Here is a 487,587-nt window from a genome sequence, read left to right on the forward strand (position 1 = left end):
GTGGGTGCTAGTACAGAGGCAGCGCAAGTGAGGACCGGGGGCGTACCTGGTGTCACCCCGCACCCCGGTCGCAACGCCACTGATTCCATGTGTGGTGTGACTAGTGATTTGTAGAATTATTTCCTTGTCATGGGCATCTATGCCCCTATTGATGCACCCCATGATTTTATTTGCCTTGACAGCAGCTGCTAGACACTGGTTAATACAGCTAAATTTACTAATAACTAAGGCTCCTAAATTCTTTTTCCATGTCAGTCGTTCCAAGTGTTCTCCTATTTAATACATAATCTCAGCCCGGGTTTTTCTTTCCCATGTGCATTACCTTACATTTATCAGTGTTGAACCTCCTGTGCCACTTCCCAGCCCAAACCTCCAACCTATCCAGATCCATTTGTAACAGTTCACTCCGCTTTACAGAGTTTAGTATAATCTGCAAAGATTGCTACTTTACTATTCAACCCCTCTACCAGGTCATTAATAAATCCATTAAATAGAACAGGACCCACCAAGACTGACTCCTGTGGTACCCCACTAGTAACAGTCACCCAATCAGAATAAGTACCATTAATAACCACCCTCTGTTTCCTATTACTGAACCAGTTACCCACTTACACACATTCTCCCCCAGCCCAAACCTTCTCATTTTATGCACCAACCTTTTATGAGGCACCATATCAAATGCTTTTGAAAAATCCAGATATATGACATCCAGCAATTGCCCCTGGTCCAGTCTGGAGCTCACCTCCTCATAAAAGCTGATACTGCCCATATGTGATGTCCCTAAGCCAACTAGGATAATGGGCACTATCATAACTCAAAAAACTATTCACATCAACTTGTTTAACCCGTTAACGACCTTGGACGTCTATGCTCGTCCATGTGCCATTAACGGGGTATGACGCGGGCTTCTGACTCGAGCCCGCGTCATACCGGCCGGTCCCCAGCTGACTCCTGTAGCTGGGGGCGGGCATTAATAGCTATCATGCGGCTATCAAAGCTGACAGCGGCATCTAGAGGTGCCTTTATCGCATCCCTGGTGGTCCATTACCTGTTTAGAGATAAAAAAAAAAAAAGAGAGAACGACCGACACCTCGTGTATAACCCAAGGATATGTACGAGAGGAGATGTGTCGGGGGGGGGGGGGGGGATACCCCATGGGGCTTATAGATGGCCGCTCACCTCAAGGTAGAAAATAGAATGCATATAACCCCAGTGCTAATGGGGTACCATCAGATGCGAGTCACTGACAAGCCAATGGGTTGCAGGAATCGACTGTGGTCATCCTGTATAAGTGGAGGAGGTAGAAAAAAAAAGGACCCTTAGAACATGGTGCTGCAACTCTTTAGATGGAAGAAACAAAGTCCAGGTAATAGTTGAAAGGTCCTCAGCAGGACCATTTATTGGTTAAAAAAAAAATAAAACAAGTGATTATGCGTTTCGGGGGGAGCCCTCCCTTCCTCAAATCAGGGCACAGTAACAGTGACAAACAGGGTTTATATTAGGCCCAAAATGGGTGCCAATGTCAAGGGGAGTGGTTTACAGGTGTTTGCAAAATGTGTACTTCCATTCAAAAGAACACTATTTAAGACATGTGTATGTATAGACGTTCACAATCCATAAAGATGAGCAGAGTAATACATAGAAATATATAATGCATAAATAAACCTAATACAATGAATGCTGTTCTCAACACTGCTGGAGTCCCGGAAATGGACTGCAACGATGTTTACAAAACATCCCCACATGATGCATTGGCCGCGCTAGGCGTGATGCAATCGCGCTCATCAGAGGTAACTGACAGGACGTGATTGCACATGTTAGATACTGTGCACAGAGCGTTCCCGCTTGGTAACCGGGGACGCGTGGCTGTGCGCACTGATCACGTGTAACAAGCAGAGAGCAAGCCGCATAGACTCCTTGCTCGCTTCTACAGGCTGCGATCCCTGTAAATGGAAACTAGATGCGCATTATGCGATCAGGGGCAAGTATATTCTAGCGATAAATACTGCATTGGGTAAGTAGGTGGCCATTGGTAGGACAAAATATTAATGCCATAATAGGTGGATCCAGGATGGCTAAATCACAGGATATGCTGTATATATGGGGCAGCACAATGTAATATTGAACCATAAAGAGTGAGATACAAATATATGTAGTAGTATAGACACTTATAAAACCAAAAGGGCGGAGGGTATGATATAAAAGTACACACAGGCTAAATAAAATCACTATTGCCAGTATTTAAATATATATAAAAAAAAATCACTATGTATGATAAAGTATTATAGCCCACAGAAACCACACATAGATAATCGTTAATAAGTATCGCATAGCTATGCTAAAAATCATTAAAAAGCAATAAAGGCATGAACAGACAATTATAATGAACATTCAATTATTTCGTTTAAACCAGGTGGGACTGACGTATGTAATTTATAAATCCAATAATTTTCACGTCTGTAGAGGGTATTAAACCTCTGTGGATCTTCTCTGGGTACACTTTCAATGGGGGTTACAGAAATACATCCAAAATCATTGATAAGGTGCTGGGTGATGTGTCGAGACACACTATGTAATAAGAAACCGTTAGCAGAGTTGTTTCTGTGTTTAGTAATCCTTTCACGGAGACACCTGATCGTTCTACCCACAAATTGGACCCCGCACTCACATTCACGTAAATATACCACATATTGGGTAGAACAATTGAGCGGCATCTTAAAGGGAAAGGTGTATCCTGTGGAATTGGAAGTGATCATTTGGCCCGATGTATAATGTTGGCACAACATTTACATCTAGGATGCCCACACTTGAAGGACACAGTAGTGGAGAGGAAATTCTCAATAGTGGGTTTCTTTGTTGTTTTAAGCCGACACAGGGCAGTAATGTTTCGAAGGTTTCTGCCCCATCTGAAAGTAACTCCTGGTGTCTTGGGGAGGGTGTTACGTAAGAAAGGGTCATTCATAAGAATGGGCCAATGTTTACATAAAATATTCTTGATGTGTCTGTGTTCTCTAGTGAAGGTGGTAATAAAATTAATGGACCAATCCCTCTTAGTGTTAGCACTGACCATATGTTTGGTTAGACATTCAGCTTGTGATAGTGTTCGCCCTCTTAATATGTTTAAATTGGCTCTTCTGGCACATTAATGAACCATTAAATCATTCAGCAGGCATCCCGTGCAAATGCCCAGGGGGGTCATCAGACCCCCCCATGTCGGCGATTGCGGCAAATCTCAAGTGAATTCACACTTGCGATTTGCGCGATTCGGGATCATTACGGGTCTATAGTGACCCGGTGACCCGGAATAAAAGGGGGATCGCAGGTGTCTAAGACACCCAGGATCCCCCTGAAGCAATAGGAGTGAGGTGGCAGCGGTGCCACCCCTCCTATCCCTGCTATTGGTGGTCTAGACGCGACCACCAATAGCAGATCGGGGGGTTAACTTTCGTTTTCCCCGTCCTGCCCACCCACAATAGGCGGGACAGGACGGGGAAACGACGGGGACCGGCGCCGAAGATCCACTTACTGATCCGGGCGGGCGACGGAGGCTGCGGGCGATTGAGATCGGCGGGCGGCGATGACGTGCGGCTGGATCCGACGGAAGCCGGTGAGTTGCCTAGCAACATCTGCAGGGTACAGTTTGAGACCATTATACAGTGGTCTCTAACTGTAGCCCTCCAGATGTTGCAAAACTACAACTCCCAGCATGCCCAGACAGCTGTTTGGGCATGCTGGAATATGTAGTTTTGCAACAGCTGGAGGGCTACAGTTTGAGACCACTATATAGTGGTCCCTAAACTGTAGCCCTCCAGATCTTGCAAAAATACAGCTCCTAGCATGCCCAAACAACTGTTTGCTGTCTGGGCATACTGGGAATTGTAGTTTTGCAACAGCTGGAGTTTTGCAGTGTTCTCTATTTAATTTAATTTTTCATTTGCACAGCCCACTGTTCCAAAGATCTGTCAAACCCCAGTGGGGTATAAATACTCACTGCACCCCTTATTAAATTATGTGAGGGGTGTAGTTTCCAAAATAGGGTAACATGTGGGGGGGTCCACTGTTCTGGCACCACAGGGGGCCCCTGACTTCCATTCCAAACTATTTTTTTCCCAAAAGCTCAATGGCGCTCCTTCTCTTCTGAGCATTGTAGTGCGCCAGCAGAGCACTTGATGTCCACACATGGGGTATTTCCATACTCAGAAGAGATGGGGTTACACATTTTGGGGGTCTTTTCTGCTATTAACCCCTGCAAAAATGTGAAATTTGGGGGGAAACACACATGAAAACAATTTTTTTTTTTTACATATGCAAAAGTCGTGAAACCCCTGTGGAGTATTAATGCTCACTTTATTCCTTGTTATGTTCCTCAAGGGGTCTAGTTTCCAAAATGGTATGCCATGTGTGTTTTTTTTTTTTTTGCTGTCTTGGCACCATAGGGGCTTCCTAAATGCGACATGCCCCCCGAGCAAAATTTGCTCTCAAAAAGCCAAATATGACTCCTTCTCTTCTGAGCATTGTAGTTCGCCCGTAGTGCACTTCAGGTCAACTTATGGGGTACTTCCATACTCAGAAGAGATCGGGTTACAAATTTTGGGGGGTATTTTCTGCTATTAACCCTTGCAAAAATGTGAAATTTGGGGGGGAAACACACATTTTTTTTTACATATGCAAAAGTCGTGAAACCTGTGGCGTATTAAGGCTCACTTAATTCCTTGTTACGTTCCTCAAGGGGTCTAGTTTCCAAAATGGTATGGCAGAGTTTTTTTTTTTTTTTTTTTGCTGTTCTGGCACCATAGGGGCTTCCTAAATGCAACATGCCCCCAAAAAACCATTTCAGAAAAACGTACTCTCCAAAATCCCCTTGTCGCTCCTTTGTTTCTGAGCCCTCTACTGCACCCGCTGAACAATTTACATAGACATATGAGGTATGTGCTTACTCGAGAGAAATTGGGCTACAAATATAAGTATAAATTTTCTCCTTTTACCCCTTGTAAAAATTCAAAAATTGGGTCTACAAGAACATGCGAGTGTAAAAAATGAAATTTGTGAATTTTCTCCTTCACTTTGCTGCTATTCCTGTGAAACACCTAAAGGGTTAAAACGCTGACTGAATGTCATTTTGAATACTTTGGGGGGTGTAGTTTTTATAATGGGGTCATTTGTGGGAAATTTCTAAGATGAAGACCCTTCAAATCCACTTCAAACCTGAACTGGTCCCTGAAAAATAGTGAGTTTGAAAATTATGTGAAAAATTGGAAAATTGCTGCTGAACTTTGAAGCCCTCTGGTGTCTTCCAAAAGTAAAAACATGTCAATTTTATGATGCAAACATAAAGTAGACATATTGTATATGTGAATCAAAAAAATTTTTTGGGGGAATATCCATTTTCCTTACAAGCAGAAAGCTTCAAAGTTAGAAAAATGCAAAATTTTAAAATTTTTCATAAAATTTTGGGATTTTTCACCAAGAAAGGATGCAAGTTACCACAAAATTTTACCACTATGTTAAAGTAGAATATGTCACGAAAAAACAATCTCGGAATCAGAATGATAACTAAAAGCATTCCAGAGTTATTAATGTTTAAAGTGACAGTGGTCAGATGTGCCAAAAACGCTCTGGTCCTAAGGTGTAAAATGGCCTGGTCCTTAAGGGGTTGAGATATGATAAAATTTCCTCCAGTAAAACAGTGGTACCCTTCCAGATAAAAAAATATGTCATTGATAAAATGCTTATAAAAAGCACAGTTTTGAAAGAAATTATGAGGGTAAATGACGGTCTCTTCAAAAAGGCCTACAAACAGGTTTGCAAAAATGGATGCCACTCGAGAACCAATAGCGGTATTCATATAGGTTTTGGGTCCGTATGTATAGGGGATGGTCCACTGGAGGGAAAAGGGGGGGGGGACGGATTAATCATAGTTGTCTGGGGCACACTCTCCATCCTGCTCCCCTTTTAAACTAAAAAACCTCTTAACGGTCAGTTTCCTGATAAAATTGTTAATGTCCAAAAAAAGATTAAAACTGTCAGAGCTGCCAGTTGGGCAAAAATAAAGGCCTCTTTTCAGTATACTGGTTTCAATGTCATCTAAAGTATATGTAGAGAGGTTAACAAATGTTTACATTCTCTATATCTGTGTGTCTTTGTGAGTCTTGAATTTTCTCTTTCGTTTGTCTTCCCTCTTTTCTCATCCGACCTCCCCTGCAACCCCATTGTCTCGCTCCACTGTCTCTTTGGTGGTATGAGGTTTCAGTGGTGGGGGTGTTTTGTGTACCCTCTGGGGCAGGTCTAAAAAACCTCTAGAGGGGTGAAGTACTGATGTCCTAGGAAGGGATTACTACCAGACGGTGGTTTGTTCACATGTATAGTGAGAAGAGACTCTTCCAGGATCGAACATTCTTCAGATGCAGAATAGCCTACACTATCTACTACCAAACCCATTTCACCTCTATCCATCTGACCACCTCAACAGCTTATCGACTTTGTTTAAACCAGTCTCAACTCCCCCCATCCCCCCACCTTACATGGGCCTAGTAATCTTTTACTCTCAGGTCGCTATTCTGCATCTGAAGAATGTTTGATCCTGGAAGATTCTCTTCTCACTATACATGTGAACACACCACCCTCTGGTAGTAATCCCATCCTGGAACATCAGTACTTCACCCCTCTAGAGAATCCTCCTCTCAACCATGTTCATACCTCCATTTTATCTGCCCCTATTCTTGACCAGTCAGTCTCCTTTATTAATCACAACTACACATTTTTTTAGACCTGCCCCAGAGGGTACACAAAACACCCCCACCACTGACACCTCATACCACCAAAGAAACAGTGGAAATTCCCCCCCCCCCCCCCCTTAGGGTAAAAAGAAAAGAGCGAGACAACGGGGTTGCAGGGGAGGTTGTAAGAGAGAAGAGGGAATACAAACGAAAGAGAAAATTCAAGACTCACAAAGACACACAGATATAGAAACTGTAAATTTTTTTTACCTCTCTACATATACTTTGGATGACATCGAAACCAGTATACTGAAAAGAGGCCTTTCTTTTTGCCCGACTGGCAGCTCTGACAGTTTTAATCTTTTTTTGAACCTTAACAATTTTATCAGGAAACTGACCGTTAAGAGGTTTTTTAGTTTAAAAGGGGGAGCAGGATAGAGAGTGTGCCCAGACAACTATGATTAATCTGCCCCCCCCCTTTTTCGTCCAGTGGACCACCCCTTATACATATGGACCTAAAACCTAGATCTAAATTTTACCCCTTACAGTCCAGAGGTAATTACCTGGACACTTTTTAGAGCATGTTTGCTGCTGAACATCGGTCGCTGAAAAAGTTGACTAACAATAGGAACATAGTCATATGACCAGCTGATAAAGGGGGTGGGGTAGTGGTCCTAAACACTGATGACTACATCAAGGAGGCCAATCGATAACTATCAGACTCAAAATATTACACCACTCTACTCACTGACCCCACCAAAAAATATTCTGAAGAAATGAAGATTCTGGTAAATGAGGGATTCACATTGGGTGTCCTTAATAATCATGAAAAATACTTTTTGTTGATAGATGAACCTGCTATACCAATATTTTACTACTTACCCAAGTTTCATAAAAATATCACCAATCCACCAGGTCGCCCTATAGTGTCAGGAATAGGCTCGGTTACCTCCAACCTATCTTACTATCTAGATCTGCTTTTACATAAATATATTTTTCATTTAACATCATACCTTAAAGACACCACTGATTTTATTTCTTCTATTTTAAAAGCAGATTGGAAACAAGATTACCTGTTGGTTACTATGGATCATAATTGTACACAGTCATAGACCACAATCTGGAGATCAATGTCATCTCTAATTTTTTCAATATTGATCCTGATATTCCCCCCATACAACGTGATTATATCCTAAAAGGTCTTAGATTTATTTTAACCCACAATTACTTTAAATTTCAAGATCGTATTTACGCCCAGCATACGAGTACCGCTACGGGGTCTCTAGTGTCACCCAGTTTTGCCAACCTGTTTGTAGGCTTTTTTGAAGAGACCGTCATTTACCCTCATCATATCTTTCAAAACTGTGTTTTTTATAAGCATTTTATCGATGACATATTTTTTATCTGGAGGGGTACCACTGATTTACTGGAGGAATGTTTATCATATCTTAATAGTAATAATTGGGGCTGAATTTTACGCAGAACATTTTTTAAGAATAAGCAGGGTTTTTAGACGTTATCGTATTTGACAATGGCCATGATGCACTCAATACCAAGATGTTTTTTTTTTTAAAGTAGATAGTAACAGCTATTTTGATTTTACTAGCTCCCATTACAAAAAATGGCTTATTAATGTACCATATGGCCAATTTAAACGTATTAGACATAATTGTTCTACTGCTAATGATTTTAAAGAACAAAGTTCCATTTTAAAGAAACGTTTTAAAGCTAAAAAAAAAATATTGGAAATTGGATTATTCATACCGCAGCAACAGGTCTTTTAGGCCTGAATGACAAAGTGGATTATGCCCCATGTTTTTAAATTACATTTTCTTTTCTTTTGATTGTTTTTATGATAAGCTGCTTTCTTATGACAGAAGGTATAATGAAGGCGTAATCGATGCTTGTCTTTAAGCTAACGCCTTCACACCAGACGTCACTACAGTTGGGAGGTACTAAGAAATTAGACCTGTGAACCCACCTGTATAAGAACCAGCCCACTATCCCTAGTTGTCCAGGCCAGAAGAAGCTCGAGCACCGAGCGAAACAGAGTCTGTCGCCAGACAGTGAATACCCCCCACTGTGATCCCTCTCTCCCACCTTTTGTATCAGCTTTTTTATATGTGAGTATGCAATAAAGAAATTACCCTGGAAAAGAAGTCTATGGTGAGTCTGCCGACTTTTTCTACTATTCCTCTATGCTTCAAGATTTGTGATTCACTACCAACAGTCAGAGCACCACCAACACTTCGGGGAACACTCCTACACGTCCCATAGTCCAGTAACGTGGGAATATCAGCAGCAGTGCCGGACATTACACTCTTCTTTTGAACATTATACCTCTGTGAACTTTGCATTGTTCTAGAGCACGCTAACATGACTGATACCATGCCACAAAACATGGACACGGACACGGAAGGGATGTTGAAAATGATGGAGGAAATATCACTCACAGGGAGAGAGGATCCGGGGGGGTATTTTATGGAATGCAATCTTAAAGAAGTTATCGAGCTCATTGACATAAAATCATTAGAGCAACGCATTCTGAGCCTATCTGAGAAAGAAATTAATACGTTCTGGACTATAAACTCACTCCAGTCCTATCTGCATAGTGAGCGCTCTCCACGTGGATTACGAGCTTACAAATCACCTGTACAATTCCAAGATGACCTTACATTCGTAAATCTATGGAAGCAGGCACACCATGAACATTCCATTAAATTGTTACAAATTGTGCTTACTAGAAACAGAATAGAGCATGTTAAGATCAATGAAGACCTTACAAGAATTAAATCTGAGTACCGTAAAAGAGCCTCAGATGAACAAATACGTGCATTTTTCCCTAAGCTGCAAAATAGAGCTATTTTCTTACAAGAAGAAGTGAAAAGAAAGAAACGTGAAAAATTCTTAAGGGATAAAACTGATTATGACCAAGACAAGGAGTTCTTGTGGCATTATAAATACACTATACCATCCAATAAGAATTTTCGGCAAGCATGGCGTCCATCACAGTTTAAACCAAGAAACCCCGTAGATACCGCATCCAATGTGAACAAGGAAACTAATATCAAAGGCAACAAACAAGATTCAACTGAAAAAGTCCACCCTTTAGGAAAAGACACACACGGCGAGGACGGAAGAAAAGATCTGAAAGAGCCAAAGAAAAGAAAAACAGAGCTATGAGACAGGACCATAAAAGAATCGATCGGGAGCACCCTCCGTCTAATGTTATCAACCTCACTTCAGAGACATTGAATGAAGCGACAGTCTCATTGTTATCGAGAGGACTGAATTATGGACTGACGGAGCGGTTCGACCCAGTGACATTCGAAATAGACTTGGCTAAGTCGTTACGGGACATTAATCTATTTAAATTTTTTCACAATAAAAATATCACTGAGCAGACTAAATGTGAAGCAGATTCACCAGCAATGATAGATAGTCTGGGTTTCTTTCCAAAAGAATGTACTCTACTAGAACAGGAATGTATAGAAATGCTGGCTAGAGATTTTGGTGAACCTAATTACACAGAAAGGGAGGAACACGATCAGATACCATTTACCAAAGGAAGGAAGTCTAGATTTAACCCTCCGATACCACCCGGAGGGCAGCTAGACTTGTTTCAAAATTCAGTTTTACAAGATGTTCGGTCCATACTATACAGGGAAGTACCAGTTAATTTAACAAAAGCAGAACAGACAGCACTCCATGAGCTTAAAAAGAGAGATGACCTTGTTATAATTAGAGCAGATAAAGGAGGAAGTGTTGTACTTATGTACAAGACCATATACACACAAGAAGCCGAAAGGCAATTAAGTGATAGGTCAACATACACTCCCCTTAAAACTGATCCGACTCCTAAAATCCTTAAAGGCCTAACTACACTCCTACACAAGTTCGTAGAACAAGGAATGCTGTAAAAAAAAGAACGCGGAACGCCTCATACCAGAAACACCCAAACCTGCAACATGGTACCACCTTCCCAAAGTACATAAAGTACAAACCCCACCCCCGGGACGCCCCATCGTCTCGGGAGTGGGGTCTACTACCGAATACCTGTCTCACTATTTAGAATGGCTATTATCCCCCCTACTCCCCTCCATACCAGCCTACATCAAAGATACTTTACATTTACTACAAACAATCCAAACACTGAATTGGGAACCAGGTTGGAACCTATGCTCCATTGACGTGGTCAGTCTCTATACCAGAATTCCCCATGAAGCGGGTATAGGAGCAGTAAAAGAGTTCCTAAAATGGTCCGATAAGTCTGCGGAATTTATTCTGTTTGTAGAGGAGGCACTCACTTTCTTGCTAAGTAACAGTACATTTAAATTTGCTGACCAGTGGTATAGACAGGACACCGGGACCCCGATGGGTACCCCGGTGTCCTGTACATACGCAAATTTGTTCCTAGCAGTCCTAGAAAGTCAAATTATTTTCTCATCTCAGAACCCATACATCTCACAAGTGAAATTGTACATGCGTTATGTAGATGATATCCTCATAGCATGGTCAGGTTCCGAATCCCAGTTCAATGATTTTGTCACCCACCTTAATTTAACAAATACAGTAAATATGTCTTTTACCTCTCACTACGGCGCTACCTCACTTGAATTTCTGGACCTGAGACTATTAGTAACAGGCAACAGACTTACAAGTGAAGGATACAGAAAACCCGTATCCAAGAACACCCTTCTTCACTACAACAGTTCTCACCCTAGCTCAGTGAAGAAGGGAGTTCCATACGGACAGTTCGTAAGATTACGGAGAAACAATGAATCTGATGAGTCTTATCACGCACAAGCAGAAGATTTAACTAAACGCCTGCTAGAACGCTCCTACCCTAGTAAGTTGATAAAAGAAGGAAGAGAGCGAGCAGATAGTTTAAATAGAAAAAATCTTTTAGTGGGCAAAAAGTGGATAAAATCAGAACCAACTAAAAAACGATTCTCTTTCACTTTCCAGAATTCACCCATAAATTACATAATTGAACAGGCGGTCAGAAGGAACTGGCACATTATTGAGGGGGATCCCGACATAAAAGAAGTAGCCAGCCGTAAGCCACTTATTTCATATAGAAAAAATAAATCTTTAGGTGATATTCTGCAAAAAAAAGTCGAAAAACACTTCCTAAGAAAGAGATAACATGGTTAGAGAGTTCTATACCAAAGGGGAATTATGCTTGTAAGTCTTGTAATTTCTGTAAATTCAATGCACAATTGAAAACTATGCGCATGGGCCCAGTAACCCACACTGTTACAGATTTAATAACATGTCGTACCAAACACGTAGTATATGTTATATACTGCCCGTGTGGCTTCTACTACATTGGAAAAACTATACGCCAGTTATGCGCGAGAATACGTGAGCATATGTACTCACTGCGCACATTTAAAGGTGCTCCATGTCTAATATCTCATGTAGTAGAAGTCCACGGGGGAAAACCAGAAGTACTTACCTTTTCCGGAGTGGAGAGAGTTAAATATAGACCAGGAATTGATTTTGATCGCCTCCTGTTGCAGCGAGAAACATATTGGATTATTCATACCGCAGCAACAGGTCCTTTAGGCCTGAATGACAAAGTGGATTAGTCCCCATGTTTTTAAATTACATTTTCTTTTCTTTTGATTGTTTTTATGATAAGCTGCTTTCTTATGACAGAAGGTATAATGAAGGCGTAATCGATGCTTGTCTTTAAGCTAACACCTTCACACCAGATGTCACTACAGTTGGGAGGTACTAAGAAATTAGACCTGTGAACCCACCTGTATAAGAACCAGCCCACTATCCCTAGTTGTCCAGGCCAGAAGAAGCTCGAGCACCGAGCGAAACAGAGTCTGTCGCCAGACAGTGAATACCCCCCACTGTGATCCCTCTCTCCCACCTTTTGTATCAGCTTTTTTATATGTGAGTATGCAATAAAGAAATTACCCTGGAAAAGAAGTCTATGGTGAGTCTGCCGACTTTTTCTACTATTCCTCTATGCTTCAAGATTTGTGATTCACTACCAACAGTCAGAGCACCACCAACACTTTGGGGAACACTCCTACACGTCCCATAGTCCAGTAACGTGGGAATATCAGCAGCAGTGCCGGACATTACACTCTTCTTTTGAACTAAAAAAAAAATACCCCAAGGCCATTTTGGAATCATCCTTTAAGAGGGCGGGCACTCTATCACAAGCTGAATGTCTAACCAAATGTACAGTCAGTGCTGACACTAAGAGGGATTGGTCCATGAATTTTATTACCACCTTCACTAGAGAACACAGACACATCAAGAATATTTTATGTAAACGTTGGCCCATTCTTATGAATGACCCTTTCTTACATAATACCCTCCCCAAGACACCAGGAGTTACATTCAGAAGGGGCAGAACCCTTGGAAACATTATTGCCCCGAGTCGGCTTAAAACAACAAAGAAATCCACTACCGGGTCCTTCAAGTGTGGGCATCCTAGATGTAAATGTTGTGCCAACATGAAACATCGGGCCAAAACGTTCACTTCCAATTCCACAGGAGACACCTTTCCCATTAAGATGCTGCTCAATTGTTCTACCCAACATGTGGTATATCTACTTGAATGTGAGTGCGGGGTCCAATATGTTGGTAGAACGATCAGGTGACTCCATGAAAGGATTACTAAACACAGAAACAACTCTGCTAACGGTTTCTAATTACATAGTGTGTCTCTACACATCACCCAGCACCATAACAATGATTTTGGATGTATTTCTGTAACCCCCATTGAAAGTGTACCCAGAGAAAATCCACAGAGGTTTAATACTCTCTGCAGACATTAGTCCCATCTGGTTTGAATGAAATGATTGAATGTTCATTATAATTGTCTGTCCATGCCTTTATTGCTTTTTAATGATATTTAGTATGCGATATTTATTATCTATGTGTGGTTTCTGTGGGCTATAATACTTTATCATGCATAATGATTTTATTATATATCTATCTATCTATATATATATATATATATTTATATATTGGCTATAGTGATTTTATTTAGCCTGTGTGTACTTTTATATCATACCCTTTATCAGAATTAGGGTTATTTAGTTTAAAAAAAGAAGGCTTAGGGGACACCTAATAACTATGTATAAATATATCAGGGGACAGTACAGTGATCTCTCCCATGATCTATTTATAACCAGGACTGTATCTATAACAAGGGGGCATCCTCTCCGTTTCTACACCAGCACAGACGGGGGCTCCAGCGAGTGCTTGCTCCCGAGCTCTCTGCACCTAGCCCTGCGCAGGCCCACTGAGGAGGACGACGGCGGCGGGAGCGAGCGCTTGCTGGATGACACGCAGCAGTGCGCACGTTACATTAGTTGAAGGGCGCATGCGCTGGGACCTGTGTGTCAATCACACAGCGGTCCCAGCACTGAGATACAAAGTGGGCGTGTGAGTGGGCGTGGCGGCAGCGGGGCATCGCGTACCTCGCACCATGCCTATCCGACAGTCAGTGGCTTTGATTAAAAGCACTTTTTAGCTTCACGAAAGCCTGTAAATATGAGGTAAAATAATTGCTGTATACAACACCTGCACACAGTACAAAGGCTGTGTGCAGGTTATTACACTAAAATTTCATGACAGTTGCACTTTAATATTAGTCCTACCAATGGCCACCTACTTACCCAGTGAAGTATTTATGGCTAGAATATACTTGCCCCTGATCGCATACTGCGCGTCTAGTTCCCATTTACAGGGATCGCAGCCTGTAGCAGCAAGCGAGGAGTCTGTGCGGCTTGCTCTCTGCCTGTTACACACTTGATCAGCGCGCACAGCAACGCGTCCCCGGTTCCCAAGCGGGGATGCTCTGTGCACAGGATCTAACATGCGTGATCGTGTCCTGTCAGTTACCTCTGATGGGCGGGATCGCATCACGCCTAGCACGCCCCCAGCTAGCCACATGTGGGGATGCTTTGTAAACATCGCTGCGGTCCACTTCCGGGACTCCAGCGGTGTTGAGAACAACATTCACTGTATTAGGTTTATTTATGCATTATATTTCTATGTATTACTCTGCTCATCTTTATGGATTGGGAACGTCTACATACACATGTCGTAAATAGTGTTTTTTTGAATGGAAGTACAAATTTAGCAAACACCTGTATGCCACTCCCCTTGACATTGGCACCCATTTTGGGCCTCATATAAACCCTGTTTGTCACTGTTACTGTACCCTGATCTGAGGAAGGGAGGGCTCCTCTCGAAACACGTAATCACTTGTTTTATTGCTTATTACCAATAAATGGTCCTACTGAGGACCTTTCAACTATTACCTGGACTTTGTTTCTTCTATCTAAGGAGTTGCAGCGTCATGTTCTAAGTGTCCTTTTTCCTTCTACCTAGACCCTAGGGGTGGGCGATCCACTGTGGAGGTAGCCGGAAGGCTTATCTTATCTCCTTACCGGCTCCAGAGCTTAGAATGATAGGACCAGGCTTTATCAATCGAGCACAGAACACACATATCAATGTGGTTCTATGGAACCACATTAATCTGTATGAGGAATCAAATGATTTCTCCTAAAAGTCTCCTAAGGGGACTTAAAGTGTAAAAAAAAAAAAAAAAGTTTAAAAACACACACATTTACCCCTTCCTTATTAAAAGTTTAAATCACCCCCCTTTTCCCAAATTCCATATAAAAAGTATATAAACATAATAAAAATAAACATATGTGGTATCGGCGCGTGTGTAAATGTCCAAACTATAAAAATATATAATTAATTAAAGCGCACGGTCAATGGCATACGCACAAAAAAATCCCCAAGTCCAAAATATGGTATTTTTACTGTGCAAAAAATTAGCCCTCATACCACCCCATACGCGGAACAATAAAAAAGTTATAGAGGTCAGAAGAGGACAATTTTAAATGTATTAATTTTCATGCATGAAGTATGACAAAATCAAACCTATATAAGTAGGGTATCATTTTAATCGTATAGACCTACAGAATAAAGATAAAGTGTCATTTTTACCGAAATATGTACGGCGTAGGAACGGAAGCCCCCAATTTTGTTGCACAATTATTTTTTTCCCGTTTGGCCGTAGATTTTTGGGTAAAACGACTGATGTCATTACAAAGTAGAATTGGTGTCGCAAAAAATAAGTCACCATATGGATTTTTTGGTGCAAAATTGAAAGGTTATGATTTTTAAAAGGTAAGGAGGTGTTGCAAAAAATAAGCCACCATATGAATTTTTTGGTGCAAAATAGAAAGGTTATGATTTTTAAAAGGTAAGGAGGAAAAACTTAAGTGCAAAAACAGAAAAATGCTTGGTCCTTAAGGGGTTAAAGAAAGTTTTTCTTACAATCTGTTCAGTTTCTGTTTTGTAAATTTCCAAGTCAAGAAATTGAATGGAAGTGGTAGAAAAATGAAGAGTGAACTGAAAACCCCAATTATTATAATTAAGAGATTTTATAATTTCTTCCGCTTCAGTTTGAGTTGCCAACCAAATAAAAAATAAATCATCAATAAGGCGGTGAAAAAACGCTATATGTGAACTAAAGGACAGGGACTGCGCTATAAACAGGGACTCAAAACACCCCATAAATGTTTGCCTAACTTGGGGCGAATTGAGTCTCCATAGCGCAGCCCCTGGTATGTCTGTAGATAACCTCATTAACCCCTTAACCTCTTAAGGACCCAGCCATTTTACACCTTAGGACCCGGCCATTTTTTGGACATCTGACCACTGTCAATTTAAACATTAATAACTCTGGAATGCTTTTAGTTATCATTCTGATTCTGAGAAAGTTTTTTCGCGACATATTCTACTTTAACATAGTGGTAAAAAATGTTGGTAACTTGCATCCTTTCTTGGTGAAAAATCCCAAAATTTTATGAAAAATTTAAAAATTTTGCATTTTTCTAACTTTGAAGCTCTCTGCTTGTAAGGAAAATGGATATTCAAAATATTTTTTTTTTTATTCACATATACAATATGTCCACTTTATGTTTGCATCATAAAATTGACAAGTTTTTACTTTTGGAAGACACCAGGGGGCTTCAAAGTTCAGCAGCAATTTTCCAAATTTTCACAAAATTTCCAAACTCACTATTTTTCAGGGACCAGTTCAGGTTTGAAGTGGATTTGAAGGGTCTTCATCTTAGAAATACCCCATAAATGACCCCATTATAAAAACTGCACCCCCCAAAGTATTCAAAATGACATTCGGTCAGCCTTTTAACCCTTTAGGTGTTTCACAGGAATAGCAGCAAAGTGAAGGAGAAAATTCACAATCTTCATTTTTTACACTCGCATGTTCTTGTAGACCCAATTTTTTAATTTTTACAAGGGTAAAAGGAGAAAATTTATACTTATATTTGTAGCCCAATTTCTCTCGAGTAAGCACATACCTCATATGTCTATGTAAAGTGTTCGACGAGCGCAGTAGAGGGCTCAGAAGCGAAGGAGCGACAAGGGGATTTTGGAGAGTACGTTTTTCTGAAATGGTTTTTGAGGGGCATGTTGCATTTAGGAAGCCCCTATGGTGCCAGAACAGCAAAAAAAGAACACATGCCATACCATTTTGGAAACAAGACCCCTTGAGGAACGTAACAAGGAATAAAGTGAGCATTAATACCTCACAGGTGTTTCACGACTTTTGCATATGTAAAAAAATAAAAATAAATGTCACTAAAATGTGTTTCCCTCCAAATTTCACATCTTTGCAAGGGTTAATAGCAGAAAATACCCCCCAAAATTTGTAGCCCCATCTCTTCTGAATATGGAGGTACCCCATAAGTTGACCAGAAGTGCACTACGGGCGAACTACAATGCTCAGAAGAGAAGGAGTCATATTTGGCTTTTTGAGAGCAAATTTTACTCGGGGGGCATGTCGCATTTAGGAAGCCCTTATGGTGCCAGGACAGCAAAATAACCCCCTCATGGCATACCATTTTGGAAACTAGAACCCTTGAGGAACATAACAAGGGGTACAGTGAGCATTTACCCCCCACTGATGTCTGTCAGATCTTTGGAACAGTGGGCTGTACAACATTTTTAATTTGCACAGCCCACTGTTCCAAAGATCTGTCAGACACCAGAGGGGGGTAAATTCTCACTGCACCCCTCATTACATTCTGTGAGGGGTGTAGTTTCCGAAATGGGGTCACATGTGTGTGTTGTTTTTTTTTTGCGTTTGTCAAAACCACTGTAACAATCAGCCACCCCTGTGCAAATCACCTCAAATGTACATGGTGCACTCTCCCTTCTGGGCCTTGTTGTGCGCCCCCAGAGCACTTTGCGCCCACATATGGGGTATCTCCGTAGTCGGGAGAAATTGCATTACAAATTTTGGGGGGCTTTTTTCCCCTTTTACCTCTTGTCAAAATGAAAAGTATAGGGCAACACCAGCATGTTAATGTAAACAATTAATTTTTTTACACTAACATGCTGGTGTAGACCCCAACTTCACCTTTTCATAAGGGGTGAAAGGAGAAAAAGCCCCCCAAAATTTGTTAGGTAATTTCTCCCGAGTACGGCGATACCCCATATGTGGCCCTAAACTGTTGCCTTGAAATACGACAGGGCTCCAAAGTGAGAGAGCGCCATGCGCATTTGAGGTCTGAATTAGGGATTTGCATAGGGGTGGACATAGGGGTATTCTACGCCAGCGATTCCCAAACAGGGTGCCTCCAGCTGTTGAAAAACTCCCAGCATGCTTGGACAGTCAACGGCTGTCTGGCAATACTGGGAGTTGTTGTTTTGCAACAGCTGGAGGCTCCATTTTGAAACAGTGGCGTACCAGACATTTTTCATTTTTATTGGGGAGGGGGGCTGTGTAGGGGTATGTGTATGTAGTGTTTTTTTACTTTTTATTTTATTTTGTGTTAGTGTAGTGGAGTGTAGTGTTTTTAGGGTACAATCACACGGGCGGGGGATTACAGCGAGTTTCCCGCTGCGAGTTTGAGCTGCCGCGCAAAATTTGCTGCATCGCAAACTTGCAGCCTGATACTCACTGTAAGCCCCTGCCCATGTGAATGTGCCCTGTACATTCACAGTGGGGGGGGGGGACCTCCAGCTGTTGCAAAACTACAACTCCCAGCATGCACAGTCTATCAGTGCATGCTGGTAGTTATAGTTTTGCAACAGCTGGAGGCACACGGGTTGGGAAACACTGAGTTAGGAAACAGACAATGTTTCCCAACCAATGTGCCTCCAGTTGTTGCAAAACCACAACTCCCAGCATTCTCAGGCATGCTGGGAGTAGTAGTTCGGCAACATCTTTAGAACCAGATGTTGCCGAACTACAACTCCCAGCATGCTTGGAGTTGTAGTTTTGCAACATCTGGAGGACTACAGTTTGCAGACCACTAATACGGTGGTTCCCAATCTGTGCCCTTCCAGATGTTGCAAAACTACAACTCCCAGTATGCCAAAACTGTCCAGGCATGCTGGGAGTTGTAGTCCTGAACATCTGAAGGGCCAGATGTTACAGAACTACAACTCCCAGCATGCCTGGACAGTAAGGGCATGCTGAGGATTTGTAGTTTTGCAACATCTGGAAGGGCACAGTGGTCTCCAAACTGTGGACCTCCAGATGTTGCAAAACTGCAACTCCCAGCATGCCCAGACGCCAAGGGCTGTCTGGGCATGCTGGGAATTGTAGTATACAGGGTCACAATACAGCAATGCATGTCGCTTTACGGCGACGTGCATTGCTGTAAAGGACCCGACCGCGGCTGAAGATCAACTCACCTTTCGCCGCTGCCGCCGTCTCCGTCGCCGGGATCCGGGTCTTCAGGGACGAGGTAAGTACCGGGGCCGGTCCCCAGCACTCCCCCGTCCCCCGCCGTGTCCTCCGGTCTTCCTCCCATCCTCTCCGGACTTCCAGGGGCCGGGCAGGACGGGAGGAAGTAACCGCCCCCCCCCCCCCTTGCGATTGGTCTGTTAGTTAACCGACGGATCGCAAGGGATTGGATTGGCTCTTATACTCCAGCATGGTCCTGGCTGTCTGTGACAGCCGGGATCATGCAAAATTACCGGGCGGTCGGGTCCCAGAGACCCGATTAGCCCGGTATCGCCGCAGATCGCAGGGGCGATTTCCCTTGCGATTTGCGGCGATCGCCGACATGGGGGGCCTACATGTCCCCCCTCGGCGTTTGCCCTGGATGCGAGCTGAAGGATTTCAGCAGGCATCCGGTTCCGATCTCTGCCCGGCGAGCGGCAGAGACTGGAAATACAATAGGACGTTCTCTAACGTCCTTTGGCATTAAAGCCCAGGTAGCGGGGACGTTAGAAAACGTCCTATGTCCTTAAGAGGTTAAAATTTTCATCTTCTGACCCCTATAACTTTTTTATTTTTCCATGTACGGGGCGGTATGAGGGCTCATTTTTTGCGCCGTGATCTAAAGTTTTTAACGGTACTGTTTTTGTATTAATCAGACTTATTTATCGTTTTTTATGAATTTTTTCATGATTTAAAAAGTGACCAAAAATACGCTATTTTGGACTTTGGAATTTTTTTGTGTGTACGCCATTGACCGTGCGCTTTAATAAACAATATATATATATTTTTTTATTTACACAGTTTTTTTTCTTTTTTAAATGGGAAAAGGGGGGGATGATTCAAACTTTTATTAGGGAAGGGGTTAAATGATCTTTATTAACTTTTTTTTTTCACTTATTTTTTGCAATGTTATAGCCCCCTATAGCCTTATGCTTATCCCATGCATGTTTAAACTCCTTCACTTTATTTGCAGCGACCACTTCTGCAGGAAGGCTATTCCATGCATCCACTACTCTCTCAGTAAAGTTATACTTCCTGATATTACTTTTAAACCTTTGCCCCTCTTATTTAAAACTATGTCCTCTTGTGGTAGTTTTTCTTCTTTTAAATATGCTCTCCTCCTTTACCATGTTGATTCCCTTTATGTATTTAAAAGTCTTTATCATATCCCCTCTGTCTCTTCTTTCTTCCAAGCTATACATGTTAAGGTCCTTTAACCTTTCCTGGTAGGTTTTATCCTGCAATCCATGTACTAGTTTAGTAGCTCTTCTTTGAACTCTCTCTAGAGTATCTATATCCTCCAGTACTGCGCACAATACTCCAATTGAGGTCTCACCAGTGTTCTGTACAGCGGCATGAGCACTTCTCTCTTTCTACTGCTTATACCTCTCCCTATACATCCAAGCATTCTGCTAGCGTTTCCTGCTGCTCTATTACATTGTCTTCCTACCTTTAAGTCTTCTGAAATAATTACTCCTAAATCCCTCTCCTCAGATACTGAGGTCAGGGCTGTGTAAAATAATCTATATTCTGCCTGAGGGTTTTTACGCCCCTGGTGCATTATCTTGCACTTATCCACATTAAATTTCAGTTGCCAGAGTTCTGACCATTCTTCTAGTTTGCCTAAATTCTTTTCCATTTGGCGGATCCTCCAGGAACATCAACCCTGTTACATATCTTTGTGTCATCAGCAAAAAGACATACCTTACCATCGAGACCTTCTGTAATATCGCTAATGAAGATATTAAACAATATTGGTCCCAGTACAGATCCCTGAGGTATCCCACTGGTGACAAGACCTTGCTCTGAATATTCTCCATTGACTACAACCCTCTGTTGTCTGTTACTCAGCCACTGCCTAATCCACTCAAGTAGAAGACTGTAGTTTATTGATAAGTCTTCTATGTTGGACAGTGTCAAAAGCCTTACTAAAATCTAGATATGCGATGTCTACTGCCCCTCCGCCATCTATTATTTTAGTCACCCAGTCAAAAAAATCAATAAGATTTGTTTGACATGATCTCCCTGAAGTAAACCCATGTTGTTTTTCATCTTGCAATCCATGGGATTTTAGATGTTCCACAATTCTATACTTTAGTAGGGTTTCCATTAATTTCCCCACTATTGATGTCAGACTTACTGGCCTATAGTTGCTTGATTCCTCCTTACTACCTTTCTTGTGAATGGGCACAACATTTGCTAATTTCCAATCTTCCGGGACAGCTCCTGTTACCATTGATTGGTTAAATAAATCTGCTAACGGTTTTGCTAGCTCACCACTAAACTCTTTTAATAATTTTGGGTGTATCCCATCAGGCCCCTGTGATTTATTTGTCTTCACTTTAGAAAGCAAACATAGAACCTCTTCCTCTGTAAAGACACATGCATCAAACAATTCCTTCGTTTTTCTCTCTAATGGAGGTCCTTTTCCTTCTTTTTCTTCTGTAAAAACTGAACAGAAGTACTCATTAAGGCAGTTGGCTAGCCCCTTATTCTCTTCTACATATCTTCCTTTGTTTGTTTTTAATTCGTATGGGACCCTCCTGCTTTCTTACAGCTGTTCGGGATGCCGCGATTTCACTGCGGCGATCCCGAACAGCCCGTTGAGCTAGCCGGAGCACTTTCTCATAGACTGTTCTATATGTCTTCTGCTTCCTGGAGAACTCTCTCAACTTGGACAAGTAGGAGTGACTTTCCTAGATGTCCCTAGATTTCGCACTGAACCCCTCGTCATGCAAGTAGGAAATTTGCATAAGGAAAAAGTGTGTTCTATGTGCTACCACGTTGTACTTTGGAGCTTCTTCTTGATCTTCCTTGGCTTCAACGTCATTCTCAACAACTTGACTGGACATCTGGTGAAATTACTTGTTGGGGACAATATTGTCAAGATCACTGTCTTGTTCCCCCTGTGATATCTTCTGTGAATGTTAAAATCAGACATAAAGTCTTGAATTGGGGACATTTTTCCTTGCCAGTTGGTCACCTTAGAAGACTCCACAACAGAAGCCTGCAAGTTCCTTACAGCTTTTGCCCATTCCAGAAACCTCTTGCTCTCATGTAGTGGGGAACTCTCTGAATTCCAAAGAAGAGGGGGAGACCAATTGGGAGGGGTACTGTAACTCCTGCTCTCAGTCTGGATCCGCTGTCCGTGAGCGCTCTCTGCTTATGTCCCCGCTGCCAACGTATATTTACGTCTTTGGCCGGCTCCCGCAATATAACGCGGGGTCCAGGGGCGCAGCTAGAAACCATGGGGCCCCATGCGAAAAATTGCCATGGGCCCCCCTACCACCTGACGACCCTCTTCCCCAATCCCGGACGACCCCTTACTCGGCTGCACAAAGATACTGCATGGGACACAGTCAGGAGAATACACAGCTATAGAAGTGACTAACAGGCAGGGCCAGACATACAAAAAAGGCATTGAAGAATAAGAAGCCCATTTTTCTGATGGGGGTCAAACTGCTGGGACCCCCACCAATCACCAATCAGCTGTTATAAAGCTATAACTCCCATCATGTCTGGAAAGCCTCAGGCATTATAGGAGTTGGAGTTTTTCAACAGCTGGAGAGACATAGATTATGGTACAGCATCACCCATCATCACTGCGGAACTGACATGTGACTCCAGCTCTGATGGGACAGTCAGGAGAATACACAATGATATCTGTGACCTGAGTGACGTCTTCTCTGTTGTCTTTTCTTTCCTTCTTCATCTGGTCCAGATGTCAGGACTTCGTCCAGCTCCATCTTCTCTGCAGAGTCTGACACCCGGACATCATAGGTTCTCACTTTGTCAGTAGATCCTCATCCTCTGTATGAAGACAATAATCATTATTATGCTGCTAAATACTGTACCCCCTGAATATAATGCTGCCAACCTCTGTATCCCCTGAATATAAAATTACCATCCACTGTACCCCTTGAATATAATACTGCCTCCTTCTGTTCCCCCTGAATATAATACTGCCTCCTTCTGTACCCCCTGAATATAATATTGCCACCTACTGTCCCCCCTGAAAATAATACTGCGACACACTGTATCCCCTGAATATAAAATGACCATCCACTGTACCCCTTGAATATAATACTGCCACCCACTTTATCCCCTGAATATAAAATTACCATCTACTGTACCCCTTGAAAATAATACTGCCACCCACTCCACCCCCTGAATATAATACTGCCACCTACTGTACCCCCCGAATATAATACTGCCACCTACTGTTCCCCCTGAATATAATACTGCCACCTACTTTTCCCCCTGAATATAATTCTGCCACACACTGTGCCCATGAATATAAACCCTCAAAAATAACCATTTTATATGCTGTACCCTCCCACACATCATACATACATAAATATATCTTGCTTACACACATCTATCATTCATACACACACATCATTCATACACACATCATACATACAGTACATACACCCATCATTCATACACTCATCATACATACAGTACATACACCCATCATTCATACACACATCATACATACAGTACATACACCCATCATTCATACACACACGCCACCTCCGCCCCCCCAACACATGCATAATATATACACACACATCATACGTACACCCACCGCCTCCAGATGCCTCTGCATTATTCATCTCCACACATCATACATACATCCTTTTAGCTTACACACATCTCCACACATCATACATATACATCTTGCTTACACACACATCATGCATACAGTACACATACATCATTCATACAAACACCGCCTCTGGACCCCCCACACATGCATAATACATACACATCATACATACACATACATAAACACATATCAAAATACATGTCCACACATCATACAGATATCCTTCTAGCTTACACACATCATACATACACCTTGATTACACAACATTTATCATTCATACATATGCTTACACACACATCACTCATACACATGCTGCCTCCAGACCCCAAATCCCCCCCCCCTGGACCCCAAATCTCATTTTTCTTCAATTTCATCGCACAATTATTTGTTTTCCGTTTTGCCATAGATTTTTGGGTAAAATTACTGATGTCACTGCAAAGTAAAATTGGTGGCGCAAAAAATAAGCCATCATATGGATTTTTAGGTGCAAAATTGAAAGGGTTATGATTTTTAAAAGGTGAGGAGGAAAAAACGAAAGTGCAAAAACGGAAAAACCTGTGGTCCTTAACCCCTTAAGGACCGGGCGTTTTTCGGTTTTTGCTCTTTCATTTTTTCCTCCTTACCTTTAAAAAATCATAACTCTTAAAATTTTGCACCTAAAAATCTGTATTATGGCTTATTTTTTGCGCCACTAATTCTACCCAAAAATCTACTGCGAAATGGGAAAAAAAATCATTGTGCGACAAAATTGAAAAAATACAGCCATTTTGTAACTTTGGGGGCTTCCGTTTCTACGTAGTACATTTTTCGGTAAAAATGACACCTTATCTTTATTCTCTAGGTCCATACGGTTAAAATGATACTCTACTTGTATAGGTTTGATTTTGTATTGCTTCAGAAAAAAATCATAACTACATGCAGGAAAATGTATACGTTTAAAATTGTCATCTTCTGACCCCTATAACTTTTTTTATTTTTCCGTGTTCAGGGCGCTATTAGGGTTCATTTTTTGCACCGTGATCTGAAGTTTTTGTCGGTACCATTTTTGCATTGATCTGACTTTTTGAGCGCTTTTTATTTATCTTTCCATGATATAAAAAGGGACCAAAAATACGCTATTTTGGACTTTGGAATTTTTTTACGCATACGCCATTGACCGTGCGGTTTAATTAGTGGTATATTTTTTTAAATCGGACATTTCCGCATGCGGCAATACCACATATGTTTATTTTTATTTTTATTTACACTGTTTTTTTTTTATTATTGGAAATGCCGGGTGATTCAAACTTTTATTAGGGGAAGGGATAATTCTAAGGGTTAATGATTTTTTTACACTTTTCTTTTGCAATATTATAGCCCCCATAGGGGGCTATAACATTGCATTTACTGATCTTTAACTGTGTGGTGATCGGACTGCAGGAAGGAAGGTAGGAGACCTTCCTCCTCTAGTACAGCTGTTTGGGATGCCGCGATTTCACCGCGGCGATCCCGAACAGCTCCCTGAGCTAGCCGGGCACTTTTAATTTCACTTTTAGCCGTGTGGCTCAGCTTTGAGCACGCTATTAGAGGCGGGTCCCGGCTTCACTATGACGCCGAGCCCGCCGTGATATGATGCGGGGTCACCATGGGACCCCGCGTTATATCACGGGAGCGGGACCAAGGACGTACTCATACGTCTTTGGTCCTTAAGGGGTTAAGGGGTTAAATATCAGCTCCTCCCTTGGTTCCTTGTCGGATGTTTGGTTGTCTATTACCATTATGAAAGTGTACCTGTTCCTTGCTACCTTACCTACCCTGCACCTGTGTTACCTGACCTACTGCCATCTTGCCATGTCCTGCCAGTATCCTTCTGTTACATAGTTACATAGTTAGTACGGTCGAAAAAAGACATATGTCCATCAAGGTCAACCAGGGAATTGAAGGCTAGGGGTGTGGCGCGATATTGGGGAAGGGATGGGGTTTTATATTTCTTCATAAGCATTAATGTTGTTTTGTTCCAGGAATGTATCTAATCCTATTTTAAAGCTGTTAGTTTTTCCTGCTGTGACCAGTTCCTGAGGTAGACAGTTCCATAAGTTCACAGTTCTGATGGTAAAGAAGGCGTGACGCCCCTTGAGACTAAACCTTTTCTTCTCCAGACGGAGGGAGTGCCCCCTCGTCCTTTGGGGGGGGTTTAACCTGGAACAGTTTTTCTCCATATTTTTTGTGTGGGCCATTAATATACTTATATACGTTTATCATATCCCCCCTTAAACGTCTCTTCTCAAGACTAAACAATTGTGACTCCTTTAATCGCTCCTCATAGCTAAGATGTTCCATGCCCCATATTAGTTTAGTCGCGCGTCTCTGCACCCTTTCCAGCCACGCCACCTCCCAGCTACCTGTGTGGACGAGTCATGCCAGGGGTAGCGACATGGATGACTCCTGCCGCAGCAAGACCATCCCGCTTTGTGGCGACATCTGGTGAAAACCAGCAGCACCTTAGACTCCACTCCCTGGCACAGCTCACGTCATCATCCACACAAGCCCAGAGGATCCACCACCTGCCGTGACCCGTTACAATCAGATGCAGCATGCAGCATATCAGCAGCCAGCCACCCCTGTGATGTCATAGCCCTATTTAATCGGCAGCCATCATGCAGCCAGTCACTTCAGCCTTTTATTGCAGAGAGAGAGAGAGAGGGACAGACAGCAGTGTGTGTTGCACAGAAAAGCATTTATACAGCAGCGATTCACCTTCCAGTCACATCAGCGTTCTGTTACAGAGAGAGACAGAGAGCAGTGTGTTGTACAGAAAAGCTTTTTTTACAGCAGCGATTCACCTCAAGCTCAAATCCAGCCTGAAAGGGTAGGGAGTGAGATTGAGAGAGAGAGTGCAATTTTGGGTGTAGTAACACGGTCTGTGTGCTGCAATACTGGTGTGTACAACAACTGGACAGCTAATAGTAGCCATTTAGGGTGAGCAGAGCACTAAAAGTATATTGTCCTCCCCTCATAAGTGCATACCACATGCGTACATCTAAGTGGTGTACTATTTTGTTCCTGTTAAAGTCTTAAGGGCCTACATACTATGAATGGCCAACCAAAAGTACACACTTGCTGGTGTTATAGACAAATACTGTTTTAAGCCTACTGGAGCGCATTGTCCTACCCACATATGTGCATTCCACATGCGTACATCTAAGTGGTGTACTATTTTGTTCCTGTTAAAGTCTTAAGGGCCTAGATACTGTCAAAGACCAGCCAAAAGTACACACCTGCTGGTGTTGTAGACAAATACTGTTTTAAGCATACTGGAGCGCATTGTCCTCCCCCCATAAGTGCATACCACATACGTACATCTAAGTGACGTACTATTATGTTGCTGTTAAAGTCTTAAGGGCCTAGATACTGTGAAAGGCCGGCCAAAAGTATACACCTGCTGGTGTTGTAGACAAATACTGTTTTAAGCATACTAGCATACTGGAGTGTATTGTACTCCCCTCATATACACACTAAGTATGTCAGGCAGAGGAGTGCCAGGATGTCCACAGAGGAGTGGCAGAGGCCTAAATTCTTCAGGCAGAGGTCGCAGCAGAAGTCGCAGCGAGAGGCCTGAGCTCCCGTTATCAGCTAGCGGTCGTTTCTCAACCAGCAACCCATCTGCCATCATTAATTGGTTAACTCTGTCATCCACTTCATCCCAAGTGACATCTGACACCCCCCATCAACAGTCAGTGGGTTGTACAGCAATTATTTGTTTAAATTATATTAAATATTATTTAAAAATGTACAAGTCACATGCAGATTGCAGGTGTCGCTTTTAGAATCACTGCCACAGAGCGTCAGGATGTGGCAGCAGGGTCGGGAGACCATATGGCGTCACAATTGAAGAGATTTTTTAATTTAATTTCAATTTAATTTTCATTTATTTTAATTTTTTTAACCCTTTTTTGAGGACCCATTGGAGGGCAAGTCTGGTGCCAGCAGCCGTGGTTATTCCGTGGTTATAACATTGCATTAACTGATCTTTTACACTGATTGATGCATCTCCATAGGAATGGATCAATCAGTGTTTTCGGCAATTGAATGCTCAAGCCTGGATCTCAGCGATCGGACAGCGCAGGAGAAGGTAAGAAGACCTCCTCCTGTGCTACAGTTCCCTGAGCTAGCCGGGCACTTTTACTTTTGTTTTTAGCCGCACGGCTCAGCTTTGAGCGCGCTATTAGCGGCGGGTCCCGGCTTCACTATGACGCCGGGCCCACTGCGATATAATGCGGGGTCACCGTGTGACCCCGCGTTATATCGCAGGACCGGGACCCAGGACGTACCCATACGTCTTGGGTCCTTAAGAGGTTAAGGACTCAGGGCGTACAGGTATGCCCTGCGTTTCTCTGCTTCATTCATCAGGCATCCCATGATAATGCCTGGGGGGTCCTGAGACACACACACCCCCCATGTCAATTCAGATCGGCGATTTGCGGCGATTCCGGGCTGATCAGGTCTCTGGTGACCCGATAGCCCAGAAAATAGGGATGATCAGAGACAGCTCCGACCATCCTGAAGGATAGGAGCGAGGTGGCAGGGGTGCCACCTCCTCCTATCCCCTGCCATTGGTCTGTTAGGATTAACCAAACAATGGCAGGAGAGGGGCTGGAGGGTTACATGTCGGGGCAGAGTGGGGAGAAGATGGTACCGGAGTGCAGGAGGAGGCTTTGGGACCGACAATTTCGGGGGGCAGCGGCAGGATCGGCAGCCGAGGCAGCGGTGGAGGCAGCAGTGAAGATCAATGGTAAGTGATCTTCACTGTTGCCTTCTAGGAGTTGCCAAACTACAACTCCCAGCATGCCCAGACAGTGGTGCCCAAGCTGTAGCCCTCCAGATGTTGAAAAACTACAACTCCAAGCATGCCCAGACTGCCCAGGCATGCTGGGAATTGTAGTTCTGTAACATCTGGTCCTTCAGATGTTGCAGAACTACAACTCCCAGCATGCCTGGACAGTCTTGGAGTTGTAGTTTTGCAACATCTGGAAGAGCACAGTTTGGAGACCACTATACAGTGGTGCCCAAACTGTAGCACTCCAGATGTTGCTAAACTACAACTCCAAGCATACCTAGACTGCCCAGGCATGTTGGGAGTTGTAGTTCGGCAACATCTGGCCCTTCAGATGTTGCCAAACTGCAACTCCCAGCATGCCTGGGCAGTCTGAGCATGCTTGGAGTTGTAGTTTTGCAACATCTGGAGGACTACAGTTTGGACATCATTACACAGTGGTCTCCAAACTGTTCTCCTCCAGTTGTTGCATAACTACAACTCCCAACAGGCCCTTTTGCTGTCTGGGCATGCTTGGAGCTGTAGTTTTGCAACAACTGGAGGTACACTGGTTGGGAAACATTGGCCCTGATTTACTAAGAGTGGAGTGTTTTATTCTGGAGTGATTTCAATATTTTTTTTCAAGCTTATTTACTATTGTGTCGCACATTTCGTGTTTTTTTCTGTCGCACGTTTTTTTTGTGTCGCACTAGTCAATTGTGTCGCACAAACTCTGAGCTAAAGAAATTAGTTGTGGGAGTCAAAATGGTTTAGACTTGTTTGTTTAAAAATGTTTTTATGAATCAAAAGTATTCATGTGTTTAACATAATTTTTCAAACATTACAACAATTATCCTTGTTTATCAGCTTGGGTGTTTTTTTAAACCTAATATTGCAAATGGTTAAAAAGAAAAAAAATATATAAACATTAGCTATCACAAAAGCATTCAATATTTTATTCATAAAAGTGTTGAACTGTACAAAATTATTTCAGGTTATAGTTAAAGTTATAGTTCAGGAACAGGAAAAGAAAAACGATCCTTGATAGGCGAAGTTGACAGCAGTGCAGCAGTGCCCCATTGGTTCTCATTTAGATGCTCCAGCAAGGTGTCTACTGATGATGGGGTACCATCCCAGATAAACACCAAATCGTCTATGCAACGACGATATAGGATCAGGTGCTGTGTGATTTCCTGTTTCCCCCAGATGTAACGGGTTTCAAAAGCCCCCATAAATAGATTCGCATAAGCGGGGGCCACTTTGGCCCCCATAGCGGTACCTTTGATTTGTTGGTACACGCCCCCATCATATGTAAAGAAGTTATTCTCTAATATGAATCTCATTCCTTTCAGGATAAAATCCCACTGGAGTTCAGTCATATCATTATCTGCCTCGAGGAATTCCTTCACTGCATCCAAGCCTAGTTGATCTTCAATATTCATATAGAGAGCGGTAACATCACAAGTTACCATCAGGTAGGAAGGTTCCCAAGTTATCTCTAATAGGTGTTGAATGAGAGTAGCCGAGTCTCGAAGATAGTTGGGAAGTTGGATGACATATTTTTGCAAGTAAAGATTCAGATAATGTGCTAAATTGCTGTTGGGAGAGTTTGTACTGGCAATAATGGGGCATCCAGGGGGTCACTAAGGGATTTATGAATCTTAGGAAGAAAGTAAAAATAAGGTCGGTTGAGATGATCCACAGTGAGATACTGTAATTCCTGTTTATTGAGAGTTTGGTTTTGGTATGCTTCCTGAAATAGTTCTTGTAGATTGTTCTTGATCAGGACAAAAGGGTCCCCATTTACTTTTTGGTAGAAAGCTGTTTCCATGGAGGATTCTGTGAGCTTCTTTTTGATATTGTTCATAACTCACAATCACAAGACCCCCGCCTTTATCGGCTGCTCTGAACACTAAATCCTTATTCTTCTGAAGCTTTTTCATAGCCTCCCTTTCTCTGAAGCTCAGATTGGATTTTTGATTTTTACTATGATTCTTTAATGTTTTAAACTCCTGTGATACCATTTCGTGGAACAGATTGATATGATGTCCCTGTGAATGTGTTGGATAGAATGTAGAAGGGGCCTTTACCTCCTGATGTTTCATGGTATCTCCTGGGATATCCTCCATTTTAATGACAGTATCTGATTTATCAATAGATTTTTTCATATTGAAAATTTAGTGTGAGCTTTCTGGTAAACTTGTGAAGATCCAGAAAAAGCTGGAATTGATCCACTCCATTAGTGGGACAGAAGGATAGACCTTTGGTCAGTAATGATACTTCATATTTATTTAATTGGTAGTCAGATAAATTAAATATTTTCACCATAGAGGTTATATCTACAGGTTTATCATTTTTTAAACAAGTTTTCCTCTTTTGGCCCCCTCTGCATCCTCTATTTCTTTTTTGGCTTAGTGGAAGAAAAATGGAGACCACAGGGGGGTTGGTTTTCACATGTACCCCTGGAAAATCCACTGATGTTGCTGCCTCATTATTTTCAATCTCTCCTGTTGTTTCCACCAAAGCTGGTTTTAGAAATGGTACGAGGGTGGATTGCGAACGGGTGTTATCTACAATGGAGATAGGATCTTCAGTGAGATTTAGAACTGGAGCTTCACTTGCTGAGATTTCACACTGATCATGTATAGAAAGGTCTAGAAGGCTTTGTAGTGAACAAGGTGGACTTGCAAGCTTCCCCTTTTTTTAACACCGGGGACCCATTTCTAGATGCGGTGGGGGATTTGTTGATTTTTTGCGTCAAAGCTTCATATTTTTTCTTGAAACTTTGACCTGCCTGCAGTAGTATAACCATTGGTGTGGGCAATTCATCACTAGTATTCGTTGGTAGAATTCTAATGGGAGTATGAGGTGTAATAGGCTCCAATCCTTTTTATCCTCTATTTTGGTTTGATCCTTATTTGGTATCTTCCCAATAGTGTCCTTATTGGTTGAGGTAGTCTGTGTGGAGTTTGTTCTCCTTTTATCGGTATTCTGGTCCTCCTTTTTATTTATATTTTTACTCTTATTCTGATAAGATGTATTGGTATAGTATCTTGAATATCAGCTTTTCGATTTTTCCATTTCCGACCTTTTTCCTTGTGGTTGATTCTTTATTTTGGGATTTGGTTCATCTTGAGCATCTCCTCTATTATTCATTTCCCTATAGTTTTGTTTCTCAGGGAGATTTCCTTTTTCAGAGGGATTTTTGTCATGCCAATGCCAGGGGTTACCTTCTTGGTAATCCCTTCTGTCTCTCATAAGCTTGTGAACTTTTTTCTCGATTACTTCAGACTCAAGTTTAATGAGTCTGCTGGCAATATTCAAATTGATATGATGATAATCAGTATGAGCGACATATTGTTGTAAAGAGAGTATAATATTCTTAATTTGAATATCTGCAGCATTGCATAATTGTAATCTTTTGTCAATCAACATATGCATCATATTACAGGTGTTATGTCACTTAATCACAAAATCTCCCTTGGTACATGTAAAACAAAAAAGAGAAAAGACATGCGCCCCTAGTACAATACTTCAAAATATAATGGTAAGGGAAGGGTAATATTCCACTTACCAGATGGTGTTGCGCTATGGGCTCAACACCTAGATGAGCGTGGGTATATGGTATTATGCTGAACGCAGCCTGGATCCTCCGGTAACAGCTTAGCTGGCCGCCATGTGGTAGTTCAGGAACAGGAAAAGAAAAACGATCCTTGATAGGCGAAGTTGACAGCAGTGCAGACGACATCAATGGTCATAAATATTTCATGTGAGAGTTTATTAGACACACAATAGCAACGCGTTTCTTGCCCGGATCGGGCACTTCCTCAGGCAAATGTGCATATACAAACACTAAAATGACAACAACTTAAATAGACAAAGATACGAAACGATCAAAAGTCAAATCAATTAGGCTATTCAGGAACGTCAGTAGCTGGAGTAGCCGTAGTAGAAAAGAAAAGGAAGTGACATGATACAATAAAAGTGCATAAAATTAGCCAACTCTTTACAAGATATAGATGTATTCTAGGCAGAATTTAAACAGTTACTAAAAGCAAAACATTTGCAACAGTTGATACTATGTTGCATCTCTGCTAGTTAACAAGTGTCCGCTGTTAGCAGGGAGCGCTATATATACCGCGGCGAGGTTGAGAAGGGGCGGATACTTTTTATTCCTCTATTAGGAGGTAGCACTTCACACGGAGCGCTATATATACTGCGTTGGAGTTTAGAGTGGGCGGTAGTTTTGGTTTCACTAAGGCCGGTGATGGAATATTCAGCCTATCATGGACTACGATGATCTCGGACGTCAGAAACTAAACCGGAACCAGTGATTGGGTATTATACCCGTCATCAGCCTCGGACGTCAGTGAGAGGACCGGCATCACATTATACAGATATAGGTACACAGCTGCTATTATTAGGTCCTATATCGCAATTAGTAAAAAAAATATATGCAATAAGTAATAAACAAACTACCAATCAGGTCTCTTCTAGCAAAAATAAAAGCATATTGTTATTATGCTAGGACTTAGCCGGATAGTTATATTCCGGACTAATGGAATTAAGCAGTATATTGCTACTAAATCCAGGTGTCTATCAACCCTAGATAAACCATCGCTCAGATAGGTGTTACATAGTAACAGAGAACCGATTATATATCTAAAAGGTTAGATTATGGATCCAATGCCAGTAGGAATTATAATATGCCAAAGGCCAAAGGTCATAATCACAAAAAAAAAAAAAATGTATTACTGTTTGCTATATTTTATTTCCATTATTAATTCCATAGTTTTATTACTTATTTTTGTGATTATTATCCTTCCCTTACCATTATATTTTGAAGTATTGCACTAGGGGCGCGTGTCTTTTCTCTTTTTTGTCAACTGCGCCTATCATCCAGGATCCAGGCTGCGTTCAGCATAATACCATATACCCACGCTCATCTAGGTGTTGTCCCCATAGCGCAACACCATCTGGTAAGTAGAATATTACCCTTCCCTTACCATTATATTTTGAAGTATTGCACTAGGGGCGCGTGTCTTTTCTCTTTTTTGTCTTATATAGTTAGAGTTATAACATGGCAAACAGTCCCTTGTTAGAAATCACAAAATATTTTGAATTTCCCTCGGCCTCTTGGCTGTCGGTTATTGTTAGAGGCAAACTCACACTTTTTCTAGAGTGATTTTGGAAGTACTCCGAGTATTTTTTGTTTTTTGTCGGGAACACGCCCATTTTTGCATAAAACAGCATGCCCAAGTCCCAGCATGCCCTTAAGCTGTCACTGCATACTAAGAGTTGTAGTTTTTGCAACAGCTTAAGGCACACTGGTGGCGAAACACAGAGTTGTTACCTAATTCAGTGTTTCACAATCAGGGTTCCTCCAGCTGTTGCAAACTACAATTCCCAGCATGCCCTTTGGCTGTCCGTACATGCTGGGAGTTGTACTTTTGCAACAGCTGGAGGCACACTGGTTGCGATACTTTGAGTTAAGTAACAAGCTCAGTGTTTTGCAACCATGTGCCTTCAGCTGTTGCATAACTACAACCCCCAGCATGCACGGACAGCCAAAGGGCATGCTGGGAGTTGTAGTTTTGCAACAGCTGGAGGTTTGTACAGGATACATTTACACGGGAGGGGTGCAGCTCAAACTCCCAGCAGGAAACCCCCGCCCGTATGAATGTACCATAAAAACACTACACTACCCTACACAAAATAAAAAGTAAAACACTACATATACCCCTACACAGTTACCCCCCTCCCCCCCCAATAAGAATGAGAAATGTTTCTAAAAATGAGGCACTGTTTTTAAAACGGAGCCTCCAGATGTTGCAAAACAACAACTCCCAGTGTTGCCGGACTGCCATTGACTGTCCAGGCATGCTGGGAGTTTTGCAACAGCTGGAGGCACCCTGTTTGGGAAACACTGCCGTAGGGTAATTTTGGTATCGGAGGCAAATCCCTAATTTAGGCCTCAAATGCGCATGGCGCTCTCTGACATCGGAGCCCTGTCGTATTTCAAGGCAACAGTTTAGGGCCACATATTGGGTATTTCTGTACCTGGGAGAAATTGCTTAACAAATTTTGGGGGGCTTTTTCTCCTTTTACCCCTTATGAAAAGGTAAAGTTGGGGTCTACTCTAGCATGTTATTGTAAAAAAAAATTATTTTTCACACTAACATGCTAGTTTTGCCCCATACTTTTCATTTTCACCAGAAGTAAAAGGAAAAAAAGACCCCCAAAATTTGTAACCAATTTCTTCTGAGTACGGAAATACCCAATATGTGTACGTAAAATGCTCTGCGGGCGCACAACAAGGCTCAGGATTGAGAGCACCTAGTACATTTGAGGTGATTTGCTCACATAAACGCAAAAAAAAAAAACATGTGACCCCATTTTGGAAAATACACCCTCACGGAACATAACAAGGGGTATAGTGAGCATTAACACCCCACAGGTGTTTGAAGAATTTTTGTTAAATTTGGATGGGAAAATTAAATTTTTTTATTTTTTCTCTAAAATGCTGTTATCCAAAATGTTTCATTTTCACAAGGGGTAATAGGAAAAAAAAGCTCTCCAAAATGTGTAACCCCATTTCTTCTGAGTATGGAAATGCTCCATATGAAGATGTAAAGTGCTCTGCAGGCAAACTACAATGCCCCCCGTGGTGCCAGAACAGTGGACCCCCCCACATGTGACCCCATTTTGGAAACTAAACCCCTCAAGGAATGTAATGAGGGGTGCAGTAAGCATTTACACACCACATGTGTCTGACAGATTTTTTGAACAGTGGTCTGTGAAAATGAAAAATGTAATTTTTCATTTGCACATCCCACTGTTCCAAAGATCTGTCAAATGCCAGTGGGGTGTAAATTCTCACTGCAGCCCTTATTAAGGTCTGTGAGGGGTGTAGTTTTCAAAATGGTCTCACATGTGGGGGGTTTCTGCTGTTCTGGCACCATGGGAGGTTTGTAAATGCACATGGCCCCCGACTTCAATTTCAGCAAAATTCTCTCTCCAAAAGTCCAATGGTGCTCCTTCTGTTCTGAGACCTGTAGTGCGCCAGCAGAGCACTTAATGTCCACATATGAGGCGTTTTCTTAATAGGGAGTAATTGTGCTTAAAATTTTCGGGTTCATTTTCTCCTATTACACCATGTGAAAATGAAAAATTTGGAGTAACACCATCATTTTCGTGTTAAAAATCACATTTTTCACTTTTTCGGCCCACTGTTCAAAAAAACTGTGAGGTGTAAGTACTCACTGTAACCCTTGTTAAGTTCCTGAAAGGGTGTAGTTTCGAAAATTGTGTCACATGTGGGTGTTGTGGCATCATGGGAGGTTTGTAAATGCACATGGCCCCCGACTTCAATTTCACCAAAATTCTCTCTTTAAAAGTCCAATGGCGCTCCTTCTGTTCTGAGACCTGTAGTGCACCAGCAGACCACATATGGGGCGTTTTTGCTTAATCGGGAGAAATTGGGATTCAAATTGTGGGGTCCATTTTCTCCTATTACCCCTTGTGAAGAAAAAAATTGGGGGTAACACCATCATTTTAGTGTTAAAAATCTAATTTTCCATTTTCACATCCAACTTCAACGCAAAATCGTCAAACATCTGTGAGGTGTTAAGGCTTACTATACCCCTTGTTACGTTCCTTGAGGGGTGTAGTTTCCAAAATAGTATGCCATGTGTTTTTTTATTTATTTATTTTTTATTTATTTTTTGCTGTTCTGGCACTCTGGGGACTTGCTAAATGCAACATGCCCCCCAAAAAAACTTTTCAGCCAAATTGTCTTTCAAAAAGCCACATTTTTCTCCTTCTCTTCTAAGCATTGTAGTGCACCAGCAGAGCACTCAATGTCAACATATAGGGCGTTTTCTTAATCTGGAGAAATTGGGCTTCAAATTTTGTTGTGGCATCATGGGAGGTTTGTAAATTCACATGGCCCCGACTTCAATTTCACCAAAATTCTCTCTTTAAAAGTCCAATGGCGCTCCTTCTGTTCTGAGACCTGTAGTGCGCCAGCAGAGCACTTAACGTCCACATATGGAGCATTTTAACTTCATTTATAGTGTTAAAAATCAAATTTTCCATTTTCATGTCCAATTTCAACGCAAAGTCGACAAACACCTGTGAGGTGTTAAGGCTCATTATACCCCTTGTTATGTTCCTTGAAGGGTGTAGTTTCCAAAATAGTATGCCGTGTGGGGGTTATTTTGCTGTTCTGGCACCATGGGAGCTCCCTAAGGGGGCAACATGGCCCCCAAAAACCATGACAGCAAAATTTGTTTTAAAAAATCCCACAGTTTCTCTTTCTCTCTTGAGCCATGTTGCGAGCCCCCAGAGCACTTTATGTTAACATATGAGGTATTTCCTTACTTGAGAGATATTGGGCTACAAATTTTGGGGGGCTTTTTCTCCTTATACCCCTTTTAAAAATGAAAAAAAATGGGGCTACAAGAACATGTTAGTGTAAAAAATGCAGATTTAGATTTTTATCCTCCACTTTGCTGCTATTCTTGTGAAACACCTAAAGTGTTAGCAAACTTTCTGAATGCTATTTTGAATACTTTGGGGGGTGCAGTTTCTATAACGGGGTCATTTATTAGGTATTTCTCACAGAAAGGCCCCTCAAATCCACTTCAAACTTAACTGGTCCCCGAAAAAATTCAGATTTAGAAATGTTCCTGAAAATTTTGAAAATTTATGCTATATTTTGAAGCCCTCTAATGTCTTCAAAAAGTTAAAACATGTCAACTTTCTGATGCCAACATAAAGTAGACATATTGTGTTTGTGAATCAATATATAATTTATGTGGAATATCCATTTTTCTTACAAGCAGAGAGTTTCAAAGATAGAAAAATGCTAAATTTTCTAAATTTTCAGGAAATTTGGGGATTTTTCACCAAGAAAGGATGCAAGTAACGACGAAAATTTACCACTATGTTAAAATAAAATATGTCTCAGAATCAGAATAAACAGTAAAAATCATCCCAGAGTTATGAATGCATAAAGTGACAGTGGTCAGAATTGCAAATAAGGGCTGAGTCCTTAAGGGATTAAACTGCCCCCCTTTTAAATCCACCCTTGATGACCTTGTCACATATAATACTACCTCTTTTTTGTCAGCATTTTTATCACAGATTTTAGTGTTTTTTGAAGTTTGTATTTTTTCCACTTGCATGTTCTGTAATCAGGGCTGTAGCTCAGATGAGGCCAGTGAGGCAATCACCTCAGGTGCACTGTTGCAAGGGACGCAAATGGGGTCCAGCACACATTACACTGAGGCATTGGAAACGAGAGGGGAGAAAAAGGTGCAGGGGGCGCTCCCTGAGAAAAATGTATTCACTGATGTGAACCCTCCACCACACCAACAGTGATATACCGACCTTGGAGGGGCCGCACTGGGACCTGTGCAGCCCTAGTGTTGGATGAGCTGCTGCTCTCCCACCGGCATCGAGCTCCTAAATAAGGAGCCGATATGCAATGTGAGGAGAAAGGGTGAAAAGAAGCCGGTACAGTGGAGGCGCTGCTCGAGTGGTGAAATTACTGAGAAACTCAGACGGTGCAGGATAACGATTTTTATTGAGATTAATTGGGACAACGCGTTTCGGCATCTGCTGATGCCTTCCTCAGGTCCACTTAACAATTCTAAAAATAATAAAAGAAGGTATATCTGTATATCTCAAACTGATTATATACATACATCTTGATCAAAAAACATATGGACGGTGTTAGGTCTGGTATAGAAGATATGTAAAATGTAAAAAGAAACATATAAAAATAGTATAAAAAGAAAAACATTTTCTTGGGGACAGTGAATCTGTAGTTCTCTATGCATGTCTAGGAAATCGCCAACAAGTTCACACACAGAGAAGAACAGGGGGCGAAGGAAATACAGATCAAGAAATAAATAAATAAATACATCCATGTAAATAGATCAGCAGTGTCCCAATGGATGGTCTATGGGCTAACAGATGAGTAGGTAAGTATTTGAATGGAATGACATGCATAAAACATAGATGGTAAGCAGAGTTTTTCAATGTAATAAAAACAATTAAAAGCATGGTCTTATATATATATATATATATATATATATATATATATATATATATATATATATATTTTGTATTATTTGGGAAGTTCCAGGGGGAGAAGGGTTGGAGAAATAAAATGTCAGGATAGTGTCAAAGAGGACTTACCCCATATTCCTATGTTCAATGTGGGGGAGCTGGAGAAGGGAGGCAGAAAGTAGAGAGTTAAGGGTAGGTCTGGGTGGGTGATTGATGTGGTGGGGTAGGGAGGCAAAGCATTTCTAGTCTCTGGGGGGAGGAAAACAGTTACCTGGAAAATTATCCTGTCTGGCGTCTGCACCGCTGCTGGTCTGTGCAGTGTGCTGGGAGCGCGCGCTTATGTACGCTGATACCGGCGTGTCACTTCCGATGGGGGTGTCCGCTGTTAGGGTGAATGGCGGACACAGGGGCCGGTGCCTGGATAATTGGAGCGATGCACTCCTGTCAGCTGTTAAGCTGTCAGGAGGATCGCGGGTGTGTGTCGCAGACCGCTGGCGGTATCCACTGAGCGTGCGAGCGGTGGGCATGGAGGACCGTTATGTGGATCACAGGTTTTCTTTGAGTGCTTTCAGTGCTTTGTGTTCTGCTCTTGACAGATTGTTGTTACAGAGGATCAGAGCAGAACACAAAGCACTGAAAGCACTCAAAGAAAACCTCGACATAGTCATCCGCAGTGCAGACAAAGGAGGAGGTGTTGTCCTTCAGGACCGGGCCGACTACCTGGCAGAAGCAAACCGGATTCTGTCGGACTCATCTTACTACACAAAATTACCCCAAGACCCATCTGAGACATTCCTCAAAGAATACACGGAACTTCTCAACACAGCACATTCCGAAGGGATTCTCAATAAAAATGAGAAAAGCTTCCTTAATGTAACATCTCCCCCTCTTGCTTTTTTTTACCATCTGCCAAAGATTCACAAGAACTTGGAACATCCCCCCGGAAGACCGATCATATCAGGCATCGGGTGCCTGACCAGTCAACTCTCCCACTTTATAGACCTCTATCTACAAGAAATTGTAACAACCCTACCGTCTTATCTGAAAGACTCGGCAAGTCTTATTAGTGACCTCAGGGATATCAAATGGCAACCTGGAGACATCTTTTTGACATTAGACCTAACCTCTTTATATTCCAATATTCAGCATGAACTAGGACTAATGACAACATCCAATTATCTTCATCAGATGGGAAAAATGAAAAATGAACAAATACAGTTTCTAATAAACGGATTACGTTTTATTCTTACACATAATGTGTTCACTCATGAGGGTTCCATATACCATCAACAACGGGGAACAGCCATGGGGACCTGAGTAGCCCCCAGTTATGCAAATCTATTTATGGGGGGTTTTGAGACCACTCACATTTTCGGTTCCACTGAACATTACCCCCATGTCAAGTACTATAAGAGATACATCGATGATCTTTTTCTAATTTGGAGTGGAAGTACCGTACAAGCAGATGAATTCATCACATACCTCAAAAACAACGACTGGGGTTTGGAGTTTTCCCCAAACATCAGCTCCGAGTCAACAGTGTTCCTCGATCTACAAATCAGCCACGAAGAAGGTTCCATCATCACATGCACTCACTTCAAAGAAGTAGACACAAACAGTTTTTTGGACTACAAAAGCGCACACTACAACAGATGGCTCAACAACATCCCGTTCAGCCAATACCGCCGGATCAGAAGAAACTGTATGAATATCAAGGACTACAAATCCCAATCCAAAATTGTACACAAACGTTTTCTACAGAAAAATTACCCAGCACCGATCTTAAGGGACGCATATCACCGGAATCTGATCACCGAACAGAGCACCCTTCTCTCCCCCAAGGACCCCTGCACTAATTCCCCATCCAATTGCAACAGTCCTATACAAAACTCCAAAAAATTCTCCACCAACTTCATCACCACATACAATCAATCTCACAACCGGATCAAAAATATACTCAAAAAACATTGGCACATTCTTTTACATGACCCCATTTTGAAAAGGAAGAAGTGTGCCACATACTCACAGCCTACAATAACTCCAATGAAAATGGGGTCATACAAATGCAGACAAAAAAATTGTCTCTGTTGCAACAATATCAGTCACAATACTACCTCTTTCACTTCAAGGATCACTGCCGCCACCTTTCCCATCAAATCACATCTCAACTGTGGATCTACCTTCGTCATCTACCTAATTGAATGTAACTGTGGCCTCCAATATATAGGGAGGACCACCCAAGCCCTGCGAAAACGGCTCAACGGTCACCGGTACAACTGTTCCATTGGGTTCCAAAAACACAGCGTTTCCCGCCATCTGGCCGAAAAACACAGCAAAGATTTCAACCTAATCAGGATCACTCCGATTGAACAAATTTCACCCGTCACAGAAAATAGGACAGCTACACTGAACAAAAGAGAGGCATTTTGGATCTACAAAATGCACTGCCTCCAGCCAGATGGACTAAATGAGTGCATTGAACTTTAAAAAGCCAGATGAATCCCCTTGATACCATATGACAGTACAACATATCATAATCACACATCACCATCTCTCGCCCATTTTGCCCACCTTACCAAACTATTCACACCCACAGCCCATCCATCCCACATGTATCCATATGGGTTCATCCATATGTATCCATATGTATTCACCCCTATACCCATCCATCACACATGCCTTCATATCCCCATCCCCACCACCACCACCAGACACCCCATCAGCTCCATACATCCCCCCCTCCTCCCCTCCCTCCTTTCACCCCCCCCCCTCCCCCCCAGTGCTCCCTGCACACTGTCACATCACACACCCATCCCCACCCCTGTCACCCACATCTCTCCCAATCACATGCCCCACATCACAGCCCACCCACTAACAAGAGCGCATCGCCCCAGTGATCCACATAACGGTCCTCCATGCCCACCGCTCGCACGCTCAGTGGATACCGCCAGCGGTCCGCGACACACACCCGCGATCCTCCTGACAGCTTAACAGCTGACAGGAGTGCATCGCTCCAATTATCCAGGCACCGGCCCCTGTGTCCGCCGTTCACCCTAACAGCGGACACCCCCATCGGCCCGCAACACACCACTGCGATCCTCCTGTCAGCTCATCAGCTGACAGGCGCACATCGCTCCAGTCCGGCGTCTGTGGTTGCCGAGACAACCCACCGGAAGTGACACGCCGATATCAGCGTACATAAGCGCGCGCTCCCAGCACACTGCACAGACCAGCAGCGGTGCAGACGCCAGACAGGATCATTTTCCAGGTAACTGTTTTCCTCCCCCCAGAGACTAGAAATGCTATCCTGACATTTTATTTCTCCAACCCTTCTCCCCCTGGAACTTCCCAAATAATACAATATATATATATATATATATATATATAAGACCATGCTTTTAATTGTTTTTATTACATTGAAAAACTCTGCTTACCATCTATGTTTTATGCATGTCATTCCATTCAAATACTTACCTACTCATCTGTCAGCCAATAGACCATCCATTGGGACACTGCTGATCTATTTACATGGATGTATTTATTTATTTATTTCTTGATCTGTATTTCCTTCGCCCCCTGTTCTTCTCTGTGTGTGAACTTGTTGGCGATTTCCTAGACATGCATAGAGAACTACAGATTCACTGTCCCCAAGAAAATGTTTTTCTTTTTATACTATTTTTATATGTTTCTTTTTACATTTTACATATCTTCTATACCAGACCTAACACCGTCCATATGTTTTTTGATCAAGATGTATGTATATAATCAGTTTGAGATATACAGATATACCTTCTTTTATTATTTTTAGAATTGTTAAGTGGACCTGAGCGGATGCCGAAACGCGTTGTCCCAATTAATCTCAATAAATAATCGTTATCCTGCACCGCCTGAGTTTCTCAGTAATTTCACCACTTGAGCAGTGCCTCCACTGTACCGGCTTCTTTTCACCCTTTCTCCTTACACTGAGGCATTGATTCCCAACCAGGGTGCCAGGACACTCTGGTGGGAAATATGGCACTAACATTTTTAGATTTTTCTGCCCAGGCCTGTGCACCTGTGAGTCACAGACGTGCAGGCCAGGCAGGAGGGAAGTCTGTGTGCAGTGTGTAGGCAGGTAGTCCCCTCAGACTAGACCCCCCTCCCCCTGTAGGCGGTTAGTCCCCCCAGATTAGCCCCCTCAGTAGGCAGGTAGCACCCCCAGATTAGACACCCCCCCGTAGGCAGGTAGTACCCCCAGATTAACCCGCTCCCCTCCAACCAGTAGACAGGAAGTTCCCCCTGATCAATCCCCCCGAGTAGACAGGTAATACCCCCAGATTAACTCCCCCCCAGTAGGCAGGCAGTACCCCCAGATTAGACCTCCCCAGTAGGCAGGTAGTAGCCCCAGATTAGACCCCCCAGTAGACAGGTAGTATCCCCTGATGAGACACCCCCAGTAGACAGGTAGTACCACCAGATTAACCCCCTTCCCCCCAGTAGACAGGTAGTTCCCCCAAATCAACCCCTCCCCCCCCAGTAGGCAGGTAGTACCCCCAGATTAGACCTCCCAGTAGACAGGTAGTACCCCCAGATTAATCCCCCCAGTAGACAGGTAGTACCCCCAGATTAAACCCACCCAGTAGGCAGGTAGTACCCCCAGATTAACCCCCCCCCCCAGTAGGCAGGTAGTACCCCCAGATTAACCCCCCCAGTAGGCAGGTAGGAGCCCCAGATTAACCCCCCAATAGGCAGATAGTACCCCCAGATTAGAACCCCCCCAGTAGGTAGGTAGTACCGCCAGCCACCACGTCAGCCACACTCTCAAAATACCTAGGGCCAGCGTCAGAACGTAGTGACGCCAGCCCTTGAATTCTGGGAGCGTGACGTGAGCGAGCGTCATTACGCTGCGGCTGGCCGACACGCGTAGCTGTGTTGGCTCTTATTTGGGGGCGGAGCAATTACAGGTGAGCCGTAGAGTACCCGGTGTGCCCAATGGCCAGTCCGGCCGTGGATGGGGGGGGGGTTACTCTGTCATGGCACCCCCTTGTGAGTGGCACCCGGGGCGGGCCGCCCCCCTCCTTGGTACGCCAAGTAGTGGGAGGGTTGGGGTTGGGAGTTGTAAGAGATTTTGTAAATTTGTAGTAAGATCTGTGTCTTTTTTCTATGTATTAATAAAAAGGCAAAATTATTATTTTTTTCGATCTATCTGCGTTCCTATGGAAAATTATGACTGTCTGGTAGCAGCAGAAACCACTGTGCCCTTTTCTTTGTTGTTGCTATTTTCTGTTTTTTCACAAAGAAGAAAGCTGTAGTGCATCTCACGGTATCAGACATGAAGGTCACTGAGGTTAACTATGGATTGCAATAATTACCCTAAGCAATAAAAGGGATGTTGTTCATAAAAGGGATGTTGTGGAGCTGGAAAGGGTACAGAGATACACAACTAAACTAGTAAGGGACATGGAACATCTTAACTGTGAAGGGGATGGATCATACAAATAATATGGGCGACAATTCTTCTTTACCATAAGAACTGTGGGGGAGATTTATCAAAACCTGTGCAGAGGAAAAGTTGACCAATTGCCCATAGCAACTAATCAGCACGCTTTTTTCATTTTTGAAAAGGCCTCTGAAAAAAAAGCAATCTGATTGATTAAAGGAATAGTCTGGTACAGACTATTCTTATTCTATCCTGCCAGGGCTGCAAAAATAGTGAAAATAAACTTTCACTCTCCTTCCTACATTCCCCCGGAGCTCCAGCTGATCGGTAGGCCAGGCTGTCTTCTTCCTTTATTTATTTATGTGATGGACCACACACTGCCAATTTGAATTTTTCCCCATTCTTTCCTTGGAAAACACACCAGCACTTTGGTAGCTATACGCTCCTAGGGAAACGCTTTGGAAGCTATATGCTTGAGAGACTTGTGCCATATTCTACCACTAGGCTAAGAACATATATTTGCCTTCATCCTAATAAGTGCATGCTCACTCCCGTTAGAGATTTGTGCCTGGACCAGGAGACGCACACCCGCTGCTGATGCGGAGATTACAGAAGCCGGACGCGTATCATACAGCTGCTACCCGCCGTGCTACTCCTCCCACTGCAAGCGCGTGACTGCCGTGTATGCAATCACACACGCAGTCACATTGACAAGCTCTCCACACTGCCAGCTCGCTATTGCATATTTGGCCAGCCAGAAGGCTGGAGCCGCGAATCGGAGCATCACACCCGGAGACTGCCGTGCACCACAGTATCTGCATCTTTTGACTTTTAATTCATAAGGATCCTGAATTGCGGAACTTTGTAAGAGCATATCTGGGGGAACTTTCGCTATTTGTAGTGGCCCTAAGTGCTATCATTAGCTTTATTCTAACTTATATTGTTTTTATTTATACTTTTATCATCTATAATTATTGCTTACATTGGAGTCTGCGCAAGGGCCCTGCCCTGGACCCCGATTGTTATATATGTTATTTTATAGTTAATTAATAAATTCACCATCATTAATTTAATCACTGGATCTAATCTTCTTTTCTCTTTGCACCTTTGAGGACTGTTTTTTTATGTATAATTTATTTCTTATATAATTTTATATTTATCCTTTGCATATATATTTTGGCCAATTTTGCGTGTAGGCAACGCCAGTAACCTTGTGTACATATTCTGCCTCAAGTGAGCTACACTAATCCTTTTTCTCTTAAAGGGGTACTCTGGTGGAAAACTTTTTTTTTAACCCCTTAATGACGCAGGATGTAAATGTACATCCTGGTGATGTGGTACTTAATGCACCAGGACGTACATTTACGTCCTGAGCATAGCCGTGGGCATCGGAGCGATGCCGGCATCATGCGCGGCAGGTCCCGGCTGTGGATCGCGCGGATGTCCGCCATTAACCCCTCAGATGCCGTGATCAATACAGATCACGGCATCTGCAGCATCACGTACACTTAACAGGATGATCGAATCGCCCGCAGCGCTGCCGCAGCGATCCGATCATCCTGCACAGCAGACGGAGGTCCCCGCACCTGCCTCCGCTGCCTTCCAGGAGTCTTCTGCTCTGATCTGCCTTCCCGCAGACCAGAGCAGAAGATGACCAATAATGCTGATCAGTGCTGTGTCCTATACATAGCACTGTACAGCATTAGCAATCGAATGGTTGCTATAAATAGTCCCCTATGGGGACTATAAGAGTGTAAAAATAAAAGTTAAAAAAGTTAAAAAAATAAAGTAAAAAAAATGTGAAAAACCCCCTCCCCCAATAAAAGCGTAAATTGTCTCATTTTCCCTATTTTACCCCCAAAAAGTGTAAAAAAAATTATTTTATATACATATTTGGTATCGCTGCGTGCATAAATATCCGAACTATTAAAATAAAATGTAAATGATCCCGTACGGTGAACGGCGTGAACATAAAAAAAAAGTCCAAAATAGCTGCTTTTTTATAACATTTTATTCAAAAATAAATTTATAAAAAATGTAATAAAAGTTTTGTATAAGCAAATATGGTATAAAAAAAAAGCACAGATCACAGTGCAAAAAATTAACCCTCATACCACCGCATATACGGAAAAATTAAAAAGTTATTGGTCTTCAAAATAGGGGGATTTTAAAGTACTAATTTGGTTGAAAAGTTTGCGATTTTTTTTAAGCGCAACAGTAATAGTGTAACAGTGTATAATCATGGGTATCATTTTAATCGTATTGACCCAGAGAATAAAAAAACACATGTCATTTTTACCATAAATTGTACGGCGTGAAAACAAAACCTTCCAAAATTTGCAAAATTGCGGTTTTCTTTTTAATTTCCCCACACAAATAGTATTTTTTTGGTTGCGCCATACATTTTATGGTAAAGTGAGTGATGGCATTACAACGGACAACTGGTCGCGCAAAAAACAAGCCCTCATAATAGTCTGTGGATGAAAATATAAAAGAATTATGATTTTTTGAAGGGAAGGAGGAAAAAACGAAAAAGTAAAAATAAAATTGTCCTTAAGGTCCAAATGTCTTTAAGTCCTTAAGGGGTTAAATGAACTGGTGACAGAATGTTAAACAGATTTGTAAATGACTTCTATTAAAAAATCTTAATCCTTTCAGTACTTTTTAGCAGCTGTTTGCTACAGATGAAAATCTTCATCTTTTAAATTTATTTTTTGTGTTGTCCACAGTGCTCTCTGCTGACACCTGATGCCCGTATCAGGAACTGTCCAGAGCAGGAGAAAATCCCCATAGCAAACCTGCTCCTGACACGGACATAGGTGTCAGCAGAGAGCACTGTGGACAACACAAAAAAGAAATTAAATTATATCTTGTAGCCGGGTTCTGTAAAGAAAGCTAATTCACTGTCTGAATAAATAATTCCTGGATGGTAAATACCAAGTCCAGTATATGTTTATAGGCTCTTTTGTATCACAGCAGTGACGGTGGATAAAAAGTCCATACTACTCCCCGCTTTGGTGGTCCTGATGATGATTATGGTGTGGCCAAGCTCTAGCAATATCTGCAGCCACTGCCTAGAGACAGGCCGTCCGAGTAAGTGAGCCTGGGTCCGTACGAAGTAGATTCCTGTAAAGCAGTGTTTCTCAAGCGCGGTCCTCAAGTACCCCCAATAGGTCATGTTTTCAGGATTTCCTTAGTCTTTCACAGGTGATATAATTGTGGTGATGCCTGGTTCACTGACCATAATTATATCACCTGTGACTGACTAAGGAAATCCAAAAAACATGACCTGTTGGGGTACTTAAAGCGCAACTGTTATGAGGTTTGGGGCATATAACCTAACCACAGTGTGTGTATGTTGTGTAAAATATGTCTGCAGCCTTGCTTTTATCTCTCTTCTTACAGCTTTTATTAGCTCAAAGAACACTTTTATATGCAGCCACTGACAGCCTGTACACCAGCGCTGGGATGGATGTGTGATTGACACACAGATCCCAGCACATGCGCCCCTTATCTTTCATATGTAAGCGCCAACATTTCTTTACAGAGCGCGAGCGCTCACTTCAACTGTCTGACGCCTCTGTGCGCCTTCTCCTCTTACTTCTCCCCGTGCGGGAGACGCACTGGGCTCTTCTGCCTTCAATTAGAGGCAGAGAGCGCTCACTCTCTGCCTCCAGTATTGCCCGGGTGCACGGAGGTGTCAGACAGAGCGCTCACTCTGTAAATGTGGAGAGTGAAAAAATGGGGTTTGTTGAGAGCGCTCCTGGGTGACGACGGCGGTCAAATGAAGAAGAGGTCTAAGCCAGCACTTACGCAGGACTTACTTTTATTGCAAAAAAAAAGTCAAACAGGTAAAACAGGACAACGCGTTTCTGCGCTCACTGGCGCCTTCCTCAGGTCCACAATAGTAGGTATGTGTAGTCCTGGCCAGGGTTCCTGGCCAGCCCGCCTGCAGGAACCCTGGCCAGGACTACACATACATACTATTGTGGACCTGAGGAAGGCGCCAGTGAGCGCCGAAATGCGTTGTCCTGTATTACCTGTTTGACATCTTTTTGCAATAAAAGTTAGTCCTGCTTAAGTGCTGGCTTAGACCTCTGCTTCATTTGACCGCCGTCGTCACACAGGAGCGCTCTCAACAAACCCAATTTTTTCACTCTCCACATTCGCATCATTGTCCGCCTCCCTCGGGAATACGGAAAACAAGGGGTGAGAGCAGCAGACTGTAACCATCTTCCTCTCTTTTTACCCCCCACCATACCTCAGAGGCCCCATACACCTCTGTGCGCAACGTCTCAAGGTCAGTACGTCACCTTGGGTATTGGTGGCGGGTATCTTTTTCTAAGAAATACTACACAGGGAGCGCCCCCTTGTGTTTTTTCCTCATTTTTCCTTCATACTCACTCTGTAAAGAAATGTCTGTCAGCGCTTACATATGAAAGATAAAGGGCGCATGCGCTGGGACCTGTGTGTCAATCACACAGCGGTCCCAGTGCTGGTGTACAGGGGATAGGCGTGGCAGCCACGGGGTATAGTGAACCCATGCCATGCCAGAAACATTGCTGTAAAGGCAGAGGGCATCTTTCATCAGAGACTGCAGTGAGTAGCTCTAAAGTTGCGGAAGAGAGTGGAGTATCGCTCGTGGCTGCTGCCAATTGGGCGATACTCTACTCGAGCAGGTGGAAAGGATAAGAGCTGAAGCTAAGTGGCTCCCTGAGCTGTGCTCTGCTGGTCTCCTGCATCCTCATGGATGATTGAGAGCGCACGCTCCTGGCGCCAAGGTTGAAAGTTCTGGGGAGCTGGGAGCAGTGAAAAACTAGATGGGTTATGAGTGAATTGCAGGTGGATACCTGTGCTCAATAGATGGCTGTGGTCAAAAAGTGTTTCAAGGGTCTAGATGATGGAGAATCCTGATGATGTAGATTCCAAGGTAAGTTGCTTTCAAATTGTGGAGGAGAGTGGAGTAATGTTTTCAGCCATTGTATAAGATTCACATTGAGACATGTGAATAACAGCTACCTATGAAACAAACAAAAAAAAATCATTATTTTATTAGGTAGTTGTGTCAAAACTAGTAAAAAGGAAAGCTGAAGATGTTACCTATAGCAACCAATCAGGAAGCTATTCTCTCCAATTCTGTATAAAGTTAGAGCCGAAATCAAATTGTAACTACTATAGTTTTTCGCACTGATTTTTTGTTGTTGTTATAATGTTGTTAATATGATACAAACTAATTTTCTAAAATTTCTTTCTACCAGATACTGGCAGCAGTACCATATGAATGGCGTGGTATCAACCTGCTCATTTGTTCTAGCATGCGTGTGGTGTTTATTCCACTTTTTATAATGTGCGTGTATCCAAGTGGAAAACCTACTTTTAGTCACCCTGCTTGGCCATGCATCTTTTCCCTGCTTATGGGAATCACAAATGGATATTTTGGCAGTGTTCCTATGATTCTTGCATCAGGGCTAGTTGTACCAGAGCAACGGGAGTTGGCAGGTACGTTCTCAAATTGTCTTTTGTAGATTTTGTAATATGAATTGTTTATTATAGTTATATATCATAGTATTCTAATAATGTTATTGCTGTTATGGCATGAAGTCTATCAGGACAATAACTGCTACACTCCCTCAGCCAGGCAGGTGTGGTCTATCTTTTTCAGCCCTGCTATATGGCCAAAAGCCTGGTCTAAATGAGCATCGATCGAAGAGCCTATTACAAGTCTTGAGTGCCACAAATCGATCGCTGGTTAGTTTGCGCAGACCTCTGCCTCCATCATACCTCAGTTACACATCCCCTGTTGCAGGAGGATGTGCATTCTGGATGCACCACAACATGTAGATCTTTGCAGGGCTGTTGCTAGACTATTTTGCACCCTAGGAAAGACTATCTACTTGCACTGCCCACCTTTTACAGTGCCCATATAGTGATGTTCCCAACTCTACACCGGCGCTGCAGACCGTATAAGCGATTGCAGTGCAGTTACATCCAGTGACTCACTGGAGGCATCATCTTCTTGGAGTTGTTATCTTTCCATTTCTTCTCTGTCTGGCTCAGAAAGCCAAGAAAACTTCTTTTAACACAGATTCTATGAGCACATTTCTCACCTTTTACCTACCATCAGTGCCCCAAAAAATGCCTCCCCTTGTGCCCTGCATGGTATGATTAAGTGGGTAAGTGTGTTGTGGGGGAAGGAAGTAGGTGCCCTCATTAGGTAGGTAATTTCACCCCCATAAGGGAGATGCCCCCAGTAGATAGACAATTTCCCCATTAGGTAGAAGCCCCAAGTAGTTGGTAAGTAATTCTTCCTCCCAATTAGGTAAATGCCCCTGGTAGGACGGTAGATCGATGATTTTACCTAATACTGGCTACTGGAAGTTCAACATGGAACCTTATAGCAAAGGCCTCTCTTAGGATCTTTAAAAAAAAAAGAATTGTTATAAAGATGGCTTGGAGTATAAGAAGATTGCCATGACCCTAAAACTGAAAGTTGCACTGTGAGCAAGACCATAGAGTGGGAATGGTTTCACTCAAGCAGGCAGACATAGTCGACCAAAGAAGTTGAGTGCACATGCTCAACATCATATTCAGAGGTTGTTTTGGGGAAAAAGTGCTGCTGGCATTGCTGCAAAGGCTGAAGGGGTGGTGGGGTCAGCCTGTCGGTGCTTAAACCATATGCTGCACACTACATATGGGGCATGGAACATCTTAGCTATGAGGAGCGATTAAAGGAGTTACAATTGTTTAGTCTTGAGAAGAGACGTTTAAGGGGGGATATGATAAACGTATATAAGTATATAAATGGCCCATACAAAAAATATGGAGAAAAACTGTTCCAGGTTAAACCCCCCCAAAGGACGAGGGGGCACTCCCTCCGTCTGGAGAAGAAAAGGTTTAGTCTAAAGGGGCGGCACGCCTTCTTTACCGTGAGGACTGTGAATTTATGGAACGGTCTACCTCAGGAACTGGTCACAGCAGGAACAATTAACAGCTTTAAAGCAGGGTTAGATACATTCCTGGAACAAAATAACATTAATGCTTATGCAGAATTATAAAACTACATCCCTTTCCCTTATCCCCTTACATCCTTCCCTTCAATCCCCTGGTTGGACTTGATGGACGTATGTCTTTTTTCAACCATACTAACTATGTAACTACATAAAAAATTGGTCTGCATGGCTGTGGTTCCAGAAGGAAGCCTCTTCTTAAGATGTCACGCAAGAAAGTCGCAAACAGTTTGCGGAAGTCAAACAAACTTATTTAAATCTTATTTAAACCTATTTGGTTCAGATGGTGTCAAGCATGTGTCGCAGCAACCAGGTGAGGAGTAAGAAGACAAGTGTGTCTTGCCTACAGTCAAGCATGGTGGTGGAAATGTCATGATCTTGGCCTGAATGAGTGCTGATGGCCCTGGGGAGCTACAGTTCATTGAGGGAGCCATTAATACCAACATGTAATGTGACATACTGATGGAGAGGGGGGTCTGGATATTTTTTTTCAAAAATATAATATTGCAGGTTATGGATACTAGATTTATGGGGATAGAACATTGATCCAGGGATTTATTCTGATCGCCATATTGAAGTTGGAAAGGAACTTTTCCTCTGTCATGGGTAGGGTTGCCACCTTTCCCTCAGAAAAATACCGGTCATGGGTGTGGCTATGTGGGGGTGGAGCTACAAAAGGGGAGGGGCCCGATTGCACAGGAGCTGAGGGATCAGGGGTTTAAGAAATGGCACGGGTGATGGGAGGGGGGTTTAAGAAATGGCATAGGGGATTGGAGGGATACAATATATATGCAGGGGGGAATTTACCTATATCGCACAAAAAATTTACATTTAGAGAATACTTACCAAAACCCTATTTATGCCATCGGCAGCGGTGGTGGTGGTGCGCGACAGCAACGCTGGCTCTCTCTGATGACGAGTGATGTCCCCCTGCGCAACGTCAGATAAACAGGCTAATCAGACAGTATCACACATGACAGATTTAGATGCACAGGCTCAGCAGATAGTATCCCACATGACAGATTTGAATATACAGGCTCAGCAGACAGTATCACACATAACAGGATTAGATACACAGGCTCAGCTCACAGTATCACACATGACAGGATTAGCTACACAGGCTCAGCAGACAGTATCGCACAGGACAGGATTAGATACACAGGCTCATCAGGCAGTTTCGCACATGACAGGATTAGATACACAGGCTCATATCCCACATGACAGATTTGGATATAAAGGCTCAGCAGACAGTATCACACATGACAGGATTAGATACAGAGCGCCGCAGATAGTTTCACACATTAAAACATTAAATCAGTGTTTCCCAACCAGGGTGCCTCCAGCTATTGCAAGACTACAACTCCCAACATGCCCGGACAGCCAAAGGCTGTCTGGGCATGCTGGGAGTAATAGTTTTGCAACAGCTGGAGGCACCCTGGTTGGGAAACACTGCATTAAATACACAATTTTGCAGAGAGGTCTCACCAGTCTCTTGTCTTCACTTTCTCCTTTCCCCGGGCGGCTCCAGGTTAAGGAATGTCCGGGGTTGAGGTGGAATGGGGTGGGCAATTATTTATCCCATGGGGCCACATGAGAAACTAAAAATATTGTGGAGGGCCGGGTAGTTTTTCCCCCAGATTAGGCAGCATAGTTGTCCCCCAGATCAGGTAGCATAGTTGTCCCCCAGATTAGGCAGCATAGTTGTCCCCCAGGTTAGGAGCATAGTTGTCCCCCAGATTAGGCAGCATAATTGTCCCCCAGATTAGGCAGCATAGTTGTCCCCCAGATTAGGCAGCATAGTTGTCCCCCAGATTAGGCAGCATAGTTATCCCCCAGATTAGGAGCATAGTTGTCCCCCACATTAGGAGCATAGTTGTCCCCCAGATTAGGCAGCATAGTTGTCCCCCAGATTAGGCAGCATAGTTGTCCCCCAGATTAGGAGCATAGTCGTCCCCCACATTAGGAGCATAGTTGTCCCCCAGATTAGGCAGCATAGTTGTCCCCCAGATTAGGCAGCATAGTTGTCCCCCAGATTAGGAGCATAGTTGTCCCCCAGATTAGGCAGCATAGTTGTCCCCCAGATTTGGAGCATAGTTGTCCCCCAGATTAGGCAGCATAGTTGTCCCCCAGATTAGGAGCATAGTTGTCCCCCAGATTAGGAGCATAGTTGTCCCCCAGATTAGGCAGAATAGTTGTCCCCCAGATTAGGCAGCATAGTTGTCCCCCAGATTAGGCAGCATAGTTGTCCCCCAAATTAGGCAGCATAGATGTCCCCCAGATTAGGAGCTTAGTTGTCCCCCAGATTAGGAGCATAGTTGTCCCCCAGATTAGGCAGCATAGTTGTCCCCCAGATTAGGCAGCATAGTTGTTCCCCAGATTAGGAGCATAGTTGTCCCCCAGATTAGGCAGCATAGTTGTTCCCCAGATTAGGAGCATAGTTGTCCCCCAGATTAGGCAGCATAGTCGACCCCCAGATTAGGCAGCATAGTTGTCCCCCAGATTAGGAGCATAGTTGTCCCCCAGATGAGGCAGCATAGTTGTCCCCCAGATTAGGAGCATAGTTGTCCCCCAGATTAGGAGCATAGTTGTCCCCCAGATTAGGCAGCATAGCTGTCCCCCAGATTACGAGCATAGTTGTCCCCCAGATCAGTATAGTTGTCCCCCAGATTAGGAGCATAGTTGTCCCCCAGATTAGGAGCATAGTTGTCCCCCAGATTAGGAGCATAGTTGTCCGCCAGATCAGTATAGTTGTCCCCCAGATTAGGAGCATAGTTCCCCCCCCCCCCAGATTAGTATAGTTGCCCCCAGATAAGGCAGCATAGTTGTACCCCAGATTAGGAGCATAGTTGTCCCCCAGATTAGGAGCATAGTTGTCCCCCAGATCAGTATAGTTGTCCCCCAGATTAGGAGCATAGTTGTCCCCCAGATTAGTATAGTTGCCCCCAGATAAGGCAGCATAGTTGTACCCCAGATTAGTTGTCCCCCACATTAGGCAGTTCCCCCCCCCCCCCCCCACACACACACTGACACAGACACATATAAACACAGACACATACACAGACACATATAATCACACACAGACACAGACACATATATACACAGACACATGTAAACACAGACACATACACAGACACATATAATCACATACAGACACATATAAACACAGACACTCACCCGCCCCGCGCAGCAGAGGGAGACAGGATACACGGCATCTCCTCCTCTCCCCTCCCTGCTCTTCCTATGGGGGGTTGTAAGACTGCACAGCAGAGAGAAGGTGGGAGAGGGGAAGACAGGAGGTGCACGCCCCCTCCCCAGAACTGTACAATCTCTTCCTGTCATCGCAGGGAGATCTCCCTGTCACAGGCTGGTGGTGACTCAGACCTGGGCATTGTATGGCCCGACAGTCAGTGCGGGCCGGTCAGAGCCAATCAAAGGGCCATATGTGGCCCGCGGGCCGTACATTGCCCAGGTCTGCTCTAGTTGGTGCGGAGCACATGAGGCATGGACACGTCGGGGGAGGGAGCAGACGTGCGCACGGCACTTCTGTTCCCAGAAAGCATTGCAGGCAGCTTCCCTGCTCCTGATAGAACTTGGGGCCGGGGGATAGGACTTTGTGTCGGGGGCTGAAACTGTAGTGCGGCAGCCTGTAGGTCACAGGCAAAATTTAGTTGCCGGTCATGAAAGAAGTGCTCTTCTGGGGATACTGCTCAGTCTGCCCCTGTCAGTGAATTAAAAATACCGGCCATTGAATGGCCGGAATTTTTCATCCAAACTTACCGGCACAGCCCGGAATCTAGATGAAAATACCGGCTGTGCCGGTAAAATACCGGCAGGGTGGCAACCCTAGTCATGGGGCAATTGGCATCAGCCTCATGGGTGTTTTTTGCCTTCCTCTGGATAAACACAGTTGGGTTTTAGGTTGAACTCAATGGAACTTGCATTGTTTTCAACCTTACAAACTGTTACTATGTATGTTAGAGCATGATCCCATCCCTTTAGAGACTGGGCTACAGGGCAATATTCCAACATGATAACTACTCCAAACATACCTCCAACAAAACCACTGCCTTGCTAAGCTAACAGTAAAGCTAACGGTAAAGGTACTGCACTGACCAAGCATGTCTCCAGACCCAAACCGTATTGAGCACAGGTGGGGCATCCTCATTAAACAGAAGATGGAGGAGCTCAAGGTCAAGGTAACATCAACCAGCTCTGTGATGTCGTTAGGGAGGAGTGGGAGATGAATGCAGTGGCAACCTGTAAAGCTCTGCTGAACTCCATGCCCAAGAGGCTTAAAGGGGTACTCCGGTGGAAAACATTTTCTTTTTAAATCAACTGAGGCCAGAAAGTTAAACAGATTTGTAAATGACTTCTATTTAAAAATCTTAAATCTTCTAGTACTTATCAGCTGCTGTATGCTCCACAAGAAGTTATTTTCTTTTTGAATTTCTTTTCTTTCTGCAGACAGTGCTCTCTGCTGACATCTCTGTCTGTGTCAGGAACTGTCCAGAGCAGGATAGGTTTGCTATGGGGATTTTTTTGCAGCAAGCAGCTGCATTTGAACAGTAATACGCTCTTTTGAAGGCCTCAGTGCGTGCTGTGACAAATTTCCATGGCGTGGAATTGCATAAGCAATTATAGTTACATAGGTCATAAGGTTGAAAAAACTTCTCCGAGTATACATCCTCTACTGTGATACAAAAGGAAGGCAAAAAAAAAACCTTATGAAGCTGATGCCCATAAGAGTAGGGTCACACGTAGCATAAACGCTGCGTTCTTGATGCACGTCCATTTTTCTGTGCTAGCAAAGTCTATGGGAGTTATAATAAAAACCCATATACTTTGCTAGCACTGAAAACGCATGTGGGTCAAAAACGCACATGCGTCAAATACACAGCGTTTACGCCACGTGTGATCCTACTCTAAATTGAACATTACTTCCCGGCCAGGGCCGAACTGGGACCAAAAATAAGCTCTAGCATTTTAGAATAAGCAGGCCATTGTGGCCATGGATGTGGTTATGTGGAGGTGGAGCCACAAATGGGAGTTGCCAAATGTTACACATAGTTGGGTATAATAGGTTACATCACAGAAAATATATAGATATTATAGGCTACGGTCAAACTGTATTTTAGACATATTTCATTGTAAAAAATGCATTGTGTCTGTATCTTCAACATTAATGTGCTTTATGTAAGTCTATGGGAAAGTAGTGGTCTGTGTACACATTATGTTAAAAAAGGACATGACATTTTTTTTAAAGCCAATCCAATCTTTTTTTTTTTTTTATGAAAGAAGAGATCTGATTGGTTGCTATGGGCAACTGGTCAACTTTTCCTTTACACAAGTTTTGATGAATCTCCCTCTGTGTTTGCACAAACAACTACTTTCCCATAGACTCACATAAACAATTATGTTAAAAATCTTGCTGCAACCAAATCCTGTATTACCAATAATACTGTATACAAGGAGAAATTGTATTACCATATATATTACCATCATACTGTTACTGACCAAATCCTGTATACTGGGACCAATATTACCAATAATACCAGTAAACAAGGAGGAATCACCATACATATTACCATCTTACTGTTTAGTCAGTGCAGTCAGTGTATAGCAGCAGTGTCCTGAGCTTCATAGCATTCTACAACAAAGCTACAATTCTGTCTAAGGGTGCGTTCCCACAAGGCGTATACGCAGCGTATTTGACGCTGCGCAAAATGTATGGCAGCAGCGGGAAATACGCTGCGTATACCTTGCTCACTATACACACAGGGCTTTCCGGCGGCAGCCCTATGTGTGTAGTGAGTTTTGTAGGCGGGGCCATGTGCCGGCGTATCTGTGACGCGCGGCTCCGCCTCCAAAACTCACTACACACATAGGGCTGCCGCCGGAAAGCCCTGTGTGTATAGTGAGCAAGGGATACGCAGCGTATTTCCCGCTGCTGCCATACATTTTGCGCAGCGTCAAAAACGCTGCGTATACGCCCTGTGGGAACGCACCCTTATAGTGGTTCTAAATCTAATCTGCACTTGTGGCAGTCTCTCTCACCTTCCTTGTTATGTCAGTGGCAGCTCTGGCAGGCAACGTTCAGCGGAGCACATTGTAACAGCACAGCGGACCACAGTGTAGCTTGGTCTCTGCTTTCTTCCATGGGTACCAACCTAGCCTGGTGATCACTTTGTAGAGCCTGATATGCCTCACACAGGACATTCACTTCTTCTTCCTTGAATGAGATCTGCTTGGCCATACTCTCCAATTCTCTATCCTTGCTGGTCATAAGACCCTGGGAGTGGGACAGTTCATCCTGCAGAGCCGCCCATTCACTTTTGTGGCGCTCCATATCTTTCTGCAGCTGTAGCTTCGCTTCCTGCTCTTTATTCAAGTCTGCAAGCATTTTTTCTTTCTCCTCTGTCAGGTGATGAACTACTTCTTCCTGTTGCAACAATTTAGCAGAAACCATCTGTAAGGTTTCTTCAAAGTTCTGGATCTGCTCCCTTTTTTTTTAACAAGACCATCTCGTTTTTTCTGAGATCTCTTACTTACAGCAGTCTCCTTACTCTCGCTGCTGAACCTTGAGACATTCTCTTGTCCTCTGACAGTCACCTGTCCTTAGCCTGTCTCTTCCTTCAAGCCAACTTGTTCAGACTCTTCTCCATCTTTAGGAGTAGACTCCCCCTTTTCAAGGGTCTTGGCCACTTGGGCTTCAGGGTTGTTCCCGGAAAGTCTCTCTGGACTGTCTCTGTGTTCACTGGCAGACTTCTCTTTCACTTCAACACCGTCTCTCCGCTGCCCAGTAGAAAGGTCTAGGACTCCTGGATCTGCAACAACATCTGGTCTAGTGGTTCGACCTTCCTGGTCACGATCCATCTCTGGTCCAGACGTCACATCTCCTTCACTCAGGACTCTGAGCCCCCAGCTCCACATGTACTTTCTTCAGTACTTCTGCATTATCCACAGACATCTCTGTAGCTTCTTTTCCGGTCACCTCTTCCAGATGACCGCGCAATTTCAACCCCCCTTTTGGCTCATCTTTATTCACAAGGTTCAGCTTAGCTTCCTCTCTGTCTCATTCACTTCTTCCAGGTGACAGCGCAATTCTATCCCCACCTTGGGCTCATCTTCAGCTGGCGGATGGAACCCATGTTCCTGTACCTGATCCATTTCTGGTTTTACTGAAGATTCTGTTTCAGTCAGAGGCATACTTGTCACTTGAATCTCTGGATCCTCTTGGACTTGACTCACGGTCTTGTCTTCAGCTCCCCCAGCAGTCTGGCAGACCCCTATCTGACCTACATCTAGTGACTGCTGACACTCCCCGTCCTCAGCCTCTGCTGAGTAACTCTCCACTAGTGTTTTGTGCAAGTCAAGTGTTGTGAGCCGATCAGGTGTACCTGCTCTAGTCACCTGACAGTCTTCCCATAATTGCTGAAAAAATTGAAAATCCGTCCCCAGTACTACATCATACTCGAAGGAGGGCTCTATTGCAACTCACGATACCATAGGGAGTAGAAATACAGACATTAACCGTTTTATAACCCCAAATACCAGCCTGCAAAGACATTATAGCGGGGTCTTGCTTTCTGCTGCTGGACTTTACCAGACTTATTACACATCTAGGTTCTAACAAAACCATCATCTTTTTACTTTCTATTTCCAGCTCACACAGGTTTTCTTTTGTCCTGTCAGAGGTGGCAACAGTACTCTTTACATCTGAACACATCAACATAGGTTTTTCAACAAAAACATTATCAGATTGCACATGTTCAAAATTTACAGGACAGTTCATAGCACTGTAGAAGAAAAAAATTGTCCAGCGCAAGGCTTGCGGATAAAAGCTTGTTCTTTATTGGAAAATTCACAGAGATCACTCGACAGAGGACAATGTCTTTAAAATTTAAATTAATTTTTTTACACTAACTTGCTGATGTTGTCCTATATTTTTCATTTTCACATGAGGTTAAAGGAAAAAAATCTCCCCAAAATTTGTAACACAATTTCTCCTGTCTGTGTAAATACCCCATATATGGACGTAAAGTGCTCTGAGGGCGCACAACATGGCCCAGGAGTCAGAGCACACCATGCCCATTTGAGGCCTAAATTGGTGATTTGCACAGGGTGGCTGATCGTTGCAGAGGTTCTGACTAGAGATGAGCAAACTTACAGTAAATTCGATTCGTCACGAACTTCTCGGCTCGGCAGTTGATGACTTTTCCTGCGTAAATTAGTTCAGCCTTCAGGTTCTCCGGTGGGCTGGAAAAGGTGGATACATTCATAGGAAAGAGTCTCCTAGGACTGTATCCACCTTTTCCAGCCCACCAGAGCACCTGAAAGCTGAACTAATTTATGCAGGAAAAGTTATCAACTGCCGAGCCGAGAAGTTTGTGATGAATCGAATTTACTGTAAGTCCGCTCATCTCTAGTTCTGACATAAAAGCTGTAAAAAAAAAATTTGACCATTTTGATAACTACACCCCCCAAGGAAAGTAGTAAGGGATGCAGTGAGCATTTGAACACAGGTATATGATAGATTTTGGAACAGTGGGCTGTAAGTATGAAAAATTTAATTTTTCATTTTCATGACCAACTGTTCAAAAATCTGTCAAACACCTGTGGAGTGTAAATGTTTACTGCACCCCTTGTTATGTTCCTTTAGGGGTGGTGTTTCCAAAATGGGGTAACTTTTAGGTTGTTTCCACTGTTCTGGCACCATAGGGGCTTTAAAAAGGCGACATGGCCCCAATATCCATTACAGCCAAATTCTCTCTCCAAAACACCAACAGCACGCCTTTACTTCTGAGCTCTACCGTGCGCCCCCAGAGCACTTTATGTCCACATATGAGGTATTTTTGTAGTCGGGAGAAATTGGGTAACAAAATTTGTGGTGCTTTTTGCAATTTCACCCCTTGTAAAAATAAAAGTTTGGGGCAACACCTACATGTTAGTATAAAAAAACATAATTTTTCATTTTTACGGCCCTGTGTTCCAAAAATTTGTTGGACACCTGTAATGTTCACTACGCCCCTTATTACAAGGATGTAGATTCCAAAATTGTGTCACAGAAGTGGTGGTTTCAACTGCCAAGGTACCAAAGGGGCTTTGTAAATGCCACATGGCCCCCAAAAACTGCCAGAATTTCAGCCAAATTCTCTTTCCAAAAGCCAAATGGTGCTCAATCCCTTCTGAGCTTAGCTGTGTGCATGCACAGAATTTTACGTCCCCATATGGGGTAATTCCGCATTCAGGAGAAATTGGGTCAAAAATTTTGTGGGGCTTTTTCTTCTTTGACACAATTTTGGAACAGTGGGCTGGGAAAATGTAAAACACCTGTGGGGTGTAAATGCTTACTGCACCCCTTATTACATTCCTTGAGAGGTGTTGTTTCCAAAATGGTGTCAATGAGAGGGGGGGGGGTTCACTGTCCTGGCACCATAGGGGATTTAAAAATGCAACTTTTAAAAAGAGAATTTGGCTGGAATAGTTTTTGGGTGCCAAGTCACATTTATAATGCCCGCATGTGCCAGGACAGTGACCCCCCCCCCATCCTCCATGTGACACCATTTTGCAAACTACACTCCTCAAGGAATGTAATAAGAGATGCAGTAAGCATTTACACCCCACAGGGGTTTACACAATTTTTGAACAGTGGGCTGTGAAAATGTAAAAGAAGAAAAATCCCAACAAATTTTGTAACCCAATTTTTCCCGAATATGGAAATACCCCATATGTGAATGTAAAGTGCTCTGCGGGCACACAGCAAAGCTCAGAAGAGAGAGAGCGACACTTGGCTTTTGGAAAGAGAATTTTGAGCTTTGCTGTGCGCCCACAGAGCACTATACATTCACAAATGGGTATTAACATATCGGAAAAATTAGGTTACAAATTTTTTGAGGATTTTTCTCCTTTTACCCCTTGTGAAAATGAAAAATTTGGGGCTACGGCAACATGTTAGTGTAAAAATAGGAGATTTTGACTTTACACCTCCATTTTACTGCTATTCTTGTGAAACACCTAAAGGGTTAACAAACTTTCTCAATGTCATTTTGAATACTTTGAGGGTTGCAGTTTTTATGATGGGGCCATTTATTGGGCTTTCTAACATAAGGGCCCCTCAAAGCCACTTCAAATTCAACTGGTCACTGAAAAATTCAGACTTTGAAATGTTCATGAATTCAAGTATTTTGAGCATTTTAACCCCTTGGGGACGGAGGGTTTTTCCATTTTTGCACTTTTGTTTTTTTCCTCCTTACCTATATAAAAATCATAACCCTTTACATTTTGCACCTACAATCCATGTGATGGCTTATTTTTTGGGCCACCAATTCTACTTTGTAATGACATTAGTCATTTTACCCAAAAATCTATGGCAAAATGGAAAAAAAATCATTGTGCGACAAAATTGAAGAAAAAAACGCCATTTTGTAACTTTTGGGGGCTTCTGTTTCTACGCAGTAAATTTTTCGTTAAAAATGACACCTTATCTTTATTTTGTAGGTCCATATGATTAAAATTATACCCTACTTATATAGGTTTGATTTTGTCTTACTTCTGGAAAAAATCATAACGACAGGAAAATTTATTCTTTTAAAATTGTCAGCTTCTGACCACTATTACTTTTGATTTTTCCGCGTATGGGCTGGTAAGAGGGCTCATATTTTGCGCTGTGATCTGAAGTTCTTAGCGGTACCGTCTTTGTATTGATCGGACTTTTTGATCTCTTTTTATTCATTTTTTTATGATATGAAAAGTCACCAAAAAATACGCAATTTTGGACTTTGGAAATTTTTTGCGCGCACGCCATTGACCATGCAGTTTAATTAACAATATATTTTTATAATTTGGACATTTCCGCACGCGGCCATACCACATACGTTTATTTTTATTTACAGGTTTTTTTTTAAATGGGAAAAGGGGGGGGGTATTCAAACTTTTATTAGGGAAGGGGTTAAATGAACTCACTGCACTCACTGATCTTTTACATTGATCAATGGAACTGCTGCTTGCCTCTTAAAAAGGGTTCTTTTCTTCAGTCCTCTCTCTCCATTACATAAAATGTTGGAATGTTTCACAAAGAAATAATACAATTATTGACAAAAATTTACTACTTGGCAATTTATCCACTTGGCAAAAACCCCAATAAAAACGCCCATTCTGCCGCATGGTGTTTTTTATTTTGTGAAAAAACGCTGCGGCCAAATGTTAGCTGCAAGTCAATAGAGAACTGCAAAATGCCATATCCACTTGGTGTTTTTCAGTTTGGTGTTTTTTTTTTTATCCTTTTGGCGTTTTTTCAGCTATTTTTGGCTCCTTGGCAGTTTTTCAAAAATGACCTCTTGTTGAGACTTTGGCATTTTTTAAGGAAAATCTTGGCATTTTCTATGGGAGTGAAAAAACGCCCCAAAAAAACGCCATGTGGGTTTTAACTTTGGCGTTTTTGCCGGCGTTTTTTTTTCCTTTTTTGGACTTTAGCAATCCAAAAAGTGATGGAGATACCTTTTTTAATAAAATTTCGTAGGGTACTATTAAAAAAATAATAAGAAGAAAGACAATAGTGATGGAATAAATAGTATTTAACAAAATGTATCTTTTTTATAACAAAATTTTTATTAATTTTTAAACAGGGATCAATTTATGTGTGCGGGCAGGGCATTAAAAATGTAGCCTACAATAATGGAAAAAAAAGTAGTGTGTGTGTGTGTTTTTCACTTTTTTACTTTTAATTTGTTTAGTAGTACTACTACTCCCAGCATGGAACACACTGTTCCATGATGGGAGTAGTAGTACCTGTACTAATTTACAGATCGCCCTGGGTCCGTTGCGATCCTTCTGTATCATTTATGGATGCGGCCGGACGCTTTTCTATGGTCCCCTGCACTGCCGTATATATACACCTATTCATATTTCCCGCAGAGAGCTGTGATTGGCCAGAGGGTTCCAGCCAATCACAACTCTCTGTGGGAAATATGAATAGATGTATATATACGTGTATATATATAGTGCAGGGGACCATAGAAGAGCAGCCGCCCGCATCTATACATTATACAGGACGATTGCATCGGGTGTCAGAAGTGACACTTGCTGTGATCTGTCTATTAATGCAGGTACTATAGCTCCCAGCATGGAGCTCCATGTTGAGAGTAGTAGTACCTGTAGTTAAGGACAGATCACAGCGGGTGTCACTCCTGACACCCAATGTGATGGTCTATCTATTGCAGAGATGCGGAGCGGCTCTGTACAGCGCTCGCATCCCTGCACTATACACTGGCCGGCCAGTGATATGAATAGAACATCACTGATTCATATTTCCCACTGAGAGCGGGGATTGGCTGCAACCATCCGGCCAATACCCACTCTGGGCGGAATATATGATTGAGTGAGGTGAATATTTATTCACATCACTGGCCGGCCGGAGTACAGAGCAGAGAAGTGAGCACTGTATAGAGCTAATCTTTCTATTAGTACAGGTATTACAACTTCCATCATGGAATAGTCTGTTCCATGCTGGGAGTAGTAGTACTACCTAAAAAAAAAAGTGAAACACACACTTTATTAAAAATGAATAACATTTTCGCTATAAAAAATAAAAATTTAGTTTCATACATTTTTCCCATCCCTGCTGCATCTTTTTTTTTTTTTTTTTTAATTTATTTTTTTTGTTACCCAACGAATTTAGAAAAAAATGCCAAAGGGGCCAAAAATGCCATTTCCACTCAAAGGCAAAAAAAAATTAAAAAAAATGAATAAATAAAGTGGAAACCTAGCCTAAAAGTAGATGTTAGATGTCATATCTCAGAATCAGATTGATAAGTAAAAATATTTCAGAACATAAAGTGACACAGGTCTGATTTTAAAAAATTTGGCTGTGTCCTTAAGGGGTACTCCGCCCCTAGACATCTTATCCCCTATCCAAAGGATAGGGGATAAGATGTCAGATCGCCGCGGTCCCGCTGCTGGCGAGCCCTGGGATCCCCGCTGCGGCACCCCGCTCTCATTACAGCACAGAGCGTGTTCACTCTGCATGTAATGACGGGCAGTACAGGGGCCGGAGCATCGTTACGTCATGGCTCTGCCCCTTTCAATACAAGTCTATGGGAGGGTGCGTGGCGGTCGTTGCGCCCCCTCCCATAGACTTGCATTAAGGGGACGGGCCGTGATGTCACGAGGGGCGGAGCCATGACGTCACGCTGCTCCGTCCCCCGTATCGCCTGTCATTACGCACAGAGCGAACTTGCTCTGTGCTGTAATGAGAGCGGGGTGCCGCAGCGGGGATCCCAGGGCTCCCCAGCAGCGGGACCGTGGCGATCTGACATTTATCCGCTATCCTTTGGATAGGGGATAAGATGTCTAGGGGCGGAGTACCCCTCTAAGAGGTTAAGGTGTTAGTATGTAATTTATTTATTTATAATAAAATAATTGTCACCTTTATATGCATACATTGAGGGAGGTTGGAGAGGAATTGTAGATTGCACTTGAGGGAGCAAAGCAGTGGACTTGAGCAAGTAAAGCAGTTATTGTCCTGCAGACTGCACACTATAGAGGCATCATATTTCTTAAAGCGCAACTGTCATAATTTTATAACTTATAAGTTATAAAATCATGTTATCCAGTGGTCAGGCACACTCGGATAGGCGTGGCTTGGGGTTCGCAAAGCCCCGCTGCCGCCCCGCCTATCCTCTCTTTCAGCGCTGGGACCGTGTAGTAAGACACAGCTGTCCACAGCGCATGCACCCCTCCCTGATGGCTCTGCCACCATGAATTGACGGAGCATTGCAGAGTGAACTCGCTCTATGCATTTTTTTTTCCATAAATAATTAAATAAATAAAAAAGTGTGTCATTTCCCCTAGTTTTATTCTCAGCCAGATGCCAACAAACAGCAACAGCCTGACGTTACCAGGGTGAGCGAGGACCATTGTTACTGGCCCTTCCCAGCCTAAATAACGCCAGCCTGTTAACACCTAGGCCCAGGAGCACCATTTTTGAAGCTCCAAACCTGTTTGTACCGGCTCTTTGCAGCACCCGTGGTGGTGGGTACCAGGGTAATAATTGGGGACTAGCACTAGCTGTTTTTGGGGCCAACGCTAAGCCTCGTCTTAGTAATGGACTCTGTCTATATGACGGATTCCACTATTAAGCCTGTAAAGTAAATTAAAAAAACACAACACGTTTAAAAAACTTTTATTCCACAAAAAACACTCCCCCCACAAGCCCTCGTTAACCATTTTATTAATATACAACCCAAAAAATTGCTGGTCTTCGTAGTCCACTGAATCCAAAGTATTCCTCTGCATGCACAGATCTAAAATGAAAAGGGAAAAAAAACACAAAAAAAAACATGGGTTATTACATTTAGGGGGGAAAAAAGTGGTAAAAAAATTTAATAAACACATATACATTTTTTTTATTTGCTTATGTGTGCTAAAAAATGGTGTCCCAAAGTGATTGTTTTTTCTTATCTGAGCCAAATTTATCAACCCCCTGGGATAGTATGATAAATATTTCACACATAAGCAAAACCAAAGAGAAAAAAAAAAAAAGATGACTACAGAACTTGCTTACCAAAGCAACAATGATAAATGTCCCCCATTATGTTAATGATCCCGTACGGTGAACGGCGTAAACTTTAAAAAAAAATCTGCTTTTTGGTCACATTACATTGCAAAAAAATTTATAAAAACTGACCAAAAAGTCACATATATGCAAAAAACTGCAGATTGTGGCGCAAAAAATGAGCCCTCATACATCCCTGTATACGGAAAAATTATAAAGTTAGAAGTGGTCAAAATAGGGCAATTTTAAACGTACCATGATTTTTTTTTTAAATCAGTACAATAATAGAAAAGTATTTAACTATGGGTATCATTTTAATCATATTGACCCCCAGAATAAAGAAAATGTGTAATTTTACCGTAAAGTGTACAGCGTGAAAAAATTAGCAAAATTGTGATTTTCATTTAAATTACCTTAAACAAATAAAAACATTTTTGGGGTTTACCATACATTTTAATCTGTGGAGGAGAAAAAATGGAGAGACCGATACCGTCGCCTGGTGTATTACCCTTGGTAAATGTAGCTAAAGTAGTCCAGGGCTGGACTGGAACCATAAGGCTAGGTTTCCACTTTTTTGTACACCTAAAAAAACGCCAGCAAAAACGCCAGAAAAACTGCCACAGGTTTTTCCTGAGTTTTTGCAGTTTTTCTGGCGTTTTTTCTGGCGTTTTCCCTGGTGTGTGGAAATAGCCAGTTTTGTCCCCTGTGGCAGTTTTCTCACTGCCTTCAGAGTACCACTCTGTGGGTCGCATGCTGAGCGCCCGGTCCACAGAGTGTAAGGAGATGAGGAGTGATGTACAGCATCACTACTCATCTCCACGGCTGTATAGTATACAGGGGGGCAGAGTGTACCCATGTATACTATACAGGAGCCGGGAATCCTGTCACCAGACTGACAGGACTCCCTGCTCCTATAGCCCCTTTGGGCGGTATACAGTATATACACCTATCTATAGATAGCTGTATATAGTGTATACAGAACAGGAGGTCCACTTACCTCCCTCGTTTCTGTCACTCCTGATCCGTGTAGCCCCGCCCCTAGTGATGACGTCATTGGGGCGGAGCTACAGACATATTCAGGCTAGTCTGAAGCTCTGTTCACATTATCCGTTTTGGATAATGGGAACAGACCCTTCTGCCAGTGTCTACCCTGACAGGGAGACTCCAGCTGTTGCTAAACTACAACTCCCAGCATGCCCAGACAGCCAAAGGCTGTCTGGGCATGCTGGGAGTTGTAGTTTTGCACCAATTGGAGGCTCACTGTTACGCCTAGCGCTCCGGGTCCCCGCTCCTCCCCGGAGCGCTCACGGCGTCTCTCTCCCCGCAGCGCCCCGGTCAGTCCCGCTGACCGGGAGCGCTGCACTGTCATGGCCGTCGGGGATGCGATTCGCACAGCGGGACGCGCCCGCTCGCGAATCGCATCCCAGGTCACTTACCCGTCCCGGTCCCCTGCTGTCATGTGCTGGCGCGCGCGGCTCCGCTCTCTAGGGCGCGCGCGCGCCAGCTCTCTGCGACTTAAAGGGCCAGCGCACCAATGATTGGTGCCTGGCCCAATTAGCTTAATTGGCTCCCATCTGCTCCCTGCCTTTATCTGACCTCCTCCCATGCACTCCCTTGCCGGATCTTGTTGCCTTGTGCCAGTGAAAGCGTTTAGTGTGTCCAAAGCCTGTGTACCTGAACTTCTGCTACCCATCCTGACTACGAACCTTGCCGCCTGCTCCCGACCTTCTGCTACGTCTGACCTTGCCTCTGCCTAGTCCTTCTGTCCCACGCCTTCTCAGCAGTCAGCGAGGTAGAGCCGTTGCTAGTGGATACGACCTGGTTGCTACTGCCGCAGCAAGACCATCCCGCTTTGCGGCGGGCTCTGGTGAAAACCAGTAGCCTCTTAGAACCGGTCCACTAGCACGGTCCACGCCAATCCCTCGCCGACACAGAGGATCCACTACCTGGAAGCCGAATCGTGACAGTAGATCCGGCCATGGATCCCGCTGAGGTGCCGCTGCCAAGTCTCGCTGATCTTCCCACGGTGGTCGCTCAGCAATCGCAGCAGATTGCCCAACAAGGACAGCAGCTGTCGCAGTTGACCGCCATGTTACAGCAACTTCTGCCTCTGCTACAGCAGCAACCATCTCCTCCGCCAGCTCCTGCACCTCCTCCGCAGCGAGTGGCCGCTCCTAACCTACGCTTGTCCCTGCCGGACAAATTTGATGGGAACTCTAAACTCTGCCGTGGATTTTTGTCTCAGTGTTCCCTGCATATGGAGATGTTGTCGGACTTGTTTCCTACAGAACGGTCTAAGGTGGCGTTCGTAGTAAGCCTTCTTTCAGGAAAGGCCTTGTCTTGGGCCACACCGCTCTGGGACCGCAATGATCCTGCCACAGCCACAGTCCAGTCCTTCTTCGCTGAAGTCCGAAGTGTCTTTGAGGAACCTGCCCGAGCCTCTTCTGCTGAGACTGCCTTGCTGAACCTGGTCCAGGGTAATTCTTCCGTTGGCGAGTACGCCATACAATTCCGTACTCTTGCTTCTGAACTATCCTGGAATAACGAGGCTCTCTGCGCGACCTTTAAAAAAGGCCTATCCAGTCGCATCAAGGATGTGCTGGCCGCACGAGAGATTCCTGCCAACCTCCAAGAACTCATCCATTTGGCTACCCGCATTGACATGCGTTTTTCTGAGCGACACCAAGAGCTCCGCCAGGAAAAAGACTTAGATCTCTGGGCACCTCTCCCACAGCATCCTTTGCAGTCTATGCCTGGGCCTCCCGCCGAGGAGGCCATGCAAGTGGATCGGTCTCGCCTGACCCAGGAAGAGAGGAATCGCCGTAGAGAAGAAAATCTCTGTCTGTACTGTGCCAGTACCGAGCATTTCTTGGTGGATTGCCATATCCGTCCTCCACGCCTGGGAAACGCACGCACGCACCCAGCTCATGTGGGTGTGGCATCTCTTGGTTCTAAGTCTTCTTCTCCACGTCTCACGGTGCCCGTGCGGATTTCTCCTACAGCCAACTCCTCCCTCTCAGCCGTGGCCTGCTTGGACTCTGGTGCCTCCGGGAATTTTATTTTGGAGTCCTTTGTTAATAAATTCAGCATCCCGGTGACCCGTCTCGTCAAACCGCTCTACATTTCCGCGGTCAACGGAGCCAGATTGGACTGCACCGTGCGTTACCGCACAGAACCCCTCCTGATGTCTATCGGACCCCACCACGAAAGGATTGAGTTCTTCATTCTCCCCAACTGTACCTCTGAGGTCCTCCTCGGTCTGCCATGGCTCCGGCTTCATTCCCCCACCCTTGATTGGACCACCGGGGAGATAAAGAACTGGGACTCTGCCTGCCATAGGAAGTGCCTCTCCCCCCCTCCCAGTCCCGTCAGGCAAACCTCTGTGCCTCCTCATGGCCCCCGTCCTGGTGTCACACTGCCCCGTGCCAGGCTTCGCCCTCTGCCCTCCCTCCCCATTCCCACTCCTGCTGTACTGCCTGCCGTTGAGGAAACCCTCCATTCTTTCCCGGTGTCCTCATCCCAGGGGAGGCAGTTACCGGTCAAAGAAAAGGGGAGACCTAAGGGGGGGGTACTGTTACGCCTAGCGCTCCGGGTCCCCGCTCCTCCCCGGAGCGCTCACGGCGTCTCTCTCCCCGCAGCGCCCCGGTCAGTCCCGCTGACCGGGAGCGCTGCACTGTCATGGCCGTCGGGGATGCGATTCGCACAGCGGGACGCGCCCGCTCGCGAATCGCATCCCAGGTCACTTACCCGTCCCGGTCCCCTGCTGTCATGTGCTGGCGCGCGCGGCTCCGCTCTCTAGGGCGCGCGCGCGCCAGCTCTCTGCGACTTAAAGGGCCAGCGCACCAATGATTGGTGTCTGGCCCAATTAGCTTAATTGGCTCCCATCTGCTCCCTGCCTTTATCTGACCTCCTCCCATGCACTCCCTTGCCGGATCTTGTTGCCTTGTGCCAGTGAAAGCGTTTAGTGTGTCCAAAGCCTGTGTACCTGAACTTCTGCTACCCATCCTGACTACGAACCTTGCCGCCTGCCCCCGACCTTCTGCTACGTCTGACCTTGCCTCTGCCTAGTCCTTCTGTCCCACGCCTTCTCAGCAGTCAGTGAGGTAGAGCCGTTGCTAGTGGATACGACCTGGTTGCTACTGCCGCAGCAAGACCATCCCGCTTTGCGGCGGGCTCTGGTGAAAACCAGTAGCCTCTTAGAACCGGTCCACTAGCACGGTCCACGCCAATCCCTCGCCGACACAGAGGATCCACTACCTGGAAGCCGAATCGTGACACTCACTGTTTAGGTAGACATTGCATTATGGGCGCTCTCCCCTGCAGACAGTGCAAAAAATGTCCTAACCTATTTTTTTTTTGTGTTTTTTTTTCTTCTCGTTTCAGATCCGTGTATGCAGAGGATTACGACGGATTCAATGGATTACGACGGATGAACTTTATTTTTTTAATTTTAATAAAATGGTTAACGAGGGCTGTGGTGGAGTGTTTTTTAAAATAAAATATTTTTTCCAATGTGTTGTGTCTTTTTTTAATTGAATATTCAGGCTTAGTTATGGAGGCTGTCTAATAGACGGAATCCATGACTAAGCTTAGTGTTAGCCCCAAAAACAGCTGGCGCCAACCCCCAATTATTACCCTGGTGCACACCGCCACAGGGGTGCCGGGAAGAGCCGGTACCAACAGGCCCGGAGCGTCAAAAGTGGCGCTCCTGGGCCTAGGCGGTAACAGGCAGGCTGGGGAGGGCCAGTAACAATGGTCCTCGCCCACCCTGGTAACGTCAGGCTGTTGCTGCTTTGTTGGTATCGTGCTGATAGTGAATATACAGGGAACCCTATGCGTTTTTTTTTTCATAAATTTAAAAAAAAAAAAAAAAAACAACAAAAAAAACCGCACAGGGTTCCCCCTATTTTCAGTATCAGCCAGATACCAACCAAGCAGCAACAGCCTGACGTTACCAGGGTGGGCGAGGACCATTGTTACTGGCCCTCCCCAGCCTAAATAACGCCAGCCTGTTACCGCCTAGGCCCAGGAGAGCCACTTTTGATGCTCTGGGCCTGTTGGTACCGGCTCTTCCCGGCACCCCTGTGGCGGTGGGTACCAGGGTAATAATTGGGGGTTAGCGCTAGCTGTTTTTGGGGCTAACGCTAAGCCCTGACTTAGTAATGGATTCTGTCTATTAGACAGCCTCCATAACTAAGCCTGAATATTCAATAAAAAAGAAAACACAACACATTAGAAAAATTATTTTATTTTAAAAAACACTCCCCCACAGCCCTCTTTAACCATTTTATTAAAATATAAAAAAAATCCTGTTCATCCGTGGTAATCCATCGAATCCGTCATAATCCTCTGCATACACGGATCTGAAACGAGAAGAAAAAAAACACAAAAAAAATAGGTTAGGACATTTTTTGTGCTCTCTGCAGGTGAGAGCGTCCATAATGCAATGTCTACCTAAACAGTGAGCCTCCAATTGGTGCAAAACTACAACTCCCAGCATGCCCAGACAGCCTTTGGCTGTCTGGGCATGCTGGGAGTTGTAGTTTAGCAACAGCTGGAGTCTCCCTGTCTGGGTAGACACTGGCAGAAGGCTCTGTTCCCATTATCCAATACGGACAATGTTAACAGAGCCTTATACCCTTGCCAGCCTGGATTGCGTCTGTAGCTCCGCCCCCTAATGACATCATCACTAGGGGGCGGAGCTACACAGACTGGACGGAGGTAAGCGGACTTCGTCTTCTGTATGCACTATATACAGCTATCTATAGATAGCTGTATATAGTGTATACCGCCCAAAGGGTTAACCTACACTGTCCAGCAGTGTAAGTTAACTCTTTCCTTGCTGGGCTTGCGCATAGCGCACAGCTCAGCAAGGGGTTAAATGAGCCAGCAATGTGTATACTGTATACACATTGCAGGCTCACTGTAAGTTCTTGCTGGGCAGTAGATATACGATGTATACCTACAGTTTAGGATCAGCTGATCTCCCGGCTCTGTAGCCTTGAGAACAGCTGATCCGGACAGTCAGGAGAAGTGACATCCCTGGGATCTGTCCCTTACTGCAGGTACTAATACTCCCAACATGGAGTACACTCTGCTCCATGCTGGGAGCTATAGTACCTGCATTAATAGACAGATTGCAGCAGGTGTCACTCCTCCTGACACCTGTTGCGATCCTCCTGTATAATGTATAGATGAGGCTGCTCTCCTATGGTCCCCAGCACAGCCGTACATATACACATATTCTTATTTCCCACAGAGTTGTGATTGGCTGGAACCATCTGACCAATCACAGCTCTGCGGGAAATATGAATATGTGTATATACGTGAGTGCAGGGGACCATAGAAGAGCGGCCACATCTATACATTATACAGGAGGATCGCAACGGACCCCAGCGATCTTTTAATTAGTACAGGTAACTACTACTCCTATCATGGAACAGTGTGTTCCATGCTGGGAATAGTAGTACTACCTAAAAAATGTAAAAAAAAAGTGAAACATACACACACACTACATTTTTATTATTGTCGGCTACATTTTTAGTGCCCTACCCGCACACATAAATTGATCCCTGTTTAAAAATGTATAAAAATTTTGTTATAAAAAAGATAAATTTCGTTAAATACAATTTTTTCCATCACTACTGTATCTTTTTTATTATTATTTTTTAATGGTACCCTACTAAATTTTAATAAAAAAGGTATCTCCTACACTTTTTTGGATCGCTAAAGTCCAAAAGAGAATAAAAACCGCCTGAAAAATTGCCAAATTTAAAACCCACATGGCGTTTTTCTTGGCGTTTTCTCAATCCCATAGACTTCTATGGGAGAAAGACGCCAATATTTTCCCGAAAAAACGCCAAAGTCTCGACAAGAGGTCGTTTTTTAAAAACTGCCAAGGAGCCCAAAAACTTCAAAAGGATTAAAAAAACGCCAAACTGAAAAACGCCAAGTGGATTTGGCATTTTGCAGTTTACTACTGACTTGCAGCTAACATCTGGCCGCAGCGTTTTTTCACAAAAAAAACGCCATGCGGCAGAATGGGCGTTTTTATTGGCGTTTTTGTAAAAAAAAAACAAGGGCAAACCTAGCCTAAAGATGGCCGTTCACCTTAGAAAAGATAATACAGGCATATAACCCCAGTGATAATGGGGTACTGAGAGTGTGGAGTCGCTGCCAGGCCTTCTGGGTAGCAGGAAACTGTAACATAGTAACATAGTTCATGAGGTTGAAAAAAGACCAGAGTCCATCAAGTTCAATCTATATCCCTAATAAGTCCCTACTGAATTTAGTAGATCCAGAGGAAGGCAAAAAAAACCTCATACTAGAGGTAAAAATTCCTTCCCAACTCCAAATATGGCAGTCAGAATAAATCCCTGGATCAACGTTCTGTCTCTATAAATCTAGTATACGTAACTAGCGATGTTATTACTCTCCAAGAATGCATCCAGACCCGTTTTGAACTCTTTTACAGAGTTCACCGTGACCACCTCCTCAGGCAGAGAATTCCACAGTCTCACTGCTCTTACAGTAAAGAACCCCCGTCTGTGCTGGTGTAGAAACCTTCTTTCCTCTAAACGTAGAGGATGCCCCCTTGTTATAGATACAGTCCTGGGTATAAATAGATCATGGGAGAGATCTCTGTACTGCCCCCTGATATATTTATACATAATTATTAGGTCTCCCCTAAGCCTTCTTTTTCTAATCTAAATAACCCTAATTCTGATAATCTTTCTGTTTACTGTAGTCCTCCCATTCCCCGTATTACTCTGGTTGCCAGTCTTTGAACCCTCTCCATCTCCACTATATCTTTCTTGTACACTGGTTCCCAGTACTGTACACAGTATTCTATGTGTGGTCTGACTAGTGATTTGTACAGTGGTAGAATTATTTCCTTGTCATGGGCATCTATGCCCCTATTGATGCACCCCATAATTTTATTAGCCTTGGCAGCAGCTGCCCGACACTGGTCACTACAGCTAAATTTACTATTAACTAAGACTCCTAAGTCCTTTTCCATGTCAGTCCCAGCCCAGATTTTTCTTCCCCATGTGCATTACCTTTCCAGATCCATTTGTAACAGTGCCCTGTCCTCTATTGTGTTTACCGCTTTACAGAGTTTAGTATCATCTGCAAAGATTGCTACTTTACTATTCAACCCCTCTACAAGGTCATTAATAAATATATTAAATAGAACAGGACCCAAGACTGACCCCTGTGGTACCCAACTAGTAACAGTCACCCAATCAGAATAAGTACCATTAATAACCACCCTCTGTTTCCAGGACAGTGACACTGTTCTGGATAAATTGCGGAGAAGCTGGAAAAATTACCCTTAGTAGATGGCGCTGCGGCTCCTTCAGAATTATGTAAATAGGACCAAAGCTTAGTATAAGGTCCACAGTGGAACCATTTTTATTAGGTTGCATAAAAATAAAAAAAACATGCGATGACGCGTTTCGGGAGGATCCCTCTCTTCCTCAGATCAGGATACCATACAGTGAACATGCTTACATATAAATACATTTAAAAAAATGCCAAATTACAGGTAGGGGGCAGAGTCAATGACATCATAGCATACCAGAAGGCATTCAAACCTTATTAAACAAAGTATAATCACATTTGCATATGATAATAACATGATACAATGCTCATAGCAGATGTTTAATCCTTATAAATATGTTGTGGGAATAACTTCAAAGCTCCGGAGCTCTCTGTGCTCACTGACAGGCGGCAGCTTCCAGGAGCGCCGTGGCTTCTGTTGCCAGGGAAGCGTTGCCATGCGCTGCGATCACGTGGCCACGCATAGCCAATAGGAACTCACAGTGATCGTATATAGTAAACAATGCGAACTCTGTGAGCACATCGCATCGTATCTCAGCTGCCGCAAACAATGTGAACGCATCGCAGGGGCGCTATCAGCTGCTGCGATGTGAATACTGGAATAGCAGTTAAAGTAAATGTAAACGGGGTAAAGTATTAAAATGCAGGATGAATGTGTGTGTTACGGCAAATGCATGGTGAGAGTGCCCCATAGTGTCGGTGAACAGTAGGGGGATCAGGATCAGTATGTACCGGTTGTTGGGGACACTTATAGGACATACATAGGACCCATATATTATAAGAATTATTAGTGCGTATAGGGCCTATAGTAGAGGTAGAGGGTAAGTAGCATATATGCACATATACATGTAGGGCCTATAGTAGAGGTAGATAGTAGAGATAGATAATAAAGGGTAAGGTACCCTATAATACGGGTAAACAGTATGGGGATCAGGGGCAGTAAGCCATGGTTATGGGAATCATATATAGAACCCATATATTACAAGAAGTGCTAGTGCATATAGGACCTATAGTTGAAGTGAACAGTAGAGGGTAAATATAATTTAGTCACGTTTATGGGAAATATATGCGGGACCCCTATGTTATACAAAGTGTGCTAGAGACCCATGTGTCAGGGTCTTGCACACTATAGCATAGTTAAAAAGATACCACATGAAGGACCAGTAATAAAAGAACCATATAATATGTATATAGCAAGGAACAATTTTTAAATCATTCAGGATGTATATGGCCAACCATACAATGGTATAGGTGGACAGGGACGGCATTCAGTATAAAATACTGTTAAAATCTCTATACGGTATGAAATATGGTTAAAAAAATGTATATATAAAAAGTATATATATTAAAATAAACGTGGATAAAATACACGTTAAAGTGGTACTCCGGCGCTTAGACATCTTATCCCCTATCCAAAGGGGAGAAGATGTCACGCCCCCTCCCATAGGCTTGCATTCAGGGGCGGAGCGTGGATGTCACATGGGGGTGGAGGCGTGACGTCACACGCCGCCGACCCCGTGGTCGCCGGTAATCAGACCCGGAGCGAACATGCTCCGGGGACTGATTTTAACTGGGGTGCTGCGTGCAAGATCACGGGGGTCCCCAGCGGCAGAACCCCCGCAATCAGGCATCTTATCCCCTATCCTTTGGATAGGGGATAAGATGTCTAAGCGCCGGAGTACCCCTTTAAAATGTGCAGTAAAATACATTTTAAAATATGTGCTGGAAATCCATAGTAAAATCCATAATAAAATCCCAGGTTATTCGTAAATAATAAATATAGGTAGTAAGACTCAGTAAAATATCTAAAATATCTATATTAGAATATAAATATAAAAAAAAAAAAATATATATATATATATATAAATGAAAGTCACACAGTATATGTAACTAGGACAAAACTGAGGAGCGACAGACCAGAGGGCTACTGGATCAGAGGGTGCATTCAATGAGTTCGTTCAAGCCTGACGGGAACAGAGTCTGTAAATTGTAGATCCAGTACTTCTCGCATCTGCGCAGAGTTTTAAAACGTTGAGGGTTATCTTTTGGTATACATTCAATTGCGGTTACAGTCATACAAGCCGAAATCCTGTCTGTGGTGTTGCGTGAGGTGCCTAGATACACTATGCAGGGCAAAACCATTTTCAGTATTGTTTCTATGCTTATTTATCCCTTCTCGTTTCTATGCTTATTTATCCTTTCTCGTTGGCACCTGATAGTCCGACCCACATACTGGATCCCACATGTACAGTCAAGGAGGTTGACCACATATTGTGTGGGTTCTATATATGATTCCCATAACCATGGCTTACTGCCCCTGATCCCCATACTGTTTACCCGTATTATAGGGTACCTTACCCTTTATTATCTATCTCTACTATCTACCTCTACTATAGGCCCTACATGTATATGTGCATATATGCTACTTACCCTCTACCTCTACTATAGGCCTTATACGCACTAATAATTCTTATAATATATGGGTTCTATGTATGTCCTATAAGTGTCCCCAACAACTGGTATGTACTGGTCAATTATAGTCAGAGTGGCTGTATTGAAGTCTGACCCAAAAGTTCTGCAAGTCCCAGCAAGCTGCAAGGCCCTGTCCATGTTACTGGTCGACTCTTTGGGATTCTTGCCTAGCTGTAAAGACTTTAACAACTGTCTAACCTCAGCAGAGCTAACGTTAACCCTTACCCGGTCTTGGACTATTATTACCCTGCCTAACCTTGGGATAACGGTGCTACCGTTCGGATGGTTACCGGAAAAAAACACTCTGGCATCACGAACATTAGGGGTTAATAACACCATGCCCCTGGGCTATACCCTCTGCCCCATCCACCTACACCCTTCACACCCTGTGATCACACCACAACTTTGGTGTCACCACAGTTAAATGTTTGTTTTTTCCTCAGCCATGTCTTCTCCTCGGGACTCTGCAGATCCAAGAAAATCTGCCTCCAAAAAGAAACACCTAGGGTGAGATTTATCAAAACCTGTCGTGAGGAAAAGTTATAGCAACCAATCAGATCCCTTCTTAAATTTTTCAGAGACCTTTTCAGAAATAAAAGAAGAAATCTGATTGGTTGCTATGGGCAACCCAGCAACTTTTCCTCTAGACAGGTTATAATAAATCTCCCCCATAGTGTATTACAAGTGTAATCCCCCTCTTGAAGACAACTGTCAGTTCTCTAGATGCAAGAGTTGTAGTCCCAGAGTGAATGCTCCTGGAGAACCATCTATGCAGGAGATATGTGTATGGGTAAAATGCTATGTGGACGCTTCTATTAAGGAAGTTAAAGACCTTATTTCTGTCATACAACCTAGGCCAGTGTTTCCCAACCTTTTTCGGCTCTGGGAACCCTACCGAAGTTGACGAGCAAAAAAAAAAAGGAAAGCCGCAATGCAATTTCACAGCATCAATTTATCTGTGGATCTGTGGGTATGTAGAAACAGGATATCAAAAAAGAAAGAAAAGCTAGCCACTATGGATAGATGCACACCACAATAATAATATGAAAACTGTATGAATCTTTAATAAATCACACAACAAAAGCACAGACATTTAAAACTACTTAAAAACACAAAGAACATGGTGGAGGGTTATAACCCAAATAACCACCAACCCCCCTAGGGATACACAATAAGCATCTGATGGGGGCCCCTTAGAATAAAAACCAAAGTGGAGGAAACCAACCTGCATCAATGAGGCTGATAGTGAATGTGAAGTAATGCCATGTCTCAAATCAGAATCCCAAATATGACTATCACCACCAGCTAATACTGTACCGCCTATCAATAGTATGCATGTATCCCCAATGCTTCCAGGAAGTTCACGGCGCCACGTGTCACATGACAAGGAACCGGAAACTACGTAATTCTCATAGTGCACGTATTGCGCATTCGCATAAAAATTTCCATGCGCATAAAAATTTGAATATGCACTAATTCCGCATGCGCATTCCGTATTCGCACGATTCGGGTAATGCGCATGTTGCGCATACGTGAACCAGAAAGCCCGGTTCAAAATGAGCCAGGCCTGTGTGGAAAAAGCATACCCTACCTGTGGTAGAGAAAGAAAAATGGTGAATTATACTCACCGATAATTCCTTTTCTGGAAGTCTCCACGACAGCACCCATGAGATTATCTCCTCCTCCTGATTGGGACAGGAAAAAACACTGAGAGGTTAAATTCCCCACCCCTTCCTGTCCACACCAGTCCATAAAGAACACCGAAAGGAAAGGAAAAAAGTGTACCAAAACACTACAATAAAAAACCAAAAGGGTGGGATGTATGGGTGCTGTCTTGGAGACTTCCAGAAAAGGAATTATCGGTGAGTATAATTCACCATTTCCCCCCAAGTCTCCACGACAGCACCCATGAGAGATACCAAAGAATTTATTAGGGAGGGACTAAAGCACTGACAACTTTACGTCCAAAGGCCATATCCTCAGAAGACAAGATGTGAATTCTATAATGTCTGGACAAAGTATGAAGGTTTTTCCAAGTGGCAGCTTTGCAAATCTGTTCTACAGAAGCTTCGGCTCTCTCTGCCCATGATGAGGAAATTGCTATAGTAGAATGGGGCTTCAATTGTATAAGAAGGGCTTTACCTCTGGCCACATAAGCCTCTGAAATTGCGGTCTTAATCCATCTGGCTATAGAACTCCTAGAGGCTTTCTTGCCTCTATTAGGGACAGCAACTGAATAAACAGATTGTCATCCTTCCTCCACTGACTAGTTCTTTCAATGTAGATGAGGACAGCTCTTCTAACATCCAAAAGACTATATCATTTTTTTAAGTCATTTTTTGGATCAGAACAGAAGGATGGAACCACAATATCCTGTGATCTATGAAAGGTAGAGACGAAGTTAGGATCAAGCTTAAAAAAGATTTTGTCATCCAAAATTCTGATAAGGCTCTCGGATAGAAAGAGCCTGAATTTCACTTACTCTCCTAGCTGTAGTGATGGTGATTAAAAATATAGTTTTGAGAGTCAAGAATTTTCCAGAAATAGAATCCAGAGGCTCAAAGGGATCCAAAAGGAATAGCCGCTAGAACTGTATTTAAATTCCACTGAGGACAGATATTTAAAGTATTAGGTCTGAGTCTGCTGGACGCTTTAATAAATCTTGAAATCCACATGTTATCAGCCAATTTTACATCATAGAGAGCACTGAGAGCAGAAACCTGTACTTTGAGGGTACTAGGGGAAAGACCTAAATCAAATCCTTGCTCAAGGAAGTCTAGAATCTTAGGAATCACCGGAGTGTTGATAGAAAAAGAATCCCCACACCATGAGATAAATTTCTTCCAGGTTTTAGCATAGATTCTAGAGGTAGTATCTTTACGGCTAGATAGAAGGGTATTTACTACTTTTTCAGAGAAACCTTCCTTCAGCAGAATGGACTTTTCAATTTCCATGCTGTCAAGCTGAGGTTTTTGATCTGACGATGAAAGGATTGTCCCTGGGTCAGTAGATCCTTTTGAGGAGGAAGGCAGATGGGATCCTCTACAGCTAGAGTCTTTAATAGAGAGAACCAGCTCCTCTTTGGCCATTATGGAGCTAGTAGGATTAGAATGCAATGATAGTTCATTAGCTTCTGAAGGACCCGAGATATATTAGCGGCAGGGGAGGAAATGCGTATCCCATACTGAATGTCCAATCCTGAGCTAATGCATCTACTGCTTGCGGAGAGTCCCTTGGATTTAGGGAATAGAATAGATCCACCTTGTGATTTCTCCTGGTTGCAAACATCTATTTGAGGAACCCCCCATCTCTCCGTAATCATCCTGAATGCCCATGGAGCTAGAGACCATTCCCCTGGGTCTAATATGTGTCTGCTCAGGAAGTCCGCCTCCAAGTTCCAGACCCCTTTGAGATGGACTGCAGGGATAGAAAGCACCTTGTTTTCTGCCCAAGAAAATATTTAATGCGAGATTGACTGGACCTTGGACCTCCCTGACACCTTATAAAGGCCACTGCAGTCATGTTGTCCGAGTAAATGAGACTATGGCGATTTTTGCAGATCTCCTCCAACTCTTGGAGTGTCATCCATATTGCCAGTAGCTCCCTGAAGTTGGAAGATTTTCTTGCTGTCTGTGGATCCCACTTACCTTGGACTACTCGAGTCTCTGAGTGAGCACCCCATCCCCCTGCACTGGCATTTGTTGTTATGAGTAACTGGTTTGTTTGAAACCAACTTACTCACTTCTCCAAATTTTCCTTGAACCTCCTCCATCTTAGATGGGTTTTTACTTGAGTGGGAATTATCACTCTTCCGTCTAAAGAATTCTGAGATTGGTCCCAAATGGTTAGGATCCACTTTTGTAGAGGCCTGGAGTGAAACTGAGCCCGAGCTACTGATTGGATGCATGTTGTCATATGACCCAGAGTGGACATTGCTGTCCTGATTGTACAAGAATGGAGGCTTAGAAATCTGGAGACTAATGCCTGCAGTAATATCCTTTTGGAATCCAGAAGAAAAGAGGTCTGGATCCTTGAATCCAAAAGGGTACCTAGGAAAATTTTCCTCTGACTGGGAATAAGATCTGATTTGTCTAGATTTAGGATTCAACCCAACTTCTGGAGAACAAGTATTGTTCTCTGTAAATGAAGTTCCAATTGAGGAACAGAGTCCGTCACTATCAGTATGTCGTCTAGATAAGGGATAATTAGAATAGACTCCTTCCTGAGAAGGGCAACCACCTCTGCTAAGACCTTGAGAAAATTTGAGGCGCAGATGAGAGGCAGAATAGGAGACAGACAAGCTGAAAGTGGCGGACCCTGGACCCCCACTGGATGGCAATCTCAAATATTTTTGGAAATTTTAATGGATGGGAATGTGGTAATATGCATCGCGAAGATCGATAGTCGCCATCACTCTCCCCTCCTTTATCAACTGAACTGCAGACTTCACAGTTTCCATCTTGAATTTTTTGAAAACCACAAATTTGTTCAGGGGTCTTAGGTTTATAATTGTACGGAACTTCCCGTTTGGTTTGGAAACCAAAAACAGGGATGAATAATGACCTAGGCCCCTCTGAAGGAGAGGAACCTCCTGGATAGTAGTGACTCCCAAACTGGGGCAAAACGGGAAAGCCTTGCCCCCACTGGCCTGGCGTCATTGCTTAGGGTTGGAAGAGGACTGACCGTAAAGATATTTCTACCCCTACCTCCCTTCCTGTAAGACCAACGTCCTGTTTTCCTTTGCCCCCTCTGAAAGATTGGTCTGAAAAAAGAGGAAAAGGAGACTTTTTAGGATGGACCTTATCTAAGGGCAATCCTTTTTTATTGTCTGCTGCTTTCTCCAGAATAGAATCCAACTCTTGACCAAACAAAAATTTTCCATGAAAAGGAAGGAAGGGAGCAGAGTTTACTTTTTGAAGTCATGTCTCCCGACCAAGATTTTAACCACAGTACACGCCTAGTGGTATTGTACAAAACAGCAGTACGAGAAGCCAGTTTTACCAATTCTGCAGAGGCATCTGATAAAAAATTAGATGCCATCTTAAGCAGGGGTAAGGATTCCAAAATCTGGTCCTTAGGAGTATCAGACTGGAGGTAGTATTCCAGCTGGTCTAACCAAACTCCTAAAGTCCTGGCTACACAGGTAGATGGATAGACTTAGTCTCCTGAACTTCCTTAAAATTCAAGGTAGTACGGATGGACTTAATTAAGGATTCTATAACATCAGAATTAAAACAAGAATTTTTTCAAAGAGAGGAATCTTCCTCTTCATGAGGATTTTCCACTTCAGAATCCGAAAAAAGATACAGTTTGTCTTTTTTTTACCCCTGAGACATTAACCGAAGTAGTGGATGCCACAAGGGTAACAGGTGCAAAAGAGGCTAATGCAGAGTGCACCTTTGAATGAATCATGGATTTAATTTCTTGCATAAGAGTTGGAGAGTCATCTTTTACTACTGATGCTATACATGATTTACACAGGTTTAGAAGCAGAATCAGGAAACTCCTTTTAGCAAATAACACATTTCTTAGGTTTAGATTTTTTTCGGTTTAACCGAAGAACCTACAGAATCCTTGTCTCTGTGCAAATACAAGGAAGAGAAGGATAAAACACCATGCAATGAAGATAGGCCAGGGCGAACCCATAGGCCCTCAGTACTCACGGATCCTGGGATCACTGGAGGATCTGGAACTTTTGCAGGTGAGCTCATGATGCAGCCTTGTATTATCCAACGCTGGAATCAGGTAGAGCAGCTTCCATCTGGGAGAGGGACTTCCTATAGGTACAAAGCCGGCCTCCAGGTTCAAATTCCCCTCCAGTGCAGCTGGAAGTGACTACAGAGGCCAGCATCCCGGCCGGAAGGAGATCTGCCGGGAGAAAATAAACTAAGAAGCGCTCGCGCGAGGTAAAGAACTCCTCGCTGAAGGCAGAGAATGCAAGGAGACCGTAAGGAGACCGCACAGAGACCCGCACGCTACACGGTGCTCCCGCAGCATTCTTCTGCCTCCAGGCTCCCGGAGCGGACCCACAGAGAGGACCGGACCAAAGGGGAGAAAAAGACAGGGGGTGTGCTATGCCCGCACCCCGAGTCTGCAAGGCCCCGGTAAGGACCTTCAATTTTCTTCATGCAGGAGAGCAAAAAAACCCCTGCACCTCTCAGCTCCTTCCCTGACAGGGACAGGAAAAAACACTGGTGTGGACAGGAAGGGGTGGGGAATTTAATCTCTCAGTGTTTTTTCCTGTCCCAATCAGGAGGAGATAATCTCATGGGTGCTGTCGTGGAGACGTGGGGGGAAAAGGGGGAAGATGGGCAGAGGTGGGGGAAAACAAGGGGGGTGTTAATGTAATTAAATCATCAAGTGTGGCAGGGACCTATAATTGACAAAAGAAATTATCCTAATATGTGTTATATGCTTCTCTGGACTAATATGTGTTATATGCTTCTCTGCGTCTCTGGACTTATCATATAAAAAATGAATAGAAAAAACAAACAAAATGATTAAATAAAATTTAACTACTAATACATGCTGGACCATATCTGTCTAATGCATGTGTCAACACATGTAACCTAAAATTCAAAGAACACTCATGTATATATATATATATATATATATATATATATATAAAGTGACATACATGTCTCAATTGTATAAGCTATACCTATAAATGGGGGAAATACATAACACATTAGGATCCCCATATTGTGACAAGAGTAGAAGTGCAAATAGTGAAAACATTGTGAATCATACTACTGTAAAGAGCCATTGAAAGATGCATCCCTCAGGTGCGTCAAAAAAGAAACAACCTCTTGGGCCCTCACATCGGCTATAGCATAGGACCTATAACCCTTCTAAAAGTGAGGAAATATGTAGATTACAGTGCTGCTTTATACAGCAACTCACACGTGACGTTTTCTAAAATTAGCGTCATTTCCTTTCCATCTGGTCCGCGCCGTCAATTTCTTCCAGCCACAATTCTTCACTGTTAAACCTGCAAAACAAACCTATTAGGCTCCTCACTTTACCAGCATCAGCCTCCAGATTCCCCTTTTCGAAGTGAGGATGAATATAGGGGCGTATAGGTGTAAAGGGTTAACAGAGGGGTGCATAAAGGTGTACATGGGTGACAGGTGTGTAGAGGAGTGTCCATGGGTGACAGAGGGGTGTAGAGAAGTGTATATGGGTGAAAGAGGGGTGTAGAGGAGTGTACATGGGTGACAGAGGGGTGTAGAGGAGTGTACATGGGTGACAGAGGGGTGTAGAGGAGTGTACATGGGTGACGGGGGTGTACAGATGGTTGTAGAAGAGTGTATGGGTGACAGGGGCATAGGGGGTGACAGAGGGGTTTACATGGGTGACAGAGGGGTGTACATGGGTAACAGGGGGGTGTAGAGGAGTGTACATGGGTGACAGAGGGATGTTGGGGGTGTAGAGGAGTGTACATGGGTGACAGAGGGGTGTAGAAGAGTGTACATGGGTGACAGAGGGGTGTAGAAGAGTGTACATGGGTGACAGGGGGTGTAGGGGGAAAAAGAGGGGTGGACAGGAGTGACAAGGTGGTAACAGGGTTGGACAGGGGCGTATGGGGGTGGACAGGGGTGACAAAGGGACAGAGGGGTGAATAGTGGGGGTTGGACATTGGTGATAGGGGGGTAGATTGGGGGTGGTCAGAGGGGTGGTGAACATGGGTGACAGGGTCATACAAGGTGGACATGGATGACAGGAAAGTGGACAAGGGTGAAAGGGGGTAACAGAGGAGTGACAAAGGGGGATGGACAGGGGTGACAGAGGGGAGATGGTGCACTACCTTAATTAAGCTGAGCTGAGCCATCTTTCTGCGGGGGGGCGGGTAACATCAGACTGGCCGGGAACAATCCGGCACACTATCACCATTGCATTCAACCCCTCCTGGCCTGCACGCCTGTGACTCCCTCATGGCACAGCAGGGGGACACTGTGTGCTCAGTGCGCACATACACGCAATGATTCCCTTCCCCCCTGCACCGCAGTGATGCGCAGATGGGGGCGGGAGATTTTTTTTTTAATTGCCTGCTGGAGCCCGCGGAACCCCCGGCAGTTCTCGACGGATCCCCAAGGTTCCGGGGAACCCCTGTTGGAAATCACTGGCCTAGGCACTTTACTGAAGCTTCAAGGCCTCATACTCCTATGAAAGTTTCTACTCCTTTGGAGAGACCTACCATGGTCTCCTTGGTATCATCTTCTGATAAGGAGGAGCTTACTTCTTTATTTTACCCTCTTGATCCCGCCATTAAGAAACCTAGAGTTTCAAAGGTGGATGTGTCATAAGGTCAGAATGGAAGAAACTTGAAAAGGGTCCAGTATTAACTAAAAGATTTAAATCTATGTACCTGAGGGGTAACTCCTGGTTGGAATCATGGGATTCCATTTCCAAGGTGGACATGGCAATTTCTAAATTTTCCAAGTGCATCCTGGTCCCTGCAGACGATAAGTCTAGTCTGCAGTACCCTTTGGATAGAAGATCTTAGTGCGCTTTAAAGGGGCACTCCGCCACTAGGTATCTCATCCCCTATCCAAAGGATAGGGGATAAGATGTCTGATCATGGGGGTCCCACCGCAGGGAGCCCCAGGATTTTTGTGCAGCACCTGGCGTTCGTTTTGTCCCCTCCCATAGACTTGAATGGAGGGGGCAGGGCATGATGTCACAAGGAGGTGTGGCATAATGTCACGACAACTGCTGCGCGGAGATCGCGGGGGTCCCAGCGGCAGGACAGATATCAGACATCTACGATGCCTAGAGGCACAGTACCCCTTTAAGGAGAGGTTACACCGCTACTCCTGCGTCAGCATCTATGGCCATGGCTGCATTAGAGATCTCCACCTTCTTGAGAACCCACCTGAATCAGATTCAGACGTCAAACAGAAGATTTCCCGAGATGACATTCTTGCAGCTTCAAGACTGCTAACCTTGTGATGGATTTTCTCTGTGACACATCTCAGCTTCAGCTGAAATATGCAGGCAAGTCTATGGCCCTTGTTTCAGTGACTCACAGGCCTTTATGGCTTAAAGGGGTACTCCAGCGGAAAACTTTTTTTTTTTAATCAGCTGATGCCAGAAAGTTAAACAGATTTGTAAATTACTTTTTGTAAAAATCTTAATCTCTCTCTTTTTGGAACACAGTGCTCTCTGCTGACATCTATGTCCATCTGTCCAGAGCAGCATATGTTTTCTATGGGGATTTTCTCCTACTCTAGACAGTTCTTACAATGGACAGAGATGTCAGCAGAGAGCACTGTGTTCCAAAAAGAAAATAATTTCCTCTGTAGTATTCAGCAGCTAATAAGTACTGGAAGGATGAAGATTTTTTAATAGAAGTAATTTACAAATATGTTTAACTTTCTAGCACGAGTTAATGTAAAAAAAAATAAGTTTTCCACCGTGGTACCCCTTTAACCCCTTCATGACCCAGCCCATTTTCACCTTCAGGACCTGGGCATTTTTTGAAAATCTGACCACTGTCACTTTAAACATTAATAACTCTGGAATGCTTATCATTCTGATTCCGAGATTGTTTTTTCGTGACATATTCTACTTTATATTATTGGTAAAATTTCAGTGATATTTGCATCCTTTCTTGGTAGAAAATCTAAAAATTTCATGAAAATTTTGAAAATTTTGCATTATTCTAACTTTGAAAGTCTCTGCTTGAAAGGAAAATGGATATTCCAAATAAATTACATATTGATTCACATATACAATATGTCTACTTTGTGTTTGCATAAAAAAATTGAGAAGTTTTTACTTTTGGAAGACACCAGAGGCTTCAAAGTTCCGCAGCAATTTTCCAATTTTTCTCAAGATTTTCAAAATTGTAATTTTTCAGGGCCCAGTTCAGGTTGGAAGTGGATTTTAAGGGTCTTCATATTAGAAATACCTCATAAATGACCTCATTATAAAAACTGCACCCCCCAAAGTATTCAAAATGACATTCAGTAAGTGTTTTAACCCTTTTGGTGTTTCACAGGAATAGCAGCAAAGTGAAGGAGAAAATTCAAAATCTTCATTTTTTACACTCGCATTTTCTTGTGGACCCAATTTTTGAATTTTTACAAGGGGTAAAAGGAGAGAAATCAACCTAAAATTTGTAACCCAATTTCTCTCGAGTAAGGAAATACCTCATATGCGTATTTAAAGTGTTCGGAGGGCGCAGTAGAGGGCTCAGAAGGGAAGGAGCGACAATGGGATTTTGGAGAGTGAGTTTTTCTGAAAGGGTTTTTGGGGGGCATGTCCCATTTAGGAAGCCCCTATGGTGCCAGAACAGTGGACCCCCCCACATGTGACCCCATTTTGGAAACTATACCCCTCATGGAATTTAATAAGGGGTGCAGTGAGCATTTACACCCCACTGACGTTTGACAGATATTTGAAACAGTGGACTGTGCAAATCAAAAATTTATTTTTCATTTTCCCAGACCACTGTTCCAAAAATCTGTCATACACCAGTGGGGTGTAAATGCTCACTGCACCCCTTATTACATTCCGTGAGGGGTGTAGTTTCCAAAATGGGGTCACATATGGATATTTATTGTTTTGCGTTTGTCAGAACTGCTGTAACAATCAGCCACCCCTGTGCAAATCGCCTCAAATGTACATGGTGCACTCTCCCTTCTGGGCCTTGTTGTGCGCCCCCAGAGCACTTTGCGCCCACATATGGGGTATCTCCGTACTCGGGAGAAATTGCATTACAAATTTAGAGGGTGTTTTTTCCATTTTACCTCTTGTGAAAATGAAAAGTATAGGGCAACACCAGCATGTCAGTGTAAAAAATTTATTTTTTTACACTAACATGCTGGTGTAGACCCCAACTTCACCTTTTCATAAGGGGTTAAAGAAGAAAAAGCCCCCCAAAATTTGTAAGTCAATTTCTCCCGAGTACGGCGATACCCCATATGTGTCCCAAAACTGTTGCCCTGAAATACGACAGGGCTCCAAAGTGAGAGAGCACCATGCGCATTTGAGGCCTTAATTAGGGATTTGCATAGGGGTATTCTATGCCAATGATTCCAAAACAGGGTGCCTCCAGCTGTTGCAAAACTCCCAGCATGCCTGGACAGTCAATGGCTGTCCGGCAATACTGGGAGTTATTATTTTGCAACAGCTGGAGGCTCCGTTTTGGAAACAGTAGCGTACCAGACGTTTTTAATTTTTTTGGGGAGGGGGGGCTGTGTAGGGATATGTGTATATGTAGTGTTTTTTACTTTTTATTTTAGGTTAGTGTCAGTGTAGTGTAGTGTTTTTAGGGTACAGTCACATGGGCAGAGGTTCACAGCAAGTTTGCCGCTGGAAGTTTGAGCTGCAGCGCAAAATTTGCGCCATCTCAAACTTGCAGCACTCACTGTAAACCTCCGCCCATGTGAGTGTACCCTGTACATTCACATTGGGGGGAGGGGGCAAACATCCAGCTGTTGCAAACTCCGAGCATGCCCTTTGGCTGTACGTGCATGCTGGGAGTTGTAGTTTTGCAACAGCTGGAGGAACACTGGTTTGGAAACACTAAGTTAAGTAATAAACTTTCAAGTGTTTTGCAACCAAACTTAGTGTTTCCAAACCAGTGTGCCTCCAGCTGTTGCAAAACTACAACTCCCAGCATGCATGGTCTGTCAGTGCATGCTGGGAGTTATAGTTTTGCAACAATTGCAACAGCTGGAGGCACTGAGGTAGAAAACGAACAATGTTTCCCAACTAGTGTGCCTCCAGTTGTTGCAAAACTACAACTCCCAGCATGCCCAGACTGCCCAGGCATGCTGGAAGTTGTAGTTTGGCAATATCTGAAGGATCAGATGTTGCCGAACTACAACTTCCAGCATGCTTGGGCAGTCTGGGCATGCTGGGAGTTGTAGTTTTGCAACATCTGGAGGTCCACAGTTTGGAGACCACTGTATAATGGTCTCCAATCTGTGCTCTTCCAGATGTTAGAGAACTACAACTCCCAGCATGCCTGGACAGACTGAGCATGCTGAGATTTGTAGTTTTGCAACATCTGGAAGAGCACAGATTGGAGACCATTATACAGTGGTCTCCAAACTGAGGACCTTCAGATGTTGCAAAACTACAACTCCCAGCATGCCCAGAAAGCCAAAGGCTGTCTGGGCATGCTGGGAGTTGCAGTTTTGAAACTCCCAGAGGCAGCAGTGAGATCGCTTTACGGCGATCTCACTGCTGCCAATGAAGATGCTGCACTGCTGCCGGAAACTCACCTCCGGGACGCAGCGCCGCGCCGGGACCGCTCGGGACACCGCTCGGACGGGTATGTGACGCCGGGGGACGGGTAAGGGACACTTATCAGAGCGGTGTGTGTCCCGATCCCCGTGATCGGGACTCACACACCGCGCTGCTAAGTATTCTGATAGCGAAACGCTGCTATCAGCTAGTCAGATTTGACCAGCTGATAGCAGCGATCGCTGGGGGGGGGGGGCGGGGGGATGAAACCCCCCGTGGTCGCATGGTAAGATGGCTGGCTATCAGTGATAGCCACCTTCTTTCCGGGCGCTGCGGGATGCCGCGAGTAGCGGCAAAAATGTTTCCGGGCGCTGCGGGATGCCGCGAGTAGCGGCAAAAATGTTCATGACGTACCTGTATGTCATGGGTCGGGAACACCTTGCCACCCATGACGTACAGGTATGTCATAGGTCGGGAAGGGGTTAAGCCGTGGGTCGAAGACAATGCTTCTAAGTTTAATTTATGTAGCCTTCCCTTTGAGCCAGGTCAGCTCTTTAAATCAGAGTTGGACAAAATTATGGATGACCTCTCAGATAAAAAAGTGAAGAGTTTTCCCCAGCAGTTCTTTCTGTGGCAGCACAGGCAGACCCGTGGGGGTAGGTCTTTTCAGCATTCCAGATTTCAAAGGGAGGTGAAAAGGATTCTCCTGCCATTTCTCAATAGAGATTTTTCCAATCCCTTCCTTTCATCTTCCAGTCGGAGGCCATATGCAACACTTCCAGGAAGCATGGCTTCAGAGCATTCCGGATTCCTGGGTTCTAAGAATCAATTCCCAGGGCTATTCAATAGACCTCACATCTTTCCCTATGAACAGATTTGTAAGAACAAGACCACTTTAAGGTCCCAAGCAATCGGTTCTACAGTTCTACATTTCTTTTATTTAAAAAATTAATTTTAGTTCCCAAGGCATTTTGGGATCTCCAAATTATTAGTGATTTGAGATGTTTTCAATCAATTTATAAAGAGAAAGAAGTTTTGGATGGAAAAAATTTGGTCAGTGATTCATGTTCTCAATCCGTGAGATGTAATGGCAACCCTAAACCTCATGATGCTTATCTGCACATTCCAATTCATCCTGGTTCCAGGAAGTATCTCAGGATCGCGGTCCAGGTCTCAGGTGTCTTCAGACATCTTCAGTTTGTTGCCCTGCTTTTTGGCATTTCTTCTACCCCTCACACCTTCGCAAAGGTTTGTGGTCACTGTGGTCACAGCCCTCAGACTTCAAGGCCTGACCATTTTTCCTTACCTGGACAACTGGCTTCTGAAGGCCTCTTTACAAGCAGTCCTTACTCAGCATCTTCCTGTTGTGCTCTCGTTTCTCCTCTGGCTAGGATAGATAATCAACTGCCAGAAGTCTCATGTGAGCCCTTCAAAAGTTGAACTTCCAAAGTTCCTAGGCTTCAACATCAATGTCGCTCCAGTTGACTCCCAAGAGAAGAACCAGGATACAAAACACCAGAGTTTCTGTTTGTAACTTGTCGAGTCTCAATTCGGACTGTCATGAAAATGCTGGGGCTCATTTCAGCTTCTGAGAAAGCAGTGCCTTGGGCTTTGTGGCACCTCTGTCCTCTGCAATCTGAGGTCCTTTCCAAATGGTATGGCAGTCCAGCTGGATTAATTCCCATGTGCTCCCTGTCTTGAAAAACTCGCAACTTCCTCAGGTGGTTGATCCAAATAAGAGACGGGAAGTCTATGATTCAACCATCTTGGATCACATTGACAACAGATGTGTCCCAAGTAGGCTGGGGCACTCCCCTTTTGGAAATGCTGGTAAGCAGACCTTTGACTCCTCAGCAGCAATTTCCGAGAGATGCCAAGCAATCTGGCTAGCCCTCCTGCATTTCACCCCCCCAAATTCAGAGGGGAGTGATAAGAGTTCAGTCAGACAAAAGGACTGCAGTTCTTTACATCAACAAGCAGGGAGGCACAAGATTACTTCCCCTTTTGTCCGAGATTGATGTGATTCTGGATTGGGAGTCGAACCTTGACCACTTATCGGCAATCCACATTTGAGGCTCCCTCAACATGATAGTGGATTGGCTGAGCCGCGTCATACCAACTATGGAATTATACCAAATTCATCAAATGGGGTATGCCAGAGGTGGATCTCATGGCAACAAGGTTTAACGCTACAGTGGAGAGGTTTTGCTCCCTTTACAGAGAGGACATCCCGCTGGCGGTAAATGCTCTTTCAATATTCTGGAGGTTCAGGCTGGCACACATCTTCTCTCCTTTTAATTGATTCCGAGGGTATTGATGAAAATCTGTCAGGATAAGGTCTCGGTAATAGCCATCAAACCGTTTTGGCAGAAGAGATCCTGATTTACCTAGCTCATTCAGATTTGTTGAGGACAATATTGGAGGCTACCCCCTTAACAGACTCTGGTGTCATGGGACACTCACCTCTGCTTAGATCTGCACAGATTCATCGTGACAGCCTGGAGGTTGAACAGTTTCTTCTCAGAGTAGAAGGGCTTTCAGAGTCAGTACTGAGAACTCTGTCTCCTTCCAGAGTGGAATCCACTAAGAAAGCCTACTCTTGAATTATGCGGATCTTCTTATCCCGGTGTTCCTCTAAGAAGGTGACGTCTGCAGATCCACCCCTTCCTGCTATACTTTAATTTTTACAAGACAACCTAGACAAAGGCCTATGTCCATCAACTTGAGAGTTCAAGTTTCAGCCATCTTAACTTGCCTAAACAAACCTATTTCTCAGGACTCCCTCATAAAACAGTTCTTAAAAGGAGCCAAAAGATTGAAGTCTACAATACTCAATCACATTCCACAGTGGGATTTATCAATGGTTCTCAATGAGTTAACATCCCCTCCTTTGAGCCTTTTGTGGAGGTGGAATTTATGTTTGTTGCCTGGAAACTTGCTTTTTTTCCTAGCAATGACATAGAAACATAGAATGTGTCAGCAGATAAGAACCATTTGGCCCATCTAGTCTGCCCAATAATCTGAATACTATGAATAGTCCCGGGCCCTATACTTCTACAGGAAGGCTATTCCATGCATTCACTACTCTCTCAGTAAAATAATACTTCCTGATATTACTTTTAAACCTTTGCCCCTCTAATTTAAAACTATGTCTTCTTGTGGTAGTTTTTCTACTTTTAAATATGCTCTCCTCCTTGACATCGGCAAAAGGGTTTTGAAACTTCAAGTTTTTTCAGTTCATGAGCCCTATACAAAGTTCTTTGAGGATCACATTCTTTTGAGATTCCTTCCATCCTTTCGGCCTAAAGTTCCTTCTTTTCAGAACATCAACCAGGTTATTTCTCTCCCGGATTTAACAGCACCTTATTCTACCTCTTCCCATGTGTTCTTCATCCTTTGGGCGCTTAGAGATGCCTCCGGATAGATCAAAGGAGTTCAAGAAAGATGAAAAATCTACTTACTATATAAGGCCTTAAGGCATCCAAGCCTTCCATCAGTAGATGGATAAAGGAGGCTATCAGGGAATCATTTGTTTCCCAGTCCTTGGACCCTCTGGGGTTTGTGAAGGCCCATTCCACCAGGGCCATTTCTACCTCTTATACTGAGAGAAGTCCTCTCTATGGGGGAAATTTATCAAAGCATTTAGTAATTTTTTTTTTGCTTAAAATTGTCGCAAAATTGTCGCACATGCGCCTAAACTCTTTTCTGCGACTTTTTGCTTGTGCAGTGATCTAAGCAAAAAATAAAAATCTTGCTTACCAAAGCAAAAAGTGATTTTTGACTTGCAGTGGTCAGAGATTTATCAAGTGCGAAAGTCGCAAAAAAGTCGCATGGCATGAAAAAAGCTACTAAATTTACTCCAGCTCATACATGGAGCAGAAAAAGCCACTACCAAAGGAAAAACAGAAAAAGTGCTTACATGAAAGAAATTTATCAACAGGCTGAAAGCAGTTGATAAGTAAGTTGCACATAAGCAAAAAAATTGTAAGAAAAAAATAACTAGAAAAAGGAATACATAAGCAAACATTGATGAATGTCCCCCTATATGATTTGTAATGCTGCCTCGTGGAGCTCGGAATTTACATTTATCTCCCACTATAAGTTGGATGTTAGTCTACCTAAAGGCTGAGTATTAAGGAGCTCTATCCTTAGTTCTGCCAGGTTCTGCTGTTAGGACTAAAGGAAAAAAAGGAAAAAAATATTATCCTTACAAATTAAAGGGGTTATCCAGGAATAGTAAAACAGGGATAATTTCTTTCAAAGACCGCTCCCTGTCTGTCTCCAGGTTGGGTGGGGTTCTGCAGCTCAGTTCCATTGAAGTGAATGGAGCCAAGGAAATTAGATCTGTTTTTCGATTCCTGGATAACACCTTTAACGATTATTTATATAATATATTATAATTTGTTAACCCTTTAAGGACACAGCTCATTTTGGTCTTAAATGGGCACTGTCAGATACAAAAAATTTTGATATGTTGTAAAGCATGCAAAACCAATAGGTTTTGCAATTGCTTTCATTAGAAAATTTTCAGTATTTCATACAGAAAAAGCCAGTCAAACAACTGCCCCCCCTGCCTGCTTGGACACATACTAGTCCTGCTGTGTCCATGCATCGTCACCTATGTCATGGACACACTTCCTTAATTGACAGCTGTGAGCGCAGGGCTCACAGCTGGAGGACAATACAACTCCCAGCTTGTCCTCACTGACAGTAGAGGGACACAAGCTGACAGTGGGAGGATGTTTTGCTAATGCTAGGGGAGATGTGAGCAGATAGCATAATGAGGGAGGGGGTGGAGACCTGCACAGTGAGGCCACGCCCCCTTCCTTCAAGAGGAATTCAGACTAGTGAGCTAAATTAAAAGTGTAATAAAACAACAAATAAAGGTGCTAGACACATACAAATTAGATGTACATGGTCAGGATAAGGTACTGAGTGATATATTGAAAAACATTTTTTTTTGTTGGATCTGACGGGTACGCTTTAACCCCTTAAGGACTCAGCCCATTTTGGCCTTAAAGGGGTACTCCGGTGAAAATCTTTTTTCTTTTAAATCAACTGGTGGCAGAAAGTTAAACATATTTGTAAATTACTTCTATTAAAAAATCTTAATCCTTCCTGTACTTATTAGCTGCTGAATACTACAGAGGAAATTCTTTTCTTTTTGGGATGCTCTCTGATGACATCACGAGCACAGTTCTCTCTGCTGACATTATTATTATAATAACGCTTTATTTATTGTTATCCTTAGTGGGATTTGAACCCAAGTCCCCAGCACTGCAAGGCAGCAGTGCTAACCACTGAGCCACCATGCTTCTCTTAGCATCCATCTGCTATGCATGGTTGCTAAAATGGACAGAGATGTCAGCAGAGAGCACTGTGCTCGTGATGTCATCAGTGTTCCAAAAAGAAAGGAATTTCCTCTGTAGCATTAAGCAGCTAATAAGTACTGGAAGGATTAAGATTTTTTTTATAGAAGTAATTTACAAATATGTTTAACTTTCTGCCACCAGTTGATTTTAAAGAAAAAAGGTTTTCACCGGAGTACCCCTTTAACCCCTTCCCGACCTATGACATACCTGTACTTCATGAGTGGGAAGGTGTTCCCGACCCATGACGTACCAGGTACGTCATGAACATTTTTGCCGCTACTCGCTGCATCCCGCAGCGCCCGGTAAGATGGTGGCTATCACTGATAGCCAGCCATCTTACCATGCGACCACGGGGGGTTTCATCCCCCACACCCCCAAGCGATCGCTGCTATCAGCTAGTCAAATCTGACTAGCTGATAGCAGCGTTTCGCTATCAGAATACGTAGCAGCGCGGTGTGTGAGTCCCGATCACGGGGATCGGGACACACACCGCCCTGCTAAGTGTCCCTTACACGTCCCCCGGCGTCACTTACCCGGCCATGCGGTGTCCCGAGCGGTCCCGGCGCGAGTGGCGTCCTCCAGGCGGTCTGGCGGTGGTGCGTCCCGGCGGTGAGTTTCCGGCAGCAGGGCGGCATCTTCATTGGCAGCAGTGCGATCGCCGTAAGGCAATCTCACCGCTGCCTCTGGGAGTTTCAAAACTGCAACTCCCAGCATGCCCAGACAGCCTTTGGCTTTCTGTGCATGGTGAGAGTTGCAGTTTTGCAACATCTGGAGGTCCACAGTTTGGAGACCACTGTATAATGGTCTCCAATCTATGCTCTTCCAGATGTTGCAAAACTACAAATCTCAGCATGCTCAGTCTGTCCAGGCATGTTGGGAATTGTAGTTCTGTAACATCTAAAAGAGCACAGATTGGAAACCATTATACAGTGGTCTCCAAACTGTAGACCTCCAGATGTTGCAAAACTGGTCTCCAAACTGTGGACCTCCAGATGTTGCAAAACTACAACTCCCAGCATACCAGACTGCCCAAGCATGCTGGAAGTTGTAGTTCGGCAACATCTGATCCTTCAGATATTGCCGAACTACAACTTCCAGCATGCATGGGCAGTCTGGGCATGCTGGGAGTTGTAGTTTTGCAACAACTGGAGGCACACTAGTTGGGAAACATTGTCCGTTTCCTACCTCAGTGCCTCCAGCTGTTGCAATTGTTGCAAAACTATAACTCCCAGCATGCACTGACAGACCATGCATGCTGGGAGTTGTAGTTTTGCAACAGCTAGAGGCACACTGGTTTGGAAACACTAAGTTTGGTTGCAAAACACTTGAAAGTTTATTACTTAACTTAGTGTTTCCAAACCAGTGTGCCTCCAGCTGTTGCAAAACTACAACTCCCAGCATGCACGGACAGCCAAAGGGCATGCCCGGAGTTTGCAACAGCTGGATGTTCCCCCCCCCCTCCCCCCAATGTGAATGTACAGGGTACACTCACATGGGCGGAGGTTTACAGTGAGTGCTGCAAGTTTGAGATGGCGCAAATTTTGCGCTGCAGCTCAAACTCCCAGCGGCAAACTTGCTGTGAACCTCTGCCCGTGTGACTGTACCCTAAAAAAAACTACACTACACTTACACTAACCTAAAATAAAAAGTTAAAAACACTACATATACACATACCCCTACACAGCCCCGCTCCAAAAAAATGAAAAACGTCTGGTACGCTACTGTTTCCAAAACGGAGCCTCCAGCTGTTGCAAAACAACAACTCCCAGTATTGCCGGACAGCCATTGACTGTCCAGGCATGCTGGGAGTTTTGCAACAGCTGGAGGCACCCTGTTTGGGAATCACTGGCGTAGAATACCCCTATGTCCACCTCTATGCAAATCCCTAATTAAGGCCTCAAATGCGCATGGCGCTCTCTCACTTTGGAGCCCTGTCATATTTCAGGGCAACAGTTTTGGGACACATATGGGGTATCTCCATACTCGGGAGAAATTGCCTTACAAATTTTGGGGGGCTTTTTCTTCTTTAACCCCTTATGGAAAGGATGAAGTTGGCGTCTACACCAGCATGTTAGTGTATAAAAATTACATTTTTTACACTGACATGCTGGTGTTGCCCTATACTTTTCATTTTCACAAGAGGTAAAAGGGAAAAAAGACCCTCAAAATTTGTAATGCAATTTCTCCCGACTACGGAGATACTCCATATGTGGGCGCAAAGTGCTCTGGGGGCGCACAACAAGGCTCAGAAGAGAGAGTGCACCATGTACATTTGAGGTGATTTGCACAGGGGTGGCTGATTGTTACAGCAGTTCTGACATAAACGCAAAACAATAAATATCCATATGTGACCCCATTTTGGAAACTACACCCCTCATGGAATTTAATAAGGGGTGCAGTGAGCATTTACACCCCACTGGTGTATGATAGATTTTTGGAACAGTGGTCTGTGAAAATGAAAAATACAATTTTTCATTTGCACAGTCCACTGTTTCAAATATCTGTCAAACGCCATTGGGGTGTAAATGCTCACTGCACCACCTTATTAAATTCCATGAGGGGTGTAGTTTCCAAAATGGGGCCACATGTGGGGGGCTCCACTGTTCTGGCACCATAGGGGCTTCCTAAATGGGACATTCCCCCCAAAAACCCTTTCAGAAAAACTCACTCTCCAAAATCCCTCTGTCGCTCCTTCCTTTCTGAGCCCTCTAGTGCACCCGCCGAACACTTGACATACACATATGAGGTATTTCCTTACTCGAGAGAAATTGGGTTACAAATTTTAGGGTAATTTCTCTCCTTTTACCCCTTGCAAAAATTCAAAAATTGGGTCTACAAGAACATGCGAGTGTAAAAAATGAAGATTTTGAATTTTCTCCTTCACTTTGCTGCTATTCCTGTGAAACACCTAAAGGGTTAAAACACTTACTGAATGTCATTTTGAATACTTTGGGGGGTGCAGTTTTTATAATGGGGTAATTTGTGGGGTATTTCTAATATGAAAACCCTTAAAATCCACTTCCAACCTGAACTGGTCCCTGAAAAAGTACGATTTTGAAAATCTTGAGAAAGATTGGAAAATTGCTGCGGAACTTTGAAGCCCTCTGATGTCTTCCAAAAGTAAAAACTTGTCAATTTTTTGATGCAAACATAAAGTAGACATATTGTATATGTGAATCAATATGTAATTTATTTGGAATATCCATTTTCCTTACAAGCAGAGACTTTCAAAGTTAGAAAAATGCAAAATTTTCTACATTTTCATGAAATTTTTCGATTTTTTTTACCAAGAAAGGATGCAAATATCAGTGAAATTTTACCAATAACATAAAAGTAGAATATGTCATGAAAAAACAGTCTCAGAATCAGAAGGATAAGTAAAAGCATCCCAGAGTTATTAATGTTTAAAGTAACAGTGGTCAGATTTTCAAAAAATGCCCAGGTCCTGAAGGTGAAAATGGGCTGGGTCATGAAGGTCAGGCAATTAAATTTTTACGTTCTCGTTTTTTCCTCCTCGCCTTCTAAAAATCATAACTCTTTTATATTTTCATCGCCAGACTAGTATGAGGGCTTGTTTTTTGCATGACCAGTTGTCCTTTGTAATGACATCACTCATTATATCATAAAATGTATGGCGCAACCAAAAAATACTATTTTTGTGGGGAAATTAAAAAGGAAAACGCAATTTTGCTAATTTTGGAAGGTTTAATTTTCATGCCGTACAATTTATGGTAAAAATGACATGTGTTCTTTATTCTTAGGGTCAATACGATTAAAATGATACCCATTATTACTTACTTTTATATTAATGTTGTGCTTAAAAAAAATCACAAACTTTTTAACCAAATTAGTACGTTTATAATCCCTTTATTTTGATGACCTATAATTTTTAAATTTTTCCATGTAAGCGGCGGTATGAGGACTCATTTTTTGCGCCAAGATCTGTACTTTTTTTGATGCCACATTTGCATATAAAAAACCTTTAATACATTTTTTATAATTTTTTTTAATAAAATGTATTAAAAAAGTAGCAATTTTTGACTTTTTTTTTTACGTTCACGCCATTCACCGTACGGGATCATTAACATTTTATTGTAATAGTTCTGACATTTACGCACGTGGTGATACCAAATATGTCTATACAATTAATTTTTTACGCTTTTTGGGGGTAAAATAGGAAAAAATTGACTTTTTACTTTTTTATTTTAGGGAGGGGATTTTTCACTTTTTTTTTTACTTAAAATTTTACATTTTTTAAACTTTTTTTTTTACACTTGAATAGTCCCCATAGGGGACTATTCATAGCAATACCATGATTGCTAATACTGATCTGTTCTATGTATAGGACATAGAACAGATCAGTGTTATCGGTTATCTTCTGCTCTGGTCTGCTCGATCTCAGACCAGAGCAGAAGACGCCGGGAGCCGGATAGAGGCAGGTGAGGGGACCTCCGTGCGGCTTTCTGAATGATCAGATCCCTGCAGCAGTGCTGCGGGCGATCAGATCACTCATTGAAATCGCGTACTGCCGCAGATGCCGGGATCTGTATTGATCCCGGCATCTGAGGGGTTAATGGCAGATGGCCGTGAGATTGGGGGCGTCGGCCATTGCCGGCGGGTCCCTGGCTGCGATTAGCAGCCGGGATCAGCCGCGCATGACACGGGCACCGCTCCGATGCCCGCGGTTATGTACAGGACGTAAATGTACATCCTGGTGCGTTAAGTACCACCGCACCAGGGTGTACATTTATGTCCTGCGTCCTTAAGGGGTTAAGGACGCAGGATTTTGCATTTTTGTTTTTTCCTCCTCGCCTTCTAAAAAGCATAATTCTTATGTTTCCATCCACAGATACATGTGAGGGCTAGTTTTTTGCATGACCAATTTTACTTTGTAATGGCATCACTCATTTTACTATAAAATGTATGACAAACTCCAAAAAATATTATATGTGTGAGGAAATTGAAAAGAAAACTGAAAGTTTGCATATTTTGGAGGGTTTGGTTTTCACTCTGTACAATGACATGTTTTCTTTATTCTGTGGGTCAATACTATTAAAATGATACCGATGATTACATACTTTCCTATCATTGTACTGCTTTAATCCCTTGGGGATCAAGCCCCTTTTGACCTTAAAGGGGTTATCCAGGAAAAAAAAAATTTTTTATATATCAACTGGCTCCAGAAAGTTAAACAGATTTGTAAATGACTTCTATTAAAAATTCTTAATCCTTTCAGTACTTATGAGCTTCTGAAATTAAAGGGGTACTCCAAAGGATAGGGGATAAGATGCCTGATCGCAAGAGTCCCGCAGCTGGGGACCCCCGTGATTATGCATGCGGCACCCCGTTTGTAATCAATTCCCGGAGCGTGTTCGCTTCGGGACTGATTACCGGCGACCGCAGGGCCGGCGGCGTGTGACGTCACGCTCCGCCCCTCAATGCAAGCCAACGGGAGGGGGCGGAGCGTGATGTCACATGGCGGCGGAGGCGTGACGTCACACCATAATCAGACCCGGAGCGACCATAATCAGACCCGGAGCGAACACGCTCCGGGCACTGATTACAAACGGGGCGCCGCGTGCATGATCACGGGGGTCCCCAGCGGCGGGACACCCGCGATCAGGCATCTTATCCCCTATCCTTTGGATAGGGGATAAGATGTTTAAGCACCGGAGTACCCCTTTAAGGTTGTTATTTTCTGTTTTAGTCCTCTCTGATGACACCTGTCTCGGGAAACGCCCAGTTTAGAAGCAAATCCCCATAGCAAACCTCTTCTAAACTGGGCGTTTCCCGAGACAGGTGTCATCAGAGAGCACTTAGACAGAAAAGAACAACCTTAACTTCAGAAGCTCATATGTACTGAAAGGATTAAGATTTTTTAATAGAAGTAATTTACAAATCTGTTTAACTTTCTGGAGCCAGTTGATATATATAAAAAAGTTTTTTCCTGGAATACCCCTTTAAGAAACAGGCCCTTTTTAGCAAATCTGACCTCTGTCACTTTATGGATTAATAACTCTGGGATGCTTTTACTTATTCATTTGATTGCAAGATTGTTTTTTTGTGACATATTCTACTTTAAGATAGTGGTAAATTTTAATTGAAACTTGCATCATTGCTTCGTTAAAAATTCAACAATTTCTGGAACAAAATTAAAAGTGTAGCATTTTTCAAACTTTGAAACGTTCTGCTTGTAAGGAAAATGGACATGCCAAATAAATTATATATTGACTCACATATAAAATATGTATAATTTATGTTTGCATCATAGATATATATATATATATATATATATATATATATATATACATATACCTTTTTGAAGACATTAGAGGGCTACAAAGTTTAGCAGCAATTTTCAATTTTTTTCACAAAAATTTCAAAATCAGAATTTTTCAGGGACCAGTTCAGTTTTGAAGTGAATTTGAGGGTCTTTATGTTAGAAATCCCCAATAATTGATCCCATTATGGAAATGTCACCCCTCAAAGTATTCAAAATTACATTTAGAAAGTGTGTTTACCCTTTAGGTGTTTCACAGGAATAGCAGCAAAGTGGAGGAGAAAAATGAAAATCTCCATTGTTTACACTAACATGTTCTTGTAGCCCCATTTTTTTTCATTTCTACAAGGGGTAAATGGAGAAAAAGCCCCCATAAATTTGTACCCCAATTTCTCTCAAGTAAGGGAATACCTCATATGTGGATGTTTGTGGGATATGTGGGATTTTGTATGGGTTGGGGGGGGGGGGAGAATGTCGCATTTAGGAAGCCCCCATGGTGACAGATCAGGAAAAAAAAAAACATGGAACACTATTTGGGAAAACTACACCCCTCAAGAAATGTAACAACGGCTATGGTGAGCCCTAACACCCCACAGGTGATTGACGAACTTTTGTTAAAGTGGGACGTGAATATGAAAAGTCTGATCTTTTTCACTAAAATGCTAGTGTTAAAAATTTGTACCGCAATTTCTCTCAAGTAAGGGAATACCTCATATGTGGATGTAAAGTGCTCTGTGGGTGCACTGGAGGGCTCAGAAGGGAAGGAGCGACATTGGGATTTTGGAAAGCGAATTATGCTGAAATGTTTTTTTCTTTTGGGGGGGGGGGGGGGGATGTCGCATTTAGGAAGCCCCATGGTAACAGATCAGCAAAAACAAAACACATGGCACACTATTTGGGAAACTACACCCCTTAAAAACTTTTATATATATACACACATTTATATATATATACACACATATGTATATATATATATATATATATATATATATATATATATTTATTAACTGGCTCCAGAAAGTTAAAGAGATTCGTAAATTACTTCTATAAAAAAAAAATCCTTCCAATAATTATCAGCTGCATAAGTTGAATTGCTCTTTTCTGTCTGGCAACACTGCTCTCTGCTGACATCTCTGCTTCTCTCGGGAACTGCACAGAGTAGAAGAGGTTTGCTATGGGTATAATGTCTCCGCTGTCTAGTTGACACAGCTTCACATCAAGTTTATACCGAATCTCAAGGAAATACAGGCTGGTTGCTTAACTGATGTAATCTTTACTGAGATATAATGAACACGGTAAAACCGTAAAACAAACATATGAAAGACAAACATAAGCATGGCTATTCAAGTGCCTTACATTATGCATATCTAATACATAGATAGGGTCTAACTAACAAAACCTTACTCACAGGCTTTGGTATTTATCAGAGTTGCAGTCTGTGTTAGCTTCAAGAAGTCCTATGGGTCTGTTCACTGCGGTGGCTGAAGCTGAAATGAATGAGACGTGCCGGGGCTAGCTCTAGGCTTTAGAGAGAAGGCCCGCCTCTAGGCTTCAAGAAAATGGAGGGTCTTAAAAGGTACAGACCCTACTGAGTGCCAGCGCATTGCGAAGGCAGCACACTCCCCATCTGGCATACTTTTTGTTATGCCACTAACCCTTGGAGAGAAGTAAAACTACTTCAGAAATTGGCCTTGCATACACTTTGGGAATGCCCTGTCTAACAATTCTAACTTCAACCTTGCCATTTCTTGCGTGGCTGGAGTGTCACCAGGTATTCCTGTCTCCACTTTTCCAGAAAATGTCCGCAAGACTTTGAACTTGTTTCCATTGCTTGGTGTACAAGTCCTTGAGGTCAAAGTCTCCTGTGGGAGCTGTCACTGGTTCCATCTTCTGGGTCAGCAGCATTGCGGGTGTCAAGACTGCCGGCATCTCCGGATCTGTGGACACTGGAACCAAAGGTCTGGCGTTCATAATGGCCATAACTTCAGCCATTAATGTAGTCAAAGCTTCATGTGTGAGGCGAGTAGACCCAATCTTCAGGAGCATGGCATCCAGAATGCGACGAGCTACTCCTATCATCCTCTCCCAGGCTCCTCTCATATGCGATGCGTGAGGAGGATTAAAAGTCCAAGTGCATCCTTGGTCTTGAAGATAGGAACCTGTTTAAGAGTCTGTAGAGAGGATCTTCAACTCCTTGCAAGCCCCAATAAAGTTTGTGCCTCGGTCTGAACGAATCAATTTTGCTGGTCCTCGGATAGAGAATAATCTTCTCATGGCGGGGGCGTGTCTAGCTATGCACGCAGGGAAGACGTGTTCTAGAGGAGCTCCGTGTCCACCCGACGCTAGGAGGACTTATTATCCTGTGCCATGGTACGGAGGACGAAAGGCAGGGGACCCAGGGGTGCAGCAGGCCCCAGAGCATCCCCTACGCCTATCTCTAACTTTTTTGCCCCGCTGATCGGCCTACCGGAGTCCTCGGGGAAGGCCCCCCCTGGGCCGCCGCCATCTTCTGCTCCTTCACTGCAGCGTGAGGCCCCGCCCACCGCAGCTCGCAGCTTAGAGGAGCGGGACGCGTGCAGCACTGATGCCTGGGCACCATCTTCATCTCCGGGAGCAGACCGCGTTAAGCAGCAGCGGAGGAGAGCCGGTGAGTGTGGGGAGGTGGAGCGGGGCCCCTCTTCTCTCCCACTGATTGACTTGCAGGCCGCGGACCTCAGCGCTCTGGTCCTGGCCCGGACACCACCCTGCGTGTCCTCCTTGCTGCCAGGGACGCGCTCCTCAGCAGGCCGGCACGTCTTGCATACCCCGCTCCAGCCCCGGCCGTACACTCCTGTGACCCCCCAATCGAGCCCCCGGCTGGACACAGTTTGGGCAGCAGAGCCCCCACCCTCTCCTCAGGGGGACCCCTTTGTGACTCTGCCTCACCAATCAGTCAGGACTCTCCCTCCTCTGGCGCTGGCCCCCACTGTCATGGCGTCCAGCTCGCCTCCCCAGGGGTCCCCTCTCCTGTATTCTGCAGTGGTGGCCCCCTCACCTCTACCGCAGGTGCCGCCTGAGCCCCCAGCTGTTTCTATGGAGAATCCCCCTGCCTCTCCGAGCCCCTCCTGGTCCTCCTCAGGGGGGAGCCCCTGGCCCCTGCAGGCTGTGGTGGAGGAGCCTGCTGTGCACACTGTTGGAGATCCTTCACACCCATCTCAGGCCTCAGCCACGCGGCCTCTGACTGTAGAGACTCTGACCCTACCTGCCTCTAGCTCTAATGCTGCCCGCATACTACAATCCCATCCGGAACTGCAAGCTCTGCTGTCCTTTTTACCTACAAAACATGATATTTTGGCCCTTAAGGAGGATCTCCGCGCTTCCTGGCGACAAGATATCCAGGTGGTGCAGTCTGAGGTGGATACCCTCTCTGCCAAAGTGGGTGCTCTGGATTCCTTTTGTGTTGTCACCCAGACCTCTATTGCCGAGCTGCGGGACGCTGTAACTAGACAATCAGAAATTGCTACATTCTCACATGGATGATCAGGAAAACCGCAACCGGCGCAATATTATTCGGCTGCGGGGGCTCCCGGAGGCGACAAAAGCGGATGTACTCCTACCCACTATAACGGATATATTCAATTCCATACTAGGCCGTCCAGCCCAATCTCCTATTGCTATTGATAGGGCTCACCGGGCCCTCCGCCCTCCCAGTTCCGATCCGGCTAGGCCACGTGATGTTATTTGCCGCATTCACTATTATTCTGTCAAGGAGGACATTATGCAAAAAGCCCGCCACCTGCGGGACATTGACTTTGATGGAGCTAAACTGCAGTTGTTCCCTGACCTGTCCAGACACACCCTCAGGCTGCGAGCCTCATTGAAGCCCCTTCTACAGGAACTACAATCTCGTCACATTTTATACCGCTTGGGTTTTCCATTTGTGCTCCACGCACACCACCTGGACAAATCGGCTACTCTTCGCACCCCGGAGGACCTTCCCCAGTTCCTTCAGGTGTTTGGACTGCCCTTTCTTACTCTCCTGGGATGGGAGGAATTGTCTGCTGACCCATTCTCCTCATTGAAGCCCCCACCACCTCGGCTGCGTTCATCGCAGCACGATGGACCTTCACCGCGGCCCCAGCGCTCCCGACGCCGCCCTCGAAGTAGATCGGGCTCTGATGAGGGTCCTGGAGGCTCTAGGGACCGTTGAATGTCTTGCCTTGATCTTACATATTGACATATGCAATTGATTTTGTACTCTCACTGTTTTTTTTTATTTTCTTCTTTCTTCCCTCCCTCAGGTTGCTTTTGTCTGGGCTGCTGCTCCCCTCCTGCTTGAGGTGGTTGATAACTTGGCTCCTGCCCTCCTCCTGACTGTTTAGTAGTCCTTCATTATTCTACTATACTCTGCAGAACTGTCCTCCTTGTCTTCTCCTTCTGCCGTGGTTACATCTCACTTTTTCCCCCTTTTTTCTTTCGCCTCCTCCTCTTCGGTGTGTGTCCTCGGAGCCCTCTACCCTTCCATGTTTACTGTTGTGCTACTCCCTTTCTCACTGATTTGTTGTGCTATCCTGTTGCCCCCAATAGGTTGTGGTAGGATTATCCCCTACCTGGTGTTAGCCGTGTCCTAATTATCTTAGTTTGCCTTTGCAGACACTGCTGTAGTCTGCTGGTTTATTTTCTCTTCTTCTTTCCTCTTAGTCTCTCACCTTCCCTTCCCGTTTTCAGTGCTCCCCCCCTTATTTTCCCTCCTTCCATCCTTGTCTTACCGTGCTCCTTCCCGTCTTTCCTAACCCCTTTCCCTACCCACATACTCCTTTCTATAGTGGGGGATAGCGGTGTTACTTGCCTCTTTGCTCTCGTCTTGGATACTGTCCTTAATTGATGGCCTCCCTACGCATTGCGTCCCTGAATGTTCAGGGTTTTAATGTCCCTGAGAAGAGAGCAAAGATATTATATTCCATGCACAAACAGAAGGCGGCGGTGGTTTGTCTCCAGGAGACTAACCTCCTTAAGGACCATGCAACAGTCCTCCGTAATAGATAGATTACCCCACTTGGTTCACTAGTTGTGATCCGTCCCATAAAGTTAAGGGGGTGGCGGTTTTGTTTCACAAATCTCTTGCTGTAGAAGTTTTAGATTCCAAGACTGATAATGAAGGCCGCTACGTTTTTGTCAAATGCTCTATCCTCGGTAGGACTTACACCATAGCTAATATCTATGCTCCAAACCATGGTCAGGTGTCCTTTTTACAAGCGGCCCTGGATGATTTACTGTTATTTTCCCAGGTGGTTATGCTGGTCTCCGGGGATTTTAATGTATCTATGCTTCCTTCCCTAGATTGCTCCTCTGGGACCTCCACCTTGTCCCGCGCGCAACTGAACAAGATCCATCACCTTCCTTTTTCTATGCAATTGGCTGACCCGTGGAGATTAGCACACCCGGATACACGTGACTATACCTTTTATTCCCATGCCCGTCAGGTTTACACACAATTAGACTACATTTTTGTTAGCCATTGCCTTCTCCCACAGGTCCTTTCTACCTCTATAGGCTCTATAATATTTTCTGACCATGCCCCGGTATTCTGTGACCTTTCTCTCCCCAATAGCCAGAGGAGGGACTTTATGTGGAGACTCAATGAATTGCTTCTCTCCGACCCGCTGTGCCTTGCTGATCTGAAAGCAGCGATTTCTAACTTCGTCATAGACCACTCGACTGATTCCACCTCGCCTCAGTGCCAGTGGGAAGCGTTGAAGTGTGTACTGCGTGGAGTCCTGATCCAACATGGGTCCCGCCTGAAGCGAGAAGCGTCCCAAAAACTAAAAGACCTTCTCACACAATTACACATTCTTGAGTCTCAGCATAATGCAACTCTTTCTGAGAGTGTCCTCCGAGACTTGATCAAAGTGCGGAAGGACGTTCAGGTACGCATAGATAAGAAATACAACCGGTACCGTCAGATATGCTCTAGTGTCTCGTTCGAGTGGGGTAACATGGCAGGGAGGTTTTTAGCTAGAGCTCTTAGGGATAAGCGGGTTGCCCTGTACATTCCATCTGTCAAATCCCCTTCTGGTGGCCTTGTGCATCTTACCTCTCATATCTTGGACGCTTTTAGGTCATATTATGCGAATCTTTATAACTTGGACTCCCCCCCCCCCCCTTGGGCCCTCAGTTGAACCTTTCTTTCCATCTCCAATCCACTGCACTGCCTATTCTGTCAGATGAGGACCTGGTTGATCTGGAACGGCCTTTCACGCTCGAAGAGGTGTCGGCAGCTATCTCTGGCTTACCCTCGGGCAAAGCTCCTGGCCCGGATGGCTACACATCCAAATTTTACAAGCTTCTTAGCTCTGATTTGTCTCCGTGCCTGCTCCGGGCGTTTAATGACGTTTCAGAGGCCCCCCCTCTTTTCTCCAAGCGTATATTTCAGTTATTCCTAAAGAAGGGAAGGACCCAAATCTCTGCCAGAGTTATAGGCCAGTTTCTCTGATTAATGTTGACGCCAAGCTGTATGCCAAAATGCTGGCCCTCCGACTTTCCCCCCTGTTGGGGACCCTAGTCCACCCGGACCAGGTTGGATTTGTCCCTGCTAGAGAAGCATGGGATAATACACTTAAGACCTTTTTTCTGATGGATCATGTGCAGTCCGCTGGTGTTCAGTGCATGCTGTTGTCTCTGGATGCCGAAAAGGCGTTTGACCGGGTGGACTGGGGCTTCCTTCGGGGTGTTCTGTCACACCTGGGTCTAGGCCCATTGATGTTACAGCGCATTATGGCTTTATATCACTCGCCCCAAGCTAGAGTACGAATTAATGGGTCTTTGTCTTCCCCATTTGTTATTGGGAACGGGACTAGACAGGGATGCCCCCTTTCACCCCTTTTATATGTACTTGTTATGGAACATTTGTTACAGGCCATCAGATCTTGTGAGGGGATTCGGGGGATTGAGATGAGGGGGACGCAGGTCAAATGTGCGGCTTTTGCCGATGACCTCTTATTGTATATCACAGAACCGTAAGCGAGCTTGCCTGCGCTTCTCTCTCTCCTTGAAGATTATGGTAGATTTAGTAACTTTAAGCTGAATATTACTAAAAGTATAGCTCTTTATGTCTCCTTAGGGCCTCTTAGAGTCTCCTCCCTTCGCCACCGCTTCCCCTTTAAATGGGAATCCTCCTCCTTTCGTTATCTGGGGATCCAGGTCCCGGGTGACCTCTCTCGCATATATGACCTAAATTACCGTCCACTGCTCTCCTCTTTCTCGGCTGATCTGTCTAAATGGGATAGGCGAGATTTCTCCTGGATTGGGCGGGTTAACATTATTAAAATGAACCTTCTTCCTCGCCTCCTGTATCTTTTCCAGACTTTACCCATTCCCCTTCCGAGGTCGTTTTTTCTGTCCCTGGATAGGCTGTTTACTAAATATGTCTGGGGTACTACGGGGCACCGTGTGGCTCGCAAGTCTCTTGTGCGTCCCAAATCTGAAGGAGGGCTTGCCCTCCAGGATTCTCAGCTCTGTTATCTAGCGGCTGTCGCGACGCGGGTGGTGGACTGGTTCCATCAACGGCAGGGGAAACTTTGGGTTCGTTTGGAGGCCCTGCTCTCACCTATCCCGCTGACTTCGCTCCCATGGCTGCGCATGTCGTATTGGTCGACTGCTCGTATGGCGAGCCTCCCTTTGTGGCACGATCTGTGCTCTGGGTGTGCCTTCGCTCCTTTGGTAGAGCGGGTCTCCTGCGCCCCAACAGTCCCCTGACGTCTATTCGTGATAATCCTGATTTCTTTCCGGGTAACTTACCACGCCCATTCCTGGATAGGGTTAAAGGGGAGGTGTTTCTGTTTACCCATGTTCTTCACTCGGGTTCCCTGAAGTCCTTACTGGAGGTTCTCCAGAGTGGTCCCCCCACTCCTGTTCACTCATGGCAGTACACCCAACTTTTACACTTCTACGCTACTTGGAAACAGTCACTGGATCTTCATAGGTCCCCCCTACCTTTTGAGTCTCTGTGCCTTGCTCCGGCGGCTCCTGGACACTTAGTGTCTGTGATCTATTTTACTGTCCGGTGCTGGGGCGCCCTTGCTGGCCCACCGGGGGGGGGGGGGTCGCGGGAGCTGGGCCTCACCTTTGGCGCACAAGACTGGACTAAAATCTATGCACTTTGCCATGGGGTTTATGTCTCTGTGAAATTGCAAGAAACCAACTATAAAATTGTTTCGCGGTGGTACCGTGTGCCTGCATTGCTGCATCGGTGTTTCCCTGCGGTCCCTGAGGTGTGCTGGAGGTGTGGCGTGGCTCCTGGGACGATGTCCCATGTTTGGGTGGATTGCTCCCTTCTTCTCCCTTTCTGGACAGGGGTGCTGCAGGTGATACAGAGGGTGACGGGTCTTGCTATTTCTTGCTCCCCTCAGATAGTATTACTGTCCCTTCTCCCGGGTCGAATTACTCTTACTCGCTGCTGCGCGCCGGGTTATTCCTAGGAGATGGAAGACCCCTCTACCCCCCACGGTGTCTGACTGGATTAAGGAGGTGTTGTACATACAGGGAATGGAAGAGTGTATGGCGGAACTGTCCCCACGCTCTGAGCGCTTTTTATTGCGCTGGCTACTGTGGACAGCTTTTGTGGCATCCCCTGAATTTAGCGCCCTGTTCCTAGGCTCCTGTTCTAACGCCGCTGAGCTCCCTCCGTAGGTCCCGATTTCCCCCCCCTCCCCCTCCCCAATCCTTTACTCTCCTTCCCGGCTGTGTCTGTGGTCCCCCCCCCCCCCTCCTTCCCTTTTTTTTATTTTATTTTTATTTTTTATTTTTTTCTTTCCCCTACCCCTCCCAACTCCTTCTCTGACTCTCTCTTATCCTTTTCTTCATGCTCTGGTTATCTGTTCAGGTTGTTTCTCAGTTTATTCTCCTTTCTGTTTGTTATAATGATTGAGAATGGATGGTATAGCATATCTCCTTGTCCCTGACGGCTCTCTCACCCATGTTCTATCATCGTTAATGTGCGTTACATTGTGCCTTCATGATGTTGCAGCTGAGCGGACGCTTGGTTACTAGACTGCGTACTGGTGACGCTTACTACTTATGTGCCACATTTTAATAGCTGTATTCTCATTCGCATGTACTGTCACTACTCTGATGTATGCGTTGGGGGCCACTGCCCTGTTTTTCTTTTTTTGTCTTCATTTTTATTTACTGATGTACTGTCCGTCTGTTTGTTTTCTGTTTTGTTTCAAAAAATTGTTTTGAAAAAGTAAAAAAGAATCTTCTCAAGGCATTGATGAAACTTGAAGTGGTTAAAGATTCAATCACTTCAATGTGAACTGCTCTGGTACTTAGGCAAGAGAACAGAACAGCCCAACGTTATCTTTCGGCACTGCCTCCTCTGGTCTTGCAAGAAGAGATATTCCAAGGGCCAAAAACGACTAGACCTACGTGAGTGAATGGAGGATCTGAAGAAAGTCTGTCCGCAGGTAAGTTTGACATCTTCTGAACTTCAAGTTTCCCTCTAATCTTCTTGCAGGTCACGCATTTGCTGATCACACTGAAGACTAGCCTCTTACCTCCTATGATCCACAACCCTGCTGACCGTACCGCTCCTTCAGTGAAGTGTTGACCATGATGTGCGCCTTGCTCGTGATAGTGTCTCACTAGAAGAAGAGCAATGTGATGATTTTTGGGTATGATGAAGGGATATCTCTCTTGAATAGTCGTATCAGCTGCCGACAAGCGACCTCCAATTCTTAACACTCCATCTTTGTCGAAGATAGGGTTCAACTTCTTTAGCGAATTGTGTCGAGAAATCTCTTCCTTTTTCATAAGGCTTTGGATTTCTTCTTTAAAGACTTCCTGCTGGATGCATCTGATGATCGTGACGTTGGCTTGTTCAAGGTGGTCGTTGCTATGCTGATCAGTATTGGTAGCTCTGCAGGAGGATCTGGCTAGACAGATAAGTTTTCCGATTGCACGGGTCAGCGACTTTCAGCTGGAAAACCTTTCAAATCTATGGGCGCCCAGACTGTCTCTTGTAACTAAAGTCCTACAAACTGCAACTTGAAGTCTTACCTCTTTGTCTTGATCTGGTTCTACGAGCTGAAAGGTCTCTTCCTGAGTAGTTTCTTTTGTTTCTGTTTTACGAAGAAAAGATGGACCTACGAACCAGTTAGTTTGCTTGAGTACAGCGGCTGGCACTAGTCTTGTCCCATGATCAGCTGGATTTTTGTCAGTGCTGATGTGATGCCACTGTTCTGGACTTGTAGACTTTCTGATACGTGTCACTCTGTTGGCCACGTATGTATAAAATTATCTTGAAGCGTTGTGAATATATCCTAACGCAATCTTGCTGTCTGTATAAAAGTTCACTGCATGGATCTCAATGTCCAGTTCTGTTGTAATCATACCTGCCATCTCTACAGCTAAGACAGCAGCACAAAAGTTCTAGACGTGGGACAGTGTGAGCGGGTCTAGGAGCCAGTTTAGATTTTCCCATGATGAACCCGACATGGCTTTGTCCCTCAGTGTCTATTACCCTAAGGTAGGCGACAGATGCGATAGCCATAATGGAGGCGTCAGAGAATACTCATATTTCTCTTCTCTTTGTAGCAGACAAGGAAACAGATACGTATGGTCAAGGGACGTTGAGTTGTTCAAGCTCTAACAATGAGTCTTTCCACAACTTCCACTGCATTTCCTTCTCTTCAGGTAGAGGTACGTCACAGTCACTTTGTTCTTGCTCAGTAGTGATTTGTCTCAGTAGTGATTTGCCTTGCATGATGATGGGTGCTACGAACCCCAGGAGGTCGTAAAGACTGTTGACTGTAGATAGAACACCTCTTTTTGTGAATGGCTTCTCTTCTCTGGAGACCATGAAGGTGAAACTGTCATTCTTTAGGTCCCAATTAATCCCAAGACTTCTTTGCAAAGGTGGTGATTCTGTTCCTACATCCAAGTTTTTAAGGTCTTTAGCACGGTCTTCCATTGGAAATGCTTCCATGACTCTGTTGCTGTTGGAAGCTACCTTGTTCAGTCTTATGTTGGATTCTGCCAACATTTCTCTTGTACTTTTTAGGACATTGATAGCTTCTTCGTTGCTGGAGAAAGAAGCAAGTCCATCATCTACGTAGAAGTTCTTCATGACGAACTGTGTGGCTTGACCATGTCTTTCACCTTGCTATGCTGCTCATCTCAGGTTGTAGATAGCTACAGCTGGAGAAGGGCTGTTTCCAAACACATGTACCTTTATCCTGTACTCTGTGATGTCTTTGTTAAAGTCATTGTCTGCATACCACAGGAACCTTAAGTAGTCTCTGTGATCTTCACAAACAAGGAAACAGTAGAACATCTGTTGTACGTCTGCTGTCACTGCTACGAGTTCTTTTCTGAACCTGATGAGTACTCCAAGGAGTGTGTTATTCAGGTCAGGTCCGCTGAGAAGAACATCATTTAGTGAGATGCCTTTGTGCTTCGCACTAGAGTCAAATACTACACGTATCTGACCTGGTTTCTGAGGGTTGGTAAGTACCAGTGCTCTTGATTCTCCAGTAGTGGTGGTGCCCTTTCAGCTTGATCATTGTCAAAGATCTTCTGCATGAAGGCTTGGAAGTATTTCTTCATATTTGGCTTTCTTTGTAGCATGTGCTGCAATGAGGTGAAGCGTTTCTCTGCTTGTACCTTGTTGTCAGGAAGGCGATGGCATGGTGACCAGAAGGGTAGAGGGGCTACCCAGCTGCCTGATTTGTCTCTGAAGACTTCTCTGTCCATGATCTCAAGGAAGAGAGTATCTTCCACAGAGGGTGCTGGCTTGTCGTCGTCTCGTGTCCTTTCATACACCTTACAGCCCAGTTCATCTTCATCTCCAGTTGAGGCTGTCGTCTGGTATCTCATCACATTCTATGAGGGTAGGAAGAGTCACCTTTGTCTTTCCATCTAATGACTCGATGATGTAGTTGTTTGCTCTTCTCCCTGTTGTCTCTACAACTCCAGAACAAGTCTTTAGGGTGTATGGAGTTGGACTTCCTTTGTCACCGAAGAGGTCAAAGAACTCTGTTTTTGCCAAAGATCTGTTACTTTGTTCATCCAAGACTGTGTGCATCTTGATTGCCTTTTCTCTGAAACCTGCAGGATACTCCTTGATTAAGCATATCTTGGAGCATGATCTGGGGCGGCCCTGCTCTGTACAGATCTTAGAACACTTTGAGGTTACTGCTGGCGTTGTACTCTCGCCTTGCTCCCCACCATGATCTTCTTGAGTTGCTGGAACTTCTTGTTTCCATGGTGGTGGTCCTGGGTGCAGTGCTGACAGGTGTTTGTCACTGTTGCACTCTGTGCATTTTATTGTTTTTGTACAGTCTTTTGCAAGATGCTGAATTGAAGCGCAAGATATGAAACAAATGTGATTGTCTTTAAGGTAAGCTTTGCACTCTTCTAATGTCTTACTTCTGAAACTGTGACATTTTCTTAGTGGATGAGGCTTGTTGTGTATGAGACATATTTTGTCTAGCTCCTCAACTTTCTTATTTGCATTATCTTCCTGACTGACTGCAGACTCAGGTTGGACTTCTGTCTTCCGTACAGAAACTGTTGCTCTGCGTTCTTTGTAAGGAATTGGATGTTTTTGGTCTACCTTTGGGGATCTTGCAGTTCTCTTATTCAGGAATGCAAAGCTCGGATCATTACGTGTTTCAGCTTGTTCTACGATGAATTCAGCAAGGAAGGCGAACGGTGGAAATGCGACTCAACGTTCTTTCTTGTATCTCGATGCTTGAGTGACCCACCTTTCTTGCAAGTTGAAAGAAAGTTTCTCGATTATGGGATCAACTCCACGTGCTGTATCTAAATATGAGAGACCTGGCAGGTATCCACTAGACTTAGCGGCTTCTATTTCTAAGAGTAGGTCTCCAAACGCTCTCAGCTTTTGATTGTCTTTGTTTGTCATTCTTGGATAGTTTTCTATCCTCTCCAGAAGAACATCTTCGATCACTTCAGGTGACCCATAGCAGTGTTCTAGTCTCCGCCATACCATTGCAAGTCCTGCTGCGTCATGAACATGTACTGATCTGATTCTTTGAGCTTGCTCAGTGGACTCTGGTCCTAGCCATTTGACGAGCAGGTCAAGCTTTTCTCTGTCTGTCAGATCTAAGTCTTGGGTACCGCTTAGGAAAGATGACTTCCAGGCCCAGTAGTTTTCTGGATGGTCGTCGAATTTCATGAGACCAGCGCTCACTATCTCACGGTGCATCAGGAATCTTGCTACCTCCGTAGCTCTTGCTGCATCTGGTGAATACTTCCTGGGTGTAAACTCAGGGTATGGCTGCGGCTGGTAAGGCTGATGAGGCACTTGACTAAGTCCACTTTGTTCTCCTCTGTTGTAAGTCTTTCTGCTATAATCCAGACTTGTATTTGCTTGAGGAGGGAGTAGATCAGCATCCATTTGCACTCTTGTAAGGTTGGCAGATTGGTTTCTGAGCATGCGACCACTTGACTTCCCACCCTGAGGTTCTGATTCAGTCTTGCAGTGTTGCATAGTATCAAAGTTGCTTATTGCTGGTGGAGTCAATGATGGCCTTGGTGTATCATTGAACTGCTGTTCAGTGTACATGGCTGCTTGTGACTGTACGTACTCACGAGTGCGTTGGATTACACTGAGGGGTGACATTCGGGTTTCTGTGCCAGCGAGCTGGGCTTCGGCTGCCCTTGTGAGAACTTCTGCCTCGGCTACGGCTGCTGCAGCATTTTTCTGCTGCTGGGGTAAGTGTAAAGATGCTTGCACTTCTGCTTTTCTTCTAAGCGCTTCAGATTCACTTTTTGCTTTTTCTTTCATCAATTCAGCTTCCTGCTTTGCATAGGAAGCCATTGCACAGGCTGCCTCTGCTTTCGCTCTTGCCTTAGTTGCTATGGCGGATGACAAGCTGGTGGTGCTTGAGTGTCTAGAACTATGGTGTTTAAATCTTGCTGCATCGGCGCTAACCGAAGTTAGATTTGTTTGCCTAGATGCTCTAGACAATGTTGTGCACCTAGATCTACTTCTTGGCAAGGTGCTTTCCTCTTTATAGGAGCATTGAGGGTTAACTGTCAGAGTGCTGTTCTCTGGGTTCTGCATCTTGCTTTAGCTGTCAGCGTAGATAATGATGATGACTGGACACAGCACAGCAGTGTTATAACACGTGAGAGTATTAGTTTCACTTTCTAGTGTTTTGTGCCGTTACTCACAGGCACAGGATTTCTGAGTCCTTTTTACTGCTGCGGACGATTCAAAGCTGATTAACTGCTTCTGATAACGTTTAAAAGCCTTTTTACTATAATGTCTCCACTGTCTAGTTGACACAGCTTCACATCAAGTTTATACCGAATCTCAAGGAAATACACGCTGGTTGCTTAACTGATGTAATCTTTACTGAGATATAATGAACACGGTAAAACTGTAAAACAGACATATGAAAGACAAACATAAGCATGGCTATTCAAGTGCCTTACATTATGCATAGCTAATACATAAATAGAGTCTAACTAACAAAACCTTACTCACAGGCTTTGGTATTTATCAGAGTTGCAGTCTGTGTTAGCTTCACTGCACCCCTTGTTACATTCCTTGAGGGGAAATAGACACCTACATAAGAAACTATACCTCAAAGAGGTAAGTAATGTGCATGATAGAAGCACCACCAAAAATACAGAAAAAATTATGCACAAATAAACAGAGAATAGAAGAAAGTTAACAGAATCTTTATTAAAGTGTATCATTGATTAAAAAACATCTTCCTGAGGAAGCCATTTAGTGGTGAAACGATCATTGGGGTTGGTAGGTAAGGTCTGGCATACTTGTTCCCTCTGGTCCTTGGGTCTGATCCCTTTGTTTATTTTCTCCTTGCCCTCGTGCTTGCGTTCAGCAGCAATTTGGTGCGTCTTCACTTCTGATATTTACTCTTATTTGCCCTTTGACCTCATATTTATATTTATTACCTCTCTATACTTAATTCCAGTCCTCACCTACCCATCTGTAGTCTTTTCCGGTGCCTTGTTTTTATTATGTATCTGTACTATTGTTTTTTAATCAATGATACATTTTAATAAAGATTTTGTTAACTTTCTTCTATTCTCTGTTTATTTGTGCATAATTTTTTCTGTATTTTTCCTTGAGGGGAGTAGTTTCCAAAATGGGGTCACATGTTTTTTCTTTTTCGTTTTTGCTGTAACTACAGCCATTCAAATGCAAATCACCAATTTAGGCCTCAAACGTACATGATGCTCTCTCACTACTGAGCCCTGTTGTGCGCTTGCTCGGCACTGTATTTCCGCATATGAGATATTTCCATACTGTTGAAAGTGTGTTACAAATTTTGTGGGTCTTTTTCTCCTTTTTACTTTTTATGTAAAAGAAAAGTTGGGGCTACACCAGCATGTTAATGTAAAAAATAATTTTTAACACTAACATGCTGATGTTACCCCTTACTTTTCATTTTCACAAGGGGTAAAAGGAGAATAAGCCTCCCAAAATTCCTAACACAGTTTCTCCCGTGTACGGAAATGCCCCATATGTGGCACTGAACTGTTACCTTGAAATACGACAGGGCTCCGAAGTGAGGGAGCGCAATGGACATTTGAGGCCTAAATTAGGGATTTGCATAGGGGTGGACCCGGAGGCACACATGGCACTTGCCTCCTCCACCAAAAATACCCTACAGCAGTGTTTCCCAAACAGGGTGCCTCCAGCTGTTGCAAAACTTCCAGCATGCCTGGACAGTCAATGGCTGTCCGGCAATACTGGGAGTTTTTGTTTTGCAACATCTGGAGGCTCTGTTTCTAAAACACTGCTATACAAGATCTTTTTAATTTCTGTGTGTTTGTGGAGGAGGGGGTGTGGTAACTGTGTACGGGTGTGTGTATATATAGTGTTTTACTCTTTATTTAGTGTAGTGTAGCTGCAGCTCAATCTCGCAGCGGCAAACTCACTGTAAATCCCAGCCGGTGTGAAAGTACCCTGTACTTTTTTTTTTGGGGGGGGGGGGGGATTTGCAAAACTACAACTCCCAGCATGAACTGACAGATCATGCATGCTGGGAGTTGTAGTTTTGCCACAGCTGGAGGCACAATGGTAATGAGACACTGAGTTAGATAACAGTGTTTCCCCACTAGTGTGCTTCCATCTGTTGCAATACTACAACTCCCAGCATGCCTGACTGTTTGGGCATGATGGGAATTGTAGTTTTGCAACATCTGGATTAGCACTGTTTGGAAAATACTGCACTTCCAGATGTTGCAAAACTACATCTACCTGCATTTCCAGACTGTCCAGGCATGCTGGGAAAATTGACTGGCAAATCACAGCGATTGTCGACAAGGGGGGTCTCAGGACCCCCTTAGGCGATGTCCTGGGATGGCTGCTGATATAAATCAGCAGTCATCCCATTCCGATCACTGCCCAGCAAGCAGCAGTGATCGGTAATACCAAGGGCGTACAGGTACGCCCTTGGTCACCAACAAGTGAAAAAACACTCAAACTTTTTTCATAAAATAAATATGTTTTAAGACGCCATATTTAGACCCCCTATAACTTAACTTTCTAATTTTTCCGTACACGGGGCTGTATGAGGGCTAATTCTTTCGCCGTGATCGCCGTACATTTACGTCCAATGTCCTTAAGGGGTTAATTTTCAATGACACCTGACAGCATTTACATGATAATACAGAATCAAAGCATAGAAAACTGTATATTCTAAGAAATATATGAGATGTTGTTATCAGATAAAAGACCTGGCAGATAAGAATCATACACATGATGTAAAATTACTAGCCTATGATATAACCATATTTTTCATGTTAAAATCCTGCTCATAAATTTTTTTTTTTATATAACTAACATACATACATAGTAACATAGTTCATAAGGTTGAAAAAAGACCAGAGTCCATAAAGTTCAAACTATAACCTTAATAAGTCCCTATTGAGTTGAGTTGATCCAGAGGAAGGCAAAAAACCCTCATACTAGAGGTAAAAATTCCTAACTGACTCCAAATATGTCAGTCAGAATAAATCCCTGGATCAACGTTCTGTCCCTATAAATCTAGTATACATAACCTGTAAAGTTATTATTCTCCAAAAATGCATCCAGACCCTTTTTGAACTCTATTACAGAGTTCACAAGACCACCTCCTCCGGGAGAGAATGCCACAGTCTCACTGCTCTTACAGTAAAGAACTCCCATCTGTGCTGGTGTAGGAACTTTCTTTCCTTTAGACGTAGAGGATGCCCCCTTGTTATTGATACAGTCCTGGGTATAAATAGATCATGGGAGAGATCTCTGTACTGTCCCCTGATATATTTAAACATAGTTATTAGGTCTCACCTAAGCCTTCTTTTTTCAAAACTAAATAACCCTAATTTTGATAATCTTTCCGGTTACTGTAGTCCTCCCATTCCCTGTATTACTCTGGTTGCCCGTCTTTGAACCCTCTCCACCTCCACTATATCTTTCTTGTACACTGGTTCCCAGTACTGTACACAGTATTCTATGTGTGGTCTGACTAGTGATTTGTACAGCGGTAGAATTATTTCCTTGTCGTGGGCATCTATGCCCCTATTGATGCACCCCATGATTTTATTTGCCTTGGCAGCAGCTGCCCGATACTGGTCACTACAGCTAAATTTACTGTTAACTAAAACTCCCAAGTCCTTTTCCACGTCAGTCGTCCCTAGTGTGCTCCCATTTAATACATAATCCCAGGCCGGATTTTTCCTCCCCATGTGCATTACCTTACATTTATCAGTGTTGAACCTCATCTGCCACTTCCCAGCCCAAACCTCCAACCTATCCAGATCCATTTGTAACAGTGCACTGTCCTCTATTGTGTTTAACGCTTTACAGAGTTTAGTATCATCTGCAAAGATTGCTACTTCACAATTCAACCCCCCTGCAAGGTCATTAATGAATATGTTAAATAGGACAGGACCCAAGATGGACCCCTGTGGTACCCCACTAGTAACAGTCACCCAATCAGAATAAGTACCATTAATAACCACCCTCTGTTTCCTATCATTGAGCCAGTTACTTAATCACTTGCACACATTCTCCCCCAGCCCAAACCTTCTCATTTTATGCACCAACCTTTTATGTATAACCGTATCAAATGCTTTGGAAAAATCCAGATATACGACATCCAGCGATTGCCCCTGGTCCAGTCTGGAGCTCACCTCCTCATAAAAGCTTATCAGGTTAGTTTGACAGGATCGATCCCTCATAATTCCATGCTGATACGGGGTCATACATTTATTTTTATCAAGATATTCCAAAATAGCATCTCTTAGGAAACCCTCAAACAATTTACATACAACCGAGGTTAAACTAACAGGTCTATAATTCCCAGGGTCACCTTTTGACCCCTTCTTAAATATTGGCACCACATTTGCCATGCGCCAGTCCTGGGGAACAGTCCCTGTCACTATAGAGTCCCTGAATATTAAAAATAGCGGTCTGTCTATTACATTACTTAATTCCTTTAGAACACGCAGGTGAATGCCATCTGGACCTGGTGATTTGTCTATTTTGATTGTTTGTAGGTGGCACTGTACTTCTTCCTGGGTTAGACAGGTGACCTGTACTGGGGAGTTTACCTTATCACACTGTATTTCACCTGGCATTTCATTTTCCCTCAGTGAATACAGTGGAGAAGAATTTGTTTAATATATTTGCTTTTTCCTGATCCCCGTTTATAATTTCTTCCTCATCATTTTTTAAAGGGCCAACACATTCATTTTTGACCTTTTTGTTATTTATATAGTTAATGAACATTTTGGAGTTAGTTTTACTCTCTTTGGCAATGAGTCTTTCTGTATCTATTTTTGCGGCTTTTATCTATTTTTTACATATTTTACATTTTTCTCTATAGCTTTTTAATGCTTCTTCACTGCTGTCCTGTTTTAGTAATTTAAATGCTTTATTTTTGTCATTTATTGCCCCCTTAACATTTTTATTCGTCCATATTGGTATTCTTTTATTTCTGACCCCTTTATTCCCATAAGGTATATACATCTTACAGTGAAAATTTAAGATATTTTTAAAAGTCTCCCATTTTGTGTCAGTATTGTTCTTTTTGAGGACATTATCCCATTTTATATTGTTAAGGGCTTCTCTGAGTTGATCGAACTTTGCCTTCCTAAAGTTCATTGTTTTTGTGGCCCCTCGAGAGATTCCCTTATTGAAGAACAAGTTATAATGTACTATATTATGATCACTATTTCCTAGGTATCCATCTACTTGCACATTAATTACTCTGTCAGGTACGTTGGTTAATATTAAGTCTAGTAGGGCGCCCCCTCTGGTAGGGCCCTGCACCATTTGGGACAGACAATTGTCTTTAGTTATAGTCAGAAACCTGTTTCCTTTATGAGATTCACAGGTCTCAGTCTCCCAGTTTATATCAGGATAGTTAAAGTCCCCGCATTATCATCACATCATTTTGATTTGCTGCCATGTTTATTTGCCTCAATAATTGATCTTCTGGCTCTTCCATTAAGTTTGGTGGCTTATAGCAAACCCCTATCAGAATTTTTAAGTTTTTACCTCCATATATTTCTACCCATAATGACTCCACATTATCGTTTCCCTCCCAAATATCCTTCAGCAGTGCGGCCTTCAAATTGGACTTTACATAAAGACGGACTCCTCCCCCTTTCCATTTTGTCCGATCCTTCCTGAATAGACTATAACCCTGTATGTTGACCGCCCAGCCACAGCTATCGTCCAGCCAAGTCTCTGTTATACTGACTATGTCATAATCCTCCTCAGAAATTTTCAACTCCAGTTCGTCAGTTTTATTGGACAGACTTCTGGCATTAGTCAACATGCACTTCAATGGTGTATGTTTTTATTTCCTATAATGCCTATCCCTATTAACTATTCTAATCCCTCCCTCTGCTCCACCCCCAGGTACATTATTAAGTACATTATCCCCCCCCTCTATCTATACTATCTACACTATCTTCCCCCTCTATGTTGTAGGTTCCCTCCCCCCCCCCCAGTCCCTAGTTTAAACACTCCTCCACCCTTCTAGCCATCTTCTCCCCAAGCACAGCTGCACCCTCCCCATTTAGGTGCAGCCCGTCCCTACGGTAGAGCCAGTAACCGACAGCGAAGTCGGCCCAGTTCTCCATGAACCCAAACCCCTCAATCCTACACCAGCTTCTGAGCCACTTGTTTACCTCCCTAATCTCCCGCTGCCTCTCTGGTGTGGCTCGTGGTACAGGTAATATTTCAGAAAATACTACCTTGGAGGTCCTTGCCTTAAGCTTGCAGCCGAAGTCCCTGAAATCATTTTTAAGGACACTCCACCTACCTCTTACTTTGTCATTGGTGCCAATATGTACCATGACTGCTGGGTCTTCTCCAGCCCCACCCAGCAACCTGTCAACTCGAGCGCCAGGAAGACCACACACTGTTCGGCGATCCTGGTCTTTGTGACAGATCGCCCTGTCTGTCCCCCTAATAATAGAGTCCCCAACTACCAGTACCTGTCTGGCCTGCCCTGCACTCCTCCCTCCCTCCTTACTGGAGCAGACACCCCCCTGGTGGTCAGAGGCAGAGTCCTGCTGCAGTACCGCTAGCTCTGAAATGGCATCCCCCTCATCTGCCAACCAGGCAAACTTGTTGGGGTGTGCCAGTTCAGGACTAGCCTCCCTGACATTTTTCCCTCTACCCCATTTTCTAACTGTAACCCAACCTGACTGTCCTGCACCTCCGTCCCACTATCCTCCCCCACCTCTACCCCAGAGAGTATCTGCTCAGTGAGCAGGAGACTCCTCTCCGGGTTGTCAATGCATCTCAGTGTTGCCAGTTGCTCCTCTAGATCCAGGATCTGGGATTCCAAATGAACAACTCGCACACATTTAGCACAATATGCACCCTCAAACTGCTGTTCAAGGATTGCATACATTGTGCAAGATGCACACTGGACTGCCTTTTCCAACATGGAGGTCATACTAGATTTGGGAATAGCAAAAATTTACAAAAAAATATAAAATAAAATATTTCAATTTAAGCTTCCTGGATTTAAAGTCCCTTAATTTTAAGACCCCTCACTTTCATACTCACTCACTTGTATACTTCACATTCTTGTATAAAGACACACAATCAATAGCTCAGACAATCGCTAGATATACTTGGTTTTATAGTTACCAAACAGCACCTCTTTCTTCACAGCCTGGAAGTGAATGTAAGGGCTAGCTGGCTGCAAACAGTTGCAATTTATCAGCTGCTAATTATTTAGTTACTCCACCCTCTCTCCACCTGTAATTGTCCCAGACAGAGAAAGAGAGGGGAAAAAAACACAGAAATGCACTCAAAATGCTCACAATAATTTACAGTATACCCTTAATTTTAAGTCCCCTCACTTTTATACTCACTCACTTGTATACTTCACACTCTTGTATACAGACACACAATCACTAGCTCAGACAATCGCTAGATATACTTGGTTTTATAGTTACCAAACAGCACCTCTTTCTTCACATCCTGGAAGTGAATGCAAGGGCTAGCTGGCTGCAAACAGCTGCAATTTATCAGCTGCTAATTATTTAGTTACTCCACCCTCTCTCCACCTGTAATCCTCCCAGACAGAGAAAGAGAGGGAAAAAAAACAAAACACAGAAATGCACTCAAAATGCTCACAATACTTTACAGTATACCCTTAATTTTAAGTCCCCTCACTTTTATACTCACTCACTTGTATACTTCACACTCTTGTATACAGACACACAATCGCTAGCTTAGACAATCGCTAGATATACTACGCAAACTGTTTATTTGTAAAGTTTTACATTTTTCCAGTACCATACGAATAGTCATTAGAAAGAATAAAGAAATAAAAAAATATATATAACAGATATAGAGATAAAATAAAAAGAGAAAAAAATATATAAAAGACATTTCAATGGCAATTCCACGGAAGTAGCAACATCACATTTACATCTATGTCATGAAACCTAGGAGGCAAGCCAAGGTGTCGGTCATCAAGCAATCCAAACCTGCTCATAAATTATACTTGGATATGTCCATGTTTTTTGTTATAATCTTTATTTGTATTTAAATGTATTTGTCTATTTATTGTACTTACCTGTAGAAATAAAATATGTTATACCTTTTCTTTCTTGTTCTGCAGGAAACACAATGACTGTATCATATATGACTGGACTTACACTTGGTTCAGCTGTTGCTTATTTTGCCTACAACCTGGCTAGTACATCTCAAAACATTTGCTTCCATCCGGAGATATACAACAGTTCTTTGCCACCAGAGATTTAAACATTATTTTGAAGTTTATAACCTTGCATTTTATGTAATTTTTTTCTCTTACTATATATGTATATTCACAATGTTATAATAATGCTCTCATCAGCCCGTTTAGAACTAATATTCCTTTTCTATTGCAAAATCACAATTTTGTAGCAGATGGCTCGAAAAACATTTCTTGATGTTGATGTTGATATGTGTTCACATCTCAGACATTTATGACATTTCAACAGGATATGCCATAAAAGTCTGACAGATGTGGATCCCACCTAAAGGACCTGCTCTTATCTCAAGAACGAAGGTATTCCAGCCTCATCTGGCCTAGTTGCAGACCAGATCCTTGTGTGGATCACAGAGGTTCTGCAGCCGGGATCCTAATGTTTGTCAAAGGTGGAGCTAGCATCTATGGGACATTCATGGTGTATCCTGTAAACATGTCATAAATGTTTGAGACAGGAATAGACCTTAAGTACCATGTCAAAAGATGATTTAAGACTCCTCTTCAGACCTTAACAGAAACTGTTTAGCACCTACCAGCCTTACTAAACATCCCTTGACTGTTTGTCTGTACCTAAAACAGCACCAGGCATTGTTTTGAAGTTCATTTGCGCCTGAGCAAAAGGGCCCCCACCTACCAAATATTTGACTACACTACTTTGTACCCTTAGTAATACTGGTGTCTTCTTATATGGCACAGGGGCCACCCTATATACCTGGACCAGTATGTGACTGATACCTCTGCAAATTCTATAACAACTCCCCTTGTGCCCCTTACCCTACAAAAGTCTCTGACATTCATAACATTACCGTATACCTTGTGATATACTTTATAGAAAAAATGTGTATGGTTGCAATAGAAAGCAGACTAAAAAGTAGCAAAATATTATTTTTGTTTAAAATATGATTTAAAAAAAACTATTTTAATATGAAAAGGATGAAAAAGTTAGGGCTTAAAGCGCAACTGTCATCATATTTGGACCCCCCAGACCACTATAATGGTGTTCCAGATGATTATAAGGTGACTGCAGCCATACCTTTATTGCTGTTTGTTCTGCTTTTCTTACTAACAAAAACCTTTTATCCAAGAGTCAGGCACAGTCGGATAGGCGGGGCTTGTGGTTGGCCAAGTCCAGCAGCCGCCACGGCTATCCTGCCTTCCAGCGCTGGGACCGCTGTGTCCTACTACACAGTGCATCCACAGCGCATGCGCCCTTCCCGTGACAAAGCGAGCATCTGCCTCTAGTACAGCACATGCACACTGAGCGCACAGACGTTGGGAACGAGTGTTCGCTCTGTCAACTCAGGACGCGGCGGCGCGCGCACGTTAGAGCCGACGGGACGGGTGCATGCGCTGTGGATGCACTGTGTAGTAAAAACACTGTAGACACCAACAGGCTCAGCTAAAATCTACATAAATAAATTTGGGGTGCTGCTGCCTGTACCATATAGCAATACAAAACCAAAGAAAAAAGTAGTACACCAAATAGCGCATACCCAATCCAGTACAAAAAAGTTTATTTAGAATTACATACAATAAGTATAATCACACCAAACTATCCCCCCATAAAAAAACATTTAAAAGGCAAAAAAACTGCCCTCCCACAACAGGGGGAGTCAAAAAGACTCCACCGAGGACACCTATAAGTGTCCTCAGGAAGTCACCAGTAGGTGACGGAACACGTGGGGTTCAGGAGGAAGACACCTATTAGCACAACTTACTTTTTTGCCTCTTAAGCTTGCATTTCTCGGCTTCTTGTCTGTGGGAATATTGATATACAGATTGTATATGGTTTACTCATTGCATATTGATATTTATTGCTACAAGTATATGTACCTGGACAGTATTGGATTGTATACAATTTGGTATATTTATGCATAGAGGCAGCTATTGCATTAGATACACTTATAGGTGTCCTGGGTGGAGTCTATTTGACTCCCCCTGTTGTCGGAGGGCAGTTTTTTTGCCTTTTAAATGTTTTTATGGGGGGATAGTTTGGTCTGATTATACTTATTGTATGTAATTCTAAATAAACTTTTTTGTACTTGATTGGGTGTGCGCTATTTGGTGTACTACTTTTTTCTTTGGTTTTGCACTGTGTAGTAAGACACAGCGGTCCCAGCTCAGGAAGGCAGGATAGGTGTGGCGGCTGCTGGACTTGGCGAACCACAAGCCACGCCTATCCGACTGTGTCTGACTCTTGGATAAAAGGTTTTTATTAGTAAGAAAAGCAGAACAAACCGCAATAAAGGTATGGCTGCAGTCACCTTATAATCATCTGGAACACCATTATAGTGGTCTGGGGGGGGGGGGGGGTCAAAATATGATGACAGTTGTGCTTTAAACACCTAAAGAATGTTACCTGCTGACTCCCTGTTGGTTGCTATAGGATGCAGTGTATGCTAGTCAGTCTGCCTTTTTGGCAGGAATCCATAATTCCTTTCATGTAAATGTGTCATGGAGAAGGCCACATGCATTATTTTTCCTGTAAGTTTAACAATTTTTATGACACATTTTTTATTACCAAATCATGCAGTTCCTAAATGCAGTAAATATGTTTATTGTGCCAAATATGTTTGTAAGATGAGGAAGGAATAATGATACAAAATAAGTACAGTATACTTGATTTGTGTGTCAGATGTTAAAGAGAAATAACTAACAGATGTTTATAGATGAAGTTGTGCCAAACTATGATTACTTCCATAATATGAGCTTTTAATAGTATTATCTATAATGTATGTGATGTTAAAAATAAAGTTATTTGGGCATTGTAACACATGTGCTAGCCTTAGTGATTTTAATATTTAAGATTAAATTAAATTTAGCAAATAAAAAAATTGTAATTAATTAAGAATTTTACACTAAAACTTTCCAGGTTCTTTATTCTCCTGAACAATAGGTATCTCACAAATGTTTGTATTTTTAGTTTTGCAACTTTATGTAGTAGGTAGGGGAAAACCATTTTGAGATTTCAATTCATTCATTTATCTTTAATACTGACATAGCAATAACTTCACACACTATATTGTTCCGTTTTTTAAACATGTTTTATTGAAAAGATAGCTAATTGTACCAATAGGGAAATACAAAATGGAAGATTCTCACAGAGACATAACTATCCATCTCCACTTTTTCAATACAAACATAGGTATATGAGCAGAACATCTTTAACATCATCAGTGTTACGCCGAGCGCTCCGGGTCCCCGCTCCTCCCCGGAGCGCTCGCAACATCCTCGCATTCGGGTCTCTGCAATTTAAAGGGCCACTGCGCCACTGATTGGCGCAGCAGGCTTAATTAGTGTGTTCACCTGTGCACTCCCTACTTATACCTCACTTCCCCTGCACTCCCTCGCCGGATCTTGTTGCCATTGTGCCAGTGAAAGCGTTTCCTTGTGTGTTCCTAGCCTGTGTTCCAGACCTCCTGCCGTTGCCCCTGACTACGATCCTTGCTGCCTGCCCTGACCTTCTGCTACGTCCGACCTTGCTCTTGTCTACTCCCTTGTACCGCGCCCATCTTCAGCAGTCAGAGAGGTTGAGCCGTTGCTGGTGGATACGACCTGGTTGCTACCGCCGCTGCAAGACCATCCCGCTTTGCGGCGGGCTCTGGTGAATACCAGTAGCAACTTAGAACCGGTCCACCAACACGGTCCACGCCAATCCCTCTCTGGCACAGAGGATCCACCTCCAGCCAGCCGAATCGTGACAGTAGATCCGGCCATGGATCCCGCTGAAGTCCCACTGCCAGTTGTCGCTGCCCAGCAGTCGCAACAGATAGCGCAACAAGGCCACCAGCTGTCTCAACTGACGTGATGTTACAGCAGCTATTACCACAACTCCAGCAACAATCTCCTCCGCCAGCTCCTGCACCTCCTCCGCAGCGAGTGGCCGCTTCCGGCCTACGATTATCCTTGCCGGATAAATTTGATGGGGACTCTAAGTTTTGCCGTGACTTTCTTTCGCAATGTTCCCTGCACTTGGAGATGATGTCGGACCAGTTTCCTACTGAAAGGTCTAAGGTGGCTTTCGTAGTCAGCCTTCTGTCTGGGAAAGCTCTGTCATGGGCCACACCGCTCTGGGACCGCAATGACCCTGTCACTGCCTCTGTACACTCCTTCTTCACGGAGATTCGAAGTGTCTTTGAGGAACCTGCCCGAGCCTCTTCTGCTGAGACTGCCCTGCTGAACCTGGTCCAGGGTAATTCTTCTGTTGGCGAGTACGCCATCCAATTCCGTACTCTTGCCTCCGAATTATCCTGGAATAATGAGGCCCTCTGCGCGACCTTTAAAAAAGGCCTATCCAGCAACATTAAAGATGTGCTGGCCGCACGAGAAATTCCTGCTAACCTGCATGAACTTATTCATCTGGCCACCCGCATTGACATGCGTTTTTCCGAAAGGCGTCAGGAGCTCCGCCAGGATATGGACTTTGTTCGCACGAGGCGGTTACTCTCCCCGGCTCCTCTCTCCTCTGGTCCTCTGCAATCCGTTCCTGTGCCTCCCGCCGTGGAGGCTATGCAAGTTGACCGGTCTCGCTTGACACCTCAAGAGAGGACACGACGCCGCATGGAGAATCTGTGCCTGTACTGTGCCGGTACCGAACACTTCTTGAAGGATTGTCCTATCCGTCCTCCCCGCCTGGAAAGACGTACGCTGACTCCGCACAAAGGTGAGACAGTTCTTGATGTCAACTCTGCTTCTCCACGCCTTACTGTGCCTGTGCGGATATCTTCCTCAACCTTCTCCTTCTCTGCTATGGCCTTCTTGGATTCCGGATCTGCAGGAAATTTTATTTTGGCCTCTCTCATCAACAGGTTCAACATCCCGGTGACCAGTCTCGCCAGACCCCTCTACATCAATTCTGTTAACAATGAAAGATTGGACTGTACCGTGCGTTACCGCACGGAACCTCTCCTAATGTGCATCGGACCTCATCACGAAAAAATTGAATTTTTGGTCCTCTCCAACTGCACTTCTGAAATTCTTCTTGGATTACCGTGGCTTCAACGCCATTCCCCAACCCTTGATTGGTCCACAGGAGAAATCAAGAACTGGGGTACTTCTTGTCTCAAGGACTGTCTTAAACCGGTTCCCAGTACTCCCTGCCGTGACCCTGTGGTTCCCCCTGTATCCGGTCTTCCTAAGGCTTATATGGACTATGCTGACGTCTTTTGCAAAAAGCAAGCTGAGACTTTACCTCCTCACAGGCCTTATGACTGTCCTATTGACCTCCTCCCGGGTACTACTCCACCCCGGGGCAGAATCTATCCTCTGTCTGCTCCAGAGACTCTTGCCATGTCAGAGTACATCCAGGAAAATTTTAAAAAGGGGTTTATCCGCAAATCCTCCTCTCCTGCCGGAGCTGGATTTTTTTTTGTGTCCAAAAAAGATGGCTCCCTACGTCCTTGCATTGATTACCGCGGACTTAATAAAATCACGGTAAAAAACCGCTACCCCTTACCTCTTATCTCGGAACTCTTTGATCGCCTACAAGGTGCCCACATCTTTACCAAACTGGACTTAAGAGGGGCTTATAATCTCATCCGCATCAGGGAGGGGGACGAATGGAAGACTGCATTTAACACCAGAGATGGACACTTTGAGTATCTGGTCATGCCCTTTGGCCTGTGCCGTCTTCCAAGACTTTGTTCATGAAATTTTTCGTGATCTCTTATATTCCTGTGTTCTGGTTTATCTGGATGATATTCTGATTTTTTCTGCCAACTTAGAAGAACACCGCCAGCATGTCCGCATGGTTCTTCAGAGACTTCGGGACAATCAACTTTATGCCAAAATGGAGAAATGTCTCTTTGAATGTCAATCTCTTCCTTTCCTAGGATACTTGGTCTCTGGCCAGGGACTACAAATGGACCCAGATAAACTCTCTGCCGTCTTAGATTGGCCACGCCCCTCCGGACTCCATGCTATCCAACGTTTTTTGGGGTTCGCCAATTATTACAGACAATTTATTCCACACTTTTCCACTATTGTGGCTCCTATCGTGGCTTTAACCAAGAAAAATGCCAATCCCAAGTCCTGGTCTACCCAAGCAGAAGACGCATTTAAACATCTCAAGTCTGCCTTTTCTTCTGCTCCCGTGCTCTCCAGACCTGACCCATCTAAACCCTTCCTATTGGAGGTAGATGCCTCCTCAGTGGGAGCTGGAGCTGTCCTTCTACAAAAAAATTCTTCCGGGCATGCTGTTACTTGTGGGTTTTTTTCTAGGACCTTCTCTCCGGCGGAGAGAAACTACTCCATCGGGGATCGAGAACTACTGGCCATTAAATTGGCGCTTGAGGAATGGAGGCATCTGCTGGAGGGATCAAAATTTCCAATTATCATATACACTGATCACAAGAATCTCTCCTATCTCCAGTCTGCCCAACGACTGAACCCTCGCCAGGCCAGGTGGTCGTTGTTCTTTGCCCGTTTTAACTTTGAAATTCATTTTCGCCCTGCCGACAAGAACATTAGGGCCGATGCCCTCTCTCGTTCTTCGGACGCCTCTGAAGTAGAGGTCTCTCCGCAACACATCATTCCTCCTGACTGTCTGATCTCCACTTCTCCAGCCTCCATCAGGCAAACTCCTCCAGGGAAGACCTTGGTTTCTCCACGCCAGCGTCTCGGGATTCTTAAATGGGGACACTCCTCCCACCTCGCAGGCCATGCGGGCATCAAAAAATCCTTGCAACTCATCTCTCGTTTTTATTGGTGGCCGACTCTGGAGACGGATGTTGTTGATTTTGTGCGGGCCTGTACTGTCTGTGCCCGGGATAAGACTCCTCGCCAGAAGCCTGCTGGCCTCCTTCATCCTCTGCCTGTCCCCGAACAGCCTTGGTCACAGATTGGTATGGACTCTATTACAGACTTGCCCTCATCCCGTGGCAACACAGTTGTTTGGGTGGTCGTTGATCGATTTTCCAAGATGGCACATTTTATTCCTCTTCCTGGTCTTCCTTCAGCGCCTCAGTTGGCAAAGCAATTTTTTGTACACATTTTTCGCCTTCACGGTTTGCCCACGCATATCGTCTCGGATAGAGGCGTCCAATTCGTGTCTAAATTCTGGAGGGCCCTCTGTAAACAGCTCAAGATTAAATTAAACTTCTCTTCTTCTTATCATCCCCAAGTAGAAAGAATTAATCAGGTCCTGGGTGACTATTTACGGCATTTTGTTTCCTCCTGCCAGGATGACTGGGCAGATCTTCTACCATGGGCCGAATTCTCATACAACTTCAGAGTCTCCGAATCTTCTGCTAAGTCCCCATTTTTCGTGGTGTACGGCCGTCACCCTCTTCCCCCCCTCCCTACTCCCTTGCCCTCTGGTTTGCCCGCTGTGGATGAAATGACTCGTGGTCTTTCCACCATATGGAAAGAGACCCAAAATTCTCTTTTATAGGCTTCATCCCGGATGAAAAGATTTGCCGATAAGAAAAGAAGAACTCCCCCCATTTTTGCTCCCGGAGACAAGGTATGGCTCTCCGCTAAATATGTCCGCTTTCATGTCCCCAGTTACAAACTGGGACCACGCTATCTTGGTCCTTTCAAAGTCTTGTGCCAGATTAACCCTGTCTCTTACAAACTCCTTCTTCCTCCTTCTCTTCGTATTCCCAATGCCTTCCATGTCTCTCTCCTTAAACCACTCATCATTAACCGCTTCTCTCCCAAACTTGTTTCTCCCACTCCTGTTTCCGGTTCTTCTAACGTCTTCTCCGTGAAGGAGATTCTGGCCTCCAAGACGGTCAGAGGAAAAAAAAATTTTTGGGTGGATTGGGAAGGCTGTGGCCCAGAAGAGAGATCCTGGGAACCTGAGGACAACATCCTAGACAAAAGTCTTATCCTCAGGTTCTCAGGCTCCAAGAAGAGGGGGAGACCCAAGGGGGGGGGGGGTACTGTTACGCCGAGCGCTCCGGGTCCCCGCTCCTCCCCGGAGCGCTCGCAACATCCTCGCATTTGCAGCGCCCCGGTCAGACCTGCTGACCGGGTGCGCTGCAATATCTCTCTCAGCCGGGATGCGATTCGCGATGCGGGAGGAGCCCGCTCGCGATGCGCATCCCGGCTCCCGTACCTGACTCTTTCCCCGTCGGTCTTGTCCCGGCGCGCGCGGCCCCGCTCCTTAGGGCGCGCGCGCGCCGGGTCTCTGCAATTTAAAGGGCCACTGCGCCACTGATTGGCGCAGCAGGCTTAATTAGTGTGTTCACCTGTGCACTCCCTACTTATACCTCACTTCCCCTGCACTCCCTCGCCGGATCTTGTTGCCATTGTGCCAGTGAAAGCGTTTCCTTGTGTGTTCCTAGCCTGTGTTCCAGACCTCCTGCCGTTGCCCCTGACTACGATCCTTGCTGCCTGCCCTGACCTTCTGCTACGTCCGACCTTGCTCTTGTCTACTCCCTTGTACCGCGCCCATCTTCAGCAGTCAGAGAGGTTGAGCCGTTGCTGGTGGATACAACCTGGTTGCTACCGCCGCTGCAAGACCATCCCGCTTTGCGGCGGGCTCTGGTGAATACCAGTAGCAACTTAGAACCGGTCCACCAACACGGTCCACGCCAATCCCTCTCTGGCACAGAGGATCCACCTCCAGCCAGCCGAATCGTGACAATCAGGGTATACAGGTACATGAAAATGAGTCAGGAATAGAACTGTACAGCTGACAATGTATCAAAAACTGATCTCCTACAAGAACCGACTATACTTATTAATAACTAGGAGAAAAATAGTTAGTCATTGTGTAAGCATATCAGTTATGTAAAAATAAACCGGATAACCTGACCTATAAGAATCAGATTTGTTGGATGGAGAGTACACAAAACAAAACAAAATAGGGTGATGTACTACATAAGTATAGAAAATGGTTATTAAGCCCATCAGGTGTGTTTGCCTCAATATGACAAGATGTTCGGATCAGGCAGTGATGACTATAGATAGTAACGTTGCTGAGAGAAAACTCGAAGAGGCGATTGGCTGATAGTATGAGAGATGGGGCTTTCCGTTTAGATTTGTAGTTTCCTTTAAGGACTTCTAAACAGCACCATTCTTTGAAGGTAAAAAGTTTCATAATTTTAGCCCTGTCTGCATTGTCAGGAAAGAAAGTGATGAATCGTTTCCATTTTTTTTTTTTTTTTAAGAATTGTTTTGCTGTTTGCTTCCTATTACTCAATGCTGTAAGCAGTTCAAGATGGAACACATCTCTCATGTTGTTCACCACTTACTTGAGGTACAGGAAGGGGCTGCAACCAGTGTCTGAATAGAATCTTTACCGCTAGTCCAAGATCAGGTAAGTCTGCTTCCCCTTCTGGTAGGCAGTGGAAAATACCTAAGAGGGGATCAAGTGGTCAAATCCTTATGCTTTATCAACTGTATTTGACTGTGAATCTTGGGTCACGCTTCTGCAATTTTAGAGCAGGTCCAGAGGCAATGCCAAAGGTCTGCTTTTGTCGATTGGTACCTGAGGGCTTTGTGTGCATGAGAGAGGGAGAAAGCATTGCCCTGTCAAACTTATGTAGGGCCTTCACAATAGCAAAGGACTGTTCTTATGATCAAAAGGCTGCATGGAGTTGGTGAACTCAAAGAGAATGGTTGTATAGAGGTTGTAATTGTTACGCCGAGCGTTCCGGGTCCCTGCTCCTCCCCAGAGCGCTCGCAGCGTTTTCCTCTCTGCAGCGCCCCGGTCAGACCCGCTGACCGGGAGCGCTGCACTGACACTGACGACGGGGATGCGATTCGCATAGCGGGACGCACCCGCTCGCAAATCGCATCCCAAGCTACTTACCTGCCCCCGGCTGTCACGTTCTGGCGCGCGCGGCTCCACTCTCTAGGGCGCGCGCGCCAGCTCTCTAAAATTTGAAGGGCCAGTGGACCACTGATTGGTGCCTGGCCCAATCACTGTAATTAGCTCCCATCTGCTCCACGCCTATATAACCTCACTTCCCTGTCACGATGCCGGCTGGCAGGAGGTGGATCCTCTGTGCCAGAGAGGGATTGGCGTGGACCGTGCTAGTGGACCGGTTCTAAGTTACTACTGGTGTTCACCAGAGCCCGCCGCAAAGCGGGATGGACTTGCTGCGGCGGTAGTAACCAGGTCGTATCCACTAGCAACGGCTCAACCTCTCTGACTGCTGAAGAAAGGCGCGGTACAAGGGAGTAGACAAAAGCAAGGTCGGACGTAGCAGAAGGTCGGGGCAGGCAGCAAGGATCGTAGTCAGGGGCAACGGCAGGAGGTCTGGAACACAGGCTAGGAACACACAAGGGAACGCTTTCACTAGGCACAAGGGCAACAAGATCCGGCGAGGGAGTGCAGGGGAAGTGAGGTATACATAGGGAGTGCACAGGTGAAGACACTAATTGGAACCACTGCGCCAATCAGTGGCGCGGTGGCCCTTTAAATCGCAGAGACCCGGCGCGCGCGCGCCCTAGGGAGCGGGGCCGCGCGCGCCGGGACAGGACCGAGGGAGAGCGAGTCAGGTACGGAAGCCGGGGTGCGCATCGCGAGCGGGCGCCACCCGCATCGCGAATCGCATCCCGGCTGGAGGCGGTATCGCAGCGCACCCGGTCAGTGGATCTGACCGGGGTGCTGCCGTAGCGAGGATGTTGCGAGCGCTCCGGGGAGGAGCGGGGACCCGGAGCGCTCGGCGTAACAGTACCCCCCCCCTTGGGTCTCCCCCTCTTCTTAGAGCCTGAGAACCTGAGGACCAGACTTTTATCTAGGATATTGTCCTCAGGTTCCCAGGATCTCTCTTCAGGACCACAGCCCTCCCAGTCCACTAAAAAAAAAGTTTTTCCTCTGACCTTTTTGGAGGCCAGTATCTCCTTTACGGAGAAGATGTCTGAAGAACCGGAGACAGGAGTAGGAGAAATAAGTTTGGGAGAGAAACGGTTGATGATGAGTGGTTTAAGAAGAGAGACATGAAAGGCATTAGGAATACGAAGAGAAGGAGGAAGAAGAAGTTTGTAAGAGACAGGATTAATTTGGCACAAGATTTTGAAAGGACCAAGATAGCGTGGTCCCAATTTGTAGCTGGGAACACGGAAGCGGACATATTTAGTGGAGAGCCACCTTGTCTCCGGGAGAAAAAATGGGGGGAGCTCTTCTTTTCTTATCAGCACACTTCTTCATGCGTGATGAAGCCTGTAAGAGAGAATTTTGGGTCTCTTTCCATATGGTGGAAAGATCACGAGTTATTTCATCCACAGCGGGCAAACCAGAGGGCAAGGGAGTAGGGAGGGGGGGAAGAGGGTGACGGCCGTACACCACGAAAAATGGGGATTTGGAAGAAGATTCAGAGACTCTGAAGTTGTACGAGAATTCGGCCCATGGAAGAAGATCTGCCCAGTCATCCTGGCGGGAGGAAACAAAATGCCGTAAATAATCACCCAGGACCTGGTTAATTCTTTCTACTTGCCCATTGGATTGAGGATGATAAGCAGAAGAAAAGTTTAATTTAATCTTGAGTTGTTTACAGAGAGCCCTCCAGAATTTTGACACGAATTGGACGCCTCTATCCGAGACGATCTGTGTGGGCAACCCGTGAAGACGAAAAATGTGTACAAAAAATTGTTTTGCCAACTGAGGCGCTGAAGGAAGACCAGGAAGAGGAATAAAATGTGCCATCTTGGAAAATCGATCAACGACCACCCAAACAACAGTGTTGCCACGGGATGGGGGTAAGTCTGTAATAAAGTCCATACCAATCAGAGACCAAGGCTGTTCGGGGACAGGCAGAGGATGAAGAAGACCAGCAGGCTTCTGGCGAGGAGTCTTATCCCGGGCACAGACAGTGCAGGCCCGCACAAAATCAACAACATCCGTTTCCAGAGTCGGCCACCAATAGAAACGAGAGATGAGTTGCAAGGATTTCTTGATGCCCGCATGGCTTGCGAGATGGGAGGAGTGACCCCATTTGAGGATTCCGAGGCGTTGGCGTGGAGAAACGAAGGTCTTCCCTGGAGGAGTTTGCCTGATGGAGGCTGGAGAAGTGGAGATCAGGCAGTCAGGAGGAATGATGTGTTGCGGAGAGAGTTCTACTTCCGAGGCATCCGAGGAACGAGAGAGAGCATCGGCCCTAATGTTCTTATCGGCAGGGCGAAAGTGAATTTCAAAATTAAACCGGGCAAAGAACAGAGACCACCTGGCCTGGCGAGGGTTCAGCCGTTGGGCAGACTGGAGATAGGAGAGATTCTTGTGATCGGTGTAAATAATAACTGGAAATTTTGATCCCTCCAGCAGATGCCTCCATTCCTCAAGTGCTAATTTAATGGCCAGTAGCTCTCGATCCCCGATGGAGTAGTTCCTCTCCGCCGGAGAGAAGGTCCTAGAAAAAAACCCACAAGTAACAGCATGCCCAGAAGAATTTTTTTGTAGAAGAACCGCTCCAGCTCCTACTGAGGAGGCATCAACCTCCAATAGGAAGGGTTTAGATGGGTCAGGTCTGGAGAGCACGGGAGCAGAAGAAAAGGCAGACTTGAGCTGTTTAAAGGCGTCTTCCGCTTGAGGAGGCCATGACTTAGGATTGGCGTTCTTCTTGGTTAAAGCCACGATAGGAGCCACAATGGTGGAAAAATGTGGAATAAATTGTCTGTAATAATTGGCGAACCCCAAAAAACGTTGGATAGCACGGAGTCCGGAGGGGCGTGGCCAATCTAAGACGGCAGAGAGTTTGTCTGGGTCCATTTGTAGTCCCTGGCCAGAGACCAAGTATCCTAGGAAAGGAAGAGATTGACATTCAAACAGACATTTCTCCATTTTGGCATAAAGTTGATTGTCTCGAAGTCTCTGAAGAACCATGTGGACATGCTGGCGGTGTTCTTCTAGGTTGGCAGAAAAAATCAGAATGTCGTCCAGATACACAACAACACAGGAATATAAGAGATCACGAAAAATTTCATTAACAAAGTCTTGGAAGACGGCAGGGGCGTTGCACAGGCCAAAGGGCATGACCAGATACTCAAAGTGTCCATCTCTAGTGTTAAATGCCGTTTTCCATTCGTCCCCCTCCCTGATGCGGATGAGATTATAAGCACCTCTTAAGTCCAGTTTGGTAAAGATGTGGGCACCTTGGAGGCGATCAAAGAGTTCAGAGATAAGAGGTAGAGGGTAGCGGTTCTTTACCGTGATTTTATTAAGTCCGCGGTAGTCAATGCAAGGACGTAGGGAGCCATCTTTTTTGGACACAAAGAAAAATCCAGCTCCGGCAGGAGAGGAGGATTTGCGGATAAACCCCTTTTTTAAATTTTCCTGGATGTACTCAGACATAGCAAGAGTCTCTGGGGCGGACAGAGGATAAATTCTGCCCCGGGGTGGAGTAGTGCCCGGGAGGAGGTCAATAGGACAGTCATAAGGCCTGTGAGGAGGTAGAGTCTCAGCTTGTTTCTTGCAAAATACGTCAGCATAGTCCATATAGGCCTTAGGGAGACCGGTTACAGGGGGAACCACAGGGTCACGGCAGCGAGTACTGGGAACCGGTTTAAGGCAGTCCTTGAAACAAGAGGTACCCCAGCTCTTGATCTCCCCTGTGGACCAATCCAGGGTTGGGGAATGGCGTTGAAGCCACGGTAGTCCAAGGAGAATTTCGGAAGTGCAATTGGGGAGGACCAAAAACTCAATTTTTTCATGATGAGGTCCGATGCACATTAGGAGGGGCTCCGTGCGGTAACGTATGGTACAGTCCAATCTTTCATTGTTAACACAATTGATGTAGAGGGGTCTGGCGAGACTGGTTACCGGGATGTTGAACCTGTTGATGAGAGAGGCCAAAATAAAGTTTCCTGCAGATCCGGAATCCAAGAAGGCCATAGTAGAGAAGGAGAAGGTAGATGCAGATATCCGCACAGGCACAGTAAGACGTGGAGAAGCAGAGTTGACATCAAGGACTGTCTCACCTTTGTGCGGAGTCAGCGTGCGTCTTTCCAGGCGGGGAGGACGGATAGGACAATCCTTCAGGAAGTGTTCGGTACCGGCACAGTACAGGCAGAGATTCTCCATGCGGCGTCGTGTCCTCTCTTGAGGTGTCAGGCGAGACCGGTCAACTTGCATAGCCTCCACGGCGGGAGGCACAGGAACGGATTGCAGAGGACCAGAGGAGAGAGGAGCCGGGGAGAAAAAACGCCTCGTGCGAACAAAGTCCATATCCTGGCGGAGCTCCTGACGCCTTTCGGAAAAACGCATGTCAATGCGAGTGGCAAGATGAATGAGTTCATGTAGATTAGCAGGAATTTCTCGTGCGGCCAGAACATCTTTAATGTTGCTGGATAGGCCTTTTTTAAAGGTCGCGCAGAGGGCCTCATTATTCCAGGATAGTTCAGAAGCAAGAGTACGGAATTGTATGGCGTACTCGCCAACGGAAGAATTACCCTGGACCAGGTTCAGCAGGGCAGTCTCAGGAGAAGAGGCTCGGGCAGGTTCCTCAAAGACACTACGAATTTCCGAGAAGAAGGAGTGTACAGAGGCAGTGACGGGGTCATTGCGGTCCCAGAGCGGTGTGGCCCATGACAGAGCTTTTCCAGACAGAAGGCTGACTACGAAAGCCACCTTAGACCTTTCAGTAGGAAACTGGTCCGACATCATCTCCAAGTGCAGGGAACATTGTGAAAGAAAGCCACGGCAAAACTTAGAGTCCCCATCAAATTTATCCGGCAAGGATAGTCGTAGGCCTGAAGCGGCCACTCGCTGCGGAGGAGGTGCAGGAGCTGGCGGAGGAGATGATTGCTGAAGCTGTGGTAGTAGCTGTTGTAGCATCACGGTCAGTTGAGACAGCTGGTGGCCTTGTTGCGCTATCTGTTGTGACTGCTGGGCGACCACCGTGGTGAGGTCGGCGACAACTGGCAGAGGTACTTCAGCGGAATCCATGGCCGGATCTACTGTCACGATGCCGGCTGGCAGGAGGTGGATCCTCTGTGCCAGAGAGGGATTGGCGTGGACCGTGCTAGTGGACCGGTTCTAAGTTACTACTGGTGTTCACCAGAGCCCGCCGCAAAGCGGGATGGACTTGCTGCGGCGGTAGTAACCAGGTCGTATCCACTAGCAACGGCTCAACCTTTCTGACTGCTGAAGAAAGGCGCAGTACAAGGGAGTAGACAAAAGCAAGGTCGGACGTAGCAGAAGGTCGGGGCAGGCAGCAAGGATCGTAGTCAGGGGCAACGGCAGGAGGTCTGGAACACAGGCTAGGAACACACAAGGGAACGCTTTCACTAGGCACAAGGGCAACAAGATCCGGCGAGGGAGTGCAGGGGAAGTGAGGTATACATAGGGAGTGCACAGGTGAAGACACTAATTGGAACCACTGCGCCAATCAGTGGCGCAGTGGCCCTTTAAATCGCAGAGACCCGGCGCGCGCGCGCCCTAGGGAGCAGGGCCGCGCGCGCCGGGACAGGACCGAGGGAGAGCGAGTCAGGTACGGAAGCCGGGGTGCGCATCGCGAGCGGGCGCCACCCGCATCGCGAATCGCATCCCGGCTGGAGGCGGTATCGCAGCGCACCCGGTCAGTGGATCTGACCGGGGCGCTGCCGTAGCGAGGATGTTGCGAGCGCTCCGGGGAGGAGCGGGGACCCGGAGCGCTCGGCGTAACATTCCCCTTCCCAGTATTGCCGGATCTTGTTGCCTTGTGCCAGTGAAAGCGTTTTGTGTATCTCCCAAGCCTGTGTTCTAGACCTTCTGCTGTTGCCCCTGACTACGACCCTTGCTGCCTGCCCTGACCTTCTGCTACGTCCGACCTTGCTCTTGCCTTGTCCTTCTGTACCGCGCCTGTCTCAGCAATCAGAGAGGTTGAGCCGTTACCGGTGAATACCAGTAGCAACTTAGAACCGGTCCACCGGTACGGTCCACCCCAAACCCTCTCTGACACAGAGGATCCACCTCCAGCCTGCCGAACCCTGACAGTAGATCCCGCCATGGATCCCGCTGAGGTGCCGCTGCCAAGTCTCGCTGACCTACCCACGGTGGTCGCCCAGCAATCCCAACAAATCGCCCAACAAGGACAGCAGCTGTCGCAGTGGACCGCCATGCTACAGCAACTTCTGCCACAGCTACAGCAGCAACCATCTCCTCTGCCAGCTCCTGCACCTACTCCGCAGCGAGTGCCCGCTCCTAGCCTCCGCTTGTCCCTGCCGGACAAATTTGATGGGGACTCTATACTCTGCCGTGGTTACCTGTCTCAATGTTCCCTACATTTGGAGATGTTGTCGGACCAATTTCCTACAGAACGGTCTAAGGTGGCTTTCGTAATTAGAAGGGCCAGATATTGCAGAACTACATGCCCAGCATCCCTGACTGTCTGGCCATGCTGGGAATTGTAGTCTTGCAATAGCTGTAGGCACACTGGTTGGGAAACACTGAGCTAGAGTCTGTTTCCTAACTCAGTGATTCCAAACCGTGTGCTTCCAGCTGTTGCAAAACTACAACTCCCAGAATGCACTGACAGACCGTACATGCTGGGAGTTGTAGTTTTGCAACAGCTGGAGGCACATTGGTTGGAATCACTGAGCTAGAGTCTGTTTTATAACTCAGTGGTTCCCCACCAGTGTGCCAACAGCTGTTGAAAAACTACAACTCCCAGCATGTACGGTGTGCATTCTGGGAGTTGTCATTTTGCCACAGCTGAAGGTTTGGGGTGCCCTCCCCCCCCCCCCCCCATGTGAATGTACAGGGTACATTCACATGGGCGGGTTTACAGTGGGTTTCCTTCTACAAGCTTGAGCTGCGGCAAATTTTCCGACGCAGTGGAAAACTTACTGCGAACTCCGCCTGTGTGAATGTACCCTAAAAACACTACACTAACAAATAATAAAAGTAAAACACTACATATACACCCCCTTACACCCCCCCCCCCAATAAAAATGAAAAACGTCTCATACGGCAGTGTTTCCTAAACAGAGCCTCCAGCTGTTGCAAAACCACAACTCCCAGTTTTGCCGGACAGCCATAGACTGTCCTGGCAGGCTGGGAGTCTTGCAACAGCTGGAGGCACCCTGTTTGGGAAACACTGCTGTAGGGTTTTACTGTAGGTAACCGGGTCCGCCCCTATTGCAAATTCCTTATCTAGGCCTCAAATGCGCATGGCGCTCTCTCACTTCAGAGCCCTGTCGTATTTCAAGGCAACAGTTTAGTGCCACATATTGGATATTTCCGTAATTGCACTACAAATTTTGGGGTGATTTTTCTCCTTTTACCTCTAATGAAAAGTTAACGTTGGGGGTAAAGTTTTTACACTAACATGCTAGTAGTGTTGCCCCATACTTTTCATTTTCACAAGAGGTAAAAGGAGTACGGAAATACTCCATATGTATACGTAAAATGCTCTGCAGATGAACTACATGGCTCAGAAGTGAGAGAGCGCCATGTACATTTGAGGCCTAAATTGGTGATTTGCACAGGGGTTGCTGATTGTTACAGCGGTTCTGACATGAAAGCAAAAAAAAAAAAAAAAAACCCACATGTGACCCCATTTTGGAAACTACACCCCTCACTGAACGTAACAAGGGGTATAGTGAGCCTTAACACCCTTCAGGTCTTTGACAAATTTTCGTTAAAGTTGGACATGAAAATAAAAAATTAGTTTATTTTTTTCCCTGAAATGCTGGCGTTACCCCAAATTTTTCATTTTTACAAGGGGTAATAGGAAAAAAGCCCCACAAAATTTGTAACCCCATTTCTTATGAGTGTATAAATACCCCATATGTGGAAGTAAAGTGCTCTGTTGGCGAACTACAATGCTCAGAAGAGAAGGAGCGCCATTGGGCTTTTTGAGAGAGAATTAGGCTGGAATTGAAGGCTATGTGTGTTTACAAAGCCCCCATGGTGCCAGAACAGTGGACCCCCTCCCCATGTGACCCCATTTTGGAAACTACACACCTCACGGAATGTAACAAGGGGTACAGTTAGCATTTACGCCCCACAGGTGTCTGACAGATTTTTTGAACAGTCGTCCGTAAAAATGAAAAATTGCATTTTTAATTTGCACAGCCCACACTGTTCCAAAGATCTGTCAAATGCCAGTGGGGTATAAATGCTCACTGCACCCCTTATTAAGTTCTGTGAGGGCAGTAGTTTCCAAAATAGTATGCCATGTGTTTTTTTTATTTTTTTTACTGTTCTGGCATCATGGAGGCTTCCTAAATGCAACATGCCCCCAAAAACCATTTCAGCAAAAATCGCTCTCCAAAAGCCCAATGTTGCTCCTTCCCTTCTGATCCCTCTAGTGTACCCACAGAGCACTTTACATACACATATGAGGTTTTTCCTTACTCGAGAGAAATGGGGTTACAAATTTTGTGGGGCATTTTCTCCTATTACTCCTTGTGAAAATAAAAAGCATGTGGTGGAAAGGGTGGACAAATTACTAAGGGGGGCTGGGGATGACCCAGCTGTCGTGGTCCATGTGGGAACCAACGACAGAATACATGGTAGGTGGAGGTCCTTGAAGGGTAATTACAAGAAACTAGGTGCCAAGCTGAAGGGAAGGACCTCTAAGGTTGTGTTCTCTGGAATACTTCCTGTGCCATGCGCATCGCAGGAAAGACAGCGGGAGCTTAGGGAGTTAAATGCATGGCTTAAGTCGTGGTGTAAGGGGGAAGGGTTTGGGTTTTTAGAGCACTGGGCTGACTTTTCATTGGGGTACAAACTCTATTCTACGGATAATTTGCACCTGAATGGAAGGGGGTCCGCTGTGCTGGGGGAGAGAATCCTGGAAGGGGTGGCTGAGTATTTAAACTAGGTGAGTGGGGGGAGGATAATAAAGCAAAGAAAGCAGGCAGTGGGATGAATAGGTTAGAGAGGGGTCAGGACATAATGGTGGGTGGAGAGGATTCCTGTGGGGGGAGGTTAAGAGCAGTGGATAAGGAGATCCATGGGTTACAAACCAGCCGTAAAAATAAATGTAGCCCGAAAAATTGTAATCCCAATAATTTAAAAAATTCCATTAGGCCCAATAACTCAATAACTACAATAAGCCCCATTAACTCAAAAAATCCCATTAGCCCCAATAACTTAGATAACAACGTTAGACCCAATAACGCAAAAAATCCCATTAGCCCCAATAACTTAAATAATAACGTTAGACCCAATAACTCAAAAATCCCATTAGCCCCAATAACTTAAATAGTACAATTAGCCATTATAACTCAAAAAATAACATTAACCCCAATAACTCTGAAAATCCCATTAGTGAGACTATATGTGTAAAACTTAATGGAAATGTAAAGAGTATGTTCACAAATGCCTTAAGCCTAGCAAATAAAATGGGGGAGCTTGAGGCCTTGATACTGGAGGAACATATTGATATAGTTGGGGTCACTGAGACATGGCTGGACTCCTCGCATGACTGGGCTGTTAATCTGCATGCCCCCTAATATCACTGAAGAGATAGAAGGTCGGCTGCATAAACAAATAGAGAGGGCCGCCCGGGCAGGTACAGTGGTAATAATGGGAGATTTTAACTATCCAGATATAGACTGGAGCTGGGGGCTGGCTAAAACTACAAAGGGGAGAAAATTCCTAAATTTATTGCAGGATAATTTTATGGGCCAGTTTGTGGAGGACCCAACAAGAAGTGATGCCGTGTTACATAGTTACATAGTTACATAGTTAGTACGGTCGAAAAAAGACATATGTCCATCAAGTTCAACCAGGGAATTAAGGGGTAGGGGTGTTGGATCTGATCATTTCCAACAACGCAGAGCTGGTTGGTAATGTAACTGTGCGGGAAAACCTTGGTAATAGCGACCACAATATAGTTACTTTTGACTTAAAATGTAGAAAACAAAGACAGACGGGGAAGGCAAAAACAAATAACTTTAAAAAGGCAAATTTCCCTGGGCTGAGAGCTGCACTACAGGACATAGACTGGGGGGAGGTGTTCTCAAATACTGATACAGAAGGTAAATGGGACATCTTTAAATCAACTCTAAATAACTATACAGCTAAATATATACCAAAGGGGAACAAATTTTAACGATTAAAACTAAATCCTACATGGCTGACAAATGATGTTAAAAGAGCAATAAACAACAACAAAAAATAGCCTTCAAAAAATTCAAATCTGATGGGTCAGCTATAACACTTAAACAGTACAAGTAGCTTAATAAAATCTGTAAAAATGTAATAAAAACAGCAAAAATTCTAAATGAGAGACAGGTGGCCAAAGAAAGCAAAACTAATCCTAAATATATTTTTAGATATATAAATACAAAAAAACCAAGGACAGAGCATGTAGGACCCCTTAATAATGATAATGGGGAGGTTGTCACGGGCGATCAAGAGAAGGCGGAGCTACTGAATGGGTTCTTTAGTTCTGTATACACTATGGAAAAAGGAGCTGACATTGGCCAGTTCAGTGCTGGTAACACATCATGTAATGTACTGAACTGGCTTAATGTAGAGATGGTACAAGGTAAGTTAAGTAAAGTAAATGTAAGCAAATCTCCAGGGCCGGATGGACTACACCCAAGAGTTCTTAGAGAGGTAAGTTCAGTAATATCTGTACCCTTGTTCATGATATTTAGAGATTCTCTGGTGTCTGGTATTGTGCCAAGGGACTGGCGCAAGGCTAATGTGGTACCAATCTTCAAGAAGGGCCCTAGGTCTTCGCCAGGCAATTATAGACCGGTAAGTCTAACGTGCATTGTGGGTAAATTGTTTGAAGGACTTATAAGGCATTACATACAGGAATACATAGGGGATAATAGTATTATAAGTGATAGCCAGCATGGGTTTACTAAGGATAGAAGTTGTCAAACCAATCTAATTTGCTTTTATGAAGAGGTGAGTAGAAGCCTTGACAGAGGAATGGCTGTGAATATAGTGTTTCTGGATTTTGCCAAAGCGTTTGATACTGTCCCTCACAGACGTCTGACAGGTAAGTTAAGGTCTTTGGGCTTGGAAACTTTAGTTTGTAACTGGATTGAACACTGACTCATGGATCGTACCCAGAGAGTGGTGGTCAATGATTCGTACACTGATTGGTTCCCGGTAATTAGTGGTGTAGCCCAAGGTTCTGTACTGGGCCCGCTGTTGTTTAATTTATTTATCAATGATATAGAGGATGGTATTAACAGCTCTGTTTCTATCTTTGCAGATGACACCAAGCTTTGTAGCACGGTACAGTCTATAGAGGATGTGCATAAGTTACAAGATGACTTGGATAGACTAAGTGTCTGGGCATCCACTTGGCAAATGAGGTTCAATGTGGATAAATGTAAAGTTATGCATCTGGGTACTAATAACCTGCTTCCAAGGCCGGCAGGATATTGTCATGTATAAAAAGAGTCATGGACTCAAGGGACAGGGACATAATACTCCCCCTTTATAAAGCATTGGTACGGCCTCACCTGGAATATGCTGTTCAGTTTTGGTCGCCTGTTCATAAAAGGGACACTGCAGAGTTGGAAAGGGTGCAGAGACGCCCGACTAAACTAATATGGGGCATGGAACATCTTAGCTATGAGGAGCGATTAAAGGAGTTACAATTGTTTAGTCTTGAGAAGAGACGTTTAAGGGGGGATATGATAAACGTATATAAGTATATAAATGGCCCATACAAAAAATATGGAGAAAAACTGTTCCAGGTTAAACCCCCCCAAAGCACGAGGGGACACTCCCTCCATCTGGAGAAGAAAAGGTTTAGCCTAAAGGGGTGACACGCCTTCTTTACCGTGAGGACTGTGAATTTATGGAACAGTCTACCTCAGGAACTGGTGACAGTAACTAATATCTAGATTGGATCAGCTTAACTCTACTGCTAACTACAGTTGCATAATAAGAGCCTTCAACCTCCCTCCATTGACCCTCAGTCAGACCCGGTATATCAGCTACCCATTTATGAAAGGCCGGGGAGACAGGGCTAGGCCCCAGTGACTGGAGAAGTGCATAGGACTGAGAAAGAGGTTTGGATAGATCCGTGGTGCCCAGGAGAAGCTCCATCTCCGAAAAAACAGGGGTAAACTTCAGTGAGCCAAACTGTGTCCGATCCGCATGCCGGAGTTGAAAATACCTAAACAATGCATTTCCAGGGATGCAATAATGTTCTCTCATGTCCAAAATGGATAGGAAAACCAGGTCCTCCCGAAAAAAGTGGATCACAAATTTGACACCATGCAATCCCCAAAAACTGGCCTCCTGTAACCCATGTAGGTGAGGTAAATGTACGTTCCCCCACAAGGGTACCATAGGAGATTCCAAGGGCTGCGGAAACTTACTCGACACCACGGACCACACCTTAGCTATAGTTAACAGAGGAATAGGAAGCGAAAAACTAGAGTGATACCTGTAGAGTGTATTGGAAAGAGCATCATAAGACCCCATAAGCAGACCAGCCAGGGTCATCGCCGAATTTGACAGATCCAGGTCGATCCACCACACTGCTTAGACCAACTGTGAGGCAAGAAAATAGTTATAGACATCGGGGCAACCAAGCCACCGTGCCGCTTGGGAGCCTGACCAAGGGCCCGACTGAGTCTGGGAGGCTTCCCCTGCGTATAGAAGGATACCAGAATACCACATAACGCACCAAAATATTTCTTAGGAGGAATGGCTGGGGCCAAGTGAAAAAGATATAGAAATTTAGGAAGGTAAATCATTTTAAAAATATTAATCCTGCTAGCTAGGGAAAGAGGTAGTGCGGACCATGTCTTCAGTCGCTCCACAGTGGAGTGCAGTAATGGCTCCAGGTTCAGAGGAATGTAGTCTAACAGGGACGGAGTTACCTCCACTTCCAAGTAACAAAAACAAGGAACCACCTGCAGCCCAGCCAGAAGAGAGGGAGGGAGAGGGCCCCTAAAGGAGAGTGTCATAAGGGAGGATTTAGCCCAATTAACCTGCAGGCCCAAAATTGCACCAAATCGATCAAGTAGGTCCATAAGGGACAATAGCGAACTTTCAGCATCTGCCATATATACTAGAGTATCATCAGCATAGAGGGAAACCTTCTCAACTATGGACCCCCTAGGAATACCGCAGATACCTGGGTCCCTACGAAGGACTACAGCTAAGGGCTCAATCGCCAGCGCAAATAAGAAGGATTATCATACAGCAGGCGAACCCATGCACAGAACCGGGGACCAAACCCAAACGTCCCCAGCGCCTCCCAAATATAAGGCCACAAGACAGAGTCAAAAGCCTTATAAATATCTAAACTAACAACCACACCCACAGGAAACCCCTCCCCTACCGCCGCTATGTTGAGTTGCAGACGCTTCACATTCACATCAGTGGCTCTACCTGGCAGAAATCCCGTTTGGTCAGGATGAATGACGGTACCAATAGCCCCATACAGATGAAGACTCTAGCCAAAATCTTAATATCAACATTCAGAAGGGAGGTCTATAGGAGCCAGGGAGCACTGGGTCCTTTCTGGGTTTAAAAAGCACTAAAATGAGTGCTTCCCACATAGAGTCTGGAGGAGCATCTGCATCAGCTACAGAATTAAACAAATTGTGAAGAACAGGGGCCAGTCTCTCCTCATTCATCCTTTACCCACCATCCCATCCAAACTGGGAGTCTTCCCATGAGGAAGATCCTGTATAGCCTGGGCCACTTCCTCCACCTTAAGATGGGCATCCAGTGCCTCTGCCTGAGCGCTACTAAGCATGGTAAGGGGTAGGTCCTGTAGGAATGAGAGGATTTCCCCCCTGACAGGACATGCAAGGGGCATCATGCAGGGAAGAGTAAAATTCCCTGAAGACTGAATTAATCATCTGAGGGTCCGCCACTACCACCCCATCACTACCCCTGATACAGGGAATAGAGGCCAGAGGGCGATTATCCCTAGCCAAATAAGCCAGCAATTTACCATTTTTATCCGCAAATTCTAACTGAGCCGCCTCCCTATCCGCCAACCGCAACTGAACCCTATCTTTCTGGACAACCAATAGAGATCTCTGAGCCTTGGCCCATGTCCTTTAATTATCAGGGGATGGATTCCTAACGTACTTAGCCTCCAAAACACCTACCTCCTGCAACAGTTTACTCTCCAAGGCTGACCTAACCTTCCGCTGACCGACAACTCCCGCTATGACGGCATCTCTAATCGTAGCTTTATAGGCATCCCACTGTACTAATGGGTCAGGATACCAGGCATTGTGTTCCCAATAGTTAGTATGGGCAGCCCCCCTAGCACCTCCCCAACTGCCTCAGCTTGTAACCATCCCGGATGCATGCGCCAAATGCGGGAGGGGGACTAGGGCCCAGGTGCAAAACTGCTAATACGGTAGAGTGGTCTGAGATCCCCTAGTAGTGTAGGAGATGTCTCTTACAGCCTGGAGGAGATCCTTAGATGCCAGCGCCAGATCAATGTGAGAAATCGACCTATGGGCCGCAGAGTTAAAGGAGAAGGAGGCCGCTGTAGGGTAATTCCACCTCCAGAGGTCTGTCAAGTTCAACGCCAAATGCCAGGTGTTAAACAAAGCAGAGCCAGGATCAGCAGCAGTGGAGTGGAGTGGATGGATCAGGAACCACATTGAAGTCTCCTATGAAGAGGACAGGGTCAGAGGGAAAAGAAAGCAATTTGTTAGTGATAAGTTCTAGCAACTCAACCTGAAAGGGAGGGGTGCATACACAGAGACAAGAACAAAGGAAACAGTGAACAATGTAAAATAACATTCCAACCAACCACCTTCAACGTCCCCATCCTGACGAGTTATAGTACAGAAGAGCAGGAGAGACAACGTAGGACCAGGGGGGGCCGAGCACCGGGACCACGCACACCCACACATACAACAAAATGACTAGCACACCACAAACAGCACATAGAAACAGACAAACAGACCAACAAGGAAACAAACACAAAAACAGAAAAACCTGCAGTGCAGAACAAACGCATCCCCAACAAAACCATGTCTAACACTATACTGCTGTAGACCTAGACCCTGAAACACTAAACTCACAGAGGTAGCAAGAACTAGCAATCCAACCAAGCCACACCTAACCCCAACTAACTAGACCGGACCTACTCCCTGGAGACCCCGGCAGAGGGTAATTAGTGGAAGTCCAGAGCAGAAGTCCATTGTAGAAAACCAGAGGCAGGACCTAGAGGGAGACTATCCTAAGCCCTAACCCCTAACACTAACTAAGCATTAAAGCAAGAAAAGTCCAGCAACAGCAGGCAATCAGGAACTCAGTCTGGAGGAACCGCATCCGGAGCCACAGGAGCCGCATCCACCCACTGCAAAGCCTCAGACGGAGAAGTGAAGAATCTGGCAGTAATCCCATCCACCACCCTAAGGTGGGCCGTAAACCGCATAGTATATCGGTATCCCTTGGCCCGCAGTCGAAGATGAACTTCAGTGAACTTGTTCCTCCGTTTACGTAGCTCTACCGAAAAATCCGGATAAAAGGCCACCTGACTGTCATTAAAACGCACTTCACCTTTAATATTGACAGCTCTGAGGATTGCATCTCTGTCTCTATAGTGGAGGAGCTTTGCCAAGAACTGTCTAGGCGGGGCCCCCGGAGGGGGGGGGGGCAGAATCCGATGTGCCCTCTCCACTGTAAAGTAAGGTGAGAAGGTGTCAGGTGGCAACAGGTCTTTCAGCCATTTCTCCAGAAAGGCCACAGGATCCGCTCCTTCCACTCTTTCAGGGAGGCCCACCAGGCGGATATTATTGTGCCTGAGTCTATTTTCAAGGTCGTCAGCTCTGTCCAACACAGACTTGATTTGTCGCTGCATAGAGGACAGCTGCGCAGGAATAGGCTGTAGAGTATCTTCAATGGTGGACACCCAACGCTCCACCTCCCCAGTACGTTCACGGAGCTTTTGAGTCTCATGCCGGAGTATCACAAAGTCCTGTCGGAGCTCATCAACTTTGGAAACCATCAGGGTTTGGCAAGAGGTGAACGCTGCCAACAATTGAGTAAACTTCTGATCCACAGAATCCACCGGGCAGGAGAAATGATGAGGAGAATCCCATCTCTCAGAGCCAGGAGAGCCAAAGGACATAGGGGGGAAGGTGCAGGAAACATCGCAACCGCCGCCTCCAGGGGGCGGGCAAACTGGTTGAGGGCCTTAGCGGTCTGTGCAGAGAGCTTAGCGGCCAGCGGAGTAGGCGCACCGGTCTGGTGGAGGTCCCTCATCCGAGGAAACCTCATCCTCTGTAGACTGTCTCACAGCTTCAGCCGCAGGCTCAACTTTCTTGTTGTAACCTTTTGAACCCCCCATAACCAGCAGCACTTAAAGCACCACAAAGTCCAACAATCCAACAGTACGGAGCCCCCAGCAGGATACAGATGTGGATAGCACCCAGGGGGGGGGGGGGGCAGGGGGGGGGAGAAATTGTTAAGAGCTGAAGAGCAAGGATATCACAGATTCTCCCACAGCCACCAGTCAACAGCAGCAGCACCTGAGCACTCTCACAGAGGAGCAGGGGGGGAGGACAGGGTCCAGCACCTCAGCAAGGTCCACAGAGAACTCAAGGGGTTAATACAGACTCACGTCCCTCACTGTAGAGCCACTGTAGTCTCCAGCCACACCAGTGCTTCCCGGGCATGGGAGTCCACAGGGCAACCAGAAGCCCTGCCCACAAACTGCCTCACAATGGCGGCCGGCTCCCCACTCTTCACTGCCTTAGGAGACCACACAGCAAATCATATGGTGGCCCACTAGCAGTTCCCAGCTCTTCCAGCTGTCACCTTCCTTAGCTGCAGCTTCACACCATCACCTCCATGCCTCCTGGCCAGCCACTCCCATAGTCCTCCGTCCTCCTGCAACGCCTCACAGCTCCGGCCGCGGACTCCTCTTCCCGACACATCCGGTGCCCGCAAGCAGCACCGGAGGATGCAGCAGAGACTCCAGAACTTCACTAGGGCCCCCAGGTGAGTCGGAACCGGGTCAGGAGAAAACAGTCAGGATGATTATGAGCTGGGTCAGCGGGAGCACCGAGGTGTGTATCCGCTCAGCTCGCCATGCAGACCACGCCCCCTCCCCGGTTTTTATATTTGACCTGTGCTTGTTCATACGTGACCGCACTGTCTGAACAGTGCGGCCCACGTACTGAAGTCTACAACACAGGTCAAAAGGTAAACAGCATAAGAGCTATCACAGGTGTAATGATTTTTGAGTACCCACCAGTCCACCATTAGCCACCTTGGGAACATCTGATTTAAACATACTCGGTGCTATCATGTTTCTTAAATTGGGAGATCGGCGGAAAGTAATCCCAGGTTGCTGGGGTATTATATTTTTCATGATGGGGTCATCTACCACGATTGGCCCAAATTTATTCAGAATTTTTCTGATATTACCTGCAGCACAATTACAGTCTGTTATGAAATTATATTTATAAGGATTATCATGAACAGAAATTACAGATGCAGTAATGTTTTTTTCTTAACTAGTGTTTCCTGTGATATATTTTTAACTCTATTGTTTGCATGTTTGTTATGCCGAGCGCTCCGGGTCCCCGCTCCTCCCCGGAGCGCTCGCAACATCCTCGCAATTGCAGCGCCCCGGTCAGATCTGCTGACCGGGTGCGCTGCGATACCTCTCCCAGCCGGGATGCGATTCGCGATGCGGGAGGCGCCCGCTCGCGATGCGCATCCCGGCACCCGTACCTGACTCGCTCTCCGTCGGTCTTGTCCCGGCGCGCGCGGCCCCGCTCCTTAGGGCGCGCGCGCGCGCCGGGTCTCTGCAATTTAAAGGGCCACTGCGCCACTGATTGGCGCAGTTGGCTTAATTAGTGTGTTCACCTGTGCACTCCCTATTTATACCTCACTTCCCCTGCACTCCCTCGCCGGATCTTGTTGCCATTGTGCCAGTGAAAGCGTTTCCTTGTGTGTTCCTAGCCTGTGTTCCAGACCTCCCGCCGTTGCCCCTGACTACGATCCTTGCTGCCTGCCCCGACCTTCTGCTATGTCCGACCTTGCTCTTGTCTACTCCCTTGTACCGCGCCTATCTTCAGCAGTCAGAGAGGTTGAGCCGTTGCTGGTGGATACGACCTGGTTGCTACCGCCGCTGCAAGACCATCCCGCTTTGCGGCGGGCTCTGGTGAATACCAGTAGCAACTTAGAACCGGTCCACCAGCACGGTCCACGCCAATCCCTCTCTGGCACAGAGGATCCACCTCCAGCCAGCCGAATCGTGACAATGTTATTACGGAAGCTGTCGCGAAGAATGCCAGATTGTCGGGCAAAATCATGGTCACTTGTACAATTTTAGCAAACATGCAAATACTGCCCATAGGGCACATTTTTTATCCACTTAGGATAGTGTGAACTATTGTAATCAAGTAGACTATTAAAGTTAACCTTTTAAAAAAAAAAAGTCTCAGTAATAATCTTTCCGGAGTTGTCTTTTTTTATGAGTAGATCTAAAAATTCGATCTCACTATGGCTTCAATCAAAAACGAACTCTGAATAGGGTCTAGTGAAGAATCATAAAGAAAAGTATCATGGATGGCTTTTAAGCCTATCTGTGTGGAAATATTTGAGTATAATTTGCAAACATCTAACGTGATAAATGAAAAATAAGGGGGTAAAGTAACATCAAGTCATTCTTTAATGAGCTGTGTAGAGTCCTTTAAGTATGAAGGTAACTGTAACACAAAAGGTTGAAGAAATAAATCAATATAATAGGACAAATTACTAGTGAGGGAACCTACACCAGAAATAGTGGGATGACCAGGGGTATGTGTGATGGATTTGTGAAGTTTCGGTAAATAATAAAAAATAGGTAGTGAACAGTGTTTTACTAACAAAAAATCTTTTTTATTTTTTTGTTTATTAGAGGGAGATCTATAGCTTTTTTTTAATTAGTATTTTATATTCAGACTCATGAATAAACGAGGGATCTCTATCCAGAACCCCATAATAATTGGTGTTGGACAAAATATTCAAAGCGTCCTTGACGTAATCATCCCTATTGAGAACGGCAACCCCCCCTTTATCGGCAGGGTGAACAACGATAGCAGTATTGTTTTGCAGTGATTTAATATCATTATGTTCCTTCTTCGTATGGGTATCACTGTAGCCAGAAAATCTGATTGTCTCTTGTAGGCTACACAGCTCTTTGGATACTAGAGAATAGAATGTTTCCTGTGTCGCAGAGGATAAAAAGAAGAAACTAGTGTGACCTCTTGTTGCGGTTCTAGGGTGATAATCCTGTCTGCAGCTCCACTTATTGTGGAAAATCCTGCATACTACACCAATTGGGATTTTAGAATTAAAGTAAAACAAACATTTCCCTCCCCCGACCATGTGCTCTCTTTGTTAGTCCCCAAAATGGCCACCAACTATATGAAAACAGAAGCAGGAAGTTCAGGCTAAAACTATAGGTCCTAAATATGTTTGCAAAAAGCACCCAGAAACACTGATTACGCTTTGTACAACTATGAAATAATTGTACAAGGTATTTTGGCAGAAACATCTTGTACCAGCAGTGTATCCCACCAAATTAACAATCACTCGGTAACCAGCAAAGTTGATAACATTTAATAAAACATTAATTAGCTAAACCAATTAAGACATACATACAAGCATTAATACAATAGTACATACTCTATGTTTAGCAAACTAGCATGAATCTACCCAAGTGATACATGAAATATTTAGTGTAGAAATGATACAATCAATATACTTATCCATCCCAGGCTTAAGGAGCAGGATGCTCCCCTCTCGAAGGAAGATCCCAAGAGAAAAGAGACCGAGGGCCATCTGATCTCCAGTGAAATCCTCTAATGCCCCACCCCTTTGGTCTAATGTCCGCCTGCTCTCCTCACATAACCTGGAAAAACAGGTTATTTAGCCCCGCCTACTGTGGCTCTTGGTGAAACTAAGCTAAGACCGTTGGGGCAGGGAAATGTATGCTAAATGGGACATTATGGATGTAAAAACACATCATTTCAATGTCCATAACATTCCACCTCTTGCTTTTACACCATAATTTATAAATGTTAGGTGATTCCCTAAATTCCATGTCTGCTAGTTTACCAAACATACATGTATATCTCCATAAAACAAAGAAATACAAAGTAATATATTCCCCCAGTTTCCCCATCCACCCAAATAATCCGGTGTTTGGTGTTCCATGGAGTTTTGATCGCTGTCAGTCTACATTGATCATGGATAATGTTGCCCTCATTGTTCACTATGTAGCTGCAGCAAGAATCTAGGGCTAGGCGATTGTTAGAGCTACAGCCCTTATTTGTAGCTTCTCTTGAGACAGTTTCTTTAAAGCATCCTTGTGGTCACCAAAGCATTTTCCAAAATGTGCTGGAGGGTATTCTTTGGTTCTGGGTTCTCCTGTCTCACGATGTCATCCAAACCCAGTCTTGACAACTTGATCCTTGTCATCTTCCAACCACGGGATGCTGAGGAATGGGTAGCCTTCTTCACTCCATTAGGAGCATTGTTCCTCTGGTCATCTGTTTGTGGTGAGCTTGGATTCTTCTGATTGGAGGTCCATGGGTTGAGCGGGGTTACACTGCTACTAATCTGCTGAATGGAAAATAAACAGGTTTTAGAGTCACTTTTCCAACAATACAATTTTAGTATTTCCAGGCCCATCAGAGATTATCTTCTGCCTGTGCTGATCAGTGAACCTTGGTAAAACCCAACACTTGACACAGTTGAACTCCACTCTGCATATCCATACTCACTTTCCCAGCATTATTCCAACCATTGCTAACTAATTTGTGAGTGTGAGTGTTACCTCAGTCCCTCTAGGCATATTGCCTTCTAGTGGAAAGAACTAGCTTTTGCTAAACCTTCCCCACCTCTTGAAAAAATCAAAATGGTTAGTTAGTTTACTAATTTGTTTCCCCCACAAATATGGAGAGGCTCCTGTAAATGTCAACCTAAACTAACAAAAGTATTGTCATTTTTACATGTAAGCCTATGGTATGGCCCTAGTGGCCAGAAAAGAAAATTTAGCTGCACACAGTCAGTATCTTATGTGCCTCCATTGTTTTTCCTGAAAGATAAAACAAGTGAAACATTATTTACATGCAAAAGGAAGGTGGCAATTTTTACTCGTTAGTCTCCCTTCCCCCGTAAGGTATCTGCATGTTTAGCAAAGTATCCACCTTTACTGGATAGCTTGGGTGACTTTTGCCTGATCAAAGTTTCTGCCTGTAAGAGTATGGCTACTTGTTCACATAACTCCCTAAGCTTACCTTGAACCTGTTGTAGGAACATGTATTTTGTAATGTCATCTTTGATGAGAATAGACAAGTGAGGTTTATTGGGGAAGCTGAGAGATTTCTCTGGAAACTGTTGCTTGGAGGAAGAATGTATATTTCCCTTCCCAGTCTGTCTGGATTTACCTGGTTTCCTCTGCTTCATGTTTCCAGTAGAATAACAACTTGTGGAGATATGGCCACTATGACCACATGTAGTACATTTAGCTGAACAGTATTTAGTTTTGTTACCATGTGCCTTACAATATCTAGCGATATGGCCTGAAACACCACATACAAAACAAGACTTTACCATTTTAGCCGTATTTACTATCTGGGTCTCATTTTTCATAGATGATCTATACCGCTTCACTGCTGAGACACACTTCTAACAACTCTTAAACTGCTCCAATTTGCTTTGTACTTCCCCTTGTTGCTATTCGATTTCTGTTTCTTTCACAATTGAGAACCAACTTCGACAATCTCACTCTTTAGCGCCCCCTTATTTGCACTTGAAACACAAGAAGCCAGACCAGACACCATTTTGGGGAACTCGCTTTTAGCAATTTCATTCCTAAACTCCTGAATCTCAGCATAAGACTGAGACAGTTTTCCATCAGTATCTATACACTGGTTTTCCCATTCCAGTAACTCTGATTCCAAAATGCAAATCTGCTGATCTCTATCACAAATAATCTGTGTTTTTGTCTGCAACTCTTTCTCAAGTACCTCATATCTCTGCACCTCACATTTTAGGGCATGTAAAAGCATCCAACCAACTTCAGCCACAGCTTGGCTCTCATTTTTGGGATAAACCCCTAAATCAAGGTTGAGAGCCATACCTCCTATATCATCTCCTATCTCTGTGTAAACCGGTGCACCATAGCGTACAAGCTCTTCTGCTATAACACTCCATTTTCCCATAGTGGTAGCCCAATGTGGTACAGCCCCAAATTTGGGCCTTCTATCCTCCATCAATGCACAAAACTTCTTCCTAAGGAAACTCATTCTGAACAACAGAATCTCAAGCACAATATCAGATGGCGGGACAATCACACTTGTTTGCAGTAAGCCTTACTAGTATATATTGTACCACTAACACATACACAAACAGGCTACACTGGGGTATCTCGCACAAGCGTGTATGCCCTCTCACACTAGTGAAACACGGAAAATATAGTGTAGAGTTACAGCTCACACAACTAAGGGTACAATCACAATCTAGCAACATGTACAACAGGAGACTTTCAATATGCTTTACAATCTGTGTCTAATAACTATCATGTATGTAATACAACCAACCATTACCTACAAAAGCAATGTTATTGATTACCAGTGACAAATCACTAATGCAATACAAGTTACTCTTAAATAAGGAACACAAAGCAACAGTCTATGAGAATCCTGTATAACTAGTACAGTGCTACACGTAATAACCACATCTAAACATATTAACCTATTGTATCATACAACAAAATCTGTAAGAGCTTCCCCCTGTCCAAGGCACTAATCCTTAGGTAACCGTTCAAGAATAAGTTTCTTGTAGATGTACCAAATTAGAAAAGTAATTAAACTATTATTGTCAATTTGGTTATTAACTGCCAATACTCAATTTAAACACATAATTTCAATGTCCATAACACCTCTACATGACGTACAGTTGAAGAACTAACAGAATCAATATAATTACTCCCATTAAGAGTATTAATAGATACAGGAGAATCACTCATATGTTGTGTGATGTCATCAGTATCACGTTTTTGTACCAGAAAGAAATGTCGCCCCAGAGTACAAAAACGTGATACTGATGACATCACACAACATATGAGTGATACTCCTGTATCTATTAATACTCTTAATGGGAGTAATTATATTGATTCTGTTAGTTCTTAAACTGTATGTCATGTAGAGGTGTTATGGACATTAAAATTATGTGTTTAAATTGAGTATTGGCAGTTAATAACCAAATTGACAATAATAGTTTAATTTCTTTTCTAATTTTGTATATCTTTTTGATAAAATTAGTATATGTTCCCAGTGTAAGTGAGTGAGTCTACAAGAGATTTATTCTTAAACGGTTACCTAAGGATTAGTGCCTTGGACAGGAGGAAGCTCTATTAATACTAGTATCTATTAATACTCTTCGTACATTACCTTCCAGTGGGAGTAATTATATTGATTCTGTTAGTTCTTCAACTGTACATCATGTAGAGGTCACTCCACTTTATTCTTTTTTTGTGCCGTATTTGCGTGTGTGTTTCAAATTGTACAAGCAACCATGATTTTGCTAGACAGTCTGGCATTTTTCTGTAATAAGGGTTATCCTACATCTATTTTGACACATGCATACAATAGAGTTAAAAATATATCACAGGAAAAACTAGTTAAAAAAAAAAAATTCTGCATCTGTAACTTCTGTTCATGATAATCCTTATAAATATAATTTCATAACTGACTATAATTGTGCTGCAGGAAAAATTCAGAATAAATATTGGCCAATCCTGGTAGATGACCCCATCATAAAATTTAATACCCCAGCAACCTGGGATTACTTTCCATTAATCTCCCAATTTAAGAAACATGATAGCACCGAATATGTTTAAATCAAATGTTCCCAAGGTGGCTAATGGTGGACCGGCGGGTACTCCAGGCACGTTCGCTTGTGGACTTGCCCGGTGTATGTGCTGTTCCATGATAGGAGATCCCATTTTTTCCTTTTCGTCTCATGTTACAAAAAAACTTTCACTATCAAAAATCATTACACCTGTGATAGCTCTTTTGCTGTTTACCTTTTGACCTGTGCTTGTGGACTTCAGTACGTGGGCCGCACTGTTCAATGTGCGGTCGCGTATGAACAAGCACAAGTCAAATATAAAAAAATTATTTATGCTTCACAGCATTTCTCGTCATTTATTCACTAAGCATGATAAATGTATGAATAATTTAAAACAATACTTGAAACCATTCCACATTATATCCATAATCTTGTACAAAAATTAAACAATAGAGGAGCTTGTTGGATATTTTCCCTAGTCACATTATTCCAGGACGGATTAAATGAGACATTAGAAAATGGCCATTAGTATTTATAAAAATGGAAGGAATTTTTTATATTTTTTATTCCCATCTTTTGTTTTTTTCTATTTGCTGTGTATGTATATATTTGTATACTGTTTTTATATGAATATTCTCTAGTGTTATTCTTTTGTGTGTAGCAGTCACGTCTTATCATGAGTGACCTGCTTTTTATTATGTATCTATCAGATTGTGTGGTTGTTTGTAAAGGGTTAATCTTTTATCCCATTCAGGGGTTAAGGATTCTCCCTATATAACCTCTGTATTCAGTCTAATCCTACATGCCTGAGGAAGCGGATTCTCCACGAAAAGTGGGTAATAAATATCCCTTGATCCTACCTTGGTCTCAGCCCCTGTTTGAACCAACCGGTTGTTGGAGGATTTATCTGGTTATATCGCAAATGTGTAAAACAAGGCCAGACACCTGTGTATACATCAATGCACTCCCCCCCCCCTCTCTTCTCAGCTCCCTCCAACGATCCACCCCCCCCCCTCCTTACTTCCCATCCAATCTATCCAGTAAGCCAGACTGTCAGCTGTTTTCAATGCTGTGTCCTAATTATTCCTCCACACAAACTTTATCAATACTGTATACACTCTTGTGAATCACATCCCTCCCTCCATCTTTCCATCCCTCCGCCTATCCTTACCTTCCTCCATCCATCCCTCACCCCCTGCCCATTCATCCATTTGATCCATCCATCGAGCAATACTATGACCAGCTGCCTGCTGCTTTGACTGTTGAGTCCAAATGATTTATCATCAATTGTATAAGCACTTGTGAAGGACATCCATCCCTCCCTTCATCTATCCATCCCTCCTTCTCTCAATCGGATACCCTATTCCATCCATTTATCCATCCATCTCTCAATCCATTTATCCATCACCTCCCTCCCTCCCATTCATCCATACGATTCATTCATTGAGCCATACTACGAGCATCTGCCTGCTGCTTTGACTGCTGAGTCCAAATGATTTATCATCATCATCATTAATTGTGAGAACTGTATAAACACTTGTGAATAACATTCATCCCTCACTGCTTTCCACTATCTATCCTTTCCTGCCTCCCTTTCATATAAGGTTGGCCAGTATTTCACCGACTCAGCTGGAGGAGGCATGACGTCACACAGTGCCGGCCCTGCGGTCGACCGTAATCAGACCTGGAGCAAACACGCTCCGGGGACTGATTACAAACGGGGTGCCGCGTGCATGATCCCGGGTGTCCCCAGCTGCGGGACTCCCACGATCAGGCATCTCATCCCCTATCCTTTGGATAGGGGATAAGATGTGTAAGCACCGGAGTACCCCTTTAAACCTTATGGCCTCAATGTGGAATTAAAAACATCTAATAGAATCGTGAATTGTTAAACACTGATTATATTCCCTGGACTCTAGGCATCCTGTTCAGTAATATGTATCTATGCACAATTATGACTGACATAATTGTTTTAGTTTTTTCTGTTTACTTCACAGATCTGTTGATGTGGAGTACATCTTGGACACTCACCAGATGAATTCAAGACACATTTTGTGTTTTTGATTATGTTTATAATAAAGATTTACATTTTAATATTTAATATTCTTGTGAACGTTTATATGTGACAGGAGAAACATTGATACATTTTACAGAGAAATCTCCACTTGGGATATTAGTGGACAGTGAGGTGTGAAACAGTATAATAAGATTTCTTTTGAATACAATATTTTTTAATTATTAATTTTATTATATTTTTTTGTTTATGTAATTTATTTCCATTCATTTTCATTTATTGATGAATGGCCAATGGTTATGATGTGTTTGCAATTTTTCTAATTATGACCGAGAGGGTCTAGTGGTGGGACAGGTGAGCTCAGGAGTACATCCAGCCCCCTAGGATGGTTGGTGGATCCTGCATGCTCCCATGGAGATGTTCCTCGGATGCATTAACATGCATCTGAGGGGCACTCCTTTTCCCATGATGCCACATAGGAAAATAATACTGCTACTTTAAAATATGTGAAACCGTGAATAATTTATTTTTTATTATTTTACTTATTTTTTCTTTCTTTATTTTATTTTTATTCACTTTCATTCCTTTTCATTAATTTACCATATCTTATTTTTTTTAACCCCTTAAGGACCCCGGGGTTTTTCTGTTTTTGCACTTTCGTTTTATTCCTCCTTACCTTTAAAAAATCAAAATTCTTTAAATTTTGCACCTAAACATCCCTATGATGGCTTATTATTTGCACCACCAGTTCTACTTTGTAATGACATTAGTCATTGCGACAAAATTGAAAATTTTTTCTTTTGGGGCTTCCACTTCTACGCAGTAAATTTTTCGGTAAAAATGACACCTTCTCTTTATTCTGTAGGTCCATACGATTAAAATGATACCCTTCTTTTATAGGTTTGATTTTTGTCGTACTTAAAATCGTCATCTTCTGACCCCTATAACTTTTTCATCTTTCTGCGTACGGGGCGGTATGAGGGCTCATTGACTTTGGAGTTTTTTTTGCACATACGTCATTGACCGTGTGGTTTAATTAACAATATTTTTATAATTCGGACATTTCCGCATGTGGCGATACCACTTATGTTTATTTTTATTTACACAGTTTTTTTTATAATGAGAAGCCCCCTTTCAAACTTTTATTAGGGAAGGGGTTAAATGATCTTTATTAACTTTTTTTTTCCACTTCTTTTTTGCAATGTTATAGCCCCCATAGGGGGCTGTAACACTGCACATACTGATCTTTTACATTGATCATTGTTATCCCATAGGATAACATTGATCAACGATTCTGCTGCTTGACTGCTCATGCCTGGATCTCAGGCACTGAGCAGTCATTTGGCGATCGGATAAGCAGGATGAAGGTAAGGGATCCTCCACGTGTCCTCCAGCTGTTCGGAACTCTGCGATTTCACCGAGGCGGTCACGAACAGCCCACTGAGCTAGCCGGGAGTAGTTTACTTTCACTTTAGACACGGCGATCAACTTTGAACACCACATCTAAAGAGTTAATAGTGCGCGGGACCACGATCAGTGCCGCGCGCTATTAGCCACGGGTACCGGCAGTTGTTAGAGGCTGAGCCCAACCCGCTATAATACAGGGGCATGCCGTGGCCCCACATTATAGAAAGGAAGCAGACTCAGGGCATACAGGTACGCCCTGGTTCCTTAAGTGGTTAATCTAGTCAGCCGATTCGGCTATGGGTACTTCCTGTCACAGATAACGCTTCACGCAAAGCGCGCTAACGTGATTATGGAGATTTTATATATACATCTGGTGAGTGTTTTGAATCCCCTCCTCCTGCATAATGAATTTTATTAATTGCATGTGAGTAATTTGATGATGAATTATCTATTGTATATTGGCAGAGTATCTTTTACTCACATTTTACACTGTATTTATTCACTTAAGCACTTTATTATTATAATCATGACACTGTAGTGGATGTTATGAATTATATGCACATTAGGAGTCTTTTATGAATGTATTGTACTTGATTGATTCACAATTGGTACTTGATAGGTACCCTTATATTTATGCTTTGGTCACAATTGTGCACTGCTTGATAATGACCAGCAGAGCTGTTTGAAACATCACTGCTTTGTAACACTTGTTTGCAGTTCACCAATGGACTGCGTGCTGCGGTGAGATCCTTTTGCTGTTATTACACAAGTTGATCGCGGTGCCTAAAATGCGGGTTAACGGTGACGGTTAGCTCAGTGGAGCTGATTGGGAAATCTGCAGCGACATGTCCAAACTATTAAAATATAAGGTTAGTTAAACCGCAGGGTTGATGATGTACACATAAAAAAAACACCAAAGTCCAAAACTGTGCATTTTGATCACTTTATATACCATAAAAATAAATAAATAAATAACATAAAAAAGCGATCAAAAAGTCCCATCAAAATAAAAATGGTACCAATAAAAACTGCACATCACAACGCAAAAAAATTTGCCCTCATATAGCCCCTTATGCATATTTTTTTTTATAGGAGTCAGAAGATGACAATTTTAAATATACATTACATACACATAGCATTTACATTATTTTAACCCCTTAAGGATTCAGTGTTTTTCAGTTTTTGCATTTTTGTTTTTTCCTCCTTACCTTTTAAAAATCATAATCCTTTCAATTTTCCACCTAAATATCCATATTATGGCTTATTATTTGTGCCACCAATTCTACTTTGCAGTGATATTAGTAATTTTACATAAAAATATACGGCGAAACAGAAAAAAATGAACATTGTGCGACAAAATTGAAAATATTTTGTCATTTTGGGGGCTTCCGTTTCTACGCAGTGCATTTTTCGGTAAAAATTACACCTTATCATTATTCTGTCGGTCCATACAATTAAAATGGTACCCTACTGTAGGTTTGATTTTGTCGTACTTCTGGATAAAATCATAACTACGTGCGGGAAAATTTATGCATTAAAACATTTCCTATTCTGACCCCTATAACTATTTAATTTTTCTGCATATGGGGATGCATGAGGGTACATTTTTTGCGCCGTAATCTGAAGTTTTTATCGGTACCATTTTTGTTTTGATCTGCCTTTTTGATCACTTTTTATAAATATTTTTTAATGGTATAAAAAGTGATCAAAAATACGCTATTTTGGACTTTGGAATTTTTTTTTTTACGTGTATGCCATTGACCGTGTGGTTTAATTAACTATATATTTTTATAGTTTGGACATTTACGTACGTGGCGCTACCACATATGTTTATATTTATTTTTATTTACATAGTTTTTTTTATGGGAAAAGGGGGGTGATCCTTACTTTTATTAGGGAAGGGGTTAAATCACATTTATTAACAACATTTTTTTCACTTTTTTTTTTTTTGCAATGTTATAGCCCCCCCAGGCCCGTGCTTGTTTTTCGTCATTAGGCAATTGGACACGCAGGAGGCAGGTAGGGATCCTCCTGGTGTCCTGCAAGCTGTTTGGGACGCCATGATTTCATCGTGGCGGTCCTGAACAGCTCGACTGAGCTGCCGGGATGCTTTCGGTTTCACTTCAGACATGGCGGTCAACTTTGATCGCCACGTCTAAAGGGTTAATAGCGGGCATCACCGCGATCGGTGATGTCCGGTATTAGCCACGGGTCCCAGCCGTTGATGGCTGCCGGGACCGACCCAATATGACGTGGGGTCACAGCGCGGGAGCCAGCGCAGGACGTAAATATACGTCCTGCATCATTAAGGAGTTAAAGTAGTAAAATAAAATAAAACCTACCTAAAATGGGTATCCTTGTGACTGCATGGACGTACAGAATTGAGATAAGGTGTTGTTTTTACCGGAAATTGCACTGTGTAGAAACGGAAGTTACAAAAGTTACAAAATGGCTTTTAAAAAAAAAAAAAAAAAAAAACATGTCAGTGCTTTAACCCCTTAATGACGCAGGATGTATATTTACGTCCTGCGCCAGCGCCCACGATATAACGCGGGGTCGCTAACAATAGCCGGGACCCGTGGCTAATACCGGACATCACCGATCGTGGTGATGCCCGGTATTAACCCTTCAGACACGGCGATCAAAGTTGATCGCCGCGTCTAAAGTGAAAGTAAAACCTTCCTGGCAGCTCAGACGGGCTGATCGGGGCCACCCCAGTTTCAGCTGTTAATACATGAGGAGGGTCCCTACCTGCCTCCTCACTGTCCGATTGTCGATTCACTGCTTCGTGCCAGAGATCCAGGCCGGAGCAGTGGAGCGCTGATAACACTGATCAAGGCAATGCTGTGGCATAGCATTGATCAGTGTCTGCAATCAATGAACTGTATGTCATAGTCCCCTATGGGGACTATGACATTGCAATAAAAAGTGTAAAATATAGTTAATAAATGTGATTTAACCCCTTCCCTAATATAAGTTTGAATCACCCCCCTTTTCCCATTTAAAAAAAAACTGTAAATACAAATAAACATAAGTGGTATCGCCGCGAGCGTAAATGTCCGAATTATAAAAATATATAGTTAATTAAACTGCACGGTCAATGGCATACATGTAAAAAACAAATTCCAAAGTCCAAAATAGCATATATCTGGTCACTTTTTATACCATGGACAAAAAAATGAATAAAAAGTGATCAAAAAGTTCAATCAAAACAGAAATGGTACCGATAAAAACTTCAAATAAAGTTATAGGGGTCAGGAGAGGACGTTTTTAAACATATTATTTTTCGTGCATGTAGTCATGATTTTTTCCAAAAAATCCAGCTCTCATGACCCCAGCTCCCACCTCTTCCATCCACACAAATTCCACATCCAAAGCACCATCACTTGCAACCAAGTAAGTAGGCAATGAAATAAACAATGTTGATATAATACATATGTAGCTATACTGTCCATTTTACTATGTTGGCCATCAATGTATTTTATTTGTATCAAGAAAAACTGATATTGATATAAATAATTTATTATCCTATTCAATGTTTTAAGGAAAGGACCAGTATTTAAGTCTGTTGTTATGTTGTGGTAATAAGGTAATTAAAATATATAAGGACTGATGGATTCCCTGGTATAAACCAACACATATTTTGTTCCCAAATAACAAAATTAGCCTTGTAAGTGTAATATTAGTAATTAGTCCAAGAATGTAGTAAACGAAAAGCCTTCATTTAGTCCACATGGAAATCTAGTTTGGAGGCGATAGATCCACTTGGCCTCCTCTTTCAATAGACTTTTATTTACATCTCCTTTTCTTGTCCCCATTCTAATTTGCCGCAATCCCCAGAATTTAAGTTGGTCCATCTGGTTATTATGTATAAGTCTAATGTGTTTGGCCAGTGGAGTGTCAGTATTGGTCTGTGTCGTACTCAGATGTTTCCTGATTCGTCGTCTTAATTCTTGTGTCGTTTTTCCGACATATAGTTTTGGACATGAGCAACTTGCTATGTAAAGAACATTCTTGCTGCTGCAATTTATAAAGTCCAGTACCTTATAGACTCTTTGATCTGTTGGATTACAGAATTTTTTAGTTTTGGGTAAAACCTTGCAGGTAGAATGATCAAGATACTTAAGTGCTGTTAAGAGATCCAACCAGGGAATATCTGTAGGAATTAAAAGACATATTATTGAAAGCAACATCTAATGGTGCATTATCAGAACATGAACAGAGATATATTTTAAATGAGCACCCCTACATATCAACCTTCTATGTGCTACCCAAAACACATAAAGGTTTGAATCCCATTAAGAGATGACCAATTGTGTCTGGGAATAACAACCTTACTGAAAAAGCCAGTATTTATTTAGACAAAGTTCTCTCACCATTTGTACCTTCCCTCCCTTCTCACTTAAGAGATACAAAAGACACCGTTCTAAAAATTTATGATTTGGTTGTCACTGACACATAGAGTCACTGCACATAACATTCAACACGATTTAGGTGTCACGGCAGTAAACACTTTAGACACTCAAAGTAGTTTGTCACTCAACTTCTAAAATTTGTACTAAAACACAATTACTTTCTTTTTGTATGCAAATTTATTTTTAGGGTGGTAGGAGAGCATGGTTGTTTTTGGTGAAGATTAGATTTTTTACACTCAGCACATTTCATTTTGGTGAAGGTACATTGATGACATTTTAATTTTTTGGGATGGGGAATTACATTTTTAATGACTTTGTTGAGAAACTAAACAATAATACAATTGGTATGAAATTTACTCCAGAAGTAGCGGGCAAATCTACCAACTTTTTGGATCTCAACATTTACATTGATGCTGACAATAAGATTCAAACAGATATCTTCAGAAAACCCACCTCAACCAATAGTCTACTTCATTGGAACAGCTGGCACCCAATGGCCTTGCAGAGAAGCATACCCATTGGAAAATACCTCAGGGCAAGATATAATTGCTCTGAGGATAGTAAATTCATGACAGAAAGTAACAACCTTATGTCCAGATTCTTGGATAGAGGTTATCCAGTGAAACACATGCGGAGAGCCTTTAATAGGGCTCACCGCAGTGATAGGACAAGACTATTGGGTTCCACCAACAGGAATACTTCGGATACATCTATCATTAGATTGGTGGGTACATATGATGCATACTCCTCACAGATTAACAAGATACTTCAAACCTACTGGCCCGTTTTACAAACAGATACAGACCTTGTAGACAAGATTGGTCTCAGACCAAATGTTACATATAGAAGGGGACCCAATTTACAGGAACTGTTAGACCACAGGCACCTAGAAGAAAGATCAGAGTCACATAGTCACATAGTTAGTATGGCTGAAAAAAGACATACGTCCATCAAGTCCAACCAGGGAATTGAAGGGAAGGGTGTAAGGGGATAAGGGGAAGGGATGTAGTTTTATAATTCTGCATAAGCATTAATGTTATTTTGTTCCAGGAATGTATCTAACCCTGTTTTAAAGCTGTTAATTGTTCCTGCTTTGACCAGTTCCTGAGGTAGACCGTTCCATAAATTCACAGTCCTTATGATAAAGAAGGCGTGTCGCCCCTTTAGACTAAACCTTTTCTTCTCAAGACGGAGGGAGTGCCCCCTCGTCCTTTGGGGGGGTTTAACCTGGAACAGTTTTTCTCCATATTTTTTGTATGGGCCATTAATATACTTATATACGTTTATCATATCCCCCCTTAAACGTCTCTTCTCAAGACTAAACAATTGTAACTCCTTTAATCGCTCCTCATAGCTAAGATGTTCCATGCCCCATATTAGTTTAGTAGCACGTCTCTGCACCCTTTCCAGCTCCGCAGTGTCCCTTTTATAAACAGTCGACCAAAACTGAACAGCATATTCCAGGTGAGGCCATACCAATGCTTTATAAAGGGGGAGTATTATGTACCTGTCCCTTGAGTCCATGCCTCTTTTTATACATGACAATATCCTGCTGGCTGTGGAAGCAGCAGCCTGACATTGCATGCTATTCTGAAGTCTGTGATCTACAAGTACACCCAGATCCTTCTCTACCAGTGACTCTGCCAGTTTAATCCCCCCTAAGACATACGATGCATGCATGTTATTAGTACCCAGATGCATAACTTTACATTTATCCACATTGAACCTCATTTGCCAAGTGGATGCCCAGACACTTAGTCTATCCAAGTCATCTTGTAACTTATGCACATCCTCTATAGACTGTACTGTGCTACAAAGCTTGGTGTCATCTGCAAAGATAGAAACAGAGCTGTTAATACCATCCTCTATATCATTGATAAATAAATTAAACAACAGCGGGCCCAGTACAGAACCTTGGGGTACACCACTAACAACCGGGGACCAACCAGAGTACGAATCATTGACCACCACTCTCTGGGTACGATCCATGAGCCAGTGTTCAATCCAGTTACAAACTAAAGTTTCCAAGCCCACCTTAACTTACCTGTCAGACGTCTATGAGGGACAGTATCAAACGCTTTAGCAAAATCCAGAAACACTATATCCACAGCTATTCCTCCATCAAGGCTTCTACTCACCTCTTCATAAAAGCAAATTAGATTGGTTTGACAACTTCTATCCTTAGTAAACCCATGCTGGCTATCACTTATAATACAGTGACCCCTCGACTTATGATGGCCTCGACATATGATCATCTCAACATATGATGGCCTCTCAGGGCCCATCATATGTTGAAGGCAGCATCGACATATGATGCTGCTGTGTGTCGGGGCCATCATACAAACAGCTATCTGACAGCGCTGACAACTTCAGTAACTGACAGATAGTTGTATAATGTGCCCCGTTCTGGCTCCTGTTACTCACATGCTGTCCTGTTAACTCACGCAGGCTTCTACTGTGAGCTCCGTGTAAGCCCCCCCCCCAGTGCCGCCGTAGCCAATAGCCTGCAGCATCTTGCTGCAGGCATCCAATGAGCAGCTGGCTGCCCTCCCCTTCCTTTCCTATAGAGCTGTAGTCGGCAGGATCGTAATGGAGGACATTCTGTCCCCCCTGAAGGTATTTAAAGAACTGTACAGTACTGTATGCTATGTCACACATCACATACAATACATATACACACTATACACCCCATATATCAATGTTTTCCTATCAGTGTGCCTCTAGCTGTTGCAAAACTATAACTCTCAGCATGCCCAGACAGTCAATGGCTGTACATGCATCCTGGGAGTTGTAGTTGTGCAACAGCTGGAGGCACCCTGGTTTGTTAAACAATCCCCATACACTCCACATACAATGGTAATCCCAGAACCAATTAGCAGTTTCCCATAGAGATATGTATTCAACATACAATGGTTCCGAGGCCCCAGGACCAATTACCATTTTTACATAGACATATGTACTCGACATATGATGGTTTCAACATATGATGGTTCTCCTGGAACCAATTAATATCATATGTTGAGGGACCACTGTACAATTATCCCCTATGTATTCCTGTATGTAATCCCGTATAAATCCTTCAAACAATTTACCCACAATGCACGTTAAACTTACCGGTTTATAATTGCCTGGCAAAGTCCTAGAGCCCTTCTTGAAGATTGGCACCACATTCGCCTTGCGCCATTCCCTTGGCACAATGAATTTTTTGAAGGCTATTTTTTTGTTGTTTATTGCTCTTTTAACATCATTTGTCAGCCATGTAGGATTTGTCAGCCATGTAGGATTTAGTTTTAATCGTTTATATTTGTTCCCCTTTGGTACATATTTAGATGTATAGTTATTTAGAGTTGATTTAAACATTTCCCATTTACCTTCTGTATCAGTATTTGACAACACCACCCACAGTCTTTGTCCTGTAGTGCAGCCCTCAGCCCAGGGAAATTTGCCTTTTTAAAGTTATATATTTTTGCCTTCCCTGCCTGTCTTTGTTTTCTACATTTTAAGTCAAAAGTAACTATATTGTGGTCGCTATTACCAAGGTTTTCCCACACAGTTACATTACCAACCAGCTCTGCGTTGTTGGAAATGATCAGATCCAACAAGGCATCACTTCTTGTTGGGTCCCCCACCAACTGGCCCATAAAATTATCCTGCAATAAATTTAGGAATTTTCTCCCCTTTGTGGTTTTAGCCAGCCCCCGACCCCAGTCTATATCTGGATAGTTAAAATCTCCCATTATTACCACTGTACCTGCCCGGGCGGCCCTCTCTATGTGTTTATGCAGCCGACCTTCTATCTCTTCAGTGATATTAGGGGGTCTGTAGATTACACCAAATACAATTTTTTCAATATTTCCCTCCTTTTGTAATTCCACATCCTCAGAATCATCACACACTATGGCATCGTTCACACTGACTTTCATACCACTTCTAACATACAGACAGATTCCACCAGCTTTTCTGTTCTTTCTATCCTTGCAAAACAATGTAAACCCCTGCAGATTGACAGCCCAGTCATGCGAGGAGTCCAGCCATGTCTCAGTGACCCCAACTATATCAATATGTTCCTCCAGTATCAAGGCCTCAAGCTCCCCCATTTTATTTGCTAGGCTTCTGGCATTTATGAACATACACTTTACATTTCCATTAAGTTTTACACATATAGTCTCACTAATGGGATTTTCAGAGTTATTGGGGTTAATGTTATTATTTGAGTTATAAGGACTAATTGTACTATTTAAGTTATTGGGGCTAATGAGATTTTTTGAGTTATTGGGTCTAACGTTATTATTTAAGTTATTGGGGCTAATGGGATTTTTTGCGTTATTGGGTCTAACATTATTATTTAAGTTATTGGGGCTAATGGTATTTTTTGAGTTAATGGGGCTTATTGTAGTTATTGAGTTATTGGGGCTAGTGGAATTTTTTGAATTATTGGGGTTACAATTTTTCGTGCTGCATTTATTTTTACGGCTGGTTTGTAACCCATGGATCTCCTTATCCACTGCTCTTAACCTCCCCCCACAGGACTACTCTCCACCCACCATTGTGTCCTGACCCCTCTCTAACCTATCCATCCCACTGTCTGCTTTCTTTGCTTTATTATCCTCCCCCCACTCACCTAGTTGAAATACTCTGCCACCCCTTCCAGGATTCTCTCCCCCCAGCACAGCGGACCCCCTTCCATTCAGGTGCAAATTATCCGTAGAATAGAGTTTGTACCCCAATGAAAAGTCAGCCCAGTGCTCTAAAAACCCAAACCCTTCCCCCTTACACCACGACTTAAGCCATGCATTTAACTCCCTAAGCTCCCACTGTCTTTCCTGCGATGCGCATGGCACAGGAAGTATTCCAGAGAACACAACCTTAGAGGTCCTTCCCATCAGCTTGGCACCTAGATCCTTGTAATTATTCTTCAAGGACCTCCACCTACCATGTATTCTGTCGTTGGTTCCCACATGGACCACGACAGCTGGGTCATCCCCAGCCCCCCCTAGTAATTTGTCCACCCTTTCCACCACATGCCGAACCCTGGCACCAGGGAGACAGCAAACCATTTGGTTGAGGTGGTCTTGGCGACAAATTATTCTATCCGACTTCCTGATTATAGAATCCCCTACCACAACTAACTGTCTTGGCCTAGCTGCGTTACAATACCCCACACTACTAGATGAGCTGTTCCCCCGTCAAATCCAAGTCAAATCCAAACATATCAAATCCAACATGGCTACCAAATCCACCAGCTGGTTCATACCCCTGTGGACATTGCTCTACCTGCAAGGTTTTACCCCAAACTAAAGAATTCTGTAATCCAATAGATCAAAGAGTCTATAAGATAGTGGACTTTATAAATTGCAGCATGTTCTTTACATAGCAAGTTGCTCATGTCCAAAACTATATGTCGGAAAAACGACACAAGAATTAAGACGAATCAGGAAACATCTGAGTACGATACGGACCAATACTGACACGCCACTGGCCAAACACCTTAGACTTATACATAATAACCAGATGGACCAACTTAAATTCTGGGGATTGCGGCAAATTAGAATGGGGACAAGAAAAGGAGATGTAAATAAAATTATATTGAAAGAGGAGGCCAAGTGGATCTATCGCCTCCAAACTAGAATTCCATGTGGACTAAATGAAGGCTTTTCGTTTACTGCATTCTTGGACTAATTACTAATATTACACTTACAAGGCTAATTTTGTTTTTTGGGAACAAAATATGTGTTGGTTTATATCGGGGAATCCATCAGTCCTTATATATTTTAAATACCTTATTACCACAACATAACAACAGACTTAAATACTGATCCTTTCCTTAAAACATTGAATAGGATAATAAATTATTGACATCGATATCAGTTTTTCTTGAGACAAATAAAATACACTGATGGCCAACATAGTAAAATGGACAGTATATTTACATATACTCAGGGCCTCAGTATCAGAGATGGCAACCCTAGTGGATACTGTTCTCCCTAACAGCCGGGGGAACAGCTCAATAAGTAGTGTGGGGGATGGTAACGCAGGTAGGCCAAGACAGTTAGTTGTGGTAGGGGACTCTATAATCAGGAAGACGGATAGAATAATTTGTCGCCAAGACCACCTCAACCAAATGGTTTGCTGTCTCCCTGGTGCCAGGGTTCGGCATGTGGTGGAAAGGGTGGACAAATTACTAGGGGGGGCTGGGGATGACCCAGCTGTCGTGGTCCATGTGGGAACCAACGACAGAATACATGGTAGGTGGAGGTCCTTGAAGAATAATTACAAGGAACTAGGTGCCAAGCTGAAGGGAAGGACCTCTAAGGTTGTGTTCTCTGGAATACTTCCTGTGCCATGCGCATCGCAGGAAAGACAGCGGGAGCTTAGGGAGTTAAATGCATGGCTTAAGTCGTGGTGTGAGGGGGAAGGGTTTGGGTTTTTAGAGCACTGGGCTGACTTTTCATTGGGGTACAAACTCTATTCTACCGATAATTTGCACCTGAATGGAAGGGGGTCTGCTGTGCTGGGGGAGAGAATCCTGGAAGGGGTGGCTGAGTATTTAAACTAGGTGAGTGGGGGGAGGATAATAAAGCAAAGAAAGCAGACAGTGGGATGGATAGGTTAGAGAGGGGTCAGGACATAATGGCGGGTGGAGAGGAGTCCTGTGGGGGGAGGTTAAGAGCAGTGGATAAGGAGATTCATGCGTTACAAACCAGCTGTAAAAATAAATGTAGCCCGAAAAATTGTAATCCCAATAATTCAAAAAATTCCATTAGCCCCAATAACTCAATAACTACAATAAGCCCCATTAACTCAAAAAATACCGTTAGCCCCAATAACTTAAATAACAACGTTAGACGCAATAACGCAAAAAATCCCATTAGCCCCAATAACTTAAATAATAACGTTAGACCCAATAACTCAAAAAATCCCATTAGCCCCAATAACTTAAATAGTACAATTAGCCCTTATAACTCAAAAAATGACATTAACCCCAATAACTCTGAAAATCCCATTAGTGAGACTATATGTGTAAAACTTAATGGAAATGTAAAGTGTATGTTCACAAATGCCAGAAGCCTAGCAAATAAAATGGGGGAGCTTGAGGCCTTGATACTGGAGGAACATATTGATATAGTTGGGGTCACTGAGACATGGCTGGACTCCTCGCATGACTGGGCCGTTAATCTGCAGGGGTTTACATTGTTTCGCAAGGATAGAATGAACAGAAAAGGTGGTGGAGTCTGTCTGTATGTAAGAAGTGGTATGAAAGTCAGTGTGAACGATGCCATAGTGTGTGATGATTCTGAGGAGGTGGAATCACTGTGGGTAGAATTACAAAAGGAGGGAAATACTGAAAAAATAATAATTGGTGTAATCTACAGACCCCCTAATATCACTGAAGAGATAGAAGGTCGGCTGTATAAACAAATAGAGAGGGCCGCCCGGGCAGGTACAGTGGTAATAATGGGAGATTTTAACTATCCAGATATAGATTGGGGCCGGGGGTTGGCTAAAACTACAAAGGGGAGAAAATTCCTAAATTTATTGCAGGATAATTTTATGGGCCAGTTTGTGGAGGACCCAACAAGAAGTGATGCCTTGTTGGATCTGATCATTTCCAACAACGCAGAGCTGGTTGGTAATGTAACTGTGAGGGAAAACCTTGGTAATAGCGACCACAATATAGTTACTTTTGACTTAAAATGTAGAAAACAAAGACAGACGGGGAAAGCAAAAACATATAACTTTAACCCCTTAAGGACACATGACGTACTGGAACGTCATGTGTCCACTCCCGATCTATAACGCGGGGCCACGGCGTGGCCCCGCGTCATAGCGGTTCGGGCCCGGCCTCTAACAACGGCCGGGACCCGTGGCTAATAGCGCGCGGCATTGATCGCTGTGCCGCGCGCTATTAACCCTTTAGACGCGGCGTTCAAAGTTGAACGCCGCGTCTAAAGTGAAACCGAAAGCATGCCGGCTAGCTCAGTGGGCTGTTCGGGATAGCCGCGGTGAAATCGCGGCATCCCGAACAGCTGACAGGACAGCGGGAGGGCCCCTACCTGCCTCCTCGCTGTCCGATCGCCGAATGACAGCTCAGTGCCTGAGATCCAGGCATGAGCAGTCATGCGGCAGAATCATCGATCACTGGTTTCTTATGAGAAACCAGTGATCAATGTAAAAGATCAGTGTGTGCAGTGTTATAGGTCCCTATGGGACCTATAACACTGCAAAAAAAAAGTGCAAAAAAAAAGTGAATAAACATCATTTAACCCCTTCCCTATTAAAAGTTTGAATCACCCCCCTTTTCCCATAAAAGAAAAAACACAGTGTAAATAAAAATAAAAATAAACATAAATGGTATCGCCGCGTGCGGAAATGTCCGAATTATAAAAATATATCGTTAATTAAACCGCACGGTCAATGGCGTGCGCGCAAAAAAATTCCAAAGTCCAAAATAGTGCATTTTTGGTCACTTTTTATATCATGAAAAAATGAATAAAAAGCGATCAATAAGTCCTATCAATGCAAAAATGGTACAGTTAAAAACTTCAGATCACGGCGCAAAAAATGAGCCCTCATACCGCCCCATACACGGAAAAGAAAAAAGTTATAGGGGTCAGAAGATGACAATTTTAAACGTATAAATTTTTCTGCATGAAGTTATGATTTTTTCCAGAAGTGCGACAAATTCAAACCTGTATAAGTAGGGTATCATTTTAATCATATGGACCTACAGAATAAAGGTAAGGTGTCATTTTTACCGAAAAATGTACTACGTAGAAACGGAAGCCCCCAAAAGTTACAAAATGGCGTTTTTTTTTTCAATTTTGTCTCACAATGATTTTTTTTCCCGTTTCACCGTAGATTTTTGGGCACAATGACTGACGTCATTACAAAGTAGAATTGGTGGTGCAAAAAATAAGCCATCATATGGATTTTTAGGTGCAAAATTGAAAGAGTTATGATTTTTTAAAGGCAAGGAGCAAAAAACGAAAATGCAAAAACGGAAAAAACCCCGGTCCTTAAGGGGTTAAAAAGGCAAATTTCCCTGGGCTGAGATCTGCACTACAGGACATAGACTGGGGGGAGGTGTTCTCAAATACTGATACAGAAGGTAAATGGGACATCTTTAAATCAACTCTAAATAACTATACAGCTAAATATATACCAAAGGGGAACAAATATAAACGATTAAAACTAAATCCTACATGGCTGACAAATGAGGTTAAAAGAGCAATAAACAACAAAAAAATAGCCTTCAAAAAATACAAATCTGATGGGTCAGCTATAACATTTAAACAGTACAAGGAGCTTAATAAAATCTGTAAAAATGTAATAAAAACAGCAAAAATTCAAAATGAGAGACAGGTGGCCGAAGAAAGCAAAACTAATCCTAAATATTTTTTTAGATATATAAATACAAAAAAACCAAGGACAGAGCATGTAGGACCCCTTAATAATGATAATGGGGAGGTTGTCACGGGCGATCAAGAGAAGGCTGAGCTACTGAATGGGTTCTTTAGTTCTGTATATACTATGGAAGAAGGAGCTGACATTGGCCAGGTCAGTGCTGGTAACACATCATGTAATGTACTGAACTGGCTTAATGTAGAGATGGTACAAGGTAAGTTAAGTAAAGTAAATGTAAGCAAATCTCCAGGGCCGGATGGACTACACCCAAGAGTTCTTAGAGAGGTAAGTTCAGTAATATCTGTACCCTTGTTCATGATATTTAGAGATTCTCTGGTGTCTGGTATTGTGCCAAGGGACTGGCGCAAGGCTAATGTGGTACCAATCTTCAAGAAGGGCTCTAGGTCTTCGCCAGGCAATTATAGACCGGTAAGTCTAACGTGCATTGTGGGTAAATTGTTTGAAGGACTTATAAGGGATTACATACAGGAATACATAGGGGATAATAGTATTATAAGTGATAGCCAGCATGGGTTTACTAAGGATAGAAGTTGTCAAACCAATCTAATTTGCTTTTATGAAGAGGTGAGTAGAAGCCTTGACAGAGGAATGGCTGTGGATATAGTGTTTCTGGATTTTGCCAAAGCGTTTGATACTGTCCCTCACAGACATCTGACAGGTAAGTTAAGGTCCTTGGGCTTGGAAACTTTAGTTTTTAACTGGATTGAACACTGGCTCATGGATCGTACCCAGAGAGTGGTGGTAAATGATTCGTACTCTGATTGGTCCCCGGTTATTAGTGGTGTACCCCAAGGTTCAGTACTGGGCCCGCTGCTGTTTCATTTATTTATCAATGATATAGAGGATGGTATTAACAGCTCTGTTTCTATCTTTGCAGATGACACCAAGCTTTGTAGCACGGTACAGTCTATAGAGGATGTGCATAAGTTACAAGATGACTTGGATAGACTAAGTGTCTGGGCATCCACTTGGCAAATGAGGTTCAATGTGGATAAATGTAAAGTTATGCATCTGGGTACTAATAACCTGCATGCGTCGTATGTCTTAGGGGGGATTAAACTGGCAGAGTCACTGGTAGAGAAGGATCTGGGTGTACTTGTAGATCACAGACTACAAAATAGCATGCAATGTCAGGCTGCTGCTTCCAAAGCCAGCAGGATATTGTCATGTATCAAAAGAGGCATGGACTCGAGGGGCAGGGACATAATACTCCCCCTTTATAAAGCATTGGTACGGCCCCACCTGGAATATGCTGTTCAGTTTTGGTCGCCTGTTCATAAAAGGGACACTGCAGAGTTGGAAAGGGTGCAGAGACGCGCGACTAAACTAATATGGGGCATGGAACATCTTAGCTATGAGGAGCGATTAAAGGAGTTACAATTGTTTAGTCTTGAGAAGAGACGTTTAAGGGGGGATATGATAAACGTATATAAGTATATTAATGGCCCATACAAAAAATATGGAGAAAAACTGTTCCAGGTTAAACCCCCCCCAAAGGACGAGGGGGCACTCCCTCCGTCTGGAGAAGAAAAGGTTTAGTCTAAAGGGGCGGCACGCCTTCTTTACCGTGAGGACTGTGAATTTATGGAACGGTCTACCTCAGGAACTGGTCACAGCAGGAACAATTAACAGCTTTAAAACAGGGTTAGATACATTCCTGGAACAAAATAACATTAAAGCTTATGCAGAATTATAAAACTACATCCCTTTCCCTTATCCCCTTACATCCTTCCCTTCAATCCCCTGGTTGGACTTGATGGACGTATGTCTTTTTTCAACCATACTAACTATGTAACTATGTAACTATATCAACATTGTTTATTACATTGCCTACTGACTTGGTTGCAAGTGATGGTGCTTTGGATGTGGAATTTGTGTGGATGGAAGAGGTGGGAACTGGGGTCGTGGCAGAATCGGAAAGCAGGACTGTGGCCCTACTGAAAAACAGATAACAATATTGCAAGAGGGACATTCCCAAAACTGGGACAAGAAAAATATAACACTCATGTTGTTACATATTTAGACCACATAATACTTTACTACTACAAAGCACAAAAATATAATCTACATATGTCATTACTACATGAAGACAACAATAAATCTTGTCATGCTACTTACCTCAATATAACTGGAATCACGGCACCTATAAAACATTATAAAATACAAAAATATTAAATCATATAGCATGATCAATATCAATAAAATTATCATAACAACATAGATTGTCACAATAATAATGGTATCTTTCCCCATGAGAAAAGTATAGTTGGGACACATGTGGGTCCAATTTAAATAAAGATGGCTACTGCCCCTGTGAGATATGGAAGGGTATACAGTCCTATTGCCTCTTAAGCCTATGCATTTTAACCTCATGCATCCACAAAATACATTCCCTAACAATTACAGTATTTATTAGGTTATTATTTATTATTAATTTGAGTACCTCTTTATAAAAATAAAAAATCTTCATATATTTTTTATTTCTAATGTCAAATTTCATAGTATTATCATAACAGTGGTGAGTGCTGCATTGAGTCTGTTTTTATATCCTACTGGGGCTGTGTGGACCGTATCCCTATTTTCTCTACTTGCACCTGTGCTTTAGTACCTTTGGAAAAACTCGACCCCTAAGAGTGTGCTGCTGCCTTCTGTTTTGTACTATACAAAACTCTATGTGTAACGGGGCATGGTGAGGCTCTGTGGAAGATGGCCGTATAATCTCACCGCTCCCGCTCTCAGCGGCCGAATGCTGTAGTTAGCCCGCTACTCCTGGCAGCATTTTATATGGGGAAATCTCCTCCAGACGCCGTCCTCGGTGTGCTGTCCAGCCTGGGCAGCCTTCCAAAGCCTGCAGCATAGCCAGTTACCTCATCAGGTGAGCCGTGGCATCTCTGCCGGACCTCCCGCCCGCCATTGCTCCGGATTTCTCCAGAGCTGATGCCCCCGCAGGGCTGGCTCTAAGATTAAGCTGGACAGAGCACATCAGCTTTGCGCCCTAAGTCCTCAGCTGGTAGCCCTGGGATGTTATCTACTGTGTCTACGACTTCACAGTCAAAGAGGCCATCATGGCAAAAGCTTGCGACCTCCGTAATTTTCAATTTTATGGGGCGCCCCTTCAGCTCTTTCCTTACTTGTCGTGGATTACTCTACAGAAAAGGAGGCTGCTGCAGCCTCTTTTGACTACACTTCAGGACCTTCAAGCTACCTATAGATGGAACTTTTCCTTTGCTCTAACCGCCCGCAGGGATGGCCGCTCTGCAGTTTTGAGGTTGTTTTCGGATTTGCCTTCCTTCTGTTCCACCCTGGATATCCCGGTCCCAGTGATGGCTGATGGGGTCTCCTCCACCACTTCTTCCAGTGTGGCAACCTGCCCGGAAGAGGCTATCTGGGTCCCGTCATGAGCCGACATCCCCAGGAGGGAATGGTCCGCGCTCTCCACCAACCTGAGAGGGCCTTTAGTTTAGGCTTCACTCTAGCTGGTCTCCCCGATATTACCCTTTGTGCTGTTGGAGTTGGGTTACATTGTTTTGCTTCATGGCCGTTGTCGTGCTAATTACAGCTAATTACACCCCAAAAATGAATCACTATGTTTAATATGCTTCATAGCATAAGAGCATGATGTCAGCCATTTTGTGTATGTTCTAAATAAGACCACAATAATTCTAAAGTCTTTACTGCATCTCTAAATGCCAGTCGGGGAGTAGAGATGTCTACTTAGTTTATTTATGGTGTTTAGACAAGAGACTGATAAGGGGTCTGGTTACACCAGACCCAGGGTCTTTAGACATTCACACCTCTGTGAAAGAGACCTACATCAAACTCTTTATCTCTCTAATAAATTTTAAATGTCTAATTGGAGACTCTATGTCTATGAGAATCCAGGGTTTGATTACTTATAGATGTCAAAAGTAAGACCTGTTTGTTAATTATGGCTCCACATTTCAAGTGTGGAATGTTGGTTTAAGACCAATTATTGACATGTTAACCCTTAATGGTAATGATGCTAATTGCTTATGCAATAGCAACCCCTAGTGGATGGGTAGGTGACATTACAACACAGGAAAGGCATTATGGGTGATATGCTCAATGCATTCTGGGTAGTAAAGTGATGTCATAGTCATTACCATATGTACATGCCCAACCTACATTCATTGGGGAATTCCAATTTAGGAGGGTGTGTCTAACTAATTAAAAAGTCTGGTAAACCAGATGTTAGGGACTGAATACTGAGAGCTGATACTGAACTGGAGGCTGAACTGCTCTAACTGAGAACACAACGACAAAGGAAAGAGGTCCACAAGATGGATGCCATGGAAGCCATGTGAGATCCCAGATGCCGGACTGATTACACGGTACCGACCCAATGGCTGTCCCTGACGATGAGATGGACCGTTCAGTGTTCCTCAGAGCAGAAGTAAGGTTCTTACAAAGTTTTGGTAAGAGACACAAAAATGGTATTCCATTTAATTAAGACTAATTGGGATAATGTGGATGGGATTATATCATTTAGATTGGCAAATAAATTAATTAAATAAAATAATTAATTATCTAATATCTAATAATTATCTAATAATATTGAGATTATAGTTTTAGGATATTGTGAGACTTCATTCTATCTGCAGAAGAATCAAGACTCATAATCTATCAAAGCATTAAATAATTGTTCAGACATATTGATAGAATTCCTACTCGCCAAGCTAAGTGTTATAAATATATTTTCCACACAGGAAACTTGTTTCAAGTTCTTCCTCCTAAAATATAGAGCAAGATCCTATATCACTGCTAATTGTCCTAATATCTTACCAAAGTCATGTATAGAATATAGTCCAGAATGGGGGGAAGTATATCATAGTTCTTCCATATTTATATCTTAGATGGATTTCCCCATTCTTAGAGTCAAGTGATTTGTAGTGGTTAGAAGGGGGCGGGGAGTGAATTTAGCATTCCATATTGATGTCTAATGATTAGATATTGCCAATCTGAATATCATGAGGTTCGTTTGAATAGAGTGATATGTAACCTTTTCTTATATGATAAGACAAGTTATTTACTACTCAAATGTATTGTTCTACTAAATGTAGTCAATTAACAATCTTATACTGTTTACTAATATCTAATTGATATTCATTTGCATATACCATTGTTAATTACTCATTTATGTTTATAATCTTATAACCAATAAATCTGCATACTTTATAATATCCGTGTACAGGTAGTACTTACTACATTCCTGGGGCTCAGGGCCGGCATTGCCTATGCACTGCGGCTAAAGCGTCACCGCGGTTTTTCCTGCAGACCAACACCCCCTCTCTCATTGGTCTCACCCTGTGGGCGGAGCTCTGGTTGTCAGTGCTCTGGCTTCCGACTCCATGCACCCCAGGACCCGGCAGAGACACCATGAGGAGCCGCTGCAGCAGTGGGGCCATCCCAGGCATCCTACTGATGCTGGGGACCTGTGTACTGGCAGAGATAAGAGGCAGGTGGGGCTCAGGGCCAGTGGCGAATCCAGGGGGGGGCAACGGGGCAATTGCACCCCCCCCCCCACCCCCCCGAGATTTCTGACCCCCGTATATTACTGCTATGTTAGCATGGTGGAGCGGGAGCTGTCACCTCCCTCTCCACCATTCACTTGTTTGTTTACCTCTATACCGGGCCGGCTCGGCGCAGCCGCGGGGAGTCGGGACTTGATTCACTGCTGACGACAGGCCGGCGCAATGACGTCACATTATCGCGCCGGCGCCAGAAGATCCCGTCCCCTCGGAAAGGAGATTTTCGGCCGGGGAACATAAAATAAGTGTGTATTTTTTTTCTATATGGCACTGGGTTCAGGTGGCAATGTAAAAACTTTAATGTGAGGGGCCTATGACAGGGGACATTATATGTGAAGAGCACATGACAGAGGATCCACTGTCATGTGTCTCTCACATATAATGCCCCCTGTGCTGTGCCCCTCACATATATTGTGCCCATTATGTATAATGCCCCTTTAAGGACTGGACAGGGGGCCTTATATGTGAGAGTCACATCACAAGGGGCATTTTATGTAAGGGCAACAGCACAGGGGGTATAATATGTGAGGGGCACATAATGAGAGTATTATATCAGGGGCACAGGGGGCATTATATGTTAGGGGAGCATGATGGGGGCATTATATGTATGGGGCCCCATAAATAAAATGCCCCCGTCATGCTCCCCTAACATATAATGCCCCCTGTGCTGTGTCCCTTACATATGCTGTCATCATGTGCCCCTCACATATAATGCCCCCTGTGCTGTTGCCCTTACATATAATGCCCCCGTCATGCTCTCCCTGTGCCCCTCATATAATGCTCTCATCATATGCCCTTCACATATAATGCCCCCTGTCCTGTGCCCCAACATATAATGCTCCCTGTAATGTGACCCTCACATATAATGCCCCATGTGCTGTGCCCCTTACATATAATGCTCGCATCATGTTCCCCTCACATATAATGCCCCCTGTGATGTGCCCCATAATGGGGCACAGCACTCGGGGCATTATATGTTAGGGGAGCATGATGGGGGCATTATATGTTAGGGGCACAGCACTGGGGGCATTATATGGGAGGGGAATATGATGGGGGCATTATATGTTAGGGGAGAATGATGGGGGCATTATATGTAAGGGTCACAGCACAGGAGGCATTATATGTTAGGGGAGCATGATGGGGGCATTATATGTGAGTGGCACAGCACAGGAGGCATATGTGAGGATCACAGGACAGAGGGCATTATTATTATCTGGAGGAAACAGGACAGGCATTATTATTATGTGGGGGGTGCAGGACGGGTCATAATTATTATATGTGGGGGACAAGATGGGGCATTATTACTATTTGTGAGGGGCACAGAATGTTTTGCATTTTAGAGGTATGGTGTATATTATGAAGGAATTTCTTGGGTGCTATGATATTTATAGGCCACAATACATTACACTTTTGTATTCAGAGGGCGCTGTGTGTGGTAGTATTATATTCAGAGAGCACAGTGTGTGGTAGTGTTATATTCAGAGGTACAGTGTTTAGCTTTATTATAATAATTATTGTTTTCATATAGAGGACCAGAATTCACTGACAAATTAAGGAGCCATCTGGGCGTCATTTTCTGCAGAAAGAAGATTTAGCTGACAAAGTCACAGTGGTGTGTACCATCTGAATTAGATAATGAAATACTATAGAGAAGAAGTTACATGTGGTCACTGATATCATTGTACATTCTCCTCACTATGTCCCATCAGAGCTGTAGTCACTTGTAAGTTCTACAGTTATGATGAGTGAAACTACAACTCCCAGCATAACCTGCTTAGGTCATACTGGGAGCTGTAGTTTCAAAAGGTAAAACATTCTTCTGCACCTTCCCATTCTGTGACAACTGGTATATTTGATTATCATACTGGAAATTATTTTCTGCAAAGTGCTACACCGCAGGCATCACAACAGGCTAAAAAATTACTTTCAGGGAAGAAGGGGTATGGGATGACACCTTTTTTTGCCACATCGGGTGACACCAACCCTCGAGCGGGGATGGGCTGTGTAGACATGTGGCATCAGAATGGTCACAGAGTGATGGAGCCCAGGCACAGCCTGGCAAAGCAGTGCAAAGGAAGAGGAAGAAACACGGATGCCTTATGATATCTTACTTTCTTTTAAAGAGTGGGAGCCCATGGGGACCCGGAGCAGACTATGAAAAGGTTGGTAATCAATATTATGGGGCACTTTGGGGGCACCATTTATATCAGAGGGGGAAATATGGTTCAATAAGGAAGAAAAGGGGGACCATAGGTACTAGTTGGTGTGAGGGAGCGGGGCAAGGGGAGCATTATTTATATACAGGGGCGTACCTAGAGCATTTGGCAACCAGGGCGGACCCTTTGTTTGGCACCCCCCCTTAATTACACCCCCTCCCTCCCCTCCCCCCAGGGGCTGACAACGATCGGGGCCCCCGGACCAAAAAAAAAGGCAAGGGCCCCTGCTAGTCTATGCAGCTCGTCAATCTTCTGCCATGCTCCTATTCCACCCACATCCCATGCACAATAAACAAAAATGTATACAGTGGTCCCTCAACATACGATGGTAATTTGTTCCAAACGAGCCATCGTTTGTCGAATCCATCGTATGTTGAGGGATTCGTGCAATGTAAAGTATAGGAAGCTGTACTCACCTGTCCCCGCCGCTCGAGATGGTGTCCCCGGGCCTCCGCTGGGCTCTCCGCTGTCTTCTCCGGTCCTCTGCTGTCTTCTCCGGTCCTCTGCTGTCTTCTCCGGTCCTCTGCTGTCTTCTCCGGTCCTCTGCTTTCTTCCGCAAGGCTTTACTGGGCCTGCGTAGCGATGTCATTACGCCGCTGCGTACGCCATTCCTATTGGATGACGTGCGCAGCAGCGTATTGACGTCATCGGAGAGGGCCGAGAAGACACCGGAAGACCAGCGCTGGACCCGGAGGGCACCCCGGAGCATCGTGGAGGGGTAAGTAATACTTACCGCACCACACGGGGAACATTAAGCTGCTATCCGGCAGCAGCTTAAGCATTTGGCGCTGCCGGATAGCACTTAATGCGATGGCCCCGACATAAAAAAGCATCGTATGTCGATGCTGACATCGACATGCGATGGCCTCTGAGAGGCCATGGTATGTCGATTTCATCATATGTCGGGGCCATCGTAGGTCGGGGGGTCACTGTATATGTAAGAAACACTTTAACATAGGTAAATTTCCTTGACCAATAATACTGGTATACAAGGAGTAAATATATACCACCACACAATAACTGGATAATACGGCCATACTGTACTGAATAAAACCACTATACACAGACCATTATACTATACAGGATCTGTACACAATATAAGTGATTATATACAGGACCATATGGCGGTAGATATCAGCTGCACACAGGATGTGTATACCATATAAGTGATTACAGTTACATTTTGGGACTCACAATTACGTCTTTTCTGATCAGCGGCGTCCTCTTTCCTTTTCTTCTCCGTCCGTATAAGACCGCCATGTAGATCTCTTAACATCTGCAGGAAAAACATGTCAGACTCTGCATATATTCAGTGCCCTCCTCTACACAATCTTTCCATCTATAGGCCCACAAACTGTAATGATGCCCTCCTTTGTGTCCTGCACAGTAAAAGGGCAGGTAGGTAGGTAGCCAGGTAACCCCCTCTTTCCCATAGGTAAATGCAGAGTTACACCCCCCCCTCTTTCCCATAGGTATATGCAGAGTTACACCCCCCCCCCTCTTTCTGACAGGTATATGCAGAGTTACACCCCCTCCTCTTTCCCATAGGCATATGCAGAGTTACACCCCTCCTCTTTCCCATAGGTATATGCAGTTACACCCCCCCTCTTTCCCATAGGTATATGCAGAGTTACACCCCCTCCTCTTTCCCATAGGCATATGCAGAGTTACACCCCCCCTCTTTCCCATAGGAATATGCAGTTACACCCCCCTCTTTCCCATAGGCACATGCAGAGTTACACCCCCTTTCCTTCCCATAGGCATATGCAGAGTTACACCCCCCCCCCTCTTTCCCATAGGAAAATGCAGTTACACCCCCCCTCTTTTCCATAGGAATATGCAGAGTTACACCCCCCCCCCCTCTTTCCCATAGGAATATGCAGAGTTACCCCCCCTCTTTCCCATGGGTATATGCAGAGCTAGACCCCCCTCCCTCCCTTCCCCATAGGTATATGCAGACCTACACCCCCCTCCCTCCCTTCTCCATAGGTATATTCAGACCTACACCCCCCCTACCTTCCGCCTAGGTGTATGCCGATCTACATCCCCCCTCCTTCCCCTCCCCATAGGTATATGCAGACCTACACCCCGCTCCCCTCCCCATAGGTATATGCAGACATACACCCCCTCCCCTCCCCATAGGTATATGCAGACCTACACCCCCCTGACCTCCCCATAGGTATATGCAGACCTACACCCCCCCTCCCCTCCCCATAGGTATATGCAGACCTACACCCCCCCTCCCCTCCCCATAGGTATATGCAGACCTACACCCCCCCTCCCCTCCCCATAGGTATATGCAGACCTACACCCCCCTCCCCTCCCCATAGGTATATGCAGACCTACACCCCCCCTCCCCTCCCCATAGGTATATGCAGACCTACACCCCCCCTCCCCTCCCCATAGGTATATGCAGACCTACACCCCCCCTCCTCTCCCCATATGTATATGCAGACCTACACCCCCCCCTCCTTAGGTATATGCAAGGTTAAAAATAAAATAAAAAAGGATGCTCACCTGATATCCCACGCAGCAATCTCCTCAGCAGGGTCCAGCGTCTTCTACCCTCCACAGTACAGGCGTCGGATGAGTGACATCACCGGCGCCTGTACTGCGTGCTGCGTGGGGGCGGAGGTCACATCTCCTCTGTGTAGCTGCAGATGCGGCTCACACAGAGTGGACACCTTCTCCTGTATGTGTGTGTATCGCGCATACAGGAGAAGGCAGCACTGTCTGCTGGGGATCTGGGACGAGTGACCCAGATCCCCAGTAGTGGTGGTGGCAGGTCAGTCCGCCCCTGGCACCCCCCTCGTGAATGGCACCCGGGGCGGGCTGCCCCTCCCCCCCCCCCCCTTGGTACGCCACTGTTTATATATACACTTTTCAAGGTGTATTCTTTTATCGTAAAGTTTATATGGGACAGTTTGAGAAAAATTATTTTATATAGTAGTACATTATTTTATATGGGGCATTGTGGGGGCACTAAATGTGTTGCATTATTATATATATGGGAATACAGGATATACAACTTTTTCTGTCCACCAACACAAAATACTCTGATAGTGCCCCTCCCGAGACTAGGCTCTGGATCGGCCCCTGCTCAGGGCTCCTCTGTACCGTTTACATTATCATATTAATCCTTCTCCTGTGGCCGTGCTATATCTCCTCACCATCCAGGCCTGGCTACATCAGCACTAGCTCTCCAGCTATCACCCCAGCCTGCCCCGCCATTCATCACCCTCCCCTGCCTGTGTCCATCTCATTCACCCTGGGTTACCCTCTGCATTGATCCTCCTCTAAACCAGTGTTTTCCAAACAGTGTGCCTCCAGCAGTAGCAAAACTACAACTCCCAGCATGCCCAGATAGCCAGAGGGCATGCTGAAGGTTGTAGTTTTGTAACAGCTTAAGGTACATTGGTTGGGGAACACTGCTTTAGAAGTTACAGACGGAGTAAAGATGGAAGGGAGGAGATGCAGATACACCCTGGTGTGTAAAGTACCATGTACCTGTACCTCCTAACCACCATCTTTACTCCATCTGTAACTTCTAAGACAGTGTTCCCCAACCAGGGTGCCAGAAGAAGCAAAACTACAACTCTCAACATGCCCAGAGGCCCAAAGACTGTCTGGGCATGCTGAGAGTTGTAGTTTTGCAACAGCTGGAGGCACCCTAGTTGGCGAATACTGGTATACAGTGTAGACACTAATGTAAATCCATGTACATACAGGGTAAGTAATGTAATTTCATACAGTGACCCCAACAGCAGAACAATGAGTGCAACTCTGGAGCTGTACTCATTATTCTCCTGGCAAGGTCACTGTGTTCATACATTACATTACTTATCCTGTACTGATCCTGAGTTATATCCTGTATTTTATGGCAAGACAAGAGACTCATATTATATGCCATTCTTCCTTTACTAGCTCAGAATAGCAGCAAACAAATGGTTAATAAATAGAAAGAAAAAACATCACAGGTGATAACAGGTGTGCTAATGCATGAAGCACCAATCAGACAGCAGGGCAGATGATATAAGGCAGTAAAGGTCTTCCATATTCCTCTTTCTTTGCTGCTCAGCACTAAGATAAGTATACGTATTAATTCTCTGCAATTTTTACATATTTCATATTCAGTCTTCAGTTATATACTTTGCTGTCTCGCTGCGTTTGGTTACACGGTTCTCCCCGTGTTTATTCACTCACAGTGAGTCACGTTTCTATGAACCGGGGCCTCTGGGACCCGCACTCTTTCCCCCCAGTGTAGCGCTGGTATCGCGCTCATTTAAATATAAATATTTAGTTATATATTCACCCCTTTTACCTACCTGCAGCCTTGTACCCTTCTCCGGGATCGTAAGGGTCCCGGTCCGCGCCTCTGCTCAGGGACAGTGCGGCGCATGCGCTCCCTGTCACTGGGCAGAATAACCTCGTGCCTGACGCGATCTCGTCAAGCATCGCGGGGTTACGCGCGCGGCTTCAGATTTCTCTCAGTAGCGCTCAAGACCTATTACCTCATACTGCGAATATCTCCTCAGTGAATATTTCCACATTTTCATATTGTCGCCACATAGTATTGAGGAATATAGTCATTTTTGACTGGTCTTATATATTTTATATATTTTTTCCTCTATTCATACTTTTTTCCATACCTACTGTATTATGGCCAATGAGGATAAAATTATGCAGTCTCCCCCTCTTACCTCTCCTATGGAGGATAGAGACTACCAACACGCCCTGGAAGACCACATTAAAAATCTAGTGGACGATTCTGTGGCCAGGTCAGTGAGTACAGCGGTTCAGTCCGTCATGGGATCTATGCAGGAATCCCTTACCAGGTCAGTGGTCATGGCCTTAACCCTATCCTCATCAGTTTCTAAAAAGAATTTACCCAATACCCCGTCTGATATATTTCTATCAGCGGAGGAATCCCCTTCTGGTCTAGCAAAAGGCTACAAAAGAGCTGGAAAATGTTCTAAGAAGAGACGTTTTTCCCTGACCGATCCGCCTTCAGGTAAAAACCTGCGTTACATCAGGAGGATCAGGTAACAGTTTCTGATGCACCTAAAAAGGGTAGCACTAATAAAGGTGGTCATGACAGACACCCCAAACCCTCGTCCCGCGAGGAGATAAAAGACAAGCGGGTTACCAAAGCCTCTAATAGGCTTAAGCCAGACTCTTATAATACCTCATCTAGCCATAGCTCCGCAGAGGAGTCCGAGACCCATTCCCAATCCGATTCTGAATACGAAGACGTATCAGATCAGGAGGAGGACCCCCAGACATCTTCTGAGAAGTCTGGTCCGGCCATTCTGGACAGCAAGGGTCAACCATTTTTTCACCCCGATAGCATCAGGCACCCCCGTTCCGGGGAATGGGTCCCTAATCCACAAGTCGCAGAATTTTTATGTGCATGGCTCAGGAAGCCGTTGGAGAAGTCAGATAGAAACAAAATGAGGGCTGAATGCCCCAGACCCACCTTGCCGAGAAAGTTCTCCCAGACTCCAGAATTGGATCCCATTATTGCCAAATACCTCCAGAAGTCTGGTAGTAACCCCAAAAAAGGGGTAGACCGCTCCTTTCGGTTTTGTCAGGATAAGTTCCTGGACTTGTTGGGACCAATCACAAAAATCCTGGACTTGTCCGAAGAGGCGGCAGCTTCCGGACGTCCAATTGATGTGGAAACTATGCGAGGTTGGGCACAAAGACTTGCCTGCATGTATGGCAATGTTAATGCAGCTTTCTGCAGTGAGAGGCGCAGAGCAATCCTGTTAAAAATGGATCCGCAGCTGATGCATTTAGCCAATTCAGAGCCAGACACCCAGTCGGAAGGCTTACTTTTTGGTGATGCGTTCATCAAAGAAATCTCAAAATATCTGGGACTGTTCTCTTCGCTTGATAAAGCGCAAACATCCATTAAAAAAGTTTTTCAAAGAAAAATTTTGGGAAAGGCCGGGAAAGGAAGGGGCCGCTTCCCCGGCGGTTCGTACCAGGATAGACAATCCTACAAGGGTCCCTCCAACTCCGACAGGACCAATTATGGATCCACATTATACCAGCCATCACCCTTCTTCCCTGCAAGAGCCAGGCCCTGGAGAGCACGGGCACATCGAGGATACTCCAAATCCAGACCGTCTTCAGGTAAGTCACAATCTTCCATCTTCTTCCCAAGTGCCCCTCGGAGGCAGACTCAAATATTTTTTCCAAGCTTGGAATATGATTACATCAGATGCTTGGGTTCTGAACACCATAAACGGTTATCAGATAGATTTTTGGGGCCTTCCGACCCAAGAGTTTCTCCCTCAGCCCATTCATTTTTCTCAGGAGGATTTCCTCTTGGTAAGCTCCAAAGTAAAGGAACTCTACCTCAAAGGCGCTATTACCCCAGTCGCCACCCAGACACCAGGTTTCCTCAGCAACCTCTTTTTGGTAAAAAAGAAGGACGGCTCTTACAGGCCGGTAATAAACCTAAGGGAATTGAATTATTATGTCAAATACCAACATTTCAAGATGGAGGGTATCCATCTTCTAAGGGATTTACTGGTCAAAAACGACTGGTTGGTCAAGATAGACCTAAAGGATGCGTACCTAACTGTACCCATTCACCAGTCACATCAAGCATACCTTCAATTCCTATGGGACGGTCAGAAATGGCAGTTTACAAGCCTCCCATTTGGTCTGTCATCAGCTCAATGGTGTTTTACAAAGCTCCTAAAACCAGTAGTAGCTGTCCTGCGGAGCAGGGGGGTACGTCTCATAATATATTTAGACAATATCCTCATCATGGCCCAATCGCTCCACCTCATCAAACTTCACGCTCATTGGACACTATCTCTTTTGTCCAGCCTGGGTTTTCTTGTCAACGTCAAAAAATCCATTTTGACCCCTGCAAAGGAGTTAGAATTTCTGGGCTTCACGATAGACACCCAGTTAGCCACACTGAGTCTTCCGTCCAGGAAATTGACTCTGATTCGGAAGGAAATCAGGGCGATCCTAAAAAAGGAACTCATATCTCTCAGGAGCATTGCCCGTATAGTGGGGCTGCTGTCTGCCTCTATTCAGGCAATTTTTCCGGCCCCTCTCCACTACAGGGCGCTGCAACGTCTCAAAGCTCAACACCTGAGAGAAGGATTAGCCTACTCAGACGAAGTAACCTTGACCCCAGAAACCAGAGAAGAGCTTCTTTGGTGGCTGGACCACATTCAAGAATGGAACGGGAAAGCTATTTTCAATTCCATTCCAGACCTTATTCTGGAATCAGATGCCAGCCTACAGGGCTGGGGTGCTCGTTGTGGTCAGCTGTCCACTGGAGGCAAATGGTCAGAAGACGAAAATCTTCTTCACATCAACTGTCTGGAGCTACTGGCGGGCTTCTTTGCCCTCAGAAGCTTTGGAAGAGACAAGTCTCACTGTTGTATCCTACTAAGGATGGACAATATCTCAGCGGTACAATATATAAATCGACATGGAGGTACCAAATCGAAACTCCTGGCGGACATCGCCAAGGACATCTGGCAATTCTGTCTGGACAAGAACATCGTCCTCAAAGCGGAATATCTCCCTGGACTGTCCAACACTGTAGCGGATTGGAATTCTCGCTACCTAGTGGACAACAGCGATTGGAAACTCAATCGTTGTTTTTTCCAACAAATCAATTCCCTGTGGGGTCCCTTCAGCATAGATCTGTTTGCCTCCCGTTCGTCAGCTGGCGCCCGGACCCCGAAGCATTAGCAACGGATGCTTTCCTCCAATCATGGCCTCCAACGACCCTCTATGCCTTTCCCCCCTTCGCTCTCATTCCGAGAGTTCTTCTTCAAGCTTGCATCCAACAAGTGACTATGGTCATAATAACTCCTTGGTGGCCAACCCAAGCTTGGTTTCCCCAAATCCTGGGAATGACAATAGACATCCCTCGCATCATCCCCTCTTGCCCAGAAGTCCTTTCAGACCCCGACGGGAATGCTCATCCACTAGTGACTTCGGACCTTCTCACTCTGGTGGCATGGTTGGTCTCAGGTCAACAAACATTAGTGCACAATTTTCACAGATCCCTCAAGACATCTTGTCAGAAGCCTGGGCCCCCGGTACCAAATCGGCTTACAGATCGGCCTGGAAGCTTTGGGTACATTGGTGCATGCAACGGGACCTGGATCCCCTTCATGCATCTATAGCCGACATCTTGAACTATTTGTCCTTTTCTTTCGAATCTGGTAAGGCTTACCGTACCATCAATGTATATAGATCGGCTCTATCGTTTTACCTCCCTCCATTGGAAAACTTTCCAGTAGGTAAACACCCTCTGGTCTGTAGACTAATGAAGGGCATTAAAGTTAAAAGACCTCCTCGTCCCAGATACCTCTTTACATGGGATGTTAATTTAATCTTCAATTTATTCAAATCTTGGGAAGACAACGATCTTCTTCCTCTTAAGCTTCTCTCCTTTGCCTCATTTCCATGAAACGAATCTCTGATGTTCGGGCTCTGGACATCTCTCGTAGATCTTTTTCCCCACAGGGAGTTAGCTTCTCCGTGGTCAGACGCACAAAAACCAACCTGCAATTGTTTTTTTACCCGGCTCTTCCTCAACAAGAAAAACTGTGCGTGGTTCGTTGCCTCAAAGCTTATGAGGCAAAAACTCTCCCTTTCAGGTCCCCCAACTCATCTCAACTACTCATATCATACTGTAAACCTTTTCTCCCTATATCTTCGCCCTCTTTGGCTAGATGGGTCAAAAATACCATGCAACTTGCGGGTATTGATATTTCTCAATTCGGTTAGAGGAGCTATGTCTTCTAAGGCTTATCAAGCGGGAGTTTCTCTTTCTGACATTCTGAAAACCGCTGATTGGTCTTCAGAATCTACCTTTAGAACCTTTTATTTTCGTCCTGAATTTCATATAGCCAGTAGTGTCGTTATGTAAATATATGTTTATTATGCAGTTTATTATCTTGTATTGTAAGCTTTAAACTGGCATATAATATGAGCCTCTTGTCTTGCCATAAAATTTGAGATTTTCCTAGTGTTATGACGGAAAATATGGATTTTATTAAAGACAAGAGGCGAGTATTATCCCTCCCTGCAGGACCCACCCTGTTATGATTTTTCTGTTTGTGTTTCTCCTTAGTTTCGTAGAAGGATCTTCGCGGGATCTTCACCCTAAGAACAGTTCGTCTGCAGTTTTCCTGTTCCCAGTTGAGATCACTTACCGGTTAAGATTGTTACCCTGTTTCAGAATCACTTCGGCACAGCGGGAAAGACCTCTCATTTCCTGGTCAAATCCGCATCAAAGAAAGAGGGATTGGTGCTTCGTGCATTAGCACACCTGTTATCACCTGTGATGTTTTTTCTTTCTATTTATTAACCATTTGTATAATACTCGCCTCTTGTCTTTAATAAAATCCATATTTTCCATCATAACACTAGGAAAATCTCAAATTATACCCCAGAGCTGTACTCAATATTCTGCTGGTGAGGTCACTGGGGGAGATGTATCAATGTTGTTATTGGTAGACGTTTTTTGTAGATCATTTTGGTTGGTCTAAATTTGGAGCAAATTCTCCAAATTTATCAAACTTGTGCAAGCCCCATGATAAATTTCGTGCAATGGTCTAAATCTCCACAAAGTTCTATTTGTAGACCTGTTCTACACCTCACAGGAAAAGTGATGTATCCTGGACGCTGGGATTTTGTTCTATTGTTTTTCAGGATTCCACTGAGGTTTTTTTTTGTCCACCAGCAAAAACGCCTGAAAAACGGTCCCAGCTTTTCCTGCATTTTGGTAATTTTTCTTGGGGGAGATTTATCAAAAACTGTACAGAGGAAGAGTAGTGCAGTTGCCCATGGCAACCAATCAGATTGCTTCTTTACAAAAATGAAAGGAGCAATCTGATAGGTTGCTATCGGCAACTGCACCGCTCTTCCTCTACATAGGTTTTGATTAATCTCTCCCCTTGTGTTTTTTCTTGCATTTTTGCTGGTGTGAGGAAACAAACATTTTTATACCCTGTGTGCATTTTTTTCACTGCAGGTACTACTCCATGGGTCGGATGCAGAGTGCCCCCCCCCCCCCCCCCCCCCCCCACGGAGTGTAAGGCGGTAAGGAGTGATGTATAGCATATACATATACAGGGTGCAGAGCATCACCACTTACCTCCGCCCACTGTATAGTATACAGGGGGCATAGTGTATCCATGTATACTATACAGGAGCCCAGCAAGGAAAGAGTTAACCCACACTGCAGCTCTGAGTTAAATCTTTGTGCGCTCTCCTGTATATACAGCCATCTATAGATGACTGTGTATACAGGATACAGTAGGCAGACAAGAACAATTGGAGGCTCCCTGTTACACACTGCAGTATGGGCGCACTCACCAGGTGAGATCACAAATGATGTCCTAACCTTTTTTTTTTTTCTCATTTCAGATACGTGAATGGGGAGGACTACGTCAGATTCAGTGTATTGCGATGATGACCAGCTTTTTTTTAATGTCAATAAAAGGTTTAATGAGGGCTGTGTGGGGAGTGTTTTTTTTTTTTTTTTTATACATTTTTTTTCAATGCCGGGCTTAGCGTTAGACACAAAAACAGCTAGCGCTAACCCCCAATTATTACCACGTTACCCACCGCCACAGGGTTGCCGGGAAGAGCCAGTACCAACAGGCCTGGAGTGTCAAAAATAGCGCTCCTGGCTGGGGTTATTTAGGTTGGGGAGAGCCAGTAACAATGGTCCTCGCCCACCCTGGTAACGTCAGGCTGTTGCTGATTGGTTGGTATCTGACTGACACTGAAAATATGGGGAACCACACACTTTTTGTTTATTACAAAAAAAAAAACAACACATAGGCTTCCCCATATTTTCAGTGTCAATCAGACACCAACCAATCAGCAACAGCCTGACATTACAAGGATGGGCGAGGACCATTGTTACTGGCCCTCCCCAGCCTAAATAACCCCAGCCTGTTACTGCCTAGGCCAAGGAGCGCTATTTTTGATGCTCCGGGCCTGTTGGTATCGGCTCTTCCCGGCACCCCTGTGGCGGTGAGTACCGGGGTAATAATTGGGGGTTAGCGCTAGCTGTTTTCGGGGCTAACGCTAAGCCCAGCTTAGTAATAGATTTCGTCTACAAGACAGCTTCCACTACTAAGCCTGAAATTTCAATTATAAAAAACACAACACATGAAATAAAAAATGTATTTAAAATAACACTCCCCCACAGCCCTCGTTAACCCTTATTGACATTAAAAAATGCTAGTCATCGTCACACTCCACCGAATCTCAGGTAGTCCTCTGCATTCCCTTATCTGAAATGACAAGAAAATAAAAACACGAAAAATGGGTCAGTACATTTTTGGCGCTCTTCCCTGGGGAGAGCGCACATAATGTAGTGTGTTCCTAAAGAGGGAGCCTCCAATTGTTGCTAAACTACAACTCCCATCATGGGGGCTTTAGGTAAACAACAGCTGGAGTATCTCCCTGTTTGGGAACACACTGCCAAAAAGGCTCTGTTACCATTATGCAAAACGCATAATGAGAACAGAGCCATACTTACCACCCTGGCTTCAGGCCTGGACTGTGAAGCTCCGCCCCCTAATGATGTCATCACTAGGGGGAAGGGGCGGAGAAGTTGCAAGGGGTCTCAAGAGTGAGACCCCTGAGATCCGTCAGTCTGCCCTTGGACTACTACTCCCATCATGGGAAATTTTGTGTCCCATGATGGGTGTAGTTGTAGTACCGCAGTGCTGAGGGATGGCTCTTACACATCCCCCAGTTGTGAAACTGTATTGTGACTGTTAGGACTACTACTCCCATCATGGACAGACTCTGTCCATGATGGGAGTTGTAGTCCTCGGGCTGAAGGACAGATCGCAGCAGGTCATTCTCCAGAGACCCGCTGCGATCTGCATTTATTAACTTAAAAAGACGGCGGCAACACTGCACTCCCCGCCGCCTCCTGTATACAGATGTCACGATTCATAATCCCCGCCGCTGGGAAACCGGAGCTCTGATTGGTGGAAAGCTATTCACCACTATACACCAATCAGAGCTCCTGTCTTCTGGTGGGGATTATGAATTGTGACAGGTCTATACAGGGGATCGTGTGGAGCCGCTTCTACACTATATAATTGTTATGTGTATTTCCCCATCACAGACTAATACTGACCCCCTGTAAAGTGAGCGCTGGGACCGCTGTATGATTCACAGGTCCCCAGCGCAAGTGTCCGGCCCCACTGACCTTTACATGTTGTAAATCTTCATGATACACACTGCCCGTCCTCCTCTTCATTCTTCTGATGCCGGAGACGAGCGGCTTCTGTATCATAGTCTATAGACAGAGCGCCCCCTCCCTGCCTCCACACTGCACAGGGCTGGGGCCAGACAACGGCAGGGGGCGCTCTGACTATAGTGAAAGCAGAAGCCGCGCGACTCCGGTATCAGAAGAATGAAAAGGAGGACGGGCAATGTGTATCATAAAGATTTATAACATATAAAGGTCAGTGGGGCCGGACACTTGCGCTGGGGACCTGTCAATCACACAGCGGTCCCAGCGCTCACTATAGAAGGGGTCAGTATTCAGGGCCGGACTGGCTTAGCGGGATACCGGGAAAATTCCAGGTGGGCCGCTCACCCTGGGGCCGGCAATATATAAAAACGGGTCAGTCTGATGGTGCCTGAGCAATTCAGGCACCATCAGACTGACCCGTTTTTATATATTCAGCGCGGCTGCAGCGCAGTGCGGTCGAGCCGCGTCGGCCGCCCATGCACACTACACTAGCATACAAGTAGATACTAGATACTAGTATCAGGCCCTTGTATGCAGAGCAGCAGCGGCCGCATAGTAAAGGAGCTATAAGCTTCGGCTAGCATGGTGGAGCGGGAGCTGTCAGCTGTCCCGCTCCACCACTCCGTCACCTTTCTCACGCTGCAGGCTGCGGCTGCTCCGTTCTTGAAGTGTCAGTGACAGCCGCAGTGGCGCCATCCACGGCAGGCCGGCGCGATGACATCACACCATCGCGCCGGCGCCCGGAAATCATGTCCCCCCGCGGCTGTTACTGACACTTGACGGGTGTGAGAAGGGGGGAAGCAAATGATAAGTGAGGGGCATTATATATGAGGGGCACATGGAAGAAGGGCATTATATGTGGGGGCAAATGACAGGACCCCCCCTGTCATGTGCCCATATAATGCCCCCCTGTCCTGTGCCCCTCACATATAATGCCCCCCTCTCATGTGCCCCTCAGGGGCATTATATCTGAGGGGCACAGGACAGAGGGCATTATATATAAGGGGCACATGTCAGGGGGGCATTATATATGAGGGGCACATGGCAGAGGGGCATTATATGTGGGGGCAAATGACAGGACCCCCCCCCCCCCTGTCATGTGCCCATATAATGCCCCCCTGTCATGTGCCCCTTAAATATAATGCCCTCTGTCCTGTGCCCCCTTATATATAATGCCCTCTGTCCTGTGCCCCTCACAATATAATGCCCCCTGTCATGTGCCCATGTAATGCCCCCCTGTCATGTGCCCCTTATATATAATGCCCTCTGTCCTGTGCCCCTCAGATATAATGCCCCATGTCTTGTGCCCCTCGCATATAATGCACCCTGAGGGGCACATGATAGGGGGGCATTATATGTGAGGGGCACATGTCAGGGGGCATTATATCAGAGGGCCACAGGACAGAGGGCATTATATATAAGGGGCACATGACAGAGGGGCATTATATGGGCACATGACAGGGGGGCATTATATTGTGAGGGGCACAGGACATGAGGTATTATATATAAGGGGCACATGTCAGGGGGGCATTATATATGAGGGGCACATGGCAGGGGGGCATTATATGTGGGGGCAAATGACAGGACACCCCCCCCCTCATCATGTGCCCCTCATATATAAAGCCCTCTGTCCTGTGCCCCTCAGATATAATGCCCCATGTCCTGTGCCCCTCACATATAATGCACCCTGAGGGGCACACGGTAGGGGGGCATTATATGTGAGGGGAACATGTCAGGGGGCATTATATCTGAGGGGCACAGGACAGAGGGCATTATATATAAGGGGCACATGACAGGGCGGCATTATATTGTGAGGGGCACATGGCAGGGGGGCAAATGACAGGACCCCCGCCCCCTATCATGTGCCCATATAATGCCCCCCCTGTCATGTGCCCCTTATATATAATGCCCTCTGTCCTGTTCCTCTCAGATATAATGCCCCATGTCCTGTGCCCCTCGCATATAATGCACCCTGAGGGGCACATGATAGGGGGGCATTATATGTGAGGGGCACAGGACAGGGTGCCTTATATGTGAGGGGCACAGAGTATTTTGCATTTCAGAGGTATAGGCCGGCATTTACCATTGTAGGTGTAAGTGAAGTATTTTTCTGTGTAGTTGCACCACATTTATTAAAAGGTCACAGAGCATTTGATAAATTTTGTGCAGGTCACATTTTCTGAAATTTCTCTCTTCACATACACTAAAAAGCTAAGTCTGGGCTGGTGTAGTTTTAGAGAGTTTTCAGTGGCTTTGCGCCTTTTCACAAAAAGACGCAGTTCATAAAACCCGTCCATATCATGTGTATTGCCAAAATCAGTGGATTGTAACTGAAGCTGAAAAAAGGCGCAAATAAACCCTGCTTGCGCCTTTTTTGCACCATTTTTAGACACAAAAAACTGTCTAAAGACAATTATACATGTCGGCCATAGTGTATATTATAAGGAATTTCTCGGGTAGTTTGGTTTTTATGGGCCACAATACATTACGGTATTGTATTCAGGGGGTGCATGGCAAGGCTATATTCAGAGAGCACAGTATGTGGTAGTATTATATTTGGAGGGTTCAGTGTGTTGTAGTAATACATTCAGAGGTTACGGTGTGTGGCGGTTTTATATACAGAGGGTACGGTGTGTGGCGGTTTTATATACAGAGGGTACGGTGCGTGGCGGGGTTTATATACAGAGGGTACGGTGTGTGGCGGTATTATATTCAGAGGGTACAGTGTGTAGTAGCATCATATTCAGAGGGTACGGTGTGTGGCGGTATTATATTCAGAGGGTACAGTGTGTAGTAGCATCATATTCAGAGGGTACAGTGTGTGGCGGTATTATATTCAGAGGGTACAGTGTGTGGCGGTATTATATTCAGAGGGTACAGTGTGTAGTAGTATTATATTCAGAGGGTACGGTGTGTGCCGGTATTATATTCAAAGGATACAGTGTTTGGCAGTATTATAAGATTATTGTTTTCATATAGAGGATGAGAATGCGCTGACATAGTGAGGAGACGTCTGGGCGTCATGTTCTGCTGATTGAACATTTAGCTGGAACAAGTCCCGTGGTATGTACATTTGAATTAGATAAGGAAAGACTATAGAGAAGACGTCACCTGTAATCACTGATATCATTCTGTATTCTCCTTACTGTGTCCTATCAGAGCTGGAGTCACTTGTAAGTTCTACAGTTATGATGAGTGAAACTACAACTCCCAGCATAACCTCACCACTGCTTAAAGGGGTACTCTGCTGGAAAACATTTTGTTTTAACTGGTGCCAAAAAGTTAAACAGATTTGTAAATTACTTCTATTTGAAAATCCTTTCAGTACTTATCAGCTGCTGTATGCTCCACAGGAAGTTCTTTTCTTTTTGAATTTCCTTTCTGTCTGACCCCAGTTCTCTCTGCTGACACCTCTGTCCATTTTAGGAACTGTCCAGAGTAGGAGCAAATCCCCATAGCAAACCTCTCCTGCTCTGGACAGTTCCTGACATGGACAGAGGTGTCAGCAGAGAGCACTGTGGTCAGAAAGAAAGGAAATTCAAAAAGAAAAGAACTTCCTGAGGAGCACATGTTGGAATAAAACCCACTTTTTATTTTTTCTTTATAAAATTCGCTGTGGATTTGTGACCAGGATTCCTACACTTGCCTGCACTCTTCAATGCATTCAGGTGCTGTTTTCTTGAAAAAAAACTATATATACACACACATATATATATATATATATATATATATATATATATATATATATGCCTGCCGGCATGCCGACAATGACACAGTGCTGTGGGGCTGGTATGCAATAATTTCCAGGGCTGGTTTTTGTCCCCAGTCCGGCCCTGTCAGTATTAGTCTGGGGGGGGGGTACAGTACACATAACAATTATATACTGTAGAAGCGGCTCCACTCGATCCCCTGTATAGACCTGTCACAATTCATAATCCCCGCCAGAAGACAGGAGCTCTGATTGGTGTATAGTGGTGAATAGCTTTCCACCAATCAGAGCTCCCCTCTCCCGGAGGCAGGGATTATGAATTGTGACATCTGCATACGGGAGCAGCGCAGTGGAGCCGCATGTACTGCCGGCTTTTTAAGTTAATAAATGCAGATCGCAGCGGGTCTCTGGAGAATGACCTGCTGCGATCTGTCCTTCAGCCTCAGGATTACAACTCCCATCTTGGACAGAGTCTGTCCATGATGGGAGTAGTAGTCCTAACAGTCACAATAGAGTCCCGCAGACGGGGGATGTGCGTCTCTCAGCGCTGTGGTACTACAACTACTCCCATTATGGGACAGATTCTGTCCCATGATGGGAGTAGTTGTAGTACTGCAGTGCTGAGAGACAGCTCCTGCATCCCCCACCTGCATCTTCCACCGTCTGCCATTTTCTACGAGTCCTTGCAAGCACTCTTAGGTTTAGACTACTTTTCTTGCAAAAAAAGCGCAATTGCGCAAAAAAAAAGCATCTACTTTTTTTTGCGCAATTGATAAATACCAGTCCACTGGATTAGTTGGTGTACGGTAGACCAAACTGGTGACAACTTTAGAAAACTGTCCACCAAAAAAAAACGCAGCTCTATGCAAAAAAAAGCGCAATTGCGCAAAATTTGTAGACGTGAAAAATGGTCTAAATGCAATGATACATGTCCCCCACTGTGTACATACATTACTTATTCTGTACTGATCCTGAGTTATATCCTGTATTATACTACAGAGCTGTACTCACTATTCTGCTGGTGAGGTCACTGTGTACATACATTACATTACTTATGCTGTACTGATCCTGAGTTATATCCTGTATTATACTGCAGAGCTGTACTCACTATTCTGCTGTTGAGGTCACTGTGTACATATATTACATTACTTATCCTGTACTGATCCTGAGTTATATCCTGTAAATCTTTTATTAGAAAAATATAAATCATAACAAAACATAAACCAGCACAACTTTGCCATAACGGAAAACAACAACATGAAATAACATAAACCCAAACTTTACATTTAAATAAAAGAACAAAAATCCTGCCTAACCGGCCAGCCCAGCTTTCCTACTAGAACTAGAAATATTACAACTAAACCTTGCATAGCCAAACAACACACTCATAAGAAACATAAAAATAGCACTATTTTGCTTTAACTCAAAAACACCCAAACTCGGGAAAAATCATACATTACAAATAGAAAACACAACAAGCACTCACACTGCACACCATGTTTTTTTTTTTTTTTTTTTTTAAATAACATTAATAATAATAACACTATAACACACACATGCACACATATATATCAATATATTAACTACATTTAATCAAGAAACCAACGGAAAATAAATAAATAAATAATTAACTCAAAGTACCCAAACTCGGGAAAATATCACAGAGAACACAATACACACATGCTTACACACATCTTTACTACATACTACATATATAAACCAAAGAAAATAAATCCACAACGGGATACTAAAGAAACATTACTACAAAAACAAAACTGGTTGTACTGCCATGTCTATCTCTACTATAAATACTATATACGGTACTTCTAAAAAAAATAAAATAAAAAATAAATAAAAAAAATATAAATAAATAAATAAATAAAATAAAAAAATAAAAAATAAAAAAAATTATAATAATCTAACATACATTATACATACTATATACATAACTAACTATATACACTACTATATACAAACTATATACACCTATAAACAGAAAACACACCTACAAATATAAAAGAACATTCTACACTAAACTGACCCTTCACCCACACCACCCGCCCTCCGGTACATGGGTCAGAGTTTTTTCCATACAGTTCATAGTCCTCAATGTCCAGTCCACAACTGACCCATGCCAGTTCCACCAAAAGAAAAGACCACCACCCACAAATACACCCTCCCAACCTAGAACTCCTCCCAACCAACTTAACCATTACCAGCTTTAACATACATAAGAAAACAATACAACACACTTTAGGCCCAAGTTCGGTGCCTGTAAGCCCTTCATAACCTTAACATCTGAAAACAAAACAAAAAGCTATGGTGCACATGCATTAGCCCACCACCAGGAAGAAGGATGGCAATCCTGATACATACAAAATTTACATTCTTTCCCTAACTCCGCCCTACCTCTCTCCCTACCATTATCCCTAAAAATAAACTGACCCTACTATCACCCTAACCCTGTCCCTGCATCACTGTCCCTAACCAAAACAAGGCTACTCTACCCAAAAGGCCTAGTACCTAGGGCACATCAAAAGAAAACCCTCTCCATAGGAGAGAAGCCCTACTGGTACCAAGACTGCCATACTCCAAAGACCTGATCTTCCCGAGGTCACCAGTGATGTTCCTACAGACCTCCACCTCGGAGAGGACTTTCCGCTGTGTAGACACTAAACACCGTGCATTCCACGTGTAGTACCTAACCACTAAGCTGACTAAAAACAAAGTGCCCCGGTCTCAGCCACCCAGGTTCCTGAATGCCCCATAAGCCCACTCTAGATAGGTAAGGCCGGCAAGTTGACTCCAGCCGATGGAAGCGCCCACCCGGTTGTAGACCCCTATATTAAAGGGACAATGAAGCAGGAAATGGTCCATGCTTTCCAGCGTGTCCACACACTCTTCTCGGGGACATCCCCGGTCATCAGATCTCCTACACTTCAAATTGTCCCTCACATATAGCTTCCCCTGAAAGCAGCGCCAGGCCAAGTCCCAAAACTTCTGGGGGATCCGTTTCATATTTAAAAGATACAACCCCACCCTCAGATCCCGACCTGGGCAGTCCCTGAGCGCCAGAGGCTTCTGGAAGTGGGTCAACAGAACCCGTTTGTCAAGGAACTGCCTTGACTGGGTCCTGATCTCCCACACTCCCAGACCCCACCGACGTATCGCCTTCAGAGTCGGGGTAGCGTAAGCCGGAAGATGCCCATGGGGCGTACGGAGGTCCTTCACTTGCCCTCCTGTCTCCCATTCCTGGAAGAAAGGCCGAAACCATTCCCTGCAGGAGAGTACCCACGGAGGAGTCCTCTCTGACCAGAGGTTTGAGATGTGGCTTTCAAGAAGGTGTTTGCTATGAACACCACAGGGTTTACCATAGATAAACCCCCTAGTCTCCTCGTGCGGTACGTAACCTCCCTCTTGACTAGGTTCATCCTGTTCCCCCATAACAGTTGGAAAAACAGGCTGTAGATCCTAGTGTAGTAAGCCTCTGGCAAGATACATACGCTGCCCAGATAGATAAACAAGGGGAGCAGGTACGATTTGATCAGGTGTACCCTTTCCCTGAGGGTCATAGACCAACCCTTCCACTGGTCCACCTTATGAGCGGCATCCTGGAGCTTAAAATCCCAGTTTTTGGTGGGATAATCATCCTGGCCGAATGTGATGCCCAGAATTTTTGCTGAGTCTTGGGGCACTGGGAGGGTGTCCGGGAGATCAAATGTGGGATCTCCCCCTCCCAGCCAGAGACTTTCACACTTATCCCGGTTGATCTTAAACCCGGATGCCTCCGAGTAGCGTTCCACCTCCGACATCACCACATCGACCTCCTCTCTCGAGGACACAAAAATGGTGACATCATCAGCGTACGCCACCACTCTCTGGGCGACATCCAGCTCCGCCAGACTCATCCTGACTCCCGCCAACGGCCCACAATCTACCCTCCGGACGAAGGGATCGATTGCGAACACGTATAAAAGCGGGCTCAAAGGACAACCCTGACTGACTCCGGACCCCACCTCAAAAGAGCGGCCAAACCACCCGTTCACCAGCGGGAAACTCTCTGCCCCTGCATATAAGGTCTTAAGCCAATTAATAAAAGCACACGGTAAGCCATATCTCAGAAGGACGGACCAGAGGTACTCGTGGTTCACCCGATCAAATGCTTTGGCCTGATCCAGGGACAGCATGTACCCCTTCCAGAGACCTGCACTACTCCGCTCCACAGCCTCCCGGACACCGAGAACAGCACTTAAGGTGCTGCGGCCTGGAACCGAGCAGTGCTGAGCCCCCGAAAGGAGCCGGAGTGCAAACTTCACCAACCGATTAAACAGTATCTTGGCCAGAAGCTTCCTGTCCGTATTGAGAAGAGCTATGGACCTCCAATTCTCAATCCGGCTAGGATCTTTACCCTTTGAGAGAAGAATCAGGGCTGACCTCCTCATTGACCTAGGCAGAGTGCTAAAGACTCCTTAAAGGTCTTGTACCACTCGGATGTTAAGCCATCCGGACCTGGCGACTTCTTGGGGGCGAGCCCCTCGATCGCCAGTCTCACTTCCTCTTCCCTGATTTCTTCTGCCAAAACGCCAAGAGAGGGGTCTACCCCTGGCTCAGGAATGGTTTCAGCCAGGAAAGCTGACATCTTGTCCCGATCTAGATCCTTCCTCCCCAAGAGGTGCAAGTAGAAGGATCTGACGACCTCCAGGATACCTGATCTGGACCGATTCAGAGATCCCGTACTATCAATCAGTCCTGAGATGATTTTACTACTCACTGACATCTTGCAGTTTCTGTAAGGGTCGGGCGAGCGGTACTTCCCAAAATCCCTCTCAAAAACCAAAGATGCGTGCCTATCATACTGACACCTCATCAGCAAGGACTTCACTCTGGAGATATCCTCCCAGCTACCTCCAGTCGAGACGAGAAGCTCGAGTTTCCTCCTCAGACCCTGATACAAGCGATACCTGTTCAGGGACCTGAGGCTCGAGAGCTGGCGGAAGAACCCCGCAACCCGCTTCTTGAATATCTCCCACCACTCTGACTTACTACTACAAAGGTCCAGTAAAGGTACCTGACTCTGAAGAAAATCCTCAAAGGACTGTCTTATCTCCGCTTCCTCCAGGAGGGACGAATTCAGCTTCCAATAACCTTTACCCATCCGGGGGTTCTCTGAAACATTCAAGGAAAACAAAATCATACAGTGATCGGAGAACTCCACCTCAACCACGGACACTGCGGAAGAGACGGCTTCCTCCTTTAAATAAAACCTGTCTATCCTAGACCTGCAGCTACCTCGATGATAGGTGAAACCCGCGTGGCCTGAGGGGCTCCGGATGTGGGCGTCCTCTAGGCGAGCTTCCCTAACTATATTATTGAGAGCTATACTGTCGTAAGCCAGCGGACCATTGGAACCTCTCCTATCTTGGGACCTTGTGACAGTATTGAAGTCCCCTCCAAAGATCACTTGCCGGCTAGTAAAAAGGAAGGGCTTTATTCTCATAAAGAGATCTTTGCGGCCCCACTTGGTTTGTGGGGCGTAGATGTTAATGAGCCGGAGCTCCTGTCCCTTCATGAGGACATCTAAGATCAGGCACCTCCCCATTTCTAACTCAATAACCCGTCTGCATTCAACCGGAGCGGTAAAAAGGACCGCCACCCCACTATACGGCTCAGCCGCAAGAGACCAGTGGGAGAGCCCGCGCCTCCACTCTCTCCTGGCTTTTACCAGGGAGGCTAGATCTGACAACCTGGTCTCCTGCAGATACAAAATATCGGCTTCAACACGGCCGAGAAAATCAAAGGCTGCGAATCTAGCCGTATCCGACTTTATACTGGCACAGTTAATAGATGCCAGCATCAATGGGGTGAGTGCCGCCATCATGGGTGATTGAGTTAGACGGCCCTAACCCCCTCATTTCTGTCTTTTCTTTACCCCCTCTTCCCCAGACGAGGAGGCTTCTTTCTCTTTTAGCCTTTTTTTAGACTCTGATTGGTCCATTTTTGAATCCCCATCTCCGTCTGGCTCTGGTTTGGCCCCATCCCCTGAGGAAACTGCCGCATCAGGACAGGGTCCAGTTCCCCCCGGAGGCTCCCCCACTTCAGGTACCCCATCCTCGACCACCCCCTCCAAAGAGGGGGAGGAGATGTCATCAAGGACAGAGTACCGGTTAGACAGATCAATCAGAGTGGGGGCAGGTAGGCTTCCGGACTAGAGGGCTCCGACCTCTTATTTCCCCTTTTATTGCCCTTCTTTTTTGGCCGCTCTTCACCCTCCTCATCCACACTTTCATAGTGGGAGGAATCGGAAAGAACGGCCTTGCTGCCCTCTTCTGTACAGATTCTCCCCATTTCCTCATCCAGCACATTCTCCTCCAGGGCCTCAGCAGTTTCAGGACTAACCTCTGGAGCAGGGTCAGAAGCTACCCCTGCCACATGGGAACTCTCCAGCTCCCTGCTCCTTCTGCGATTAGCCTCCCGCCTCAGCTTGGCGGGACTTTTCCTCTTCACTGACCCTGTTGCACCTTCACTCGCACTCGTGCCCTCCCCAGCTGAGGCAACATTACTGCTCTCCCCAGCCAAGGTGACAGTTGCCCGGGCAAAGGCGCTAGGACAACAGCTGAAAGGGTGTCCTAAGACACCACACAGATGACACCGGATATGCCTACAGGATGCGGCAAGATGACCTACCCCACCGCACAGTGCACAGACCTGCACGGTACAGGCTGCGCTAAAGTGGGTGGGGCTGCCACATCTGTGACAGACCTTGGGCTGCCCCTGGTAGAAAACTTGGATTCTGTCTCTCCCAAGAAAAGCAGCTGATGGGATGTGGGCAACAGTGCTCCCCGAACGCTTCAGTTTGACGGAAAACGTCCAGGCCCCAGATCCCATGTTCGTCATAGTTCTTTTTTGGCATGTCCGTCACATCCCCATATCGGCTGAGCCAGGTAATGATGTCATAGCAAGATAGTGACTCGTTACGTGTCAATACGGTCACTTTCTTGGCCAGATTCTGACGGGATATGGCCTTTACGGCGAAATCCCGCCAGCCGGGCTCACTCTTCACCACCTCATAGTTCGACCAGAAGAGTTCCAAACCCTCCGGCCGAACGAAGCTGATGTCAAATTCGGAAGTACCGTAGGGGTGGATCAGGGCAAAGATGTCACTTGCCCTGAATTCCATCCGGAGGAGGAGCTCAACCACCTTACCCCGAGGCGGACATGCATCTTCGCCCCTCCACACTAAACGGACCACATTCCTACGGCCACTTTCCTGCCCGGATGTCGGGAGGGACCAGACCACCTCCCCGTTTTGTTCTCGGAAGGCGCCTAAGCCATGTCTTTCTATCCAAAAAGACAGGTCAACCTCACCCCTCCCCTTTACATGGATTGACCTGTCTCCCCTACGTAGAGCCTCCAGGAGGCGCTGTTGCAAGTGACCCCCAGAGCCAGATTGAGATGGGGATCCCCCTGATCCCCCGGCAGTGACGCTGGCATAGCTTCTGGGAGAAGCAGCCACTACCGGGGGGGGGCAGTCGAACCAGGACCTGACCCAGATCCCAAACCAGGACCCTTGATCTTAGCTGAGGTGTCAGTCAAACCTCTCTCTGGCATTCCACTACCACTCCTCACCTGCATTCCACTTGCACCCCTCTCTTGCACTCCACTACCACTCCTCACCTGCATTCCACTTGCGCCCCTCTCTTGCACTCCACTTGCACCCCTCTCTTGCACCCCACTTGCACCCCCCTCATCCACACTGCTACTACAACTCTTCCCATGCGCACTACCATAACTCACACTCTGGACATTACCATTTTTCCACACATTTTTGCTCTCACTTTCACTCTTGCCTACACTCTGTATATTACAGGCTGGGCTGGCTGGGTCTATTGCATTATGTATAAGGGTCGTCGGTTTCAGGACTAGGGTTGCATTTCCAGTCTTCTGGGGTGCAGACACAGGCTCCGCCTCTGATATGGATGGCCCCGCCCCCTCACACGAAGTCATGGATTTTGGCAGGAGCTGTCCCTCCGGACGCACTCCTGCCCCGCCTACTGCAGCTGACGTGCAGGGAACCTCCCCCTTTACAGGTGAGTGCCCCGCAGCGCCAGAAACGGTACCGACCGCACATAGGGGTCCGCCCCCTAAACCACCAAGGTCCGGTGCCCGGACACTCCCCCCCCCCTCACAGGGGAGTGCCTTGCAGCGCCAGGACTTGTACCGCTCACTTCAACCCGGGGAACGCCCCCTGAACGGGTGAAACTGCCTCCATTTTCTGGTGCCTGGACACCCTCCCCCCTCACAGGAGGGTGCCCTTTATTTTCTATAGCACCCTCGGACATTTTGGGTGCACTACTGTATCCCCCATGCTGGCCCCGTTCCACTACAGAAACGGGGTCTGGCAGATTGGGGGACCCAGCATCCTAATCCGACTTCTCAGCCGGCCCAGACTGCTGGAGGGGAGAAAACACAAACTTTATCTGCCCTTCAGTTTTTTTCCTCTTCTTGCCCTTTTTTTTTTATTCCTCCTCTTCTCCTCTGGGCCCAGATTTTCTCCAAAAGAAAATTTTTCCAGACGGGTGGGGGACTCCTGCATCACAATCGCCCGCAGGAGACCCCCATCCGCCAAGCCGCTGCCTTCACCACAGTCACTGCCATCACCGTCCTCATCCTCGCTGGAGGGAGGTAAGGCCACCTGAGCTGCCATTATGTAGTCCTCACTCAGGGTAAGTGGGGGGTCAGGGGCAACATTGGTGGCACCAACAGAACCCATGTCCATATCCCCCCCACTCACATTGCCCTCCTCACCTCCATCACCTCCTCCTCGCTCTGGCAGTCATCATGCAGTTTTTCTGAACCTCTGGAGGCATGCATGTTGGAGAACCTTTCCTTATTGATTAGCTTCTCACTGAGGAATCCTGCTCCAGCCACAATGTCAGACCTCAGCTGCACCAGATCCTCCACCTCTTTCTTTAACGATCTCACCTTTGCAGTGAATGCTGCTCTCTTGGTCTTAGCTGCATGATTTGCCTGGTAAGACACAAGCTTCAGCTCTTCCCTCAGGCCTCTGAGTTGTTTGCCAAGTTGCTCATATTCTGCCATCTTAGCCTGGATTCTGGATCCGAAGGTAGCCAGGGATTCTCTGGGCCCCTTTACTCCCCATTGCTGGGGTTCAGAGGAACCAGATACTGTAGCCTTTCCTGCACTCCTTTGCCTGGAGACACTTTTGCTGGAAGCTTTGCAGCTTCCAGCAGGGGATGTGGGAGGGGGGGGGGGATGTTGTGGGTCCTGGCTGAACGCCTCACCCCATCCTGGCTACTGGCCGTCGCATGCTCCCTCACACTCCCAGCCGGCCATAAACGGGGAGTGGACGATGGAATTCTGGGGTCCATAGCAGGAAAAAACCTACCCAGGCGCCTGCCACACACCTGGGTAGGGGCAGATGAAAACGCTGCTTCACTAGAAGTATCTGGAAGTCACAGGAGCTCAGACACACCCAACCTCTCTCCAGAGCTGTACTCACTATTCTGCTGGTGAGGTCACTGTGTACATACATTACATTACTTATGCTGTACTGATCCTGAGTTATATCCTGTAGATCTTTTGTTTAAAAATATAAAACATTACAAAAAGAATAAACATCACCATAACAATAATACAAACAACATACACAAAAAGGAGTCCATATTAGTCCATAAATGTCCAACCAAGTATCTTCTGGTCCAGCCTCATTCTCACCAAACACACCGCTATAATAAGAACAATTACCAAACACTACTCTACAATAATAATAATAATAATAATACTATTTACAGTAATAATAATAACAACAATAATAACTAAAAACTGGTCCGGTTGCATTTTGGCCCTGAGCTGGTCCCGCATCCCATGCCCCCAGTACATGATAACAGACGTCCAGGAACCAGTCCAGGATTTTTTTTTATATAAAGTCCCACACAGAAACCCCCCTCCCCCCGTCTACCCTCCACCCAACCTAACGCTAAACCCCAACACAACCTCTAGAAAAAAACAATATATACATATGTACAAACAACCAATATATACAAAATAATACAAACTATACAAACCAAACAACAAACAACAATAAGGCTTTTCAATCACACAAACCCCTAAAGCTCAAGTTCAGTGCCTGCAAGCCCTATATCAACATATATCTACAGTACAAAACAAAAAGACTAATGTGCCAGCATCAGCCCACCATCAGGGGGAGACAACAGGCTAAGGCACTTTAAAGGCAGAGCCCCTCCACAGACGAGAGGCCCTGCCAGCACCCAGCCTCTCGTACTCCAGAGAGCGCACCTTCACCAGGTCACCGAGAATGTTCCTAACCACCTCACCCACAGGGAGGATTTTACGCTGCGTCGACACTAAACACCACGCGTGCCATGTGTAGTACCTGACCACTGAGCTGACTAGGAATAAAGTGCATCGGTCCCAGCCTCCAAGGTTTCTGAATGCCCCATAGGCCCATTCCGCATAGGAGAGACTGGCCAGCCGAGGCCAACCAATGGAAGCGCCCACCCTGGTGTAAACCTCTGTGTTAAAGGGACAATGAAGCAGAAAATGCTCCATGCTTTCCAGCATGTCTCCACACTCCTCGCGGGGACATCCCCGGTCATCAGAGCTCCTGCACTTCAGATTGTCCCTCACACACAGTTTCCCATGGAAGCAGCGCCAAGTCAAGTCCCAAAACTTCAAGGGGATCCTGATAAAATTCAAAAGCCCTAAACCAACTTCCAGATCCAGACTTGGGCAGTCCTTGAGCGCCAATGGCCTCTGAAAATGACAAGACCGGACCCTCTTGTCAAGGAATTTCCTTGACAGAGTCCTAATCTCCCCCATCCCCAGACCCCACCGACGAATAACCTTCAGAACTGGGGTAGCATAAGCCGGGAGATGTCCGTGTGGTGTGCGAAGATCCTTCACTTGCCCTCCTGTCTCCCATTCCTGGAAGAAAGGCCGAAACCATCCCCTACAGGAGGATACCCACGGAGGAGCCCTCTCTTTCCAGAGGTTTGCAATATTGGTCTTAAGAAAGGTATTCACTAGGAATACCACGGGGTTGACCATACACAAGCCCCCTAGTCTCCTCATATGGTAAGTAACCTCCCTCTTCACTAGGTTCAGTCTATTCCCCCATAACATTTGGAAGAACACACTGTAGACCCGGGTCCAGAGAGGTTCTGGCAACATGCACACACTGCCCAGATATATCAGCAAAGGGAGCAGGAATGTTTTGATCAGGTTAACCCTTTCCCTGAGGGTTAAAGACGAACCCTTCCACTGATCCACCTTCTGAGCGGCGATCTTAAGCCTGCTGTCCCAGTTTTGTTTGGGGTAATCCCCTTGGCCCAATTCGATGCCGAGGACTTTTGCAGATTCCTGGGGCTCTGGAAGGGTGATCAAAATCAGGATCTCCCCCTCCCAGCCAGAGACTCTCACACTTATCCTGATTGATCTTGGACCCGGATGCCTCCGAGTAGCGGTCCACCTCCGACATCACCCATCTGCCCTCCTCTTGTGAGGAGACAAACACGGTGACATCATCAGCGTACGCTACCGCCCTCAGAGCCGAATCCGGCACAGCCAGGTCCATTCTCACCCCCGCCAACGGTCCACAATCAACCCTCCTAAGGAAAGGATCAATTGCAAACACGTACAGCAAAGGGCTCAAAGGACAACCCTGACGGACGCCAGACCCAACCTCAAAAGAGCGGCCAATCCAACCATTCACAAGTGGTAAACTCTCTGCCCCTGTATACAAGGTCTTAAGCCAATCAACAAACCCCCCGGCAGGCCATATCTCAGAAGGACAGACCAGAGGTAGTCATGGTTAACCCGATCAAACGCTTTTGCCTGATCCAAGGACAGCAAGTACCCCTTCCAGTGGCCAGCCCTACCCTGCTCCACAGCCTCTCGGACACTGAGCACAGCACTGAATGTACTGCGGCCCAGAACAGAGCAATGCTGAGCCCCCGAAAGGAGCCGGGGTGCAAACTCCACCAGCCGGTTAAACAGCATTTTTGCCAGAATCTTTCTGTCCGCATTGAGAAGCGATATGGGACGCCAATTCTCAATGTGGGACGGGTCTTTACCCTTTGACAGGATGATCAGTGCTGACCTCCTCATTGACTTTTGGCAGAGTGCCCGAGGATAGACACTCATTAAAAACCGCGGTCAAGAGGGGAACCAAAGTGTCCTTTAAGGTCTTATAGAACTCAGATGTTAAGCCATCCGGACCGAGTGACTTCTTGAGGGCAAGCCCATCAATAGCCATCCTGACTTCCTCTTCCCGGATCATCTCTGTCAAAACGTCAAGAGAGGGGTCTACTCCTGGTTCAGGGACGGTTTCAGCCAAGAAAGCTGATACCTTATCTCGATCTAGATCCTTCCTTCCCAAGAGGTGCGAGTAAAAGGATCTAACGACCTCCAGGATCCCTGATCTGGATCTTTTCAAGGATCCCGTACTATCAATCAGTCCTGAGACTACTTTACTATTCACTGACATCTTGCAGTTTCTGTAAGGGTTGGGCGAGCGGTACTTCCCGTAATCCCTCTCAAAAACCAAAGATGCGTGCCTATCGTACTGGCACTTCATCAGCAAGGACTTCACTCTGGAGATATCATCATGACCAGTGGCGTTGCGACCCGGGTGCGGGGGGTGCGGCCCGCACCGGGTGACACCAACATAATGGGGTGACACCAAGACACTCCGCAGCATCCCCCCCCATCTGTGCCCGACCGGCCTCCCGTCCGTCAGCCCAGCCCCCAGCCCCCCCCCCCCCCCGGCCTTCACCTGCGCTGTGTGTGCTGTGCACCCGTCCGTCAGCACCCTCCCCCGGCCTTCAGCTGCACTGTGCGCCCGTCCGTCATCACCCCCCCTCGCCTTCACCAGCAATGTGCCCGGCCTCCGCTTCCCCGTCTGCGCCGGCCTGACGTCACACCGCATGGCCACGCAGGAGGACGTCAGTTACGTCACAGGGGCGCCCGGTGAGAAGGATCGCTGCGCTGGATGGGTGAGTGTGTGTGTGTCTGTCTCTATCTCTGTCTGTGTGTGACTCTGTGTGTGTGTGTGTGTTTGTGTGTTTGTCTCTGTGTGTGTGTGTATGTGACTGTGTGTGTGTATGTGACTGTGTGTGTGTATGTGACTGTGTGTGTATGTGACTGTGTGTGTGTGTTTGTGTGACTCTCTGTATGTGTGACTGTGTGACTCTGTGTGTGAGTGTGTGTGTGTTTGTGTGTGTGTGTGGGGGGGGGGGTTGAACCAGCGATTTAATGTGGGGAGACTTTGACCCATTGTGGGGAACCTGCAAGGGAACCTGCGGCCTAATGTGGGGAAACTACTACCAAATGTGCGAAGTCTATGCTACCTAATGTGGGGAGTCTATGCTACCTAATGTGGGGAGTTTATGCTACCTAATGTGGGGAGACTGCTACCTAATGTGGGGAATCTGTGCTACCAAATGTGGGGAGTCTATGCTACCTTATGTGGGGAATCTGTGCTACCGAATGTGAGGAATCTATGCTACCTAATGTGGGGAAACTGCTACCTAATGTGGGGAATCTGTGCTACCTATTTTGGGGAAATTGCTAACTAATGTGGGGGAACTGCTGCCTACCTAATTTGGGGGAACTGCTTCCACCTTATGCTCCCCCCCTTGCAGTAGCACCCTCATCATCCACCAGCAACACCCCCCCCCCAGCCGTAGCACCTCCATCAGCAGATCCTGATGGTGGATGATGGCGGTGCTCCTGCCAGGAGGATGATCCTGCCGATGGATGATGGGGTGATACTGCCAGGGGGTATGGCCAGTAGCACCCTCATCATCCTCCAGCAACACCCCCCCAGTAGTAGCATCCCCATCATCCACTAGCAACATCACCAATACCCCCTCCCGTGGTAATAGGATCAGCTAACGGATGTTGAGGGATGTGACATCAGTTGTGGTATTATATTCAGAGGGTGCACTGTATGGCAACGTTATATTCAGAGGGCGCAGTTTGTGGTAGTATTATTAGAGTTGAGCGAACTTTCAGTAAATTCGATTCGTCACGAACTTCTCAGCTCGGCGGTTGCTGACTTTTCCTGCGTAAATTAGTTCAGCCTTCAGGTGCTCCGGTGGGATGGAAAAGGTGGATACATTCCTAGGAAAGAGTCTCCTAGGACTGTATCCACCTTTTCCAGCCCACGGGAGCACCTGAAAGCTGAACTAATTTATGCAGGAAAAGTCATCAACTGCCGAGCCGAGAAGTTCGTGATGAATCAAATTTACTGTAAGTTTGCTCATCTCTAGTATTATATTCAGAGGGCGCAGTGAGTGGTAGTATTATATTCAGAGGGTACAGTGTGTGGCGGTATTATATTCAGGGGTACAGTATGTGGTAGTATATTCAGAGGGTACAGTGTGTGGCGGTATTATATTCAGGGGTACAGTATGTGACAGATTTATATTCAGAGGGTACAGTATGTGGCAGATTTATATTCAGAGGGTACAGTATGTGGCAGATTTATATTCAGAGGGTACAGTATGTGGCAGATTTATATTCAGAGGGTACAGTATGTGGCAGATTTATATTCAGAGGGTACAGTATGTGGCAGATTTATATTCAGAATGTACAGTGTGTGGTAGTATTATATTCAGTGGGTACAGTGTATGGAAGGTTTATAATCAAAGAGTATAGTGTATAGTAGTATTATATTTAGAGGATACAGTGTCTGGCAAGTTTATAATAATACTTGTTTTCATATAGAGGATGAGAATGCGCTGACATAGTGAGGAGACAGACGTCTGGGCGTCACATTCTGCAGAGAGAATTTTTAGCTGGACCCGGTGGTATGTACCATCTGAATTAGATAAGGGAAGACTATAGAGAAGACGTCACCTGTAGTCATGACACCATTTTCTACCGCACCGGGTGATACCAAACCTAGCAACGCCACTGATCACGACTACCTCCAGTCGAGACAAGGTTCTCAAGTTTCTTCCTCAGGCCCTGGTACAAGCTGTACCTGTTTAGGCTTCTGAGGCCCGAGAGCTGGCAGAAGAATCTCGCAACCCTTTCCTTGAAGATCTCCCACCACTCTGACTTACTGCTACAAAGGCCCAGCAATGGTACCTGGCTCTGAAGAAAATCCTTAAAGGACTGTCTTATTTCCGCTTCTTCCAAGAGAGACGAATTCAGCTTCCAATAGCCTCTGCCCATCCGGGGGGTCTCTGTGACATTCAGAGAAAACAAAATTAAACAGTGATCGGAGAACTCCACCTCAACAACAGACACTGCTGAAGAGATGGCTTCCTCCTTTAAATAAAACCTGTCTATCCTAGACCTACAACTACCCCTAAGATAGGTGAATCCCGCGTGGCCTTGGGTGTGCCGGAAGTGGACATCCACCAGGCGAGCCTCACTCACTATGCTATTAAGGGCGATGCTATCATAAGTCAGCTTGTCTCTGGCACCTCCCCTGTCTTGGGGCCTAGTGACAGCATTAAAGTCCCCTCCAAAGACCACCTGCCGACTTGTAAAAAGATAGGGCTTGATCCTCATAAAGAGAAACTTCCGGTCCCACTTAGACTGTGGGCCATAGATGTTAATAAGGCAAAGTTTTTGTCCCCTCATGAGGACATCTAAGATCAGGCACCTCCCCATTTCTAACTCGATAACCTGTCGGCATTCTACCGCTGCGGTAAAAAGGACCGCCACTCTGCTATACGGCTCGGCCCCAAGAGACCAGTAGGAGGGCCCATTCCCTTCACTCTCTTTTAGCCTTGTAGATAGATGACATATCTGTTAGCCTGGTCTCCTGCAAAAATAAAATATCAGCATTAATGTGGGCAAAAAAATCATAGGCAGCAAATCAAGCCATATCTGACTTAATGCTGGCGACATTAATGGACGCCAGCGTCAACGGAGAGGGTGCCGCCATCGAGGGTGATAAAGTTAGACAGCTTTCTTTTTCCCACACCCCTTTTCACCCTCCACATCAGAACAACTCTTCACCCTCTTTAGAGAAACAGAAGTGTCCATCTCACCAAACGTTGTTTTACTTTCCTCGTCTATGGACTCTAGGCCAGTCCCTTCCCCCGAGGACATAACCTCCCCAGGAGAAGAGGACTCGGCATCCCCTGGAAGCCCCACCACCACCTCCCCCTCATCCTCCCCTTCCGAAGAAGAGGAGGAGATGTCCCTGAGGGGTCGGAATCGATTGGAAAGGCCAACCAGAGGGGAGTCAGTTTTGCCTTCCTTTGGCACCTGGACCAGGGTGGGAGAAGATCTTAAATCTCCCTTTTTTCTACTTGTACCCCGCTTTCGTGTCTCTTTCTGCCATCCCTCATCATCCTCCTCCACGCTATCCGAGGAGATGACACCTTCCTCATTCTGGATCCTCCTGACCTCCTCATTCCGCTCGCCATCCCTCAGGGTCTCAGCAGCAAGGTTGGCCTCTGGGACAGGATGAGAGGTTGTCCGGTAACCCGGGCTTTCCCCATCACCCTATCCCTTTGGCGTTTATCAAGACGTTTTAGTTGGGCCGGTGTCTTTCTCTTGCTGTTCCTCACTGACCCCTCAGTTCCTCCACCTCTGCTAGTCCCCTCCTCAGCAGATTCCGGCTCGTGATCTTCACTCGCTGGGGACAAGACCGCATTAGCGAAAGAATGAGGACAACGACTGAATGGGTGACCTAAGTCACCACACAGGTGACACCTAATCTCTGCACAAGATGCGGCAAGATGGCCTACTCCCCCACACAAGGCACATTTCTGTACCGTACAGTTTGCACTGAAGTGTGTGGGATCACCACATCTGTGACAGAGCTTCGGCTGACCCCGGTAGAAAATCTGGATACGATCCCTACAGAGAAAGGCAGAGGATGGAATATGGGTAACTGTATTCCCTGAACGCTTAAGTTTTACCAAAAACGTCCAGGCTCCTGACCAGATGCCAAACCCGTCTCGGTTCTTCTGCGGGACCCCCATGACCTCGCCATACCGTCCTAACCAGGTGATGATGTCAACACAAGAGAGTGATTCGTTACGGGTCAAAACGGTCACTCTCTTGATTTCGTTTTGACGAGACAATGCTTTTACGGCAAAGTCTCTGCACAAGATCTTGCCAGCCGGGCTCATTCTTTACCAATTCATAATTCGACCAGAAAAGTTCAAGCCCCTCTGGCCGAACAAAACTGATATCGAATTCAGGAGCACCGTAGGGATGTATCAAGGCAAAGATATCAACTGCCTTGAAGCCCATCTTTAGCAAGAGCTCAACCACTTTGGTCCTTGAAGGACACATATCTTCGCCCTTCCACCGAAGACGGACCACATTCCTACGGTTACTACCTTCCCCGGCTGTTGGGAGGGACCACACATTATCGCCCCCTCTTTCCTCTCGGAAGGACAGATCAACTGTTCTACCCTCTACATTAATCGACCTTTCCCCCTTTTTCAGAGCCTCCAGGAGACGTCGCTGCAATAAACCGTCCCTAGAGTCAGGAGACGCGGAAAGTATTCTACTTTCCCCAGCAGTGACATTGGCATAACTCCTATAGTCTGTCACCACTGGGGGGGGGGGGGGGGGGCAACCGGACCAGACCCTACACCTACACCACTTCTAATGACAACATACCCACCACCACCAATGACAACATTAGCACTTCCCCCAACAACATTGTTTCCAATAACATCATCTGTAGTCCCATCACCACCCCTAATTTCAGCAACAGCAAAATCCCCTTCTCCAATAACATTAACCTCCATCCTCTCCCCAGTCATACACCCCGTACCCCCATTTACCTTCTCATTCACACTGGCTGGACCAGAAACCACAAACTGGCTGGACCAGATAATCCGGCAAACGATGATGATGATGATGACATTTTTTCCCGTTTTGCCTCAGCATCACGGGGCACTAGGGCTGGGACAACCTCCACTGGCCCTTTAAGGCAGCATGCTTGCCTGGTCTAGAGGAGGCCCCAGCCCTGTTCTTATTAGTGCCCTCCGCCTCATCAGTATCAGAAACGTAATTTTTCGGAAAATTCGGCTGAATCGAATTTTTTAAGTTAGCTCATCTCTATTTACCACTTTACGGAGTTTAGTAGTATCTGCAAAGATTGCTACTTTACTATTCAACCCCTCTACAAGGTCATTAATAAAATTATTAAATAGAACAGGACCCAAGACTGATCCCTGTTGTACCCCACTAGTAACAGTCACCCAATCAGAATAAGTGCCATTAATAACTACTCTGTTTCCTATGACTGAGCCAGTTACTTACCCACTTACACACATTCTCCCCCAGCCCAATCCTTTTCATTTTATGCACCAAACTTTTATGTGGCACCGTATCAAATGCTTTGGAAAAATCCAGATATACAACATCCAGTGATTGTCCCTGGTCCAGTCTGGAGCTCAACTCCTCATTATAGCTGATCAGGTTGGTTTGACAGGACCGATCCTTCATAAAGCCATGCTGATATGGTGTCATACATTTATTTTTTATCAATATACCATATATAAGCCGAGTTTTTCAGCATGATTTTTCGTGCTGAAAATGCCCCCCTCGGCTTATACTCGAGTGAACTCTCCGCCTGTCAATCCCTTCATCAGTGGTCTTCAACCTGCAGACCTTCAGATGTTGCAAAACTACAACTCCCAGCAAGCAATTTTTTACGTAAGGATAGTTATGTAAGAATTTAATAGAGACAGCATCTAAGGGTTCAAAGGGTGGACATAAGAGTGCTTCTAAGACCAGGTTTAGATCCCAGGGGGTACTCTTATTTTTGTAGGAGGATTTACTTAACAGCACCCGTAATTAATCATTTTACTAAAGGATCTTCCTCCAGCTTAACCCCTTAAGGACCAGGCGTTTTTCATTTTTTGCACTTTCGTTTTTTCCTCCTTACCTTTAAAAAATCATAACTCTTTCAATTTTGCACCAAAAAATCGGTATTATGGCGTATTTTTTGCGCCACCAACTCTGCTTTGTAAGGACATCAGTAATTGTACCCAAAAATCTACGGAGAAACGGAAAAAAAAATCACTGTGCGACAAAATTGAAAAAAAAATTCAATTTTGTAACTTTTGGGGGATTCCGTTTCTACGTAGTACCTTTTTCCTTTAAATGACACCTTTTCTTTATTCTCTAGGTCCATAAGGTTAAAATGAAACCCTACTTGTATAGGTTTGATTTTGTATTACTATTTAAAAAAAATCATAAATACATGCAGGAAAATTTCTACGTTTAAAATTGTCATTTTCTGAGTCCTATAACTTTTTAATTTTTCCATGTTCAGGGGGATATGAAGGCTCATTTTTTGCGCCATGATCTGAAGTTTTTGTCGGTACCATTTTTGCATTGATCGAACTTTTTGATCGCTTTTTATTCATCTTTTCATGATATAAAAAGTGACCAAAAATACACTATGTTGGACTTTGGAATTTTTTTGCGCGTACGCCACTGATTGTGCAGTTTAAAAAGCGGTATATTTTTATAATTCTGACTTTTCCGCACATGGCGATACCACATATGTTTATTTTTATTTACACAGTTTCTTTTTTATTCTTGGAAATGCCAGGTGATTCAAACTTTTATTAGGGGAAGGGATCATTGAAAGGCTTAATGATTTTTTTACACTTTTCTTATGCCATATTATAGCCCCCAGGGGGGGGCTATAACATTGCATGTACTGATCTTTACCACTGATTGATGCATCTCCATAGGAATGCATCAATCAGTGTTTTTGGCGATTGAATGCTCAAGCCTGGATCTCAGGCTTGAAGCATTCATTCGGCGAACGGACCGCAGGAAGGAAGGTAAAAGACCTTCCTCCTGTAGTACAACTGTTTGGGATGCCGCGATTTCACAGTGGCGATCCCGAACAGCTCCCTGAGCTAACCAGCTTTGAGCGTGTGGCTAAAGGGTTAATAGGGCGTGGCGGCGGGTCCCGGCTTCACTATGACACCGGGCCCGCCGTGTTATGATGCGGGGTTACCATGTAACCCCGCGTTATATCACAGGAGCAGGACTAGGGGCGTAAGTTTACGCCCTTGGTCCTTAAAAGGTTAAAATTGGAAAAAAGAATAACTAAGCACAGAGATTTGTACCTTCAGAGTATTAGGACTCAGGTGTGTATCCAGACCCCTCTGAAGAAATTTGAGAATTAGAGGAATACTCTGCTCTGACAGAGGATCTACGGAGTAGGCAGCAAAAGGCTTTCCAAGTTCTCAGATATATGCTGGATGAGATATGCTTTCTGCTAGCTTATAAAGTCTTTATAACCTCATCAGAAAAAAAACTTTTTCTTAAAATCCCCCTTTCAGTATGCAAACTGTCAAATGGAGATAAGAGGACTGAGGATGATGAACAGGACCCTGTGTTAGCAAGTCCTCATGGACCCAAGGCTGGGAAACAGACATTGTTCTCAACAGCATGAACTTGTGGCAAAAAGGGAGCTATTAATAAGACTAACATTGAGCCTGCTTTATCTTCATAGAGCCCAAGGAATGAAACAAAGAGAGAGAAAGTCAGAATAAATCCCTGGATCAAAGTTCTGTCCCTATAAATCTAGTATACATAACCAGTGATGTTATTATTCTCCAAAAATGCATCCAGACCCCTTTTGCACTCTTTTACAGAGTTCACCATGACCACCTCCTCAGGCAGAGAATTCCACAGTCTCACTGCTCTTACAGTAAAGAACCCCCATCTGTGCTGGTGTAGAAACAGTCTTTCCTCTAAACGTAGAGGATGCCCCCTTGTTATGGATACAGTCCTGGATATAAATAGATCATGGGAAAGATCTCTGTACATCCCCCTGATATATTTATACATAGTTATTAGGTCTCCCCTAAGCCTTTTTTTTTTCTAAACTAAATAACCCTAAATCTGATAATCTTTCTGGCTACTGTAGTCCTCCCATTCCCCGTATTACCCTGATTGCCCATCTTTGAACCCTCCCCAGCTCCACTATATCTTCCTTGTACACTGGTGCCCAGTACTGTACACATGTCATTAATTAATATATTAAATAGGACAGGACCCAAGACATGATTTTTAAAAAGATTTGTTGCTCTGTTTTTGATGAGATTTTGTTTGACCAATGGCATACAGGACTTCTGGGTAGCTGATACTAGAAAAATGCCAAAAAATTGGCAACTTTTTGAGGGGATGAGATTTGATATTTTGAGATGAAAATTCCATCCTAAAGAATTTAGAATAGAGGAAACCTTCTGCAGTTGTTGACTGATTGCTGCAGACTGGGATACAATCAAGCAGTCATCTAGGTAGGAAATTAAAAGGATACCTCCGCCATTACTTTTGTGAAAACTCTCGGGGCTTGAGTGACCTGGAGAGAAGAGCTCAGTACTGCAGGTGTGTCCATGTCCCCTCCATAAAGGATGCTAGTCTTTATGGGATCTGTCGCTAACCGTGAAAAGTAATGTATCCGGAGGAAAGGAGCGAAATTGTAGAAGCAGGCCTGAACATATTGTATTTAAAACCCAAGGGCTAGAAGAATTTTTTTTTTACCAGGCCTCCACAAATCCGGACAGACGCCCTCCCACTGGAAGAGTGGCATAATTTTATATCAGACAGGAGGCGAGTATCAATGCATATTCCTTCTTTATTAAGCCCAATAGCAGAAAGAAAGATGCACAAAACTTCCATAGTGAAAGAAAAAACACATAGGATGCAGGTTACCAAGCAACCTAACCGCACCCCTTAATCATTTCCACCAATCCCATCCAACTTGCATCATATAAAACCAACTGAAACTCCACCGTCCTCCTCTTTCTTTCTGCTCAATAGCTGGGAGCACTACAGATAAGTATTCTCTATTGAAGTTCTGATATATTGTTTGAGGTCTGTGCTACCAGTGTGGCACTTGACCACATATTCTAAGTAGTGTTTAAGGGTATAAGAATATATAGAAGTATAGTTGTGCTGGAGTAGATACTGCATACTACTGTTTAGTTTTTCCCCTTTTTCGGCAGGCCTGACCTGATTGCTGTTTCTGCGCCAGGTTTGGTCTGCCTCCTTTTCTATTTCCGTTTTGACTGGTACCTGGTTGCGCCCTTTCGGTTCTCTCGGGTGGCGGCGCTTTCCCTGTATTCGGCGGGGAGACCGCCATCACGAGTGACGTCTGAGGGCTTGTTGTTTCAACTCCGCCCTTCTTCTTGGCGCAGGGTGCCCGCACGCTGTGCGCTCGACTCGCGGCGCTCGCGAGATCTCGGCCGGGGCGCCCCATGCTGCTCTCACTCATTTTCTGTTTGTGCCCTGCGATCCGGCTGCTGACTAGCAGCGGGGATCGCAGCGGCAATTGGAAAGGGGCTCGGAACAGGAAGGTTCTTTGTTTTTCTTGTTCCGGGCTTATTCATCTCTTGGCCCACGGTCATAGTTGTCCCTGCCAGTGGGCTTTAGGGAATCTGGGGAGACGCAGGGATTTTTTCGTCCACTCTCCCTATATTCCCTATATTTTCCTAGTTAGTATTATGGTAATGCAAATTGATTAAAGATATTTATTTTTTCTTTTTCTTTACAGCTCTTTGGTTTTTCCCCTACTGTGTAATTCGCATAATGGCTGAGGACAAGTCTAATTTGACCCTGGGGGAAGGCCCCATGCCCACTCCTGATATGGAGTTCATGTCAGCCGATCAGATACAACAATTAGTTTGCAGGTCGGTACAATCTGCCCTTTCCTCTGCCATGGTGTCGGTGAACGAAACCATTTCTAAATCAGTTTCTTTGGCCATGCAAAATTCTCGCCCTGAGGGGACATCTCCAATCCCGTGTACTGAAGGCGGGGAGTTGGTGTTGGAACGAGCCTCAGGCTCGGGTGGACCCGGCAAGTCTGTCCGGAAGAAAAATAACATCACAGACTTAGTGAACTCTCCTGTTGTCCAGGGCATGTCAAGAGATAGTATAAATATTACATCTCGACCACTCAAGGTGGTCGGCACCCCGTCTGCGGGCAAAAGACCCTCCTCACGGGAGGACGTATCTCACCATAGACCTATACGGTCGGCTAAACGGAACAAACCAGACTCCTTCGTGGACGCATCTGATGTGGACTCAGAGTCGGATTCTGGGAGGTCGGATTCTGTCGCTTCCAGTAGCGATGATGAGGCAGTGGGGGAGGGTGCTGATGTATCTCACCCAGGCCCCTCCACAAAAGGGGATCCATCTCCTGATACATTGTTGGACTCCTTAGGATTACCTTATTTTGACCCGGAGGCTATAAAACACCTGCGGTCTGGCGAGTGGGAGCCGGTTCCGGAAGTTGCTAAATTCCTCGAGGCTTGGATTCGAAAACCCCTGGATAGGGGTAACAGAAATAAACTTCGGTCAGAATGTCCGCGGCCTTCGTTGGCCAATAGGGTGGCGTGATGCCGGAGCTAGACCCTATTCTATTGAAATACATGACCAAATCGGGTAAGAACCCGAAGAAAGGGATTGATCGGTCCTTTAAATCGGTCCAGGATAACTTCCTGGATTTACTGGGACCGATTACCAAGATTCTCAATATGGCCGAACAGGCCGTGGCTTCTGGAGAAGCAGTGAATGCAGAGGTATTGAGGGGCTGGGCCCTGAGGGCCACATGCTTACTGGGTAACGCCAACTCGGCTATTTCCGCCGAAAGGCGTAGGTCCATCCTCATGAGGTTGGACCCTCAATTATCCCATTTACGGCGGATCCTTGAGTCCTCCAGACGGTGTCGGGGTACGTGATAGAGTTTGTAAGTCCTCCCGTGCAAGTGAGCGGTCCACGGACTATCCATTTTTCGGAACAAGACAGGTTCCTGATTCAGGAAGAAGTTATGGATTTGTATGCCAAACAGGCAATTCGGCCTGTGGACGGGCCCCAACAAGGGTTTGTCAGCAATATCTTCTTAGTAAAAAAGAAAGACGGCGGCCATCGGCCGGTCATAAACTTAAAAGAGTTAAACGATTACGTACTTTATCGCCATTTCAAAATGGAGGGCATACATCTCATCAGAGATCTGCTCCTCCAAGGCGATTGGCTGGCGAAGATAGATTTGAAGGACGCGTACCTCACGGTACCGAATCATCGGTCCTCTTCTCCATTCCTCCAGTTTATATGGGGGGGGCCAAAGGTGGGAGTTCTCGTGCCTCCCATTCGGTCTATCGTCCGCCCCGTGGTGTTTCACCAAACTCCTAAAGCCGGTTATGGCTTGCCTGAGGAGTCAGGGAGTGAGGTTGATCATTTATCTAGACGATATTTTGATCATGGCGCGGTCCAGACGTCAGGCCAGCATACATGTGGAATGGACACTGACGTTGCTTACGGAGCTGGGTTTTCTTCTCAACAAGAAGGATTGGAATGGGAAGACGATCTTCAATTCCAAGCCGGACCTAGTTATAGAATCGGACACCAGTTTGTCCGGCTGGGGAGCCAGGTGCGGATCGTCCGCCACAGGCGGGAGATGGTCGGTGATGGAAGCTCAGCTTCACATCAATTGTCTGGATCTGCTAGCGGGCATGTTTGCTTTGAAGAGCTTTGCTCCCCACAGAACGGATTGTTGCATCCTGCTACGGATGGACAACATCACGGCAGTGCAGTATGTCAATCGCTTAGGAGGCACGAGGTCTCATCCACTGATGGACCTGGCAAAGGATCTCTGGTTCTTCTGCTTGGAAAGGAACATAGTGCTTCAGGCGGAGTATCTACCGGGAGTTTCCAATTCCGTTGCAGATTGGAATTCCTGACATCTGGTGGACGGCAGCGATTGGACCTTGCATCCGGCAATTTTTCAGCGGGTTCAGACCTTATGGGGGCCCCTTGGTCTGGATTTGTTTGCATCACTGCTCAATCGCCAGTTGCTCCAGTTTTTCAGTTGGCGACCGGATCCAGAAGCGGTGGCTACGGATGCTTTCCTGCAGATATGGCCTCAGGAGGGGTCGTACGCATTTCCCCCTTTCGCCATGATACCCAGGGTATTATGGCAAGTGGCGATACAGAAGGTTACTGTGGTTTTGATCGCTCCGTGGTGGCCGGCTCAGGCATGGTTTCCTCAGATTCTGGGGATGACCATAGACTCTCCGAGGATATGTCCATTGTTCCCTTCTGTCCTACGGAGTCCCATGGGGGAGTTGCACCCGATGGTGTTATCGGGTCAGTTGACGCTGTTGGCGTGGCTGATATCGGGTCAGCAGGATTTGATAGATTGTTATCACACACAGCTAGGGAACTCATTAGTGAAGCATGGGCTCCGGGTACCAGATCGGCTTATCGGTCAGCCTGGAGTTCATGGGTTCGTTGGTGCTCACAACGGCAGGTGGATCCCACTTCTGCCTCTGTGACTGCTGTGCTGAATTTTTTATCGGCGGCTTTTGAGGACGGCAAGGCGTACCGGACCATCAATGTGTACAGGTCTGCTATTTCAGCCCAACATGCCCCGGTGGAAGGCAGAGCGATTGGGCAGCACCCATTGGTTTGTCGTCTCCTTAAGGGCATTAGGTTTAAGAAACCTCCTGGCCCCCGTTATCAATCCACATGGGACGTATCATTGGTGTTACGTATGTTTGCCTCATGGGAAGATAATGAACAGTTGTCTCTCAAGTTGTTATCATACAAGTTAACCATGCTGTTGTGTTTGGTGTCCATTAAGTGGGTATCAGATGTTAAGGCGCTGGATATATCGCGCAGAGAATTTACACCTCATGGGGTCCAGTTTACTATTTCTAGAAGGACTAAGACTAATCTGCGTTCGGTTTTTTTACCCGGGTTTTCCCTCTCACCCTGAGTTGTGTGTAGTTCGGTGCCTTAAAGCGTATGAACTTAGGACGGCGGGTCTCCGTTCTTCGTCTTTTTCCCAATTGATAGTTTCTTTTTGTTCACCTCATTTGCCTGTTTCTTCCCAGACTTTATCACGTTGGGTGCGTCACTCTATGGCCTTGGCGGGAGTGGATGTGTCCATTTTTAATGCGCATTCTGCCAGAGGTGCCATGGCTACCAAGGTAGCTCAGACTGGGGGCTCGCTTTCCAACATTTTGAAGGTGGCGGACTGGTCGTCGGAAGAGACTTTCCAGAATTTTTATTTTAGGCCGGAGCATCATATTTCTATGTCGGTTTTGTAATTTACGGTTGTTTCTATTGCTTTAAACTTGCATTGATACGAGCCTCCTGTCTGATATAAAATTGGAGATTTTCCTATTATTATGACGGAAAATATAGATTTTATGAAGACAGGAGGAGAGTATCATCCCTCCCTTATTACCCAACCCTGTTATGGTGTATATTTTTCTGTCTTCCAGGTTACTGAGTTTCCTACTAGAAGACGGTGGGGTGGTTAACCTGTTCATCGAAATACGGTTTCGGTTATCCTGTTGGAATCGAAGGATTGTTTTAAGTCGATGGGAGCTGGTCGCTTTGAGTTTGGATTGGAGAAGGCGACGTAGTCAAGCAATTCCTTGGTCCTCAAGTACCCCCAACAGGTCATGTTTTCTGAATTCCCTTAGTCTTTCACAGGTGATATAATTATGGTCAGTAAATCAGGCATTCACCATCCTGAAAAACTGACCTTGAGAAACACTGTTCTAAATTCATGGCTAGCCTTATAGTTTTAAGTGACAAATCAGTGTAATAGTTACATAGTTAGTACGGTTGAAAAAAGACATACGTCCATCAAGTTCAACCAGGGAATTGAAGGGTAGGGGTGTGGCGCAATATTGGGGAAGGGATGGGATTTTATATTTCTTCATAAGCATTAATGTTATTTTGTACCAGGAATGTATCTAACCCTGTTTTAAAGCTGTAAAATTTTCCTGCTGTGACCAGTTCCTGAGGTAGACTGTTCCATAAGTTCCCAGTTCTTATGGTAAAGAAGGCGTGTCGCCCCTTGAGACTAAACCTTTTCTTCTCCAGACAGAGGGAGTGCCCCCCTCGTCCTTTGGGGGGGTTTAACCTGGAACAGTTTTTCTCCATATTTTTTGTATGGGCCATTAACCCCTTAAGGACACAGGACGTACTAGAACGTCCTGACACCCTGGGCTTTAAGGACCCAGAACGTACTGGCCGGCTGAAATCTTTCAGCAGTCTTGCCGTGCATAAACCGAGGGGGGTCCCGGGACCCCCAGATGTCGGCGATCACTTGCGAATTCACGCAAGCGACCTTCGGCGATTCGGGTCACTTGTGACCCGATGACCGCGAAATACAGGGTGATCAGCGGTGTACGATACACCGCCAATCACCAGCCGTTGCTGGGGAGCGGTGACAATACTGTCATCGGCCCAGCAGCACTACTATTGGCCGGCAATCGTCCGGCCAATAGTAGTGCGGCAGAGGAGGGGTTAACGGTCCTTCCCGCCGCTGTACCCGCTCGCTGCGTTCAGTCAGCGGGTACAGCAGCGCAGAGAGGACCGTGGAGCCGTTAGAATAGGGACAGACTGTTGCGGGGACAGGTAGGTGAATAAGTGTCAATAAAGTTAGTAAAAGTTAAAGAAAAAAAAAAAGTAACCCCCCCTAATATGTCCCCAAGGGTCCTACTAGGGTCTGATCCCTGACCACGGGTCCTATTAGGGGTTCAGGGAGCTGCGTGCGCCATCCGTTTTTTTTTTTGGGCAGCAGCTTTTTTTATTTTTTTTTTTATAAAAAAAAATCCCCCCTTACCCCCTAATAGGTCCCCCAGGGTCTGATCCCTTACCCCGGGTCCTATTAGGGGTTCAGGGAGCTGCGTTTGCCACCAATTTTTTTTATTTGGTCGCAGCTTTTTTTTTTGTTTCTAATAACGGTGTGTGGTTGTAAATCACACACCGTTATTATATAAAGTTTACACCAAGTACCACATACACACTTACCGCCACCCCCCCCCCCCCCCCGCACACACACCCTCCCCCTTGCCACTGTAGAAAAAAGGCGATGGCCCGCCAGGCATTTTCGGCAGCGGAGGCTTACGCTTCTTAAGCCTCCGACTCCGAATCTGCCAGTGAGGAAGATCCTACTTTTTTGTGTTCTTCCTCGCCCTCCTCATCATCTAGTAGTGATGATGAGTCCCCTGTACGGCGGCAGAGACGCCGCCAGGCGAGGCCACGCACCCCCCATGAGAGTGACCCAGTGTCCGACACTAGTACGAGTGGCAATGCCGCTCGTAATAGGAGTCCGGCCCCCTTCTGATGACCCTGTCTGGAGCCCAGAGGGTTATCAGCCACGGATTCCTGAGTTTGTTGGCGACTCAGGAATCCGGATTGACCATGCTGGCTTCACTGCTCTGGACTTTTAAAAATTTTTTTTAAGTGACAGCCTGGTCAATCTAATGGTGGAGCAAACGAACTTGTATGCCCATCAGTTCATTGCCCACCACCCCGATTCCTTTTTGGCCAGGCCCAATGAATGGTGCGCCATTGATGCAGCGGAAATGAGGACATTTTGGGGCCTCTCGCTGCATATGGGCCTGGTCAAAAAACCAAGTGCTCGTCATTACTGGAGCGGGGACGTCCTCTATCAGACCCCGCTTTACAGTATGGCGATGACACTGAAGCGGTACGAGGCGATTCGGAAATGCCTGCATTATGCAGATAATGCGGAATGTCCGCCCCTAGGTGATCCCGCCCATGACCGGCTTTACAAAGTGAGGCCGGTCATCGATCACTTTGGGGCCAAATTTTTGGAGGCCTATGTACCGCTCAGGGACCTCTCGGTAGAGGAGTCTCTCATAAGTTTTAAGGGGAGACTCGTCTTCTGCCAGTATATTCCCTCGAAGCGGGCGCGGTTTGGCGTGAAACTCTACAAACTCTGCGAGAGTACCTCCGGGTACACTTGCAAGTTTAGAGTATATGAGGGACGAGATTGCCGTATTGAACCCCCAGAATGTCCCCCCACTCTGGGTGTTAGCGGGAAACTCGTTTGGAACCTTGTGCACCCATTGCTGGATAAGGGTTTCCAAGTATAAGTGGATAATTTTTATACCAGCATCCCTCTGTTCAGATCCCTTTCAGCCAGATCCAAATCCGCTTGTGGGACCGTGCGGAAGAACCAGAGACGCCTATCCCCAAGGTTGAGTCCCGTGCCCTGACCCATGATAACCTGTTGTTGGTGAAGTATAAGAGGGATGTCCTTATACTCTTACCACTATTCATAGGAACGGCAGCACCCCTGTCCCTGTGTGAGATACCGTGGGACCGGTCCTCAAGCCCGATTGTATACTGGACTACAATCGTTATATGGGGGGAGTTGATCTCTCAGATCAAGTCCTCAAGCCATATAACGCCATGCGGAAAACACGGGCATGGTACAAAAAAGTTGCGGTCTACTTGGTACAGGTTGCCATGTACAACGCTTTTGTACTATCCCAGTACGCTGGCAACACAGGGACATTCCTCCAGTACCAAGAAGAAGTCCTACGGTTCCTGATCTTTGGCGACCGGGAAAGATCAGGCCGGACTTCCCAAGGGTCTGGAGTTATAGGCGCCAGGATCCCAGAAAAAATGCAGAGTGTGTCACAGGAAGGGGAGACGGAAGGACACCACGTATCAATGTGACACTTGCCCAGATAATCCGGGCCTCTGCATAGGCTGCTTCAGGGAATATCACACTTCCATGGAGCACTAAATTTTCATTTGAATTTTCCATAATTTGACCAATGTACCAAGTCCAGAGTACATGCCAAAATTTTACCCCCATAAATCACTAAATTGCCCAAAAAACCCTGAGAAAAAAAAACAGATAAGACCTCTGGGGGTGTTTTTTCAGAAATGGGTCATAGGTCACTGAGTCACTATCATCGGGGACTTTTTATGTTGCCTGAAATGCACAGCGCTCTCTCTCCACATGAGCGGGTGCGCATTTGAGGCAACAGATTAGGGACGGCTACACACATCACATTCCCAGAATGATGATTCAGAGCATAGGGTTTGGGGCGGGCATATTTTTTTTAGTTTTGGCTATGCTCTGGGTCATCATTCTGGGAATATATCCTTTTTTTTATTATGATTTATAATTTTCTGGCCCACTGTACCCCATATTACGGGCCTCTGTACCCCACCTGTCTACCCCAGTTATGGCCCGTTGTCCCCCATAGTATTCCCCTATTTTAGGGCTCAGTGCTCTCCCCATTAATGCTCTTTGAGGGGGGGTCCCACATCCTGGCTCCATATCAAGCTCAAGGTCCCTGACTGCGCTCCCACTCAAGCAAGACCTGCTGTGCACCCGCCATGCCAAATTCATAAATAAGGTATGTCCTTACTCCAAATAAATGTATTTACAAATTGTTGGGGGTCTTTTCTGCTATTAAACCTTGTAAAAATGTAAAATTTTGGGGAAAACCCACATTTTTGTGAAAAAAATAATTCTTTTGACATATGCAAAAGTCATGAAACCCCTGTGGGGTATTAAGGCTCACTTTACCCCTTGTTATTTTCCTCAAGGGGTCTAGTTTCCAAAAAGGTATGGCATGTGTTTTTTTTTTGCTGTTCTGGCACCATAGGGGCTTCCTAAATGCGACATGTCCCCCCCATTTCAGCAAAGTTTGCAAATGTAACTCCTTCTCTTCTGAGCATTGTGGCGCTCCTGCAGTGCACTTGACGTCCACTTATGGGGTACTTCCATACTCAAAAGAGATGGGGTTACAAATTTTGGGGGGTATTTTCTGCTATCAACCCTTGCAAATACGTGAAATTTAGGGGAAAACCCACATTTTAGTGAAAAAAAAAATTCTTTTTACATATGCAAAAGTCGTGAAACCCCTGTGGGGTATTAAGGCTCACTTAATTCCTTGTTACGTTCCTCAAGGGGTCTAGTTTCCAAAATGGTATGCCATGTGTTTTTTTTTTTTTTTGCTGTCCTGGCCCCATAGGGGCTTCCTAAATGCGACATGCCCCCCGAGCAAAATTTGCTCTCAAAAAGCCAAATATTACTCCTTCTCTTCTGAGCATTGTAGTTCGCCCATAGTGCACTTCAGGTCAACTTATGGGGTACCGCCATACTCAGAAGAGATGGGGTTACAAATTTTGGGGGGTCTTTTCTGCTATTAACCCTTGCAAAAATGTGAAATTTGGGGGGAAACACACATTTTAGTGAAAAAAATTATAATTTTTTTTTACATATGCAAAAGTCTTGAAACACCTGTGGGATATTAAGGCTCATTTAATTCTTTGTTACGTTCCCCGAGGGGTCAAGTCCAAAATGGTATGGCATGTTTTTTTTTGCTGTTCTGGCACCCTAGGGGCTTCCTAAATGCAACATGCCCCCCAAAAACCATTTCAGAAAAACGTACTCTCCAAAATCCCCTTGTCGCTCCTTCGCTTGAGCCCTCTACTGCGCCTGCCGAATAATTTACATAGACATTTGAGGTATGTGCTTACTTGAGAGAAATTGGGCTACAAATATAAGTATACATTTTCTCCTTTTACCCCTTGTAAAAATTAAAAAATTGGATCTACAAGAACATGCGTGTGTAAAAAATGAAGATTGTGAATTTTCTACTTCACTTTGCTGCTATTCCTGTTAAACACCTAAAGGGTTAAAACGCTGACTGAATGTCATTTTGAATACTTTGGGGGGGTGCAGTTTTTATAATGGGGGTCATTTGTGGGGTATTTCTAAGATGAAGGCCCTTCAAATCCACTTCAAACCTGAACTGGTCCCTGAAAAATAGTGAGTTTGAAAATTTTGTGAAAAATTGGAAAATTGCTGCTGAACTTTGAAGCCCTCTGGTGTCTTCCAAAAGTAAAAATACGTCAATTTTATGATGCAAACATAAATTATACATATTGTATATGTGAATAAAAAAAAATTATTTGGTGTATCCATTTTCCTTACAAGCAGAGAGCTTCAAAGTTAGAAAAATGCTAAATTTTCTAATTTTTCATCAAATTTGGGGATTTTTCACCAAGAAAGGATGCAAGTTACCACTATATTTTACCACTATGTTAAAGTAGAATATGTCACGAAAAAACAATCTCGGAATCAGAATGATAAGTAAAAGCATTCCAGAGTGACAGTGGTCAGATGTTCAGATGGCCGGGTCCTAAGGTGTAAAATGGCTTAAGGGGTTAATATACTTATATACATTTATCATATCCCCCCTTAAACGTCTCTTCTCAAGACTAAACAATTGTAACTCCTTTAATCGCTCCTCATAACTAAGATGTTCCATGCCCCATATTAGTTTAGTCGCGCGTCTCTGCACCCTTTCCAGCTCCACAGTGTCCCTTTTATGGACTGGTGCCAAAAACTGAACAGCATATTCCAGGTGAGGCCGTACCAATGCTTTATAAAGGGGGAGTATTATGTCCCTGTCCCTCGAGTCCATGCCTCTTTTTATACATGACAATATCCTGCCGGCCTTGGAAGCAGCAGCCTGACATTGCATGCTATTCTGTAGTCTGTGATCTACAAGTACACCCAGATCCTTCTCTACCAGTGACTCTGCCAGTTTAATCCCCCCTAAGACATACGACGCATGCATGTTATTAGTACTCAGATGCATAACTTTACATTTATCCACATTGAACCTCATTTGCCAAGTGGATGCCCAGACACTTAGTCTATCCAAGTCATCTTGTAACCTATACACATCCTCTATAGACTGTACCGTGCTACAAAGCTTGGTGTCATCTGCAAAGATAGAAACAGAGCTGTTAATACCATCCTCTATATCATTGATAAATAAATTAAACAACAGCAGTCCCAGTACTGAACCTTGGGGCTCACCACTAATAACCGTGGACCAATCAGAGTACGAATCATTGACCACCACTCTCTGGGTACGATCCATGAGCCAGTGTTCAATCCAGTTACAAACTAAAGTTTCCAAACCCAAAGACCTTAACTTACCTGTCAGACGTCTATGAGGGACAGTATCAAATGCTTTAGCAAAATCCAGAAACACTTTATCCACAGCCATTCCTCTGTCAAGGCTTCTACTCACTTCTTCATAAAAGCAAATTAGATTGGTTTGACAACTTCTATCCTTAGTAAACCCATGCTGGCTATCACTTATAATACAATTATCCCCTATGTATTCCTGTATGTAATCCCTTATAAGTCCTTCAAACAATTTACCCACAATGCACGTTAAACTTACCGGTCTATAATTTCCTGGGGAAGACCTAGAGCCCTTTTTGAAGATTGGCACCACATTCGCCTTAAGCCAGTCCCTTGGCACAATACCAGACACCAGTGAATCTCTAAATATCATGAACAGGGGTACAGATATTACTGAACTTAGTTCTCTAAGAACTCTTGGGTGCAATCCATCTGGCCCTGGAGATTTGCTTACATTTATATTACTTAACTTACCTTGTACCATCTCTACATTAAGCCAGTTCAGTACATTACATGATGTGTTACCAGCACTGACCTGTCCAATTTCAGCTCCTCCTTCTTCCCTAGTATATACAGAACTAAAGAACTCATTCAGTAGCTCTGCTTTCTCTAGATCGCCTGTGACAACCTCCCCATTATCATTATTAAGGGGTCCTACATGCTCTGTCCTTGGTTTTTTTGCATTTATATATCTAAAAAAATATTTAGGGTTAGTTTTGCTTTCTTTGGCCAACTGTCTCTCATTTCGAATTTTTGCTGTTTTTATTCCATTTTTACAGATTTTATTAAGCTCCTTTTACTGTTTAAATGTTATAGCTGACCCATCAGATTTGTATTTTTAGAAAGCAATTTTTTTGTTTATTGCTCTTTTAACTTAATTTGTCAGCCATGAGGATTTAGTTTTAATAGTTTATATTTGTTCCCCTTTGGTATATATTTAGCTGTATAGTTATTTAGAGTTGATTTAAAGATGTCCCATTTACCTTCTGTATCAGTGTTTGACAACACCTCCCCCCAGTCTATGTCCTGTAGTGCAGCTCTCAGCCCAGGAAAGTTTGCCTTTTAACCTGTTGGGGACGAAGGGCGTATGCATACGCCCTTGCGTCCTGGTACTTAAGGACGAAGGCCATATCCATACGCCCGTGGGAATTTCGGTCCCCGCCGCGCGGAGACCGGGCCGGGGTGACTGCTGATATCTATCAGCAGGCACCCCGTGCAAATGCCCAGGGGGGTCATTAGACCCCCCCCCATGTTTGCGATCGGCGCAAATCGTAAGTGAATTCACACTTGCGATTTGCGCCGATTCCGGGTCATTACGGGTCTATGGTGACCCGGAATAGAAGGGGGATCGCGGATGTCTAAGACACCCACAATCCCCCTGTAGCGATAGGAGTGAGGTGGCACGGGTGCCACCCCTCCTATCCCTGCTATTGGTGGTCTAGACGCGACCACCAATAGCAGATCAGGGGCGGAGGGGTTTACTTTCGTTTCTCCCGTCCTGCCCACCCACAATAGGCGGGGCAGAACGCGGAAAATGAAGAGGAGCGGCGCCGGAGTCCACTTACCCCTCCGGAGGCTGCGGATCGGCGGGTGACGTTGGAGATCTGCGGCGGCGTGCGGCAGAAGAGGACGGCTCCCGGATGCGACGGAAGCCGGTAAGTAGTTGCATAGCAACATCTAGAGGGCTACAGTCTGAGACCACTATAGTGGTCTCTAGACTGTAGCCCTCCAGATGTTGCAAAACTACAACTCCCAGCATGCCCAGACAGCTGTTTGCTGTGTGAGCATGCTGGAATTTGTAGTTTTGCAACAGCTGGAGGTCTGCAGTTTAGAGACCACTGCACAGTGATCTCTATACTGCCCTCTAGATCTTGCAAAACTACAACTCCTAGCATGCCCACACAGCTGTTTGCTGTCTGGGCATGCTGGGAGTTGTAGTTTTGCAACATCTGGAGGTCCACAGTTTGGAGATCACTGTTCAGTGGTCTCTAAATTGTAGCACTCCAGATGTTGCAAAACTATAAATTCCAGCATGCCCACACAGAAAACAGCTGTCTCGGCATGCTGGGAGTTGTAGTTGCGTACCTCCAGCTGTTGCATAACTACATCTCCCAGCATGCCCTTCTGTGATCTGTCATGCTGGGAATTGTAGTTTGGCAACAGCTGGAGGCACACTGGTTGGAAAATACTGAGTTAGGTAACAGAATCTAACTCAGTATTTTCCAACCAGTGTGCCTCCAGCTGTTTCAAAACTACAACTCCCAGCATGTACTGACAGACCGTGCATGCTGGGAGTTGTAGTTTTGCAACAGCTGGAGGCTCACTGGTTGGAAAATACTGAGTTAGGTAACAGAACCTAACTGAAGGTTTTCCAACCAGTGTGCCTCCAGCTGTTGCAAAACTACAACTCCCAGCATGTACTGACAGACCGTGCATGCTGGGAGTTGTAGTTTTGCAACAGCTGGAGGCTCACTGGTTGGAAAATACTGAGTTAGGTAACAGAACCTAACTGAAGGTTTTCCAACCAGTGTGCCTCCAGCTGTTGCAAAACTACAACTCCCAGCATGTACTGACAGACCGTGCATGCTGGGAGTTGTAGTTTTGAAACAGCTGGATGTTCCCCCCCATGAGAACGTACAGGGTACATTCACACGGGCGGGTTTACAGCAAGTTTCCTGCTTCAAGTATGAGCTGCGGCAAATTTTTGCCGCAGCGCAAATTCCTAGCGGGAAACTCGCCGTAACCCGCCAGTGTGAATGTACCCTAAAAACACTACACTAACACCTAATAAAGAGTAAAACACTACATATACACCCCCTTACACTGTCTCCCCCCCCCCAATAAAAATCGTATTGTACGGCAGTGTTTCCAAAACGGAGCCTCCAGCTGTTGCAAAACAACAACTCCCAGCATTTCCGGACAGCCACTGACTGTCCAGGCATGCTGGGAGTTTAGCAACAACTGGAGGCACCCTGTTTGGGAATCACTGGCGTAGAATACCCCTATGTCCACCCCTGTGCAATCCCTAATTTAGTCCTCAAATGCGCATGGTGCTCTCACTTTGGAGCCCTGTCGTATTTCAAGGCAACAGTTTAGGGACACATATGGGGTATTGCCGTACTCAGGAGAAATTGCACTACAAATTTTGGGGGGCTTTTTCTCCTTTTACCCCTTTTGAAAAGGAAAAGTTGTGGTCTACACCAGCCTGTTAGTGTAAAAAAAAAAAAAAAAAATTACACTAACATGTTGGTGTTGCCCTTTACTTTTTATTTTCACAAGTGGTAAAAGGAAAAAAAGACCCCCAAAATTTGTAACGCAATTTCTCCTGAGTACGGAAATACCCCATATGTGGCCGTAAAATACTCGGCGGGCGCATAACAAGGCTCAGGAGTGAGAGCGCACCATGTACATTTGAGGCCTAAATTGGTGATTTGCACAGGGGTGGCTGATTTTACAGCGGTTCTGACATAAACCCCAAAAAATAAATACCCACATGTGACCCCATTTTGGAAACTACACCCCTCACGGAATGTAATAAGGGGTACAGTGAGCATTTACACCCCACAGGGGTCTGACAGATTTTTGGAACAGTGATCCGTGAAAATGAAAAATGTAATTTTTTTGTTTGCACAGCCCACCGTACCAAAGATCTGTCAAACGCCAGTAGGGTGTAAATGCTCACTGTACCCCTTATTACATTCCGTGAGGGGTGTAGTTTCCAAAATTGGGTCACATGTGGGGGGTCCACTGTTCTGACACCACGGGGGGCTTTGTAAATGCACATGGCCTCTGACTTCCATTCCAAACAAATTATCTCTCTAAAAGCTCAATGGCGCTCCTTCTCATCTGAGCGTTGTAGTTCGCTCGCAGTGCACTTGACGTCCAAACATGGGGTATTTCCATACTCAGAAGAAATGGGGTTACAAATTTTGGGGGGGCATTTTCTCCTATTACCCTTTGTAAAAAAGTAAAATTTGGGGAAAAAACAGCATTTTAGTGGAAAAATATTTTTTTTCATTTACACATCCAACTTTAACAAAAAGTTGTCAAACACCTGTGGGGTGTTAAGGCTCACCGTACCCCTTGTTACGTTCCTTGAGGGGTGTAGTTTCCATAATAGTGTGCGATGTGTTTTTTTTTGCTGTCCTGGCACCATAGGGGCTTCCTAAATGTGACATGCCCCCCAAAAACCATTTCAGAAAAACTCACTCTCCTAAATCCCATTGTTGCTCCTTTGCTTCTGAGCCCTCTAGTGCACCCGCCGAACACTTGACATACACATATGAGGTATTTTCTTACTCGAGAGAAATTGGGTTACAAATTTTGAGGGGATTTTTTTCCTTTTACCCCTTGTAAAAATTCAAAAACTGGGTCTACAAGAACATGCGAGTGTAAAAAAATGAAGATTTAGAAATTTCTCCTTCCCTTTGCTGCTATTCCTATGAAACACCTAAAGGGTTAACACACTGACTGAATGTCATTTTGAATACTTTGAGGGGTGCAGTTTTTATAATGGGGTCATTTATGGGGTATTTCTAACCAGAAGACCCTTCAAATCCACTTCAAATTCCGATTTTGAAAATTTTGTGAAAAATTGGAAAATTGTTGCTGAACTTTGAAGCCCTCTGGTGTCTTCCAAAAGTAAAAACTCATCAGTTTTCTGATGCAAACATAAAGTAGACATATTGTATATGTGAATCATTATATAATTTATTTGGAATATCCATATTCCTTATAAGCAGAGAGCTTCAAAGTTAGAAAAAAATTTCATGAAATTTTTGAATTTTTCAACAAGAAAGGATGCAAGTATCACCGAAAATTTACCACTAACATAAAGTAGAATATGTCACGAAAAAACAATCTCGGAATCAAATTTATAAGTAAAAGCATCCCAGAGTTATTAATGCTTAAAGTGACAGTGGTCAGATTTGCAAAAAATGCTCCCGTCCTTAGGGTCATAATGGGCTCCGTCCCCAAGGGGTTAAAGTTATATGTTTTTGCCTTCCCCGCCAGTCTTTGTTTTCTACATTTTAAGTCAAAAGTAACTATATTGTGGTCGCTATTACCAAGGTTTTCCTGCACAGTTACATTACCAACCAGCTCTGCATTGTTGGAAATGATCAGATCCAACAAGGCATCACTTCTTGTTGGGTCCTCCACAAACTGGCCCATAAAATGATCCTGCAATAAATTAAGGAATTGTCGCCCCTTTGTAGTTTTAGCTAACCCCCGAACCCCAATCTATATCTGGATAGTTAAAATCTCCCATTATTACCACTGTACCTGCCCGGGTGGCCCTCTCTATTTCTTTATGCAGCCGACCTTTTATCTCTTCAGTGATATTAGGGGGTCTGTAGATTACACCAAATATTATTTTTTCAGTATTTCCCTCCTTTTGTAATTCCACCCACAGTGATTCCACATCCTCAGAATCCTATCACACACTATGGCATCGTTTACGCTGACTTTCATACCACTTGTTACATACAGACAGACTCCACCACCTTTTCTGTTCATTCTATCTTTGCGAAACAATGTAAACCCCTGCAGATTGACAACCCAGTCATGCGAAGAATCCAGCCATGTCTCAGTGACCCCAACTATATCAATATGTTCCTCCAGTATCAAGGCCTCAAGCTCCCCAATTTTATTTACTAGGCTTCTGGCATTTGTGAACATACACTTTACATTTCCATCCTTTATGTTATTGGGGTTAATGGGATTCAATGGTGTAAGTTTTATTTTCCTATGAAGCCTATTCCTATTAACTATTCTAACCCCTCCCTCCACTCCACCCCCAGGTACATTATTAAGTCCTCCCTGTCTATGTACACTATCTTCCCCCTCTTTCTGTTGGTTCCCTCCCCCAAGTCCCTAGTTTAAACACTCCTCCACCCTTCTAGCCATCTTCGCTCCAAGCACAGCTGCACCCTCCCCATTGAGGTGCAGCCCGTCCCTACGGTAGAGCTGGTAGCCGACAGTGAAGTCGGCCCAGTTCTCCATGAACCCAAACCCCTCCTTCCTACACCAGCTTCTGAGCCACTTGTTTACCTCCCTAATCTCCCGCTGCCTCTCTGGTGTGGCTCGTGGTACTGGCAGTATTTCAGAAAATACTACCTTGGAGGGCCTTGCCTTAAGCTTGCGGCCTAAGTCCCTGAAATCATTTTTAAGGACACTCCACCTACCTCTTACTTTGTCATTGGTGCCAATATGTACCATGACTGCTGGGTCCTCTCGAGCCCCGCCCAGCAACCTGTCAACCCGATCAGCGATGTGCCGAACTCGAGCGCCAGGCAGACAACACACTGTTCGGCGATCCCGGTCTTTGTGACAGATCGCCCTGTCTGTCCCCCTAAAAATTGAGTCCCCCACCACTAGTACCTGTCTGGCCTGCAATGCACTCCTCCTGCCCTCCTTACTGGAGAAGACACCCCCTGGTGGTCAGAGGCAGTATCCTGCTGCAGTTCTGCTAGCTCTGTAATGGCATCCCCCTCATCTGCCAAGCGGGCAAACTTGTTGGGGTGTGCCAGTTCAGGACTAGCCTCCCTGACACTTTTTCCCCTACCCCGCTTTCTAACTGTAACCCAGCTGCCTGACTGTCCTGCACTTCCGTCCCACTATCCTCCCCCACCTCTACCCCAGAGAGTACTTGCTCAGTGAGCAGTAGTGTTGCTCGCGAATATTCGCAATGCGAATTTTATTAACGAATATCGCATATTCGCGAATTCGCGAATATTCGCGAATATAGCACTATATATTCGTAATTACGAATATTCGTTTTTTTTTTTTTTTTAAATTTTTTTTTCCACAGTACACATTACAGTGATCATCCCTCTCTTCTTCCAGTAAAGAAGACTCTAATACTACTGTGCGAATTTTCGTATATGCGAATTTTCATTTATGCTAATTTTGTATATGCTAATTTTCGCATATGTAAATTTTCGCATTCGCGAATTTTCGCTTATGCGAAAATAAAACGCAAATATTACGAATATGCGAATATTCGCGAATATATGACGAATATTCGTCCATATATTCGCGAATATTCGCGAATTCGAATATGGCCTATGCCGCTCAACACTAGTGAGCAGGAGACTCCTCTCTGGGTTGTCAATGCGTCTCAATGTTGCAAGCTTTTCCTCTAGATCCAGGATCTGGGCTTCCAAATGAACAACTCGCTCACATCTCACACAGCAGTATGCACCCTCGAACTGCTGCTCAAGGATTGCATACATCGCGCAGGATGTACACCGGACTGCATTTTCCAACATAGAGGCCATCTAGTTATGGGGATTTCACAAATGTATAGGCAAAAACAGACAGTCAAAATTACACTTCAAATTTTTTGCAGACCTTGTGGTTTCAGAAGAAGGACGACGTCGGCTGTTTTGCCCACAGCAGTGCATCATCAAGATAAGAATGTTGGATTTTAATTGTTTGGATATTGGAAATAAAGCTACATTCTTTTAATCAGGAAGGGTGAGTGCACCAATCTTCTTATCTTTCTACTATTGCTATATGGACTGTATTTATCGAGTTGCACCACTAGGAATTCGTTTTAGCCGCTGATTCACCACACCAATAGCTGTTTGGGGTTGGACTGTGCCTGGCTTTCCCTATTCATAATAGTAACTAATCTGTGTCCTCAGTAGATAAAAGTGTTCTAGCCCCTGAATCTTCCTGATCTTCATTAGAAAAAAGGCTATAGACAGAATTTCTCCATCTTCCTCCTGGGCGGAATGGATAAGGGAAAAGGCAGAGGCATTCGTAAAAGGAGAAGAAGTGCTAGGCTTATCCTGGCTAGAATTCCCATGTAGTCTCAGATTTTAAGGGACGAATCTATTTCCTCATGAATCATCTGTCTGAGACTATTTGCTATAGCTGATGATTCTTGGGCCACAAAAACCTCCACACATGCTGCACAGCCTGACTTCTTATATGAGGGGTCTAAGGGTTTCTTGCATTCTGCACATTCCCTATTATGCATTTTAGAAGAGGCTTTCTTGGTGCTAGAGGAAGAAGCTCCCTAGGGAAAAGGCAATAACCTAATTTGATAAACAGAAGGGAAAAAGGAATTGTCTAACCCATCAGCTGCATTACCTCTGCTGGTACCAGGCTAGAACTGCGTTCCTTGGCGCATCCTTCTCCATTGCCTGCCGGGCTAGACATGGCTTCAGGCAAGAGCAATCTTGATAGGGCCCACTGCAAAGCTGCCCAGAGACACTTTGTGTAAGGCTGGCTGCCGAGGCCCGCGCAGGTGTCCGGACGCCAGACGAAACCAACAGGTAACCTCTGATGGTCTTTTTTTGAATTTGGGCCGCAACTGGAAGTGATAATGTGCCCCGGCCGGAAGTCGTCAGTCAGCGCCGGGAGAACGCAATAGGAAAGGGATCAGTCCTAAGCGTGCACCCAAGAGATAGGAAAGCTAGTCAGAGCCCACACTCTCCCAGAAGTGACCCAGAGTCTCCTGACAGAGAAGCAGAGTGCCAGGGAAAAATCCATCAGAAGCCTGTGGGACCGCTGGCAGGCTAGGAGCTGCTCCTGGCGAAGACTTACACCCCACATCAATCGAGGACCTGCAGCCTGAGGAGAGCTATGATCGGGAACTCTCAGGCTTCCTACCTGTGGAGACGTGTGTCCTATTTTTATATCCTCAGGATTCCTGTCCTGTGGTAGGTCCTCTTCAGGGATGTTGTCATGAGCGAAGGGGTAAAATCTAGATGATACATTCCATTTAAGGCTAGATCACACAATTTTCTTTCCCTACTATAGTAGAAAAGTCGCTGAAGGGATGGATGAAAATAGCCACTGAAATAAGAAAATATACAAATACCAAAGAACAAAATTATCAATTTTATCATCATAAATGAAGAAAAAAAAAAAATATGATTTACGTTTAAATAAAATACATTTCATCATATATTGATAATCCACACCTCCCAGTAGTAAACGCACTGTGTAGTTTTTGATATTGAAGCTAAAATGACTATTTTACACTACATGTGAGTGACCAAATATATTGGACAAATAAAGAAAGGAGAGGGAACCTAATGAAAATCAAAGTCTCTAGTGTACATTTTTCATCACTCTCCAGACACCGAGGAAGACAGCGGCCTTGAAAATTAAAGGTTCTTCTTGTCCAGAAACGGTGCCACTCTTTGGCAAGGGATATATCTAGTACTACAATTATACCTTGTTCACTAGTTGTGTTGGTCTTGCAGTTCAGCCCTTTTCCCTTACTTGGGGATGAGCAGCAAAACCAGACACAACCAATAGACATGAGTGCCACTGTTTCTGTGGGGCAAAATGCAGACTTTTTTTTTCTCACCCTAGATAACTCCTTTTGTTGTTCCAAAAACAGCACCAAACATGTTCATGGGTTTTGTCCCATAGGGTAACTCAATTCAACTAAAAAACAAAGCTGAAATGTTGTGCACCACTCAACAGATGTGGCACTGTTCTTGGAAGAAAGCCATGTTTTCTAATCCTGTACAATTCCTTTATTGTGCATTTCCTTTGACAGTGGTCCAGTGAACACAGCTGATCCAAATATAAGAGCATAAATGTGTTAAATTGGTATGTATGTTGCAGTCCCAGACATAGTCGCTAGGTGAAGTAATACTAAAGTGTCCAGCTAAATATTCATATGTCTTCTTTAGCCACAAAATATACATACATATATACACACACAAGATATATATATATATATATATATATATATATATAGTCTTTATACATGTACAGGGTTTAAAAGGATCAAAAAGTCAAATAAAGTTAGCAGTTTCTATAGTTTCTAAATTTGGTTGGCACAAAGTAACATGCTAAGCAACAAATCATATCTTATTTTGGCAACCAAACAAGAGCTAAAAATTGCATTGAAAGTGAAGTGAAAATATCAGAATTCGTCCCGCTGTTAAAAATAACCCACTTATATTTTGCAGTTGAGTGTATCTTTCCTGATCCCTAAATTAGTCCATAGCAGCAAACACAAGAGATTTCAAAATATCTTCTTGTAGTTCTGTGCCTATGTTGAGAAACAACTAATTTTACTCTGTTCTCAAGACCATGGGTGGATTTTCGCTGTCTTCATCTAGTCGGAGAGTATGGGTTTCATCTTCTAGGTTCGTCCCACCCACAGCTCCAAGTTCATCACAAAAGGCTGTAAAGGGATAAATACAACATTAGTAAAGTACTTACTTTTTAATGCATACATTTTTTTTTAGCTTTGTGAGAGAACACACAACCCAGAATGTTATACAGGTTGTAAACTTGACTTGCATCTGGATCAACATAAGAACACCCAAAAGGGGAGGAGCACAAAAAGACCAATAAATACACAAGGGAGGGACCATTAATGTTCCCCAAATGTATTCCTCCACTAGATATTGCACAAAAAAAATAGATATTGTACTAAACAAGCCCCATGTGTTGTATGAAATTATCTAAGACCCGTGACCTTGAACTGTAGACAGACAATCATTATATACAGAAATGTATATTAGCAATATCTCCTGTATAGGTATGGTAGTGGGGCATATATGCTCATTTTCTGCACCATATATAGGTGCTATCAAATTGATGGCACAGATAGCTCTTAGACAAGAGGGTATACTAGTTGGTTTCCAGATTATTACCAACTAAACATTTATGTATGTACATGCACTCTATTATGGTATAGATATTATATAGTATATCACACGGGTGCTATATGATACCATACAATGTTCAGGTCCATAAATATTGGGACATCAACACAATTATAAAATGTTTGGCTCTATACACCACCACAAATAAAACAAACAAGATGTGCTTTAACTGCATATTGTAAGCTTTGATTTGAGGGTATTTACAGCCAAATCAGGTGAGCGGTGTAGGAATTACAACAGTTTGCATATGTGCCTCCCACTTGTTAAGGGACCAAAAGTAATGGGACAGAATAATAATCATAAATCAAACTTTCCCTTTTTAATATTCCCTTTGCAGTCAATTACAGCCTGAAGTCTGGAACGCATAATCATCATCCCTGGTGATGCTCTGCCAGGCCTCTATTGCAACTGTCTTCAGTTCCTGCTTGTTCTTGGGGCATTTTTTCTTCAGTTTAGTCTTCAGCAAGTGAAATGCATGCTCAATTGGATTCAGGTCAGATGACTTACTTGGCCATTGAATAACATTCCACTTCTTTACCTTAAAAAACTCTTTCATTGCTTTTTCAGTATGCTTTGGGTCATTGTCCATCTGCACTGTGAAGCGCCGTCCAATGAGTTCTGAAGCATCTTGCTGAATATGAGCAGATAATATTGCCCAAAACACTTCAGAATTCATCCTGCTGCTTTTGTCAGCAGTTACGTCATCAATAAATACAAGAGAAGCAGTTCCAGTGGAAGCCATACATGCCCACTATGCCATGACACTACCGCCACCATGCTTCACTGATGAGGTGATATGCTTAGGATCATGAGCAGTTCTTTTCTTTTTTTTTCTTCAAATCTTTATTTTTTGATTTTCAGTTCTTTTCCTTCTCCATACTCTTCTCATCACTCTGGTACAAGTTGATCCTGGTCTCATCTGTCCATAGGATGTTGCTCCAGAACTGTAAAGGCTTTTTTAGAGTTTGGCAAACTCTAATATGTCCTTCCTGTTTTAAAGGGTTAACCAATGGTTTCCATCTTGTGGTGAACCCTCTGTATTCATTCTGGTGAAGTTTTCTCTTGATTGTTAACTTTGACACACATACACCTACCTCCTGGAGAGTGTTCTTCATCTGGCCAACTGTTGTGAAGGGTGTTTTCTTCACCAGGAAAAGAATTATTCGCTAATCCACCACAGTTGTTTTCCTTGGTCTTTTGGTGTTGCTGAGCTCACCGGTGCATTCCTTCTTTTTAAGAATGTTCCAAACAGTTGTTTTGGCCACGTCTAATGTTTTGGCTCTCTCTCTGATGTTTTTTTTTTTTCAGCCTAATGATGGTTTGCTTCACTGAAAGAGTGACAGCACTTTGGATCTCATCTTGAGAGTTGACAGCAACAGATTCCAAATGCAAATAGCACACTTGAAATGAACTCTGGACCTCTTATCTGCTCATTGTAATTGGGATAATGAGGCAATAACACACACCTGGCCATGGAACAGATGAGAAGCCAATTGTCCCATTACTTTTGGTCCCTTAACAAGTGGGAGGTACATATGCAAACTTGTAATTCCTACACCATTCACCTGATATGGATGTAAATACCCTCAAAATAAAGCTGACAGTCTGCAGTTAAAGCACATCTTGTTTGTTTCATTTCAAATCCATGATGGTGGTGTATAGAGCCAAAAATTTTATAATTGTGTTGATGTCCCAATATTTATGGACCTGAAAGTATATGATACCATACAATGTATACAACTCAACTAGACTATGCAGATGTTAAACAGTGTATCACATATGTTAAATATTACCCAAAATTGAAAATTGCTTGCCCCAACGACTTTTATAGTTTTTTTTGTATAATCATATTTAGTGAAGCACTGAAATTAAAATTTTGGTCTGAAGCGGAGAATTCAGGAAGTGCTCGGCTGAAAAACCGAATGTAACAAAAAACTAAAAGTCCCAGCAAGTTGTGCTACAGAGAAGTGATCCGTACCATGTGGCTCTGAAGCTGGTGTAACTACCAGCAATGCATAAGGGGCAGTAACACAAAGTGCATGTACTGATATAATACAGATCTTGGTTGCTAGGACATACTGGGAGTTGTATTTTCGCACCAGCTGCAGACCACTGCTTAATAGCAGTACATGCACAACTTCATACTTCAAAATTGTCCTTTCTTTTTGGTTTTCACAGCCCCCTCTAGCTCAGACCCACCTACCCCACATTATCATTACCATCACCAAAGGTCCTTAACCCCTTCCCGACCAATGACATACATGTACGTCATGCAGATACTGGCCGCTACTCGAGGCATCCCGCCGCGCCCGGTAAGATGGTGGCTATCACTAATAGCCAGCCATCTTGTCTTGGGACCTTGGGGGGGTTCGGCCCCCATCCCCCCCCAACCTCACAGCGATCGCTCCTATCAGCTAGTTAAATCTGACTAGCTAATGGCAGCGTTTTGCACATAAAAATCCTAAGCAGCGCGGTGTGCGTCTCCCGATCACGGGGATCGGGATACACACACTGTTCTGCTAGGAGACCCAAGTGTCCCTTACCTGTCCCCCTTCCCCAGGTGTCCCTTACCCGTCCCGAGCTGCCGGCGCTGTGCCTGCCGGCATGCTTCACTTTCATGTTTTTTTCTGTTTAGTTGTACAACAGCTCCTCCTAGTGTCCTAAACCTGTTACTGTATGTGTTGTGCAACAGACACTAGGGGGAGCTGTTGTACAAAAGTAAAAAAATAAATAAAAAAAATTTAATAAATAAATATAAATATATATATATATATATATATATATATATATATATATATATATATATATAAATTGATTTTGAACTTTTGTAGAAAAATTTTAAAAATGCTCATAATAATATAAGCCTTCTAATGTTGTAAATAAGTAAATGAATGTTGAATGTGAATTAAAAACTACATTTATTTGGCATGAGAGTTTCAAACATAGAGAAATGAAATTTTTTTCACAAAAATCGCTTCATGTATCAACAAAAATTTACCACTAATATGAAGTACAATATGTCTCAAACAATGTCTGAATCACTTTGCCAGGTAAAAGCAGTTCACAGTTATTACCACTTAGAGAGACACATGTCAGATTTAAAAAAAAAAAAGGACTGGGTCATGAAGGGGTTAAAGGGGTACTCCGGTGTAAAAAAAAAATTTTTGTAAGTCAACTGGTGCCAGAATGATAAACAGATTTGTAAATTACTTCTATCTAAAAATCTTTAGTTCTTTTCTTTTCTGAATTTCTTTTCCGTCTGACCAGAGTGCTCTCTGCTGACACCTCTGTCCATGTCAGGAACTGTCCAGAGCAGGAGCAAATCCCCATAGCAAACCTGACTGATCCCCATAGCACTGCCGGACAACTGATAAATATGAAGGAGGCCTAACTTGGACTAAAACTGTGAAAACCAAAAAGAAAGCACCCAGTTAGGCTATGTTCACATGACAGAATTTCCTCTACTTCTCCAAGCAGAATTTTCACCTGATTAAAATTTCTGCTACATGTGTGCCTTGGTTTTTGCACAAAGAAGTAGAGGAAATTCTGCTATGTGAACATAGCCTAAGGGCTCGTTCCCACGAGTGGATTTTTGGGCTGATTTTCTGCAGCTGATCTGCTGCTTTTCATTTTCTGCTGCTTATTTTATCATTGACTAACGAGCAAAAAATAAGGAGCAGAAAAAAAGAAGGAGAAAATAAGCAGCAGAAATTAAACAGTTGAAAATAAAAAGCAGCAAATCAGCTGCGGAAAATCCGCACAAAAATCTGCTCGTGTGTACTAGCCCTTAGGGTAGGGTCACACGTGCACATTTTCTCCTGCAGATTTGCTGTAACAGATTTTTCTACCCATTGAAGTCAATAGGCAGCAAAAATATGCATGTGTACACCTGCAATGACTTGTTTGAACTGTTAAAAAAAATATAGCTTCTGTAAATAAACAAATCTTATATGGGAAAATAAATAAATCTTATATGGAAAAGACCATGACAGAAAGGAGACACAATGTTATAGATTTTTAGCTGCACTTTGTACTATTAATAAAATAAAAAAATTGATGGTTTTGAAATGGTTAAGATAAAATTATAATGATGTAAAAAGTGTATTTCTCAACAAAAAAAATAAAAAAAATATTGAAAATATAGTAATTAATGTGAAAAAACACCAAGAAACACTAAGAATGTCAAACATGCTGTAGTTCTGTGATTCTTGCATAATATCCTTCACTGCTGTTTGGTAGTGCACGAGGAGGTCTAATTCATGTAAGAAAACTTAAATAATTGCTTAAAAGATAGATGAAAATATTCAGTATATTTACCCCTACTACCGAGTTAAACAAAAGAAATCATAACTTTAGTTATACTCTAATGGGTGCTTACCATGACTTGTTGGTGATGTTGAATAGGCGTCTTTTGTTGCTGAAGTACCATAGTTCTTTGAAACAAATGGTCTATCATGTGATGCAGACTCTAAAATTTCATTTGCAGGTTCCATGCTACCATCTAATCTGTAAAAGTATTAAAAACCCAAAACCTTAAAAAAACTACAGTATTATAGCACTTTTAAGCTATTTTTTTTTTATTAAAGTAATAAAAAGTAAATATTTATACAGTTGTGTTAAGCAACTATAGATTTTTTAGTATTCTTGACAGTACAGAAAAATATCTGAATGAAATGTACACATATATATATATATATACATACACACACACACACACACAGTCATGGACGTAAATGTTGGCACCCCTGAAATTTTTCAACAAAATGAAGTATTTCTCACAGAAAAGGATTGCAGTAACACATGTTTTGCTATACACATGTTCATTCCCTTTGTGTGTATAGAAACTAAACCAAAAAAGGGAGGAAAAAAGGTAATTGGACATAATGTCACACCAAACTCCAAAAATGGTCTGGACAAAATTATTGGCACCCTTAACTTAATATTTGGTTGCACACCCTTTGAAAAAAAAATTACTGAAATCAGTGGCTTTCTATAACCATCAATAAGCTTCTTACAACTCTCAGCTGGAATGTTGGACCACTCTTCCTTTACAAAACTGCTCCAGGTCTCTCTTATTGGAAGGCGCCTTTTACCCATAGCAATTTTAAGATCTCTCCACAGGTGTTCAATGGGATCTAGATCTGGACTCATTGTTGGCCACTTCAGAACTCTCCAGTGCTTTGTTGCCATCCATTTCTGGGTTTTTCATGTATGTTTGGGGTTATTGTCCTGCTGGAAGACCCAAGATCCCAGACGCAAACTCAGCTTTCTGACACTGGGCTGTACAGTGCAAACCAAAATCCGTTAGTAATCCTCAGATTTCATGATGCCTTGCACACATTCAAGGCACCCAGTGCCAGAGGCAGCAAAACAACCCCAAATCACCATATTTCACTGTAGGTACTGTGTTCTTTTCTTTGTAGGCCTCATTCAATTGTCGGTAAACAGTAGAATGATGTGCTTTACCAAAAAGCTCTATCTTGGTCTCATCTGTCCACAAGATGTTTTCCCAGAAGTATTTTGGCTTATTCAAGTTCATTTTGGCCAAATGTAATCTTGCTTTTTTATGTCTCTGTGTCAGTAGTGGGGTCCTCCCGGGTCTCCTGTCATAGCATTTCATTTCATTTAAATGTCGACAGTTTGCATTGACACTGATGCTCCCTGAGCCTGCAGGACAGCTTGAATATCCTTGGAACTTGTTCGGGGCTGCTTACCCACCATCCGGACTATCCTGTGTTGACACCTTTCATCAATTTTTCTCTTCCGTTCACGCCCAGAGAGATTAGTTACAGTGCCATGGGTTGCGAACTTCTTGATAGATTTGCCTTCGTCCACAGTGCGCAACATTAAATCTCTGGAGATGGACTTTTAACCTTGAGATTGTTGATATTTTTCCACAATTTTGGTTCTCAAGTCCTCAGACAGTTTTCTTCTCTTTCTGTTACCCATGCTTAGTGTGGCACACACAGATACACAATGCAAAGACTAAGTGAACTTCTCTCCTTTTTAGCTGCTTTCAGGTGTGATTGTTATATTACCCACACCTGTTATTTGCCCCAGGTGAGTTTAAAGGAGCATCACATGCTTGAAACAATCTTATTTATCCACAATTTTGAAAGGGTGCCAATCATTTTGTCCAGCCCATTTTTGGAGTTTGGTGTGACATTAGGTACAATTTGCTTTTTTCCTCCCTTTTTTGGTTTAGTTACTATACACAAAAAGGGAATAAACATGTGTATAGCAAAACATGTGATACTGCAATCCTTTTCTGTAAGAAATAGTTAATTTTCTTGGAAAATTTCAGGGGTGCCAACATTTACGGCCATGACTATATATATATATATATATATATATATATATATATATATATACACCGTATTTATCGGGGTATACCACGCACCGGCCTATAATACGCACCCTCATTTTACCAAGGATATTTGGGTAAAAAAAGTTTTTTACCCAAATATCCATGGTAAAATGAGGGTGAATGTGTGCGCGTGTATACCCCGATATACCCCCAGGAAAGGCAGGGGGAGAGAGGCCATCGCTGCCCGCTTCTCTCCCCCTGCCTTTCCTGGGGTCTAGAGCGCTGCTGTCGGCCCTTCTCACCCCCTGGTTATCGGCAGCCAGGGGGAGAGAAGGGGCAGCGGCACCCATTGTCGGCGCCGCTGCCCCGTTGCTTCCCCCCATCCCCGGTGGCATAATTACCTGAGTCGGGTCCGCACTGCTGCAGGCCTCCGGCGTGCGTCCCCTGCGTTGTTGCTATGCACGGCGCGGCGCACTGACGTCATGCGCCGCGCCGTTCAGCGCATAGCAACGACGCCGGGGACGCACGCCGGAGGCCTGCAGCAGCGCGGACCCGACTCAGGTAATTATGCCACCGGGGATGGGGGGAGGCAACGGGGCAGCGGCGCCGGCAATGGGTGCCGCTGCCCCTTCTCTCCCTGGCTGTCGGCGCCGCTTCTCTGCCCCTGGGGTGAGAAGGGCCGACAGCAGCGCTCTAGACCCCAGAAAAGGCAGGGGGAGAGAAGCGGGCAGCGACGGCCTCTCTCCCCCTGCCTTTCCTGGGGGTGTATCGGCGTATAACACGCACACAGACTTTAGGCTAAAAATTTTAGCCTAAAAAGTTCGTGTTATACGCCGATAAATACGGTATATGTCTATGTGTGTGTGTGTGTGTATGTATGTAGTGCTGGGCGGTATAGCCTAAAATGAATATCACAGTATTTTTTTTTCATTATCGCGGTATCACGGAATTACCGCCGGTCCCTGTGCCCACTTGCTGTGTCAAATGTGCCCTCCGCGAGCGCTACCATCACCGCTAGCGGGCTCCCTGTGCCCACTAGCGGTGTCACAAGAATGCCGAGCGCGGCTCTGTTCCCCGTCCCTGTCAGCTCTCAGGGTACGGGAACAGATTTAAAAGCCTCGCGCGCAGCATGCGCAGTACTACGCAAATAGCGTAGGGTTAACGCTAGGCTCCTAGCGCTGCCTACGTTAGCCCTACGCTATTTGCGTAGTGCTGCGCCTGCGCAGTACTAAGTTAGGCGCGCGAGGCTTTTAAATCTGTCCCCGTACCCTGAGAGCTGACATGGACGGGAAACAGAGCTGCACTCGGCATTCTTGTGACACCGCTAGTGGGCACAGGGACCCTGCTAGCGGTGATGGTAGCGCTCGCGGGAGGCGTTCTTGTGACACCGCTAGTGGGCACATGGATCCCGCTAGCAGTGGGGATTGATCGTGCTCGCGGGGACACTGGCTGACAGGCGCAGGGGGGGGACACAGTAAATGGATTAGCTTCTGTGGCCCGATTCAGACTCTCGGAATCGGGCCACAGAAGAACACCGGGACAAGTGAGGGCGCCGCGCTGGGCTCTACAATTCATCCGGAGGGTGGGGGAGGGGCCCGACCGGTATAGCGGTATGGGCAAAAATCCATACCGTGGGAGAAAAAAAAAAACGGTATCCGGTTCATACCGGTGTACCGCCCCGCACTATGTGTGTGTATAAACACACACACACATATCTTTCTATATGTAGAACAAAAACATCATAGCAGCAATTCCATATAGCAAAGAAGTGAGGCTTTACTTCAACACCACAGTGCCATAGTAGCGACGCTTGGCAAAGTGTTTGTGACGTCATCAAAGATAGCAGTGGTTATACGAGGTAAGTGCCCATCTAAATCATTTTAAATTTAAAACGATTTATTATATATAAAAGCAAATGGACACATATCACAGGGCCCTCATTGTTGTCAAAACATGAAGCACTAAATAGCCAAATATATAAAACTTAACCAGGAATTTATTCTGATCGCCACATTGGGGTCGGGAAGGAATTTTTCCTCTGTCATGGGGCAATTGGCACTATAAATGAAGCAGAGGAACTAATAAGTCTTGTATCTACTAATCATGTACCCATTTTTTGTAAATAAGCAAAATAATCGGCGCAGTGCACCACTCACTGCTTAGTACAACTACTGGGAACCTGTTACTTTCATTTACTCTCATTCTCATTACTCTCATACTAAATTTACTCTCATTCTTCCTGTTTGTGCAGTGTCATTGTGGCAGTTTGTGTGGCTTCTGCAGATTAAAGGGGCCACTCACACATGCCTGTGATGGTAGTCTTGGCTTGCGATCCTTGATTGTACTCTTATAACACATTTGCTACTGAGGAAAGGAGTTATGGTACCCCTGAAACATGTCAAGCTAGCCAGCATCCTATTGTGAACAACATCAGCCAGCCATGCACGATTTTCACTGTGGCTCGCAATATCAATTGCATACCAGCATTCCATTCTGAGCGCGTGCTCCATCTAACAGCCACAGAACAGCAGAAATTCCAACAGTACATCAACAAATGTTATCTTTCCCTCTCTGCAAGGATCACTGCACAGATCCCTCTACTTTGTCTTACTCAGGCAATTACGATTGGCCTGTCTGACAGTGGCCGTCTAGGACTGTAAGCCAGGACCTTGTCTAACAGCCAATGCCAACTTGTGGAGAGCTTCAAAAAGACCTGGGATTAGCAGTTACTGTTGTCTGATAGATAAAAGAAAGTAATGAACTCTGTCATCATAGTCTGTATGCACACTCATCACGCAAGACTCCAGGCGTGTGCGAGTGGCCCACTACATCAGTAGAAGCCATGCACTATCCCAGGACGGCACTGCACGACAGAAGAGGGTGACGAAACAACAGGTTTACGGCAGATGGAAAAATCGGTGAGCAAATCAGGTCTCCATGACACACCTCCCTCTACAGCTCCGGCTCCTCTATAGCCATGCTACAGCCACGTGCATTCAACCAGGGTCGAGCAAGCCTAAAAGGAGCCTCTGAATGAGAAGTGCAGGATGAGCTACTGCTGGCTACTATCAGGAGCATCACAGAGCAGCATCACTCTTGGCACAGGTGGCTGTATTCAAGGGGATAAAGCAGCTGCCAGATGAATTTAATATCTAAACATCGCTGCTCAGGCTGACAAAAAGCTAGGCGCCAGGAGGAAATTCTTAGTCACTTAGGCAACTTGGAATTTGTCAAGCCTTGGTATAATAGCTACAATTTTTTGGGCTCATCATCATCATTAGAGATGAGCGAACTTACAGTAAATTCGATTCGTCACGAACTTCTCGGCTCGGCAGTTGATGACTTATCCTGTGTAAATTAGTTCAGCCTTCAGGTGCCCCGGTGGGCTGAAAAAGGTGGATACATTCCTAGGAAAGAGTCTCCTAGGACTGTATCCACCTTTTCCAGCCCACCGGAGCACCTGAAAGCTGAACTAATTTATGCAGGAAAAGTCATCAACTGTCGAGCCGAGAAGTTCGTGACGAATCGAATTTACTGTAAGTTCGCTCATCTCTCATCATTATCATCATCTCCTCTGTGGTGCATAATTGTGACCAAAGCAAGTTTCCTATTTGCCATTTTGGTACACTTTTGCTTTTAAAAATTCTCAATACACTAAAAATGTAAAAAATTTTTGTGGATACAAAGTGTAAGAACAGAGAGAACAGAGCACAGGGAAGGGCAATCTATCACTACTGGATACCAGCGAAGACCTGCACTATACACAGATCTGCAAAACTTATGATGCCAAAATAAAAAAAAAATTAAAAAAAACACCTTGTACATAAAAATCTAATTCTTATTGACATCAAAGAGCTGTTCTTTTACTTACTTGTGTTGTTTCATTAGTGTGCACTCTCCACCCTCTTGTGGGTCAAGGTTGTAGATGTATAGGTAACCATCTGCAGCAGCAACAAGAAGCCTTGGGATCTTTTGAATTCTAAATGTAAATATTTCAGGATAAAAAAACAGTACAATTATTATTGCTTTCATATAATTGTGTTTTACTGATTAGATAAACGAATCTCAAAGAGCCACTGATGGGCTGTATAAACTGAACAGCCCATACACAGCTAAAACAGCCTCACATTTAACTAAACCAGGACCTCACGGAAATCAAGTTTTTTTTTAGCATACATCAAAGTTTATTTAAACAGAACTCCAGTACCCTATTCACAGGAGAGGGGATAAGTGTCTGCTCATGGATCGTTCATCCTCTGGGACCCCTATAATCTCCTGCTTAACGCCCTGGTGTTCTGAAGATTTGTGTTCCCAACACCAGCTATCCTCATGCACGGAGTGGAGGTGGTTAAGTATCGGAGTTCCCCTTTGAAAAGGGTACTGGAATATTAGTAAAAAATTAATAAAAAATGCTGCAGAAGCTTATATCATTGATTAATCATATGTCCAAATTCTGAAGCCAAAGATCTATTTATTTTTGGGGTCTAAGTCCTGTACATCCTGGTTGTACTTCCTAGTTAAGCAGTTGGTCAGTATAATTCCAAGAACGCAATATTTCCCAAAGCTCTTCATCAGGGTTCTCTCATCCCGCCTGTCCCCCTCCCACAGCAATCCTGCCAGTTATGTGCTAAGAGCTATTGCAGAACATCTTTTGTTCAATCAGTGCAGCAAGTGAGGTTGCAGCACCTGCTACACTTATTCCCTGTATTCACACAATGCAGTGTGCTGTAAACACATTTCATTCTTCCCTAAATATGACAATAAAGATATATATGCATATGTCAATTTGGCAGGGAGATGGTAATGTAGGCTGTAGAGGATAGCCAGAGGTGGTGACATCACTCAGGGATGGGGCTTGAGTTCAGACAAAAGATCCAGCCAATCCAGACAGTAAGAGTAGGGGAGCTGGAGTCAATATCACACTGAAAATGAAAGAACTACACAACTTCCTGTCAGGGGTAAATCACATAAAAAGCACACTGAAGCCTGTACAATTTCTGATAACACTATACCAGTATTAGTAAGTTATATATTTTGGGGTCTTACTTAAATATAATTTAAATACCATTTTCAGAAACCGGAATACTAAATGCTAGGTAATTGTGTAACAGTAAGTCATTACACTGTTCAATATGTGCATTATTGCAATTATTGCAAGCCATTTGGCTGTAAAATTTGGCATAATATACAGAATATACAGAACAAAGAACACAACATGAATTAAATCACTAGTTTAAAACCAATATATTAGAAAAAATTACACTGCCAATGAACAGATGTTCCTGTGACCACAGAACGGCAAGCGAACAGTCGCAAATGCTCTGCCCTGGTTAAACATTTCAGTTACTTGAGAAGGCAAATAACTGGTGGAAGCCATAATAACTTTTCCAAAGTAACCTGTCCAGGTGGTTGGTTCTTCCGCAGGCCTATGCAGCAAACAAAACAAAAAAAGAAAAAAAAGATAATTGGCGTAAGAAAAAAAAGTAATTACTTTGCCTTATTTTCAGCAGTTTTAAAGGTGATCCACAAAGAAAATCAAAATTAAACGCTTTATAAGCTGCTTAAACCACAGCATGTATGAATGTTCTACTGTAGTGAATGTAATATAGAGAATTTAAATTTCAGTCATATATTGTTGCCATAAAATGTAGCTTTTGAGGCTTCTAAAGCTAAAGCTTAAAGACCAAGCCTGTTTTTTGGTAATGTATGACTTTATTAGAGAATAACTCTGGTGGATTGTTGGATGTTTTGCAAAACATCAACAATCTGACAGTTTTTTTTTTTGTCACAGATTGTACTACATGTACATAGTAAAAGTAAGCCAATATAATTTGTATGCAAAATTGTTACAAAGTCAGGGGAAACATTTTTTAATGTGCTTTTCTTCACAAATGCATCATATTTTAGTACGCTGTTCGTCCTGTGTTACGCAATACCCCTGCTTAGGCCATATTTGGTTGCTTTGCCACATGGTGCGACCCAGAAAGAAAGTAAGGCCATTTGGCTTTCAGGACATCATTATAAAAGTTGCAGGTCCCACTCCATTCCTGCAAAGCATTGAAGCTGGTAGATCCATATTGCACCCCCACAAGTGGCCTTTTTTTTTTTTTAACTACATCGCTTAAAGTATTCACTTGGGTTAGTAGTGCGTTCTTTGAGGACTTTTTGTGTTGATGGTATTCGCATAAGTCAGTATAATTTTTTTTTTAACCACTACAGGACCCATGACATACCGGTACATCATGAGTCCCCTCCCGTTCTATAATGCAGGTTGGGCCCGGCCTCTAACAACGGCCGGGACCCGTGACTAGTAGCGCGCAGCACTGATTGTGGTACCGCGCGCAAATAACCCTTTAGACGCGGTGTTCAAAGTTGAACGCCGTGTCTAAAGTGAAAGTAAATCATTGCCGGTTAGCTCAGGGGGCTGTTCGGGACGTCCATGGCGAAATCGCGGCATCTTGAACAGCTGTGACACAGCAGGAGGGTCCCTTACCTTGCCTCCTGGTGTCCGATCGCAGAATGACTGCTCAGTGCCTGAGATCCAGGCATGAGCAGTCAGGTGGCAGAATCATTGATTAATGGTTTCCTATGAGAAACCAATGATCAATGTAAAAGATCAGTGTGTGCAGTGTTATAGCCCCCTATGGAAGCTATAACATTGCAAAAAGAAAAGTTTAAAAAAAAGTGAATAAAGATCATTTATCCTTTTCCCTAATAAAAGTTTGAATCATCCCCCTTTTCAAATATAAAAAAAAGTGTAAATAAAAATAAACATATGTGGTATCGCCACGTGCGGAAATGTTCGAATTATAAAAATATATAGTTAATTAAACCGCACGGTCAATGTAGTATGCGTAAAAAAATTCAAATGTCCAAAATAGTGTATTTTTGGTCACTTTTTATATCAATAAAAATCAATAAGTCCTATGAATGCAAAGCCGGTGCTGCTAAAAACTTCAGATCACAGCGCAAAAAATGAGCTCTCATACCACCCCATACGCGGAAAAATAAAAAAATTATAGGGGTCAGAAGATGACAATTTTAAACGTATACATTTTCCTGCATGTAGTTATGATTTTTTCCAGAAGACAAAACAAAATCAAACCTATATAAGTAGGGTATCATTTTAATTGTATGGACCTACAGAATAAAGAGAAGGTGTAATTTTTACCGAAAAATGTACTGTGTAGAAACTGAACCCCCCAAAATTTACAAAATGGCTTTTTTTTTTTTTGTTTTTACAATTTTGTCTCACAATCATTATTTCCGTTTCGCCATAGATATTTGGGTAAAATGACTGACGTAATTACAAATTATGATGTCATTACAAATTAAAGTTATGATTTTTTAAAGGTAAGGAGGAAAAAACGAAAAAGCAAAAAAACGGAAAAACCCCGGGTCCTTAAGGGATTAAATATTCATCATTTGTGGGATACATTTAAAAAAAATAGTTTCTGAAATGAAATAAATGCACCCCAAATGTTATTATGCTGCTTGTCCCATGTTAGGCAGTACCCATGCTTAGGCCATATTTGGTTGCTTGGCCACATGGTGGGACCCAAAAGGAGAGATTGGCTTTCAGGACATCATTATTCAAATTATAGGCCAAACTTCATTGTGATGCATTCTAGCTGTCTGAACAATACTGCTCCCCCAGAAGTGACCCTATTTTCAAAATATCACTCCCTAAAGTATTCACCAAGGGCAGTAGTGAATATTGTGCAGTTGGAATTATTTTAAAGTCAGTGGAAAAAATTTGAAATGTTTTTTTTCACAAATGCTTTATTTGTCGGAAATATTTTTGTACATTGCTTCTGAAATGAAGGACATGCTCCCCATATTTTATTAGTCTATTCTTCCCCCATTGGACAGTACCCCCACTTAGGCCATATTTGTTTACCTGACCTGACCACCTGGTAGGACCAAGGAGAAGATGAGCGCCCTTTGACATCATTCTATGAATTCTAGATTCCACTCCATGCTTGCAAAGGATTGGTGCTGGCAGAACGATACAGCACCCCCGCAAGTGACCCCATTTAGGAAAATACACCCCAAAAGTATTCACCTAGGGCAGTAGGGAGTACATGGACTCCTTATTGTGTGGCTGGAATTATTACAAAGTCAGTGTAAAAAATGTCAATTATTATTATTTTTCTTTTTATAAATGCATCATTTGTGGGACATATTTTTTGTACATGGCTTCTGAAATGAAGGAAATGTGCCCAAAATGTTGTTATGTTGTTTGTTCCATGTTAGGCAGTACCCCCGCTTAGGACATATTTTGTTGCCTGGCCGCCTGGTAGGACCCAGAAGGAGAGGAGAACCCTAGGCTTTTAGGACATCATTATATGAATTTTAGAGCTCATTCCATGCCTGCAAAGGATCAAAGCTGGCAAAATGATACCGCATCCCCGCAAGCCACCCCATGTGGTCCATAATATTTTTGTTTCAAAGAAATATGTATAAGCTCGACCAGGGACCGCTCTGATCGGTCCTTGGTCAGCTGGCAGTAACACATGCAGCTGTATATGGCACGTGAAGTTCCTGACCGATATATCCATCAAGCAACCGCTTATAACTAATATATCCAACATTGGGTGTTTAAAAAAAAAAAAAAATGATAACAAAAACTGGTTCATTTTGTTTGAGGGAGTCCCCATTCATACTGCAATTCTGAAGTATGTCAGAGGTGTCCGTTGGCATCATGTCAAAAAAGGGATCTCAATGTAGTGGTCTTAGTCATTTTGGTGGCCCGAGCAGAGTTATCTAGTGACTCTGTTAGGGTCGATTTCAACTAGTATACGCTAATTTGGTGGGACAAAATAGCACAGCAGACTACAATATTGAGTATGTACCATTAAATTAGCATACACTAGCAGGAAGCGGCCCTAACAGAGGCATTAGGTGACTTTGTTCGGGCCACGGAAATGAACTGGGCTGCTACAGTATACATCAGCATCACTTTTTTGACGTGACACTGACAGATACCTCTAACATACTGCAGAAACGCAGTATGAATGGGACCTTTGTAAAAAAAAAAAAAAAAAAAAAAAAATTTTATATATATATATATATATATATATATATATATATATATATTTATTTATTAAGGGTAGGGTCACACGGACCACATCCGCAGCGTATACAGCTGAGACCCTGGCGCAATCTCATGGGTACACTGGGCAGTACCCACAAGATTGATGGACGTGTATACTCGTTTAGGTGCCCTGGATGTATATACACATCAATGGTCGTTAAGGGGTTATCTAGTATCAAAAACAGAGCTAATTTCTTACAAAAACAGCACCACACCTGTCCACAGGTTGTATGTGGTATTACAACATCTACACTACACTCTTTCATAGTTACCCCCCCCCCCCCCCGCCCCCCCATAAAATAATGGCCTGTAGGAGGCAGTGTTTTCTAAACAGACAGGCTCCAGCTGTTGCAAAACTACAACTCCAAGCATGTACAGACAGCCCTTGACTGTCCAGGCATCCTGGATGTTGTAGTTTTGCAGCATCTGAAGGCTCACTGTTTGGGAAACACTGCCATAGGGTGTTTTCAGTAGGACAGGCATACACTATGCTTGCCTCCAATACAGAATCCACTTTTCTTATTTCTTCTTTCTCCTCCATCAACATCCAGTGATGAGCCCCCTAGAAGGCCGCACCAGAGGACATTGCCAGTAGTTTCCCTGCCCCCCCCATACTTGCGACCCTATCCCCTATATTTCAACCATATAATTTTGTCCCCCGTACAATTTTCTGTCTCCCATACGCACATCCTTATCCGCAGTACAAATGATGATAATTTTCCATGACCCTGACACTAGCAACCTTGTTCCCAGTACAATTTTCTCTATCCAACGTACAGTTTTCCCTGTCCCTCATATAGGTGACCCCATCTGGACCCCAGTCCGGGAGAATTCTGAGCCACAGATTCCTGGATTTGATGGCTGCAAAGGAATTGACTCCACAAACCTAACTGAAATTGACTTTTTTGTGTTTTTGATGTTCCTCACTTATGATGATGGTGGCACAAACAAACTTGTACGCCCAATAGTTTGGACCCTCATCAATACAGCTGAGACAAGGATATATTGGGACCTTGTCCTGCATATAGTTCAGGTAAAAAAAAAAAAAAAAGAACAAAGAAAGATTAGGCAATACTGGAGAGAGGCTGTTCTGAAGAATACACCACTTTACCATATGGCCATAAAAAGGGATTTCCTCTTAGGAAACCCAGCGGCTTTGTGTCTGCCCTTGTGTCGATCACAGAAATATACACCACATATAGAGGAGGTGTATATTTCTGCTTCTTTACATGTTGCAAGTCAGCCCTTAAGTCGCAAGTGAGGAGGATTTGCCCCCTGCACCCTGGTCTCCATGCGATACCCTCTCAATCTCTGCAACTGCCAGCCAACCCTGTGCAAATCTCAAATCCCTAGGTTAGGCCTCAAATGCGCATGGATCTCTGTCACTCCTGAGCACCGTTGTATTTCAAAGCATCATTTTAGGGCTACATATGGGGTAACTCTGCATGCTGGAAAAATAGTGTTAATTTTGGTTGGCTTTTTCTCCTTTTACCCCTTTTGAAAAGGAAAACTTGGGGGGTACACCAGCATGTTTGTATGAAATCTGTTCACAAGAGGTCAAAAGGAAAAAGACAATGGGTTATTCTTCCAGTACGTAAATAACCCATATGTGGACATAAAGTGCTCTGCGGGCGCACAACATGGTTCAGGAGTGAGAAAGCACTATGTACATTTGATGCCCAAAATGGTGATTTGCACTGCATGGTTGATAGTTGCAGAGGTTCTGAATTAAAGGCAAAAAAAACAAAAACATCCACATGTGACCCCATTTTGGAAACTATACCCCTCAGGGAATGTAACTAGGGGTGCAGTGTGCATTAACATTCCACATATCGCTGACAGATTTTGGAACAGTTATGAATTTATTTTTTCATATTCACAGCCCACTGTTCCAAAAATCTGTCAAACACAAGTGGGATCTAAACGCTCATTGCATCCCTTGTATCCTATGGTACTAGAAAAAAAATACACAAATCAAAAGGAGGCTTCAAAATCCACTAGATGCTCCTTCATGTCTGAGGTCTATGGTAGACTCAGGTATCGCACTATGGCCACATATGGGATATTTAAAAAAAATTGCAGAATTAGGGCAATACATTGACTTTCTTGTGTTATGCTGCTGTGTTATGGAGATAATTAGATAAAACTGAAATATTTGCAAAGAAAATTGAGATTTTGACTTCCCTCCTCCACTCTGCTGCTATTCCTGTGAAACACAAAGGGTTAAAGGAAAACTGTCCCATGTTTGCTCCTGCACTAACTAGGGATGTCTCGATAGCGATACTAGTATCGGTATCGGGGCCGATACTCTGCAATTGCATGGTATCGGGGACTCATTTAATGTCCCCGATACCATACCATATACCTGCTGCTGTGCGGCCCCGCTCCGCTGACCCTTTCTCCCGATCGAATCATGGCGTCCTATGAAGGAGCATGTGACATACACATCACTCCTTCTCCTCCCCTGCGCCCAGCATAATGCTATGGAGGAAGCAGAGTGACGTGTATGTCACATGCTCCTCCATAGGACGCCATGATGCGATCGGGAGAACAGGATAGTGGAGGGGGGGGGGGGGAGGGCCTGCTGTCTATAAGGGGGTCCTGCTGTTTACAAAGGCATGGGGTCTGCAGTCTACAAGGGGATGGGCCCTGCAGTCTACAAGGGGATGGGCCCTGCAGTCTACAAGGGGATGGGCCCTGCAGTCTACAAGGGGATGGGGCCTGCAGTCTACAAGGGGATGGGGCCTGCAGTCTACAAGGGGATGGGGCCTGCAGTCTACAAGGGGATGGGGCCTGCAGTCTACAAGGGGATGGGGCCTGCAGTCTACAAGGGGATGGGGCCTGCTCCCGACAAGGGGATGGGGCCTGCTCCCGACAAGGGGATGGGGCCTGCTCCCGACAAGGGGATGGGGCCTGCTCCCGACAAGGGGATGGGGCCTGCTCCCGACAAGGGGATGGGGCCTGCTCCCGACAAGGGGATGGGGCCTACTTCTGACAAGAGGGGACCCTGCTCCCTACAAGGGGGGACCGTGCTGTCAACAAGGGGGACAAGAGGGAGCGCTGTCAAAAAGGGGATGGGGCCTGCTGTCTACAAAGTGTGTGTGTGTGGGGGGGGCTGCTGTCTACAAGGGGGGGGGGGGGGGAATGCTGTCTAAAAGGGTGGATCCCTGTCTACAAGGAGGGGGCCCACTGCCTACAAGGGGGGCCTGCTGTCTGTAAGGGGGACAAGAGGGAGCACTGTCTATAAGAGGGGGGACCTGTTGCCTACAAGGGGGACATGGGGGGGGGCGCTGTCTACAAGGGGGACAAGAGGGGGTGCTGTCTACATGGGAGGGGTGCTGTCTACAAGGAGGGGCTGCGGTCTACAGGGGGGGGGCTGCGGTCTACAGGGGGGGGGGCTGCTACCAATGTCTGCAACTATCTATACTACCTACAAGGGGATACTACCTACTATTAAAGACAACCTTACAACAGAGTCACCTGCACTAACTTGAATTTATAGGTAAATAGTGCAGGTGACCTGGTTTCTACCACTGCTCACCATGTGAACATCAGCGCAATCACTCCGGAGACATTGGTCTCGCCGCCAAAGCAAATTCCTTGTTCTGTCCAATGAAGAAGAGAGAGAGAGATCTTGGCTCATACTACAGCAGCCACCTCCATTGCATACAACAAAGAACCCACATATCAGCACGGTAAGCCGAGCCAGAAACCGGGTCACCCTGGTGTCAGATTCCCTTTAAAATAAAAGTACTCGTACTTGGTATCGGCGAGTACTAGAATTAAAGTATCGGTACTCGTACTCTGTTTTTAAAAAAATGGTAACCGGACATCCCTAGCACTAACCACAGGTACTGATGGATAGTGCGGGAGACGCCGATTCCTATGATCTGTACCCTGGCCAGATGCGCCCGGAAGTTCGCCCCAAATCTTAGTTTTATTATATGTGGAAATCTGGCTGTAACTGACATGGGGGGGGGGGGGGGGTCTGTAGCTTAACTTGCACTGATGTCAGCGGTGCCCGTCCACAGCGCCGCTCGCTTATGAATATTCATCCTCCCTCCAGTAAGGAGCGGTGAAGAGAGGGAGAGCTGGAGGGAGGAGGAATGAATATTCATATGTGGGCGGTGCTGGCATCAGTGCAAGTTAAGCTACAGAAACCCCACCCATGCCAGTTACAGACAGATTTCCAGGTATAATATTACAGTAATCAGCGTCTCCCGCACTATCCATCAGTACCTATGGTTAGTGCGGGAGCAAACATGTGACAGTTTTCCTTTTAACTTTTTGAAGGTCATTTTGAATACTTTGAGAGATGCAGTTTTTATAGTGGGTCATTTATGAGGGATTTCTAACAAAAAGGCCCCTAGAATCCACCTCCACTTTTCAAGAAAATTTGGAAAGTTGCTGTTAAACTTTTAAATGTACTAATGTCTTAAAAAAGTTAAAACATGTCTACGTTATGATGGAAACAAGAAATAGTCGTATTGTATTTGTGAACCAATATAGAATGCATTTGCCATGACCATTAATCTTACAAGCAGATATATTTAAATTAAAAAAAATGCCAATTTTTCCAATTGTTTATGAAATTTTGGAGTTTTTGACAAAGAAAATTTATCAAGAAAAATTCACCACTATTATAAAGTACAATTTCACAAAAGAAAACCCACAACAATAATAGAATCAGTATGATAAGTAAAAGCATCCCCGACTTACTAATGAATAAGGTGACACAGGTCAAGGACAAAACAGGCTGTGTCTTTTAGGGTTTAACCCGTCAAGGAAGAAGGGCGTACAGGTACACCCTTGCATCTTGCTACTTAAAGTGGTACTCCACTGGAAAACATTTTTTTTTTTTTAATCAACTGGTGCCAGAAAGTTGAACAGATTTGTAAATTACTTCTAAAAAAAAAAAAATTGATGCTTCCAGAGTAGGAGCAAATCACCATACAAAACCTATCCAGCTCTGGACAGTTCCTTACATGGACAGAGGTGTCAGCAGAGAACTGTGGTCAGACAGAAAGGAAATTCAAAAAGAAAAGAACTTCCTGTGGATCATACAGCAGCTGATAAGTACTGGAAGGATTAAGATTTTTTTTATAGAAGTAATTTACAAACCTGTTTAACTTTCTGGCACCAGTTGATTAAAAAAAAAAAAATTATTAAATAAATAAATAAATAAATGTTTTCCAGTGGAGTACTACATTAATCCCCTTAAGGACCAAGCCCATTTTTACCTTAAGGGCCAGAAAATTTTTTGCACATCTGACCACTGTCAATGTAAGCATTCATAACTCTGGGATGCTCTTACTTATTAATTTGATTCCAAGATTGTTTTTTCGTGATATATTCTACTTTAACATAGTGGTACATATTCGTCGATACTTGCATCATTTTTTGGTGAAAAATTCCAAAATTTCTAGTAAACTTTGAATATTTTGGATTTTTTTTTCACTCTCGGCTTGTAAGCAAAATAGACATATGTCTTCTTTTTGTTGGCATCATAAAGTTGACATGTTTTACTTTTGGAAGACATCAGAGGGCTTCAAAGTTCAGCAGCAATTTTCCTATTTTTCACAACATTTTAAAATCTGATTTTTTCAGGGACCAGTTCAGTTTTGAAGTGGCTTTGAGGTGCCTTTATATTAGAAATAACCCAAAAATTACCCCATTATAAAAACTGCCCCCCTCAAAGTAAACAAAGTGACATTCAGAAAGTTTGTTAACCCTTTAGGTGTTTCACAGGAATAGCAGCAAGTGAAGGAGAAAATTCAAAATCGCAATTTTTTACACTAACATGTTCTTGTAGACCCAATTTTTTTTAAATTTTACAAGAGGTAAAAAGAGGTTCTCTCAAGTAAGGAAATACCTCATATGTGAACGTATAGTGCTCTGTGGGTGCACTAGAGGGCTTAGAAGGGAATGGGATTTTGGAGAAGGAGTTTTTCTGAAATGGTTTTTGAGGGGCATGTCACATTTAGGAGGCCCCCATGTGCCTTAACGCCCATAGGTGTTTCACAACTTTTTGTTAAAGTTGGATGTGTAAATGAATTTTTTTTCCCACTAAAATGCTGTTTTTCCCCCAAATTTTACATTTTTACAAGGGGTAATAGGGGAAAATGCCCCACAAAATTTGTAACCCCATCTCTTCTGAGTATGGAAATACCCCATGTGTTAACGTCAAGTGCACTGCGAGTGCACTACAATGCTCAGAATAGAATGAGTCACATTTGGCTTTTGGAAAGCAAATTTGCTGAAATGGTTTTTGGGGGGCATGTCGCATTTAGGAAGCCCCTATGGTGCCAGAAAAGCAAAACAAACACATGGCTTATTATTTTGGAAACAACACCCCTCAAGGAATGTAACAAGGGGTACAGTGAGCCTTAACACCCCACAGGGGTTTTACAAATTTGTGCTAAAGTTGGAAGTGAAAATTAAAAATTAGATTTTTTCCCTAAAATGCTGGCGTTACCCCAGTTTTTGATTTTCACAAGGGGTAATAGGAGAAAAAGTCTCCAATATTTGTAACCCCATATGTGGATGTAAAGTGTTCTGCGGGCGAACTACAATGCTCAGAAGAGAAGGAACGCCATTGTGCTTTTGGAGAGAGAATTTGGTTGGAATAGAAGTTGGGGGCCATCTGCGTTTACAAAGCCCCCATGGTGCCAGAACAGTGGACCCCCCCACATGTGACCATTTTGGAAAATACACCCCTCACAGAATGTAATAAGGGGTGCAGTGAGCACTTACACCCCACTGGCCTTTGACAGATCTTTGGAACAGTGGGCTGTGCAAATGAAAAATTAAATTTTCTATTTTCACGCACCACTGTTCCAAAAATCATCTGTCAGACACATGTGGGGTGTAAATGCTCACGTGAGGGGTGTAGCTTCCAAAGTTGTGTTACATATTGGGGGGGGCACTCTTCTGGCACTATGGGGGCTTTATTAACTCATGACCTTCAATTTCGGACACATTCTCTCTCCAAAAGCCCAATGGCATTCCTTCTCTTCTGAGCATTGTAGTTCGCCTGCAGAGCACTTTACATCCACATATGGGGTATTTATATACTCAGAAGAAATGGGGCTTCAAATTTTGGGGGACTTTTTCCTATTTTCCCTTGTGAAAATAAAAAATGTAGGGTAACACCAGCATTTTAGTGACATTTTTAAATTTTTATTTTCACATCCACATGGGGTGTTAAGGCTCACTATACCCCATGTTACATTCCGTAAGGAGTGTAGTTTCCAAAATGGGGTCACATGTGGGTATTTATTTTTTGCATTTATGTCAGCAACCTCTGTGCAAATCACCAATTTAGACCTCAAATGTACATAGTGCACTCTCACTTCTGAGATATGTTGTGTGCCGTAGAGATCTTTGCGTCCACATATGGGGTATTTCCATACTCAGGAGGAATTGTTTTACAAATTTTGGGGGTCTTTTTTTCCTTTTACCGCTTGTGAAAATGTATGGTATGGGGCAACACCAGCATGTTAGTGTAAAAAATAAAACATTTTTACACTAACATGCTTCTGTAGACCCCAACTTTACCTTTTCAGAAGAGACAAAAGGAGAAAAATCCCCCCCAAAATTTGTAACACAATTTCTCCCGAGTAAGAAAATACCCCATATGTGGCACTAAACTGTTGCCTTGAAATACGACAGGGCTCCAAAGCGAGAGAGCGCCATGCGCATTTGAGGCCTAAATTGGAGATTTTCTTCCGCCACCAAAATACCCTATGGCAGTGTTTCCCAAACAGGGTGTCTCCAGCTGTTACAAAACTCCCAGCATACCTTGACAGTCAGTGGCTGTCCGGCAATACTGTGAGTTCTTGTCTTTCAACAGCTGGAGGCTCGCTTTTTGGAAACAGTGCCATACAAGAGGTTTTTTATTTTTATTGGGGGGGGGGGGGGGGAGGGGGGACTGTGTAAGGGGTATGTGTATATGTAGTGTTTTACTTTTTATTTTGTGTAGATGCAGTGTAGTGTAGTGTTTTTAGGGTACATTCACATGGCGGGGGTTTACAGCGAGTTTCTCTCTGGGAGTTTGAGCTGCGGTGAAAAATTTGCCGCATTTCAAACTTGCAGCAGAACACTTGCTGTAAACCCCTGCCTGTGTGAATGTGCACTGTACATTCACATTGGGGGGGGGGAGGGAACTCTACAACTGTTGCTAAACTACAACTCCAAGCATGCACTGACAGACCATGCATGCTGGGAGTTGTAGTTATGCAACAGCTGGAGGCACATTGGTTTCAAAACACAGAGTTTGTTACTTAACTCAGTGTTTCGCAACCAGTGTGCCTCCAGCTGTTACCAAACTCCCAGCATACCTTGACAGTCAGTGGCTGTCCGGCAATACTGGGAGTTCTTGTTTTTCAACAGCTACAGCTGGAGGCTCCTTTTTGGAAACAGTGCCGTACAAGACGTTTTTTTATTTTTATTTGGGGGGGGGGGGGGGGACTGTGTAAGGGGTATGTGTATATGTAGTGTTTTACTTTTTATTTTGTGTAGCTGTAGTGTAGTGTTTTTAGGGTACATTCACATGGCGGGGGTTTACAGCGAGTTTCTCGCTGGGAGTTTGAGCTGCGGTGGAAAATTTGCCACATTTCAAACTTGCAGCAGAAAGCTCGCTGTAAACCCCTGCCTGTGTGAATGTGCACTGTACATTCACATTGGGGGGGGGGGGGGGGGGGGGGGGACCTACAGCTGTTGCTAAACTACAACTCCCAGCATGCACTGACAGACCATACATTCTGGGAGTTGTAGTTATGCAACAGCTGGAGGCACATTGGTTTCAAAACACAGAGTTTGTTACTCAACTCATTGTTTCGCAACCAGTGTGCCTCCAGCTGTTGCAAAACTACAACTCGTAGCATGTACGGTCTATCAGTGCATGCTGGGAGTTGTAGTTTGCAACAGCTGGAGGCACTTACAGCTGAAGGGCATGCTGGGACTTGTAGTTTTGCAATAGCTGGAGGCACAATACTGCAACTCTCAGCATGCCCTTTGGTAGTTTGTGCATGCTGGGGGATGTAGTTATGCAATTGCTGGAGGCACAGTTTTTCATAGAAAAAAATGTGCCTCCAGCTGTTGCATAACTACAATCCCCAGCATGCATAAACTACCAAAGGGCATGCTGGGAATTGTAGTAGTACCTTCTGCTGTTGCATAACAACTCCTCCCAGCATGCCCTTTTGTGCATGATGGGAGCTGTAAATAGGCAACCTCCGGAGGCCAGCCTTACCCCCTGCTGCTGCTCTGCCGGATCCTCCTGCCGCCGCTGTCGCCGTTCTGGGGGCCGATGCCGCCGATGCCGGGGGCCGTGTCCCGGGGGCCGATGCCGCCGATACCGGGGATCGGGGGCCCCACACTCCCGGTACTCACTCCCACACCCGCTCTCCGGAATAGGGGCGGAGCGGGTGCCATTAGGGACACCCCCACAGCAGGAGTCCTGAATCAGGATGATCGTGAGGTGGCACCAGTGCCACCTCACTCCTACTGCTATAGGGTGATAGGTGCCGTATCAGACTGCACCTATCACCCTTTTTTTCCAGGTCACCGGGGACCCGATTAGCCCGGAATCGCAGATCTGAATTGATTGGGGGTCTCTCCCAGCGGTTTGCACGGGGTGCCTGCTGAAAGATTTCAGCAGGCATACCAGTCCAGTCCCAGCCCGGCGAGCGGCAGGGACCAGAATTTCCAGGGGCGTACAGGTACTCCCTTGGTCCTTAAGTACCGGAGCGTCAGGGCGTACCCATACACCTGTGGTCCTTAAGGGGTTAACCTCTTAAGGATGCAGGGACCCGTGGCTAATAGCGGACGTTACCAATTGCGGTTACGTGCACTATTAACCCTTCTATTTATGCTGATGAGGGCATTGGAGCCTGGGCAGAGCTCCGATCCGAGCTTGGGGCATGCTGACGTCCTCTTCGCTGGGCAGCCGCTCCACCCGGCTCATCAATATTCATAACCCCCCTCCCTGCTCCTTCGCCTGTGTTAGTGTACGGCGCATGCGCCGCTTATTGTTTACTCCCGGAAGTGGCGTTCCCCTCTGCTACATTGGCGCAGCCATCTTTGATAAGTAAGAAGCCGGGGGAACGCTGCTTCCGGGAGTACACAGTAACTTTTCCGTGTACGGGGCGGTACGAGGGCTCCTTTTTTGCGCCGTGATCTGAAGTTTTTATCGGTACCTTTTTTGTTTTGATCAGACTTTTTTTTATAGCTTTTTATTCATTTTTTTATGGTATAAATCCCTTTTGAGCAGCTAGTATTTAAGAATAGAAAATGCTCTGATAAGTTTCATTAGGTATGGGGGCTGGGGGGGGGGGGGCGGAGGGTGCTGGTGTAGCTCTCACCTTTGACTCTGTACTCGCCCTCAACTTTTATCTCTTTGCTGTCCTCTGGCTCTATTGGCCCCCCTATTAACCCCCCTTTAGGTCTTCCTTTTTATTTTACTTTTTCTCTTCCTCTTTCATTTGCTTCCTTTCTGGTATGTGAGGTGATGGATCCCTCGGCCCTTGAAAGGGAAGTATATTTAGTATCGCATTGTGTAGAAGTGTCTGAACTATTAACCCCTTAAATGGGCACTATACAAAAACGTTTTATATGTTGTACGTCCTGGCAAAACATGAAAATTTCTAATATACTTCATAAAATTATTTTATTTTATTTTTATAAAAAGCATGGCTTATAAAATCATGGCTTTGTCCAAGCTGAAGCACAGACATGGACAAAGTCCAGTAAGTGAGCATGGGCTAGCACTCCTCTGGGCTCTCTCCTGTCTGATAGTACTCCTGTGTGCTGTCTGATAGGGGGCCGATGCCGCCGATGCCGGGGGCCGATGCTGCCGATACCGGGGATCGGGGGCCCCACACTCCCGGTACTCACTCCCACACCCACTCTCCGGAATAGGGGCGGAGCGGGTGCCATTAGGGACACCCCCACAGCAGGAGTCCTGAATCAGGATGATCGTGAGGTGGCACCAGTGCCACCTCACTCCTACTGCTATAGGGTGATAGGTGCCGTATCAGACTGCACCTATCACCCTTTTTTTCCAGGTCACCGGGGACCCGATTAGCCCGGAATCGCAGATCTGAATTGATTGGGGGTCTCTCCCAGCGGTTTGCACGGGGTGCCTGCTGAAAGATTTCAGTAGGCATACCAGTCCAGTCCCAGCCCGGCGAGCGGCAGGGACCAGAATTTCCAGGGGTGAACAGGTACTCCCTTGGTCCTTAAGTACCGGAGCGTCAGGGCGTACCCATACACCTGTGGTCCTTAAGGGGTTAACCTCTTAAGGATGCAGGGACCCGTGGCTAATAGCGGACGTTACCAATTGCGGTTACGTGCACTATTAACCCTTCTATTTATGCTGATGAGGGCATTGGAGCCTGGGCAGAGCTCCGATCCGAGCTTGGGGCATGCTGACGTCCTCTTCGCTGGGCAGCCGCTCCACCCGGCTCATCAATATTCATAACCCCCCTCCCTGCTCCTTCGCCTGTGTTAGTGTACGGCGCATGCGCCGCTTATTGTTTACTCCCGGAAGTGGCGTTCCCCTCTGCTACATTGGCGCAGCCATCTTTGATAAGTAAGAAGCCGGGGGAACGCTGCTTCCGGGAGTACACAGTAACTTTTCCGTGTACGGGGCGGTACGAGGGCTCCTTTTTTGCGCCGTGATCTGAAGTTTTTATCGGTACCTTTTTTGTTTTGATCAGACTTTTTTTTATAGCTTTTTATTCATTTTTTTATGGTATAAATCCCTTTTGAGCAGCTAGTATTTAAGAATAGAAAATGCTCTGATAAGTTTCATTAGGTATGGGGGCTGGGGGGGGCGGAGGGTGCTGGTGTAGCTCTCTCCTTTGACTCTGTACTCACCCTCAACTTTTATCTCTTTGCTGTCCTCTGGCTCTATTGGCCCCCCTATTAACCCCCCTTTAGGTCTTCCTTTTTATTTTACTTTTTCTCTTCCTCTTTCATTTGCTTCCTTTCTGGTATGTGAGGTGATGGATCCCTCGGCCCTTGAAAGGGAAGTATATTTAGTATCGCATTGTGTAGAAGTGTCTGAACTATTAACCCCTTAAATGGGCACTATACAAAAACGTTTTATATGTTGTACGTCCTGGCAAAACATGAAACTTTCTAATATACTTCATAAAATTATTTTATTTTATTTTTATAAAAAGCATGGCTTATAAAATCATGGCTTTGTCCAAGCTGAAGCACAGACATGGACAAAGTCCAGTAAGTGAGCGTGGGCTAGCACTCCTCTGGGCTCTCTCCTGTCTGATAGTACTCCTCTGTGCTGTCTGATAGGACAGGAGAGAGGACATAAGAGTCCTATCAGACAGGAGAGAGCACAGAGGAGTACTATCAGACAGGAGAGAGCACAGAGGAGTACTATCAGACAAGGAGAGAGCACAGAGGGGTGCTATCAGACAGGAGAGCACAGAGGAGTGCTATCAGACAGGAGAGAGCACAGAGGAGTGCTATCAGACAGGAGAGAGCACAGAGGAGTACTATCAGACAGGAGAGAGCACAGAGGAGTACTATCAGACAGGAGAGAGCACAGAGGAGTACTATCAGACAGGAGAGAGCACAGAGGAGTACTATCAGACAGGAGAGAGCACAGAGGAGTGCTAGCTCACCCTCACTTACTGAACTTTGTGCATGCCATGATTTCTATAAAAAGTAAATAACATTTTCTAATGAAGTATATTAGAAAGGTTAATATTTCGCCAAGATGTACAACTTATAAAAGTTTTTGTATCGGTCAGTGCCCATTTAGGAAAGCAGCAGCAGTGACTTCAGAGTACTCTGCACTTGCCCTGGGAATAGGTAAGTATGGCTATCATCAGTATCACCCACACTAAATGTCTGTTCTAACAGGTTAGTGTGGGAGACACTGATGACACATTCCTTTCAGGGGTTAACACTTGACAAGTCACAGAAATATGTAAAAAGTTTTAATCGGTCAGGGTCTCCGTGTTGAGACCCACTGATGAGGAGAACAAGCAAGGAGAAATGGATGCATTACTGTCAGCACTAAGACCTCGACCAATTAAAACATTTGACATGTCTTTAAAGCGTAAATCAGCATGTGTAACCTTCATTAATCTTCGTTCAATAGTTTTTATTGAAGTTTTTCAAAGAAAATAAAACAGACCTTTTCGTACAAGGCAATCAAGATGGGGGTAGTCGCAGCTACTCCAATAATAGGCATACATCATATACAAATCCGATGGGACCCACCATAGGTCTTCAAGAGAAATAATCCATCTATGACATTAAAGGCAAAGGTTGTTTGTGGAAAGCGAACTGGAGTGTAGAATGAGAGAGTCATATGAAAGGAAAAAGAGGAACAACCATAACAAAACCATAACCGGAATGTCTCATCCCTAGTGGGACAACAGACATAGGAGTACCTATGGGTGTAAGATCCATTGGTCTACAGTGAGAAGGGAGATAGACCCCAGGGGTGTGGAAATAAAAAAAAAACCTACTTGTCCAAGGGACTAAAGCGGAACACAATCTACTTGTCCCTCAAGAAAATCCACTTGTCCTGGTAGATGAAATAATTTCAACCAAAATAGTAAGATCCACCCCACTAGACCACCAGTTATGGTTATAAGATCCCTTTAGTCACTGCTGTCAACTTAGACAGCGGTGATCTAATGGTTTAATAGCAGCCATTGCGATCGCAACATACCAGGCTATTAGAGGCGGGAGAGCTGTAGCTAGCTCCTTTTACACCCGAGGCAAGCCCCCCCCCCCCCCTCCATCTGACCCCTATAACTCCAATTTTTCCATATACAGGGATGTTTGAGGGTAATCTTATGTGCCGTGATCTGTAGTTTAGTTTTATCGGAACCATTTATTATCAGAACTTTTATTAGGAAAGGGGCTTATTCACATATATACGCACTTTTTAAAATATTTGAATCACTATTTTTCAGTCTTCATAGGGACTTATATATGGAGTCTTTTGATTGGAAACCACTGAACACCGCTGTGTTACTGGGGGGGGGGGGGGTTCTGCTTCCAGTTTACGGGGTGCATTTTATTTACTCTAATTTATGTGTCAGAAAATGCTGGGAGTTGCATTTAGTTACTAGATAACTACAACACCCAGCATGCCCTGATACAGCCTATGGTTGTGTGGGTGTTGCAGCATGTTGCACTGTATAGTAGTACAGTTAAGGTTATTGTGTAACATGCTGGGAGTTGTAGTTTTGGTTCGTGTCAGCTGCAGAGCCATAGGCTGTGTCAAGGAATACTGGGAATTGCAGTTAGTAACTACAAGATCCAACATGCCCTGATACAGCCTATGGCTCTGCAGCTGACCCGAACCAAAACTACAACTCTCAGCATGTTGCATTTATAGTTCTACAGTTTAGGTTATGGTGCAACATGCTGGAAGTTGTAGTTTTGGTTTCAGTGCGGATGGCCAGAAGCCACTAAAAATAAATAAAATTAGATAGCACAACTGGCGGCAGCACTTGTCAGTCCGCCCCTGAACAAAACATACATGCATACACATATACATACACCGGCCACTGCCCCCTATATTATACATTACATACATCATACATACAGACACATCATACATACACCCGCCGCTGGCCCCCCATCATACATTACATACACACACATCATACACATACACACATCACACACTGAGACATCATACACACATACACTCAAACCATACATATAAACCATACATATGCACACATCATACATACACCGGCCGCTGCCCCCCCCCATCATACATTACATACACAGACACCATACACACATCATATATACACAGACACCATACACACATCATATATACACAGACACCATACACACATCATATATACACAGACACCATACACACATCATATATACAGACACCATACACACATCATATATACACAGACACCATACACACATCATATATACACAGACACCATACACACATCATATATACACAGACACCGTACACACATCATATATACACAGACACCCTACACACATCATATATACACAGACACCCTACACACATCATATATACACAGACACCCTACACACATCATATATACACAGACATCCTACACACATCATATATACACAGACATCCTACACACATTATATATACACAGACATCATCCACACATCACACATACACTCACACCATACATATACACCATACATATGCACACATCATTCATACACCCGCCGCTGATACACCCCCCCTAATTATACATTACATACATATACAACCACCTTTCCCGCCACCTGCATGCTCGGCCTCCTCACCTGAGCTTCACACCCCCCGCTCTACATTACACAAGAAGCAGGGGGAGAGCGGGGACGAACACAGCTCGGTACACAGCTCCTCCCCTCCCCCACACACAGCTCCATCCCCCTCCCCCTGCTCTGTCTCCACAGGAACTAATCTACCACGGAGAGGCTGCAAGTTTGCACAGGGAAAACAAAGAGCAGGGGGGAGGGGAGAGAGGAGAGGATGCACTGCACTGCACTGCACTGGGGAGGATTTCTGTGTGTGAAGGAGGACAGACTGCACTGCACGGGGCTGGGGAGGATTTCTGTGTGTGAAGGAGGACAGACTGCACTGCACGGGGCTGGGGAGGATTTCTGTGTGAAGGAGTACAGACTGTACTAAAGAAAAATAAGGGGGAAGTCGGTCTGTCCCTGCTAGCCCGATACAGGGCTAAATCTATGAACAATTCACCTGCCCGGCGCCCAAAACTACTTGTCCCGGGCGTCGGGCGATAGGATTTTCACATCCCTGGACCCGCTGTAAGTGTAGCAGAGTGAAGGCAGGGTAAAAAATGGAAGTAGTGCTATCCTGCGGAGAAAAAGAGTAGGAGCTGGTGTCATCTAAGTGTGAGTCGAGCAACCCTCAAATTTTGTACGTGCAGGGGAAGGGGATGGGGTGGGAGTGTGGGTAGGAGAATGACCGCCGAACTGTTTTACGAATTGCAGCTATGTTTCTAGGGGGGAAGGATGAGGTATAGGAAGGAAGAAGGGGTAGGGGAGAGGTTATTCATTATTCGGTCGTCGAAAGTAAAGAGAAGTTTCCCAACAGTGTAACTTTTTTGAGAACTTAAGCATGGTGCCCGATCCCGTAGCTAGGATATACTCAAAAGCGTAGGTGGTGTGCATTTTTTAAGGACTATGTCTATCGTGGGTACGGTGGAGGTTTTCGAGTGTGTGGTCAATGCTATTTTCGCTATGATGGAGACTATGCAAAACAGATCCCTGTGAGTGTGGGGGACTGCGGATAAACCTAGGAATAAAAGTAGGGAGTGAGGGGGCCATACAGTCGTAGTGGGCATAAGGGAGTTAAGTAATTGTGTAACTGCTGCCCAGAACGGGGCTATTAATGGACAAGACCACAGAATATGCGCCAGAGTGCCCCTTAATCCACATCCCCTCCAGCACTTATCGGAAGACCCAGGGTACATCTTAGACAATCTATCAGGAGTGTAAAGTACCATCTCATTATCGTCTTATAAGCAGATTCTAGGTGCGTCGCACAGAGGAAGGCTTTTTTAACGCGTGTGAATGCCTCTTGCTAGTCCGAGTCAGTAAAGGAAATATCGAAGTCCCTTTCCCATTGTTTCAGGGGTAAGATTTAAGGTAGTCATCTGAGTTTGAGTAGGCTACATAGATAGGTTTCAGTCCACATTGTGATGAGGACATATAATGGGCGGTTTATCTATCAATCGTTAAGGTGGAGGGGGTCAAAGCTTGCAACCTGTAAATAGATTTAAAATTCCCTCCTGGGGAGTGAGAATTCAGTAGATAGATCTGCAAAGTCCATGGGCATCTGTGATCTGACTAGTGAGGGCGATGCCTCGGAGTTGCTAGGTTCTTAAATCTAGATCTGGGATGACATGTTGGATAACAGAAAGGTGTGTGGAGAGGTACTTTTTCAAGGCCAGATATGAAGCCCTGACTAACGGGTGTACAAGGGGGGGGGGGGGGGGTGTCAGGGAGTTGCCAGACTGGTACAAGGAGTGGGCCTTTGAGGGACAGAGGACGTATGGAAAAGGATTCCAAGGTCACCCAGATGGAGTGATAGGGAGGAGACCACCAGTTTATCAGTGCTGATACTAAGGTTGCCACATAGTAACCCCTGATATCAGGACTGCCTAGACCACCGGCTTCTGGGGATTTCACTAGGAGGGAGCTGGAGAGTCGGGGAGTTTTATGGGACCATGTAAAGTCAGTGAGAATTTTTTGGGCCGACCAGAAGAAGGAATTGGGAAGGGAGATGGGAAGGGAACGGAATAGAAAAAGCAACTCTGGGAGCAAAAAAATCTTGAAGGTGGCAATGCAGGCTGTCCAAGAAATCTCAGATTTGGACAAACGCAGGGCATCTGTTTTGAGTTCCTGTAGTAAGGGATCATAATTATATTTATATAAGGAGGAGTGGGGGTATGAAAGGCGGACTTCAAGGTAGGTAATGTCATTGGACCTCCAATCAAACGTATAAGTTTGTTTCAGAGAATCAATGGTGGATAGGGGCAGATTCAATGGGAGGGCTTGAGTCTTAGCTTTTTAGCTTTGTTCATGGAGAAGTAGGAGAGGTGGCCAAACTCAAATCAAGACCGAGACAGCCCGGAGAGATCTCAGGGGGTCTGTCAACATTAGGATTACATCGTCCGCATAAAAAGGAGACAGTATGGTGATTATCACCCACCACAACTCCATGAACGCTAGAGGTTCAATGGAGGGAATATATATCAGGGGGCATAGGGGGCAACCCTGTCTAGAGTAGTAAGTGATTTGGAACTCATCGGACAGGGCTCCGTTGGCCAGAACTCGGGCCGTGGGGTGGTTATAAAGGGCCTGAATGGCTAAAAGAACAGGGCCAGAGAAGCCCATTGTTTTCAGGACCGAGAAGGCAAACGACCAGTGAAGTCGGTCAAAGGCCTTTTCGGTGTTCAGAGCAAGAAGCAACGCAGGTATGGAAGTGCTCTCTATGTGGTAAAGGACATCCAGCAAACGGCGGGTGTTGTCCGCAGTCTGACGCCCCGCCACAAATCCAGACTGATCAGAACTAACCAGGCCTGGTAGGATAGGAGAGAGCCTGAGTGCGATAATCTTAGCGAATATTTTGGTGTCCTGATTCAACAACGAGATTGGACGTAAGTTTTGTGGGAGATCGGTAGATTTTCCTGGCTTGGGTATGATTGTTATTAATGCTTGGAGGTTTTCAGGGGGGGAGAGTACCGGTAGACATGGCTTCATTACAAAAATTTGTCAAGTGGGGAGACAGGAGGGTGGAGAAGGACTTATAGTAGGCACTAGTGAAACCGTCTGGTCCCGGTGCTTTATTTTGTGGGAGGGAATTTACAACTTTCTGGACTTCAGTGAGGGATATCCCGCTGTTGGTCTGTTAGTGAGGGTAAATTGAGGTTATTTAAATATTGAGTAATGGAGGACATGTAATCTGGTGGGGTAGGAAGGGAGTCCCTGAGATTGTACAGTGCAGCGTAAAACGAAGAGAAGCCATTGGCTATGTCCTGAGGTGTAACTAATTTGGCACCAGTGGTGGGGTGGGTAAGGTGTGGGATACGGGTTTTAAGCTGTCTAGCCTTCAGCCTCTGTGCGTGCAGAGGACAGCTGCTGAGTCCGAAGAGGGGTTCTCCCTGTTAGTCTGTTCTGCAATCTGTAACTGGGAGAGAAGAGATGTTCATTCCCGATCCCTTAGTTTCTTGAGACTAGATCCATATTTAATGCATAGACCTCGTATTATGGCCTTGTGGTAATTCCAGAGGGGGATCGCACTGTTAACGGAACCTACATTAAGGGAGAAGTAATTAGAGATATCATCACTAAGCTTCTGGGTATACTCTCGGTGGGACAGCAGGAAGGGGCTAAGAAGCCAAAAGGTAGGTATTTGAAGAGGAAACAGTGTCTTGTAATGAGAGAGTAATAGGGGAGTGGTCAGACCACGTTATATCTGAAATAGAAGTGTCTGCAATGTTGAATAAAAGAGATCTGTCAACTAGTAACATGTCTAACCGGGAGTATGAGGTATGAATCTGAGATAGAAAAGTGTAACACCGTTCGTCACTGTGACCTAGGCGCCATGTGTCGTAGAGTTCATGTTTCCAAGCCCATTGAGACAGAGACATGGATGGAGTGCGGGAATGAGTGGTGGAATCAAGCAGGGGATCCATCACCAGGTTGAAATCTCCTCCAAGAACCAGGGAACCCCATTTAAAACTATAGCTACACAGGAGCTATGGGTACAGGGAGCAATGTTCCTGTGTATCTATAGTTTTAAATAGTTTTCACAATATGTAACTTAAAGTAACCATTATTTTTCATCTATTATTTTTGATCAATCAATTATACCAACCAATCTACCATGGGTCTTATACCCGAACGGGTTTCATATATGTCATTATGTGTACATCAATATGTTGTGTTGGATCTCATGCAAGGGATCCCAAAATGTGTATTTAATTTAATTTTTTCCTTGCAAATGTGCTACTTTTTTGAACATAGTTTTTATTATATACTCTGATATGGTTGATGTATGCCATTTTTTGTACATAGGATGCTGCTTGTTATTGATTGCATCAGGGACCCCACTATGTGCATGCTATTGTATTTTAGTCACTTTTTGAATGTGTTATTTTATTGAACAGCAACTTTATATTTTAATACTATGAATGTTCGCCTGAATACCCTATGGAATCTAGCAGCGCTTCACTGCTTGTTCCTTTTAGTCCGGTACTCAATAATCCGGCCAATTTTAGCACACTAAATCCCACTTACTTGGTTTATATATACTATACCCCTATTAGGCTGGCCGTGATCTGGGTTCTGCTCTTGACATGCTTTTTATTCATTCACATGTTATATGAGATTTTTAAAAAGTAGCAAAATACCTTTATTAGGTTATCTATGTCCCTTCGTCCCGTTTTGTATATTCCAGACCACTTACACTATTTGCCTGCCTACTATCCAACCACATATCATAGCACTATTATAGAGCACCACCCAGTTTTTAACCTGCCTGTATAGCGCTCCCTATGAAACGACAATCATTATAGCGATATAAGAACACCCGCCCCTTTTCAACCCCGCCACGGTATGTATAGCGCTTCCTGTGAAGCGATATTTTTCAAGCGCTGTCTGTAAAGGGATGCCCGTCCAAGTGATACCAGAACACCCGCCCCTTTTCTACTCCGTCACTACTTACTTAGCGCTCCTGCTGATAGCAGAGCGGTCTCTGTGAAGCGCTGTCTATCAAAGTTAAACTGGAGCACCTGCCCCTTTCTGATTCCGCTACAATATACATAGCGCTCCTGCTGATAGCGGAGCCGATCCAAACAGCGGTGGTGAGTGAAACTCACCATGCAACAAAATAGCGATTTACTCATTGATACCTAACACAGTGCTTCTGCTGATCATTCACCCAAGTCCTGTGAGTTTTCAGCAGATATCTCCAAATACTGAACCATATTCTCCTATTAGGATACTGCAGCGCAATAAGCTGCAAACCTACTAAATCCAACTACTGTATATGTCTCTTTCCTTTAAAGACAAATTATTTTATGATGAAGTTTGTTTTATGTAAATTATCTAAATCACTAAGTTGTTTTTTACTACGACTGGTCTAGTTACTTGCGTTCCTGAATAGCCTAATTAATTTGACCTTTGAATAGTTGCGTATCCATGCCTATTTAAGTTGCTGCCATTTTTATGTTTGTATATGCACATTTGCCTGAGGAAGTGCCCGATCCAGGCAAGAAACACGTTGCTACTGTGTGCTCAATAAATATCTTTATATGAACGATGGATGACAATGGAAATCTCCGTTACTGCTGTTTATTGCGCCTATTGAGGATCATCTTTCCTTCCTGTTCCTGATATCTCTGCAAGCCGGCCAGCTACGCTGATACCGGAGGATCCAGGCTGCATTCAGCACACTGCATCATCACTCGAGCTCATCTAGGTGTTGTGCCCATAGCGCAACACCATCTGGTAAGTGGAACACCAACCCCTTCCCTTACCCCAAGGTCTTGAAGTATTACACTAGGGGCGCGTGTCCTTTTTTCTTTTTGTCTTTCTAAGGGAGAAGAAGACACATTTATTTACAGCATAAGGGTACCCCTGGCCTTTGACATGAAGTGGGAGTGGAAAATATGGGGAAAGGATGGGAGCTTTATTCTACAGGCATCGCATTCTAACAAATGTGTCTCTTGTATGCAGAGCACATCACATTTAAGGGAGCATGTTTCCTTCCACAAATGGGAGCGTTTATGAGGGGAGTTTAAACCATTAGCATTAACACAAGCAATTTTGACTACCACAGGATATGGTAAATGAGAATAAGCTGTAACATCGGTGGTATGTATGCAGTTAGGGAGCTCTAGGCAGGAATAACACTTCAAAAGCACAGGTCAAAAGACAACAGGATAAGCATAATGTTTCACACAGTTGTGTAGACAAATGGTTGGTACAAACAAATAAAATAACAACAAACAAAGTAAAAGTGAGAGAGCTCCCATGGAGAGAGCTTGCATCAGAGAGCGGGGTAACCGTCCACACTGTAGCCAAAGGACAGTAACCAGTAACAAGAGGCCAAAGAATATCAGCAAAGCTAAGAAGGATATACCACCCTAATTAAAGTCATGGACAAGTCCTTGGATGTTCTGGATATCTGTGCCTCCAGTAGTCGCGTAGTCTGAGAATCCGCAGGAATTCGGTGCTCCGAAAGGAAAGTGAGACCCTCTGAGTGAGCTGATAACATGCAAGGCATTGTCTTTGCGTATCAGAAGCTTCAGGGGGAACCCCCATCTGTAAGGCACGTTAGCTGAACAAAGGGCCCGGGTAACCGGCAGCAGGTTCCTCCGTGCCTGCAGTGTAGCAGCAGACAGGACAGCAAATAAGGTGATCTTATGAAACGGAGCTGGCAGGCCTCCGTTTTTTTCGGGAGTACTCCATCACCCTTTCTTTTATTGTGAAGAAGTGTACTCTCGCTAGAACGTCCCTGGGCACCGCATCACCATGGTGTTTTGGGCGAGGGACTTTGTGCGTCCTATCTACTTCCAGCTCATGTGGGGTGCAGGAGGGGAGCACTGCTTGCAGTAGGGAGCGAACAAATTGGGGGATGTCCCATGGTGAGACTGATTCAGGGATGCCCCGCAGCTTGATATTATTCCTCCTACTCCTATCCTCTAAATCTGCCACTTTTGCTGTGAGGGCCTCAACGGTCTCCTCTAGAGAGGTGTGAGAGTCTATGAGGACATTATGGGAGTCAGAGAACTCCTCCATCTTGTTTTCTAGGTCATCCACCCTACCCCCAAGGTCGTCCACGGCTGCCGTCACAGGCCCAAGCATACTGTCCCCCAGCAACATTTGCCTTAGCGCCATTAACAAGTCCTTCATAGTCACATCAGTCACCATTTGGCCGGACACATTAATAGCAACCAGCAAGGTACTCACGGGTGGAAGGGAGATGTGAGAGTCACTTCTGGTCGGGGCAGTCTCATCACAGGCGTCTGTAGCGAGCCTCAGCCGTTGCTTGGCTGGGCTGGAGGAAGGCGAAATGGAAGGAGGAGATGCCGCCGGAGTGGGAGAGCAGGTGGAGGCGCCATGCAGTGAGGATCGGAGGTCCTCCGTGCTGCGGGCCACGGAAGAGGGATGGAGACCCGGAAAGTCCGACTGGTGAGACTGTGAAGCGTGCGCGAACAGCGCTGGGTCTGAGCTGAAGCGTCTAGGGTGCGGAAAGGCAGGCGAGTGCGAGAGCTGAAGGAGGAAGCATGAGAGGACGGCTTGGCGCCCAGCAGAGGTAAAACAATTTTTGCAACGTCCCCGGTTTTGGGAGACGCTTCCTGCGTCCGGCCATGGTCCAGGTGAGGGTGGGAGACAGTGGGAGCGAGATATAAGGCGGTATATGCTCGGTAATGTCACTCAATAAGGCCTCAGGACCGGAGCTCACACGCTATGTGGCCAGTGTCCTCGGCAGACAGGCCACGCCCCCCTTCACTAATCTTATCACGGGATAAACTTCTTAAGGCTCACAAATTCTGCATTAGAATTCCGCAGATTTTAATGGGATTCTGCTGCATTGTGTACACAGCGGAATTTCCGTGGCAGAAACAGAAATTGCCGTCTATGAGACAGGGAATTTCTAAGCTGTCCTAGCGCAGCGCTCCGCTGTCGGTGGAATGTCCTCACAGGAAATTTTCCACACGGACATTCCATCATATGAACATAGCCTACCTCTACAAATAAAATCCATTTTGAGGGATGCAGATGCAATTTCAGATTTTGGCCAGCTTTATTAATAAAATTATTTAAAGCTGGGGGTCATTGGAATATGCAAAATAAGTAATGGAAAAACTGAAGGATGTTACTTTAATATTAATTTACATAACATGCAGCTGGTGTTCGACAGTGTGCACACTTTGTTGAGTGGTCAAAGCTATAAGCTCATTTGTTTAGAAGTTGTTCTGCACACTTTAAAGTAATACAACTACAATTTCAGGTTAATGGGCAAAAGCTTTAAAATATATTGTTCTGCTATTTGCATGCAACTTTGTCACTTCACATCTTTGTTAATGTGAACACACCCTCACTGATATTTCTTTCCTTAAAGGGGTTATTTGAAAAAAACAAAACCTTTACTTTCTCCAGCGCTCCCGCTGTGCCACCAGTGTCCTGCTCCATTCCCCATCCTCTTCCTGTCAGAAATCGTGACACTTGGGCCAAGAGTGACGCTGGGGTCCAGAGGCAGGACATCACTGTGGCAAGTAATTGAGATACAGTATGACACTGCTGTGAAGTGGCTGTTATTTGCCTCATCTAGACCAGATGTACCAAATTACCTTTAGTAAAGGTACACTTATCTAGGTCTGCCAACAGGTGAAGGTCCGAGTTGAACGCTAAGGACTGATTCACACCTAGTGGCCATGGAAGAGGGGGCGCTGCCTGTTGCAGAACATTATTATTACCCCAATAAGAAGCCACACGGTAAAACATGCTATTGAACTGTGAAAAATGTAAATATACAGCTCCAAGTATGATCTGAATACTGCCACACACTGTGTCTCTGATTATTAAACAGCCATACTGTTTACCTAAGTATAATACCGCCACACACCGTACCCCAGAATATTATACTGCTGTACACTGTTCCTCTGAGTATAATACTGCCAAACACTATACCCTTTGAATATTACAATGCCAAACATTATGAACCTGAATTATTATACTGCCACACACTGTGCCCCTGAGTATAATACTGTCAAAATGCCCCATGCTGGTACTGGGCAGGAAGAAATGTTCCCTTGCAGAGGCCAGTGCCTGTGAAGAAAGAGTGGATGCCTATTCTCGCTGGTTTTCTTAACAGGCTGTAGCTCCAAATGATTAGCAACCGTGGTATGAATCTGGAGTACTGGGAGAGGGGGGGGTTGTATAGGATTCAGCTGTTCCAAGTACAATAATCGGCTATCTCTGTCGGGTACAATAAGATACTTAATATGCTCCCTGTCCATAGGTGATAAATGTTGTTTATGGGAAAACCCCTTTCACCCCTTAAGGACCAAGCCCATTTTGGCCTTAAGGACCAGAGCGTTTTTTGCACATCTGACCACTGTCACTTTAAACATTAATAACTCTGGAATGCTTTTAGTTATCATTCTGATTCCAAGATAGTGTTTTTGTGACACATTCTACTTTATCATAGTGGTAATTTTTTGTGGTAACTTGCATCCTTTCTAGGTGAAAAATCCCAAAATTTGATGAAAAATTTGAAAATTTTGCATTTTTCTAACTTTGAAGCTTTCTGCTTGTAAGGAAAATGTATATTACAAATAATTTTTTTTGACTCACATATACAATAGGTCTACTTTATGTTTGCATCATAAAATTGATGAGTTCTTACTTTTGGAAGACATCAGAGGGCTTCAAAGTTCAGCAGCAATTTTCCAATTTTTCACAAAATTTTCAAACTCAATATTTTTAAGGGACCAGTTCAGGTTTGAAGTGGATTTGAAGGGTCTTCATCTTAGAAATACCCCACAAATGACACCATTATAAAAACTGCACCCCCCAAAGTATTCAAAATGACATTCAGTCAGCGTTTCAACCTTTAGGTGTTTCACAGGAATAGCAGCACAGTGAAGGAGAAAATTCACAATCTTAATTTTTTACAATCGCATGTTCTTGTAGACCCAATTTTTGAATTTTTACAAGGGGTAAAAGGAAAAATGTATACTTATTTTTGTAGCCCAATTTCTCTCGAGTAAGCATATACCTCATATGTCTATGTAAAGTGTTCGGCGGGCACAGTAGAGGGCTCAGAAGCGACAAGGGGATTTTGGAGAGTACGTTTTTCTGAAATGGTTTTTGGGGGTCATGTTGCATTTAGGAAGCCCCTTTGGTGCCAGAACAGCAAAAAAAAAAAAACACATGGCATACCATTTTGGAAACTAGACCCCTTGAGGAACGTAACAAGGAATAAAGTGAGCCTTAATACCCCACAGGTGTTTCACGACTTCTGCATATGTAAAAAAATATATATATATTTTTTCACTAAAATGTGTGTTTCCCCCCCAAATTTCCATTTTTGCAAGGGTTAATAGCAGAAAATACCCCCCAAAATTTGTAACCCCATCTCTTCTGAGTATGGAGGTACCCCATAAGTTGACCTGAAGTGCACTACGGGCGAACTACAATGCTCAGAAGGGAAGGAGTCATATTTGGCTTTTTGAGAGCAAATTTTGCTCAGGGGGGCATGTCGCATTTAGGAAGTCCCTATGGTGCCAGGACAGCAAAAAAAAATCCACATGGCATACCATTTTGGAAACTAGACCCCTTGAGGAACGTAACAAGGAATTAAGTGAGCCTTAATATCCCACAGGTGTTTCACGACTTTTGCATATGTAAAAAAAATAAAATAAATTTCACTAAAATGTGTGTTTCCCCCCCCCCCCCCAAATTTCACATTTTTGCAAGGGTTAATAGCAGAAAATACCACCCCAAAATTTGTAACCCCATCTCTTCTGAGTATGGAGGTACCCCATAAGTGGACCTGAAGTGCACTATGGGCGAACTACAATGCTCAGAAGAGGAGTCATATTTGGATTTTTGAGAGCAAAATTTGCTCGGGGGGCATGTCGCATTTAGGAAGCCCCTATGGTGCCAGGACAGCAACCCACATGGCATACTATTTTGGAAACTAGACCACTTGAGGAACGTAACAAGGGGTACAGTGAGCATTTACCCCCCACTGGTGTCTGACAGATCTTTGGAACAGTGGGCTGACAAAAGTTTTCACATTCACGGACCACTGTTCCAAAGATCTGTCAGACACCTGTGGGGGGTAAATTCTCACTGCACCCCTCATTACATTCTGTGAGGGGTCTAGTTTCCGAAATGGGGTCACATGTGGGGTTTTTGTTTTTTTTGTGTTTGTCAAAACCGCTGTAACAATCAGCCACCCCTGTGCAAATCACCTCAAATGTACATGGTGCACTCTCCCTTCTGGGCCTTGTTGTGCCCCCAGAGCATTTTGTGCCCACATACGGGGTATCTCCGTACTCAGGAGAAATTGCGTTACAAATTTTGGGGGGCTTTTTTCCCTTTTACCTCTTGTGAAAATGTAAAGTATGGGGTAACACCAGCATGTTAGTGTAAAAAATTTAATTTTTTTACACTAACATTCTGGTGTAGACCCCAACATTTCCTTTTCATGAAGGGTTTAAAGGAGAAATAGCCCCCCCCCCCCCAAACCTTGTAACGCAATTTCTTCCGAGTACGGCAATACCCCATATGTGGCCCTAAACTGTTGCCTTGAAATACGACAGGGCTCCAAAGTGAGAGAGTGCCATGCGCATTTGAGGCCTAAATTAGGGACTTGCATAGGGGTGGACATAGGGGTATTCTACGCCAGTGATTTCCAAACAGGGTGCCTCCAGCTGTTGCAAAACTCCCAGCATGCTTGGACAGTCAATGGTTGTCCAGCAATACTGGGAGTTGCTGTTTTGCAACAGCTGGAGGCTGCGCTTTGGAAACAGTGGCGTACCGGACGTTCTTATTGTGGGGGGGGGGGGGGGATACTGTGTAGGGGTATGTGTATATGTAGGGTTTTTAACTTTTTATTTTATTTTGTGGTAGTGTAGTGTTTTTAGGGTAAAGTCACACGGGCAGGGGATTACAGCGAGTTTCCCAGCGCAAAATTTGCTGCATCTCAAACTTGCAGCGAGAAACACACTGTAAAACCCTCGCCCATGTGAATGTACCCTGTACATTCACAGGGGGGGGGGGGGTGCACCAGCTGTTGCAAAACCATAACTCCCAGCATGCATGGTCTGTTAGTGCATGCTGGGAGTTATAGTTTTACAACAGCTGGAGGCACACAGGTTAGGAAACACTGAATTAGAAACAGACAATGTTTCCCAACCAGTGTGTCTCCAGTTGTTGCAAAACTAAAACTCTCAACATGCACTGACTGTCCAGGCATGCTGGGAGTTGTAGTTCATCAACATCTGAAGGGCCAGATGTTGCTGAACTAAAACTCCCACCATGCCTGGACAGTCAGTGCATGCTGGGAGTTGTAGTTTTGCAACAGCTGGAAGAGCACAGATTGGAGACCATTATACAATGGTCTCCAAACTGGGGCCTTCCAGAAGTTGCAAAACTACAACTCCCAGCATGCCCAGACAGCCAAAGGCTGTCTGGGCATGCTGGGAGTTGTAGTTTTCAGACTCCTAGAAGCAGCACTGAAGATCTTCACTGCTGCCTCTAAGGACCATGTACTTACCTACCGGTCCCATCGCTGCTCCTTCACGTGGCCGTTCCCGACGCTGCTCCTCGGTCCCGCCGCTGCTCCCCGCGTGTTCCCCCGCCCCCTATGCCACAGGTCCCCGCGAGCCCCTGCAGCCATCTTACCCCGTTTAGCCCGACTTCCAGGGGCGGGCAGTGTGGGGATCTGAACTTTCACCCCAGGTCACTGTGATTGGTCCACAGGGACCAATCACAGTGATCGCTGACCAGGACCATCAATGGATGGTCCTGGGGGGTGAAGCAGAAGTTGTCTCCTGCTGGAAACAGCGGGACTTCTGCTGGTTAACCCGTGCGATGCGCTGTGCAGCGCCGGGTTAACTGTATGCCTTTTATAAACGGCGGGGTGCGCAAACGCACTGCACAACCCGCTGATTATAAACAGCAGTCTGCGGGAGGGGGTAATGGTGTAGCCTTTTTTGGTTGATCTAAAATTACATGACGCTCACTATTCTTTACATACATACATGTAGTTAAACATATTGAACAAAATCTCTATATATTGGTATACTACACATCTGCATACTGAAAAGGTAGTGAAACCACTGGGCTAGAATACGCAGCCTTAATGACCGCTGTAAAAAGGCGTATCGACAGTCATTAAGAGATTAAATATTTTTGTGTTTGTTCAAGATGACATCAGTATTACACACACAACCCTTAGCTACAAAACATGGAAGAAAAATCAAGAACACCAATATAGTGTCTAGGGTTTGCCTAAAAATTAACTTTTATTACTGACAAGTTAAAATGTAAATCTAACTTAACGTGTACTTGTGTCAACTATCACCACAAATAACAAGGGATGTCCTTGGTGCATATAACGTAAGTGCAGATGGGCTCAGCCCAATCTGGCCCTACAAGCACAAATTACTCCCACCAAATAGAGCCACCGACGCGTTTCTGCCAATACTTAAAATGGCGTCATCAGGGAGGTTCAGAAATTAGTTTAGATAAACATCACAAAATATATAGCAAATATCACATTTGGATATCATATAGTAGGTGACAGATATGCACAGGTCTCTCCCTAACTATTCCTGTAAGGAAAAAGAGTAGAGCCATAGATCGTTCCTGTGAACAAAAATATATCTGTCCCTAAAGAAGTTCAATGTGTCCAGGAACACCAGTCTAATCCACCTAGAAAAACACAAGTACAAAAAGAACCCCGTCAATGTATTGTACCTAGGAGAGAAAGTTAGGGAACTGTATAAAGTCCCTGCTCTTACTCACGGTTTCCTGCTCAGGACTGGTCTCTTACAACCTGCTGTAGCGCAGGGAGCTGCTAGCTCGCAGCTCTACTCGCTTGGTGAAGCGAGATGCCGGCCTCTGACATCACTTCCTGTCAGCTGCTGGATATACTCGAGCGAGCGTGCACGCCTCCATGACGCGCTTGTGGGGGCGTGCGATCGCTTCTGTGCAGATACGGCCGTGCATAAATTACATATCGGCAGCTGAATGTATCGGAATGTGATGTCATTAAATAAATCTTATTTTAGGTTGCTTATCTATATGCACTATATAGAATGAGTAGCTAGTTTGTACTGTATTGTTAGAATGTTATTTCTGATCAAATTTAAATTTAAAACACGAGGTGCATCATGGGGAGTGAAGCAGAGAAAGGGGATATGGTAATCAAACAGGGGCAAAGGATTTTTTTCCCCGTTACTTACCTTACTAGGGCTATCCTATGTCCCCTCCCCCCCTCACAGAGCTATTGGGCAAAATCTTTTGCCCCTGTTTGATTACCATATCCCCTGTCTCTGCTTTACTCCTCATGATGCACCTCGTGTTTTAAATTTAAATTTGATCAGAAATAACATTCTAACAATACAGTACACACTAGCTACTCATTCTATATAGTGCATATAGATAAGCAACCTAAAATAAGATTTATTTAATGACATCACATTCCGATACATTCAGCTGCCGATATGTAATGTATGCACGGCCGTATCTGCACAGAAGCGATCGCACGCCCCCACAAGCGCGTCATGGAGGCAAGCACGGCCGGGGGAGTATATCTGGCAGCTGACAGGAAGTGATGTCAGACGCCGGCATCTCGCTTCGCAGCTCTACTCGCTCTGTGAGCTAGCAGCTCCCTGCGCTACAGCAGGTGGTAACAGACCCCTCCTGAGAAGGAAACCGTGAGTAAGAGCAGGGACTTTATACAGTTTCCCAACTTTCTCTCCTAGGTACAATACATTGACGGGGTTATTTTTGTACTTGTGTTTTTCTAGGTGGACCAGACCGGTGTTCCTGGACACATTGAACTTCTTTAGGGACAGATATATTTTTGTTCACATACACGATCTATGGCTCTACTCTTTTTCCTTACAGGAATAGTTAGGGAGAGACCTGTGCATATCTGTCACCTATTATATGAAATCCAAATGTGATATTTGCTATATATTTTGTGATGTTTATCTAAACCAATTTCTGAACCACCCTGATGATGCCATTTTAACTATTGGGAGAAACGCATCGGTGGCTCTATTTGGTGGGAGTAATTTGTACTTTTGTTATATGCACCAAGGACATCCCTTGTTATTTGTGGTGATAGTTGACACAAGTCAGGCTGCTGCTTCCAAGGCCGGCAGGATATGGTCATGTATAAAAAGAGGCATGGACTCGAGGGACAGGGACATAATACTCCCCCTTTATATAGCATTGGTACGGCCTCACCTAGAATATGCTGTTCAGTTTTGGTCACCAGTCCATAAAAGGGACACTGTATTGCTGGAAAGGGTGCAGAGACGCGCGACTAAACTAATATGGGGCATGGAACATCTTAGCTATGAGGAGCGATTAAAGGAGTTACAAATGTTTAGTCTTGAGAAGAGACGTTTAAGGGGGGATATGATAAACATATATAAATATATTAATGGCCCTTACAAAACATATGGAGATAAACTGTTCCAGGTTAAACCGCCTCAAAGGACAAAGGGGCACTCCCTCCATTTGGAGAAGAAAGGGTTTAGTCTCAAGGGGTGACACGCCTTCTTTACCATAAGAACTGTGAATTTATGGAACAGTCTACCTCAGGAACTAGTCACAGCAGGAATGATTAATGAATTTAAAACAGGGCTAGATACATTCCTGGAACAAAATAACATTAATGCTTAATCCCATCCCTTCCCCCAATATCCCACCACACACCTACCCTTCAATTCCCTGGTTGAACTTGATGGACGTATGTCTTTTTTCGACCGTACTAACTATGTAACTATCTAAATACATGTTAAATTAGATTTACATTTTAACTTGTCAGTAATAAAACGTTTATTTTTAGGCACACCCTAGACACTATATTGGTGTTCTTGATTTTTCTTATAGTATAGCTATCAGACGCAGGACTACATCTCTCTGCGCTCCTTGTATGACTACAAAACATGGAAAAATAAATAATGATGTACTTTATGCTCAATTAAACAAGAGTGATGCATGTGGTAAAGGTTATTTCTTAAACACTTAAACCTTCGCAATTTAGTAGTTAATTAAAACACAATGTAGTCAAACAGAAAACTGATACATACTTTTCCTTGACAGTCTCCAACTTGAAGATGTGCACAGTCTCTGTATTACTTGAAGCAGAAAGAAATGTGCCATCCATGCTGAATGCCAGCGAAAATATTGTCACACACCTAAAGCCATGGATTAAGGAAAATATATTAATATATCATATTGACATAGATTCAAGCAACATGATTATGTGGTGGCGATCTTCAAAAAGGGCTCTAGGTCTTCCCCACTTAACTATAGACCAGTAGGCTTAAAAAACTATTAAAGGGGCTAAAAAGGGACAACATACAGGAAGTTGTAGGGGGTAATAGTATTATAAGCCAGCATAGTTTTACTAAGTACAGAAGTAAAGCCAACCTAATTTGCTTTTATAAAGAGGAGAATGGAAGCCTGAACAGAGGGGCGTCTGTGGATATATAGTGGGGAACAAAAGTATTTAGTCAGCCACCAATTTTGCAAGTTCTCCCACTTAAAGAGGAGAGAGGCCTGTAATTTTCATCATAGGTACACCAACTATGAGAGACAGAATGGGGGGAAAGAATACAGGAAATCACATTGCAGGATTTCTAATGAATTAATTGGTAAATTCCTTGGTAAAATAAGTATTTGGTCAGCTACAAACAAGCAAGATATCTGGCTCTCACAGACCTTTAACTTTGTCAAGAGTCTCCTCTGTCCTCCACTCGTTACCTGTATTAATTGCACGTGTTTGAACTTGTTATCAGTATAAAAGACACCTGTCCACAACCTCAAACAGTCACACTCCAAACTCCACTATGGCCAAGACCAAAGAGCTGTTGAAGGACAACAGAAACAAAATTGTAGACTTGCACCAGGTTGGGAAGACTGAATCTGCAATTGGCAAGCAGCTTGGTGTGAAGAAATCAACTGTGAGAGCAATTATTAGAAGACATGGTCTTGTATGGAAGACATACAAGACCACTGATAATCTCTCTCGATCTGGGGCTCCACGCAAGATCTCACCCTGTGGTGTCAAAATGATCACAAGAACAGTGAGCAAAAATCCCAGAACCACACGGGAGGACCTATTAAATGACCTGCAGAGAGCTGGATCCAAAGTAACAAAGGCTACCATCAGTAACACACTAGGCCGCCAGGGACTCAAATCATGCAGTGCCAGACATGTCCCTGTGCTTAAGCCAGTACATGTCCGGGCCCGTCTTAAGTTTGCTAGAGAGCATTTGGATGATCCACAAGAGGACTGGGAGAATGTCATATGGTCAGATGAAACCAAACTAGAACTTTTTTTTGGTAAAAACTCAACTCGTCATGTTTGGAGGAGAAAGAATGGTGAGTTGCATTCAAAGAACACAATATCTACTGTGAAGCATGGGGGTGGAAACATCATGCTTTGGGGCTGTTTTTTCAGCAAAGGGACCAGGATGACTGATCCGTGTAAAGGAAAGAATTAATGGGGCCATGTAGCGTGAGATTTTGAGTGAAAACCTCCTTAAATCAGCAAGGGCATTGAAGATGAAATGTGGCTTGGTCCCCAAACACACCGTCCAAGCAATGAAGGAGTGGCTTCGTAAGAAGCATTTCAAGGTCCTGGAGGGGCCTAGCCAGTCTCCAGATCTCAACCCCATAGAAAACCTTTGGAGGGAGTTGAATGTCCGTGTTGCCCAGCAACAGCCCCAAAACATCACTGCTCTAGAGGAGATCTGCATGGAGGAATGGGCCAAAATACCAGCAAGTGTGTGAAAACCTTGTGCAGACTTACAGAAAACGTTTGACCTCTGTCATTGCCAACAAAGGTTATATAACAAAGTATTGAGATGAACTTTTGATATTGACCAAATACTTATTTTCCACCATAATTTGCAAATAAATTCTTTAAAAAAAATTAATCAGACTGATTTTATGGATTTTTTTTCTCATTGTGTCTCCTTATAATTGAGGAATACCTAGGATGAAAATTAAAGGCCTCTCTCATCTTTTTAAGTGGGAAAACTTGCATAATTGGTGGCTGACTAAATATTCTTTTCCCCACTGTATGGGGATTTTATTTATTTCTCTTTTTAAACCTGTGCAAAGGAAAAGTAAACCAGTTGCTCATAGCAACCAGTCAGATCGCTTCTTTCATTTTTCAGTAGCCTTTTTAAAAATTAAGGAAGAGATCTGATTGGTTGCTATGGGCAGCTGACCAACTTTTCCTCTGCACAGGTTTTGATAAATCTCCTCCATAGGGTTTAAAAATTTTGCTAAAGCGTTAAACACTATACTAGCCCATCCTTTTCCTCTCACCAACCTATTTGTCTACATATTATTCATTAGCTATATAGCAGTTTCCCCTCTTTTCAGTTGTCACTTACATGCAGAGAGTGCGATAAAGACTTCATCCTGCCAACTACTGTGTTTCTGTCCAAGTTTCTTTCTAAAAGCAGCCCCCACCATCCTAAGAGACACAGACCACATGATTTTTTTCCCCCTACACTGATAAGTTATATGTGAATGGTCAGAACTCTGGCAACTGAAATTTAATGTGAATAAGTGCAAGGTAATGCACCTGGGGCGTAAAAACCCTTGGGCAGAATATAGAATATTTGACACAGTCCTGACCTCAGTATCTGAGGAAAGGAATTTAGGAGTAATTATTTCAGAAGACTTAAAGGTAAGAATACAATGTAATAGAACAGCAGGAAACGCTAGCAGAATGCTTGGATGTATAGGGAGAGGTATAAGCAGTAAAAAGAGAGAAGTGCTCATTCCGCTGTACAGAACACTGGTGAGGCCTCACTTGGAGTATTGTGCGCAGTACTGGAGGCCGTATCTCCAAAAGGATATAGATACTCTAGAAAGAGTTCAGAGAAGAGCTGCTAAACTAGTACATGGATTGCAGGATAAAACTTACCAGGAAATGTTAAAGGACCTTAACATGTATAGCTTGGAAGAAAGAAGAGACAGAGGGGATATGATAGAGACTTTTAAATACATAAAGGATATCAAAACGGTAAAGGAGGAGAGCATATTTAAGAGTCTTTTCACACGTACAGTATTCTGCACAGATTTGATGTGCAGGATTTCAAGCTGTGCTCAGTTTACATTGAAATCTGCAGCAGAAAATCCTGCGCATCAAATCTGCACAGAATACTGTACATGTGAATAGACCATAAAAGAAGAAAAACTACCACAAGAGGACATAGTTTTAAATTAGTGGGGCAAAGGTTCAAAAGTAATATCAGGAAGTATTACTTTACTGAGAGTAGTGGATGCATGGAATAGCCTTCCTGCAGAAGTGGTCATTGCAGATACAATGAAGGAGTTTAAACATGCATGGGATAAGCATAAGGCTACCCTTCATATAAGATAGGGCCAGGGACTATTGATAGGATTCAGATTATTGGGCATACTAGATGGGCCAAATGGTTCTTATTTGCCGACACATTCTATGTTTCTATGTTTTCTTTATGCTGAGAGGAGTGTGGCTTCAGCCAATAAGACACTGAATCTCTTTGACAAAGGGCAGGAGGGTGGAGGCTGCTCTCAGAGGGAGCTGGACGGCAATGAGAGCAGAGCTGCAATGACTGTTGAGACTTGTAGTGTAATGCTGCAGGGGGAGGAAAGGATGGCAAAGAATATTAAGCAGCCAGAGAAGACAACAGGAGGCCACATGGGCCATGCATATCGGGCAGGATCATTTACAGGGAACATATCCAGCTAGTGTGGTGGCTTTAATGCTTTCACATACCGTATTTATCGGGGTATACCACGCACCGGCCTATAACACGCACCCTCATTTTACCAAGGATATTTGGGTAAAAAAAGTTTTTTGCCTCCCCCCATCCCCGGTGGCATAATTACCTGAGTCGGGTCCGCGCTGCTGCAGGCCTCCGGCGTGCGTCCCCGGCGTCGTTGCTATGCACGGCGCGGCGCACTGACGTCATGCGCCGCGCCGTTCAGCGCATAGCAACGACGCCGGGGACGCACGCCGGAGGCCTGCAGCAGCGCGGACCCGACTCAGGTAATAATGCCAGCGGGGATGGGGGGAGGCAACGGGGCAGCGGCGCCGGCAATGGGTGCCGCTGCCCCTTCTCTCCCCCTGGCTGTCGGCGCCACTTCTCTCCCCCTGGCTATCGGCGCCGGCAATGGGGCGCCGGCACCGATAGTCAGGGGGACAGAACGGGCAGCGGTGCCGATAGCCAGGGGGTGAGAAGGGCCGACAGCAGCGCTCTAGACCCCAGGGAAGGCAGGGGGAGAGAAGCGGGCAGCGACGGCCTCTCTCCCCCTGCCTTTCCTGGGGCGGTATCGGCGTATAACACGCACACAGACTTTAGGCTAAAAATTTTAGCCTAAAAAGTGCGTGTTATACGCCGATAAATACGGTATGTAATAATAAATCATTTTTGCTCCACGGGAGGTTTCTGTCCCTTAGGACACCTACGTTGCGGTTTGACATGTGCACCGCTCCAGTCATATATATGTGTGTGTGTTTATTTATGTGTGTGTGTGTATATATCTATATATGCCCAAATGCAGATCCAAGAGCAAGAACAAAGACTGCTACAGCACGCAGATAAATGCAAAAAGCAAGTGGTTTTATTCCATTTTCAAATGCAACATGAAATGTTTAAGTTGCCCATGCAGCCTTTTTCAAGCATCATGAAAATGGCTGCATGGTCAGCTGAAACATTGCATGTTAAATTTGAAAATAGAATTAACCCCTTCAGGACATCAGGTTTTTTCATTTTTTCATTTTTGTTTTTTCCACCTCCCCTTCTAAAAATCATAACGCTTTAAATTTTCCACCTACAGACCCATATGAGGGCTTGTTTTTTGTGCCATCAATTTTACTTTGTAATGACATCAATAATTTCCCCACCATAGCCAAAGCATAGCATCGATCAGTGTTATTGCCGCTCGACTGCTCCTGCCTGGATCTCAGGTACAGAGCAGTCATTCGGTGATCGGACGCTGAGGAGGCAGGTAAGGACTGTCCTCATGTCCTGCAAGCTCATCGGGACACCGCGGTGGTCCCGATCAACCCGGCTAAAATTTAAAAATTTTAGACACAGCGATCATCTTTGATCACCACGTCTAAAGGGTTAATACCAGACATCACCGTGATTGGTGATGTCCGGTATTAGTGACAGGTCCTGCCTTTCATTAGCCACTGGGACCGCCTCGATTTGACGAGTCACGGCGTGACCCCGCATTATAGAACAGGAGCGACGAAGGGCATACAGGTAAGCCCTGCATCCTTAAGAGGTTAAACTTTTATGAGGGAAGGGGTTAAATCCCATTTATTAACTTTTTTTTACACTATTTTATAGTCCAATGTCCAGATTGCATACACTGCTCAATGAAATGCCATAGCATAGCATAGATCAGTGTTATCTGTGCTCGATTTCTCCAGGTTGCTGATTGAGCCCACATTATAAAAGTGGAGTAGGACAAGGGCGTACAGGTATGCCCTTCGTCCTTAAAGCATACCTGTCAGATCCCACAAAAAAAAAAAAAACTTATGTTACTCAGTACCTAATCCTGATCATGTACTTTTTTTTATGTCTCTATCCCCCATATCTCACTAAAAATAGCATATTAACCCCTTAAGAAAGCAGCTCATTTTCACCTTAAAGACGCAGGCCTTTTTTTGCTTATCTGACCACTGTCACTTTAAGCATTAATAACTCGGGGATGCTTTTACTTTTCATTATGATTTCGAGATAGTTTTTTCGTGGCATATTCTACTTTATGTTAGTGGTAAAATTTTGTCCACACTTGCATCATTTCTTGGTAAAAAATTCCAAACTTAGATGAAAAATTTGAAAATTTTGATTTTTTTTTACTTTGAAACTCTCTGCTTATAAGGAAAATGGACTTCCCAAATAAATTATATATTGATTCACATACACAAAATGTCTACTTAATGTTGGCATCATAAAGTTGCCATGTTTTTACTTTTGGAAGACATCAGAGGGCTTCAAAGTATAGCAGCAATTTTCCGATTTTTCACAACATTTTCAAAATCAGAATTTTTCAGGGACCAGTTCAGTTTTGAAGTGGATTTGATATTAGAAATACCCCACAAATGACCACATTATAAAAACTGCACCCCTCAAAGTATTCAAAATGACATTCAGAAAGTGTGTTAACCCTTCAGGTGTTTCACAGGAATAGCAGCAAAGTGAAAGAGAAAATTCAAAATCTTCATTTTTTACACTCGCATGCTCTTGTAGACCCAGATTTTGAATTTTTACAAGGGGTAAAAGGAGAAAAATGTTCCTAAAAATTGTAACCCAATTTCTCTCGAGTAAGGAAATACATCATATGTGTATGTGAAGTGTTCTGTGGGTGCACTAGAGGGCTTAGAAGGGAAGGAGCGACAATGGGAATTTGGAGAGTGAATTTTTCTGAAATGGTTTTTGGGGGGCATGTTACATTTAGGAAGCCCCTATGGTGCCAGAACAGCAAGAACCCCACAAGGTATAATATTTTGGAAACTACACCACTCAGGGAACATAACAAGGGGTACAGTGAGCCTTAACACCCCACAGGTGTTTGACGACATTTCGTTAAAGTTAGATGTCTAAATAATTTTTTTTTCACAAAAATTCATTTTTTTTTATCCCAAATTTTACATTTTTATAAGGAGTAATAGGAGAAAATGTCCCCAAAATTTGTAACCCCATCCCTTCTTAGTATGGAAATACCCCTTGTGTGGACGTCAAGTGCACTGTGGGCGCACTACAATGCTCAGAAGAGAAGGAGTCACATTTGGCTTTTGGAAAGCAAATTTAGCTGAAATGGTTTTTGGGAGCATGTCACATTTAGGAAGCCCCTATGGTGCCAGAACAGGGTAAAAAAAAAAAAACACAGAACATACTTTTTTGGAAACTACACCCCTCAGGGAACGTAACAAGGGGTACAGTGAGCCTTAACACCCCACATGTGTGTGACGGCTTTTAGTTAAAGTTGGATGTGTAAATGAATTTTTTTTTCACAAAAATGCAGGTTTTTCCCCAAATTTTACATTTCTACAAGGGGTAATAGTAGAAAATACCCCCCCAAATTTGTAACCCCATGTGTGGGCATCAAGTGCTCTGCTGGCGCACTACAATGCTCAGAAGAGAAGGAGCGCCATTGAGATTATGTAGAGAGAATTTGGTTGGAATAGAAGTTGGGGGCCTTGTGCATTTACAAAGCCCCCCGTGGTGCCAGAACAGTGGACCCCCCCCAAATGTGACCCCATTTTGGAAACTACACCCCCCACAGAATTTAATAAGGGGTGCAGTGAGTATTTACACCCCACTGGTGTTTGATAGATCTTTGGAACAGTGGGCTGTGCAAATGAAAAATTACATTTTTCATTTTCACAGACCACGGTTCCAAAAATCTGTCAGACACCTGTGGGGGGGGGGGGGGGAATGCTCACTGCACCCCTTATTACATTCTGTGAGGGGTGTAGTTTCCAAAATGGGGTCACATGTGGGGGGGGTCCATTGTTCTGGCACTATGGGGGCTTTGCAAACACACGTGGCCTTCGATTCTGGAAAAATTTTCGCTTCAAAATCTCAATGGCGCCCCTTCTCTCCTGAGCATTGTAGTTCGCCCGCAGAGCACTTTACACCCACATATGGGGTATTTCCATACTCAGAAGAAATGGGGTTACTAATTTTGGGGGCCATTTTTCCTATTTTCCCTTGTGACAATGAAAAATTTAGGGTAACACCAGCATTTTAGTTAAAAAAAATGTTTTTTCATTTTCCCAGCCAAATTTAACCAAAATTCGTCAAACACCTGTGGCGTATTAAAGCTCACTATACCCCTTGTTACGTTCAGTGAGGGGTGTAGTTTCCAAAATGGGGTCACATGTGGGTATTTATTTTTAGGGGTTTGTGAGAACTGCTGTAAAATCAGCCACCCCTCTGCAAATCATCAATTTAGGCCAATTTAGGCCTCAACTATACATGCGCTCTCACTCCTGAGCCTTGTTGTGCGCCCGCAGAGCATTTTACGCCCACATATGGTTATTTCCGTACTCAGGAGAAATTGTGTTACAAATTTTTTTCCTTTTACCTCTTGTGAAAATAAAAAGAAAAGTATGGGGCAACACCAGCATGTTAGTGTAAATTTTTTTTTTTTTTTTTACACTAACCGGCTGATGTAGACCCCAACTTTTCCTTTTCATAAGGGGTAAAAGGAGAAAAAGCCCCCCCAGAAATTTGTAGTGCAATTTCTCCTGAGTCGAGGAAATACCCCATATGTGGCCCTAAACTGTTACCTTGAAATACGACAGGGCTCCGAAGTGAGAGAGCTCCATGCTCATTTGAGGACTAAATTAGGGATTGCATAGGGGTGTACATTGGGAATCACAGGCGTAGAATACCCCTAACAGGGTGCCTCCAGCTGTTGCTAAATTCCCAGCATGCCTGGATAGTCAGTGGCTGTTCGGAAATGCTTGGAGTTATTGTTTTGCAACAGCTGGAGGCTCCGTTTTGGAAACAATGCCATATAATAGACTTTTCATTTTTATTGGGGGGGGGGGGGGGGACAGTGTAATGGGGTTTTTATGTAGTGTTTTACCCTTTATTATGTATAAGTGTAGTGTTTTTAGCACTGGCGCAGGTTTACACTGAGTTTCCCGCTAGGAGTTTTTGCGCTGCGGCAGAAAATTTGCAGCAGCTCAAACTTGAAGCAGGAAACCTACTGTAAACCTGCCTGTGTGAATGTACCCTGTACATTCACATTTGGGGGGGTGGGGGTAAACCTCCAGCTGTTGCAAAACTCCTTTTGCAACAGCTGGAGGCACACTGGTTGGAAAACCTTCAGTTAGGTTCTGTTACCTAACTCAGTATTTTACATCCAGGGTACCTCCAGCTGTTGCAAAACTACAACCCCCAGCATGTACCTATCACAGAAGTGCATGCTGGGAGATGTAGTTATGCAACAGTTGGAGGTACGCAACTACAACTCCCAGCATTGCAAGACAGCTGTTTGCTGTTTGGGCATGCTGCGATTTGCAGTTTTGCAACATCTGGAGGGCTACAGTTCAGAGACTACTGCACAGTGATCTCCAAACTGTGGCCCTCCAGATGTCGCAAAACTACAAATCACAGCATGCCCAAACACAGCTGTCTCGCCATGCTGGGAGTTGTAGTTGCGTACCTCCAACTGTTGCATAACTACATCTCCCACATGCACTTCAGTGATCAGTACATGCTGGGGGTTGTAGTTTTGCAACAGCTGGAGGCACCCTGGATGGAAAATACCCTCGCCGGCATGGGGAGGGTGGGGGGGTCTCAGGACCCCCCCTGGGCATATGCACGGGATGCCTGCTGATAGATATCAGCAGTCATGCCGGTCCGGTCCCCGACCGGCTAGCGGCGGGGACCAGAATTCACACGGGCGTATCCATACGCCCTCCGTCCTTAAGGACTCAGGATGCAGGGCGTATGCATACGCCCTTTGTCCTGAAGAGGTTAAACTTGCTAACTGCCACCTCAATTCTGTCTTGTAGAGGGAGCGTGTCCCTCTATTGCCTGCACTGTGCATGACTAAGCTTTCTCCCTTACTCTGCTGACTCACTGGTCTCGGGAGCGAGCCTGGAAGCCCTATTCTGTAACCCCTTCCTCTCTGGTTTTATGCTGTATACACACACACACACATAAGGAATTATTATTGGATATTGCCTGTACTCTACCACTAAAGACAATATGGTTAATGTATAACTTATATCTTCCTATATCATTTATGTGTCATCCTTAGGGAGTCCTGTAATGCTAGGACGTGTAGTTTTGGAATAGTTGGAGGTAAAATGTTTGGATAACTTTTTTTTTTTACAGCAGTGTTGCCTTCCGCCGTGTGCCTACAGCTTTTGCAAACCTACATCCTTTGGCTGTCCAGGCATGCTTGGAATTGTAGTTTTGCAACAGCTGGAGGCTCATGATTGGTAAAATTCTTTGTTACAGCAGTGTTGCTGTAAGCTGTGTTCCTCCTGCAGCCTTGTCTAACAGCAATCTCTTGTCCATGACCCTTGGACAAGCTGATGCTGCTGTGGGACTCCATGTCCCAGGAGGTATGGGGAGCCCTAGTGGAGTGATTTTCAAAGGCAGCTTTCTTTAATAAAATGTTTTTTTATTTTTTAAAGTAGTATGAACATATAAGCATTTTTTTTTTTTTTTTTAATATCTGACAGGACGCCATCATTGGCCACACTAATATAAATTTGATATGTTTTTATTATGGACTCAAATATAATGGAATGCAGTCGAATGTCATGGATGGAATGGGTGTTGGCAGGACTAGCTCCAGGAATGATGGTTGATGCAAACAGCTGATTACACAATCATTTGCTTTTATCCTGTTCAAAGCCATACAATAAGCCTGGAACCTGAGTCATAAGAATGGAGATGAGCTACAGTTCCTGTTACCTCCAATAATATAAGCCATAAAACCAGCCCCTGCAGTGTTGGATACAATGGACTGCAAATCATCCTGTCAGCCCACCAAGGTGTGGTTCTCGAGGAAACTTGGAAGGACATCTGTCAACACAGAATGGGACAACAAGAGGATCCCCCACACAAGAAGACATCAAAAGGACAAGAACTGATTGCAATGCAAATAAACTAACTGTTCTGATTGGCCATGGAGATGTCTTGGGATGGGCAATGTATGGGTAATATGTGTGGATGACTGTTACTTATATATATATATGTTACTTATAGGATGAGGAGTTAGAGAGAGCACTTCCTACCCCCTTCCTATCACCTTCCCCTCTTCCATGCACCCCTATCCCTTAATTAGTTAGGTTCCCCCTTTGTATTTATATGTATAGATTGTAATAAACCCTTATAAAGATCCAGTTGTCCTCAATCAATTAGTAAGGCACCCCAAAACAAAGCAGTTTCTACACCATTTAAGTGGTGAAACCACCTGCTCTTTGCATTTATCCGAGTGCTGCAGCCAAAAACTAACAGATTACCCAACTTTGCCCGGTTTTCCCTACCTAATCCTTGCGAGGGGAAAAGCAACATTGGAATAAGTTCTTGTCCTCATATCCAGTCTTCATATCCCAACCTCAGGTGGGCTGAGTATTGATGGAAAGATTGTAGGTAGGTGGAAAGATTTGTGGGGGTGACTTGAAAGATGGGCCGACGCACAAAAAGGGTTGAAAACAGAAAAGGTGTGGCTTTCCAATTTAAGCGTAGCTTTGCAATATGGGCATGACTTACAGGAGGGGTGTGGCTTGCAAACTGGACTGACGCACTCACCCAGATATGCAGAGCGAAGCTTATGGAATAAGGTACCAGAAGTCCCATGGACTTTCATGGGAGTTCAGACAAAAAAAAACCTCTCATGTAAGGGGGTAGAGGTTAGGTTTAATTAAACTATTCTATAATTTTTATTTTACATATACATAGCATGTCTACCAAGTAGGGATCGACCGATTATCGGTATGGCCGATATTATCGGCCGATAATCACGATTTTGGGCATTTTCGGCAATTACCGATAATGCTCCGCCCCCCGCACCGCTACCGCCCCCCCGCACCCCCCACCGCCCCGGCCCCATTGCCCCCCCTATCCCCGGTTTTATAATTACCTGTTACCGGAGCCCACGCTACTTTTTGCTCCTGCTGCGTCCTGCGTTACGCTGTGCGCAATGACGAGTGACGTGCGCAACGTGACGTCACCGTCAGTGCGCACAGTGACAGTTCAGGAGGACGCCACCGGAGCCAGATGTGGAGTGGACCCCGGGAACAGGTAATTATAAAACCGGGGATGGGGAAGGCAATGGGGCCGGTGCGGGGGGACGGTCGCAGTGCGGTGGGTCGGGGGGGGGGGGGGGCGGTCACGGGTGCGGCGGCGGTTGCGGCGGGTCGGGGGGGGCGGTCGCGGGTGCAGTGGCGGTGCGGCGGGGGGAGCTGTGGCGGTGATAGGTCTCAGGACCCCCGGACAGGCAGGGGGAGAGAAGCGGGTGGCGGTGGCGGCCTATGGCACCGCAAAAGCCACTGCAGTGCATTGATTTAAAGCGCCCGCTTTAAATCAATGATCTGCAGCGGAGTCGCGGGGGGAGAAATAGCCAATAACTTATACCGGAATATCGGTATAAGTTATCGGCTATCGGCCCTAACCTCCACCGATTATCAGTATCGGCCCTAAAAAAACGATATCGGACGATCCCTACTACCAAGTATTATCAAAATATCTTTAGCCATTTGGAAGTTATGCTGGAATATACATTTTCCATAGACTTGCAAGGGAATTTAAACAAAAACCCTGACAGAACTTTACTATCTTATATTCTTAGTGAACATATAAGTAACATGTGTATCAAGTTTCATCTAAATATCTTCACCTCCAAATGGCTGATGCTGAAACATAAACACACACATGCACACATTGATAATATATATATATATATATATATATATAAAAACATACATACTCCTTTAGGCCAAAGAGTGGTGGTCAATCATCCCTACTCTGATTTCTCCCTGATTTTATTCACTACTTCTTAGTCTTTCGATTGCATACACTGAACAATGCTGTGCCATAGCACAGCACTTATCAGTGTAAGCTCTGCATTATTAGACTGCAAAGGCAGCATGCAGTATCAGAGCACCGATCTGACAGGACCCAATACACAGGGTTATAGTGCGGATTATCCAGATTAAAATTAAGTTTTACTTACCCAGAACTGTGCTGCTGTTCGGGAGATACACCAGGTATTAGCTTTCAATGCAAAAAGCCAGCTTTGAGGAATGGAGGCAAGAGCACTTCCCTGCCTCCTTCCCTTCTGCTCGCATATGCCCAACCACCTCAAAAATATTTATGAGCCCCCCCTTCTCCCATGTGAGCGCAAGGCAGGCGGGCATATAGGAGCAGATGTGACAGGCAGGGATGCCTGCTTCCAACTCCATTGCACAAAGCTGTCTATTGACATATTAGCAATGGAGGCTAATTCCGAGAGTTTCTCCAGAACAGCGGTACCGAACTGGGTAAGTGATACATCACTTTAACTCCAGTTCATGTACACTATCACCCAACTGGGTTTAGTGTGGGTCAACCAGCTGTCGGTTTCCCCTTTCACTTCTGTATTAATGATATAGAGAATGGAATTGACAGTTCTGCTTTTATCTATGCAGATGACATCAAGTTTTGTAGCCCTGTACAATCTAAGGAAGATGTGCATAAGCTGACTGACACACATTCAGGGGGATATTTATTAAAACCTGCGTAGAGAAAGAGTGGTGCAGTTCTCCATAGCAACCAAATTGCGGTTTTCATTTTTTGTAAAGGTCTCTAAAATTGAGAAAGAAGCTGATTGGTTGCTATGGGCAACTTCACCACTCTTCCTTTACACAGGTTTTGATAAATCTCCCACTGATGTATGTTTGAGCATCTACTTGGCAAATAAGGTGTAGGGTACGTTCACATGTACAGGATCTGCTGCATACTTTTACTGCATATTTTATCTTAGAACAAAATAACATTCATGCGTACAGTGGGGCAAAAAGGTAGTCAGCCACCGATTTTGCTAGTTCTCCCACTTAAACTCTTCGCATGATTAACTATCTATTGCAGTATGAAAAAATACACCTAACTAAGGTCGGCCAGGAACTTTATGCACAATTAAAGGGGTTCTCCGCCCTTAGACATCTTATCTAAGTAAGATGTCAGCTCGCCGGGGTCCCGCTGCTGGGGACCCCGGGGATCACCACTGCGGAACCCCGCTATCATTACTGCGCAGAGCGAGATCGCTCTGCACGTAATGATGGGCAATACAGGGGCCAGAGCATCGTTACATCACGGCTCCGCCCCTCGTAACGTTACAGCCCGCCCCCGTCAATACAAGTCTATGGGAGGGGGCGTGGCGGTCATCACGCCCCCTGCCATAGACTTGCATTAAGGGACCAGGCCGTGATGTCATGAGGGGCGGAGCCATGATGTCACGCTGCTTCGGCCCCTGTATCTCCCGTCATCACGCACAGAGCAAACTTGTTCTGTGCAGTAATGATGGCGGGGTGCCGAAGTGGCGATCTCCGGGGTCCCCAGCAGCGGGACTGCAGTGATCTAACATCTTATCCCCTATCCTTTGGATAGGGGATAAGATGCCAGGGGCGGAGTACCCCTTTAAAGGCAATTCAGGGTTTTAGTGCTCATTCTAAGTACGGTGTGCTAGAATCCAAACTACAGAATCATTTGGAACAATTTAAAAACAAAATAAAAGATTTTTTTTTTAAAACACAAGAAATATATCAGGGACTTTACAGATTTTGCTCAAGATCAAGTATATACTTATCGTGGCTATAAGAACTCATATCCACATACAATAAGCAATTACCAAGGACAACCAAATAATAGAGCCACTGATATTTCTGAATCAGAGACATCTGGTACAGAAGGATTTTTGTCAGATACCAATAGTATACACTGACCCTATCAAAAAAGAAAAACAAAAGTCTCACAGGTTCAAACAGTCCCAAGCCAAATTACCTCCTCCTCAGTATACCACTGCACAATCTAGGGTGACACCACAAAACAACACAAGATGCTCTACATATGGGCCCAATGGTCCTCAGACAGTAAATGTATCGAATGGCCCCTTTTGCTTACAAGCAATAAATCCACCAAATTTTGGTACTTTGTCCACTTCTGTACCCCCATTCTCGGGTGATACATCTGGGCAAAACAACATGACAATACCCACAAATGGATGTATGGGCAGTGGGCCGCAGGGCATACGTGCTGGTCCTAAGAACACTCAGGCAAATACAACAGTACCGACATCTCAGATGTCATCTTCACAGATGAACACTATACCAACAGCATCTTTTTTAACGACACTCCTTCACTTTTTCCACTACCAACACTATTCTAACAACTGAAAGTGGTCTCATAGAGAGTAGCGATGTCCAATATCCAAGCGAGGGACTTCAGATCTTTAACATCTCCAAATATGAACTTAACGAGGCAGAGAAATCCTTACTCAGCATGGGACTGTTAATCACCCCTGTGCCCAAATTCAACCATTTCACCTGAATGAAGGAAGTTAATCTATTTGCGCGCAAACTTGCGCTGCATAAGTGGCATGCACAAAGAGAGCATGACTCTAAAATAAAGCTACAATAAGACGAGACTGTGACACATACCTTACATAAGCTATTGTTAGAAAGTGAAGGGAATGAACTCACTTTCTTAGGTTAAGCCCTAAATCTAAAATCACTCCTAGCTTCTCCCAATATCCAAATATTGAGATCTTTGTGGATATTGTTACTCATGAAATCAGCAAGATCCGCACGGATGGGAGATGGATCAGCTCCAATTTGGATCAGCTCCAACTGAGGAACAGTTAGCCCTAAGCACCCTGAGAAATAACGATGATGTTGTCATAAAGCCCAGTGACAAGGGAGGAAACGTTGTTGTTATGGACAAAAAAAGACTACATTAGTATGGGGATGGGTTTGCTATCAAATCACACTAAAAATGAAAGACTACCATTGACCCGACTATGGCTTATGTGTAAGAGTATAAGAATTTGCCAGTCTCTGCTAAAGAAGATGGCTTCTTCTCTGAAGATGAATTTAAATATATGTTTAATCCCTGTCCCACTATTGCCACGTTTTATGCACTACCTAAGATGCACAAGTCCATGATTCCTATTAGGGGGAGACCAATTGTTTCTTGGAATGACTGTCTCACACATGGTGGTAGCCTTTATCTGGATCACGTTCTTTCCCCTTTTGTTACTACATTCCCTATCGATCTTCAAAACACTAATGACACTGTCCTTAAATTGACAAATATCATGGTAACAGATACCACTATTCTAACAAGTCTGGATGTAGAGTCTTTACAGCAATATATGGCACCAGTTTGGTCTTGAAGCTGTCTCCATAGACCAAGAGTACACTCTTTCACGGACACAAATTTGTTTTGACTCTTCTTGAATTTATCCTTACTCACAATTATTTTCTTTTCAACTGCACTTTCTATCACCAAACACAGGGCACCGCTATGGGGGCTTCTTGTGCACCAAATTATGCTAATATGTTTTTAGGGGGGTGGGAGAGCACTTTTGTTTTTTCTTATGATTTGAGTTTTTACACGGAGCACATTTTATTTTACGGATGGTACATAGACGACGTCCTCATTCTGTGGGACGGGTCTCGTGATTTCTTTCAGGAATTTACTAATAAACTAAATGATAACTTTGGAATGACATTTACCTCAGAGGTCGGAAGCAGAACTATTAATTTCTTGGACTTGAGAATATATATAGATAAGAAGAATCACATCCAAACAGACATTTTTCGTAAGCCTACGGCCACCAATTCCCTCTTGCACTGGGATAGCTGGCACCAAGGGTCTCTGAAAAAGAGTATCCCGGTCGGTCAGTATCTCAGGCAAGGAGGAATTACTCTGAGGAGGCTAGCTTTCAGAGGGAAAGCTCAAATCTTTTCAAGAGATTCAGACTGAGGCATTACCTTGAAAATATCTAAAACAAGCATACCATAGAGCCTGTAACTCAGAGAAAAAATTTATTAATCGGGTCTAGGACAGCAGATGCATCTAAAAAAAAAAAAAAAACTTAGATGCATCGGCACCTACGATGGTCACACTGACCAAATAATGTCTATATTTAGACGCCAATGGCACCTTCTTGCAAAAGATATGGATCTGTTGCCAGTCAATGGCAACACACAAAGTGTGACTTTCTGTAGAGGCCCTAGCCTTAAAGATCAGTTAGTGCACAGCCATCTGAAGACAGAAAATAGTGGAGGCACCTGGCTAATGAGCAATACAGTGGGCACATACCCCTGTGGTCACTGCAGTTGCTGCCAACATATACAGAAAACCAAAGAGATAGTTAATCCAGTGGACCATTGCATCTACCAAATCAGACAGTTCATTAACTGCGGATCGCATAACGTTATATACGTTGCCCACTGTACATGCCCCAAAGTTTACATGGGGAAAATGACTCAAGAACTGCGCAGAAGGATCTCACAAGATCTGAGCAATATCAGGACTAACAAGGACACCCCTCTAGCAAGGCATATTAGTGTCAATAGAAACTTGGCCCCCAGAAAGGAAATATGGATACCTGTTTGTTATAAGAGGAAGCTAGATGGATCTGGTGAATACATAGCCAGTCGTCGTTGGGATTAAATGAAGGCTTTTCTTTTGCAGCCTTTTTGTAATTCAAACTCCAAAAAATCATATACCCCGAGATGGGTCAGGGTCAAATTTACAAAAACTTTTGACCCAGGGATAAACCCTGGACCACTAATACCCTTATTAAATCCCACCCCTAAAACTTAGCTTTTATTAAGCACTAAATAAGATAGAAATTATAATAGTGAGAAAATATTAAAACCACAGTCTCCAGTAAAGTATTGTGAAAATTCACTACATGTCACTGACAGTGATCAACTATATTGTAGTGGTATAACCAGTGGTCTGCAGCTCCACTGGGATTGATTACACCACCAGAGACAGATTTTAAAAACCGAGATTAAGCCCCCTCTACATGTTTCTCCACTGCTGCGGCGTCCTCAGGAGAAACTGGCATCAACCCGAGCTGCCAGAAGTCTTCCTATTTATGGACCCAGAGGTAACTGGATGCCACCCCCATACAAACAATCAGCCAATCCAGATGGTCATTACAACTACTACCCTCACTTCCACCTATCCACATCTACGTACCTTATTCTTCATCCACTCATCGCATCACCCGTCATCAGATCGCGTCCTCTAACGCTTTTTCATCGCACCGACATCCTCTTCTAAGCCGTGCCTGCGCTCTGCGTCCAGATCGCACCTGCATGTTGCTGTTAGCTGAACTTCTCCCTTGCGCAGGTGCATTAGGTAAATTGTCGGACTTAGTCTATGGGCCTACATTCACAAGCGCGCACGCACCGAGGTTCCACTGCTCTTCCTCTCTACTGCATCTATGCACTCTTGCACAGACAGTAGAACTGGACCAAACCTCCAACATTCATCATGGGAAATAGTCCAATATTATATGCAGCTCTTGATGGAAACCGGGCACGTAGTGATACACTGAGTGTACATGAATGTGGATGTATGTTTTCCGATATTAAAATATGCTGATTCTGTATGTGTGTATTACTCACTATGACCACAGTATAACAGGTAAGTACAATATGTGTATAACTTCTTCAGTCACCTGAAATCACAAATTCTATATAATGTTATTATTAACCACTTCTAATCCTAAGAGGAACCTACTATCCTCATTAGCTGGTTAATTGGTGCATCCAATATAATAGGAAGATACAAACCAACTTCTGGCAGCAAACTTATTAACCTCACTTATCAGTTAATTATTTCAATCATAAGTCCACAACTATCCTACTACAATATACAAATGCTCTCCATGGGAGTAATATCAAAAACTCCTCTACCAGTTACCATGGAGACAAATTAATCCCCCCTGAGACCATAATATATTCTAATATTCCCTGCTATATAATGCGGATGCTAGAGAAATGCAGCAAACGAGAAACCTTAATTGAGGCCATTGGGTGACAGGCTCTTAAGCCTGTAAATCCACTTGGCCTCCTCCTTGAGTAACAGCTTGTTAATGTTGCCCTTTCTAGGGCCCAACTTAAGCTGGCATAGTCCCCAAAATTTCAGATCCTGTAATCGACCATCGTGTACGGCATGTGTCTCGATATGGGTGTATCCGCAGCTGTTCTTATGCTGCTCAAATGTTGGCAGATCCGTCTTCTAAACTCTTGCGTGGTTTTACCCACATAAAGCTTAGGGCACCCACAACATGCTATATAAATGATATTCTTGGATTTACAGTTACTGTCTTATCTCAAATTCACGTTTATCCACCGGATTCGTGAACAGTCCACAACTGTAAGATCCAACAGTCCTACTCCTAAGCCAATTCCCTGATGCGTTCTCCTCTTGTGGGAGATGGCTTCTGACCAAAAGTTCTCTCAGATTTGGTCCTTGCCGAAAGGTGACCCTTGGTATGATGCCTACCGCTTGGCACAGATCAGGATCTCCTGAAAGTAGATGCCAATACCTCCGAAGGACCCTCATCACATCATCTGTTTGGCCATCGTAATTGCCAATGCAACGAATTATCTCTTGGTTATCTGATCTCTGTTCTTCTCGTTCTCTAAGAAGATCACTTCTCTCACTGGCAAGCGCTCTATGATAAGCTGACTTCAAATATTTTCTTGGGTATCTCCTTTGTCGGAAACGATTATATAACCAGTGCTGTGGAGTTGGAGTCGAGGAGTCGGGGGAAATGCTGGGTACCTGGAGTCGGAGTCGGCAAACAATGCACCGACTCCGACTCCTACTAAATTTTGATTGGAATTTAAAAAAGCAAGTTTAAATATCCCAATTCACAAAAAGTTATAATTAATGACTTCTCTACTGAAGACCAATGCATGCAGTGACTCACGTAACCGCAAAACGAACACGTTAAGTGATCGTGAAGAAGCATGCTTTTCATGTGCTTTACTATATGGCACGCAACGCACAATTAGGAGGGGCAATACTTATACTTTCCATAGTGTTGTGTTCTGCTGTTACAGGGAACCCATGGGTAACCTAGCCTCTCACTCATAAGGGATTAAGTAAATATGTTTTTTGCAGGACTAGAGACACTTGTATAAGTGAAGGGAATGGAGGGTCAATAGTTCAAGACTGAAGCTGTAAACCATTGGAAAAACTGCTGTCATTCAGCAAAAGGCTATATAAACTTGTAAACTTTGATTGTTAGCTTAAACTTTAAACATGACTATGGGATTCTACTAGGGAAATCATGTTTTATAATAAAGGCCCCTTTCTGGTTGCTCCCACTGCCCTATCTTCAGCAGAAGATCAGCAGCTTCTCTGCTAGAAGAGCTTAGAAAAACTTGGTGAACAGCTTCTTGGATTCAACTGTAAGTGTTTAGATTTATTTTAAAACCTGCATGCCTGTGTAATGAAGAATTGTGTGTCTTGAAGGGTTCTGTGTCCTGATCAGCTGATGAAAGTGCTGAGTCAGCAGAGCTGCCAGGACAGACACTGTGATTGGTTGATGGGAGGGTGTGTGCAGTCTCACTCTGCTCCCTGCACAGATCAATTCTTCATTACACCTGCTTGTCTGTATGAGGGAAGACTTGTTTCTTGAAGAAACTGCATAGCTGTCCCTGCTGGTATATATGAGGGAAGACATGTGTACATGTTTCTGGAAGAAACTGTCTATCCTAGGTTTGAAAGTGTGGTGCAGGGATGTATGAATGTTTATATATAGTGCAGATTGTTTTTATGCTCCGAGTACTAAAATGTAGGCTCTGTGTTGTGTGTGTGTGTGTGTGTGTGTATGTTCAGTACATGTCTGTGCATGTTTTTCTGTATAGGACAAATCATGTCTAGGTTTAGTGCTGGGATATATAGCTTATTTGTTTGCATAAAGCCATGTATGTACAACTTACAAGACTGTGTATGTTGATATTAAAAATCTAATTATATGCCAGTTAGTATAACATATTTTATATTTTAGGGAAAGAGGCATCCTAAACAATGGCAAAAAGACTTCTAACAACAAACACGACAAAGTGTACAGTTTATGAGCACTTTGCATTATCAAGTGATGGAAAACATTACGTGTGCCAATGTATTAGAAAAGATGATGATGGTGAAAAACAACGTGATGCAAAAATTAGCAGTTTCAATGGGCCTGATAAAAATGCACCTACAAGAGCATCAAATTTGAAAAAAACACTTACAGTGTTTTCATCCCAAAGTGTTAGAAGCTGTGAATGAGAAAGATAGCAATGAAAACATTGCATCTACTTCTGTGACAAAAAACATTTAGAAATCTACTGGAGAACAATCACAAATAAGAAAATTCTTTATATCTGACAAAGATACCATAAGGATGACGCCAGAAAAATTCAAACACAACATTATTGAAATGGTGGTAAAGAATAGTGTACCACTATCCTTTTCACAGGCAGTCTTTTTAGGCCTAAATGGAGAAATGGCAAAAAAAACTTGGTGTTTCTCTGGAAAGAGAAAGTATAAGAAAACTTATAATTGAGGAGGCCAAATATAAAAAAAAACTACAGAAAGTTCTGAATATTCATCATATGCGATGTGCGGTTCATACACTGCAACTTGCCATAAGAGATCGCCATGCAGCTACACTAATTGGCAAATTACGGCAAGTAACTGTTGCAGCCAGGGCCCCGAAAACAGATGCAATTTTGAAAAGATGTGCAGGAAAAGGAGCCATTTTGGATCAAACAACTCGCTGGGGAAGCACTTATTTAATGGTGAAATGTTTGCTTGAACTTAAAGACTTCATAGAAGAAATGGACGATGAAAATATTGCATTAACTGAAAGCCAGTGGACACAAACAAAAGAGCTGGAGAACCTTCTTTCTCACCCCTTCACTGTCACCAAGAGGTTGCAATGTGACAATCTAACCCCAGGTAAATTCCTCTTGGAATGGAAGAGCCTGTTATATCGCCTGAACAAAAATGGAGGGTTAATAGCTGAGGGCATTGCATCTTCAATGATGAAAAGAGAGAGTCTTTTGCTGGAAAATGAAATCCTGTTAGCGGCTATTTATGTCGACCCAATGAGCCGACTTTTGTTGAACAGTGAACATACAGTTCGCATGAAGGGATTACAACCTGAAATACCTCCACAGGAGGATGAAGTTCTTTTAAGCAATAGTGGTAACTCAGGATCTTCTTCAAACGAAGAATTAGACTTTGATTCCTTCTTAGACAAAATGGAAGTTGCTAAAGGAAAGAGACGTCGCATAAGCGTTACAGAACCAGTAAATGTCCAAATAAAAAAATTCCAACGTGAGTTTTATAAAGCACTAAAAGAAGTTGAAAAGTATGATCGCTCATCAAAACTTACTGATGAAGAAGCCATCCTTGTTTATCCAGAGATCGTTAGTGATGTGGCCAGAATAGTTACTGCAATGCCACCCACCCAAGTCAGTGTCGAAAGATTATTTTCAGCCCTAAAAATAATAAAGTCTGACTTAAGAGCCTCTATGAAAGAGGATCTGGCAGAGGCAATTCTCTTCCTTAGAACTCTACATTGAATTGATTTGCATTTGTTAAGCCTATAACCACATTTCAAGATTAATATACACCATTTCTAGGTTTTACAGATTTAGCTTTTGGTTCATATAGATAACCTTTTTGTTTTTGTTCTAAAACAACCAAATAATGTGGTTTGTATTTTTGAACTGGTAAAGTTCCTGTTACTGATGTTTATTCCTGCTGCTACTATCCAGCCACTTGATTAATAATATTAATTTTAAAAAATTTATAAAAAAAACTGTTTTCATTGTGTTTGTCTTTTGCTTAAACTGTTCAATACAGTAGACTGTTGGCTTCCCAGCCAGTAGTCCTGTGGAAATGACATGTAAGTTGCCTTTCTTTCCTAAAAGGAATGTATAAAATACATTCACATATTAATACAAAAGAGTCGGAAGTACAAAAAACTGAGGAGTCGGAGTTGGAACATTTATCTACCGACTCCACAGCCCTGTATATAACTCCCGACTCTCTTCCTGGAATGACTCATCGTCCGAGCAGTTCCGTTTGGCCCTAAGGTACTGGCCAACGGGTATGCTCTTCTTAAGGGATCCTGGGTACCAACTTTGCCAGAGTAACAGGGAATTCACTGATGTCGGTTTCCTATAGATCCTTGTCTGTAATCTACGATTTTCATCAACATAGATGTTGAGATCCAAGAAATTAATAGCCTCACCACCGATCTCATAGGTAAAGGCCATGCCTCTCTCATTAGTGTTAAGTGTGCTTACAAACTCAAGAAATAACTCCCTCTCACCATCCCACAAAATTATGACGTCCTCAATATAACATCCCCAAAACAAAATGAGCTCTGTGTACAAACTCAAAGTGTCACCAAAAACGAAAGTGTCCTCCCACCACCCTAAAAATAAATTTGCATAATTAGGTGCACATGACGCACCCATGGCAGTGCCCTGTGTCTGGTGATAGTGTTTGCCATCAAATATAAAAAACTAGTAAATAGAGCTCTCAGGATTCATATTACGCCAAACTCCCACAGGGAGGACACAGCCTTTTTGAAAGGCTGGTAACAGCTACGGACTGAGAATTCCCTGCGCTTAATTGCATATCTTCTTGAATACAAGAAAAAATTTCTGGTTCAAGCCAATACGGTTTTGGAGAACCAGATTAGAGAAATTCAGAACTTTTCTAGCCACTCTGAATTTGTACCATTGGAAAATAAGCTTAAGTCTCACTTGGAACAATATAAGAGTTAGATTAAAGAGAAGAAACATAAGAAATGTGTCTGAAACATCACAGACTATGCGTCTAATCAAGTCTATACCTACAAGAGTCAGAAGAGGGTACAAGGTAGACCACCAGCCCCATATAATCAAACTAATCAGAGTAGGACCTATTCTGAATCTGAGACGTCAGGGATAGAAGGGACATTTTCCAACGCTGGTGGGTCCCAGAGACCACAAGCTAAAAGGAAGGCGAAATATTATAGAGGGCGACAGCAAGGTACGAAGACGGCCTTTCAATCTAGACCCTATAATATAGTAAATACAGTCAATCAACAACAACAGCCATGTCCCAGACCCACTATGCCGAATGTAAGCAGTTTGCCGATAAATAATACAGCATCGGCAATGGGTGGTGGTGGTGGATCATCTTTTGCTGGTCCTGTGAACTCCATATTTGGTATGGGGCCCACCACAAATGGACCAATCCCACCCCGACAGGGGATTATCAGGGGGGAAAGTGGGACAGGAAGTCAAATGACTATGCCTATGTTTCTGACACAAGGACCTTTGCAAACGAGTATGCTTTTTTAGGCCTAGCTCCAATGGAACAGACGGGGAGGACGGACACAGGGTAGAGGAAGATGCAGGGAATAGACTTCGGGTGTACAATTTCTCTTCAAGGGAATTGAACCCTATAGAGGAGAGACTTTTGAGGAAGGGCCTGTCGTTCACACCTGTGCCTAAATTCGATAAATTTACCTGGGTGAAGGATGTTAACATGTTTGCGAGAAAGGTTGCACTCCACAAATGGCACGCACAACGAGATTCTGATACAAGATCCATATTACAGAGAGATGAAGGGACAAGACAGAATCTCCACGAATTATGGTTGGAGAGTGAGGGACACGCACTACAGTTTGTAGCGCCATTTAGTGACCTTAAGCCAAGGTCGCAGAGGACACCTCAGTTCTCCCAGTATCCAAATATTGAGATGTTTGTGGAACTATGTACTCGAGATATCGAGAGGATCCACATTCAGAAAACATGGAGAAGTCTAACATGTCCCCTTGAGGAACAACAAACCCTGGAAAGTCTGACGGCTGATCACTCTATAGTGATTAAGCCCTCAGACAAAGGGGGTAATGTTGTGATCATGGATAGAGGACAGTATAAGGAAATGGTTATGGCACTCCTCTCAGACAGGGATAAATATGATATCTTAGCAGCAGATCCTACTAAGCGCTATCTGGAGGAGTACAGGGAATTACTGAGTGGAGCCAAAGATAAATCACTGATTTTTTTATTCCTCTGAGCAGGAATTTAAATATATGTTTAATCCCAATCCCACACTAGCCACGTTTTACGCTCTGCCCAAAACCCATAAGTCAACAAATCCTATTCGTGGACGCCCTATCGTGTCAGGCAATGATTGCCTGAAACAGGGGGCGAGTGTGTATTTGGATTTAGTTTTTGCACCTTTTGTCACCTCACTTCCCTCACATTTGCGGGGTACTAAGGATACACTCACTAAAATTCAAGATATCACTTTCACAAACACGATGATTCTGACCAGCCTTGATATTGAGAGCTTGTAAAGCAACATTCGACATGAGCTAGGCCTCTTAGCAGTCAAGCATTTTTTGAGCACTAGGAGCACGTATTACACGGAGCACAATAAATTTGTTTATGCACTTTTGGATTTTGTTTTGACACATAATTATTTTATATTTGATGGCAAACACTATCACCAGACACAGGGCACTGCCATGGGTGCGTCATGTGCACCTAATTATGCAAATTTATTTTTAGGGTGGTGGGAGGACACTTTCGTTTTTGGTGACACTGAGTTTGTACACAGAGCACATTTTGTTTTGGGGACGTTATATTGATGACGTCCTCATTTTGTGGGATGGTGAGAGGGAGTTATTTCTTGAGTTTGTAAGCACACTTAACACTAATGAGAGAGGCATGGCCTTTACCTATGAGATCGTTGGTGAGACTATTAATTTCTTGGATCTCAACATCTATGTTGATGAGAATCGTAGATTACAGACAAGGATCTATAGGAAACTGACATCAGTGAATTCCCTGTTACTCTGGCAAAGTTGGAACCCAGGATCCCTTAAGAAGAGTATACCCGTTGGCCAGTACCTTAGGGCCAAACAGAACTGCTCAGACGATGAGTCATTCCAGGAAGAGAGTCGGGAGTTATATAATCGTTTCCGACAAATGGGATATCCAAGAAAATATTTGAAGTCAGCTTATCATAGAGCGCTTGCCAGTGAGAGAAGTGATCTTCTTAGAGAACGAGAAGAACAGAGATCAGATAACCAACAGATAATTCGTTGCATTGGCAATTACGATGGCCAAACAGAATGATGTGATGAGGGTCCTTCGGAGGCATTGGCATCTACTTTCAGGAGATCCTGATCTGTGCCAAGCGGTAGGCATCAGACCAAGGGTCACCTTTCGGCAAGGACAAAATCTGAGAGAACTTTTGGTCAGAAGCCATCTCCCACAAGAGGAGAACGCATCAGGGAATTGGCTTAGGAGTAGGACTGTTGGACCTTACAGTTGTGGACAGTGCACTTTTTGTGCATACCTACCCAGAATCAAGAGGTTCACGAATCCGGTGGATAAACGTGAATTTGAGATAAGACAGTAACTGTAAATCCAAGAATATCATTTATATAGCATGTTGTGGGTGCCCTAAGCTTTATATGGGTAAAACCACGCAAGAGTTTAGAAGACGGATCTGCCAACATTTGAGCAGCATAAGAACAGCTGCGGATACACCCATATCGAGACACATGCCGTACACGACGGTCGATTACAGGATCTGAAATTTTGGGGACTATGCCAGCTTAAGTTGGGCCCTAGAAAGGGCGACATTAACAAGCTGTTACTCAAGGAGGAGGCCAAGTGGATTTACAGGCTTAAGAGCCTGTCACCCAATGGCCTCAATGAAGGTTTCTTGTTTGCTGCATTTCTCTAGCATCCGCATTATATACAGTGGTCCCTCAACATACGATGGTAATTCGTTCCAAACGAGCCATCGTTTGTGGAATCCACTGTATGTTGAGGGATTCGTGCAATGTAAAGTATAGGAAGCTGTACTCACCTGTCCCCGCTGCTCGCGATAGTGTCCACGCTGCTCCCGATGGTGACCCCGGGCCTCCGCTGGGCTCTCCTGGTCATCTCCAGTCCTCTGCTGTCTTCTGCAAGGCCTTACTGGGCCTGCGTAGCGACGTCATTACTCCGCTGCGTACGCCATTCCTATTGGATGACGTGCGAAGCAGCGTATTGACGTCATCGGAGAGGGCCGAGAAGACACCGGAAGACCAGCGCTGGACCCGGAGGGCACCCCGGAGCATCGTGGAGGGGTAAGTAATACTTACCGCACCACACGGGGAACATTAAGCTGCTATACGGCAGCAGCTTAAGCATTTTGCGCTGCCGGATAGCACTTAATGCGATGGCCCAGACATAAAAAAGCATCGTATTTCGATGCGGACATCGACATGCGATGGCTTCTGAGAGGCCATCGTATGTCGATTTGATCATATGTCGGGGCCATCGTGGGTCGGGGGGGGGTCACTGTACTAGGGAGTATTAGGATATATTATGGTCTGAGGGTGGATTAATTTGTCTCCATGGTAACCGGTAGAGGAGTTTTTGATATTACTCTCTTGGAGAGCATTTGTATATTGTAGTAGGATAGTTGTGGACTTATGATTGGAATAATTAACTGATAAGTGAGGTTAATAAGTTTGCTGCCAGAAATTGGTTTATATCTTCCTATTATATTGGATGCACCAATTAATAGCATCACGCAGGCGCGATCTGGACGCAGAGCGCAGGCGGGGCTTAGAAGAGGATGTCGGCACGATGAAAAAAGTGTTAGAGGACGTTATATGATGACGGGTGATGCGATGAGTGGATGAGGAATAAGGTACGTAGATGTGGATAGGTGGAAGTGAGGGTAGTAGTTGTAATGACCATATGGATTGGCTGATTGTTTGTATGGAGGTGGCATCCAATTACCTCTGGATCCATAAATAGGAAGACTTCTGGCAGCTCGGGTTGATGCCCGTTTCTCCTGAGGACGCCGCAGCAGTGGCGAAACATGTAGAGGGGGCTTAATCTCTGCTTTTAAAATCTGTCTCTGGTGGTGTAATCAATCCCAGTGGAGCTGCAGACCACTGGTTATACCACTACAATATAGTTGATCACTGTCAGTGACATGAAGTGGATTTTCACAATATATTACTGGAGACTGTGGTTTTAATATTTTCTCACTATTATAATTTCTATCTTATTTAGTGCTTAATAAAAGCTGAGTTTTAGGGTTGGGATTTAATAAGGGTATTAGTGGTCCAGGGTTTATCCCTGGGTCAAAGGTTTTTGTCTTTTTGTAATTCTGGACTTCAATTAAGTAATCGATTAGTTTATGGATATTTATGGATATTTAATTCCCAATCTGTACAAATATCAGGTGGCTTCTAGGATGACACATCAGGTTGGCCTCTTCCGTCTCTACAAGGGGCATTCGGACTCCATTTGATGTATCATTTTATTTTATAACTAGCTGAGTACCCGGTGTTGCTCGGTTTTTCCTTCCAAATCCTTTTTTGGGGAGGAAAATAAAGGAGGAAGCTTTTGACTTCATATGCAGTCCTCCTATATTGTTGCCATATCCCAACCCCACATCACGACCTCCAATCCCATCCTCCTATCTCGACCTCCTATCCAAACCTCCTATACTGTCCTCCTATCCCGACCTCCTATGCCGTCCTCCTATCCCAAGCTCCTACCTCGACCTCCTACCTCGACCTCCTATCCCGACCTCCCATCCCGACCTCCCATCCCGACCTCCCATCCCGACCTCCCATCCCGACCTCCCATCCCGACCTCCCATCCCGACCTCCCATCCCGACCTCCCATCCCGACCTCCCATCCCGACCTCCCATCCCGACCTCCCATCCCGACCTCCCATCCCGACCTCCCATCCCGACCTCATATCTCGACCTCATATCTCGACCTCCTATCCCGACCCGTAATATGTGTACCAGGTATTAAAATATCTCCAGCCGTACAGAAATTATATGGGAACATACATTTCCCATTGATTTGCATAGGACTTTAAACAAAAACCCTGACCCTCACAAATGGGGGTAGTTAAGGGTTAAATTGACTATCCTATATTTTAAGTGGACATATTAAGTAACATGTGACCAAGCATTATCGAAATACCTCCAGCTGTTTGGGATTTATGCAGTAACATATATTTCCCAATGACCTGCATGGGACTTTAAACATAAGCCCTGCCCCTGGCAAATGGGGGTGAGTAAGGGTTAAATTACCTATCCTATGTTTGTTGTTGACATATAAGTAACATGTGTGCCAAGTTTCATGTTAATATCTTTAGCCGTTTGAAAGTTTTTGTGGAACATACATACATACACATACATACATACACACACACATTGAGTTTTATTTATATATATATATATATATATATATATATATATATATATATATAGATAATTATCTCTATGAGTATAACAAACCAATTAGACTTCCTGCTTATAATTCATGCATCTGTGAACTGTGATCACATTGTATGTACTAGTATATAATGGTATCTACATTACTAGTAATCTTCAGTGCATTATTCTTATTTCACTTACCAATTCACTTCATAATTTTATTTCTATAGTATAATAAACCAATCAGACTTGCTGCTTATAACATGCACTTTTGAGCTGTGATTACATTATATGTACTAGTATATAATTGTATTTGCATAACCAGTAATCCTATTGGTAACAAAACAAACTATTAAGTGTCCATATACAAGATTTATTATTTTTTATAACCCATCAGTCATTAATATATTCATTTCACTGTTTCTGTCCATCTTACATATGTCACTATAATCTTATTTTTCTATTGTGAGCTTGGTGATTGGTACTGATAACAGAGTGGGACGTACACACGTCACACTCGGAAGCAGTGATATATCCAATAATGGGATTGGTGAGTTTATATCACTCAGGTGGTTATAATTATTGGGGATAAGGGATTGGCAGCCTGACTAATAATATATGTAAAGGGAATTTCTATTGGTGAGAGTGACTGGGCTCAGTGGGGAGATATCAGTGGGGTGGGTTATAAATACCCCTGTCGCCATTTTGTAGCAGCCATTGCCACCATTGCCTCTTGAGAAAGCTGCGGATGCGGCAATGCATGTAGAGGCGTCAATAGTGTGTATTTTAAGCGATACCAGTATGATCTAAATCTCAGTAGCCACTGAAGGGCTGCATGGCAAATAAGTGGAGACTGTTCTATTACAAGTTGCACTTATATTGGATCATCTGGCTATCAGTTTTAATCACATATTCTTTTGTTGGGACCTTGTATTTTTAACAATCACAACTAAAAGCTAAATTTTAGGGGTAGCATTATAGGGGTTTCATACCCCGGCTAAGGCCCAGGGGTTTAGTAATTATTTCGTTCATTTGGCCCCCTACTGCTCTTGGGTAGTTTGTTCTGTATATCTTGTGCCTACTGAGCGCTCACGTGACCAGCGACAATGAATATTCAAATCTAGCCTGCGGGCCCGCCGCCAGCACGCAATTCAGCACAGAGAGAAGTCAATCTTCAGAGGGACTGGGCACCAAACTGCAGGTATGTATATTAGTCAGAGAGCCCACATTGGTCTCCTGTTCACCCGCACTATAACCCGGTGTATTGGGTTTAGTGTGGATAAACGGGGGACAGTTTTCCTTTAATCAGATAACCCTTTAAGAATGTAGCCTTCTCTCTTCGTCAGGTCCATAAAATGATAACATACAGTAGATATATATAAATATTTACCATGAGAGGTTCCGGACGGGAGCAGTACCGGACGTAAGGTGAAAAGTACCAAAGTTATAACAAAAAGTCACATACTTAGATGTTAACAATTTAAAGGGGTGCTGCAGTGTAAGGCTTCTTTCACACTATGACCATTCATCCGTTATTAAATGTCCGTTTTCTGTGTGAAAACGGATGTATAATAACAGAAGAAATAATGGGTACTAACCCGTTATAACATCCCTCATGTATGGCCATAACACCTCTGCCTACAGACTCCCACAGCCGGGACTACTAGTCCCATTATGGAACAGACTTGTTTCCATGATGGGAGTAGTAATTCCCTGGCTGCAGGAGTCTGCAGACAGCTGGGGAAGCCACATTAGTGTTTGTACTACCCCCATCTTGAAACAGAGTCTGTTCCATGATGTGTGGCTTGTAGTAAAGGGGTTGAGGGATTGATCGCATCGTGTTCCCTTCTGAGACCCAATGCGATCAGAAGATATTAAGCAGGGGAGGCTGCGGCAAGCTCCGCAACCCTGCGATGTATGATGTGTTTTAACTTTCATTTTTAAATCTATATTGTATAAATGTATATTGTGAGTAGCAGGGGGCTATATCTATATTAAAAGCGCTGTGGGGGGCAAGATATATAGTCCTGGGGGGGGGGGGGGGCGGCTAGACATATAGCCTATATATCTAGCCCCCACAGCACATTAATAAAGATATGACCCCCGCCAGCACATTCATAAATATATACCACCCGCCGGTGAAAGTAACCCCCCGCAGTGCATGTATAATGTACTGCCGCATACTGCCATTTATATACATATGCCAGGCTGCGCTATGAAAGAAAAGCATTCTAGCAGCAGCATCAGTCGGCCGATGCTGCTGATAGAAATACCTTTCATTCATAGCACAGCGCCGGCATATGTATATAGAAGCGCTGTGGGGGGCAGATAACGCTATATGTCTGCACCCCCGAGCACTTCTATATACATTTGCCGGCACTGTGCTATGAATGAAAGGTCTTTCTATTAGCAGCGCATAGTGCCGACTGCAGGCACTATATGTGCTGCTAATTTTAATATACCTTTCATTCATAGCGCAGTGCCGGCAAATGTATATAGAAGCGCTGGGGGGGTGCAGACATATAGCGTTATCTGCCCCCCACAGCGCTTCTATATACATATGCCGGCGCTGTGCTATGAATGAAAAGTATTTATAGCAGCAGCATCGGCCGGCCGATGCTGCTGCTAGAATGCTTTTCATTCATACTGCAGCCCTTTTCATTTAACATCCGTTATTAAGGCTTTTCTAACAGATGCATATAACAGATCTTTTAACAGATGAATTTTATAGTGTGAAAGGGGCCTAAGACAACTTATTCCCAATCCAAAGTATAGGGGAAAAGTGTTTGATTGCAGGGAGTCCGACCGCTGGACTGTAAGCACAAACCCCATCTGTGGACGTCGGGCCCTCATACCACCCTTATGGAGTCTGCTTCTGACCGTTTGAGTGGACACATGCACATTTGTGGCCTGATTGAGGTCATTTTGCAGGGCTCTGGCAGTGCTCTTCCTTGCACAAAGGTGGAGGTAGCGGTCCTGCTGCTGGGTTGTTGCCCTCTTATGGCCTCCTCCACATCTCCCGATATACTGGCCTGTCTCCTGATAGCGCCTCCATGCTCTGGACACTATGCTGACAGACACAGCGAACCTTCTTGCTCGCATTGATGTGCCATCCTGGATGAGCTGCACTACCTGAGCCACTTGTGTGGGTTGTAGACTCTGTCTCATTCTACCACTAGAGTGAAAGCACCGCCAGCATTTAAAAGTAACCAAAACATCAGCCAGGAAGCATAGGAACTGAGAAGTGGTCTGCGGTCACCACCTGAGGAACCACCCCTTTATTGGGGGTGTCTTGCTAATTGCCTATAACTTCCACCCGTTGTCTGTTCCATTTGCACAATAGCATGTGAAATGGATTGTCAATCAGTGTTGCTTCCTGAGTGGACAGTGTGATTTCACAGAAGTGTGATTGACTTGGAGTAACATTGTGTTGGTTAAGTGTTCCCTTTATTTTTTTAGCAGTGTACATTTTTCATAGTGTCATACAAAAAAAAGAAAAAAATTCTTAAGTGTGTGTCCCTGTTTATCATCTCTACCTATCATTGTCTGGTTTAGACAGGTGCTGGATGATATTCCTTCTGTTATATTCGAAATAAGGTGTTGAGCCCTGAGTCAACCAGGTAGTCCCCTATTTGTCTGTTTTTGTTTTATATGTTCTACTATACATATACACACACACACACACACACACACACACACACACTGCATTTGCTTTCACTACCTCTTGGACAGGACTGAAGACACCAAAGGCATGGACATCAAAATTAAAAGATTTTTTGAGGCACAACTTGTATAAAAACACCTTAAAAAAAGGTGGTCAGCAAGAGTTGGGGGCAGTCAGAGGTTTTATACCCAAAATAATCAAAGACTTGATCAAAAATATTATGTCAGCCTTTTGTGAGCAGCAGTCATGAAAGCAGAGTTTTATTCATATTCAAATTAAGTTCATATTCCCTTAGCCTTCTTGAAGCATATATTTTTTTTATTTACACTCTGACCCCAGTCTGAGAGGGGTACCTCTTGTCATAGATTTACAACAGAGATAAGACATGAGAGGGGGCTAGCTACACTCTGTGGACAATTCACCCGAGATAAAGCGGCTTTGGGGGGGGGGGGGTGAATGGAGAAACTGTGAAACAAATCTGTTTATTCTAATGAACCTTAGTACTTTAGGTATAAGTGACCCAGTGCCCCATACTAGTGTGAGCGAACCTGGCACCCGTAATAGTTGTCTGACCACCTAGACAAGTTTACCTGTGCCCCCTACCAGTGAACCTGTCCAGATGGCTCAAGAGGACCGTGATTTCTAGGTTTGTTGGCAACCCAGGAATCCAGATTGACATTGATGGATTCATTGAAATGGACTTGTTCAGTTATTTTTTCAGTGATGATGGTCAATCTAATGGTGAAGCAGACAAACCTGTACACCCAACAATTTGTCGCCCACCATGAAGATTCCCTTTTGGCTAGGCTCAATGAATGGACCCCCATCGAAGCAGCAGAGATGAGGACGTATCGGGGCCTCATGCTGCACATGGGCCTAGAAAAAAAAAATTGTGTCAGGCAATACTGGAGTGGAGACATACTCTACGAGACCCCCACTCTACTGTACGGCCATGACATGGGGACGTTTTGAGACCATAAGGAAATGCTTGCATTAATCTGAGAATGCAGCATGCCCCCCCCCCCCAAAATGATCCTACGTATGACCACCTGTACTAAATCAGGCCGGTCATTGATCACTTTGGGGCCAAATTTTTGGAGCTCTACGTACCCCAAAGGGAGGTCTCTATTAATGAGTCTCTCATCAGCTTTAAAGGGAGACTCTTGTTCTGCCACTAAGCGGGCCAGCTATGGCACAAAACTCTATAAACTCTGTGAGTGTACTGCAGGGTACACTTACGAGTTTAGAGTGTACGAGTGAAGGGATTTCTGTATTGAACACCATCAATATCCCCCCACTCTGGGAGTTCGCAGGAAACTCGTGTGGGACCTTGTGCACCCAACTGATGGATAAGAGATATCACCATGGATAGTATCCCTCTTTTCAAATGCCTTGCCGCCAGATCCACGTCCACTTGTGGAATGGTGTGGTAGAATCAAAAAGGCCTCCCAACCTATCCCATCCAGACTATCCCCAGGTGTTAGGGCAGGTCCCTTACCAGTGAAAACCTGTTGCTGGTCAGGTATAAGGACAAGAGAGATGTCCTTTTGCTGACCACAATTTATGGTAACGGCAGCATCCCTGTCCCAATGCGAGGTAGGTCCTAAAGCATGATTGTATCGTGGACTACAATAAGTATATAGGGGGAGTTGATCTCTCTGATCATGCCATGCAGAAAACCTGGGCATGGTACAGTGGGGATAAAAAGTTTGGGCACCAAGATAAAAATTTGTATTAATGTGCATAAAGAAGCCAAGGAAGGATGGAAAAAGCTCCAAAAGGCATTACAGATTACAATTACAGATTAGACCTTCTTATAATATGTCAACAAAAGTTAGATTTTATTTCCATCATTTACACATTCAAAATAAGAGAAAACAAAAAAATGGCATCTGCAAAAGTTTGGGAACCTTGCAAAATTTACAGCATGCACTGCCCCCTTTGCAAAGCTGAGACATGCCAGTGTCATGGATTGTTCTCAATCATCATCTGGGAAGACTAGGTGATGTCAATTTCAAAGGTTTTAAATGCCCAGACTCATCTGACCTTGCCACAACAATCAGCACCATGGGTTCTTCTAAGCAGTTGTCTAGAAATCTGAAACTTAAAATAGTTGACGCTCACAAAGCTGGAGAAGGCTATAAGAAGATAGCACAATGTTTTCAGATGTCAATATCCTCAGTTCGGAATGTAATTAAGAAATGGCAGTCATCAGGAACAGTGGAAGTTAAAGCAAGATCTGGAAGATCAAGAAAAATTTCAGACAGAACAGCTCGCAGAATTGTGAGAAAAACTATTCAAAACCCACGTTTGACTACACAATCCCTCCAGAAAGACCTGGCAGACACTGGAGTTGTGGTACACTATTCCACTATAAAGAGATACTTGTACAAATATGGTCTTCATGGAAGAGTCATCACATCAGAAGAAAACCTCTTCTACGTCCTCACCACAAAAATCAGCGTTTGAACTTTGCAAATGAACATATAGACAAGCCTGATGCATTTTGGAAACAAGCTCTGTGGACCGATGAGGTTAAAATTGAACTTTTTGGCCAGAATGAGCAAAGGTACGTTTGGAGAAGAAGGGGAACAGAATTGAATTAAAAGAACCTCTGTCCAACTGTTAAGCATGGGGGTGGATCAATCATGCTTTGGGGTTGTACTGCTGCCAGTGGCACAGGGAACATCTCACGAGTAGAAGGAAAAATGGATTCAATAAAATTTCAGCAAATTTTGGATGCTAACTTGATGCCATCTGTGAAAAAGCTGAAGTTAAAGAGGATGGCTTCTACAAATGGATAATGATCCTTAACTCACCTCGAAATTCACGGGCGATTGCATCAAGAGGCGTAAACTGAAGGTTTTTGCCATGGCCTCAACATTAGGGCTGGGCGGTATACTGGTTCATACCGAATACCGAAATTTTTGTGCTGCACGATATGAATTTTAACCCATCCCGCAAGACCGGTTTGGCCCCTCCCCCTCGGGAGTGAATGAATTAGCCCAGAGCTGTGCTGTCCCCACATCGGGGAACTAATCCTATGTGACCTGCGAGCGCTGTTCTGCCCCCCCCCCAATTAATTTTTAGCCCAGCCCAGCGCTGTCCCTATCAGGGTACTACTCACATGTCACCCACATGTGCTGCCCTTCTCGTCCTGTTTGTTGCGGCCGCTGGCGCTGACACTCTATACCAGTGGTCTCCAACTTGCGGACCTCCAGATGTTGCAAAACTACAACTCCCAGCATGCCAGGACAGGGCATGCTGGGAGTTGTAGTTTTGCAACATCTGGAGGTCCGCAGGTTTGAGACCACTGCTCTATACTGTGTGGTATCCCTATGCCCGGGCTGCAAAAAATAAACAAAATAAACTTTAACTCACCTCCCGTTGGTCCGGTACCGGCCTCACTTGTTACCTGGAGACGGGAACGTTGGACAGCCGTCAGCCTATCACCGACCGCAGCGATATTCCGCCTCGGCCGGTGATAGGCTGAGCTCACTGTCATGTAAGAAGCCGGCTTCTTACATGACAGTGCGCTCAACCTATCACCAGCCAAGGCGGAACATCGCTGCGGCCAGTGATAGGCTAACTGCTCTCCGACGTTCCTGTCCCCAGCGTAAGGCTGACGTAGGTGAGTTAAAGTTTATTTTGCTTACCTTCTGCAGCCCGGGCATAGGGATACCGCACAGTATAGAGTGCCAGCGCCTGCAACAAACAGGACGAGGAGGGCAGCGCATGCGGGTGATATGCGAGTATTTACCCCGATGGGGATGTGGGCTGATAATTAATATGGGGGGCTAGGAAATACTGTTATATACCGTGGAACCGCCAAAAGTTAAAAAATATACCGTGATACACACATTTGGTCATACCGCCCAGCCCTACTCAACATAATTGAAAATCTATGGACAGACCTTAAAAGAGTAGTGCGTGACAGACAGCCCAGAAATCTCAAACAACTGGAAGACTTTTGTAAGGAAGAATGTCTCAAACAAGAATTTAAATACTCTTGGCTTGCTGCAAAAAGCATTTACAAGCTGGGATACTTGCCAAAGGTTGTTTTCTGTTATTTTGAAAGTGTAAATGATGGAAATAAAATCTAACTTTTGTTGACATATTATAAGAATGTCTAATCTGTAATTTGATGCCTTTTGGAGATTTTTCCATCTTTCCTTGGCTTCTTTATGCACATTAATACAAATTTTCAACTGGGGTGCCCAAACTTTTTAACCCCACTGTATTAAAAAAATTGCGGTCTACATGGTCCAGGTTGCCATGTACAACTCTTTTGTACTGCCCCAGTACGCTGGCAACACAGGGAAATTCCTTAAGTTCCAGGAGGAAGCACTCAAGGGCCTTGATATTTGGCCACCAGGAAAGAGCAGGCTGGAGTACCTCTGGAACTGTAGGTGCCCAGATTGTTCCTGGTCAACACTTTCCAGGTGAGATCCCCTACTCTGAAAAGAAGGGACAGTCCCAGAAAAAATGCAGAGTTTGTCACAGGAGGGGGATAAGGAAGGACACCACCACTCATGCGAAACACTTGCGACAAGTGCCCCAATCACCCAGGCCTCTGCATTAAAGGACAACTGCAGTGGTTAACATTTATATATGCCTGTGCCCGGGCCTATAAAATAAACAAAATAAACTTATACATACCTTCCTACGAGCCCCCGTTGGTCCGGCACAGGCCTCAAGGTCCGGCAGTGCCGACGTCATTCCACTTCCTGGGGACAGGCACGCCGCAGAGCCGTCGGCGTATCACCGGCCGTAGCAATGTCCCGCCACGGCCGATGATAGGCTGAGCCCACTGTCATGTAAGAAGCTGGCCAGAGCTCCTTACATGACAGCGGGCTCAGCCTATCACTGGCCGGGGCGGGAAGTGGAATGACGTCCGGACCGTGAGGCCTGTGCCGGACCAACGGGGGCTCGTAGGAAGGTATGTATAAGTTTATTTTGTTTATTTTTTAGGCCCGGGCATATATAAATGTTTACCACTGCAGTTGTCCTTTAACAATTGCTTCAAGGAGTATCACACTTCCATGGAGTACTAAATTTATAACTCTCTAACCCCATTTTGATTTCCCATAATTTGACCCCAATGTACCTCAACAGTACATTCTCCTCCAAATTTTAAACCGAAACCCCCCTCCCCCCCACCCCCCAAAATAAAATAACTTTCACATAATACCCCTGATAAGACCTCTTGGGGTACTTTTGTTTCCAGAAATGGGTCACCGAGTTTAGGGACAACCACACACAAAACATTCCCAGAATGATGACTCAGAGCACAGGGTTTGGGGCATGCATAATTTTTAATTTTGGCTATGCTCTGGGTCATTATTCTGGGAACATAATTTACAGATCAGTAAGACAATTGCAATTTTCATCTATTCCTGGAAAATACATTCCTCAAATGTACTTTCTGTAAGTGGGTGTTCCTTTAATTTTTCCCCCTCATCTGAATGTATGTATCAGCTACTGATAGAGGTCAGAAAGAAACAAATGAGAACAGAGTTCTCTCTAATGAACCCCCTTCATATTTCCAGGCAGCAATTTGGGGTCATACAGTGGGGGAAAAAAATATTTAGTCAGTCACCAATAGTGCAAGTTCTCCCACTTAAAAAGATGAGAGAGGCCTGTAATTTTCATCATAGGTACACTTCAACTGTGAGAAACAGAATGGGGGGGGGGGGGGGGGATACAGGAAATCACATTGTAGGATTTCTAACAAATTAATTGGTAGATTCCTCTGTAAAACAAGTATTTGGTCACCTACAAACGAGCTAGATTTCTGGCTCTCACAGACCTGTAACAACTTCTTTAACCCCTTAAGGATGGAGGGTTTTTCTGTTTTTGCACTTTCATTTTTTTCCTTCTTACCTTTTAAAAATCATAACCCTTTAGATTTTGCACCTAAAAATCCATATGATGGCTTATTTTTTGCGCCACCAATTCTACTTTATGACATTCATTTTACCCAAAAATCTATGCCGAAATGGAAAAGAAAATAATTGTGCGACAAAATTGAAGAAGAAACGCTTGGAACTTTTGGAAGCTTCCGTTTCTACGCAGTAAATTTTTTGTTAAAAATGACACCATATCTTTATTTTGTAGGTCCATATGATTAAAATGATACCCAACTTATATAGGTTTGATTTTGCCATACTTCTGGAAAAAATCATAACTACATGCAGGAAAATGTATACGTTTAACCTTTTGGGGACGGAGCCCATTAGGACCCTAAGGACGGCAGCATTTTTTGCAAATCTGACCACTGTCACTTTAAGCATTAATAACTCTGGGATGCTTTTACTTATAAATTTGTTTCAGAGATAGTTTTTTTGTGACATTCTACATTATGGTAGTGGTAAATTTTCGTCGATACTTGCATCATTTCTTGGTGAAAAACTCAAAAATTTTATGAAAAATTTGACAATTTAGCATTTTTCGAACTTTGAAGCTCTCTGCTTGAAAGGAAAATAGACATTTCAAATAAATTATATATTGATTCACATATACAATAGGTCTACTTTTATATTTGCATCATAAAGTTGACATGTTTTTACTTTTGGAAGACATCAGAGGGCTTCAAAGTTCAGCAGCAATTTTCCAATTTTTCACAAAATTTTCAAAATCGGAATTTTTCAGGGACCAGTTCAGTTTTGAAGTAGATTTGAAGGGCCTTCATATTAGAAATATCCCACAAATGACCCAATTATAAAAACTGCACCCCTCAAAGTATCCAAAATGACATTCAGTAAGTGTGTTATCCCTTTGGGTGTTTCACAGGAATAGCACAGTGAAGGAGAAAATTCAAAATCTTCATTTTTTACACTCGCATGTTCTTGTAGACCCAGTTTTTGAATTTTTACAAGTGGTAATGAGAGAAATTGGGTTACAAATTTTGGGGGGCTTTTTCTCCTGAGTGTGTTTACATTTTTTACAAAAATGCTGTTTTTCCCTAAATTTTACATTTTTACAAGGGGTAATAGGAGAAAATGTAACCCCATTTCTTCCCCCAGTAATACCCCATGTGTGGACGTCAAGTGCTCCGCTGGCGAACTACAATGCTCAGAAGAAGAGGAGAGCCATTGAGCTTTTGGAAGGAGAATTTGTTTGGAATGATAGTCAGGGGCCATGTGCGTTTACAAAGCCCCCTGTGGTGCCAGAACAGTGGACCCCCCACATGTGACCCCATTTTGGAAACTACACCCCTCACAGAATTTAATAAGGGGTGCAGTGAGTATTTACACCCCACTGGCGTTTGACAGATATTTGGAATTAAATTAAATTAAAATTACATTTTTCATTTTCATGGACCACTGTTCCAAAAATCTGTCAGACACCTGTGGGGCGTAAATGCTCACTGCACCCCTTAATACATTACATGAGGGGGTGTAGTTTCCAAAATGGGGTCACATGTGGGGGAAGTCCATTGTTCTGGCACGATGGGGGCTTTTTAAACACACGTGGCCTTCAATTCCGGAGAAATTTTCTCTTCAAAATCCCAATGGCGCTCCTTCGCTTCTGAGCATTGTAGTTCACCCGCAGAGCACTTTACATCCACATATGGGGTATGTTCTTACTCAGAAGAAATGGGGTTACAAATTTTGGGGGGCTTTTTCCTATTTTCCCTTGTGAAAATAAAAAATTTAGGGTAACACCAGCATTTTAGTGAAAAATGTTTTCTTCATTTTCCCATCCAAATTTAATGAAAATCCGTCAAACACCTGTGGGGTGTTAAGGCTCACTCTACTCCTTGTCACGTTCCGTGAGGGGTGTAGTTTCCAAAATGGGGTCACATGTGGGTATTTATGTTTTTTCATTTATGGCAGAACCGCTGTAAAATCAGCCACCCCTGTGCAAATCACCAATTTAGGCCTCAAATATACATGGTGCGCTCTCACTCCTGAGTCTTGTTGTGCGCCCGCAGAGCATTTCACGCCCACATATGGGGTATTTACGTACTCAGGAGAAATAGCGCTACAAATTTTGGTGTATTTTTTTCCTTTTACTGCTTGTGAAAATAAAAAGTATGGGGCAACACCAGCATGTTAGTGTACAAAAAAAAAATGTACACTAACAGGCTGGTGTAGCCCCCAACTTTTCCTTTTCATAAGGGGTAAAAGGAGAAAAAGCCCCCCAAAATTTGTAGTGCAATTTCTCCCGAGTACGGAAATACCCCATATGTGGCCCTAAACTGTTTCCTTGAAATACGACGGGGCTCCGAAGTGAGAGAGCGCCATGCGCATTTGAGGACTAAATTAGGGATTGCATAGTGGTGGACATAGGGGTATTCTACGCCAGTGATTCCCAAACAGGGTGCCTCCAGCTGTTGATAAACTCCCAGCATGCCTGGACAGTCAGTGGCTGTCCAGAAATGCTGGGAGTTGTTGTTTTGCAACAGCTGGAAGCTCCGTTTTGGAAACACTGCCGTACAATATGTTTTTCATTTTTATTGGGGGCAGGGGGGGGGGGGGGGGGGAGGGGACAGTGTAAGGGGGTGTTTATGTAGTGTTTTATTTATTTTGTGTTAGTGTAGTGTTTTTAGGGTACATTCGCACAGGTGTGTTACGGAGAGTTTCCCGCGAAAAATGTGCCGCAGTCCAAACTTGAAGCAGGAAACTTGCTGTAAACCTGCCTGTGTGAATGCACCCTGTACATTAACATGGGGGGGGGGGGGGGGGGACCTCCAGCTGTTTCAAAACTACAACTCCCAGCAAGCACGGTCTGTCAGTACATGCTGGGAGTTGTACTTTTGCAACAGCTGGAGGCACACTGGTTGGAAAACCTTCAGTTATGTTCTGTTACCTAACTCAGTATTTTCCAACCAGTGTGCCTCCAGCTGTTGCAAAACTACAAGTCCCAGCATGTACCGATCGCCGAAGAGCATGCTGGGAAATGTAGTTATGCAACAGTAGGAGGTACGCAACTACAAATCCCAGCATGCCCAGACAGCAAACAGCTGTTTTGGCATGCTAGGAGTTGTAGTTTTGCAAGATCTGGAGGGATACAGTTTAGAGACCACTGTATAGTGGTCTCAAACTGTAGCCCTCCAGCTGCTGCAAAACTACATATTCCAGCATGCCCAAAAAGCTGTCTGGGCATGCTGGGAGTTGTAGTTTTGAAACATCTGGAGGGCTACAGGTAGGGTTGCCACCCTGCCGGTATTTTACCGGCACAGCCGGTATTTTCATCTACATTCTGGGCTGTGCCGGTAAGTTTGGATGAAAAATACCGGCCATGCAATGGCCGGTATTTTTCATTCACTGACAGGGGCGGACTGAGCAGCATCCCCAGAAGAGCACTGCTTTCATGACCGGCAACTACATTTTGCCTGTGACCTGCAGACTGCCGCACTACAGTTTCAGCCCCCGACACAAAGCCCACTGACTGTCGGGCTGTACAATGCCCAGGTCTAACACCACCAGCCTGTGACAGGGAGAGCTCCATGCGATGACAGAAAGAGATTGTACAGTGCTGGGGAGGGGGCATGCACCTCCTGTCTCCTCTCTCCCCCTCCCCCTCCTTCCCTCTGCCGTGCAGTCTTACAACCCTCCATAGGCAGAGCAGGGAGGGGAGAGGAGGAGAGGCCGTGTATCCTGTCTCCCTCTGCTGCGCAGGGCGGGTGAGTGTCTGTGTGTGTACATATGTGTCTGTGTGTGTACATATGTGTCTGTGTGTGTACATATGTGTCTGTGTGTGCACATATGTGTCTGTGTGTGCACATATGTGTCTGTGTGTGCACATATGTGTCTGTGTGTGCACATATGTGTCTGTGTGTGCACATATGTGTCTGTGTGTGCACATATGTGTCTGTGTGTGATTATATGTGTCTGTGTGTGCACATATGTGTCTGTGTGTGATTATATGTGTCTGTGTGTGATTATATGTGTCTGTGTGTATATATAGGTGTCTGTGTGTATATATAGGTGTCTGTGTGTATATATAGGTGTCTGTGTGTATATATAGGTGTCTGTGTGTATATATAGGTGTCTGTGTGTATACATAGTATACATAGTTAGTACGGTCGAAAAAAGACATATGTCCATCAAGTTCAACCAGGGAATTAAGGGGTAGGGGTGTGGCGCGATATTGGGGAAGGGATGAGATATCGGTATATATCGGTGTCTGTGTGTGTATGTCTGTGTCTGTGTGTGTATGTCTGTGTCTGTGTGTGTATGTCTGTGTCTGTGTGTGTATGTCTGTGTCTGTGTGTGTATGTCTGTGTCTGTGTGTGTATGTCTGTGTCTGTGTGTGTATGTCTGTCTGTGTGTGTATGTCTGTGTCTGTGTGTGTATGTCTGTGTCTGTGTCTGTGTGTGTATGTCTGTGTCTGTCTGTGTGTGTATGTCTGTGTCTGTGTCTGTGTGTGTATGTCTGTGTCTGTGTCTGTGTGTGTATGTCTGTGTCTGTGTCTGTGTGTGTATGTCTGTGTCTGTGTCTGTGTGTGTATGTCTGTGTCTGTGTCTGTGTGTGATTATATGTGTCTGTGTGTGATTATATGTGTCTGTGTGTGATTATATGTGTCTGTGTGTGATTATATGTGTCTGTGTGTGATTATATGTGTCTGTGTGTGATTATATGTGTCTGTATATATGTGTCTGTATATATGTGTCTGTATATATGTGTCTGTATATATGTGTCTGTATATATGTGTCTGTATATATGTGTCTGTATATATGTGTCTGTATATATGTGTCTGTATATATGTGTCTGTATATATGTGTCTGTATATATGTGTCTGTATATATGTGTCTGTATATATGTGTCTGTATATATGTGTCTGTATATATGTGTCTGTATACATGTGTCTCTGTGTGTCTGTGTATATGTGTGTCTGTGTATATGTGTGTCTGTGTATATATGTGTGTGTGTGTGTATATGTGTGTCTGTGTGTATATATGTGTGTGTGGGGGGGGGGGGAGCTGCCTAATCTGGGGTACAACTATGCTCGTAATCTGGGGGACAACTATACTGATCTGGGGGACAACTATACTGATCTGGGGGACAACTATACTGATCTGGGGGACAACTGTGCTCCTAATCTGGGGGACAACTGTGCTCCTAATCTGGGGGACAACTGTGCTCGTAATCTGGGGGACAACTATGCTCGTAATCTGGGGGGACAACTATACTGATCTGGGGGGACAACTATACTGATCTGGGGGACAACTATACTGATCTGGGGGACAACTATACTGATCTGGGGGACAACTATACTGATCTGGGGGACAACTATACTGATCTGGGGGACAACTATACTGATCTGGGGGACAACTATGCTGCCTAATCTGGGGGACAACTGTGCTCCTAATCTGGGGGACAACTGTGCTCCTAATCTGGGGGACAACTGTGCTCCTAATCTGGGGGACAACTGTGCTCCTAATCTGGGGGACAACTATGCTCGTAATCTGGGGGACAACTATGCTCGTAATCTGGGGGACAACTATACTGATCTGGGGGACAACTATGCTGCCTAATCTGGGGGACAACTGTGCTCCTAATCTGGGGGACAACTATGCTCCTAATCTGGGGGACAACTATGCTGTCTAATCTGGGGGACAATTATGCTGCCTAATCGGGGGGACAATTGTGCTCCTAATCTGGGGGACAACTATGCTGCCTAATCTGGGGGACAACTGTGCTCCTAATCTGGGGAACAACTATGCTGCCTAATCTGGGGGACAACTACCCGGCCCTCCACAATATTTTTAGTTTCTCATGTGGCCCCATGGGATAAATAATTGCCCACCCCATTCCTCCTCAACCCTGGACATTCCTTAACCTGGAGCCGCCCGGGGAAAGGAGAAAGTGAAGACAAGAGACTGGTGAGACCTCTCTGCAAAATTGTGTATTTGATGCAGTGTTTCCCAAGCAGGGTGCCCCCCAGCTGTTGCAAAACTACAACTCCCATCATGCCCGGACAGCCTTTGGCTGTCCATGCATGCAGGGAGTTGTAGTTTTGCAATAGCTGGAGGCACCCTGGTTGGGAAACACTGATTTAATGTTTGTTTGTTTTTTGAAATTTTTTTATTTTCCGATGTTATTTAATGTTTTAATGTGTGAAACTATCTGCTGCGCTCTGTATCTAATCCTGTCATGTGTGATACTGTCTGCTGAGCCTGTATATCCAAATCTGTCATGTGGGATAGGAGCCTGTGTATCTAATCCTGTCATGTGCGATACTGTCTGCTGAGCCTGTGTATCTAATCCTGTCATGTGTGATACTGTGAGCTGATCCTGTGTATCTATATCTGTCATGTGGGATACTATCTGCTGAGCCTGTGTATCTAAATCTGTCATGTGTGATACTGTCTGATTAGCCTGTTTATCTGACGTTGCGCAGGGGGACGTCACTTGTCATCAGAGAGAGCTAGCGTTGCTGTCGCGCACCACCACTACCGCCGCCGCTGGCATAAATAGGGTTTTGGTAGGTATTCTATAAATGTAAATTTTTTGTGCGATATAGGAAAATTCCCCCCGCATATATATTGTATCCCTCCAATCCCCTATGCCATTTCTTAAACCCCCCTCCCATCCCCCGTGCCATTTCTTAAACCCCTGATCCTTCAGCCCCTGTGCAATCTGGCCCCTCCCCTTTTGTAGCTCCACCCCCCACATAGCCACACCCATGACCGGTATTTTTCTGAGGGAAAGGTGGCAACCCTAGCTACAGGTTAGAGACTACTGTATAGTGGTCTCAGACTGTACCCTCCAGATGTTGCTAGGCAACTTCCCGGCTTCCGTAGGATCCAGGGAGCCGTCCACTTCTGCCGCACGACATCGCCGCCTGCCGATCACCATCGCCCGCTGCCTCCGGATGGGTAAGTGGATCTTCGGCGCCTGGTCCCCTTCGGTTCCCCGTTCTGCCCCGCCTATTGTGGGTGGGGGGGGAACGAAAGTTAACCCCCGCGCCCCCGATCTGCTATTGGTCGTCGCTTCTGACGACCAATTGCAGGGATAGGAGGGGTGGCACCCCCTGGGCATTTGCGCTGGATGCCTACAGATCGATATCAGCAGTCACCCCGTTCCAGTCCCCTCGAAATTCCCATGGGCGTATGCATACGCCCTTCATCCTTAAGTACCAGGACGCAAGAGCATATGCATACTTTGGAATTATTTTTGCGCGTACACCATTGAACGTGCAGTTTAAGGATATATTTTTTATAATTCGGACATTTCCGCACGCGGCAATTCCACATTTTTATTTACACTGTCTTTTCTTTTTTAAATGGGATAAGGGGGTGATTCAAACTTTTATTAGGGAAGGGATGAACTTTATTAACTTTTTTTTTTTCCACTTTTTTTTTTTTTTTTTGCAATGTTATAGCTCCCATAGGGGGCTATAACACTGCATTCACTGATCTTTTACATTGATCTATGGTTTCTCATCGAAAGGGAGTGGGAGAAGGGCGCATAGGTGCACCCTTCGTGCCCAACAGGTGAAGAGTGTCCTCTGTCCTCCACTCGTTACCTGTATTAATGCCACCTGTTTGAACTTGTTATCAGTATAAAAGACACCTGTCCACAACCTCAAACAGTCACACTCCAAACTTCCCTATGGCCAAAACTAAAGAGCTGTCGAAGGACACCAGAAACAAAATTGTAGACCTGCTCCAGGCTGGGAAGACTGAATCTGCAATAGGAAAGCAGCTTGGTGTGAAGAGATCAACTGTGGGAGTAATTATTAGAAAATGGAAGATATACAAGACCACTGATAATCTCCCTCGATCTGGGGCTCCACGCAAGATCTCACCCCATGGTGTCAAAATTATCACTAGAACGGTGAGCAAAAATCCCAGAATCACACAGGGGGACCTAGTGAATGACCTCCAGAGAGCTGGGACCAAAGTAACAAAGGCTACCATCAGTAACACACTACGCCGCCAGGAACTCAAATCATGCAGTGCCAGACGTGTCCCCCTGCTTAAGCCAGTACATGTTGAGGCCCGTCTGAAGTTTGCTAGAGAGCATTTGGATGATCCAAAGGATTGTGAGAATGTCATATGGTCAAATGAAACCAAAGTAGAACTTTTTGGTAAAAACTCAACACGTCGTGTTTGGAGGAGAAAGAATGCAGAGTTGCACTCAAAGAACACCATACCTACTGTGAAGCATGGGGGTGGAAACATCATGCTTTGGGGCTGTTTTTCATCAAAGGGACCAGGATGACTCATCAGTGTAAAGGAAAGAATGAATGGGGCCATGTATCGTGCGATTTTGAGTAAAAACCTCCTTCCATCAGCAAGGGCATTGAAGATGGGTGTGGGTCTTTCAGCATGACAATGATCCCAAACTTCTAAGAAGCATTTCAGGGTCCTGGAGTGGCCTAGCCAGTCTCCAGTTCTCAACCCCACAGAAAACTTTTGGAGGGAGTTGAAAGTCCATGTTGCCCAGCGACAGCCCCAAAACCTCACTGCTCTAGAGGAGATCTGCATGGAGGAATGGGCCAAAATACCAGCAACAGTGAAAAGCCTTGTGAAAACTTACAGAAAATGTTTGACCTCTGTCATTGCCAACAAAGGTTATATAACAAAGTATTGAGATGAACTTTTGTTATTGACCAAATACTTATTTTCCACCATAATTTGCAAATAAATTCTTTAAAAATCAGACAATGTGATTTTATGTTTTTTTTTTTTAATGTCTCTCATAGTTGAGGTATACCTATGATGAAGATAACAGGCCTCTCTCATCTTTTCTAGTGAGAGAACTTGCACAATTGGTGGCTGACTAAATACTTTTTCCCCCACTGTATGTTGGTTGTTGCCAGAATGATGAAGCTGAGCATAGGTTGAAAATAGAAATTTTCAATTTTCACAATCTACACTTGCATCACATCCATTCCGGGAAAAAGTTTTTTTGGAAACACCTTTGTGTTCAAAATATCCACCTCACCCCTATACCCATTCCAGGGGGGGGGGGGGGGGGGTCTGTAATGGGGTCACATGTGGTTGTTTTTTTTCCTCTGATTGTATGTAACCATTTGCTACTGCCATGTCATTGGCCTCAAATGCGAACATAGCTCTATGACTCTTGAGCCCTGTTGTTGTGGGTCCACACAGCATGTTACGTCCACATATGGGGTATTTTCATGCTTGGTGGATAATGGAGTTACACATTTTAGGGTGCCTTTTCTCCTATTAACTCTTGCAAAGGAAACATTTTGGGTAACAACAGCATTTTAGAGAAAATGTATGGCTCACTTTTCCAAAACACCTGTGAGGTGTAAGTACTCACTGTACCCCTTGTTACGTTCCTAGAGGGGTGTAGTTTCCAAAATGATGGCATATGTGGGGGGGGGGTTCCGCTGTTCTGGGACCATAGGAGGTTTGAAAACGCACATGGCCCCTGACTTCCAGCTGAATTCTCTCTCCAAAAGCCCAATGGAGCTCCTTCTCTTCTGAGCCATGTTGTGCACCCGCAGAGCACTTCATGTCCACATACGGGGTATTTCCATAATCAGAACAAATGGGGTTACAAATTTTGAGGTTTTTTTTCTCCTACTATACTTAGCGAAAATGAAAAATTTGGGGTAAAACCTGCATTTTAGTGAAAAAAAATCATCTCATTTTAAATTTTCACGTCCCACTTTAACGAAAGTTCATCAAACACCTGTGGGATGTTAACTTCACAGTACCCCCCCTCCCCCCCTGTTACGTTCCTTAAGGGTGTAGTTTCCAAAATAGTGTGCCATGTGTTTTTTTTTTTTTTGTTCTGGCACCATGGGGGTTATCTAAATGCGATATGCCCCCCAAAAACCATTTCAGCAAAATTCGCTCTCTCCAAAAGCCCAATGTTGCACCTTCCCTTCTGAACCCTCTAGTGCACCCATTGAGCAATTTACATCCACACATGAGGTATTTGGGTTACACATTCTTTTTTTACTCCTTGTGAAAATGAAAAAAATGGGGCTACAAGAAAAGGTTAGTGTAAAAAATTTAGATTTTTCTCCTATACTTTGCTGCTATTCCTGTGAAGCCCCTAAAGAGTTAAATGACCCCATAATTAAAACTGCACCCCTTAAAGTAATCAAAATAACATTCAGAAAGTTTACGGGGGATTTCTAACAAAGACCCACAAATTCACTTCAAAACTGAACTGTTCCTAAAAAAACATGTCAAAAAGTAAAAACATGTCAACGTTATGATGCAAACATAAAGCAGACATATTGTATATGTGAATCAATACATAATTTATTTGTATGGTCCATTTTCCTTACAAGCAAAGAGTTTCAAAGTTAGAAAAATGCTTAATTTCCCAATTTTTCTTAAAATGTTGGAATTTTTCACCAAGAAATTATGCAAGAATCAACGAAAATTTACCACTGTAGAATGTCACGAAAAAACATTCTCAGAATCAGTATGATAAGTTAAAGAATCAAAATACAAAAAACATGCAAAGAAGGTTTCTATATACCTAGGGCATATACAAGCATACACCTATAATAAATGCCACAATGGGAAGGTAACTATAGTAGTTTCTCAAATGAGAAATGGGGTGCTGTATCACTAAAAAGCCCTCTTGATGTGACAGGAAAAGCCAACTAGACTCCAAAAAATTCAAACAAACAACAAAGAGAGGGGAGCTATTTGAAAGATAAACAATTAATCTTTATTGAAGAAATACATATTCAAAACAGTGCATGAATAAAAACATATTAAAACAGGAGGCATAGACGACAAGAAGGCGGCAAAACCTGGGACACAACACTTGTCAGGCAGTAATAGATATAATTCATAAAAGTACCATGAAAACAGAAAGATGTGAAGCAGCTGAGAATTTAAATGTGCAAAATGGCAGGGAATCTGGACAACAGAAGTCCTAAAGTGCAGGTGCAATTCACTATCCGCCACAATGAGCACAAAAAGTAATAAAGCTGAACAGACATCAAGCTATACATACCAAGTAATGATAAGAAGTACTGCAAGTCCCAGGATGCCGCCACCCCTACACGTGTTTCGGTCCGCTGACCTTCGTCCGGGGGTGACTGCATCCAAGCAACTAGGCGTCATCACCGGCGGCCGCATTCCGAAGCCCGCGTCATGTGAAGCCCACGCAACAAAGTCATGTGAGCGGCACATAGAGACGCAAGATCCGGGAGTACGGTAGCCGGGGAGAGGCAGAAACTTTTTTCACGTTTTTGTCACCTCATCACGTTGTTGGTTGGTCGCCGGGCATGGATGTATGTGCACTACCATCCATGCGATAAGCAGTGGTCGCCCAACAATCAATGTATATTAATGTGTTTATATTGATTTTATTTATATATGTTTACATATATATTTCTTTATTTTATGTATTTATTTTATTAATATTAATTTTATATTGCTTAGAGCATGGTTATTTTACACTACACATTTTCACCTTTGTACACACATTCACACTATTTTTTCATATATCATTTTTTATCAATTCACACTATTTTCATGTATATATACACACATTTTTTCACCCATCAAATTAATTTATATTTTTCATTCACCTTACACACAGTGTCAATATTTCACTTAATGCTAATGTACTTCATATTCATTATTTTATGGTTTTCTTTGTGTATATATATATATATATATATATATATATATATATATATATATTTGTATATACGTGTACAGGTGTATTTATATATATTTTCTAATCAATGTAAATTTCGTATATTTTGTATATATGTGATTGATATATATATATATATATATATATATATATATATATATAGTGATTATTTGTTGATTTTTGTACCTATATATATATATATATATATATATATATATACACATATAATTATTATTATTATATTGCCCCTTTATATTAATCAATTATCCCAATCATGCTGCATCTTTCTATCCTATTATGTTCTAATCCGGAGCACTTAGTCACTTTATTGTCAGTGCTAGGTGCGATACCTTGATTCATCCACTAGGGGTCCCCGGTGTACTCTTCCTTTGTAAACGCGTCCTGCTCTGCCTTCTCCCCGGCTACCGTACTCCTGGATCTTGCGTCTCTATGTGCCGCTCACGTGACTTTGTTGCGTGGGCGTCACATGACGCGGGCTTCGGGATGCGGTCGCCGGTGATGACGCAGAGCGGAGCGCCCTATACAGGTGATAAAGGTTAATAATTTAGATACTTGCTCTGCAATTGGTCATACATCATATAAATACCCATAGTTGCTTGGATGCCGTCACCCCCGGACGAAGGTCAGCGGACCGAAACACGTGTAGGGGTGGCGGCATCCTGGGACTTGCAGTACTTCTTATGGTATGGTATAGCTTGATGTCTGTTCAGCTTTATTACTTTTTGTGCTCATTGTGGCGGATAGTGAATTGCACCTGCACTTTAGGACTTCTGTTGTCCAGATTCCCTGCCATTTTGCACATTTAAATTCTCAGCTGCATCACATCTTTCTGTTTACGTGGTACTTTTATGAATTATATCTATTACTGCCTGACAAGTGTTTTGTCCCAGGTTTTGCCGCCTTCTTGCCGTCTATTCCTCCTGTTTTAATATGTTTTTATTCAAGCATTGTTTTGAATATGTATTTCTTCAATAAAGATTAATTGTTTATCTTTCAAATAGCTTCCCTCTCTTTGTTGTTTATTTTAAGTTAAAGAATCCCAGAGTTATTAATGCATAAAGAGACACAAGTCAGATTTGAAAAAAAAAATGCTCTGATCCTTAAAGTGTACCCGTCAGATCCAACAAAATTTTTTTTTTAATATATCACTCAGTACCTAATCCTGACCATGTACATCTAATTTTTATGTGTCTAGCACCTTTATTTTTTTTATTACACTTTTAATTTAGCTCACTAGTCTGAATTCCTCTCAAACGGGGCGTGGCCTCACTGTGCAGGTCTCCGCCCCCTCCCTCAGTATGCTGTCTGCTCACATCTCCCCTAGCATTAGGAAAACTACAACTCCCAGCTTGTCTTCACTGACAGTAGCGGGACACAAGCTGACAGTGGGAGGATTTTTCCTCCAGCTGTGAGCCCTGCACTCACAGCTGTCAATCAAGGAAGTGTGACGCATGGACACAGCAGGACTAGTATGCGTCCAAGCAGGCGCGGGGGGGGGGGGGGGGGGGCGATTGTTTGACTGGCTTTTTCAGTATGAAATGCTGAAAATTTTCTAATGAAAGCAATTGCAAAACCTATTGGTTTTGCATGGTTTACAACATATAAAAAGTTTTTGTATATGACAGTGCCCATTTAAGATCAAAATGGGCTTGTTCCATAAAGGGGTACTCCGGTGAAAACATTTTTTTTTTTTTTAAATCAACTGGTGCCAGAAAGTTAAGCAGATTTGTAAATGACTTCTATTTAAAAATCTTAATCCTTCCAGTACTTAGCCGCTGTATGCTTCAGAGGAAGTTATTTTCTTTTCTGTCTGACCACAGTGCTCTCTGCTGACACCTCTGTCCATGTCAGGAACCGTCCAGAGTAAGATAGGTTTGCTATGGCAATTTGCTTCTGCTCTGGACAGTTCCTGACATGGACAAAGGTGTCAACAGAAAGCACTGTGGTCAGACAGAAAATAAAAAAAAAATAAAAAGGACTTCCTGTGGAGCATACAGCAGCTGATAAAGTACTGGATGTATTAGGATTTTTAAATAGAAGTAATTTACAAATTTGTTTAACTTTTTGGCACCAGTTGATAAAAAAAATTTGTTAAAGATAGCGTACCCCTCTATAGAGTTAATGCTCTATATTTTATTTATGGTTGACAGTTTGGAATTCGCTTTAAAACAGTTTTAAATGGCTAATTGGTAAGAAGCCTAATTATATTTTACTAGAGCACCCCCTGGTGGATGTGGCACCTGGATATTAACAGGATGTGATGTGCATAGATAATATGGGTGATATCACATAGTCATTACCATAAGTACACACACAAGATACATTACATTCATTGGGGAATTCCAATTTAGGATGGTGTGACCAACAGATAACAGAACGTGGTTTTAAACCAGATGTTGAGTCACATGAGACACACAAGAAAGACAAAATACAAGAGAAATCTTCTGAATACTTTGAGAGATCATCTATTTCTCTGAGTCCTGCATCTGAATTGGTCAAAAAGGGGCCTGGGACAGCCATGGTGAGATCAGAGTAGATCAGAACCAACCGGTTTGAACACTCGGTAATAGGGAGATGGCTACACATGACGAGGCAATGGTCCGCCAAATGTTTCTAGACGCAGATGGCAGGTACCGCATGACTAGTAAGAGACACAGAAATGGTATTTCATTCAATTAAGACTACCCTGCTTTATGTGAAATTATACCATTTAGATTAATGAATGAATACATTTATTAAATTAATTAATTAATTTCCATATCGAGATTGTTGTCTTAGGATGTTCTGGATTCTGAATTCCAACTGCAGAAGAATCCATTTCCCAGACCCACATCAAAGCATTGAACTAGTGCTTTAGATGTAGGCAGATATCCTTCACCAAGTTAAGTGTTATAAATATATTTCCCCCTAGGAAAAACTTGCTTCAAGGTTTTCCCGCTAAAATATAGTGCACACCAGATCATATAGGTTTGTGCCTGGTCTTAGAAGTCTTACCAAAAGTCATGTGTGGAATATACCGTAGTTCCTAATGGGCAGAATGATGTTTAATTTACTATTTTACTATTTAATTATATTTACTTATAATATATATATATATAATTTATTTAATTATATTTACTAATTTACTATTATAAACCCAACCTGTTTTGTTGGGTTTTGCACCAGAATTGAAAGAAAAACAAAACAAAACTGATAAACTCTCCATTTTATTGAGAAAACCCGAAAAAGTGACGTGGCTGTTGTGAAGAGGGCGTGGTTGCGCGTCCCTTACTTTTTCTAAAAATCCCAACATATATACTAAGGTTTCCACACAAAATGTGGTGGATTTGAGCTGAGGAAAACCCTACAGTTCAGAGCATGTGTAAAAAAGCTAAATATAGGTAAAAGTGCAAAATGTAGGGAAACCTTAGTAAATTGCCTGGAAAAAATATCTGATGGGGAAAAAAAAAACATAGAAAACTACACTCCACTCTTAGTAAATCAGGGCCAATATCTCTTCCATGTTGTATCCTTAGATGGCGTGTGCCCATTTCCAGTATCATGTAATGTGTAGTGGTTAGAAGAGGGCAGAGTGAATTTATCATTCCACATTCATGCCTATGAGATTGCCCATCTTGATATCATGAGGTTGCCACTTGCAGAGTGATAGAGCCTTTTCTTATAGGATATCCATCTATCCAAGTTAAAGCACAACTGTCATGGATATTGTACCCCCCCCAGACAAATACCATGAAAGTATAGATGATGACAATTGCAATGCAGCCGTACCTTTGGCTGCTCTTTATCACACTATCAGTCAGAAAATAGTTTTAGCGTGCAGTCAGCAACAGTTGGTTAGGCGTGGCTGAGGGTTCGCACCTCTGCAACACCTATCAACTGTAAGTGAGCGCTGGGACCACTCTGCAATTGACATTCAAGTCCCCAGCGCAAGCAGCTCTGATTTTCATGATGTGCGGGCTTATGTAAAGCCTCAGTGGATTCATGAAATATGTGCACCCTCATAATATACAGTGCTCGGACACCTCTTTTTCCTCTGGGTGCCAGAGACGCGCTGCTTCTGCTTTCACTAGAGGAACAGAGTCGGCAGCGACAAAGCACTCACTCGTGTAGTCTGCCACCAGCTCCGTGCGCCTCTATAGTACAGCGAGCTCTCTGTCTCCAGCACCCAGAGAAAAAAGAAGAGGTGCACAGGTACTGTATATTATAAAGGTGCACATATTACGTAAAGCCTCAGAGGATTCACGCTGACCCGCACATTAGGGATTGACTGATATCAATTTTTTAGGGATGATACCGATAATCTGTCACCTTTCCGGTCGATAGCCGATAACTTATACCGATATTCCGGTATAAATGATCGGCTATTTCAACGAGGCAGAAGCCGTTGCAGATCAATGATTTAAAGTGAGCGCCCTATCGCCGCCCCCCCCCCCCCCCATCCTCTGCCCACATACCGCCACCGCCCCATCGCCTACCCCCATCCCCGGAGTTATAATTACCTGTTCCTGGGGTCCGCGATCCTTCTGGCTCCGTCGGCGTTGGGGACGTCACTCGTCATTACGCAGCGCACAGCAACAGCGCAAGAGCCAGAAGGATTGCGGACCCCGGGAACAGTTAATTATAACACCGGGGATGGGAGGCGATGGGGCAGCAGCGGGATGTGGGCAGAGGATGGGTGGGCGGCGGCGGTCTGTGGGCAGAGGATAAGGAGGAGGTGATGGGGCAGCGGCATGTGGCCAGAGGATGGGGGGAGGCAATGGGGCAGTGGCGGCAGAAGATGGGGGGAGGCAATGGGGCAACGGCAGCAGTATGTGGGCAGAGGATGGGGGGAGGCAATGGGGAAGCGGTGTCGACGGTCGTCTCTGGCAGGGGGGCGGGGCATTATCGGCATATCGGCAAGGTAATTGCCGATACCGATAATGTCCAAAATCGTGATTATTGGCCGATAATATCGACCAAACCAATAATTGGTCGATCCCTACCGCACATCATAAATATCAGGGCCGCTTGCACTGGGCACCTGTATGTCAATCAAACAGCGCTCCCAATGCTCAGTTACAAAGGAGGCATGGTGGAGGTGCGGCATTGCGAAGCACAGACCACGCCAATCCGACTGTTGGAGACAGCAGGATAAAACTATTTTCTGGCTGATAACGTTTGATAAAGAGCAGCCAAAAGGTATGGCTGCATTGCAGTTGTTATCTATATCTGTTATCATGGTAATAGTCTGGGGGTACAATATCCATAACAGTTGTGCATTAACAACTGTTTATTGTTCTACTGACTTGTAGACAACAAAAGCTTGTAATACTTTATTAATATATGGATATATACCCATATCTAATGATATTAATTTCTATATATCATTGTGTTATTTACTCATTATGTTTATTACCTATAACCATATAATCTGCATATTTTTATAATACCTGTGTATAATATAACCTCCTTTGCGTTAACGTCATCTCGTCAATCATATTTATGTTCATAATTCATAACTGAGTTATGGCATTAAAATTTTGACCAGGACATAAGAAGATATGACAGATGGTACCTTTACTTACTGTGGCTGAAGATTGTGAACTTATATTGCGGCTGTCTTCTAATACAGCTGAAAAGTTGGAGAGGCTGGCCGCATGCCTTCTCCCCACCCTGATTGACTCACAGAGTTACATGCTGAAGGCTGAAGGATCAGAGCATGAGGAGGCATGCCTCTGTGATTTGGGTGGCTTTTCTGACTGTTCGCCAGGATTAGAAAAAAGCCACATTAAGTTTACAAACTGTGGCCCATATCCTTATGCTCCAACTGTTGAGGTGAGTGACAGATGCACTTTAATTACTGCACTCACAAACTAATTTTTGTGCCTTTATTACAGGCACAAGAATCAGGCCCCTGGTAGAGAACTGAATGTAAATCTCCATAAGCTCATATAGGGAATGCAAGTTAGGGCCCTATTAGATGGCCCTACATGGACAGCCTAAGGCTTATTAATCATGAAGGAAGGCCTGCTTGAACGATGGCTGGATCGTTCGTGCAACCATTTGCTGCCATCATTTGATGGCCACCCACCCGTTTTACACAGGGAAATGTGCAGAAGACAAATGACTCTTGACAGATCAGAAAGAAATGATCATTCGTCTAACGAGTATTTGCTTATTCAATGGCTATTTGTTGGTCCTATTGCAAAGAGCAATATTGGCTTGTTCACCCGTTAATTACCCCGTGTAATAGGGCCCTTAGGTTCACATAATCTACAAGGGATGCTTGTCTGATTGCTATAACAGTGCCTATGTCATGTATGTAGTGCCAAAAACACCTTCTGGACGTAGGTTTTATTTGTGAAATGTATTTATTTTATTCATTTAATAGTATTTTCTGCAGCACAGAGATAATTACATTAAATTCTGACCCTATTATAGGTCAAACTCTAACCTGTTAGAATGTTGTTTGTGTGAAAGAAAACTATGGATATTTTCCTAGTTGGATTTGAATACAGGACCCCCAAATTTTTTATACAAGTATTTAAAAGAGCACATTGGATACAATTTTAAGTGTTTCAATTTGAAAGGGTTATTTCGAATAAAAAAAATAAAAAGTTTGAGACTTCACATACAGTCATGTTGTTGCAGCTATGTAAAATAATATTTTATTCACCTTTTCATTCCTCGCCTGAGCTCAAACAGCTTCTGACCTTCTGGGATAGAAAAAACACGGATCACTGTGCCCTGTGAATGAAAGCGCTTGTGTCAAGAGATTTCAGTTGATTATAAAATGTCTATGCAGCTTCAACAGATGTTAAAGGGCACCTGTCAATATTTTCATGATGCCTGAAACACAAATTATCGGGCACATTCCCTGGTAGCTTCTGTCTGCCTGCTGGCCTTGATTGATGGATCCATTCCTGTATGGGTTTAGGCAGAGATCCTTCAAAATCAAGACTGGCAGGGCAGGCAGAAGTCACCGGGGACCACCTCGTAGTTTAGACGGATTTAAAATTATAGAAGGTACCCTTTAAAGCGATCTACAAATATTGCTGTACCCTTATTTTAGGAACGGTCTTCTGACAAGCATATTAAGACATCTGTTAGTTTAGTCATCTGTAAAGCCGACAACATTTTTCTTGGTGCCTGTGACAATATGTTTTATCAGTAATGTTTTTACTGAACTGCATTATTTTGCAATTTTCATTATAGGAAAAATTTGTGGTGTTCTCTTGTGCTCTTTCACATGAAGAATGGAGTGGGTCGGTTAACCCCTTCAAGACTGGGTAAATTTCATTTTTTTTCTTCTCCCCAGTACCTAAGAGTCATAATGCCATGCACTTTATGGTAAAATTATTATGTAACACAATGGGCCATCCAACATATGGATAATAGTAGCATAAATTGACTCACGATCATGCAGAATGCTTCATAGAATGCATACTCTATTTTCATTACATGTCTTCATAGACAGAAAGTGCTGGTGCATAAGCAGAAGAAATCCCAGGCCATGGCACGATGTTTGGGGGGAGGAGCCCCCCTTACACATGTGCAATAGGCACCGGGGTGACTGAGTCTAAGTAGGAGAATCACAGGTGAGCGTTAAGTAATATCTTAAAGGTAACCAAACTTTTGCATACAAAGTATAATAAAACATCATATTAGATTACCTACAAAAAGACCTCCTTACTCACTTTGGTTTATCTGTTTTTTATACCCTTTAACAATAAATGTATTAACTTTTTTTTTGCTGTTCTTTTTATACTCCTTGCGCTTATAAACTGGCTTTTAGGTAATCCCTTAAACACATTGGGAGCATGATAGCTTTTTTAATTCAACATATTATTCCTGTCAGAGTGTTTAGATTAAAGTGTAGTTGTAAAACCGTGATTTTCTTTTTTAAGAAAATAAATCTTAACAGGATCATATGTAAGGGTGAATGTTATAGTCTCATGTAGACTGTTAAGGGTATCAATGAATTGTAATAGAGATTTCTCATCGTCCTTCCAAAGTAGGAACATGTCATCCACGTAGTGAAGCCACGTGAATGACTGTTCCAACATTCCAGTAGCAAAAATCTTTTCATCTTCATAACTTACCATAAAAATATTGGTGAGGCTTGGGGCCACTGAGGACCCCATAGAAACGCCATATTTCTGTAATAAGAACTCCTCGTCAAATCTGAAATAATTCTTAACTAGTACAGAATCTAATAATATCATCAAAAAGGATATGGTACTGTTATTAAGATCAGGATTATTACATAATGTATCAGATTTTTTCAACTCCCTCCTCGTGAGATATTTGTTAACAAGCTTTGTACATCTAAAGTGCATAAAAAGGTGACATCAGTGCAAGAGATTTTTTCTAAAGGTACCAAAAAATCTGTTGAATCAGTTAGACACCTGGGCAATTCCTACTATGGAAGGACGATGAGAACTCTATTACAATTCGTTAATACCCTTAAAAGTCTACATGAGACTATAAAATTAACCCTTAAATATGATCCTGTTAAGATTTATTTTCTTGATGTAGAGATGAAAAAAGAAAATCATAGTTTTACCACTACACTTTATTCTAAACCCTCTGACAGGAATAATATGTTGAATAAAAAAAAAAGCTATCATGCTCCCAATGTGTTTAAGGGATTACCTAATAGCCAGTTTATAAGAGCGATGAGAATCGCTAGTACTGATTTGAAGTATAAAAATAACAGTGAAAAAAATAGTTAATACGTTTATTGCTAAAGGGTATAAAAAACAGATAATAACCTAAGTGAGTAAGGAGGTAGGAAAAATTTCACACGTTAAATTACACCAACGATCTAAGAAAAAATAAAAGACTAACCGCATTATGTACATGGGGACTTTTCACAAAAGATCCAACTTAATTAAAAAGACTATTAAAAAATACTGGGGTCTGTTATAAACGGATTCCAAATATGGAAAAATCTTTGCTGAGCCACCTATGATGATTTACAAGAGAGGACAAAGTATTGGTGACAGATTAGTGAAAAGTGAAATAGCTGTTAAGAATAAAAACAAACAGACTTTCCTTGCTAGCCGCAGAAAGGGTACCTTTGCTTGCCTGGCTTGCAATAATTACAGTAATATAATAAAAGGCGATACAGTATTTCATCCATAAAAAGGTCACAAAATCTCTATTACAGGTTGTTTTTACATGTTTAAGTGTTTATGTGATATATTTGTTAAAATGTCCTTGTGGCAAAGGATACGTAGGACAGACAGGTAGACCTATTAAAACGAGACTTATTAAACATAAGGCAGCTATCAAAAGAATGTTAAAAAAATATGGAAGATCAGAGTAGTATGAGTAGCAGTAAATATGGTGAAACAACAGTCACAAGACATTTCAAAGAACATGGAAACAATGTGACAGAACTAAAATGGAGAATACTTGAACTATTCACATTAATGACATATGAACTGCAAACGCTTGCTCCAACGTGAAGAGATTTGGATAACTCAACTTGAAACATTGATCCCTAGGGGTATGAACAAATCCTGTAACTTTAAATGGGCACTGTCAGATGCAAAAACTTTTGATATGTTGTAAAGCATGTATAACCAATAGGCTTTGCAATTGCTATCATTAGAAAATTTTCAGTACTTCATACTGAAAAAGCCAGTTAAACAACTGCCCCCCCCCCCCCGCCTGCTTGGACACATCCTAGTCCTGCTGTGTCAATGCATCATCACCTACATCATGGACCCACTTCCTTGATTGACAGCTGTGAGAGCAGGGCTCACAGCTGGGAGGAAAAATACTCCCACTGTCAGCTTGCGTCCCACAAGCTTGTGTCCAGCCTCTCCCAGCAGTGAAACAGCAAGGAAGTCTCTGCTAACTATAAGAGGGAAGTATACAAGCGATTGTTTGAGCTGTGATTGTTTTGAGCTGTATACAAGAGTGTGAAGTATACAAGTGAGTGTGGGTATAAAAGTGAGAGGGACTTAACATTAAGGGACTTTAAATTCAGGGAGTTTAATTGTTTTTATTTACTGATATTTTTGCAATCCCCAAACCTAGAATGGCCTCCATGTTGGAAAATGCAGTGCGGTGTGCATCTTGTACAATGTATGCAATCCTTGAGCAGTAGTTCGAGGGTGAATATTGTTGTGTGAGATGTGAGCGAGTTGTTTGTTTGGAAGCTCAGATCCTGGATCTAGAGGAACAACTGGCAACATTGAGATGCATTGGTAACCCGGAGAGGAGTCTGATACAGAAGGTAAATGGGAAATTTTTAAATCAACTCTAAATAACTATACAGCTAAATATATACCAAAGGGGAACAAATATAAATGATTAAAACTAAATCCTACATGGCTGACAAATGAAGTTAAAAGAGCAATAAACAACAAAAAATAGCCTTCAAAAAATACAAATCTGATGGGTCAGCTATAACATTTAAACAGTACAAAGAGCTTAATAAAATCTGTAAAAATGTAATTAAAACAGCAAAAATAAAAAATGAGAGACAGGTGGCCAAAGAATGAAAAACTAATCCTAAATATTTTTTTAGATATATAAATGCAAAAAAACCAAGGACAGAGGATGTAGGACCCCTTAATAATGATAATGGGGAGGTTGTCATGGGCGATCAAGAGAAGGCGGAGCTACTGAATGGGTTCTTTGGTTCTGTATATACTAGGGAAGAAGGAGGAGCTGACATTGGCCAGGTCAATGATGGTAACACATCATGTAATGTACTGAACTGGCTTAATGTAGAGCTGGTACAAGGTAAGTTAAGTAAAGAAAATGTAAAGTAAAGCAAATCTCCAGGGCCAGATGGATTGCACCCAAGAGTTCTTAGAGAGGTAAGTTCAGTAATATCTTTACCCCTGTTCATGATATTTAGAGATTCACTGGTGTCTGGTATTGTGCCAAGGGACTGGCGCAAGGCGAATGTGGTACCAATCTTCAAGAAGTGGTCTAGGTCTTCCCCAGGAAATTGTAGACCGGTAAGTTTAACGTGCATTTTGGGTAAATTGTTTGAAGGACTTATAAGGGGTTACATACAGGAATACATAGGGGATAATTGTATTATAAGTGATAGCCAGCATGGGTTTACTAAGAATAGAACCAATCTAATTTGCAATCTAATTTGCTTTTATGAAGAGGTGAGTAGAAGCCTTGACAGAGGAATGGCTGTGGATATAGTGTTTCTGGATTTTGCTAAAGCATTTGATACTGTCCCTCATAGACGTCTGACAGGTAAGTTAAGGTCTTTGGGCTTGGAAACTTTAGTTTGTAACTGGATTGAACACTGGCTCATGGACCGTACCCAGAGAGTGGTGGTCAATGATTCGTACTCTGATTGATCCCCGGTTATTAGTGGTGTACCCCAAGGTTCAGTACTGGGACCACTGTTGTTTAATTTATTTATCAATGATATAGAGGATGGCACTAACAGCTCTGTTTCTATCTTTGCAGATGACACCAAGCTTTGTAGTACGGTACAATCTATAGAGGATGTCTATTTTTCGCCGTATAAGACGCACTTATTCTTCCCCAAAACGGGGGGGGGGGGGGGAGTAGGTGCGTCTTATACGGCAAATATAAGCCCGAGGCTGCTGCGGCGAGAGTGGGAAGTCAGCGGTAAATACAGAGGCTGCGGCGGTGCAGTACAGCACTTACTACCCACTCCCCGCCCGCAGCAGCCTCATGATCGCTGGTGAATTTTTCACCTCACGCCGGCTATGTTTATTGCCCTACGCCTGGAACATACAGTTCCGGGCACCGCGCAGGTGAATTACTAATAACTGTATACTAAAAACCAGGGTGCCTCCAGCTGTTGTGAAACTACAACTCCCAGCATGCCCGGACCGGCAAAGGCTGTCCGGGCATGCTGGTAGTTGTAGTTTTACAACAGCTGGAGGCCCCCTGGTTTTTAGTAAACATGAATTAGTTTTTACCTGCTCTGGCCGGCCCCCGCCTGCATCCGCACACAGGAGCCGTCCCGGGCAGATAATCATAGGTTTCCCTACGCCGGACATCCCTGTGTACCGAAAAATCTTTTCGGGACATAAGGATGTCCGCGGGTCACTAACCATTCCCCGGCCGATGCGCGTCCTCCTCCGATCCTCCTGCGGTCTTCCTGGGATCCTCCGCCTCTCTATGGTTGTACGCACGGGACCTCAGTGATGTCCCGTGCGTACAACCATAGAGGCGCAGGAGGACCGGAGGAAGCCGGGGCCTGGCGAGTGACCAGCGGTGCGTAATCTTCATTGTTCCGGTCACCGCTCCTCAGGTCCCGGCACCTACTGCTATGCAGGGTCGTGCACACATAGGAGTGAAAGGGGGCTGGAGCCCCTGCCCTTTTCCTCACCTGCCCCTCTAGTGCCCTCACAAAAGGAGCTGCAGACTCAGGGTGACAGGTGAAGTAAAAAGGATCCATTGCTGGGGAGATTTGTATGTGGTTTAATGGAGGGTGCTGTGTCCTCCCTGCAGCAAGGGGGCGCCACTCACCCTGTCATTATCTGCTATTTCTAAGCTTCTCTCCACACGGAGGAGACAGGAGCAGAGGAGGCAGAGAGAAGCCCCGCCCACAGTCTGCCCGGCCACAAACTCCAGCCTGTGCAGAGGGGGATGGAGCCTTACTTACTGTAAGTAACTGAAAATATATGTGAGTGATTGTATGTCAGTGTGTGTGTGTGTATATGTATATATGTGTGTGTGTGTGTGTGTATGTATACATATATATGTGTGTGTGTATCTCTATGTATGTTCAGAGAGTGATGGCTTGGGGCCTAAGTGTAAGTGACTGTGTATATATGTGAGTGATTGTATGTCAGTGTGTGTGCATGTATATATATGTTTGTGTGTGTGTGTGTGTGTCTATCTCTATGTATATGCCTATATATGTGAGCAAGTGAATCTATGTATGTGTGTGCATGCGTGTGTGTGTGTGTGTGTGTGTAATATATATATGAGCAAGTGAATCTATGTATTTGTGTATATATATGAGCAAGTTCATCTGTGTGTGTGTATTTATATATGTATTTGTGTATATATCTGTGAGTGATTGTATGTGTGTACCTGTATGTATGATGTGCTTATTGGCTATATCTTTTAGTATATATTCCATGTTATATGTGTGTCTGTGTATTTATGTTTCTTAATGTATATTTGTACCTGTATGTATGTGTCAAAGTGTCTCTTTGTATGTGTGTATATTACCTATGTACTGTATGTGTGTATATTACCTATGTACTGTATGTGTCTTTAGGTTATGTGCTTGTATGTATTGTATGAAGCACATTATTAGGGAATTATTGGAGGAATGTAAGCACAGTATATATTTCATTATGTTGGAACATTATATTTTTTATGTATGCTGGCACTGTGTATAGATCCTTAGGGTGCGTTCACATGTGCCTATTTTTGCTGCAGATTTTGCTGCTGCAGATTTTGCTTCCCATTGACAATGGGAAGAGAAATCTGCTAAAGCAAATCTGCAGCAGAAAATACGCACGTGTGAATGCACCCTTAGTGGTGGCACAGTATAGTTAAATAACAGTGGCACAGTATATAGGGAATTAATAGATGAATGGTGGCACAGTATATAGGGAATTAATAGATGAATGGTGGCACAGTATATAGGGAATTAATAGATGAATGGTGGCACAGTATATAGGGAATTAATATATGAATGGTGGCACAGTATATAGGGAATTATAGATGAATGGTGGCACAGTATATAGGGAATTAATAGATGAATGGTGGCACAGTATATAGGGAATTATAGATGAATAGTGGCACAGTATATAGGGAATTAATAGATGAATGGTGGCACAGTATATAGGGAATTAAGGGGGATACTGTATATAATTAAAGGGAAACTGACAGGCTGTTTACTCGCACTAAACCCAATACACTATGTTACAGTGCATGTATACAAAAATTGGTCTTTCCATTTTCTAGGTATTGCCCCACATTGCTAGTATTCGAAGTCAGTTTTGTGCGCAATGGTGACAGAGCTTCCCTGCCTCCATCCTGTATGCTGTGCTATACCCGGCCGTCTTTGTATATTTATAATACTTTTTTTTTGCCAACTCTAGTATATTGTAGACTGTAAGCATATATTTGTGTGGTGCCCATTTCTTCAGTGTAAGAACCAGAGCTGTGTGGAGATTCCTGCATAAGGTGGGTGCTGGGTGATTGGTGCTTGCTGCTGGGTGCTGGATGATTGGTGATGGGTTCTGTCATATCGAGGTCAGACTGGGGCATATAGGGGGAGATTTATTAAAACCTTTGCAGAAGAAAAGCCTTCTGCAAAACGATCTGATTGGTTGCTATGGGCGACTGCACCGCTCTTTCTCTGCACAGGTTTTGATGAATCTCCTCTATAATACAGTATATTATAGGGCAGCTGTCACATGTTTTCTGTAAATAAGACTGGTAGCACAGCCAAAGTGTATATACACATGGCAGACCTTCATAGAAAAACTGTTCTTGACTCGATTTCACAAAAACACCAACTTTTATGGGCATAGGAATGTCGAGTAGCCCCGGCGGGAGTCCACTGCTGTGTCCCTGGGCCGCAGCACATCTGCCCATTAAGTCTGGCAGACATTTTTTAAATTATGAAAAGTGCCCTCTTTTTTTTACTTGAGCCCCTGCACTTCAAAATGTCTGTGCACGTCCCTGCTGCTATGGTCCATAGGCCATAGCAGTAGATTGCGACACCGGGCCAGAGGAGCGGTGACTGGAACACTGTGGGCGCAGCACACAGACATACAGCCTCCAGCCGTACACTGTATATGGCTGGAAGCTGTATGTCCGTGGGGGGGGGGGGGGGGGGGGAGCTGCCTACCATTGTGGGGGGGACTATACTGCCAACTATTGTGGGGGGGAGCTGCCTACCATTGTGGGGGGACTATACCGCCAACTATTGTGGGGGAACTATACTGCCAACCATTGTGGGGGGGGGCTGCCTACCATTGTGGGGGGAACTATACTGCCAACTATTGTGGGGGGAACTATACTGATCTAAAATATTTTACTACAGTATTTGGTTCAGAATCTTTTTTTTTTTCTAGATTTTCCTCCTTTAAAATTGGGTGCGTCTTATATGCCAGAGCGTCTTATATGGCGAAAAATACGGTAGGTTACAAGATGACTTGGATAGACTAAGTGTCTGGGCATCCACTTGGCAAATGAGGTTCAATGTGGATAAATGTAAAGTTATGCATCTGGGTACTAATAACATGCATGCATCGTATGTCTTAGGGGGGATTAAACTGGCAGAGTCACTGGTAGAGAAGGATCTGGGTGTACTTGTAGATCACAGACTACAGAATAGCATGCAATGTCAGGCTGCTGCTTCCAAGGCCAGCAGTATATTGTCATGTATCAAAAGAGGTATGGACTCGAGGGACAGGGACATAATACTCCCCCTTTATAAAGCATTGGTATGGCCTCACCTGGAATATGCTGTTCAGTTTTGGTCACCAGTCCATAAAAGGGACACGGAGTTGCTGGAAAGGGTGCAGAGACGCGCGACTAAACTAATATGGGGCATGGAACATCTTAGCTACGAGGAGCGATTAAAGGAGTTACAATTGTTTAGTCTTGAGAAGAGACGTTTAAGGGGGGATATGATAAACGTATATAAATATATTAATGGCCCATACAAAACATATGGAGAAAAACTGTTCCAGGTTAAGCCCACTCAAAGGACAAGGGGGCACTCCCTCCGTTTGGAGAAGAAAGGGTTTAGTCCCAAGGGGCGACACGCCTTCTTTATCATAAGAACTGTGAATTTATGGAACAGTCTACCTCAGGAACTAGTCACAGCAGGAACGATTAATAATTTAAAACAGGGTTAGATACATTCCTGGAACAAAATAACATTAATGCTTATGCAGGAATATAAAATCCCATCCCTTCCCCCAATATCCCACCTTCCCTTCAATTCCCTGGTTGAACTTGATGGACGTATGTCTTTTTTCGACCGTACTAACTATGTAACTATGTACCTGGGAGATTTGGTTTTGCTAAAGCTAGAGGAGATGTGAGCAGACAGCATACTGAGGGAGGGGGCAGAGACCTGCAGTGAGGCCACGCCCCCTCCCTATGAGAGGAATTCAGACTAGTGAGCTAAATTAAAAGTGTAATAAAAAAAATAAAATAAAGGAGCTAGACACATAAAAATCTGATGTATATGGCCAGGATTAGGCACTGAGTGAGATATTAAAAAAAAAACATGTTTTTGTTGGATTTGACGGGTACGCTTTAGGGTCTTTTTGAAGGTTAGCTAATGTCACGTTTTATTATGCTTTGTATATAAATGTGTGGTTACCTTTAAGATATTACTTAACGCTCACCTGTGATTCTCCTACTTAGACTCAGTCAACCCGGTGCCTAATGCGCATGAGTAAGGGGGGCTCCTCCCCCGAAACATTGTGCCATGGCCTAGGAGATGCAGACTATGTGATTTCTTCTGCTTATGCACCAGCAATTTCTGTCTATGAAGACTTGAAATGAAAATAAAGAGTATATATTCTATGAAGCATTCTGCATGATCACGAGTCAATTTATGCTACCAGTATCCTCATGCTGGATGGCCCATTGTGTTACATAATAGTTGCTATACGAGCTTGGTGGAGCTCTTATATTGGGGCTGTCTCTTTGCACACCTTTACCTGTATTGTACTGTGGATTAGTGCAGTTTGGGGATTGTTCAACTTTATGGTAAAGCTGACATGTTCTCTTTATTCCTCAGGTCAGTACAATTACAGCAATATGCCATTTATATTAGATGATATAAAGAAAGAAATGATGATGGCACTCACCACGTACGGGGTGACAGCTTTACTTTATTCGATGACTGACAGACTACAGCATGGGGAGGAGGGACGCCATTAGTGTTATAGCTATTTCCTGCAACAAGTGCACTTCTTCAGTGAAGAAGTGTACTTGTTGCATGAAATAGCTATAACGCTCCCCTCCTCCCCATGCTGTAGACTGCCGGTTATCGAATGATGGTGAATGCAATCATAATTTCTTTCTTTAAATTGTCTACTGGACTTCTGATTGAGCACCCTGCTGTTGGTGTACAGGCTGAGGGTCTGTGAGAGTCAAGACATTGGGCATATCGGAGCTCTTTTCCTTTTAACAAGATTGATACAATTTATATTAGTTTTTGTTTAAAAATAAAAAAATGCAAGAAAACAAGAGTTTGGGGGGCTCACACTGTGCTAATATGTACAGAGGTTTCTGTGTTACACGTAACCCTACGTGCCAGAAAGGGAATAAAGAATATAGTGGTATACAGACCTCTAGGTATATATTAAATAAAATTGTATTAGATGAATATTAGAATTGAGATGTGAGGTAGGTGTGTATGTGCAAATAGACTAGCAGTAGATTATATGAGTAAAAAAAAATTATTAATTGAATATTAGAGAATATTTTACATTAATAAACTAATTTTTACTCATATCATCTATTGCTAGTCTATTTGCACATACACACCTACCTCACATCTCAATTCTAATATTCATCTAATACAATTTTATTTAATATATACCTAGAGGTCTGTATACCACTATATTCTTTAAAAATAAAAAAAACTTATTTTCTTATAAAAGCAAACAAAAAACAAAAACTATAAATGCTAAATTGCCATATTGTGACCCTATAACTTTCTTTTTTGTGTTTTAAAATCCTCACTTGAAGCCCTCACTTGTGCATAAAATTTTACTTTTAATTAAATATAATTAAAAACCACCAAAAAGATTCACCCAGAGCAGTAAAATCTAAGGGCCAGACTCTCCAGGTATGTATGGTGCCATACCTTAAGATTTAGACACACATGCATGGACCAATATTCTCAAACACCAGAAGGGAGTCCAGAATTCCTCATTTAAAGAAGGGAACCCCAGAGTCAAGACAATTATTCAAATGAATGGCTAAGGCAATAAGGATATAAAAGGCTCATGAACAATCACTCCCAACATGTTTCTATCGCTATTCCCTAGTTCCTATAAAAGTGACGTTATCAGTGAAGGTAAACTACGACAGGGGAGCATGAATGGCATGCAGTCACTAGCCCTCAACACAGAGGCGTCCGAGCCTATATCTCAACAAATTATACAGTTAAGAAGCTATATATATATATATATATATATATATATATATATATATATATATATACATCCAATTTGAGACACTGGTGTGTGGTCGTAATCCAGCTTAACCCCTTAATGACCAAGCCCATTTTCACCTTAAGGACCAGGCCAATTTTATTTTTGTGTTTTTTCCTCCTAGCTTTCTAAAATCCATAACTCTTTTATATTTCCATCTACAGACCCATATAAGGGCTTGTTTTTTGCGTGACCAATTGTACTTTGTAATGAAACCTCTCATTTTACCATAAAATGTACGGCGAACCTCCCCCAAAAAAATTTGAGGAAATTTTTTATGAAAACCAAAATTTGGCACATTTTGGAGGGGTTCGTTTTCACACTGTACAATTTACGGTAAAAATGATATGTGTTCTTTATTCTGTGGGTCAATACGATTAAAATGATACCCATGGCTAGATACTTTTATATTTTTGTACCGCTTAAAAAAAAAATCAAATTTTTTAGTACAAAATCAGTAATCTAAAATTTTGACCACCTATAACTTTTTCATTTTTCCGTATATAGGGCGGTATGAGGGCTCATTTTTTGCGCCATCATCTGTACTTTTTTTTTTAGATACCACATTTGCATAAATAAGACTTTTAGAGCATTTTTTATAAATTTTTTTTGAATAAAATGTGACAAAAAAGCGGCCTTTTTGGACTTTATTTTTTACGTTTACGCCATTCACCGTACGGGATCATTAACATTATATTTTCATAGTTCGGATATTTACGCACGCGGCGATACCAAATATTTTTATTAAAAATATATATTTTACGCTTTTTGGGGGCAAAATGGGAAAAACGGACAATTTTCATTTTTATTGGGGGGGTGGTATTTTTCCCTTTTTTTACTTTTTATTTTTACATTTTTCAACTTTTTTTTTATTTTTTTTACACTTTTTATGTCCCCATAGGGGACTATCTATAGCAATCCTTTGATTGCTAATACTGTGCAGTGCTATGCATAGGACACAGCACTGCTCAGTATTATCGGTGATCATCTTCTCTGGTCTGCTCCATCGCAGACCAGAGCAGAAGACCCAGGGAGACGGCCGGAGCCAGGTGAGTGGACCCCCGGCCGCCATGCTGGATGATCGGATCGCCGCTGCAGCGCCGCAGGCGATCCAATCATCCAATCAAAGTACCGCAATGCCGCAGATGCCGTGATCTGTATTGATCACGGCATCTGAGGGGTTAATGGCGGACATCCCCGCCATTACGGGCAGGTCCCCGGCTGCTGCTAGCGGTTCCGATGCTCGCGGTCATACACAGGACGTAAATGTTTGTCCTGGTGCGGGAAGTCACGCCAAGCCAGGACGTACATTTACGTCCGTGGTCGTGAAGGGGTTAAGGCACACCTAAAATGTTTGCTCTGATAAATACAGGGCCATCAAGTCATGCAACAGTTCCAAATCGGTCACAATTCAGACAGAGCGCTGTATACGTACTAGGGATCGACCGATTATAGGTTTGGCCGATATTATTGGCCAATATTCACGATTTTGGACGTTATCTGTATCGGCAATTACCTTGCCGATAATCGGATAATGCCCGCCCCCCACACCGCACCCCCCACTACCTCTCCTGCGGTGTGTTACGGTGTGCAATGACGAGTGACGTCCTCAACGCGACGTCACCGTAAGTGCGCACAGTGACAGCTCAGGACGCGGCCGGAGCCAGAAGTAGCATGGACCCCGGGCCCTGGAAACAGGTAATTATAAAACCGGGAATGGGGGAGGCAATGGGGCAGCAGCGGTGGTTGGACTAAGGACTGGCAGGGGTAGAGAAGCGGGCAGCGGCGGTCTCTGGGCAGAGGATAGGTAGGAGGGGGGGGGCAGCGGCGGTGGTAGAACTCAGGATGACACGATCCTACTAAACACGGCATTGCTGGCCGACCACCCGCTTCACTCCAACCCCGCAGCAATCCGGTGAGTCCTTTGTTCATGCATCATGTACTCAATAGCATATCCTCTCAGCTTGATGTTATAGTTTGTTGGCCACAAAGTGTGAGCCTGTTTACTTACCTGCAACAGAATGTGTTGATGTTCCATAACATGTTCCATATAAATTGGCGGCACATTTATGTACAGATTATAGGAGTCTTATATTCAGATGGTTGTAGTCCTAACGTTAATCGAGCAATCTATGCTGAATCACAATAAACATATTGATATATATTTACAATATGATATCTGCTGTCACTTTATAGTAAGAGATTTAAGTAGTTTTTTTTCAGACAGTGTTTTTGCTGAAAATACATAAAAGGATCACAAAAAAACTTTTACATAATTTTATACATAATTATATATATATATATATATATATATATATATATACACACATACATACATTTTTCACATATTTATCCGATACATCATAGCATACACACTGAATCACCGATCAAAGGTAAAATTCCTATATTATCACCAATAATTCTGCAAAAACGTCCCAAAACCTTGAATGTATCCTTGAAAAATCTTTAAAATGACCACTCCAGCCAATCACCAAAGACTCAGTCCTCATTCGCATATATGCAAATGTTTTAATTTGCCTGTTACAAACGCAATAGTTACTGCAATGTCATTAGCCAAACCCCACTCTCAAACAATATATTTTATATATATATATATATATATATATATATATATATATATATATATAAAACCCATATACAAAAAAAAACCAAACATTCTTACACATACACAAACATGGATCAAAGATAATGTCAAACAGAACTTCAAGAATCGCTTCACATCAGCGTTTCCATACAACAGCATTGAAGAGAACATGACTATACAACGAATATAACATCAGAAACGATATGTGAGGCATAGAGCCACAGTGCTTGAACCTCACATTATCGGGGAAACCAACCGTAACATCACCCAAACACACGTTACTATAATATTCAGACCTAACAAAACTTACTAGAACACATGTTTCATTCATTCATTTCAACCCCTTACAGGAAAATATCCATCCTATTTAACATATGGATACTGCATACCACGGCAAATTGCAGCGCTGCAGTCCCCCAAGTCCAGGGAAACAGCCCGACATCAGCTGCTCCGCTCCTACACAGACAGCAACACAAGTAATTTTAAAAGACACCTACATACAGCGCACATATGAATATTATCTGTTACGCTGTTTTATTCTTTTATTCTACCAGTCTTCCTGTAAGGCTTTTTTACATGTAAAAGTATTTTAGATTGTTCTTTAGAAATAAATTGATGTTTTATGAATGAATTTACAAATTGTTGATACACGTGACTACAACTGACACACGTCAGTGAACAGCGCTACCGCAGCGCACATCTATGACATCAAAACAGTTACGCAAACTTTTGGATTTTTACCAGCATACTTTGTATTTTGTATGTCATGCGGATTGCGCCGATCACCCGGAAATATTTTTCTACCACTTACTGAATCTACTATCGAGTGTGAAGAGGATACACTCGAAACACCCAGACTGCTGCACCACTACCCTGTTAACTCTGAATACATCAAAAGGCTCTTAAGGTTGCTGTGTGCCAAACACAACCTTACAAGGTGAGTGATCCGCCTATGCGACTCACCTGTAGTACCAACAATACAAAACATACTGCCCAATGAGAAGCTCTGTCTTGTGTTTTTTCCTACTGTAGTATCATTATTTATTATTTAATTTCCTTGACTATGGACCGAGATGTCTTTTTTTGCTTATTTATGTTTCTTTTTTCAAAATCCATAGGTCTGATGAAGGTCTGTTTATGACCGAAACGTAACACTTAATGCATGTGGATTGCTTAATAAAATAATTTTGATTGCATCATCAATGTTGTACCTAGTCTATATTCAACTTGGATGTTAAGGATTGGGATTTCTACTACGGCACCCCCACCATCCATACAAGAGAGTGACGTAACTTGTATAGAAGGACTCAGGATGACCCCAGGACCGGCAGGGGTAGAGAAGCGGGTGGCGGCGGCGGTCTTTGGCACCGCAATAAATAGCCGATAACTTATACCGGAATATCGGTGTAAGTTATCGGCTATCGGCCTTAACCTTCACAAATTATTGGTATCGGCCTTAAAAAAAAAATCGATATCGGTCGATCCCTAATACGTACTTATGTGGCTCACGATGATAATACATTAGCACTGACCTAAGAGCTCAGTAAGTGTTTATTTGCAAACACACTACAAACCTAAAATAAAAATATATAATGACACATAAGGCTGTTAGTCACAATATGTCAAATGGTTGGAGCCCGTTCAAAATTGTACACTGCTTCTGCTGCTGGATGCAGCAACTCACTACTTCAGTGACCCATTTGGAGTGAAGAACCTGGGCCTATGCAGTGGCAGACAATGGAAATATTACCATCGTGAGCTCTATGTCTGAATTGTGACAAATCGCTTTGGAGCTATTGCATGACATGGCCCTGTATATGTTAGCAGAACAAACATTTACAGTATCTAACATGAGTGAGTATACCCCTCATGTTTTTGTAAATATTTTATTATCTGTTTTCTTAGGACAACAGTGAAGATATGACGCTCTGCTACAATGTAAAGTAGTGAGTGCAAAGCCAGTATAACAGTGTTTAAAGGGGTATTCCTGTACCCCAGGATGGGAGAAAGTATGTCCTCAAAAATTTTGTGAATTGCAAAACGTCTAATGTGGTTTATGCCATTGTCTGTACTTGTCAGAAGATAGACATAAGTAATCGAATCTAATGAATCCGAATTCGTTAAGAATTTCAGGAAACATCTGATTTGCAACAAATGCGAATATCATGGCGATTCTATCGAACAAATCACTTCATTAAACTCCATTTAATGCGGTCCAGGCTCTGGGGCATCTAAAATGGTGTATCCACATGTGAGGACACGGGGCAAGGAATCCTGGGAAGGCGGGAACAAGGGTAGGCGGGATGACCCTGAATTACATGCAGGATAAAGCCTATCAGCAGCCAGTCACCCCTGTGATGTCACAGCCCTATATAAATCAGCAGCCATATTGCGGCCAGTCATTTCAGCCTTTCACTGCAGAGAGATGCAGGGACAGACAGTGCTGTTTGTTACACAGAAAAGCTTTTTCCAGCAGCGATTCACCTCCTAGTCAAGTTAGCCTTTTGTTGCACAGAGGGACAGAGAACAGTGTCTTTTACAGAAAAGCATTCTTACTGCAATCTCCCAGTCACTGTCTACAGCGTTCTATTACAGAGAGCAGTGTGTTGCACAGAAAAACATCAGCGATTCAGCTCAAGAATAAATCCTCCATAGAAGCACTGATAGGGAAGGGAGTGAGATTGAGAGAGAAAGTTAAATTTTGGGTGTAGTACACAGCGACTGTGTGCTGCAGCACTGATGTCTACTGCTGGTGTTGTGCACAAATACTTTTTTAAGCATATTATAGCGCATTTTTCTGCCCAAATAAGTGCATACCACATACGTACATCTATGTGGTGTACTATTTTGTACCTGTTAAACTCTTAAGGGCCTAGGTACTGTGAAAGTCCAGGCAAAAGTACTCACCGTCTGCTTTGTATTCAAATACTTTTTTAAGCGTACTGTAGCACATTTTTCTCCCCTCATAAGTGCATACCACATAGCTACATCTAAGTGGTGTACTATTTTGTATCTGTGAAACTCTCAAGGGCCTAGATACTGTGAAAGGCCAGCTAAAGTACACACCTGCTGCTGTTCTAGAAAAATACTGTTTTAAGCGTAGTGAAGTGTATTGTACTCCCTTAATACACGCACTAAGTATGTCAAGCAGAGAAGTGCCAGGACATGTACAGAGGAGTGGCAGATGCCTAAATTCATCAGGCGCAGGCAGAGGGGCGAGTGGCAGGAGTCACAGCGAGAGACCTAATCTCCTGTATCAGCCAGCGGTCGTGTCTCGACCAGCAACCCATATGCTGTCATCAATTGGTTAACGCTGTCATACACTTCATCACAACTGACATCTGATAACCCCAGTCAACAGTCGGTGGATTCCTCAGACACAACCCTCAGTTGGCATGGCCCGGGAGCAGTCCCTGTCCTCCCATTGCCTCTGTCCCATGCTATTCCCTCCCCCTACAGAAGTATCTTATGCTGTGGGTTCAACTCCACTATTCAGTGAGGACAATCTAATAGAGGATCAGCAGTTACTGCCCAGCCAAGAAGTGGTGGAGACATCCACCAATTCCTACGCTAGGCGGGCAAGTGGAGAGTGAGGAGAGTGACGTGGGATGTGGTGTTGCCAGTGTTCAGGGTACTGAAGCAGACACTGTTGAGGAACCTGAGGAGGACATCAGTGACATCACAATTGGGAGCCGGGTGCAGAAGGGGTATCATCCTCAACAGGAGAAGAGGACTGCAGTTTGCCTGTGAGGCAGCAGCTGAGCCAACAAGGTGGTAGCATTGTTGGCAATAAGCATGTTGGCAGAAGTGGAAAGTCTGCATCCAAATGTGCCCGTTGATGGCCACCTGCTTCCGGATGTGTCGGCAGAAAATGAAGCGTGGCCAGGGTCCAAATGTTGGTACCACGGCCCTGCGTCAACATATGCTGCGCCACCATAAAGTGGCCTGGGAGAACCGTGGCTCCGATGTGGTGGTCCAGCCTGCTGCATCCCCAATAGCACACCGCTCCCTGTTTCAGCCAGCCAAGGCTCCACCACCTCAGTCGAAAGGAGCTGTGTGTGTCATACACTCCTTCTGTCGCTCCAGATGCCCCTGCTCCTCCTACTTTGGGTCACTCAATTCGCCAGCAATCCATCAGCGAAGCCATGTCCAAGAGACAACAGTATGTGCCCACTCATTCAATGGCGCAGAAGCTGAATGTGCGCCTGTCCAAGTTGCTGGTGCTGCAGGCCCTACCTTTTCAAGTGGTGGACTCTTCACCTTTCAGAAAACTGATTGCTTGTGCTGAGCAGAGGTGGAGAGTCCCAAGCCGTCATTTCTTTGCAAAGAAGGCAGTACCAGCTTTGGACAATTTTGTAAAAGAGAAGGTCGGCCAGTGAATGTGGTTCCTGCACAGCCACAACACCAACTTGGACAGGTCACGCCGCTTCCTCCTCCACGCTCTCAGGCCGTTGATCTTGTGACAGTGTGCGACTCCGCCTCCTCATTCTCCACTGTGCCCACAGCCTCCACTGAAGGGACAAGTCTCAGTGCCCCTTCAGCATACCATGTGTGCAGGGCACGGTGGTGTCAAGCTCTAATTTTCGCATGGTTTGCCTTGGCGAATGGAGTCACACAGGGGAGGAACTGCTAAGAGTCATTCATAAAGAAATCGGAGCATGGCTTACTCCACAAAAACTGAAAATGGGAACCATTGTGACTGACAAAGGGACGAACATCTTGTCATCGCTGCGACTAGGCTGAGCCATGCGCCCTGCATGGCACACATGTTCAATCTGGTTCTCAAACGGTTCCTGAAGTGTTCCCCCCATTTGCAAGACATCCTAACAATGGGAAGGAAACTTTGCATGCACTTCAGCCACTCATATACCGCAAAGCACCCCCTCCTTGAGCTGCAGCGTCAGAACGGTATCCCCCAAAATAGTCTGATTTGCGACGTTGCCACACGCTGAAATTCCGCCCTCCATATATTGAACCGACTATATGAACAGAGAAAAGCCATCACCAATTTCTTGATGATCCAAGCACATAGGGGGACTCCCCTGTGTAACTTCAAAGTCAACTAGTGGCAGCTCATACGTGACACCTGCCGTTTGCTCAGGCCCTTTGAGGAAGCCAAATTATTAGTCAGTCGCCAGGATTATGTAAATGATGGCTGGTCAGGGCACTGGAGACGTGGCGCCTACATCTCACCGCCACATGAGCCCTGTGGGGGCTGAACTGGAGGCGGAGGAGGAGGGGGAGGGGCAAAGTGGAGCACAGTTTAGGTTCCACAAAATGGGTGTTTTTTCTAGTCATCTGACAGGAGAGGAGGAGCAGGAGCAGATAGAGGAGAAAGAAGGTTATGGAGGTAGGCGAGACAGAGGACCCAGACACACCGTGGCAGTATGCAGTGGAAACGGAGGCAGGTAGTCCCTCCGAGTCACTTGAGCGTTGGCACGATGCATGCCCAGTTGCTTGCATTGTGACCACCTAATTGTCACCATTCGGCAGCGCGATGACTTCTGGCTCTCCACCTTATTGGACCCTCGCTTCCGGCACAAAATGGGGGCCTTTTTTTTTTTTTTTTTTTTTTTACACCCATTGAGAGGGAGGACAAACTGACCTACTACAGAGACATCCTACGTAGTCAAGTTGGCCATCCTCTCGCAGGTCTGACTCGGGGGGCCTTTTGTGCTCACCTTCCACTGCCATGGCTGCTGGGGAGGGGAGGGGTGGGGTGGGGTGGAAGGAGCAGTACCAAATCCATCAGCAGCAGCCTGAGTCCACAGTTGCTGATGAGTACCTTTCTTCACCCGCATAGTGCAGGTAGACCTGGAGCAGGACCTGAACCAGCAGGTGGTGGCATACCTTGACATGCCCATGCCAACACACCTTGTCCTCCAGGCTGTTTCAGGCTGTTTCATTCAGCCACTATGTGGTCTTCTCATGATGCCACTAGCTCCAGGCTGTGTCGTTCAACCACTATATGGTCTCTTTATGCTTCCGTTACCTCCAGGCTGTGTCATTCAGCCACTATATGGTCATGCTTCTCATGCTAGCTACCATAAATCTTCAATTTAAATTTGAAAATTCATCTTTTAATCTTAGGGATTGTGAGGCCCTATGGTCTTCTCATTTTTATGGTAGAACTAGCCATCATAAATCTTAAATTTAAATTAGAAAATGAATCTTTTAGGGTGCGTTCACATGTATGCAGATTTTCTGCTGCTGATTTCAATGTAAACTGATTGACTGAGCACAGCTTCTAATCGGCAGTTGCAAATCCTGAGCATCAAATCTGCTCAGGATCCTGCATGTGTGAACATACCCTTAAGCTTAGGGATTGTGAGGCCCTATGGTCTCCTCATGCTGCTGGGACATTACCTAAACATTTTTTATGGTAGCACTAGCTACCATAAATCTTTAATCTAAATGAGAAAAATCATCTTTTTAGGGTACGTTCACACGTACACAGATTTGATGCACAGGATTTTCTGCTGCAGATTTCAATGTAAAATGAGCACAGCTTCGAATCGGCAGTTACAGGATCCTGCACAGATTTGATGCACAGGATTTGTATGTGTGAACGTACCCTTAATTGGGCACTCTCATTAAAACTAATTTTTGCTATTGCACTCCTTATGGTAAATAAAAAAGATTTCTAATATACTTTGGTTAAAAACAAATTAAACATAAAAAGTTTTCTATGTTTTATTTATGCTTAAAAAAGCTAAAGAGCACATTTTCCGCCATCTTATACACAGACTTAGGACCGAAGCCCAAACACAGGAAGTGCAGCCTGGAGGGCTGGGGGGGAGGTGTCCAACCAACAGCATATGGCAGTTAAGTGTGAGAGGAGCTATACATTTTTATGGTAGCACAAGCTTCCATAAATCTTCAATTTAAATTTGAAAATTCATCTTTTAACCTTAGGAATTGTGAGGCCCTTTGTTCTCCTCATGCTGCCGCCACCGCCAGGTTGTGTCATTCAGCCACTATGTGGTCTCCTCATGCTGCCTCCAACTCCAGGCTGTGCTATTCAGCCACTATATGGTCTCCTCATGCTTCCGCCACCTCCAGGCTGTGTCATTTAGGCACTATGGGGGAGACATTAAAACCTGTGCAGAGGAAGACTTGCCCAGTTGCCCATGGCAACCAATCAGCTCACCTATTTTTAAGAAGGCCTGTGAAAAAATGAAAGAATCGATCTGATTGGCTGCTATGGGCAACTGGACAAGTTTTCCTCTGAACAGGTTTTCATAAATCTCCCCCTATATGTTCTCACTAGCACTAGCTACCATAAATCGCTGAACAGTGTGTTGTCTTCCTGGCGCTCGAGTTCGGTACATAGATTGGGTTGACAGGCTGCTGGGTGGGGCTGGAGAAGACCCAGCAGTCATGGTAAATATTGGCACCAATGACGAAGTAAGAGGTAGGTGGAGTGTCCTTAAAAATGATTTCAGGAACTTAGGATGCAAGCTTAAGGCAAGGACCTCTTAGGTAGTATTTTCAGAAAACAGCCACACCAGAGAGGCAGCAGGAGATTAAAAGAGGTAAACAAGTGGCTCAACAACTGGTGTAGGAAGGAGGGGTTTGGGTTCATGGAGAACTGGGCCGACTTCGCTGTCGGTTACCGGCTCTACCGAAGAAACGGGCTGCACCTCAATGGGGAGGGGGCAGCTGTGCTTGGGGAAAAGATGGCTAGAATGGTGGAGGAGTGTTTAAACTAGGGACTTGGGGGGAGGGAACCTACAACATAGAGGGGGAAGATAGTTTAGATAGAGGGGGGGACTTAATAATGAACCTGGGGGTGGAGCGGAGGGAGGGGTTAGAATAGTTAATAGGGATAGGCATCATAGGAAAAAAAAACATACACCATTGAAGTGCATGTTGACTAATGCCAGAAGTCTGTCCAATAAAACTGACGAACTGGAGTTGAAAATTTCTGAGGAGGATTATGACATAGTAGGTACAACAGAGACTTGGTTGGACGATAGCGGTGACTGGGCGGTCAACATACAGGGTTATAGTCTATTCAGGAAGGATCGGACAAAATGGAAAAGGGGAGGAGTCTGTCTTTATGTAAAGTCCAATTTGAAGGCTGCACTGCTGGAGGATATTTGGGAAGGACACGATAATGTGGAGTTATTATGGGTAGAAATATATGGAGATGAAAATTAAAAAAATTCTGATAGGGGTTTGCTATTAGCCACCAAACATAATGGAAGAGCCAGAAGATCAATTATTGAGGCAAATAAACAAGGCAGCAAATCAAAATGATGTGATAACAATGGGGAATTAACTATCCTGATATAAACTGGGAGACTGAGACCTGTGAATCTCATAAAGGAAACAGGTTTCTGACTAAAGCTAAAGACAATTATCTGTCCCAAATGGTGCGGGGCCCTACCAGAGAGGGCGCCCTACTAGACTTAATATTAACCAACGTACCTGACAGAGTAATTAATGTGCAAGTAGATGGACACCTAGGAAAAAGTGATCATAATATAATACATTATAACTTGTTCTTCAATAAGGGAATCTCTCGAGGGGCCACAAAAACAATGAACTTTAGGAAGGCAAAGTTCGATCAACTCAGAGAAGCCCTTAACAATATAAAATGGGATAATGTCCTCGAAAAGAAAAATACTGACACTAAATGGGAGACTTTTAAAAATATCTTAAATTTTCACTGTAAGATGTATACACCTGATGGGAATAAAAGGGTCAGAAATAAAAAAATAAAAACAATATGGATAAATAAAAATGTTACGGGGGCAATAAATGACAAAAATAAAGCATTTAAATTACTAAAACAGGACAGCAGTGAAGAAGCATTAAAAAGCTATAGAGAAAAATGTAAAATATGTTAAAAAAAACTGATAAAAGCCGCAAAAAAAGAGACAGAAAGACTCATTGCCAAAGAGAGTAAAACTAACCCCAAAATATACTGTAACTATATAAATAGTAAAAAGTCAAAAATGAAAGTGTAGGCCCTAAAATGAAAAAATGAAGAAGAAATTACAGACGGGAATCAGGAAAAAGCAAATATATTAAACAAATGAAAATGAAAAAATGAAATGCCAGGTGATATACAGCGAGATAAGGTAAACTCCCCAGTACAGGTCACCTGTCTAACCCAGAAAGAAGTACAGTGCCGCCTACAAAAAAAAAACTAAATAGACAAATCCCCAGGTTCAGATGGCATTCACCCCCGTGTTCTAAAGGAGTTAAGTAATGTAATAGACAGACCCCTATTTTTAATATTCAGGGACTCTACAGTGACAGGGACTGTTCCTCAGGACTGGCGCATGGCAAATGTGGTGCCAATATTTAAGAAGGGGTCAAAAGGTGACCCCGGGAATTATAGACCTGTTAGTTTAACCTCGGTTGTATGTAAATTGTTTGAGGGTTTACTAAGAGATGCTATTTTGGAATATCTTGATAAAAAATAAATGTATGACCCCGTATCAGCATGGCTTTATGAGGGATCGGTCCTGTCAAACTAACCTAATCAGCTTTTATGAGGAGGTGAGCTCCAGACTGGACCAGGGGCAATCGCTGAATGTTGTACATCTGGATTTTTCCAAAGCATTTGATACGGTACCATATAAAAGTTTGTTACATAAAATGAGAACGTTTGGGCTGGGGGAGAATGTGTGTTAGTGGGTAAGTAACTGGCTCAATGATAGGAAACAGAGGGTGGTTATTAATGGTACTTATTCTGATTGGGTGACTATTACTAGTGGGGTACCACAGGGGTCCGTCTTGGGTCCTGTCCTATTTAATATATTCATTAATGACCTTGCAGAGGGGTTGAATTGTAAAGTAGCAATCTTTGCAGATGACACTAAATTCTGTAAAGCGGTAAACACATTACAGGACAGTGAACTGTTACAAATTGATCTGGATAGGTTGGAGGTTTGGGCTGAGAAGTGGCAGATGAGGTTCAACACTGATAAATGTAAGGTAATGCACATGGGGAAGAAAAATCAGGGCTGGGATTATGTATTAAATGGGAGAACACTTGGGACGACTGACATGGAAAAGGACTTAGGAGTCTTAGTTAACAGTAAATTTAGCTGTAGTGACAAGTGTCGGGCAGCTGCTGCCAAGGCTAATAAAATCATGGGGTGCATCAATAGGGGCATAGATTCCCACAACAAGGAAATAATTCTACCGCTGTACAAATCACTAGTCAGACCACACATATACTGTGTACAGTACTGGGCACCAGTGTACAAGAAAGATACAGTGGAGCTGGAGTGGGTTCAAAGACGGGCAATCAGAGTAATACGGGGAATGGGAGGACTAATGTACCCAGAAAGATTATCAGAATTAGGGTTATTTAGTTTAGAAAAAAGAAGGCTTAGGGGAGACCTAATAACTATATAACAGGGGGCAGTACAGAGATCTCTCCCATGACCAATTCATACCCAGGACTGTATCAATAACAAGGGGGCATCCTCTATGTCTAGAGGAAAGAAGGTTTCTACACCAGCACAGACAGGGGTTCTTTACTGTAAGAGCAGTGAGAATGTGGAATTCTCTCCCGGAGGAGGTGGTCATGGTGAACTCTGTAATAGAGTTCAAAAAGGGTCTGGATGCATTTTTGGAGAGTAATAACATTGCTGGTTATGTATACTAGATTTATAGGGACAGAACGTTGATCCAGGGATTTATTCTGACTGCCATATTTGGAGTTGGGAAGGAATTTTTACCTATATTATGAGGGTTTTTTGCCTTCCTCTGTATCAACTCAACTCAATAGGGACTTATTAGGTTTATAGGTTGAACTTTATGGACTCTGGTCTTTTTTTCAACCTTATGAACTATGTTACTAATTTAAATTTGAAAATTCATCTTTCTATCTTAGGGATTGTGAGGCACTATGGTCTCCTCATGCTACCGCCATCTCCAGGCTGCGTCATTCAGCCACTATATGGTCTGCTCTTGCTGCAGCCAATTCCAGGCTGTGTCATTCTGCCAGATTATGGTTTCCTCATGCTGCTGCCACTTCTAGACTTTGACATTGTACTGCCATGTGACTCCTTGGTAGAATGGGTTTTGTAGTCATACAGTATTAGTTCAAAGTAAACGCCGGGACATTAAACTTGGGAATCTAACATAAATCTTAAATTTTAAATTAAAAAAATCTATGTAATCTTTTCAAGACTGAGGTCCTATGGTCGTCGACATCATATTACCTGTTAAATTATCACAAGAATCCAATGAAACAGCTTAGAGTGATAACAATGAACCATAACTGATTAAATGAAACAGTTGCACTTTCACAGTCAGGAGGGTGCTGAGAGGCAGGGGCTGGAACAGGTGGTATCTTGCCTAGCGGCCAACCCGATGCTCACCAAAATGGGTAATCAAAAAAATGTAATAAAAAATTAAATAAAAATTACATAAAAAATCTGCCACATCCAGCCAGTGATTCTAATAGCGATGCCTGTAATCTGCATGTCATACTGAATAACAGTATTATTTCACTAACACAGCACACTTCCTATGCGTGTTAGGACAATGCAAAGTGTTCTACACCCCTATTGAGCCTCTCTGTCAGCCAGAAATAGCAGTTTTTAATAGCGATTTGCCGCAAATAAATTTGGACCGAACCAAATTTTTTCGGAAAATTCTGTGAATCGGCTGAATCGAATTTTTCAAAAATTCTCTCATCTCTATCAGAAGATATATGTGGGACAGATGAGCCAACAGCTCAAGAAAAGAATAGAGAAACACATTTCTACCATATCCCTAGCTAGACAGGATTCTATCCATGATGAAAATCTTACCTCAGTGGCCTTACACCTCCTCAAACACCACGCCAGACACCTGATTGGTCTTTAGGTTATAGGGCTTGAAAGAATTTTCCCTGACATAAGAGGGGGTACATTGACAACAAATGACTGCCAACAGAATCCAAATGGATCTTCAAGCTAGGAACAGAGGCGCCAAGAGGCTTGAATGAGGAGCTTCTATTCACAGGATTCCTTGGTGAGTAGAAATGCAACTAGGTGGGTGCTCATGCTGGGGGGCTACACAGTATGCTTCTTATTATTCCCTCCTCTCTTCATGTTGGAAAGTCATGTTCCTGTGCTTTAGTATAGCATAGTATGGCTAGCATAGTGTGTGTGGTTATATAGGGTCTCTTTTTCATGTATGCCTTTCTCACAGGTCATTGACTTCATTTTGCGAATATTGACAGCCTTTGGAGCAGTGAGGATTGGCAGTATTAAATCAGTTAAACATAGGTTTAGTATTTTATACACTTTGTGGACACATTTGTTATACAGGTAGAAATTAGATGGCATATTTCAGGTCTTTAGATGCAGGTAATGGCCAACGGGCTGTTTTAATGCTATGACGCGCTTCCTCATGACCCATACTTAGTGTTTTTTTTGGGGGGGGGGGGGGTTTCCACACATTACATTTACACATTCATCTTAAGTACACACTTTTTTTACATTGGTATTTTACACACATTCACAAGTAGTTAGGATACACACATATACGCACGACTACATTTTCAAACATGTATACACCTTTGCACATTTGGGCATCTGCACATTTACATACATGGCATTTTTACATCATCTTATTTACACACATTCACATATTTAAAAAAATGTGAAGCGTGATATTGGTTATTTTTTACATCTGTCTGTTCACTTTGTTGCAGTGTTTTTTGTACACTGTTTTTTTTATTTATAATTTTACCTCTTATGCTGCACGAGGTAATGTCTAAGGGATCCTTTTGGACCTTTTAATTTATGTCCAAGGATACATTTTATTTATTTATGTGTGAGAATTCAGCAACTTCAACTCAAGAACGCCTCTTGCATCACAGCAACCTACAGACTATGGGTTATCTAAAATCCGTCTGACTCTCTACTCGAATATCTATCTATCTATCTATCTATCTATCTATCTATCTATCTATAACGTTGTGACATTGACTTTGATGGATGATTTATGTGTGCCAGCTATGTCTGGTACTATATGTGACCTGTCTTAGGCTGGGTTCACACCACGTTTTCTTAAATACGGTTCCCGTATACGGTTTGGAGGAGCGGGTGGGGCTTAATCGAGGCGCCCGCACTCAGCCGTATTCGGGAACCGTATTTAATGCAAGTCTATGAGCCGACCGGAGTGAACCGCAGCCTCCGGTCGGCTTCGTTTTCGGCCGTATGCGGTTTCCCGACCGCAGGCAAAAACGTGGAGAATTTGAATAATTTCTTACTTTATACTATTTTTACAATAAATGATTGACAAGATACTTATCGCGTTATGCTCTGCTTATGGCTTGTTATTCTTCAAACATACTCTGTCTATAATCTTTAACTGTGATAACATCCTTAGTATATTGCTTTTTGTCCTATTTTTTGGTCTTAAATTTTTCTGCATTTTAAGCATATGATACAAGACTGGATTACCAGATTGTGGGAGCGTTTTAAACAGTTACAGTTTCATTGATCGGTTACTGACAGGATTGTCATAGGTTCTGATCTGGTTTTGGGGACATCTGTTATTATGCGTCGATCCTTGTAGATTTGCAGTATTTATGAGCCAGACTTGTGACAAGAGGGGGGGGGGGGGGATGTGACAAGGGGGGGGGGGGGTGGATGTGACAAGGGGGGGGTGGATGTGACAAGGGGGGGGTGGATGTGACAAGGGGGGGGGGTGGTGAATGTGACAAGGGGGGGGTGAATGTGACAAGGGGTGGGGGTGAATGTGACAAGGGGGGGGGTGAATGTGACAAGGGGGGGTGGATGTGACAGGGGGGGGGTGGAATGTGACAAGGGGGGGAATGGAATGTGACAAGGGGTGAATGTGACAAGGGGGGGTGGATGTGACAAGGGGGGGTGGAATGTGACAAGGGGGGGGAATGTGACAAGGGGGGAAGTGACAAGGGGGGGGAAGGTGACAAGGGGGGAACGTGACAAGGGGGGGGAACGTGACAAGGGGGGGAACGTGACAAGGGGGGGGAACGTGACAAGGGGGGGGAACGTGACAAGGGGGGGGGAACGTGACAAGGGGGGGGGAACGTGACAAGGGGGGGAACGTGACAAGGGGGGGGGAACGTGACAAGGGGGGGAACGTGACAAGGGGGGGGAACGTGACAAGGGGGGGGAACGTGACAAGGGGGGGGAACGTGACAAGGGGGGGAACGTGACAAGGGGGGGAACGTGACAAGGGGGGGGAACGTGACAAGGGGGGGGAACGTGACAAGGGGGGGGGAACGTGACAAGGAGTGGGGGGACGTGACAAGGGGGGGGACAGTGGACGAAGGGGGGGGGAACGTGACAAGGGGGGGGGAACGTGACAAGGGGGGGGGAATGTGACAAGGGGGGGAATGTGACAAGGGGGGGGGAATGTGACAAGGGGGGGGGAATGTGACAAGGGGGGGTGAATGTGACAAGGGGGGGTGAATGTGACAAGGGAAGGGATGTGACAAGGGGGGGGAATGTGACAAGGGGGGGGAATGTGACAAGGGGGGGGGGAATGTGACAAGGGGAGGGAATGTGACAAGGGGGAGGGATGTGACAAGGGGGAGGGAATGTGACAAGGGGGGAGGGAATGTGACAAGGGGGGGGAATGTGACAAGGGGGGGGGAATGTGACAAGGGGGGGGGAATGTGACAAGGGGGGGGGAATGTGACAAGGGGGGGGGGAATGTGACAAGGGGGGGGGGGAATGTGACAAGGGGGGGGGGAATGTGACAAGGGGGGAATGTGACAAGGGGGGGGGGAATGTGACAAGGGGGGGGAATTTGACAAGGGGGGGGGAATGTGACAAGGGGGGGGGAATGTGACAAGGGGGGGGGAATGTGACAAGGGGGGTGGGGGAGAGGGGTGAAGGGGGGGGTAGACGGTGAAGGGGGGGGGGAGACGGTGACTGGGGGGGAGACGGTGACTGGGGGGTGGGGGAGACGGTGACTGGGGGGGGGAGACGGACTGGTGGACTGGGGGGGGGAGGGGGAGACTGTGACTGGGGGAGGGGAGACGGTGACTGGGGGGGGAGACGGTGACGGGGGGGAGACGGGACTCGGTGGGGGAGAGGTGACTGGGGGGGGAGGAACTGACTGGGGGGGGGGGAGACGGTGACTGGGGGGGGGGAGACTGTGACTGGGGGGGGGGACGGTGACTGGGGGGGGGGACTGGAGACGGTGACTGGGAGGGGAGACGGTGACTGGGGGGGAGACGGTGACTGGGGGGGAGACGGTGACTGGGGGGAGACGGTGACTGGGGGGGAGACGGTGACTGGGGGGGAGACGGTGACTGGGGGGGGAGACGGTGACTGGGGGGGGGAGACGGTGACTGGGGGGGGGAGACGGTGACTGGGGGGGGAGACGGTGACTGGGGGGGGAGACGGTGACTGGGGGGGGAGACGGTGACTGGGGGGGGAGACGGTGACTGGGGGGGGAGACGGTGACTGGGGGGGGGAGACGGTGACTGGGGGGGGAGACGGTGACTGGGGGGGGAGACGGTGACTGGGGGGGGGAGACGGTGACTGGGGGGGAGACGGTTGACTGGGGGGGGAGACGGTGACTGGGGGGGAGACGGTGACTGGGGGGGAGACGGTGACTGGGGGGAGACGGTGACTGGGGGGGGAGACGGTGACTGGGGGGGAGACGGTGACTGGGGGGGGAGACGGTGACTGGGGGGAGACGGTGACTGGGGGGGAGACGGTGACTGGGGGGGGGAGACGGTGACTGGGGGGGGGAGACGGTGACTGGGGGGGGGAGACGGTGACTGGGGGGGGAGACGGTGACTGGGGGGGGAGACGGTGACTGGGGGGGGGAGGACGGTGACTGGGGGGGGGGAGACGGTGACTGGGGGGGGAGACGGTGACTGGGGGGGGAGACGGTGACTGGGGGGGGAGACGGTGACTGGGGGGGGGAGACGGTGACTGGGGGGGGAGACGGTGACTGGGGGGGGGAGACGGTGACTTGGGAGGGGGAGACGGTGACTGGGGGGGGAGCGGGACTGGAGGACGGTGACTGGGGGGGGGGGGGGGGAGACGGTGACTGGGGGGGGGGGGGAGACGGTGACTGGGGGGGGAGACGGTGACTGGGGGGGGGAGACGGTGACTGGGGGGGGGGAGACGGTGACTTGGGGGGGGAGACGGTGACTTGGGGGGAGACGGTGACTTGGGGGGGGAGACGGTGACTTGGGGGGGGGGAGACGGTGACTTGGGGGGGGGAGACGGTGACTTGGGGGGGGGGGGGAGACGGTGACTGGGGGGGGAGACTGTGACTGGGGGGGGGAGACTGTGACTGGGGGGGGGGACTGTGACTGGGGGGGGGGGGGACTGTGACTGGGGGGGGGGGGGAGACGGTGACTGGGGGAGACTGTGACTGGGGGAGACTGTGACTGGGGGAGACTGACTGGGGGAGACTGTGACTGGGGGGAGATTGTGACGGGGGGGGAGATTGTGACGGGGAGACGGTGACTGGGGGAGACGGTGACTGGGGGGAGATTGTGACGGGGGGGGGAGATTGTGACGGGGGGGAGATTGTGACGGGGGAGATTTTGACGGGGGGGAGATTGTGACGGGGGAGATTTTGACGGGGGGGAGATTGTGACGGGGGAGATTTTGACGGGGGGGGAGATTTTGACGGGGGGGAGATTTTGACGGGGGGGAGATTTTGACGGGGGGGAATGTGTAGGGGGGAGATGATTTTGTCAGGGGCGGGGGGAGATTGTGACGGGGGAGAATGTGACAGGGGGGGGAGAAGAGAGCGAACTCGTTCTGTGACTGATGACGGGCGATACAGAGGCCGGAGCATTGTGACATCACGGCTCCGCCCCTTTGTGATGTCACGGCCTGCCCCCTTAATGCAAGTCTATGACAGCTGCCACGCCCCTACCCATAGACTTTTATTGAGGGAGTGGAACGTGGCGTCACGAGGGGGCAGAGCCGTGATGTCAAGATGCTCCTGCCCCTGTATAGCCCGTCATTAGTCACAGAGCGAGTTCGCTCTGTGCAGTGATGATGGCGGGGTGTCGTAGCCGAAATCACGAGTGTCATCAGCGGCGGGACCCCTGAAATCAGACATCTTTTCCCCTATCCTTTGGATAGGGGATAAGATGTCTAGGGCTGGAGTACCCCTTTATGTACCAAGCTAGAAAGAACCTATTTAAATATTCGATAATGACAGGGATTGTTTCACAGAACTGTCGCTTAAAAAATATGGTACCAATATTCAAAAAGGGGTTAAAAGGGGAACCTGGGAACTATAGGCCTGTAAGTTTAACATCTGTTGTGGGTAAGATTTTTGAGGGTTTTCCAAGCGATGCTATTCTTGAATAACCTTCTAACGGTAGGTTTACAATAAGTTTGTAGTGTACGGGTGCCAGATCCAGTTGGGGGGCGAAAACCAGCCGCTCCCGTATCCCAGCCGGATTTGGGCGAAATCAATTCATTTCAATGAGCCTTCAAACCCTACTCCAGTCAGCTCATTTTTGCCCCGTATTCGGTTTTCAAACTGGACCTAAAACCGAGGTATACCACAGTTTTAGGTCCGGTTAGAGAACCGTATACATGGCAAAAATGAGGCGACCGGAGTCCTCATTTGACGGCACATTGAAATGAAAGGTTGTTGAGGTCCAGTGAGTGTGCTTCTTTTGAATCTTCTACTCCCAGTCTGGTCTGTTGCAGTGGCTTGAAAGCTCCTCATGGCAGATGACGTAATATCCTTTCAGAACAGGTCCATTATTTTCGCTGTGCTGGACCATGTAGGTGAGTCAGCAAACCACTTCACCAGAGGTATCTAGTTCTACAGCTGATTCTGAGCTTTCAACATCTATAGTAGAGTCTGGTGGCAGCAGTAAAGAGGACACAGAGGGACAACATGTGTAGGAGGATATTAATACACAACTCAGAAATAAGTACTAAGTTTACTCCTACATTGCCTAAAAGCCTCTTGAGCAAGGATGGTAACCCTTTGGGTTAGCGGAAAAATAACGAGAAAAGAATTTCCTACTTTGGCAAAATAACAAGATCCTACTTGTGTTTACCAGGAACCTCCACACAAATCAGAACACCTCTTCTCTGCAGCAGGCAACATAGCTAGTAAGAAGAGAGCATGCCTCAATCCAAAGCATGTAGATAGGTTATTTTTTTTTTACACATTAATGCAACGTTTTTGTGAATACACAACTCATCTACTCATTTTAAGATGGTTACTGTACATATGTTTTTAACCTGTTAAGGACCCAGGGCGTACGGGTAAGTCCTGACACCCTCGAACTTAAGGATCCAGGACGTACCTGTACGCCCGTGGGAATTTCGGTTTTGGACGCGCGCCGGGTGGGGACTGGACTGGGGTGACTGCTGATATCGATCAGTAGGCACCCGCGCAAATGCCCAGGGGGGGTGTTCAGAAGAGTGGTCTCTAAAGCCCTCCAGATGTTGCTGATTGGGCATGCTGGGATTTGTAGTTTTGCAACAGCTGGAGGGTCACAGTTTGGAGATCACGGTGCAGTGGTCTCTAAACTGTAGCCTTCCAGATGTAGCAAAACTGCAAATCCCAGGATGCCCAAACAGAAAATAGCTGTCTCGGCATGCTGGGAGTTGTAGTTGCATACCTCCAGCTGTTGTATAACTACATCTCCCAGCATGCCCTTCAGCGATCAGTACATGCTGGGAGTTGTAGTTTTGCAACAGCTGGAGGCACACTGGTTGGAAAATAATGAGATAGGTAACAGAACCTAACTGAAAGCTTTCCAACCAGTGTGCCTCCAGCTGTTGCAAAAGTGAAGTGCACAGTCTGTCAGTACATGCTGGGAGTTGTAGTTTTGAAACAGCTGGAGGTTTGAATGTACAATTTTTTTCCTAGCGGGAAACTCACTGTAAACCTCCACCAGTGCGAATGTACCCTAAAAACAGTACTACACTAACACATAATAAAGGGTAAAACACAACATATACACCCCCTTATACGGTCTCCCCCAATAAAAATGAAAAACGTATCGTAAGGCAGTGTTTCCAAAACGGAGCCTCCAGCTGTTACAAAACGACAACTACCAGCATTTACGGACAGATACTGACTGTCCAGGCATGCTGTTTGGGAATTACTGGCGTAGAATACCCCTATGTCCATCCCTATGCAATCCCTAATTTAGTCCTCAAATGCGCATGGCGCTCTCACCTTGGAGCCCTGTCGTATTTCAAGGAAACAGTTTAGGGCCCCATATGGGGTATTTGCGTTCGGGAGAAAATGCACTACACAATTTTTTTTCTCTCCTTTTACCCCTTATGAAAAGGAAAAGTTGGGGTCTACACCAGCCTGTTAGTGTAAAAATTTACACTAACATGCTGGTGTTGCCCCATACTTTTTATTTTCACAAGCGGTAAAAGGAAAAAAAAAAAAGTACGGAAATACCCCATATGTGGGTGTAAAATGCTCTGCGGGCGCACAACAAGGCTCGGGAGTAAGAGTGCATCATGAACATTTGAGGCCTAAACAGGAGTGAGAGCGCACTATGTACATTTGATGTCTAAACTGGTGATTTGCACAGGGGTATCTGATTTTACAGCGGTTCTGACATAAACGCAAAAAAATAAATACCCACATGTGACCCCATTTTGGAAACTACACCCCTCACGGAACGTAACAAGGGGTATAGTGAGCCTTAACACCCCACAGGTGTTTAATGAAAGTTCTTCAAATTTGGATGGAAAAAAAATAGTTTTTTTTTACTAAAATGCTGGTGTTACCCTAAATTTTTCATTTTCACAAGGGAAAATAGGAAAAAAAAAAAAAAAAAGGCCCCAAAAATTTGTAACCCCATTTCTTCTGAGTAAGAACATACCCCATGTGTGGATGTAAAGTGATCTGCAGGAGAACTACAATGCTCAGGAGAGAAGGAGTGCCATTGGGCTTATGAAGAGTAAATTTGTCCAGAATTGAAGGCCACGTGTTTACAAAGCCCCCATACTGCCAGAACAATGGACCCCCCCGCGACCCCATTTTGGAAACTACACCCCCTCATGTAATGTAAAAAGTAGTACAGTGAGCATTTACACCCCAAAGGTCTCTGAAAGATTTTTGGAACAGTGGTCCATGAACATGAAAAATTTTATTTTTAATTTGCACAGCCCACTGATCCAAAGATCTATCAAACGCCAGTGGGGTGTAAATACTCACTGCACACCTTATTAAATTCTATGAAGGGTGTAGTTTCCAAAATGGGGTCACATGTGGGGGGGCTTTGTAAACGCACAAGGCCCCTGACTTCCATTCCAAACTAATTTTCTTTCCAAAAGCTCAATGGCTCTCCTCCTATTCTGAGCATTGTAGTGCGCCAGCAGAGCACTTGATGTCCACACATGAGGTGTTTCCATACTCAGAAGAAATGGGGTTACATATTTTGGGGGCATTTTCTAATATTACCGGGGGGGGGGGGGGAGGGGACTAGCATTTTAGGGAAAAAAAAAATCATTTACACATGCAACTTTTGTTACGTTCCTTGAGGTGTGTAGTTTCCAAAATAGTATGGCAGTCCCTTAAAAAGTAGATCCTTTATTTCGCTTTTCTTTAAAAGTACAGAGCACACACCATCCACCTTCACCTGGTCAGCAAACAGCTCCTATGGACGCGTTTCGAACGCATGCGCGTTCTTGATCACCACACCACCTGTGTGTTCCTCACCTCCTAAATACCAAATTCAAGAGGGAGGAGCACCAGCTTCAAGAAGACTTGTGTAAAACACCATTTGTGTACTTTAAAACTTCTTACAAAAACAGGTAATTATTAAAACTAACTATTGCATGAAAAAATGAATGAATGAATGGAACAGAGGAAAAATTGAATTGTCAAATTCTGCACGGTGTGTTTTATGAATCGACCAATTAAGGTTATGTGTGTTCTACACCGACTGCAGAATTGACAACTAACGCACTGTATGTACTGGTTCTGAAAAATACTTATGTTTTCGTTCACAATAATTTGCTTGATGTATTTTTAATAATGCAACATTAATTCCTTCCGTATATTCAGACCGTGCGGTACTCTGGTGCACAGAGTGTACTGCCAGAAGGCCTCACGGTTGAACAATTTTCTTTGTATGTCACCACCTCTTATGGGTTTTTTCACCTTCTCAATGCCATATGCTATGAAATATGGCATTGAGAAGGTGAAAAAACCCATAAGAGGTGGTGACATACAAAGAAAATTGTTCAACCGTGAGGCCTTCTGGCAGTACACTCTGTGCACCAGAGTACCGCACGGTCTGAATATACGGAAGGAATTAATGTTGCATTATTAAAAATACATCAAGCAAATTATTGTGAACGAAAACATAAGTATTTTTCAGAACCAGTACATACAGTGCGTTAGTTGTCAATTCTGCAGTCGGTGTAGAACACACATAACCTTAATTGGTCGATTCATAAAACACACCGTGCAGAATTTGACAATTCAATTTTTCCTCTGTTCCATTCATTCATTCATTTTTTCATGCAATAGTTAGTTTTAATAATTACCTGTTTTTGTAAGAAGTTTTAAAGTACACAAATGGTGTTTTACACAAGTCTTCTTGAAGCTGGTGCTCCTCCCTCTTGAATTTGGTATTTAGGAGGTGAGGAACACACAGGTGGTGTGGTGATCAAGAACGCGCATGCGTTCGAAACGCGTCCATAGGAGCTGTTTGCTGACCAGGTGAAGGTGGATGGTGTGTGCTCTGTACTTTTAAAGAAAAGCGAAATAAAGGATCTACTTTTTAAGGGACTGCTGGACTACTTTTCTTCATTTACCCACAAGTTTCAAGCCTGGCCGGGCTCGGGTCCTTGCAGACCGTGGAGGAGGTGAGCTGAGAGAACTTTATTTCTTATCCAAAATAGTATGCCAGGTGTTTTTTTTTTTTTTTTTTTTTGCTGTTCTGGCACCATAGGGACTTCTTAAATGTGACATGCCCCTCAAAAACCATTTCAGAAAAACTCACTCTGCAAAATCCCACTGTTGCACCTTCCCTTCTGAGCCCTCTAGTGCAGCCACAGAGCACTTCACATACACATATGAGGTATTTCCTTTCTCAAGAGAAATTTGATTACACATTTTAGGAAGTTTTCTCTCCTTTTAACCCTTGTAAAAATTCAAAAACTGGGTCTACAAGAACACGCCAGTTTAAAAAATGAATATTTTGAATTTTCTCCTTTAATTTTCTGCTATTCCTGTGAAACACCTAACCTTAACAAACCTTTTGAATGTCATTTTGAATACTTTGAGGGGTGCAGATTTTATAATGGGGTCATTTATATGGTATTTCTAATATGGAGGTCCTTCAAATCCACTTCAAAACTGAACTGGTCCCTGAAAAATTTCGATTTTGAAAATTTTGTGAAAAACTGGAAAATTGCTGCTATACTTTGAAAGCCCTCTGATGTCTTCCAAAAGTAAAAACATGTCAACTTTATGATGCAAACATAAAGTATACATATTGTATATGTGAATAAATATATAATTTATTTGGAATATTCATTTTTCTAATAAGCATAGAGCTTCAAAGTAAAAAAAAATGCAAAATTTTTAATTTTTTCATCAAATTTTGGAATTTTTCACCAAGAAATGATGCAAGTATCGACAAAATTTTACCACTAACAAAGTAGAATATGTCACGAAAAAACAATCTCGGAATCAGAATGAAAGGTAAAAGCATCCCAGAGTTATTAATGCTTAAAATGACAGTGGTCAGATGTGCAAAAAAATGGCCGGGTCCCACACTGAAAATTGGCTGGGTCCTTAAGGGGTTAAATAAAATCATAAGGCTTTTTGTTATTTTACATATTTATCCAACTAATCAATGTTAAAAATAATCATTAGTTGCAGCCCTACTGCACCGTCACTCTGAGGACTGGAGACAAAGGGTTCATTTATTGCACAATCACCTTATATAAAGTACTACTATCCTCCTCCAGAACAATGTACAAAATACATATTAAATATGTGGAGTGAGTGAAGACATATAGGCGGAAGTTATCATTGGTTTTACCCTGGTTTTGTGGTGTACATTTTTTGGCACAGTTTGTCTCAGATGCTGTTTAGAGACTTTTTATTGCGATTTTTGCTTTAGAAGGTTTTAAAAAAAAAAAAACATACAAAGCCATTATTTACAATATCATGCAGTGGTCAGGGATTTATGATGTGCAACTTTTCAGTTTGTTGCAACTGAGCTCACCTCGCAAATCTACACCAGGCGTGACTTGGCTAACCAAACTAACTGCAAACAGCATTAAAAAGTCACACGGGATAAAAGGTTGCACAAAAATTTGCAGAAGGGTACCACACAAAGTGGAGTTCTGAGGTAAGAAATCTAATCAGCACCAGATTTATGCCCTGCACCATGTAATAAATTTGGTGCAGATACAGTTTCCAACATACAAATTAATGGGATAAAAAGACATTCACCTTTTGATGAATTCTCTCCATATAGTACTTATTCAACTTATGGGGAAGAACTTAGTCTAGTAGATGGACAGTATATGCAATGTAAAAAAAATACAGTGTGGTGCGCACTGCACAACAGCCCTAAGTTGATTCTCCTCCATCAGGATCGTGAGCCACAGTTGTGTAATTTTAACATTTTACTTTTCAACTAATCAAAGACTGATGAATTGATAATGAAAATTGTTGACAACGATTTGCATTATCGATTTTCATCAATAACATTGATTAATTGCTGCAGCCCTAATTTGGACATTTCAAATTAGGGTTGTACTCACATTTGTTGCCAAGGTTTAGATATTAATGTTGATTGTATTGACATAACATTTTGCATACTTTCTTTTCTTTTTGTTAACAATTTTGAAAAACTTGAAAAATAAACAATTATATATATATATATATATATATATATATATATATAAAAAAAAAATGTGAGGGTGTATACTTTATTGAGCTATAAGCCTGGATGCCATTGTGTTGAGGGCTAGTGACTGCATGTCAGCCATACGGTTGTTCGTGATAAGACACCCAATAAATATTCCAATGTTTGAGTATCATTGTTCAATTATTTCCACATATATTAGTCCATGCATGTTTGCCTAAACCTATTAGGTATGGCACCATACATACCCAGAGAGTCCCACCCTTAGATTTTGGTGCACCTGGTATATCATGTGATTTTTTGGGGTGTTTTTTTTTTTATATCTAATAATTGTTATGTTTTATGCAGTTTTGAAGCCTTTAAAAGGGGTATTCCAGGAAAAAACTTTTTTTTATATACAAAAACGTATATATAAACGTATATAAGTATATAAATGGCCCATACGAAAAATATGGAGAAAAACTGTTCCAAATTAACCCCCCCCCCCCCTAAAGAATGAGGGGGCACTCCTTCTGTCTGGAGAAGAAAAGGTTTAGTCTAATGGGGCGACACGCCTTCTTTACCATAAGAACTGTGAATTTATGGAACAGTCTACCTCAGGAACTGGTCACAGCAGGAACAATTAATAGCTTTAAAACAGGGTTAGATACATTCCTGGAACAAAATAACATTAAATGCTTATGCAGAATTATAAAACTACATCCCTTCCCCTTATCCCCTTACACCCTTCCCTTCAATTCCCTGGTTGAACTTTATGGACGTATGTCTTTTTTCAACCATACTGACTATGTAACTATGTAACTGGCTCCAGAAAGTCAAACAGATTTGTAAATTACTTCTATAAAAAAATCTTAATCCTTTCAGTACTTACAAGCTTCTGAAGTTAAGGTAGTTCTTTTCTGTCTAAGTGCTCTCTGATGACACCTGTCTTGGGAACCACCCAGTTTAGAAGAGGTTTGCTATGGGCATTTGCTTCTAAACTGGGCGGTTCCTGAGACACGTTTCATCAGAGAGCACTTAGACAGAAAAGAACAACCTTAACTTCAGAAGCTCATAAGTACTGAAAGGATTAAGATTTTTTAATAGAAGTAATTTACAAATCTGTTTAACTTTCTGGAGCCAGTTGATATATAAAAAAAAGTTTTTTCCTTTAAGCTTTCTCTATATTGGTTTGGAATTGACCTATAAGAATTTCAGTTGATTTAATTATGGAACCATGTTAGCTCTCAATGATTTGTACTTTTTATCAGTACCATTTTAGTGTAGAAGGGAATTTTCTGTTCCTTTTTTCTGAGATGTAACATGACCAAAAATTGGCAACACTGGCATTTTGTTATATTTTACTAAATCAAAAATTTTCACCTGCTGGTATATGAGATATGCACAAGGCCTTAATCAATGCAGGACATATATCCTGCATTAATTTGTATGAGCCCATCAAAAACGATGGCTAAAACAAGTCCACTAGGGGTACTAATAAAGTGTATGTGTACAATATATATATATATATATATATATATATATATATATATATATATATATATATATATATATTATATATATAGCAATTTCAACAAATCACCGCACAAGTAGGTCTTGGATCAGAAAAAAACTGGTGGTTTTATTCCCAAGTAGAATGCAACGTTTTGGCAATAGCCTTTAGCAAGCATAAAGGCTATTGCCGAAATGTTGCATTCTACTTGGGAATAAAACCACCAGCTTTTTTCTGATCCAAGACCTACTTGTGCGGTGATTTGTTGGAATTGCTGTTCATTTATCCTGGGCTGGCAGCCTGGGCAACCACAAGCACGTAGGGTGGTCCCCGCTGCGGTCTTATCATTCACACACACATATATATATATATTTATCCCCAATAAAAAAGGTTTTAGAAATATAACCTAGCCCCTTCCATACTGAAAGTTTAAAATCACTTTTGTCATTTTCCATTAAACAAATATAAACAAAATATATATTAAACAAAATATATATTTTTGGCATAGCAGAGTATTTAAAACTATTATAATATAACATTACTGATCCCATAAGGTAAATGGTGTAATTAATTATAAATACTAAATGCCAAAATTGCTTTGGACACATCAAATAATAAAAAAATAATAAAAAATAAATTAAAAAAATGTACATAAAAGTGTTCAAGAAGTCCTAAAACACACAATGTACCAATAAAAAATACAGATCAAAGCGCAAAATAAAAAAATAAATAAAAAAAAGGGTAACTTTAAAGGAAATCTGCAGTAAAATAAACTTATCCCTGATCGCGGGGTGTGGGTCCGAACGCTGGGACCTCCCGCAATCTCCTGTATGGGGCCCTGGCTTTCACGTGCAGTAGGCTTCTCGGGCGCAGCATGACGCCGTAGCAGACACACCTCCTCCATGTAGTTCTATGGGAGAGGCGAGGATGCAGCATTCGTGCATCCCCGCCTTTCCCATAGAGCTGTATCTGGGGTGGAGTGGGGGGTCAGGGGGTATGACGCACGCATTAGCCGCACCGCAGCAGAGCTGGGGCCCTGTTCGGGAGATTGTGGGGGTCCCAGCATTCGGACCCCCCACGGTCAGACACATCCCCTTTCCTGCAGATACGGGGTACGTTTATTTCACTGCAGTGGTCCTCTAACCCCTAAAGGGCCACAGGTTTTTCAGTCTTTGCACTTTCGTTTTTTCCTCCTCACCATTTAAAAATCATAACCCTTTCAATTTTGCACCTAAAAATCCATATGATGGCTTATTTTTTGCGCCACCAATTCTACTTTGCAGTGACATCAATCATTGTGCGACAAAATTTAAGAAAAATCGCCATTTTGTAAATTTTAGGGGCTTCCATTTTTACGCAGTACATTTTTCAGTAAAAATGACACTATCTTTATTCTGCAAGTCCATACGGTTAAAATGATACCCTACTTATATAGCTTTGATTTTGTTGTACTTCTGGAATAACTAACTACATGCAGGAAAATTTATACGTTTAAAATTGTCATCTTCTGACCCCTATAACTTTTTTTATTTTACCGTGTATGGAGCGGTAAGAGGGCTCATTTTTTGCACCGTGATCTGAAGTTTTTAGCGGTATTTTTGTATTTTGTACGTCATTTTAGTATTGATCGGACTTTTTGATCACTTTTTATAAATTTTTTCATGATATAAAAAAGTGACCAAAAATATGTTATTTAGGACCTTGAATTCTTTTTGCGTGTACACCATTGACCGTGTGGTTTAATTTATGAAAAATTTTTATAGTTCGGACATTTACTTTGTTTTTTTATGGGAAAAGGGGGGTGATTTGGAATTTTATTAGGGAAAGGGTTAAATCAAATAAACTTTTTTGACACTTTTTTTTTTTTTGCAGTGTTATTGCTCCCACAGGGGGATATAACACTGCACACACTGATCTTTTACACTTATCCCTGCAAAGCCATAGCTTTGCATGGGTCAGTGTTATAGGTGGTCGATTGCTCAAGCCTGCATCTCAGGCTTGGAGCAATCAATCGCCGAAGGGACGCGCCGGAGGAAGGTAAGCGGACCTACGCTCACGTCCTAGCTGATCGGGACACTGCATTTTTACTGCGGTGGTCCCGATCAGCCCCACTGAGAAGCCGGGAAGCTTTTACTTTCGTTATAGACGTGGCGTTCAACTTTGAACGCCGCGTCTAAAGGATTAATAGCGCGCGGCACCGCAATCACTATAGATAGGGGATAAGTTGTCAGCAAGGTAGTACCCCTTTAAGAGGTTAAACAACAACAACCCCTTTCCATATTATTATCTCCTGATGCACGCTAATAATAGTTACAGTGTTCAAGTAATTTGTAACATACCAAATTTTTTTATTTTCAGACCCCTCACAGATCGTTAGAATTAGGGTGGGTTCACACTACGTTTTCTCCCAAACGGGAGAGCATACGGCAGGGGGGAGCTAAAACCTCGCGCTCCCGTATGCCTTCGTATGCGCTCCCGTATGTCATTCATTTCAATGAGCCGGCCGGAGTGAAACGTTCGGTCCGGTCGGCTAATTTTTGCGCCGTATGGGCTTTTTCAACCGGACCTCAAACCGTGGTTGACCACAGTTTTAGGTCCGGTTGTAAAAGCGCATACGGCACAAAAATGAGCCGACCGGACCGAACGTTTCACTCCGGCCGGCTCATTGAAATGAATGACATACGGGAGCGCATACGGGAGCGCGAGGTTTTAGCTCCCCCCTGCCGTATGCGCTCCCGAGTGGGAGAAAACGTAGTGTGAACCCAGCCTTAGTTGGGCTAAGCATGCATAGTAACATAGTTCATAAGGCAAAAAACTCTTACAAGGCCGATGCGAACTGCCCCATGCCAGTATGCCAAATATGGCAATCAGAATGAATTCCTGGATCAACATCCTTTATCATGTCAGTCGTCCTCAGCCTGGATTTTCCCTCCACATGTGCATAACCTTACATTTTTCGGGCTTAGTACCCTCTGCAAAGTCTTACACTTTTTAAGGGGTTATCCAGGAATCGAAAACCAGACCTAATTTCTTTCAAAGACCGCTCCGTCCGTCTGTCTCCAGGTTGGGTGTGGTATTACAACTTGGATCCATTTACTTCAATGGAACTGAGCTGCAGAACCACACCCAACCTGCTGACAGACAGGGAGCGATCTTTGAAATAAATTATCCCTGTTTTTCGATTCGCAGATAACCCCTTTAAAGGGGTACTCCAGTAGGAAACATTTTTTTTTTTAAATCAACTCGTGCCAGAAAGTTAAACAGATTTGTAAATGACTTCTATTAAAAAATCTTTACCCTTCCACTACAATTTAGCTATTATGCTACAGAGGAAATTCTTTTCTTTTTTGTCTTGTCCACAGTGCTCTCTGCTGATACCTCTGTCCGTGTCAGGAACTGTCCAGAGCAGCATAGGTTTGCAATGGGGATTTTCTCCTGCTCTGGGCATCAGGTGTCAGCAGAAAGCACTGTGGACAAGACAAAAAATAAAAAAATAAAAAAATAAAAGAATTTCCTCTGTAGCATACTAGCATACAGCTGAAAAAAAGTACTGGAAGGGTAAAGATTTATTTTTTAATAGAAGTAATTTACAAATCTGTTTAACTTTCTGGCACCAGTTGATGTGCCAGTTGATGCATAAAATAAAAATGTTTTCCACCGGAGTACCCCTTTAAGGTCTTCTACAGCGAGACAGGAAGAGAAGCACTCACACAAGCCATATGCTTTTCCCAGCTCATTCTAATGACTGGTTTTCAAAAACCTTTGACATGTCTCTATGACAGGTCATAAGTTTTATTTTATTTTTTTGTTTTTATTTATTTGTGAGACAAAATAAAATAAAACCATTTTTAAAGTTTGTGGGCTTCAGTTTCTACGCAGAGCACTTTTCAGTAAAAATGACACTAAGGGGGAAATTTATCATTGCTTTTAGAGCATTTTGTTTGTCTATGTTTTGGTGCAGTTCAGGCGCAAGCAGCATATTTAGCGACTTTTTTGCGTCTTTTGATATAGACAGTTTCAATCTTTTTTGCCTACCCATAGAACTTTTTCTTTTTGACCGTGCAGTGGTCACCTAATTATCATTTGCGTCTTGTCAAATGTTGCTATATTGTGCACAAAGGTACTTTTTTAGGCGCAAAGCTACACCACCTACCAGTAGACGTGAGAATTACTTCTACCTTCCACAATTCAACCTTTGACCCTTTGTGGACAACAGCGTCCCACTGCCCTTCTATGACACACACTCAGGAGCTGAGCGCGGGTCATAGCTGGGTGGTCCTGGCAGCTATCTGCCACCAGGACCCATCTCTAATGCCAGACATCACCGCTCACGGATTTAACCCCTTAGACACCGCAATCAAATTTGATTGTAGCGTCTAAAATACAAGTATAAATGTCCCGGCAGCTCTGTGAAAGTAAGTAAAAGCACCTAACCTGCCAAATTCAGGACCCGGGAAAGTGTCTACTTCCCTCCCTCACAAGCATCTAAAAAAAAAAAAAAAAAAAAAAAATAAAAATAAAAAAAAAAAAAAAAAAAAAAGTACCGTATATACTCGAGTATAAGCCGAGTTTTTCAGCACGATTTTTCGTGCTGAAAACACCCCCCTCGGCTTATACTCGAGTGAACTCCCCCACCCGCAGTGGTCTTCAACCTGCGGACTTCCAGAGGTTTCAAAACTACATCTCCCAGCAAGCCCGGGCAGCCATCGGCTGTCCGGGCTTGCTGGGAGTTGTAGTTTTGAAACCTCCGGAGGTCCGCAGGTTGAAGACCACTGCGGCCTTCAACATCATCCAGCCCCCTCTCACCCCTTTTAGTTCTGAATACTCACCTCCGCTCGGCGCTGGTCCGGTCCTGCAGGACTGTCCGGAGAGGAGGTCGTCCGGTGGGATAGTGGTTCCGGGCGGCTATCTTCACCGGGGAGGCCTCTTCTAAGCGCTTCGGGCCCGGCCTCAGAATAGTCACGTTGCCGTGACAACGACGCAGAGGTGCGTTCATTGCCAACGTACTTCTGCGTCATTGTCAAGGCAACGCCTCTATTGCGGGCCGGAAGCGCGGAGAAGAGGCGCCCCCGGTGAAGATAGCCGCCCGGAACCACTATCCCACCAGACCACCTCCTCTCCGGACAGTCCTGCAGGACCGGACCAGCGCCGAGCGGAGGTGAGTACTCAGAACTAAAGGGGGTGAGAGGGGGCTGGATGATGTTGAAGGCCGCAGTGGTCTTCAACCTGCGGACCTCCGGAGGTTTCAAAACTACAACTCCCAGCAAGCCCGGACAGCCGATGGCTGCCCGGGCTTGCTGGGAGTTGTAGTTTTGAAACCTCTGGAGGTCCGCAGGTTGAAGACCACTGAGGGCGAATGATGAGAAGAGGATGATGAAGGGGGGGGGGGGTGTGGGATGATTACAAGGGGATGATGAAGGGGGGATGTGTGGGATGATAAGGGGATGATGAAGGGGGGATGTGTGGGATGATGACAAGGGGATGATGAAGGGGGGATGTGTGGGATGATAAGGGGATGATGAAGGGGGGATGTGTGGGATGATGACAAGGGGATGATGAAGGGGGGATGTGTGGGATGATAAGGGGATGATGAAGGGGGGATGTGTGGGATGATGACAAGGGGATGATGATGAGGATGTTAATGACGGGTCTGGATGATTACATGGGGGGATGAGGTATTTCCCACCCTAGGCTTATACTCGAGTCAATAACTTTTCCTGGGATTTTGGGTTGAAATTAGGGGTCTCGGCTTATACTCGGGTCGGCTTATACTCGAGTATATACGGTATGTGGTAGAGCTTTTCCCACCACAGCAGAGCTGTGAAAAATTCATCATCCTGCTGCACCTTCTTGATAAATAAGATACATTCTAGTCAAACCCACCACCCAAATAAACGTGGTAAAATAGCTCTACCGTAGACATTCTTTGATAAATCTGGGCCACGAATCTTTATTCTGTAGGTCCATACAATTAAAATTATACTGCTATGTTTTGTTTTTGTTCTACTTCTTTTAAAATACTATAACTTTTTGTACGAAAATTAGTATGTTTAAAATTGTCCTCTTCTGACCCCTATAGTTTTTTTTTCTTTTCTGTATATGTGAATGTGTGACGGATCATTTTTTGCACCATGATGTGTAGTTTTTATGGGTTATATTTTTTTTATGTGACTTTTTGATCGCTTTTAATTTTTAGGGTATACAAAATGAGCAAAAATATGCAATTTTGGACTTTGGATTTTTTTTTACCTATACACCATTGACCATGTGATTTAATTAACCTTATATTTTTTATAGTTTAGGTATTTACGCACGCGGCGATACCATATATGTTTATGTTTTTTTGTTTCGTTTTTTATGGCAAAAGGGGGTGATTCAAACTTTTATTAGGGAAAGGGTTAATTAATTTTTTTCTAATTAACATTAACTTTTTTTTTTACACTGTTTTTAGTCCCCATCTTCAGATTGCATACACTATTCAATGCTATGCCATAGCATAACATTGATCAGTATTATCGGTACTCTATTGCTCCAGACTGCCATGGCTGACGTGAATTAGAGCACCATGGTGATCCCTATCAGTCTGACTTTTGGACACCGCGATCAACTTTGATTGCCGCGTCTAAGGGGTTAATGCCGGGCATTACCGCGATCGGTGATGTCCAGCATTATCCACAGGTCCCAGCGGCTATCACCCCGCTATGACGCGCGCTCAACTCCTGAGCACACGTCATAGAAGGGGAGCGTGCGCAGGGTGTATAGGTACGCCCTGCATCCTTAAGGGGGTTCAGAGGCACAAATCTTATTTTTCCCATCCACAGGCTTGTTTTTTGTGCGACCAATTGTACTTTGTAATGATATATTTCATATTACCATAATATGCACGGCAAAAGAAAAAAAAATTGTGTGGGGGTAAATGGGAAATTGATCAGAAAACTGAAATTTTGCAACTTTGGGTTGAGTTAGTTTTTTGCACTTTATGGTAAAAATGACATTGGGGGACATTTATCATTGTTGGCTTTGGTAAGTGAAGTAATTTTGTTTGCTTTTGTTTCGCTTATGTGCTACATATTTATCATAATATCACGAGGTTGATACATTTGTCTCACATAAGCAAAAAACTATGAGTAATACTTTGGGACACCACTTTTTTAGAAAACATAAGCAAACTTCAGAACACCACCTCTCTCCTATGTGTCTTTTCTGCTCTCACAGCTGTGTTAAAAATGTGAGAGATATGTATGTGTTCATTACATATTTTTTTATTGTACTTTTTTTCCCCCTAAATGTACTAAACCATTTTATGTGGGGAGGGGGGGGGGGTTCCCCTCATTTCAGATCCATGCATGCAGGACTACTACGTATTTGGTGGACTACATTGATGACCCACTTTTGAGAGCTTGTGGGGGACTGTTCTTTTTAATAATTTTACAGGCTTAGTAGTGGAAGCTATCTTATAGACAGAGTCCATTACTAAGCCATGGCTTAGCGTTAGTCCAAAAAACAGCTAGCCCTAAACCCCATTACCCCAGTACCCACTGCCAGAGGGGGGTGCAAGGAAGACCCGGTACCAACAGGCCAGGTGCGTGAAAAATTGTGCTTCTGGACCTAGGTGGTAACAGGCTGGTGTTACTTAGGCTGGGGAGGGTCAATAACAATGGTGTTCGCACAACATGGTAATGTCAGGCTGTTGCTGCTTGGTTGGTATCTGGCTGTGAATGAAAATGCAGGTACCCTACATATTCTTTTATTCCCAGCCAGATACCAACAAAACAGCAACAGCCTGCCGTTACCAGGGTGGACGAGGACCATTGTTACTGGCCCTCCCCAGCCTAAATAAGGCCAGCCTGTTACCACCTAGGCCCAGAGGCATAATTTTTTTATGCTCCAGCCCTGTTGGTACCGACTCTTCCCGGCACCCTTGTGGCGGTGGGTACCGGGGTAATAAGTGGAGGTTAGCTGTTTTTAGGGCTAACGCTAAGCCCCGGCTTGTTAATGGACTCATCTATTAGACGGCTTCTAATACTAAGCCTGTAAAGTAAATTTTAAAAAGTAAAAAAAAAAAAAATAAATAAACTTTTATTTCAACCCCCCCTCCAATTAATAATTTTATTAATATTAAACAAAAAAAAGTGGGTCATTAACATAGCCCACCAAATCTGAAGTAGTCCTCTGCATACACAGATCTGAAAAGAGGAGGAAAAAAAAAAAAAAGAAAAATAGGTTAGTAGATTTATGGGGCTCTCCAATGGGGAGAATGCCCATAAAGCAGGATTTCCAAACAGGGAGCACCCAGCTGTTGATGAACGACAAGCTCCATCATTCCCAGGCAGCCTTTGGTTGTCTGGGAATGATGGGAGCTGTAATTTAGCATCAGCGAGCTTCCAGTTTAGCAACAGCTGGAGTCTCTCTGTTCCTAAACTACAATTTCTATCATAGGTGTTGTAATTTAGCAACAGCAGGAGGCGCCCTGTTAAAATGCCAGCCGGGGAAGCGGTCGGCCGGCTCCCAGGAATATGAAACTACGGCACTGTAATTTCATATGTCCCACCTGAAGCCGTGAATGGTAAGGTTGTTTGCTACTTTATTCGTAAAAAAAAATGCTGTGTCGCACGTGCGACATTCTGTGTGCCTGGAATAAGCAAAAGCAGGAATTATAACTTACCGATTGCCCCCTATCTGCATATGAACAGGAAGCACAAGAGAGATTAAAAGGGCCCCTTGTTCCATACTCCCTCAGTGTTTATAACTTACCCAGAGAGCAATGTTAAGATACATGTAAAAGTATATATAAAAATTAAGGGTGGGAAAATATAGGTGCTGTCGTGATGGACTCGTGAAAATGAATTATCGCTAAGTCATAATTCCTACTTTTCACTTAGTCCAGTCACGACAGCACCACATGAGACATACCAGATAAGTGTAGATTTAGGGAGGGACCATAGCCTGCAGCACCTTTCGGCCAAAACCAAGGTCCTGAGAAGAGGCCACATCCAGCTTGTAATGCTTGAAGGAAGTGTGCGGAGAGGACCATGTTGCCGCTCTGCATATCTGTTCTAGAGAGGCCGAAGCTCTCTCGGCCCAGGAGACTGAAACAGCCCTAGTGGAATGAGCTTTGATGCCTACTGGAACTTCTTGACCCGCAGAAGTATATGACTGACTGGTTGCAGACTTAAGTCCTCTGGAGATTGAGTTTTTTGATGCCTTCTTCCCTCTATTTGGTCCTTGATATTGAACAAAGAGATTAGAATCTTTTCTCCAGGGTCTAGTGGTCTCTAGATAGTACAGGACCACTCTCCTAACATCCAGTTTTTTGAATTCTTCCTCCTTACTAGTTTTAGGGCTGGCACAGAAAGAGGGAAGAATTATGTCCTGTGAAAGTTGGATACCACTTTTGGGAGAAAAGCAGGATTATGTTTTAAAATAATCTTATCTTCTAGTACAATTAGGTAAGGATAATCTATAGACAGAGCTTGGATTTCACTTACTCTTCGGGCAGACGTTATTGCCACAAGAAAAACTGTTTTCCATGTAAGGAACCTAATGGATGAATCAGACAAAGGCTCAAAGGGATCTTTAGTTAGAGATGATAAGACAATATTTAAGTCCCACGGGGAAGATAGGTTAGAGATTTCCGGTTGTATTCTGGAAATTGCTGAAAAAAACCTTTTTACCCATTTGTGTTCAGCAATGCTAACATCAAAGAAACAGCCAAGGGCTGCTGCTTGGACCTTTAGTGTACTCAGGGACAACACTAGATCGAAACCATCCTGTAGGAAATCTAGTATTCTATGAATATCAGGGTTAAGTAGATCCGGCGGAGAGGAGCCACACCAAGACAGAAACTTGTTCCATTGTTTGAGGTAGATCGAACAGGTAGAATCCTTTTTACTTTTTAGAAGAGTGTCGACCACCTTTTTAGAGAGACCCTTTTGTTCTAACACAAACCTCTCAATAGCCAGACTGCCAGTTGGAGATTTTCTAGGTTTTTGTGAAATAGAGGGCCCTGGGACAACATATCATCCCTCTGAGGAAGAAGAATGGGTTCTGCTATAGCAAGATCTTTCAGAAGACTGAGCCAGCTTCTTTTTGGCCACAACGGAGCTATGAAGGTGAACTTTCCTCTTCCTAAACTCACCTTCTTTAGAGCTCCCATGATCAGAGGAATTGGTGGAAACGCATAAGCTAGGTGAAATGACCATGTCTGTTGTAGAGCATCAACCCTTTCTGGGTTCTCTCTGGGGTTGAGAGAGAAGAACCGTTGTACCTTCTGATTTTTTCTGGACGCAAAAAGGTCTCTCTCAAGGACTCCCAAGATTGAGTCAGGGAGAGAAAAACCTGAGTATTCAAGGACCATTCTCCAGGATCCAGGATATGGCGGCTCAGAAAATCAGCTGAAGGATTGTCCACTCCCTTTAGGTGTACTGCAGAAAGGGATGACACATTTTGTTCTGCCCATAGAAAAATCTTCTCTGCTAGAATTTTTAGGGGTGTGCCTTGTCCCCCCCTGATGATTGATAAAGGCCACTGCTGTAGTGTTGTCTGAGTAGATCTTTACATGAAGGCCCCTCACTAGATCCTTTGAAGCTCTTAAAGCTTTGAATATCGCTTTTAGCTCTCAATAATTCAAGGAATAGGCTTGGGTTTCTTGGGACCATGCACCCTGTAGATGAAGATCTTTCACTATCGCTCCCCATCCCTAAAGACTGGCATCTGTAGTTGGCATCCCGACTTGAAGATTTTCTTTCTTTAGCCACCACTTTAGTGATTTCTTTACAGTAAGGGGAATTATCTTTTTCTCTAGAAATAACAGAGCGATCCCAGGTCTTCAGGATTTGGGACTGAAGAACCCTGGAATGACTCTGGCACCAGGGTACTGCAAGCATACAGGAAGTCATGGACCCCAGTATTGACATGGCTTTGCTTAGAGTGACAGATTTGCTTCTCATAACCTTTTTTTAATTTCTCCTGAATTAAGGATATTTTTTCCCTGGAAGAAAGGTTGTTTTGTATCTCTGAATCCAGGGTCATGCCTAGGAATCTCTTGGTTCTGGAGGGAGAGAGATGAGATTTCTGGAAATTTATTATCCAGCCGAGGTCTTGCAAGCATGATAGTGTCCGCTGGACCTGTAGAGACAGTAGGTGATGAGAATTTGCAGTAATCAATAGGTCGTCTAAATTGGGAATGATGGTGATCCCCTCTAGTCTTGGAAGGCTACAACCTCTACCATGACCTGTGTAAATATTCTCGGAGCCAAGGATATTCCAAAGGGTAGAGCTTTGAATTGGAAATGGTAGACTTCCTTGTTTAACCGAATTGCAAACCGGAGATATTTCTGATGAGGCTCGTAGATTGGAATGTGGAAGTAAGCGTCCTTTAAATCTATGGTCGCCATCCGGATTAGTGGAATAGCAGATTTTAAAGTTTCCATTTAGATTTTTTTGTAGGTAATACATATGTTTAAACCATTCAAATTTATAATGGTTCTGAAGGAACCATTGGGCTTTGGAACTAGGAATAAGTTGGAATAATGAACTATGCCTTGTTCTTGCTGAGGAACTGGTATAATAGCTCCCAGGGATAACAGATCTTTTATACCTGAGCTGAGCCTCATGTTTGCATTTTCTGATCCTTGATCTGTAATGCGAAATCTTTGAGGAGGAGGGAAGGCAAACTCGATTCTGAAGCCGAACTCCAGAGAGCTCAGAATAAACTGATTTTTTTTATATGTTTGCCCACTGGCGACAAAATCGAGTGAGCCTTCCCCACACCTGAAGACCGTCATTGTTGCTTTTTAACATAAGTGTTTGAAGAAGGGTTGAGCAAAAATTCTCTACCCTTGCCTCACTTTGGGTAACTCCATCTACCTGTTTTCCCTTTATACTGCTTGTTTTAGGGAAAGGAACGAAAATTACTCTTTTGTTTGGTAGATTTTTCTTCTGGAAGGACCTTTTTCTTATCTGCAGCTTGCTCCAGAATTTTATCTAACACTGGGCCAAACATAGAATTACCCTGGAAAGGAATACCGCAAAGTTTACTTTTGGAAGTAGGGTCCCCTTGCCAATTTTTAAGCCATAAGGCTCGTCTGACTGAATTGGACAGAGCAGCCGATCTGGAGGACATTCTGACCGATTCAGTCGAGGCATCTATTTAGAAAGCAGTAGCTAATTTTCTCTAGTAGTTTTACTGGAAAGATGGTTTTCTAGTTGTTCCAGCCAAACAAACAGGGATCTTGCTACTGTAGTGGCTGCAATATAGAGGAAGCATCCCACAATTTTTTTAACAACCCATCCATCTTACGATCTAAAGGATCTTTTAGCTGAGAGCTGTCCTCAAAAGGTAAGGATGTTTTCTTTACCACCTTAGACACTTGAACATCAACTTTTGGAACTTCGTTCCATAGTTTCGCATCTTCTTCACTAAACGGAAATCTAGAACAAAACTCTTTGGAAAGCAACAACCTTTTCTCTGGGTCTTTCCACTCTTCCAAGATTAGATTCCTAATGTTGTCATGGACAGTGAACACCTGTTTTTTAGGTTTTAGGCCCGCAAACATGCGGTCTTGGATAGAGGTAGGTTCCTCAGTTTTAGGAATGTTCACTGCATTTCTGACAGCATTAACAAAAATTTCCGTGTCTTCAGAGGAGAAATAATACCTCTTATCACTCTTTTGAGAACAAGGTTCAATGACTCCTTCTTCTTCTTGAGAATTAGAACCCATGGAAGCAATGTCAACTTCAGAATCTGAATCAGAATCTATTACTACTGTAGTTTTTAGTCTTTGTGATGGAGCAGGATCCAAAAAAGAGGGAAGATACGGCATAAGGAATGGATCAACGGTGGAAATGGATCTATCAACTGAGCTTTTGGCAGAGCAGCAGCAACAGAAGATTGAACTTCAATTTTTATAATAGAGCGAAGTTCCTCCAAAAAAAGACGGGGATTCCTGCTGGATTCATTTATCCGTACAGGCTTTACACAGCGGTTTATTATATTCTTAATGTAAGATAATAGCGCATATTCCACATTTCTTAGGTTTAACCTTTCTTTAAGTTTCTTCGGGCCTCCTTGTCTCCCTAAAGGAGAGAAGGAAACCCATAAGAACAGGGCAAAAACACAATATCTCCCCCCAAAAAAGTAGTAAGTGAAACCCCCACTGGGTCAGTTACTTACTGGGTTGCCGGGTCCTGTGCGCTCCAGAGATGCAGAGCGGGCAGCGACCGAACTATCCATGATGACAGAGGATGTGGATAGACCTGGGACTTCCTTATATGCCATGGCTTTTTAAAATTTGGCGCCCGCCTCCTCTCAGCGTTTTCCGGTGGGCTACACCATCTTGGAGTCGGGACTTCCGGGCTCCAGCCAATCCAGGGTGACGCACGCTTACGCCACGCCGCATGTACGCGCATGCTGTGTCATACGCACGCGCAACGCCACAGAACGCGCGCTACCCTGACGGAAACTCTGAAGCAGCCAGGGGAGCCGGAGCACCCGGCCGATACAAACCGGGTCCCCTGCATAAACTCCCGGAGCGCCGCAGGGGACCGAATGCGGGGCCTGGAGAGGTACCTCCACTACAGGCCAAGACCCGGTGCGGGGTACGAGAGAGAGGCCTGAGCCGACCGACTCTCCCCGCCTGGACTCCACCAGACACAGCCCGCCTGGAAAAAATGTACAGACCTCTCTGCACCACTGCTCCATAAGAACAGGAAAACACTGAGGGAGTATGGAGGAAGGGGCCCTTTTAACCTCTCTTGTGCTTCCTGTTCCTATGCAGATAGGAGGCAATCTCATGTGCTGCTGTCGTGACTGGACGAAGAGAGAGCCGCGCAGGACAACAGCGTCCCAGCGTAGGCGCGTGTGAAGACGTCACTCATCGCGCGCCCCTTCGTCCGGACGGAGGATGCGGTCCAGTAACAACAGTGACTGCCGAGCCCCTGAGCCTGCCGGAGCGAGCATGGGGGCGGACAGGTAGCAGGGGATCGGAGAGGGGGTGAAGTTTAGTAAATAATAATAATAATAGCGCAGGGGGTAATATATTGGCGCAGAGGGGGGGAAATCTAATAAAAACAGGGAGCATCAGAGGGGGGGGGTAACATAATGGCGCAGAGGGGAACATAATGACGCAGGGAGCATCAGAGGGGGGGAATATAATGATGCAGGGAGCATCAGAGGGGGGGGATACATCAGGGGGGGATATAATGATGCAGGGAGCATCAGAGGGGGGAATATAATGACGCAGGGAGCATCAGGGGGGGGAATATAATGGCGCAGGGAGCATTAGAGAGGGGGAATATAATGACACAGGGAGCATCGGGGGGGAATATAATGACGCAGGAAGCATCAGAGGGGGGAATATAATGACGCAGGAAGCATCAGAGGGGGGAATATAATGACGCAGGGAGCATCAGAGGGGGGAATATAATGACGCAGGAAGCATCAGAGGGGGGAATATAATGACGCAGGAAGCATCAGAGGGGGGAATATAATGACGCAGGGAGCATCAGAGGGGGGAATATAATGACGCAGGGAGCATCAGAGGGGGGAATATAATGACGCAGGGAGCATCAGAGGGGGAATATAATGATGCAGGGAGCATCAGAGGGGGAATATAATGATGCAGGGAGCATCAGAGGCGGGGGGAATATAATGGCGCAGGGAGCATTAGAGAGGGGGAATATAATGACGCAGGGAGCATCGGGGGGGAATATAATGACGCAGGAAGCATCAGAGGGGGGGGAATATAATGACGCAGGAAGCATCAGAGGTGGGGGAATATAATGGTGCATGGAGCATCAGAGGGGGAAATATAATCATGCAGGGAGCATCAGAGGGGGGAATATAATGACGCAGGGGGCATCAGAGGGGGGGGATATAATGACGCAGGGGGCATCGGGGTGGGGGGGCGCTAACATAATGGCGCAGGGGGCCCTACTTGATCCCTACCTGGTCAAGTTTTTATTGATAAAAGACCTTATTTACCGTATTTTTCGTCCTATAGGACGCACCGGCATATAAGACGCACCCAATTTTTAGGGACAAAATCTAAAAAAATAAAGATTTTTAACCCAATAGTGGTCTTCAACCTGCGGACCTCCAGATGTTGCAAAACTACAACTCCCAGCATGCCCGGAGAGCCGTTGGCTGTCCGGGCATGCTGGGAGTTGTAGTTTTGCAACATCTGGAGGTCCGCAGATTGAAGACCACTGCAGGAGGAGGTAATACTCACGTGTCCCCGCCACTCCGGACCCGTCACCGCTGCCCTGGATGTCGCTCCATCGCTGTTGCCGTGTCCCCGTCGCTCCGGAACGTCTCTGCTGCCGGCCGGGTATCCTCGCTCTCCGTCGCCGCCATCACGTCGTTACGCACGCCGACGCACGTACGCGACGACGTGATGACGAGGAAGGAGAGCGCCGGCCATACAGGGGATCCCTGAACGGAGAAGACACCGAGGAGGTAGGTAAGGTCCCCCCCGGTGTCCTCTAAGCACTAACCCGGCTATTCAGTCGGGCTGTTCGAGACCGCCGCGGTGAAATCGCGGCGGTCCCGAACAGCCCGACCAAACAGCCGGGTTAGTGTCACTTTCCCTTCAGACGCGGCAGTCAGCTTTGATCGCCGCGTCTGAAGGGTTAATACAGGGCATCACCGCGATCGGTGATGTCCTGTATTAGCCGCGGGTCCCGGCCGTTGATGGCTGCAGGGACCGCCGCGATAGGGGTGTATTCGCCGTATAAGACGCACCGACTTTTTCCCCCCAGTTTTGGGGAAGAAAAAGTGCGTCTTATACGGCGAAAAATACGGTACATACTATTTGGGTTAAAATTATTTTGTACCAGGACAGGTTTATTTTTATGAGGGACAAGTAGATTCTGCTCAATTTTAGTCCCTTAACAAGTAGTTTTAAAAAAAAATTCCACACCCCTGTAATTTTTTTTTAAATGTTTATGCAGTTTACCACGCAGGAACATAGTTTAATAGTTCGGACAGTTACGCATGTGATGATAACAAATATGTTTAATATTTTTTTTTTTTTTTTGGGGGGGGGGGGGGGGGGGGAGTTTAAATAGGAAAAAAAGGGTGATTACATTTTTTATTAAAGGCCATCTAGGGAATAAGTGTCCGAACCCTCCCCCCAGCGATCTCCTACACGGGGCCACGGCTCTGCCATGCCGCAAGACGTTGCGGAAGACACACCTCTTCCATGCAGTTCTATGGCAGAGGCGGTGAGGCAACGTTCGTGCCTCCCCACCTCTCCCATAGAACTGTATGGGGAGGGGGCGTAACCGTTGACCTCTCTAGGTCAATGCTACGTGCAGTAGCAGCTCTCACTGAGCGCTAATGCGGGTGTCCCAGCGGTCGGACCTCCCCCCCCCTGCGATCAAACACTTATCCCCTATCCTAGGGGATAGGTGTTATAACGCTGCAGTTGTCCTTTAAGGGAGATTTCTTTATATGGTTTTAAAACTTTTTTTTTTTTTTTTTTTTTTTACTTTTTAGGTCCCCATAGGAGACTTTTATATGCAATCACTAGATTGCATACAATGTACAGTGTTATGCTGATCTTAAGGCAGGCTGCATCAGTGTATTGGCATTCCAGCAGCTGGAGGCAGATAAGAGGACATTCCGCTGCCATTTTCGCTCATCCAACCCCCGCAACATGGTCTAATGAGCCGACTGAGCTAGCCGGGATGTATGATCTAATACATTAGACCCTGTGAGTTAAATCCTGGACGTCAAGGGCGTCAATTTACACTCTGCTTCCTTAACATGTTAACCTCGTAGTGCATGTCAAAATACACATTTTAGGAAATAGTTATAATTACCTATCTTGCATCTTTTCAAGGATATGTTTTTTTTTTTCCACCTTTTCTTGTCGACAGCTCATTGTTTTTGGTTACAGACCAACTCTGCTTGTGGTCGGGCTGGTAGTGACATTATTTAGTCTATCTGCACATAGCAGAAAAAGTTCCAGCAGACTGGGAGATTGCAGTCCTGGCCGGTCACTTTAACTGTTTTTACATTACTAGTGACAGCTGCCTCATACACTTACATTTCCTGCACAAAAGAAACGCTGCTACATAGGTCTTCAAGTTTTGTGTTATAACTCCACTCTATTCACTTTATTTGATTTTCTTTACTAGATCAATTGAAGGACCTGCTAGGCTAGTCAGTGGAATCCCCCAAGATGCAAAGCTGACAGTTATATATTAACAGTTATATAATAACTTCTGTAAAAGCAGAAAGCATGGTGACTCCTTCTTAAACATTTTATAGAGAAATATTGTAATTTACAAACAAGATTATTACCTTTTCAGAAGCAGTTGCCAATTTTGTGCCACTTGCATCAAAAGCCAAAGCTGCCAGAGGGCTGTTATGGGCAGGAATCATATTAGCTGCTCTCTAAAAAGTATAAAGAAATAAGTCTATTGTAAATAAAGCTTTCTTCTAAGAGAACATGTAAGTGTCCCAAAAACTTTAAACACATCTGGGAAGGGTGGTGTGCTTCAGCATCAAACTTTAGTTTAAGATATGAAAGACCTCGACTGGTGTGTTGTCAGGTTTGCGACTAACCACATTCTTTTGCACATACTAGACAATAATTGTATTGATCCAATAATCTACAGGAGAGAATTCCATCTGTTTCTTTAACTTGTAATGTATTCTACTTCAGCTTTCTGTCTAGAATTTCGGTAGTAAATTACCGTATGTTACAGATTGTTCAATAAAGTAAAAAAGTATCAAGAAAAATTGAAAATATGTATTAGGCTAGGTTTACATATGTCAGTTGTGTCAGGCTCAGTTTCTTTACATAAACTGTTCACAACTTCTTATTAAGTGCATAAATTGTCAGTCAAAACCATCAGTTGCCTGAAAGGTATATGCGGCATGGATGGGGGAACGCAAGTCAAACCATACAGCATCTAAACTGAGACGCCGGATGATTGTGAAAGGTCCCATTTAAATGAATGGGATTGGTTCTGGCTTCATTATCCCTCCGGTGCATTATTTGTAGCAGACATATGTAACTGACGATGAACATATACAAAGGGGGCCTTACCCAATTCCATGATATTATTATTATGTTCATAAATGGTCCCTATGTGTTTATCAAAATGAAACTGTGATCTTAAAAAATAGGGCAAGAATATGACAGTATATTATTACCATTATAATATAAGTAAGCCAGAGTGTAGAAACGCAGAACTTTTCAAAACTTAAAAATCCTGCTCCCTCACACCAAATACAGCAGCCTTCATTTACTAAAGGAAGGCCATATAAACCGTGATTAAAAAAAAAAAAAAAAAAAAATTTTTTGTTTTAACATTGTGCACCAAACATGCACAAAAATTGCCTTTCGTTTTCCCAAGAAAGTAATAATTTTAGCTATTTATTTGAAATGTGGACATGGCACTCTACGTTTTACCACCCCCCTCCCCCCCCCCCCCCCCCCCAAAAAAAATATATTAATTTTTGGATTGTAAATATGCCATAAATTGATTAAAAAAATTAATAATAACAATGGCCAGAACATCAGGTAAGGAGGAGGATGGAAAACACAAAGCTCAGGGAAGTAATGTTCCTACTATCTTTTCATTTATTTATTTCGTATTAAAACAGTATTTATTAACATCAACATAATACACAAAACGGTCAAAGGCACATCATCAGGTAGTATACAGTTCTCACAGCAGTATCACATACATGGGAAGATAAAGCAAAGGAAAAAACTGTCCACTAAATACTCTAGTGAGGCTGTTGACTATTTCCAGTCACGAAGAGCAAAAACAATGTAACAAAACCAATCCTGACCAACTTGGCACTCCATGAGTATAAACAAGGAGTCGCTATAGAATCTTAACAGAGGTAATCGAGAGCCAGCAATGGACAGGGAAAGAAAAAGAAAAGGAGGGTATGAGGGGGGAGAGAAAGGAGGGTATAAGGAGGAAAGTCATAAGGGTAGAGAGAAAGAAGAACCACTGACCTGTGTAGTCCTGGTCGCCGCGGCACTGCTGCCCCTGACACTCTCCGTCGTCTCACGTCTCCGTACGGAGCAAGCATGGCCTAGGTCCAAGGAGAGAGGGGGGGGAGGGGTGGGGGGGCAGGAGGAAGAAAGGGGTACGGAAATCTCACGGTGTCCTATAAAGAGGAGTATCTAGGAAAGCCAACCATGGCCCTCAGATAGCTCCAAACCCCTCAACCCTCCCTTGGGAGTCCGCCATAAGCTCCTCCATCCGACAAAGGAAAAGTACCTCTGTGTACCAGTCAGATAGCGCCGGGGGGAAGCGTAGACTTCCAGCGTCTGGGAATCACTGTACGGGCCGCCATCAGGAGGAAACGGGCTAGGGCCTTGTGGGATGAGGGTAGGACAGTCAAAAGCAACATTTTAGGGTCATTGGGATATGATATCCCCGTGATGGTCTCCATACGAGAGATCACATCCGACCAGAAAGGAGCGAGCAAAGAGCACAACCACCAAATATGAGACATCGTGCCTCTTTCCTCCCCACAGCGCCAACAGACATCTGACACCTATGGAAACATTCTGTGCAGGACCACAGGTACCCTGTACCATCGGGAGAGGAGTTTAAAATTAGTTTCTTACGCCTTGCAATAGATTGAGCGTTTGTGGCACATGGTGAAGGCTCTGGACCAGTCAGATGGGGCATAGGAGGTCTGCAACTCCGGTTCCCAGGCCGCAACATACGTCTGAGGGCATTGCGCTGCTTCCTTCAGCAGTAGACCATAAATAAGGGACACTGATTTGGAGGTAGGTGAGGAGGATGTGCAGAGTTTCTCGAAAGGGAGTAGCGGTCTGTCCAGATTCAAACGAGTTTGTTCCTTCCTGACAAAGCCAGACAGTTGTAGGTATTACATGTGTCTCACAGAGGTGCAGGCATGTTCTGTAACTAAAAGGTCTGAGGGGCAGAGGCGTGTGCCCTCCAGGAAGTGCATGATCGGGAGGGCAGGTGTCCCAATGATCCCAAGGTAAGAAGATTTAGTCAGTCCAGGGGGGAACCCAGGCTTACCCAAAATCAGTGTCAGTGGGCCATCAGGGGAGAAAAGCGGTGTCCTAGGAAGGTAGCGCTGAATGGTAAAGATTAGTTCTCTGGAAACCCACCGCAATCATTCTACTCGTCGTATTGGCACGGTCCCCTTAGGTAACCAGGGCACCTATGTGACCTCCAGTTCCATGTCAGTGGTCGCAATGTCCACCCACCTTTTCGAGGAGCGACTGTGGAAAAAGTCCAAAAACCTTGTCAAGGACGACGCTATATAGTCAGCTCTGCAGTCGGGGACCGCCAAGCCACCTGCTTGCTTCCATCAGATCAAAATCTGTTTGGAGATTCTCGACAGTCGCCCCGCCCAGATAAAGGAGCAAAAAGCACTATCCAACCATTTAAAGAAAGAAGGGGGGATTGCAAGGGGCACAGCTTTGAAGAGATAAAGTAAGCATGGGAGAACATTCATTTTCAGTATGTTCATTCTACCTAGCTAGGAGAATGTCCCCTTCATCCATTTAGACAAGTCCCTCTCCAAAGAGGTGAGCAGGGGTAGAAAATTGAGTGTGAAACCCTCCTGGAGGTCTGCAGGGACCTGCACCCCTAAGTATTTGAGGGACCCAGAAGCCCAACGGAATGGAAGGGTACTCTGTAGCAGTCTCACCTCAGGCTCTGGTAGTGTGATATTCAGGGCAGTGCTCTTTGACATATTAATGTTATGGTTACTAAAAAAGAAGTATGTTTGCAGGGCTCGTGTAATAGCCGTCAGGGACGTCTGAGGGGAGGAGACAAATAGAAGGAGATCATCCGCCGAATAGAGGTGTCCTCCCTTCCCCACTTGGAGGCCCATGATTGTCGGGTCACTCCTCAGAGCAATAAGCAGGTGTCCCATGCACAGAACATAAAAGAGAGGGGAGAGAGCACACCCCTGCCGAGTACCATTACGGATCGGAAAGGACGAAGAAAGAGATCCATTGACTCTAACTTGCGCCTGGGGGTCTCGATAAAGAGCCAGGATGCGGCCCATCATAGAGGGGCCCAGACCTATTTGTGCTAAAGAGGCCTCCATGAACCTCCAACCCACCCCATCAAACGTCTGCTCGGCATCTAGCGAGAGAAGCATTAATGGCTGACTGCAGACTATGGCCCGATGTACAACAGAGTAAGCACGGATAGTGTTATCTCTGGTGCGGACAAAGCCAGATTGTTCAGGGTGGATCAGAGACCCAAGGACCACAGCTAAATGGTTTGCTATCAATTTAGCGAACAACTTAGTATCTACGTTGAGGAGTGAGATTGGGCGGTAGCTGGAATACTGATTAGGATCACGACCCTCCTTAGGTATGACCGTGATATGTGTTTTTAGGAAAGATGAGGGGAACCCTTCCGTAGGTGTGATACTCAAAGGTTTTGCATAAGAGAGGGGACAGTTCAGGTTTGAGAGTCGTAAAAAATTTTCCCGTGTACCCGTCCGTGCCTGGACTTTTGCAAGCTGGCAATCCCTCCCTCTGTCTCCTCTGGAGAAAATGGAGCCTCCAGATCGGCAACAGTGTTTTCCGAGAGAGTCGGAGGACCTGTGTTTTGAATGTATTCTTCCAGAGAGAGAGCGGTGGGGTAGAGTGAGAGTCAGGTCTAGAGGGTGGTGGGAGATTATAGAGGTCGGAGTAGGAACGCTGGAAGGCACGTAAAATGTCTCATGTTAGAAAGCTCTGCCCCCCCTCAGGTATATTGATTGATTGGATGTACATTGTCGCCCTCTTGTCCCTAAGCACCCTGGCAAGATATCTACCCGGTTTATTTCCCCATTCATAGAAAGAGCGGGAACAATGTTGCCGAAATCTCTTGTATGTGTCATTCAGGAAGGTGGTGATGTCATGGTGAACCTTCATCAGGTCTCTCAAAGTAGATTCCTGCAAGGTTTGTTTATGGAGGGATTCCAGAGCGGTAAGTGTCTCAAGCAGACTCTTCAATTTAGCCGCTTTAACCCTCTTCAGGCACGAGCCATGCTTGGTCAACACTCCCCTCAATACACATTTGAGTGTCTCCCATTGTATGGACTGTGACGTCGTGTCGTCCGCATGATCGGAGCAAAAGTGAGCTATCGTGGATTTCAGTTCGGACACACATAATGAGTCCAATAGCAGGGACTTGTTAAGGCGCCACGTAAACTGGGGGGGGTTTAAGGAGGGGAAGACAAGCGTGCAGTATACATGATCGGAAAGGTGTATGTTCCCAATGGATGAATGTGACAGTCGTGGGAGATAGTAGTGAGGGAGGAATATGTAATCAATTCTACTATACATCTCGTGAAGGCTGGAGAAGTGGGTGTAGTCTCGGTCAGATGGATGGAGGAGGCACCAGATATCGCATAATTGCAGGGAGTGGAGAAGGCGTTGGAGTGCACTGAGTTGGCGGTGTGAAATGGATGAGCGGTGGGTAGATGTGTCTAAGAGTGGTTGCAATGGGACATTGAAGTCTCCCCCTAAGAGCAACATGCCCCTAGTGAAAGAGGACAAGGTCTCCAAACACAGGTCAGAAAGGCGACCTGTGAGGAGTTGGGGGCATAGATAGTAGCTACTGTCACCACCTGGTCCAGGATCTGACCACGCAGATAAAGAAATCTAGCAGCAGGGTCCGAGCAAACATCCTGGACTGCAAGGGTAACGAACTGTGGAACCCGATCGAGACTACTTTGGAACGGGACTCAGGGTTAGAGCAGTGAAACCAGGTGGGATAGTAGCAGCTAAGTCTGTTGGAGATATGACCTGTTTTAAAATGTGTTTGCTGGAGGTGAAGGATGCCAATCCTACGTCTATGCATATGGTAGAGTCTCTGAGCTCTCTTTTCAGGGACATTGAATCCCTGGACATTCAGGGTAGTGAAGTGAACGTCAGCCATACTCACTGGGTATCGGAGGGCGAGGAGACAGCAGGGGCGCAGAAAGCTCTTACCAGACGGCGACCAGAGGATACAACACCTAGAAGAAAAAAAAGGAAAAAAGGGGGGGGGGGGAGAAGAGGTAAAAAATTGTAAAAAAAAAAAAAAAAAAAGAGGCATTGAGTCACAGGTCAGCAGGGGTGGAGGGAAAGGAGGGAGGAAAAGGGAAGAGGAACAAGGGAGAGCCAAACCAAACAAGGGACAAAGTAAACCACAAATCAAAAAAGCAAGAAGAATTGCAAAGGGAAACTAATTGCAGAAATCCTGTCTGCTAAGTAGGTGAGTGTACAACACACCTGCCCTAATGGGGGGGGGGGGGTAGGAGTAAATGGCAGTGCACACGATAGAGATATGATATACTGACTAGGCTGGAAGTAATATTATCAAAGTGGACACTAAGCACCGTCCACGGCAGTGACTAGAAAGATTACAGTCTCCCAGTCTCCCAAAGGGGCCGGAAGGGTAAGTACTATATAACAGGGGGAAGGTGAATGTGATGATAACTAAGGAATACAGGAAAAAGACTACCGGGCGCAGTCAGGGGCAAGGTGAGCGTCTTCTAAGTCACCGTGCACGGATTCAGTGCAAAGGGGGTACAGTCAGTATTTTCAGCTTTCCACCAATGGGCCATCAGTGCGGTGACGTGGACATCTCTGGCGTTGGGGCATCGGCCCGTCTGGATGTGGTCCCCTAGTGGCGGCCCTGGGTGGAGTCCCCGAAGACTGCAAAGGTAGGTACGGATCCTGAAGAAAAGCAATCCAGTCAGGCAGCGTCATTGTCGGTAGTTGAAGAGCCTCCAGAAATCTAGGTAAATCTCCAGGCGACTTGAGAGTGATTGTGGGGTCCCCTGATGGCACATGAAGCGCAAAGGGAAATCCCCATCTGTATGGAATAAGTCGGTCCTGAAGAACTCTGAGCAGGGGTCGAAGGAGGGCCCTTTGACAGAGAGTACGTCTAGACAAATCCGGGTATATCTGAATGGAGACACCAATTAAGTCCAGATCACCTGTTGATGTACTTTTTGCACGATTTGCTCCTTCAGAGTGTATCGATGGATGCGACAGATAACATCTCTTGGATGTGCAGGATCTGAGCTGGGGGCCCTCTAGGCTCGGTGAACTCCATCAATTTTGATGGAGGAATCTGGCGGTCTGCCCAAAACCATGATGAATATTCCTGTGACAGTGGGTAGCAAGTCTTGAAGGCGTGTTGCTTCAGGTAGACCCTGGAGACACACATTGTTTCGGCTGCTCCAATTTTCTATATCATCAAGGTTGTCTGACAGAGTCTGGTGCGTACGGGTATGTGTATCAATGTTCGTCTGCATATCTCTAACTGTCACCATGACAGAAGACTTAAAATGTTCCTACTATCTTAAACAGTCAACTGCATGGTCAAAATGATGGATACAATCCTTGTGCAATGTTTCTGCTGGTTGAGTATGCTGTCTTTAAAATGTCTTGGCCGAGAAAAACAAGGTGTATTCCTTTAAACGGACTGCTTTCCTGATGCAATAAAGCAGTGTCGTCCCCAGTCCCATACAGGTTATGATTTCCATTTCAAACTGCAGACACTGTTAGATTATAGCAATTAGAGCATTTGGCCCTTGCAGACCCATGCAAATCCTTTCCAGCAGTAATGAATATTCTTTAGATTTTAGTGCGAATAGTTATTATAAGTTGAACGATTTTATTTATAGTTCTTGATATTACTACTAGAACTAGTCTTATCACACTGTACCCATTTATCTGGTTTAAGGACTTCATCAGATACTTTGGGTTTCGTTTATCTGCTGCTTCTTCTCAATTTCTTACTCCAAATCTTGAACACCTTATTAAGAAACTTAAAAAATGATATCCAGCACTTTTCTAATGTTTCTATCTTTTGACTGGGGCATATCACAGTGACTAAAATGTTTTTACTGCTCAAAATAAATTTCCATGTTTAGGAAACTTCCTATTCAATTCCCCTTATATACAATACTGTGCTTGCAGTCTCTTTTGATGAGCTATATCGCACAGTAAGGTGTCCAGATATTCTCAGTTACTACAGTCACCAACCTGACCTGTAAACTCCTCTTTACAGTGGGTAAAATAGCAAAGAGATCTCCTGAAGGTCCCAAGTCTGCAAGCACTGTTGTAGAAGGTGGCTCTTTTTGAAGAGACTCCTACCTGCTGCTGTCCTATCATCACAGATAGTTTACTAGTATGGCTACATGCCCTATCTACACATCTACTTACTCCCATAAAATTTTGTACTGTTCCATTTTCTGTTATTCAGTATCTTTTGCCTCATTTCTATTTTTCTCTCAGAGGCTAAAGGAATTGCCTTCTTAGTTCTAATTAATATCTTCAATTACATCAATGAATTTCTTATCTTAAAACGGACAATTCGTTAAATACCACTGCTAATGATACCTTCTTTCTACACCCAACTACGTAAGTAAATAATCGGAATACTCCTAGTCTAGTAATTTTCAAGTATAATGGGAAAAGGAATTGGGGAGGCAGTTTTTAGTTGGACAATGGCAATTTGTACACCAATCAGTAACTAAAGCCTCTAGGTGTACCAGTCACTTGGAATCTTCATGGAAGCTGCTATACCGTTGGTACCTTGCCCAACTCATTTAGCTTTCATTTATTCTGAAGCATCCCCCTTATGTTGGCGATGTAATTCTAAAAGTGGTACATTAATAAATGTCTGGTGGCGTGGTCTATTATCACTCATTTTAGACAACTTTCCTCTCTCTCACCTTACTAGCATATATCACATTTTATCTGCAGATAGTACTGCAATTGAAAGCCGTAACATGAAAGAGTAATTGCGGCCAGATCATTTTCCTTGCAGGTGTACACGCGAAGATAGGCAATCTGGAGACAAAATGATGATTATTTTTAGCCCTTAAGGTTTTATATGTGTAAGCTAACCGTAAGTTTGTTTATGATTTATGTTTATGTACATCTGTGTATGTTTTGTACCTCAATTCATTATTGTGAGTAAGCTGGTTGGAAAATGGCTCCCCTCTTTAAGCTGTAATGCAACAATCATCACAATCACTAAACTACAGTGGTTATGTTTGTTTTACATTTATTATATGGTTTGCATTTTTATGTAGTACTTGTAGGTTCACATTCCTTGTATGTGTTTAAAATCCTTAAAGATTTTTATTTTTATTTTTTTTAAACACAAATGATAGCCATTAGAGCAAGGAAACACATGATACCTTTCTGCATTCTGAATATCTGTACTTCTACAACAAAGAAAAACTTATTATCTTGAGGTAGGCATTAAAAAAAGCTATTATAGAGCAGTAGTTTCAATACTGATAGGAAAGTGTTGTCATATTTCACCTCCACTTAGCTCTGCACGGCTTTTTGTGAGCAACTACATGGACAGTTATTGACTGCTTCAATATTAAATTTAATTACGCAAAAGAACACAAATGTAAGTTTTTTTGATAGCCAACACTCACCAAGTTAACAGTGTCAAAGACCTGGACTTCTCCAATGGTGGCACTCCCAGGGTATGCCAAGTAGCAATTATCTCCATTAATTGACAGTGCACAGAGGCCTAAAAAATAACAAAACAGAAAGAAAAAAAAAGGATCAGCAACGTAATAGGCTTCATTCATATGGCTACCTATAATAGTTGAATTTTAGTACAAATGATGGGCTAAAATCCAACCATATAAAAGCAGAAGCTTCTAAAAAGAAAACTAGTAAAAACATCACACTAAATGGCTCTTGCATGCATCCTCACTTTTTTTTTAATCTGAGAGTTTTATTAAAGGTTTTTTGCATACGAAACAGAAAAAAACGCATTGACAAACCAAAACAGCCCACCAACCCACCCACCCCCACAACAGATACCTCCCCCAGGTCCATATAACAGATAGAAACTACAGCAACATGTTATAGCATGTGCAGAAGTCGTCAAGAAAGAAAAAGATGAGCCTTGTAAAACACGTTAGGAGAAGAAGAATAACAGACCAGGTGTAGAAAAAAAGATAATAAGAAAGAACATGAAACAAAAAGAATAACAGCATGTTGAGGCCAACACAGAACAGGAACTAATCAATACATTAGACTAATGAGGGGGGGGGGGGGGACACAAAAACCACATAAAATAGTGACAAACCCAGCAAAGGAAACACCAGCCAACTGACCAGATCATCTAGGGACATTAATTCCCTGCAAAAATGCCTCCATTGAAGTACATTGTAAATATGTGGAAGGGACTGAATTCTAATAAAATACTTCATAGGGATCCAGATTGGGGAGCTATGCAACACATACAGAAACTGTGGCATCAGTACCATCTTGACTAGATTGCACCCACCCACTATTGAGAGAGGGAGCTTACGTCAGGTGGCTACCTTACAAGCACTACAATCTAATAGTGGCACTAGATCGGACCCGAGCCAGAAGCAGCGCGGACCCTAGCCAGAAGCAGCACGGACCCTAGCCAGAAGCAGCGCGGACCCGAGCCAGGCAACAGGTAATCATACAACCGGGGAGGCAATGGGGCAGCGGCGCCGATAGCCAGGGGGAGAGAAGCGGTGTCAGCAGGGCTCTAGACCCCAGGAAAGGCAGAGGGAGAGAAGCGGGCAGCGACAGTCTCTCCCCGTCTTTCCTGGGGGCTTCTGCGGAATCAGAAAAACCGGGGGGATGGGGGAGGTAATGGGACAGCGGCGCCGGCAGTCTCTGGACCCCAGGATAGGCAGGGACAGAGAAGCGGGCAGCGACGGCAGGTCTCTGGACCTGCAAAAGCCGCTGCAGTTCATTGATTTAAAGCGCCCGCTTTAAATCATTGAACTGCAGCGGCTTATCGGCATATAACACACAGATAGACTTTAGGCAAAAAAAATTAGCCTAAAAAATGCGTGTTATACGCCGATAAATACGGTAGCTAGAGGGAGAGGCCGTAACCATAATACCCAGGTAACTGAACTGAGTTACTACTGGGATGCCCACCCTAGCAATCTCTGGGATCAGTGGCAAGGGGTCCAAAGGAAGGAAAGTGGATTCATCCCAGTTGATGGCCAGGCCTGAAAATCCACCAAACTGTTTAATCAAGTGCATCAGCAGAGGAAGAGAATGAGCAATATCACCCAAGAAAAGAAGCATATCATCAGCATATAGGGCTATGCGTTCATCAAGGGCACCATGTCTGAATCATCTAAACTCTGCTGATGATCTAACTAACACGGCCAGGGGTTCAATGGCTATGGCAAAAAGGAAGGGGGATAAAGGACACCCCTGGCACATGCCTCAACCCAGAGGAAAAGAGAGAGAGTAGACTGTTAGCCCTTATCCTGGCCCACAGGGCTGCATATAACAATTGAACCCATATCAGAAAATGAGGACCAAAGCCCATAAGATGCATTACACTCCACAGAAAGCACCACTCAATGCTGTCAAAAGCTTTGGCAGAATCGCGTGAAAGCACCGCCCTACCAGCAGCCCCCTCCGGCACCAATTTAAGATTCAGAAGGAGCCGTCTAATATCAGCCGTGGACTTGCCAGGCATAAACCCAGTCTGATCACTATGCATCAGAGTAGAGATCACCCCTAGCAACCGGTTCGCAAGTACATTAGAAAACAATTTAATATCTGAACACAGCAATTAGATTCGTCAGTAAGAGCATGCCAAAAGCACATCTTTTCGAGGCTTCAGCAATATCACAACCCCCTCAACTTCAGCAGCCTGCAGGACTTCTAGCAACTGAGGAAGTAGCACTTCACTATACCGTTTAAGATATTCATTGGGTAGCCCGTCCACACCTGGCGACTTTTCAGTCAGCACAGATCCCAGGGCCTCCTCTAACTCCCTCAAAGTAATAGGTGCATCTAACAAGTCTCAGTATCCTTGTGGACCAGAGTCTACGCAACATCGCAGAGGCAGGAAATGGCCGTGGAACCCTGCTGCGCTCGAATCGTATGAGCCAATAAACGACCAGTGCTTTCCCCACTTTCACAATATATCCCTGTTGCTGAAAGAAACGTTTATTATCTGCCATTTCCAGTAGATGTGCATCCAGTGGAGAACACAAAGACTGCCAGCGAACCTCAACAGCATCAGACGGGTTCCCAAGGAACTCCAACTCAGCAGAAACCACCTGTCGTTGCAATGACTCCTGTATCATTCGATTCTTTGATTTACATGTGTTAATGTCTCTAATAAACACCCCAGACAAAAGCCTTCAGAGAATTTCACACTACGCCCAGCAAAGCCAAACAACGATTAATCGCCAGGAAAGATTCAATATCCATTACTAGGGTGTGGCCTATTGTGGGTACCTGAAGCCAGAACGGATTAAGGCGCCACAAGGACCCCCTAGCTCTAGAACAAGAACTTAAGATGTACATGAATAGGAGGACACCACCCTGCGCAACACATCACTGGAATATGGAGGAGGGATATATATTGCAGCCAATATACAAAGGCACACAAAGCGACCATCAGAGTAAATTAAACTAGAGAAGCACTTAAAGAAAATATTTCTATGGATAAGAACACTTAGACCTCTAGCATGAGACGAATAAGTGGCATGGAAAGTATGGCCAACCAAGGTTTATTAACCCCTTAAGGACGCAGGGTTTTTCAGTTTTTGCATTTTAGTTTTTTCCTCCTTACCTTTTAAAAACCATAACCCTATAAATTTTCCACCTAAAAATCCATATTATGGCTTATTTTTTGCGTCACCAATTCTACTTTGCAGTGACAGTTTCTGTAGTCATTTTACCCAAAGATCCATGGTGAAACGGAAAAAAAAAAAAATCATTGTGCGACAAAATTGAAGAAAAAAATGCCATTTCGTAACTTTTGGGGGCTTCTGTTTCTACGCAGTGCATATTTCGGTAAAAATGACACCTTATTATTCTGTAGGTCCATACGGTTAAAATAGTAACCTACTTATACAGGTTTAATTTTGTCGTACTTCTGGAAAAAATCATAACTACATGCAGGAAAATTTATACATTTAAAAATGTCCTATTGTGACCCCTATAACTTTTTTATTTTTCCACGTACAGGGCGGTATGAGGGCTAATTTTTTGCGCCGTGATCATAAGTTTTTATCAGTACCATTTTTGTTTTATTCTAACTTTTTGATCATTTTTTATTCATTTTTTAATGGTGTACGCCATTGACTGTGCGGTTTAATTAACAATATATTTTTATAGTTCGGACATTTACGCAAGCGGCGATTCAAACTTTTATTAGGGAAGGTGTTATGGACACTGAAATTAAGTGTTTTTACATCCATCATTTAGTATAAATTTCCCTGCCCCCACGGTCTAAAGCTTAGTCACATACAGCCACAGTAGGCGAGGCTAAAGAACCGGTTTTTCCAGGTTATGTGAGGAGAGCAGGCGGACACTAGGCCAGAGGGGTGGGGCATTAGGGGATTTCACAGGAAACCATATGACCCTCGGGCTCTTTGCTTTTGGATCTTTGAGAGGGGAGCATCTTATGCTCCTTAAGCCTGGGATGGATAAATATATTGATTGTATCATTTCTACACTAAATATTCATGTATCACTTGGGAATTCAAGCTAGTTTGCTAAACATAGAGTATGTACTATTGTATTAATGCTTGTATGTATGTGTTATTTGGTTTAGCTAATGTTTTATTAAATGTTATCAACTTTGCTGGTTACCGAGTGATTGTTAATTTGGTGGGTATACACTGCTGGTACAAGACATTTCTGCCAAAATACCTTGTACAATAATTTCATAGTTGTACAAAACTTAATCAGTGATTCTGGGTGCTTTTTACAAACATATTAAGGACCTATAGTTTTAGGCTGAACTTCCTGCTTCCGTTTCATATAGTTGGTGGTCCTTTTGACTCTAACAAAGAAAGCACATGGTCGGGGGAGGGGAAGGTTTGTTTTACTCTAATTCTAAAATCACAATGAGGAACATTTATCAATGTTTGCTTATGTATTCTTTTTTTTAGTAATTTTTTCCTTACTTTTTTTTTGCTTATGTGTGACTTATTTATCAACTGGTTTCAGCCTGTTGATAATTTTCTTTCACGTAAGCAATTTTTCCTTTTTTACTTTGGTAGTAGCTTTTTCTGCTCCATGTTTGAGCTGGAGTAAATTTTGTCAATTTTTAACCCTGTTGCGACTTTTTTTTTGCGCAGTTGCGACTGTCGCAGTTAATACCTGACTACCCTAAGTCCATTTTAAAATTATTACTACGTAGTTAATTTTTGGAAAACTTGCTTTTCTCGCTTTCCAGTCAAAATGTCACACGAAAAATCGCGTAGTCACAGTTGCGACAATTTTGCGACAATTATAGTAAAGAAAACCTGACTAAACCCGTTGATAAATGTCCATAAATATGTGTAGTATGCAGGATTTCCCACAATAAGTGGAGCTGCAGACAGGATTATCACCCTAGAACCGCAACAGAAGGGGTTAAATAATCTTTATTAACCCTTTTTTTTTTTGCAGTGTTATAGCTCCCATAGGGACCTATAACACTGCACACACTGATCTTTTACACAGATCACTGGCGGGTATTAACACGCCTGTGATCAGTGTTATCGGCGCTTGACTGCTCCTGCCTGGATCTCAGGCATGGAGCAGTCATTCGCCGATCGGACACAGAGGAGGAAGGTCCCTCCCGGTGTCCTGTAAGCTGTTCGGAATGCCGCGATTTCACCGCAGTGGTCCCGAACAGCCCGACTGAGCAGCCGGGATACTTTCACTCTCGTTTCAGATGCGGCGGTCAGCTTTGATCGCCATGTCTGAAGGGTTAATACAGGGCATCACCGCGATCGGTGATGTCCTGTATTAGCCACGGTTCCCGACAGTTTATGGCCGCCAGGACCGACCCGATATGACGCGGGGTCACCATATCGCGGGACCCAGCGGAGGACGTAAATATACGTCCTTCGTCATTAGGGAGTTAAGTACTTGTTTCATATCATCCGTCAGATGCATCTCAGAGACACACAAGACAGCGGGTTGATGAGGCTTGAGCGCCTGCAGAATGGCGAGCCGTTTAGCAGGATCATTAAGGCTCCGTACATTCCATGCCACTACATGTAAATCAGTAGCCATTGGAGAGGACAGTACATTAAATGAAACAGGGATAGGACAGAAACAGAGGCAAACGACCAGGCAGAACGGGTCATAACAGCAACACAGACAAAAGAATAAGTGCACAACCTGGAGGTAGGACAAAAAACAAGACATACACCCTAAACAAACAAGTAAGACACAGAAGTTGCAATGCGCAACACATGGGGCAAAGAAAAAGCACAGTAAACAAAAGCATGTAGCACAAAAACATTCTTCCCATCAATAGTGCAAGAACAACAAAATAATATAGGCATCTGGCATAATACAATAAAAATCATAGACCACCCCCCCCCAGGGGATAAAGAAAATAGGTGATGATTCCCCCCAAAGCGTAGAGGGATATAAAGGCTCCCCCATTAAACAATTAAGACGGAAGTGAGAAAATGGCAAAAAGGCTATGCTCCCCAGCACAATGAGAGAGCAGTACATTCAGGAGAGCGTCCTGCAGCAGAGTCAGATAAACCTAGGAGAGGCAATTGTTGTAAACAGGGTGGCCACCACACTGGCCGGAGGCATCCTCAGCAGAACAAGTCACGGAGCATTATTGGCGAGCCCGCTGAATTTGCATTTCATGAACATCCAGCCAGTTCGCAGCCACCACAGAGGTATCAAACAAGTGGGTAGTGCCCAGGGCCCCAACCCTCAGTTTGACCAGATAAAGCATGGAATAGATCACATTGAGGGCACGTAAACGTCTCTTGACATCCATATATTTAGCTCTCTTCTTTTGGACCTCGGAAACACTGAGATACGATTGCCATTGAGGGTAAGTTGTCCCAAGCCTTTTATAGAATTATGTTTCTATCCTTATAATGCAATATGCTGATAAGCACAGGTCTTGGCAGAGCCCCTGGCGGGAGAGGTCTGGTGGGCACCCCATGCGCCCGTTCCACTGCAAAGAGGGGCATCAGAGTCTCTTTTCCAAAGGCAGCCCTCCGCCTTCTCCGGCAAACCCACAAGGCACATATTATTTCGCCGCAGGCGATTTTCCATATCATCCGATTTGGCAGCCAATGCAGTCAGATTAGTGATCGCACGGTGCATATCCCACTTCAGGGGGCGGGGGGACCTGATCCTCCATATCCCCAACTCTTTCAACTCAATCTGCTCAGACACTTTCTGTGTTTCATGGCATAACAGGCTAATGTCCTCCCGCATGCCACCAAAGAGAAGCCTCATATCAGCGTTCCCCTTAGAGATAGCTAACATCATATCTTTAAGTGTAGGTTCAGGGGCAGCAGAATAGCAGTGTCCCTTTGTGAATGAGGCCCCATATTGGCTGAGGAAGGGTTAAGGCCAGGTGAAGCATGGCCTGTCAATGCAGAGACCACCCCAGCATAGGAGAGGGGAGCAGGAGACAGTCTCCGGTCCATGCAGTGAGTGAGACATGGTGGGGGGACCTGTAGCAGCCTCCACAGGGGCTCCAGCATCAGCAGGGTTAAATTCAGGCTGCGCTGTACTTACTGACCAGCCCAGCATGTCGGAGGGCCCTGAGGCCGTGGAAGGAGCATGTTCCGCCGGCAGCCACTCTGCCCCTGCATCGCTGATTTCGCTCCAAGCATCAGCAGCAGCCTGCTCCAGCTCAGGGGGCTCCATGACCCGGGCGAAGTGTTGGATCCACTCAGGCATCTCAGCACAAGATGGTGCCTGCTCACCATGCGGCCCGGTCCCACCGCCTCCCTGAGCCTTGTTCCAGTTACTGCAACACAATTCAGGGGTCAGGGCTGGGTAAATCACCAGATGCCCAAGATAAGTACAGGATTAGTTGCGGAGCTTCGGAATGCTGCGACCGCTCACATGCTGCACAAAGCCACAACCCGCATGCATCTTCACTTGATGATATAAAAGTATTTCAATGTATCTTAAAAACAACACTGATAAGCAACATATCCCTGTAAATGATCAATCTTTACAATGAGCTTACTACTAAAATTTTGATTTAGAGATTTGCATAGTCATAGCGGCAAGCTCCCACTTCTCTACCACAAAATTTTTTACACAAGCTCAATTTTATATGTACTTTTTTTTTTTTATAGTACACCAGACATGTTATCCCCTAGTCATCCCTAACTCCACCCTGTACCCCAGTTATCCTGTGCACGAAGCAAACTCCTCTCCGTGCTGGATGACTGGCGATCACAGCAGCCATGCCCCCTCCATTCATATCTAGGCGTGATAGCTGTGTACTAGCCGTCACACCCCCTCCAATAGACATGAATAGAGGGGGCGTGTCGTGGCATGGAGTGACGTCAAGATCAAAGCCCCAGGCTTCACTGACCTTAATGCTACATCACCGTCACGGAAATTGTGGGGGAGGGGGGTCCCAGGGACCCCCCGTGATCAGACATGTTATACCCTATCCTTTGGATAGGGGATAACATGTCTAGGGGCGGAGTAACCCTTTATAACTACACCAATCCCAAAACCCCTTGCAGCAGACTACTACATCATGATCAGCAAAGTATTGTGTAAGTCAGTTTTTAAGTTACATGTTTCTCCACTTCCCACAGGTCCCATTTTAGAATGTGTTTCGTACTTGCTTCAATATGTCCTTTCATCCTCCTTAGTTAAAGGAGTAGTCCAGTGGTGATTCAGTGGTGAGCAACTTATCCCCTATCCTAAGGATAGGGGATAAGTTGCAGATCGCGGGGGGTCCGACCCCTGGGGACCCCCGCGATCTCCTGTACGGAGCCCCGACAGCCCGCTGGAAGGGGGCGTGTCGACCTCCGCACGAGGCGGCGGCCGACACGCCCCCTCAATACAACTCTATGGCAGAGCCGAAGCGCTGCCTTCGGCAATCTCCGGCTCTGCCATAGAGATGTATTGAGGGGGCGTGTCGGCCGCCGCCTCGTGCGGGGGTCGACACCCGCTATCTCGGCGGAGAGCCGGGGCCCCGTACAGAGAGATCGCAGGGGGCCCCAGCGGTCGGACCCCCCGCGATCTCAAACTTATCCCCTATCCTTAGGATAGGGAATAAGTTTTTCACCACTGGACTACCCCTTTAAAGGGGTTATCCAGGAAAAAACTTTTTTTTTATACATCAACTGGCTCCAGAAAGTTAAACAGATTAGTAAATGACTTCTATTAAAAAATCTTAATCATTTCAGTACTTATGAGCTTCTGAAGTTAAGGTTGTTCTTTTCTGTCTAAGTGCTCTCTGATGACATGTGTCTCTAGAACCGCCCAGTTTAGAAGCAAATCCCAATAGCAAACCTCTTCTAAACTGGGTGGTTCCCGAGACACGTGTCATCAGAGAGCAAATTTTCACCTAAAATTATATATAATGGCTTAATTTTTGCGTCACTAATTCTACTTTGTAATGACAGTCATTTTACCCATAAATCTACGGTGAAACGGAAAAAAAAAATCAATGTGCGACAAAATTGATGAAAAAACACTATTTTGTAAGTTTTGGGGGCTTCTGTTTTTACGCAGTACATTTTTTGTCAAAAATGATACCTGATCTTTATTCTGTATGTCCATACGGTTAAAATGATACCCTACTTGTATAGGTTTGAATTTGTATCACTTCCGAAAAAAATCATGAATACATGCAGGAAAATTTATACGTTTAAAATGGTCATCTTTTGACCCCTATAACTTTTTTATTTTTCTGTGTTCAGGGCGCTTTGAGGACTCATTTTTTGCGCCGCCATCTGAAGTTTTTATCAGTACCATTTTGTTCTGATCAGACTTTTTGATCACTTTTTATTCACTTTTTTGTGGTATAAAAAGTGATCAAAAATGCGCTATTTTGGACTTTGGAATTTTTTTGCGCGTACGCCATTGACTGAGCGGTTTAAAAAGCGGTATATTTTTATAATTCGGACATTTCCGCACGCGGCGATACCACATATTTTATTATTATTTACATAATTTTTTTTTATTTTTGGAAATGCCGGGTGATTCAAACTTTTATTAGGGGAAGGGATAATTGAAAGGGTTAATGATTTTTTTTACACTTTTCTTATGCAATATTATAGCTCCTATAGGGGGCTCTAACATTGCATGCACTGATCTTTTACACTGATTGATCCATCTCCATAAGAATGGATCAATCAGTGTTTTCGGCGATTGAATGCTCAAGCCTGGATCTCAGGCTTGAAGCATTCATTCGGCGATCGGACAGCACAGGAGAAGGTAAGAAGACCTCCTCCTGTGCTACAGCTGTTCGGGATGCCGCGATTATACCGCGGCGATCCCGAACAGCTCCCTGAGCTAGCCGGGCACTTTTACTTTCGTTTTTAGCCGCGCGGATCAGTGCCGCGCGCTATTAGAGGCGGGTCCCGGCTTCACTATGACGCCGGGCACGCCACGATATGATGCGGGGTCACCGTGTGACCCCGCGTTATATCGCAGGACCGGGACCCAGGACGTACCCATACGTCCTGGGTCCTTAAGAGGTTAACCAGTTAAGGACCAAGGACGTTCTGGAATGTCCCAGCACCCTGGGCTTTAAGGACCATGGACGTTCCAGAACGTCCTGGTGTTTCTCTGGTCCCTGGCGCGAGCCGGGCAGAGATCGGAAGTGGATCCCTGCTGAAATCCTTCAGAAGGGATCCAAGGCAAACGCCGAGGGGGGCCATGTCGGGGCACCAGCGATTTGCGGCGATACCGGGCTGGTCGGGTCTCTGCGACCCGACCGCCCGGGAATTTTGCATGATCCCGGTTGTCACAGACAGCCACTACCATGCTGTAGTATAGGAGCGAAGTGGCAAACCTGCCACCTCCTCCTATCCCCTGCGATTGGTCGGTTAGCTAACTGGTTACTTCCTCCCACCCTGCCCGGCCCCTGGAAGTTCGGAGAGAACGGGAGGAAGACCGGAGGACGCGGCGGGGGACGGGGGAGTGCTGGGACCCGGCCCCGATACTTACCTCGTCCCCGAAGACCCGGATCCTGGCGATGAAGGCGGCGGCGATAGGGGAGTTCCTCTTCAGCCGTGGTCGGGCCCTTTACAGCAATGGACGTCGCCGTAAAGCGACATGCATTATTGTAATGGGACCCTGTATACTACAACTCCCAGCATGCCCAGACAGCCCTTGGCGTTTGGGCATGCTGGGAGTTGCAGTTTTGCAACATCTGGAGGTCCACAGTTTGGAGACCACTGTGCCCTTCCAGATGTTGCAAAACTACACATCCTCAGCATGCCCTTACTGTCCAGGCATGCTGGGAGTTGTAGTTCTGTAACATCTGGCCCTTCAGATGTTGCAGAACTACAACTCTCAGCATGCCTGGACAGTTTTGGCATACTGGGAGTTGTAGTGGTCCCCAAACTGCTCTCCTCCAGCTGTTGCGTAACCACTACTGCCAATATGCCCTTCAGCTGTCTGGGCATGCTGGGAGTTGTGGTTTTGCAACAACTGGAGGCACACTGGTTGGGAAACATTGTCTGTTTCCTAACTCAGTGTTTCCTAACTTAGTGTTTCCTAACTCAGTGTGCCTCCAGCTGTTGCAAAACTATAACTACCAGCATGCACTGATAGACAGTGCATGCTGGGAGTTGTAGTTTTGCAACAGCTGGAGGTCCCGTCCACCCCTGTGAATGTACAGGGTACATTCACATGGACAGGGGGCTTACAGTGAGCGTCAGGCTGCAGATTTGCGATGCAGCAAATTTTGCGCGGCAGCTCAAACTCGCAGCGGGAAACTCGCTGTAATCCCCCGCCCGTGTGACTGTACCCTAAAAACACTACACTACACTAACACAAAATAAACTAAAAAGTAAAAAACACTACATATACACATACCCCTACACAGCACCCCTCCTCTCCCCAATAAAAATGAAAAAACGTCAGGTACGCCACTGTTTCCAAAATGGAGCCTCCAGCTGTTGCAAAACAACAACTCCCAGTATTGCCGGATAGCCGTTGGCTGTCCAAGCATGCTGGGAGTTTTCCAACAGCTGGAGGCACCCTGTTTGGGAATCACTGGCGTAAAATACCCCTATGTCCACCCCTATGCAAATCCCTAATTCAGGCCTCAAATGCACATGGCGCTCTCACTTCGGAGCCCTGTCGTATTTCAAGGCAACAGTTTAGGGACACATATGGGGTATCACCGTAATCGGGAGAAATTGCCTTATAAATTTTGGGGGGCTTTTTCTCCTTTCACCCCTTATGAAAAGGTGAAGTTGGGGTCTACACCAGCATGTTAGTCTAAAAAAATTATTTTTTTACACTAACATGCTGGTGTTGCCCTATACTTTTCATTTTGACAAGAGGTAAAAGGGAAAAAAGCCCCCCAAAATTTGTAATTCAATTTCTCCTGAGTACGGAGATACCCCATATGTGGGCGCAAAGTGCTCTGGGGGCGCACAAGGCCCAGAAGGGAGAGTGCACCATGTACATTTGAGGTGATTTGCACAGGGGTGGCTGATTGTTACAGCGGTTTTGACAAACGCAAAAAAAAAAAACATATGTGACCCCATTTCGGAAACTACACCCCTCACGGAATGTAATAAGGGGTGCAGTGAGAATTTACACCCCACTGGTGTCTGACAGATCTTTGGAACAGTGGGCTGTGCAAATTAAAAATGTTGTACAGCCCACTGTTCCAAAGATCTGACAGACACCAGTGGGGGGTAAATGCTCACTGTACCCCTTGTTACGTTCCTCAAGGGGTCTAGTTTCCAAAATGGTATGGGTTATTTTGCTGTCCTGGCACCATAGGGGCTTCCTAAATGCGACATGTCCCCCCCATTTCAGCAAAGTGTGCAAATGTGACTCCTCTTCTGAGCATTGTGGCGCCCCTGCAGTGCACTTGACGTCCACTTATGGGGTACCTCCATACTCAGAAGAGATGGGGCTACAAATTTTGTGGGGTCTTTTCTGCTATTAACCCTTGCAAAAATGTGAAATTTGGGGGGAAACACACTTTTTAGTTTTTTTTACATATGCAAAAGTCGTGAAACACCTGTGGGGAATTAAGGCTCACTTAATTCCTTGTTACGTTCCTCAAGGGGTCTAGTTTCCAAAATGGTATGGAATGTGTTTTTTTTTTTTTTGCTGTGCTGGCACCATAGGGGCTTCCTAAATGCAACATGCCCCCCAAAAACCATTTCAGAAAAACGTACTCTCCAAAATCCCCTTGTCGCTCCTTCGCTTCTGAGCCCTCTACTGCGCCAGCCGAACAATTTACATAGACATATGAGGTATGTGCTTACTCGAGAGAAATTGGGCTACAAAAATAAGTATACATTTTCTCCTTTTACCCCTTGTAAAAATTTAAAAATTGGGTCTACAAGAACATGCGAGTGTAAAAAATGAAGATTGTGAATTTTCTCCTTCACTTTGCTGCTATTCCTGTGAAACACCTAAAGGGTGAAAACGCTGACTGAATGTCATTTTGAATACTTTGGGGGTGCAGTTTTTATAATGGGGTCATTTGTGGGGTATTTCTAATATGAAGACCCTTCAAATCCACTTCAAACCTGAACTGGTCCCTGAAAAATAGTGAGTTTGAAAATTTTGTGAAAAATTTGAAAATTACTGCTGAACTTTGAAGCCCTCTGGTGTCTTCCAAAAGTAAGAACTCATCAATTTTATGATGCAAACATAAAGTAGACATATTGTATATGTGATCCAAAATTTTTTTTCTTTTGAATATCCATTTTCCTTACAAGCAGAGAGCTTCAAAGTTATAAAAATGCTAAATTTTCATTTTTTTCATAAAATTTTGGGATTTTTCACCATGAAAGGATGCAGGTTGCCACACAATTTTACCACTATGTTAAAGTAGAATATGTCATGAAAAAACTATCTCAGAATCAGAATGATAACTAAAAGCATCCCAGAGTTAATATTTAAAGTGACAGTGGTCAGATGTTCAAAAAACGCTCTGGTTCTAAGGTGTAAAATGGCATGGTCCTTAAGGGGTTAATGTTAGACATATTCCATGCTGAAGGATAAAAAAACAATAGGGGGAATTTAACATTGTCTGTGGTGGACGTGTTTTACAGTCATTTTTTAGCTGTGAAAGCACTGATGTGCCTCAAATTTATGAAATGGCGCAAAGCATATGATAAATTTGTCTGAGTAAAAGACAGCAAAGAGAAATTACCTCGGCATAGTCAATTTCAAAAGTGTGTCTCTGGTATGTCCTGTGTGTTGCTGTTTTGCATTGTTGACTGTCTGCTGTCTTTCATATTTTTACCATGTACCGGGCAGTATAAGAGCTTATCTTTTGCGCTATGATCTGTAGTTTTTTACTGTACCACTTTTGCGTATACAGTATGTTTTGTTGTGCTGTGTTTTTTGGGATGTGATGTGAAAAAATTTGGGACTTTTTTTGGGTATTTTTTTACATTCATTTTAATAGTTTGGCCATTTCCGAATGTAACAATACAAATATGTTTATTTAATTAAATCATTTTACATTTTTATTTGTAAAATGGGAAAGGAGGGCGATTTTTTTGGGATGGGTTGGGGGCTTATTCACCTTTATTAAAACTTTATTTTATTATTATTATTTATTTTATTATTTTTTTTAAATCAGGGCATGCTGGGAGTTGTAGTTGATCACCATATAGGGAGGCATGTGTTAGGGCGCCAAACCCCAACATATGACTCTCCAGCTGTGAACTTCCCCAATTTAATTTCCTATCACCACCATTTCACGTCCACCGTCCATTTCACATTCCCCCACATTTCTATCCCACAATTTCACGCCCACACCACCATTTAAAGCGTACCTGTCAGATTCCACAAACAAACAAAACCGTTATGTTGCTCAGTACCTAATCCTAATCATGTACATGTCATTATTATGTATCCATCACCCATATTTCACTAAAAAAAATTGATTACTACAGCTGGGGGAGATATATCAAAACCTGTGCAAAGGAAAAGTTTCCCAGTTGCCCATAGCAACCAATCAGATCGCTTCTTTCATTTTGCAGAGGCCTTTTTAAAAATTAAAGAAGCATGCTCTGGACAGGTTGTGATAAATCTCCCCCAATGTCTTTTCCATCTTCCCAAAGTGAGGGGGCATGTCCCTCTCTTGCCTGCACTTTGATGATGCCTCCCCTCCCTCACTCTGCTGACTCCCTGCTCTTGGGAGCGATCCTGGCAGCCCTGCTCTGTGAACCTTTCTTCTCTGGTTTTATGCTGTACACACACACACTGATTATTGGAGATTGCCTGTACTTCAAAAACAATAGTGAGTGTATAACTTACATCTTCCTAAATTAGTGCAACGGTTTAGTGCTAAAAGTACAATAGTTTTTTTTTATGCATACATTTTCTTATGTTCCTATGTCATTCATGTGCATCATCCTTTGCCAATCCTGAAATGCTGGGACTTGTAGTTTTAGAATAGTGGAGGTAGTGTGTTTGGAAAACTCTTAGCAGCAGTGTTGCCTTCAGTTGTGTGCCTACAGCTTTTGCAAAACTACAACTCCCAGCATTCCCAGACATCTTTTGACCGTCCAGGCATGCTTGGAGTTGTAGTTTTTAAACAGCGGGAGGCACATGTTTGGTAAAACACTGTTACAGCAGTGTTGCTGCAGGCTGCTTTCCTCCTGCAGCCTTGTCAATCAGCCATCTTGTGTCCATGAAGCTTGGACACACTCATGCTGCTGTGGGACTCAGTGTCACAGGAGTTATAAGGAATCCTATGGTTGAATTTTGAAAGGCAGTTTTCTTTAATAAAATGTGAACATTTTTAAAATAAGTATATTCGAAAAACTATTGTTTTGACATGACGTACAACATATAAAAAGTTTTAATATCTGACAGTGCCCATTTAACATCTCCCCCATTTCATGTCCACCCACCATTTCATGCATATCCCCCATGACACATGTTCTCTATTTCATATCCACCTCCCATTTAATATCTCTCCCCCCCCCCCTCCACGTCACATCACATTTCAAATCCCCCAAGATGTCACATCTCTCCTCCATGCGGTCCTGTGTCTTCCTTCACAGACAAGCAGCTTATAGGACAGCATAAGCTGGCATGTAAGGCCGCCGCCACACAAGCTTTATTTTCACTTTTACTACTATAAATGTTGTTTCTTATTGAAGTATGAAAAGGCACTAGAACAGCACTATTTTCCAGCTCATTGCAAAAAGTAAGATTTCTCTTAAACACCAGTGTGCATTGTAGTGAGGGTGTCCTTGCTCACTTCACGCTGCCTGTGGTTCCAGTAGCAGTAAACAGCTGACAGGTCCCCTCTAACCCCTAAGGACTTACCGTATATACTCGAGTATAAGCCGAGTTTTTCAGCACGATTTTTCGTGCTGAAAACACCCCCCTCGGCTTATACTCGAGTGAACTCCCCCACCCGCAGTGGTCTTCAACCTGCGGACTTCCAGAGGTTTCAAAACTACAACTCCCAGCAAGCCAGGGCAGCCATCGGCTGTCCGGGCTTGCTGGGAGTTGTAGTTTTGAAACCTCCGGAGGTCCGCAGGTTGAAGACCACTGCGGCCTTCAACATCATCCAGCCCCCTCTCACCCCCCTTTAGTTCTGAGTACTCACCTCCGCTTGGCGCTGGTCCGGTCCTGCAGGGCTGTCCGGTAAGGAGGTGGTCCGGTGAGGAGGTGGTCCGGGCTGCTATCTTCACCGGGGAGGCCTCTTCTAAGCGCTTCGGGCCCGGCCTCAGAATAGTCACGTTGCCTTGACAACGACGCAGATGCGTCGTTGTCTAGGCAACGGCTCTATTCCGGGCCGGAAGCGCGGAGAAGAGGCGCCCCCGGTGAAGATAGCAGCCCGGACCACCTCCTCACCGGACCACCTCCTTACCGGACAGCCCTGCAGGACCGGACCAGCGCCGAGCGGAGGTGAGTACTCAGAACTAAAGGGGGTGAGAGGGGGCTGGATGATGTTGAAGGCCGCAGTGGTCTTCAACCTGCGGACCTCCGGAGGTTTCAAAACTACAACTCCCAGCAAGCCCGGACAGCCGATGGCTGCCCGGGCTTGCTGGGAGTTGTAGTTTTGAAACCTCCGGAGGTCCGCATGTTGAAGGCCGCAGTGGTCTTCAACCTGCGGACCTCCGGAGGTTTCAAAACTACAACTCCCAGCAAGCCCGGACAGCCGATGGCTGCCCGGGCTTGCTGGGAGTTGTAGTTTTGAAACCTCTGGAGGTCCGCATGTTGAAGGCCGCAGTGGTCTTCAACCTGCGGACCTCCGGAGGTTTCAAAACTACAACTCCCAGCAAGCCCGGACAGCCGATGGCTGCCCGGGCTTGCTGGGAGTTGTAGTTTTGAAACCTCTGGAGGTCCGCAGGTTAAAGACCACTGAGGGCGAATGATGAGAAGAGGATGATGAAGGGGGGTGGGGATGATGAAGGGGGGGGGGGTGTGGGATGATTACAAGGGGATGATGAAGGGGGGATGTGTGGGATGATAAGGGGATGTGTGGGATGATGACAAGGGGATGATGAAGGGGGGATGTGTGGGATGATGACAAGGGGATGATGAAGGGGGGATGTGTGGGATGATAAGGGGATGTGTGGGATGATGACAAGGGGATGATGAAGGGGGGATGTGTGGGATGATGACAAGGGGATGATGAAGGGGGGATGTGTGGGATAAGGGGATGTGTGGGATGATAAGGGGATGTGTGGGATGATGACAAGGGGATGATGAAGGGGGGATGTGTGGGATGATAAGGGGATGTGTGGGATGATGACAAGGGGATGATGAAGGGGGGATGTGTGGGATGATAAGGGGATGTGTGGGATGATGACAAGGGGATGATGAAGGGGGGATGTGTGGGATGATGACAAGGGGATGATGAGGATGTTAATGACGGGTCTGGATGATGACAGGGGGGGATGAGGTATTTCCCACCCTAGGCTTATACTCGAGTCAATAACTTTTCCTGGGATTTTGGGTTGAAATTAGGGGTCTCGGCTTATACTCGGGTCGGCTTATACTCGAGTATATACGGTAAATTTAGTTTTTTTCCTTCTCATCTACTAAAAGTCATAGAGAGATTTATCAAGGGATTTAGGGGAGATTTTTTTGCTTACAAAAGTTACACAAAGTCACATGTGCGCTTATGCAAATTTTTTTTAAGTGTATGAATCAACCCTACCTAAGCTATTTTTATTTTTCGCTTTGCAGTGGTTAGGAATTTATCAAGTGCAAAAGTCGCACGTAGGCAAAAAAAAAAAAAGTCTCAAAACCCCTTTAAAAAGTCGCCTGGCTTACAAACTTGCCTTTGACAGCATTTTACAAAGTCGCACAATAAAGTCGCAACTGCAACTTTTGTGTGACTTTTTGCACAGCTCCACTCCCCGGCCACTCGCCCGTATCTTTTACCCGCCCGCTAGGTATTGCAGAATTACAGTGAGGATGTGCTGGGAGTTAGAGCTACTACAGCTTGTGCGCAGGTGGTAGAGACGGGCGGGTGGCTAGAGATTGGAGCCGGCCAACAGAAATATATAATTGCTGCAAGGGCATGCTGGGAGTTCTAGTTGTGCGGCGCTGGCGGCATATGTGCGGGCGGGTAACAATAAATGTACTAACCTATTTTCCTTGTTTTTACCTTTTCATTTCAGATCCGTGTATGCAGAGGACTATTTCGGATTTGGTGGACTACGTAGATGACCAGTGTTTAGCGTAAAAAAAAAATGGGCTTGTGGGGGAGCGTTTTTTGGATTAAAAGTTATTTTTAAACGTGTTGTGCTTTTTTTTAATTTTTATTTATTTATTTTACAGGCTAGTGAAAGCAGTCTTATAGGCGGAGTCCATTACTAAGTCGGGGCTTAGCGTTAGCCACAAAAACAGCTCAATTATTACTTTGGTACCCACCGCCACTGGGGTGCTGGGAAGAGTCGGTACCAACAAGTCTGAAGCGTCAAAAACGGCGCTCCTGGGCCTAGGCGGTAACATGCTGGCATTATTTAGGCTGGGAAGGTCCAGTAACAATGGTCCTTGTCCCCCGTGGTAACATCAGGCTGTTGTTGCTTGGTTGGTATCTCGCTGAGAATAAAAATAGGAAAAACCCTATGCATTTATTTTTTTTTTTTTTTTTTATATTTATCTATTGATGCGAAAAACACCTGTCTGTCTGTCTCAGGAACTGTCAAGAGTAGGAGCAAATCCCCATAGCAAACCTCTCCTGCTCTGGACAGTTTCTGAGACTGACAAGTGTCAACAGAGAGCACTGTTGTCAGACAGAAAAGAACAACTCAACTTCAGCAGCTGATAAGTACTGTTAGGATTAGGATTTTTTAATATAAGTAATTCACATATCTGTTTAATGCTCTGGAGCCAGTTGATATGAAAAAAAAAGTTTTCACCGGAATACCCCTTTAAAGTTCCCGATGGATATATCCGCCATGTTGTGGGAATAAGCACCCGCCCATGACAAATATATCTATTGTTGGATGTTAATAAACCGAAAATAAAAAAAATCTTGAAAAATCTGGTTTATTTTGTTGGAGAGAAAGGGGGGGGGGGGTTTGGGTCGTAGTCTCCATTCATACCGCATTTCTGCAGTATAGGTGTCCGTTGGAGTCATGTCAATAAAGGGATGCCAATGTATACTGTAGCAGTCTCATTCAGAAATGAATGGTGCTGCTACGGTATACATCAGCATCACTTTTTTTTACGTGATGCTGACTGATACCTATAACATACTGCTGAAACTCAGTATGAACAGGGCCTTTGTAAAGAAAAATATTTACTAAAGGGTAGAGTCACATAGAGCGCATCCACAGTGTATTTCACACCGCGGATGCCCCGCCAGCATTCACAAGAGCGAGATCACCGATGCGTCTTAGTAGCTCAGTGTGTCCGCTCGTGACTGACGGCAAGAAATACGCTGCTATGAGTCGACACAAAAAGCTACCCAGCCGCAGCAGGGAGCTCACTATTGTGACTGCTGCTGTGCACCTTGTGATCCTACACATTAAGCATTTTTATATTTTATTATATTTATTTAATAAATGTATTTTTATGTATTTTGTTTGTTTTTATTTTTGTTTTGTTTTTTTACACTTTTTTTAATGCTTTGGAATACTTAGTATTCCAGAGCATTGTAGCAATATGCTGCCTGCCAATTTAATACTGGCAGGCAGCATATCAGGACATGCCTGACAGGCAGTTACCCGGCTGCCCAGATAAGCAGCAGCACCCCACAATCATTGTGGGGCGCTGCTAGGGAGAGACAGAGGTAGTCCCCTCCCTCTGTCAAACTCCTTACAGCTTGTGGTTGCTTCAGACCACGGCTGTGCGACAGTGCGTCAGGGTCAAGGTGCGTGAACGTGCATCCCCCCTGGACGTGTATACACGTACATGGTTGTTAAGGTGTTAAAAGGACATTTTATTTGCATTGTACTTTGTAATGCCCTCAATCATTTTACCATAAAATATATGGCAAAACCAAAAAATTATTATTTGTGGGGAAATTGAAAAGAAAACCACAATTTTTCACATTTTGGAGGGTTTCGGTTTAACATTGTACACTTAAAATGACAGCTTTTCTTTATTTTGTGGGTCAATATGACTGAAATGATACACTGTTCTAAAAAAAAAATAAGTATCATATTTATCGGGGTATACCACACACCGGCCTATAACATGCACCGGCCTATAACACGCACCCTCATTTTACCAAGGATATTTGGGTAAAAAAAGTTTTTTACCCAAATATCCTTGGTAAAATGAGGGTGCGTGTGTGTGCATGTGTATACCCCGATACACTGTTTCTGACCCAAAGAAGCCCCCAGGAAAGGCAAGTGGAGAGGGGATGTCGCTGCCCGCTTCTCTCCCCCTGCCTTTCCTGGGGTCTAGAGCCCTGCTGCCGCCGCTTCTCTCCCCCGGCTATCGGCGCCGCTGCCCCATTGCCTCCCCCATCCCCGGTTTTATAATTACCTGTTGCCGGGGTCGGGTCCGCGCTGCTTTTGGTTCTGGTGTGGCATCTCTTGCGTCGTTGCTATGCGCTGCGAGGCGCAATGACGAGTGACGTCTTCAACGTGACGTCACTCGTCATTGCGCAGCGCATAGCAACGACGCAGGGGACGCCACACAGGAGCCAGAAGCAGCGCAGACCCGACCCCGGCAACAGGTAATTATAAAACCGGGGATGGGGGAGGCAATGGGGCAGCGGCACCGCTAGCCAGGGGGAGAGAAGGGGCAGCGGCGCCGCTAGCCAGGGGGAGAGAAGCGGCGGCAGCAGGGCTCTAGACCCCGGGAAAGGCAGGGGGAGAGAAGCGGGCAGCGACTGCCTCTCTCCCCCTGCCTTTCCTGGGGGCTTCTGTGGGGTCAGAAAAACCGGGGATGGGGGAGGCAATGGGGCAGCGGAACCAGCAATCCCTGGACCCCAGGATAGGCAGGGGCAGAGAATCGGGCAGTGACGGCAGGTTTCTGGACCTGCAAAAGTCGCTGCAGTTCATTGATTTAAATCATTGAACTGCAGCGGTTTATCGGTGTATAACACGCAGATAGACTTTAAAGGGGTTCACCTTGTTTATACTGTTTTTTGTTATTATGTTTGTGTGTTGTGTGTGTATAAGTATGTGTTTTTTTATGTGTGTTGTGATTATGTATATATGTATTTTCTTACCTTTTGTGAAGATCCGGAAGCTGGCCCCTTTTTCTTCCAGTGGCTTGCTGTGGACCTCGGCCTCCGCCATGTTGTGTTCGGTAATTGGCATGTCGGGGGGTGTGTTCTTGCTTCTGTCCTTCCTATCTTCTGACGTCCGAGGCAAATCTTTTCTTCCTGTTTCTTCCATGGCTCAGTGACAAATCTGCAACCTCTTCCGGCGCATGCGCAGGTAGTTTGTTTGATTTTTTTACCAATAAAGTTTTTTTTGTCTAATTAACAAACTGTCTGCGCATGCGCGAGTACGCAAGTGCTACGCTAACAGCGTAGTGTACGTTAGGTCTACGCTAATAGCGTAGCTTCGCACAAGCGCAGACAGTTTGTCAATTAGACAAGAAAAACTTTATTGGTAAAAAGAAAAAAAAAACACTACCTGCGCATGCGCCGGAAGAGGCCGCAGATTCGTCGCTGAGCCACGGAAGAAGGAAGAAAAGATTTGCCTCGGACATCAGAATATAGGAAGGACAGAAGCAAGAACATACCCCCCAACATCCCACTTACCGAACACAACATGGCGGAGGCCGAGGTCCACAGCAAGCCACTGGAAGAAAAAGGGGCCAGCTTCCGGATCTTCACAAAAGGTAAGAAAATACATATATACATAATCACAACACATAAAAAAAAAAAAACACACTTATACACACATAACACACAAACATAATACCAATAAACAGTATAAACAAGGGAGAACCCCTTTAACCCCTTCAGGACGGAGCCCATTTTGGCCTTAAGGACCGGAGCGTTTTTTGCACATCTGACCACTGTCACTTTAAACATTAATAACTCTGGAATGCTTTTAGTTATCATTCTGATTCCGAGATTGTTTTTTCGTGACATATTCTACTTTAACATAGTGGTACATTTTTGTCGATACTTGCATCCTTTCTTGGTGAAAAATCCGTAAATTTGATGAAAAAATTTGAAAATTTAGCATTTTTCTAACTTTGAAGCTTTCTGCTTGTAAGGAAAATGGATATTACGAATCCATATTTTTTTGGTTCACATATACAATATGTCTACTTTATGTTTGCATCATAAAATTGACGTGTTTTTACTTTTGGAAGACACCAGAGGGCTTCAACGGTCAGCAGCAATTTTCTGATTTTTCACAAAATTTTCAAACTCAGTATTTTTCAGGGACCAGTTCAGGTTTGAAGTGGATTTGAAGGGTCTTCATATTAGAAATACCCCATAAATGACCCCATTATAAAAACTACACCCCCCAAAGTATTCAAAATGACATTCAGTCAGCGTTTTAACCCTTTAGGTGTTTCACACGAATAGAAGCAAAGTGAAGGAGAAAATTCACAATCTTCATTTTTTACACTCACATGTTCTTGTAGACCCAATTTTTGAATTTTTACAAGGGGTAAAAGGACAACATTTTTACTTGTATTTGTAGCCCAATTTCTCTCGAGTAAGCACATACCTCATGTCTATGTAAAGTGTTCGGCGGGCGCAGTAGAGGGCTCAGAAGGGAACGAGCGACAAGGGGATTTTGGAGAGTACGTTTTTCTGAAATGGTTTTTGGGGGGCATGTTACCTTTAGGAAGCCCTTATGGTGCCAGAACAGCAAAAAAAAAAACACATGGCATACCATTTTGGAAACTAGACCCCTCGGGGAATGTAACATGGGATAAAGTGAACCTTAATACCCCACAGGTGTTTCACGACTTTTGCAAATGTAAAAAAAAAAAAAAAAAAAAAAAAATTTTACCTAAAATGCTTGTTTTCCCAAAAAATTTTTTTTTTTAAAAAAGGGTAATAGCAGAAAATACCCCTAAAAATTTGAAGCCCAATTTCTCCCGATTCAGAAAACACCCCATATGGGGGTGAAAAGTGCTCTGCTGGCGCACTACAGGTCTCAGAAGAGAAGGAGTGACATTTGGCTTTTTGAACGCAAATTTTGCTCTGGGGGCATACCGCATTTAGGAAGCCCCTATGGTGCCAGGATAGCAAAAAAAAACCACATGGCATACCATTTTGGAAACTAGACCCCTCGGGGAACGTAACAAGGGGTTAAGTGAACCTTTATACCCCACAGGTGTTTCACGACTTTTGCATATGTAAAAATTATATTTTTTTTTACCTAAAATGCTTGTTTTCCCAAAAATTTTACATTTTTAAAAAGGGTAAAAGCAGAAAATACCCCCCAAAATTTGTAACACAATTTCTCCCGAGTACGGCGATACCCCATATGGGACCCTAAACTGTTGCCTTGAAATACGACAGGGCTCCAAAGTGAGAGCGCCATGCGCATTTGAGGCCTAAATTAGGGATTGCATAGGGGTGGACATAGGGGTATTCTACGCCAGTGATTCCCAAACAGGGTGCCTCCAGCTGTTGCAAAACTCCCAGCATGCCTGGACAGTCAACAGCTGTCCGACAATACTGGGAGTTGTTTTGCAACAGCTGGAGGCTCCGTTCTGGAAACAGTGGCGTACCAGACGTTTTTCATTTTTATTGGGGAGGGGAGGGGGGCTGTGTAGGGGTATGTGTATATGTAGTGTTTTTTACTTTTTATTTTATTTTTTGTGTTAGTGTAGTGTAGTGTTTTTAGGGTACAGTCACACGGGCGGGGGTTCACAGTAGTTTCTCGCTGGCAATTTGAGCTGCAGCAGAAAGTTTGCGGCAGCTCAAATTTGCAGCCAGATACTTACTGTAATCCTCCGCCCATGTGAGTGTACCCTGTACGTTCACATTGGGGGGGGGGGGGACATCCAGCTGTTGCATAACTACAACTCCCAGCATGCCCGTTGGCTGTCGGTGACTGCTGAGAGTTGCAGTTTTGCAACAACTGTAGGCACACTGGTTATGTATCACTGAGTTTGTGACCTAACTCAGTGTTTCACAACCAGTGTGCCTCCAGCTGTTGCAAAACTACAACTCCCAGCATGTACGGTGCATGGTGTACGGTGACTGCTGAGAGTTGTAGTTTGCAACAGCTGGAGGCACACCGGTCGTGAAACACTGAGTTAGGTAAAAAAAAAAACCTCTGAGTTTCACAACCAGTGTGCCTTCAGCTGTTGCAAAACTACAACTCTCAGCAGTCACCGACAGCCAACGGGCATGCTGGGAGTTGTAGTTATGCAACCAGCAGATGCACCACTACAACTCCCAGCATGCACTTTAGCTGTTTGTGCAAGCTGGGAGTTGTAGTTAGACAACAGCTGAAGGTACACTTTTCCATAGAAAGAATGTGCCTCCAGCTGTTGCAAAACCATAAGTCCCAGCATGCCCATAAGGGAATGCTGGGAGTTGTGGTGGTCTGCCTCCTGCTGTTGCATAACTACAGCTCCCAGCATGCCCTTTTTGCATGCTGGGAGCTGTTGCTAAGCAACAGCAGGAGGCTGTCACTCACCTCCAACGATCCAGACGCTGCAGGTCAGTCCCGCCGCCGCAGCTGCTCCTGGGGCCCCGATCCCAACAGGGGCGCCGGGGATCGGGGTCCCCAGCACCGGGGGTCGTCTTCCCGCACCCGCTCACGTCCTCCAGAAGAGGGGCGGAGCAGGTGCGGGAGTGACACCCGCAGCAGGCGCCCTGATTGGTCGGCCGGTAATCCGGCCGACGAATCAGGGCGATCGTGAGGTGGCACCAGTGCCACCTCACCCCTGCAGGCTCCAGCTGTTTCGGGCCCTCAGAGACGGCCCCGAACAGCCAGTAATTCCGGGTCACCGGAGACCCGATTGACCCGGAATCGCCGCAGATCGCTGGACTGAATTGTCCAGCGATCTGCGGCGATCGCCGACATGGGGGGGCATAATGACCCCCCTGGGCGATATGCCGGGATGCCTGCTGAACGATTTCAGCAGGCATCCGGCTCCGGTCCCCAACCGGCTAGCGGTGGGGGCCGGAATTCCCACGGGCGTATGGATACGCCCTCGGTCCTTAAGGACTCGGGATTCAGGGCGTATCCATACGCCCTATGTCCTGAAGAGGTTAAGCTAAAAAATGTTGTCAACATTTTGCGTGTTATACGCCGATAAATACGGTATGTTAAAAATTGCCCTATTCTGGCCCCCTATAACTATCATTTTCCACATATGGGGCTATATGAGGGCTAACTTTTTCACGCCGTGATCTGTAGTTTGTTTTTGGTACCACTTTATATAAATGTGACTTTTTAATTGATTTTTATTTTTTTGGAATGTGATGTGACCAAAAAGCTAAAATTTTGAGTTATTTTTTTTTTACTTTTACGCCATTCACTATATAGGATCATTACATGGGCACTGTCATTAACTTTTTATATATTTTTTTTATATGTTGAAGTACTGATGTACTACAACATATTTCTAATATACTTTAATTCTTTTTTGTAATTAAAACACTTTATTTTGAAATCCTGCCACTAGGGGTCTCCCTCCTAGTGGCCGGCTGCAGCCTGCTGTGACGTCATAGATCAATTCGGACCGATCCCGGCATCGGTCCGAATTCAGTCAGGCTGCACTCGCTCCTTACCTGTCAGAGCGCTTTGAACAAAGAGGATGCGCGCAGGCTCCCTGGCCTCGCTTGCCAGCCCCGGCTCCTGGTGTGAGGTGGAATTTCATGCGCCACTGCTGCTAAGCAATGCTGCGCTAGGACTGGGGGGGGGGGGGGGAAAGAGAGCGGGTTGCGCGGCAGGGTTTGGGGGAGCGGGATTTGCGGCAGCTGTAACACAGATAATGTTTTCACCACACAGTGTGCCTCCAGTTGTTTCCTAACTACATGGGGTGGGAGCTACTTTTTAACATTATATTTTGATAAGACATTTATGCACACACCAATACCAAAAGGAGATTTTTATGCTTACCGTAAAATCTCTCTCTCTTTCTCGAAGGATCCATTGGGGGACACAGACCATGGGTATGTGCTGCAGTCTCTAGGAGGCTGACACTATGGCAACAAGAAAGTCAGCTCTTCCCAGCTGGGTATACCCGCCCACAGGCACCTGAGGTAATCAGTTTTAGTCCCAGAGCAATAGGAGAAGACCGACAGGTCAAGAGAAAACCACAAACTGTCCGAGCAACCAGAAGAAAAGGTAACAGAACACACCCTCGGACAGATAATTGAAATGGAACACCAGAAAAAGGGTGGGAGCTGTGTCTCCCAATGGATCCTTCGAGAAAGATTTTACGGTAAGCATAAAAATCTCCTTTTCTCTATCGGTTCCATTGGGGGAAACTGACCGTGGGATGTACCAAAGCCGTCCCTTGGGTGGGTAAGGAAATCAGTCACGTGGACAGCTGGACCGCCTGCCACGCCTTACGGCCCAGAGGAGCATCAGCTGATGCAAAGGTATGAATCTGGTAGGACCTTGTGAGAGTGTGCAAAGACGACCACGTGGACGCTTTAAAGAACTGTGAGGCCGAAGCCACGTAGCAGAGAGCCCAGGATGCCCCGAAAAATGGGTGTAATGAGCCAAAACCCTGAAGGGTGGGATCTTCCCCTTGCAGCGGCAAGCTTCCAAAATAGACCGGATCCACCGAAAAATGGTGGCCATAGAAGCCGGTTGTCCTGTACGACGACCTTCCGGAAAAACATAGTCACACTGCCGAAAGGAAAAGGTGACAGATAAGTCCGAACAGCCCTCACCACAACAAGCTTGTGGGGCAAACGCTCCCTGGTACGAGAAGGGACCGGACAAAAAGGACGGCAGGACGATATCCTCACTGAGATGAAAAAGTCAAAACCATCTCAAGAAGAAGGACGGACCTGGACGGAAAACAACTTTTCCTGGTAAACAACCAGGAAGGGGGAACGGCAGGAGAGAGCTGCCAGCTCTGACGCCCTCCTAACCGAGAAAGAGCAATAAGGAACGCCACCTTCCAGGGAAGGAGGCGAAGGGGAATGTCCCAGAGAGGTTGAAAAGGAGCGCCTAAGACCAAGTGTAAGTCCTAAGGGGAAGAAGGGGACCGATAAGGAGGGGCAGCATGCGCCACTCCCTGAAACAGGTCTGGACATGAAAATTGAACGCCAGAGGGCGTTGGAAAAGAATGGAAAGGGACGAACTTTGAGCCATAAGGGAGCAGAGGGCCAACCCTTGGGCCAGCCTGACTGCAAAAGGGAAAAGGGTCGGGAAAGGAAAACCACGACCTGAGAAAAAAAAAAAAAAAAAGGCTGAGGCTCACACCAACGAAAATAAGACCGCCAGGAATGGTGGTAAATCTTTGCAGAGGAAGGAGACGGGGGACCGGGTAGAAAAAAACAAATCACATGGAAGGGAGGCATATTCGACCCTGCATCCGTTGACTACCACATCCCTGACCCAGGAATCCTGAATGTCCGTGGTCCAGGCATCCCCGAAGGGTAAGAGGCGACCCACCAACCGAGAAAAGTCGGCGGGTGGGGGGGCGACCCTTCAGGCCGAAGTAGGCCTACGGGTGTCTGATGGGGCCGCAAAACGGCCGTAACGGTTAGCAGACCTCTGGGAGAGACGGGTCAGGAAAGAAGGAGCCCTCTTCTCGTAAAGGCGCCTGGCTGGACCCTTGTTGGTACCAAGGGTACGCAAGACCGGAAGGAGGAGGACTTCCGATAGAAAGTGGTTCTGCGAGCCTTATCCAGAGGCAATAAAGAGCTCTTTCCGCCCATTGCCTCACTTCTTGAAGGCGGTGACCGCTTACCAGGCTTTAAGAACATGGATCGACGAAGGGCTACCAGGCAACCTGTGGCAAAGGCAGCACAGCGGCCGCGCATGGAAGCAGAACACAGAAAATCTCCAGCTAAGGAGAATTGGAGAGCTAATGAGGAACTTGCTGTCCCAAAAGCAAATTGAGTCAAAGTCTCCACTGTCTTGTCTGCTGGATCCTTGAAGGCAGCTGCACCAGCCAACGGCAGAGTAGTTGCCTTAGAAGGCGGGAGACCGGTGGATCCACAGTTGGAGAGGAGGACCACAGAGCAATGAGGTCTTTGGTGAAGGGATACCACGCTTGAACCTTCTTGTCAGGGTGCCACCAGGTGGATTCCAGCAGGGTGTCAAATTCAGCGTGAGAGCTGAAAGTCTTGGGTGCCGGACGGGCACAAAAAAGGAGACTTCTGGAGCCACGTCCGAAGTTCCTTTAGATGGGAGGTGTCTCTTATGGCCGAAAACAATGAGTACACCACATCAGGCATATCCGTGCAGTCCTCAGAGTTGGAGGCCGAATCAGAAACCTCATCCACAAGTTCTCCAGGAGAATGGGAACGAGGTGAAGCAGCCCTGAAAGGGGTCGGGCACGATGAAAGGGAACTGTTGGAGCCACGTCCGAAGTTCCTGGGTCCTCTAGATGGAAGGTGTCTCTTATGGCCGAAACCAATGAGTGCACCATGAACAACATATCCGTACGGTCCTCTGAGTCAGAGGCCAATCGGAGACTTCATCCACAAGTTCTCCAGGAAAAAGAGAACGTGTGAGGCGGCCCTTGCTACCAGTGGGAGCAACTGGGCGATGCCTGCGAGGGGGGCGCCCGTGCCTGCCCAAAGACTCGGGGGATAAGTGAGATGAAACACCCCTATGACGCTGCGCGGAACGTCAGTATAGGGGAAAAAAGGGACCCTCCGGAGGGCCGTTGTAGGGAGGGCCTCTCCAAGGCAGTCACCACATACCGGGTGACCTGAGCCAAGTCTGATATAGACTGGGAGAGGGAGGGAACCTAGGCTGGAAGGGCGTCTTTTTTTATTTATTTATTAATTTTTTTATTTGAACCCACCGGACCTGGAAGAGCAACCGGGGTAGAAATAACAGGGGGGGTCTGGGGGAGCAGTGGTGTAGGCCAGAACAAGTGGTTCAGCAGAACCAGACATTTTTTAAGTTACAACCTTGTTCCCTAAGGCAGCTGTGATCCATGAGAACTGTGGCTGAGATGAGAAAACCTCTGAACCAATAGCCAGAGGGGGCTGTGCTAAATCCAAGGGCACTGTGATTGGCCCTGCAACAAAAAAAAACCTATACGCACGCACAGCGCTGATTGGGGCTTAGTTCGCGCCCTTATGCAGGCTTTGGCAGCTCTGGGTGGGCGGAGTCAACGCGCATCGGGCCGCCGAAGCAAAATACAGCGCGGATCTTAAATGGCGCCCTCTCCGGGCTGTAAAAGGCGGGACCTACTATCGGCAGCCACGCTGCCGAAATGAAAATAAGTACAGCCTGGTCCTGACAAGGGAGGGAGCGAGCGGGACTTACTGCTGGCAGCCGCGCTGCCGATATAAAGTAAAGCCCCGACCTTAATGCCGCCCGCTCCCAGCCCCGAGCGCATATGCGAGGAAGGGGAGGAAGCGGGCGAGGCTTACTGTCGGCAGCCGCGCTGCCAAAGTGAAAGTAAGAACGGGCATCTAGTGCCCGCAATGAAGAAGCGCCGCGGCTGTCTTCAGCAGTCACGTTACAGTCAAACACCATACACACAAGTCTAGTGAAACACCAGACACACTGCTCAGCCCCAGATATAATAAAAATTCCCCTGTAAAGGCAAGGAGGGAATCCCTCCTGGCCAGCCCCAACAGCCCACATATAGCAGAGTGGGCCAAAAACTAGGGGTCTCCAGAGGTTGAAAGTCCGCTCCTGTGAGGGAAAAAAAGGGGGGGAAAAAATACTCACCTCAGTCAGAAGAACTTACCTCATGAAGTCTTCCTTTGAAGTTTTCAGTCAGCATTTTCACCTGCGGCAAGCCAAGCTCATAGCGAGGCGAACAGGGAGGTAGGGGGACCCGGACCCATGAGGTACAACCCCAAGCGCTGACCGTTGGCGAGAGGTGGTTAACAGTACATCCAAGATGCCTGCCACCTCTCGCAATGGGGAAACAGTGAACATTGCGTTCCTGAGTCCCCAGCTGAAAACAGTAAATAAAAGGGAATAAAAAATCTAACACGTCCCTAAACTGAAAAAGAAACAAAAAATATGAGACCTGGTCTGGGGAGAACTCCAGACCATGTCCACCTCCTTAGACATTAAGCTGAAACTGATTACCTCAGGTGCCTGCTGGGAGGAGCCGACTTTCTTGTTGCCATAGTGTCAGCCTCCTAGAGACAGCAGCATACACCTGCGGTCTGTGTCCCCCAATGGAGCCGATAGAGAAATGTTTTTTGTTTTTGTTTTTTTTGTGAACAATAAAAAGGGGCAATTAAAACATTTTTATTGGTGGGAGGGGCTTATTCACTTTTTTTTTAACCATTTACTTTATGCATAGGAATCTGGTCTGCTAGAAGGCCGAAGGCAGGTACAGAGACCTCCAGCTGCCATCTTGGTTGATCTGATCCCCACGGTCTTGCCACAGGTGATCAAACTACCAGAACCGTCGCGTACCCGCACATGCCATGATCAATATGTAAATATGCATATTAAGTGCTTTGGCGCATTTGGGACTTTTTCCAACCCATAGGTGCCCTTATCTGACCGCCTAGCTCAGCCCTGTACAACTCATCCTTTATATATATTTATGGCTCTGCCTACAAGTAAACACATACATATGGTTGTTGTGAACCCAACCATGCGTGGTGGTGGTACGGGACGGCTGTGCTGGAGATCTAACAGCACATATTGTGTACTTGCTTGTAGGCAGAGTCATGAATATTTATGAAGGGGGTGTTGTACAGGGCCAAGCATAACAATTTATTTATTACAATTTTTGGGCAGAATTCGGGAATGGCACCACGTTTAAAAAAAAAATTTTAAAAAAAGGGGTAAACAACATTGGCATTAGCCTGAACCAGTAGGTTAGCGTGGATGACGCTGGTGTCAGATTTTCTTTAAAAGGGCTGGGTCTTTGCTTTCCACATGTATACCTCCCTGTGAGGGGTTTAGGTTTGGCAGGCTAAGTATTAAAATAAATTGCATGAGGAGGATAGTCAGGGTTAGGAAAATATAGCTTTTTTCTTCCAGAAAAAATACCACTCTTATCCTCATTTTGTGTGTGGTATTGCAGATGGGTTCTATTAAAGTAAATGGAACAGAGTTGTAATACCACTCACAACCTCACAAAGGACTTAAAGTAGCAAAGTTTTTCTAATCCTTGATAACCGCTTTAAGTATAATTTTTTTCTTTGTTAAAACTAGAAATGATTTGGTATGCTTATTAAGTAAGGCTATGAAAACAGTCATATATCGGTTTATAACTGATCCAAGACAGAGTAACAAAAAGGTGTTCATCAACATGAATATCTTCTATGAACGTCATAGGCAACATAAAACCACAGATATGTATTCTTCAGCTCAGCTAGGGGAATAAGATAACCATGAATAAGGACAATTGGAGAGATTTATTAAAACCTGTGCAGAGGAAAAGTTGACCAGTTGCCCATTGCAACCAATCAGATTGCTTATTTGCATTGTAAAAATGCATATGAACAATAAATGAAGCTATCTGATTGCTTGCTATGGGAAACTGGTCAACTTTTCCTCTGCACAGGTTTTGATAAATCTCCCCAAAAATGATTTGTGTTAAGTTTAGAATCTGAGCAGAAAACATGTAGTAGACATATTTTTAACAGATACCTGCAGGGTTTGGGGGTGTTTCTCGGATAGTGTGCAGAACTTTCATGTCTCTTATATTGTGTATGTACAGGGATTCTTCCAGACATACAATCAGCCTCTAGGGAGGTAACAAGATGCAGAGAAAAATCAAAAATACCATAAACATTTTAGGAGAAGATTGTGATTACATTAATAAAAAATAAAACAAACAATTACTCAGATACTAAACGGAAAACGGTCAGTAGTTTTGAGGCAAAGTGTCAAAGAGGAGGGCTCTAGATGTACAGATTTCCCTGTATGAAGAACTTTTCTTGCACCTCCTTCTGCCAACTACGATTGACGGCTTGGATGGTCTTCTGATTGGACTCTAGAGCTATCAATTATAGCTGAAAGAAGGGACGTCAGCTAAGTGATTAAGTAATGCTTTCATCATGTATGGTTCCACTTCCCTCCCTGATCCATATAAGAATGTCAGTAGTTTTCATGGCTTAAAACTGCTTAGAAACTCCCTTTAAATTGAACCTGTCATAATTTTCATGCTGTCAGAACCACGAGTCATGGGGGGTGGTCCCCAAGGGCTTCTGTCTGCTCGACTGGCATTGATTGATAGAGTTCTTCCTATCAAATCCACAAATCAAAGCAGGGAGAAGCTGTCTCATGGTTCAGGCAGCATGAAAGTGAAGACAGGTTCCCTTTAAAAGGAACCTATCACTAGTTTCATGCTGCCCAAACTGTGGTGAAAAGTGTTATCCAAGTAGGAACTCCATTTAAAAAATATGGCAATAACCCTCATTGTTTCCTTCACAAGCTGGTGAAATTTTGGAATATCCATAATTTTGAGCACTTTTTACTCACCTGTCTGTTTAATTTCACAGCCAAGATAGTGTTAGAATAACTGTAGTTGCAGATTTCAGTTCCTTTCTTAAAATGACACACTTTAAGTTTTCGAGGCGCTTTGAGGCTGACAATAGCAACCAGACTACTGGAGAAGAGCCGTTCTACAATGCAAACATCCTCTGTGTCAGCTGCAGATAAAACACAGAAGGTCATTTTAATAAATAAAAAAAAGCATAACTGTACATGTGTATGTGTCATTTATTAATGCTGTTCTTTCATGTGCTTTGTAAAATCGTGAAATAAGCAACATTCTGGCAAAGTGTTTTGCACTTGCATGCAGAAAACATCGCAGGAAAACCTGTCCAAGCTCTCTGACAGATTGCCTTTCTATTAATAGATATTTCCAAATAACTCTTATTTTCCTATTGTCCTCAGCATGCCTAATAAAACAACTAAAACTTTAGCTCACCTACCTCCACTACCTCGCAGTCTTCGGTTATCAGGGTGCTTTGTCTGAGCCATCTCTGTTGACAGTCTGTTTCCCAAAGCTGACCGGAGCTCAGCAAATCTCTGGCTGCAGTTGAGTCCTGCTACGCAGATCTGGGGAAATCAGTGTCACCGGCCACAGAGAGAGCCCCCTGATACCGGAGGCTTGGAGGAAGCAAGAGCGGGAGTTCTTTTATCAGGCAGGCTGGGAATAAGTAACTGGACAATCATCATCATTTAATCATCTCTAAACTGTCATTGGACAACAAAAACTTCCAGCATGCACTGACACAAGGAAAAATTAAGAGTTTGGGTATCCTTTCAATTAATGTCAGGGCTTAAAGGAAAAACTGTCATCAGTGTCACCACACTAACCTATTGGTAAAGGGTTATAGCGCGGGGGACACTAATGATAACCATACTTACCTGTCCCTGATCCGTGGTCCCATTATCTTCCTCTGTTCCAGCGGCAGGCTTGGGGCACAGGTGGAGCTTCCCGATGTCAGTGATGCAGCTTCTCTGCGGGGCACCACTGTGAGCAGGCTTGGGGAAGCAGCAGTGGTGATGCCAGAAAGCTCTGGCTGTGCCCTAAGCCTGCTGCCGGAACAAAAGGAACCAAGGTTAATAGCGGGAGAATGGGACCACGGATCAGGGACAGGCAAGTATGGTTATCATTAGTATCACCCGTGCTATCTGTCTGAACCAACAGATTAGTGTGGTGAAATGGATGACAGTTTTCCTCAACAAATTTGTTTTGAAACTAGGAGCCAGCAAAAAAAGTTAGGAGTCAGGATTTTGACCTCTGTGTGAAGGCTTATTTTTTGCGTCATGAGCGGTACTTTTATCCAGTAACACATTTGTGTAGTATTGACTTTATGATTACTTTGTATTACATGGGAAAGGGAGGCGATTTTGAATTTGCATGGTTGGGAGGTTTCCTTCACACCAAGGTACCAGGATGTCACTGCCCTGGTCAATGCGTATTACACAAAGATAACCCAAGTAAACACAAAATGCAGTTTTCAAGTGATCATTTCATTTATTATAGGGGGAAAAAAAGGTATACAAACTTCATGGCCCTTTATGGAAAAAGTATTTGCCCCAGCTTGTTTAATAATGAATTAACAGTGGTTAATCAGATTGTTTGGAAAGCACTTTTGCTTTTTTTTTTTTCTTCCTCCCCTTCTCAAAATCATAACGCTTTAACCCCTTCAGGACCAAGCCCATTTTGGCCTTAAGGACCGGAGCGTTTTTTGCACATCTGACCACTGTCACTTTAAACATTAATAACTCTGGAATGCTTTTAGTTATCATTCTGATTCTGAGATTGTTTTTTCGTGACATATTCTACTTTAACATAGTGGTAAAATTTTGTGGTAACTTGCATCCTTTCTTGGTGAAAAATCCCCAAATTTCATGAAAAAATAGAAAATTTTGCATTTTTCAAACTTTGAAGCTCTCTGCTTGTAAGGAAAATTGATATTCCAATTTTTTTATTATTATTATTCACATATACAATATGTCTACTTTATGTTTGCATCATAAAATGTATGAGTTTTTACTTTTGGAAGACACCAGAGGGCTTCAAAGTTCAGCAGCAATTTTCCAATTTTTCACAAAATTTTCAAACTCGCTATTTTTCAGAGACCAGTTCAGGTTTGAAGTGGATTTGAAGGGTCTTCATATTAGAAATACCCCATGAAAGACCCCATTATAAAAACTACACCCCCCAAAGTATTCAAAATGACATTCAGTCAGTGTTTTAACCCTTTAGGTGTTTCACAGGAATAGCAGCAATCTGAAGGAGAAAATTCAAAATCTTCATTTTTTACACTCGCATGTTCTTGTAGACCTAATTTTTTAATTTTTGCAAGAGGTAAAAGGAGAAAATTTTTACTTGTATTTGTAGCCCAATTTCTCTTGAGTAAGCATATACCTCATATGTCTATGTTAATTGTTCGGCGGGCGCAGTAGAGGGCTCAGAAGCGAAGGAGCAACAAGGGGATTTTGGAGAGAACATTTTTCTGAAATGGTTTTTGGGGGGCATGTCACCTTTAGGAAGCCCCTGGGTGTCAAACCAGCAAAAAAATAACACATGGCATACCATTTTGGAAACTAGACCCCTTGGGGAACATAACAAGGGGTAAAGTGAACCTTAATACCCCACAGGGGTTTCATGACTTTTGCAAATGTAAAACAAAAAAAAAAAATTTTACCTAAAATGCTTGTTTTCCCAAAAATTTTACATTTTTGAAAAGGGTAATAGCAGAAAGTACCCCCCAAAATTTGAAGCCCAATTTCTCCCGATTCAGAAAACACCCCATATGGGTGTAAAAAGTGCTCTGCTGGCGCACTACAGGTCTCAGAAGAGAAGGAGTCACATTTGGCTTTTTGGAAGCAAATTTTGCTCTGGGGGCATGCCGCATTTAGGAAGCCCCTATGGTGCCAGGACAGCAAAAAAAAAAAACACATGGCAATACCATTTTGGAAACTAGACCCCTTGGGGAACATAACAAGGGGTAAAGTGGACCTTAATACCCCACAGGGGTTTCATGACTTTTGCAAATGTAAAAAAAAAATTAAAAATTTTTACCTAAAATGCTTGTTTTCCCAAAAATTTTACATTTTTGAAAAGGGTAATAGCAGAAAATACCCCCCAAAATTTGAAGCCCAATTTCTCCCGATTCAGAAAACACCCCATATGGGGGTAAAAAGTGCTCTGTTGGCGCACTACAGGTCTCAGAAGAGAAGGAGTCACATTTTGGCTTTTTGGAAGCAAATTTTGCTCTGGGAGCATGCCGCATTTAGGAAGCCCCTATGGTGCCAGGACAGCAAAAAAAAAAAAAAACACATGGCATACCATTTTGGAAACTAGACCCCTCGGGGAACGTAACAGTGTTACAGTGAGTTCTTACACCTCACAGGTTTTTTGAAAAGTGGGCCTAAATTGAAAAAATTTATTTTTTTACACTAAAATGCTGGGGTTACCCAATTTTTAACATTTTCACAAGGGGTAATATGAGGAATTGGGTTACAAATTTTGGAGGGCTTTTTCCCCCTGACTATAAAAATAAATCCACATATGGGGTAACGTGCTGGGCGGGCGCACAACAAGGCTCAGAAGTCATAGAGGTCACTTTGTATTTGTGGCCTATGGCATATCAGTAGCTGACAGTTACATACATTCCGAGGAAAATACAAAAATGAAACACCCACATGTGACACCATTACAGAAAGTACCCACCCTGAGGAATGGGTATAGGGGTAAAGAGGACATTTCTAACGCACAGGTGTTTCCTATATTTATTTTCCAGGAATGGATGAAGGGTAGCTTTTGAAAATTGCAATTTTCAACCTATGCTCTGCTTCATCTTTTTGGGAACAACTAACATGTGACTCTGAATTGTCGCCTGGAAATACGACAGAGCTCAGCGAGAACTCTTTGCATTTGAGGCGGATGTTTGTTACGGACCTAACAGTTACATACATTCAGAGGAAAATACAAGAAAGGAACACCCATATGTGAGATTATTACAAACAGTACACCCCCTATGGAAGGTGTATAGGGTGAAGTGGAGATTTGGAACAGATGGGTGTTCCCTTCATTTATTTTCCAGGAATGGATGAAGTGTACTATGGGGGGAAGAAAATAGCAATTTTAGAACTGATATGCCAATTATTTTCCCAGAATGATGACCCGGAGTACAGCCAAAAGTAAAAAGGATGCCCGCCCCAAACCCTATACTCTGAATCATAATTCTGGGAAGGGGATGTGTGGGGCCGTCCCTATTCTGTTACCTCAAATGCGCAACCCGCTCAGGTGGGGAGAAAGAGCGTTGCGCATTTGAGGCAACTGCAAACCTCCAATGCTGTTGACTCTGTGTCCCATGACCCATTTTTTAGGGGGAAGAAAAAAAAAAAAGATATTGGGGGTATTGAGAAAAAGGTATTTTTTTTGGGGGGGGGGGGGGGTTGGTATAAAATTTGGAAGACAATGTACCCTGGACTGGTACATTGGAGTCGAATTGTGGGTAATGAAAATTAGGGCAAATGACGGAAAATTTAGTACTCCATGGAAGTGTGATACTCCCTGAAGCAGCCTATGCAGAGGCCCGGATGATCGGGGCAAGTGTCGCATTGAGTGGTGGTGTCCTTCCGAATACCCCTCTTGCGACACACTCTGCATTTCTTCTGAGATCGTCCCTTCTTTCCAGTGTGGGGGATCACACCTGGAAAGTGTTGGCCGGGGACGATCCGGGGACCTGAAGTTCCAGAGGTGCTCTGACCCGCTCTTTGGCGGTCACCATAGATGAGGGCCTTTAGAACTTCCTCTTGGAACTCCAGGTATGTCCCTGTGTTGCCAGCGTTCTTGTACAGTACAAAAGAGTTTTACATGGCAACTTGTACCATGTAGACCGCAACTTTTTTGTACCATATCTTTGTTTTCCGCATGGCATTATATGGCTTGAGGACAGGGACAGGAGTGCTGCCATTCCCATGAATTGTGGTGAGCATAAGGACATCCCTCTTGTCCTTATACCAGACCAACAACAGGTTATCATGGGTGAGGGCACGGGACTCACCCCGGGGGATAGGAGTCTGCAGGGGATAGGAAGGAAGGCCTCTTTGATTCTTCCGGACTGTCCCACAAGCGAGCGTGGATCTGGCGGCGAGGGATGTGAAGAGAGGGATACTAGTATAAAAGTTATCCACGTAAAGGTGGTAACCTTTATCTAGCAATGGGTGCAAAAGGCCCCAAACGATTTTCCCGCTAACACCCAGAGTGGGGGAACAATCTGGGGGTTCAATGCAGGAATCTCGTCCCTCATACACCATAAACTTGCAAGTGTACCCGGAGGTACTCTCGCAAAGTTTATACATCTTCACGCCATACCGCGCTCGCTTAGTAGGGATGTATTGCCGGAAGCTGAGTCTCCCCTTAAAGCTGATGAGCGACTCATCAATAGCGACCTCCCTTCCAGGGACATAGGCCTCCCAAAATCTGGCCCCGAAGTGATTGATGACCGGCCTGATTTTATACAGGCGGTCATATGCGGGATCAGTTCGGGGGGGGACATGCCGCATTATCAGCATAATGCAAACATCTCCGAATGGCCTCGAACCGGGAACGTGCCATGGCCATACTGTAGAGGGGTGTCTGGTAAAAGACGTCCCCACTCCAATATTGCCTGACACGGTGTTTATTAACTAGACCCATATGCAGCACGAGGCCCCAAAAGGTCCTCATTTCGGCTGCATCGACTGGAGTCCAGCCGCCGGGTCTAGCTAAAAGTGAGCCCGGGTTAGCGGCGACGAACTGTTGGGCGTACAGATTCGTCTGTGTAACCATTAGATTAACAAAGTCGTCACTGAAAAAATGACCGAAAAAGTCCTTTTCAGTGAACCCGGCGATGTTAATCTTGATTCCTGATTCGCCAACAAACTCAGGAATCACAGGCTCCTGGTCCGCTGGCTCAGCCCAGACAAGTTCTCCGGTACGAGGTACCAGTGACCTTGGCAGGGGGGCTTCACTAGTATGAGCGCCAGGGGGACTCATACTAGCATGGGGCACAGGGTCAAGGGCAGAGGAGGTTTGCGGCACCGCACGGCGGCGTCTCCGCCGCCTTGGTGGCTCATCATCAGAACTAGATGATAAGGAGGACGATGAAATAAGGAAGGTGGGGTCTTCATCGTCCTCGGAGCCGCTCTCGGTGTCTGAGGCAATTATGGCATATGCCTCCTCCGCCGAAAACGCTCTGCGGGCCATTTCCCTACTCTAATGGGGATACGGCGGTGTGTGTGTGGGGGGGGGGAAACTTTATTGGTGTGTGTGCTGCGTGTGGTGTGGTGCGATACTACCTCCCTAACCCGCCCTAGCCTAACCTAACTAAACTAACCCGCCCTAACAGAAAAAAATATAAAATAAAAAGGGGGACTTCTAGCGCAAAAAAAACCCTGCGCCAAAAAAATAAGCGTTTATCTAATCAGTGGTGTGCGCACTGATTAGCGCTAGTGGCGGCAGGGGGCGCAGAAGTCAGAGGGGGTCCGGTGCATTGCCGTGGAATGAGATTTGCCATAGAATGAGATGGTCCGCCTCCATCACATCTTATTGGCTCTCTGTTGTCACGTGACATATTTAAACTTCACGCATCGATGCGCACAGTAGTCTCAGTTTGGCTATGACAGGGAGAGGATCTCCTCACCCTGTGATAGCTGAAGCTGCACGGAGCTCTCATGGCCTCTGTGGCCCGACAGAAGTTCACACATGTACGCAGCTCATAGGGCTGCCTCATTTACTGTTGATCCACAGCGCTATCGGGATACCGATGCCCGATGGCGCTGTCATCAGTGTGCGTCCCCGCGAGCGCCCCACGCCCGCAGCTCTACTCCCCGTCCTCCGTCCCCCGCAGCTCTACTCCCCGTCCTCCGTCCCCCGCAGCTCTACTCCCCGTTCCCCGCAGCTCTACTCCCCGTCCCGTTAACGCTCAGGGAGCGGGGAACAGAAAGTAGAGCATCGGGCGCAGGTCAAGTTATTCGCGTAGTGCTGCGCATGCGCAGTACTACTTTACCTGCACCCGATGCTCTACTTTCTGTTCCCCGCTCCCTGAGCGTTAACGGGACGGGGAGTAGAGCTGCGGGGGACGGGGAGTACAGCTGCGGGCGTGGGGCGCTCGCGGGGACGCACACTGATGACAACACCATCGGGCGTAGGAATCCCCATAGCGCTGTGGATCGCTCCCTGAGCGTTCACAGGGGACGGGGAGTAGAGCTGCGGGGGACGGGGAGTAGAGCTGCGGGGGACGGGGAGTAGAGATGCGGGGGACGGGGAGTAGAGCTGCGGGGGACGGGGAGTAGAGCTGCGGGGGACGGGGAGTAGAGCTGCGGGCGTGGGGCGCTCGCGGGGACGCACACTGATGACAGCGCCATCGGGCATCGGTATCCCGATAGCGCTGTGGATCAACAGTAAATGAGGCAGCCGTATGAGCTGCGTACATGTGTGAACTTCTGTCGGGCCACAGAGGCCATGAGAGCTCCGTGCAGCTTCAGCTATCACAGGGTGAGGAGATCCTCTCCCTGTGATAGCCAAACTGAGACTACTGTGCGCATCGATGCGTGAAGTTTAAATATGTCACGTGACATCAGAGAGCCAATAGGATGTGATGGAGGCGGACCATCTCATTCTATGGCAAATCTCATTCCACGGCAATGCACCGGCCACTCAGCCCAGAACAGTGGCTGGTGGCTTGTACTCAGACCCCCACACAAAAAACCCGAAAAATAAAATAAAAAAACGCTTAACCCCGGAAAAAATGCACCCGCCTGAACAAAAAAAAAAAAGAACGCTGATCAGTGATATATCACCGACAGCGGTGGGACAGGCTGCACACACAGGTACGGTCCGTCCACACAGTACACGCCTGCTACTGGTGGCACGGACCGCCTATGGGTGCAAAAAAAAATATGCGTTAACCGAAAAAAGTGCCTTTACCACAAAAAAAAACGCTGATCAGTGATAAATCACTGACAGCGGTGAGGCACGCCGCACACACAGGTAAGGTCCGGCCACACAGTACACGCCTGCTACTGGTGGCACGGACCGCCTATGGGTGCAAAAAAAGCGCTAGAAAACGCGTAAAAAAGCGCTGGCACCACACAAAAAAAAAACGCTGATCAATACTACGGGATTGATCAGCGGCGGATGGGCTTAAACAAACGGTGGCGGACCGCTCTTTTATAACTAAGAGGGTCCGCACACACGCTTAGGGAAAAAAGAAAAAAAAAAAAAAAAAAGATCTGCGCCCAAAAAAAAGGCTGGCGGCAGACCGCAGCGACCCAGCAGGGCCGGGGTCACGCAGCTAAAGGTGCTACGGACCCACGGACACCCACTGAGGTACGCCGAAAAAAGAAAAAAAAAAAACTTTTTTTTTTTTTTAACCCTAACCTGTCCCTACCTAAATCTAAAGCTATCCGTGGGGATTTCTGTGCCAAGGGGCCACAGAAAGGGGGCAAGGAGCACTTTTTTTTTACTGAGGGGATGGTGGGCAGCACGGGGCTCCGTCCTGCACACCAGATCTGAGTGGAATGGCGGGCAGAACGAAGCAACGTGCTCCTACCCCCCCACCATCCCCTCCCATTACTATGTGATTGGTGTGGCCACTTTGGCCACCCAATCACAACTGTACTGAGGGGGGTGGCCACAATGCCAGCCCCCAGTACAGCAAGGATGGTGATTGGTGGTGTATACTACACCACCAGTCACCATCTTTATCCGGGTAACAGGGTCAAACGTGACCCTGAGGACCCGGAACCGCTGCAGAACGCCGGTTAGTAGTTACCGGCGTCCTGCAGCGATCGCCGGTATAGGAGGTCCTCCGGACCTCCTCCGGCACACTGCCGGGATGTCTGCTGATAGAAATCAGCAGACATCCGGCTCCGATCCCCGCCCGGCGAGCGGCGGGGAACGGAATCGCAGCGCATCGCTCATCTGAATTGATGAGCGATGTGCTGCGATCGCCGACATGGGGGGGGACATAATGACCCCCCTGGGCGATATGCCGGGATGCCTGCTGAACGATTTCAGCAGGCATCCGGCTCCGGCGCCCCTCCGGCTAGCGGTGGGGGCCGGATTTCCCACGGGCGTATGGATACGCCCTCGGTCCTTCTCGGTCCTTAAGGACTCGGAATGCAGGGCGTATCCATACGCCCTATGTCCTGAAGAGGTTAAAGTTTCCACTATTCCATTATTTACCTACAGACCCATATGAGGGCTTGTTTTTTGCACCACCAATTTTACTTTGCAATGACGTCAGTCTTTTCACCACAAAATTTATGCCGAAACAAAAAAAAATAATTATTTGTGGGACAAAAATGAAAAAAAAAAGCGCCATTTTTTTACTTTTTTTTTTAGGGTATACAAAGTGACAAAAAATACGCAATTCTATAACCTTACTTTTTTTTACGTATACGCCATTGACCGTGCGGTTAAAGTAACATTAGATTTTTATAGATTGGACATTAACGCATTTTTTTTTATGGGAAAAGGGGGTGATTCAAACTTATTAGGGACGGGGTTAAACAACTTTTATTTAAAAAAAAATAATAATTTTTTTAAACACAACTTTATGGTCCCCACACTGTTATCAGTGCTCTGCTGCAGAGGCGACTCTAGACTTTTTGAGGCCTTAGGCGAAAATAAATCTGAGGCCCCCCAAGTGAGATAAAAAGAAGAAGAAAAAAAAGCAGGCAATATTAAAATTAAGTGGGGGGGGGGGATGTCTGTTTTACCTTTTATTTTGTGTAGTGTAGTTTTTTTTAGGGTACATTCACGTGGGCGGGTTCACAGCTGGTGCGGAAAATTTGCTGCTTCTCAAACTTGCAGCGTGAAACTCTCTGTAAACCCACCCACGTGAATATACCCTGTGCAAACCTGTTGCAAAACTACAACTCCCAGCATGCCCTTTGGCTGTCCGTGCATGCTGGGAGTTGTAGTTTTGCAACATCTGGAGGGCCGCAGTTTGTGGACCACTGTGCAGTGGTCTTTAATCTGTGCTATTCCAGATATTGCAAAACTACAACTCCCAGCATGCCCAGACAGTCCAGGAATGCTGGGAGTTGTAGTTTTGTAACATCTGGAGGGCTACAGTTTGGAGACCACTACACAGTTGTCTCCCAACTATTCTCCTCCAGTTGGGCATGCTGGAAGTTGTAGTTCTTCAACAACTGGAGGCACACTGGTTGGGAAACATTGTTTCCCAAACCGTGTGCCTCCAGCTGTTGCAAAACTTCAACTCCAAGCATGCCCAGACTGCCCAGGCATGCAAGGAGTTGTAGTTCGGCAACATCTGAAGGGCCAGATGTTGCAGAAATACAACTCCCAGCATGCCAGGACTTTCTGGGCATGCTGAGAGTTGTAGTTTCGCAACATCTGAAAGAGCACAGATTGGAGACCACTGCACAGTGGTCTCCAAACTGCTGCCCTCCAGATGTTGCAAAACTACAACTCCCAGCATGGGCATGCTGGGAGTTGTAGTTTTGAAACTCATAGGAGCAGCAGTGAATATCATTTTACGGCGATCACTTCACTGCTGCTTCCACTTGCCTGCCGCCGCTGCTTTCTAGACTTGCCTGCCGCCAGTCCCTGGGCCTTACTGCCGCGCCGTCCCGCTGGTCCTTCCGCAGGGATCCTCTTCCCCCCGCTGTGCCCGACTTCTGGGGGCGGGCAGAGCAGGGGGATCAGAACTTTAACCCCCCCAGTCAGCGATAACTGTGACTGGTCCACAGGGACCAATCACAGTGATTGCTGACCAGGACCATCCACAGATGGTCCTGGGGGGGGCTTGCAGAAGTTGTCCCCTGCTGGTAACAGTGGGACTTCTGCAAGTCAACCCGTGCGATGCCGCGCATCGCCGGGTTAACTGCATGACATATATAAATGTCATGATGCGCAAACTACCTGCACATCATGACCTTTATATATGTCATTCTGCGGGAACAGGCTAATTACACGATTTAGGCGGCCGCAAGGCCCCTTTTAGCGAGAGGCCTTAGGCGGCCGCCTAAGTCGCCTAATTAGAGAGCCGCCTCTGCTCTGCTGCTCCAGCCTGCCATGGCTAACTGGAGCATCAGATCATTGATCGGACAGTGAAGAGGCAGGTAAGGGCCCTCCCGCAGTCCTCTGAGCTTATTGGGACACCACGGTTTTACCGCGGTTGTCCCGATCAGCACCGCTGAGCAGTCAAGACATGTTTTTTTTTACATTTTAGACGCAGCAATAAACTTTGATTGTGGCGTCTAAGGGGTTAATGCTGGGCATCACCTTGATTGGTGAGGTCCGGCATTTGCCACAGGTCCAGGTGGAAGATACCCACTGGGACCACCCGGATATAACCCGCACTCAGCTCTTGAGCGCGCGTTATAGAAGGGGAGCGAGACAAGGGCGTACAGATAAGCCCCTTCATCCCCAAAAGATAAAGGACATAGTCCATTTTCACCTTGTGGACACAGCCAGTTTTCATTTTTGCGTCTTTGTTCACCTGGGGCGCCGAAAACGTGTACCAAACAGTGCACACAAAAACATGAAATCATTATTAATCCATATACTTTATTAAATTCACAAAGTTAAAAATATACATAGAAAAGTGCAGAATGCATAAAAAAGGCACTGAATCACTATGGAAAGGCAGGTGTAAGTCATAAAGCAGAGTAATCACATAAATAAATGGCAATAAGGGTTATGAATGCAAGGGAACCTCAGTATAAGACTATGACGAACATAAGTCAATTGGAAGAAAACAGAGCCCAATGCCTAATCAAGAATGCCAGACCATACCTACCAACCCCAACGATCGTTTCGCTTCTAAAGTGCACTTTAGAAGCAAAACGATCGTTGGGGTTGGTAGGTATGGTCTGGCATTCTTGATTAGGCATTGGGCTCTGTTTTCTTCCAATTGACTTATGTTCGTCATAGTCTTATACTGAGGTTCCCTTGCATTCATAACCCTTATTGCCATTTATTTATGTGATTACTCTGCTTTATGACTTATACCTGCCTTTCCATAGTGATTCAGTGCCTTTTTTATGCATTCTGCACTTTTCTATGTATATTTTTAACTTTGTGAATTTAATAAAGTATATGGATTAATAATGATTTCATGTTTTTGTGTGCACTGTTTGGTACACGTTTTCGGCGTCCCTATTTAGTTAGTGCACTCCCACTTACTTTTTACAGTAGGTTGGTTTTTCTCTTTTTTGGTGTTAGTCTTTGTTCACCTACAGACCCACGAGGGCTTATTTTTGCACAACCAATTGTACTTGATAATGTCACCTTTAATTTTGGCATAAAATGTTTAACAAAACCAAAAAATTCTTATTTGTGGGTAGAAATTGAAAAGAAACAGTAATTTTGCAACTTTTTAGGAGTTTGATTTTTACAGCGTGCACTTTATGGTATAATTACATGTTATCTTTATTTTGTAAGTCAATGCGATTAAAACGATTATATCGTTTTTTTATTACTGTACTAATACAAAAATTGCAACCTTTTTAAACAAAATTAGTACGCATAAAATTGTCCTTTTATGACACCTAAAAAAAAAAAAAATTTCAGTACAGGGCTGTATGAGGGCTCATTTTTTGTGCCGTGATCTGCAGTTTTTTTACCGGTACAGTTTATATTTTAATAAATAGTTTGGCCAATTATGCATGAGGCAATTCCAAATATGCAAAACATTTTTTTTTTTTTTTATGGGAAAATAAGGGTCATTTTATTTATTTTTTATTAGGGGAGAGGGTTTTATATAATTTTTGTGACATTTTATTTTACACTCTTTAAGTCCCCATAGAGGACATTTATATGCAATCATTAGACTGCATTCACTGTATAATGCAAACCTATAGCATAGCATTACCCAGTGAAATAGGCGATCCACTAATACAGCCTGGCTAAACTAGGCTGCAACAGTTACTAAATGATGGTCAGCAGGAGGCAGGTAAGGGGACCCTTCACCATTTTACCACACATGTTGTGGGGGCTCCACTGAGTTACTGGAAACCTTTAAATTTTACTTTAGATGCCGTGATCGGCATTGATGATGGCAACTAATGGGTTAATTGACAGGCAGTGGTGGGAATGCTGCTACCAGTCATTAGCAGCCAGTGTCTGGCTACTGATGGTAGCCGACACTCACTGTTTTGAAGCAAGCACTGCTCCTGTGTTCGCTTAAAAGTGAATTTACGCCCTGGTGCGTTTAGACCCAGGCAAAATGGGCATACTTGTACGCTCGATGCCTTCACTGGGTTAAAATTATCCCAGCTAATACTCATCTAAGAGGTCAACACTCACAGCATCATCATTGAAAGAACTGCAACTGCACTTGCCTCAGTTCAGGTCAATGTTAAGAAAATACTGGGGGAAAATAAAGAGTTCCGAGGCAAAAACTCCGAGGCAACAATAGCTGACAAAAAAGAACACAAAGGCTTGTCTCACTTTAATCCAAAAAAAAAACATCTTGATAATCAATAAGAGTTGTAGGAAAATATTCTTCAGACTGACAAAACAATAGTAAAATGTAGCGCTAGCAGTGTGATGATCTGGGGCTGTTTTAGGACCAGGATGACTTGCTGTGCTTGATGGAACCGTGAATTCTGTTCTCTATGAAGAAATCCTGGAGGGAAAATGTCTGGCCATCAGTTTGTGACGTGAAGCTGAAATGCACTTGGCTTCTACAGCAGAACATTTATACACATACCAGCAAGTCCATCTCTGAATGGCTTAAAAACAAAACCAAAACAAAGGTTTTTGAGTGGCATAGTCAAAGTCCAGCCTTGAATCCAATTGCGATGGTGTGGTATGACCTTAAAAAAGGAGACTCATGCACAAAAACCCTCCATTGTGGCTAAAGTTAAAAAAAATCTGCGGTGTTGTGAAAGACTAATTGCTAGTTATCGCAAACAGTTTGCAGCTGTTTCTGCAATGGACCGTTACTAGGTTTGGAGGGCAATTACCGTATTTTTCGCCGTATAAGACGCACTTTTTTTTGGGGGGGGGGGGGGGGGAAGTTGGTGCGTCTTATACGGCGAATACACACCTATCGCGGCGGTCCCTGCAGCCATCAACGGCCGGGACACGCGGCTAATACAGGACAACACCGATCGCGGTGATGCCCTGTATTAACCCTTCAGACGCGGCGATCAAAGTTGACCACCGCATCTGAAGCGAAAGGGACACTAAGGGACCTTACATGCCTCCTCTGTGTCTGCTCCGTGCCGGGATCCCCTGCATGGCCGGAGCTCTCCTTCGACGTCATCACATTGTCGCACATGCCGTCCCGTCATCCAATAAGAGCGGCGTGCGTAGCGACGTGATGACGGTGACGGAGAGCGTGGATCCCGGGGAAGAAGGCGGCCGGAGCGTCAGGGACACCGTGGGGACGCGGCGACAGCGTTGAAGGACATCCAGGGCAGCAGTGACGAGTCCGGAGCGGCGGGGACACGTGAGTATTACCTCCTATAGTCCAGTGGTCTTCAACCTGCGGACCTCCAGATGTTGCAAAACTACAACTCCCAGCATGCTGGGAGTTGTAGTTTTGCAACATCTGGAGGTCCGCAGGTTGAAGATCACTGTTGGGTTCAGAATCATTTTTTATTTTTATTTTTTTTTTTTTGATTTTGCACCTTTAAAATTGGGTGTATCTTATATGTTGGTGCGTCCTATTGGGCGAAAAATATGTTACTTTTTTTTTACATAAGATCATGAAGGTTTTTTTTCTATAATAAAAACAATGATCAAAAAATGCATTTTGTGTTTACTTGGGTTATCCTTGTGTAATATTAAAATTTGTTTGATGGCCTAAAACATTTAATTGTGACAAATGTGCACAAAATAAGAAATCAGGAAAGGGGCAAATACTTTTTTCACATATAAAACTCATTGGGCCACAGAAAAGAAGTAAGGGAAAGCAAGCAAGAAAGGGAAAGCCTTATGCTATGGTTCTTTTCTCTTGCTGGGGCAGCAGACCATTTAGTGCTATGAATAGCAGTTCATTTGGCCACCTAACACATTGTGGCCAAGATTTATCAATCTCAGAGAAAAACTGTCCGAATTTGCTAACTGTAACCAATCACAACTCAGCTTTAATTTCTGAAACTGACCTGGTAAAAAGAAAGATCAACTGTGATTGATTGCTTTGGGAAAAAAATAATAAGACTTCTTTTTCCTCAGACAGTTGATAAACCTGGGCCTGTTAGGGGTCATCCACATGGCAGAATATCCGGCCAGACATTCTATGCACCACAGGTCCAGACTGAATCAGTCGGCAAAAGGTCAGTTCGGATATATACCGTCTCCACAGATGGCAATTCGCAGAAAAAAAAGAACACTAATTTTTTCTGCAGAGTCCGGAATTTGAACTGAAAACAGAATTTTCCACTGCAGAAACCCATTGAAAACAATCTATGATTTTTCATATCAACTGGCTCCAGAAAGAGATTTGTAAATTATTTCTATTTAAAAATCTTAATCCTTCCAGTACTTATCAGCTGCTGTATACTACAGAGGAAGTTGATTTTTTTTTCTTTTCTGACCACAGTGCTCTCTGCTGACACCTCTGTGTCAGGAACTGTCCAAATCCCTATAGTACACCTCTCCTTCTTCAGGCAGTTCCTGACAAGGACAGAGGTGTCAGCAGAGAGCACTGTGGTCAGACTGGAAAGAACTACTCAACTTCCTCTGCAGCATACAGCAGCTGGTAAGTACTGGAAAAATTATGATTTTTTAATAGAAGTAATTTACAATTCTGTTTAACTTTCTGGCATCAGTTGAGCTTTCCACTGGAATACCCCTTTAAAGGATTTTCCTCCAGCAAGTTTTAGTAGCGGCTTAAAACCAGAGTGGGAAACTCGAAAAAAAAATCTGCCTTTGTGAACGTACACTTCAGTTGAATTCGACCATGAAATTAAGCTGTGTCAATGAGTTCTAACAGTCTCCAAATGTTTCCTGCTAGCTTACTTGGGTTCCTGTGTTCAGTTTTATTTTTTGTGATCAATTAAGTTTCCAACAGTAGAACCCCACTAATCAGCTATTTAATTATGGCATATCCTATGAATGTGCATTTTTGTCATTCATTCAACTTTAAAAAAAAAATAAAAAAAAAATAAATAAATAAAAGACTAAAACAGTACTTACTGCATTCATATATTTGCTCAAGCTTATCCACAGAAGGCAAAGAAAAGAACTTGTAACCAGATTTGATACCAACTGCTAAGGATCTGTAAGGAAAACAAAAATGTAATAATTGAAAAACAAACAAGAATCAACATACCCTGTTGGTATTAACCCTTTAAAAGGACATGCACCGTAAATGTATGTCGCTGCAGCGAGTAACTTTGTGGACAGTGCTGTACATTTATGGCAAAGCTATGAAGCGAGCACAGAAGCAGCAGTTGGGGACTAGCAGACAATGTCAGATGACATTGATCACACTGATGTCTGACATTAACCCCTTCATGACCCAGCCCATTTTCACCTTCATGACCTGGGCATTTTTTGAAAATCTGACCACTGTCACTTTAAACATTAATAACTCTGGAATGCTTTTACTTATCATTCTGATTCCGAGATTGTTTTTTCGTGACATATTCTACTTTATGTTATTGGTAAAATTTCACTGATATTTGCATCCTTTCTTGGTAAAAAATCTAAAAATGTCATGAAAATTTTGAAAATTTGGCATTTTTCTAACTTTGAAAGTCTGCTTGAAAGGAAAATGGATATTCCAAATAAATTACATATTGATTCACATATACAATATGTCTACTTTGTGTTTGCATAAAAAAATTGACGAGTTTTTACTTTTGGAAGACACCAGAGGGCTTCAAAGTTCCGCAGCAATTTTCCAATTTTTCTCAAGATTTTCAAAATCGTAATTTTTCAGGGCCCAGTTCAGGTTGGAAGTGGATTTTAACCTCTTCAGGACATAGGGCGTATGGATACGACCTGCATCCCGAGTCCTTAAGGACCAAGGGCGTATCCATACGCCCGTGGGAATTCCGGCCCCCACCACTAGCCGGTTGGGGACCGGAGCCGGATGCCTGCTGAAATCGTTCAGCAGGCATCCCGGCATATCGCCCAGGGGGGTCATTATGCCCCCCCATGTCGGCGATCATGCAATTCAGTCCAGCGATCTGCGGCGATTCCGGGTCAATCGTGTCTCCAGTGACCCGATGACCCGGAATTACTGGCTGTTCGGGGCCGTCTCTGACGGCCTCGAACAGCCAGAGCCTGCAGGGGTGAGGTGGCACTGGTGCCACCTCACGATCGCCCTGATTCGTCGGCCGGATTACCGGCCGACCAATCAGGGCGCCTGCTGCGCCCCTCCGCCCCTCTTCTGGAGGACGTGAGCGGGTGCGGGACGTGCACCCCGGGTGCTGGGGACCCCGATCCCAGGCGCCCCTGTTGGGATCGGGGCCCCAGGAGCAGCTGCGGCGGCGGGACTGACCTGCAGCGTCTGGATCGTTGGAGGCGAGTGACAGCTCCCAGCATGCAAAAAGGGCATGCTGGGAGCTGTAGTTATGCAACAGGAGGAGGCAGACCACCACAACTCCCAGCATTCCCTTATGGGCATGCTGGGACTTATGGTTTTGCAACAGCTGGAGGCACATTCTTTCTATGGAAAAGTGTACCTTCAGCTGTTGTATAACTACAACTCCCAGCTTGCACAAACAGCTAAAGTGCATGCTGGGAGTTGTAGTGGTGCATCTGCTGGTTGCATAACTACAACTCCCAGCATGCCCTTTGGCTGTCGGTGACTGCTGAGAGTTGTAGTTTTGCAACAGCTGAAGGCACACTGGTTGTGAAACTCAGAGGTTTTTTTTTTTACCTAACTCAGTGTTTCACGACCGGTGTGCCTCCAGCTGTTGCAAACTACAACTCTCAGCAGTCACCGTACACCATGCACCGTACATGCTGGGAGTTGTAGTTTTGCAACAGCTGGAGACACACTGGCTGTGAAACACTGAGTTAGGTCACAAACTCAGTGATACATAACCAGTGTGCCTACAGTTGTTGCAAAACTGCAACTCTCAGCAGTCACAGACAGCCAATGGGCATGCTGGGAGTTGTAGTTATGCAACAGCTGGATGTCCCCCCCAATGTGAACGTACAGGGTACACTCACATGGGCGGAGGATTACAGTAAGTATTTGGCTGCAAATTTGAGATGCCGCAAACTTTCTGCTGCAGCTCAAATTGCCAGCGAGAAACTACTGTGAACCCCCGCCCATGCGACTGTACCCTAAAAACACTACACTACACTAACACAAAAAATAAAATAAAAAGTAAAAAACACTACGTATACACATACCCCTACACAGCCCCCCTCCCCTCCCCAATAAAAATGAAAAACGTCTGGTACGCCACTGTTTCCAGAACAGAGCCTCCAGCTGTTGCAAAACAACTCCGAGTATTGTCGGACAGCCGTTGACTGTCCAGGCATGCTGGGAGTTTTGCAACAGCTGGAGGCACCCTGTTTGGGAATCACTGGCGTAGAATACCCCTATGTCCACCCCTATGCAATCCCTAATTTAGGCCTCAAATGCGCATGGCGCTCTCACTTTGGAGCCCTGCGTATTTCAAGGCAACAGTTTAGGGTCACATATGGGGTATCGCCGTACTCGGGAGAAATTGTGTTACAAATTTTGGGGGGTATTTTCTGCTTTTACCCTTTTTAAAAATGTAACATTTTTGGGAAAGCAAGCATTTTAGGTAAAAAAAAAAATTTTTTTTTTTTTACATATGCAAAAGTCGTGAAACACCTGTGGGGTATAAAGGTTCACTTAACCCCTTGTTACGTTCCCCGAGGGGTCTAGTTTCCAAAATGGTATGCCATGTGGGGGGTTTTTTGCTGTCCTGGCACCATAGGGGCTTCCTAAATGCGGCATGCCCCCAGAGAAAAATTTGCGTTCAAAAAGCCAAATGTGACTCCTTCTCTTCCGAGACCTGTAGTGCGCCAGCAGAGCACTTTTCACCCCCATATGGGGTGTTTTCTGAATCGGGAGAAATTGGGCTTCAAATTTTTAGGGGTATTTTCTGCTATTACCCTTTTTAAAAATAAAACATTTTTGGGAAAACAAGCATTTTTAGGTAAAAATTTTTTTTTATTTTTTTTACATTTGCAAAAGTCGTGAAACACCTGTGGGGAATTAAGGTTCACTTTATCCCATGTTACATTCCCCGAGGGGTCTAGTTTCCAAAATGGTATGCCATGTGTTTTTTTTTTTTTGCTGTTCTGGCACCATAAGGGCTTCCTAAAGGTAACATGCCCCCCCAAAAACCATTTCAGAAAAACGTACTCTCCAAAATCCCCTTGTCGCTCCTTCCCTTCTGAGCCCTCTACTGCGCCCGCCGAACACTTTACATAGACATATGAGGTATGTCCTTACTCGAGAGAAATTGGGCTACAAATACAAGTAAAAATTTTGTCCTTTTACCCCTTGAAAAAAATTCAAAAATTGGGTCTACAAGAACATGTGAGTGTAAAAAATGAAGATTGTGAATTTTCTCCTTCACTTTGCTGCTATTCGTGTGAAACACCTAAAGGGTTAAAACGCTGACTGAATGTCATTTTGAATACTTTGGGGGGTGTAGTTTTTATAATGGGGTCATTTATGGGGTATTTCTAATATGAAGACCCTTCAAATCCACTTCAAACCTGAACTGGTCCCTGAAAAATACTGAGTTTGAAAATTTTGTGAAAAATCGGAAAATTGCTGCTGACCGTTGAAGTCCTCTGGTGTCTTCCAAAAGTAAAAACACGTCAATTTTATGATGCAAACATAAAGTAGACATATTGTATATGTGAACCAAAAAAAAATGTATTCGTAATATCCATTTTCCTTACAAGCAGAGAGCTTCAAAGTTAGAAAAATGCAAAATTTTCACATTTTTCATCAAATTTACGGATTTTTCACCAAGAAAGGATTCAAGTATCGACAAAAATTTACCACTATGTTAAAGTAGAATATGTCACGAAAAAACAATCTCGGAATCAGAATGATAACTAAAAGCATTCCAGAGTTATTAATGTTTAAAGTGACAGTGGTCAGATGTGCAAAAAACGCTCCGGTCCTTAAGGCCAAAATGGGCTCCGTCCTGAAGGGGTTAAGGGTCTGCATATTAGAAATATCCCATAAATGACCCCATTATAAAAACTGCACCCCCCAAAGTATTCAAAATGACATTCAGTAAGTGTTTTAACCCTTTAGGTGTTTCACAGGAATAGCAGCAAATAGAAGGAGAAAATTCTAAATCTTCATTTTTTACACTCGCATTTTCTTGTAGACCCAATTTTAGAATTTTTACAAGGGGTAAAAGGAGAGAAATCACCCAAAAATTTGTAACCTGAGTAAGGAAATACCTCATATGGGTATGTAAAGTGTTCGGCGGGCGCAGTAGAGGGCTCAGAAGGGAAGGAGCGACAATGGGATTTTGGAGAGTGAGTGAAAGGGTTTTTGGGGGGCATGTCCCATTTAGGAAGCCCCTATGGTGCCAGAACAGTGGACCCCCCCCACATGTGACCCCATTTTGGAAACTATACCCCTCATGGAATTTAATAAGGGGTGCAGTGAGCATTTACACCCCACTGGCGTTTGACAGATATTTGAAACAGTGGACTGTGCAAATCAAAAATTTTATTTTTCATTTTCACAGACCACTGTTCCAAAAATCTGTCATACACCAGTGGGGTGTAAATGCTCACTGCACCCCTTATTACATTCCATGAGGGGTGTAGTTTCCAAAATGGGGTCACATATGGATATTTATTGTTTTGCGTTTGTCAGAACTGCTGTAACAATCAGCCACCCCTGTGCAAATCGCCTCAAATGTACATGGTGCACTCTCCCTTCTGGGCCTTGTTGTGCGCCCCCAGAGCACTTTGCGCCTACATATGAGGTATCTCCGTAGTCGGGAGAAATTGCATTACAAATTTAGAGGGTCTTTTTTCCCTTTTACCTTTTGTGAAAATGAAAAGTATAGGGCAACACCAGAATGTCAGTGTAAAAAATTTATTTTTTTACACTAACATGCTGGTGTAGACCCCAACTTCACCTTTTCATAAGGGGTTAAAGAAGAAAAAGCCCCCCAAAATTTGTAAGGCAATTTCTCCCGAGTACGGCGATACCCCATATGTGTTCCAAAACTGTTGTCCTGAAATCCGACAGGGCTCCAAAGTGAGAGAGCGCCATGCGCATTTGAGGCCTGAATTAGGGATTTGCATAGGGGTATTCTATGCCAATGATTCCCAAACAGGGTGCCTCCAGCTGTTGCAAAACTCCCAGCATGTCTGGACAGTCAATGGCTGTCCAGCAATACTGGGAGTTATTATTTTGCAACAGCTGGAGGTCCACAGTTTGGAGACCACTGTATAATGGTCTCCAATCTGTGCTCTTCCAGATGTTAGAGAACTACAACTCCCAGCATGCCTGGACAGACTGAGCACTGATTTGTAGTTTTGCAACATCTGGAAGAGCACAGATTGGAGACCATTATACAGTGGTCTCCAAACTGAGGACCTCCAGATGTTGCAAAACTACAACTCCCAGCATGCCCAGAAAGCCAAAGGCTGTCTGGGCATGCTGGGAGTTGCAGTTTTGAAACTCCCAGAGGCAGCAGTGAGATCGCTTTACGGCGATCTCACTGCTGCCAATGAAGATGCCGCACTGCTGCCGGAAACTCACTGCCGGGACGCACCACCGCCGGAACCGCCTGGAGGACGTCGCTCGCGCCGGGACCGCTCGGGACACCGCATGGACGGGTAAGTGACACCGGGGGACGGGTCAGGGACACTTAGAGCGGTGTGTGTCCTGATCCCCGTGATCGGGACTCACACACCGCGCTGCTAAGTATTCTGATAGCGAAACGCTGCTATCAGCTAGTCAGATTTGACTAGCTGATAGCAGCGATCGCTGGTGGTCCCCCCGTGGTCGCATGGTAAGATGGCTGGCTATCAGTGATAGCCACCATCTTTCCGGGCGCTGCGGGATGCCGCGAGTAGCGGCAAAAATGTTCATGACGTACCTGTATGTCATGCGTCGGGAACACCTTGCCACCCATGACGTACAGGTATGTCATAGGTCGGGAAGAGGTTAAAGGGGTATTCCAGGAAAAAACTAAATTTTTTTAGATCAACTAGCTCCAGAAAGTTAAACAGATTTGGATATTACGTCTATTAAAAAATCTTAATCCTTCCAATAGTTATCAGCTGCTGAATATGAGTTATCCTTTTCTGTCTCACAACAGTGCTCTCTGCTGACACCTCTGTCTGTCTCAGGAACTGTCCGGAGCATAAGAGGTTTGATATGGTGATTCGCTCCTACTCTGGACAGCTCCCGAGACAGGTGTCATCAGAGAGCAGTTAGACAGGAAAGAGCAACTCAACTTCAGCGGCTGATAAGTACTGGAAGGATTACGCTTTTTTAATAGAAGTAATTTACAAATCTGTAACTTTCTGGAGCCAGTTGATTTAAAAAAAAAAGTTTTTCCCTGGAATACCCATTTAAAGGACATCTGCAGCGTGATTGATCGCGGGGGGGGTCCGACCGCTGGTGATGCCCCGTCTCCTCCCCGTCCCAATACAATTCTATTGGGGGAGACACGAACGCTGCCTCCCCGCCTCTCCCATAGAGATGTATGGAGGAGGTGTGCCGGCAGCAACGTCATGCTGCGGCTGGCACGCCCCCTGCACGGGACAGCCGCCTTAGCGCTCACTATGAGCGCTAATGGCGGCGCCCCATTAGGGAGATCGCGGGGGGGGGGGGGGTCCCAGGGGTCGAACCCCCCGCGATCAAACACTTATCCCCTATCTTGTAGATAGGGGATAAGTGTATATTGCGCTGCAGTTGTCCTTTAACTCTTTAACTGAAGGCTCTGGTGGCCTTTTGATGCTTCTTGAGCAGCCTGGTACTGCCGATAGTACTGAACAGGGAAATATTAATGATTGCTATAAAAAAAAGAGTCCCCTGGGGACATAAAAAAGTGTATAATAAATATTTTAAAGAGTTTTAAAAATATATTAAATGCCAGCCTGCCAGCCAGCCCCCAAATAAAAAAATAAAAATCAGAGAATAAAAAAAGTGTAAAGAAACACAACATATCTGGTATTGTTGCTTGGAAAAGTCCAATCTATTAAAATATAAAGGTTATTCTACAGCACAGTGAACGACGTAAAAAAAAATACAAAACACCTGAATTCCTGATTTTTGGTCACATCATATGTCAGAAAAAAAAGATTATTATAAAAAGAGATCAAAAAGTTCCATTAAAACAAACATGAGACCAATAGAAAACTACAGATCACAGTGGGGGGGGAAACAAGCCCTCATACAGCCTTGTATACGAGAAAATAATGGGGGGGGGGTCAGAGTTGGACACTTTTAAACATACTTGTGTTTGTTAAAAAAAAAGTCTTTTTTAACAGTCGTACAATAATAGAAAAGTACTGTAAGATATTCGTGTTGTCTTCCTGGCGCACGAGTTCGGCACATCGCGGATCGGGTTGACAGGTTGCTGGGCGGGGCTGGAGAGGACCCAGCAGTCATGGTACATATTGGCACCAATGACAAAGAAAGAGGTAGGTGGAGTGTCCTTAAAAATGATTTCAGGGACTTAGGCCGCAAGCTTAAGGCAAGGACCTCCAAGGTAGTATTTTCTGAAATACTACCAGTACCACGAGCCGCACCAGAGAGGCAGCGGGAGATCAGGGAGGTAAACAAGTGGCTCAGAAGCTGGTGTAGGAAGGAAGGGTTTGGGTTCTTGGAGAACTGGGCTGACTTCTTTGTTGGTTACTGGCTCTACCGTAGGGACGGGCTGCACCTCAATGGGGAGGGTGCAGCTTTGCTTGGGGAGAAGATGGCTAGAAGGGTGGAGGAGTGTTTAAACTAGGGACTTGGGGGAAGGGAACCTACAGCAAAGAGGGGGAAGATAGTGTAGATAGAGAGGTGGGAATTATAAAAGTACCTGGGGGTGGAGCGGAGGGAGGGGTTAGAATAGTTAATAGGAATAGGCTTCATAGGAAAATAAAACTTACACCCTTGAATCCCATTAACCCCAATAACATAAAGGATGGAAATGTAAAGTGTATGTTCACAAATGCCAGAAGCCTAGCAAATAAAATTGGGGAGCTTGAGGCCTTGATACTGGAGGAACATATTGATATAGTTGGGGTCACTGAGACATGGCTGGACTCCTCGCATGACTGGGCTGTCAATCTGCAGGGGTTTACATTGTTTCGCAAGGATAGAATGAACAGAAAAGGTGGTGGAGTCTGTCTGTATGTAAGAAGTGGTATGAAAGTCAGTGTGAACGATGCCATAGTGTGTGATGATTCTGAGCATGTGGAATCATTGTGGGTAGAATTACAAAAGGAGGGAAATACTGAAAAAATAATACTTGGTGTAATCTACAGACCCCCTAATATCACTGAAGAGATAGAAGTTCGGCTTCATAAACAAATAGAGAGGGCCGCCCGGGCAGGTACAGTGGTAATAATGGGAGATTTTAACTATCCAGATATAGATTGGGGTCCGGGGTTGGCTAAAACTACAAAGGGGCGACAATTCCTTAATTTATTGCAGGATAATTTTATGGGCCAGTTTGTGGAGGACCCAACAACAAGTGATGCCTTGTTGGATCTGATCATTTCCAACAATGCAGAGCTGGTTGGTAATGTAACTGTGTGAGAAAACCTTGGTAATAGCGACCACAATATAGTTACTTTTGACTTAAAATGTAGAAAACAAAGACAGGCGGGGAAGGCAAAAACATATAACTTTAAAAAGGCAAACTTCCCTGGGCTCAGGGCTGCACTACAGGACATAGACTGGGGGGAGGTGTTCTCAAATACTGATACAGAAGGTAAATGGGACATCTTTAACCCCTTCCCGCAGAATGTCATATATAAACGCCGGGTTGTGCAGTGCGTTCGCGCATCCCGGCGTTTATAAATGACATTCAGTTAACCCGGCGATGCGCAGCATCGCACGGGTTAACTGGCCGAAGTCCCGCTGTTTCCAGCAGGGGACAACTTCTGCTTCACCCCCAGGACCATCCATTGATGGTCCTGGTCAGCGATCACTGTGATTGGTCCCTGTGGACCAATCACAGTGATCTGGGGTGAAAGTTCAGATCCCCCGCACTGCCCGCCCCTGGAAGTCGGGCAGAACGGGGGACGAAGGCTGCAGGGGCTCGCGGGGACCTGCGGCATTCGGGGGGAACACGTGGGGACCGGCGGACTTACCTGATCCAGCGGCGGGACCGAGGAGCAGCGCGGGACCGGCCACGTGGACGAGCAGCGACGGGTAAGTATGTGGTCCTCAGAGGCAGCAGTGAAGATCTTCACTGCTGCTTCTAGGAGTCTGAAAACTACAACTCCCAGCATGCCTAGACAGCCTTTGGCTGTCTGGGCATGCTGGGAGTTGTAGTTTTGCAACATCTGGAGGGCCCCCGTTTGGAGACCATTGTATAATGGTCTCCAATCTGTGCTCTTCCAGCTGTTGCAAAACTACAACTCCCAGCATGCACTGACTGTCCAGGCATGCTGGGAGTTTTAGTTCAGCAACATCTGGCCCTTCAGATGTTGCCGAACTACAACTCCCAGCATGCCCTTCAGCTGTCTGGGCATGCTGGGAGTTGTAGTTTTGCAACAACTGGAGACACACTGGTTGGGAAACATTGTCTGTTTCTAACTCAGTGTTTCCTAACCTGTGTGCCTCCAGCTGTTGCAAAACTATAACTCCAAGCATGCACTAACAGACCATGCATGCTGGGAGTTGTGGTTTTGCAACAGCTGGTGCACCCCCCCCCCCCCCCTGCGAGGCTTTTACAGTGGGTTTCTCGCATCTTGAGATGCAGCAAATTTTGCGCTGGGAAACTCGCTGTAATCCCCCGCCCATGTGACTGTACCCTAAAAACACTACACTACACTAACACAAAATAAAATAAAAAGTTAAAAACACTACATATACACATACCCCTACACAGCCCCCCTCCCCCAATAAGAACGTCCGGTACACCACTGTTTCCAAAGCAGAGCCTCCAGCTGTTGAAAAACAACAACTCCCAGTATTGTCGGACAGCCGTTGACTGTCCAGGCATGCTGGGAGTTTTGCAACAGCTGGAGGCACCCTGTTTGGGAATCACTGGCGTAGAATACCCCTATGTCCACCCCTATGCAAATCCCTAATTTAGGCCTCAAATGAGCACGGCGCTCTCACTTTGGAGCCCTGTCGTATTTCAAGGCAACAGTTTAGGGCGACATATGGGGTATCGCCGTACTCGGGAGAAATTGCGTTACAAGGTTTGGGGGGCTTTTTCTTCTTTAACCCTTCATGAAAAGGAAATGTTGGGGTCTACACCAGAATGTTAGTGTAAAACAAATTAAATTTTTTACACTAACATGCTGATGTTGCCCTATACTTTACATTTTCACAAGAGGTAAAAGGGAAAAAAGCCCCCCAAAATTTGTAACGCAATTTCTCCCGACTACAGAGATACCCCATATGTGAGCGCAAAGTGCTCTGGGGGCGCACAACAAGGCCCAGAAGGGAGAGTGCGCCATGTACATTTGAGGTGATTTGCACAGGGGTGGCTGATTGTTACAGCGGTTTTGACAAACGCAAAAAAAACAAAACCCCACATGTGACCCCATTTCGGAAACGACACCCCTCACGGAATGTAATGAGGGGTGCAGTGAGAATTTACCCCCTACAGGTGTCTGACGGATCTTTGGAACAGTGATCCGTGAAAATGAAAACTTGTACAGCCCACTGTTCCAAAGATCTGTCCGACACCAGTGGGGGGCAAATGCTCACTGTATCCCTTGTTACGTTCCTCAAGGGGTCTCGTTTCCAAAATGGTATGCCATGTGGGGTTTTTTTGCTGTTCTGGCACCATAGGGGCTTCCTAAATGCGATATGCCCCCCGAGCAAAATTTGCTCTCAAAAAGCCAAATATGACTCCTTCTCTTCTGAGCATTGTAGTTCGCCCATAGTGCACTTCAGGTCCACTTATGGGGTACCTTCATACTCAGAAGAGAAGGGGTTACAAATATTGGGGAGTATTTCCTGCTATTAAACCTTGCAAAAATGTGAAATTTGGGGGGAAACACACATTTTAGTGGAAATTTTTTTTTTTTTTTTTACATATGCAAAAGTCGTGAAACACCTGTGGGGTAATAAGGCTCACTTTATTCCTTGTTACATTCCTCAAGGGGTCTAGTTTCCAAAATGGTATGCCATGTGTTTTTTTTTTCTGTTCTGGCACCATAGGGGCTTCCTAAATGCGACATGCCCCCCGAGCAAAATTTGCTCTCAAAAAGCCAAATATGACTCCTTCTCTTCTGAGCATTGTAGTTCGCCCATAGTGCACTTCAGGTCAACTTATGGGGTACCTCCATACTCAGAAGAGAAGGGGTTACAAATATTGGGGGGTATTTCCTGCTATTAACCCTTGGAAAAATGTGAAATTTGGGGGGAAACACACATTTTAGTGAAAAAAAATTATTTTTTTTTACATATGCCAAAGTCGTGAAACACCTGTGGGGTATTAAGGCTCACTTTATTCCTTGTTATGTTCCTCAAGGGGTCTAGTTTCCAAAATGGTATGCCATGTGAGGGGTTTTTGCTGTTCTGGCACCATAGGGGCTTCCTAAATGCAACATGCCCCCCAAAAACCTACTCTCCAAAATCCCCTTGTCGCTCTTTCCCTTCTGAGCCCTCTACTGCGCCCGCCGAACAATTTACATAGACATATGAAGTATGTGCTTACTCGAGAGAAATTAGGCTACAAATATAAGTATACATTTTCTCCTTTTACCCCTTGTAAAAATAAAAAAAATTGGGTCTACAAGAACATGCGAGTGTAAAAAAGGAAGATTGTGAATTTTCTCCTTCACTTTGCTGCTATTCCTGTGAAACACCTAAAGGGTTAAAATGCTGACAATGTCATTTTGAATACTTTGGGGGGTGCAGTTTTTATAATGGGGTCATTTTTGGGGTTTTTCTAATATGAAGACCCTTCAAATCCACTTCAAACCTGAACTGGTCCCTGAAAAATAGTGAGTTTGAAAATTTTGTGAAAAATTGGAAAATTGCTGCTGAACTTTGAAGCCCTCTGGTGTCTTCCAAAAGTAAAAACTCGTCACTTTTATGATGCAAACATAAAGTAGACATATTGTATATGTGAATAAAAAAAATTTTTATTTGTAATATACATTTTCCTTACAAGCAGAGAGCTTCAAAGTTAGAAAAATGCAAAATTTTCAAATTTTTCATCAAATTTTAGGATTTTTCACAAGGAAAGGATGCAAGTTACCACAAAAATTTACCGCCATGTTAAAGTAGAATATGTCACGGAAAAACAATCTTGGAATCAGAATGATAACTAAAAGCATTCCAGAGTTATTAATGTTTAAAGTGACAGTGGTCAGATGTGCAAAAAACGCTCTGGTCCTTAAGGCCAAAATGGGCTTGGTCCTGAAGGGGTTAAATCAACTCTAAATAACTATACAGCTAAATATATACCAAAGGGGAACAAATATAAACGACTAAAACTAAATCCTACATGGCTGACAAATGATGTTAAAAGAGCAATAAACAACAAAAAAATAGCCTTCAAAAAATTCAAATCTGATGGGTCAGCTATAACATTTAAACAGTACAAGGAGCTTAATAAAATCTGTAAAAATGTAATAAAAACAGCAAAAATTCAAAACGAGTGACAGGTGGCCAAAGAAAGCAAAACTAATCCTAAACATTTTTTTTGTTATATAAATGCAAAAAAAACAAGGACAGAGCATGTAGGACCCCTTAATAATGATAATGGGGAGGTCAAGAGAAGGCGGAGCTACTGAATGGGTTCTTTAGTTCTGTATACACTATGGAAAAAGGAGCTGACATTGGCCAGGTCAGCGCTGGTAACACATCATGTAATGTACTGAACTGGCTTAATGTAGAGATGGTACAAGGTAAGTTAAGTAATATAAATGTAAGCAAATCTCCAGGGCCAGATGGATTGCACCCAAGAGTTCTTAGAGAACTAAGTTCAGTAATATCTGTACCCCTGTTCATGATATTTAGAGATTCTCTAGTGTCTGGTATTGTGCCAAGGGACTGGCGCAAGGCGAATGTGGTGCCAATCTTCAAAAAGGGCTCTTGGTCTTCCCCAGGAAACTTTAGACCGGTAAGTTTAACGTGCATTGTGGGTAAATTGTTTGAAGGACTTATAAGGGATTACATACAGGAATACATAGGGGATAATTGTGTTATAAGTGATAGCCAGCATGGGTTTACTAAGGATAGAAGTTGTCAAACCAATCTAATTTGCTTTTATGAAGAGGTGAGTAGAAGCCTTGACAGAGGAATGGCTGTGGATAAAGTGTTTCTGGATTTTGCTAAAGCGTTTGATACTGTCCCTCATAGACGTCTGACAGGTAAGTTAAGGTCTTTGGGTTAGGAAATTTTAGTTTGTAACTGGATTGAACACTGGCTCATGGATCGTACCCAGAGAGTGGTGGTCAATGATTCGTACTCTGATTGGTCCCCGGTAATTAGTGGTGTACCCCAAGGTTCAGTACTGGGCCCGCTGTTGTTTAATTTATTTATCGATGATATAGAGGATGGTATTAACAGCTCTGTTTCTATCTTTGCAGATGACACCAAGCTTTGTAGCACGGTACAGTCTATAGAGGATGTGCATAAGTTACAAGAGGACTTGGATAGATTAAGTGTCTGGGCATCCACTTGACAAATGAGATTCAATGTGGATAAATGTAAAGTTATGCATCTGGGTTCTAATAACCTGCATGCGTCGTATGTATTAGGGGGGATTAAACTGGCAGAGTCACTGGTAGAGAAGGATCTGGGTGTACTTGTTAATCACAGACTACAGAATAGCATGCAATGTCAGGCTGCTGCTTCCAAAGCCAGCAGGATATTGTCATGTATCAAAAGAGGCATGGACTCGAGGGACCGGGACATAATACTCCCCCTTTATAAAGCATTGGTACGGCCTCACCTGGAATATGCTGTTCAGTTTTGGTCGACTGTACATAAAAGGGACACTGTGGAGCTGGAAAGGGTGCAGAGACGCGCGACTAAACTAATATGGGGCATGGAACAGCTATGAGGAGCGATTAAAGGAGTTACAAATGTTTAGTCTTGAGAAGAGACGTTTAAGGGGGGATATGATAAACGTATATAAGTATATTAATGGCCCATACAAAAAATATGGAGAAAAACTGTTCCAGGTTAAACCCCCCAAAGGACGAGGGGGCACTCCCTCCGTCTGGAGAAGAAAAAGTTTAGTCTCAAGGGGCGACACGCCTTCTTTACCATGAGAACTGTGAACTTATGGAACAGTCTACCTCAGGAACTGGTCACAGCAGGAACAATTAACAGCTTTAAAACAGGATTAGATACATTCCTGGAACAAAATAATATTAATGCTTATGAAGAAATATAAAATCCCATCCCTTCCCCAATATCACGCCACACCCCTACCCCTTAATTCCCTGGTTGAACTTGATGGACATACGTCTTTTTTCGACCGTACTAACTATGTAACTATAAGCGGAGATCCGGATCAGTCTCTTCTGATTCTCGGATCCTCTTCACCCACCTAAAGACCAGTGTTTCTTAATGGCCCACTTTTACCATTCTGGCAGTTTTCGGTTCCTGGCCCATATGTATCCCCTGGCATTCTCACACACCACTCATCGGAAGAACTCTGGGGTTGTGATTCTTATTTCTAGGTCTGGCCCCCTTCAGGTGACCTCTTGCTTTATTGACCCGGGGGTAGGTTTGCTATGGTGGAAGGAGCGGTTGCCACTGTTGCTCTGTAATCTGTTTATGCCTCGAATACCGCCCAACTCCCCTTCCTTCATAGAGTTCTGCATAGGAAATATCCACCCTCTGCCTGGATCTTAGGTGGAGATTTTAATTTGATCTTTATCCTTCCATGAACCATGTATCTCTTTCTGCCAGCCCTCTTCTCCAGCCCAACTACGCTTGGCAGGGCTTTTCAACGTCCAATCCGCTCTTTTTCACTTTACACTCTCTGGCGCCTAAACCATCTGATGGATAAATCATTTTCCTCTCACCCCGACCGATCCCACCCTGGTATTATCTGTTTGGTAATGTCCCAACTGTTCGTATGCTCTTGAGAGCTTCCATGGAGCCGATTTCCTGGTCAGACCATGGGCCGGTGATTCTCTCTTTATCCCTACTCTCCTCCACATTGCGGCAATGCCACTGGCGGCTGAATGACTCCCTCCTGAAATCTCCCCCCTCTCTGGACTCAATTCGAGCCTGAATAACTATTTCACCACCAATGATGGTTCAGTATCTTCCCTGGCTTCCCTGTGGGAGGCAATAAGGTGCATACTATACTTGCTCAGACCCTTCAGGACCATGCTTGCTGCTCAGTCTCCCTCAGCTTTGAGAGACTGGGGATATTTCTAAGGTTTTCTTCACTATTCTAAAATTGTATTCCCTAACCTCCCAGTTTCCATCAGACCCAGTTGAGCGAGAGTTGGCACTGCAGTCCTTTTTGTCTGACTGCACCCTACCGACCCTTTCTGTGGCTGACGGTGAGTCTCTCTGCCTTCCAATTTCCCCTGATTAAGTATTGAACATGATTAAGTCATTACCATTGGGGCGTTCTATACTACTACTATACTATACTGTACTATAAAGACCTTTGCGCTGCAGCTGGTCCTTAAACTTGTCTCTGTATTTAACTTTCTTATGGATGGCTCAGGGCCTCCTCAGTCCTTTTTCCCCTCCTATATCCCTCTTATCCCCAAGGCGGGAAAAGATCCCCAAGATTGTGATAGCTATATGCCTATAGCCGTTCTCAACTCTGTTTTGAAATTATATGCCAAAATCCTGGCCAATCTGCTCAGTTTTCATCTCCCATCCCTTGTGCATAATGACCAGGTGGGCTTTGCCCCCTGTCGCAAGTGGGGAGATAATATGAGAAGGGTCATAGAACTTGTACATGTGGTAAATCGTCACCACCATTCAGAAATTTTGTATCTCAGGCCGCTTCCTTAGTGTGTTGTGGGCTTCTCTATTCTACTCTTACTGCTTCCATCAAATTGCCCCACCAAACATCTGCCAGCTTCCCTCTCTTTAATGGGACTCGCCAGGGATGTCCGCTATCCCCGTTAAATTTTGTTCTCTGTATTGAGCCTTTGGCCCCTTGGATACAGGGGGGACCCGGACATTTCTGGGGTCCAGTTGCAGGACAGGGAATTCAAGATTTGCTTATTTGCAGAGTCCTCCTGACTCCTACCCGACACTTGTTGTCCCTTCCAAATCTTTAGAACCCAGCCTTATACAGTGTGCATACATCCTATTGATGTTCTGCGCTGCTCGATACACTGCAGTAGAGCAGAAGCGTCAACCCAGCTGTGACTGACAGCTGCTGAGACTGGGATCGCACTGTTCTTGGCCACATTAACCCTACAGATGCCGTGATCAGTACTGATCACAGCATCTATGGGATTAACATGAGGAGGGGGTCTCCACCTGTTCCCCAACTGCGACCCCGCGATACGATCGTGGAGACGGGATGGTTGCCATGACAGCAGGCGACCAGCTGATTGCCTCCTGTCTGCCTAGTATGGCAGCCTGTGAGGTCCAGCTATAGCTTACAGTTATGCTATGCTGCAGTACAGGTGTACTTCAGCATAACATAACAGGTAGAAAGTGAAAAAGTATAAAAATAAAATAAATACCCGGTCTTCGTCTTTTAGGTAAAAACAGGCGGCATCCTTAACCTCTCCAGGACCAAGGGCATACAGGTGCGCCCTTGCTCCCTGGTACAAAAATGGGCACTGTCAGATACAAAAACTTTTGATATGTTTTTTTGCTTTCATTAGAAAATTTTCAGTATGAAAGCCAAACAACTGACCCCCCCCCCCCCCCCCCGCCTGCTTGGACACATACTAGTCCTGCTGTGTCCATGCATCATCACCTACGTCATGGACACACATCCTTGATTGACAGCTGTGAGCGCAGGACTCACAGCTGGAGGAAAAATCCTCCCACTGTCAGCTTGTGTCCCGCTACTGTCAGTGAGGACAAGCTGGGAGTTGTCGTTTTGCTAATGCTAGGGGAGATGTGAGCAGACAGCATACTGAGGGAGGCGGCGGAGACCTGCACAATGAGGCCACGCCCCTCCCTTTGAGAGTTATTCAGACTAGTGAGCTAAATTAAAAAAGTGTAATAAAAAAAAATAAAGGTGCTAGACGCAAAAAAAATGTATGTACATGATCAGGATTAGGTACTAAGTGATATATATAAAAAAAATATTTTTTGTTGGATCTGACAGATACGCTTTCAGGACCAAGGGAGTACCTGTACACCCTCAGCGTTTTCGTTCACCGCCGGTAACTGGGCGGTGAACGGAATGGGATGCCTGCTGAAATCATTCAGCAGGCAACCCGTGCCAACACCTGGGGGGTCCCGAGACCGTCGATTTGCAGCGATTCCAGGTCAATTGGGTCACCGGTGACCCGTAAATAAAAAAAAAATAAAAAGTGATTGGTGCTGTCCGACGGTGATTGCATAACTACAACTCCCAGCATGCACAGACAGCCAAAGGGCATGCTGGGAGTTGTAGTAGTGTGCCTCCAGCTGTTGCATAACTACAACTCCCAGCGTGCCCTTTGGCTGTCAGTGCATGCCGAGAGTTGTAGTTTTGTAACAGCTGGAGGACACTGGTTGCAAAACAGAGAGTTTGTTACCTAACTCAGTGTTTCACAACCAGTGTGCCTCCAGCTGTTGTATAACTCAGTCTTAACGGTCAGTGCATGCTGGGAGTTGCAGTTTTGCAACAGCTGGAATCCCGACACTCACGATGGATGCCTAATCACCTCAAGTGTTTATTTGCATAATTCACATCAATAACATAGATGTGGTAAGATCGCGACAAGCAGGACGCGTGTCGGCTAACTAGTGGCCTTCAAATGATCTGAAGGCCACTAGCGGGCCGAAATGCACCCTGCGTGTCACTATCTTGCCACATCTATGCTATTGATGTGAATTTTGCAAATAAACACTTGAGGTGATTAAGCATCCATCGTGAGTGCCGGGATTCTTTTAGCTACTTATCCGCGAGCAAAAAGCTACAGATACGAGTGCCGACTCCTTCTATCTTTGCCAAACACTACATATACACCCCCTTACACAGTTACACCCACCCCCAATAAGAATGAAAAACGTCTTATACTGCACTGTTTCCAAAACGGAGCCTCCAGCTGTTGCAAGCATGCTGGAACTGTCCAGGCATGCTGGGAGTTTTGCAACAGCTGGAGGCACCCTGTTTGGGAAACACTGCCGGAGGGTATTTTTTGTATCGGAGGCAAGTGTAATGCTTGCATCCGAGTCCGTCCCTATGCAAATCCCTAATTTAGGCCTCAAATGCGCATGGCGCTCTCTCACTTCGGAGCCCTGTCGTATTTCAAGGCAACAGTTTAGGGCCACACATGGGGTATCTTCGTACTCGGGAGAAACTGCCTAACAAATTTTGGGGGTCTTTTCCTCCTTTTACCCCTTATGAAAAGGTAAAGTTGGGGTCTTTTTATTGTTAACACTAACATGCTGGTGTTGCCCCATACTTTCCATTTTCACAACAGGTAAAAGAAAAGAAAAGGAAAAAAAACGCTATTTTTCCCCGAGTACGGAAATACCCATTATGTGGACGTAAAATGCTCTGAAGGCGCACAACAGGGCTCAGGAGTGATAGAGCGCCATGTACATTTGAGGTGATTTGCACAGGGGTGGCTGTTACAGCAGTTCTGACTAACGACCAAAAAAAAAAAAAAAAAACACCCACGTGATCCCATTTTGCAAACTACACCCCTCACGGAACATAACAAGGGGTATAAGGAGCCTTAACACCCCACAGGTGTCTGAAAATTTTCGTTAAAGTTGGACGTGAAAACGAAAAATTCGTTTTTTTTCTTTCAATAAAATGCTGGTGTTACCCCAAATTTTTCATTTTCACAAGGGGTTATAGGAAAAAAGCCCCACAAAATTTGTAACACCATTTCTTCTAAGAGAATACCCCATGTGTGAGTGTAAAGTTCTCTGCAGGCGCACTACAGAACTCAGAAGAGAAGGAGTGCCATTGGGCTTTTGGAGAGAGAATTTGGCTCGAATTGAAGGCCATGTGCGTTTGCCCTGTGGTGTCAGAACAGTGGACCCCCACATGTGACCCCATTTTGGAAACTACACCCCTCACGGAATGTAATAAGGCGTGCAGTGAGCATTTACATGCCAAGTGTCTGACAGATTTTTGAACAGTGGTCCATGAAAATGGAAAATGTAATTGTTCACTGCACCCCTTATTACATTCCGTGAGGGGTGTAGGTTCTGAAATGTTGTCACTTCGGGGGGGGGGGGGGGGGGGGGGAAGAGGTCAGCTGTTCCGGTAGCATGGGGGCTTTGTGAACACATATGGCCCCCGACTTCCATTCCTACCTAATTCTCTCTGCAAAAGCCCAATGGAGCTCCTTCTCTTCTGAGCCCTGTAGTGCGCCCGCAGAGCACTTAAATGGGCACCGTCATCAACTTTTTTTTTTTTTTTTTGATATGTTGTAGTACATATGTACTACAACATATCTCTAATATATTTTCATTATTTTATTTTTTATTAAAATGTTTAAATTAACGTTTGAAAACCGTCCACTAGGGGTCTCCCTTCTAGTGCCCGGCTGCAGGCTGGCGTGATGTCACGCCTGAATTCGGACTGATGTAGGCCGGACATCGGTCCTAATTCATTCAGCCTGTGCTCGCTCCCTGCCTGTCAGTCAGAGAGGCAGTGAGCGAGCGCATTGGTACCCTGACCTCAGACGCCGGACACACCTCCCGCACCACGCCGCTGATGGACTCTGCAGTTTGCATGTATGGGGATCGGGGTTTCAACACGGGGGTTGCGGGGATCGGGGTTTCAACACGGGGGTTGCGGGGACGGCTTAGCGCTGGAGGGAACGGGGTAGCGCCGCGCCCATGGCCCTAACTTATTGTTTTCAACACAGGGTGCCTCCAGCTGTTTCCCCACTACAACTCCCAGCATGCCCTGACAGCCAATAGATGTCAGGGCAAGCTGGGAGTTGTAGTGGTGAAACAGCTGGAGGCACCCTGTATAGTGAACTAAGGGCGGAAATGCCGGCCCCAGCAGGCATCAGTGACGTCTGCCTGCTGGGAAAGTCTGCCTGGTAGTGAGCACACTACCAGGCAGACAAAAAGACCCTTTTTAATATAGTTTAAAAAAAAAAAAAAAAAAAAAAAAAAAAATTAAAGCAGGGAGGGGGTTAGGGAGAGATGGCAAATAGGCAGGGACAGAAAAAAAAATATATGATGGTGGGAGCTACCATTTAACAACCACATATGGGGTATTTCCATACTCGGGAGAAAAATCCCCGAAAAATTTTTAACTTTTCTATTAAAGGGGTACTCCAGGCAAAAACTTTTTTTTATATATCAACTGGCTCCGGAAAGTAAAACAGATTTGTAAATTACTTCTATTAAAAAATCTTAATCCTTCCAATAGTTATTAGCTTCTGAAGTTTTCTGTCTAACTGCTCAATGATGAGGTCACGTCCCGGGAGCTGTGCATGATAGGAAAATATCCCCATAGGAGCTGCACAGCTCCTGGGACGTGAGTCATCAGAAAGCAGTTAGACAGAAAACAGCAACTCAACTTCAGAAGCTAATAACTATTGGAAGGATTAAGATTTTTTAATAGAAGTAATTTACAAATCTGTTTAACTTTCCGGAGCCAGTTGATATATAAAAAAAAGTTTTGGCCTGGAATACCCTTTAAGGCTGGGTTCACATCACGTTTTTGCCATACTGTTTTCAATCCGTTTTTTCTAAAGAAAACCGTACGGCAAAAAAAACGGATGGAACAGTATGGAAAAAAGAAAACCGTATGCGTTTTTAAACAGTATACTGTTTTTAAAAGTGCATACAGTTTATAACGGCCGTTATTTTGTGACGGAAGATAGTAACGGGAGAAATAGTGCATGCACTATTTCTTCCGTTCATTCTCCCGTCACAAAATAACGGCCGTTATTAATAACGGACTATACCGGATTCAAACGGATAGACTATAATGGGATTTTCTAACGGACGTTTAATGGCCGATTTTCAGGGTTTTCATAATGGAACATCAAACGGATCCTTAAAACGGATGAATTTTATAGTGTGAAAGCAGCCTAACATAAATGTGGAAAATTGCTGATGCCAACATGAAGTAGACAAATTTTCCCTGAAATTTTTGAATTTTTCACCAAGAAATTATGCAAATATCGACGAAAATTTACCACTATCTTAAAGTAGAATTTGTCACGAAAAAAAATCTCTGAATCAAATTCATAAGAAAAAGCATCTCAGAGTTATTAATGCTTATAGTGACAGAGGTCAGATTTGCAAAAAATGGTCTCATCCTACTGTTCCATCTTGCCCGGGCTAAAAAACTAAATTAAAATAAAGTCTCTCACGTTCCCGCGGAGCACCGCTACAGCTGATCTGTCCTCCGGTCCTTTTCCTTCCTATTTCCGTGTGCACGGATCGTCACACAGCACTTCATCCTATCACCGGCCAAGGCGGCGCAGGAAGGCGAGAGAGAGTTTGTTTTTTTCAGCCTGGGCATGATGGAACCGGAGGAGACTACACTAGACTACTCATTTAAAAATGGGCTTCATCCCCACGTTAAACACAAGGATTTCTCTAGATGTACAGTTTTATCAATGTGCTTAACATTATATCACAGGAAAATTATTAAAAGAAATGCCAAATAGTATACGAAAGTGGTAAAACTGGTTTGCAGATGTCTTGTCCATCGCTGTGACAAGTCACATACCCAGGATCACAGAGTGATTCATAGATGAGCTTTCCCTCAATAATTTCTGTAATTGCTTCTGATCACAAGAAAACCCCCAATAACCCACAGTAAACCTTACAATCAAAGCTCATGCTGGAGGCTCCTGTTCAGGTCACCTACATATTTTCTGGGTGTAAAGACAAGTTGAGGAAGCAATGTGAACATAACCTAAACAAACATCAATGGCAATCACAAGGAGTATGACCAGCATCCTGGTAAACCATTGAGTCTCTGCCTAATAGGCAATGATTTCCAGAGTCAACAACCCGGTGACAGCACCACACACCACGAACACCATTAAGCAACACATCTGTGGCAGAGCGCACACACAACTTTACCAGTGTATTGTTCTCAGCCATCAATACTGGACTCACGTACGTGTTATCTTGGTTGAAATTCGCAAACAAGAGCTGCGTGGCTCCGGTCTCAACGTTCTGCCTAGCCAGGTTCATAATGACACCTTACTTTCAACTAGGGATAACGTACGGGTCACTAAGCTGCGAGCTCGGTATTTAGCGTTCGCTCATTCCTTGTTTACCGGCCTGGACATGACGGGTTACTGGGCATGCGCGCACTTACTAAGCAGCCCTCACTGCGCAGGTCTTCAAAGGGCAGGGAGACGTCATTTTACATGCGCGAGAAGAGTTACGGCTTGTGCGGCTGCGTTTCTGCCCAATCACTTGTTGTTTAGCAGCATGAGTTGACGGCGTCGGATACCAATGTAATATAACTGATATACACAAAAAGAAAAGTAAACATATAAGGCTCATTCATAGAGAGGAGTGCTTAAGGAAAAACAAGTGATTGCTCCGTTGTTCGGTTATAATCACTCTCTGACCAGGGCCGTCTTATTTAGCCGGTGAGTTGCCTAGCAACATTTGGAGGGTGCAGTTTGAGACCACTATACAGTGGTCTCTAACTGTAGCCTTCCAGATGTTGCAAAACTACAACTACCAGCATGCCCAGACAGCTGTTTGAGCATGCTGGAATATGTAGTTTTGCAACAGCTGGAGGGCTACAGTTTGAGACCACTCTACAGTGATCTCTAAACGGTATCCCTCCAGATCTTTCAAAACTACAACTCGTAGCATGCCCAAACAACTGTTTGCTGTCTGTGCATGCTGGGAGTTGTAGTTTTGCAACAGCTGGAGGCACACTAGTTGGAAAATACTGAGTTAGGTAACAGAACCTAACTGAAGGTTTCCCAACCGGTGTGCCTCCAGCTGTTGCAAAAGTACAACTCCCAGCATGCACGGTCTGTCAGCACATGCTGGAAATTGTAGTTTTGAAACAGCTGGAGGTTTGCCCCCCCCCCCCCCCCCCCCCCCATGTGAACGTACAGGGTACATTCACACAGGCAGGTTTACAGTAAGTTTCTTGCTTCAAGTTTGGGCTGCAGCAAATTTTTCACCGCAGCGCAAACTCCTAGCGGGAAACTCACCATAAACGCCACTGCGAATATACCCTAAAAACACTACATTACACTAACACATAATAAAGGGTAAAACACTACATATACACCCCTTACACTGCCCCCCCCCCCCCCCCCAATAAAAATGAAAAACTTATTGTATGGCAATGTTTCTAAAACGGAGCCTCCTTGCTGTTGCAAAACAACAACGCCCAGGATTTCCGGACAGCCACTGACTGTCCAGGCATGCTGGGAATTTAGCAACAGCTGGAGGCACCCTGTTTGGGAATCACTGGTGTAGAATACCCCTATGTCCACCCCTATGCAATCCCTAATTTAGTCCTCAAATGTGCATGGCGCTCTCTCACTTCGAAGCACTGTCGTATTTCAAGGAAACAGTTTAGGGCCACATATGGGGTATTTCCATACTCGGGAGAAATTGCACTACAAATTTTGGGAGGCTTTTTCTCCTTTTACCCCTTATGAAAAGGAAAAGTTGGGGTCTACACCAGCTTGTTAGTGTAAAAAAATAAAATGTTTACACTAACATGCTGGTGTTGCCCCATACTTTTTATTTTCACGAGTGTTAAAAGGAAAAAAAGACTCCCAAAATTTGTAACGCAATTTCTCCTGAGCACGGAAATACCACATATGTGGGTGTAAAATGCTCTGCGGACGCATAACAAGGCTCAGGAGTGAGAGTGCACTATGTACATTTGAGGCCTAAATTGGTGATTTGCACAGGGGTGGCTGATTTTACAGCGGTTCTTCTGACATAAACGCAAAAAAAGAAATACCCACATGTGACCCCATTTTGGAAACTAAACCCCTCGCGGAACGTAACAAGGGGTATAGTGAGCCTTAACACCCCACAGGTGTTTAATGAAAATTCTTCAAAGTTGGAAATGGAAAAAGTTGGATGGAAAAATGGAGAGAAAAACTTTTTTTTCACTAAAATGCTGGTGTTACCCAAAATTTTTCCTTTTCAAAAGGGAAAATAGGAAAAAAAAAAGCCCCCCAAAATTTGTAACCCCATTTCTTCTGAGTAAGAACATACCCCATGTGTGGATTTAAAGTGCTCTGCGGGCGAACTACAATGCTCAGAAGAGAAGGAGCGCCATTGGGCTTTTGAAGAGAAAATTTGTCCGGAATTGAAGGCCACGTGTGTTTACAAAGCCCCCATAGTGCCACAACAATGGCACATGTGACCCCATTTTGGAAACTACACCCCTCACGTAATGTAATAAGGGGTACAGTGAGCATTTACGCCCCACAGGTATCTGACAGATTTTTGGAACAGTGGTCCGTGAAAATGAAAAATGTAATTTTTCATTTGCACAGACCACTGTTCCAAAGATCTGACAAACGCCAGTGGGGTGTAAATACTCACTGCACCCCTTATTAAATTCTGTGAGGGGTGTCGTTTCCAAAATAGGGTCACATGTGGGGGGTCCACTGTTCTGGCGGCATGGGGGACTTTGTAAACGCACATGGCCCCTGACTTCCATTCCAAACAATTTTTGTCCGAAAAGCTCAATGGCACTCCTTCTCTTCTGAGCTTTGTAGTGCACCAGGAGTGCACTTGACATCCACACATGGAGTATTTCCATACTCAGAAGAGATGGGGTTACGCATTTTGGGGGTCATTTTGTCCTATTATCCCTTGTAAAAATGTAAAAATTTGAGGGAAAACTAGCATTTTCGTGAAAAAAAAAATCATTTACACATTCAACTTTAACTAAAAGTCGTCAAACACCTATGGGGTGTTAAGGCTCACTGGACCCCTTGTTACATGCCTTGAGGGGTGTAGTTTCCAAAATAGTATGCCATGTGTTTTTTTTTTTTGTTTGTTTTTTTGTTGTTGTCCTGGCACCATAGTGGCTTCCTAAATGGGACATGCCCCCCAAAAACCATTTCAGCAAAATTTGCTTTTCAAAAGCCAAATGTGACTCCTTCTCTTCTGAGCATTGTAGTTCGCCCGCAAAACATTTTACGTCCTAACATAGGGTATTTCCATACTCAGAAGAGATGGGGTTACAAATTTTGGGGGGCATTTTGTCCTATTATCCCATGCAAAAATTTTACATTTGAGGGAAAGCTAGCATTTTAGTGAAAAAATAAATTATCATTTACACATCCAACTTTCACGAAAAGTCGTCAAACACTTGTGGGGTGTTAAGGTTCACTGGACCCCTTGTTACGTGTCTTGAGGGTTGTAGTTTCCAAAATAGTATGCCACACTTGACATACACATATGAGGTATTTTCTTACTCGAGAGAAATTGGGTTACACATTTTAAGAAAATTTCTCTCCTTTTACCCTTCATTAACTGGGTCTACAAGAACATGCCAGTGTAAAAAAGGAAGATTTTGAATTTTCTCCTTCAATTTGCTTATTAATGTTAAACACCTAAAGGGTTAACAAACCTTTTGAATGTAATTTTGAATACTTTTAGGGGTGCAGTTTTTGTAATGGGGTCATTTGTGGGGTATTTCTAATATCAAGGCCCTTCAAATCCACTTCAAAACAGAACTGGTCCCTGAAAAATGTCGATTTAGAAAATTTTGTGAAAAATTAGAAAATTGCTGCTATACTTTGAAGCCCTCTGATGTCTTCCAAAAGTAAAAACATGGAATGGAAACATAAAGTAGACATATTGTATATGTGAATCAATATATAATTTATTTGGAATATTAATTTTCCTTATAAGCAGAGAGCTTCAAAGTAAAAAAAAATTCGACATTTTCACATTTTTCATAAAATTTTGGAAATTTTCACCAAGAAATGATGCAAGTATCGACAAAACATAACATAAAGTAGAATATGTCACGAAAAAACAATCTCGGAATCAGAATGAAAGGTAAAAGCATCCCAGAGTTATTAAAGTTTAAAGTGACAGTGGTCAGATGTGCAAAAAATTGCCGGGTCCTACAATGAAAATTGGCTGGGTCCTTAAGGGGTTAAATCGGATAGCAAAGACATTTTTACATATGATTGTATACGATTTTTTGCAATCCGATTTTGTCCGATTTTACGGTCCAATAATCGGATGGTTAAATTGTGATGTGAACCTAGCCTAACAGACATGCATGTACAGACACACATTATAGACAGATGCATTTACAGACACACTCACCTGGCCGTGCATGGTTTCTTCTGTGCTGGTCTGCGGAGGAACGTCACCTATGTCCCCTGTCAGTCCCGGCCGCAGGCTCACTGTTTTAACCCCTTAAGGACTCAGGGCGTACCTGTACGTCCTGAGTCCACTCCCGTTCTATAACGCGGGGCCACAGCGGGTCGGGACCTGTGACTCATAGCGCGCGGCACTGATCGCGGTGCCGTGCGCTATTAACCCTTTAGATGCAGCGTTCAAAGTTGAATGCCGCGTCTAAATTGAAAGTAAAACGTTGCCAGTTAGCTTAGGGAGCTGTTCGGGATCGCAGTGGCGAAATTGCGGCATCCCGAACAGCTGTAAGACATGAGGAGGGTCTCCTACCTTGCCTCCTGGTGTCCGATCGCCGAATGACTGCTCATAGTAACATAGTAACATAGTTCATAAGGTTGAAAAAAGACCAGAGTCCATCACGTTCAACCTATATCCCTAATGAGTCCCTACTGAGTTAATCCAAAGGAAGGCCAAAAAAACTCATACTAGAGGTAAAAAATTCCTTCCTGACTCCAAATATGGCAGTCAGAATAAATGCCTGGATCAACGTTCTGTCCCTATAATTCTAATTTACATAGCCAGCAATGTTCTTACTCTCCAAAAATGCATCCAGACCCCTTTTAAATTCTTTTACAGAGTTCCCCATGACCACCTCCTCCGGGAGAGAATTCCACAGTCTCACTGCTCTTACAGTAAAGAACCCCCGTCTGTGCTGGTGTAGAAACCTTCTTTCCTATAAACGGAGAGGATGCCCCCTTGTTATAGATACAGTCCTGGGTATAAATAGATCATGGGAAAGATCTCTGTACTGTCCTCTGATACATTTATACCTAGTTATTAGGTCTCCCCTAAGCCTTCTTTTTTCTAAACTAAATAACCCTAAATCTGATAATCTTTCTGGGTACTGTAGTCCTCCCATTTCCTGTATTACCCTGGTTGCCTGTCTTTGAACCCTATCCAGCTCCACTATATCTTTCTTGTACACTGGTGCCCAGTACTGTACACAGTATTCTATGTGTGGTCTGACTAGTGATTTGTACAGCGGTAGAATTATTTCCTTGTTGTGGGCATCTATGCCCCTATTGATGCACCCCATGATTTTATTTGCCTTGGCAGCAGCTGCCCGACACTGGTCACTACAGCTAAATTGTCTGTTAACTAAAACTCCCAAGTCCTTTTCCACGTCTGTCATCCCTAGTGTGCTCCCATTTAATACATAATCCCAGGCCGTATTTTTCCTCCCCATGTGCATTACCTTACATTTATCAGTGTTGAACCTCATCTGCCACTTCCCAGCCCAAGCCTCCAACCTATCCAGATCCATTTGTAACAGTGCCCTGTCCTCTATTGTGTTTACCACTTTACAGAGTTTAGTATCATCTTCAAAGATTGCTACTTTACTATTCAACCCCTCTACAAGGTCATTAATGAATATATTAAACAGGACAGGACCCAATACTGAACCCTGTGGTATTCCACTAGTTACAGTCACCCAATTAGAATAAGTACCATTAATATCCACCCTCTGTTTACTATCACTGAGCCAGTTACTTACCCATTTATACACATTGTCCCCCAGCCAAATCCTTCTCATTTTATGCACCAACCGTTTATGTGGAACCGTATCAAATGCTTTGAAAAAACCCACATATAGGACATCCAGCAATTGCCCATGGTCCAGTCTGGAGCTCACCTCCTCATAAAAGCTGATCAGGTTAGTCTGACAGGACCGATCCCTCATAAAGCCATGCTGATATGGAGTCATACATTTATTTGTATCAAGATATTCCAAAATAGCATCTCTTAGAAAACCCTCAAACATTTTACATACAACAGAGGTTAAACTAACAGGCCTATATTTTCCGGGGTCACCTTTTGTCCCTTGTTTAAAATATGCGCCAGTCCAGGGGAACAGTCCCTGTTACTATAGAGTCCATGAATATTAAAAATAGAGGTCTGTCTATTACATTACTTAATTCCTTTATGACACTGGGGTGAATGCCATCTGGACCTGGTGATTTGTCTATTTTGATTTTTTTGTAGGCGGCACTGTACTTCTTCCCGGGTCAGACACAGGGGCGGACACAGACAGCAGGGGGCCCTGTGCAAAAAATGTGCCTGGGCCCCCCACCCCACCCCCAGCACAGATGAACATATAAATGCAAATAAAATATATCTTGTTAATAAAAAGACTCCAAGGATGAATCTATATTACACACTTTATTGCTAGGTTGTAACAGAAGTAAGGGTCCATTCACATATAAACTTGGCGCTCTTCAGCAAACCCTCCAGTCATTAGGTGAGTTATCCCTCAGGCATTTTTCCTCAACGTTGGAGGGGTCGCTAGATGTGCAACATTAAAGAGAACCTTTCCAGCTCCAGACCTGCCTGTTTTAATAGCTTCATGCATTCCCCATGGAATAACAATAACAATGACACTATGTTACATAGTTACATAGTTAGTACGGTCGAAAAAAGACATATGTCCATCAAGTTCA

The 487,587-nt window shown here is 44.3% G+C and overlaps 2 protein-coding genes across 6 annotated transcripts in view; one reads left to right on the forward strand and one right to left on the reverse strand.

The window, feature by feature from the left end:
- The window catches only part of SLC29A4 (solute carrier family 29 member 4), a 660,337-nt gene extending 536,450 nt beyond the window's left edge, over window positions 1-123,887 (forward strand). For all 3 annotated transcript variants that reach the window (XM_056534647.1, XM_056534645.1, XM_056534646.1), the window contains 2 exons: window positions 49,629-49,869; window positions 122,712-123,887. In XM_056534647.1, the coding sequence (XP_056390622.1) occupies window positions 49,629-49,869; window positions 122,712-122,854 (384 nt within the window). In that variant the 3' untranslated portion in view covers window positions 122,855-123,887. The remainder of the gene's footprint in view (window positions 1-49,628; window positions 49,870-122,711) is intronic.
- Window positions 123,888-239,769: 115,882 nt separating this feature from the next.
- On the reverse strand, window positions 239,770-481,083 carry WIPI2 (WD repeat domain, phosphoinositide interacting 2). Of its 3 annotated transcripts, none has more exons than XM_056534648.1 (12): window positions 480,891-481,082; window positions 458,752-458,834; window positions 442,602-442,771; window positions 441,768-441,864; window positions 410,145-410,242; window positions 401,043-401,135; window positions 344,326-344,396; window positions 287,699-287,806; window positions 252,499-252,663; window positions 251,109-251,216; window positions 245,309-245,436; window positions 239,770-240,443 (listed from the first exon to the last, which is right to left on the reverse strand). In XM_056534648.1, the coding sequence occupies exons 1-12, from the start codon at window positions 480,962-480,964 to the stop codon at window positions 240,331-240,333; spliced, it is 1,308 nt and encodes a 435-aa protein (XP_056390623.1). In that variant the 5' UTR covers window positions 480,965-481,082; the 3' UTR covers window positions 239,770-240,330. The 3 variants fall into 3 exon arrangements, with proteins under 3 accessions (XP_056390623.1, XP_056390625.1, XP_056390624.1); XM_056534650.1 differs by having other exon boundaries at window positions 480,851-480,990; XM_056534649.1 differs by lacking the exon at window positions 252,499-252,663 and having other exon boundaries at window positions 480,891-481,083.
- Window positions 481,084-487,587: the final 6,504 nt, after the last annotated feature.

The sequence above is a fragment of the Hyla sarda genome, chromosome 8, assembly GCF_029499605.1.
Source record: "Hyla sarda isolate aHylSar1 chromosome 8, aHylSar1.hap1, whole genome shotgun sequence".
NCBI lineage: Eukaryota > Metazoa > Chordata > Amphibia > Anura > Hylidae > Hyla > Hyla sarda.

What these genes read in the sequence shown, in the direction of transcription:
- WIPI2 (XM_056534648.1), bottom strand. Translation starts at nt 480,964, where the DNA reads ATGAACCTGGCTAGGCAGAACGTTGAGACCGGAGCCACGCAGCTCTTG. An exon ending in CTGTGAAATTAAACAGACAG is followed by an intron (nt 441,865 to 442,601) that starts GTGAGTAAAAAG and finishes TTACCTCCCTAG; the next exon opens with AGGCTGATTGTATGTCTGGA. An exon ending in TTGGAGACTGTCAAGGAAAA is followed by an intron (nt 252,664 to 287,698) that starts GTATGTATCAGT and finishes TTTGCTGCATAG; the next exon opens with GCCTGCGGAAGAACCAACCA.